The 576,716-nt window shown below is 43.7% G+C and overlaps 5 protein-coding genes across 10 annotated transcripts; 3 read left to right on the plus strand and 2 right to left on the minus strand.

Annotated features, from left to right (window-relative positions):
- Positions 1-97,017: 97,017 nt before the first annotated feature.
- On the plus strand, positions 97,018-326,326 carry srgap3 (SLIT-ROBO Rho GTPase activating protein 3). Of its 3 annotated transcripts, none has more exons than XM_080184210.1 (22): positions 97,018-97,724; positions 188,001-188,196; positions 203,063-203,225; positions 238,477-238,539; positions 243,105-243,290; positions 250,830-250,958; positions 257,393-257,614; positions 262,578-262,679; positions 266,191-266,388; positions 270,828-270,912; positions 274,411-274,438; positions 279,758-279,860; positions 285,498-285,558; positions 286,321-286,398; positions 290,266-290,400; positions 304,150-304,255; positions 304,951-305,178; positions 309,411-309,490; positions 314,643-314,823; positions 318,272-318,421; positions 322,103-322,430; positions 325,792-326,326. In XM_080184210.1, the coding sequence occupies exons 1-22, from the start codon at positions 97,658-97,660 to the stop codon at positions 326,209-326,211; spliced, it is 3,309 nt and encodes a 1,102-aa protein (XP_080040336.1). In that variant the 5' UTR covers positions 97,018-97,657; the 3' UTR covers positions 326,212-326,326. The 3 variants fall into 3 exon arrangements, with proteins under 3 accessions (XP_080040336.1, XP_080040345.1, XP_080040353.1); XM_080184219.1 differs by lacking the exon at positions 325,792-326,326 and adding an exon at positions 323,893-325,724; XM_080184227.1 differs by lacking the exon at positions 325,792-326,326 and adding an exon at positions 324,123-325,722.
- Positions 326,327-353,263: 26,937 nt separating this feature from the next.
- thumpd3 (THUMP domain containing 3) lies at positions 353,264-394,116 on the plus strand. Of its 3 annotated transcripts, none has more exons than XM_080184236.1 (10): positions 353,264-353,334; positions 353,955-354,224; positions 354,760-354,837; positions 357,000-357,566; positions 366,848-366,978; positions 372,684-372,753; positions 373,457-373,572; positions 384,565-384,672; positions 390,545-390,668; positions 392,349-394,116. In XM_080184236.1, the coding sequence occupies exons 2-10, from the start codon at positions 353,958-353,960 to the stop codon at positions 392,529-392,531; spliced, it is 1,644 nt and encodes a 547-aa protein (XP_080040362.1). In that variant the 5' UTR covers positions 353,264-353,334; positions 353,955-353,957; the 3' UTR covers positions 392,532-394,116. The 3 variants fall into 3 exon arrangements, with proteins under 3 accessions (XP_080040362.1, XP_080040370.1, XP_080040378.1); XM_080184244.1 differs by having other exon boundaries at positions 353,265-353,334; positions 353,958-354,224; XM_080184252.1 differs by having other exon boundaries at positions 353,277-353,334; positions 353,975-354,224.
- A 6,501-nt stretch (positions 394,117-400,617) lies between these two features.
- vhl (von Hippel-Lindau tumor suppressor) lies at positions 400,618-407,835 on the plus strand. The gene is made up of 3 exons (XM_080184264.1): positions 400,618-400,856; positions 403,487-403,624; positions 406,191-407,835. The coding sequence occupies exons 1-3, from the start codon at positions 400,652-400,654 to the stop codon at positions 406,373-406,375; spliced, it is 528 nt and encodes a 175-aa protein (XP_080040390.1). The 5' UTR covers positions 400,618-400,651; the 3' UTR covers positions 406,376-407,835.
- A 23,415-nt stretch (positions 407,836-431,250) lies between these two features.
- On the minus strand, positions 431,251-497,245 carry bap1 (BRCA1 associated deubiquitinase 1). The gene is made up of 17 exons (XM_080184273.1): positions 497,155-497,245; positions 474,545-474,574; positions 469,406-469,460; positions 464,037-464,169; positions 461,387-461,506; positions 458,863-458,924; positions 456,816-456,958; positions 452,977-453,055; positions 450,404-450,527; positions 449,224-449,371; positions 447,571-447,755; positions 443,569-443,702; positions 440,213-440,664; positions 436,409-436,575; positions 433,683-433,775; positions 433,117-433,189; positions 431,251-432,057 (listed from the first exon to the last, which is right to left on the minus strand). The coding sequence occupies exons 1-17, from the start codon at positions 497,189-497,191 to the stop codon at positions 431,924-431,926; spliced, it is 2,169 nt and encodes a 722-aa protein (XP_080040399.1). The 5' UTR covers positions 497,192-497,245; the 3' UTR covers positions 431,251-431,923.
- Positions 497,246-502,110: 4,865 nt separating this feature from the next.
- amt (aminomethyltransferase) lies at positions 502,111-538,300 on the minus strand. 2 transcript variants are annotated; one of them, XM_080184292.1, is made up of 9 exons: positions 538,173-538,300; positions 530,473-530,640; positions 520,919-520,999; positions 519,366-519,497; positions 518,718-518,796; positions 515,738-515,883; positions 508,861-509,041; positions 506,845-507,000; positions 502,111-503,678 (listed from the first exon to the last, which is right to left on the minus strand). In XM_080184292.1, the coding sequence occupies exons 1-9, from the start codon at positions 538,272-538,274 to the stop codon at positions 503,626-503,628; spliced, it is 1,098 nt and encodes a 365-aa protein (XP_080040418.1). In that variant the 5' UTR covers positions 538,275-538,300; the 3' UTR covers positions 502,111-503,625. The 2 variants fall into 2 exon arrangements, with proteins under 2 accessions (XP_080040418.1, XP_080040410.1); XM_080184284.1 differs by having other exon boundaries at positions 502,111-504,129.
- Between the last annotated feature and the right edge of the window lie 38,416 nt (positions 538,301-576,716).

Raw genomic sequence — 576,716 nt, forward strand, 5'->3', positions numbered from 1 at the left:
CTTTGTACTTTGGTGATGAAGTGTTCTGCCAAATGACAATGACAGTCCGCTGCAGGAACTACCCGGCTAGGATCCACCACCTTGGTTCCCAGCAGGGTTTCAGGGACAACACTTGTGGCCCCAATGGACATGCGGTTAAAAGTCATTTTCTGCACCAACCTTTTTCCAAGCAGCAGATGGTATGGCACAGTCCAATTGAATGGAATATTCTGCACCAGTGTGGCTAACACGGGGAACAGACAGAACCTCAGTACAGAGTAACACTTGGTGTTTGCATATCAAAAATCCACACACACAACTTGATGCACACAAAGGTAGCCATCGGAATAAAGGTGACATTGGGAATGATTTCTTTCCCTTTCACCTAGAGATCTGTACATTGTGGATACTGTCCAATTTTGTTCACCTAATGTGGAACACGGTTTGGGTGACCACTGCAGTGTACAAGTGGGGGATGGACCAAAACCTGCACCACATGAGGTTACACCCAGAGCATCTTGCACCTGATGGCCAGGCTCTAACCCCCAATGGAGAGGGACTGTATCTCCCACATGCCAAGTTTCTATTTACACCTTCCAGTTTGTTGAAACATATCCTGAACTATATCCCCAGCACCTTCAGGTTGTCTGACCTGACAGCGATGGTGATGAAGGATCAGTCAGCTCAGTTCCAAAAGAACATGGCCTCAATCTTGCTTTGGTTATTGAGGCCTTTGAAGCAGCATGTGTATGGAGAAAGCAGCTGTTACTGCTGGTATTGCTGCTCCTCTTGCTCCTGATCAGGGCTGGCAGGTTGAGCTGCATAAGCTGCCCCGTGTTACGGTGGAGGCTGGTAGCAGGGAAGTCTAAGTCAAGCTGAGTACATCAGGAAATGGGCAATTTTCTGACAAATTGTGAAGGCACATACCTGGGAAGTAATACTGTGAACCTTCCACCTGGCCATGACTGGAGCTCTTTGGTTTAAAGGCTTCCCAACTTGTCTGTTAAACTGTGCACTCACCTCTACAACACCAGTGAGTTGCTGTAAGTTTGGGAAATAGCCCACCAGCTGTTAAAGCCAAATCCCTTGTTTATGACAGAACGTAATGAGTTATTTGAATATTGATCTCACTGGCCTGACAGCTGCTCCCTGCTCGCCTTCAACCCCAACCAGATGAAACCTAGAAGTGGGCAGAATGATGTCAGGATCCCAACCTCATGTCACTCTTTTTACAACTCCAAAACCATCTCCCTTGCCTGTTAAAGCCTCATGGTTTCTGAAATTGGACTCCAGAAGTTATGTAATAAGAACATAAGAACATAAGAAATAGGAGCAGGAGTAGGCCATCTAGCCCTTCGAGCCTGCCCCGCCATTCAATAAGATCATGGCTGATCTGTCGTGGCTCAGTTCCACTTTCCCGCCCTCTCCCCATAACCCTTAATCCCCTCTCTTATCAAGAACCCATCAACCCGCTTCTTAAAAATATTTAGCGAGGCAGCCTCCACCACTTCAACGGGCAGAGAATTCCAGAGATTCACCACCCTTTGAGTGAAGAAGTTCCTCCTCAACTCCGTTCTAAACCGCCTCCCCTTTATCTTGAGGCTGTGCCCCCTAGTCCTACTGTCTTTTTTGAGCGGGAAGAGTCTCTCCACCTCTATCCTATCCATCCCATTCATCATCTTATACGTCTCAATGAGATCTCCCCTCATTCTTCTAAACTCTAACGAGTACAAGCCTAGTTTATTCAGCCTCTCCTCATAGCTCAATCCCCTCAACTCCGGTATCAGCCTAGTAAACCTCCTCTGCACTCCCTCCAGGGCCAAAATATCCTTGCGCAGGTGCGGCGCCCAAAACTGCACACAGTACTCCAGCTGCGGCCTCACCAATGCCCTATACAGCTGCAGCAAGACCTCCCTACTTTTATATTCAATCCCCCTCGCTATGAAGGCCAGCATCCCATTCGCCTTCCTGACCACCTGCTGCACCTGCAAGCTGGGTTTTTGCGACTCATGCACAAGGACCCCGATCCAAGGGACAGTGTGGCTAGGTGAACAACGAGTCCTTTGTTCTGATTATTGAGTTTATTATCTGCAATTTCTTACACTCTCCAGATCCCTTTGATGGATGAACTTATAATGTTGACAGGTTATATACCTCAGGTTACAAACTGTGGATCAGAAGCAAAAATTAGCCAAAGGAAAGAGCACATTTCATTGGATTACGGTAACCTATTGTCCTGTTCCCAAAACAATGAGAATAAAACAGCATCCTAGGGGTTCTCAGTAGCACCTGATTTGGATCTAAGTCCATAGTATTAACTGAGAAACAGGGTCCCAATAGAGTTCCAATTCATCTTGGATGTGATTACATATCAGATAGTAGCGAATATTTATCCTCTCCACATTTGTTTTGTCCTGCTCCCAAGTGGCTTACTGTTGATGATGATAAAGTAGGGGAAGGGACAGAATATCTTATCATTCATTTGGTGCTCCCACCCATGGCCGAGTTGATATCCTTTTGAAGTGTTTCTGCTCGCCCCAGTTTGCAACCAGGATGGGGGAATGGGAATGGGAATCCACAATCGGAATTTGTGAATGCCAGTATGTATTTTATTGATGCAAAGTCCAAACTGAGACAAAACGATATTTAAAAGGGAATTAAATTCATCAATCAAAGCATCTGCTCTAACATTCATACCTGTCAAACAATGTAAACCAATACACTAGGTGATCACCAAACTCCAAGCAGACTCCATTCTCTGGAGCTGCCTGTCTTACATGTCAGAAGTGAGTTATCCCCCTGTATGCAAGGTGACATCTGTACAGTAGATGGTGTGAAAAGTGCCCCCCTCTCCCCCAACCCCCCACAACCCACCACTGAGGCCCAGTTTGGCAACACTGTGAATGTGGAGTCAGAAAGTTGGGTTCAAGTCCTACCCTAGTGTTACCATGCAGAGGTTAATATCCTTTACCTCACTTTGTAATTTGTTAAATTTGTTTGGGAAGCTGTTAACTTTAGAGGCTCATTAATAGAAAGACCTGACACTCACTTTAAGTAAATAATTAACAAGTTATTTATTTAACCAACTGGGAATTTTAATTAAACAAGGAACATATCAATTAAAGTAAGGTTCAATTGGAACATTTTCAAATAAATACAAGGGCCATTCATTACCAAAAAATACAAACACTGACTTAGTCACTCTCAAAAAAACATATTAACAGGTTTTGTGGCTTTGGAAAAACCTTCGGAGGTCTTTTGTTGATGTTGGTGTCAGTAAACTCTTTCTGATTTGGTACCGTTCTGGTAGATTAATAGAGAGTTCTCTTGAAATATTTCTTTAGTTGGCAGGGAACCACTTTTGCCCTCTCCAAGTCTTGAGATGTGGCAGCTTTACAGTTCAAATTTACTGAACTGAACTGAACTCCTTGAACTCATTGAACTGAAGGCACTAACTGAACTGAAGGCACTAACTGAGCTGAAGGCACTAACTGAACTAAAGGCAGGCAGTTGAGTCCCTATTTTTAAATTTCTGATGACCTATGCATTTTCCTACAGTATGATTGGTCTGATGATATCAACAATATCAAATTCAAATTTGATAGGGTCCTGATCGCTAAGTATCTTCTTTAAACTAATAGGCTATCAAAATGCAACTGCCTGCAAAGCATGTTCCCAAGGCAACCCTGATGCTTGGTCCAAGTTACAAATGTTGCAATCTATGTGCCATGTATTTTTAATATTCAAGCCCCAAACACAAAACCAGCTTTTAAAGGGACAAAGCAATGTTATTTCCCTCTAGGAGTTTTTACAATTCTTTTATATCTTTATAAACTCAACTTCACAACATCAGGGACTTGAGCACAAAATCTAAGCTGATGCTCTTCTACAGTACCGTACAGTAGCTGCATTCTTAGATGAGCTGGCTTTTGCCTGAAATGTTAAATAGTTTGCCTGTTTGTCCTCTTCGGTGCAGATAAAAGAATCTTTTAAAGAAGTACAGAGTCTCTTGGGTCAATAATTATCCCGCATTCAACAGCACAGAAAAAAAATACCAGATTGACTGCTAATTAGCATGTTGTTTCATGTGGGATCTGTCTATGCACAAATTGGCTGCTGAGTTTTTTACAATACAACAGTGACCATGTTTCAGAAGTATTTCATTGGCTGTAAAGGATTTTGGGAGCTCAGACAGGCCCCAGTTCTCAAAACTCGGGTGGATCTTGAATCCACAACCTTGGGTTTTTTTTATTCATTGATGGCTAGCCAGCATTTATTGCCCATCCTTAATTGCTCTTGAAAGGTGGTGGTGAGTTGCCTTATTGAACCATTGCGGTACAAGTGGTGTAGATACACTTACAGTGTCATTAGGGAGGGAGTTCCATGATTTTGCTGAAGGAATGGCGATATAGTTACAAGTCAGGCTGGTAAGTGAAGGGAACCTCCAGACGGTCGTGTTCCCAGGTATGTGCTGTCCTCAGCCTTCTAGATGGTAGTGGTTGTGAGTTGGGAAGATGATGTTGAAGGAGCCTTGGTGAGTTCCTGCAGTGCAGTTCCTGCAGGGCGGCACAGTAGCACAATGGTTAGCACTGCTGCTTCACAGCTCCAGGCACCTGGATTTGATTCCCAGCTTGGGTCACTGTCTGTGTGGAGTTTGCACATTCTCCTCGTGTCTGCGTGGGTTTCCTCCAGGTGCTTCAGTTTCCTCCCAATGCCCAAAGATGTGCGGGTTAGGTTGATTGGCCATGCTAAAAATTGCCCCTTAGAGTCCTGAGATGCGTAGGTTAGAGGGATTAGTGGGTAAATATGTAAGGATATGGGGTTAGGGTCTGGGTGGGATTGTGGTTGGTGCAGACTTGATGGGCCAAATGGCCTCTTACTGCACTGTAGGGTTTCTATGATTCTAGGATCTTGTAGATGATACACACTGCTGCTACCGAGTGTCAGTGGTGGCGGGAGTGGATATTTGTGGGTGGGATGTTTTGTCCTGGATGGTGTTGAGCTTCCTGAGTGTTGTCGGAGCTGCACTCATCCATCACACTCCTGACTTATGCCTTATAAATAGTGGACAGGCTTTGGGAAGCTAGGAGATGAGTTACTCACGGCAGGATTCCCAGTCTCTGGCCATTGTTTAAGGAACGATGTTAAGGTGTGAGAAGCAATTCAGAGAAGGTTCACTCGATTGATACCTGGGATGGAGGTGGTAATTTTACAAGGAAAGATTGAACAGGCTGTGCCTGTATCCATTGGAGTTTAGCAGAATGAGAGGTGGTCTTATTGCAACATATAAGATTCTGAAATGATTTGACAGGGTGGATGCTGAAAGAGTGTTTAGGGAAAAAAACTGGAACAAGAGGATACCATTTAAAAATATGGGGTCTCCCATTTAAGATGGAGATTAGGAGAATTTTTATTCTCTCAGAGGATGGTGAATCTTTGGAACTCACTTCCCCAGGGAGTGATGGAGGCAGGGACACTGAATATTGTTAAGGCAGAGGTAGACAGATTCTTGACTAACAGGAGAGTCAAAAGATATCCGGGGTAGGCGAAATGTGGAGTTGAGGCCATAACCAGGTCACCTATGATCTTGTTCACTGGCAGACCAGGTTTGAGGGGCCGAATGGCCTACTCCTGCACTTGATTGGTATTCAACCTTCTGAGTCAGAGATGAGAGATCTACCCACTGAGCCACGGCTGGAGGCTTTGCAATAATTATCGAAAATAAGGAAGTAGAAAATGAAGAACAGTTCCAACAATAATAAATTCTGACATAGTGAAGCTTTGTTTCTCAATGTTCGTGGGAGCTGTCTGCTTTAACTGTCTAGCTCCAAAGGCTTCTGACAGCTTCTCCAATTTGAACCAGCCAAGCTTAAATAAACGTCCCCAAAAACAGCCGAGACTAATCACATTTAAATAAAAGTCTGTTTAATTCAAAGGAACCTGCCACTCAAACATAAAAGGGAGCATTTTAATTCACTTTGATTGGCAGTGGGAGCCGGCAGAGATGTTAAAACTAAAAGACTCCATTTCCCTCTCAGCTCCGGCTAATACCTGATTTTAACAACACCAGGATTGGAAGCAGATGTGTCTTGCATTGGACTCTGGGAGGAACCTCATTAATAAGGACAAATCCAGCTCCTGTTGACAGATTTATAACCTGCGCCTGTGCAGAGAGCCCATGGCGACCATCCTGTTAGGCAAAACTGCTAGAAGCAAGTTTTTAAAAAACCCTTTCCTTTATAGAGCTTTTGTTTTAAGACTATAAGACAGAGGAGCAGAAGTTTGGCCATTCAGCCCATTGAGTCTGCTCTGCCATTCAATGAGATCACAACTGATCTGATGATCCTTTAAGGTGTATTTATTAGTGTAACAAGTAGGCTTACATTAACACTGAAATGAAGTTAATGTGAAAATTCCCTACTCACCCCACTTCAGCACCTGTTCGGATACACTGAGGGGCAATTTAGCATGGCCAATGCACCTAACCAGCAAGTCTTTTGGATTGTGGAAGCACCCGGAGAAGACCCACAAAGACACGTGGAGAATGTACAAACTCCGTACAGACAGCGACCCGAGGCCGGAATTGAACTTGCGTCCCTGGCACTATGAGGCAGCAGTGCTAACCACTCTCCACTTTCCCATGTTCTCCACTTCCTACCCAGTTTGGGCATGAGACTGAGGAGGTCCTCAGCTGAGGCACAGGTAGGGTTGCCAACTGTGATTCAATGTATCCCAGGAGGTTTCCTCACATGACTTGCCCCCCAACCCCCCTCCCAACCCCCCGCTCCATCCATTAGTCAGCCAACACATCCATCCTCATGACTTATTGACTTCCTACACCAATTGGAAAGAAAAAATACTCATTACCCAACTGGATAATTCTTGACTGTCAGCCAAACAGCTTTTCTCTCCCATATTTTCAATATTTCTGTATCTATATGTTCAAAGAAAACAACAAAGAATATATTTGTTCCTGTCCTGATGACTGCTCTCCAGGGTTGCACACAGTATGTCCTGGAGATTAATCTTCAATTCCTGGAGATTCCCATCCAATCCCAGAGGACTGGCAACCCTCGGCACAGCATTCAATCCTACTGGACCTGTGACCCCAGCACTCAGGCAACATTGCTGGTTGCTCCCGTTGCTTTCACAAGTGAATTAAAATTGTTCCAGAAGCCAAAGAAATCCCATGGGGTGTTAGTACTTGAATTGAGTGGTTTGTCCCAATTCCCCACCTCTCGAGCTGAGAGAAAACAATGAAAATCTGGATTATTTGTATCACATTAAATTGGGATAAGGTCATCAGTGAGAGAAGCCATTTTTGTTAACTCCTTCCCTGCTTAAAGAAGTCGCTGGGTTTTAGATCCAAGACGTCAGCCAATGGTGAGCTGGAGGTTTAAAGAGCAGGCCACTCTATACCGCGGGCAGTATTGAGAGCGGGCAGCGGAGTGAGAGGGAGCAGAGTGAAGGCTGAAGGGCTTTGGCTCATAACGGGCTTCGGCGAGAACAGGCAGAGGCGAGTGTAGGGTTTTTTTCGGAAAGTTTATTCTTGTTTTTTCCCCAGAGTTAAAAAAACAAAAAATGCCAGGCAAGATGTTGGAGTGCTCCTCTTGCAGGATGTGGGAGATCAGGGAGACCTCCATTATCCCTGACAACAACACCTGCAAAAGATGCATCCAGCTGCAGCTGCTAGCAAAGCGTTTTAGGGAACTGGAGAAGGAGCTTGATGACCTCCATCTAATTGGGGAGAATGAGAAGTATATAGATAGTAGCTTTAGGGAGTTAGTTACACCTGAGCAGCAGAGCACAGGAAATTGGGTTACTATAAGGAGAGGAAATGGAAATGTGGAAGGACAGGCAGAGCTGGGTTCCCCTGTGACCATTCTCCTCCACAACATTTGGATACTGTTGTAGGGGATGCTTTACCTGGGACAAGCTGCAACAACTGGAACTCTGACACTGAGTCTGGTTCTGCAGCGCAAAAGGGTGGGAGAAAGAGGAGAGTGGTAGTGATAGGGAACTCAATGGTCAGAGGTACAGACAGGAGGTTCTGTGGTCGGGACAGAGACTCCCACATGGTTTGTTGCCTCCCGGGTGCCAAGGTCAGGGATGTCTCTGATCACATGCACAGCATTCTAAAGTGGGAAGGTAATCAGCCAGATGTTGTGGTGCACATTGGTAGCAATGACGAAGGTAGGAAGAGTGAGGAGGTCCTAAAGAAAGAGTATGGAGAGCTTGGACGGAAGTTAAAAAGCAGGACCCCGAGGGTAGTAATCTCAGAATTGCTACCTGTACTACATGCCAGTGAGGGTAAGAGTAGGATGCTTGGGCAGATGAACATGTGGCTGAGGAACTGGTGTAGGGGGCAGGGTTTCAGATTCTTGGATTATTGGGACCTCTTCTGGAGCAGATGGGACCTATACAAGAGAGACAGGTTACACCTAAACTACAAGAGGACCAATATATTTGCAGGGAGGTTTGCTAGTGTTATTGGGGAGATGGGGGGATGGGAACCAGAGTGCCAGAGCAGATAGTGGAGCGGGGGTAAAAAGACAGGTTAGTTCATCAACATCACAAATGGAAGGGTTGAGTGTGGTGAAAATAATCTTTTGAGGTGTGCCTACTTCAATGCCAGGAATATTGTGGGGAAGACAGATGAGTTGAAGGCATGGATTGACACGTGGAAATATGACATTATAGCTATTAGTGAAACTTGGCTACAGGAGGGGCAGGACTGACAACTCAATGTTCCAGGGTTCCAATGTTTCAGGCGTGATAGAGGCGGAGGGATAAAAGATGGGGGGTGGGGTTGGCATTGTTGGTCAGGGAAAATGTTACAGCAGTACTCAGGCAGGATAGATTAGGGAGCTTGTCTACAGAGGCCCTATGGGTGGAGCTGAGAAACAGGAAAGGTATGACCACATTAATGGGGTTGTATTATAGACCACCCAATAGTCAGCGAGAATTGGAGGAGCAAATCAGCAGAGAGATAGCTGACAACTGCAAGAAACACAAAGTTGTGATAGTAGGGGATTTTAATTTTCCACATATAGATTGGGACTCGCATACTGTTAAAAGTTTAGATGGGCTGGAGTTTGTTAAATGTGTTCAGGAGAATTTTCTACATCAGTATATAGAAGTGCCAACTAGAGAGGATGCGATACTGGATCCCCTGTTGGGAAATGAGTTAGGGCAGGTGGTGGATGTGAGTATGAGGGAACAGTTTCGATCCAGTGATCATAATGCCATTAGTTTCAACCTGATCATGGATAAGGATAGATCTGGTCCTCAGGTTGAAGTTCTGAACTGGAAAAAGGCCAAATTTGATGAAATGAGAAGGGATCTAGGAAGTGTGGATTGGCACAAGCTGTTCTCCAGTAAGGATGTAAATGGAAAGTGGAGGCCTTCAAAGGAGAAATTTTGAGAGTGCAGAATTTGTACGTTCCTGTCAGGATTAAAGGCAAAGTAAATAGGAATAAGGAATCTTGGTTCTCGAGGGAGATTGTAACACCGATTAAGAGAAAGAGAGAGTTGTATGAAATCTACAGGCAGCAAGGAACAGATCAGATGCTCGAGGAGTATAAAAAATGCAAGAAGCTAATTAACAGGGAAATCGAGGGCTAAAAGAAGACATGAGGTTGCTTTGGCAGACAGAGTGAAGGAAAATCCAAAGAGCTATAGGTATGTTAGGAGCAAAAGGATAGCGAGGGATAAAATTGGTCCTCTTGAGGACCAGAGTGGTAGACTGTGTATGGAACCAAAAGAGATGGGGGAGATACTAAATGGGATTTTTGCATCCGTATTTACGGAGGAAACGGGCATGGAGTCTACGGAAATAGGGCAAACAGGTAGGGAGGTCATGGAACCTTTACAGATCACAGGGGAGGAGGTGCTGGCTGTTTTGAGGTGGATAAATCCTCAGGACCAGACAGGGTATTCCCATGGACCTTGAGGGAGGCTAGTGCTGAACTTGCAGGAGCCCTGGCAGACATATTTAAAATGTCAGTATTCACGGGGGAAGTGCCGGATTATTGGAGAGTGGCTCATGTTGTTCCGTTGTTTAAAAAAGGCTCCAAAAGAAATCTGGGAAATTACAGGCCAGTAAGTTTGATGTCAGTGGTGGGCAAGTTATTGGAAGCTGTGATAAGGGATCGGATCTACAAATATTTGGATAGACAGGGACTTATTAGGGAGAGTCAACATGACTTTGTGTGTGGTAGGTCATGTTTGACCAATCTATTAGAGTTTTTCGAGGATGTTCCAGGAAAGTGGATGAAGGGAAGGTGGTGGATGTTGTCTACCTGGATTTCAACAAGGCCTTCGACAAGGTCCCTCATGGGAAGTTAGATAGGAAGGTTCAGTCGCTAGGTATACATGGGGAGGTAGTAAATTGGATTAGACACTGGCTGAATGGAAGAAGCCAGAGAGTGGATGTAGAGGATTGCTTTTCTGAGTGGAGGCCTGTGACTAGTGGTGTGCCACAGGAATCGGTGCTGGGTCCATTATTGTTTGTCATCTATATCAATGATCTGGATGATAATGTGGTAAATTGGATCAGCAAATTTGCTGATGATACAAAGATTGGAGGTGTAGTGGACAGTCAGGAAGGTTTTCAAAGCTTTCAGAGGGATTTGGACCAACTAGAAAAATGGGCTGAAAAATGGCAAATGGAATTTAACACAGACAAGTGCGAGGTATTGCACTTTGGAAGGACAAACCAAAGTAGAACGTACAGAGTAAATGGTAGGACTCTGAAGAGTGCAGTTGAACAGAGGGATCTGGGAATACAGGTACAGAATTCCCTAAAAGTGATGTCACAGGTGGATAGGGTCGTAAAGAGTGCTTTTGGTACATTGGCCTTTATAAATCGGAGTATCGAGTATAAAAGTTGGAGTGTTATGGTAAGGTTGTGTAAGGCATTGGTGAGGCTGATTTTAGAGTATTGTGTACAGTTTTGGTCACCTAGTTACAGGAAGGAAGTAAATAAGGTTAAAAGAGTGCAGAGAAGGTTCACAAGGATGTTGCCGGGACTTGAGAAGCTGAGTTACAGAGAGAAATTGAATAGGTTAAGACTTTATTCCCTGGAGCGTAGAAGAATGAGGGGAGATTTGATTAAGGTATATAAGATTTTGATGGGTATAGATAGAGTGAATGCAAGCAGGCTTTTTCCCCTGAGGCTAGGGGAGAAAAAAACCAGAGGGCATGGGTTAAGGGTAAAAGGAGAAAAGTTTAAAGGGAATATTGGGGGGGCTTCTTCACGCAGAGAGTGGTGGGAGTGTGGAATGAGCTGCCAGATAAAGTGGTAAATGCGGGGTCACTTTTAACATTTAAGAAAAACTTGGACAGATACATAGATGAGAGGGGTGTGGAGGGATATGGTCCAAGTGCAGGTCAGTGGGATTAGGCAAAAAATGGTCCAGCACAGACAAGAAGGGCCAAAAGGCCTGTTTCTGAGCTGTAATTTTCTATGGTTCTATGGTTCTTCATTTCATATGACTTCCCTCAGAGACTGACTGTCAGGTTGGGTCTCAGTTAGTATAAACAGCAGCCATGCAGTCATTGACAAATTGATGGAACACTGTAAGACTTAAGCAAGGGGAGTCTCTGCTCTCTCATGATGTTAGCTATGAGCTCTTGTTGAGACACATTTCTAACATTAATAACAAAGCATGTTAGATCTGAGCAAAATCCAAACACAACTTGATAACTAGAGTCAGCTAATAGCCGCAGTACATCAATCAGGCTGCCTGTCTTTTAAATGTACTTTTTTAAACAATGCAGATTTAGATTGCTGATTCCAAGGAGAAGCATTCCAGGAGATAGGGAAGGAATTCCCTCAGAACTGATGAGAGGTACAGGATAGTGGAGGTCTTATGGCATAGTAGCAGCACAGTGGCACAGTGGTTAGTCCTGCTGCCTTCCAGCGATGGGACCCGGATTCAACTCCAGCCTCAGGTCAATCTTTGTGTGGGTTTCCCTCAGGGTGCTCTGGTTTCCTCCCACAGTCCAAAGATGTGCGGGTTAGGCAGATTGGCCATGGTAAAATTGACCCTGGTATCAGGGGGATTAGCGGGGTAAATGTGTGGGGTTGCGCGAGTGGGGCCTGGGTGGGATTGTGCTTGGTGCAGACTCAATAGGCTAAATTTTCCGACAACAGAAAGTCTGGATTTGAAAGAAGGTGTATTCATAATGTAGCCAATAGGTTGAGTATCAAATTGCACAATCCTTCCAACACACACCAATGGCAGGCATAAGAGTGGGAGAGACTCCTGGTCAACCACATTTACTGTGGGGTAGTGTCCCTCGAGCTATAAGCCTCTGGTGGCAGACCAGTGACCTGTTCCAGGAAAATCCTCACTTTGGTGCTGGTGAGACCACACCTGGAATACTGTGTACAGATTTGGTCTCCTTACTTGAGAAAGGATGTACTGGCACTGGAAATAGCGCAGAGGAGATTCACTAGGTTGATTCTGGAGTTGAGAGGGCTGGCTTATGAGGAGAGACTGAGTAGACTGAGGCTATACTGATTGGAATTTAGAAGAATGAGGGAAGGTCTTACAGAAACATATAACATTATGAAGGGAAAAGATAAGATAGAAGCAGGGAAGTTGTTTCTGCTGGCTGGGAACTAGGGACAAAGCCTCAAAATTAGGGGAAGCAGATTTAGGACTGAGTTGAGGACGAACTTCTTCCCTGGAATTCCCTGCCCAGTGAAGCAGTTGAGGCTACCTCATAGAATGTTTTTAAGCAAAGATAAATAGATTTTTGAACAGTTAAGGTTATGGTGAGTGAATTAAGGGTAATGGTGATTGGCTGGATAAGTGAAGCTGAGTCCATGAAAAGATCAGCCATGATCTTATTGAATGGCAGAGCAGGCTCGAGGGGTCAGATGGCCTATTCCTGCTCCTAGTTCTTAAGGGTACAGATGAAAGTCTGCCTTATGCACCGCTAGGTGCAGGAAGAGAAACAAAAAGTAGAGTTATCCCAGCAAAACCTGTGGTTTAACAATCTAAGATCAAAGCACAGAGTGTTAAGGATTTAGATTTTCTGGTTTTGTCGCTCGTAATAATCCACATCTCCCTCCCCTGAAGATGTTCACTTTCTGGAGAATTCTATAAACCGCAATTGCCTCCAGCTCCACACCCACACATGTTCACATCTGGGACTGAATAGCTATTGCCACCTGGCTATTTGACCTTGACAGAAGACCAGTTGAGCCTGATCCTGCCTTCACCGACCCTTGCACATACATGCTTGTTCCAGCAGAAGTCACTGGACATCAGTCAGCAGCAGGAATGGCTGATGTTCTTTTGCAAACTGGGAAAAAGGAGGGGCGGGGGGCAGCACAGGTATATCAACATCCAGAGTTAACAATACAGCATGATACTGCTGAGAACACACAGAGTCAGGGCCATTCAGCACAGGTTTCTTAGAGATGGGAGATGTTTGCCAAACCTAATAGGATTCATCAAGAAACAGCAGAATGCACAGAGCGTTCTGACTTTACTTGTTTTAAACTCCCTCCTTTAATTCAAGGTAAAATAGAACAGTTTGGAGAGGGGAATGTGACCTCCTACTGAAGTTACCAGGGACAAGCCCATGTGAGCTGGTGGTCATGGGAACAGGAGCCCAGGTCGAAATTTATTGAAAGTAAGGCACACATTTTAACAGCTGGACAGAGAGGTGGAGGTAACTGGTCCTGCTGCACACAGACTCAGAGGGTCCAGCAGGCAGAGAGATTTGAGTAAGGAGACGCCAACCTTGTGTGGCTATACCGAGCAGAGGAAAGGAGCTGTTTCTGTGCTCAGCATCAAGCTGACTGATGGTGAAGGCGGATTCTCTCATTGATGAGATTAAGTTTGTGGAGATTTAAAGATGACGGTGTCGCCAGAGTTTGTCTTGCACCTTGTCTATTCCAGTTCTTTCCATGCTGCTCAAAAGCCTGAGTGAAAGAACTTAATGAGGAAAAAGATATTGGAAGATTCACCCTCGTGGAGCCAGAGATAAAAGGTATTGCTGGAGTTTTACCCCTGCCCCTATTGGCAGGGGAGGGGCGTGAAAGTGAAGGGATAGGTTTCCCTCCAGACTCTCGATTGTCCCAATCTATTAATTCTTTTAATTGGTGGGACATGTGTATCACTGGCTGGCCAGCATTTATTGCCCATCCCCAGTTGCTCTTGAGAAGGTGGTGGTGAGCTGTCTTCTTGAATCGCTGTAGTCCATATGCTGTGGGTTGACCCACAATATGTTAGGGAGGGAATTCCAGGATTTTGGCCCGTTGACTACAAAAGAACAGCAATATATTTCCAGGCCAGTACAGTGAGTGACTTGGAGGGGAACGTGTGTTGGTGATGTTCTCATTCATTTGTTGTCCTTGTCCTTCCAGATGGAAGTGGTCATGGGTTTGAAAGATGCTGTCTCAGGATCTCTGACAAATTACTGCAGTGCGATAGTACACACTGTTGCTACTGAGCATCTGTGGTAGAGGGAGTGGATGTTTGTGGATGTGGTACCAATCAATTGGACTGTTTTGTCCTGGATAATGTCAAGCTTCTTGAGCATCGTTGGAACTGCACCCATCCAAACAAGTGGGAAGTATTTCATCACACTCCTGACTTGTGCCTTGTAGATGGTGAATAGGCTTTGGGGAGTCAGGAGGTGAGTTACTCACCGCAGTATTCCTAGCCTCTGACCTGCTCTTGTAGCCACTGTGTTAATGTGGAGAGTCCAGTTGAGTTTCTGGTCAATGGTAACCCCAAGGATGTTGACCGGGTGGGGGGATTCAAAGATGTTAACACCATTGAATGTCAAGGCATGGTGGTTAGAGTGTCTCTTATTGGTGTTGGTCATTGCATGGCATTTGTGTGGTGTGAATGTTATTTGGCATTTGTCAGCCCAAGCCTGGATATTGTCCAGATCTTGCTGCATTTGTACATGGACTACTTCAGTATTTGCGACATCGCGAATGGTGCTAAACATTGTGCAATCATTGGCAAACATCCCATCTTCTGACCTTAAGGTGGAGGGAAGGTCATTAATGAAGCAGCTGAAGATTGTTGGGCCTAGGACACCATTTTGAGGGACTCCTGTAGAGATGTCCTGGAGCTGAGATGACTGACCCCCCACAACCACAACCATCTTCCCATGCACCAGGTATCACTCCAACCAGCAGAAAGTTTGCCCCCTGATACCCATTGATTCCAGTTTTGTTGGGACTCCTTGATGCCATATTCAGTCAAATGTGGCCTTGATGTCAAGGGTAGGCATTCTCACCTCACCCCGGAATTCAACTCTTTCATCTATGTTTGAACCAAGGCTGTAATGAGGCCAGGAGCTGAGTGACCCTGGCGAAACCCAAACTGGGTGTCACTGAGCAGGTTATTGCTGAGCAGATGCTGCTTGATAGCACTGTCGATGGTCCCTTCCACCACTTTACTGATGATCGGGAGTAGGCTGGATAGTAATTGGCTGGGTTGGATTTGTCCTGTTTTTTGTGTACGGGATATTTTCCTGGGCAATCTCACAGTAATTTTGTTCTGGGGTGGCAATCCTTTCCCCAAATACCAGATATTTAAGGGGTAATGTCCCACAATTCTGAGGTTGATGAGAGGTTTGGGCTGGAATTCTCCCAGCCTGCTGTGTTACACAAGCAGCATAGTGGGCTGAGAGACATCAGCAGCAGCCATTTCACAGGATTCATACTGTGCTCCTGGACCTCTGTGCATCTCCCAGGCTAAGTTTTTGAGTGTGATCAGCTCCGCGCTGGACCATTTCGATATGGTTAGCAGGCCTGGGGCAGTATTCTCCGGGCCCACTACAGTGTCTCCCCCTGCCAGGAGTGCTTCCCTCCTGTGGCATTTTTGACTGCTCCCCACTAATGGGGAACAGGCACGCGGCCTCCCTGGAGGGAACAGAGGCCATTGAGGCCCTCCAGGGAAGTCAGGGGTAAGGGGGTGCCCCTTGGGCAGTGCCAGCCTAGCAGTGCCAACCTGCACCCTGATACCGCCCAAGGGGCAAACTGGTATTGCCCACCTGGAACCTTGATACTGCCCATTGGGCACTGGGCAGTACCAAGGGGGCAGTTCCAGGGCAGCAGGGCCTATTGGGGGCAGAGCCTTTTGGGGCTGATTGGTGGGGGGGACCCATTGAAGAGCATCAGTGAGAGAGGGAAGGAATGAGAGCTATTGGGGCTGGCCATCGAGGTGGGGGGGATTGGGAATGTGGGGGTGGGCTGCCGGGTGGATCAGGGCCAATAATGGGGGGGGGGGGTCACATTAAGCATAAGTATGATAGGTAGAGATGCTTAACCTATGCTTACTGCTATCTCCACTCACATTGTCTGCACCTTTAAGACTTGATTATCTGTAAAGACTCACATTCTAATCAGTATTCTGTAAACTGAGTGTGGGCCTTTATATGCCCAGTTTGTGATCAGAGCTCCCCACTCACCTGACAAAGGGGCAAAGCCCCGAAAGCTAGTGGAGTTTGCTACCAAATAAACCTGTTGAGCTCAGAGTGTCAGAGATTTGCTCTGGTAAGTATGGTGGGAATTGTTCCTGTTTTCCCACACGTCGGGAACTTAGAATTTTTTTGGGAGAATCCCAGCCTTGAACTTTGTTGGGAAAGACTGAGAATCAACAGAGTAACCTCTCAGGTAGAAAGCTGGTGAGAGGGCAGGGTGGATAAAGAGGGTGGGTTTAAGGACAAGAACATGAAAGGAGTCTGCTCAGACTTTGTTGTCTGGGTGTTTTGGAATTCATTGCCTCTTCTTAATTACAACTGGAAGGTGGCAGGCCTTCTTAACGCCAACCTGATGTTAATAGAAATCAGATCAGGAGGTCAGATCAGGTAATGGGCGTGCGGGGGAAGATGGCAGGATCCTTTCCACGATGGACTGTTGGGTTTTTATGGCAATCTGCTTCACTTAATGCTTAACAGTGATGGGGAAATGAAGAACAAAGGGGTATAATCTTAAAATTAGGGTGATTTCTGAGGGCACAATTTGACACACACAGTGTGGCAGGAAACAGCCTCCCTCGCCCCCAGAAAGCTCTGAGTGCTGGGACAATAGGAGCTTTCAAGATTGGGGTGCATAGATTTACCATGAGGGGGAAATATCGAGGGAATTGAGCAAAGGTGGCTAAATGAGATCGAGTTATCAACCAGACAGGACCTAATTAAACGGTGCAAGAATTTTTAGGGGCTGAAAGACTAATCCTACTCCTGAGAGATGCATCTTAACGCCTGCCAGCACCGGTGGATTGTCCCCTCCACTAGATTAGGCTAGCAACAATCCATACCAAAGGGTGTTTTCATCCAGGATATTGAGCCAGCGGCAGTGAAGGAACAGTGATGCATTTCCAAGTCAAGGTGTGTGTGACTTGGACAGGAACTTGCAGATGGTGCTGTTCCCATGCATCCTAGGTGGTCGAGGTCAAGGGTTTGGCAGTGTTGTCAAAAGGAAATAATTATAACACTACAGAAACATAGTGCTGCCAAGCGTCCAATCAATCTCAGAAGTGTCTTTTCCTATGTGCCTAAGTTATTATCCAATGAGTGCCTCCCCCCCACTATTTGTAAACTCTTAACTCTAATTTAGACAATTAGCATGATCATCTGTTCTAGGGTCTGCTTCTTGAACACAGTAACAGGTTTTATTTGATGATGCACTTTGGGACATGTTACCAGGTTAAAAATGCTATATAACTGCAGATAGTTGTTGCTAATGAGAGAACTTCAGCTCCATGGTGGCATTCTCACTCTCAGTGGTAAATGGCGGTGGGCTCGAGTCTGACGCCAGACTGGCTGCCACCTTCTGCATGGTGGTCCAAGGAAATGTGAGGGAGTTGGGAGCAGAGCCTGCTGAAAATCAGGACTCCATCAGGAAAGGAAGTTGTGGATAGGGATCTGTGTGCCAGGGTAATATGTCATTAGGGAGTCATTCTGAATGCCAGAGGGGCATTCTCTCCCTCCATCCATTCCAATGCAGGAGTGCTGGTGGATTTTTGTCCTCCCCAGTAGTAAATTCTTCCAGTGTAAGTACGCTGCTGAGAATATCTTCAATGAAGTAGTTTTCATCAGTCTTCTCTCCCAGACCAAGCTTTATTTTGTTATTAAATGTGAAAAGTATTTCATTCTGACAAGCTGACATTTCACCTGCAAAGTGAGGAAGAACGGTGAGTCTTTATTACTTTCCATTCCCTAGGTTGTAGAATTTATGTTGTTTCCTGGCTGTGTGACACCTCAACACCTTTGCAGCTGTAACTTGTACTTCACCTTAATCTCTTCCATTTTAGCAGCATCACAACTCCAACTGGTTTCCTATGTTCCCTTGGAGAGCAGTAAGAAGCAGTGGCAGGATTTGCATGCTGATTATCATTCTGACAGGCGGAGGAGGCATAAATGCTCCTTCTATGGAATGATGGTCAGTCCAATGTTGGAGGGAGGGTGTAAAGGGCTCTCACGACCCCTATGATAAGGGGAGAGGAACAATACATACCCATCAGGTATGAGAGCCCCACTACATGTCAATGCAGAATTAATCGCTGCAGTTTCAGTCTCCACTTGCCAAGCCTGGCTGGATGGGGATTTGAACCTCGCACCCTCTGAATTCGAGCTAACCTTAGTTACTCCTTTTCATAGCAAATGCTTAGCGATGATATTGAAATGTCACTACAGGGACTCTGAGAACCGCCAACAGCTACAGCAGATTGCTGTCCCACTCTACATTTATAGATGTTAAAGGAAGCCTTTCTGAACAAATGTCACAATGAAGGTCCATCCAGCCAGCAGCTAGAGTGTAGCAATCACTGTGGGTCAGATCACTGTGTTAATGCTTCACATAGACATTTCAAAATCCACTCTCTACCATGACAACACATATGTCAACCCACTTAATACCACAGATTGAACATGAGGAAGAAGAATTAGATGGAAATGCAAGGTGCAAATATGATAATGTTACTTGTTTATTTTTTATTAGTGTCACAAGAAGGTTTACATTAACACTGCAATGAAAATCCACTAGTCACCACATTCCGGCGCCTGTTCAGGTACACTGAGGGAGAATTTTGCATGGCCAATGCATCTAAGCAGCAGGTCTTTCGGACTGTGGGAGGAAACCGGAGCACCCAGAAGAAATCCACGCAGACACGGGGAGACACGGGTGGTTGGTAGAGTGGCACGTGGCACAGTGTTTAGCACTACTGCCTCACAGGCATGCTGGTTAGGTGCATTGGCCATGCTAAATTCTCCCTCAGTGAACCCGAAGAGGCACCAGAATATGGCAACTTGGGGATTTTCATGGTAACTTCACTGCAGTGTTAATGTAAGCCTACTCGTGATACTAACAAATAAACTAAACAACCATGATTACCAATCGTATCTTGAATTAATTCCACCAAGACACGGATATAAAAGGAGAGGGTGTAGTATTATTGAAGGGCTGTGACTTCATTGTACTCGGTTAGTGTGAACTCAGACTGTACTGAGACACTCTGTATTGGTTAATGTGGATTCAGACTGTACCCAGGCATTGATGTACTGAAATGATGTGGATTCAGACTGTACTGAGAATTGCTGTGCTGATTAGTGTGGATTCAAACTACTGAGACATTACTGTACTGGGTTTAGTGTGGTTTCAGACTGTACTGAGATATTGCTGTACTGGTTTAACTTCCTTTAGCCCCAAGAACTATACGTAATTTCTTCATGGAATCACATTCTGTTTTGGCTTCAACTACTTTCCATGGTAGTGAATTCCACAGATTCACCACGAACTGAATGAAGAAATTTCTCCTCACTTCAGTCCTAAAAGGTTTACCCCTTATCCTCATACTGATGAAGGAATGTGACAGAAATCTATGTCAGTGAGGGATTGGCTTGGGAAGTGAATAGGTGAGCATAAAGCTAACTTTATTTGGTCAGACAATTGGTTCAGTAGGTGACACACTCATCTCTGAGTCAGAGACTTGAGGGTTTAAAACCTCACAACAGCAACATGAACATGTAATAAAGTATGCTGACACTGAGGGAGTGCCACACCATATGAGGTGCTAATTTTAAGCTGCAACATCAAACTGAGGTCCTGCCTGCATTCTTAGGTGTGTGCAAAACGTCCTGTCATGTCATTTTAACACAGAGGAGGTGAGTTCATCCCGCTATCCTGGACAAATATTTGTCAATAAACACATCTCAGTATAATTGGTTATTATCACACTATCTGTTTGTGCGGCTTTACTGTGTGTAAATTGGTTGCTGCATTTTCCACATTACTACAAAGAGACTGTGCGTCACCAGATAGCCCAAGATCATGAAAGGTGCCATGTAAATGCAATTTTATTTTTTCCTCAAATTCACTATGAAACTAACTACAGAAGTCGTGCTGCAAAGTTTGGAAATATCCTGATAATTGGTATTTTTCTGACAACCAGTCTTGTGGCAAATCATTCGTGCAATTATAGATCTGAGATCATCAGTTATGATAATTACAGACATTAACTGTCCTCCTTACATGATTTCTTGTCTGCGTAAGTTATCAAGGTGCAGTGTGCTATCAGAACACTGACTGCCTTCTGTGCTGACACCAGATCTTATAGATTACTGCTGGTACAATGAGCAACAAACAACTCCTGCATCTTGGAAGACGCCACAATGTCTCCACTCAAAAACAGAATTCAACCTTTAGCTTTGAAATGGTGCAGTCTCTCCGTTGAGGCAGCAGGCCAGGATATCACCCAAGTATGTCAGGTGTTCATGTGTCAGTTTGTCTTAGCTGGACCTAATACTCTCCAAGCCAGAATGCTGTCAAAGAATATGTAAACATTAGGCAGAATTTTCTGACCATTCATGCCAGTGGGATTCTCCAGTCCTGCTGCAGTGAACGGAGATTTGGCTAAGCACCAAATTCTCTGTCTGATCTGGCAGCGGCGGCAGGGTGTGAATGGTCAGTAACCACAGAATTGTGTTTTAATTCCCACTTTGGATCTTACTCTAGGATTTGTTTGTGGGGGCATCCCAGAGATTAGACTCAATCGCAGGAGTGTTCACAATCTGACCCACACAGCCCACTTGGTTTGTTAACAGAAAGAAAGGAGTTGCATTTCTGTAGCACCTATCAATACCTCAGGCCTGCCTGAAGTGGTTTATCGGCAATGATTTCTCTTGAAGTATCGTGACTGTCAGAATGGGGAACCTAAGGGATTCTAAGCCAAGCCAATATAAAGCATCTTCAGAATCTTTCACATTTGCGAATCCATCTTGGCTCCATTTCCAAGACACTCTGAGGACAAGTATCACAGCTCAACACAGCAGCTTTAAGTTTGGTGGTTTCAAAGAGCATTAACTTTGTGTGTGAGCAAACATTAGTTTGTACTGCTGCCTCACAGTGCCAGGGACTCAAGTTCGATTCCTGACTTGGCTCACTATCTGTGCAGAGTCTGCACGTTCTCCCCATATCTGCGTGGGTTTCCTCCTGGTGCTCCAGTTTTCTCTCACACTCCAAAAGCTGTGCTGGTTAGCTGAACTGGTCATGCTAAATTCTCCCTCAGTGTACCTGAACAGGTGCTGGAGTGTGGCGACTGAGGGGAGATTTTCACAATAACTTCATTGCAGTGTTAATGCAAGCCTACATGTGGCACTAATAAATAAACAAACTAAACTATACATTCTGCAACTGAAGTAGTTCTGGTGACAATCACCAGTTCCTGATTTCCTTGTGCTTCAATAAACTGAATTCCTATCCAGTCAAACACAGTGGCTGGAATCTCCCATCCCGCCCGCCACTGGAATTTTAGTGGGTGGGTTGCAGGCAATGTGAAATCCTATTGACAGTCAGGTGGGAATTTCTGGCTTTTAGACCAGCATGGCTGGAGAATTCCATCCAGTCACTCTCTGCCCACACTCCACTCAACTCCTGAAAACTGATGTTTCCTCAGAATGGCCCTCAATCTCCACCCACTCTTCTAGACTCCAGTAGTGAGGGAGAGTGCTCCACCAATTTGCACCATTATAACTGGTATCAATGCTTTATCACATCGTTCAATCCTTGGATATCTGTGAATCACAGAGGTGGTGACCTAGTGGTATTATCACTAGACTATTAATTCAGAAACTCAGCTAATGTTTTGGGGATCTGGATTCGAATCCCACCATGGTAGGTGGTGGAATTTGAATTCAATAAAAAATATCTGAAAAGAAGGATCTACTGATGACCATGAAACCATTGTTAATTGTCAGAAAAACCTATCTGGTTCACTAAGGCCCTTTAGGGAAGGAAATCTGCTGTCCTTACTTGGTCTGGCCTACATGTGACTCCAAAGCTACAGTAATGTGATTGACTGTCAACTGTCCTCAGGCAACTAGGGATGGGTAATAAATGCAGGCCAGCCAGTGACGCTCATGTCCCACAAATGAATAATAAAACACACTCAAGCACGCAATGATGTGACTACAAGGACCAAAAGGACGGGTAGTTGGGCAGCAGGAGCAAAGGAGCAAGAGTAGGCTGTTCAGTCCATCAAAGCTGCTCCACCATTGAATTTGATCACAGCTGATCATTCACCTCATTGCCAGTTTCTTGCACTAGCCTTGTATCCCACAATGTCATTCGTATCCGTAAATCTTTTGATTGCTTTCTTGAACATATTCAATGATGGAGCTTCCACAGCCCCCTGGGATAGAGAATCACAAAGATTCACTCACCCGCTGAATGAAAAAATTCCTCCTCATTTCAGTCTTAAATAGCCTGCCTCTCATTCTGAAATCTTGTCCCTTGGTTTTAGACTCACCAGCCAGGAGAAACACCCTATCTATATCTACCCTATTGCACACTAAGAACTTTGTAAGTTTCAAAGAGATAGCCTCTCATTCTTCTAAACTCTAAAGAATACAGACCCAGTTTGCTTAATCTCTTCTCATAGATCAACTCTGCCAGCCCTGGGATCAATCTGTTGAACCTCCACTGCACTTCCTCCATGTCAGGTATATTCTTCCTTAGGTAAGGAGACCAAAAATGTACACAATACTCCAGGTGCAGTCTCACCAAGGCTCCATAGAATTGCAGCAGGACATTTTTGCTGCTGTACTTGGAAGTCCTTGCAGTGAAGACCAACATACTGTTTTCTTTCCTAATTATTTGATGCACCTGAATACGATGTTTTAGTGACTCATGAACAAGGACACCCAAGTTCCTTTGGATACTCGCAAACCTCATTTAAGAAATACTCTGTCTTTCTGGTTTTTTTTAACCAAAGTGGATAACTTCACACATTCACATTATATTACATCTGTCATGTTCTTGCCTACTCATTTAGCCTGTCCAAGTCTGCCTGAAGCCTCCTTGCATCCTCCTCACAATTTACATTCCCATCTAGTTTTGTGTCAGCACAAATTTGAAAATGTTACATTTGGTTCCTACATCCAAATCATTGCTATAGATTGTGAATAGCTGGGGCCCCAGCACTGATCCTTGCAGTATCTCACTAGTTACAGCCTACCAACCTGAAAATGACCATTTTATTTCTACTCTCTGTTTTCTGTTGGTTAACCAATTCTCAATCCATACCAATATATTGCCCTCAATGCCATGACCGCTAATTTTATTCACTAACCTCCTACGTGGAATCTTATCAAAAACCTTCTGAAAATCCAAATCTGGAAATCCAAAAATCCACTTGTTTTCCTTTATCTATGCTATAAGTAACATCCTCAGAAACTCCAACAGCTTTGTCAACCGTGATTTCTCTTTCATAAGGACTCGGCCCAATTATATCATTATTTTATAAATGTTTAATTATAACATCCTTTGTAATAGGTATTAATAGTAAGTTAGACAACAAGTCTAACAGTAAGAGATAATAGAAGAAGATTTAAAGAGGAAGGATGAAAGGTTTCATTCCAGAAACATGGGCAAGATGAATAGTCTCTGACTGTAAAACAGGGGAATCGGCAATGTTAGAAACATGGAGACAGGATTCAGGGTGAGGAGGATCAGATCAACAAAATGGTTGCGACCCTGGAGGGATTTGAAAATGAGCACAGGTCTTCAAGTGGATTTTCAAACCACCAATAATCATGTGCATGATGTATGTTCACAAAGAATGGTATGTAGAGAGCTTTCCCAATAATGAATGCTAGACAGAGTGCTCTCTATTACACCAGGAAATCATAGGCTTATTCACATAGGTATGGAGGTAAAGCTGTGTATGGATAATCCCAGTAACTAGTTCTGACGCAGACATCCTGTATTGCTGACAAACCAGGCACTTGGATTACATTCGATCCCATGACAGGATTTCCCCACTGACTGTAATAACCTGGATTACAATCAGTCTCATTACAGAATTCCCTTCTGGCTGTAATAACCTGGATTACAATCAGTCCCATTGCAGTTTGACACTAACTGTAACAGGACTGATTATAATCCAGGTTATTAAAGTTTAATTCTCACTGTAATAACTGGGATTACAATCAGTCCCTTTACAGGATACCCCTCTGACTGTAATAACCTAGATTACAATCAGTCCCATTAAGAATTCCCCTCTGACTGCAATGGCATGAATTACAATCAGTCCCATTACAATATGACTCTTACTGTAAAAATTTAGATTACAATCAATTCCATTATTGTTTGACTTTAATTGTAATACCTGGATTACAATCAATACCATTACATATTTACTCTCACTGCAATAACCTATATTAGAATCAGTCTCATTACAGTCTCATTGTAATAACTGGGATTACAATCAGTCCTATTACAGATTGACTCTCACTGTAATAATTGGATTACAGTCAATCCCATTACACTTTGACTCACATTGTAATAACCTGGATTACAATCAATCCCATTACAGATTCACTGTCAGTGTAGTAACCTAGGTTACAATCAATCCCATTACAGTTTGAGTCTCACTGTAATAACCGGGATTACAATTAATGCCATTACAGATTGATTCTCATTGAAATAATCTGGATTACAATCAATGTTGTTTAACCAATGAATGTCACTGACTCCCAGGTAAGCAGGGCTTTGGTTTGGTTTATTATTGTCACATGTATTAACATACAGTGAAAAGTATTGTTTCTTGCACACTATACAGACAAAGCATACTGTTCATACAGAAGGAAAGGAGAGAGTGCAGAATGTAGTGTTAGAATCATAGCTAGGGTGTAGCGAAAGATCAACTTCGTGTGAGGTAAGTCCATTCAAAAGACTAATGACAGCGGGGAAGAAGCTGTTCTTGAGTCAGTTGATACATGTCCTCAGAATTTTGTGTCTTTTTCCCGACAGAAGAAAGTGGAAGAGAGAATGTCCGGGGTGCGTGAGGTCCTTATCGATGCCAGCTGCTTTTTGGAGGCAGCGGGAAGTGTAGACAGAGACAATGGATGGGAGGCTGGTTCGAGTGATGGATTGGGCTACATTTATGACATTTTATAATTTCTTGCTGTCTTAGACAGAACACAAACACTACAAAGCTGAGCTACAACCAGAAAGAATGCTTTCTATGGTGTCTCTGTAAAAGCTAGTGAGAGTTGTAGCTGACATGCCAAATTTCCTTGCTTTCTGAGAATGTAGAGGCATTGATGGGCTTTCTTAACTATAGTGTCGGCATGGGGGGACCAGGGCAGGTTGCTGGTGATTTGGACACCTAAAGACTTGAATTTCTCAACCATTTCTACTTCATCCCATTGATGTAGACAAGGGTATGTCCTCCACCATGTTTTCTGAAGTTGGTGACTATCTCCTTCATTTTGTTGACATTGAGGGAGAGATTATTGTCGTCGTACCAGCTCACCAGATTCTCTATCTCTTTCCTGTGCTCCATTTCATTATTGTTTGAGATCTGACCCACTATGGGGTGATGTCATCAGCAAACTTGAAAATCGAGTTGGAGGGGTATTTGGCCACACGGTCTAGGTGTATAAGGAGTATAAGGGGTTGAGAATGCAGCCTTGAGGGAAACCGGTGTTGGGGATGATCAAGGAGGAGGTGTTATTACCTATCCTTACTGATTACAGTCTGTGGGTGAGGAAGTTCAGGATCCAGTCACCGAGGGAGGAGCTGAGCCCCAGGCCACAGAGGCTGGAGATGAGTTTCATAGAAATAATGGTGTTGAAGGCTGAAGACTTGGTGTGATGAATGGTTTTCTCTCTGTGGGTGTTGGAACTGCACTCATTCAGGCAAGTAGAGAGTTTAGGAGAGATGGTGTTGTAATGATAATCTCTTTGGACTAATAATCCATAGATCCAAGCTCCTACACTGGGGACAGGAGTTGACAATCCTGAATTCAAATAAGAAATCCGGAATTGAAGCTAGTTTTGTTAATGTTGATCATGGAAGTATCAACAATTGTTGTAAAACCCATCTGGTTCACTAATATCCTTTAGGGAAGGAAATCTGCCACCCTTACTTGCTCTGGGCTACATGTAACTCCAGATCCACAGCAACGTGGTTGATTCTTAACAATCCTCTGAAATGATCCAGGAAGTTGCTCAGTTCAAGAGCAATTAGGGATGGGCAATAATGCTGGCCCAGCCAGGGCCATCCCATTGAATATATATTTTTTAAGTGTATTTTATCACATTCCAGCTTTGTAGATGGAGGACAGGCTTTGGGAAGTCAGGGATGAGTTACTCACTGCAGGATTCCTAGGCTCTGATCAGCTCTTGTAACCACAGTATATATATGGCTAATCCAGCTCAGTTTTGGTCAATGGTAACCCGGAGGATGTTGATAGTGGAGGATTCTGAGTGAGCCACTGAGTTTCAAAGGGTGTTGGTTAGATTTTCTCTTGTTGTAGATCGTCATTGCCTGGCACTTGAGTGGCACAAATGTCATTTGTCGCGTATCAGGACAAGCCTGGATATTATCCAGGTCTTGCTGCATTTAGACATGGACTGCTTCAGTATCTGAGTCGTGAATGATACTGAACATTGTCAAACTGGTTGGGCCTAGGACACTGAAGAACTCTCGCAGTGATGCCTTAGAGCTGAGATGACACACCTCCAATGGTATGGCTACAAATATAACTCCATATATGGTGGTGATGCCTCTGTGTGTGAATAGCCATCTTCCATCAGTTCTGACATCTTGTATGAGCTACATTCACAAAGTGTGTTTAGTTAACAAAACAGTCAAAATTATCTCACATTGCAGCCAATGCAAGAGTTCTGGTAGATTATCCTATCATTGATTGGAATGAGCACTATTATTAAAAGGAAAGGTGGTTTCTCTGATCTTTCCAGCTCCTCCTCTGTAACAGAGGAGAGAGTGTGGGAAGGAGGCAGGTTCCTATCTCTCAGTGGGTGGAGGGGTGACGCCACATGGTGGAATGAACAGAAATTGCAGTCTCCTGTCGAAGGGTTGGCAGCTGTTTCCACCTAGTGGATACATTGCAGAATGGCAGCTTTGTTTTCAACAAAATGTACTTGATTGAGAATAGTTCAGCCAGGTGGAGGAAGGTGCAGGTTTCATAATGAACTAAGTGAACAGAATGACTAAGTTCAGAGGGAGACAGGTTAGAGCAGGAGAGTCCATCGTTTTCACATGAGGGGCCACATTTCAATTCTTTTTCTCACTCACAGACAGAGGGACCAGTTCCAGGGGGAGAAGCAGGGGACGTTTCACCATAGTGTGGCAAGGGTACAGGGGCGAGTTACTCACTGTCAGGACAGCAGGACTGGAGGGGTGCTAACAGATCTGTACAAGACTGGGGATTAGCGGGGGCTGGCGACAACATGGTAGGAGGGAGGGTACTGCTGAAGAGATTGCGTAAGTGGCTGATGGAGGATGACTTACCCCCCTCTCCGTTTCCCTCTCTTATCTCTTTCTCTCACGCTCTCCCCATCCCTTTCCCCTTCTTTCAGCTCCCTCCACCTCGTTCCTTCTCTCTCTCCCACCTTCCCTCTCTCATCCCTGCCCTTCCTCCTCTCTTTTCCTCTTTTTGCCTCTCTCTGCACCTCCCTCTGCCCAATTCCCTCCTCGCTACCTCCCTTGATCTCTCTCCCTCCCCCCTCCCTCTCCTCCCTCAGTCTCTCTAACCTTCTTCGCTTTCATTCCTCTTCTCCTGTCACTCCCTCCCTCACTGCCTCTCTCTCTCTCTCTAACATCCTTCACTCTATTGCTCTCTCTCTTCCCCCTCCCTCTCACTCACCACTTTCTTCATGTCTAGGAGATTTCCGTCATCATTTGATAGATCAGAAACACTAAGGGTGGAATTTCAGTGGAATCCATGTGGAATGCAGTGGAGCCAGGGAGCCGCTAATATGGCTGCTTTTATTTGAATTAAAAGCCAACAAGTCCTCTGGACCCAATGGCCTGAGCTCTAGTATGTTAAAAGAAGTGGCTGCTGGTATAGTAGACGCATTGGTTGTAATTTTCCAAAATTCCCTAGATTCTGGAAAGATTCCATGAAATTTGAAAATAGCAAATGTGATTCCTCTATTCAAGGATGGAGTTAGACAGAAAGTAGGAATTACAGGCATGTTAACCTAGGTTGGGTTAACATCTGTCATAGGAAATTGTTGGTGTCTATTATTAAGGAGATTATAGAAGGGCATTTAGAAAATCGCAATGCAATCAGGCTTTGTGAAAGGGAATCACGATCAATTAATCTGTTTGACTTCTTTGAGGAAGGAAAAAGCAGCATTGATAGAGGGGAACCTGTGGATGTGCTGTATTTGGATTTCCAGAAAGCATTTGACTAAGTGCCACATCGAAGGTTACTATTAAAAAAAAATTCATGATGTAGGGGGCAATGTAATAGAATGGATAGTGGATTGCTTAACTGTCAGGAAGTAAAGAGTATGGATAAATAGGTATTTTTGGTTTGGCATGATGCGACGAGTGGAATGCCATGGGGATCAGTGCTGAGGTCTCAAATATCCAGTTACATCAATTACTTGGATGAGGGAACTGAATGTATGTTTGCTAAATTTGCTAATGACACATAATAAGTTGTGGAGAATACCTAAGGTGTCTGCAAGGGGATATTGATAGGTTAAGTGATGGGATAAAAATTTGGCAGATGGAGTATAATGTGGGAAAATGTGAACTTGTCCACTTTGGCAGGAAGGATAGAAAAGCAGAATATTGTTTAAATGAAGAGAGACTGCAAAACTCTGAGGTACAGTGGAATCTGGATGTCCTGGTACATGAATCAGGACAAGTTAGTATGCAGGTACAGCAAGTGGTTAGGAAGTGAAATGGAATGTTAGCATTTGTTGCATGGGAAATAGAGTATGAAAGTAGGGGAATTTTGTTACAGTCATATGCAGCATTGGTGAGACCACACCGACTAGTACTGTGCACAGCACTCTACATAAGGAAGGTTATAATTGCATTCAAAGCCAATAGAGAAGGTTCACTCAACTGATTCCTGGCATGAAGGGCTTATCTTACTGGGAAAGGTTGGATCGGTTGGGCCACTGGAGTTTTAGAAGAGTGAAAGGTGCTCTTATTGAAACATAAAAGTTCCTCAGGGTAGAATGTTTCACCTTCTGGAAGAGACCAGATCTAGGGGACACAATTTAAATTAAGGATTTTCCCATTTAAGATAGAGGTGAGAAGAAATTTTTTCTCCCAGAGAGTTGTTAGTCACAGCAGCGGAGATTGGGCCATAAATATATTTAAGGTAGAATTAGTTTGATTCTTGATAACAAGAGTGGGGGCGGGGGGAAGGTTATTGGAGTAAACAGGGAAGTGGGGATGAATCTACAATCAGCCATGATCTTGGGGAATGGTGTAACATACTCAAAAGGCCCAATCCTGCTCCGATTTGTGTTTGTATGTAATATCTGATCAGAGAGTAGAAGGAATAGAAATGAAGATAAAGAAGGTGGGAGAGACAAACAGAAATCCCATTAGAGAAAGAGCAGACCATCTTCAAGGTGGCCATTCCTGGAGGAGAAATTATTCTGAGACAAAAATACAATACTGCGGATGCTGGAAATCCGAAATATAAACAGAAAATGCCAGAAACACTCCGCAGCTCAAGCAGCACCTGTGTGCAAAGAGAAACAGAGTTAAAAGGCAAAGGTTTGGAGGGGTCCTCCTGCCCCAAATTAACCAACCTTTTTCTAGTTTGTCAGATTTTCCAGCACACCTAATGGTGGGACAGGAAAATTTGATATACAGACAAAGGGGAAGGTCAGTGATTGAGTGGGGAGCAGGACAGATTAAATGAGAAAAGGTTTTGTGATACCAGAGCCAAAGGAAGCAGTGATGGCTAAAGCAAGGAAACAAATGTGTGTCTTGATGAGGTGTGAATGGCAAGACACTGTCATCTGAATGTAAATAAAGGGGCACAGAAAGGAAGCTGAAGCAAATTGAACCAGCAAAAAAAAACCTTCTAAAATTATTAAACCCGGTGTTGAATCCAGAAGCCAGTTCAAAGGTGAATTGTGTTGATCTTCAACTCAAGACTGTTGCAGATCATGGACAGAAAGGTCAGCGTGAGAATGGGACAGAGAATTAAAAGGACAGGCAACAGGAAACTTAGGGTCATGGTCCCGGACTCAACAGAAGTGATCCGCACCCAGTTTGTTTGGTCTCCTTGGTGTAGGAGAAACCACATTGTGAGCAATAATTACATTAGACTGCAAAACTGACACGCAAATCACTGCTTCACTTTGGGCCTTGGATGGTGAGAAGTGAGGAGGCAGCCTGTTAAATCTCTCACACTGCGTGGAGAGGTGCCTTTGGAAAGGGAGGTGAGTATTGGTGGTAACTGAGAAGCCGGATAACCCGACAGTCCCTTATTTCTATGGGATTGTCTCATACTTAAATCCATAGTTCCCCAATTCCAGGATGCACTTACTTTGTTTTTCACCTTACACAGACCTTTCAATCTCGTGCATGCGCGGTATCAGCTCTGTCCCCGTTCGTGCTTCCCCTGCAGCACCCCTCCCTGCCCTAATGGACCCCCTTGCCAGAGTGCCCCTTCTCCACAAAGATTGGTCACTGGGCTGAGAAGAAGAGCAGAGGGTTTCGGAGGGAACACTGAAATATTGAAGGAGCGTAAGATTTGCAATATCTTTCAAAAATAGCTCACAAATCATAGAATCCCTACAGGAGGCTGTTCGGCCCATCAAGCCTGCACTGCCACCAATCCCATCCAGGCCCTATTCCCGTAACCCCACGTACTTACCCTGCCAATCCCCCTGATATTAAGGGGCAATTAGCATGGTCAATCCACCTAACCCGCTCACCTTTGGATTGTGGGAGGAAACTGGGAGTATCTGGAGGAAAGAACGGGGAGAAGGTGCAAATGCAACATGGTCACCCAAGGCTAGAATCAAACCCAGGTCCCTGGCGCTGTGAGGCAGCAGTCCTAACCACTGTGCCATCGTGCTGTGCTTCACCAATACTTCACAAATTGCCTGTTAATGTTCTGGAATTGTCAAAGACGGTGGCCATTTTACATAAGGTAAAGTCCGTGATGCAGGAAAGATATGAGAATGCTCAGGACGGGGAGAATGGAGCATTAACGGGCCCAATCAGAGGAGCCTTAGTGGAGTTGGAGGATGGGGCTGCAGAGTGGTTTCAGAGATAAAGCTCAGAGAATTTAGAACTCAAGTTGTTATACGTAAAGATTGAATTGTAAGAATCTGCATGATTCCAGAGGCCTGGGGCAGGATTTTAATCATTCCCAGAGACAGGATGGGAGGCCTGGCAGGGATAGTTGCCCCCACGCGGTACATGGCCCACACGGCTCATTAAGGGTGACCTGAGGCCAATTCATCAAGGCTAGTTGGGATTTTCCAAGTACCCACAGGTGGCAGTTTACCTGCAGGAGTCCTCTCAGTCACAGGATGTCCTGTAGAGGGGTTCCTGCCAGTGCGCACCCCCCCCCCCACCCCCCCACCATCACAGTGGGGGCTGGTTGCAAAAGCCATTTGAAAAATATTTGGGGGGGTGAGGGGGGTCCTCCATTCTGAAGTGGCCATAGTTTCACTTACCTCCCATTGCAGCCTGCGGGGGAAGGGTTCACAAGCCCAACACAAAAATCCTTACTTACCTTTCCAGAGAACTCAAGGTGACAAATCACTTTCTTCTCAGTTTGAAATCCCTAACAGCGTGTGATATATCTCCACCCACAACTAGCCAAACCTCAGGTCAAGCACTGCGATGAGGTTAACACAAAACTGTCAATGAAACCATGGTGCTATCAGTGAATACAAGAGAAAAACTCACAGAAAGCTCCCTCAAACACAGTGAAATAATGAGGAGGTTGTCATTTTTGGTGATGTGAATCGAGGTATAAATGTTGGTCAGGACATGAGGGAGAACTCCCCTGCTCTTCTTCACACCAATGGGCAGGCAATGCCTCGATTTAATGTTCAATATGAGAAATGGCATTTCGACAGTGCAGCACTTACTCCGAGGTGCACAGAACTGTCCGCTCCTGTGTTGGGTTGATCTTATTGAATGGCGGGGCAGGCTCGAAGGGCTAGATGGCCTACTCCTGCTCCTATTTCTTATGTTCTTATGAACTTCTTCATTCAAAGGGTGGTGACTCTCTGGAATTCTCTGCCCGTTGAAGTGGTGGAGGCTACCTCGCTAAATATATTTAAGTCACGGGTAGATAGGTTTTTGACAGATAAGGGAATTAAGGGTTATGGGGAGAAAGCGGGGAAGTGGAACTGATCCACTTCAGATCAGCCATGATCTTATTGAATGGTGGGGCAGGCTCGAAGGGCTAGATGGCCTACTCCTGCTCCTATTTCTTATGTTCTTATGTTCTTATATGTGGAATCGAACTTCAGGATTCAAGGTAGGAATACAGCCCACTGACCCATAGTTCACACCAAAAACAGGAGAGATCCCAGAGTGAACATGTGTATTTTTGTACAATCATATTAACATAATTCATTAGTGGCAGATTGCTGTATAAACTGGAGTTGGAAGCTGGCTATTGATCAGGCTGCCACTAGAGGGCAGTGATGAATGTCTTTGAGAGGAAGATTTAGTTTTTTTTATTTTTCTTCCAATTTTTCTGATCTTTTGTCCTCTCCTGTTCACCAAATGGTGTAGACTCAGGTTGCCAATCCTCCTGGAAAAGCCCAGGAGTCTCCCAGAATTAGATTGTTTTGCAATACAGTCTGATTCCCGGCAAACCTCACCACAGTTGTGCACAAAGTGGATAGAGAGCTTTCTGGGGTGCAGAGGGTTCTGGGTAATGCTACCACCATTATTCACAGTAGTACAAGAAGGAGGGAATAGTTGGAGGCAATATGAAACCTCCCAGAATAAAGTCCCAGGGTCCTTTTCAACCTCCAGTGATAGTTCTACCTGTTAATCAAGCCCTGCTCTTGCTCTGACCCTAACCTTCCCAGCATCTCCCTTTCAGAGGAAGGCCAGTTTTTGGACACCTTCCTGGGTGAGGCCCTGAGAATCGTACTGCCATAGGGCTCACTTATACCAATACCTGTCTGCTGTTTTCTCTGGGGGATTCCAGTCTCGTGGTACTAAGTAAAATGGCCTGAAGTGGCCCAGCAAAGATCAGCTGACCCTATTACAGATCAGAGATCATAACTGCATCCTTCTGGTCTGTACTGGACTTTGCCTGTGATCACCATTTCCCGCTACCTTTCGTCTCCCCCTCTCTATCTCCCCATCCCCGCATGGACATTCTTCAGCATCCTGTGACATCACCCTCTCCCTCCAAAGTCCCACCAAGATGAGGCAACCACAAAGACTCTAAGAGGAAAATGATGGAAAGGATGTCAGAATTTGCATTTACATTGCACAGTCACATCCTCCCAAAGCCAATTAATTATTTTCGAAGCTTAGTGACTGTTTAAATGGAGGCAAATATTCAGCATTGGTCCTCTCGAGGTCCTTTCACTCACTGGGGGAGCGGTCTCACCAGGAGTTGCTCATCATGGTTAAAAATGTCTTGGAAAATTGAAATGTTGTTTTGGTGACGTCAGAACAAGTGAAAGGAATTTTCAAAAGAGGTAGTGATCTTAAGACTTCCTCTTCCACATTCTCATCTTTGGATAGTTGTGAAAGGTCAACACTTCCTGTGTTGGGGTGGACAGCTGGAAGAGTGAAACCATTCTGAAATTTCAACAATCTGCATGGCTCAATGTCTCCTCTTCCCCAATCCCTCCATCCATTAACAGGTTTGTGTGTTTCAGAAAGAAAGGGAAATGAAAGCAGGGTCTCCACACTGCTTCCAGTTACAGCCTTGAACAATAGGCAGCAAGCAGGTGGTCCACACTCTGAATTGAAAATCCAATATACTTTCCACTTACAACTGATTATTTCTTCCAAAGGGTACATTGGTGACAAGGTGCTGGGAGGCTGTGGAAGGTAACTGTGGGAGGGGGGTGGGAGGGTGCTGGGGAAGGGTAGAGGTGAGAGGATATTGAGGGAAGGTGGGGTTAGAGGGTGCTGGGCAGGGCGCAGGTTGGAGGGTGTTGGGGAAGGTGGGGTGGTTGGAGGTTCGGGGGAGTTGGGGGTGAGAGGGTGTTGGGGAAAGGTGGAGTAGGAGGTTGCTGAGGGAGGATAGATGGGAGGATAGGTGGGAAGGGGCTGGGGGAGGACATGTGGGAGAGTGCTGGGGGAAGGTGTGGGGGGCGTATAAGGGTGAGAGAGTGCTGGGGGAAGATGGGGTGGGAGGGTGCTGCGGAGGGTGCTGAGCGAAGTTGCGGTTGGGAGGATGTTGAGAAGGATAAGGGTGAGAGGGTGTTGGGGAGAGTTTGGAGTTACTCAGCTCTCTGGTTTTGATAGAAGGTTGCGAGGACACTCCATAACTAAGTGAGGTTAGATTTCTCCATCATAGAAGGCAGAGTACCCAAAGAACAGGCAGGGCTCAGGAGCCATAGTTGCTTCAAATTTATAGTTTGGCACTTCCATAAAGAAAGACAAAGTTGCATAAATTATATCGCACCTTTAACCACCTCAGGAAAAACAAATATCGTCGTTAATGAGAGATTTCCAATATATTATGTACAGATAAGCTAATACAGCCAATGAAGTATTGCTGATGTGTTGTCACTGTGGTAATGTGGGAAACACCACAACCAATGTGGGCACAGCAATCTCCTATAAACAGCAATGTCATAAAGCCAAAACAATATGTGTTAACAAAGTTAGCAGAGGTATAAATATCGGCCAGTGCACCAGAATCGTAAAAATATAAGAAATAGGAGGCCATCTAGCCCTTCGAGCCTGCCCCGCCATTCAATAAGATCATGGCTGATCTGAAGTGGATCAGTTCCACTTTCCCGCTTTCTCCCCATAACCCTTAATTCCTTTATCAATCAGAAATCTATCTAACCGTGACTTAAACAGAATCACTCCCCTTTTCTTTGAAATAATGCCATACAGTGTTTGACACATTCGGGACCTTGATTTAATCCAAAGGTGATACCTCCAGCAGTGCAACATTCTTTCAGTGCAATACTGCTTTGGTAGTGGAGCTTGAACACTTAATCTTCAGATTGTGATTTGAAAATGTTACCAGTAAGCCACAGCTGTCATAAACACTATAAAGGAAGGAGCTTTCATTTATATAGCATTTTATCACTTCCTTGGACCATCCAATGTTCTCTAAGTTTACATGATACAGCACGTCCTAGAGAGAATTGATGAATTTCACAAGTTAAACACTGGGGACACACCAGTAAATAGGAAAGGTCAGGGAAGCTCACGGGATGAGCAGTGTCCTTACAGGTTGGGTATTGGAGGCCTAACCTCTGGAGTTTGTTAGGTTCCCAGAGGAAATGTCAAAACTACTGAGACAATGTGAAGCAAGATAACCAATTCTCAAACCTTCAGGATCCGCCCCCAACATGGATCTGAACTCCACAACCAAGTCCTGATGTTCAACCTGCTGAGTCAGCTAGGGGAGCACTTGGCTTCAGTCTTACCCTTCCAATCTACTCTCCTCAACCACCACACCCACCCATCCACCCCCCCCCCCCCACCCCCCAACCCCAACTAGAGACAGGAACATTGTCCAAAGTTCTCCGTCCTGTACACTGTTCAGTGACACCTGCTGGAAGTACTCCTTGGCCTTGGAGGGAGTGCAGAGGAGGTTTACTAGGTTGATACCGGAGTTGAGGGGGTTGAGCTATGAGGAGAGGCCGAATAAACTAGGCTTGTACTCGTTAGAGTTTAGAAGAATGAGGGGAGATCTCATTGAGATGTATAAGATGATGAATGGGATGGATAGGATAGAGGTGGAGAGACTCTTCCCGCTCAGAAAGGACAGTAGGACTAGGGGGCACAGCCTCAAGATAAAGGGGGGGCGGTTTAGAACAGAGTTGAGGAGGAACTTCTTCACTCAAAGGGTGGTGAATCTCTGGAATTCTCTGCCCATTGAAGTGGTGGAAGCTACCTCGCTAAATGTTTTTAAGACGCGGGTTGATGGGTTTTTGATAAGAGAGGGGATTAAGGGTTATGGGGAGAGGGTGAGAATGTGGAGCTGAGCCACAACAGATCAGCCATGATCTTATTGAATGGCAGGGCAGGCTTGAGGGGCCAGATGGCCTACTCCTGCTCCTATTTCTTATGTTCTTATGTTCTTATGTACTCGCTTGCAAATGTTGAGAAATCCAATACCTGTGATGGCCCTGTAGTCAAATGCTTGGCTGGGAAGACTTAATGGGCTGAGGTACCAGAGGACACGGCAGAAAGCTTTTCCCAGTGAGAGGCAACAACACCACAAGAGGAAGTGAGAAAATAAGACAAGGTGAGTTACCTAAATCAAAACTACAGATATGTGTGTATTTTTTTAACAAATGGTTCACTCAGTGAGAAACAGTGGGCTACATCCTGCCTGGGAGAGGACTTTGTTTCCCACACAACAGGGCCCTAATTCTCCAGGTTCAAAGCCATTTGCATCGCTGTAGTCATTAGCTCCTGGCTTGTGCTGAACTTTGACCTGTGGCTGAGCTGCTCCTGCCAGTCCACAGTCCACTAGAAAGTTCTGAGATACAAGCTGGGGATTTGTCTGACGATGCTCTGGCAAAACGTATTGGCTAGTTAATTTGGCAACACAAAAGCAGCAGTTGGTTTATTTATATTTTAAACACACCCCCTGCTAGCAGCTTTTGCGAGTTCTCCTTTTACTCTTACTAAAATATGAGGAGCCGGCAACCAGTGAGAACCACATTTCATTGGAACAACAGTATAGTGTGCATCACGGATAAATAGGACCAAGCGTAGCCCCAGTGTTAATCACTTCACCATTCAGCTTCCTCAGCTCTGGTATACCCTCCCTATACCTTCCCACCTCATTAGCCCACTCTCTCTCTTCAAGATCCTTCTTAAACTTACCTCACAACTTCACCTTATCAATGGCTCCTTGAGTGGCTTGTGCCAAATTTTATTTGATTACATTCCTGGAAAGAGCCTGTGGACATTATTACCACAGTATAAATGCAGATTGTTGTTACTCAGGAGTAGCTGCTAGGCAATGAAACAGTGTAGTTCAAGGTCACCAATTGTTCAATGTACCCTCAGTGTTTTGGTGCCATACAGACCCTGAAATGACCCAGGGTTGATCTCTGGCTGTAGGCACATGCTGCAGGAGTGGGAGAGGGGAATGTGGGCAGTATTGGTTTCCCTATGGAGAGTTTGGGAGGGAGTAGGGTAGGTGACAGACAATGTGGGCACTGTTGGTTTCCTATGGCGGCTGGAGGGGGCAGGGGGTGGCAGTTGGTTAGTGGAAGTTTCGGTGGTACAATGTGGGGTGGGGGCTGCAGGAGAGAGTTAGGAGCAGTGTCGGTGTTAAATGTTGGGAGGCATGGTGAGAGGGTTAGGGGCAGTGTCGGTATGTTGTTCTGGGGGAAGCTGGGGGTGGGAGTTAGGGACAGTGACGGTGTGTCACTGTTGGGAAGGAGGTGGTTAGGGGCAGTGTCAGTGTGTCAATGTGAGGGGGGTTAGGGGGAGGGAGTTAGGGGCAGTGTTGGTGTGTCAATGTGGGGAGGAGCTGGGAGAGGGACTTAGGGGCAGTGACGCTGTGTCAATGTGGGGAGGGCTGAGGGAGGGGTTGGGGTAGTGTCGGTGTGTCAATATGGGGAGGAGGGAGTTAGGGGCAGTATCAGTGTGCCAATATGGGAGGGGAGGAGGTTAAGGGCAGTATCAATATGTCAATGTAGGGGGGGCTGGGAGAGAGGGGTTAGAGGCAACGTCAGTGTGTCAATATTGGGGGGGGGGGCGGGGGGGCAGGAGTTGGGGGCAGGCAGTGTTGGCTTTTCAACGATTGGCCTCTATGATCTTTGGATTCTGAGAAAGGAAATCGACGAAGGTCCCGATCCTTGCATTAGCACTTGGAGGGGGTCTTTCTCTTCAGGCACAAGACTGTAAGAGAGAGCCAGTGGCCATGGAGCTCTGTTAATCTTGATCTGGTGATGTGGATCATCTTCATTGGTGGTACATTGTTTGCGAGGCTTTTCAAGAACAGCATTGTTTGTTTATTTTGACCTGTTTTACCATCAATCTTTCCCATCAGTCATTGCTAGAGGGATGGAGATTAAAAACAGTGAGGTTATGTTGCAGCTGTTTCAGGTGCTGATGAGGCCACACCTGGAGTACTGTTCACAGTTTTGGACTCCTTACTTGAAAGAGGATATACTGGCACTGGAGGTGGTGCAGAGGAGATTCACTAGTTTGATTCCAGAGTTGAGAGGGTTGGCTTTTGAGGGGAGACTGAGTAGACTGGGGCTATACTCATTGGAATTCAGAAGAATGAGGGGAGATCTTATAAGAACATAAGATTATGAAGGGAATAGATAAGATAGAAGCAGGGAAGTTGTTTTCACTGGCAGGTGAAACTAGAATTAAGGGACATGGCCTCAAAATAAAGAGAAGCAGATTTAACACTGAGTTGAGGAGGAACTTCTTCACCCAAAGGGTTGTGAATCTGTGGAATTCCCTGCCCAGTGAAGCAGTTGAGGCTACCTCATTGAATGTTTTTAGGTAAAGATAGATAAATTTTTGAACAGTAAAGGAATTAAGAGTTATGGTGAGCGGGCGGATAAGTGGAGCTGAGTCCATGTAAAGATTAGCCATGATCTTATTGAATGGCGGAGCAGGCTTGAGGGGCCAGATGGACACTCCTGCTCCTAGTTTGTATGTTCTTATGTTCTTATCAGCCTCTAATCTTCAAAATCACAATTTCTTATCATATGTCCAAGGAATCCCAACTATCTCTTCCAATCTTGATCAACAGAGATTGGAGAGGTGAAAGGGAGATTGATCAGAATGGTATCAATGATGAGCATCTTCAGCTATGTGGTGAGATTGGAGAGGCTGAGGTTGTCCTTCACTGAGCAGAGGAAGTTAAAAGGAGATTGAATACAGGTGTTCAAAAGCAGGAAGAGTTTTGGTCGAATAAGTAAGAAGTTGCCAGTATAGGTCAGTAACAGAGTTTGGCTGATCGGCAAAAGAGAGGGTGAAGATGAGTTGATTGTTTTTGCACTGCAAGTCGTTAAGATCCGGAATAGACTGACTGAAGACAAGCAGATTAACTGGTAACTGTTAAAGGAGAATTGGATATAGATTTGAAAGAGACATTTGTAAGTCTTTGTGAAAAGAGCAGCAGGGAGGCACAAATTGGAGAGTTATTTCAAAGGGCTAGTATAGGCTCACTGGCAGAATAGCCTCCAATACTGTGTCGTTTTATGATTCTATTAATTCCATTGGAAAGTGAGTGCCTGTGGATTTTGTGGGAACATGTGATGCCTCTGACAGATGAATAAATCTGATCTTGCCAGGACAAAAGCTGGACATTCCAGTTTTCCACTGGCTCTTATTCTGAAGTGGAGTGGGAGTCCTCCCCACTGTCCAGGCCAGTGTTTATAGCTCACCCAACAAATCAAAAATCTCACTGTTTGGTGGAAGCTTGTGTAAATCGGCTGTCACCTTTCCTACAATGATCACATTTACAAAGTACTTGATAGGATGCCAAAGAGATGCAAGTATTCCTTCCACTGCTCCCAGCTCGAGGAAAAAAATATATTTACAAAACTTAATGAGAAAAAAATGAGGGATTTGTTATGAAAGTTTAATAGATATATAAAAAAAAGTTATTACAAGAGTAAAGAATTGAAGGGAAGAGAGCAAGGAGGGAAGAGGATTTATTTTCTCTGGTCAGCAGCTGCCAGTCTAGTGCAGATCCCAATCTGCTAGCTGACTCCAAGCTTGCTCCGCACTGCCATGTGTCCCAAGAAAACGTCTCCTGGGAATGCTCATTGCCATTACCCCCTCCCCCCACAACTCCCTCCCAACCAACCAACCAACCCTCCGTTGTTTTATCATTTTTCACAGAGACACAGGCTGTTTAATCTAGTGTGAAGCTGATTCGCAAAGCAGAGAAGTCTGCTGGCACAGAATATCAGTCAGTCGTGCCCGGGGCAGGAGGAGACAGGGGTGAGGGTGGTCTTTGGCATGTGTTGTGATGAAGGGAAAATGAGTCGAGATGGTGAGGAGGGGCCTTCTCTACTGGATAGCCCTCATATGTAACTGAAACACATTGTGTAATTACAATATCCTTCGACAGGAAATGGTGGCTGAGTCAAGTTAAGAAGATTATGCTTCCTCAGCTTGCTTCCAGATAAGTTCCTAAACGCAGTTCTCATCATATCCTAGCTGCAGCATTGTTAGGACATACTGTCAGAGGATTGTGTTTGAACGGCAGGCCGCAGACTCCCATTGTGCCACATTTACATAAATATCCCGAGAGACCTGATTAATGGATCTGAAAGATGATTTCATGTCCTTGATGCAATTCCCTTTAAATTAACCCATGTACTCCTGATTGTTCTACCGTATGTTCCAGCTGTCTGTGTTTCACACTCACCATCCAGCTTGGGGTGAGGGGCATTTTCCGATTGGAAACAGTTTCTCCTCATTCACTCAGTCAAGTTTCAATCTTCATATGGGATTAGTGTGGATCAGATTAGGCTGTGCTCCCCACATGTAGCATCCCCCCATACCCTCACCTCCAACCCACGACCACCCCTCATACCCAAAATGCTCCTGCTGAAGGGGGAGATCTCCCAAGTGAAGAGGAATTTCCATTGACTATATGTTCACAGTTAGGTATGGCACTCTCATGGCAGAGGGTTGTTGGAGTTGGAATAGGACTGTAGGAACAGGACGATGCCATTCAGCCCCTCGAGCCTGTTTATCATTGTTAGGTCACAGCTTCCCAGCGCTGTAACCTCATCTACACATCTTAACCTAAAGAAAACCCATCGAGTCATTCAAACGTTTTCAATTGACACCCAGTCTTTTGGGGAGAGTTCCAAATATTTACTACCTTTTGTGTGAAGAAATTCTCTCTGAAAATCGCTTTTGAATGATTTTGTTTCAATTTTAAGGTCCTGTCTCTCTAATTTGGAATTCTCCAGCACTTCCCATCAATGGGAGCTTCCAATCCTGCCAAAGTCAGCTCCTGCCGCAGGTTCCCCGATGGCAGCACAAATGAGGAACGTAAATCACCACTGACTTCAGCAGGACTGGAAGACCCCACCAGCAGCCAATGGTGAGGCACCTTCACCCCAGGAAAACCAGCTGCAGGCTGCCTGGAAAACTCTGCCAACAGTTTCTCTCCATCTAGCCTATCAAATACTGTAATCACCTTAAACACTTCAATGAGATAGAACCATAGAAAACTGCTGCAGGACCAGGCCATTCGGCCCCTCAAGCCTGCTCCACCATACAATATGATCATGGCTAATCCTCTATCTCAACCCCATATTCCCACATTCTCCCCATATGCCTCAATGCCTTTAGAGGCTAGAAATCTATCTATTTCCCTTTCAAATATATTCAGTGATTTGGCTCCACAGCCTTCTGTGGTATAGAATTCTACAGATTCGTCATCTTCTGAATGAAGAAGTTTCCTCTTATTTCAATCCAAAATGACCTGCCCCATATCCTGAAATTTTGACCCCTTGTTCCAGACCCCCAAACCAGATGAGACAACATCCCTGCATCCAGTCTGTCCAGCCCTGACAGAATTTTATACGTTTCAATGAGATCCCCTCTCATTATTCTAAATTCCAGTGTATATAGGCTCAGTCAACCCAATCTCTCCTTATCCGTCAATGCTGCCATCTCAGGAATCATTCTGCTGAACCTTCATTGCATTCCCTCTATGGCAATATATTCTTTCGTAGGTAAGGAGACCAAAGCTGCACACAATGCACCAGGTGTGGTCTCACCAAGATTCTGTACAGCTGTAGTAAGTCATCCTCTTGCAATGAAGGCCAACATACCATTTGTCTTCCTAACTGCTTGCTTCACTTGCATGCTAGCTTTCAGTGACTGGTGTCCTGTTGCACATCGACATTTCCCAATCTATCACCATTTAAATCATACTCTGCTATTCTGTTTCTCATTCTGAAGTAGATAACTTCATATTTGTCCATGTCATATAATAACTGCCATGTATTTTCCCACTCACTCAACTTGTCTAAATCGCCTTGCAGCCTCTTGATATCCTCTTCAGCATTCACATTCTTAACAAGTTTCATGTCATCAGCAAACTTGGAAATGTTACATTTGTTTCCCTTATCCAATAACGGGCTCAAACACTGATCTCTGCCATAGCTCACTAGACATAGGCTGCCACTGAGAAAAAGACTCATTTATTCCTACTCTCTGTTTCTTGTTTGCTAACCAATTCTCAATCCATGCCAAAGTATTACCCCCAATCCCATGCATTTTAATTTTGCACACTAATCTCTTATGTGTGACTTTCTGAAAATTCAGATACACCATATCACTGGTTCTCCCTTATCTATTCTGCTAGTTACATCCTCAAAAAACACAAATCGGTTTGCCAGACGTGATTTCCCTGAATCTTTTATACTCAAAGCAATACATCTCCAGTCTATGTTACCTGCCCTCGTAATTTAACTTGTTCAACTCCAATTTCATTCTGATAAGTCTTTATTGCATTTCTTCAAAGTCTGAAGTGTGGTTTTCAGATACTCCGTGAGGTTTCTTGGTCAAGGTAACAAAACTTAAACCCCTTTGTATTCCAGTCCCCTTGATGTAAATGTTAATATTTTATTTGTCTTTTTTGTACCCGTCGGCTAGCTTTTATTGATTCCTGTACATGTGTTTAGAACAATCTAGTCTACCCTTCTTAGGATCAAATGGGTGACTCCACCTATCCGCCACAATGTGCTTCATCTATCACAGTGTTGTCCAGTCCACTTAGGCCCAGGGATGGGAGAATTTCCCCCAACTCTGCAAACCTGGCCTTTAGAAATGGTGGCCAGGAGGATGGCGGGAGGTGGTGTGGATTATTTATTTATCTTTATTGTCATACAGTGTGAAGGACATAGGCATGTATTAACAACAAGAACATCAACATTAGACAATACATGCATAGAAACTGCATTGTTTCTGATAAGTCTTAGACAATACATACATGGAAATCGCATTGTTTCTGATAAGTCTTTTAAAAGTCACTACATTTTCAGCATTCACAACAAAACCAGGCGATGCATTCCAAATATCAATGATTCAATGTGAAAAACAATTTGAATATCAAGATATGAACCACATTTCTGTAGTTTATACTGAAGACAATGCAAAATACTGTAACTGCGAGTAAAAAAGCTTTATAAACTGAGGTAGTAAGGCCATGTATCAATTTATAAACTTCAACAAAAGCAAAAATCAGTCTTCTCTAAAGATTATAACCCAAGAATTTTTAAATGGTCCTGATAAGGTATTCCCTTCATTCCCTTCCATTTTCCTGGTAACACGCCTTTACACTGTCTCTCAGTTGTACATCTCTCTGAAAGTGTGGACTCCAAACAGTAGATGCACACTCCAGATGTGGACGTACCAACTGCTTATAGAGTTTAAGATAAACATTGACATCCCTAGTCAAAGGAAGCACTCATTTCCTACCCTCTGTACTGCCTGAGCCACATGATTCGTAAACTTCAGAAGGGAGGGCACAGTGGCACAATGGTTAGCACTGCTGCCTCACAGCGCCAGGTACCCAGTTCGATTACTGTCTTGGGTCACTGTCTATGTGAAGTCTGCACATTCTCCCCGTGTCTGTGTGGGTTTCCTCCAGCTGCTCTGGTTTCCTCCTACAGCCTGAAAGACATGCTGGTTAGGTACATTGGCCATGCTAAATTCTCCCTCAGTGTACCTGAATAGGTGCCGGAGTGTGGTGACTAGGGGATTTTCACACTAACTACATTGCAGCATTAATGTAAGCCTGCTTGTGATTAATAAATAAACTTTAAAAATAAAAATAAAAAATCACACCAAAATCCTGTTCAATGGTTGAATGTACTGAAGTCTGGCCATCTATGGTAAGGTGGATTGGGATTATCATGGCCAAAATGAAGAACTGAACACTTTTCCGCATTAAAGACAAGTGGCCAATCCTTGAACCACAGTGCCATTAATTTTCTTAACTTCCAAATATATTTTAATGTCATCCATATATTTCAAAGCTGTACTATACTGAATCAGGCCGCCGATGTTATTAGTATAAGCCACAAATAAAAGGGGCCCTAAGATACTTCCTTGAGAGACTCCAGAAATCATATGTGTTGGATTGGATAATTGTCCATTAACGGTGACCACTTCCATCTGGTCCAACAAAAATGATTTTATCATCTGGTAAAGTTTGTCTTTAATCCCCAACAGAAATAACGTGTTCAATTGGAATATGGAAGCTTCTGTGTAAGAGAAGCCTGGGCAGAAGGGCTGTATCTGTGCTTGGGTAGTTTGTTGGGTTTAATTTTTAAAAATGCCCCGACATATGAACCTCATGCCTCCCACCCAACCCCATGACCCCTCAAACCCTCCAATGAGTTTTAATAGTTGCACTGAGTTTATGTATCTTTTACATGTGCAATCATGTTTACTTTTAACAGTCCGAAAGGGTGCCTTATGTCTCCAAAAGGGTGCCTTATCTATCCCAAAGGTGTCCCAGACCATATCAAAAGGGGTGCCTTATCTTTACAAAGAGGTACCCTGGCTATCTAAACAAATCCACCAAATGCACTCCAGCTCTTCCCTGGTCTAATCTCTACATGCTGGGTTTCACAGTCCGGAAAGCAGCAGCCATTGATCTAAATGAGCACGACCTCTGTGAACTCCAGTCTAACTCCAACCCTGACCCAGTGAAAATTGGAATTGCTGATTAGACCGAGGGGTTTTCAGTTTTGCTATTTTTGTCAACATGGAGAGCCACTTTATTGTGGCAAAAATTTGGCTTTAACTTTCTTCACACTAAAATTGTTCAGAATCTGGAGCTCTGCTTCCTTAAGGATGAAGGATGGAGGTAGGAATGGTGTTAACTGGAAATTTCAACCCTGAGTTGTATATATTTTTGTTAGGTTAAGTGGGTAGATTGCATTAAAATATAAGTCAGACATGATCTAACTGGATGGCAGAACAGGCCTGATGAGCTGAATGGTCCATCCACATTCCTATATTCCCATTCCAACCCACTAATCTCTAAACTATCCCATTCCTGAATATCACTCCTAATTAAGAGCACACATTTAATGGGAATTCCTGTTCACGTCACCTGGTGTTATTTTTCGGCCCTTGATCTATATTATTCCATGTTTCACCTAGCTTAATGCAGAGTTTCTCAAATTAGGAGCATGAGATGAGATTTTGGGGTCACAAATTCTGAAGCAGCGATGCAGGTTGTCAGATTTGTGACAGCCTTTGAATCCTTTTTTCCTATTGGGGGGCCTCACCCAGCAGACTGTTCTCTGAGACCCAATTGCTGCTGCAAAAATAGTCCCGTGAAAAGGTAGGTTTTCTGTGCTTTGTAGAAACCCTGCCTTTTCATTAGCTCCACCAATGTTCAACTCACGTTAAGCCTCCTAGCCCCACCAGTCAAGAACTAAACTGCCCCCCATCCTGCAAACCAATGTAACCTCTCCCCCAACTGCTTAACAACTGAAGCATCCAAGCTTTACCCCCAAATCAACAGTTCTTGTACTCCTTATATTTTCACTCTGGGTTCACGGAAAACCTGAGGCATTAAAATGGGGTCAACATTTATGGAAACATTTTCAATATCTTGGTGCCATCAGCAAATGTAGATATAAAGCTCTTTGATCTTCCTTCTAAATGATTAATAAATATAGTAAAAAGCTGAGGCCCTAGTACTAAGCTTTATGGGATACTACCAATATCTTGGGGGTTACCGTTGACCAGAAACTAAACTGGTCTAGCCATATAAATATTGTGGCAATGAGAACAGGTCAAAGGCTAGGAATTCTGAGGTGATTAACTCACCTCCTGACTCCCAAAATCCTGTCCACAAGTCAGGAGTGTGATGGAATACGCTCCACTTGCCTGGATGAATTCAGTTCCAACAACACTCAATTAGCTTAACACCATCTGGATAAGGTGGCCCACTTGATTGGCACTCCTTCCATAACTATTCATTCCCTCCACCACCGATGAACAGTAGCAGCGTGGGTATCATCTATAAGATGCACTGCAGGAACTCACCAAGGTTCCTTCAGCAGTAACTTCTGAACCCACAACTACAATCTAGAAGGACAAGGGCAGTAGACACCTGGGAACATCACCTCTCCAATTCACTCACAATCCTAACTTAGAAATATATCACCGTTCCTTCACTGTCGCTGGGTCAAAATCCTGGATTCCCTCCCTAACAGCATTGTAGGTGCACCTATGCCGCAGGACTACAGCGGTTCAAGAAGGCAGCTCACCACACCTTCTCAAGGGAATCTAGGGATGGGCAATAAAAATGTTAGTCTAGTCAGTGACACCCTTATCCTGTAAAGATGAGTAAAAAAAACACTTGTCACAATCTACCAATTGGGGCGGCACGGTAGCACAGTGGTTTAGCACCGCTGCTTCACAGCTCCTAGGACCTGGGTTCGATTCCCAGCTCGGGTCACTGTCTGTGTGGAGTTTGCACATTCTCCTCGTGTCTGCGTGGGTTTTCTCCAGGTGCTCCAGTTTTCTCCCACATGCTGGCAATGACGGGGCCGGTGATGTGGGGGGACGGTGGGGGCTATGACAGATCAGTGCATGTGCACTGGCCACCTCAGCTCATTGATTCTGGACTCCCGGGTGGATTTAGTCTCCGCCCCCTCCCACCCCCTACCAGAGTGGATGCACAGAATCCCAGAGGTTCATTAAACTAAGCTCGCCCAAAAAACAGGCAGAAAAAATTCCCAAATTCCTGCCCATTGATCACTTAGTTTTTTTGGGATTGAATCATCCCCATTATCATCTCCCAAAAAGAAGTATAGAAATACAATATACTAAATAGGAGCAGAAATAGGCCGTTCGGCCCTTCGAGCCTGCTCCACTATTCATTATGATCATGGCTGGTCTTCCAACTCAGTAACCTGTACCCGTCTTCTCCCATATCCTTTGATCCATTTTGCCCCAAGAGCTATATCTAACTCCTTCTTGAAAATAAACAATATTTTGGCCTCATCTGCTTTCTGTGGTAGTGAATTCCACAGGTTTACTACTCTCTGGATGAAGAAATTTCTCCTCACTTCATTCCTAAATGATTTACCTCATATCCTTAGACAACGGCTCTTGGTTTTGGATCCCTGCCATCAGCAAATTCTTCCTTGTCTAGTCCTGTTAGAATTTTATATGTTTCTATGAGAACTCCCCTCATTCTTCTGAACTCCAGCAACTATAATCCTAACTGACTCAACCTTTCCTCATACATTAGTCCTGCCATCCCAGGAATCAGGAGTACCTTCTCTGCACTCCCTTCATAGCAAGAACATCCTTCCTCAGATAAGGAAACCAAAACTGCACACAATATTCCAGATGTAATCTCACCAAAGCCCTGTTATAACAGCAGCAAGACATCCCTGCTCCTGTACTCGAATCCTCTCACTATGAAGGCCAACGCATCATTTGCCCTCTTCACCGCCTGCTACACTTGCATGCTTATCTGGGCTCATCTTTCCCAACACTCCCTGTTTGAATCTCACTGATCAGATTTCCACCTCTGTCCCAGCACTGAAATGTGCCTAACCAAAACAACAGCAAACCGTCTGTGTGAGTACACTGTCCCTCTTCAAAATTCTCCAATCCTTGACAGGGTCAACCATACCATCCTTTGGTGACTCTCCTCCACTGTATAACTCAGGAGAACGTGGTTCCAACCTATCCAACCACAACCAGAGCATCTCCAACAATAACTGACTTCTCTTGCAATCCCTGTATCAATACCTCCAGAGGTCCTCAAAGATGAATCCTTGGCCTCCTCCTTTTCCATCTCCACATGCATAGCTGTTGCTGACAATATCTCAGGCATTGTTTCAAGCAATACTTCATTCATGTCTTCTCAGTGAGAGGCTTTATTGAACTGCTCAGAAATGGCAGAGCCACATGACTATGACAAATCAGATGTGACACCAGGTAATTACATTTCAAACCCAAACAGACATGAAGTCAGCTCCACCCACACACTAATGGCTCTCCAGCACTTCACTTGGCTTCCTCCACTGCCTCCAAAATTATCAGGCTGCTTGTTTAACATCTGGGGGTGTGTAAATTATAACTTGCCTCCAGCTGAACACTGGGAAGACAGAAATCAAGGTCTTCAGCCCCTGCCACAAACTTTCTGCCCTAACCACTGATTCCACTAGCCATCAGTATGAAGCTGATAGAACAAAGAACAAAGAATAGTTCAGCATAGGAACAGGCCCTTCGGCCCTCCAAGTCTGCACCGCTCATGAGCCCAACTAGACCATTCGTTTTATCCCTCTATTCCCAGTCTGTTCATGTGGCTATCTAGATAAGTCTTAGACGATCCCAGTGTGTCCGCCTCAACCACTTTGCTTGGCATTGCATTCCAGGCCCCCACCACCCCCTGTGTAAAATACGTTCCCCTGACATCTGTGTTGAACCTTGCCCCCCTCACCTTGAACTTGTGACCCCTTGTGTTCGTCAGCTCCAACCTGGGAAAAAGCTTCCCACTGTTCACCCTATCTGTGCCCTTCATAATTTTGTACACTTCTATTAGGTCACCCCCTCATCTCCATCTTTCCTGGGGGAGAACAACCCCAGTTTGCCCAATCTCTCCTCATAGCTAATACCATCCATACCAGGCAACATCCTGGTAAACCTTTTCTGTACTCTCTCCAAAGCCTCCACGTCCTTCCGGTAGTGTGGTGACCAGAACTGGATGCAGTATTCCAAATGTGGCCTAACCAACGTTCTATATAGTTGCAACATCATACGCCAACTTTTATACTCTATGCCCCATCCAATAAAGGCAAGCATGTCATATGCCTTCTTCACCACCCTCTCCACCTGTGCTGCCGCCTTTAGGGATCTGTGGACTTGCACACCCAGGTCCCTCTGTGTGTCTATACTTCTAATGCTTCCACCATTTATTGTATAGCTCCCCCCTACATTAGATCTACCAAAATGCATCACTTCGCATTTATCTGGATTGAATTCCATCTGCCATTTCTCCCAATTTTCCAGCCTATCTATATCCTGCTGTATTCTCCGACAATGTTCATCACTATCTGCAACTCCAGCAATTTTTGTGTCATCCGCAAACTTACTAATCAGACCAGCTACATCTTCTTCCAAATCATTTATATATATCACAAACAGCAGAGGTCCCAGTACAGAGCCCTGAGGAACACCACTAGTCACAGACCTCCAATCAGAAAAACACCCCTCCACTGCTATCCTCTGTCTTCTATGGCCAAGCCAGTTCTGTACCCATCTAGCTAGCTCCCCTTTTATCTCATGAGATTTAACCTCTTGCACCAGCCTACCCTGTCCTCGTTTGACCTACAGTTCCCTGCAGTTACGTTTCCCTGCAAATCTCTAGTGGAGGCTGTAGCATTCTGTCCCCAAGTCTATTGCCTCCTTTAGAATCATAGAACCATAGAATCCCTACAGTGCAGAAGGAGGCCATTCGGCCCATTGACTATGTACCGACTCACCAATAGAGCATCCCACCAAGGCCCTTTCGCCGTAACCATGTCAAACGCTTTACTAAAATCCATATAGACGACATCCACAGCCCACCCGTCGTCAATCGTTTTTGTCACCTCCTCAAAAAACTCAACCAAGTTTGTGAGGCATGACATCCCTCATACAAAACCATACTGTCTATCGCTAATGAGATTATTCCGTTCTAAATGTGCATATATCCTATCTCTAACAATCTTCTCCAAATGATGATGATGGTAACATCATAGCTAATCCCTTATCCTCTCCACCACAATGACCACATACTTTCACCACGGTTACATCACTCATGTCTGTCTCTACTGCCTGAGTGCTTCTGAAACACTTCTCAGTACATTTGTCATTTCCATGCTTGCCTCCTCTCTGGGTAACTCCCATTGTTATACTTCAAATTTTCTGTCATCTAGAATTCTGTATCTCCTGTACCATAAATCTGGATTTGAAAGCTAGTCTCAGTAATACTGTTCATGAGACTATCACTGATTGTTGTAAAAACCTGTCCAATGACCTTTAGGGAAGGAAATCTGCCATCCTTACCTGGTCTGGCCTACATGTGACTCCAGACGCACAGCAATGTGGTTAACTCATGCTGCCTCCTGAAATGTTCAGTTCAAGGGCAACTAGGAATGGGCAATAAATGTTGGCTTTGCCAGTGACATCCACATCCCATGAGAAAATAAAGAAAAAAAAAGTCCCACATATTATTCACCCCTGTCTTCGTTTGACCTACAGTGACTTACATTTCCCTGCAAATCTCTAGTGGAGGCTGGAGCATTCTGTCCCCAAGTCTATTTCCTCCTTTAGAATCATAGAACCATAGAATCCCTACAGTGCAGAAGGAGGCCATTCAACCCATTGACTATGTACCAACTCACCAATAGAGCATCCCACCAAGGCCCTTTCCCCGTAACCACATGCATTTACCCCAATAATCCTCCTTACCTACACATCTTGGGACACTGAGAGGCAATTTAACATTACCAATCATTCTAACCTGCACATCTTTGGACTGTGGGAGGGAATCAGAGAACCTGGAAGTAACTCACACAGACACAGGGAGAATGCGCAAACTCTGCACAGACCAGCTAAAATTGAGCTCAGGACCCTACCACTGTGAGGTAGCAGTGCTAACCACTGTGCCACCGTGCCGCCCTTTAATGTCTTTTTTTGATAGCACTTTGGGATTGTACTTTGTTAAAGCTGCAGCATCAATGTAAAAGTGTTGTCATTACACAGCCAATCATGGTGTGCCATGGTGATACCAGATGTCCCTTTAAGTGCTTTTCACTGAATAATGGTAATTGGAGGTCACAGGGATTGTGAGATGTGTAGTAGGTTAGCCAATTATTTCAGACTCGCCTCCTGTCACTGGGATTAATGACCACAGTCAGAGCAAATATGTCCCAGGTGATGATACAATGAGTTTCCACATCCACAGGCCCAGTCTCAATGGTATTAGAATATTCATTGGCTTGTCCTTTTTAAAGAAAGTGACCTCTTGCCTCTTAAATCAGGGTTAAAAATGGCATTGGAGACTGATGAGGAATAAGCAGGGCTTCCCTGTGTCATCACTACTCTGTTACCAGATGACATGACTATAGAAGCAGCTCAGAAACTGATTCACACGCACACCCCCACTTCCCCTCAATCTGTTGCTCCGTATGGGTTGGTGTCTTAAGGAGGAGGTGGGGGCCTTTAATTTGAGGGATCATTTTAGCAAAGCTGGCAGGCAGTGGTGGTCAAATGGCAGGGTTTGTGGCAACAACCTGGCAACTGGCCGACTGCCAGGACTCAAGAGTAAACACAAAAGACTCTGGGCTGCCAAGAATCATCATTCTATTGAAACCGTCTGCTCAATGGGCCCCTCCAGCAGAGAGCAGTGCACATTCCCATCTGCTCTCCAGATTTTAGTCTTTTGTTTGTTTTACAATCTCACCACATCGACTTGATCCGGTAGGAGATTGGGAGCATTCGGTGTTAAGATAATTCTCCTCCCTAGCTAGAGAACAAGAGAGTAACAAGCCTTGAGTGACCATACTCATATATGAGCTGAGACAGTGAGTGTCACTAAGATATTCCACAGCGGGAGGCATCCCAATCTTCACCCAATGTTCATAATGGCGGCACAGTGATGGAACCGCTGGTCGGAGTCAATGGGTTCAAGCCTTGCTTCAGACCCTCAAACACATAATCCAGGCTGGCCTTTTTATTGCACTGCTGAGGGAATGCTGTGCAGTCAGAGATACTTTCTTTAGGATCAGGCATTAAACTGAGGTCTTGTTTGGCCCCCTGAGGCAAACATTAGGAATCCCGCCGCACTATTTGAAAAATGGTTCTCCCCGGTTAATATTTACCCCTCAGCTAACATTCCCTCAGTGTGCGTGCGCGATTTAAGTGTGCAACCTCCTTATATTTTCCTGAGAGGCCTCACACGCGTATTTACTTAAAGAGGCCGACTTGTGCTTGGTTCAAGTGGGAATATTCATGTTGCCATGGAGATGCGCAGCTTAGAGGGAATATTACCCTCAACATAATGTCTCTAAAAGTGATTATCTGGTCATACTGTTGTTGGGAGCTTGCTGTGTGCAAATTTCCTACTGTGTGTCTTGCATTGTAACAGTGGATTATGTTAAAAAGAACTTCATTAGCTCTGAAGCTCTTTGATGTGCTCTGCGTTTGTTCATTTTCCTGAGATCCTCCGGCATGAGTTAGTCAGTCAGGATCAGGAATGGGAACATGGCATGATTTTTGCCCCCTCACTCCTCCACCTGCCCCCACTTTGCCTTCTGTTTTAAGCTCTCTGTACTGACAAACACCCGCCCGGCAGAGAAAGGCAGTCAATATGACTCGGTGACACGCGCCTGCCCTTGGGAAGCTCTCAAAGCAAGTGGAACGTTGCTGACCACAACACTTTGTGGATGTTTCCATCCAGCAGAAAGGTTGTGAACTTCAGACTTAGCCTAAAGATTTTGAGGGAACAGCAGAGCCTCCCCCACAAAATCCAGGGTGGAAAACCAGACAGAAATCATCACTCCACCTTCTCACTATTAGGGTGGAATTTTCTAGTCACCTGCCAGGGGCTTTGAAGCCAGGAGGATCATAAAATGTCACATGCGGCCTGCCCACTGCCTACATTCCTGTCCCAACTTGTCTCTGACTTTGCTGTGGGTGGTGAAGGTGTTGGATGGCCTTCCCACCTTTGGACCTATTAAGACACTCAAGTGACCAATTAATGTCTCTGTTATATTACCCACAGTAGACTGGGGATAGTGAGGGAAAGGGGGAGGCTAACACACCCCAGCAGCTTCAACTGGCATTGGGCAAGGGTGAAGTCTCATGTGTCCATCGGAGACACACCTCCTCCTGGATCCTCAAGCCTGGCTCCTAATCACCTTCCCATCCCCCACCACCCTCAATCCCCTGGCCAGGCCCCACCAATACCCCAGACTTACCGACAGTCTGTGAGGCCTGCATCAGCTCCTGTTCTTTGAGGATCGGCTGCAGTCATAGCAGTGGTCACAGATCGAACCTGGCATTGCTGGGATGATAGAGCTGTCAGTCATCCCAGTGGCTGCAGCACTGTAATGCAGGAGCACCCCAGAGGTAGGGGCAATTAGCCAATTAACACCCCATCGAATATTGAGTGGCTCTGGGGCAGTGGTTATTGTTATAATGTAACCAATGATAACATATGTGAGGGCCAGCTGAACAGGAGACAATGTGACCAATGGCAAAATGATGTGGTGGTCAGCTGACTAGCTGACTGGATATAAATGAAAAATAGATGGGGACCGTGAGGAGCATTTGTGGCCTAGAGCATGTCCTAAGCGGTGGTGTAATGAAATTCCTTTATTAATTTTTTAAAATTTACTCGGTGAAGTTAGTTCTTTTATTGCTTGCTACTGGAATATCCTTACTGCTGGATGAACAATGGTATAGATGAGGTACATTCTCTACTGAGTGGCCAGGTAGCAGGGTGGGAGTCTCTGCCATGTAAAAACCCTGTCCCTTGTATCTGTTCTCTTACCTCCCCCCAACCTCTTTCTGCCTCTCCCCTCACCTTTCCCTGCTGGGTTTTGAACATCTTCCAGTCCTGAAGAAAAGTTATCAACCAGAATCATTAACAATGTTTCTCCCTCCAGGCTGCTGAACGTTTCCAGCATTTTCTTTTTTATTTCAGATTTCCAGCAAAGATCAGGTAAGGCTCTGGCTTCTGATTTCTATCCAATTTTTGATGGAAGGTCCACAGAGTTTAAACAAACAATGGGGACAGAATAAACACAGGAACACAAGAAATAGGAGTGAGAGTAGACTACACATCCCATCAAGCCGGCTCCACCATTCAACATGGCCACAGATGATCTTGGGTTTAAGTGCACTTTCCTGCCCACTCCCCATATCCTTTAGTTCCTTCAGACACCAGAATTCTGGTTACTCCAGCCTTTAAACATGGTCAACTATGGAACACGCACAATCCTGTGGGGTAGAGAATTCCAACATTCACAACCCATTTGAATGAAGAAATTTATTTTTTCAAATGATCAACCATTTATCCTGAAACTATACAACTGTGTTTTAGATTCCCTGACCAGCAGAAACAAACTCTCAGCATCCATTCTATCAAATCGCCTCAAAGGTTTGACTTTTAATGAGACCTTTCTCATTCTTCTAACATTCAAAGAACAGAAACCCACTTTACTCAGCTTCTCATCATAGGACAACCCCCTCACCCCAGAGACCAGCTAGTGAACCTTCGCTGTGTTGCCTTCCTTTTCAGGTAGCATGTCCTAAGAGAGTGTTGGCAGCCATGGACCCTCCATGTCAAATTTGCTCTGGAGGCATGGTAGTTTATCCTTTAAAGTATACATTTTCCTAAATGTGGAGACCAAAACTGTACACAGTACTCCAGATATGGGTCTAGCCAAAACTCTATATAATTTTAGCAATGAAATTAATCAAAGGGAAATTGGTCAGTTTCTACACTGAGCAGTGATTAACTCAACAAACCACTGTGAAAGCAGAAGGTAGCAATCAGGCTCAGTTATGATTTGCCCCATATCAAACAGCCCTTCAAGACTCACTAGGTGCTGAAGAGCTATCAGACCCATGTCAGCTAGTGTTACCTTTACTGGGGCAGGTTCAGGTTCAACATTAGATACCAGAGTGAAAAAAATCTGGGCTGATACTTCAACACAGTACTGAGGGAGCACCATCAGAGGCGCTGTCCCTATGCAAGTTCCTTCTAAGTCATTCACCACCCTGACTTGGAAATATATTGCCGTTCCTTCACTGTTGCTGGATCAAAATCCTGGAACTACCTCCCTAACAGCACTGTGGGTGCACCTACGTGACATGATCTGCAAAGATTTAAGAAGATAGCTCACTACAACCTTCTCAAGGGCAATTAGGGATAGACCATATAGCGATGCTCACATCCCAGAATTAATTTTTAAAAATGATGGGCAGGACTTTCCAGTCATTCCTGTCAGTGGGATCTTCTGGCCCCGTTTGCAGCAATCTCTGGTGGTGGAAGGTGTGAACAATAGGAAACCCTGTTAACAGTGGCCAGACTGGAAGGTCCACTGCCAGCCAATGGCAGGCCACCTCCGCTGCCACAAAAATGCTGCAGGTGAGGGTCATAAAATCTCACCCGATACCTTAAGCTGATACCAACCTGGCCTTCTCGGGTAGATGTTAATGTCCCCGTGGCACCATCAAGAGGTTATCACCGGTGTCCTAGTCAATCTTTATCCCCTCCCCAGCATTACAAAACCAAAACTGGTCACTACTGGATTGCTGTTTGTGTGGCTGATCTTACAGTCTGCAAATTGGCTGCTGTGGCTCGTACATTGTAACAGGCCACTTCAAAGATATTTCATTGACTGCAAAAGCACTTTGCTGTGGAGATACTGGCATTGGACTGGGATAAACACAGCATCCCACTCACCTGATGAAGGAGCAGCGCTCTGAAAGCTAGTGGCTTGTGCTATCAAATAAACCTGTCAGACTTTAACCGTGTTGTGGGACTTCTTACTGTAAAGCACTTTGCGACAGACACCCTGAGGACATGAAAGGAACCAAACAATGTAGGTCCTTTCTCTACGGAGCTGCATTGTGCTCAGAGTCAATGCCTTCAAAAGAGGGGGAAGAAAACGGAAACGATTTTGAAAGAAAATGCAAAATATTAACGTTCATCATCCGAATGGTATGGTTTGAGCTAATGGCCTCCAGTGATGGAGACCTGCTGATCTGCAGGGCCAAGGATGCTGTGAAACAGGAAGCCTATTAGTTCTGTTAATTGGTGAAGATGCAGGCCGGGTTTCACTGTGTTTTCAGATATAATTAGATCATTACAGTTGGATTCATGGGACTCAAATTCTTTTGAGGTGACGGCGAGAATTTCACAGGTTGTGTCCAGTTTCAGAGGATCAAAGGATCCTACGAAAGGTCAGAACATTGAAAGGCACAACCAGGGGAGCCGCACGAGCTGTTTCTATAGCAATGGTGTTTCAACGTCTTTCAGCAATTTCCTTTCTATTCTAGTTACCAATTTTTTCATCCCCTCTGTCCCTGCAAATGCTGTTGGTTCATTTTCAAGTTTAATTTCTTAAGACTATCTGTTCCCCATCGGAAACTTTATTCATCTGCAGGTTCAGCCCATCAGATCACATCAGGTAGTGTGAGATTGCCCAAGGACCTCATTACACACTAGGATATGATAATATATGAGCCAGTATATTGATTGTCCATTGAGTGAGCCCCCATACAAACATCTCTTACACACTTGTCATCAGAGCATTCAAAATCAAAGCAATTAAATCAACCAATTCTTCTCCCAATGTTGGGATTCCTCATATTGTGGGTGACTCTCTCTCTCTGGGTGTGGGTGACTCTCTCTCTCTCTCTCTCTGGGTGTGGGTGACTCTCTCTCTCTCTCTGGGTGTGGGTGACTCTCTCTCTCTCTGGGTGTGGGTGACTCTCTCTCTCTCTCTCTCTCTGGGTGTGGGTGACTCTCTCTCTCTCTGGGTGTGGGTGACTCTCTCTCTCTCTCTGGGTGTGGGTGACTCTGACTCTCTCTCTCTCTCTCTGGGTGTGGGTGACTCTCTCTCTCTCTCTGGGTGTGGGTGACTCTGACTCTCTCTCTCTCTCTCTGGGTGTGGGTGACTCTCTCTCTCTGGGTGTGGGTGACTCTCTCTCTCTCTCTCTCTGGGTGTGGGTGACTCTCTCTCTCTCTCTCTGGGTGTGGGTGACTCTCTCTCTCTCTCTCTCTGGGTGTGGGTGACTCTCTCTCTCTCTCTCTCTGGGTGTGGGTGACTCTCTCTCTCTCTGGGTGTGGGTGACTCTCTCTCTCTCTGGGTGTGGGTGACTCTCTCTCTCTCTCTCTGGGTGTGGGTGACTCTCTCTCTCTCTCTCTCTCTGGGTGTGGGTGACTCTCTCTCTCTCTCTCTCTCTGGGTGTGGGTGACTCTCTCTCTCTCTGGGTGTGGGTGACTCTCTCTCTCTCTGGGTGTGGGTGACTCTGACTCTCTCTCTCTCTCTCTGGGTGTGGGTGACTCTCTCTCTCTCTCTCTCTCTCTGGGTGTGGGTGACTCTCTCTCTCTCTCTCTGGGTGTGGGTGACTCTCTCTCTCTCTCTCTCTGGGTGTGGGTGACTCTCTCTCTCTCTCTCTCTGGGTGTGGGTGACTCTCTCTCTCTCTCTCTGGGTGTGGGTGAGACTCTCTCTCTCTCTCTGGGTATGGGTGACTCTCTCTCTCTCTCTGGGTGTGGGTGACTCTCTCTCTCTCTCTCTGGGTGTGGGTGACTCTCTCTCTCTCTCTCTCTGGGTGTGGGTGACTCTCTCTCTCTCTGGGTGTGGGTGACTCTGTCTCTCTCTCTCTCTCTCTGGGTGTGGGTGACTCTGTCTCTCTCTCTCTCTCTCTGGGTGTGGGTGACTCTGACTCTCTCTCTCTCTCTCTCTGGGTGTGGGTGACTCTCTCTCTCTCTCTCTCTGGGTGTGGGTGACTCTCTCTCTCTCTCTCTGGGTGTGGGTGACTCTCTCTCTCTCTCTCTGGGTGTGGGTGACTCTCTCTCTCTCTCTGGGTGTGGGTGACTCTCTCTCTCTCTGGGTGTGGTTGACTCTGTCTCTTTCTCTCTGGGTGTGGGTGACTCTCTCTCTCTCTCTTTCTCTCTGGGTGTGGGTGACTCTCTCTCTCTCTCTTTCTCTCTGGGTGTGGGTGACTCTCTCTCTCTCTCTGGGTGTGGGTGACTCTGACTCTCTCTCTCTGGGTGTGGGTGACTCTGTCTCTCCCTCTCTCTCTCTGGGTGTGGGTGACTCTCTCTCTCTCTCTCTGGGTGTGGGTGACTCTCTCTCTCTCTCTGGGTGTGGGTGACTCTGTCTCTCTCTCTCTGGGTGTGGGTGACTCTCTCTGGGTGTGGGTGGCTCTGTCTCTCTCTCTCTGGGTGTGGGTGACTCTCTCTCTCTCTCTCTCTCTGGGTGTGGGTGACTCTCTTTGGAGATACTGTGGGGGCTCCTATGGTCTGAGATTGGTCATCATCGTTGTCCAGTATGAAGCTGACCATTTTGTGTTCCTGCAGCAAGGAGGGCTGGAGCTGATCTCTGACAGACTTTGCTTACTGGCCTCAACAGAAATAAACTGGGGAGAGATATCAAAACATATGTCTATTGACTATCATCTGTCTTTCACAGGCACTTACTTCAAATCTACACCATTGGGTTTGAGCTTCTTAAATCTCCATCAGGAGATTCTGGTGCCAACATGAAGCATTTCAGGCCTTGCTCACAGCTATGGGTCAGGGAATTGGACTAACCTGTGGTCTATCACTGACATGTACCCCTATCTAATGTGGCTATCTTTAGCAGTTTTGTCACTCCTTGGCCAGCATTTTACATAGGAATGGTACACGTTACAAAGGGCAGGTTGAGTCAGCTGCTAGTTGTGCATACCTTGTTGATTTACCTTTCATTAATGTGTGTGGTACCTGCATACTCTCCAATTGCCACGTGTGAGTAATGCAGAAGCAATATAGGCAGAAAAGGACTGAAGTGTCAATGATGTTCCCAGGCCTGGCTGCAGCTTTGCCTCGGATGGGGCATTCTTTCCAATGGGTGGAAGAGAATTTGAACCTGTTCTGACACAATCTGGGGGGTGTGTCTGGCACCTTTCACAGCACTGACTCACTTCTTACGAATGTGTCAATCAAACTCCAAGAGAGATACCTCACAGACTACAAGAAATAAAAGCAGATTTTGTTTTACTATTCTTTCAATGCAGGTATCACTAACTGGGCCAGTATTTATTGTCCATCCCTAATTGCCCCTTGAACTGAGTGGTTTGCTAGGATATTCACAGGGCACTTAAGAGTCAGCAATATTGCTGTGGGTCTGGAGTCACATGTAGGCCGGACCAGGCAAGGACAGCAGATCTGCCCTAATGAGAGCAGCTCCATTAAAAACTAGAATGAACTGGCAACTAGTTCACTCCCCGCTTCCCCCCCCGATTTACTGAGGGCAACCTGGGGAGGCTACGAGATGCAGCAAAGATGAGGTGGGACACCCTCTTCCCCCCAGGAGGACACAGACCCAAGTGCTTGATGCAGTCTGGGAGGAAGTCGCTGCCTCGGTCAGTGCCAGGGCACTCGCCCCCCCCGAACTGAGAAGCAGTGTTGAGAAAAAGTCAATGACCTCATCCGTACAACAAGGGTGAGTGCTGAACCCCATCTTGCGTCTCCCTCCAATTCACCCCCAGATTCTCCCATCCGCAGCACCCTGCATGTTTCCAGTCCCTGACCCCCCCCCCAAGCACCTCCTTCCTAACCGCCCCTAAAAGCACCAATGTGCTTGCCCTCTAAGGGTCACCACCTGATACTCTGCAGGAGTCACGCCATTATTTCTTTCATGACTCTTTCTGTCTCCTCAGGTGAAGACTGACCATAACACCCATGAGAGGGTGAAGACAAGGTGTGGTGAGCCAGACCTTCAGGTCCTCACCCCCTTTAAGGAGCGGGCACTAGAGCTGCAAGGGAAGGGGAGATGTGGGCTGTCAGCGACAGTATGGTTGGGCTGCCATCAAGATGTGAGCACCTGTCGTGTCTCCACTCACTTTGAGGCAACTTCTCAGGGGCACGTGTTTCGAGTGCGAGGGGCAAGATGTAAAGGAGATGTACGAGGCATGTTCATTTGCACAGAGAAGGTAGTGGGTGCCTGGAACTTGCTGCCAGGGGATGCAGATATGATAATGATCTTTAAGAGGCGTCTTTACAGCTATGTGAATGGGATGGAAATAGATGCATATGATCGCCAGAAGGACAGGGGGTTACAAATCAGATGGGCATCCTGATTGCTGCAGGCTTGGAGGGCCGAAAGGCCTGTTCCTGTGATATAATTTTCTAGGTGCTTTTTCCAATGTTCAATGGAGAAATGTGAATCATGTGCTTAGCATCCCGGATTCCTCTCCCTCCCTTACACTCAACCTTGTGTCCTGTGTTGTAGGCACACATCCGGACGCCCTGGGGCCTTCTGGATTGCAGGCCTGTCCTGCAGCTCCCACCTATCCTGCTCCAGACAGCTCGAACGAGTCCACAGAGGATATGGGTGAAGGGACCTCCAAGGGTGGCACTGTTTTGGCAGCAGTTGCCACCTCACAACTCACCATCCCAGATACTGACACGTTGGTAGGTCCAGTTAGAGGTGAGGCTTCTGGGTCACTCTCTGGTGAGCATGACACATCTGCTGATGTACATCAGGTGGAAGAGGGAATGTCCAAGGCCTCTGGCATGGGGGGGGCCTGCCGGGGGCGAGGACTCAGCTGGCCCCAGGCTACATGCTGTGTCTCTGAGATCACTTCTCCCTCAGCTGCTGGAAATGCAGCAACAGATTCAGTGAATGCAAGAGGGGCTGACAGTCACACTGAACCAACAGTGAGGCTGCTGGGAGGATCCCAAAACTTTCAGGTGGATCAGCTATTAGCTGTCTTGCCTCTTTCCCAGGCCAACACTGCAAGGGGTGCGCCTGCAGTAGAAAGCCTGGGACAGGGGAACCTCACCATGGCTGGCAGGCTCCAAGCGATGGTCAAGCCACAGCTGAGGGACTAAACAGGCTTTTGAGATTCTGTGGTCCATGGCTGAAAGCTTCGAGAGCTTGCAGGAGACACAGTGGGTTATGCCAACAGCTCTTGAGAACATGGCTCAGTCACAAAGGGTCATGGCTGAGGGGTTGCAGAGTATGGGCCAGTCGCAGAGTCATTTGCTGTGGCCATTGAGAGGTGGCCCCCAACTCAAGTGGCCATCGCAGAGGGTTTGACCACCATGAGGAGGACGCAGGTGGCCTTCCAGGACTGGCAGTGCCAGGTGATGCCGGAGCTTCTGCAGCTCACTGCAGAAAGCACCACCGTTCCATGGAGTGACCCAGGGACCCACAAGAACCCCACGGGAGGAGGAAGGGCTTAGCTCATGCCAGGGCCTTCCAACCAGGACACTGGCTGTGGCTACACCTTCTGATTCCCCCCTTCCTGACACCAGGGCATCTCAGGGATAGCTGGATGAAGAGGGTGTCATGGAAATGTCCCAGACACCTGGAAGTTGGCCAGGGCCTTCAAGGTCCAGGGCCTCCAGAGGACGCCTGCCATGTGCATCACAGGCAACGAGGCGAGGTAGGCTGCTAGCCTCCTCCATTTCTGATGTAGATTCTGGGGAGTTACTGAGATTTAGGGTAGGCCACATAAGGTTAGGAAGTCATAGTTGCACTGAGGTGGCACTGGTGAAGGGCTGCACTAGTTAGAAAGATATTGAAGCACCTTAACGTTTTCTGTTCACAAGTTTTTATGTTAGAACTTAGTTAAGCATCTTTATTGCAATTAAATGTTTTTTCACCATCTAACTAAGACTAATTTGTCTCAAATAGGAATCCTCTTCCATTGGTGATCACTGGAATGATGCTTCGTGTTGTCAGTTGGGGAGGCCCCTCAATCCTATGTCACTGGTTCCCCGGACCTCATGAGCAATTCCCTCCCGTCCCCCACCCCACCCGCACTAGGGCCCTATATGGGGGTTTTTAGATCCCTTACCCACTACACAAACGTTCGCCCAGGTGCCAGCAAACATGTGGAGCTCAGGTAGGAGTCAGACTAGTTTGCACCAGGGCTTAGTGAGTTGTCATCCCCTCCTGCCTGCCCAAAAACTCACCAACATGGAGTACCCCGGCCCACCACTCTGGTGTGACAGTGTTGCAGGATATAGATGGAATTTTGAGGAAGGGGAGGATGGAATTCCCACAGGCACAAACTCCTAGCAACTGAGCTGCCTGGTGATCAAGGCGGTGAACTGTCTTGCTGCCGTCACATGTCTCATTTGGGCTGCCAGCCCTCCAGCACCTGGTTGGTTTCCCTCAGCATGCTCTTCCTCTTCTTCCTCCTCCCCCTGCTGGTCATCCTCCCTAGCGACGCCCGGCTGGTCAGCCTCTATGTTGTCCTCCTCCAACAATTTGTCACCTCCCTGTAGAGCCAGACTGTGCAAGGCACAGCTCACAACCACTATAGAGGAAGAGATCACAGGGCTGCATTGGACGGGCCTACCAGATTGGTCTAGGCACCAGAATTGCATCTTGAGGAGCCCAATGCACCTCTCCACTATTGTGCGGGTGGGCCTCATTATAGTGGGTTTCCGCTTCAGGTACAGGCCTCCACTCTGAGGTGGGTAACCCATATCACCCACAAGCCATCCCGACAGCCTGGGCTGCACCTCAAATGCTTCCAGGATGAAGTTGTCATGTACACTCCTTGGAAGTCTTGCTCAGACATGCATAAACATGTTATGGTCACACACAAGCTGAACATTCAGGGATGGAACCCCTTTCTGTTGGTGAATCTCTGCTGATTCTGTAGGGGGGGTCTTGAGGATGACATATGTACAGTCAATGGCCTCCTGTATGTTAGGCATCCCCACAATGGCTGTGAACCCTGCAGCCCAGGCTTCCTGAGAGGCCTGCTCCAGGTTAAATTTGATGTATTGCCCAGCCTGGGTATACAGGGCTTCTGTAACCTGCTTGACACAGGTTGCACAGCTAATTGAGAGATGCCACAGACATCTCCGCTAGGGGTCTGGAAGGAGCCAGTCGCATAAAAGTTCAGGGTGCCATCAATTTGACAGGCAGAGAGTGGGTGCCCCCTCTGCCTTTAGGTGCCAGATCCTGCAACATGTTACACAGATATTGCACTGTCTCCGTTTGGAATTGGAGACATTGGCGGCACACAGTGTCTGACATCTGTTCAAATGACATTCATGCATGGAACTGCCGGAGTCTCTGCTCCCTCCTTCTCCTGTCCATCCCCCCCCCACCCCGCCCTCGGTGAATGGTGGCCACCTCCTGCCTCTGGTGGTTGTCTCCCTCTGGCCCTGCAAGTGGTAAGGCCCGGGCCTCCTGTGCCCACAACTCTTCCCCCAGCTCCTCTTCCTCAGCTCCAGCAGCAACCAAAAGAGCAGCAAGATCAGTTGATTGAATCGCAAACGCTATCTTGTCACTCTGACTAGGGGAGGAGGATGGGGGGGGGGAATGGGGAGATGGAGAAGAACACCTGTAGATGTGCTCGTCCCTAGCACATCAACAGTCACTGTCCATACCCCCCAATTCCCCCAGCCATATGGTCCCACAATCACAGCCCCCCCCAATTCCCCAGCCACATGCTCCCCACAATCACAGTCCCTCCCCCAATTCCCCCAGCCACATGCTCCCCACAATCACAGCCCCCCCAATTCCCCCAGCCACATACTCCCCACAATCACAGCCCCCCCAATTCCCCCAGCCACATGCTCCCCACAATCACAGCCCCCCAATTCCCCCAGCCACATGCTCCCCACAATCACAGCCCCCCCCAATTCCCCCAGCCACACACTCCCCACAATCACAGCCCCCCCAATTCTCCCAGCCACATGCTCCCCACAATCACAGCCCCCCCCAATTCCCCAGCCACACGCTCCCCACAATCACAGCCCCCCCAATTCCCCCAGCCACATGCTCCCCACAATCACAGCCCCCCAATTCCCCCAGCCACATGCTCCCCACAATCACAGCCCCCCCCAATTCCCCCAGCCACATGTTCCCCACAATCACAGCCCCCCAATTCCCCCAGCCACATGCTCCCACAATCACAGCCCCCCCAATTCCCCCAGCCACATGCTCCCCACAATCACAGCCCCCCAATTCCCCCAGCCACACTCTCCCCACAATCACAGCCCCCCCAATTCCCCCAGCCACATCCTCCCCACAATCACAGCCCCCCCAATTCCCCCAGCCACATGTTCCCCACAATCACAGCCCCCCCAATTCCCCCAGCCACATGCTCCCCACAATCACAGCCCCCCCAATTCCCCCAGCCACATGTTCCCCACAATCACAGCCCCCCCAATTCCCCCAACCACATGCTCCCCACAATCACAGCCCCCCCAATTCCCCCAGCCACATGTTCCCCACAATCACAGCCCCCCAATTCCCCCAGTCACACTCTCCCCACAATCACAGCCCCCCCAATTCCCCCAGCCACATGCTCCCCACAATCACAGCCCCCCCAATTCCCCCAGCCACATGCTCCCCACAATCACAGCCCCCCCAATTCCCCCAGCCACACACTCCCCACAATCACAGCCCCCCAATTCCCCCAGCCACACACTCCCCACAATCACAGCCCCCCCAATTCCCCCAGCCACATGCTCCCCACAATCACAGCCCCCCCAATTCCCCCAGCCACACTCTCCCCACAATCACAGCTCCTTGCAAAGTGGAGAGGCTGCAGCAATGCTATTTGCAAGGGCTTCGTGCACATCCTTCAGCTGGAAGTGAGGTGAGTGCACTGGGATCCAGCAGCACCACAAGACCCAAGGTCAGTGCTGAGACCTGGGTCCATGCTGCAAGTTGGACATTGGAGACCCTGCAGAGCAACAGCCCCCCACCCCCCCACACACTCGCAGAGCAGCACAACCTGAGAAAGAAAATGGCTACAACAGAAGGACATCCGTGAGCAGCAGAGAGCTGTCAGACACTACACACTTACCTTCTCACTGATGGAGTGCCCTTTTATGGAGCATGTCTGTTCCACACAGATTCCGGATTGGTGAACGTGATGGTAAAGGGAGAAGTGTTGGTAAAGTTGGGCGTCCCACCCATTAATCCAATTTAAAGCATTCAAATGCATTTAAATTGCCGTCACGGCCGTTTCGGGAGCAGTCTGATTGCGTCCATTTTCAGGCCTTGGTAAGGCACGGATCGCACTACTTGCTTCACCCCCAACTTTATCAAGTTTTTGCGCTTGAAAATGGGCACAACGTGATGGTGAAATCAGACCCCCAGTCTTCAACTGCTTCTTGTTAAGGGCAGCATAGAGGCACAGTGGTTAGCATGGCTGCCTCACGGCACCAGAGATCCAGGTTCAATTCCTGACTTGGATCAGGACAATGTCTGTGTGGGTTTCCTCCGGGTGTCCTGGTTTCCTCCCACAGTCTGAAAGACGTGCTGGTTTAGGTGCATTGATGTGGGTATGCCAGCGTTGGACTGGCGTAAACACAGTAAAAAGTCTGACAACACCAGGTTTTAGTCCAACCTATTTATTTGATAATATACTCACAAGCTTTCGAGGGACACCCTCTTCGTCAGGTGAATGGAGAGTTCTGGCCTCAGACAGAGCATATAAAGCACAGACAGTTTAGAGATTACTGATTAGAATGCGAATCTTTACACCTAACCTGCTGTTCAAGACCTGAAGTGGCTGATAATGTGAGTGGAAGGAGCACTGATCACAGTTTAAAGAGATGTGTATTGTCTCCAGACAGTACAGTAAGTGAGGTTTTGCAAACCCAGGCAAGTCACGGGGGTTACAGATAGTGCGACATGAACCCAAGATCCCTGTTGAGACCGTCCTCATGTGTGCGTAACTTGGCTATCAGTCTCTGTTCAGCGACTCTGCGCTGTCGTGTGTCCTGAAGGCCGCCTTGGAGAATGCTTACCCGAAGGTCAGAGGCTGAATGCCCGTGACCACTGAAGTGTTCGCCAACAGGAAGGGAACAGTCTTGCCTGGTGACTGTCGAGCGATGTTCATTCATCCATTGTCGTAGCGTCTGCATGGTCTCCCCAATGTACCATGCTTCGGGACATCCTTTCTTGCAACGTATCAGGTAGACAATGTTGGCCGAGTTGCAAGAGTATTTCATGTCGCACTATCTGTAACCCCTGTGACTTGCCTGGGTTTGCAAAACCTCACTTACTGTACTGTCTGGAGACAATACACATCTCTTTAAACTGTGATCAGTGCTCCTTCCACTCACATTATCAGCCACTTCAGGTCTTGAACAGCAGGTTAGGTGTAAAGATTCGCATTCTAATCAGTAATCTCTAAACTGTCTGTGCTTTATATGCTCTGTCTGAGGCCAGAACTCTCCATTCACCTGACGAAGAGGGTGTCCCTCGAAAGCTTGTGAGTATATTATCAAATAAATAGGTTGGACTAAAACCTGGTGTTGTCAGACTTTTTACTTAGGTGCATTGGCCATGCTAAATTCTCCCTCGGTATATCTGAACAGGCACCGGAGTGTGATGATTCCAGGATTTTCACAGTAACTTCACTGCAGTGTTAATGTAAGCCTACTTGCGATAATAATAAAGAAACTTTAAACTCTACCTTGTGCATTTGGATTTTCTTCTTGGAAAGGGCTTATGTCAGGGATTTTGGGAAAACAAAGATTGCAAATGTTTCCAAGCCAATCAAACACCCCTGCACACAATTCAAAATGGCATTGATCAGGTCACTGGACATGATATCAGACTAACATGAAACAGCAATGCAAAACGACACACAACAGTGCAGAGAAGTGACGTGCACAATGCACAGAGCAATGTAAAATATAAGTTGGGAATTCCATCCATAAACACCAGTGAGGCAAATGAATACGGCAACAGGTTTTAGTTGTAATAGCTCATTGGGTTATTTAATGTAGTGAATGCTTGATGTTTAGTTTTCCAGTTGAACAACATCTCTCAATCTGAGACATAGGGGGCATAAGTTTAAGGTGTGAGAGGCAAAGTTTAAAGGAGAGTACGAGGCAAGTTTTTTATACAGAGTATGGTGGGTGCCTGGAACTCGCTGCCGGGAGAGGTGGTAGAAGCAGATATGATACTGACTTTTAAGGGGCGTCTGGACAAATACATGAATAGAATGGGAATATAGGGAGATGGTCCCTAGAAGGGTAAAGGTTTTAGTTCATTCAGGCAGCGTGGTCAGTGCAGACTTGGAGGGCCGAATGGCCTGTTCCTGTGCTGTAATTTTCTATGTTCTATGTTCTATCTAGGGGGTCCACACTAGGTGCCGCCATTATAAATTTGGAAGTAGTTGTCCAAATCAAAAGCACTTTCACTCTGGGTTGAATAGAAGTACTTGTCAATCTCTCAGCAGCCAATGCGCTGAAAAGCCAACCTCTGATTGGATGAACTGGAAATAGTGACAAAGTCAATATTCAAAGTCCCAGGCGAGGATGAAGGTGAGAGAGTGGTGGAGCAGGCAGCAGGGCAAGGTAGGCAGCAGCCATGGAGGGGCAGCAGCCAAGAAGGGTGGGAGAGGACACAGCCACAGGGGAGAGAGATGAGATTGTCTGATATGAGAATCCAGCTCTCCAGCAGCACTCTGAATATGAAATGAATTTGTGTGCAAAAGAAGCAGAATTACTCCTCCCAGTAAAAAAGACAGAAAGAAGGTAAGACTTATGTACTTTTGTAGAGTAAGAGAACTTATTAATTATATATATATGAAATAGAAAAGAAGTTTATAAATTTGCTTTTGTATCTTTGTACCTATTTTCTACAATCAATTTTTTTGTGGTTTAATTCTTCGCTCTAATAAGAATGTTTCTCAGGCGTTCCTTCAGTACTCTTGGGAGGTCAAAAGGGTTCCGCAGCTGGAAAAGCTTGGGAAACCCCGGTGTAGGTCAATGAGAAGTCAGTAAAGTGCTGATGTTAAGGTTCAGGATTAGGATTTGATGGAGAAGAAAGCATTTTACCCAATTAATTGTAAGGTTTGGTGAGAGGAGATGGATCTTTAGCAGAGCAAAATTTCCAAATGTTGTTGTATTTGTCAGTAAAAGTATGTCCCATTCTTTTCTTCATCAGCTAAGTCAACACAAACCTCTGGGAATAATCATCCTGACTGTAAAGTGCATGATACGCTTCACAAGACGGTGCTGGAGTTTCCTGCAAGGTACTCCATGGAGCTACCAGACACCCCGCTGAGCTGAACTGAACCCAGATTTTTCCAGACACCCATTGGTCCTGTGCAGACACCCCTCAGAAATAGCCAAACAACAGAATGTTCCTTTGATCATTGCAATGGCCTGTTCAGTCCTCGGCCTTGGGCATCACCCTGGCTTCATTGTGATGCTACTCTGCAGTGCAGTCTCACACAGAGACACATGACCCCAAGCAGGTATCGACTATTTATCACCCAACAGCTATTCTGACCCTTGAATCCTCTGTTGAAATGAAGCAGATGAGCCTGACCGAGTATGAAATCATTACAGATCATACTGTGATATGGATTCACATGTAAGACTCTGGGTCCATAAGTACTTGTCTTGTATAGTACTGGAATGGAAACATTTTTGCTCCACATAAATACAACTGCTCATAAGCAGCCACTCATTCTCCTGGATCTGATTATACAGTAACTTCTGACGTCCCTGCCTTGGGCTTCCCGCACTTTCAAATGAAGCTCACGTAAGCTGGAGGGACAATACCTCACCTTCCAAACTGAGCACTAAACAGCCTCTTGGACACAATGCTGATGTTCAACAATTTTAGATTCTTCCCTCTTTGCCTGCAGCAGGACAGCAGCTGCTCATGATCCTGCCATTCACACCTCCTCTGGTCTTTTGGTTTGACACTCCAGTGCAGTACTGAAGGAGCACTGCACCATCACAGGTGCCATCTTCCGGATGAAACACTAACCTCCCAGCTCCCTCTGCCTGCTCAGGTGGAAGTAACCAATTCCAAGGCAATACTTTGAAGTAGAGCAGGGGAGTTATCCTCAATGTTTTGGCTGATATTTATCTTACCTTGTCTTATTTTACAATATTTTGTAAATTGAGTTTGTGTCTTTATATGCCCTGTTTGTGAACAGAACTCCCACTCACTTGATGAAGGAGCAGCGCTCTGAAAGCTTGTGGCTTGTTTTATCAAATAAACCTGTTGGACTTCAACCTGGTGTTGTGAGACTTCCTACTGTGATTATCCCAATCCAACGCCGGCATCTCCTATCATGGTTACCATCGACACCGCAAACTACCAGATCCAAGTGGAAAGGATCTCCAAGAAGATCGCACATATCGACACAGACATCAAGTTTCTACAAAGATACAAGAAAGCAGACAAGATACCAAAAGGACCACAGATCACAAAACCACTCAGGTCAATCTATAACACAGACTACGCTGAGAGACTGCCATTGTACCTCTCTCACACTCCACAACCAGCTCATACACCAGCTCTACAGCAAACACCACATTCTGAAACCAAGATAGAATCCATAATCTCAATTTGCGCTCAGGACGCAAGCAAGCTGCGAAACTGTGCCAAGCAGACGAGACAAAGAAACTACACCATCTACAGGCACACCAAGAACAGGAAACCTGAGAAACTCGGCATCACCACCAGCAGCAACCAAGCCTCCCCCGGTACCGCAGTAGAAAACAGTATCACCACAGGGAAGTCTATTGTCAACTTGTCAGACTATGCACTTCAACCAGATGAAATCGAAGTTCTCAGCCAAGGGCTCAATTTCTGCTCCACCACCAAAATGGACCCCATCAGTCTCGCAGCGGACACAGAGGAATTCATCAGGTGAATGAGACTGCGGGAGTTCTTCCACAAACACCAAGAGGCCAACAGTGAACACAATGAGATAGCCAATAAACCAGAGCAGCCGACAGAGAGATCCCGCAGTGCAGCAACCGAAGAGGAAAGAGTCCAGTTGGACTCCTCCGGAAGGCCGCTGCCCTAGACTCAATATGTATGCTCAAGCCATCAGGAGGTGTATCAATGCCAGGTTCATCAGCTGTACTCACAAGACAACCCCAAACGTCACCCAAACACAACACAACGCCATCCATGCTCTCAAGACCAACTGCAACACTGTCATCAAACCAGCAAAGGAGAGGCCACGTCATATTGGACAGAACGGATTACTGCAAAGAAGTGTACTGACAACTGAACGAGGAACACTGCAGATGATTACCTGCAGATCCGACCAAAGAACACACCCATCAACTCAACAGACTGATCAAGACCTTTGATCCGGACCTTCAGAGCACCTTCCGTGCACTCATCCCACACACTCCCCATTTTGGAGATCTCTACTGCCTCCCAAAGATACACAAGGCCAATGCACCCAGCTGTCCCAACATATTAGGCAATGGGACACTGTGTGAGAACCTCTCGGGCTACATCAAGGGCATCCTGAAACCCATTGTACAAAGAACCCCCAGCTTTTGTCATGGCCCCATGGATTTCCTACAGAAACTCAGCACACATGGAGCAATTGAACCTGGGACACTCCTCGTCACAATGGATGTCTCGACACTCTACACCAGCATCCCCCATGACGATGGCATTACTGCAATTGCCTCAGTACCCAATGCTGACAACTGCCAATCTCCAGATGCAATTTTACAATTCATCTGCTTCATCCTGGACCACAATGTCTTCACTTCAACATCCAGTTCTTCATCCAGACACATGGAACAGACATGGGGACCAAATTCGCATTTCAATATGCCAACATCTTCATACACAGATTCGAACAAGACCTCTTCACTGCACAAGACCTTCAACCGATGCTATACACTAGATACATTGATGACATTTTCTTCCTTTGGACTCATGGTGAACAATCACTGAAACAACTATATGATGACATCAACAAGTTCCAATCCACCATCAGACTCACCATGGACCACACTCCGGAATCGGTTGCGTTCTTGGACACACGCATCTCCATCAAGGACGGTCACCTCAGCATCTCACTGTACCGCAAGCCCACAGATAACCTCACAATGCTCCACTTCTCCAGCTTCCGCCCTAAACACATTAAAGAAGCCATCCCCTACGGACAAGCCCTCCGCATACACAGGATCTGCTCAGATGAGGTGGATATGACAGACACCTCCAGATGCTGAACTCTGCCCTCATAAGAACAGGATATGGCACTCGACTCATCAATTGACAATTCCGACACGTCACAGTGAAAAACCATACCGACCTCCTCAGAAGACAAACACGGGACACGGCGGACAGAGACCCTTCATCATCCAGTATTTCCCTGGGAGCGGAGAAGCTACGACACCTTCTCTGGAGCCTCCAACATATCATCAATGAAGACGAACATCTCGCCAAGGCCATCCCCACACCCCCACTTCTTGCCTTCAAACAACTGCACAACCTCAAACAGACCATTGTCTGCAGCAAACTACCCAGCCTTCAGGAGAACGGTGACCATGACACCACACAGCCCCGCCACAGCAACCTCTGTAAGACATGCTGGATCATCGACATGGATGCCATCATCTCACATGAGAACACCATCCACCAGGTACACGGTACATACTCCTGCAACTCGGCCAATCTTGTCTACCTGATACGCTGCAGGAAAGGATGAACTGAGGCTTGGTACATTGGGGAGACCATGCAGACGCTACGACAATGGATGAATGAATACCGCTCGACAATCACCAGGCAAGACTGTTCTATTGGGAACACTTCAGCAGTCACAGGCGTTCGCCCTCTGATCTAAGTATTCTCCAAGGCGGCTCTCACAACAGCACAGAATCACTGAGCAGAGACTGATAGCCAAGTTCTGCACACATGAGGACGGTCTCAACCAGAATCTTGGGTTCATGTCATACTACCTATAACCCCCACAACTTGCCTGGGCTTGCAAAATCTCACTAACTATCCTGCCTGGAGACAATACACATCTCTCTAACCTGTGCTTAACCCTCTCTCCACTCACATTGTCTCTACCTTTTAGACTTGATTACCTGTAAAGACTCATATTCCACCATTATTTTATAAATTAAGTTTGTGTCTTTATATGCCTGTTTGTGAACAGAACTCCCACTCACCTGATGAAGGGGCAGTGTTCTGAAAAGTAGTGGCTTGTGCTACCAAATAAACCTGTTGGATTTAACCTGGTATTGTGAGACTTCTTACTACACTCCTTCAGAAGGACAGGAGTATCTGCATCTTGTTTGTGGTAATCCTGGGGAGTTGTGGGGGGATGAGGGGGAGGGGGCGCTCCAAACAAGAATCGAAACAAAGGATCTTTGTGCTTGGTAAAGACTCACTGGAGTCACAGTTTCCAAAGGCTGCACTGTCTCAGTCCCAGTCCCAGTGATTTTGTTTTATTTGGGTTGGAATGTATGAAGTGAAGTATGAGTTTTGTGTTGTTCGAGTCAACAAAATCTCAAATGTTTTGCAACCATCATTCCCAGTTTCTTAAAGTCAACGCTATTCCTTGGCCCCACCGCAGTGACAGAGAGGAGACAGAAGCACTGTAGATTTACCCAGTGAGGGGACAGCTCTAAATGGAAGATCAGACAGTGGGACATTGAGGGCTGAGTCCCTCATTTACTGCTTACGTCATTAATCATACAGCTGAATGAGAGAACAGCATCATTCAGCGTGTCGCTCAGCGCTGCTGCTGCTTAAACTGCATTGCACAAACAAGTATTGGCTTAGGAAATTACAGCACAGAAGGAGGCCATTTGGCCCATTCTGTCTGTGCTGACAGTCTGCAAAAATTACTTGTTGCCCCACAGCCTGCTTTTCTCAGTAGTGCTGAAAATCTTTACCCTTCAAATATTTATTGAATTCTCTTCTGAACATCCAATTTTCTGCTGTCACCACTCAGGTCATAACTCCCAAGCTCAATTCCTTCTGAGCACATGCTGACATTTATTTGAAAGGATTTGTTCCTGGTATGTGGATGATAACTTGTGTCTATCAGATCCCTTGTTCTTTAACAATCTGGAAGATGGCCAGTTTATTGCAGGGAGCATGGTGGGCCACGGGGGGGGGCGGGCAGATTTACCACAGGGACTCGCCAGACTGGCTGCTGTTAACATGGTTAAACAAGATTTATCCATATCTATCCGTAAGATTCATCCATCCAATGCACGTGTGATCCATCCTCAAACACCTTTACCTGCTTCACTACTGTGAAGTAAATGTTCATAGGACATGGCCGACTTTACAACTCAAATGTTTTTTCCATTCAGTTCCACTTCACACTGAAAATCAACCCAAGGTCTAGGGCCTAACCTATCGCCTGGGGACACAGTACCTTTGGGCCTGTCCCAGTGTCTGTGATCACAGGCCCCAGGGGCCTTTCCCATTGCCTGGGATCAAAGCCCCTTGGGGCCTGTCCCACTCCCATTAGCTGGGGCACAGTACCTGGGGTCACAGTGCCTTGGGGCCTATCTCACTGCCTGGGGTTACAGCGCCTTGGGGCCTGTCCCACTGCCACTGCCTAGGTTCACATTACTCCAGGGCCTGTCCCACTCCCACTCTATGGGGCACAGTGCCCTGAGGCCTATCCTGCTGCCTGAGGTCACAGTGCCCTGGGGCCTGTCCCACTATCTGGCATCTCAGCACCCTGAGGCCTGTCTCACTCCCACTGTCTGGGGGTCACAGCACCCTGGGACCTGTCCCACAGTCTGGGGACACAATGCCCTAAGGCCTGTCCCACTGCTTAGGGTCAAGGCACCCTGGGGCCTATCCCACTGCCACTGTCTAGGGTCACAGCACCCTGGGGCCTGTCCCACTGCCTGGGTTTACAGTGCCCAGAGGCTTGTCCCATTGCCTGTGCAACACAAGGCTCTGGGCCTGACCTGCTGACTGGGGACACAGCGCCTGGGGTGTGTCCCACTGCCTGTGCGACAAAGGGCTCTGGGGCCTGTCCCTCCATCTTGGGACACAGCGAACTGGGGTCTGTACCACTGTCTGTGCGACACAGGGCTCTAGGGCCTGTCCCATTGTCTGGGGACACTGTAACCTGGGGCCTGTCACATTGCCTGGGGGTCACAGAACCCTGGGGCCTCCCCCACCATCTGGTGGCACAGTGCCCTGGGGCCTGTCCCACTGACTGGGGTCACAGCACTCTGGGGCCTGTCCCACTGCCTGGGTCATAGTGCTTTGGCACCTGTACTATTCTGGCTGAAACTTCACAGGAGCTTTATTAAACAAAGCTGAGCTGGTGTATAAGGAGCTATTACAACAGGTAATATTTACGGAGACGCTAAAAGGAGAGTGGTAATGTGCTGAGGTGCTTTAGGGAGGAAATTCCAGAGCTTTGGATGAAGGCAGCGGAAGACGGCTGCAGCATTGCAAGTCTGGGATGTCTGAAAGACTTGAATTGGGGGAACAAATGTGATCTCACAGTTATGAGGATATAACAGAGATAGGGAGATGGTAAGACCATGGAATTTATTGAACACAAGAATGAGAATTTTTGGATCAATTAAATAATGAATTGGGAATCAATTTCAGTCAGAGTGATTCCCTTTGAATCCAGGACAATTCTAGTCTGAAACTTTATAACACAACACAGCCCAGCAGCTGGACGGTGTGTGAGGTTTGGTTTAGTTTTAGAATGGGGCAGTGTTGTTACTCAGGAGGCCTATGGGACACAGGCTGGGGTTTATTTTTTGGAAGAATTCAGAACAGGGAGCGAGGGTAGTTTTATCCTAGCTTATGACAGATTGTCTGTGGTTAATAACATCAGCTGGGTCAGGTCACAAAAACATAAATATTCCCGTTTGGAGCGTGAATCCTGTCACTCTGGCAGGAGAGTTAAGTGCCAATAAACACAGAGACGCATTGCCAAGTGTTATACTTGGATAGGAATTACCACAGGACCAGGATTCCTATAAACCGACAATTACAGATGATGCCAAACTGGTAAACCTCCTCACCGCAACTCATTCATCAACCCCTATACCAGTTCAGTGTAAATACCATAACAGGAAGTGCTCTGCAAAAGAAGTTTGGATAGCTGGAATATTTTCTCACACGGATTCAGATTGCAAGCTTTAAAGTTGATGTTAATTCCTCCAGCTGTGGCTGTTGAAAAACTAGGCCCAGGTAGGGGTGGTTCAAATAGAGTGAAAGAATTACCCACGGCTGTCCTAACTGACTGCAATCTTAATCACCAGTAGGCAGGCGGGGTCGCTGAACCCAAGCCAGTGGTGTCCCTTTAACCTTGTACATTGAGCTCCGAGGACATCACTGACCCTGACCTGCTACTTTAAGCTGAGGCGAGTTGTGGAGAATTTCCTCATCAGCTGTAACCCACTGGGGACAACAACCAGGTGAGGAAAGCCTAACCAAGATGCAAATTTCCTGCGAGTCAGTGGGATGCAGGGATGCCAATCTCACAGGCTTTTCAAGGAAACCTGAAGTCTTCCCTGCCCCAGGCTTTCTGTCGCAGCCTCCCTGTCCACACCCACCTCTTGCCTGACAGGCTCTCTCCTCCAGGGGCACCATGCACCAGAGAGGTTCCTCCAGGAGCCCATGCAGCTGCTCATCCCTGATGTCAGCTTACCCAGAAGGAAAAAAAACATGGTTCAGATCAGTATTCTTATTACCCCATTTTACTGTATTTCCCTTCTGGGTACTCCTGCTGCTGCCACACATCCTCACCCACTCTCTTTAAATCCTATCTACTTCAATTGGTTGAGGGAGAGATGTTGTTTGAAGGATCAGTGTTAGACTTCAGATCTTGAGGGAATCAGAGGTGTTTTCATTGAGGAAAGACCATGGATCCATCACTGGCTGTGCATCGGGCTGAAGAGTACACTTAGCTAACGTGGGCTTCCCAGCCAAGTACTTCGAAAGTACTCTGTCTATTTAGTCAATGTGTTTATTCATCTAAATCCCAGTTAAACTCAAACACTTATTTACAATAGGCTCCTGTCCAAGGATAAAACTAATGGTTTCATTTGCTGTGGTAGATTTTATAATAAATATTTATTTCTCATTGGGGAAAGCTTTGCAGGCGTTACAGAAGCAATAACATAACTCTTTGACTGTTCTGACCATAGTGCTATCTGTCAGGATCTATCATTAAAAAACATTTTCCTTCTCTCCTCCCCAGGTAACACTCCACTTCTTTTGTCTGTCCATTTTCCTTTTTGCAGAGTTGAAACTTATCTTTGAACAGTTCCACATGTGGACAGCTCTCTGCTCTTTCTCTCTCACTGTGCACCCAGCGATTCGACTGTGGAGATTCACTGTCTGCAGGTAAATTAAGCTCAGGCCTCGGACATGTAAGGTAATAGCTCAGCTTTGAACCATGTAGCATGTTCATCAATCAATAATAAATAGCGATTGTAACTTTATTGGCTAATTAGACAGCTTGACACAAACACAAGTAAAACTTAACAACACAAAATATTGAATATAGACAGGACTATATTTCCTCCAGTAGTGAAATATGGAGCAGTGTTGCTCCACATAACGTGGCCCTAGCAAAATGAAACACATAACGAGGAACCTAACCCTAATCCTTCCAAACTAAAACCAGTAACTTATGTGTTCCCTGATCCAATCTGGGCAGATATTAGTATGAAAGAATTTTCAAGATATCTCTTCTGAATTTTCACATGCATCTGAAGTAGTAGCATAGTAATATTGTCACTGGACTAGAGAGTCGGGGACCTGGGTTCGAATCCCACCATGGCAAATGACAGAATTTGAATTTAATAAAATAGCTGAAATTAAAAGTCAGAACATTATTGTAAAAAAAAACCCATTTGGGTCATTAATACCCCTTACTGAAAGGAATGCTGACTCCATTGGCTCTGAAATAGCCTACCAGTGCCTAGGAAGCCATTCAGTTGTATCATACTGTTCTGCACTGTGGGTATGCCTACGCCACAGGGAACTGCAGCAGCTCAAGAAGACAGCTCACCACTGCTTCGTCCAGGGCCATTAGGGATGGGAAATAAATGTTAGCCTGGCCATTCTGTGGATGAATGGAAAAAATAATGTTGCTATCCAAGCGTTTAATGGGAAATGGAACAAGGCGAGTGGCTGGTGCTAGGAAACAGGTCAGCAGTGTTCTTATTGAATGTCAGAACAGACTCAAGGGGCCGGATGGTCCACTTCCGATGCTGACGTCCTCTGTCTCTTTTGTATCTGGACCCAGGCAAGAGATGGTGCTTTTCCTTTTGGAACTACAGCATCCTGCAGTCATTCTCCATTTATCTGGTGGCATGGTGGCAGTGGTTGGCACTTCTGCCTCACAACACCAGGGACCCAGGTTCGATTCCCAACTTGGGTCACTGTTTGCGTGGGTTCCCTCTGAGTCCTTCGGTTTCCTCCGACAGTCTGAAAGACATGCTGGTTAGGTGCATTGGCCATGCCAAATTCTTCCTCAGTGTACCCGAACAGGCACCAGAGTGTGGCGACTAGGGGATTTTCACATTAACTTCATTGCAATGTTAATGTAGCCTTCTGTGAAAATTAAACATTGCATGAACTCCATCACTTCCCCTTCTACCATTGTGAAACCACAAGATACCAGAAGTCCTGGTCTCTGACAATGACACTGCCTTTACAGGCATCAAGTTTCAGACCTTCATGTTCCCAATGGAATTAAACACACTATCAGCACACTATCATCTGTAATCAAATGTGTTGGCTGAACAATCAATGTAGACTTCTAAGCTCAGCAAGAAGAAGCAACCTGCAGCGTCCACAGAGACCAAACTGACACAATTTTTAATCGCCTACAGGATTAACCCTCACACAACAACAGGAATGGCCCAGCAGAATTGTTAATAGGGCAGAGGCTTCGGACAAGATTAAGTTTGCCGTTCTCAAGACAGGGAGGATTGAGTCCAACAAGAGAACTAGAAGAAGAACCATGATTCTGGAAGGAGAGAAAGAACATTGAAAACTAGTGACCCAGAGCATATGAGGAACTTTGGGAATGGTCTCAGTTGGGTTCCCGGGATCATAATGGAAAAACAGGGCCCATGTCTTATAAGGTATAGGTACGGGACAAAATTGCCAGGAAGAACCTGGATCATCTCAGGAATAGGGAGCCCATGCCAGTACAGACCTCATTACCAGCCATGGGGATGTCCACTGTCAGTGTCAAGTCACGACTGGAAGTCAACCTCACACCAGCCCCTCTGGGAGATGAGGACACAGATTTTGAGATAGAAGTGGAAGAGACTGACATCCCCACTGAAGCGAGACCTCAGGAAGAACCAGCATCAGTAGCTTTATGGTCTCCTGTCCGTTTCACACCCCCTGATCCGGTTCTGCCTTCAATCGACCCCAGGCCGATCGCCAAGTGCCAAAAAAGGCCCTCCCACGATGCAGGTGCACGGGAAGAAATGGATTTGAGGAGGGAGGAATGTGATGATGGACACAAGGCATTGACAGTAGATCTTGCCTCATAGAGTGCAAGCTCACTTATTAAGCTCGTGAAGGCTCGCCCAATAGAGAAGGAGCAGCGAGGTGGGGGGACGGGGGGATTTAAAACAAGCTGGCTCCACTTCCGTGGCATTCAAAAGACTCTGGTGTTTGACCTGTACACCGTAGCTGCAGAAGTGGTACCCTATGCACATTGGAAATAAAGTTGGTAATGGAAGACTAGCCTCAGCGAGATTATTACATCACCCTAATAATTACATTCTCAAAAAACTCCAGCATATTTGTCAAACAGGATTTCCCTTCACTGAAACATGTTGACTTTGTCAGATCTTCCTATGATTTTCTGAATACATTGTTAAGAATTCCTTAGTAATAGATCCCAGCACTTTCCTGATAACTGCTGTCAAGCTACTTGGCTTCATAGCTAACTAACTGAATCCTCCCATATTACTCCACCACCATTGCAGTTCAAAGGTGAAAAACTATTAGGCCATCCTTGACTGTGCCACTCTGTTCACAATGCCCTTGAACCTTGAACCACAGAGGTTAGTTTGGCATTCTGCTGCAATCTTGCAAAATAAAATCCCCGTGAGACATTTTAATCTGTGTACTGGCTGCCCATGGTTTCACAAGGAGTTTACTGTGACAGGCAGGAGAATCTTGAAGAATGTCATGCATAATGGATGGCAAAAGCTTTCCTGAGAGAACAAAGTTCCAATTCAGCCATCAGACTGCCTCTCGAAGTTTTTATTGTCTGCAAGTAAGCACCCTTGAGCCCTGAATTCCAGCGTGCTGTAACACTCAGCATGTCCTCAGTGCACCTCATGTAGTCTACCCAGGCAACAATGTTGGCCATTAACTGATCCATCCCAAATCAGTGAAATGGAGAGTCTGGAAAAGCCAGAATTCAATTCCTTTAAAGATTGATACAGCACCTTTCACAATATCATGACGTACCAGAGTGCTTGACACCAAATTAAATACTTCTGGAAATGCAGTCACTGTTATGAGATAGGAAACACCGCAGCCAATTTGTGCACAGCAAGATTCCACAAACTGAACCTTAGTAATGTCCAGATGTCTTGGTGATGTGGGTTGAGTGAGACATGTTGGCAGGACAAAGGGGACAACTCCCCTAGTCTTCCTCAAAACAGTGCCCACGATCTTTTACACCTGCCTGTAGTGAGGGGTTAATAGAATCAATATGTTAATGGCTGATGTAGGCTGTAATGCAACTGTGACAGCAGCAGTCTGTACAGCAGGAGGAGATGTGCTGATTCAGCAACCCAGCTTGTATATATTTGACATAGTGTAAATAAATCAGTGTGGAGTAACTACTTGAGTCCAGCTATAGTCCCTCTTCATAAGGTACACAACCTAGCATGTCCATCAAACAGACCCGAGAAGGACCTTGGTTTGACGTATCACCTGAAAACTGGCATCTACAGTACTGTAGCAATCCCTCACTGAAATATTCACCAAAATTATATGTTCAAGAATGGCACGGTGGCACAGTGGTTAGTACTGCTGCCTCACAGTGCCTGGGACGCAGGTGCAGTTCCGGCCTTGGGTGACTTTCTGTGAAGCTTGCACGTTCTCCTCGTGTCTGTGTGGGTTTCTTCAGGGTGCTCCGGTTTCCTCTCAAAGTCCAAAATTGTGCAGATTAGGTGGACTGGCCGTGTTAAATTACCCCTTAGTATCCCAAGATTTGTGGGTTAGGGGATTAGCAGGGTAAATACTTGGTTACAGGAATCATTGCCTGGGTGGGATTGTTGTTAGAGAGTTGGTGCAGAGTTGATGGGCTGAACGGCCTCTTCAACTGGAACCTTTAGTTTCAGAAGATGTGAATGCCCTTCATTGAGCTGGGACGGTTAAGTGGAGATTTAGTAGAAGTGTTCACATTTTCGAGGGGTAGGGAACAGCAACTATGGGGAAACTTACCAGTGACAGGAGGGTGGGTAATCAAAGGGACCAGGTTTAAGATAGCTGATAAAAGGATCAATGGGGGATGCGAGAACCAATGATTTCACATCAGGAGTTGTTGTCGGGAACATGCTGCCTAAGAAAGTGGTGGAAACAAATTCAATGGTTATTTTTGAAAGGGAATTAAGTACATATTTAAAATGGAAATAATTTACAGGGTAAAAGGAGAAGGAAACTAATTGGATTGTGCTTTCAAAGAGGCAGCAGAGCCATAATACATAGAATGGCCTCTTGTTTTGTCTGATTCTCTAATGCAAAGTGACAACACCGCACACAAGAAAAAAAATTATCATTTAATGAGCGATGCCTTTCTCACCTTTAGAGTCCAACTTTCTCTCTACTATCCTCTTCCCCATCCCTCCCACCCCCCACAACTAGAATCCTTCCTCTCTATTTTATCAATATTTCTATTGTCCGAGCTTTCCCCACTAATTGCTCTCAACACCCTTAGGGCAGGATCTTGTGCCCTCCCCCAATGGTAAGATTGGTGGCAGAGGGGCATTTAGTCGAGCAGGTGTGTGTCAGGTGGGGGCCCCACCATCTTCCCACACCCACCCAGATTAAGCCCCTGGTGGGAAGGCATTTAAGCAGCTTTCCTATCCTGCCAATTGAAGCCCTTGTGGACAATTAACACACCATAGGAACAGAGGGTCAGCAGTAGGCCATTCAAACCTGTTCTGCTGTCGAAGGAAATAATGGCTGATCTGCACCCCAATACTCTTTTATTGCTAATGCTCCAAATCCCTTGGTACCAACATTGCCTCCACGTGGGACAGCAACTTGGAAATTCTTGCACAGACCAAGCACAAATCCACCCTTGAAGTTACTATGCATGCATAGCAGTGCAAAATAATTTAATAGAAATAGGCACTTAAACAAATTGGCCTCCCTGTACACAACAAAAAGCAGAGGCTGTGTGGCTTAATACTCTTACACAACAATGAAGTCAAACCCAAAGTTGAAAGCTCCAATTGTCCCAGCATCCACAGTCTTTGTGCAGAGAAAATTCCAGAATTCTACTATCCTTTGTTTGTAAACTGTTTTCTATTTTTACTTTGAGACAGTTTGGCTCTAACTTTAAGATTCCCTACACTGAAGGGATTGTAAATCTATCTAGTGTGACGGTGTTGCAAACTAAGTTTCTGCAACATGAAAACTCTAAAACATTTTTCTTTCCAATATTGGCCCACCTTGTTCGTCATCCTTCCACCTCCCCATTACTCCATTTCTCCCCCGCCACTCCTCTCCTCAACACTTGAGAGTCTGCAGGCAATCCGTATCTGTGACAACAGAGAGGACCCGATAAATAAAAGCTGGCTAACGAATGCCAGTCAGATGCAGGTATGGACTCCATGTTATACATTGACAGCCAATTTGCATATGCTAAGGTTGCCAACCCTGTCTGGATCTATTCTGGGGGAGGTTGGTGGAAGCGATGTCACAAAAAGTGTGGCCTGAGCAGATGAACTTCTTTACTTGCCCAATTTCTCATCCGCTGCACTTCCCAAGGCCACTTGCACAGACTCTTTTTTTTAAATATTTATTTCTCTTTTTGATTTCTCCTTTCTCTCCCCCAAAAGCAACCACTTTGTGGACTTCTAAATGTTTAAGTGTAGCTTTCAACAGGAGTTGTGTCCAATGCTCCAAGATTTGAAGAAAATAAATAAATCAACACTTACACTGTGCTGACTGAGTTCATAGTGCATCAAGTTTCACAACAAATGCAACTGATGTAATGTTAAACTTTATCAAAGTTTTTGGACTACCCTCCCAATTCAGTGATATGAATAATTAAACCAACGCCTTTAACTGGCAGACAGATCTTAGCATGGGTACAAAAAGCTCCATCTGTCTATCTCACCTTCAGCAGATCTACTCAAACTAAGATGTGTTCGGAATGTCAATATTTAACTATTCTAATCACCCACCCATACTTAAGGCACAAGGGAGATGATGGTTTCGTGGCATAATTGCTAGACTATTAATCCAGAAACTCAGCTAATGTCCTGGAACCCCGGCTTGAATCCTGGCATGGCAGATGGTGGAATCTGAATTGAATTTAAAAAAAAATCTGGAAGTAAAAATCTGCTGATGATCATGAAACCATTGTCAATTGTTGGAAAAACCCATCTGGTTCACTAATGTCCTTTAGGGAATGAAATCTGCCATCCTGACCTGCTGTGGCCTACATGTAACTCCAGAGCCACAGAAATGTGGTTCACTCGCAATCCTCAACCCTCTGAAATGGCCTAGCAAGCCATCAGCTGTATCAGCATTTCAAGAAGGCACCAGACCTTCTCAAGGGCACGTAGGGATAAACGCTGGCCAGCCAGCGAAGTCCGTGTCCCACAAATGAATGAAAAAAACAAATCACCAGAGCTACATGCTCCACGCCAACATCATTTGCAGAAGCTGGAACTCTTCAGCACACGAACCAAGTCTCCAGCACAACAACAGCTCAGAGCTGTGGTTCTGCCCTGTCAGCGAGCTCGTTCACTCACGTTTACTGATCTGAGAATTTCTGCCTTATATCATTATATCATTTCAGAAATGACTGTCCTTACCAAGATAATGTAGGGACACAATTCTTTCAAACCCCATTGACATCTCCAATTTGTTAGTTCCTTTCCCTGTGACAGGCATGAGGAGGGGTAAAAGTGAAACCCTTAGCATTTTAAAATCGCCCAGATTGCTTTTAAAAGCCAACAGAGATCGATGGCTGTTTCTGAAGATTCCCAACCATTCCAGATGGGTCGGCAACACTAACACATATATGCAATGGTCTGCAAATATCACTGAATAGTGACGGGGTGGCTAACCTGACTGAACTTCCCTTCTGAAGCCCAGGGTGCTAAGATTATTTCAAGACCTTTCCTGATCTGTATGTCCTAGTACCACAAGTAGTGGTGCATTAAGCAAGTTAGCCATAGCATAGCAGCAATTGTATAAAACAGAGCCAGAAGAGATTCTCATTTTATTCAGAAGTTACAGGAGGAATATCTGGATGCTATTATGTGTCGCACCTCAAGAGGGTATTGTAATTCCAGTAATAATGACTGAAACAATATTGTCCAGTCACATGATGTTGAATAATAGTCAGGTCTCACAATGCTCTTGTGTTTTCTACCCTGTCACACAGCCACTCAATCATGTTTAGCTCTATTCTACAGTGGGTTAGACGCAGACCTTAAGGTTCTGCGACCTGAGTTCAAATTCATCCCAGCTTGATTCACATGGAAGTTTCTCCTCTCTCTCGGGTACACATCTGGCACAGCTTCAATCCAGTCTCCCCCCCATTGCAAAGTCTGCCTCTGACTGCCACACGTACAGACTCCATTAAGTATCAAGAACAAATATTTTGGACATCACATTCATGAGACTATACACTGGGGCAATGAGTAAAAGAATCTGAAGTCAGTATCTGGCCTGTGATCCACACAATTTCAGACTGCAGAAAGGTGAGAAACATATCAAAGATTCAAATGGGAGTCAGCTGGTTCATCAAAAGACTAGATTAGGTAACACTATAAGCTGCGATATTTCTGTTCAGATGCTGCATATTGCATTAATATGTTGAACTTTAACATTCAGCATTTGTTATCAGTAGATCTTTCAGTCTTTAATTTCCCCGGTGAGTCTAAGGTAAATGTATCACCCTGTGTGGAGCAGTTGAATACACATTAGGAAAATGCTAGGCTTGCTAAAGAGTGAGTGCAGTGTTAGCAAATCTCTCTACAAGTGACAACTCTTGTCTTCGGTGCCTCTGATTTAGTTGCAGGGATAAAAATCTCAATCAAATTTCATGCATTATATTTTTATTCACTCATGGGGTGCACACTTGATTGGCACCCCATTCATCACCATTCAATCCCTCTGCCTCGGGCTCAGAGCGACCGCAGTGTGTGCCATCTACAGGATGTACTGCAAGAATTCATCAAGGCTGCTGTGACAACAGCTTCCAAACCCGTGACAACTACCATCTAGAAACACATGGCCAGCAGATACATGAGAACACAACCACCTGGATGTTCCCCTCCAAGGCATTCACAACCTGACTTGGAAAGTATATCTCCATTCCTTCACTGTCATTGGATCAAAATCCCGGAGCTCCTTCCCTAACAACATTTCCAAAGTTGGAATTCACTGCCTAGTGGTGACTGAGGCTGAATCACTCAACTCATTTAAAAGGCACCTGGTTCTGCATGTGAAATACTGTGACCTACAAGGCTACAGAGCAGGTGCTGAAAAATAGGTGCTGGTGCTGATGGGAGTATTCAGACACCTTCAACCTCTCTCTACAACAATCCGAGGTCCCTATCTGCTTCAAGAAGATGACCATCATCCCGATACCTAAGAAAAACCAAGCAACTTGCCTTAATGACTATCAGCTGGTGGCTCTGACATCCATCATTATGAAGTACTTCAAATGGTTAGTCATGGCACAAATCAATTACAGCCTCCTGGACTACCTGGATCCACTACAGTTTGCCTACTGCTGCAACAGGTCCACAGCAGATGTCATTTCCCTTGCCCTGCACTCGAGTCTGGAACATCTAGATAATAAGGGCACCAATATCAGATTCTATTGACTACAGCTCAGCCTTCAACATACTATTCCCATGAAACTCATCTCCAACCTCCATGTTCTGGGCCTCGGCACCTCCCTCTGTGACTGGATCCTGAACTTCCTAACTCACAGACCACAATCAGAAAGGATAGGCAACAACACCTTTTCCACGATTATCCGGTGCCCCACAGAGCTGTGTCCCCAGCCCCCTACTATACTCCTTATACATCTATGACTGTGCGGCCAAATTCCCCTCCAGTTCTATTTTCAAGTTTGCTGACGACACCACCCTAGTGAGTCAGATCTTAAACAATGACGAGACAGAGTACAGGAATGAAATAGAGAACCTGATGAGCTGGTACGGCAACAACAATCTCTCCTTCAATGTCAACAAAACGAAGGAGATTGTCATCGACTTCAGGAAGCGTAAAGGAGAACATGCCCCTACATCAATGGGGATGAAGTAGAAAGGGTCAAGAGCTTCAAGTTTTTAGGTGTCCAGATCACCAACAACCTGTCCTGGTCCCCCCATGCTGACATTATAGTTAAGAAAGCCCACCAACACCTCTATTTTCTCAGAAGACGAAGGAAATTTGGCATGTCAGCTACGACTCTCACCAACATTTACAGATGCACCATAAAAGGCATTCTTTCTGGTTGTATCACAGCTTGGTATGGCTCCTGCTCTGCCCAAGGACCGCAAGGAACTACAGAAGGTCGTGAATGTAGCCCAATCCATCACACAAACCAGCCTCCCATCCATTGACTCTATCTACATTTCCCGCTGCCTCGGCAAAGCAGCCAGCATAATTAAAAACCTTATGCACCCTGGACATTCTCTCTTCCACCTTCTTCCTTCGGGAAAAAGATACAAAAGTCTGAGGTCGCTTACCAACCTGCTCAAGAACAGTTCTTCCCTGCTACTGTCAGACTTTTGATTGGGCTTACTTTGCATTAAGTTAATCTTTCTCTACACCCTAGCTATGACTGTAACACTACATTCTACACTCTCTCATTTCCTTCTCTATGAATGGTTGTTAGTCTGTAGAGCGCACAAGAAACAATACTTTTCACTGGATGTTAATACATGTGACAATAATAAATCAAATCAAATCAAATCAGAATAGGATTGAAATAAGCGGCTAGTTTTTTTCTTTTTTTGGCTGACACAGACATGGTGGGCTGAATGGCCTCTTTCTTCACCATATCTTTTCTATGATTCTACATGGACTGCAGCAGTTCAAGTATGTGCACACTAACTCAAGCTGCATTGCCTGGGATCCTCCTAAATCTGCCACTACATGTACCCCCGCATCCAATTGGTGACAAATATACGTTTTCCATAGTTTTCTGATTTCCCTGGGATTTGTAGATACATGAGATGAATTCACAAGTCCCTTTGTGGCACTTCACCACTGTGCAGCACCCTTTAGTTCTTTCACTCAAGAGTTTAAAATGCCTGAGATACAATCCCTTATTATTTGGACCTGAATATTTCCAATGTTGCGCAGCCTGGGGAACTTTAAGGTTGTTGACTTTTTTCCTTCAGTAACTCACGTATCCCCCAGTACAACTGATTGTTGGGCACTGGTCAGGTCCCCTTAAGTCACCACCTCCTTGATTTTACATGGAAGGATTGTAGATAGCAGAAAGATGCCAGCCCATTGGTTTTGTGGCAGGCTTTCATGCTTTGTATACCTTTCAGCAGGTAAGCAGTATGCACATTAACCTCTGTAATCATTTACTGCAGCAAATGACAGGCTTGATTAAACCTGGGGAATTCCTGACTCTGTCACTCCCATCATTCTACAAGCTTGAGTTGATCTAGAGTAATCTGGTTCAATAGTAGGTCAAATGATCTACAGTTGGGCCTCAGGGATCTAAGTGGTGTTCTCTTGTACAGCCACAGGGCAGAACTCACATGCTCCCACCAGTTTTCTCAGTACTTCTTCCATTTGGTTGGTCTCTTTCATTCCCTATTAAAGACTTAATGTCAAATTGGTTACAATGTGTTTAAGGATCCTATCTTCTTTCCTTTACATAGAAGTCCTTGATCAGTATAAATCCCAAGCACCTTTTAGTAGACATGAAACAAAATAAGGTGACTCAAAACGTCATTGGACTCGTTTGTCTCTTACTGCCTTGATCCTCCCCTTTGATATCCATCTGACGTGGGTAAGTTTCCTCCCATTTCAAATACAATTATCTTTAAAGAAGAGATTCTTAAAGGGGTCATATCCTTACTCAGAGATCACCATCCTCATCTGCCTATAGCTGACAGTGACTCACCTACATAAAAGAATGTAAATGTATCAAGAGAACAAACATGAATGAAACAAGGGAATTAGATTAACAGTGACAAGTGTTATGGCTATGTGAAGAGAGGTAAAAATGACTCCCCTCTCTCTTCCAAGTCTGACCATAACAGGATTATTTTGTGAGTTTAGCAATAGTTGGTCAACATGCAATCCCAGTCTTCAGGTGTCTTCTGGTAGCCATCTGAAGCCATTAACTATGCTTGCTTTTTAAAATTCTCTTCTAAAGTAGTTCAATATCTATTTGATCAACGAATGGTATCGATCATACACAAGTCACATTATCATGACACAAGGAAATGAGTGCAAAATTATGAGTGGAAAACCAGCAAGGAAATTTGCATAAAGGTAAACAAATTTAACAATAAGATGGTGAATGAAAAGTTACAAATTTCTGAGTGGAAAAACAATAATTGATTTAAAGTAACAACAGTTTAAAAGTAAGAAGAGATTAAATACAAAGTATAACAAAGAAAGTGCAAAAACAACAGGATATAAATTTATGAAGTAACAATGAGAAACAATATGAAAGTAATAAGGGGTTAAAAAGGAAGAGAGTTCCAGACTCTCAACCCTCAGAGAAAAACATTTCTCATCTCTCTCTCAAATGACTAATCTTATTTGCAAACAGTGACCCCTAGTTCTAGATTCTCCGAAAAGAGGAAATATCCACCCTGTCAGCACCCCTCAGGATCTTAAAGGTTTTGATCAAATCATCTCTTACTCTTCTGGAGTGCTGTGTATAGTTTTGGTCTCCTTACTGAATGAAAGATATATTTGCATGGGAGGGGTGGGCAATAAAGATTCATTAATTGAATCATAAAATGTTTATGGCACAAAAAGAGGCCACTTGGCCCATCGTGTCTATGCTGACCAAAAAAAAGAGCCCCGCAGTCTAATCCCATTTCCAGCATTTAGTCGATAGTCCTGCAGGTGACAGTACTTGAAACACAAATCCAGACACCATTGAAATGAGTTGAGGGTTTCTGCCTCTACCATGCTTTCAGGCTGTGAGTTCCAGGCCCCACCACCCCCTGGGTGAAAAAATGTTTCCTCATCTCCCCTCTAATCTTTCTACCAATCATTTTAAGTCAATTCCCCCTAGTCAATGATCCCTCTGTTATGGTAAACAGAACCTTCCCATCCACTCTATCCAGGTCCCCCACAATTATGTACATCCCAATCAATTCTCCCCTCAGCCTCCTCTGTTCCAAGGAGAACAACCCCAGTCTATCCAATCTTTCCTCATAGCTGCAATTTCCCAGCCCTGTTTGACTTCCCTCCCACTTCTCTGGGTTGAATCCTATTCACCACTTTCTGTCCACCTGATCAGTCCATTAATATCATTTTGCAATCTACGGAAATCCTCCTCACTATCAACCCATGTCCAATTTTTACGTCCTCTGCAAACTTCCTGATTGTTCCTCATACATTAACCTCCAAATCATTAATACATACCACAAAAAGCGGGGGATCTAGTACAAAGCCCTGTGGAACCAGCCTTCCAGTCACAAAAACACCTGGCAACAACTCAACTTTGTTTCCTGTCATTGAACCAATTAGTTTGATCCCTGGATGAGAGGCTTATCCCCATGAGGAGAAATTGGGTGAAATGTGCTGGTACTCTCCACAGTTTAAAAGAATGATCTCATTGAGACTTAGAAAATTCTTGGAGATCTTGACAGGGTAAAATAGGGAGGATGTCCCCACCCCCACGGCTGAAGAGTTTAGAACCAGGGTTCTCAGGATAAAGGCTTGGCCATTTCACACTGAGCTGGTGGGTTGTGTCTCTTTGAAATTTTCTGTGCCTGGAGATATGGAACATGAAGACTGAGAACAATAGATTATTGAGCACTATTGGAATCAATAGATATAGGGAAAGAGTGAGAGAGTGGCAGTGACATAAAAGATCAACAATGAGCTTACTGAATAGTGAAAAAGGCTCAAGGGGAGATTGTACAGCTCCTATTTCTCACACTCTTATGAATGTCAAAGAAACAAGATCTTTAGCATAAATCAAACAAGGGAATTAAGGTGAAGTAACAAGAGAATCAGTGTAAAAATGACAGATGAATTAGCGTTTGATGTAATAAAGGAATGATTGCTGCCTGTTGGGGACATCATCTGAGAACACCGTTTGCACATAGACATTGATGACCTCACCCAGTTCTTTCTCATTACCGTCTCGCTCCAGCTCTTCACTGCCTCTAAATTGTCTGACTGTCTCATCCAGCCTCACAGACTTTCTTCTCACTGAGGTCAAGATCATCCTATTTGCTGCCTACCAGGCCTATCAGGCCCAATCTCCTCCAAAGTTTCCCTCTTTCTTTAGTTCCTCTTGCACTTTCCCTAATATTCTTCCAAGTTCATCTTGCCTGCGAGACCCCACCTGAAAACTATTCTTGCTGACCACCCAACTTCTCTTCCTGGTCCCTGTGTTGGCTGAGATTATTAATGGATCTCTTTCCTCAGGTGTTGTCCATCTAGATCTGCCATCATAAACTGTCTCCTCAAAAAAACCTTTCCTGGACCCCCACTGTCTTTGCAAACAAGCATAGAAAGAACAAGGCACGAACGTGAAAGCAAAAGACCTGCATTTATATAGTGCCTTCCGCAACCACCCCGGAAATCCTTCCAAGATCATAAGATGGAGGAATAGAAGTAGGTTAATTGGCCCCTCGAGTCAGCTCCACTATTCAATTAGATCATGAGTGATCTCAAAGCACAATACAGCCAATAAACTATTGTTGAAATGTTGTCATTGTTGTCCTATAGGAAACATGCACAGCAAGATCCCACAAACAGCAATGTGATGATGGGTGATAATCTGGTTTTTTAATATTGATTCATGGATAAGAACTGGACAGAAAACTGGGGGAATTCCCAACTCATCTTCAAATTAGTGCCATGGGATCCTTCACATCTACCTGGAAGATCAAATGGGGCCTTAGTTTAACAAAGGCCCCTTACAATGAAAAATGGGAGAATTTATAACGAGGAATAAAGAAATGGCTGTGGAATTAAATTCATACTTCTCTTCAGCCTTCACAAAGGAAGACATGAATAATGTACCAGAAGTGCTAACAGAAACATGTTTTAGTGAGGAGCTGAAAGAAATCAGCATTAGTAGAGAAATGGTTTTGGGGAAATTGATAGGATTGAGGTCGATATATTTCCAGGTCCTGATAATCCTCATCCCAGAGTATTTAAGAAGTAGCTTTGGAAATAGTAGATCCATTAGTGATCATTTTCCAAAATTCTTAGGACTCTAGACTAGTTCCTACAGATTGGAGGACAGCTAATGTAAACCCGCTATTCAAAAAGGGAGATAGAGAGAAAACAGGGAATGATAGACCAATAAGCCTAACATTGGTACTGGGAAAGTTGCTGGAGTCTATTATCAAGGATTTCATAACTCGGCATTTGGTAGGCAGTGGTATAATCAGACAAAGTCAGCATAGATTTACAAAAGGGAAATCATGCTCGACAAATCTATTGGCATTTTTTGAGGATGTAACTGGTACAGCTGACCAAGAAGAACCAGTGAACATGGTTTATTTAGACTTTCAGAAGGCTTTCGACAAGGTCTCACATAACAGACTACTATGTAAAGTTAAAGCACATGGGATTGCAGGTAATGAGTTGGATAGAAAGCTGGTTAGATAGGAAGCAAAGAGTTGGCATAAATGGGTCTTTTTCTAATTGGCAGTCAGTGACTAGTGGGATTCACAGGGATCTGTGCTCAGACCCCAACTGTTCACATTATGTATTAATGATTTGGAAGAGGAAACTGAATGTATTATCTCCAAATTTGCAGATGATACAAAGTTGGGTGGGAGGGTAAGCTGCAAGAAGGATTCAGAGATGCTGTAGCATGATTTGGACAGGTTGAGTGTGTGGGCGTAAGTATGGCAGATCTCATATAATGTGGATAAATGTGAGGTTATCCATTTTGGTAGCAATAATAGGAAGACAGATTATTACTTGAAGAGGTGTAAATTGAGAGAGGTAGATACTCAACGAGACTTTGGTGTTCTTGTGCATCAGTCACTGAAAGTAAGCATGCAGGTACAGCAGGAAGTAAAGAAGGCAAATGGTATGTTGGTCTTCATTTGCAAGAGGATTTGAGTATAGGGGTAAGGATGTTTTACTGTAATTATTAGGGTTGGTGAGGCCATACTTGGAGTATTGCGTGCAGTTTTAGTGTTCTTATCTGAGGAAGGATGTCTTTGCTATAGAGGGTATACAGCAAAGGTTTACTAGACTGATTCCTGGGTTGGCAGGTCTGTCGTATGAGGAGAGATTAAGTTGGTTTGCATCACATTCACTGGAGTTTAGAAGAGTGAGAGGAGAATCTCATAGAAAGTTATAAAATTCTAACAAGGTTAGACAAGGTAGATTCAGAAAGAATTTTTCCAATGGTGGGGGAATCCAGAACTAGGGATCATAGTTTGAGGGTAAGGGGAACAGTTTAGAACTGAGGTGAGGGGAAATTTCTTCACCCAGAGGGTGGTGAATGTGTGGAATTCACTACCATAGCATATAGTTAAAGCCAAAACGTCTGATTTCAAGAAGAAATTGGATATAGCTCTTGGGGCTAAAGGGGTCAAGGGATATACAGCCAATGAACTACTGGAGGAAGGGGGGCAATCAGGATATTGAATTCATTGATCAGGCTGGAGCAGGCTGGAAGGCCACATGGCCTACTCCTGCTTCTAGTTTTTATGCTTCTAACATCTCATCCAAACCATGGTTCCTCAGGCAGCCCAGCCCCTCAGGCAACTCAACACCTCCCTCACTACCATACTGGAATTGAATCCCCAACATTCTGACTCAGAAATCAAAACGTTACCAGCTAAGCCATAACTGATAAAAAGGATGTATTTAAGTTTAACAACAGAATGAATCTAAAAGCAAAAATGGAATTAGTATTAATTTAACAAGGGAATTCATGTAAAGGGAAAATGGAAATGCATCTAAATGATTGAATACAAAATAAGTAAGGGTATTAAAATAAGTCAACAAGTGAATGAACATGAAGGTAAAAAGGAAATGACCTTAAAAGTAACAAGGAAATAAATAGGCATGAAATGTACAAAAGAACCAATGAAGAGTAACAAAGGAATAATCAAACCACAAAACATTTTAAGTGATATGGGAGATTCAACAACTCATGGACACCAATGACATGCACAACTTTTTTAATGCTGTCAAGCATGGAGGGAGCTCACAATGAACAGGGCGGCAATCAGCACTCACTAGGAAGAACATTTTGAAGAACTCCCCAGCCTACACTCTGTCTCGACCTGAACATCCTCAACTCCATTCCTCAGTACCCCATCCAGCCCAGTCTCAATGCCAACTTGGTCTGGGGCAAAGTTAAAAATACAATTTGCGATTGAGATACAACAGGCCCCCAGAGCAGATGGAAATTTTGCTGAAATTCTGAAACACATGGAGATACATTCCTGGCACAGCTGCATAATCTTATCTCCCTTATCTGGGAGGAAGAACACATCATAGAGACCCTACAGTACAGAAAGAGGCCATTTGGCCCATTGAGGCTGCACTGACCACAATACCCCCCAGGCCCTACCCCCATATCCCCACATATTTTACCCACTAATCCCTCTAACCTACACATCTCAGGACACTAAGGGGCAATTTTAGCATGGCCAATCAACCTAACCGGCACATCTTTGGACTGAGAGGGGAAACCGGAGCACCCAGAGGAAACCCATGCAGACACAAGGAGAATGTACAAACTCCACACAGACAGTGACCCAAGCCAGGAATTGAACTCAGGTCCCTGGAGCTGTGAAGCAGCAGTGCTAACCACTGGGCTACCCATGTCGAGGCATTACAGGGACACTGCCATTCTGACAATATTCAAGGAGAGACACAAGTCTGATTGCAGTAACTACAGGGGAGTCTCACTGCTGTCTGTCACTGGCAAAATTATTGCAAGGATCCTCCCCAAAATGCTTCCTCCCAGTGCCCAAGAAATTCCTTCCAGTGTCATGATACAATTTTTACCCCTCGAGAGGCACCACAGACATAATTTTCACAGCATGACAAATTCAAGAAAGGTGCAAGGAACAGCATCAGTTGCTGTATGTGGTCTTTTTTGATTTCACAAAAGTCTTTGGGTGGGATTCTCCAGCCACGCTCGCCTGAAAACTAGAGATTCCCTCCTGACTTCAATGGTCTGCCCCCACCCACTAGAATTCCAGTGGTAGGCAGGATGGAAGAATTCTGGCATTTGACTCTGTTAACCGTGAAATCTTATGGAGTATCCTCAACAAATCTGGTTGCCCTCAAAAATTTGCCACCATCCTCTGCCTACTCCATAATGACATGCAAGCCCTGATCCTCACCAATGGCGACACCACAAACCTTATCTCAGTGCAAACTGGGGTCAAATAAGGCTGTGACATTGCACCAACTCTCTTCACCATTTTCTTTGCTGCAATACTGCACCTCAATGAGCCAATGGCGGTGCTCGAACTATTCAAAACCAGCTCTGCTCATGTGCCTGACACCAATGTCCCAAAGTAATTGCTCGACTTGGAACTTGCTTATGGCAGGAGATTCCCAGGAGGACTGCTGGAACACATTTGGGATGTCTTCAAAGCATTCCTGAAAAGATCAAACATCCCCACCAGCTCATGGGAGTCCTTGACTTGTGACCAACTAAAATGGAGAAGATCCATTCAGAAAGGCACCAATCACATTGAGAAACTTTGTCAGGAACATGCAAAGTTTTTTCAGATTAATTTTAAAGAGTATGGGCGTCGCTGGCTATGCCAGCATTTATTGCCCATCCCTAACTGCCCTTGAGAAGATGGTGGTGAGCTGTCTTCTTGAACCGTCTCAGTCCACGTGGTGTAGGTACATCCATAGTGCTGTTAAGGAGGGAGTTTCAGGAAGTCGAGGAGTTGGAGGTAGAGCACAAACGTCCAAACAACTCACCTACCCAATCCACCAGCTCCACATTAGGCTAATTAGCCAACTCAGAACCAGAGTGGAACAAGTCATCCTCGATCCCAATGGACTACCAATCTTTTTGACAAGTCAAATAAACTAAGGAACAAAGTAAAAGGGACAGCCCCTTAAAGGGGGGGGGGGGGGGGGGTCGGGGGGGGGTCGGGTGGTGGTGGTGGAACCACCCAAAACAAAAAACAAGCATAGAGGAAACTTAAAACATTGAACCAAAATGTGATTAAAGGGGTCAATCATATACTCCAGCCCCTGAAGAGCCCAGCAGGCACAGAAGGCCTCAATGGTGCCCATGGACACTGCATGCATCGTCTCCATGGACACTCTGCCGTGAATGTAGCTGCGGTAGAGGATAGACAGTCGGGTTGGATGACTCCTTCGAATGCCCACTGCGTGGACCTATTTATGGTGAGTTTTACCAGGCCCAGGTACAGAATTACGAGGCGGTCCTCCCACCCCACTCACCCTGCTTCCTCCGCACATCCTCTCACCCTCACATGGGTACCTATAGATCAGGAGTGTGGAACTAGAATGCAAAAAAAATTAATGAAAGATTTTTCAGAAAATGAAAAAGGGAGTGCAACCTAAGATAATTAACATAGACATGATCCACAGACTCCACAAGACCGCAAAAAGGGCAGGTTTCTTGGGAGCCATTGAACCAGTGCATCCAAGGGAATGCCTGAGGGGTAGATTGGAAATAAATAACTATTCAATCAACTACCTATTGATTGGAACATATGAAAATTTCATGATGGAGATTATAAGGTGGAACACTGCCCATCCCACAACAATTACACTCATGAATCACTTAATTGGTGATTTGAAGGAATGGAATTTGGGTATCTACTTAACTAAATTAGTCTGAGGCCAGTAACTAATCAAATTCTTACCACAAAAATTAGTAATTTTTCCTCAAGACTTCAGGAAGCATCGTGCAAGAGGCTTTTTGCCATAGTTTTGACCTTCAGAAGACAGGAAAAAACCTACACTTACGTATATTAAGTCTGCATAGAGAAAAGGCTGGCATGAGATACAGTATTTCTAAACAATGAGAACTGATGAGACAGAGGGAGGAAATTCGAAACTTGAAAAGAAATAACATCCATTACCTGGGATGTTATGAGGAAAGGTTGGACAGGCTGAGCTTTTACGCATTCCAGTTGAGATGATTGAGAGGTGATCTCATTAAAATACAGAAGATCCTGAGAGGGCTTACAATGGATGCTGAAAGGGACTTTCCCTACACTGGGAACTATAGGGAAAACAAGGAGTTTCCCATTTAAGACAGGAATGAGCAGATTCTTTTCCTCTCGGAGGATTGTGACTCTTTGGACTTCTCTTTCCTCAGAGAGCAGTGGAGGCAGGGTCATTGAATATGTTTAAGGTAGAGGTAGATTGATTCTTGACTGACAAGAGAATCAAACGTTAGCAGGGGTAGGCAGAATGTAGAATTGCATTAGGGTTAGGCCCCAACCAGATCAACCATAATCTGATTCAATGGCAGGGCAGGCTTGAGGGGCTGAATGGCCTACTCCTGTTCTTAATTGGTACGATTGATGTGAAGTACCTATCTGTGAGCCGTAGTAAGGAAGTACACCAATCAGGAGGGTGAAAGAGAGGTTACTCTGAGGAAAGGAAGGGCAGTAACGTTTAGTGGGTAGGGGGCAAGGAGGATATTGCAGGGGAAAGCAGGCGAGCCACTGCTCAGGGGCAAGGAATGTGGGTAGGTTGGGTTAGGGTGACCAATTGAGATTGGGTGGGAACACAGACCATTAGGAAAGGGAGGCAAGCAGACTGGGGAAAGGGGTGGGAGGGTAGGGGCGAGTAGGTATAGATGGGGGAAATGGACAAGCAAGTATAGTATGTGGATGGGATGATGACGTATAATAGCAGGTGGGTAAAGGAACAAGAAGATACGGCAGGAGGTTAAGCGATAAGGAAACTGACCATGGAGAAGCGAGGCATCTCAGGAAGGGGGGAATCTGAAGGATTACCACAGAGACATCATGAGGAGAAGCTATGGGTTTGTGGGAAGCTACATGGTGTTGGGAAGGGGAGGGGAGGGGAGGGGAGGGGCTACAGGATCTGAGGGCGCGATTGGGTTTGGGGCGGGATGGGGCTGGGGGTGGGGCTACGGCGTTTGGAGGGGGAAGGGGTTACAGAGTTTGAGGGAGGGGCTACAGGGTTTTGGGGACGGAGAGCGGTTAAGAAGCCATGTCAGGCCAGTGGGCCCTTTATCCTGTGGGTACAATGATATGGTTCATTATCACAGTCAATCTCAGTTCAGTCATTGGGTTTCTAATAAATTGGACTGTGGGCTGAGTTGCTCCACTGTAATCAGGGAGCGATAGTGTCCCTGCAGGGGTTAACAGCCTCACTGTAATCAGGTTCGGTGTCCCCCTTCCCCGAGGGGTTAACAGCCCACATGGAAAATCCCCTGACTCGGGGGGGCTAGGTTTTGATGTGGGTTGTCAGTCGCGCACTCCCGTGACCGAATAGCCTACCTACTCCACTGTGAGGGAAGAGTGAACAGGCTGAGAGTGTAGACTGCGGCCCAGCGAGAACCGGGAAGGGCGGGGGGTGGAGTATATGACTTGGTGCAATAAATAAATGAATGGATGTGGGTGCAGCCGCTGGAGTTCAGGTCACATTGTTATATAAAGGTACACTGGCCATGTAATTCACAGGGTGTCCTATAGGATATCAGATTCCAGCCCCCTTTTAACAGGGGTGGGAGGAGCGCCTGACGAGCTGCTTCTGCCTGCAGTAAAGAAACACACGGGATTCAGACATCTTTTTTTTTAACCAAACTCCCTCTCCCTCCAATGCAGCTCGGCTTCTCCCCGCAGATTGACTCGCTGTCTGAGGGCTCGGCCATCCAGGGGGGAGTGGAGCAGGATGTGGGCTCGCAGGGGAGTGGGACCGACAGTGAGACACTGAGGAGCTGCTCCTTCTCTCCACCACACTAGAAAAGCTGACTGCATTTCTGCCAAGGTTGGGCTCGAAGGCTGGATCTGCAAATACAAGACAAACCAGGCAGCGCTAAGCCTCCCCAGAAACTGAATGTGCATGAGATGGTGAAGTCAGGAAGGGAAGAACATTAAATTGTGTGTGTCTCTTGCGCTCTCTCTCTCCCCCACCCCCCCCCGGCGGGCTAGAGAGGGGGGGAAGGAGAAGTATTTTTTCCCCCCTTGATCAATTTCAAAGCGTTGAAACTGACACGGAGTGTGGCAGAGAGACAGCGCCCGGATCTCCCTCCCTCTCACACCCACACACAACACAAACCGCTCCAGCTAGAACCGAGCGAGCAGGGGCATCAACTCCGGGGAAGGACAGCAGAACCGGGACTTGTCTCTGCAACTGGAGCTAGCGGCCAGGATGTCATCACAAGGAAAATTCAAAAAAGACAAAGAGATAACCACAGAATACGAGACCCAAGTGAAAGGTCAGTTCCCGAGTGTATTCTCTCTCTCACATTAAACTGGACCCCGGGAATGGCTGTTTTTCCCTATCCCCCGGGTTATGGGGACAGTGAGGGTTGTTGAGATGTTGCTGAGGTTTGGGGGAATTAAGCTGAGGGGAGGGGAATTGGGCTTGTGGTGGTGGTGGTGGTGGGGGGAGTAGTGGGTTTCGGAGGCTGCATTGCAGTGTATAGGGAGAGCAGGGGATTGCTGAGAGAGATGGCGAGCCCACTTCAGCTCAGTGTGCTGACGACCGGACCAGCTCCCCTGCTCAGTCACAGCGTTTTAATGGTCGCTTCAGCCCCGATCCCCGTCCTCCCCGCAACCTCCCCCACCCACTAGCACCACCGCCTCCTACCTCACCCCCACGACCACCACCACCTTCCCTCCCTTCCCCCCCCCCACGACCACCACCACCTTCCCTCCCTTCCCCCCCCCCCCACGACCACCACCACCTTCCCTCCCTTCCCCCCCCCCCACGACCACCACCACCTTCCCTCCCTTCCCCCCCCCCACGACCACCACCACCTTCCCTCCCTTCCCCCCCCCCACGACCACCACCACCTTCCCTCCCTTCCCCCCCCCCCACGACCACCACCACCTTCCCTCCCTTCCCCCCCCCCCACGACCACCACCACCTTCCCTTCCTTCCCCCCCCACGACCACCACCACCTTCCCTTCCTTCTCCCCCCCCCCCCACGACCACCACCACCTTCCCTCCCTTCCCCCCCCCCCACGACCACCACCACCTTCCCTCCCTTCCCCCCCCCCCACGACCACCGCCACCTTCTCTCCCTCCCCCCCCCACGACCACCACCACCTTCCCTCCCTTCCACCCCCCCCACGACCACCACCACCACCTTCCCTCCCTCCCCCCCCCCCCACGACCACCGCCACCTTCCCTCCCCCCCACAACGACCACCACCACCTTCCCTTCTCCACGACCCCCCCCCCCCACCACCACGACCACCACCTTCCCTCCTCAACCCCCCCTCACCCACGACCACCACCACCACCTTCCCTTCACCCCCCCGCCATGACGACCACCACCACCTTCCCTCCCTGCCCCCCCCCACGACCACCACCACCCTTCCCTACCCCCCCCCCCCCCCCCCCCCCACGACGACCGACCATGACCAGCACCAGCTCCCTTCTCCCCTCCACTACCACCACCACGCCCCCTATTATATACAGATTTTCTCATTGATTTAAAATAATAAAAGCTTTCTTTACAGTTAAACCTCATGCTCTCGAAACATTGACAGCAAGAGATTGTCCCCACCCGGGACTTGGCTGGGAGAGGTTCCTGTTTCTGCAGTGATGCCCAACTCCAAACCTGAAATCAAGCCAATTCCTGGGTCAGTTTCACAGTTGGTTCTGCCTATGGATTACTACTGGTGGAGGTGTCACTCCAGCAGCTTTACTTGGTGAGGGTCTGATGTGTGTCTGCCCCTCCCTGGGTAAATAGTGTAGAATACTAACCTATCCCCAAGAGTGTCTCTGTTCTGATCAGTGCTGTCCTGTTGTGCTTGCCTTTACAATGGGAGACTGCTGCATTGGAAGAAGCCTATGGTGTCTTGTACAATACAGCTGCCTTCCCCTCCACAAGAGTGGTTTTGTAAGCTATACTTTAAAACCCATTAACTGGGTTTCAAACCACCACAGCCAGGTCACCACTCCATGAGCTGTGTGGTTTCGAAAGTAACTTAAATCGTTTCTGTCTCCCAGCCTTGTGGTTGGGTTTTAAAGCCCTGCCTCACTTAATCCAGCAGATTTGATGTGTGTGTTTTGGACTAACTTGCCTTGAGCTGCATGAGAGCTTTGTTTCTGCATGAAGCTGTGTTTACAATTGCAGCTGCTATCCAAGGGATCCTGTGAAGGAATTGCTATCATCTAACCCCTTCCGTCTCTCTCTCTTTCTGTCTCTTGCAAATAGATGAATTATTCTGAGGTTTAAAGCTGGGAGGTTGGGGGTGGGGGGAATTATCTTTACTCTTTCACTGGCAGCCCCTTCCCACAGCATCCAGAACTTGCAACTGCCAAGTCCCTGGGCATTGCAAGTGATGGATAACTGCAAGAGGAGAAGTGGTGGGCTGGTGTCAGACTGACCCAATAGAGTGCAGAGACACTGGGCTGAGAATGGGGGCAGTAGTTTTCATGCATTTTGAAGATTGCCTTGTTTTCTAATTCACATTGCACTTCTTGGCTTTTTGACTAAGATCTAGATGGAGTGCAATGCTTTATCTTGTCAGCAAGGATCTTGTTTATCTCTCTTGTGGAAACCATGAATTAGATTCAATTGGAATTTGAATTTGGTTTTTGGAGCAAGCAAGGTAATGAATTTGGTTTTGTCAAGTCCACTCTGAGCATTGGCTTTGTATCTTAAGGATGGAGTAAAACATTAAAAAAAACATAGTGCAATTGCAGTAGAAACTTGACAGGCTGGTTTGTAGTTGATGTATATTGAGTTATGAATGCCCACAGTTATTAGGATTAAAGGGAGATCAACATTTCACCTTGCATTTCATCTGCCCAGATACATTTTACACCTCATTGCTCCTCCCCTCCTGGAAGTGCTGAGCTTGATGGGTTTTCAGTTCTGCGAATGCCATCTGATCCATCTAAGTCATCTTTTTCTTCAGACGGGCCCCTCGATTGTAAATGTCAGTGCTGGAGGGCAGCACAGCTGCGCCCCACTCCTGCCCTTGTTCAGCATTCTCTCTCTCTCTCTCTCTCTCTCTCTCTCTCTCACACACACACACACACACACACACACACACACACACACACACACACACACTTTCAGTTGCAGTCTCTGCACATTGAACTGGATTTTCGAATTATTTTTTTCCCTCAGCCCTCTGCTCCCCCACCCCAAACCAAAGAAGCACTGAGGCCAGTTGTAACAACTTAATTCCTACCTCCAAGGTGAGATCAGCTAACACTGAGCAGAACAGAACTTTGGCCATCTAAGTTCATGTGGTTCAGTACAACAGCCTCATAGTATGGCTTCATTTAGCCCAAGTTAGTGTCAGACGCACTAGAAATGAAGCACTTGTTGCGTCTGTATAGGGCATTGGTGAGGCCGCAGCTGGAGTACTGTGTGCAGTTTTGGTCGCTGCACTTGCGCAAGGATATTTTGGCCTTGGAGGGAGTGCAGATGAGGTTTACTAGGTTGATACCGGAGTTGAGGGGGTTGAACTATGAGGAGAGGCTGAATAAACTAGGCTTGTACTCGTTAGAGTTTAGAAGAATGAGGGGAGATCTCATTGAGACATATAAGATGATGAATGGGATGGATAGGATAGAGGTGGAGAGACTCTTCCTGCTCAGAAAGGACAGTAGGACTAGGGGGCACAGCCTCAAGATAAAGGGGAGGCGGTTTAGAACGGAGTTGAGGAAGAACTTCATCACTCAAAGGGTGGTGAATCTCTGGAATTCTCTGCCCGTTGAAGTGGTGGAGGCTACCTCGCTAAATATTTTTAAGATGCGGGTTGATGGGTTTTTGATAAGAGAGGGGATTAAGGGTTATGGGGAGAGGGCGGGAATGTGGAACTGAGCCATGACAGATCAGCCATGATCTTATTGAATGGCAGGGCAGGCTCGAAGGGCTAGATGGCCTACTCCTGCTCCTATTTCTTATGTTCTTATGTTGCTTTATGTATTTAATAATTGGGATGTATTATTGGTGTCATAGCAGACTGCAAGCTGAGTTCCTCACAATATGAGCAGTAGCATTGAGATCTCCTCTGCAACATCACCTGACTCAGTTCATTTAACACTTCTGGTTGGTTTTCCACAACAAACCCTCCATCAACTTGTCAACTAAACCTCTGCTGCCCACATCTTAACTTGCACCAGAAATCCCTTTTGTCCATCACTCCCTACATTGTCACTTCCTAGTTTCGCAACATTTAGTAATAAAATTCTCTAGCCTTGTTCTCAAATTCCTGGGCCTTTCCTCCCTACCACTCTTCCAGCCTCTCCCAGATATCTGAACTCCTTTGACATCCCTGATTTTAGTTATTCTGCTATTGGTGGCTGAAGCTTTAGCTACCTGGGCCCTAAACTCTGGATTTCCCTCCCTACACCTCTCCACCCCTCTTCCCTCCTTTACATTACTCATTAAAACCTATCTCTTTTGGTTACCTTCTGTAATATTTCATTGTATTGCTCGGTCAGCTTTTTATATGGTACTCCTGTGAACTGCCTTGGGGAATTATTTATTGTTTTAGAAATTCTAAGTATTTTATTGGTTTGAAGAATAAGATAAAGGGAAGGGATCACAGAATCTTTAGTGCAGAAAGAGGCCATTCGGTCCATCGAGTCTGCATTGGCTCATTGAAGGAGCATTCTACCTAATTCCATTCCCCTGCATTATCTCCGTGCTTTTGCACGTTCATGCTTTTCAAATAGCAATCCAATTCTTTTCAATACCTTGATTGAACTTGCCTCCACCATCCTCTCAGGAAGTTTGTTCCTGACTGCAACTACTGTGTGAAAATATTTTTCCACATCAGTGCCACTTTTGCCAATATTTTAAATATGTGCCCTCTAGTGCTTGATGTACTATTGAGAGGAAACTGTTGCTTGCTATTTAATCTGTCCATATCCTTCAGGATCTCCAATGCCTCTATCAAGTCTCCTCTCAGCTTTCTTTTCTCCATGGAAAACCATCTCGACCTTTCCAATCTACTCTCATAGCTGCAGTTTATCATCCCTGGAATTATTCTTGTGATTTCCTCTGTACTCTCTCCAATGCCTTCACACCCTTCAAGTATGGTGTCCAGAACAAGTACAAGTTCAATATGACCTCCTACTCTTGTACTTGGTGTCCCTTGTAATAAAACCTAGGACACCATATGCTTGATTAACTGCTCTCTCAACATACCTTCCCATCTTTAATGACTAAGGTCCCTCTGTTCCTGCATCTGAGTTTTTCCCTTTATTTCATACTGTCTCTCCACATTCTTGCCAAAATACATCCCTTCGCCCTTCTCATAATTGAACTTCATCTGCCACTTGGTCTGTCCAATCCATCGATGTGTCTGTCCTTTAGAAGTTCAAGACTATCCTCATCACAATTGACCAATGTTTCCAGTCTTACCATCTGCAAACTTTGAAATTATACCCTGAACACCACAGACTTTTCATTAATATATATCTGGAAGAGCGACACTGGCTGTTGGGGAACTCCAGTACAAACCTCCTTCCAAACTGATCCTGTCTCTGCTTCCTGTCACTCAACCAATTTCTTATCCAAATGCCTACTTTCCCTTCTCTTCCATAAGCCAGAATTTTGCTCAAGTCTGTGTGGTACTACATCAAATGTCTTTTGAAAATCCATTTACACCACATCAACAGCATTACCCTTATCAACCTTCTCTGTTACCACCTCAAAAAAATTCCAAGTCAGTTAAATATGACTTTCCTTTAATGAATCCATGCTGGCTTTCCTTAATTATCCTGTATCTGCCTAAATGACAATTGATTTTTGTCCCAAACTATAGTTTCCAGAAGTTTCCCTACCACTGAAGTCAGACTGGTCTGTAGTTGCCAGTACTATCCTTGCACCCCTTTTTGAACAAGGATGTAACATTTCTAATTCTGCAGTCTTCTGGCGCCACCCCTGTGTCTAAGGAAGATGGGAAGGTGCCTCTGAAATTTCCACTATTCCCTCAGTATCCTCTTGTCTGGTCCTGGTGCCTTATCAATTTTAGATAAAGAAAGCCTTTCTAATATCTCCTTGTCGATTGTAAATTCCTCAAGTGTACCAGTTTCTTCTTCCTCCTCCTCGCCTCAGCCTGGATAGCATCCTCTTGTTTTGTAAAGACAAATGCAAAGTACTCATTTCATACCTCTGCCACTTCCCCTGCTCCATATGCAAGTCTCCTTTTTTTAATCCCTAATCATCCCCACTATTTCTTTACCACCCTTTATCATTACATGCTTAGAGACATGGGATTCCCTGTTTTATCAGCTGCTAGTCTCTTTTCATACTACTTCCTTGCTTTTCTGATTAGTTTTTCACCCTGCCCTAACCTGAATTTGGCCCGATTCTCCATTATATTTTCTACCTTTCTTAAATTCATTCGCCTCAATCTCTTTCTTCTTCTAGGCTGTTCTCGATTATTTGTCCCATCTTTCCCTTTAAAGGGAACATACATTGACATTGTCAATGCTATTTCTTTGAAGATAGTTCACTGTCTCTTCTACTAACATTTGATTCGAACTCACTTGATTCAGATGCATTCTCTGGTAGCAGGGAAAAAGCTGTTTTTGAGTTGGTTGGTCCATGATCTCAAACTTTTGTATCTTTATCCTGACGGAAGAAGGTGGAAGAGAGAATGTCCAGGTGTGTGGGGGCCTTGATTATGCTGGCTGCTTTTCCAAGGCAGCAGGAAGTGTAGGTGGAGTTAACGAGTGGGAGGCTGGTTTGAATGACAGACTGGGCTTCATTTATGACTCTTGCATTTCTATGTGCATCTGTAGAAGTTGGTGAGAGTCGTAGTGAACATGTCAAATTTCCTTAGTCTCCTGAGAAAGCAGAGGCTTTGGGCTTTCTTAACTATAGCGTCTGCATGAAGGGATCAGGACCAGATGGTGATCTGGACACCTAAAAACTTGAAGCTGTTGACAATTTCTACTTTGTTCCCATTGATGTAGACTGGGCATGGCCTCCATTATGCTTCTGAAGTTAATAACTATCTCTTTCATTTTGTTGAAACTGAGGGAGAGATTATTGTCGTTATACCAGTCCACCAGATTCTCTATCTCTTTCCTGTATTTGTTTCATTGTTTGAGATCTGACCCATTATGGTGGTGCCATCAGCAAATTTGAAAATCAAGCTGGAGGGGAATTTGGCCACATAGCCTTATAGGTGTATAAGGATGATTGTGGAGGAGGTGTGGTTGCCTATCCTTACTGATTGTGGTCTGTGGGTTAGGAAGTCTAGGATCCAGTTGCAGAGGGAGGAGCTGAGCCCTAGGCCACAAAGTTTGGAGATGAGTCTCATAAGAATAATGGTGTTAAAGGCTGAACTGTAGTCTATGAATCATTAATTATTTGTAGTTTACCGTGATGTCTACTGCAATTATCTTGAATATTGGTAGTGCAGCAGTACTAGTGGAAGCTAACTGTAGTGAGGGTTGCTAATAATCTGCAGATATAAACCTTGGGCTAGATTGTAAGGGTGAAGGAACAGATTTAGTAATGCCCTACCTCCAAGGCCATTAGTCAGCTGAATTCGCCAGGTCGTGTACTTGTTAGACAAACAGTCTCTCGTTAGGAGATAACAGCCAAACCTTTGGGTGAAAGGTTCAATACAAGATATGTTCTATGTACTGACTAACTGCATAAGCAAATGTATCTGTGACTTGGAGAGAGCTGTATTGCAATTGACAGCTGTATCAAAGAAGAGTGCTGCTTCAGAGTTTCTCTGGGGCAGTTCCTTCCATGAATCATGAATTAACTATTGTAACCTATTCCGGCGACTCCTGCAGTTTGTTGGAAAAGTCCACACAGTTTGATCATACTGATTTTAATTGCTCCATTATTGGCCATGCTTCAGTTGCCTAAGCTCTGGGATGTCTTTCCTACCCCTCTCTACCTTGCTTTCCTCCTTTTAAGATGCTCCTTTAAAACCTACCTTTTTCATAATCTGACCTGATATTTATGGTGTTTTGGTGGAACAGTTACAATTGGGGATGATCAAAAGATCAGAACTGGAGGGTTCTTCAGTTTGAGGGTAGAGTTGGGGAGGGGCAAATGGTGGGATTGGAAAACAAAGATGAGAATTTTAAACTTGACATTGTTTGACTGGAAGCCAATATAAGTCAGTTGATAGCAGATGTGATGGGGGAATGGGACTTGCTTTGATAATGTTTGGAACACTTCTCTCTGAGAGACACCACCTTAATGAAGGGTCCTATCCTGAAACATCAAATTATTTATTCATCTCTCCACAGTTGCTGAATTACATGTTGAGTCTTTCAAATGCGCCCTTATTTTTTTTCCCCAGGCTTGGCAGAATCTGTATGTTTTTCATTTTTGTCCATCCCCAAATGAAGTAATTATGGAAATATTGCTTCCTATTCAGAGAACCCAAGGCTGAACCATAGGACACTACAGCACAGAAACAGGCCCTTTGGTCCTTGTTTGTGCCAAACATTTTTCTGCCTAGTCCCACTGACCTGCACCTGGACCATATCCCTCCACACCCCTCTCACATGTACCTGTCCAAGATTTTCTTAAATGTTAAAAGTGAGCCTGCATTCACCACTTCATCTGGCAGTTCATTCCACACTCCCACCACTGTGTGAAGAAGCCCCCCCCGCCAATATTCCCTTTAAACGTTTCCTCCTTCACCCTTAACCCATGTTCTTTATTTCTCCCCTAGCCTCAGTGGAAAAAGCCTGCTTGCATTCACTCTATCTATATCCATCAAAATCTTATACACCTCTATCAAATCTCCCCTCATTCTTCTACGCTCCAGGGAATAAAGTCATAACCTATTCAATCTCTCTCTGTAACTCAGTTTCTCAAGTCCTGGCGACATGCTTATAATAATAATAATAAAGAACAACCCAGCACGGGAAACAGGCCCTTCGGCCCAACGAGCCCGCGCCGCCGCATCGCCCTACACCTATTCTACCCTGCATGTCTACGAATGGGACCCTACTCAGTCAGATTCAGGGAAGAAATAGTGTCAATTTGGTGGAAACCAATTAGCCTAAGAGCACATCTTTGGGGTGTGGGAGGAAACCGGAGCGCCCGGAGGAAACCCACGCAGCCACAGGGATAAACCTTCTCTGTACTCTTCAACCTTATTAATATCCTTCCTGTAATTAGATGCTCAAAACTGCACACAATACTCTAAATCCAGCCTCACCAATGTCTTATACAACCTCACCATAACATTCCAACTCTTATACTCGGTACTTTGATTTATAAAGACCAATGTTCCAAAAGCACTCTTTACGACCCTATCTGCTTGTGATGCCACTTTTAGGGAATTGTGTATCTGTATTTCCAGATCCCTCTGTTCTACTGCACGCTTCGGTGTCCTACCATCTATCTTGTATGTTCTACCCTGGTTTGTCCTTCCAAAGTGCAATACCTCACACTTGTCTGCATTAAACTCCATCTGCCATTTTTCAGCCCATTTTTCTAGCTGGTCCAAATCCCTCTGAAAGCTTTGAAAACCTTCCTCACTGTTCACTACACCTCCAATCTTTGTATCATCAGCAAATTTGCTGATTGATTTACCACATTATCATCCAGATCATTGATATCGATGACAAACAACAATGGTCTCAGCACGGATCCCTGTGGCACACCACTAGTCGCAGGCTTCCACTCAGAGAAGCAATCTTCCACAACTACTCTCTGGCTTCTTCCATTGAGCCAATGTCTAATCCATTTACTACCTCTCCATGTATACCTAGCGACTGAACCTTCCTAACTAACCTCCCATGAGGGACCTTGTCAAAGGTCTTACTGAAGTCCACGTAGACAACATCCACAACCTTACCTTCATCCACTTTCCTGGTAACCTCCTCGAAAAACTCTTAATTGGTTAAACATGACCTACCATGCAGAAAGCCATGTTGATTCTCCCTAATAAGTATCTATCTATCCAAGTATTTGTAAATACTATCTCTTAGTACTCCTTCCAATAATTTACCTCCTACTGACGTCAAATTTACCAGCCTATAATTTCCCGGATTACTTTTTGAGCCTTTTTAAAACAACGGAACAACATGAGCTATCCTCCAATTATCCGGCACCTCACTCATTGATACTGACATTTTAAATATATCTGCCAGGACCCCTGCAATTTCAACACTAGTCTCCTTCAAGGTCCAAGGGAATAGCCTGTTCGGTCCTGGGGATTTATCTACTCTGATTTGCCTCAAGCACCTCCTCCCCTTTAACCTGTATAGGTTCCATGACCTCCCTACCGGTTTGCCTTATTTCCATAGACTCCATGCCAGTTTCTTTAGTAAATGCGGATGCAAAAAACCCATTTAATATCACCCCCATTTCTTTTGGCTACATACATAGCCGACCATTCTGATCTTCAAGAGGACCAATTTTATCCCTTACTATCCTTTTGCTCTTAATGTACCTGTAGAAGCTCTGCGGATTATCCTTCAGCTTGACTGCCAAAGCAACCTCATGTCTTCTTTCAGCCCTCCTGATTTCTTTCTTAAATAGTTTCTTGTACTTTTTATACTCCTCAAGCATCTTATTTGTTCCCTGTTGCCTTACATGTCATATCTCTGTTCCTCTTTATTAGAGTTCCAAAGTTCCTTATTCTTATTCACTCTGCCTTTAATCCTGACAGGAACGTACAAACTCTGCACTCTCAAAATTTCCCCTTTTGAAGGCCTCCCACTTACCAATCACATCCTTGCCAGAGAACAGCCTGTCCCAATCTGTGCTTTTGAGATCCATTCTCATTTCTGCAAATTTGGCGTTTTTCCAGTTTAAACCTCAACCTGAGGACCAGATGTTTCTTTATAGATTGACAAAGGAAGAGTGGTAGATGTGGTTTATATGGACTTCAGCAAGGCGTTCGATAATGTCCCAAAAGTGTTACATCTAAGACCATCAAAGCCTGACTGGGCTACATCAACAATTTCACGCCGTTAAGCAGCATTCTGGATAATCTAATCAAAGTAAGAAATCTCACAACAACACGTTAAAGTCCAACAGGTTTATCTGATAACAAACGCCACTAGCGCTGCTGTTTGTTGCCAAATAAACCTGTTGGACTTTAACCTGGTGTTGTGAGGCTTCTTACTGTGTTTACTTGAGAAAGTGAGAGCGCATGGGATCCAAGAGGCTGTTGCCTTGTGGATCCAGAACTGGCTTGCCCGCAGAAAGCAGAGAGTGGTTGTAGACGAGTCTTTTTCTGCATGGAGGCTGGTCACCAGTGGAGTGCCCCAGGGATCTGTTCGGGACCCTTGCTGTTTGTAATTTTCATAAATGACCTGGATGAGGAAGTGGAGGCATGGGTTAGTAAGTTTGCCAACGACACGAAGGTTGGTGGTGTTGTGGGTAGTCTGGAGGGATGTCAGAAGTTGCAGCGTGACATAGATAGGATGCAAGGCTGGGCGGAGAAGTGGCAGATGGACTTCAAACCGGATAAATGTGTAGTGGTTCATTTTGGCAGGTCAAATGGGATGAAGGAGTATAATATCAAGGGTAAGACTCATAGCAGTGTAGAGGATTAGAAGGACCTTGGGGTCCGGGTCCATAGGACTCTTAAATCCTCCTCGCAGGTAGAGGATGTGAATGTGTACTGGCCTTCATCAATCAAGGGATTGAGTTTAGGAGTCAGGAGGTAATGCTGCAACTTTATAAGACCCTAGTCAGACCCCACTTGGAGTACCATGCTCAGTTCTGGTCGCCTCATTACAGGAAGGATGTGGAAGCCATAGAAAGGGTGCAGAGGAGATTTACAAGGATGTTGCCTGGATTGGGTGGCATGCCTTATGAGGATAGGTTGAGGGAGCTCGGTCTTTTCTCCTTAGAGAGATGAAGGATGAGACGTGACCTGATAAAGGTGTATAAGATGTTGAGAGATATTGATCGAGTGGATTCTCAGAGGCTTTTTCCCAGGGCTGAAACGGTTGCTACAAGAGGACACAGGTTTAAGATGCTGGGGAGTAGGTACAGAGGGGAGGTCGGGGGTAAGTTTTTCAGTCAGAGGATGATGGGTGAGTGGAATCGGCTGCCATCAGTGGTGGTGGAGGCAAATTTGATAACGTCTTTCAAGAGACTTCCGGATGAGTATATGGGACTTAATAGGATTGAGGATTATAGGTAAGCCTAGTATGTAGGGATATGATCAGTGCAACTTGTGGGCCAAAGGGCCTGTTTGTGCTGTGGTTTTTCTATATTTTATGTTCTATGTTTATCCATGATCAAGTTGAAACTAATAACGTTAAGATCATTGGAACCAAAAGTGTTCCCCTACACACACTTCCGTTATTTATCCTAACTCATTTCCTAATAGGAGATCTAATATTGCATCCTCTCTAGTTGGCACCTCTATATATTGATTTAGAAAATTTTCCTGAACGTATTTTACAAGCTCCAACCTGTCTAGACCTTTAACAGTATGGGAGTTCCAATCTATATGTGGAAAATTAAAATCCCCTACTATCACAACTTTTGTTTCCTGCAGTTGTCTGCTATCTCTCTGCAGATTTTGCTCCTTCAATTCTCGCTGACTATTGGGTGGTCTATAGTACAACCCCATTGATGTGGTCATACCTTTCCTGTTTCTCAGCTCCACCCATATGGCCTCGGTAGACAAGCCCTCTAATCTGTCCTGCCTGAGCACTGCTGTAACACTTTCCCTGACTAATGGCACCACCAATACCACCACCACCCCCACCCTCTGTCTCTCTCTCATGTCTGAAACATCAGAACCCTGGAACATTGAGCTGCCAGTCCTACCCCTCCTGTGACCCTATAGTCCATTAATGCAAATGGCTATAATGTCATAATTCCATGAGTCAATCCACGCCCAATTCAGCTCATCTGCCTTCCCCACAATACTCCTGGCATTGAAATAGACACACCTCAGAAGATTATTACTGCCACACAACCCTTCTGTTTGTGATTTTGCATGAACTATTAACATCACTTATTTTCACCCCCATTCCACTATCTGCTCTGGTTCCCATCCCCCTGTAAATCTAGTTTAAACCCTCCCCAATAACACTAGCAAACCTCCTTGCAAGTATATTGGTCCCCTTGTAGTTCAGGCGTAACCTGTCTCTCTTATACAGGCCCCACCTGCCCCACAAGAGATCCCAATGATCTAGAAATCTGAAACCCTGCCCCCTACGCCAGTTCCTCAGCCAAGTGTTCATCTGCCCAAGCATCCTATTCTTACCCTGCCAAGCATGTGGCACAGGTAGCAATGCTGAGATTACTACTCTCAGGGTCCTGCTTTTTAACTTCCTACCAAGCTCTCTATACTCCTCACTCTTCAGGACCTCCTCACTCATCCTTCCTACGTCATTGGTACCGATGTGTATCATGACATCTGGCTGATCACCCTCCCACTTCAGAATGCTGTGCGTGTGATCAGAGACATCCCTGACCCTGGCCCTGGGAGGCAACAAACCATCCGGGAGTCTCTGTCCCAACCACAGAACCTCCTGCCTGTACCTCCTGACTATCGAGTCCCCTATCACTCCCGCTCTCCTCCTCTTCCACACTCCCTTCTGCGCTGCAGAACCAGACTTAGTCCCAAGGTCCGGTTGCTGTAGCTTGTCCCAGGTAAGGCATACCCCACAACAGTATCCAAATCGGTATACCTGTTGTGGAGGGGAATGGTCACAGGGGAACCCTGCTCTGCCTGCCCTTTTCCTTCCCTCGCTTGACAGTAACCTAATTACCTGTGCTCTGTGCCTTTGGCGTAACTACCTCTCTGAAGCTACTATCTATAAACTCCTCATTCTCACGAATGTTCTGGAGATCATCCAGCTTCCGCTGCAGTTCCCTAATGTGGTTTGTTAGAAGCTGCGGCTGGACACACACACCTCTTGCAGGTATCATTGTCAGGGATACCAGAGGTCTCCCTGACTTCCCACACCCTGCAAGAGGAGCATTCCAACATCCTGCCTGGCATCCTTTCTGCTCTGAAGAAACAAAAAAACTTACTGGAACCTACCCTCGCCTCTGCCTGTTCACGCCAAATCCATGCCACTGTGCCCACTCTCAACGCTGCCCGCTGGATAGAGCGGCCTGCTTTTTTAAACCTTCCACGCATTACTGGCTGCCGTCAGGGACCTGCGCAGTCCCGCGTTCCACTCGCTACCTCCCTTGCTCCGGCTCCCAGCTTGGAGAAAAAAACTCTGAAAAAACTAAGGTAAAAATCCCTCTTACTGACGAGCTTTCTTCATTGAATCACCACTCCAACTCCTCCTCTAGAGGTCGAACCCTCTAACCTTTTAAAGGGAAAAAAATACCTTCCCAGGTCTCACTGAAAGACTAAATCCCAAAAGATTTATATTGTTGAAAAGAGGTAATAAAAAGGTGGGCTATTTCAGAGAAGGGTGATTTATGGATATAACCAAAATTAAGGTCAAACAATTGAGAAACGGGTCATGCAAAACATGGGTTTGTCTGAAGGAAAGAACTTTAATTAGCACATTTTACCATGTTGAAAGTGCTTTACAGCCAATGAAGTACTTTTGAAATGAAGTCACTGGTTTAATATTGGAAACAGAGCCGTCAATTTGCATGCCACAAGGCCCTAGAAACAGCAATGAGATATCGGGTACTTTAATTTAGGGTGGTTTGTTAGGGATAAATATTAGACGGGGTGCAGGAGAGAACTTTCCTGCTCTTCAAAAGAGTTTCCTTGGACATTTTGCATCCACTAGAAAGGACAGTCAAGGTCTTGATTGAATGCCCTGACAAAGACAACACCTCGGACAATGTTGCATTCTCTCAGCACTAAGTTGGGTGGAGCAGCATCCTAGATTTTGTATTGAAGTCTTTGGATTGGGATTTGGACGACAACCTTCTGATTCAGTTCAGAGTGTTACTTTATCCACCTTGATGTGCTTTAAGACTGCCAGCACTGCCACCTCTATAATAAGTATACTCATCAAGACATCACTATTTATTTCCCCAAGTTTTCTAACATCTATGCCTTTCTCAACAGTAAATACCAATGAGAAATATTCATTTAGGATCTCACCCATCTCTTCTGGATCTGCACATATAGATGATCTTGTTGATTCTTAAGAGGCCCTACTCTCCCTCGTTAGTCTTTTGTCTTTTATGTATTTATAGCTCTAGGAGAGGAATAGTGGTCTGGTGATATTAGGAGGTTGGGATTTGTACAGAACTGAGCAGGAGCAAAAGGAGTTAGTGGCAGTGCTGCAACGTAGGCTGACTTCAACAGCAGTAAGGAGACAGGGAGGAGGAGAGAGTCAAGTTACTGCCTAGGAGGAAGTAGGAGAGGACAGTGCAGAGTATCAATGAATGTTCTCATTTGGCTCAGATCTGACTGACAGGATCCCTGGGGTCTGAATCTCATGATGGCAATGCTGAGATTGCACATGGTCCAAGTGAGTTATCCAATTACTGAATTTCAATACAGATATTTAATGCTGTCTCCACTCTCCCGTGGCCTTTTACTGTTTTCAATTTCCTATGAAAGTGTGATGTTTTCAGCAGCTGCAGGTTCTATGGGTTGCTGTTGGGTCACGAGTTCCATGAGCAGGGAATGTACTTGGGGTGAATTCAGTTAAGAAAATTAAACTAGGGAATGGAATTCTTTCATGTTTTCTGCATCCAAAGAAAGTAAACTTCCATTGGCTGCATCAAATCTTCTGAGACCAGGGTACAGCACGGGATTGGATGCAGAGTAAAGCTCCCTCTACGCTGTCCTCATTAACCACACTTCGGACAGATACAGCACGAGGTTAGGTATAGAGTAAAGTTCCCTCAGTACAATCACCATTAAACATTCCCCTGACAAGTATAGCACAGGTTAGATACTCCCTCTATATTCCCAAAAATGTATTTAATTTCCCAATGCAGACATGGTGGGTTGAACAGTTTCCTTCTGCAGATTAACACCTCTGTGATCCAGTGAAATGACAACTAGAGGAAATTGCCTCTTACTGCACCAATATGACAGTTTGTTATTTCTGCACCAGCAGTCCTGGATACCCCAAGGGAGACTGCAAGTAAGTGCTGAATTAGGGTTTGAGTCTTGTACTGAGATTTATTGGGCACTAAGCTGAGATTGTACCAACCTCACATTGGGCTGGGTGGCATGTCGGCTGTAGTGTGACGGGTACCTCTAAAGAGGGCTGAAAACTAAGTTCAAGCAAACTAAAATTCTGGCAATGAATTTTTCGATTTCTTTGGATTATAGTTCACTAAGTTGACAGAGAATCTGGAAAAAGGATTTCCTGCTTTTTTTTTCTAAAAACTATGATAAAAGTTTGGACTTGGTAGAGGATTTCATAATGCTGCTTAAATAGCTGTCAACAGCCAGGTAATTCACTCTCCCTCTCTCTCTCTCTCTCTCTCTCTCTCTCTCTCTCTCTCTCCCCTAGACTTCCTGGAAATTTTTATCAAGATGCCCTTTACATCAGAATTGTGTAACATATTGTAGTTTATGTATCGAATTGCATTAATCTATAGAAATAAGCTGTTCAGTCTAGGTCCATCCATGTGAGTCTCCTCTCGCTATAGTTCTTCTAACTCAGCATTTTCCTCAACTCCCTTTTCTCTCCTGTATTTACCCAGGTTCTTCCTTAGCTGCACCTATGTGTGAGTTATCTTAGCTGCTCCACATGGCGTCATGTTCCACTCTTGGTGAAGGGATTTCTCTTGAATTCCTGATTTTGTTTATTGCTGACTCTCTGGGCTGGATTTTACTGAGGTGGGTAGCTCAGGTTGGGAAACCCACCTTGATAGAAAGTCCCCCAAACATATAAGTTTTCCTCTGGAGTTGGGGTAGGGAGGGTGGGTGAGGTGGTTGCATGGGTGGATAGATCTGGGGCGGAATTGGGCTTGCTGCACTTGAAAGCAGAGCTTGTAGGCAGGCAAGTGCCAAGACAGGCTGGTTAGAAGGCCCACCTCAGTTCTCATGGACTTCATCCCTGTTGTGATCGATTATTTTAAGTCCTCAACCCACCCACATGGCCCCTTAGCTTTCATGCCAACTCAATGTCAACTCATCCCAACATTGTACCTTTTATACACTTAATGTCAACTCGTGTAGCTCCAACTAATTCACATTGCCCCCCTGAATGCCCATTTGTGCAACATGTACACAACCAATCAGCCATATAATAATGGCAAGTGTGGAACTGCTCAGAAAAAGAACAACTGTTCCCAAATTTCACTTGTAACAAATTGCTATTCATGGCATATAAATGTTTCAATCGGTTAGACAATCAAAAAGAGCTTCAAACACTTCATGCCTCTTAATCTTGTCCAAATATCATAATTTCCTGTGTCAATTTTCCAGAGCAAGCAACTTATAACCACTTAAAGATATCAATCAAGCAAATTCAACAATTTACTTCAGTTGTCAAAACAGAACTAACTGCTGAGTGTTTTTTTTTGTTAATGCTTTTATTAGTCTGGACTCATGGAAAATAGGCTGAGTTGGCATGTACAATATGATGGACGATAAGGGAGCATGAGTTGGCATGGAGGGGGCATAAGTCACGGGGGATGAGGATAAGACCTTTTGAATTTACCTTTCAAAAGATTCTCAAATCCAGACTATGGCTCATGAGTCCTCTGGGAAGCCCTGAATCATAGGTCAGGGAGAAACTGGCCTGACTCCATGAAAATTGCAGAGGGCCTAGCCCCACAATGGATCCCACCAGTTTAGGCTTGCTACCCATCTTTACCATGTGCCAGTGAAAATTGGTGGCACTAGAAATGGGAGGGGTGAGAATCACTGAAACTTGGTCCTACCCACCGCTTTTAGATAGTTTCTGACTCGACGCAAATTTGGTTTTGTTTAGTATAGTTATGCACTCCCCAAAAGTTAAACCGTCTTCATCATATTTACCTTGATCCTTTTCTCATTTTCAAAGATTTTTATTAGGTCACCCTTAGCCTTCTCTTTTGTAGAGAAAGTAGCCCAAGTGTGTTCAGCTTTCCCTAATAGTTTATTCCTCCCTTACTCCCCAGTCATTTAAATAACTCTGGACCTTGAAGCACAAGTTCTCAATGTCCAAGACAATTGGTGCATTGGGATTCACCCCTCTGGAGGGGCTCCGTTTATCTGAAACTTATTGCATTTTCCCAGCATGAAAACCAACTGGGTACTTGCACGACAGTTGCTTATGAATAGGACATTGTTCTGTTTGGAGGGCAGTTGTTTTCAATAAACTATTCTGTTATGGGAAGCATCACAGCAAAAAGAGTGATTTACATGTGAGTAAAAGATTGACTGGATAAAGATAAAAGTTTAGTTGTCAGTGCTGAGAGTGAGTGAATGCAGGGGAAGTGTTGTCAATGAAGCACATGGAGGAGAATTAGTTTGAGTCATAATCAAAATCCAGGGCACGTGGACCAGTCTGTGGTGGACTTTGACCTCTATCTAACCCTCTATTGTACCTATCCTGGGAGTGTTTGATGGGGACAATGTAAGAGGGAGCTTTACTCTGTACGTCACCCCACATTGTACCTGTCTTGAGGTGTTTGCTGTTGACCTTAGGTATCTGAAATGTTAAGATTTCTCTCCTGAATGGGGAGTTGGCACTTGGCAAAGTGAGGTGTTCGGTGTTCCAATGATGTGACTGTCCCTCCAGCAGTGAGCCTGTCGGAGTTAAACCCTGCACTCTCTCCAAACTGGCAAAATCATCTTTTAAAGCAAACATTTAATCATACTAATTCTTTCCATATGGTAGGTATTATGATTTCTGTGAACAAACCCTGGAGTGTTTCTTTTATTAAAGATCAGAATGCTGCACTGTGATGGACATTTCTAATGAATAATTAAACTTCCCCTGACTGATTTTTAAAGATCTCCATTGTTGAACACTTTTATCATGAACTGTGCTGCCATTTTCCTTGTTTGACCAGATTTGTAGCCTGAAACTGAAGTTTATTTGCCCATTTTTTCCTCTTTGTGCAGAAGGAGGCCAGTTAGCCCATTAAGCCAACAACAGTCCCACCCAGGCCTTATCCTCGTAACTCCACCTATTCACCCTGCTAATCTCCCTGACACTAGGGCAATTCGGTACAGCCAATCCACTTAACCGGCCCATCTTTGGACTGTGGGAGGAAACCAGAGTTGTAGTCTAGATATCGCCCCACTCGTTGTCTGTAGACATGGGAAGAATTCAACAGTGACACATGGCCAAAATTGAATCCAGGTCCCTGGTGCTGTGGTGATCGAGGAGCTCCGCAGACCACCCCCTGGCATTCCTATTCTGGTTAAATGTATCCCTGGGAATTTAAGCAGTTGTTTGACTGTCGTGCCCTTAACATGCTCGTCACCCATTGCTCCACCTTCCCATGCCAATTGGAAAACAAGTAAACTCTTATCCCATGTCTGACATTTTTATAATAAAATTTCAATTCCTTTGAGATTTGGCTCCTACTGAAATGGAATAGTACATTGGTGCTGCTGACGTATACATCTGCAACAGTGAGTTGCACCCATTCTGCCACCAATATTTTTGTGTGCCTTTTGAATGCTTGCTACCCATTCACTTGCTGATCCATCCCCAACTTCTAGCCTCTTTGTCTACTGCCCCTGCTCGCTGCCCACAGACAGCAAGGGCTCAGGTTGAGAGGGAACTTGCTGCCTGCAAACAGCGAGGTTAGAGGGAAGCAGTGAGCAGGATAACGAGCAAATTACAATCGCAGGATTTTTAATTGGTATTTTGGCGTTCACTATTCTGTGAAAACTAATGGTGAAAAATTGCATTTGACCCTGTTCTTATTGAAATTGGATGGTCCTGTTCTTTGATGCAGGGACACGCATTGTGACTACATGTCTAGTGAATGCGCTCCTTACAGTTATGGTGGCTGCAAACTCAGCCTTATTTAAATACCCCAATGGCTTTATTCCCGGGTTTGCTCCAGCAACGATTTGGAGATTATTCTTCAATTTCTTGAACAAACCTGGCAAATCCTACCCTGTTTCCGAACCGTTTATTCTTACACACACTCATATGTTCTCTGTTGTATCTATAATCGGGCCAGGAGTACCCCATCATGCCAACTCCGCCAACACCCACAGAATTGGTCGGTTAATCCCTAACATCAAGTCTTAGCTCTCAAACTATTTCTATTGTCTGCCTTCCTGTTTTAACTCTTGCTCAACTGTGGTGATACATATAAATTCATAGAATCCCTGCAGTGCAGAAAGAGGCCATTTAGCTCACTGAGTCTGCATCTAGGCCTGTAATCCCACTATTTACTCTGGTCATACTAAATTAGCGTCAGGGAGAATGGCAATCAATCTAACCTGCACATCTTTGGGGTGTGGAAGAAAACCAGAGCACCCAGAGGAAACCCACATGCTGGCTGCACTCATCTCAATCAAGGAACCATGGCTGAGTTTGTTTTTTCCTCTTTCTCCCGTTGCCTTCATTTTCCCCTTTTCCAAAGTTTGAAACTTTTCAGTTTGACTTCAGCCCAAGCCCCAGCACCAGGATGTGTGTGGATGGAGCCACCAGTAATACCCTTTGTAATGTTTATGGCCCATTATCCCACTCCATTCTCATTGCGAGACCTCCCAAGTTGGTCAGAAGAAAATCCACTTCATCACTAATGCCATCACTGTCGGTGCACCATGTGGAGGCCAAACCCCCCCCCCCCCCCACAAGCAACTTGTGAACATTTCTTCTGAACATTGCTTGCTTTGATCCTTTCCTTCCTCCTACACCTAGAGGCACGGCTGACGTTTTGACCTAATGTTCTCCAAGCTCTCCACCGTTGTGTGTTCTTTCATGTCTTTCTAGATCTGTAATAGACTGATTCACGAGAAGTGATTGAAAAACTTAGTCTGTGCTTTCATTATCATTTTATCATGTTTTTGTGATGTTGGTTGAGGGATAAATATTGTCCAGGACACAAGATAGCTGATAAATTAATTCTTCTTACATTGAGTAAAGGACAAACCTGGAGGCAGTCCTCCTTTTAGAGGTTTATTCACAAAACTACTGAGTGCAGCTACAGATTTCCCTTTCTTACCCCCTTCCCAAGTGTAAACCAGTTCTTTTTATACTTGAGAATAATTCCCTAATCTTTCCCCAATTTATTAACAGCTGCTCTTGCTCACAAACTGAAGCATGCACTTCATTGAAATAAGATTCCAACATTGACAGAACTTCCTTTTGAAATGGTATTGTAGAATCTGAGGGGAGAAGGGAATCTGGCACCTCCGAGTGCAGCATTCCCTCAGTAGACTGCGGCAGTGTGTCTGGTCCTATCATTTCTGCTGGGATTCTCCCCAACCCCTTGTGTATTTTTAATATTTTGCACTATTGCTGCAGGGAAAAAGGGAATGTGGCATGGGGGAGATTTCCATTGCCTCTTCAGAAGCAAATGAGAACTTAATCATTTGGTTCCACCCAGAGCATGACCATAAGGATAAGAGATGGTTGATGCAAATAGTGAGCGTGCCATACCAGTACTTTCCCCTCCAATTATTTCAGTTGAGTCTAAAACTGTTGGCATAGCTCTCGTCTACTTACCCAAGTTTCAAACACATTATCCAACTGATATTCCTTTGTACTCCTTTGTATCCTTGCTGTGCTGAAACCAACACTCCTCATTGCCGTATCTAATTTGTTCATTCTGGTTACCACCCTGCTGGGTTTGGGTGCTTGCAGGGTGCAGATTAGTTACTACACTTAGTTGATTGGCTGTAAAGTACTTACTGATCGAAGGATTACAGCACGGAGGCCGTGCAACACCTCACATTAATGGCGGTTGCCTGCAATAGCAACTTAACTGGTCCCAATCATCCCTTCCCCTATACCCTTGTCAATCATCCAACTGTTCTTTGAAAGCTGTGATTGAATCAGCCTCCCTCACACTTTCAGGCAGCTCATTCCAGAACCTAACTGCAAGCTGCATTTTAAGATTTTTCTCCTACCATTGTCGCTTCTTTGGTCACTTGCTTTAATTCATCGACCTTTAGTTCTTGACCCATCTGCCATGCTCCTTCATAATTTTAATCAAATCTCATTGCAACCTGTTTCTCTGATCAATCCACTTAACTGAAATCCTTTAGTGTGAAACCATATTTGTGGATCTTTCCTGCACTTTCTCTGAAGCCTTTATAAAGTCTTAGGGGGTGAACTTACCGGCACCTGATTTCTCATCTCTTGCAATCTGACCAGCAGCAGATATTTGAGGTCAGCCTCACCCATTTCTGGTGCGGGGCTGAATAAATTATTTAAATATAATTTAAATGAAATTAGCGAGCCCGGCACTCAATCATCCGGGTTCATTTACTGCTTGTGGCCTCACCGGAAGAGGTTCTCTCCAAGGAGATCAGCTGATCCTCACTAACAGGGACCACTTGTGATGGCCTTGCTGGTTGAACATGAGGCCTTTGGTGGATGGGTGAGGAGGGGGGGTTGTCCCCTGGGCAATGCCACCCTGGCACTGCCTAGTGGGCACCTGGCAGTGTTGAGGGGGTGGGGCCTACTGGGGGGTTGAAGGGGCCACTGCGCACTCTCCATTTGCGATTGGTATGGGGAGGGAGGGGGCCCTGCTGCCACTCTGCCGGAAATCGGTCGGGGTGGGAGGCATCAGTCTGGGTGGTGGGAGCAATATTTTCAGGCAGTGTGGCGCTCGTGATTTGCTGGGGTGCACAGCCATAGCTGTGGGGGTGCTGGGTTGACCTGTCTGGACTCTGGCTGCACATGTACAATGGCAACTAGCAAAGGTCCATATGTGCACATAACACCTGCTACTATAGCAGGCTTGTTGGAAATTTAATTCCCACCCCTTCCCCTACAGGATAAGAATGGTTTGGCCATTTTTTTCTGCACTGAGTGCAAATTAATTCTGGATTTGAAACTGTCCCATTTTCCCATCCAACCTGGACTTAGAATTTATTTGGTAAGATTCCCCCCATGGTTTTAGAGCACAGCAAGAGGGCCTTCAGGTCTGTGCCAGCCATCAAACACTTGTCTATTCTAATCCCATTTTCCAGCACTTGGTCTGTCATTTCAAAAGCACATCTTTCCTAAAATGTTTTGCTCAGAATTGGACACACTATTCCAGTTGAGGCTGTGCCAATGATTTTCTCCACATGAACCATCTCAGCTAATCCCACTCCGCTGCTCGCTGCCAAGGCTTTTTTAATACGTTTTTCTTGAGCAGTGATTGAATCTCCTTTTTCATAGATTTTACAGACTTCTGCTTCTGTGTTTGTTTGTGGAGAAGTCGTCCACTTTCTAACCATCTGGTTAAGGAATTGCTTTACTAACCTCCTGTTTTAATTCTTTGCGTGATTTATATTGGATTTGTGCCCTCACATTACTGTCTCCCATTCACCCATTCCTGTGCTTGCTCACATGTTGGTTCTCATTCTGACAATACCTCGATTTTAGCATTCCTGTCCTTGGGCGGGACTTTCGGCTCCAGTTTGCTGTGAGGTTGCAAATTCCTGCCTTAAAGCCAATTGACCTTTTTGGTGCCCTCAGATTTTTTTGTCCTATTCGTGACAATTCCTGTTTTGGGTGGGATTGGAAAATCCTGATTTTTTTTTTCCCCAATTCTGGTATCCTGTGCATCTTGAATTTGTGTCAACTCTACACTGGCGGCTGTGCCTTCAGCTGCCAGCCCCTAAACTCCCTAACTCTTGAACCTCGCTAGCTCACCCTTCTCCACTTAAGGTGTTCCTAAAACCCTGCTGTTTGATCAAACATTTCCTTACCTGTCCTAATATTTCCTCAGGTGACTTGTTAAACTTTGGGAAGTAAAATCCCTATGAAGCTATATTTAACTATATTTAAAGGCACTCTACCAAGTTATTGCAGTTAACCCTTGCCCCTGGCAGCTGATGTTGTCTTACTGACCACAGCAAGTTTTGCTGTTTACTGCTTCATCACCTTCGAGCCCAAATAATCCTTGAACTTTGTAGCAAACAATTTGTGAATTCTCAATGTGGGCATTGTTGGCAAAGTTGGCTTTTTTTTGTTTGTCAGGAGTTGCCCTTGGAAGATGTTGGCTCTCCTTCAACTGCTGCTTTTGTAACACTTTAATGTAATTGAGTGACAGACCAGGCTACTTCAGAGGACACTTGCACAGAGTCAACTATGCGAGGGCCAATTAAATGCCAGTTTCAAGCATCAATGCTGTATGCTACTTGGGTACTAGATCCTGTACCCAGGAAGCCCAGGCCTGACATGTGCCTGATTTATTAATCCTGACATGAATAAGTAAAACTGGATACAGAGTGGGAGGGAATCAGTGCACCGTGACCCAAATGTAGCCCAGCAATGCCTGATGGGGAATATAATTTCCAGGTGGGTGGTCATTTAAAAATGTTGGAAAAGGGGCCCAGTACCTGAATAAAGCTGCATTAACCAAACTGAACATTGGTCTTCAGTACTTGGTAGTTTCTGGTCCAATTTCAAGACTGCAGCACAAGCTGGTATCAATGTTCAAAGCACCTGAGTGACTGTATTCCCAATCAAACTCTGAGGAGCCCTGATCACTTTCCAGCATAAAATTAAAAACCAAAATACTCCACAGTCCAGCAACATCTGTGGCAAGAGGCAGAGTTAAATGCTTCAGGTCAATGACTTTTTGTAAGAACGCTACCCATCACCCTTTGCTGGTGGTCAGGTGAGGATTGGGTAGGACTTAGTTGAGAGTCACCCTCCCCCTTAGTTGATTAGCTTGCTGCTTAGACTGTCCTGAAATGGTGCCCAGTGCCATTCAAGCTATAACCGAGAGGAGGCTCCTTTGTATTGAAATTTGGGGAGAAGATCTTCCAGCTACTCCTTGTTCTGCTAGGCTTTATATAAGATTCAAGACTTGTATCACTGCAGAAGATAGAAACAGTAATCTTGATATTTACATAAACAGATAACCATGATTAGAAGAGGAAATTCTGGGAAAAAACATAGTTCTGGCAGCATCTATGGAGAGAGAGAGAGTTAATATTTCAGGGCAATGATTTGTCACCTGATAAAGATCATTGACCTGAAACATTACTTACAAACATGTCAGCATGCCAATTCAGAGTAAGCCATTCAGCCCCTCAAACCTGTTCCTGCCATTCAATAACATCATGACTGATTAACTCCACATTCCCACTTATCCCTGATAACATCGACTCGCTTGTTAATCAAGAATCTATCTAGCCCTGCCTTAAACAGATTCAATGATTCTCCATCGCTCTCTGGCGAAGAGCATTCCAAAGACACTCAACCATTTTGATAGAATAAATTTCCCCTCCACTCTCCAACATGTTTTTAAACAGTGTTAGCTCAGTTTCTCTCTTTGCTTCTCTCCATAGATGCTGGCAGACCTGCTGAGTATTTCCAGCATCTACAGTATTTGGTTTTTCAACAGTTAACATCCATCTTTGTGCAAAGCTTGTTAAAATAAGTCATAAGTCCCATTGAGGAAAATATTGGAAGACTTCCATCAGGCAGAGGTTGTTCTTCCAAGGTAGGTAATTTGGTCTTCATAGCAAGAGGATTTGAGTGTAGGAATAGGAATATTTTGTAGCAATTGTATAGGGCATTGGTGAGGCCACACTTGGAGCATTATATGCAGTTTTAGTGTCCTTATGAGGGAGGATGTACTTGCCATAGAGGGAGTACAGCGAAGGTTTACCAGACTGATTCCTAGGATGGCAGGATTGTATTTGTTGAAATTTTGGAGTGAGAGGGGACCTCTTCCAAAAGGGTTGGGTAGGGTAGATTCAGAAAGAATGCTCCAAATGTTAGGAGTCCAGGATCAAGGATAAACCTTTTGGGACTGAGGCGAGGAGAAATTTCTTCACCCAGAGTGGTGAATCTGATTTGTGGAACTCACTACCACAATGTAATTGAGGTCAAAACATTGAGATTTCAAGAAAGAATTAGATATCGTTCTTAGGGTTAAAGGGATATGGTGGAAAGGAATTTGATGATCAGCCATGACAATGAATGGTGGAACGAAAGGCCTACTGCAATGTATGTCCTGGCATGTCCACTGATTTTTGAAGAAATGATATATTCTGCCCATGGTTCAATGGTTAACGTTTATGTCCCCACTGCATTGTGAGCCATGGACTACTGAATAGTGGATACCAACTGGGGCAATGGTGGGGTGCTATTATTGACTTAGGGTTGAGAAGGGAAATCCAGGCAATTTTTCCATTCCCTAGTTGCCATCCAGTGACTCCTACTGGATTTCCTTGGAGGTCAAAGGGCATTGACGCAGCGTGCATGTCTGAAGAACTTAACTTGCTGGGGTATATGGGATGGATTGTACAAGGTGGCATAAAATGGAATTCCCAACTATGCTGTGGAAGATTAGCTGGTTGTATTGTGTTGGCACGGAGCCAGAGCAGTATGTCTGAATACATTGAATTTCCTCTTGTCCGAACATCACCTGTCTACCTGAGAAGCCAGTGCTGAGAATGATGAGTGCTTCAACTGTCAGAACAGGCCACTGAACGTCAAAAGAAACCACTGGGTCTGGCCTGCTACAGAGACTGAATGATAACCATTTTGAAAATGGCTGTAGGACAGGAACACAATGCTCACCAGTAGAAGGAGGAGCTGAGACAGTAATTTCAATAGTTAGTAAATTCAACTGATACCACTTACTGGATCAGCCTGTTTAAGAATCTGGTATCTTGATTCAGATGAACGCTGTACACTTGAGCTCATTTTACAGATAGCCTGGCTCAATTTGATTTGTCTTGAAAAAAACCACTTAACATTTTGTCTGAGGGGAAGAGAAGCTTCTAATGGAAGCTCTACCATCCAGAGGCCTCAATTAGCCTGCTGGTGCAATAAGAACATGAAGCAGCAATTCTTCTACTGATATGTACACTCCAGCATTGAAGAGACTGTGTTCTTTGTTTCATTTGTTTTACATTGTCTTTGCTGGGTGTTGTCCTAAGAAGCTTCCATACTGACATGCCTATCACTGCACTGAACCACTATAGTAAAAATAAAGAGTTTCTACTTACATAGAACCTTCTACCACCACAGAATATTGCAAAGTGCCTTGTGGCTAATGAAGTATTGAAGTGTGCAGCAGTGACTCAGTGTAAGAAAGGGGTGGTCAATTTATGCATAGCAAAATCCCACAAGCAGCCAGAGTTAAATGACCAGACATTGGTGGAGGGCTAGGTAGTGACTTAAACATCAAGAACACCCCTTTGCTTCAAATTCATGCTCTGGGATCTTTTACATCCACCTGACATGTCAGGTGGGACTTTGGTTTAAAGAATAACATGCCTTGAATCACATGTGCTTAGCCAGTGTGAAAGTTTTTGGTAGAGGCCATTCTGATTGTGTTCCAATGTCCCATTAGCTTTTGATTAGAGTTATTTCTTCTTGTTGCTTTGACATAACATTGCATAGAAAATCTAAACCACTTCTTTTCATTTAAACATAGGAGCAGGTTATTATGACTGGGATGGGAAGAGTGCACTGTTGCTCTCGTCCCACTACTCCCCAGGTTGCACCATTAGTTTAAAAGTTTAAATCACACTCCCCAAAATGGCCAATTATTTACTTTTGTTGTTTTAAACCCAGAATAAAAGAGATTTTGATCAGGCTTCTTTCCATAAACTCAATGATTTATTTGAAACAAAACTTTTTAAAATGGGTTGCAAGAACTGATGAATGCACAATTGTACTGTGGAAGGATAACTATGCCTTTTTAAAAACAGCTGCATGCATGCACACACAATGAACATAAAGGGTTTTGGAGGCTAGGTTTTTTTAAATAAAGGATAAAGTTTGCAGGGTTTCAACACTGTCAATCGGGAGCTCCCTTGTATAAAGACAAGTTGCTTGTCCCAGTAGATGTCTGGAGGTCCTTATCAATGGAGTTTCAGTGAGGAGAAGAGTATAGAGCTGGAACCAAATGCAGGCATGTTATAACCTGATGACGATTCTTTGGCTGTACGTAAAATTTAGGGTAAGACCAGGAGACAGTGAGTTAGGGCAGCCTTCGTTCTCGGCTTTTCCCCCTGAAACATTGTTTTAAACCTATTGTTTTGAAATCAATGCTCATCAGTCAGGTGATTTCCATTACCCCTGCCTTTTAAACCAGTTTGTTTTGCCATCCATTAAAAATAATTGCTGTTCAAATATCTCTTCAAAAACTCTGCTAATCAGAGTTTTTTTTGTTCATTCATTTATGAAATGTGGATATTGCTGGCTGGGCCAGCATTTATTGCCCATCCCCAAAAACCCTTGAACTAAACTTGGCTTGCTACACCATTTCAGAGGGCATTTAAGAGTCAACTGCATTGCTTTAGGTCTGGAGTCAGACTGGGTAAGGGTGGCAAATTTTCTTCCTTAAAGGGCATTAGTGAACCAGATGGGATTTTACAATAATTGACAATGGTTTCATGGTATTCCAGATATTTATTGAATTAAAATTTCACCATCTGCCACAGTGGGATTCAAAGCCAGGTCCCTGGAACATTACCCGGAGTCTCTGAATTACTAGTTCAGCGACAATACAGCATTTATGCTGCTCATCATGAGTATCCCTTGCGGTAGCAAGTTCCATATTGTCCTCACCAAATTACTTCCTGATATATATAATGAATGTGGACAGGTATTGTGTGGTAAAGGGAGGGATTTAATTAGCAAAAATAACACCGCCGTTATTGGCTGTCAAGTGCTCAAGTCCTGAGATTCAGCAGTAATAAAAGGAGTTGATGTCATACACCTTCAGATCATAATTTTTACCTGCAAGTGAGACCTGGGGCTATAGCAGCTGGCAGTCAATGGAATACCTGTTTGTAATTTACTTAAACCCAAAATCTATTAGTTTGTTTTATTCGTTCTCAAGTTCATTTGGATTCTTCAACTACAATCTGAAGAGGCAAATTTTAATGACTTTCTGCTTGGTGATTTGTTTTTATTTGCATTTATAAATTTGGTGTTGGGAAGTAGAGCTCCTAATTACAGGTGCTCAGTAGGAACATCAAGCACTCCTAGGTCAGGTCACAGCATGTATTAGATGTAGGGCACTTAGAGTTAGTCAGCTTAGCTCAGGTTGGGGGGAATAAAAAATGGATCTACAGTTTAGCCAGGGGAATTGCAGAGTCTCATGCCACCAGTCTGTGGTACTAGAGTATCCTTTGCAAAATATGCCAGGATCGATAAGTGTCCTGTCCTTTCGGTTGTTCATGTGTTTAGACTTGGTGAGTAGTTTCAGCATAATGCCCTTGTCAGGGGATTGATAGCATTGGCTCAGCCACCAGCATGCTCTCCTCCAAGTCAGAAATTCATGTGTTTTGGAGTCCACTCCAAAGATTCCTGGTGTGGTATTGATGGACATTACATTAGGCCTCATCTGTCCTTGAAGCTATAAGATGATGAATGGGATGGATAGGATAGAGGTGGAGAGACTCTTCCCGCTCAGAAAGGATAGTAGGACTAGGGGGCACAGCCTCAAGATAAAGGGGGGGCAGTTTAGAACGGAGTTGAGGAGGAACTTCTTCACTCAAAGGGTGGTGAATCTCTGGAATTCTCTGCCCGTTGAAGTGGTGGAGGCTACCTCGCTAAATATTTTTAAGACGCGGGTTGATGGGTTTTTGATAAGAGAGGGGATTAAGGGTTATGGGGAGAGGGCGGGAATGTGGAACTGAGCCACGACAGATCAGCCATGATCTTATTGAATGGCGGGGCAGGCTCGAAGGGCTGGATGGCCTCCTCCTGCTCCTATTTCTTATGTTCTTATGCTCTATACTTGAGAGATACCATTGGCATTACTTTGATGATGAGCAGGGGCACTGTGGCCAGTGTCCTGACCAATAATTATCCTTCCACCAACATCATTAAACAGATGATCTGATAGTTGATTCCATTGCTGTTTGTGGGATCATTCTGTTTATAAATTGGCTGCCGCATTTCTCAACACTTCAAAAGTGACTACATTCAAAAGAGCCACAGAAAAGTGCCAAAAGAGTTATAAAGCTCTTTTGAGGTATTTCATGCTTATTCCCAAATACACACCAATTCCAAAACAATAGGTTTAAAAAGTAAAGCTCCTCGGACTGGTGATTTCCACTAACCTTTGACTTTATGACAATGGAATCAGCAATCTGACATCTGCTGGGATCATGAAATGTCATTCATTCTTTCATTGATGTCATAAGAAAGTCAGATCAGGTGGCTTTTAAAACACCCATTCAATTGGAACCCATCAGTTTTCAGCTGGGCAAGTGTGAAATTACCTCAATACAGGGTAAAAGGTTATTTAACCATGTGGTGCAGCAGCAGTAAGCCCAGTCCACTCTTCAACCAAAGTTCTCATGCACACATGCTGATGCATGCACACAAACAGAGATACCTGCACAAAAACACATGGGCACAGACGGACACGCGCATGCGGATACATACGCATACGTAGGCATATGCACTCAGACTTTTCTGGGTAGCAGAAACTCCAGGGATACTCTCTCTTCTTTTACTGAGGCCAATTGAAAATGCATGAAATGAGATGGTGAGCTGGGATCTTACCAACCAAACAACTTGGCACCTACAATGGTGCAGGGACCCACTGAGCCTCCTTTTTCCTCTGGGCCTTGCAATTCCTAGCCTGACCATGAAACTTGCCATCATTCCGGCACCAACAATATTGCCTTTCCACCATACTGTATCTCAGATCTTCAACCTGCAACTCCTGATCTAACCCTGGGAACGGCTGTGGGGGACAGGATAGGGGAAGAATTTCTGACCTGCTAAAGAACCAAGCACAGCATCAAATATTAATCTCTCTGCAGTCATGGGATTTCTTCCATTCCCAGCCCTTTCTAATGCTGCATTTTACCCAATCAATGCAATATGGCTGGCCTCGGCCTTCCCTCTGTGTAAATGTTAACAACAAATAAGAGCGATACTAACTATTCCCAAGATGCTTCATTCCCATTTCACCTTGCCAACTTTTTCACAGCATTGGAGTATCTGAAGTTAAAGCAGCTGCAGCAGCTTAAATAAATTATAAGTCCTTCCCTCATTTAGCTTCTTCAGCCCAACCAGTTTTTTTTGCTTTTGATGGGTTGGAGAATATGCCGTTCTGTCATTAGATTCATTGTTTGGCCGATCTCTTGTCTTCTATCCCAAACATCAGCTGTGCAGCCGCTATCCTAACTCACACCCATCTCCTCTCCTCTTTCCCCCCCCCCCCCCCACCCCCCAAACAAACAAACAACACACACACACACACACACACACACACACACACACACACACACACACACACACACACTCTCTCTGTCACTGACCTGCCTCAGCTGCCCATGTGGCCATTCTTGTGATCAAAGGCTTGGCCAGGTTTTAGGAGAAGCTGGAAGAAGGGTAAGAGAGGCAGTGGAGATAAGCGAATTCCAGAGCTGAGGATGTGGATAGCCGAAGGCACACCCACCAATTAGTGGGGTGAAGGTAGTCAAGGATGCACAGGAGGCCTGAATTGGCGCAGCATCGAGTCCTCACAGGATTATAGTGCTAGATTGTGTTGCAGAAATGGGGCATGATCGTGTTAGAATTGCAGATCCCTTTGTGAGTGAACCAGGACTAGCTTCAGAATGAGTCGAGAGTTGGCGATTGTTCACTGAGCTGTACTTAAGAGCTGGGTGTCTCCCTAGTAGGACAGGGAGGGGATGCAGAAGGGAAGCATGCAAACTGGTTTTTGTGCTGAACCACAGTGCAACAATAATGGTTGTGATTTTCAGAATGTCTTCTGTTGCCTGATAGGTCACTATCCATTTAATGATTTAAACAGGGCCGGCAAAGCTATGTAAGATACAGATACAAAAGGTGTTTCCTCATGTTGCCAGTTGTCCTTCTGCCTTTTAAATCTTGAGTCCCCTTGTTACTAACCTTTTTGCTGTTGGAAACTCTTTCTCCTTATTTGCTCTATCAGAACCATTTATGATTTTGAACACTTCTATCATTATCTCCTCTGAATCTTTGCTGCTATAAGGGACCAATCTCAGCTTCTTCAATTTCTCCATGTAACCAAAGTGCCTTATCCTTGGAACCATTCTGATAAGTCTCTTCTGCATCTTCCCCAACATCCAAATATCCTTCCCAAACTTTGATGGCCAGAATAAACACAATACTCCAGCTGAGGTTGAACAAACTTTCTTTAAAGCTTTGGCATAGATCCTTATTTTTTAAATTTCTGTCTCTATAAAGCCATGGATTCAATATGTTCTATAACAGCCATCTTGTTCTGCCTGCCACCTTCATAATCTAATTGCGTACATTCCCAGGTTTCTTGGTACCTGCACTCACTTTACAATTATATCACTGAGTCCATATTTAGTTCTCTCAAGTCAGAAGTTGGGAATTCTGCAGAGAGTAGCTCCATTCCTGATTTCCCAAACAAAGCTTGTCCATGATGTCAGGACGGATGTCAGGGGTAGGTTCTTTACCCAGAGGGTGGTGAGGGATTGGAATGCCCTGCCTGCTGCAGTTGTAAATGCGCCTAGTTTGGGGGCGTTTAAGAGATCCGTGGATAGGTTTATGGATGGAAAGGGTTTGGTTTAGGTTAGAGGGTCATTGCTTTTTAACTGGTCGGCGCAACATCGTGGGCCGAAGGGCCTGTTCTGCGCTGTAATGTTCTATGTTCTATGTTCTAATGGTCTGTGATCATTTGACCCTTACTGCCAATGTAATGAATAATCAGTTGCCAATCTGTATCTTCTGAGCTCCAGCATTGCCCCATTCTCTGTGAAAGGCCAGAGTTGAAAGGTTGAGGCACTGCCTTGCACCAAGTGAAATATTAAAGTGTAACAAAGTCCCAGTATGTGGCCATTTCACAAACCTTCTATTTCCAACCCTACTGGAACATCGATTAGATCTTGCCAACCAAAAATCAGTGTGATCTAAATTACCTGTGTCAGCTGGTGAAATAGTGTCACAGGATCTTTTAAATCCAGCTAAGGAGATGCACAGTGGCACCATGGTTAGCACTACTACCTCACAGCACTAGGGACCCAGGTTTGATTCCCAGCTTGGTCACTGTCTGTGCGGAGTCTGCACATTCTTCCCATGTTTGCGTGGGTTTCCTCCCACAGTCTGAAAAATGTGCATGTTAGGTGTTTTGGCCATCCTAAATTCTCTCTGTACCCAAACAGGTGCCAGAGTGTGGTAGGGGATTTCCACAGTCCCTTCGTTGCGGTGTTAATGTAAGCCTACGTGTGACACTAACAAAACAAACTTAAAACTTAAACTGTCTGTTTAATATCTAATTTAAGCAATGGCACTTCCAACAGTGTAGCACTCCCTCAGTACTGTCTCAAGAGTGTCAGCCTGGAATGTGGGATTAGAGGGGCAGGAGTCCACAACCTTTCTGATCGATTGGCTGGCATCATGGTCACTAGCTGACCACAGCAACTGTCAGTCAACAAATTCAACAACATTACGAGCAGACTTTGCAAACAGTTTATAGGGAGGTTAATTCCAAACCTTTCTGTCCTTTGTTCATCAAAGCAAAGGTATTCAGTCAATGTGATGAGCCTTGGCTAAGTCAGCAAGGGCAGGGGACATCGGGTGCTGCCTCTCCTGCCTATCAGCAGGTGATGAAGGGAGGTGAGACGCCACCGGCATCACAAGCAGTGTATCCTCTGCTTGTCAACACACTCATGTTCACTTCCTGGGCATCTATACCTCGACTCGCACTTCCACCCCATGTGTTGAGGTTCAGCTCGATGAGGAACCTGATTTTGCCGTCAGTAGAATTCCCAACATCGAGGGGCTGAACCTATTTGGGGATTTCAGCACAAGTGTTGGCACCAACTACACAGCTTGGCCAATGTGGGCAGGGCACTTCCGAATTGACGGGATGAATGGAGAAGAGCAGAAATGGACAGAGGTTGTTACCATACCATAATAGTAGGAGGGATTATTATTTAAAAAGTGAAAAGCTGCAGCATGCGACGGTGCAGAAGGACCTGGGGGTCCTTGTGCACGAATTGCAAAAACCCAGTCTGCAGGTGCAGCAGGTGATCAAGAAGGCAAATGGGATGCTGGCCTTCATAGCGAGGGGGATAGAATATAAAAGTAGGGAGGTCTTGCTGCAGCTGTACAGGGCACTGGTGAGGCTGCAGCTGCAGTACTGCGTGCAATTTTGGTCGCCGCACTTGCGCAAGGATATATTGGCCTTGGAGGGAGTGCAGAGGAGGTTCACTAGGCTGATACCGGAGATGAGGGGGTTGGACTATGAAGAGAGACTAAATAGTCTGGGTCTGTACTCATTGGAGTTTGGAAGGATGAGGGGGGATCTTTTAGAGACGTATAAGATAATGAAGGGGATGGATAGGATAGAGGTAGAGAGATTCTTCCCGCTTAGAAAGGATAGCAGGACTAGAGGACACAGCCTCAAGGTAAGCGAGGGGGGCACAGTTTAGATCAGAGTTGAGGAGGAACTTCATCACTCAAAGGGTGGTGAATCTCTGGAATTCTCTGCCCGTTGAAGTGGCGGAGGCTACCTCGCTAAATATATTTAAGTCACAGATAGGTTTTTGATAGACAGGGGAATTAAGGGTTATGGGGAGAGAGCGGGAAAGTGGAACTGATCCACGACAGATCAGCCATGATCTTATTGAATGGCAGGGCAGGCTCGAAGGGCTAGATGGCCTACTCCTGCTCCTATTTCTTATGTTCTTATGTTTTAACTGTGCATCAGACAACTGATTCCAAACCAAGCTATGCCACTAGGTGTTTTTGAGGCACCAGGGGCACATCACTGGCACTATCACCCTCATGACCCATAGGTATCACAGTGCTGACTATGACACTGATATATATACACACACACACCCGCCTGCTGTGTAGCAATGTCAGGCTTAAGGAAGCTCTACCACTCCCATGAAGAAAGGTGATCCCCTTGAATCCCTATCACTGACCCAGATAGGACCCAGCAGTTCATTAACATCCTCAATCCAGCTCGCTCAGACAGCAATGCCAAGGTGTCAAAGTGTGATCATCTGTGCAGCACCACCTACACCGCACCCATCTACAAAGAGGTCAGAAGAATGCTGACTAGTCTGAGGCTTATTTGATTGAAATGGAGCCAGTTACTGCAAGAGGACAGCCCTCAAGAACTACACGCAAGTCCTCAGCAAAAAAAAAATCAAGATGCTGTCAGAGCTGCCAGTATTAAGTCTCAACAGACAACTCGGCATTGTGTCAATCAATAATGGTTGAAACTCTACATCAATATACAATCATAAAATCTTGAGATTGCAGAAGGAGGCCATTCACCCAATTGAGTCTACAATCCCATCTAACCCCTATCCCTGTAGCCCCACGCATTTACCCTGCTAGTTCCCCCCATACTAAGGGGCAATTTAGCATAGCCAATCAACCTAGTCCACACATCTTTGGACTGTGGGAGGAAACTGGAGAACCCAGAGGAAACCCATGCAGACACAGACAGTGGTCCAAGCCAGGAATCAAACCCTGGTCCCTGGTGCTGTGAGGTAGCAGTGCTAACCACTCTGCCACCATGCTGCCCTAAATCTGCAGTTGAATGGTGCTAGAAGGATATATGAAGGAACCAGGAAAGCAAAAGTTCCAGCAGCAACTAAATCAACCCCATTGAAGACAAAGACAGGGATGATTATCACTGAGCTTAGCATGCAAATGGAAAGCGGGTAGAGCACAAGCTCAATCTCAACGTAGCAGCAAATGTTGTGACTGGAGAAGTTCTCAGCGCCATTCCAGACTTCCCTGTCATGGAGTAGCTGGAAAGGGAGCCATCAACGTTGATCTCAACAAGTAGTCATGATGTGGGTATGCCGGCGTTGGACTGGCGTAAAGCACAGACAGTTTAGAGATTACTGATTAGAATGCGAATCCTTACACCTAACCTGCTGTTCAAGACCAGAAGTGGCTGACAATGTGAGTGGAAGGAGCACTGATCACAGGTTACAGAGATGTGTATTGTCTCCAGACAGTACAGTAAGTGAGGTTTTGCAAACCCAGGCAAGTCACGGGGGTTACAGATAGTGCGACATGAACCCAAGATGTTGGCGAACACTTCAGTGGTCACGGGCATTCAGCCTCTGACCTTCGGGTAAGCATTCTGCAAGGTGGCCTTCATGACACACGACAGCGCAGAGTCGCTGAACAGAGACTGATAGCCAAGTTCCGCACACATGAGGACGGTCTCAACAGGGATCTTGGGTTCATGTTGCATTATCTGTAACCCCCGTGACTTGCCTAGGTTTGCAAAACCTCACTTACTGTACTGTCTGGAGACAATACACATCTCTGTAACCTGTGATCAGTGCTCCTTCCACTCACATTGTCAGCCACTTCTGGTCTTGAACAGCAGGTTAGGTGTAAGGATTCGCATTCTAATCAGTAATCTCTAAACTGTCTGTGCTTTATATGCTCTGTCTGAGGCCAGAACTCTCCATTCACCTGACGAAGAGGGAAACCTCGAAAGCTTGTGAGTATATTATCAAATAAATCGGTTGGACTAAAACCTGGTGTTGTCAGACTTTTTACTGTGTTCACAATCTCAACAAGGCCATTGGCCATCTTGCCAATGGGAAAGTCCCATGAAACAATGGCATTCCATCTGGAATCATCAGATGTGGAAATCCCACACTGCTGTAGTATCTACTTGAAGTTGTCTCTCTGCTGGGAGGAAAGATTAGTGCTTCAAGACGTGTGTAATGCAACAATAGTCACCATGTACAAAAACAAAGGAGATTGTAGTGACTGTAACAATTACTGAGGCAGCTCCTTGTTAAATATTGTGTGGATATGGTCTTTGCTGGTGTTGCTGTGACCAGATTGTAGACCCTAGCATCACAATTCCCTCCTGAATCTCAAGGCAGCTTCACGGAGCTGGCAGATCAACAGTTGACATGTTTTGCTCACTTCAGTTACAGGGGAAGTGCCGTAAACAGTGAAGACCCCTCCTATATTACCTTCAAAGACTTGACCAAGGCCTCCGGCCTTCTCAACAAAGACAGACTCTTTAAGCTGCTGTGAAAACTAGGCTGGATGCCTGGACACCATTTTTCTTTCCAAGAGACCATGTCCAGTCCTCTCAGTTACAGTAAGTATTGTCAGAGGTTTTGAAAAACAGCAGTGGGATAAATCAGGATTTTGTCCTGGTACTAACTCTCTTTGGCATATTTTTCTCCTTGCTGCTATTATACACTTTCAACCACTCATACCAGGGGGTATACTTGCATGAGAGCACTGACAACAAGCTGTTCAACTTGGCAAGACTGTATCCCAAGAGCGAAATAAGCAATATCCAATCTTGAGTTGCTGAGGATGCTGCACTGGCTGCCTGTACTGGAGTTCACTTATGACCAGTTGTTAATCAGTTTTCCCAAGACTACAAGGCAACTAGACTGACAATCCACATCAGGAAGATCAAAATTATGGGCCAGGATGTAAAGACTCCACCTCCATAAGAACATAAGAAATAGGAGCAGGAGTAGGCCATCTAGCCCTTCGAGCCTGCCCCGCCATTCAATAAGATCATGGCTGATCTGTCGTGGCTCAGTTCCACTTTCCCGCCCTCTCCCCATAACCCTTAATCCCCTCTCTTATCAAAAACCCATCAACCCACGTCTTAAAAATATTTAGCGAGGCAGCCTCCACCACTTCAACGGGCAGAGAATTCCAGAGATTCACCACCCTTTGAGTGAAGAAGTTCCTCCTCAACTCTGTTCTAAACCGCCCCCCCTTTATCTTGAGGCTGTGCCCCCTAGTCCTACTGTCTTTTTTGAGCGGGAAGAGTCTCTCCACCTCTATCCTATCCATCCCATTCATCATCTTATACGTCTCAATGAGATCTCCCCTCATTCTTCTAAACTCTAACGAGTACAAGCCTAGTTTATTCAGCCTCTCCTCATAGCTCAACCCCCTCAACTCCGGTATCAGCCTAGTAAACCTCCTCTGCACTCCCTCCAAGGCCAAAATATCTTTGCGCAGGTGCGGCGCCCAAAACTGCACACAGTACTCCAGCTGCGGCCTCACCAATGCCCTATACAGCTGCAGCAAGACCTCCCTACTTTTATATTCAATCCCCCTTGCTATGAAGGCCAGCATCCCATTTGCCTTCCTGACCACCTGCTGCACCTGCAAGCTGGGTTTTTGCGACTCATGCACAAGGACCCCGAGGTCCCTCTGCACCGTCGCCTGCTGCAGTTTTTCGCCACGTAAGTAATAGTCCTTCCTACCATTCTTCCTACCAAAGTGGACCACCTCACACTTGCCAACATTAAATTCCATTTGCCATTTCCTGGCCCATTCGCCCAGCCTATCTAGATCCTTCTGCAGACTCTTCACACCCTCCGCACAATTTGCCGTTCCCCCAATCTTGGTGTCATCAGCAAATTTCGACACCCTACACTCAGTTCCCTCCTCCAGATCATCTATATAAATGGTAAAAAGCTGAGGCCCCAGCACCGACCCCTGGGGCACTCCACTAGTCACCGTCCGCCAATCCGAATAGCACCCGTTGACCCCCACTCTCTGCCTCCTATTTGACAACCAATCCTCTATCCACGCTAACACCCTACCCCCAACTCCATGTCCCTCGACCTTCTGCAATAACCTCTTGTGAGGTACTTTGTCAAACGCCTTCTGAAAATCCAGAAAGACCACATCCACCAGCTCTCCTCTATCCACCGCCCTAGACACATCCTCATAGAACTCCAGTAAATTTGTCAGACACGACTTCCCTTTAATGAAACCGTGCTGCGTCTGCTCTATGAAGCAATTCCCTTCAAGATGCCTCGCAATTTCCTCCTTAATGACGGATTCTAACATTTTACCTACCACAGACGTTAAACTAACCGGCCTATAATTCCCCGCCTTTTTGCCTGGCACCCTTCTTAAACAACGGCGTAACATTAGCCGTTTTCCAATCTTCCGGCACTTCCCTGGAATCCAGCGACGTCTGGAAAATAACCACCCAGGCATCCACTATCACCTCCGCCATTTCTTTCAGAACCCTCGGATGCATTCCATCCGGTCCTGGGGACTTGTCCACAATCAGCCCCTCCAGTCTGTCGAACACCGCCTCTCTAGTAACAGTAATGTCATTAAGACCCTCCAGTCCTACCACCTTTCCATCGCTAACACCCGGCAAATTATTCACGTCCTCCTCCGTGAAGACAGAAACAAAAAAGTTATTCAATACCTTAGCCATATCCCCATCCCCTACCACTAGGTCCCCTTTCTCATCCTCTAAAGGACCAACGTTCACCCTAGCCAGCCTCTTCCTTTTTATATATTTATAAAAACTCTTGCTATCCTTTTTTATATTAAGCGCTAGCCCAGCTTCATAGTTTCTCCTACCCTTCTTTATCAACTTCTTTGTCAATCTTTGTTGACATTTAAACCTCTCCCAATCCTCTTCTCGCCCACTACTCTTAGCTACTCTAAATTCCTCCGCTTCTAATTTAACACTTTCCTTCACCTCCTTCGTTATCCACGGCTTATTACCTCTCCTCCTACGGTCCTTTTTGACCATCGGAATAAATTTCCGCTGAGCACCAAGAAAGATCTCCTTAAAGATCCTCCACTGCTCCTCAGCAGTCCCTCCCTCCAACGTGCTCCCCCAGTCAACATTCGCCAATTCTTCTCTCATCCTACCGTACTCCCCTCTATTCAAACAAAGGACGCGTGTCCGGGAACCCACTTTCTCCTCCTCCATCTGCACCAGAAACTCCACCATACAATGATCACTCTCTCCAAGAGGATCCTTCACCGCAAGGTCCCTAATTCTACCTGCCTCATTACATAGCACCAGATCCAAGATAGCTCGCTCCCTCGTCGGCTCCACACTGTTCCAGGGAACTATCCCGGCAGCATTCCAAGAACTCCTCCTCGAGCCCACCGCGTCCAATATGGGTCGACCAATCAATATGCAGATTGAAATCCCCCATAACTACGGCCGTCCCATTCCTGCACGCCGCACTTATTTGCACGTTAACAGCCCGCCCTACCTCCAGATCATTATTCGGGGGCCTATAGACGACACCCACCAGCGTCTTCCTCCCTTTGCTGTTCCTAATCTCCACCCACAACGATTCCACGTTCTTCTCCTTGGCTCCAGTATCCTCCCTTGCTACCACCTTGATGCTATCCTTAATCAGCAGAGCTACGCACCCCCCTTTTCCCTCCTGCCTATCCTTCCTAAACACTTAATAGCCCTGTACATTCAGCTCCCAGTCCCTGTCACCTTGCAGCCACGTCTCTGTAATGGCCACCAGATCGTATCCATTTGTGTTGATCTGCGCCACCAGCTCATCCACTTTATTCCGAATGCTTCGTGCATTCAGATAAAGCGCTTTCATCCCAGCCTTCACCTGGACCCTATTTGCCGTAACGCCACCAACCGTACTCACGCCCCCCACTCCCTCTATTATTGGGACATCCTCGGCCTCTTCCCTTACCTGTACCCTATCCTTAACTTTAGACCTCGTAACGTCACCTACCCTCGCACCCTCCCCCCCCCCCAATTAGTTTAAAGCCCTGTCTACAGTCCTCTTTACTCGATTCGCCAGGACTCTGGTCCCAGCACGGTTCAGACCAACCCCATCCTGCCCGAACAGGCCTCTACCCCAATACTACACTGACAACCTGACTCTGGAGGTGATTGGCATCAACAATCACCAGCAAACCCTCACTTGATACTGAAATCAGCATCAAGATTGCCAAGGCTGCCATGTCGTTGTGAAGTCAACTGTGGACTGCCCACAAATGAACTGAAAACACGAAGCTATGTGCTTCCCAGGCAGGTGTTCTCCACTTTCTCTTTTACAGTACTGAGGCATTGACAACTTATACAAGTGAAGGAAAAGGGCTGAACAACTTCCTGCACCACTGCTTCAGATGAATGTTGGGCATCTCCTGGCAAGACAGAGTGTCCAATATTGACTACACCAACCTGCAGGGTTCCCCAGTGTATCTGTCCTTGTGTTAACAGCATCACCATTGGCTGGATCATGTGAGCTGAGTGGATGATGGATGCATTCCTCAACCATCTCCTATGCCTAGCTTGCTATCAGTACAAGACCAACAGGTCACCTATGTCTCTGATATTGGGATGGCTGCAAACGAGACATTATGTTGACTGGGGTTGGAATTGATGCATGGGTAGTCTTCCCTACAAACCAGAGTGCCTGGAGACCAGTAGTCAGGAAGAGCAGGGTAAAAACAGAGAACAAAATAAGTGCCCATACGATGGAAGAGAGAGCCCAGCAGAAGGATAGAATATCAGTTGAGTTCATGCCAATTCTTTTCATCTGTGGAAGGAACTGATACTCAATTTCAGTCTCCACAACAGGCCATGTTCAATTCAGAAGTGACTTACACTCTGGGCACAGTCCATCATCTCTCCCAAGGATGCCTTCCTGATGTCTGGAGATTAATCTTCAATTCCTGGGCACTCTAGAATAATCATGGCGAATTGGTGATCTACTCCATAGAAAGATGCAGCATAGGTTACATTCAGGTTAATTCCTTGTCTCCTTCTCCCACCCCCCACCCCCCCCAATCCCTTGCTGAGATTGGAGGGCTTTTGCTATTTGGAGCTTTACTCCTTACTGGGTAAACTCCCTGGCCTGTGAGAGTGCCGCATCCAATGGGTTTTGATACTGCTACTGTGAATAGCAACACCTCCATGGCTGCAAGGGTATGGGCTCCAGATCCCCTAGCTGAATAAGCTGCAAAGAAAATAAGAGGACATTGTGTTGTTTGGAATGTCTCCTACAGTCCATGTGATGCTGAATTCAAAGTGTGTTTATAAGGACTGACTAGTTGTTGATGTAAAAGGTTTTATTTTATCTGACACGAGACTCATTTATCTGTTGCAGTGAATGGGCAATCTGCATTAGGTCTAGCTACCAGGCCGTGGTGGGAGATGTTCCAGTGTCTTTATCAACATCCACATGGTCACAGTAATAAATCAGTGTTGATCAATTTGAAGGACACTAAATCTGGAGTTACGAGCAGACAATGGCAGCAACGAACATGAGTTGCAGATGTCCCTGCTCCCGGCTTTTGTCTCTGTTGTCACTCCTCCTCCTCCATCTCCGCCTCATTCTTGATTTTTGTCCCTCCTCTTCTAAGGAAAACTCCCATGAGTCAGTATTTACAGAGGGTTTTGACAGCGTCACTGGGGAGCCCTAGCCATGTGTCAATATCTACAGGGACCTCCGGAGTTTGCCTGCATTTGTTATGACTCCCAATGAGCTTTACAACAGTATTTGGTGGCGTGGTGGGGTCATGGAGGTGGAATCAAAAATTAGCCAAGCAAGTGATGTGAGCGATTTTACTGCAAAGATTGCATATGATTGCCATTGTGACAATATTGAGGTAATGGTCACCAATTAGAAACAAAAAGCATGTCAAGCAGCCATTTTGTTTAGGGCATAGTCAGATTGGGTTCTTTTTGTATAAGCATCACCATCCTTGCATCACCTCCCCTCTCCCCAGCAATATTACTGAGCTCTCCTTTGTCCAACTCTACCTGAACTCTAGAAATCCTGCAAGGCCAGTGGGCCTTCTCTGCGCAAGAATTGGGAATTAATTTCTGCAGATTGCCAGTGTTGTACGTAGCTGGGCCCTATACCACCCTATATGGACCTGGGTTCCTGTTTGAGTGAGTGTGTTCAATAAATGGGTGGTTCAGACTGTGTACAAATGGTTGAAGGCAGTGGAAAACGACATGAGGGATGTTGCTTTTGAGTCTGCTTTGTAGGCTGGAGATGGAAAAAGAAAGACTCGCTTTTGTATAGCGTTTTTAAGGCCACCTGACGTCTCAAAGCAGCCAATGAGGTGGTACTTAAAGGAACCAGTATTGTAACGTGGTAAACACAGGAGCCCATATGTACGCAGCAGCTCCCACAACACCAATGTAACAATGACCTGTTTTTCAGTGATTTTAATTGAAGGATAAATACTGACCAGGAGAGTGGAGGTAACTCCCCTGCTCCTGTTCAAGATATACTGTGGGTCCTTCTACAGCACCACCACCTCCCCCCAACAGGAAGTAGATCAGAGTTTTGTGACTCACCTGAAAGGCAGCACTGCAGAATCAGCCTTGATCTGTGCAGTCAGGGCCTGCAGTGAGATTTGAACCCAGAATCTTAGGATTTGAAGGCTTGAGTGGAGTGCAACCAATTGAGCCTCAGCTAACACACCAAGAGAGGGCAGAGTTGCTGCTGAGGGTTAATTGGAAACTGTAAATATGTAGCCTCCAGGTCATAGGATCAGACAATCAGTGAAAAAGGAGGATTTTAAGGGGAAAAGGAAAGGAAGTACTTGCATTTGTATCGTACTTTTCACACGTCCCTAAATAGTTTACACCCAATGAAATACTTTTTGAGATAGGAAATGGAGCAACCTAAACTGTGCACAGCAAGATCCCACCAATACCAATGCGATAAATGCCCAGGTTATCTGTTCTAATATCAGTCACGGTACTGGTCAGACCCTCAATTGGGTCGAGGGGCCCCGCTGTGTCCAGAACCGAGTGCTAAGATGCTAACTTTCTGCTACAAAGAGGGGCGGTCAGTTCTGTACCAGCTCCCTGAGTGCTTATTTGTTGACACTGCATACAGGAATCACCTGCAGTAGATGGGAACTGTGATGGGTCAAAGGTACCTGCAAACAGGCCAGGACCGGTGGGGTATGGAACAATGAAAGTTGTCTGGGGATTTTGGTCAGTCATGGGTCAAGAGGCAATGAGTGTGACTGGAGGATGTTATTAATAACTTATTTATTATTCATTTATGGGATGTAGGTGTCACTGGCCAGGCCAGCATTTATTGCCCACCCCTAATTGCCCTTAAAGTTAGAGGCTTTTTAGGCCTAAGGCCACATTGGTGTGTGTCTGGAATCACATGTAGGCCAGACCGGGTAAAGATGGCAATTTAGTGAACCAGATGGATTTTTACAGTCATCATTAGTCTTTAAATTCCTATTGAATCTGAATTTCACCATCTGCCATGGTGGGATTCGAATACGTTTCCCCAGATCTTGCTCTGGGTCTCTGGTTCAGTGACAATACCATTACACTGCCTCCATCTCTCTGCAGGTGTGGCAGTGCCTGAGGGTGAACTGAGGAGACACTTGGTATTTCAGAGTTTGAGGAGTGGCTGTTTTGTTTTCAGCTTGTAGCCACAATGCCCAGCTAGCCTATATCCGGGCAAGTTGAGGATCGTTTTGAAGCTGAATTTTATTTTTACAGCATGACCAGAATGCTGTTTAAACCAGCAAGTTGTGTGTGGGTGTGTAACACTTAAACCACTGCTTGAACCACATCGAAACCGCTGGAGTTTGTCATCGGCTTGTTTGTTCCTTTTCCAGTCCCCCTTCCCCACTCTAAAGGCAACTAACTCTTGTTGCTTCCAATTGGAGCAAGAAATATTTATATTTCTGTAGCACATTTCAGTACCTCAGAATGTTTAAAAGCATTTTAGAATCAATGGATGTACTTTTGAAGAGTAGACACTGTTTTTAATGGAGAAATGCAACTATCAGTTTGGTATTCAGGTCCCATAAATAGCAACAAGGTAAAGACCAGATCTCTCCACCATTTACCAGCCCACCCCCACCCCCACCCCAGGGGATAGGGAGATGCTGGCTGTGCAGTGGTAATGTCACTAGACTAGTAATCTAGGGGCCCAAATAAATTCTCTGGGGATGAGTTGAAATCCCACCACAGCCGCTGATGGTGTTTAAATCCAATCATTAAATCTGGAATTGAAAGCTAATCTCGGTGATGGTGACCATGAACCATCGAGAAACAACTGCTACACTAATATCACTCAGGGAGGGACATCTGCCTTGCTCACCCAGTCTGGCCAACCTGTGAGTCCAGATCTACAGTGGTTGACTATTGATTGCACTCCTGAAGTGGCTGTGCAGAACACTGAGCTCAAGGGCAATTAGGGATGAGCAACAAATGCTGGCCCAGCCCGCAACAAAGAGTTAAATAAAAGTCTGTTTTGGTGATGTTGGTGAAATAAATGTTGGTCTATTTCACAGGCAGAGTGTATTGTTCAGCCTGCAAATATATCCCATATCTTGAAGCCCAGGGGGCTGTTTGGGTGGCAGATCAAATTTATAGATACTTCAGACGGATCTTTGAGACATATGGCAGTAACAATGAATCAGTGAGCCTGTAGAGATAGAAGCGACGATAGGAAATACCTTGAGCAGAAGCCTTCAAGGTGCATTGAGGTCCATTGGAAGACTCCAGAAATGGTGCAGGGGAGTCTGAGCTGTCAGTTAATCCAGTGGCAACATACACAGGGAAAGAGTGTGGACACAATTATCTTTGACGTTGTGAGACCAACCACGTTTGCTCTGTTAACTTATTGCTTGCAGGATTGCATGGAGTAAAAATTAAGTTTCCACGGCAACCTAACGTGGCTGGTCTTGCCAAGAAGCTTTATCACACCCTCAGCAACCAGTTCTTTGGTTATTTTGTATTGAAACAAGTGCATAGTTTGTGGACACATGAAAGGGTTGACATTGCTATGGCAACATTCCCTTTAAATCAGGCATGGCTCAATGCTCCCAAGTTATTTATTTATTTATTCCCGTCAGCGGTTGCAGGCCTCAGTGGAGGGAGCAGGCCTCATGCCTCAGCGAGGGGAAAATTGGAACTCTCCCCAGAGGCGTGTGATCCGTGTTGACTGGCTGCTGTGCTCTGCTCTCTGTCAGAAGCATGTCCAACGTCCACAGCTGTTAACAGCCACGGAGTGGATTTTTCCTGATGTTTTGTTGTGACAGTAGAAACAAACAGTGGGATGTTTCAGGGGACAGGGGACAGGGGGAAGAGAAACCAATCAGCACTGCAGGTGATGCCAGGATTTCCTTCTATCTCATCATGGACTGCTCCCCTTCGTTTAATATTTTCATTATTTACTGTTTGATGGAATCTTAGTGCACAGAAAGAAGCCATTCAGCCCATTGTGCCAGTTCTTTGAAAAGGCTGTCCAGCTAATCCCACTCCCTTGTTCTTTCCATGTGGTTCTGTAAATGTTATCCCTTCACGAGGGTCAAGTAGATGATAAGCAACAGCATGGACTGTCTGGGCTGAATGGCCTGCATATTTTGTATTTATTCTGTTTTGAAAGCTACTGCCAAATCTACTTTCAAACTGAGCATTCCAGATCATCGCAATTCGCTGTGTTAAGAACAATGCTTCCTATCTCTCTGATTCTCGAGCCAATCTCTTAACTCTGTATCTTCTGATTACCTCCACTCAATGAAGTTATTCCCAGGCAATTTTGACTAAGTTCTGAACTACAGTGTTTGGCCAATTGCATTGGTTTATGAGCATTATGGCCCTCCACGTATGCACTCAACTGTACACGTGCTCTCTGGGCAGTCAGACTGTTTGTTTGTGTTGGTACAGATACAGATGATTGGTAAATAGGCCATGTGACGTCAGACTGAGTAACTGGCTCAGCAGGATCCCAGGTTTTGAGGGGCAGCGAGTGAGTGTCTCTCCCCTCCCCTCCACCTTGGGAGGGATGGCGAGTGAGTGCCCCCTCCTTCAAGCTGCTACTCCTGATAACACAGCAAGTGCTAGTGCGTAGATACCCAGGGAGGGTTCTGTTGTCACATTCCCCCCAACCCACGCTAGCACAACCTGCTCACACTTGATGCGAAGAATGGTCACCTCAAGTGAGATGCCAGCATATCAGAAGAAGAGTTGACCTGTGCATCAGCAAGACTCGGGAGTTTATTTTCAACCACCTGCCAGTGCAGGTTACTGGTATGGGCTTTCCATATAGGTACACAAAACACCAACATTGGAGCTTGTATACCTTCATAGCAAGTTCAAAAATTCCTCCTCCGCATTCATCTTCATATTCCTTCAACATTGATCTAAAATGATCCAAGTTCTCTACTATAAATTATAGAAAATATATTCCATTTTGATATAACATTTTACTAACTTCAGTTCAAGATCTGGTATTAATTTTGCTTTATTTAATCTAAATAACCTTTAGGTACATAATAGAAAATGACATGAAGCAGGAAATTATAGTTGACAAAATCAGTGGATGAAGGCTTTATGCATTTGTGTGACATTCATTTGTTTATAACCCATTTATTTTAAATGAGTTAGCACCTCCAGCAGTCAGAGGAAGGTCATACAATCACAATTAATGTTCAGTTACAATATTGCCGATAGTATTTTCAAGCTTATAGGCTATACTACCTCAGTTGTAAAATGCTTAGAACCGTGCTGAGGTGGTGAAAGGCCCTGTCCTGATTAGGAAAGGACTGAGAGGCTGTCTCTTGAGGGGGGTAACCAAAGAAAGGTTTTCAAAATTATACAGGATTTTGATCGGGTGGATGCTGAGAGAATGCTCCCATTTGTGAAGGAGAGTATAACTCGAACCATGATCGACTATCCGACAGGGAATTCAAAATATACTTCTTTACCCAGAGCATGGTGAGAATGTGAAACTTGCTACCACATGGTTGAGCAAATTGTATAGATACATTTAAGAGGAGAGTAGATATGGAGGAGAAGGAAATAGAGGATTCCTCTTCTTTCACCATGGTGACCATAGATTGCCACTGGATTGATACATGATTATGCTTGGAAAAGCACTGTAGCAGTTTGCATTGCCTTCTGCAGTGTTGGCCCTCCCTGAGAGATCTTTCCTACAGGAAAGAGGTAGAGAATCTGGTGAAGTGGTGTGTTGACAATAATCTCTCCCTCAATATCAGTTACATGAAGGAGCTAGTCATCAACTTCAGGAAAATTAGTGGAGGACATGCCCTTGTCTACATCAACGGTGATGAAATGCAGATGGTCGAGCACTTCAAGTTTTTTGGTTTTCAGATCACTAACAATTTGTCCTGGATCCTCCATGCCAACGCTATAGTTAAGGAAGTTCCCCAATGCCTCTACTTTCTCAGAAGGCTAAGGAAATTTGACATGTCCATCATGATTCTTACCAATGTTTACAGATCTACCATAGAAGGCATTCTTTCTGGATGTATCACAGCTCCTGCTCTGATCAAGACTGCAAGGAATTACAGAGTTATGAACATAGCCCGGTTCATCACTCAAACCAACCTCCCATCCATTGACTCTGTCTACACTTCCTACTCCTCAGGAAAACAGCCAGCATAATCAAGGACCCCAACTCACCCCAAATATACTCTCTTCTACCTTCTTCCATCGGGGAAAAAGATACAAAAGTGAAAACGTGTACCAACTGGCTCGAGAACAGCTTCTTCCCTCCTGTCATCAGACTTTTGAAAGGTTCCATTGTTCATTAAGATGATCTTTCTCTTCACACTACCTGTAACTGCAGTAGTATATTCTGCACCCTCTCCTTTTCTTCTCCCCTACGTGTCCAATGAATGGTATGTTTTTGTTTGTATAGTTCATAAGAAACAATACTCTTCAATGTATCCCAATACATGTGTCATGTACGTCAAACCAATACAAGCCATGAGTCTCACCTCATCTGCACGTTGCCCTTGAGGTGACTGTGGTGAGAAAGAGACCATTTTCCACCTTCTTGGGGAATGTGCCTTTGTAAAGAAGGCCTGGAGAGAAGGTTTTAATCGAGGTTCGTTCCAAGCAGCTTCATCACGCAGATCTCGGTGCTCCACAGGCTGCGACCAGGGACACACACCAAGACAAACGTCAACCACTGCTGGATGGTGATCAGCTCGGTGAAAGATGCCCTCTGGTGTGCCTGAAACTTGTTGGTCTTCCAATACAAAGAACTGTCCTTGATTGAGCGTTGCAGACTGAAAGATTCCAAAGCCCAGGACCACGTGCTGAGAGATGCACTCTTGCATGGGGCAGCTGCCACCAAGACACAATGAGGGAGGTTGCTGTCTAAGACCTTTCAGCCATAGTGAACTGAAGGGAGGGGAATTGTATAAAATCACTCAGGCCGTAGACTCACATTGAATGTATACAGTGAATATTTTCCACCTCAATGCAAATTGATCTCTTTAGACAACATAAATACCTTTGCACCATTTGTGATGACCATTTTGAAATGTTTCCTTGACTGTATTGAAGAACACAGTAAGAAGTCTGACAACACCAGGTTTAAGTCCAACCGATTTATTTGATATTAAACTCACAAGCTTTCAGAGTTTGCCCCTTCGTCAGGTGAATGGAGTGTTCTGGCAATCTGTAAACTGTGCTGTTATATGCTCTGTCTGAGGCCAGAACTCTCCATTCGCCTGACAAAGGGGCAAACTCCGAAAGCTTGTGAGTTTAATATCAAATAAATCGGTTGGACTTAAACCTGGTGTTGTCAGACTTCTTACTGTGTTTACCCCAGTCCAACGCTGGCTTATCCACATCGTGTATTGAAGAACCTCAGAGTGCAACATAATGCATGTGAAGAACCTGAATATTGTTGCACTGTGACAGCCTCTTTGAAATGTTTGTAATGTTCTATCAGATACGTTACAAGAAAGTATATTTTTGCAAAAACAAAACATGACATCAAGTCCTGAAGTGGGATTTGAACTTGGAGCTTGTAGCGCAGAGGTAGGAATGTTACCACTGTGCTACAGGACCGCTAACAGGATTATGCAAATGAAAGTAGATGAGGGACGATGGAAAGAGGGTCAAGAGAAGCATAAACATTGACGTGGACTAGGTGGACCAATGACCTGTTTCTCAGTTGTATATCCTGTGTAATAAATGTCTCTCCTCTTGCCTCTCTTCTCTTGCCTCTCTTCTCTTGCCTCTCTTCTCTTGCCTCTCTTCTCTTTTCTCCCTCCCTCGCTCTACATAATTCATGGTGGAATCTTGGCTGTTAATAGCTGCATCAACATAAGTGATGCTGCATAGATGCTTCTTCATCATTATGCATAGATGCAGGATTTTGTTTTCATTTCATTGCATCTTTCCCTTGGAGTGAGGGGAGCAGTACTGGAGAGATTTGCAGGTTGACTGCCCATGACATCAGTGCCCTTTCCATGGCTGTGATCATCTGTATCCATTTTGATAGTTACTTCTACACAGCAGAAGGGTTTTATTGGCTCCCACAACCCACAAAATGTGGCATAATGGTTAGCACTGCTGCCTCACAGTGCCAGGGACCCAGATTCAATTCCCGGCTTGGGTCACTGTCTGTGTGGGGTTTGCACATTCTCTCTGTATCTGCATAGGTTTCCTCTGGGTGTTCCGGTTTCCTCCCACAGTCCAAAGATGAGCAAGTTAGGTGGATTGGCTATGCTAATTGCTCCTTAGTGTCAGGGGGACTAGCTAGGGCAAATGCATGTGGTTATGAGCACAGGGCCTGGGTAGGATTGTGCTCAGTGGCCTCCTTTTTCACTGTAGGATTCTATGATTTTATTCTATAACACTCATGCCCTCAGGATATGAGACCTCCACTCAATTGTCAATTCACAATCCCAGGCCGGAACTTCATTTTGGACAATGTGGAGTTTGGCTCAAACCCTTCACCCCTGACATGGACAGCAGTGTAACACAGCTTGAGGCTCACTGCCCCATCGGCCCTGCTGGTAGAACTGAAGGGCCCTGAGGTTGAGAGTGGTGAGGAGAGCACAGCCTTCCCCACATCTCCAACAATAATGATGAAAGGTTAGAAACAGGCTTATTCCGATTTTCTCTTAGCTGACATTCCAGTGCTGTGGAACAGCATTAAGGAATCTGTCGACACGGTCACATTGAGATGCCCTTGGTACCACCATAAATTAAACTAAATCTCCAATCCTAGAAATGTAAGAGTGACATTCAATGGGATCAAGCTGCTGAAGAGCTGAACAGCCTACTCCTAGTTTCTATTCTGTTCTCCCTGTCTAAATATGTACAGTGAGAAGTGGAACTATACAAAGCTGGATGACTCAAATCATTTTAACTCTCTCTTTACATATAGTGGAGTGTTTTGTGAGTGGGGTTTGTGGGGGGTGAGGGGAGTGCTCACTCCCAGTTGGGATCAGAATTGTGGTTCTGTGACCTTGATCCATTGATGTGCTGGAACCCCAATGGATGGAGCTATGACTCTCTGTCCCTAAGTGCTGGTATCCAGCAGGCCCTGGTGGAAACAGTGGGACAACCATCATCTCCCCCATCTTATTAGTCCTCTGGCTATGGAGGTGTAAGTCAAGTGCAGGGTGGACTTTGTACTGGCTGAGGTTTCTCTGTAGCTTCTGCTTTCACCAGTTTCTCAGCAATACAAATAAGCAGGCCTGGAAGCTGTTGCTGATGGCAAGAATTCTTTTTACTAAAAGAGGCAAATAGCTCTTATTTTGAGGAAATTCCAGGCCAGGGGGCTTTATTGTAGCTAAAAAAACTTGCTGCGACTTTAGAAAGTGTGTGTTGTTTAGAGAAATTTCTGTAAGGCTTAGAGCTTCAACCTAAGACAGATATGTGCTGATTAAGTCCATGTTGGGTGGCTGGATTTAAATCTGGTTTAAATTCAGATAAATAGTTTCCTCAGCTCTATAAAATAAATTAGTAATGTGTTTTTCTCTCTCCCTCTAAACGAGATTCTCTGTTAAGGAAGGGCCGAGGCCAAAGCCTGCCAGGCAGGTTGCAGAGTTTAGGAAAAACAGGTGAGGCAAGTTACAAAATAGTAATCCAAACTTCGGATTTAAAAGATTGGTGGGAGGAACGGAGGACTGAGAACTGTAAAAACAAAAAGGTCAGTGAAGACAAACAGTCTGAAATGACAGAATTTCTAATAGAGAACAAGGAAATGGCAGAGCAATTAAACAACTACTTTAGTTCTGTTTTTGCAGAGGAAGATGCAAATAACTTCCTAGAAATGCTGGGGCTCAAGGATCTAGTGAGAAGACGGAATTGAAGGAAATTAGTAATACTTAAAACAAAAAAAGTGCTGGAGAAACTAATGGGACTGAAAGCCGATAAATCCCCAGGGCCTGGTAATCTACATCCCCAAGGTATGAAAGGGGGTGGCCATGGAATTAGTGGATACATTGGTTATCATTTTCCTATATTCTGGAACAGCCCCGACAGATTGGAGAGTGGTAAATGTAACCCCACGACTTAAAAAACAGGGAACTACGGACCAGTTACCTAACATCAACACTTGGGAAATGCTGGTGTTTATTTTGAAGGATGGGATAACAGGAGACTTAGAAAATATCAACAGAATTAGACAAAGTCAACGTGGATTTATGAAAGGGAAATCATTTCTGACAAACTTATTAGAGTTTTTTTGAGGACATAACTAGTATAATAGATGTATTTGGATTTTCAGAGTACTTTTGATAGTTCCACAGAAGAGGTTAGAGTGCAAAATTAAAGTGCATATATTGGTATGGGTTAAGAATTGATTAGCAGAGATGAAATAGAGAGTAGAAGTAAATGGGTCTTTTTTGGAAATGGTAGGTAGCTTCACAATATATAGCGATGATTTGGGTGAAGGAACCAAATGTACACTTTCCAAATTTACTGACAACACAAAACACATGGGATTGTGAGTGGTGAGGATGATGTTAAGAGGCTTCAATGTGATTTAGACAAGTTGGCTGAGTGAACAAATGCATGGCAGATGCAGTATAATGTAGATAAATGTGAAGTTATTCACTTTATTAGGAAAAGCAGAATAGCAGAGGAATATTTAAATGGCGATAGGACTGGACAGACTGGGTGCAAGGACGATGTTCCCTCTCGCTGGGACAGGCTAGAACAAGGGGTCATAGCCTCAGGATACGGGGTAGGCCATTTGGAACTGGGATGAAGAGAAATTCTTCACTTGGAGGGTGATGAACCTGTGGAATTCTCTGCTGCGGAGGCCACAACACTGAATATATTTAAGAAGGAAATAGATTTCTCAACACCAAAGTGCTTCACAGCCAATGAAATCCTATTGGACTGTCAGCACCTGATGTAATGTAGGAAATGCAAAAGCCAATTTTCACACAGCAAGATCCCACAAACAGCAATGTGCTAATGCTCAGATCATCAGTTTCTGGTGGTGTTATTGATTGTGGGATAATTAATGGCCATAATACAAACTGAAATACCTGGCTGTTTCTCCAGTGGTGCCATGGGATCTTTAACATCTGCTTGAGAGAGAGCACACCTCCACTTAACATCTCATCTGAAAGTCAGCGCCTCCAACAGTGCAGCACTCTTTCAGTGCTACATAACTGCATACCGATAAACTGCAAACAACAGTTTGGTGCTGGACAGTAGCTAATGAATCTTGCAATGTCTCAGAGAGATGTTCAGTCAGTCAATCTCATTGAAACTCTGTTTCTCTCATGAAAGATTCCAGTCTCCACCGTTGAAGATCTAATCATGTAATTCTCTCCAAAAGTCACTCCAACTCCAACAGCATCAACAATGGCCCGCCCTTGCAGAGTTTCCCAGCCTGCCTTGCAGGATTTCAGTCATGGCTCTAGAGATAACATTTCCCTGGATTCCCAAGTAGACATCCAAACCCAACTCGCAGGACACTGTGCCTCATGCAAGCTGAATGTTGAAGTGTGTTATCATGCAGGTGATGGGGTCATGCACACTCCCTGCTCCTCCAGTCAAGACATCAGAAATGTGGTCCACCCAGCAAATGGGTGGCCTAATATCATCAATGTGATGTCTTCAAAACCCAAAGTGCCTTTTGATTTGAGTTTCACAAAGAAGGAAGCCCTCGCAGAAGGTGATCCCTCAAAACCCAGGTTGAAAAAGAAGTCAACATTTCATTGGATGGAAGGCTGAACCTGACACTCTCAGGTTGCCGGGTAAATTCAGTTTAACATAGGTGATGGGGAAGCTTCTAGGAGCAATAATCTATTAGAAAATGAACAGGCACTTGGACAATCGTGGACTACAGGGAGAGCCATGGTGAATCATTTTTGTCCAACTTGGTTGAGCTTTGGAGAAGGAAACCAGGAGAGTGCATGAGGGCTGAGCAGTTGACATGTATATGGACTTCCGGAAGGTTGTCGATGGAGCCTGTTAGCAAACCTGAAGCCTGTAGAATAATGGAGCTGCAGCAATGGCACATAAAATTAGATAGGAGATAGGAAGCAGAGAGTTGTGAATGATGGTTTGTCAGATTGGAGGGAGATATACAGTATTGCCTCCAATGTAGCCAGAACCAGGGCCACGTTCCTTCTGGTGTACACTTCTATTATGACTGTAGACCAGATCCCCAACTGAGTTGATCCAGTTAGGGCTCAGTAATGATTGGCTTAAAGCAGAGTCTGTGATTTGAACACTTGCTAAGGGAATAAAGCCACAAAATTCTACAGGTTTTAAATAAACAAAAATAAACTTTCCTATCTAAGGTCAGAAGTAGGCCAAAACAATGCATTCTTATCTTGATAATATGAGATAATGTGAATTAAAAGACAAACTGTGGTCAAACACACCACAATAGATGCAACCAGGACAGAGTCCATGGATTTTTAAACAACTCACCATAGAATTTGTACAGTGCAGAAGGTGGCCATTTGGCCAATTGAGACTGCCCTAACTCTTTGAAAGAATATCTTATCCAGGCCGTCGTGCCACCCAGATGTCAATAACACTGTTCAGTCAGTCAATCTCATTAAAAGTCTGCTTCTCTCATGAAAGATTCCAGTCTCCATCGTTGAAGATCTAATCATGTAATTCTCTCCAAAAGTCACTTCAACTTCAACAGCATCAACAGTGGCCCGCCCTTGCGGGGTTTCCCAGCCTGCCTTGCAGGATTTCAGTCATGGCTCTAGAGATAACATTTCCGTGGATTCCCAAGTAGACATCCAAACCCAACTCGCAAGCACAATTATGATTCCTCCACTACACTGAGCAGAATATTACTGCCCCAAAAGGGGTGCCTTGGCCCTAACAGCTGACAGCACAGAATCACCAACATTCAGCTGCCTTCTTGGATTCTCAGGCATTACCCAAGACCCCTCTGATCTCCAGTTCTTTCCCTGAGGCCTCTCTCTGATTGCTAGGCCTTCTCATGGGCTTCTCCTGAACCCTCTTCAATTAGAGCCTCTTTCTTCTGAACTTAACTGGGTTTCTGTCCTTTGCCTAGGGTACTGATTGCAGTGGGGATGTGTGTGTGAGAGAGTGTGCATGTTTCTGATTACACTCCGGAAAGATTTGTCTTCAATTTCTAGAGTCTACTTCCAATGCTGGACTCCCTAGTCAGCAGGAATAGCTTCTCTGGGCTGGGTTTTCATGGGGTTGGAGAGACTCTGTGGCGGGGTGTGAAAATGGCAGCTGGGATCTGATTCTGGGATGCCCGACTTCCTTCCCAGGGTTTCTGACTGTCAGGAGTGCCACTGCACTTCTAGACAGAGCAGGGGATTTATCTGGTTATTAGCACATTTGGTTTGTCAGAGTTTGCTCTGCACAAATTGGAAGCAGTCTCCCTGCATTACAATGGTGATATCACTTCATGGTTCCTCATTGGCTATAGCAAGCTTTGGCACATTCTAAAGTCATGACCTTCCCTTGGCAATCCCAGTGTGGGCCTGTGGGAAGCAGGAGTAGGCCACTGTCCACGGGGGTTATGGGGTGGATTCTTGCTTTGGCTCTATGGAGAATGGTATTTTCTTTTGATTGAAGTGCCCCTTGTGCATTTTCTTGTGGAGGAGCTAGATGGATCGAAGCATTAAAAACATCAATTTTAAGATACTCAGTCCTAGACCGGTTGTAGTTACACAAATGCTAAAGCTTGCAAAGTTAAATGCTGCACAGTTTTGGGAAGTGCGTACAAATAGATCCACAATGTTCCTGAACACGGTGGTTTCTGTATGCCTGGGTGGCAATCACACCCTCCTTTCGTCTCAGCATCCCGATCTCATGTCAGCCCCTTCCATTGAGCTGCAGTATTGGAGGGCTTTCACTCACTGTACATTTTGGGATAGCTTTCTCTGAGGCGAGAGTGCCGGTTGAACCTTGCTAATTTCCCAGCCAGATGAAGTGTGGCTAAGAAAGTAAATGGAAGCAAAGATGGAAGAAAGACAGAGAGGGTAGATGTAAATAGGGTGTTGGGGTGTGGTTTATATTCTGTGTGGGAAGTTAGGGGTGTGGTTTATGTTCTGTGTGGGGTGTTGGGGGTGTGGTTTATGTTCTGTGTGGGGTGTTGGGGGTGTGGTTTATGTTCTGCGTGGGGTGTGGGGGGTGTGGTTTATATTCTGTGTGGGGTGTCGGGGGTGTGGTTTATATTCTGTGTGGGGTGTTGGGGGTGTGGATTATATTCTGCGTGGGGTGTTAGGAGTGTGGTTTATATTCTGTGTGGGGTGTTGGGGGTGTGGTTTATATTCTGTGTGGGGTGTCGGGAGTGTGGTTTATATTCTGTGTGGGGTGTCGGGAGTGTGGTTTATATTCTGTGTGGGGTGTTGGGGGTGTGGTTTATATTCTGTGTGGGCTGTCGGGAGTGTGGTTTATATTCTGTGTGGGGTGTCGGGAGTGTGGTTTATATTCTGTGTGGGGTGTCGGGAGTGTGGTTTATATTCTGCGTGGGGTGTCGGGAGTGTGGTTTATATTCTGCGTGGGGTGTTGGGAGTGTGGTTTATATTCTGTGTGGGGTGTTGGGAGTGTGGTTTATATTCTGTGTGGGGTGTTGGGGGTGTGGTTTATATTCTGCGTGGGGTGTTGGGAGTGTGGTTTATATTCTGTGTGGGGTGTTGGGGGTGTGGTTTATATTCTGTGTGGGGTGTTGGGGGTGTGGTTTATATTCTGCGTGGGGTGTTGGGGGTGTGGTTTATATTCTGTGTGGGGTGTTGGGGGTGTGGTTTATATTCTGCGTGGGGTGTCGGGAGTGTGGTTTATATTCTGTGTGGGGTGTCGGGAGTGTGGTTTATATTCTGCGTGGGGTGTCGGGAGTGTGGTTTATATTCTGCATGGGGTGTCGGGGGTGTGGTTTATATTCTGTGTGGAGAGTTGGGGGTGCGGTTTATATTCTGCGTGGGGTGTTGGGAGTGTGGTTTATATTCTGTGTGGGGTGTTGGGGGTGAGGTCTATATTCTGTGTGTGGATTTGGGGTGCGGTTTGTATTCTGTGTGGAGAGTTGGGGGTGTGGTTTATATTCTGTGTGGGGTGTTGGGAGTGTGGTTTATATTGTGTGTGGGGTGTTGGGGGTGAGGTCTATATTCTGTGTGTGGATTTGGGGTGCGGTTTGTATTCTGTGTGGAGAGTTGGGGGTGTGGTTTATATTCTGTGCGTGGTGTCGGGAGTGTGGTTTATATCCTCCAGTTGTTATCCTTGACTATCCCTGTACGTATTGATAATGCAGTGGCTTACTGGTAATGGAGAGACAGCCAAGTGAAGACATTAGATCTCTGACTCTCGGTGAGGGAGCTGGTAATTAGTGCTGGCTGTTAAAGAATGGAGGGAGGGAGGGGAACAATGAGTTGGTGAGAATAACATCCTGAAATTTGGCCAGAAGGTAGTAAAGGTGTTTATTTAGATGGGTTTGTGGGGCGGTCAGGTGTTTGAGAGGGTCTGAAATGGGAAAACTGTGATTGGATCTGGCTGGATGGAGGCCTATTGGTATTATTGCTAGACAATTAATCCAACTAACGTTCTGGGAACGAGGGTTCAAATCCCGCCATTGCAGATGGTGGAATTTGAATTTGATTTTAAAAAAATATGGAATGAAGAATTTACTGACGACCACGACACCATTACCAATTGTCAGAAAAACCCATCTGGTTCTCTAACGTTATTTAGGGAAGGAAATCTATCGTTCTTACGTGGTCTGGCCTACACGTGACTCCAGAGCCACGACAAATGGTTGACTCTCAACTGCTCTCAGGCAACTAGGGGTGGGTAATAAATGCTGGCCAGCCAGCCGCACCCAGATCCACCCAGAGAATAAAAAACCCATACCCTGATCTGTAGTTGGGTAGATTAAGGCATCATTCTACTCCCATGCCATTGCTATCCTGTGTTTATATATAACAATTACAGATATATCAGAGAGCACCAAATAATGTCATAACAGTATTCAATATGGGGCTTCCCAATAATTCTGTTTTCATTTAGGTTCCTCTATAATTTTGTCTCTGTAATTGTGTATAATTGTAGGGCACTTTTTGAAGAAAATAAATAGTTTCTGAATTCCCACCACCATCAGTGGGATGATGGGTGCTGTTTTTTTAAGGCTAATTAAATGTATTTCTGTGTTTTTCCCGTCAGTTTGAACTGCTGGGCTCTTCAGCTCTCTGCTGTGATCGAGGCCTGAACTGGTGTTAACAAGGTGCAATTAGGCAGCTAATTATTGAGTGGAGGCTCCTGAAAGTTTTGGATTGTATGGGCTGGCTGTCAGTTCCATGTGGGTCCTCTCCACATGGGGTAACCAGTGCTCCTGTGCAGTCTGGCATCATCTACGGGAAAGTGCAAGTTGATTTGTGTCATCCAAAAGGATCACACCCTTTGAAAGGACAGCAGTGTCAGGAACATCCATCAAAAGAGGAATCTTAGCTGTATATCTAGATCCTCCCATGTGTTCCTGTGTGTAGGTGTGTACACTGGAGATGCTGAAAAATTATTCAAAAATAATTCAGTAATGGAGTGTGTGTATCATTGCAACAATGCAGAACTGCGTGGCGCTGCTGGCTTAGTGTGTGTGCATTGTTAGGAAGATGTGTGTGTGTGTGTTATTAGGAAGATGTATCCATTATATATGTGTGTGTGTGTGTGGGTGGATGGTGATTTGAACGAGGCTGCTGTGTGTATGGGGAGTGGTATGAAGGTGTGTGTGTTTGGGAGAGAGGGGGGTTGTGTTTGTGAGCTTTGGTGGAAAAGGATCTTGTGTGGGGTGGAGTTTCTGTGTGATTTAGCGGGGCCTGGATGTGTATGTTGGGGAGGTGGGGGGGAATCTAGGGGTGTGTCTGAGTGGAGTGGGAAGAGTTTGGGGGTGTGTGTGAATGGTGGGGGGGAAAGTCTGGGAGTATGAGTGAGTGGAGGGAGAGTCTGGGGGCATGAGTGAGTGGGGGAGGAGAGTCTGGAGATGTGTGTGAGTGGGGGTAGAGTTTGGTAGTGTGTCTGAGGGGGGCAGTCGTGGAGGGGGGAGGGTCTGGGGGTATGAGTGGGGGGGGGAAGAGTCTGGAGATGTGTGTGAGTGGGGGTAGAGTTTGGTAGTGTGTGTGAGGGGGGCAGTCGTGGAGGGGGGAGGGTCTGGGGGTATGAGTTGGGGGGGGGAAGAGTCTGGGGGCGTGTGTGAGTGGGAGGGAGAGTCTGGGAGTGTATGTGAGTAGTGGGGGGAAGAGTCTGGGGGGGTGTATGTGTATGGGGGGGGGGTGCAGAATCTGGGTTGTGGGGGTAGCAGAGTCTGGGGGGTGTGTGAGAGGAGTCAGAGTCTGGGGGGGCTGTGTGCGAGGGGCCAGAGCCTGGGGGGGGAGGGCGTTGTGTGTGTGAGGGGTCAGAGTCTGGAGGGGGTGTGTGTGAGGGGAGCAGAGTGTAGGGGGGCTGGGGGGGCGGTGGAGGGAGTTGTGTGTGAGGAGTCTGGGGGGTGCTGTGTGTGAGGGGGCCAGAGTGTGGAGGGGGCTGTGTGTGTGTGTGACGGGGGGGCAGAGTCTGCGTGCTCCTCGCCGTTCTCCCCGCACCTGCGTGCGCCTCGCCGTTCTCCCCGCGCCTGCGTGCTCCTCGCCGTTCTCCCCGCACCTGCGTGCTCCTCGCCGTTCTCCCCGCGCCTGCGTGCTCCTCGCCGTTCTCCCCGCACCTGCGTGCGCCTCGCCGTTCTCCCCGCGCCTGCGTGCGCCTCGCCGTTCTCCCCGCGCCTGCGTGCTCCTCGCCGTTCTCCCCGCGCCTGCGTGCGCCTCGCCGTTCTCCCCGCGCCTGCGTGCGCCTCGCCGTTCTCCCCGCGCCTGCGTGCGCCTCGCCGTTCTCCCCGCGCCTGCGTGCTCCTCGCCGTTCTCCCCGCTGTCCCCCTGTCCATGTGCGTTTCACCCCACGGTCCAGAGATGAGTGGGTTAGGTTGACCATGGTAAATTGTACTTCATGTCAGCGGGGATTTGCAGGGTAAATATGAGAGGTTGCAGGAATAGGGCTGGAATGGGATTGTGACCTATGATGACTCATTGGACCGAAAGGCCTCCTTCCACACTGTAGCGATTCTATGAAATCCCTAAAGTCCAACATAACCATTTGATACATAGTGCCCTTGGTAAATAAAGATTGTGGACCTAATCGCTGAAGTGGCTAGAGGAAACTGGTGTTGTGGATAACACTTGTACAGACTAGTTGGCCGAATGGTCTGTTTCTGTTGTATATGTTCCTTAAAACTTTATGCAATATGGTAAAAATATGAAGATGTGGTTCAGTCATGATGAAATTGGAGGATAGGGGATAAAGAAGCTGACTAAATGGGAAATATATCCACACACAAGAGTTAATCTATGATTTGATATAACTATCTACCTCCCTCTGTGTTTTATCTCTCCCTTTCCCTCTCCCAATTCTTGCTCGTTCACTTCCTCTTTTGCTGTCACTTTTTCTCTTGAGCACCATGCTATATGAATTTGCTGAGTGTCATTACTTTTGTCATGTTTTCCTTGCCAGTCGACAGGAATCTGCCATGTATGTCCTTGTCAGCCATGATTTAGTAGGTGCACTCTTGCTCTGATTCCTGTTCCATGAGAGTTGAACACAATATAACGTGAGAGTACCAGGTTCGATCCTGTCAGGGAGACCACCTTTCAGATGAGACGTTAAAACCAAGGCCTCATCTTGCCCCTCAGGAGGCTATAAAGTAGTCACCTGCGCCATTTTGAAGATTGGAGGAGTTCACCCCAGAGTTCAGGTCACCATTTATGCCTCAAACTAAAGGATTTTATCTGATTATTACCACATTGCCACTGTGGAATCTTTCTGTTTGCATATTGGTTGATGCATTTTCTACATTCTAATAGTGACTACATTTCAAAAAGTACTTAATTGGCTGTTAAGCACTTTGGGATATCCTGAAGTCATGAAAAGGGATTGTATATATTCACATTTGATTTTATTTGAATCTACAAAGTTCTCTGACAATGCAGCAATTGAAGACTGAATGACCTCAACCTATGTTTATTGCTTAAAATCTGCACATTTTGCCTTAATAGAGTGAGTCAGCTGAAGAAAATAGTTCCAATGATCCCGTTAAGAATTACTTAGACTCACCCAGAGATTGTGTCAATACAAGTACTTTATAATAATAAAAGAAGCAACCTGGCATCATTTAATTTACTCTTGAGCAATGCCATGGGTGATCTGCTAGGATATTAAAAGTTGTTTATAGACATAGAATTAATAAATGATAAAGATAAATGTACTATTGTGTTGTCAGAGATTTACTGATATGTAGACTTTAATTGTATAACGGCTTTATAAAATACAGGTGAATGTACTGTGCACCTAAATGTAATTAGTTCGAACACTTCAGTCACCATCTAAGTCACTCTTAATCTTCAGCAAATTCATTCCAGCTATTATTCCCAAGTGTATTCTTAATTTACCCAAACTCGTTTAATTTGGCCTTGAATTGGTTGAAGTGCTGTTGGAGAACAAGGAAAATATGTTAAAGCAAAGTTAGCTAGCTGTAATTGTAGGAAGACATTAACTTTCAATATTCAAAAGAGGATATTGGAATTAGGAGTAGGCCACGTGGCCCTTCAAGTCTGCTGTGCCATTCAATAAAATCATGATTGATCTGACTATAATCCCCTGCTGACCCCTGATCATCTTTCACCCCCTTGTCAATCAAGAATCTATCTAACTCTGCCTTAAAAAATCATCAAAGACTCTGCTTCCACTGCCGTTTGAGGAAAGACGTTCCAAAGACTAACGGCCCTCGGGACTGGGGAACTGTGGAGAATTCTCCTGTGTCTTAAATGGGAGACCTCTTATTTTTAAAGCTTTTTTAAAAACTTTTTTTTTAAACCTTTTTTTATTCTTACATGAGACATGGGCATTGCTGGCTGGGTCAGCGTTTATTGCCCATCCCTAATTGCTAGGCCAGTTAAAAGTCCACCACATTGCTATGGATCTGGGGTCACGTGGGACACATCAGGTAAGAGCAGAAGATTTCCTTCTCTGAAGGATATTAATGAACCAGATGGGTTTTTATGACAATCAACAATGCTTTCAACATTAGACTTTTCATTTCACATTTTTATTAATACAAATTTCATCATCTCCCATCGCAGGATTCAAACCCTGATCTTCAGTTCATTACTCTGGGTCTCTGGATTACTAGTCCAGTGACAATACCACAATGCTACCACTTAATTCTAGATTCTGTGACAAAGGGAAACACTGTCTCCACATCCACCCTATAAAGATACCTCAGGATCTTGTATGTTTCAATCAAGTCACCTCTTACTCCTCTAAACTCCAGTGAATACAAGCTTAGTCTATCCAATCTTTCCTCCATAAGACAAACAGGTATCAGTCTGGCAAACCTTCTCTGAACTGTTTCCAAATCTTTTTTTAAATAAGGAGACTAATACTGTACACAGTACTTCAGGTGTGTTTTCACCAATCCCCTGTGCAACTGAAGCATAACCTGTATACTTCTATATTCAATTCCTCTCACAGTAAGCAATAGTCTGTTAGCTTTCCTCATTATTTGCTGTACCTGGATACCAGCCTTTTGTGAATCATGCATTAGGACATCCAGATCTCTCTGCACCTCAGAGCTTTGCAATCTCTCACCATTTAGATAACTTGCTTCCTTTTTATTCTTCTATTATTAATCTATATTTTATGAAACAATTCTGTGTATATTCATAGTTTTATATATATAGAATGCTACAGCACATTAGGAGGACATTCAGACTATTGTATCTGTGCTACCCCTTTGAAAGAGTTGACCAGTTAGTGTCACTCCCCTGCTTGTTCCTCATAAATCTCTGTTTTCTTCATTTTCAGGTATTAATGCAATTCTTTTGTGAAGGTTACAATTAAATCTGCTTCCACCTCCATTTCAGGTGGTACATTCCAGATTATTGAAACCTACTGAATTTAAAACAAGACTTAGATCACCATTCACAAACTGCTGTGTCAGTTCCATCAGAGGTGGATGGACGGCTCTTAGAATCTTGGAACCCTACAGTGCAGAAACAGGCCCTTCGGCCCATCGAGTCTGCACCAACTACAATCCACCCAGGCCCCATCCCCACACATTTACCCGCTAATCCCTCTAACCTACACAGCCCAGGACACTAAGGGGCAACTTTAGCATGGCCAATCAACCTAACCCACACATCTTTAGACTGTGGGAGGAAACCGGAGGAAACCCACGCAGACATGAGGAGAATGTGCAAACTCCACGCAGACAGTGACCCGAGCCGGGAATCGAACCCAGGTTCCTGGAGCTGTGAAGCAGCAGTGCTAACCACTGTGCTACCGTGCTGCTCTTGCTCCAACATCATGCACTTGATTGTAGTGCGGAGGTGACTGCTTGGCCACTGGTGTCCTCTTTTTGTGTTGTTGGCTGCCTCTGCACTCAGCAAGGATGGACAGCCTTGTTCTCAGTCATTCTACTGTCCCTCTTGAAAGGAAGATGCATTGAACAACATGCTGGAATTTTAATAAGATAGAAGATCAAACAACAGGGTGGAGAGAGGATTAAGAGTTGTTGGATGTGGTGCTGGAGGCCGCAGTACTGCAGGTGGGCAAAAAGAGCCTTTGTTCCATTCCAACGGAGGGGATACCAGGAGGTCTTCAAGGGCCATCTTTGGAAAGGAGTGGGCGCAAATGGCCAGGCAGGTCAACTCCCAGAGACTAGACCTGAGGACCTGATCTCATGCAGGTGGTCAAGGTGTCTTTGCATGACATTTGCTCACCATCAGTCCACCAACCCCTCGCACTGCTTAATGCACCGCGAATACACTATTCACCTAGCAGCAGTCCCCTTTAAAATCTGTACCTCAACCTCACACTGTCTAATGCTGCTAGCTGTTCACTCAAGCTCCTGCCTATCTATGTATCTCTGACTATTCAGCTATGAAGGCACATCACCTGAACAGAATCACTGACCTCTGTTTTGTACATGATAGATGGAAGTCAGCAGAAGTGGTGGGAAACAAAACTACCTTCAGCTGGGCCCTATGGGGAGATGGTACCCTGCATCCTGGAGCATGGCTGTAAAGGGGTCTGAATCACCTGCTTCACTGAGAACATGGAGGATGCCATATGGTCTTTCCTAATAGTTCACTATTGTATAAACTGGCTGTGAGGTGGCATGATTATGGATCTCTTGCTTTCCTCCCCTGCGCCCCCTACTCAATCTTCCTCAGATTGCCCCCTGCTGGGCCACAGCAGCCCCAGGAAAAGGAGCGAGAGTAACAATACTGATGAAGATTGGACACCCAAAGCTCCCACTTCAGACACCAGGACTGCATGTGGCCTTGCATTTTGGTAGGGACTTGGGATCAGTGCATTATCTGGGCACGCGTGAGCAGCAGCCAGACCAGGGGTAAAGGAGATTTCCATTGGCAGCTCAATGGAGAGCAGGGTCACTGCAGCAGAGGTTTCAGATAACCTTGATGGGCTGGCATACAGGAGGTCACTGTTGGGCATGCACCCAGAGAAGTTGGGTGCTGCCCTCATACCTGTTGCAGCCTTTGAGTGGATGGGTCACCATAATCTCTGCCCTCCCTGCAAGCAGGCAGAAGCACTTGCTGACAAATCCAGGAACACCCCGCACCACCTCCACGAACAAACGCCCTGCACCCACCTCCACGAACAAACGCCCTGCACCCACCTCCACGAACAAACGCCCTGCACCCACCTCCACGAACAAACGCCCTGCACCCACCTCCACGAACAAACGCCCTGCACCCACCTCCACGAACAAACGCCCTGCACCCACCTCCACGAACAAACGCCCCGCACCCACCTCCATGAACAAACGCCCCGCACCCACCTCCACGAACAAACGCCCCGCACCCACCTCCACGAACAAACGCCCCGCACCCACCTCCACGAACAAACGCCTCGCACCCACCTCCACGAACAAACGCCCCGCACCCACCTCCACGAACAAACGCCCCGCACCCACCTCCACGAACAAACGCCCCGCACCCACCTCCACGAACAAACGCCCCGCACCCACCTCCACGAACAAACGCCCCGCACCCACCTCCACGAACAAACGCCCCGCACCCACCTCCACAAACAAAATTAAGGGGGGAGGTAATGACCTAGTGGGATGATCGCTGACAATTAATCGAGAAACTCAACTAATTTTCTGGGGATCTGGGTTTGAATCCCGTCATGGCAGGTGGTGGAATATGAATTCAATGAAAATATCTCTGCAGTGGCAGGGCCTGGAAAATCCTGGTCTGGAATTCCCTTGCCTGCAGTTTGGTCAGCTGAGTAAGATTAGTGTGGGAGGCCGTTTTTGTGTCTTTTTACTTCCTGCTTAAGGAGTAGTTAATAAATTTGTTGCTGGTCCTAATTTTGATGTTCTGGTGTTGAATCACCTGGTCACGCTGTCTGATGTCAAGGTTCAATCGGGCATACACTGAGCACCCCTCGCAAATCACTGCTAGATTTTGCACATTTAAATGGGCCTTTGTGTTCTTCATAGCATATTGTGATTGCACAGACTGACTGAAGGAATACACCCACACATCCCGGTCCTTGTCATGGCTGGCAGAACTTCAGGTAACAATATGTTTGAAGTTGATTTCTGGGCCTTTTACTTAGGCCTGGATCATAGAGCTGCAGAATGAGTCTGAGTGTGCAGGTGGAGGGTATTAGAAAATTTCTTTATTACAGAGAAGAAGTGACTCCTCTTTACAATATATAATATTACTCAATGATTCAGGGAATCGCAGCCACTGAAGATTTGTTATAAATTAAATTAAGTTGTGCACTATATCTGCTTTACCTATTAGCTCTATGATGGGCACTATCAAAGGTAGAAATGTCTCATAATTGGGAGCAGTAGTGATTATACTAATCTGTTTTCCCTCATTTAGGTAGTATTTAACATTGTTTTCCAATTGGCACGAGCTACCTCAGGGCAAGCCAAACCAAGGGGACCTGAAGCCAGCATTAAGCCCCTTATTTGTACGTGCAAATATTCCAACTCCTGCTTCAGACATGGATAAAGAGTGCCTGGCCTGTCCTTCACCAAGATATGCCCAGCACTATTGACTGCAGGAATATGGGGCACGTCAGACATCATTTTGGTGTCCAAACAACAGTTTGGTATCCAAATCCCCATTTCCTTTCTAAAGGATGGTTAAAATTAATTTAATACAATATTACAATAATCATGGGGGACTTCAATATCTCTGGGAAAATCAGGTAGGTAGTGGATCCCAAGAAAAGGAATTTGTGAAATGTCTGAGATGTCTTTCGGAACAGCTTGTGCTCGGGAACAGGCAATTCTGGACTTGGTGATGTGTAATGAGGCAGATTTGATTAGGGACCTTAAGATGAAGGAACCCTTAGGGAGCAGTGACCACAATAGAACTTACCCTGCAGTTTGAGAGGGAGAAGTTAGAATCAGATGCAATGGTATTACAATTAAATAAAGATAACTACAAAGGCATGAGAGAGGAGCTGCCAGAGTTGATTGGAAAGGAAGCCCAGCAGGGAAGACAGTGGAACAGCAGTTGGGGGTTATTTAGAAGGCACAATAGAAATTCATCCCAAGGAGAAGGAAACATGCTAATGAGAGGATGAGGCATCCATGGCTGACGAGGGAAGCATAAAAGCAAAAGAGAAAGCATATAAAGTGGGGAGGATTAGTGGGAAGCCAGAGGATTGGGACGCGTTTAAAAGTGAGCAGAGGACAACTAAAAAAAGCAGTAAGGGGGAGAAGATGAAATATGTGTAAGCTAGTTAGTAATAAAAAAGAAGATAGGAAGAGTTTTTTTTGAAATATATGAAAGGTAAGAGAGAGGCAAAAACAGACATTGGACCGCTAGAAAATGAGGCTGGAGAAGTAATAATAGGAAACAAAGAAATGACAGAGGAACTGAATAGTTACTTTGTATCAGGCTTCACGGTGGAAGACACCGTGAATATCAGAGCTCCAGGAAAATCAGAGGGCGTAGGTGAGTGTAGTCGCCATCACTAAGGAGGAAGGTTCTAGGGAAACTGAAAAGTCTGAAGGTGGATAAATCACCCTGGACCAGATGGACTACATGCCAGGGTTTTAAAAGAGATAGCTGAGGAAGTTGTTGAGGCATTGATGGTGATCTTTCAGGAATCACTGGAGGCAGGGAGGGTCCCAGAGGACTGGAAAGTAGCTAATGTAACAATGCTGTTTAAGAAGGGAAGGAGGTAGCAGGCGGGAAATTATTGGTTGGTTAGCCTGACTTCATCGCTGGCAAGGTTTTAGAAGCCATTATTAAAGATGAGATTGCACAGTACTTGGAAGTGCATGATAAAATATTACTGAACCAGCATGGCTTCGTCAAGGGGAGGTCATGTCTGACAAATCTATTCTTTAAGGAGGTAACAAGGAAGTTAGATAAAGGAGAACCAGTGGGCATGATTTATTTAGATTTCCAGAAGGCCTTTGACAAGGTACCACATAGGAGACTGTTAAATAAGTTAAGAACCCGTGGTGTTAAAGGTAAGATCCTGGCATGGATAGAGGATTGGCTGACTGCAGAAGGCAGAGAGTAGGGATAAGGGGGTCTTTTTCAGGACTGCAGCTGGTGATTAGTGGTGTACCCCAGGGGTCATTAAGATTTGGAGGAAGGAACTTAAGGCACTGTTGCTAAGTTTGCAGATGATACAAAGACATGTAGAGGGACAGGTATTACTGAAGAAGCAGGGGAGGGGGGCTGCAAAAGGACTTGGACAGGCTAGGATACGGCCAAGAAGTGGCAGGTGGAAAAATGTGAGATTATGCACTTTGGAAGGAGGAATGGAGGCATAGACCATTTTCTAAATGGGAAATGCTGAGGAAGTCGGAAACATAAAGAGACTTGGGAGTCATTGTTCAAGATTCTCTTAAGGTTAATGTATGGGTTCAGTTAGGAAGGCAAATGCAGTGTTAGCATTCGTGTTGAGAGGGCTAAAACACAAGAGCAGGGATGTTCTTCTGAGGCTGTGTGAAGCTCTGGTCAGACCCCATTTGGAGTATTGTGAGCCGTTTTGGGCCCCATATCTAAGGAAGGATGTGCTGGTCTTGGAAAGGTTCCAGAGGAGGTTCACAAGAATGATCACTGGAATGAAGAGCTCGTCGTATGAGGAACGGTTGAAGACTGGCTCTGTACTCGTTGAAGTTTAGAAGGATGAGGGGGGATCTTATTGAAACTTACAGGAGACTGCGGGGCCTGGATTGAGTGGACATGGAGAGGATGTTTCCACTAGCAGGAAAAACCAGAAACACGGGGCACAACCTCAGGCTAAAGGGGTGATCAGAGATGAGGAGGGAGTTCTTCAGCCAGAGTGGTGAATCTGTGGAACTCTTTGCCACAGAAGGCTGTGGAGGCCAGGTCATCGAGTGTCTTTAAGATGCAGATAGATAGGTTCTTGATTAAATAGGGGATCAGGATATGGGAAAAAGGCATGAGAACGGGGATGAGAAAAATATCAACCATGATTGAATAGCAGAGCAGACTTAATGAGCTGAGTGGCCTAATTCTGCTCCTATGTCTTATGGTCAGACTATTATGTAGAATTTAGTACATAGGCCACCATGATGCAGTTCATTCTGAACACGAGCCTTACTTCATTATCTCCTGTGGACATATCCTGCTGTTCCCTTCTCCTTCACAACAGAGATAACCAGGCCTCTCGTTGAAGGTTCAGCTCCTTCCTGGAGCTCCTACCGGAGAAGATAAATGTGTATTTCTTTGCTAGTCTTTACTTGGACCTGTCTCTTCCTGTTGATCTCCAAGATCATGATAGGAGTAACTTCCATCTATCCCAAATAGTTCCTCAAGTGATGATCAAGATGAGGAGTATCCATCAAGGAAAGGATGGGTGGTGGAGATGACCAACTCCCTCAAGTCGGGATTGAATAAAAATGTGATGGGGAACGAGATTGATGAGTTATAAGGACATGAGATAGTCCAATAGAACAAGACTGCTCCTGTGCTTATGGGGAGGGAAAATGGAGAGAGAGTTGGTTGTCTGGAAAACAATAGTTGGTCTGGATTGACTATGGAGATGTGGGTGGATTGGTATTTGAGAATGTTGTGAATACTGATTTAGATTTATTGTTCAACGGAGTCTGCAAGTCTTTGGAAGGAACTTGCTTGAAGGGGTGAATGGCCTCAATTTTTATCCAGCCTTTTGCTGCAGTTTTCTCTTTCTCTCTGATGAATCAGTGAGTCTCCACTAATTCCACCTCCAGCAGAGACATAAACTTGGATAAGTGTGGGATATTGGGAAATGTGGAAATACCAACTGGGCATCTGCACTGCATAGACCTTCAGCATCAATTCCAAAGAGAAATATTTACACTCCAAGGAATTGTGGCATAGAAACCATGGCTGAAAGAGTTGAATTATGAAGTTGTAGAGGCTAGGCCTTTATTCTTCCGTGTCTGGAAGATTAAAGAATGCTTTAATTGAGATCTTTAAGATGATTAAAGGAGTTGATGGGGTAAAATAGAGAGAAGCTTATTTCCTCCAGTATTGTAAATTAGCACTTGGTTGTTTGGAGAGTGTAACATAAATATGTAAAACTCTTCCATAACAAAGTATTAGGTAAAGTTGAAAATCTCAAATCTGAGCTCGCTGATAAAGGTATTAAGGGATACGGAACTGAGATGGGTAATTTAATAGTAAAACAATCTAAAGAGGCTAAATGGCCTACTCCAATTGAAACTGCCCACTCAGGCCAATCTGTACATGTGCATCCTAAAGAACCATAGAATCCCTACTGTGCAGAAGAGACTATTCAGTCCACTGAGGCTCCACTGACTGTCTGACAGAACATCTTACCCAGGCCCGATTTACCTCACTAATATTTCAAATAAGAAAATAGTTCTAATCACAATTAAGTACCCCATTGCCATGTCACTACAACCCTTTTTCTTTTACACATCTATCAAACCTGCCTGTACCATTGTTAACACTAATTCTGGAGGAGGATTCCACAACCTCTCAACTCTCTATAGAAAGCATTTTCTCTTGCTCTCTCACTAAATCTCTTGCATTTAATTTTGCATCCTAGGCCCTTCATTCGACACCCCTCAACTACTGGGAATGGACAGCTTCTGTCAACCCCGTGTCATCCTTCCATAATCACCCAGAAAAAAAAGCATCTTTTAAACCTCTTTTTGTATTTGTATTTCTTCAAACCAGCCAACATCTGAGTCAGTGTGTTTTGATCTCCTGTACTAGGTTGATCCTCATGAGGCAGCGGAGAAGAATTCCACAGATATTTTTCTCCCGTTTGAATTGCCTGGATTTTTATCTCATGATTCTCCTCCCTCAGGGGATCACATGGTTTTGGGTTGAGGTGTGTTGTGCTGCGTGTGAGATTTGAGAAGATAATGATGGATGAACTGGAGGCTTTTTTTGCTGTCCATCATTGTGATCAAGTTATAATGGGCTGAATGCTGGGGAAGGAGAAATCTTTTCCCTGCTTCCTCTGTTGCAAACTCCATGCAGCAAGATTTTCACAGCCGCTGAGATCTCCCTGGAGGCGGGAATTGATTCCCGACGTGTGTATGATGTGTGTCAGAGAGGCATCTGTTAGAAATTACAGCAGCAACTCGGAACTGAGCCACATTAGTCAATGGCAGAACATGCTTGATCAAGCCAACCAACACCATCATTAAGTCAATCAACTGGTTACCTCTTCCAAATAGCCAGTGGCCCAGCTTGAAGAACTGGCCACAGCTGAAGCGACCTGCTTAAAGCAAGGACTTGCATTCATATGGCTGCAGGATATCCCAAAGTGCTTTACAATCAATTAAGTTCTTAAAAATGTGGTCATTGTTGAACTGTAAGCAACATGGCAGCCAATTTGTGCACAGCAAGCTCCCACAAACAGCAGCATGAGCATGACCAGAGCATCTGTTTTTATGATGTTGTTGAAGCTTTGGCCATGGGATCAAAGTAGATTTTGCTCAACAACCAAAAGGTGGCATCTCTAACAGTGCAGCACTCTCTCAAATACTGCACTAGAGAGCCAGCTTAAATTAGATGCTACAATTTCTGAAGTAGGACCGGAACCTTCTGAATCAGAAGGGAGAGCACATGGTCATCGAGAGGTTGGAGATTAAGGAAAGCCAGGATGGATTTGTAAAAAACAGATCACATTTGACTAATTTAATATTTTGATGTGAAGGTTGATTAAGGAAATGTGGTGGTTGTCATTTATGTAGATTCTAAGAAGGCATTTAACAAAGTACCACATAAAAGGCTGGTTAACAAAATTAAGACTCGTTGAATAGGAGAGTCCCTGTCCAGTTGGATGAAAAAAACTGTCTTAAGAGCAGAAACAGTGAGTCTTGGTAAATGGTTATTTTCCAGACTGGAGGATGGGACACAAAGGTCCGTGCTGGGCCATAGCTTTTTTTGTTGCATATGTGAATGGACGTTAAAATGGAGCATAAAATTTCATAATAACAAACCCAAAGGTATGGCAAACAGCAAGGATGATATTAATCAACTGCAACAGGACAAAGACAGGCTAGCAGAGTGGGCAGACAAATGCAGATGGAATTTAATACTGAGAAGTCTGAGGTGATGCCTTTTGGCAGAAGGGTTAAGAGGAGGCAAAATAGATTTAATAGCACAATTCTAAAGATTATGCAGGGATAGATGGACCTGGGGTTTTAAGTGCATAGATGTTTGAAAGTGTCAGGACATATGCACAGAATAATCAACTAAGCATATAGAATCATAGAACCCTACAGTGCAGAAAGAGGCCCTTCGGCCCATCAAGTCTGCACCGAACACAATCCCACCCAGGCCCTACCCCCATATCCCTACATATTATACCCACTAATCCCTCTAATCTACGCATCCCAGGACACTAAGGGGCAATTTCTTAGCATGGCCAATCAACCTAACCCGCACATCTTTAGACTGTGGGAGGAAACCGGAGGAAACCCACACAGACACAAGGAGAATGTGCAAACTCCCCACAGACAGTGACCTGAGCCGGGAATCGAACCCAAGTCCCTGGAGCTGTGAAGCAGCAGTGCTAACCACTGTGCTACCAATATGGGATCTAGGGCTCATAAATGGACATGCTGAGTATAAAATCAGGACAATTATCCTGAAATTTTATAAATCACTGGTTAGGGCTCAGTTAGGGGATTATATCCAGTTCTCATTGCCACTCTTTAGGAAGGAAGTGAATCCTGGGAGAGTGCAGAGGAGATTTACCAGAAATGTTCCAGTTATAAGGACTGTTCGGAGAAGCTGGGGTTGTTCCCCTTGGATCCAAGGAGGAGATTTGATCGTAGTGTACAAGATTGTGACAAGTTTAGATCATGATGTGGGTATGCCGGCGTTGGACTGGCGTAAACACAGTAAAAAGTCTGACAACACCAGGTTTTAGTCCAACCCTCGAAAGCTTGTGAGTATATTATCAAATAAATAGGTTGGACTAAAAGTTTAGATCAGGCAGAGGAGGAAAAAAATCCATTAGCTGATAGTACAAGGGGGTTAGTGGGCACAGATTGAAGGTTTATGACAAGACAAGACAAGGCAGGGGAATGTGAGTAGGAACTTTTTAATGCAGTCGGTGGTAAGGAACTTGCTGTTGATGATGGCACAGTGGTTAGCACTAGGACCCAACTTCAATTCCAACCTTGGGTGACTGTGTGGAGTTTGCATGTTCTCCCCTTGTCTGCGTGGGTTTCCTCTGGCTGCTGTAGTTTCCTCTCACACTCCAAAGATGTAGAGGTTAGAGGGATTGGCCACGGTAAATGTGTGGAGTTATGGGATGGGGTGGAGGGGAGGGCCTGTTTGGGACACTCTTTCTGAGAGTTGGTGCAGACTCGATGGCTGGTTGACCTTCTGCAGTGTAGGGATTCCATGGAGGATGATGGAAGTGAAGACAAAAAATAATTTAAAGAGAAAATTCGATGGATACTTGAAGGAAATAAACCTATAAGAATACACAGATCTAGTAGGACTGACTGGATTGCTCTGCAGAGAACCAGCATGGATTCAATGGGCCAAATGGTCTGTTTTTACAAGCATGGAACCGTTTGTAGCACAGGTTTGTAATGTCAAATTTGTTTGGGCAGTCGCAGCACAATTCTTCAACTCCATGGAAAACTAACTCTCAATTCCAGACCACAGATACACAAGACAACTGACACAGCACAGTGACAGGCAGGAGTACAGTTAAGTAGAACAGGGTTGCATGCTTTTTAGCCATGTGGTTAGGCATCACATCCCATTCACCTGTCTCACAGTCGAAAGATAAGCCTTTGGTTCAGCTGAAATTTGGTGCCACCTTGTTAATCAAACTTTGCCTGACACTCTCATGTAAATGCCAGATGTGTGCAGCAGATTGCATGCCTGTTTAAACATATGGAAAAGGCTTTATTTTTAAGTGTGACATCTTATCTTATTGAAATAGATCACAATTAAAATCGCAGATGAATGTGCGTCTTTCCTGATGAGTAGGTGAGACTTGACAGGTCTGAAAATGGAGAAATAGTCAGCCTGTGACTGAGATTCTTTAAATTGTACTTTTTAAATGACATTTTGTGAATTCATTAGTTGACATTTCATGTTGGGAATGGAACAGTTTCTTGTTCAGGTATTCTGTATCCCAGGATAGGTACAGCACAGGTTAAAAACAGAGCAGAGCTCCTTCTACACCGCCCCCATTAGGCACTCCCAGAACAGGTACAGCATGGAGTTAGATATTGTGTAAAGCTCCCTCCACACTATCCCCATCAAACACATTCAGGATAAGTACGGCACAGCGTTTGATATAGAGTAAAACTCCCCATGTTACCCTTGAAGAGACAGTCACCACATTCCCTCCACATTGTCCCATCTAACACTCCCATGGCAGGTACAGCAGTCGGGATAGAGTAAATCTCTCTCTATGCTTGTCCCAAAGATGAGAGGAGCTTGTATTTTTTTATTAGCAATTCTCAATGAAGTTGTCAATTTGTAGGACACGCAGGATTGTGGTTTGCGCCATATGTCCATGTGTACAAGGAGTCATGTTGAGGATGCATTGATGGGAGGCCTTTCATCTTATATGGATTGGTTTTGAACTCAGTATCTATCCCTGAGCACCCACCCCTTCCTCAGCTGTAATGTACAGAAACATAATTGGCTTCAGTTGGGCTGATGAAATTGGTTTGGTATTGTGGAGCAGGATGGAGTGTTGAATTGATTATGAAGGGCAGCCAGCTGTTTTCTCTGCTGGGTGTTAATATGGCCATGCCTGTCTGCACCTGATGTACAGTTGGAAATGAAGCAAAGGGCTGTACCTTCCCCACATCGCCCCCCTCCCCACCTCCCCCGGGACACTTTAAATAACTGCAGCCTCAAAGAGTGCTGTTCCAGCAACATTAAATCAGAGTCACAAAAACAATCGAGGTTCCAGGTGAATGTTTTATTACAATGCTCGGATATGAATTACAGGAAACTACTTTTACACAAGTACGTGATAACAGAAATAGTTCAGAAAGGTTCAGTCTGTGGAACAAAGGGGGAAAAAAGCGTATGTTAGCTGTGGCTCAATTAGTTGGTCTCTCTCTCCTCTGAATGACACGGTTCTGGGTTCAAGTTCCACTCCAGAGCTTGAACAGAAATCTCGTCTGACATTCCAATACAGTACAGAGGGAATGCCGTGCTGTCAGAGGTCCTGTGTTTTGGATGAGATGCCAAACCAAGGTCCTAACTCCCTGCTTGGGTGAATATCCCATTGTCTTTGTTTTGGAGAGTAGGAGGGAGTTATTCCCGGTGTCCTGGCCAATATTTATCCTTCAGTAAACATCGCAGAATTCAGATGATCTCATCATTGCTGCTGGTGGGATCTTGCTATGTGCAAATTGGTTACATTACAACATTAAAAAGCACTTTGCTGTAAAATGCTTTGAGGTGTCCAGTTGTATGAAAATCACTATATAGATGCAAGCCTTTCTATATAGATGCAACCCCAACATTGACCCAATTTTTGCAGATAAAAGTTGGAACAAAATAGGTGACTTTCCCCTCACGTCTCATTCCTTCCTATAACCTGACAGCTGGGATCCAGACTAGGGTCCTCGTACATAATATATAAACGGTGCATGCTAAAAAATAAGGATAAATATGATAGAAATACTTGGCAAAACAGGCGGCAAGTGTGGAGAGAAAAATAGAGTTAACTCTTCAGGTCAACAGCCTTTCAGGTCCCTCTGATGTTTAGTAAGAAGTCTCACAACACCAGGTTAAAGTCCAACAGGTTTATTTGGCAGCACAAGCTTTCAGAGTCTCGCTCCTTCTTCAGGTGAGTGAGGAGTTGTGTTCACAAACAGGGCATATACAGACACAAACTCAATTTACAAGATAATGGTTGGAATTCAAGTCTTTACAGGTTATCAAGTCTTGAAGGTACAAACAATGTGAGTGGCAAGAGGGCTAAGCACAGGTTAAAGAGATGTGTAATGTCTCCAGCCAGGACAGTCAGTGAGATTTTGCAAGCCCAGGCAAGTCGTGGGGGTTACAGATAGGTAGTGTGACATGAACCCAAGAACTCAGTTGAGGCCGTCCTCATGTGTGCTATTAGTTTCTGCTCAGTGATTCTGCATTGTCGTGTGTTGTGAAGGCTGCCTTTGAGAACACTTACCCGAAGATGAGAGGCTGAATGTCCCTGACTGCTGAAGTGTTCCCTGACTGTTGAGCGGTGTTCATTCATTCGTTGTCATGACATCTGCATGGTCTCCCCAAAGCACCATGCGTCAGGACATCCTTTCCTGCAGCATTATCGGTTACGATGCGGAGATGCCAGTGTTGGACTGGGGTAAACATAGTAAGAAGTCTCTCAACACCAGGTTAAAGTCCAACAGGTTTATTTGATAGCACAAGCCACTAGCTTTCGGAGCACTGCCCCTTCATCAGGTGATCACTTGATGAAGCGGCAGTGTATCAGGTAGACAACATTGGCCAAGTCGCAAGCGTTTGTACTGTGTACCTGGTGGATGGTATTCTCACGTGAGATGATGGTATCCGTGTCAATGATCTGGCACATCTTGCAGAGGTTGCTGTGGCAGGGTTGTGTGGTGTCATGCTCACTGTTCTCCTGAAGGCTGGGTAGTTTGCTGCAGACAATGGTCTGTTTGAGATTGTGTGCTTATTTGAAGGCAAGATGTGGGGATGGCCTTGGCGAGATGTTTGTCTTCATTGACATGTTGAAGACTCGGGAGAAGATGTCGTAGCTTCGCCACTCCAGTGAAGTACTGGACGACGAGGGGTACTCTGTCCGCCATGAGCCGTGTTTGTCTTCTGAGGAGGTTGGTGTGGTTTTTCGCTGTGGTGCATTAGAGCTGTCAATCAACGATTTGAGCGCCATATCCTGTTCTTATGAGGGCATCTTTCAGTGTCTGGAAGTGTCTACTGCGATCCTCCTCAGCTGAGCAGATCCTGTGTAAATGGAGGGCTTGTCCATAGGGGATGGCTTCTTTAACATGTTTAGGCTGGAAGCTGGAGAAGTGGAGCATTGTGAGATTGTCTGTGGGCTTGCAGTACAGTGAGGTGCTGAGGTGACCGTCCTTGATGGAGATGCGCGTGTCCAAAATGTGTCCAAAATGATTTCGGAGAGTTGCCAATGGTGAGTCTGATGGTGGATTGGAACTTGTTGATATCATCATATAGTTGTTTCAGTGATTGCTCACCATGAGGCAAACGGAAGAAAATGTCATCAATGTATCTAGTGTATAGCATTGGTTAAAGATCCTGTGCGGTGAAGAGGTCTTGTTTGAACCTGTACATGAAGATGTTGGCATGTTGAGGTGTGAATTTGGTCCCCATGGTTGTTCCATGTGTCTGGATGAAGAACTGGTTGTTGAAGGTGAGGACGTTGTGGTCCAGGATAAAGCGGATGAGTTGTAAAATTGCACCTGGATGTTGGCAATTGTCGGCATTGAGTACTGAGGCAGTTGCAGCAATGCTATCATCATGGGGGATGCAGGTGTAGAGTGTTGAGACATCCATTGTGATGAGGAGTGTCCCTGGTTCAACTGCTCCATGTGTGCTGAGTTTCTGTAGCAAGTCTGTAGTGTCGCGGGGGGTTCAAGATGCCCTTGACATTGCCAGAGAGGTTCTCTCGCAGGGTCCCATTGCTTGATATGATGGGATGGCCAGGTGTGTTGGCCTTATGTATCTTCAGGAGGCTGTAGAGATCTTCAATACAGGGAGTATGTGGGATGAGAGCACAGAGGGTGCTCTGAAGATCTGAATCAAAGGTCTTGATCAGTCTGTTGAGTTGACGGGCGTTTTTTCTTTGGTCATTTTTGAGGGTAACTGTCTGTAGTGTTCCTCAATGTTCAGTTGTCAGTACACTTCTTTGCAGTAAGCTGTTCTGTTCAGTATGACAGTGGCCCCTCCTTTTGTCTGCTGGTTTGATGACATTGTTGCGGTTGGTCTTGAGAGCGCAGATGGCATTGCATTGTGCTTGGGTGACGTTTGGAACTGTCTTTCATGTTGATGAATGTGGGCATACATGTTGAGTCGAAGACCTTCTAGAGGAGTCCAATTCGACTCTTTCCTCTTCAGTTGCTGCACTGCGGATCTCTCTGTAGCCTGTTCCGGCTCCTTGGCTGTCTCCTTGTGTTCACTGTTGGCCTCTTGGGGTTTGTGGAAGAACTCCCGCAGCCTCATTCGCCTGATGAATTCCTCTGTGTCCGCTGCGAGACTGACGGGGTACATTTTGGTGGTGGAGCAGAAATTGAGCCCTCGGCTGAGAACTTCGATTTCATCTGGTTGAAGTGTGTAGTCTGACAAGTTGACAATAGACTTCCCTGTGGTGATACTGTTTTCTACTGTGGTACCGGGGGAGGCTTGGTTGCTGCTGGTGGTGATGCCGAGTTTCTCAGGTTTCCTGTTCTTGGTGTGCCTGTAGATGGTGTAGTTTCTTTGTCTCATCTGCTTGGCAGAGTTTCGCAGCTTGTTTGCGTCCTGAGCGCAAATTGAGATTATGGATTCTATCTTGGTTTCCAGGTTGTGGCATTTGCTGTAGAGCTAGTGTATGAGGTGGTTGAGGAGTGTGAGATTTTTGGAGGTTTTGCCTTTGAAGTTTGCCATTTGTTCTATTTTGTACAGGTCGTATCTCCTCATGTCTCACTCAAAAGATGGCAGTTCTGGTGATGCAATTTGTGTTTACATAGCACCTTGAAAGTAGTGAAAAGTTATTCACAGGGGCATTATCAGACACAGCATTAATACTGAACCACACAAAGAAATATTAGAGCAGGTAACCAAAAGCTTGGTCAAAGAGATGGATCTTCATGAGGCAGCTTAACCTGTGGAGGGGGAAGCAGAGAGGTTTAGGGAGAGAATTCCTGAGCTTAGGGGTTGAAGGCACAGCTGCCAGCCATGGGACAAACGCAACTTAACAGCTGTCTGGTTTCAACCTTCCAAGGAACGAGTGGTCCACCCTCAACAGGTTCAGGACTGGCTACATCCCCTGCTTGGCCAACCACCAGAGATGGGGCATTAGTGCCAGTCTCCTATGTGTCTGTGGGAGAGAGCACACTATGCACCACATCATAGAAGAGTGCCCAATCCACACGCTCAGTAGAGGCCCATCCCTACTCAACACAGCAGGACCAGAAGAAACTGCTTGGCTTATGGACTTTGCATTCAATAAATAAATCTGCCTCAACACTTATCTCCAAATCTTTGAGAGCAGATCCCTGCTGGGAGTGTGTGGGTGTGATAGTGGGGTTGGTGAATTGATCCTTTGAAGAAGGGATACCTGGGCAGAATTGCAGTGGGTGTCCGATATCTGTGCAACCAGAGGCAGAGAGGCTAGGTTGCAGGGGAAGAGTAGAGGGGCAGCAAGGGTAAATTATCAGCACACACCATCGATAGGTGAGCAGGTGCTGTCACTATGATTAAAATAATGCTTGGTCAATTGTGCCAATAATTTGCATCTGCAGACAATATTCCCAGAGGCCTTTCCCTTTCCCATCAATAAACTGATAGAGATAAAATCAGAAACAAAAACGCATGGCTTAAAATTGTGAAGGTGGCTGCCCCTTTTAATCAGCGACACTCCCTCCCCCCACACCACGCACCCCTAGATCCAACTTTTAACCAAATGTTTTTCTCTGGTTATTCCATTTGATTCTCTGGAATAAGTGAGCCAGCGGGAATGTTTGCTGAGGAGAGGGTCAGGTGTTCAGCTTCGATGAATGCCTCGGCTGATTTAACTGCGACAGTGCAGTGGATGTTGAGTTGGCTGCTCATGTGCAGTCAGTCAGATACAGGAGGCTGTTTGACAGCTGCTGCACGGCTCCCTGGGCTCAGAGGTCAAGATTTGTCACTTCTATTTCAGGCCTTGTGTTATTGTTCCAGTGTTTCCTGTGGCTGGCTGGAGGAAAGCTTTCACTGAGGCAGATCGTGACGGTTCTGTGCACTGAATGTGTTTGGGGGAGTATTAGTGGGGGTTGGACTGGTTTAACAAGCTTACCACCACAGTCTGCTTTTTGCACTGATTTGGCCATCTTGGCTACTGAAGGGTAGGTTGCCATCATGTCAACTTGCCAGATTTGTTAAGATCATCTGCAAAGGAGGAGCAACCGCAGTCAATCCTGCATGAGCGTTTAGCGGCAGTTGCTGTGTGTCAGGAGAAGACACCACCATCGCTGATCTGCATGTGTAGCATCCCTTTCCGCAATAATCACAGGTTCAGGCTGAACTCCAGAGAATTGGGCATAGTAATTCTGGCTGGTGCTCCAATTATCGTACTGAGGGAACGCCGCACTCGGGTGCGGCTCGGAGGGAATGCCGCACTCGGGTGCGGCTCGGAGGGAACGCCGCACTCGGGTGCGGCTCGGAGGGAACGCCGCACTCGGGTGCGGCTCGGAGGGAGTGCTGCAATCTCAGCAGCATTGCCCCCCTGGATGTGACATTAAAACCAAGGTTCGGCCTGCCCACTCGTGGATATTAAACTTGTGGATGCGGAATTCGGGCAACGCTCCTCGGTGTCCTGACCAACATTTACCTCAACCAAAAATAGATGATTTGGCTATTTACCTCATTGCTGTCTGTGGGAGCTTGCCATGTACAAATTGACTGTCACACTTCCGATGTTGCAACAGCAACAATATTTCATTGGCTGTGGGAGTGGTTTGTGATGTCCTGAAGTTGTGAAAGATGCAATAGGAACTCTTCCTTTAGTTGTTTTAATAAAAACAGAAGTAAAGGGTATGTTGTTCAATTAACCAGGCCTTTCCTCCCCTTCCCCTTGCCGCCTACTCCCACTAGTAACTTGCCCATTTCCACACAGGAATCTAGACTGTGGGTGTTGAAAACAATGAGGGGGGGGGATGATATTGATGAACAAGTCCCTTTCTGCTGCCCCACACCCTATGCAGGAGGTGGAGGAAGTGGTGCCTGGCACTGAGGTTAATGGCAAAGCACGGACCAATCCCAGGATTTGATCGGTTATTGACGTTTAGCACAGGCTGTGAAACTATGAACCTTATAGATCTGCTTCCTTTGAAAACTGAACCATCTGCGGGTGCTTGGTTGAGACAGGTTTGCAACCTTGTGCCAGCAAATAAGGTCAATCACTGAGAAGATCTGAGGTTGAGACACGTGATACTAACTCTAAAAGTTACCAAGAGTAATCAGGAATGACTTGTCTTTCGCCTACTGTCTGACATCAGGAGGTGATGGCCTAGTGGTATTATCACAAGACTATTATTCCAGATTCTCAGCTCAAATTCTGTGGGCCCGGGTTCAGATCACACCACAGCAGCTGGTGGAATTTAAATTCAATAAAAAATATCTGGAATTAGGAATCTACTGATGATTATGAAACGATTGTCGGAAAAACCCATCTGGTTCACCAATGTCCTCTAGGGAAGGAAATTTGCCATCCTTACCTGATCTGGTCTACATGTGACTCCAGAGCCACAGCAATGTGGTTGATTCTCAACTGCCCTCAGGAAACTAGGAATGGACAATAAACACTGGCCAGCCAACGATGACCATGCTCCACAAATGATTAAGAAAACAAAAATCCTGGCCTCTGAACCATTTTCCACTGAAGGTAGGTTTAGAAAGGGCATCTGGGTGTCCTTGAGCTGGTGTGGACAAGATGGGCTGAATGGCCTCCCCTATGCTGTAACTTTTCTGTGGTGCTGTAGTAGAATAGGAATGGACCAATCAACCCCTCTTCCACCATTCAACCAGAGAATGGCTGATCTATTTCTCCACCTATCTGCTTTTACTCCATATCCCAAAATACCCTGAAATGAAAGAAAAACTATCAGTCTTTATCATGATAATTCCAATTGTCCCAGCATCCACAGCTTTTTGGCAGAAAGATTTCCATTACTCATTGTATGAAAAATATGTCTCTTCAATTAACTCCTAAACTGCCTAGCTCCAATTTTAGGATTGTGTTCCTTTGTTCCACATTCCATATCAGAGGTAATGGTCTCACCCTAGAGGAACCCTGTCTGTCATGTTCATATGGTACCTTTTTTAAAGCCTTGCTAAAATCTGTAGGTATCCTCATCGACCCCCCTTGTTGGTTCCTCATAAATTCAGTCAGGTTAGTCAAACATAACCTTCCCTTAACAAATTCATACACACTGTCCCTGTTTTTCATCTGTACCCCTCATTTTTTTTTCTCAATTTGCCCACAATGAGATCAGGCTAGTTAATCTGTAATTACTGGGCTAACTCTCCCTTCCTTTTTCAACAACGCTACAATGTTAACATCTTCCGGACCTCCAGAATGATGCCTGTAGCCAGAAAGGATTGGAAAGTGAGGTTAGAACTTCCATTATTTCTCCCCTTTCAGTCTGGAATATGATTCATGCGAATCTGATGATTTATCCACTTTCAAGTATGCTTAAATACAATAATATTTCCTCCCTGAACTATTTATCCCATCCAATATTTCACACTCCTCATCCATAAGCACATCTACTTCGTCTCTGTCTTGTGAAAACGGATGCCAAGGGATGGCCATCTCTTCTGTCTCCACACACAGATCATCACTTTAGTCTCCCATTGGCCTTATGCTTTCTTTCCTCAGCTATCCCTTGCTCTTCATGTAATTCTAAAACATCTTTGGGTTTTCCTTGCTTATTTACCAAGTTTTTTTCCCTTTGCTGTCCTAATTTCCTTTGTAATTGTGCTGCTGTACTTTCTAAAGGTTCTGTGATGTGGGACCAAGGACTGGAAGCCCTAAGGTCATTGCGGTATGAATGTCTGTGGGGTTCAAACCTGGAATTGCAAAGCCTTTTATATTCTGAGTTGGAATCCTGGAATCGAAAGACTGGGCTCGAGTTGAACCAAATCGGTGTGTTATGAGGGAACTCTGACAGTTGACACAAGTGTTGTGGGTTAAATAGGTGGGGTTCCAGTTTCCAGACCATTTGGAGGCTACAGGAGCTGGCTCAGCACACTCTGGTTCAGTTCGCATTTCCTGTTATCCATCAGCTTTTTCAGACCAAAGAAAGGCTTGCATTTATACAGCACCTTTCACAACCTCAAGGTGTTCCAAAGCACTTTACAGCCATAAACTATGTTTGCAATGTCTTTACTGTGAGTAATGGACCAGGATTTAAGTTGATCCAAAATGACAGAAAAAAGGAACTGAGGCAGAACCTTATGCCATGAACTGACACTGCCCCCGCGGTAGTGAGATTTGGTGGCGAAAGGTGTTTAATAAGGCAAGAGGGTGGTGTGTGTGGACCCTACCAAAGTCCCACCTCCACCCAATTGTCCTTGGTGGGATGGGCCCCAGACAGCCTCTCTGCCCTGTCCTGCTCCCGATTGAGCCTTTAAATGGGCAATTATCGCACTGGGAAGGGACAACCACAGAGAGCCATCCCCAGGCTTTCCTGCCAAGAAGGCGAATGGGATGCTGGCGAATGGGATGTGATCAAGAAGGCAAATGGGATGCTGGCCTTCATAGCAAGGGGGATAGAATATAAAAGCAGGGAGGTCTTGCTGCAACTGTACAGGGCACTGGTGAGGCCGCAGCTGGAGTACTGTGTGCAGTTTTGGTCGCCGCACTTGCGCAAGGATATTTTGGCCTTGGAGGGAGTGCAGAGGAGGTTCACTAGGCTGATACCAGAGATGAGAGGGTTGGCCTATGAAGAGAGACTAAATAGCCTGGGTCTGTACTCGTTGGAGTTTAGAAGGATGAGGGGGGGATCTTATTGAGACATATAAGATAATGAAAGGGATGGATAGGGTAGAGGTAGAGAGATTCTTCCCGCTCAGAAAGGACAGCAGGACTAGAGGGCACAGCCTCAAGATAAGGGGGGGGTGGGCAGTTTAGAACGGAGTTGAGGAACTTCTTCACTCAAAGGGTGGTGAATCTCTGGAATTCTCTGCCCGTTGAAATGGTGGAGGCTATCTTGCTAAATATATTTAAGACACGGGTAGATAGGTTTTTGGCAGACAAGGGAATTAAGGGTTATGGGGAAAATGCAGGAAAGTGGAACTGAGCCACTTCAGATCAGCCACCATCTTATTGAATGGCGGGGCAGGCTCGAAGGGCTAGATGGCCTACTCCTGCTCCTACTTCTTATGTTCTTATGCCAACTCTCCCCCTGCTGTCTCTCCCCCTGCCGCCCTCTTTCCTGCATCAGTCACCTGTGCCTGGCTCCTCCCTTGATTTGGGGGTCTCGACAGTAGCCACTACTTCCTCAGTGGTGCTGCTGAGTACAGAGATACTGTGAGCCTCTGGCTGACAGCTCTCTGTGGTGGGACATAGCCCCCCTCTCCCTCTCCCCCACCGCCCACCCCAAACACTACCCCAGGTGTCCTTGGTCCTGAGGCAGACCTGTTCAGTGCCCGAGTGGCACCAGATGCTGTGAGCTTTCTTGAAAAGAGGGGATGTAGGGAGTTGCCGGATGTCCAGCCAGCAATTTAGACCACTACTGCTTCCAAAGCCCTAGGAGGCTCAAATTAGTGAACAGGAAGCAGGCAGAGAGAAATTGTTAATTAGTTTCATCTTTGGGATTAGGACAATGGAGGTATAAGTTTCAGATTTATTCAATGGGCAGTTTTGTAATGTGATGGAAAGGAGTAACTGCTGTTTAGATAGTACCTTTCACACTCTCCTAAAGCCAAGAGAATATTTTTTTCCCAGCTACTCACTGTTACAATGTAATGGAACATGGCAGCCAAGCTGTACACAGCGAGCTTCCACAAACAGCACAGTTGTAAAGACTGGGTGACCTGTTATTGTGTGGTTGATTGAGAGGGAAATCTTGACCAAGAAAAGCTCCTGTTTGAAATAGCACCACACCTCCACCTGAGACGGGGCACCAATGGAGTCTTAGCTGAAAGGTGGCATCGCACGTCCTGCAGCATTCCCTCAGTAACACAGTGCCAGCCAGGATTCTGTGCTCAAATCTCTGGAGTGGGACTTGAACCTCCAACCCTCTGAATCCTGAGCTGAAAGTGCTGACGCTAGAGGCTGGCACAAGATGGGGCTGCCTCCCCAGTACTTTGTTCTGGATGTTTCCCCTCCATTCTCCATCTCACCCCTGCTGCTCTGAGTGCTCAACATAGGCTGGGGTTGGCTGTCACTGGTGCCCATCAGTCAGCTTGGGACAATTCATATCAGCAGGATATCCGATCAGGAGGGAATCACAGCCTGAATCACTGTTTGGAGCAGAAGGATGAGAGAAAAAGATGTGAAAGTGAGTGTCAAAAATTGTCAAGTAGGTAGCTGTTGTAACTGCTCAGATGTAAACATGTGCGAGAGGGAAGCGGATAAACAGCCACCATTCGTTCACACATTGCGGTCCCTTCTCCACTCCTAATTGCTTACCTCGACAGGCAATACAAGGTAAATAAAGGCAGCTGACATCCTGAATGTGTATTTTCAGGAGGAACTGGTGTCTCTGACACAATTTGGGTGCATTTATCAGCTGGTAGAGTGGCTGCCTACACACTGCAACAATGAAGCTGACTTCTAGATATTGGCAGCATTTCCTGCTGCAGTCAGTGCTGGGGCTAACAATCTGCACAGCTAACTATTCCGCATTAAATTGTCGGACGCAGAGCCTTTCCCCTGCAGAGAGCTCTCTGCTCAGGTCTCCACGTCTGAGCCAGAATCTATATCCCTGCACAAGAACTTTGAGTGTCTGTTACCTGGCTCTGTAGCCAATGCTGTTAGTGGAACTAGGTATAAACATAGCCATTTAAGTGAGTTACTTGGTGTGTAGAGGATGAGACATCTGAGATTGAAAGTGGTCCTGGAAACAGCAACGGACCTCTTACTCGCAGCTGTGCAGGACGGGCTCCTCGCATGCAACAGTGCAGAGCAGGACCACACGTGCAACAATGCATGGTTCACTCTCACATGTATCATGGCAGGAAAGGCACTCCCCTCTTCCCACCACATGCAACAGAATCAGAGAATTGTTACATCTCAGAAGGAGACCGTTTGGTCCATAGTGTCTACACCCACTCTCTAAATGAGTATTATGACTTGGTTACAATTCCCCTGCCTTTTCCCTGTATTCTATTCAAATAATCAATGCCACCTTGAATGCCTCAATTAAATCTGCTTTCACTGCACTCTCAGGCAGTACATTCCAGACCCAAACCACTCATTGTGTGAAAATGTTTTTTCTCACATCACATTTGCTTATTTTGTAAATCAATTTAAATTTATGCCCTCTTGATTCTTTTATGAGCAAGAACAGTTTCTCCCTACCTACTCTGTCCAGCCCCCTCATAATTTTGAACATCTCTAGCAGATCTTTCCTCCATGGAGAACAACCTCTCCAATCTATCCTCATAACTGAAGTTTCTCAGTCTTGGACCATTCTTGAAAACCTCTTCTGGATTCTCTCCAGTGGGTTCACATCCTTCCTATAATGTGGCATCCAGAATTGTACACAACACTCTAGCTGAGGCCTAACCAATGTCTTGTATAAGTTCAGCATAATCTCTCTGCCCCTATTAATAAAGACCAGAATACTATTTGCTTTATAAACTGCTCTGTTCACCTGTTCTGCCACCTTCAATGATCTACGCACATATACACCGAGATCTCTGTACTCTTGCACCCCTTAAGAATTTTACCCCTTTTTTTAATATTGTCTATCTACATTCTTCCTAAAAAATTAATCACTTCACACATTGAACTTCATCTGCCACCTATCTGCCCACTCTGCCAACCTATGTCCTTTTGAAGTTCTACACTGTCCTCACAACTTATAATGCTTCCAAATTTTGTATTGTTCATACTGCTTTGAAACTATACCCTGCACAGCAAGATTTCAATCAATATATATCATGAAAAGCAAGGGTCCCAATACTGACTCCTGGGGAACACCACTACAAACCTTCCTCCAGCCTGGAAAATATCCATTAATCATTACTCTCTGTTTCCTATTCAGCTAATTTTGTATCCATGTTGCTACTGTCTCTTTTATTCCTGGAGCTGTAACTTTTCTCAGGTCTATTGTGTGGCACTGTATTGAATGTATTTTGAAAGTCTACATACACCACATCAATAGCATTACCCACATCAACCTTCTGTTACCTCTTCAAAAAAACTCCAAGTTAGTTGAACACAATTTCTTCTTTAGAAATCCATGCTGACTCTTCCTAATCACCCACAGTTTTTCATGTGACTACTAATTCTATCCTGAATAGTTGTTTCTAAAAGCTTCCCCACTACTGAAGTTAAACTTGACAAGTCTGTAATTGCTGGGTCTACCCTTACAATTTTTTTGAATGAGGGTATAATGTTTGCGATTCTCCAGTTCCCTGGCACCCCCTGAGTCCAGGGAAAACTGAAAAATTATGGACAGCAATTCCCAATTTCAGACACGACCAACTTTCCCCACCCCACCAGAATTTGCTGCTACTTATAAGGGACAAACAACAAACAAACTGCATTTATAGAGCACCTCTTCATGCAGTATAACATCCTAAGGTGGTTCACAGGATGTTGTCAAACAAAATATGAGTCATGGAGATACCGGGACTTCTAACCAAAAACTCGGTCAGAGTTGGTTTTAAGGAAAATTTTAAAATGAGGAAAGGAAGATAAAGAGGGATGAAATTCCAGAGCTTGGAGTCCAGGCAATCAAAAGCACGGCCACTGGTGAACATTTAAAACCTGCAGTGCTTGAGACCAGAATTAAAAGGGAACAAGTATCTCGGAGAGTCATGGAGCTGGAAGAAATGAGAGAGGTAGGGAGGGGCTGAGACCACAGAGGGATTTGAAATCAAGGGTGAAAATTTTAAAATCTTGTTTTGATTGACGGAGAGCTGCTGTAGGTCAGTGAGCTGATGGCAGTGAGTGAAGCGGGCTTGTTACGAGTTAGGATGTGGGCAGCAGAGCCCAAGGTAATGGAGGGGCAGATCCTTAGAGACCGGTCAGGAGTCAGAAGGAATAGTCAAGTGCAGAGCTAACAAAAGCTCAGATGTAGGTATCTGCTGCAAAGCAACTCAGACAGGGCAAAGTTGCTTGATTTTATAAAGGTCTTACTGATGGCACAAATATGTGGTCGGAAGGTGATTTTAGATTGTGCACAACATGTGCAAACTGTCCGCGATTTTCCAGCTGTGCCCGCCCCAATGCCAGAAAGTCCCTCCCAATGCCAACAGGCCTTTGCATGCTCTGTGTCCTGCCTGCTACAATTCCCGTGGCAGGGAGGACCAGAAAATTCTGCCCTCAGTTTCTGTTTCAGGAGACAGTAACCAGGAATCTGGTGACTGGGAATGGAGTTTGTGGTGGAAACTGAAAACAATGGCCGGAATTTTCTGGTCGTTCCAGTCCTGCCAACGGTAAACCCCAGCTTGGGTTCCCCAGCAACAGTGGGTGGATAAAAATGGGAGCTGGTCAATGGCGGGATCAGAAGATCATTACACACACACACACACACACACACACACACACACACACACACACACACACACACACACACACACACACACACACACCAGCCACCTTCCTCCACCACCACAAAACATGCAGTGGAAGGCATGGAAAATCCCACCCCATGGCTTCAGTCTTCCCAGTATTTGGCGGGAGAAAATCACTGCTGATCCAGTACTGTATTTTGTATAATTTCCAGACAGTGGGGGAGTCAATTAGGTGGTGATGGCTGTCTTGAGTATATGTGTGAGAATTAATACTGTTTTCATTTGATGTCACTGAGTGACTATGCAGACGAGAAATGGAATCCTTAGGCAACCGGCGGTAATGGATGAATGGGAGGCATAGGGAATCACATTGTAAGTGCTCACTGTCTCATTGTGACTGATTCATTACAAAACATCTCTTTTAATGTGTTTATGAGGTGGTGAGTGGCTACTGACCAGTATAAGCGTGGGTGGCACATGCTGTACCCATTGCGATGAAGAATGATCATTTGAACATTGGACCATCATAGCAGCTCATGTCCGTTAGGGATTCTGAGGATAGGTAACAGATTAAAAAGCTAGGATAGTTTGAGCAACAGTTAATTCATGATGGATATTGTTATTGCTGTCATTGTATTATAAAGGGTTAACATGGATGATGATGTACTGCTGTCGTCAGTATCATGTAGACTCGAGGGAGAGAAGTTGGAATCGTGCCTAAGAACTATATGCCTATTCTATTGCCTATTTAGATGTAATATTAATAAACAAATGTTCAGCTGATACAAGCATATGTCTACAAGAACCAAATCCCACGCCTAGAACCCAAGGTGGAAAGACCATCTCAGATCAGTCATCTCTCCCCAGCTCTCTCAATGCCTTGTGCTGAATGCACCATATATACAGAATCCAGATAACTACTCGGTTCTACTGGTCAACTGTGGAGTCTGTGTAGACAACTACAGCTGTTTCAGCCTAGCAATTCATCTTCTCAAAAGGCTTAATTACCCTCTAAATCCCTGTTTTTGGAAGGGGTTGGCCCAAAGTACACTCAATATTGGACTGCAGGCCTTACTGAGATGGGGCTGAGAGCCAAGCAGGAATGGTCAATGATGCTGACAGGAGAGCTCCTATTACCTGCAGTAAGGGCGAGCTGCACCTGGCTTGGAAACATAAGGCCCCTATGCCCTGGATGTCTGTCTCTCACTTTTCAGGTTATTTCCAGCATATTTCCAGTGTGGCATGTTACCACTCACCATATTATCCAATTTGGTGCCCATTTTAAACATGGTGACAACAAATTCTTGTGGGCCTTTGGTTCTGCAACGATCTACAGTGATTGCTAACTGACTCATGGCCATGTGTCCCTTTCAGAAGTAACCTTTTTTTTTTGAAGAATTTCACCCTTCCCTCACACACCAATTTTGAGTTTGGCGCAGGAGCTGCGGTGTGATCTTTGTCCTGAGACACATCACCTTCCCCTGGAGATTTCCAGTGTTACCTGACTCTGTGCCAAATGCAAGGAGGGAGCAGGAGTCAAACGTTTCCTGTTCTCACAGCATCAGTAAGGAATTCCAGTCAATGGTGACTTGCTCTCACCAGCTCTCAATGAATTCTAGTTTCTGTTTCCACCTCCAGAACACCGCCCACTAACGTGGCAAAGCAATGTGACAAGGAGGTGGCATTGGCATGACAACAGGCCTTGGATTGCATCATTCTCTGAGGGAGGACCATGATGCACCAGACTTGTCTGTTTTCCTACAAATTTATTCCTTCCCTTCGTATTTGTTTTGGTTTCACAAAGCCGACCCGATATTGCTCCTAGTTGTTCAGTTATACCCTGCCATACAGGACTGAGTTGATCCTTGATTTGTGTTCCTGTACAATGACAGTAGGGTTTCTACACTTGGCCTCAGCACCAAGGGAGGGAAAATCATCCAGGAATGGGATTCCTCGTGACTGTCCAGGAGCACTGCTGGCAAATGAACAGGACACCAAAGCATGATTGGGTTGGGCTGAGGTCAGGCCATGGTCAGATAGCACCCTGACCCTCACTCTTAAGGTCTATTAATTTGGCTGTTGTGCCAGTGGGATGCTGGCAGCTACGGAACCAAAATTTGGCGAAACTCACCCCCTTCAGGAGCAAAAAGGGAAAAAACAAGGAATAGTAGATGTTTTCACTGGTGGGGTTTAGTTGTGGTGAGGGTGGGAAATAGCAGCATGTTTTATGGTTTCGTTCCACCAAACAACTCTCTGACTCAGACATAAACTGTGGTTCGGCAGGAGCAATCTCACCTCTTGGGTCAGAAGATCCTGGATTGATGGTCCACCACACGAGACCTCAGCATGTAATCCAGGCTGGCATGTCCAGTGGAGGATCGAGTGAGCGCTGCACTGTTGGAGGTGGCATCTTTCAATAGGAACATTAAACCAGAGTCTCATCTGTAAAAATCCCATTAAACCATTTGGAAAAGGATCAGAAAAGTTGTGTCTTGAACAAAAAAAACTAATGATTTGGTCAGTGTACTTCATGGGATCTTTCTGTGCACAAATTGGCTGCTGTGTAATCTTTTTGACTATGAGGCATTTCAGAGCATCCAGAAGTTATGGATTAGGCTCTTGGAATGCAAGTCCTTGCATTTTTCTGTCTTAACAGGTCATTTTCTTTGTGACAGAAATCCGAGCACAGTTGGCAGAACAGCTGAAATGCCTAGAGCAACAGTCAGAATCCCGGCTCCAGCTCCTTCAGGATCTGCAGGAATTCTTCCGCAGGAAGGCAGAGATCGAGGTGGAGTACTCGCGAAGCCTGGACAAACTGGCAGAACGCTTTGCGGCGAAGATTCGCAGCTCCAAGGAGCACCAGCAGTTCAGGTAGGTCAGGTCTTCATATACACTCTCCTCCAACCAGTGTCACTTTTTACTTCCTCGGTGGATGCCTTAGAGAAGAACCTGAGGCTGAAACTCCTCAGGGTAGCATCAAGACTGGGGACACTGTGGGGTTAAAATGGGGAGGCAAAGCAATGACCTATGGCCACCAAACATGGGTTTTGAATGTAGTTCTAAGATAGAGCAATGGAGGTCCTCGAAAGAATAAGTGTCCATAGAGCATAGAGTCCACAGTGCAGAAGGAGGCCATTTGGCTCATCTAGCCTGCACTGACAACAATCCCACCCCAGGCCCTATCCCCATAACCCCACATCCACATATTTACTCTCCTAATTCTCCTAACACTAAGGGGCAATTTAGCATGGCCAATCAACCTAACCTGCACATCTTTAGACTGTGGGAGGAAACGGGGGTACCCAGAGGAAACCCATGTAGACATGGGGAGAATGTGTGAACTCCACACAAACAGTGACCTGAGGCCAGAATTGAACCTGGGTCCCTGGTGCTGTGAGGCAGCAGTGCTAACCACTGGGTCGCATGATGCAAAAGAGTTTTGCCTTCAACACAATGAGGTGCCAGAGTAGATGGATAAATCTGAGAAATGGATTTGAAGTCTGAGGAATCAAAAAAATACATCTGTAACTGATTCCCCAGATATCCATTATTCTTTATAAATAATTTGAACAGTGTCCTTTCGATTAAATTCCAGCATTTCACCAGTTTAAACACAAGACAAAATTGCTGAAACTGAAAATACTATGAAGAGGCCACACAGTGGTTGGTGTGAGAAACAGAACAGTCAAAAAAGAGTTGCTTTCTGAACTTGGTCTGCAATGGAGGCACCATTGCAGCGAATATGTGGATGTCCCTGAGCCTTGAGTGAGTGTTGTATGGCAGTTTTACCATTTAGCATGTCTGGTACCTGACCTAAGGCTATTATAAGAACTTAAGAAATAGGAGCAGGAGTAGGCCATCTAGCCCTTCGAGCCTGCCCCGCCATTCAATAAGATCATGGCTGATCTGGCGTGGCTCAGTTCCACTTTCCCACCCTCTCCCCATAACCCTTAATCCCCTCGCTTATCAAAAACCCATCAACCCGCGTCTTAAAAATATTTAGCGAGGCAGCCTCCGCCACTTCAACGGGCAGAGAATTCCAGAGATTCACCACCCTTTGAGTGAAGAAGTTCCTCCTCAACTCCGTTCTAAACTGCCCCCCCGTTATCTTGAGGCTATGCTCCCTAGTCCTACTGCCCTTTCTGAGCGGGAAGAGTCTCTCCACCTCTATCCTATCCAGCCCATTCATCATCTTATACGTCTCAATGAGATCTCCCCTCATTCTTCTAAACTCTAACGAGTACAAGCCTAGTTTATTCAGCCTCTCCTCGTGGCTCAACCCCCTCAACTCCGGCATCAGCCTAGTAAACCTCCTCTGCACTCCCTCCAAGGCCAAAATATCCTTGCGTAAGTGCAGCGACCAAAACTGCACACAGTACTCCAGCTGCGGCCTCACCAATGCCCTATACAGCTGCAGCAAGACCTCCCTACTTTTATATTCAATCCCCCTCGCTATGAAGGCCAGCATCCCATTTGCCTTCCTGACCACCTGCTGCACCTGCAGGCTGGGTTTTTGCGACTCATGCACAAGGACCCCAAGGTCCCTCTGCACCGTCGCCTGCTGCAGTTTTTCGCCACGTAAGTAATAGTCCTTCCTACCATTATTCCTACCAAAGTGGACCACCTCGCACTTGCCAACATTAAATTCCATTTGCCAGTTCCTGGCCCATTCGCCCAGCCTATCTAGATTATAGTGGTGGCAAGGGAAGGAAGTGGCTCTTTGCCAGCACTGACAAGCCTCGGGTCTTTAAGGAAACTGTATCCAAACCAAGGTCACTTAATAGCTGGGATACAGAGTGAAATAGATCATTCTCGGATATCGCCTCAGTGGAAATCCAAGTATGGGTCTTCCCTGAGCCCCTTGAGCTGGTGATTAATTTATGTTTGCCACAGAGAGCTCTGGGAACACTGCGGAGAGTTCTTATAGTTCTTATTGTTTAGCTTGGATTGCAGGAGAGAGTTGTTCACATTTCTCCATTACTAAATGCAAGTCGCTGTCCCAGCAGGAGAATTGTAGATCAGCCATTTCTGATAACTGGACCTCTAACCAGACAGTGAAGAACGAAACTAGATGCAAATCTTTTTCTTGATGGTTCCTTTATTTACAGAATGTTAGGAAATTTTTTTTCACCCAGAGAATGGTTGGAGTCTGGAACAAACTTCCTGAGAGGGTGGCAGAGGCAGGTTCAATTGAGGTATTAAAATGAGAATTGGATTGCTATCAAAAAAAGATAATGTGCAAGGGGATAAGGCAAGGCAGTGGGATTAGATAAAATCCTCTCTCGGGGTGCTGGTGTAGACTCAATGGGTTGAATGGCTTCCTCTGCACTGTAAAGATTCGATGATTCTGTTTGAATCAATCTGGATAATTAAGATGCTGTAGGCGTATTTATTCATGAAATGTGAGTACCCTGGCTCAGCCAATGCTTGTTGCCCATCCCTAATTGCCCCTGTGAAGGTGATAGTGAGCCAACTTCTTGTACCACTGCAGTCCAAGTGGTGCAGGTACACCCCATAGTGCTGTTAGGAAGAGTTCCAGGATTTTGACTCAGCAATGAAAGAATGACAAAATATTTCCAAGTCAGGATGGTGTGTGACTTGGAGGGGAGTTCCATGCGGTGGTGTCTCCATGCATCAGCTGCCCTTCTCCTTCCAGGTGGTAAGGCTTACAGGTTTGGAAATTGCTGTCAAAGGGAACTTGGTGAGTTGCTGCAGAGCATCTTATAAATGATACATGCTGCTGTCGCTGAAGCAGTGAATTTTAAAAGTAGTTCATGGGGTGCCTATCAAGTGGGGGTGCTTTGTCCTGGATGATGTCGAGCTTCCTGAGTGATGTTGGAGTCCCACTCATCCAGGCAAGTGGAGAATATTCCATCATTCTCCCGACTTGTGCCTTGTAGATGTGGGGCAGGATTTGGAGAGTCAGAAGGTGAGTTACTCACTGCAGGGTTCCCAGCCTCTGACCTGCTCTTATAGTAAAAAGTCTGACAACACCAGGTTTTAGTCCAACCTATTTATTTGATAATATTCTCACTAGCTTTCGAGGGGACAGCCTCTTCGTCAGGTGAGGCTGTCCCCTCGAAAGCTAGTGAGAATATTATCAAATAAATAGGTTGGACTAAAACCTGGTGTTGTCAGACTTTTTACTGTGTTTACGCCAGTCCAACGCCGGCATACCCACATCATGACTGCTCTTATAGCACAGTAAGAAGTCTCACAACACCAGGTTAAAGTCCAACCGGTTTATTTGGTAGCAAACACCACTAGCTTTTGGAGTACTGCTCCTTCGTCCAATGCTGACATCTCCACATCATGACTGCTCTTATAGCCCCACAGTGTTTATATGGTTGGTCTGCAGTACTTATATTGTTTCTGGTCAATGGTGCTCCCAGAATGTTGATAGTGGTGGGGTTCAGTTATGGTAATGTCACTGAATGTCAAGAGGAGTTCTCGTGTTTCCTCTCTGGAACTTCTTCAGAATCTCTATATGATCAGCCCTGTGAGGAAACCAAGACTGGATGCAGTCTTCTAACTGCGTTCTTCCAGATCTGGTCTCGTGCTCTTCCCGATTTTTGTCATCCGATCATTGGCAGAGTGCCTTCAGCTTGGCTAGTTCCTCAGTCCTTCACCACCCTCTCCTCTTTGAAGCAGTTCCTTAAAATCTGTCGCCAAGCATTTGGTCATGTAGAGGCTTGGATGGAGAGAAGTTTGTGAAGTGTATTCAAGAGGAATTTCTCATTCAGTATGCGGATGGCCCGGCTAGAGAAAGGGCAAAACTTGACCTCCTCTTTGGAAATAAGAAAGAGCAGATGACAGAAGTATTATTGAGGGATCACTTTGGGACCAGTAACCATAATTCCTTTAGTTTTAAGGTAGCTATAGGGAACGATAGGTCTGGTCCAAAAGTTAAAATTCTAAATTGGGCAAGGCCAATTTTGATGGTATTAGACAGGAACTTTCAAAAGTCGATCGGGGGAGTATGTTGACAGACAAAGGTAAGTGGAACACTTTCAAAGAGTGTTAACCAGAGTTCAGGGTAAGCACATTCCTTTCAGAGTGAAGGGCAAGGCTGGTAAATGTAAGGAGCCCTGGATGACTCGGGATATTGATACCCTTGTTAAGAAGAAGAAAGAGGCACATGACATGCATAGGCAGCTGGAATCAAGTGAATTCCTTGTAGGAGTAGAGTTAAGAGAGAAAGAGATTTCACCCACAAGAGATGGGTGAGATCCTAAATGGATATTTCTCATCAGTATTTGCTGTTGAGAGAGGCATGGATTTAGGGAACTTGGGGAAATAAATAGTGATGTCTTGAGGAATGTACCTATTACAGAGAAGGAGGTGCTGGAAGTCTTAAAGTGCATCAAGGTAGATTAAATCCCTGGGATCCGATGGAGTGTGTCTCAGGACATTGTGGGAGGCTAGGGAGGAAATTGCGAGACCCCCTAACAGAGATATTTAAATCATCGACAGCCACACTCTTCAGGTGAGGTGCCTGAAGATTGGAGGGTAGCAAATGTTGTGCCTTTATTTAAGAAGGCTGCAGGGAGAAGCCTAGGAACTACAGACCAGTGAGCCTAACATGTGGGTAAAATGTTAGAAGGTACTCTGAGGGACATGATTTACAGGCATTTAGAGAGACAAGGACTGATTAGGGACAGTCAGCATAGTTTTGTGAGTGGAAAATCATTTTCCACAAATTTGATTGAGTTTTTGAAAAGGTAACCAAGAAGGTAGATGCGGGCAGTGCAGTTGCTGTTATCTATGTGAACTTTAGTGAAGCCTTTGATAAGGTTCTGCATGGTAGGTTGTTGCATAAGGTTAAATCTCACAGGATCCAGGGTGAGGTAGCCAAATGGAATCAAAATTGGCTTGATGACAGAAGACAGAGCGTGGTTGTTGAGGATTGTTTTTCAAACTGGCGGCCTGTGACCAGCAGTGTGCCTCGGATCGGTGCTGGGTCCACTGCTATTTGTCATTTGTATTAATGATTTGGATGATAATTTCGGAGGCATGATTAGTAAGTTTGCAGATAACACCAAAATTGGTGACATAGTTGACAGTGAAGAAGATTATCTACGATTGCAATGGGATCTTAATAATTGGGCAAGTGCACTAATGAATGGCAGATGGAGTTTAAATGTAAGGTGATGCAATTTGGTAGATTGAACCAGGACAAGACTTACTCAGTTAATGATAGGATTCTAGGTGTACAGGTTCATAGCTCTTTGAAAGTGGAGTTACAGGTGGACAGAGTGGTGAAGAAGGCATTTGGCATGCTTGGTTTCATTGGTCAGAACATTAAATACAGGAGTTGGGATGTCTTGTTGAAGTTGTACAAGACATTGGTAAGGCCACACTTGGAATACTGTGTACAGTTCTGTCGCCCTTATAGAAAAGATATTATTAAACCAGAAAGAGTGCAGAAAAAGTTTACTAGGATGCTACTGGGACTTGATTATTTATAAGGAGAGGCTGAAAAGAATGAGACTTTTTTCCCTGGAGCATAGGAGACTTGGGGGTGATCTTACAGAGGTCTATAAAATAATGAGGGGTGAACAAAGAACAGTACAGCACAGGATATGGCACTTCGGCCCTCCAAGCCCACGCTGATCATGTTTACCTATCTAGACCAGCCACTTTTATCCTTCTATTCCCTGTTTGTTCATATATCCAGCAAGATAAGTCTTAAACGTGGTTAACACAACTGCCTCAACCACCTCACTTAGCAGTGCATTTCAGCATCCCACCATTCTCTGTGTAAAAAAAAACTTCTCTCACACATCTCCGCTGAACCTTTCTCCCTTATCTTGAAATTCTGCCCCCTTGTAATTGTCATTTCTGCCCTGAGGAAAAAGCTTCTAACTATTCACCCTATCTATACCTCTCATAATTTTATAAACTTCTATCGGGTCGCTCTTCAGCATCCGTCTTTCCAGGAAGAACAATCCCAGTTTATTCAATCTTGCCTCGTAGCTAATACCCTCCACACCAGGCAACATCCTGATAAACCTTTTCTGCACTCTCTCCGAAGCCTCCATGTTCTTCTGGTAGTGTGATGACCAGAATTGGACACAATGTTCAAAATGTGGCCTAACCAATATTTTATATAACTAACATAATTTGCCAACTTTTTATACTCAATGCCCCGTTCAATGAAGGCAAGCTTGCCATATGCTTTCTTCACCACTTTTTCACACGTGCTGCCACTTTCAAGGATCTGTGGACCTGTACACCCAGGTCTCTCTGCGTATCTATGCTCCTGATGGTTCTGCCATTTATTTTATAGCTCCCAGCTGAATTGGATCTGCCAATGCATCACCTTGCATTTGTCAGAATAAGTTCCGTCTGCCATTTCTGTGCCCAATTTTCCAGCCTATCGATATCCTGCTGTACTCTCTGGCAATCTTTGTCACTATCTGCAACACCGTCAATCTTAGTATCATCTGCAAACTTGCTAATCAGACCAGCTACATTTTCTTCCAAGTCATTTATATATATTTACAAACAGAGTTCCCAGCACATATTCCTGCAGAACATCACAAGCTACAGACTTCCATTCAACAAAACATCCTTCCACCGCTACCCTCTGTCTTCTATGACCAAGCCAAATCTGAATCCATCTAGCTAGTTCACCGCTGATCCTGTGTGATTTAACCTTTTGCACCAGCCTGCTGTGAGGGACCTTGTCAAATGCTTTACGGCAGTCCACGTAGACGATATCCACAGCCCTTCCCTGACACCACCTCAAAAAATTCAGTCAAATTAATGAGACATAACCTCCCTCATACAAAACCATGCTGTCTGTTGCTAACGATACCATTCAGTTCCAAATGTGTATAGATCCTATTTCTAAGAATCTTCTCCAACAATTTCACTATTGTCAAGCTCACTGGCCTATAATTACCTGGGTTATCCTTGCTACCGTTCTGAAATAATGGGACAACACTGGCTATCCACCAATCCTCTGTTACCTCACCAGTGGCTAACAAAGAATTAAAGATTTCTGTTAGAGGCCCAGCAATTTCATCTCTTGTCTCCCTCAGTAATCTGGGATAGATGACATCTGGCCCTGGGAATCTGTCTACCTTAATGCTTTTTAATTCACTTAACACTTCCTCCCTTGTAATGATTTGTTCTAAAGGGTTTACACATCCCTCTGAGACACCATCCCTCTCCTTTGTGAATACCAATGCAAAGTACTCATTAAGGATCTCACCCACTTCCTTTGGTTCTACACATAATTTCCCATCTTTGTCTTTTAGTGGACCAACTCTTTCTCTAGCTACCCTCTTGTTCCTAATATATATATATAAAATACCCTGGGATTCTCCTTAATCCTATTTTACAAGGACATTTCGTGACCCCTTTTTGCCCTCCTGACTCCTGTTTAAGCTGTTTTCTACTTTTCCTGTATTCTTCAAACGCTTCATCTGTTTTTAATTGCCTAGACCTCATGTCTAGATCATGGCATTGATCAGCTAGATAGTCAACATCTTTTCCCAAAAGTAGGGGAGTCTAAAACTAGAGGGCGTAGGTTTAAGGTGAGAGGGGAAAGATATAAAAGGGTCCAGAGGAGCAATTTTTTTCATACACATGGTGGTGAGTGTCTGGAGCAAGTTGCCAGAGGTAGTAGTATAGGTGGGTACTATCTTGTCTTTTAAAAAGCATTTAGACAGTTACATGGGTAAAATGGATATAAAGGGATATGGGCAAAAAGCAGGCAATTGGGACTAGCTTACTAGCTGAAAAAAAGGGTGGCATGGACAAGTTGGGCCGAAGAGTCTGTTTCCATGCTATAAACCTCTGTGACTCTATGTGACCTAATCACACCTTGTCTGGGAATGCTCTTATGAGATACCTTGCGTTTTAGTACATCAAAGATACAGTTGTTGTTGAAGCCTGACTAAGGCTGTGTTTGAAGATCATTGAAAGGAACACTCAAATGAGGCTGGTTTTGTGGCAGAGGTCGCAGGTCACTATACAAAATAGCAAACCTGTATGATTTTTCTCCTCCACGCCCACAGATCAAATTATATTGTTTCTATTACTGTTCTTGCCCGGGAGAAAAAGACCAGTAATTTCTTACTGGTCTCTCTGACCTTCAGGTAATTTTTTTTTAACCACAGCCTGCATGCTGCTGTCAATATAGAGAAACATCCAACAACAAAAACAATGAGTTGAGCTCTGGCATTGGTATGTGGGTGTTTAATGCTGCCTTTCCACAGAACTACCTGAACAATCATTTTACACTCCCGGGATACCCTGAATAACAGCACAGAGATCCACCATCCACATAGAACCCGATATCCAGATATTTCCCAAGTCCGCCTTAGAGAAGAGGAGCAAAACCGGCCCATTCCAAAGAATTGCACAGAATGTACAGCACAGAAACAAGACAGTCAGCCCAGCTGGTCCATGCTGGTTTGTAAGGTTCATCCACCCTTCTTCATCTAATCACCTAATGCTATCAGCATAACTTTCTATTCCTTTTTATTGTTTTACAACGTCAATTACTGTCCAATATTAATTTAGAATTGTAGAATCCCTACAGTGCAGAAGGAAGCCATTCAGCCCATCGGGCCTACACCGATCACAATCCCACCCAGACCCTATGCCCATAACCCCATGCATTTACCCTAGCTTGTCCCCCTGACATTTGGGGGCAATTTGACATGGCCTCCACCAAACCTGCATATCTTTGATTGTGGGAGGAAACCAGAGCACCCAGAGGAAACACACGCAGACACAGGGAGAATGTGCAAACTCTGCACAGTGACCCAAAACCGGAATTCGAACCCAGGTGCCTGGCACTGAGAGGGAGCAATGCTAACCATTGTGCTGCCCAGATTTATTTGGTGTTCAATTCTGTGTTGCTCAAGGTTATGTTGTTTGAGCCGATTTACTGATATTTAAGTAACGCTCACCCTGCCCCCTGGGCTGTGAAGGAAGTTCCACTCGGTATCCGGTGAAACCCCCATACACCCCTCCCCAACACCCCATTACTGGAAAGATAACACTCTGAAACATGGGATGAGTTTAGGGTTTAGCTCTCTTATGACATCTCTATGGTTGAATAGCCTTCTGAGCTAGGCTAGTAGTGTACACTAGGAGAGTAAACTCAGTGCCAAACCCTGGCAGCACAGAAGGAGGAAATACAGGATTGAGTCTCATTCCTGTAACACAATAGGAAAGTCTTGGCTTTCTACAGTGCCCTTTGTACTCCCAGACCATCCCAAAAACTATTTGAAATCTAGCCACTGTTTTAAGGTAGGAAACGTGACAGCTAATTTGTGCACAGCAAGGTCCCACTAATAGCAGTGTGAGAAATGAACAGATCATTTGTATTATGGATATTGAAGAATAAATATTGACCAGGAGAATTCCATTGAGCTTCAAAATAGTGCCATGGGATATGTTCCACCCTTAGCTGAAAGACATCATCTCCAGTAGGGCAGCACTCCCTCAGTCTCCACACTGGAGCATCAGACTCAGTGTATGTGCTCAAGTCTCGCAAGTTGGACTTCAACCTACAACCTCCTAGCCCTGAGACTCCCCACTCCCCAAATTTTTATCTAGAAGGTGATGATGGTCTGGAATGCGCTGCCTGGGAGGGTGGTCAAGGCAGGTTGCCTCACATTTTTTAAAAAATATCTGGATGAGCACTTGGCACACCATTACATTCACGGTTATGGGACAAGTGCTGGCAGATGGGATTATGTGGGAATTCAGGTGTTTCTAATGTGTCGGTGCAGACTCGATGGGCCAACTGGCCTCTTCTACGCTGTATGATTCTAATCACTGCTGATTAATTAGAGCAGTTAATAAAGCACACAGTATCCCGCGTTTGTTAACAGGGGCATAGAGTACAAAAGCAAGGAGGTTATGCTGAGCTTATACAAGACACTAATTATACTTCAACAGGAGTATTCTGTACATTTCTGGCTGCTACACTATAGGAAAAATGAGAAAGGAGAGAGTGGAAAAGAGGTTTACGGAATTGGTCCCGCTCATTAAGGGACCAAGAACAAAAGGACAAAAATTTAAAGTGATTTGTTAAAGAAGCAAATGTGATGTGAGAAAAAACATTAACACATAGTGAGAGGTTGGGGTCTGGAATGCGCTGCCCTGGAAGTGTGGTGGAGATAAGTTCAATCAAGGCATTTAAGAACATATTAGATGATTATTTGAACAGAAACAATGTGCAGGGGAATGGGGAAAAGGCTGGGGAATGGCACTAAAGCATAATGTTTATTTGGAGAGCAGTGTAGACAAGATGGGCCAAATGGCCTATTTCCATGCCATAACCATTCTATTATTCTGTGGTATGTTGTTATAGCTCAGAGAAACAGTTAATAAAATCAAAATAATGCAGATGCTGTAAATATGAAATAAAAAGATAAAATGCTGGATAAACTCAGCAAGTTTGGCAGCCACTATGGAGAGAAAAACCGAGTTACTGTTTCAAGTCCATATGACTTCTTCAGAGGTGAGGAGGCAGAAATGTGGTGGTATTAGGCTACTGAAAAGGGCAAGGATGAAGCAGGTGAATCAAAATGGAAGGTTAGGTATAGATTGGAGATCAGGAGAGATTAAACGACAAAGATGTCAGAGACACAAGATAAAGAGAGTGATAATGATAGTATTAAAGACTAAAGTAGGTTTAATGTTTATTTATTAGTATCACAAGTAGGTTTACATAAACACTGCAATAAAGTTACTGTGAGAGTAGGTGTTAATAGCAGCATGAAGGTTAGTACTATCTGAAACCAGATAGCAGAATGTGTTGATAAAAGAACAGAGTCAGCGTTTACTGAAAGCAAAACATGAGAATACAAAACAGTCTGGCATTTGGTAGGGGTTGGGGGGGGGGCAGAGTTAGTGGAAAATAAATTCAAAATGGCCTGAAGTTGGTGAACTCAATGTTGAGTCCTGAGGGTTGTAACATGCCCAATTGGAAAATGAGGTGCTGCTATTCCAGTTTGGCTTGGGTTTCACTGGAACATTGCAAAAGGCCAAGGATGGGCGTGAGAGCAAAACGGTGAATTGAAATGGCAAATGAACCAAAGATTGGGGTCATGTACGCGGACTGAGCGAAAGTGTTCTGAAAAATGATTACCCAGTTTGAGTGTAGTCTTCTCAGTGTAGAGAAGGCTACATTCTGAGAGCAAGTGATGAATATTAATTGCCTTTGAGCACATATAAATAGGCGATAGCTGGGACACTGCATTGAGTGGGGGGAGAGCTGTCAAGCTGAACAAATCAACAAACTTTCTCCAAAAAAAATCTCAGTGCCTTGATTTTGGCCTCACCAGTTAACATGGATCCTATTAACAAAACCAACATCCTAAACATTGCAGGAAAGCAACATTAATAAAAGAAGGAATGAAAATTGATATATGTACATTGCATGTAGAAGCAGAGATACATTTTGTCTTGTTTCTCATTTAAGTTTGTGCTGTACAATGTTCTCATACATCAGATAATCCCTACAGTACAGAAGCAGGCCATTCAGCCCATTGAGTCTGTACTGACCACAATTCCACTCAGGCCCTATTCAGTAACCCCAGACATTTACCCTGCTAATCCCCCGACACAAGGGGCAATTTAGCATGGCCAATCCACCTAACACGCATATCTTTGGTCTGTGGGAGGAAACCGCAGCGCCCAGAGGAAACCCACACAGATACCGAGGTCAAAATTGAACGTGGGTCCCTGACACTATGAGGCCATAGTGCTAACCACCGTGCCGCTCCTCTGATAGACATTCGCTTGGTTACACATTTCTCCTTGAGAAGGTCACTTCTCTGGAAATAAAAGCCTTCTGCTCGGAGGAAAGAGAAAGCAGGAAGAGGATAATGAATGGGAATGGCTTCTAATGATAGCTGCTTCTATGGCCCTCAGTAATTATGACCAGCAGTAATTTAGGCCAGTAACAGCTCGGCCAGCCTCTCCTCAATACATTTAGCCCCAGCATCTGGAACACATTAGCTCTCTGCAGCTTGCATCATCACGTGGCCTGTGGGTGATAGGGCAGCAAACCAAACTGCCACAGCCATTGGGAGACCAGGGAAAACCTAATTGGATGCAGCTGTGCAGGTCAGAGGTGGCCTCCAGAGCAACCATGCTGCATTACACACAGGAAATATATCTCTCTGGCACACGTGTGAGTGTGTGTGTGAGAGAGCCAGCATGTGTGTGTGCATGTGTGTGACAGCCAGCGTGTGTGTGTGCATGTGCGTGTGTGACAGCATGCGTGCATGTGTGAGAGAGAGTATGTGAGCGTGCGTGTTTGATAGAGTGTATGTGAGAGAGTGTGCATGCGTGAGAGAGCATGCGAGCGAGCACGAGCATGCGTGCATGTGAACACGAGAGCGTGGGCGTGTGTGAGAGAGTGCAAGAGGGCGTGCGAGCGGCGTGCGTGAGAGAGCGTGCGAGCGAGCGGCGTGCGTGAGAGAGCGTGCGAGCGAGCGGCGTGCGTGAGAGAGCGTGAGAGAGCGTGCAAGAGAGAGCGTGCGAGTGAGCGGCGTGCGAGAGAGAGCGTGCGAGCGAGCGGGGTGTGTGTGCATAAGAGTGTGTGTGCGCGGGCAAGAGAATGTGCACACGAGAGAGAGGGTGTTATTTGGATGTCTGTGTGTGAGGGGTTGGGTGGAGGGTTTGTGTGAGAAAATATTTCTGTCCACTGAATTTGGCAGTGTTCTTGACTGTGGTCATCTCCTTTCACGTACTTCTGCTTTCTCCACTTCCCTCCCTCCCAGAAGTACCATGGTGTTCTCCTTGACCCTATCTTCCACTCCACCTGCCGCCACATTCAAAATGGATCGTCCACTGCCATTTCTACCACCGTAAGAGCGATGTCACCGTCAAATATTCTCCCCTTTCAATATTCTGAAGGGATCATTCCTTCTCAACACCCAGGGCTACTCTTCCATTCCCTAAACCTCTTCCCCTTCCAATGGCATCCTAACACATATGTACAGGCAATGTAGAATCTGTTCTTTAACCTCCTCCCTTCACACAGTCCAAACTTTTCCAGGTGAAAGTGATTTACTTGTCCTTTCAGTTTTGTATTTGCTACCCACAGTTCTGTCTCCTCTACTAAGAGCAACAATACTTCATTCACACAAACATTATTAACATCAGAAAGACCTGCTGGTTAGATGCATTAGCCATGCTAAATTCTCCCTCAATGTACCCAAAAAGGCGCCGGAGTGTGGCGACTAGGGGATTTTCCCAGTAACTTCATTGCAGTGTTAATGTAAACCTACTTGTGACACAAATAAATAAACTTTAAACAATGGTTATGATCTGAAATTGTTGAATCTGTAAGGCTGTAAAGTTCTGAATTTAAAAATGCCACGTTGTTATCAAAATTCTATTGAGCTCCCCTAGAACGTTCCAGAAGGCTGAGGATGGGAAGATTGCAGTGGAAGGGTATAGACAAGGTGGATGTGGAAAGGCTGTTCTTTCTGTGGAACAATCTAGAACTAGGGGTCACTGTTTAAAAATAAGGGGTCACTCATTCAAGGCAGAGTTGAGCAGAATTTGAGTCTCTGGAACTCTCTCCCTCAAAAGGCAGTGGAAGCAGAGTTTTTGAATATATTTATGGCAGTGCTGTATAGATTCTTGATTAACAAGGGGGTTAAAAGGATATCGGGGTAGGTGGGAATGTGGAGGGAAGACTACCATCAGATCAGCCATAATATTGAATAGGGGAGCAGGCTAAAGGGGCTGAGTAGTCTACTCCTGCTTCTAATTCATATGTCCATATGCACTTCACCAGTAATGGGTAAATTAAATCAAAGATGCAATCTGTTTGGAAACTGTGATCAAATACACACTGCAGTCACCAAATCTTTATCAGGATAGTAAATGGATTGGGTTGACATCACTCTGCAAGCTGGAATGAATGATTGCAGATGAATGTTGACCGCATGGCCTGACACTGAGATGCTTGTATTCTAATTCATGTTGCATCAAATCAAGGGAAACATACCTCATTCTGCAAATACCCAAGACAATACCTGAGTGCTGAAAGGGAGTGCCCAGAGTTAAATTGTTGGCATTGTTCACAGTTTTATTTTTGCTATTTTTGGTGCTGTAGGCAGCAACATTTAACAGTGAGATAAAGAAACACTGAGTGAATCAGTAAATCATCAGGATTCTCTTACATTATGATCCCCTTGACTGTGCCTATATCTCAGCCAGTGTGTTCCTGTCTCACCGCTACAGCTGGTGAGTCTGAATGCTACTCTAATCAATTTTTACCAAAACCTATTTTGGTCAGGTCTGCTTGTCTTGGCCCTATCGTTATCTGTCTGTCAGAGCTGGGATTGATAATGAGGTGGAGAAGTAGATAGGCAAGTAGACAAAGGCCTAAACAGGACAACTACAAGCAAACTGAAGAAAGTAGATGAGAAGATAAATTATCAGAGCCGATCAGTGACACAATGTTTGGGTTTTTAGAAGCTAGTCAATTGGAAGAAGGGCGATTTTAATCTTTAGACAGTTCTGTAGAACATACTGCTCCCTATCTGTGTTGAGCATGAGGTTGATTAAGGTATTGGTTGGTACAGATTGCTATCCAGTCTCCTGAGGATGCCGTACTCAAATAGCTGCTTTGCATGGCATTGGCTTAAAGGGGGGAGGGAACATCGTGGGGTGCTGAGTGAAACTGTCATTGATAAAGATCCCACTTTAGGATTTGTCTCTTTACAAATATCCTCTTAACCCCTAGGAAAGACCAACATCTCCTCTCCCCCGTGAACTGTTGGTACCTGGTCCTCAACCAGACCCGTCGAGAGAGCAAGGACCACGCCACTCTCAATGACATCTACACAAACAATGTCATTGTCCGGCTGATGCAGATCAGTGAAGATGTGATACGGCTCTTCAAAAAGGTCAGCTTAAACCTTTGGTGATTAAAGTTAGCACTATTATTGTATTTAAAGTACCTTTGATCATGAGCATGTACAACAGTTTCTCGACAGAGTCCTAATCCACACCCTTCCCTCACCTCTGAATGTTACATATCGCCTGAACATTGCCTAGTCCATTGGTGGTTATCACAGTGACACTTAGTTAAAGAATATATATAACGTATGCTAGACATTGAGTAGAGGAACTGCACCCATGTCCCCGTTGGATGAGGTGCAAACTGACAGCTGCACTTCATTATGGAGGCTTCTCCCCAGCCCCAGTTTGGGCCCATTGATGTCCTTGGTGCTGGGTGTGGGTTGTGACAACTGTCCTGGTGCTGAGTACAAAAGAATGAAGAAATGTACATCTGCCACAATGAAACTAATCATGCCGAGTACAATGAGTACAAGAATGTGGGAACCTGTGTGGATACAGAATGGGAATATACAGTTTGCTTAAAAAATGGTCATTACTGGGAGGAAACTAAATTGCTGATGTTTGCAGGGGGTTGAAAGAATCACTTCTAATTTATATTTGTATATTTAGATTAAGAGAAGGCTGACACTACAGCACAATGGTCCTAGATTTCTAGCCTATATTGGGACATATCCCCACAGCCCTTGTCCCATTCCCCCCCATTACCAAAACCCAATCCTCATATCAGGGAAGTAAGTTGGGGAGATCTTCAGGGTCACCTCAGGTTCTCTGTCATTTCCTGCTGTATGTATTATGTCTGGCATTGGTTTCTATGTGCAACAGTTTTTTTTTCACAGTGCTTTACAATGTCTGTTCCACACTTCTACACTAGCTTCCAAATCTTGCCACATTTTTATTTGCTTTTCTTTAAATCTGCACCCAGGCTTAACTAATCAAGCATAGTGTTACAGCCAGGTGAGGAGAGGTAGGCTGGCTTCCAATTTTTCCACTCAGTATAAAGAAGGATGGGACATCAGTGAATGTTTAATTGTTACACACAGAGACAGGTTTCTTTGAGTTTTAAAAAGAAAAGAGAATGTTTATTGTACTTAGCCCGGCCGAATAAAAACACTCCAACCTCCTCCCTCTTGCTGTCTCTCCCACGTGCACCCGTGCACACTCACTAGAGGCAGCAGCTGCTGGGGCTGAGTTGTTTGATTCTTTACTCTGTCTACAACACATGGATAGTCAAAAAGTAAATAGGGGGTTATAACTCACAAGTTGGATGGAGAGAAAGATTCAGGGTTTTGCTTCTTCAGCATCTCATTTACTTGTCCTCTAATCTGAAGAGAAAACAGGTGATTATAGCTGGCTTGTCACATCACCCTCTCCCACCAACTACCCAATGACCCAATATGAACATGGCTAGTGGATTCCAGTTGCCTGGCTTAAATGATTAGTTAGAAGTCTGACAACACCAGGTTTAAGTCCAACCGATTTATTTGATAGTAAACTCACCAAGTGATTAGGTTATAGCTGGGCATGTTCTGTGCAAAGCCAGAGCCCCAGTGTTCAAGTGATTATATCTAATGATTTATTTCTGCCCAGTTGAATAGCCAGTTGATTCTCAGAGTGCTTTGCTGATGGATAGGGGGTGGCTCCCATTCATATTCCTTCAAAGCATTGTTCCTGGTGATGCCTTGCAGACTGGTTGTCTCTATTTCAATTGTCTTGGAATGTAGAAAGCTCAGACTGCAAATATTCAGCCATCTTTGACTGTGATTTCAAGTCACTGAAATGTGGCTTTTTAAAAATTTGATTTGTGGTTTCCAGCCAGTAAATTCATAAAGCATGGTTTCATAACAATAGTGAGCGTCAACTGTAAACACACTCACATAATCAAACACAGAACAATTGAACACTACATCTTTACCCCCTTCTACAACTGAAGTTCTTATTAGTACAGAAATAACCTTTGAGATATGAAAGTCTCCTTTGACTATGCTAAAACCTACAAATTTGAGCATGTGGTTCTGCGTGATCAACCCAGTGAGGCAGATGATTAACATCACAGTTGGTCAGCAGAAAAGGAGATGTGTCCTCACAATCACTACCAACTCGATCCTTTACAGCCTTTGATGGCTTGTGAACTGACATGGCTCCCTCTGAGGCCTTTTGATAGGCTCCAAATGTGACCTTGGTGCACCCAGCAACAGGGGTTTGTATCAGGAGTTGGGGACTCTTTACATTTTAAGTTGAAGATTAGTGGCTCAGGCAGCTCTGTTTTATGAAGCTGGATCGGTGGGAGGGCAGAAGGAGGGAAATGGAGCTGTTGCTGAGCTCCCAGTGGCCTGCAAGTGACATGTCCTTGGGATGTGAGACACAGTCTCCAGCCTGGCCGGGGTGAAGGCAGTGGGGGCAGCTGGAGGTTCTATCCTGCTGCAATTACGCCCGGCAGACAGGCCCTCCACTGGAATTCTGGGTTCCATTCTGGGTCCTGTGTCTGAATTTAAACAATTCAGTAGATTCCGGGGAACAATTTGTGGTTGCACCGTACTAACAGGCAGGGTAGGGACAGACAGCCCTCTGCCCATTTTATTTTTCAGATTTTGGTGGGGAACATGCTGCTTTCCTGCCTCTGTCTGGCGTTGTAAACCTGACACATTGTACTAATTCAATTGTATTCATGACCCAGAGAAACTGTTAAATAAGCCAAGTGTAACTCCAAACTACAGCTAATACACACACCAGCCCTCCCTTCCCCAACCAGTCCTGCCCTCCCCAACCACCAGTCCCCATGCAATAAGCCAAGTGGAGAGAAAAATGACATGTATATGAAAAAACAATTGGGGTAAAGAGGTGGAGAGATAGCTGAGTTATTGCTGGGAATTGCGGAGGGTGCAGACATAGGCAGGGTTAGTCACAGGGTAAAGCTCCCTCCACACTGTCCCAGGATAGGTACAGCCTGAGATTAGATACATAGAAAGCTCTCTCCACAATGTCTTATCAAACATTCCCAGGACAGGTACAGTACAGGGTTACATACAAAGTAAATCTCCCTCTATACTGTCCCCATCAAATGCTCCCAGGACAGGTACAGCATGAGGTTACGTACAGAGTAAATCTCTTTCTAGATTGTACCCATTGAGACGCTAGTGTACCTTTTAAGGAAAGTATTTTTTTTCTAAAATCATGTTCTCTGCAGTTTGTAAGCTGGCCTTTTGGTTTCATTTTGGCACTGGCAGCCTGTTTAATGTTTTTTTTATTGCTGTTTAAATGGAGTTTTGCTTATTGAAGTATTGTGGGAAAATTGATAAGTCAAAGGTGGTTCCTTCACAGAGAAATTCAAGGATTTATTTTCAGTTTTAGTTTAGAAGGTATTTGGACAACAGACTGAAAAGCAGTGTTTTTCTCTCTCCCTGGTATTGTAAATCTGCTGGCTAGCTGAAAGCAAATCTTGTTTTCCTGGAGTGAAAATTCTGCTATTGGTGGTTTGCTAGTTAGTTCCTAGAGCCTTTCTCTCACTCCCTGGTGTTTTGGGAAGCTGTTCTCACTTCAAGATTGTCTATATGTATATCACAAGAACTGCAGCATCCAATCAAAAGACTAAGTTCAAGCATCGTGTGAGCGTTCATATTCTCTTTGCTAAACTTATGGCATGAGTTTTGTCTGTGGGATTTGTTGGTTGGAACAGTATTTAGCTGTTAAGGTTTATATATCATGGTTACTTGTTTGTATTTGATAAGATTATCGCTATTTTTTTCTATACATTTTAACTGTATTTTTAAATAAATTTTTGTTTGATTAAAAACTCCCTGGTGGGTCATTTGAATCATACCTGAAGTGAAACATCTCGCTTAACCGAGACAAGTTCAAATTGTGAAACTTGTGATCCAGGCAGACTTCATAAAATACTTTGGAGTTTCTGAACTGAATTATAATACCGTCTAACACTCCTAAGGGGTTAGATACAAATTAAAACACCCGCTGCACTTTCTTAACAACATGTAAAATTTGTGAATCTGAACCTCAGAACATTTCTCCTAATATCAGACATTGACCATTTCTCATGCGTGTCATCTTATTTGCTTGAGATTAATAATTGGATGCCAATCATTGCAGAGTGTTTGATTTTCTCTTATGGGTTGGTGTCCAGTGGAAACTTAGCTGAGAGTCGTAAAATCTATTTCACATAGGAGCCTTACAGTCAGGAGTAGGAGCTCGAGGAAACTAAGGAGAGGCCTGTCATTACAACAGGATGAGCTGAATTTAAGCTCCTGCCAAATCTTGCATTAATATCCCTCAGCTTTAGGCTATCAGCAACCCCATCATCACAACACCTGTGGCACAGCAGCTGAGATACTGCATCCCCCTCCCCTTTATGGTTGATTTTCAGCTTTGCTTGTTTATTTTTAACAGACGACTAAACACCATCAGGGTCATCATTAAAGTGCTACTCTGCAAATAACAGACTATATCATGCACTTCAATCTAGTTCCTCACTTAAAGCTGTATCATTGCCTGAATTTCTTTGTTGGTGAACTTTAAGGCAGTGTTTCTCTGTGCAACTGACTCGAAGTGTCATTGTGTGAAATCTCTGTTGTAAAAAGAAGTCTCACAATCAATGGCGTGTTTACCCCAGTCCAACGCTGGCATCTCCACATCATAGTAAAAAGAACCCAGGGCTGTGTCCTTTCAAACACTGAAGAAAATGAGTGACACTGAGGCAAACAGGCCAGGAGGGGTCCATCCTCTGTCCCTACTCACGTGGCTGAGAAAATGATGCAGTGGGAATGGGATGTTGATTGACAGAGGGAAAGCTGAACTTTTTAGTCAATGGGTGTTGTTCAGAATGGGGAAGAGTTGGAGTTGATGCACCACAAGAGTCAACGTGGGGTTCACTTTTGTTCTCAGTGTTGACCATGAATTAAATCAGCACTCATTGGCCAGATAACTCACCAGAGGTGGCAACACGGTGCACAGTCGGGGCTGGGGTTGTGGAGGGAGTTGTCCCAGGAGTCTGCAACATAAGAAATAGGAGCAGGAGTAGGCCATCTGGCCCTTCGAGCCTGCCCCGCCATTCAATAAGATCATGGCTGATCTGTCGTGGCTCAGTTCCACTTTCCCGCCCTCTCCCCATAACCCTTAATCCCCTCTCTTATCAAAAACCCATCAACCCTTGACCCTGGAAAGCATGAAAACACAGACATGAGACAGAAAACCTCTTTCTGATTACCCCAATCATGATTCTGTCTCCCAACTACCTTCAAACTGTTTTAGCCGATGAATCAGTACTCCTTCACATTGAATACCATTTAGAAGAAGCACTGACAATGGCAAGGGAACTGAATGTACTTTGCGTTGGGATTAAAGTTTTCCTCACCAAATCACTCAGTGGCACCACTGTTGATTGAGTTGGCGAGTCCTAAAGGACATAGCTGCTAGTCTGGGCCTGAGGCAGATGGTGAGGGAACCAACAAAAGAGAAAAACCTGCAGTGTCTTGTCCTCACCAATCTACCTGTCACACCTGTCGGTAACATTATAGATAGGAATGATAGTGAGGGATCACTTTGGGATCAGTGACCATAATTCTATTAGTTTTAAGATAGTCATGGAGAATGAGAGGCCTGGCCTAAAACTTTAAAATTCTAAATTGGGGCAAGGCCAATTTTGATGGTTTCAGGCAGGAACTTTCAAAAGTTAATTGGGGGAGTCTGTTGGAAGGCAAAGAGATATCTGGTAAGTGGCAGACTTTCAAAAGTGTGTTAACCAGGATTCAGGATAAGCACATTCCTCTTAGATGAAGGGCAAGACGGGTAGGAGTAGGGAACCCTGGATAACTCGGGATATTGAGGCCCTGCTCAACAGGAAGAAGGAGGCACATGACATGCATAGGCAGCTGGGATCAAGTAAATCCCTTGAAGAGTATACGGGGTGTAGGAGTAGAGTTAAGAGAGAAATCAGGAGGGCAAAAAGGGGACACGAGATTGTTTTGGCACATAAGGCAAAGAGGAATCCGAAGAGCTTTTGTAAATACATAAAGGCCAAAAAAGTAACTAAAGAGAGAGTAGGCCTCATAAGGATCAACAAGGTCATCTATGTGCCGAACCACAAGAAATGGGTGAGTTCCTAAATGAATATTTCTTTTCATTATTTACTGTTGAGAAAAGCATGGATGTTAGGGACTTGGGGAAATAAATATTGATGTCTTGAGGAGTGTACATATTACTGAGAAGGAGGTGATGGAAGTCTTAGAGTGCATCAAGGTAGATAAATCCCTGGGACCTCATGAAGTGTATCCCAGGACACTGAGAGAGGCTAGGGAGCATATTGCGGGTCTCCTAGCAGAGCTATCTGAATCATTGATAATCACAGGTGAGGCACCTGAAGACTGGAGAGTGGCAAGTGTTGTGCCTTTGTTTAAAAAGGGCTTCAAGGAAAAACGTGGGAACTACAGGCCAGTGAGCCTCATATCTGTGGTGGGTACATTGTTGGAAGGTATTTTGAGAGACAGGATCTGCAGGCATTTAGAGATGCAAGGACTGATTAGAGACCGTCAGCATGGCTTTGTGAGTGGAAAATCATGTCTCACAAATTTCATTGAGTTTTTTGAAGGGGTAGTCAAGAAGGTAGATGAGGGGGGTGCAGTTGATGTTGTCTATATGGACTTTAGTAAGGCCTTTGACAAGTACTGCATGGTAGGTTGTTGCATAAGGTTAAATCTCATGGGATGCAGGATGAGGTATCTAAATGGATACAAAATTGGCTTGATGACAGAAGCCAGGAGGTGGTTGTAGAGGGATGTTTTTCAAACTGGAGGCTTGTGACCAGCAGTGTGCCTCAGGGATCAACGCTGAGTCCACTGTTAGTTGTCATTTATATTAATAATTTGAATGAAAATATAGGAGACTTGATTAGTAAGTTTGCAGATGATACCAAGATTGGTGTCTTAGTGGACAGTGAAGAAGGTTATCTTGGATTGCAACAGGATCTTGATCAATTGGGCCAGTGGGCTGATGTTTGGCAGACGGAGTTTAATTTAGATAAATGTAAGGTTATGCAGGTAAATTGAACCAGAGCAGGACTTACTCAGTAAATGGTAGGGCGTTGGGGTGAGTTACAGAACAAAGAGATCTAGGGGTACAGGTTCATAGCTCCTTAAAAGTGGAGTCACAGGTGGACAGATTGGTGAAGAAGGCATTCAGCATGCTTGGTTTTGTTGGTCAGAACATTGAATACAGGAGTTAGGATTTCTTGTTGAAGATATCATAGAACCATACAGTGCAGAAAGAGTCCCTTCGGCCCATCAAGTCTGCACCGACCACAATCCCACCCTGACCCTACCCCTATATCCCTACATATTTTACCTGCTAATCCCTATAACCTAAGCATCCTAGTACACTAATGGGCAATTTTAGCATGACCAATCAACCTAACCTGCACATTTTTGGACTGTGGGAGGAAACCAGAGCACCCTGAGGAAACCCACACAGACACGAGGAGAGTGTGCAAACTCCACACAGACAGTGACCCGAGCCGGGAATCGAACCCAGGTCCCTGGAGCTGTGAAGCAGCAGTGCTAACCACTGTGTTACCATGCCGCCCTAAGACATTCGTAAGGCCACACTTGAATAATGTGTATAGTTCTGGTCATCCTATTATATTATTAAACCAGAAAGCATGCAGAAAAGATTTATTAGGATGCTACTGGGATTTGATGGTTTCAGTTATAAGGAGAGGCTGGATAGACTGGGATTTTTTTCTCTGGAGCGTAGAAGACTGAGGGGTGATCTTTTAAAGGCCTATAAAATAATGAAGGGCATAGATCAGCTAGATAGTTAATATCTTTTCCCAAATGAAGGGCAGTCTAAAACTAGAGGGCATAGATTTAAGGTGATAGGGGAGAGATATAAAAGGGTCCAGAGGGGTAATGCTTTTCACACAGACAGTGGTGAGTGTCTGAAACAAGCTGCCGGTGGTAGTAGTAGAGGCAGGTACAATTTTGTCTTTTAGAAAGCATTTAGACAGTTACATGGGTAAGAATGGGTGTAGAGGGATAATGGCCAAATGTGGACAATTGAGCCTAGCTTAGGGGTTTAAAAAAAAGGATGGCATGGACAAGTAGGGCCAAAGGGCTTGTTTCCATGCTGTAAACCTTTATGACTCTGAGTGAGTTCAGTCTTCACACTGAGCATACCCTCCGTTGTGTTATGTGGTACCTTACCAAATAGGATTCATTGAGAACCGATCTAGCAACTTAAGATTGCCACTCCATGAGACACAGCAGAATTGTGCTCGACCACAATGTGTAACCTCATGGCCCAGTAAGTCTGGGTTATTATCACACCCAGAAATCAACCCTGGTTCAATGAAGAGTGCAGAAGCGCTTGAAGAGCAGCATTGGAGATTCACAAATATGAGGTGTCAACTTGGTGAAGCTACATTAACACAGGACTACTTGCGTGCCAGAGAGCATAAGCAGCAAGTGACAGACAAAGCTAAGCAATGCCACAACCAGTGGATCAACTGTAAGCTCTGCAGTCCTGCCACATCCAATTGTGAATGGTGATGGACAATTAAATAATTTATTGGAGGAGGAGGCTCCACAAATATTCCCATCCTCAATGATGAGAGAGCCCAGCACGTCAATGCAAAAGACAATGTTGAAGTATTTACAACAATCTTCAACCAGAAGTGCCAAGTGGATGATCCATCTCAGCTTCCTCCTGAGGTCTTCAGCATCACAAATGCCAATTCGATTCACTCCACATGGTATCAAGAAACGTCTGAAGGTACTAGATACTGTAAAGGCTATGGCCCCTGTCAACATTCTGGCTATAGTATTGAATGCTTGTGCTCCAGAATCTTTCGCACTCCAAGCCAAGCTGATCCAGTAAACCTACAACACTGGGATCTACCCAGCAATTGGAAAATTTTTCTGACGTTAAAAAAAAGGGCAAATCCAATTTAGTCAACTCTTGCTTATCAGCAAATGAGTCCTCATCAGTACTTCTAAATGACACTCAGCAATACCTGCTCACTGACACCCAGTTTAGATTCTGTCAGGATCACTCAACTCCTGACCTCATTACAGCCTTGGTTCAAATATGGACAAAAAGCTGAACTCCAGAGGTGAGGGGCGAATACCTGCTCTTGACATTAAGACAGCATTTGACTGAGTGTGGCATCGAGGAGCCCTAGCAAAACTGGAGTCAGGTCAATGATCTCCGCTCCAGGTCATCACTGCAGGAGTTCCTCACGATAGTGTCCTAGGCCCAAATATCTTCAGCTGTTTCATCAATGGCCTTACTTCCATCATAAGATCAGAAGTGGATATGTCCGCTGAAATTTACACAATATTCAATACCATTCATGACTCCTCAGATACTGAAGCAGTCCTTGTCCAAATGCAGCAAGACCTGGACAATATCCAGACTTGAGCTGACAAGTGACAAGTAACATTTGCACCATATAAGTGCCAGGAATGACCATCTCCAACAAGAGAGAATCTAACCATCTCACCTTGACATTTAATGCATTACCGTTGTTGAAACTCCCACTATCAACATCCTGGGGGTTACCATTTATCAGAAACTGAACTGGACTAGCTATATAAATACTGTGGCTATAAGAGTAGGTCAGAGGTTCAGAATCCTGCAGTGAATAACTCATTTCCTGACTCCACAAAGCCTGTCCACCATCTACAAGACACATGTCAGAGTATAACAGAAAGCTCTCTACTTGTCTGTATAAGTGCAGCTTCAACAACACTCAAGGAGCTCAACATCTTCCAGGAAAAATCAGCGAGCTTGATTGGCACACCACCCACAAACATTCATTCCTTCCAACACCAATGCACAGTGGCAGTAATGTGTACCATCTACAAGGTGCGCTGCAGGAATTCTCAAGGGCTCTTTAATGGGACATTCCAAACCTGTGACATGAACCATCTTGAAGGACAGCAGAGGCTTGCAAGTTCCTCTCCAAGCCACTCACCATTCTGACTAAAACTCATGTTTTTGGTCTCAACAACCAATTCTTCTGCCGAACTACTGCCTCCATTGGACTCGCTGGTCACTGTCTGAGATGAATCAGCCATTGATAACCTTAATGTCCTATTTGACACTGATTTTCCAACCCTATATCATGTGCATTATCAGCATCATCTTTGTCCAACCTGCTGTCCTGGCCACCCTCTGACCTCATCACCTTCATCAACCTGAGCTTATCTAAACCTCTGCCTGTATCCTAACCTATACCAAGGCCCATTCATTCTTCTCTCCTATATTCACTGGATCCTGGCCTGACGGCACCTCACTCTTAACATTTTTATCCTCGTTTTCAAACCCCTCCATCTTGCCCCTCTCTGTAACTTCCTCCAGACTTACAACCCTCTGGGCTCTCTACAATCCTCTGTCAGAGCAACTAGGGCCTTTAACACAATAAAAACATCTCTAAGCATTTCATAAGTTCAATCAAAATGTGATACTGTCTAGTTGGACTGATGGTGAAGAAATAGCTTTTATTGAAATGTCTTGCAGGAGGAGAGAGGTCACGAGGGACTCCTTCAATTCTGCCCTCTTTAACATCCCTAATTTTCACCCCTCCACCAAAAGTTGGCACTGCTTTAAGTGCCTCGTGACCTCTCTTCTGGAAGACATTTCTTAAAAGCTATTTTGTTGATTAGATTTGTCATCCGGCCTTATATTGTCTTACTGGGCTGTGTCAAATTTTGATTGATAATTGAACCTATGAAGCATTTGATGTGTTTTATTACACTAAAGGCACTATTTAAATGCAGGTTATTGTTACTGTTTGAATAAAAGAGGGATTGGTAGAATTGCAGTGCAGTGGTTCTGGCCCATCTCTCACTGACCATGGAGTATTATTTAGTGTCTCAGCTCCATCTGTATTCATTCCCCTGACCCTGTTGTGCAATGTATTTTTGGTTATCCTGCCTTGCTTCACATGGGCCTGGCTACTAAAGGAAGATGGAGTATGTTTGGGCCCACTCTTTCTCGATTTATCTTCAAGGAGGAAAGAGCAAAGACTGGCTATTGATCATGCTTTTTTTTTGAAGAATAAAACTCAACCCTGAGAGTTGATTCATACTGCAGACAGTAACAGTAACATCCCTTACACCTCCCTTGGGGTAACTTGACTATGAATCTCACTTGGAGCCTGAGGTGCTGCAAGCTTCACCTATTTTGTAAATTTATTTTTCAAATGATCTGTCTTTTAATGTCTTAGTTAGTGAAGATGGCGTATAAATGCTGAACTCTGATCCCAGCCACTTTGAGCGAGGGCCATGCACGAGGTCTCAGGTTCTATATGGGCTTAACTTTTCTCTTTAAAGAAACTAATGCTGTCCAATGTTGCGATTAATTCTAATTTGTGAAAAGCAACAACATAAATTGTTGTTTATAATTTTCAAATCCCACCATGGCAGCTAGTGAAATTTAATTCAGTTAATAAAATCAGCAATTTAAAAAAGCTAGTCTCCGTGATGACGACCATGAAGCCATTGTCAATTGTTAAAAGAACCCATTTGGTCTCTTCCTGTTCCTATTTCTTATGTTCAATACATTTCTAAGAGCTAGAATGTTGTTTAAAAAAAAACCCATCTGGTTCACTAATGTCCTTTAGGGGAGGAAATTTGCCAACGTTACCTGGTATGGCCTATATGTGACTCCAGTCCCACAGCATTGTGGTTGACTCTTATGTGCCCTTGAAATGCCTAAAAGCCACACAGTTGTATCAAACAATGAACCTATAGAAAATCAAAAACAAGTGAAACTGGATGGACCAACTATGCCACATAGACTGCAGCAGTTACTTGACAGCAATTGGGGAATGGCAAAATACACAGCTTCTGTATTTTAATTCCCTTCCAGTTGTCACTGCTTCTGGATCACATGGACTAGTGTTTTTTATTATTTAGTAACTGATCCCTTCACAAGTGATACAAACTCTGCACGTGCTTTTTTAAAAGCAATTATCTATTTGCTAGCACTTCCAAACAATAATAAATATTCCTTACCTGGGAGCCAAAGGCCATCACAGTGGCTTATACTGTTGTAGTGCAGTGTTATTATTTACCTAGGGAATTATGAACTGTAATGTGTAGTTCCACTCAGTGATGGTGTTATTATCTAAATAGGGGCCAAATACCCTGTCATATAGTGTTATCATTTAAACAGAGTAGTTATACCCTGCAATACAGTGTTATTATTTATTGGACTGTTGCAATGCAGTTATTATATAAGGCAGTTATACAACTAAGTAGTGGGGGCAAAGGTTCAAAGTTGGAAAGTTGTAATAAATTAAATAGAGAAGACAAGGTAGGGATAAGGGAAATGATGATCAGAGCATGGCAGAAAGGGACAGAGTGTACAAGCCTAAGATTGCAACAGCAGATAAAGCTAGATGTTACAACAAAAGTAGAAAGACAGAACTAAATCTGAATGTACGTTGCATTCGCAATGACAGATGAACACAGCACAAATCAAAACAAATATATATGTTCTGAAAGTTATTACAGAGACATGGCTGCAGAATGAAAACTATTTTGAACTTAACATTTACATGACATTTAGAAAGGACAGGAAGCTAGGAAAAGGTGGAGGGGTAGCTCTGTTAATAAAGATTATAAAGTCGTAGAATCCTACAATGCAGAAGAAGGCCATTCGGCCCATCAAGCACATCCCAACCAGGCCCTATCCCCATAACCGCATGCATTTATCCTAGCTAGTCCCCCTGACACTAAGTGGCAATTTAGCATAGCCAATCCACTTAACCCACACATCTTTGGAAGGAAACTAGAACACCCACAGGAAACCCATGCAGGCGTGGGCAGAATGTGCAAACTCCACATAGACAATGACCCAAGCTGGGAATCTAATCCAGGTCCCTGGCACTGTGAGGCCACAGTGCTCAGCATTGTGCCACCAGGGTTGACATAGATACAATAGAGGGAGATGTCATTAAGTTCTGGAGATCAAGATGTAGAATCTGTTTGGGTAGAGATGAGAAATAGTAACACTAAGAAATCACGTGGTTTATGGGCTCCCTAAAAATAACCACACTGTAGGATGGCATATACAAGAAGAAATAATGGGTGCTTGTGAGAAAGGTATGGCGATAATCATGTTAATTTTAACCTAGATGTAGACTGGACAAATCAGATTAGCAAAGATAGTCTGCATGATGAGTTCATAGTGGCTTTGGTACAGTTTCTTAGAGCAACGTTTTTTTTTAGCACCAACCAGAGTGCAGAATACACACTGGTATTGTGCAATAAGTGCAGTGATCATAATATGATTAAATTTTGCATTCAATTTGAGGGAGAGAGGAGCGAATCTAAGACTAGTGTTTTAAACTTAAATAAGGGTTATTATGGGGCATCAAGGTAAAATTGGCTGCAGTGCGAAATTAGGTTAAGGGAAAGATGCAGTAGTAGATATTCAAGGAGATATTTCAGTGGACTCCAAGGGAAGGAGATAACTAATTAAGTTTAAAGATAGTATAAAGTTGAAAGAAAAGTGTATAATTCCACAAAGAGGAGTGACAGGTCAGAAGATGGGACAGAATATAAAGAACAGCAAAGAACCACTATAAGATTAATAAGGAGTATGAGAGTATGATAGCTAGAAATAGAGAATCAGATAGAAGGAATTTCTACAGGTATGTAAAAAGGAAAAGAGCAATAAAGTGAGCGTTGGTCTTCTAGAGAAAGTATCTGGGAATTAATGATGGAAAATAAGGAAATGGCAGGTGAAGTGAACAGATATTTTGTATCCGTCTTCACTGGAGAGGGTACAAATTCCATCCCAGAAACAATTGTGAATCGGGAGGTAAAAGAGAGGGAGGAACAGCCCAAAGATGTGCAGGTAAGGTGGATTGACCATGTTAAATTGTCCCTTAGTGTCTCAAGATGTGTAGGTTGGGAGGCTTAGTGAGGTAAATGTGTGAGGTTACAGGGATAGGGCAGGGGTTAGGCCTAGAAAAGATGCTCTGCCAGAAAGTTGGTGTAGAATCAATGGATCAAATGATCTCCTAAACTTTAGGGATTCTGTGATTCTATGAAAACAATTACAGTCAGCAGGGAAAGGGTACTGAGAAAACTATTAGAACGAAAAGGTAACAAATTCCCAGGCCTTGATGGACTTCAGCCTTGGGTCTGGAAAGAATAGTAAATGTATTGATTTTAATTTTCCAAAACTCCCTATGTTCTGGCAAGATCCCATCAAATTGGAAAATAGCAAATTTAATTCTTCTATTCAAGAACAAAGGGAGACAAAAAACTGACTACAGACCAGTTAACCTAACATCTGCCATCTTGGAAGTAACAAGCAACATAAATAAAGGGAAACCTGTGGATATGCTGTCCAGAAGGCATTTGATAAGGTGTCACACCAAAGGTTACTACATAAAATAAGGGGGTAACATATTAGGGGACAGAGGATTGGTTAGCTAACAGGCAACAGAATAGGGATAAAAAGTACATGAATCAGGAAAACTTAATATGCAGGTACAGCAACTGACTAGAAAAGTAAATGGAATGTTGTTTATTGCAAGCAGAATGGAATATAAAAATAGGGATGTTTTGCTAAAGTTATACTGGGCATTGGTGAGACCATGTCTGCAGTAATTTGTGCAGTTTCAATGGTCTTATTTAAGAAAGGATATAAATGCATCAGAAGCAGTTCAGAGAAGGTTCACTTGAATGAAACTGGGATTGGGGGAGTTATCTTACAAGAAAAGGTTTGATAGGCTAAGCCAATATCCATTAGAATTTAGGAGAACGAGAAGTTATTGAAAATGTAAGATCCTCAGGAGACTTGACAGTGGATGCTGAAAGGATGTTTCCCCTTGTGGAACAGATTAGAACTAGGAAACACGGTTTAAAAATAAGGGATTTTCCATTTAAGATGGAGATGAGAAGAATGTTTTCTCAGAGGGTGGTGAATCTTTGGGACTCGCTTTCCCAGAAGCAGCGGACACTGGACCATTGAATATTTTTAAGGCAGAGGTAGATAGATTCTTGACTAACAAGTCGGTTGAAGACTGTCGGGGATAGATGAAATGCAGAGTTGAGGCCACAATCAGATCACCTATGACCTTATTGAATGGCAGAGCAATCTCAAGCGGCTGAATGGCCTATTCCTGCTATTAATTTGTACATTTTTATGTAACATTATTTAAATAGAGGAATTACACTCTATTTATTGTTGTTATGTAAATTGGACGCTTTACTATGTGATGTAGTGTTACTATTTAAATGCAAGGGTTATATTTTATGATGCTCTTTGTATTTAAATGGGGGAGTTACACAATGATATAATTTAATATTACATGCACAGAACTTATACTGAAGTGTTTGTATTTAAATAGGGGAATTATACTTTGTAATTCAGGGTTCTTATTTAAATAAGAGTGTTATTCTTGCAAACCATGATATTACACCTTGTAAACACAATGTTTTCATTTATTTAGGGAGTTAGCTCCTGTAACAATGTTATTATTTAAATAGGAGATTATACCCTGTGAAAAAGTGTAGGTGTCTAAAATGAAGCATTATACCCTGTAATATAAGGTTATTATATAATAGGTGAGTAATACCATGTACCCTAGTATTATTTAAATAGAGGAGTTATATTCTGCAATACAATGTTATTATTTAAATAGGGGGCTCTGGTCTCCCGCCCCTGTGTGTACCACCTATGTGTTTGGCTGATGTCAGTCAGCAATACTCAGTGTAATTGTTTACAAAGGACAGTTATATCTGTAATAGTGTCATCATTTAAATAGGGGTGTTTTATCCTGTGGTAGAGCTAAAATTGAAGAATGAATGTAATAAACTGGAATATTTAAAAATATCCTGTAATAGTGTTATATAGGAAAGTCTATTCTGCATGAGTATTATTATTTGAAACAGTGTTATTATTTTAGTGGGGATTTACGTCCTAAATTGCAGTTATTTTAATATAAAAGTTTTACTCTATAATACAGTAGCAACATTCAATAGACAGTGAAAATAGAGTTAATGTTTCAAGTCAGGGTCATATGGACTCGAAACATTAACTCTATTTTCTCTTTTCACACTTGTTGAATTTTTCCAGCATTTTCTGTTTTTGTTTCAGATTCCAGCACCCGCAGTAATTTGCTTTTATTGAAATAGCGATTATATCCTGTGATACATTGTTACTATTCAGATAATTACTATTTAAATAAGGGAACTATATATTGTAAAGCAGTGCTATTGTTTAAGTAGGAGAAATATATATCCTGTAATATAGTGTTATTATTTAAAGAGGGGATTTTGATACTCTAAGGCTGTATTCTTATTTGAATATGAGAACTATATCCTGTCATGCAATGTTATTATTTAAATTAGAGAGATGTACCCTGTCATACAGTGTATTAAGTGTGTGGGTAACAAGGCAGTAGATGGAGTCTTGTGTCGGAATTTGAGGTTATTCACTTTGGTCTGAAGAGTAGACAAGCTGGATTTTTTTCTGAAAGGTGTGAAACTTGCAAATGATGATCCTCAGAGGGAAGAGGATATACTCGTCCCAGCAACACAAAGTTAACATACAGGTACATCAAGACATTGGGAAGTATTACCATCCCCTTGGGGGATCTGTAAACCAAATTGACTGAGTGAACCTTCACATTATTATTTAAATAGGGAGTTAGACAATGTGACACAGTTATTATTTAAATAGGGAAGTTATACCATGTGATACAGTTATTATTTAAATAGGAGAGTTATACCCTGTGATACAGATATTATTTAAATAGGGAGTTAAACCCTGTGATAGTTATTATTTAAGTAGGAGAGTAAAACCCTGTGATAGTTATTATTTAAATACAGGAGTAATACCCTGTGATACAGTTACTATTTAAATAGAAGAGTAAAACCCGTGATACATTTATTATTTAAATAGTGGAGTTATACCCTGTGATAGTTATTATTTAAATAGGAGAGTTATACCCTGTGTTAGTTATTATTTAATTAGGGGAGTTATATCCTGTGATACAGTTATTATTTATATCTGAAAATTATACCCTGTGATAGTTATTATTTAAATAGGAGAGTTAAACCCTGTATTAGAGTTATTATTTAAATAGGAGAGTTATACCCTGTATTACAGTTATTATTTAAATAGGAGAGTTATAACCTATGTTACAGTTAGTATTTAAATAAGGGAGTTATATCCTGTGATAGAGATATTATTTAAATAGGGGAGTTATACCCCATGATACAGATATTATTTAAATCCGAGAGTTATATCCTGTGATAGTTACTATTTAAGTGGAAGAGTTATACCCTGTGAAACAGTCATTATTTAAATAGGAGAGTTATACCCTGTGTTATAGTTATTATTTAAATAGCAGAGTTATATCTTGTGATAAGGAAATTACTTAAATAGGGGAGTTATCTCCTGTGATACAGATAGTATTTAAATAGGAGAGTTGTACGCTGTGATACAGATATTATTTAAAGAGAGGAGTTATACCCTGTGATAGTTATTATTTAAATAGGAGAGCTATACCCTGTGATACAATTCTATTTAAATTGGGGAGTTATATCCTGTGGTACAAATATTATTTAAACAGAGGAGTTATACACTGTGATACAGATATTATTCAAATAGGGGTATTATACCTATAATAGTTATTATTTAAATAGAGGGGTTATACCCTGTGATTCAGGGATTATTTAAATAGGGGAGTTATACCCTGTGACACATGTATTTTTTAAATAGGAGAATTATACTCTCTCATACATTTATTATTTAAATAGGAGTTATACCCTGTGATTCAGATATTATTTAAATAGGAGAGTTATTCCCAAATGCTACAGATATTATTTAAATAGGAGAGTTATACCCTGTGACAGTTATTATTTAAATAAAGGAGTTATACCCTGTGACACAGTTATTATTTAAATAAGAGAGTTATACCATGTGATACAGATGTTATTTAAATAGGAGAGTTTTTCCTTGTGATACAGTTATTTAAATAGAGGGGTTATACCCTGTGATACAGTTATTATTCAAATAGGAGAGCTATTCCCTGTGTTACAGTTATTATTTAAGTAGATGAGTTATTCCCTGTGATACAGTTATTATTTAAATATGAGAGTTATACACTGTGATATGATATTATTTAAATGGGACAGTTAGATCCTGTAATACAGGTATCATTTAAAGAGGGGAGTTATAACCTGTGAGGCAGATATTATTTAAAAAGGAGAATTATACCCTGTCAAGCAGTTATTATTTAAATAAGGGAGTTTTACCCTGGGATACAATTATTATTTACGTAGGAGAATTACACTCTGTGATACAGATATTATTTAAATAGGAGACTTATACACTATGTTGCAGTTATTATTTAACTAGGAGAGTTATACCCTGTGATACAGATGTTATTTAAATAGGCGAGTTATACCCTGCAATACAGTTATTATTTAATAGGAGAGTTATACCCAGTGATACAGTTATTATTTAAATAGGTCTTATACCCTGTGATACAGATATTAATGAAATAGGAGAGTTATACTCTGTTATACAGTTATTATTTAAATAGGGGAGGTATACCCTGTGATATATTTATTATTTACATAGGGGAGTTATACCCCATGACACAGTTATTATTTAAATAGGAGAGCTGTACCCTGTGATACAGTTATGATTTAAATAGGGGTGTAATACTCTGTGATACAGATATCATTTAAATGGGAAAGTTATACCCTGTGATGCAGGTATTACTTAAATAGGAGAGTTATACCCTGTGACACAGATTATTCAAACTGAGAGTGATACTTTGTGATACAGTTATTATATAATTGGGAAAGTTATACGCTGTGATACAGTTATTATTTAAATAGGAGAGTTATACCCTGTGATACAGATATTATTTCAGTAGGAGACTTATACCCTGTGATACAGTTAGTATTTAAATAGAGAAATTGTACCCTGTGATACAGATATTATTTAAATTGAGGAGTTATACCCTGTCATATATTTATTTAAATAGGGGAGTTATACTCTGTGACACAGTTTTTCTTAAAATAGGAGAGTTATATCTGTGACACAGTTATTATTTAAATAGAGGAATTATATTGTGTCATATGGATATTATTTAAATAGGAGTGTTATATCCTGTGATATATTTATTATTTAATTAGAGTTATACCCTGTGATACAGTAATTATTTAAATAGGGCAGTTATATCCTGTGATATAGTTATTATCTAAATAGGAGACTTATACCTGTGACACAGTAATTATTTAAATAGGAGAGTTATATCCTGTGATACAGATATTATTAAAATAGGGAAGTTACATCCTGTGATACAGTTAATATTTAAATAGGAGAGTTATACACTGTGACACTGTTATTATTGAAATAGAGGAGTTGTACCCTCTGATACTGATATTATCTAAATAGGAGAGTTATACCCTGTGATACAGTTATTATTTAAGTAGGGGAGTTATAACCTGTGATACAGTTATCATTTAAATAGGGGAGTTTTACCCTGTGATACAGCTGTTATTTAGATAGGGGAATTACACTCTGCGACACAGTTATTATTTAAATAGAGGAGTTATACTGTGTCATATGGATATTATTTAAATAGGAGTGTTATACGTGTGATACAGATATTATTTTAATAGGAGAGTCATACCCTGTGATATATTTATTTAAATAGGAGAGCTATAACCTTGTGATACAGATAGTATTTAAATAGGAGACTTATGCCCTGTGATACAGATATTATTTAAATGGAGAATTATACCCTGTGATGCAGTTATTATTTAAATAGGGGAGTTATATCCAGTGATACAGTTATTATTTAAATAGAGGAATTATATCCTGTGATTCAGATATTATCTAAATAGGAGAGTTATACCTCATGATACAGTTATTACTTATGTAGGAGAGTTATACCCTGTGGTACAGATATTATTTAAATCGGCATATTTTACCCTGTGATACAGTTATTATTTAAATAGGGGAGTTATACCCTGTGACACAGATTATTTAAACAGAGAGTTATACTTTGTGATACAGGTATATAATTAGGAAAGTTATACCCCGTGATACAAATGTTATTTAAATGGAAGAGTTAAACCCCGTGATGCAGATATTATTTAAATCGGAGAAATATACACTGTGATACAGTTATTATTTAAATAGGAGAGTTATACCCTGTGATACAGGTATTATTTCAGTAGGAGACTTATACCCTGTGACAGCTAGTATTTAAATAGAGGAGTTGTATCTTGTGATACAGATATTATTTAAATTGGAGAGTTGTGCCCTGTGTTGCAGATTTATTTAAATAGAGTTATATCCCGAGTTACAGTTATTATTTAAATAGGGGAGTTATACCCTGTGATAGTTGTTATTGAAATAGAGGAGTTGTACCCTGTGTTACAGTTTTGCTTTAAATTGGGGAATTATACCCTGTGTTCAGTCATCATTTACATATGGGAGTTATACCCTGTGACACAGTTATTTTTTAAATAGGAGGGTTATACCCGTGACACAGTTATTATTTAAATAAAGAAATTATACTATATTATACAGATGTTATTTAAATAAGAGTGTTATACCCTGTCTTACAGTTATTATTTATATACAGGAGTTATACCCGGTGATATAGTTATTAAATAGGAGAGTTATACTGTGTGATACAGATATTATTTAAACAGCAGAGTTATACCATGAATGAGTCATTATTTAAATAGGAGAGCTATTGCCTGTGATACAGATATCCTCTCTCTCTTATTTTAAACCCCTTCTTAAAACTTTCACTTTTGACCAAGAATTTAGCTGGACCTCTGAAAATCACCTCTGTTCGCTCCGTTTAATCTCTTGATCTAATAATCCTTCTGTTATGGAGCCGTGTTTGTACGTTAAAGATGCTATAACAATGCATATTGTGGTTGTCTCTGGAGGGCAGTGACCCTGGTGGGTGAATGGAAATGTAGAGGTAGGTACGTGTTATCCTTGGCTGAGCAGGTATCATATTGGTGGGGTATATGTGTACATGATCTGTGAAAGTAGATGATCAATTGGGTCTATACTGAGCCTCTCCTTTCTTAGGTTCTTCTTCACGCACAATTTTCCAACAGGTAGACAACTGAAGCTTTTGGGACTAAAGTTAATAGGTTTTCTTGGATAGATGTGTGACGCATTGTGGAGCAAAGGAGAGTAAATGATGTTGAGTTATAATTTAGCCACGATGGAAGTGAATGGCAGTGCAGGTCTGAATGGTCCACTCCTTCACCTATTAGCTGAGAAGTTTTTCCAAATAGTCATCTTTTAAGGGATTTGAATAGCGCAAAGGTTGTGCTCTGGTTAAAGAATGCAAGAATGTTATGCAAATTTTAGAAATATATATTTTAGAAATCAACATATCATTGGTTGCTATGGACATTTTGAAGGTTGCTAGGCAACAGAGCTGCCAGCTGACTGCCTTCAGTTTAGTTGGTTAGGAATAAAGGAATATTCCATGAAGTTTTAAACTGTGGGGCACGTTCTGGATCACATTTAAGTGGAATACTGGATTTGTTGGTGGAAATCATTTTAATCAAATGTAGAATTAATCTAGCCCCCAGATATGCCCTGCATGGGTCGTTATTTGATTTGCGTTGCATATCAGTTTGCTTTTCTATCAATATCAGTTGTTTTTATGGTACAACACTAGAGTTACATCTGAATCCACAGTAGGATCTTTTTGTTTGCCCTCCTTACCTGATTGATTTCTATCAACACCCCACCCAACCCCAATTCTCCATTCCTCTGACCCTCTGGCCTCCTGTACATTCTCCGTATTCTTGCCCATCCTCCATTTGCATCACCATTGGTGGTAACGCTTTATACCGTTCCACTTATCCACTTTCTCTCTCGCTGTAAAGTCCTCCTTAAAACGCACCTCTTTGACCAAAGTTTTTTGTCACTATTCCAAAGATAACCTCCTTTGCCTTGTCATCCACCTTTTCTCACGTCTCCTGTTAAGCGTTTCAGTGCAACTTTCTACCTTCAACATGCTATGTAAGTTAGAGTTGTTGTTGAAGATGGTTAGGATGATGACGAGCTATAATAGATTGCCCGGATTTGAATGGTTACCTGCCATTGAATTCACTTGTCAACAGTTCAGCAGTGTCTGGTCTAAAATGGGAGGTGATGGCCTAGTGATATTATCACTCGACTAATATCACTAGTGTTCTGGGGGTCTGGGTTTGAATCCTGGCATGGCCCATGGTGGAATTTAAATTCAATTTTTTTAAAAATCTGGAATTAAGAATCTACTGATGACTATGAAACCATCATCAATTGTCAGAAAAATCCGTCTGGTTCACTGTGCTCTTGAGGGAAAGAAATCTGCCGTCCTTACCTGGTCTGGCCTACTTGTGACCCCAGAGCCACGGCAATGTGGTTGACCCTTAACTACCCTCTTGGCTGTATCAATCAAGGGCAACTAGGGAGAGAGAATAAATGCTGGCCAGCCAGTGACACCCTTGTCCCACAAATGAATTTAAAAAATGGAGTTAGTTGCCAGTTAGACACTCTGCATAATCCTCCTTTCCTTGGACTTTGTGTATAATGGACAGCAAAGTCAACATTAGCCACTATCTTCTATTAGCCAAAGTTAAGGTTATCATCAAGGTGTCCAAAGTCTTAAGTGATACAACTTGGGAGAAAAAACACTTACCTTATTCAGGAGCTCACGAACTACAGTTCCCATTGGGCCTAGGGACTTGTGCAGCTGGAAAATGTCACTCGTGCAGTTTGTGGGATGATTTTCTGCCACCCTCCCCTTTTCAGTGGGCAGGAATTGGGAAGGGGTGGAGATTTGAACCGGAATCTCAAAACAGCTTTTACGGCAGTGAGATTTCCCTGCTGAGTTCCCCTCCCGCCCCGCCAATGAGAAATGCCATTATAATATATCTTAACGTAATTAGTGGGCCACTCCACTGTAATATCGCCCTATGTAGAAATGTCCCACTCCTTAGGCATGACGTCCATCGGTGTCGTCGGGAGATCAGGGAAGGGGGAAGGTGCGAGGCTGGCCTGGACATGTCGGGCCAGGGATCGGGCCGTGGGGGGTCTGAAGGGCAACAGTGTTGGGGGGGAGGGGTCGCAGGGCTGGTCAGCAATCAGGAAGCCAGTAGTGTGCGCCACTGCGTGTGCGCCAATCTCAGCACTGACAGATCAGTGCATGCGCACTGGCTCGCTCAACGCTATGCTGCCAGCCTCGCTAGCCAGAATAGACCCACCTCTGAATTTTTCACGAGATTCAGGCTAGTGCCCTCTGCAGTGCAGAGTGTGGGAGGTTCATTTGAAAATCTCACTGAAAAAACCAGCAGGATTTACTCCAGGTTTTACATGAATCCGACACTTAGAATTTTTTTGGGAGGATCCCATCCTTGATTCTAGATTTTTATTGAATTTAAATTTTACCATTTGCCATGGTGGAATTTGAACCTGGGTCCCCAGAGCATTACCCTGGATCTTTGGATTACAAGTCCAGTGACAATACCATTATGCCACCACCTCCTCTTTGGTCCGGTGGTCTCCATGCAACATGCCATCTGCATGCAGCAGGGTCTGCCACCTATACCCATCCCAGCCCCACGCAACCTGCTTATGATCGGTTACGTGCTAGGGGTTTAAGCCAATATCATACTATCAGCGAGGAACGGCACCATGCCACTCTGGCTGTGTTCCAACTGGTGTGAAGAACCATCTTCACTTCCTCGCACATATTAATCAAAGAAAGAGTGGGCGCTGTCTCATACAAAGGAGGAACTTGACAGTGAATAAAGGTATTGCCTGAATGGCCAGGCCAAGTCATTAGAGTTCAAGTCAATCCCTGTTTTCTAAATAGTTCACTCATCTTGGCTGGGGTTACTGTTAACCCGTGGGTTGCAGGGTTTGCTATTAATCAGGGTTCCCACTGATTATTCTCCAGTCCCAATTTGATTATGAGGATCAGATACAGGCTCAATTGTGATGGTTCTTGTGAACCCTCAGTCAAATAGCTGCACTGTCTGAGATCACATATAAAAAAGCTGCCATGTATTGGGGGCTGGGTGGGTGAGGGAGGGATTTGGTGGGCAGCTGGTGCCCTTGGAAACCTTATCCTGGCATAAATCAAGAATCTTTCAAGAAAGAACATGCTGTTTCACCAACACTTTTGGCAGATTGCATTTTCAGTAAAATTCCAATTGCCAGTCATTTGCCCAAGATTGGTGTTGTTACAGAAACAGACTGAAATTCGCAGTCATAAATCTGTACCAGAGTAGACCAAGACACAAGTCTCTCTATCATAGCTCTTAGCCCCTCCATATTGTCCCTTCATTCCTCTTGTATGTCCTGTATTCTAGTGGGCTCTCAATTTCTGAGCGAGATGAATTCACCAGTCTGCCAGTGAAGAATTGCAATGAATATCCTCCAACAAACCCCCCCTCCATGACTGTCTAATGAACAAATTCAATCACATCTCTGACTGGTGACAAATGGTATCAGTTACCTAGATGTCAAGAATTGACTGACCTGTCTCGATGACCCAACAAATCACTTTGGATCCTCTAACCGAGAACTTTACAGCTGCTATTGTGCAATGGATTTTGTGTGCGAAAGATAATATGAGCTTTTAAAAAGGAAAAGTTGAATATGTTGAGGGCAAAGTTAAAGGGAAAAATTCACATTTTAGCATCATTTTTCATGACTTCTGGGCATTCTAAAGAGTTTACAGCTAATTGGTGACTTTTGCATTGTACTCATGGTTGTAATGTAGGAAACACAGTGTTGCGCACAGCAAGCCCTCATAAACAGTGATCAGATAAAAGGTTAGCTCATCTGTTCCAGTTAAATTGGGATAAATGTTGGCTAGGGCACCGGAAAGAATTCTACCCTTCTTCAAAATGAGATCTTTCATCTCTGTCAGAACGGGCCTCAGTTTAGCTTCTCATTCACCTAAGAGAATCACAGCTGCATGAGAGTGTCAGCCAAGATCATGTGCTTGGGTGTCTGGAGTAGGAATTGAACTGACAATCACCTGACTCTGAGGTAAGAATGTTATCCACTAAGCCATAGCTGACACCATGCCTGTATGTGAGTGGGATACTGTGGTAAAACATGGAGTTTGGGAGCAATTGTTAAATGAAGCTATTGAAGAATCACAAGATGGTTACACCATGTGCAGAGGCAGTTAGGCCCATCGCATCTGTGCTGCTTCTATATAAAAGCAATTCACCTTATCCTAATCCCTCACCTGCTCCTCAGATAATTATCAAAACTTCTTTTGAAAACCACAGTTGAGTCTGCCTCCACCAGTGGGATAAGTTTCCTTGATCAATATCTCCTCCCCCATTCCTTCATTTCTTATCTCTCATGAACACCTTGTATCCAGGAATCTTTAATACCCAGTTCTAATCTTCTTTAACCCAGCTCTGTTATCATCATGTCAACATATTTACATGTGACCATCTATGCCTGAAGCTCACCCAACCTTATTCAGCAAACTCCACCCATTCACATACATGAACAGCTAGACCTCACTTATAGGTTATTACATTTGCTTTTGCTACAAACTACCTAATGCCTTTTTTTTGTGATATCTGTCTCTCCCAACTCTCTGAGCGCCTTTCCATTCCTCTCTAATATGACCTCCAGGTTCCCACACACCCCGGTAAGAAATTAGTTCTAGCTCTGTTCTGGTGCAAACTGCCCAGCCTACAAAGATCCCATCTTCCACAGAACTGGTCCCAATGTCCCAGGAATCCAAAATCCTCCTTCCTGCGCCACCGCTCCAGACACACATTCATCTGTTTCACCCTCCTTTCTCCAAACTCACTTGTGTGTTGTGCCGGGGATGGAGCCAGAGGTGACTACATTTGAAGTTCTGCTTCCTATCTCCCTAAATTTTGACTGCAGAAGTACATCCCTGTTTCCACAATCCGCTTTCTACTCATGTCATTGGTACCGATGTGGACTTTGACCGCTGACTGTTTGCGCTTCCTGCTCAGGGTGCTCTGCAGCTGCTCAGTGGCATCCTTTACCCTGACACCAGAGAGACAATACACACAGTCCTGGATTCACATCCGTGATGGCTGAAATGGACATCTTCCCCCTACTGTCAAATCTCCTAACCCTATTGCATTTTCAATCTTCCTCTTGCCATCGGTACAGCTGAACCGACTATAGTGTCGTAGACTTGGAATCATAGAATCCGTAAAGTGAGAATTCCTACAGTGAAGAAGTAGACCATTCTGCTCCTCGAGTCTGCACCGACTCTTTGACAGGCTGTATTATCCAGGCCCTCTTCTGCATCATATCCTCATAACCCCGCACATTTATCATGGCTAATCCATCAAATCTACACATGTTGGGACACCTAGGGGCAATTTAGCATGGCCAATCCACCTAACCTGCACATCTTTGGATTTAGCTCTAATCGCTCACAGAACTGAATACAAGTTGGTCACCCATCCCTTCTCCTGAACCTGGAGCTCCAGCAACTGCAATTGACAATGCTGTGAAGTTGTGATGGAGTGCAGCCCATAGATTGGAGTTTGGAGTTTGACTGTTATTAGTGGAACCTGCTTGACAGAATGAGTGAGCAGACTGGTCACAATCTTGTCCTCACTTGGCCGCCAAGTGTACAAGCTTCCTGGCAGCATCTGGTAATGAGAAACGTTCAAAGAAAATGAAGAAAAAAACTCAATCTTCTTTCCTGTCCCAGTGATTTTGCTCCAGGGTTGGACACAACCATGTACTGGAGATTTATCTTCCATTCCTGGAGACTCCAGGCCAGTCCTGGAGGGTTGGCAACTCTGGGTGAGTATATTGGTTTCCAGGCAGCATTAATAGATCAGGAGTAATGTCAGATCACTCTCCTCTTTGCCCAGTGGTGGTTAAGCCAACCCCAGCATGCTGGCTACTACAGAGTACAGGGCAGAATTGAAACTTAGCTATTTCTGGTCTGTGTGTCTCACTATCACAACAGGACCACTTACCCATGAAGCTATTGGGGAGTACATCTACATTTGACTAATGGATCCAGTAATTAACTTCAGTAAATTGCTTCTGTGATTGCAGGAGGCTCTGCTCTAATTTCCATTAGACTCAATAAAAAGCAGTGTATGGTATTCAATAAATCAACAGCACCAAGTCCCAAAGTGGCTATTAATGATATCTTCAACTGCATCACAAATTTGTGTATGTGTGTGTCTGTGTCAGTGTGTGTGTCTCTACAGTACACAAGGTGGTCACTCAGTCAATCATACCACTGCTGGCCCATTGAAGTGACTATTCATCAGTCCCACACTGCTGCCTTTTCCCCATGGCCCTGTTCAGTTTTCCCTTCGATTACAGATTCAATTCCTTTTTGAAAGTTACCATTGAATCTTCTTGCATCACCCTTACAGGAGGTACATTCCAGATTAAAAGAGCTTGCTGTCTAAATTATCTTTCCTTTTCCATTGCCTCTAGTATTTTTTGCCAGTCACCTTAAATCTATCTCCTCTGGTTCTTGGCCCTTCTTCTATTGAAAACAGTTTCTCTTCATCTACTCTATTAAAGCCAAAATTGAATGCCATCCTCCAGCTGAGGCCAGCCTAGTGATTTGCAAAGGCTTAGCATAACTTAATTTATCTCTATGTGTGCATAGATGCGAGAATCCTGGGCAGCATCCACCCAATTCAGTGCTCTCGATGGTTAAATTAGCTGTGAACACACTGTACAAACTCACATGGGAAGATTGGTCACGTGGCTAAGGTCCTTCTGTTGGAGAGCTGGTGGGAATGTGCTTGCTAACTGTGATTAAATGTATTCCTGGAGGTTTCATCACATGACTTGTCCCCACACTCCAATCATTAGTCGGCCAACACATCGATTTTTGAGATGAACTGCCTTCCTACACCAATTAGAAAGCAAAATAAGATTCTTGACTCAATTGAATGATGCCTGGAAGCCAGTTAAGCAGTCTTTTATCCATCCTGCCCTGTTTTCAATATTTTAATATCTGGTGACGGAAAATATTCAAAGAAAATTAAGGGAAAAAAACCACCTTCTTTAATGTCCTGATGATTTTGCTCCAGGATTGCACACACCCAAGTACTGGAGATTTATCTTCAATTTCTGGAGACTCCAGGTCAGTCTGGAGAGTTGGCAACCCTGAGTGAGTATATTGGTTCGGAAGGTAGAGGGAAGCAACAGTATCAGGAAAAAAATGTAGAAGAGAAGGAAAGAGTCCAACCAATAGTAAGTTACACATGGATGAGTTACATCCCTGTCTGGGATGCTTCTGGGGGTGCTATTTGTTAATTCAATGTAACTCTCCTTCCTCCCCCAGCGAATCAAAGCTCTTTAAAATCAGTCAGAGAGCTGTATTTGAAAATGAATGCGTTTTGAGTTTTGCTTCATGAAGATCAGCCCACTGAGAACTTTAAAAGTACTCCGTAGAGAGGAGACATCATCAGACAGCTTGCTTAAAATCATTGCTGGAAGGCTGAAATGGTAATGAAGCTTATTCTATCAAAGTATGATAGTAATTTCTGGCCCTGCAGCATCTCATTACCACCCCTTGCTCTCCTTGGATTGGTAATAAGCACACCCGGAAGTTACTAATGACCCTGGTGTCTGCCCAGAAATAATATTACTCTTGTGATGCAGCCTTTGTTTCAACAGCAGCCTATCATTGAAAAGCTCTGACTCAAATAAGTTTTCACAATGGGAATAGTAGAGCAGGGCTTGGTTAGAGCAGTGAGGTGGGGAGTACTGTCGCCATCCTCTGAGATCTGCCTTCCAAAAACCTGCTAAAATAGTCACCCAGCCAGTGAGCCTTCTCTAGACCTCTGCTCCTAGTGAGCCTGGGACTCGAAGCATTGTTCCAAATTGGACACTATATGGGAATCTCTCCCAGAGAGGTCACAGGATGCTGTGGGAAGTGCGGAAAATGTCCTACTCACGCAACAACATTTATATAGCACCGTTAAAGATGGTGAAAACACCCAGAAGCTCGATATGGGAGTGTGATCACAAATAAAATGACACCGAAACTCCTAATGAGGTATTGAAGCAGTTAGAGGCAAGTTTAAAAGAGTTACTTAAAGGGGAAGAGAGAGGCAGAGAGGTAAGATAAGAAAATTCCTGAGCTCAGAGCACTGGCAGAAGAAAGCACCTTTTATGAATAGTAGAATGATGAAAATCGCGGCTTGGCAAGGGAGCAGAGTTGTTGCAGCACAGGTATCTCAGGGCATTGTAGGTCTGGAGGAGATTAGAGGGTAGTGAAGAACTTGACAACAAGAATGTGCAAGATTTATGGGATCATAGCACCCCTTCAGGGTAGAATCAGATTTGTCAGTAAAGCTTATCATAGAAACCCTACATTGCAGAAAGAGGCCATTCAGCCCATTGAGTCTGTACCGACAACAATCCCACCCAGGCCCCATCTCTATAAACCCACATATTTACCCCACTAATCTCTATAATCTACTCATTCCGGAACACTAAAGGGCAATTTAGCATAGCCAATCAACCTATAATGCACATCTTTGGACTGTAGGAGGAAACCAGAGCACCTGGAGGAAAACCACACAGACACAGGGAGAACATGCAAACTCCACACAGACAGTGCCCCAAGCCGGGAATCGAACCCAGGTCCCTGGAGCTGTGAGGTCACAGTACTAACCACTGTGCCACCCTTAGCTTAGTTGTGAATTGACTTTATGGAGAGAAAGTCAGGGCAAGTTTAAGTTCTCAGCTAAACTATGCCAAAGAACTTGGGTGGTGATTTATAGTTCAGTGCAGAATATAAGCCTGTGCGAAGAACTGGATAGAAGAGGGTGCTTTACTCTGTATCTAACCCCATGCTGTACCTGTCCTAGGCATGTTTGATGGGGACAGTATAGAGAGAACATTATTCTATCTCACCCCATGCTGTACCCTCATCCCCTGAGTAATGTAGGAAAAGTTTTTAACAACATAAGAAGTATGAGCAAGAGTGTGCTATCCTATGAGCCTGCTCTGCCATTCAATATGATCATCAACTCCACCTTCCTTCATCTCAATGAGTGCAGAATTCACATTAGAAAGAAAACAAAAGGTTTTGAAATCTTGCATTGCACTCCTCTGCATGGCTAATATTCCACATGACCATGAAGCTACTGGTTGTTGTCGAGCTGCTAATTACAGTTCTGACCTTCCGCCACAACTCAACTGTTTGTAATTGAGAGTTTGATTCAGCCCACGTCCTGGCAGTGGGTTTTGTGTAGTTATCAGTCTGAATTGGCACCTGCAAGATTCAATTTGCTTGCAAAATAATATACCAGAATTGAATTATCCCATGTTGAGCATGGCTGAGGGAAGGAATAATCTAATAGTTCCTGGGTAGGAATGAACCAACAACCCCCTCTCAAACTCACTAACCTCCCTGCTCCTCCCATCCCCATGTATCTGTTTAAAGATAGATTGAGAGGAGAATGAAGAATGAGTTGAATCAGGTACGAGTGATGTGTTGATAATCTTGTTGTTTTGCATTTGCTTAGTCTGTTAGTACTCACTGTCCAGGCTTGCGTGTGTGGAGTGGGCATTGTGTTGAGACGCCAGAGGAAACCAGAATGAGAAACCACTACATCTGTGGGTCAGAGCTGGTAAGCTGGAAGGGCTGGTCACAAACTGTGAACCCCATGTTCAAGATTCCTTTCAATCAAGGGGGCGGAAAATCTGGCTTCTATTTCTTTCAGTCTCCCTCTCCATATCCTTCGAGCTAATAATTGGAGACTGAGTCTGATCAGAAGTGAATTAAATTCCACTGAAGGGTTTTCCAGTTCTAATCTGAAACCGGGATTAGAACTCGGGGAGAGCTTCGGTTTTTTGTTTGCAACGGCACAGGTCTGAGTGTATATCTTTGAGTGTGTATGTGTGAGTCTATGTCTGTGTGCGGCAGTGTGCATACTTGCGTTTTTCTGTTGGTACTATGTACGTACATGAGGGGAGGTTGTGAGGGAATCGACAGAAGACTTGCATTTATAAAACACCTTCACAACCTCGGGACATCCCAAAATGTGCCCCGCCCCCCCCCAATCCCCCGAGTAATGTAGGCAAAGTTTTTAACAACATAAGAAATATGAGCAAGTGTGCTATCCTATGAGCCTGCTCTGCCATTCAATATGATCATGGCTTCCCATCAACTCCACTTTCTCCCGTCCAACAGAAACCTTGAATCCCCTTTAGCTCAACAACTTGTCATCTTGGTCTCAAACATCTTCAATATTGCAGCCTCCACAGCTGTCTGGGTTAGAGATTTCCAAGGGTTCCAAGAAATTCCTCACCCACGTCTTAAAAAGGGAAATCCCTTGGCTGGGATTTGGGAGCAAAATGCTGCCAAATTCAAGAAATGAGAATCTTGCTAGTTCTGCCCCCCGCACCTGCCCCTCCATTGATATAACAAGGTTCCTGCCCAGAAATGTCTGGAACCTCCTTTAAATAAATTATAATAACATTAAATGCTTCCATGGAGCTACAGAATTCCTACAGTGCCGAGGAGGCCAGTCAGCCCATCTAGTTTGCACCGATTCTCTGACAGAGCATCTTACCAGGCCCTATCCCCGTAACTCTGTGCATTTACCCTGCTAAACTCCTTACCCGACACATTTTGGGACACTAAAGGGCAATTTACCATCGCCAATCCATCTAATCTGCACATTTTTGGACTGTAAAAGGAAACCAGAGCTCCTGGAGGAAACCCATGCAGACGCGAGGAGAACAGACAAACTCCATACAGGCAGCAACCCAAGACCGGAATTGAAACTGCATCCTTGGCGCTGTAAGGCAGCAATGCTATCCGCTGTGCCATCATGCCACCCCTTTAACATAACAAAAAAAGTCCACCAGATCGACTCCCACATTGGGATCTCACGTTGGCAAGGTTTACAACAGATTTCTAGAAACTGGAACTAGGCAAAGGGAATCCGCCAGTGGGGCACAGATAAAAGATAAAGTCACCAAAATCCCAGAGGCTGCCCTCCCTTTTAAGGGGGAGAACTGACTGGTGGTGATTTAACCTGAGGATCATCACACCTCACACAAGCAGCAAGGTTCAAAAAGCGGAGCCAGCTGGTATGGGAATTGAACCCACGATGTTGGCCTCGCTCTGCATCACAAACCAGCTGTCCAGCCAACTAAGTTAAACTGACCTCTGCACAGTTAAGTACAGCATAAGGAAGAGAGAGTCATGCCAAGACAGAGTGCCAGATGCCCTCCCCCCTGTGGAGAACTCTGTGGGGCTGGCAGGGTCCCTAAGTCTGTGGTTGGGGGGAGGGGGTGGTGGGGCTGTGGATGTGGGTGTCTTGGCCGTGGGTGGAGAGGTCATCCATGTATTTGTGTGGGGGGGGTAGGGTGCGGGTGGGCGGGTTGTATGAACATCTGGGTAGAGGAGGAATTTTTTGTCTTCTTTGATTGGAGATTAGAGTGCAATTTAAAAAATGAGCTGTGCCCCAATTTTCTCGCCTAAGCCAGCACTTGGTACAAAAATGATAAAATTCTGCCCCTTATTTTCAAACTATGACCCCTTGTTCTAGGTTGCCCCATGAGGTGAAACTTCTTCTCAGCAGCTACCCTGTCAACCCTCTAAGAATCTTAAAGGTTGCAATAAAATCACCTTTCATTCTTTGAATCTCCAGTGAGTATCCAATCTGATCGTAAGACAAACCTCTCATCCCAAGAATCATCTCGTGAACCTTCTCTGAATTGCCTCCAGTTGAGTGTTCTGAGATGATATTTCACTCTGAGTTCTTGAAGAATGAGTCGGTTTGACACACTCATTTCTAACAAATGCAGGGAAGCACTAGTTTAATCTGGGCACCTCCTATATTCAGTTAAGTAATCCATAACTGAACAGTTGTTCAGTCAGACTGCACCTGCAGGAAAGCTGCAGAACCACTTGTTAAAGCTATTAACAGTGCACTTCCTGAACTCAAGCTTGTAAATGTTGGCTGATTTCTCCTTGCAGCCTGCATGCTGCTTTTAGTTCTTGTTGCCTCAGATGAAAATGTGAGATTCCCTCTTACCCCCATGTACCCAGAAGGCCCTGCTTTAGTTGGCCCCCTCACTTATAGCCATTTTCTTTTGCTTATTGAGATCCTGGATTGGAATAATTATTTGTGTAAATTCTCCTCACAGCCCCTTTTCTACAGCTTGTCACAACTGAAAATGCACCCAAATTTATGATCAGGAGATTTTCAGAAATCAAGTGGAGGTGTGTGTTAGATGGAAAATTTTGTATGCTATTACAAAGGAAACTCATCAATTAATATTTGTTATATTTAGAATGCTCTATAAACAAAATATTTTTAACCATGGCACCATGTTATAATAAACTTGGACCATAGGTTCTCTGCACCTTATTCTTGGCGCTTTGTGTTAGTTGAATGAACTCTTAACATTGAACAGCATTACTGTTGCCAAATCTTCAACCATCAACATTGTGAGGGTGACCATTGACCAAACTTCAACTAGGCCAGTCACACAGATGCTGTGGCTACCGGAGCAGGTCAACACCGAGTATTTTGCAGTGATTAGCTCATCTCCTTTATTCCCTAAAATATCTCTACCATCTACAACCACAGGTCAGGAGCGCGATGGAATATTCTTCAGTTGCCTGGATGAGTGTGTCTCCAATAACACTTGAACCCCAAAGTTGTCCAGGACAAAGAAGCCCATTTTGATTCACACCCTTTACATCACCATAAACATTCACTCTCTTGGTCACCAATGCACAGTAGCAATTGTGTACTGTACACAGGATACACTGAAGCAACTCACTGAGTCTCCTTCGATTGGACCTTCCAAACCCACAACATAGAAGGGAATGGGCAGCAGGTGAATGGAAATGCTGCTATCACTGTTCCCTCAAACAGCATCCTGACTTGGAAATCTATCACCCATTTCTTCAACATCAGTCAGTCAATATCCTGCACGGTGAGGGCAGTATGGACCATCTGCAAGATGCACTGCAGAAACTCATCAAGGCCCCTTAGACAGCACTTTCCACACCCAATATTTCCACCACCTTGAAGAACAAGGGCAGCAGACAGATGGGAACACCACAACCTGCAAGTTCCCCTCCAAGACAACCATCATCCTGACTTGGAAATATAATACTGTTCCTTCACTGTCACTGGGTCAAAATCCTGGAACTCTGTCCTTAACAGCATTGTAGGTGTACCTACACCACATAGGCAGCAGACCTTCAAGAAGTCCACTCACCACCACCTTTTCAAGGGCGATTAAGGATGGGTAATAAATGCTGCCCTAGCCAGTGATGCCCACATCCGATGAATGAATAACAAAAACATTCCGGAGTTTGTGTGCTCCTAATTTTTCTTCCCTCTTGTAGCAACTTGCATGGAATCTCTTCATCATCTCACCTTCTGCTGAGTTTACTAATCCCACGCTCCCCAAAAGAAGTAATGCTTAATGGTAGCACAGGTGGTAGTGCAGTGGCCTCATCTCCCACTCATGTAGCAGGAGTTGGAACTAGGGCCTCTGCTTGTCTTGATCCCTGTGAATGATCCAGAATTTAGGACACAATTTCAACATTTGCAGATGACATGAAGCTCGAAGATATTGTGAACTGCGGGGAGGATAGTGATAGACTTTAAGAGGATATAGGCTGGTCAACATGTGACAGCTGAAATTTAATGCAGAGATATGTGAAGTGATACATTTTAGTGGGAAGAACAAAGAAAGGCGATGTAAAGACAATTCTGGAGGAGGAAGACACAGGAGAATCCCGTTTACTATATTATCTGGAGGTATATGTGCATAAATCATTGTAGGTGACGAAACAGACTGGGAAAGCGATTAATGAAGCATATGGGAGTTGTTCTTGCAGCAAAACAGCAAAGGTGTGAATGTCCTCCTGTGTTATAACCATTTTGTAATTCATGTATAATTCATTTGGTGATATCTGAGCCAGCTCTTATTCCCTATGTCACTGAATGCTATGTTCCTGGGTTCCATCTGTTCCCAATACCGAGGACTTTGGGTTCCTCCATCCCAATTCTTCATTTTTCTGGTTCCCTGCTGTCCCATGTGTTATAGATTGCTGTTGCACACTACTGTTATGAGACTGACAGGCTGTTGTAACGTTCCTGTTTAGCTGCGGTATAACTGCCAATGGTTAGAGCTTTCTTTCTCAGAATTATGTGATATAGCATGTTCGAACAGCAGTGTTGCCTGGAGAACTGTGTAGCTCTAACATCTTAGTCTTTTTTGTGTTTACAGAGCAAGGAAATTGGCCAGCAGATGCACGAGGAGCTGCTAAAAGTCACCAATGAGCTGTACACCGTGAGTATCAATTATTAGTGTTGCAAGCACCAAGATCATCTATCGTGAACATGTGACTGAGTCACCATTCTGCAGCACTTACTTCCTTTGTTAGTTTCTGGTGAATGTTCCTCAAGGTGACAATCATTTCAGGCATTATCCATCTGAGCCAATCCCAGGACAGGTACAGCATAGGGTTAAATACAGAGTAAATCTCCCTCTACACTGCCCCAATCAAACATTCCCAGGACAGGTACAGGACGGGGTTACATACAGAGTAAAGTTCCCTTGACACTGTCCCCATTAAATATTCCCAGGACACGTACAGCATGAGGTTACATGAAGAGTAAAGTTCCGTCTAAATGCCCCCATCAAACATTCCCAGGACAGGTACAGCACAGGGTTAGATATAGAATGAAACTCTCTCTCCTCTGTCCCATCAGACATTCCCAGAGCAGGTACAGCATAGGGTTACATACAGAGTAAAGCTCCCTCTACACTGTCCATTCAAATACTCCTAGTGAAGGTACAGCACAGAGTTAGATACAGAGTAAATCTCCCTCCATACTGAGCCAAGCCCACCATCCTTCCCACATGTCCAACACCCCTCTCACATGCTTGCCAAACAAGCCCCCCTCTCCTTTACCCCCCACATGGAATGAAAACCATGCCCCTCCACCACAAGCATAACTAACATGAATAAAATGGAAGAGATCCAGGAGGCAAGGAGAGAGCAAGACAGCATAAAGAGCAGAAAGAAAAGTGGCATAGAAAGATGAAATAGGCACATGTCCCCTCTCTGTCCACCCCCAAATGTTCCAAAGACAGTTACAGCATGAGTTAGATGCAGAATAAAACTCTCTCAACATTGTTCCATTCGCCTTCTCTCTCCCCAGTGTGATCCAGTCACTTGTCCTGAGCAAATAAAAGTAAATTACTGTGAATGCTGGAATCTGAAACCAAAAGAGAAAATGCTGGAAAATCTCAGCAGGACTGGCAGCATCTGTAGGGAGGGGAACGAGCTGATGTTTTGAGTCCGGACGACCTTTGTCAAAGCTTTGACAAAGGGTCGTCTGGACTTGAAGCGTCAGCACTTGTCCTGACCACCTGTTCTCCCATTCTTCTGCCAAGATCTCCTGTCTGGGTCCCAGCCATCGGACTCACTAGCTGGCCTTCTGGCAGTGCCTGAATTAATATTTCAGTCTCCTTTAACAGCTTCTTAATAAAAAGGCCAAAGGCCCAATATCAGGGATTCTTCAAGCCTCATCGTTCAATCAGCGGGTCATAGAATCATAGAACACTACAGTGCAGAAAGAGGCCCTTCGGCCCATCGAGTCTGCACCAAACACAATCCCACCCAGGCCCAACCCCCATATCCCTACATATTATACCCACTAATCCCGCTAACCTACGCATCCCTGGACACTAAGGTGCAATTTCTTAGCATGGCCAATCAGCCTAACCCGCACATCTTTGGACTGTGGGAGGAAACCGGAGTACCTAGAGGAAACCCACGCCGACACGAGGAGAACGTGCAAACTCCACACAGACAGTGACCCGAGCCGGGAATCGAACCCAGAACCCTGGAGCTGTGAAGCAGCAGCGCTAACCACTGTGCTACCGAGCCACCCCAAAGTGGATCTGTTCCCTGATAGGCGAATCTGAATTTCTTGTCCATCGTCTCCATTCTTTAAATGGCTGACAGGCAGTAAAGCCTTTAACCCAGCTCAGAGTGAACATAAACACAAGAAAGAAGATTGTTTGAAAAATTTTATGATGTTCAGCATACAATAGCTCTTCAAGGTGACAGACAGCATGTTGAGCTGTGAAGAAGCAGCCTCCTTGATTGATTGAAGGTACACTATCAAGGTTGTTAGACTGTAATCTCAGTCCAGGGTCAATTGAAAGGAAACTCTTCAAACAGAAACCCATCCGGCCAACATATTAATAGCCAGCTTCTGTCATCTCACATAGAAATGATATCCTAGATTTTCAGATAGAATATTGATCTAACTGATTGGCCTAGTCTGTCCCTGCTCTGAATGACTATACTGAGGAAGGACAAACTGTGTGATCGTGGGGCATGCTGTGAAATCCTAACCGTGAGCTTGTAACCATTTCACACTGGAACTCTGGAGACTGTAATCTTATGGCTGGAAAATAGGCTCCGCAGCCTCTCCCAGAAGGGTCAGTGTGTTATGACCAGGGAACAAGGGGGGTGAACTGACTCCACTCTGTTCAACTTCCCCTCTGTGTGATTTGTTTGTTTCTCACCTCCACCTTGGAAAGTGGCCTTACATTTTTAAGCAGTTTGCTCTGCCTCAGTTCAAAACACAAAATTTCCAGTCAGTCGAAAGTTGTGGATTCAAATTTTGAAAAATAAAGTGGCAGAGCCTTGTGACAAGTGTTCCCCTGTACAATCAGCAGGATCAGAGCAGGAAAGAGGTAAAATTGAAGCTGCTCCATTTCTGCTCCAACTTCTCTCCAATTTTAACACTGCTGCTTTTGGCAGCAGTTAAGAGTCATGCTGGAATCTGCAGAGAATCTCATTAATGAATATGAATATAGATTCACTGGCGAATATGTAAATCAGGAAAAGGTGTCAGGAAGTCAGTGTCTCGACGAAGATAAGTGCATTTTTGAAAACAGGAATGCTCATCCAGGCCCAACGTGAAGGCTACAATTTTCCCATCCCATTGCACTAATTTTTTAGCACAGCAGGCCAAGAGTATCATCCTGCGCAGGTTTCACACGAGAGTTCGCATCCCCGCTTGCTTCTCCCAGCACTGGATTTCCAACGCGGTCTGCTCCACACCGGAAATCAGTGGGGAGGCGGGGCTATCATTTAAATGATATTTAAATGTCTTTTAAATCATTTAAATGCTTTTAGTGGGCTTGGTACTGAATTCTCTGGGACCTTCAGGGAGCTAGTTGCCTGACCCTGCTGGTGTGAAGTGGGGAGGGGGGATGGCAGGGTGATGGTGCCCTCTGAGCATGGGCACCTTAAGAAGTTTCACAACACCATGGGCACCTTGTCAGTGTCAACCTGTGCCTCTTGGCACTGCCCAAGGGGCAAAGTGCCAATGCACAGGGGGGCAACTTGGTACTGCCCATTGGGCAATGCCAAGAGGGTGGGGTCTGATGGGGGTAGGGTGGGCGGGTCTGCCTCCTGGGATGGGGTAACTGTTGGGGGGTGTCAGGGCTGACTCGGGAATGGTCAGGGGACCTGCGATCTAGCCATGAGGGAGGGGAGTGTCGAAGGGCAGTATTGTGGGGGTCGCGGGGCTAGCCAGCAATTGGGAGGCTGACAGTGCGTGGCCACTGCGCAAGCGCAGATTCCTGCTGCTTTCAGCCTCCCAGGTGGGAATAAGCCCCCCCCCGCACTGATTTATAACGATAATCATGCTGGTGGCCTCTGCAGTGCACAGAGTTTCTTCTTTGAACTCCCACTGAAAAAAAAATGGGTATTACTCCAATTTTTACATGACTTCAACACTTAGAATTTTTTGGGAGAATTCTGGCCAAAATAACTGGGCTTCTGCTGCTGTCCGCCCCATGCACTCATGCTCAGTTATAGCTCATGTTCCTCAATGTCACACAACGCCAGCCTTTTCCTGGTGACCTCCAGGTCACCCTTCACCCAACCCATCACCATCATCACCCTTCCCCCTCTGTCATCACCCCGCCCTTCCCCCTCTGTCATCATCCTCCCTGCCCCCCCCGTCATCACCCTCCCCCTCCTCCGTCATCACCCTCCCCCTCCTCCGTCATCACCCTCCCCCTCCTCCGTCATCACCCTCCCCCTCCTCCGTCATCACCCTCCCCCCACCCTTTGCCCTTGTCATCTTTGCTCTTACCTCCTCCCTACTCCACTTTATTCACCATTCCTCCACCATCGTTATCAACCTCCACACCACCACCACCACCACCACCACCACCACCACCACCACCACACCCCCCCCCCCCCCCCCCCCCCCCCCCCCACACACACGGCAAAAGATTTGGAGGCTGTTCTCTGGAAGTAATCCAGCAACTGATCTGGAATATTCCAATGTCTTCATTGGGGTTCTGGTGAGTGATGCCTGTGTGAGGTGCACAGCTTTCATCAGGCAGCAAGGTGGCAAGGTCTCCTTCAGTTTAAAATTACACACACACTCTGCCACAGAGATATGGAGGTTCTGACTGGACAAGAAAAATATCATCTCTTCTCACCCTTGTTTTCAAATCCTTCACCTCCACAGCCTCGCTCCTCCCTTTCTGTACAATTTCCTCCAGCCTCTCAGATCTCTGGGCTCCTACAAGCCTGGCCTCTTGCACATCCCCAAATTCATTTCCCCCCACCACTGGAGCATGAGCCTTCAGCTGCCTTGGCTCTTAGTTCTGGAATTCCTTTTGTAAATCTCTACACCTCTCTCATAAATCAACCTTGTGATCAAAAGTCACCCAATATCTCTTGATGTGGACTTGGTGTCAGACTCTGTTGGTTAATGCTGCTGAATATTTTACTATGCTCATGGGGCTGTCAATCTGGATTTGTTGTGGATTGTAAAAGTCATTAAACTGTTTGTCATCTCTGTCTCTGCTAGGTAATGAAAACATACCACATGTACCACGCGGAGAGCATCAGCGCAGAGAGCAAGCTGAAGGAGGCTGAGAAGCAAGAGGAAAAGCAGTTCAGCAAATCAGGAGACATCAGTGTGAACCTGCTCCGACACGAGGACAGGCCGCAGCGCCGGAGTTCTGTCAGGAAGATTGAGAAGATGAAGGAGAAGGTATGATCGAAGCAGTGGGCATTGCCCATATTTGAAAGATTTGCGTGGCATGGACTGTGAAAGTAAAGGGAGCCAATCCCTCTCTGCAAAAGTGGTGTGTATATTGAAACACAAGGGCTTCAAAGCAAGTTTTTTTTTTATTCACTTATGGGATGTGGGCACCAACATGCCGACATTTGGTGTCTTTGAACTTACTTGGCCACTTCAGCAATTGGTTACCGACCAACTGATCTGGAGTCACGTGTAGGGCAGACCAGATAAGGATGACAGATTTCCTTTCCTAAAGGGCATTAGTGAACCAGATGGGATTTTAACAACAATTAACAATGCTTTCACGGTCATGGGCCGACAGGGGCAGGGGCGGAGGCAACTTCGGAAATGTATCTACCTGAGGTCCAGGATCAGTGAATGACCCAGGCTAAAGCGGGAGTGGGGGGTGGAAACGTGATGGGAACAGGGTCAGCAGCATGCACAGAGATTTCCCCACACAAAGTCCTTCGGTGGATATTAGCTTCCCACTTAAGGATCTTCACAGGCAGTGGGTCAGGAAAGCCAAACACGATCGGGGCAAAGGCTAGAAATCAGTGTGCTGCCCACTATCCACCCTCCCACCCAAATAAATGCCCCAGTTCCAAACTCATGTCAGGAGCGGAAGTTAAATTCCAACCATTGACACCCACCCCTGTAAATTTATAAAGAAACCTGGAACCTATTGACCCCACTGCACAGCTTCATGTTGATTTGTGCCAATTGATTAAAAGAAATATGTCCACATATTTTAATTATCTTCCTTAGACAAGTTGAAGATAACCCACTCCTCTGTGAAATGATATTAAAACATTCCGCAAGTCACTCCCCCCTCCCTGCCATCCCCCGCACCCCCCGCAACTGTTCAGAGTTATTATCCAACAAACTCCCCGCACCCCTCCCACCTAATGTCCTCATATTGCACCAAGCATCTCATCCAAAAGATGGATCCTCGGATGATGCAGCACACCCTCAGTACTGTGCTGGGTGTGTCAACCTGGATCATGTGCACAACTCTGCAGGGTGGGCATTGAATCCAGGATCTTACTGATTCAAGCAATTGAGCCACAGCTGAGATGGCAAAAAAACTACTTCAAATTACAAATCTCCTCGAATTTTATTAGGCCTTGTATTTACAAAACAAAATTTCCTTTGCATCAGTTATGAAATGTGGCAGCTATTGTGTAACATTGACAACCCGTCAACTGCCTTGTGATAGATGACCAATTAGCTGTGTTTTGGTTATGTCGGTGAAATGGGGAATATTGCTTCTGGATATGAGAAGTCCTCCCCTGTCCTTTCAATCGTGCCACTGTTCGGTTCACGTTTACTGAGCAGGCTGGCCCTCTCCTGAACAATGCAGCAATGTCTCAGTTTGAGGATTGGAATATCAGTTTGTATTGTGTCAAGTCCTAATTGACCTTTGAACCCATTGCTCTCTGGCCCCCTGACTTCTGCTTGAAGAGGGGAAAAGAATTGAAGGCAAGGCTTGTGTGAGAAGAGGGTAGGATGCAGATTGTTTTTGAAAGGTTTTTGTAATGTTTTGGGTTCTACTCCTGGATATATTGCAGTTCAAGTGCGTGAGTTTCCATGGAAACGGGCATGCTCTGTCTGTGACTGTGTGCCAGTTGAGAGTGTTAGATGATGGAGCACAACTGTGTCCCTGACTCGTGGCAAATGCTGATTTACAGTCACAGTGATGAATGAAGCCTGGGAGGGTTGTGCAGTCAATTAGTGTGCTGCCTTTTCAGTGAGGGACCTGGCTTCAGAATGAGCTGAGATTGATACAACAAAATAGCTCCTATCCTGGCATAACCACAACCCAATTTTTGGTTCATCTAAAGCACAAAGCATCCCCAAACGTTTGACCTGGACAGTTAATAATTTGCCAGACTTCTCTCATTGTAGGAACTGGCACAGTGATAGGGATGCAATTTTGAGATTACATTTAAAGTACATTTGCTCTCCTCACAAGTGCTGATAAAACACAAAATGTTTGTTTAACAGTGTCATTCAATGTATTAGCTGCTAGCTACACATGGCTAATTGGGAATCCAGCTAACTGAGATTCTGATTCTTAAATTTAAATAATACACACTCCTGTTGGTCACATGATCCCAATACTTGATCCTTGCATGTGAACTTTAACCTTTTGGACAAGGTTGTTGGTAGGATGAAAGTAGAGTGTACAAATTGTATTTTGATCATTGTGTGTGCTTTACTTCCTTGGTCATTTGAGTATTGGCAGATGTTTGTAAAGTAAATATACAGATGTGAAATATGTTGATAATATCTCATACTTGTGCAATCACAAAAACTGCTTATTTCTATCTCCATAGCATCATCCGACTTCACCCCTGTCTCTGCTGTTGAAACTTTCATCACCTCTAGGTTCAACTTTGCCATCGCACTCCTGACTCGTCTCCCTAGTTAGAATTGGGATCATCCAAAACTCTGCAAGTCCTATTCCTCTTATCATCCCTGTACTGTGATCACTGTCCAAGATTGGGACCTGGACAAAGCAACATCTTGTCTTAAAATTCTCATCCTTGTTTTCAAATCCCTCCATGGCTTCACCCCTCCCTAATCTTTGTAATCTCTTCCAGCCCCACAAACATCCACAATACCAGCAGTTCCCCAATCCTGAGCATCTCCAATTTTAATCACTGTACCATGAGGTGCTGCTTTCAGTTATCCAGGACCCTAAGCTCTGGAATTCCCTCCCCAAGCCTTGCCATCAGTCTACCTCCATTTTGCTCCTTTAACGCACACCTTAAAGCTGACTGCAAATTTTGATCATTTGACTTACTATCTCCAGATGTGGCTTAACATCATGTTTTGTTTTATAATGCACCCGTGAATTGACTTAAGGCATTACAATCTGTAAAAGATATGACAGGGGTGATCTTACCAAAAAAGTCCAAGTGCTGAATGAGCGTGAAAACAGGAGAAATTTGCTTCATTTTTGAAGAACTTAAAAATTGAATCATACCTGACTTGTCAAAAAATTCAAGCCAAACTTGGTTTCTACCAGCAGGGGGAATGGGTGGAGCCTAGCTTGCCTGAAAACAGGTTAATAGCAGCAGAAAGAGCCATTGCACATATGTAGATCTCTGTGACCAAAGATCAGACACTGCCTCCCCCAGCTATAGCTGGCCTTCTGGCTGATAACCACCTCCCCCCTCCCCACTACTGTGAGGCTCCATGACTGACACCCCTCCGCACCATCATCACTGATTGCCGTTGTAGAGCAGCAGTGTCTCCCACCACCGATTGCTGTTGCAGAGTGGCAGTGGGGTCCTGCCTCTTTGGCACTGCTCAGTGCCCAGTGAACACTGCCAAGATGCCAGGCTGGCACTGCCCAAGAGGCACCCCAAACTCCCAGACTGGCTTCAATGGCCTCCGTTTCCACTGGTGAGGCCATTGTGTCTGGTCCCTGCCAATGAGAACCTTCACTGGTGAGACCATGGAGGCACAAATTCCATCCCGTGCTCACTTGTAATATTTAAATGCTATTTACTATTGCATTTAAATATTGAGGTTAGTCTCACATCATCACTGGACATCCTGTGTTAGTAACAAGAGATGAGAAATCGAATGCAAGCCGATGTGTTGTTTACTGAAATTGTGACTTGGGGTTGTTTGAGTTTGTTGAACTCAATGGAAATCAAACCAGGTAGCTGACCCAGTATCACTCCAAAGTCAGAATGACAAGGTGCAATTACATATTGGGAAGACTGAAATCATTGCCTTTGGTCCCTGTCACAAATCTTTAAGATTTGATTATCTATAAAGACTCGCATTCCAATCATTATCTTGTAAATTGAGTTTGTGTCTTTATATGCCCTGTTTGTGAACACAACTCCCTCTCACCTGATGAAGGAGCAGTGCTCCGAAAGCTTGTGACTTGTGCTACCAAATAAAGTTGTTGGACTTTAACCTGGTGTTGTGAAACTTCTTACTGTACAAACTGCACTCCCAGCCATCAATTCCTTCCCTCTACCTGGTGGCTCTCTGAGGCTGAACTTGATTGTTCATTCAGACTGCTCATTTCCACCTCTGTAGCGTGGCCCAGCTGCACTAGTGCCTCCATTCAACTGCTGCTGAGACCCTCATCCATGCCTTGATGAGCTCCAGATTTGACTATTTTAAAGTGCATCCAGCTGGCCTCCCGCACTCTGCCCTTCATGTACTCAAAATCAGCTAAAGCTCTGATGCCCATGTCCTAACAAGCACCAGATCCTGATCACCCATCAGCCCTGTACTCACTGACCTACACTGTCTCCTGGTTAAGTGCTGTCTTGATTGAATTCTAGCTTTGTAATCCCTCCATGGTTTTGCCCCTCTTTGTAAACTCTTCCAGTCTCCCAATCCTTGGAGATACTGTGCTCCTCTAATTCCGCCTCTATATCATTCCTCATTTTAGTACTCCACCACTGGAAGCTCTGCCTACAGCTGTCCAGACCCTAAGCTCTGCAATTCCTGCCCTAAACCTCTCTACCTTGCTTTCTGTTATTTCGACACTCTTTAAAACCTAACTCTTACGAGGCACAGTGTCAGACTTTGTTTTATAATCTCCCTGTAAATCACCTTGGGACGTTCTAGGAAATAAAAGGCACTATATAAATATAACTTGTTGTTTTCCACTAAGACTGGTATGTGTGATTAAAATTGTGTCACCTGTCCGCAGTTTCCCTTGGACAATGTGGCTTAGAAACATTCATAGTTGGACAGAGAACTTTTTTGATTGTTTTTTGGTGAAATAAGACTCGAAGCAAAGTATGTTTTGGTCACTGTGAGTGCATAAGGGGCTAAGTTTGACCCAACTGAGAGACTGAGGAGAGTTGAAGAACGACTATTTTACTGTGGGTCTGGAGTTACACAAGGCCAAGGCCAGATCAGGAAAGAACATGAATAGCAAGTTGGGTTCTCATGTCAGTCCAATGCCTTTTACTGTTATGAACATATGAAATAGGAGCAAAAGTAGGCCATTCTGCCCCTTGAGCCGGATCTTATTTCCAGGCTTTGAAAATGGAATTACATTCTCAGAATGCCGTGGTGGGGTTTGAACTTGTGTGTGTTCAAACTCAGTCCTCGGTAATACTGATCAACTAAAATAACCACTGCATCATTGTACCCTCAGGACTGGTATGCAGGATAATTTGTGCAAGGTGCCAGTTGCTGAAGGGCAACTTCAGGCCCTAACAGCAAGAAGGACAGCTTCCCATGAAAAGTAATTGATTGCCAGAGTGGTCACCATGGGTTATCTGAATTATATCCTTTATATACAGACAACATGCAAAAATATTAATGTCTAATGTATTCGTGTAGGACCAAAGAAGCACTCTTACTCTTTCTGGCTGTGCTGTGCACAGATCCTGATTCCCATTAGTTTCACAGGAGACTGTGCAGGCTTCAGTCAGGCTTGTGCTTAAAATGGCAACAGATGAAATTTGGCCCCTGCTTCACTGGGGCTGGCGGCCTTCCCATGCCTGAATTTAGCCAGTTTAATTGACGGGTGTGGGAATGAGGGAACCCTTCTTCCACTCCCGCCTTAGCCCTCTCCCTGGTTAGTTGTTCCACACAGCATTCAAGTCAAATTTTCTGTGTATTTCCTGTAACACCTATCCTTATGGACATAAGAATAAGAATAATTAGTTCTTAACTCTGCATCGAATGAACCAGAGAATTTCATGTCTGTTGTATTGGGCTTGGAGCTCGCTGGTCAGCTGACATTGTTGTTATGGATGGAGTGTTACATTGTTGGAGGTCTAATAAATGAGGTGTTTAACTGAGATCTCTGTCGCCTGTTGTAGTTATTCAGGTGGAATGTTAAAGACCAGTTTGAATGTGAGTGAGGGGTCTTTCGCAAACAGTACCATCAACAACAGAAAAGATACCTGTTTTTGAGACCTTGTTGAGCCTCAGAAAATATCTGCTGCACTTGCTAACATTACAATGGTCCTCTCATTTCTTTTTATGTGAAGGCGTTTCGAGACTACATGCTGTATAAGTGCAAATTGTTCATTTCATATCAGTCCAGTGACAAATCCCAGATGCAGATTTCCCCCCCAGGCTACAGTCAAGTCACATCCTTGCTGTACTGTGAGGAAGATGCAGGTCCAATCCAATCATGATAAGCGCAGTGTTCCTGCGCTCTGCCTGAATTGGGTAGAAACTGTAGCTGGAGTTATCCAGTTTGGTAATCTACCACAGTCCATTGGTTCCACCAATCAGCCTCCAGCAGTCTCACACAGGGAGCTTGCACAAAGCTGAATATGCTCATCAACTCCTGCTGTTGCAGGATAACATTTGGCCATTGCTTGATTATGTTTCATCTGGTTGGTATGCCCATTATTTTATTGAACAGAATATGAAGTGGAGCAGTGGGTGACTCAGCTTTACAGTTTTAGGGTCTGCGTTTTGGGAAAGATCTTACTTCGAATATGTGTGAGCAAAGCTTCCAGAAGGAATATAGTTCAAGATTCAAAAGAAGATTGTCAGGACATTTGCAGGGCATGGCACGATATCAAGAAGGATTTTGTTTCAAGGCTCTGAGTAAGCCAGCACAGCACTGGCAGTAAAAAAGGTTGTTTAGTTAAAATGAGGAAACTCCATTCACTTCAACTTCACATTAAAACTAAGTGAAATAATGGAATCTGTAAACGAGAAGACTGTGTGTACAATAATGATTTAGTAAGCAATGAACTGTAGGGATGTAGGAAACCATCTTGCCTATTGTCTTTCAGCACACAACAAATAAAGATAAAATAATAAGCACGGGTTAGATATAGAGTAAAAGTCCTTTTACACCATCCCATCTAACACTCCCGGGACAGGTATAACACGGGTTTTGATACAGAGTAAATCCCCCTTTACACTGTTCCCATCTAATACATGATGTGGGTATGCCGGCGTTGGACTGGCGTAAATACAGTAAAAAGTCTGACAACACCAGGTTTTAGTCCAACCTATCTATTTATACCCCATCTAATACTCCCAGAGCAGTTACAGCACGGGTTTAGATACAGAGTCAAGCTCCCTCTGTACTGTACCCATCAAATATTCCCAACACAGGTACAGCACAGGGTTAGATACAGAATAAAGCTCTCTATTCTGCTGCATTAATGTGGCTTAACCACACCCCAAGACTTATTAATCTGCACTCAGCATGATCATATTTCCATTTCCCATGCCAGCTATCCTTCTCAACTTGTTCCTCTGATTTCCTGTTCACAACTGGATCAGAGTCACCCTGGGTGAGATTGAAATCCACAGCATTGACCTGAAAGACCGTTATCGCACCCCATGCACCATGAGAACACCTCATCAGTAATCAAACTAACAGCAAGGTATATGGTCCATTGGAATACTATCTAATAGGAGTGATTGGAAAGAGGATTGAAATTTGTCTGTTTCTGAATTGGAACTGTGTCTGTCTGGCAATTTTGTGCATGTAGAATTTTGTAAATATTCTTACAGTGGGTTTCCCTTTTCCGTTTTTCTCCTTAGCGTCAAGCCAAGTATTCTGAAAACAAGCTGAAGTGCACCAAAGCAAGAAACGACTACCTGCTTAACCTGGCAGCAACCAATGCTGCGGTGGCCAAATACTACATCCACGATGTCTCTGACCTGATTGACGTCAGTATTCTTTACTTTGCTGGTGAATTATGTGCTTGGATAAGGCAAGATGCCCAGTGACAGAATGCAATCCTGCTAGGTCAGGGATAGCTTGAGCACAATGCTCCAAGGATGTGTAGGTGTAGTAAGGGGTGCAGAATAAAAAGGGATAAAGAATAGTGACTGAGCTAAGGTAGGAGAGCCGGCAGAGGTGATGGGAAACTTAGCTGTGAGGACCTTTTTTGAGTAGATATTTTTCTGTCTGCTGGGTCTTAGTGGAAACACTGTCACCTTTTGTGCTATTGTCTAAAGTTAAAATGGTTCATTGAGTCAAAAAAGCACAGGAGGAGGCCATTCATTCTATCACATCCATGCTGACGCTCCGTAGAGCAATTAAATCAGTCCCACTCCTCCATCCAATTTCTCTTTGAAATCATTCATTATCTCCATTTCCATCATTCTCATAGGCAGAGAGTTCCAGGTCTTTACTAGTCACTCTGTTTAAAAACTAAAGACTTTCACATACCCTCTGCATTTCTTTCTCTCCATCTTAGTTCAAAGATTTGGGGAACATAGAGTTATCAGCCAATGGGAACAGCTTTCCTTTGTCTACCTTAGCTAAACCTGTCATCAGCTTGTACACCTTTATCAAATCTCCTCTTCAATCTCCAAGAGGAACAATCTCAGCTTCTCCAACCTGACCCTGCAGCTTAAACCTCCTCATCGCTGGAACCAATCTGGTAAATCCCCTTCTGCACCTTCTCAAGGACCCTCACATTCTTCCTAAAGTATGGTGCCCAGGACAGAGTCTGCTTGTGGTCTAACCAGTGCTTTATAAAGGTTTAGCATAATGTCCCTTCTTTTGTGCTCAATGTCTCTATTTATAAAGACAAAGATGACTTGCCACCTTCATCAATCCATTCACACAAAACCCCAGATCCCACTATCCCCGCACACCCTTTAGAAATGTGCCATTAAGTCTGTATGCTTCTCCTTATTCCCTTCTGCCAAAATGCACAATCTCACACATCTCTGTATTAAGTTTCACTTGCCATTCATCTGCCCATTTTGCTACCCAATGAATGTCTTGCTTCCATTAATCCTCACTGTTTGCCACATCTCCAAGGTTATTAGCATTGGCAAATTTTGAAATTTTACTCTTAGCTCTGATATCCAAATAATTTATTTGTACCAAAACAATAATGATCCTAACTGACCACCGTCTGCCATCTTTCAGTCTGTAAAATAGCTATTCACAGGACTCGTTGTATTCTGTTTTTAAGACAATATTTAATCCAAACTGAACCCCCTAGTCCATAAGCCTCAAGTTTATTAACTGGCCTTTTATGTGGGAATATTTCAAATGTTTTCTCAAACACCATATAGGCAACATACATTGCATTCCCTTCACAATCCCCTTTAAGTTTAGTTACTTAACATAGTGAGGCTGCAATCACAATCTCATTGCTGGCTTAATATTGTAACACTACATCCATAATCACTATACCCGTATGTTACAGAATCAACAGATTCTGAATTAAACACCAGGAAATAGAAGCTTGGCTCTCTGACAAGCAGCAGGAAACAGGGAGAAGCCAACTGATTGTCATTGGTAAATCTGAAAATATCCCCAATCCTCTGAGGATCTATGCAAGACAAGGAAGGCAAGAAAATAGCTTTCAAGGGAAGCCATGCCCTTTGTGACAATGCATGAGGACAGACGGATGAGCTGCAGCAAAATTGCTGCTTTTCTGGCTTTGGATTTGCAAATCTTTGAAGAGAAAATTGTCAACTGATTATTAAAGATTCTTTTCAATCAATGTCCATTTATGTGTCTGTCTTCGGAGGACATTCATTAGTTATTAAGGTTGTCAATTATTTTTGATCATCAACAAAAATAAACATCAGGCCTTGAACCGTGAGTTTCAACTTCCAGCCTGTTGCTGTTGTACCCCTACTGGAAGTGAGGAAAGCCCTGTGAAGTGGCACATCCTGCAGCTCCAACTCAGAGCTGCTGCAGGCTCTGAAACCCAATGGCCCATAAAACCACCAGAGCATACTTGAGTGCAGATAGGGCCAGCTAATGAGATCAAATTCATACTCATTCTTGTTTAACAGTTGAATTGATTACACAGAGGTGGGGGAGGGGGAATGTGGGGGGGGCGGGTGGGTGGGGGGGAGAGGTTGTAAAGCAATAGACGGTGCAAAGGGACTATTGTATTCTTCATAGCCGGATCAAAGAATTACTGCTTGAGAAAGAGTCGGTGGGGCTGAAAGTTGGCCTGGTTACTGGGCCCAGTCATCACATCTAGTTGAATGAGCTTCACTCAGCTGAACCTTGAGGCTTTGTCCTTTCCAGATCCACACTGGCAGTTTGCCCAAGGATTGCCTGCTCTCCTGGCCTCTCTATGTTCTCCTTACAATAGCCTGCACAAGTTCATTTCCTTGACCATTTGCTGTGACTGAAAGCCCCAGATGGTTTTCTGCTTTGTTTTTCACTCAATGAATTGTAGAACTCATCACCACCGCACACACACCCCACCACCCCCACCCCCCGCCTCAACCCACATCCCAAAGTTTTCAGATGCACAAACCCAGCATTGTGCAAACCATTCCACACTGGCTGCAGGGCCACTGCTGTTTAATAGAGAAGAATATATGTGCTGAAAAGGAATATACAAACCAATGTTAGCAGCAGTTACTATGGTAACTTGTATTTATATATAAAACATTACATGGTGCATGACTGTGTGCTCAAGGGTTACCTGGATTTAAACTGCATTGACTTAGTGTGTGGTTGTTGAGTGAAGTTCAAATATAATGGTTGTTTTCCAAGGGGTCATCTTGCCCATCACTTCATGCCTCCATCAAAAATGAGCACTTATTCAATACAGGAATTTTACTAAGGAAGGAGCTTTTCTCTTTGTGATTCCTCTTCCCTGCAGTCATCTATTATTCACAATCTCTACCTCAATTGTGTCAAGCAGAATTTGTTTTCACCTCACTGATTTTAACTGTACAGATGGGCTGCAAATGTAAAGATAATCCTTGTGAGGAGACTCTGCAACTTAAAAAAAAATGTTGTTTAAACAATTGGGACAATGATTCCCGAATCCAGTTCCTTTTTCTGTGGCCCATTTGCCTACCTACTGTCCCCCAACCAATGAGATCCACTTCCTAGACTCTTGAAAAAGAGTATCTGTTGGCAGAGACCCAAAAAAACAAAATTTGAAGTGACTCATTCATTGGTTTGGAAAAGCCGGATGGAATTTGCTGGGAATGAAATGAATGAGTCAGACTGACCACAAGAGTTTTCCACATACCTGAGCAGACTTGTCATCTGGAATCACTTGCACATGCACCAGGTTAGTCAGGTTGCTCTCCAAAAACTATTTAAATACACCAGGGAGACTGGGGAGCAGATCACTGCCCAAGAGAAAAGGCTTTGTGTCTTTTATAGAAGGAAGGTAACGGAAGCTTTTGGGCAGGTGAGGAGGTTACTACCTTTACATCCATGGAGGTACAGCAGCAATACAGGCGTATATCACAATGGCGTTATGGGCAAGCAACGCATTTTGATGTGGGTTTCGCTCTGGTCTTCACTGCATGTTTCATTATCATTGAATCCCTACAGTGCAGGAAGAGGCCATCTGGCCCATCGAGTCTGCTCTAACCCTCTGAAAGGGCATCCTACTTGGGCCCTCGCGTCCCCCCTATTCTTGTATACCCACATATTTACCATGGCTAATCTACCTAACCTACACATCATTGGATACTAAGGGGCAATTTACTGTAGCTAATCCAGTTAACATACACATCTTTGGACACCAAAGGGCAATTTTAGCATGGCCAATCCATCTAACCTGCACTTCTTTGGACTGTGGAAGGAAACCGGAGCACCCCGGGGGAAACCCACACAGACATGAGGAAAACGTCAAATTCCACACAAGACAGTCATCCAAGGCTAGGATTGAGCACAGGTCCCTGGCGCTGTGAAACAGCAATGCTAACCCCTGTACCACCGTGCCACCCAAAGCAGGAAGGTTTACCCAAAGTCTTTTTGATATAGGGGCCAAGTCCCGCTCGATACTAACACAGAGCATCACCAACGACTTTAGAAAGAATTGGGGCCGATGAATGACAGTGGGTCAACGTTCTGTTACAAAACACTACTCTTCAAATTCTACATTATCAACAAAATCAAAATAACCCGCAATTAGTGTAGTTGTAGGTTAATGGATGGTCAGATTGGCAGCCACTTTTTGCACACCTATCCCTTCTCCCACACTGCTTGATGTCTTCAAGGCAGGTTTTGACTCTGTGAGATGGTGTAGAACAGGTGTTAGTGAATCAACAGCCCATTTTCAGGCCATTTTCATTTCCACTGAAGTCGATGGAAGAAAAATTAGGAGAAGGGAGGACAATGCACACAGAGGACTGAAGGAACTGCTCCTCTCACCACCCAGCACTTATAATTAACCCCCTCAGGAGTATATTTATATATCTAGAGACCTGACTTTGGTGCAGTATGGCTTCAGATAGTCATAGAGTCATAGAGGTTTACAGCATGGAAATAGGCCCTTCAGCCCTACTTGTCCATGCTGCCCTGTTTTTAACCCCTAAGCTAGTCTTATCCCTCTATACCCACTTTACCCATGTAACTGTCTAAATGCTTTTTAAAAGACAGAATTGTACCTGTCTCTACTACTACCTCTGGCAGCTTGTTCCAGAAACTCACCACTGTCTGTGAAAAAAATGCCCTTTTGGACCTTTTTGTATCTCTCCCCTCTCACCTTAAACCTATGCCCTTTAGTTTTAGACTCCCTTACATTTGGGAAAAGATATTGACTATCTAGCAAATCTATGCCCCTCATTATTTTATAGATCTCTATAAGATCACCCCTTAGCCACCTACGCTTCAGTGAAAAAAGTCCCAGTCTATCCAGCCTCTCCTTATAACTCAAACCATCAAGTACCGGTAGCATCCTAGTAAATTGTTTCCACATTCTTTCTAGTTTAGTAATAACCTTTCTATAATAGGGTGACCAGAACTGTACACGGTATTCCAAGATGTAAGGGCAGAAGGATGGCAAAGGATGGGGGGAGGGGGGAGTTCAGTAAGGCGCAGAGGAGATCACAGACCATCCCAGAAAGGCACAGCATATCGAGCAGGGAAAGGTAGAAAATAGGAGCAGGGTAGGCCATTTGACCCTTTGAGCCTGCTCTGATATTCACAATGACCATGGCTGATCCTCAGTTTCAATACAATATTCCTGCTTTCTCCCATTACCCTTTGATCCTATTAAATTCTTTAAAAATAATCTTTTTCTTGAATGCATTCAGTGACTTGGCCTCCACAGCCTTCTGTGGTTGACAGTTCCACAGATTCACTACCCTTTGAACAAAGAAATCTTTCCTTTTCTCAGTCCTAAATGGTCTATCCCATATGCTGAGATTGTGTTCCCTGGTTCTAGTTTCCCCAACCAGGGAAAACATCCTGTCTTCTTCTAGTCTGTCCAGCTATGTTAAAAATTAATATGTTTCAAGCAGATCTCCTCTCATCCTTTTAAACTCGACTGAATACAGGCCCAACCAAACCAAGATCTCTTCATAGGACAGTCCTGCCAATCCTGATATTCTGCACTCCCTCTATGGAAAATATATCCTTTCTTAGGTAAGAAAACTGCAGTAACCCAAATGTGGTCTCACCAAGGCATTGTTTAACTGCAGTAAGACATCTCTACTTCTGAACTCAAATCCTCTTGCAATGAAGGTCAGTATATAATTTGCCTTCCTAATTATTGCTGCATCTACTTCTCCACTTCCATTGACTGGTGTACCCAGATCCCTTTGTACATCCATAGTTCCCAATACATCACCGTTTAAATAATACTTTTCTGTTTTTCACACTGAAGTGTACAACTTCACATTTAGCCACATTGAACTGCCTCTGCCATGTGTTTATCCACTCACTCAACTTGTCTAAATCACCTTGAAGCCTCCTTGCATCCTCCTCACAATAAAGACATTTACTCCTTGACTGGCTGTCACTATCATTTTCCAAAGCTGAGGAAACCTGGCCATTAATAGATAAATTTGAAAAGTTGAACAGCAATGCAGTTTATAACTTTGTCAGAATATTTAAAGTGCCATTTCCCTTATTGGAGCTTTGCTCATCCTCCTGTCTTCATTTGAGTCAGAAATGGGCATTGGTGATTTTTTAACACTTTAAATTCCCCACTTGACTCAAACACTCCTGTCTTTGTGCTTAGAATTCCTCCCTTTGAGTCTGTTCAAATGTAATTGTACACCTGCTGCCAGACGTGGTCATTCAGTTGAGTGAAGTCTTTCACTCTCACTTCTATTCTGACACTCAGAGAATTGAATCCTCCCTCACACTCACCGCTATACTCTGTGTCCTCCTCTGCTCATTCATTCCTGTGTTTTTCCCATAGTGTTCTGATTTGGGATTCCATGCCAGTCTGGCTCGCACCTTCAGGACATTCCTCTCGGCAGAGTATAATCTTGAAACATCTCGACACGAGGGCTTGGATATCATTGAAAATGCCGTGGACAACCTGGATGCACGGAGTGACAAGCACAAAGTCATGGACATGTACAACCAAATCTTCTGCCCACCCACCAAGTTTGAATTCCAGCCACACATGGGAGATGAGGTATGTTGCTGTTGGTCAGATTCAATGATGAGGCATATAGATCTTCAGTTTGTAGGTCTCCCACCTAGCGCAGTGGTAATGTCAATTGATTAGTGACCCAGAGGCCCAGTCTAATGCTCTGAGGACATGGGTTAAATCCTTTTGCCTGTGGCAGTCATTGAAAGGGTTGGGGAACATTGCCAACTTCTGGAGGATAGTACCGAGTGTGTGCCTGACAATGATGCACTTGGAGCACCTTCTGTATTTTTTTCACTTCTCCCTCCTCACTCTTGAGAAGGTGCCCCTCTCTGATATCCCTTATGAGGACTATAAGCCCCTTCCTTTAATCTGGTGTCAGTTACTTCCTTTATGATACCTCTAGATAGGACTGTCAACCATTTGACATGGCAGCTATTTTATATCTGTGTTAATAGGGTTGCCACCTCTCCAGAATTCCCCTGGAGACTGCAAGAACTAAAAATTAATCTATGAATCTCAGGAGGAAAAATCATGAGTCAATCAAAAAAAACTAAACAAAAAACATTTTATTTTAAAACCCTTTGGTTATAAAGATGTTATAAAATGTTATAAAGTTTATTTATTAATCACAAGTAGGCTTACATTAATACTCCAATGAAGTTATTGTGAAAATCCCCTAGTCACGACACTCCAGCACCTGTTCGGTTACGCTGAGGGAGAATTTTGCAAGCCCAACTTACCTAACCAGTGGAGATGGAGGAGAGAAGGCCGTTTGCCTGGTTAGGGTGGTTAGAGGCAGCAAATCAGTAATGGAACCCCCAGGAATATGTTCATCCAGAGTTGGCAATCCCAATACCTCAGGCCCTTTCCCTTCTGCTGAGAATCAAATGGATAGGTTGCAATCATTTTCATATCTACAATAACCCCGTCCAATCAACTGTAACATGATATCATCGCTGCTTCAAGACTGAGATTAATGGATTCTTGTTGGGTAAGGTTCTCACAAGGTTTGAAACAAAACAAATAGAGGTTGTAGAGGTACAGATAGCAAAGATCTAATGAAGTCATAGAGCAAGTGTGAGAGGTTGAGTGCCTTCCTGCTGTCCCAATGTTCTGTTCCACTGAGAAATTAGTTCCAGTCTGGGTGACATTTCCCTTGGCAAAGAATCTTTATTCTGCCACAGAGCTCCCCCCATCACTGCAGGGACAGGTCAACTCATACCTAACTCTTGCAGTTCCACAGCAGAGTTTGTTCACCAGGGAGGGAGGGAGGGGGTGGTTCTGGAAGGCGTCGGTGAGTTAAAGCAAATCTGTGGAGTTGAGACATAAACACACTCCTTGGCCCCCAAGCAGTGTCTTCTTTCCAATACCAATTTTGTGTCAGAGATTTAGTATTGCATATATCACTGAGCTAGTGTGCCATTCTTGGGCTTCTCATTGAACGTAGAATTTGCCTGTGAAGCCCAATTTTTTTATAGCCATTTTCACATGCAAATTAGAGGAGATGTGAAGGACAGGAATGATTTTCAATGTCAGCAAATAGGCTTGGAGTAATGTAAAATGGGTTCAAATAAAAGTTTTTTTTAAAACAGGTACTGAATTGTATTAAAGACGTTTATGACTAACTTGTCATTATTCACTATTCCTGAGAATGTTGCTGTTTGCAAATATGACTGCTGTACTTGCTGACATTGCAGCACGTAGGTAATTCACTGTATACTGGGGTGTTTCAGAGGTGTGAGTAGGTGCTATATAAATGTAAGTCTTTGTTTCTCTTCCCAATGAGAAACAGCCAAACCATGAAAAGGATCCATTCTAGAATTTGCCATTTCCTGTAATTGAGTCAGATTAAGTCCAACAGCTGCAAGTGTATTTTTTAAACATAAGTCAGAGTAATTATCATTCAGTTTGACCCTCACTGCAATAAATTCTTATTTGCAGCTTTCTATATTAGGCGCCATAATTTGATATTTTCAAACCGGTGAGATTAGCCAACCCAATGGTGCTCAATTTTTGAAATAAAGTTGAAAAACTCTCTTCTTCCCCTCCTTCAGCACATCCCTCCCATCCCCTCCTTTACCTCATGACCCTCTGCTCCTCACACTACAACTCTTCAACATCCCCATGTACTCCGTAATGTGATTCCTGACTGCAAACTGGTGAATCAGGGAGCAACACAGGGCAACAACAGCTGGGCAGAGCTGAAGGAGAGGATCCCAGGGGCTGGAATCAATGAGCAGCCTCCGTGATACAGGGGCTATGTTTGGATGCCCACTAAGTTCCATCCACAAACAGGAGGCGAGTGGATCTTGTGGTATACAATTCCATCGTTTTGCAGCATGGAATCATGGCAGGGCAGTCCATTGCAATGTCAGCGACCAGCTCAATGTGTCCTGACCACACAAACGCACGTGCACACACACACACAAAGCAGAAGTTTCCTAAAAAATGGCAAAGTGTCAGGGTCGGACTGAAAATCAGCAAGCTTCTCTCTAGAAACACAGCCACATTTTCTCTCCAGATCTTATGATACTTTGTCAAAAAAAGCAGGGGGGCTTGTTTCATTAAATGTTTTGTGCCTTCATTCTTGAGGGTGAGGCCTAAAGTTGCCGTCAAGCCCGGCTCCACAGAGATGGGTCTTACGTTGACGTTAAAAGACGTCCCTCCCCCAACATGGTTGGCAGTGGGGCATCAGAGCACTCCCCCCATACAAATTCCTTCAAACCCCCACCATCATCCCAACGGCTGGAAAATCACCCCAACGCAGCGTCCAGAGGAAATCACTGGAAAATCAAGAACCTTTCCCACTCCATGATAGCCCCAGCTTCTTCCCAAGAATAAGACATGGTAACACCCACTGTCGCCACACCGACTTAGCACAGACTAGACACAGGACTTGGGATGACTCTGTGCCGCTGATAAAAGTGCAGCGTTTTGTCACTGAAACTTCATCAAACTCACTTTTCAACCCTCATATCTCCTCAAGTGGCCCAGTGTCAAATTGTATTTTGTTCACAGCTCCTGTGAATCATCTCAAGTGTTTAACTGTGTTAAAAGGCACTTCACAAAGGCAAATAGTCGCCTTTCTTGCAGAGTTTCAAATTGCAATATAAAATCCGAAACATTGCCAATTTTTCTGATGTCTGCTATCGTAACTCTCCAATGTCAACTCTGTAATTAGGACTATTACAGATTGTTAAAAATATTCTCAGCTGGATGTGTTGTGAAGACAGGAAGTATAAGCACAGATGCTGGTTGGGTTTATGTGTGTAATTTACTTTGATTATTAATGTTAAATATTTATTGACGGATTGTCTCACACTTGTATCAGAGAGAGTATGTGTAGAGCTAGCTGTGCACGGACCTTAGCTATATCTCTCCTCACCCTTATAAATTCTTCTTGGCCCAAGCTAATTCTCCTGTCAGAACTTTATAACTTTAAACCCCAACTTCATGGAGGAAAGAGTTGCATTTCTACAGCATCTTTCACAAAGCACTTTACAGTGAATGCAGTACTTTTGAAGTGTCCGCATTACTGTAAATTAGGAAACACAGCAGCCAGTATATTATAGAAGCATAGAATCCCTACAGTACAGAAGGAGACCATGTGGCCCACCGTGCCTGCACTGACAGAAATTCCACCCAGGTGCTATCCCAGCAACCCACATATTTATCCTGCTAATCCCCCTGACACTAAGGGCAACTTAACATGGCTAATCCACACATCTTTGGACTGTGGGAGCAAACCGGAGCACCCAGAGGAAACCCATGCTGTCACGGGGAAAATATGCAAACTCCACACAGTCACGCAAGGCCAGAATTGAACCCAGGACCTGGCGCTGTGAGGCAGCAGTGCTAATTACTGTGTCACTGTGCTGCTCCCAAAGGAATCCCACACAGACAGGAGGAGAATATGCAAACTCCACACAGTTGCCTAAGGCCAGAGTCAAACCCAGGTCCCTGGCACTGTGAAGCAGCAGTGCTAACCACTGTGCCATTGTGCTGCCTGGATGGGGGTGGGGGTGGGTAGTGTGTCAGTATGGACTGGGGGCGGTGGGGAGGTGTTAGCATAGACTTTAGGAGGGCAGGTATGTGAGCAGTAAATCTATGCTGATGCTACTTTGTCATATTGAGGGAGTGCTGTGTTGTTGATTCTACTGTTTTTTGATCAGACTTCATTCAGAGAGTACAACAGCTCTTGCTAGATTTCTCCCCAATACTTATCCCTCCTACAACACTGAGATCAGTTTATCCAGGCTTCATTTCATTGCTGTGGAGTCATGCCATGTGTCATTTTGTTATCGCTGCTCCAACCCTAAGAACTTGTCTTAGGACTCCATAAGGCCATGCAAAGCGCTATATAAATACAATAACTTTCTTTTCTTTAATGAGGCACAAGAGATAAAGAATTATCTTTGGGAATGTTACTGCCCTCAACCTTTCCTGAAATATTTATCCCTTGATGACACTTTGCAATAGTGCCTCATCAGTTTTGATTAAATTGCTTGCCCAGGCACCCATTGGCTTCCACACACTCTTAAACATGATTGTCACTTCGAAGAACTGTTTACAGCTGTCTCTTCTGATTACATCTCAGGATCGTTTGATGTTGTAATTGACCACTGCTAACTGCTGGCATTATGTTACAGTGAGAATACAAGTTCTCCCGGTAACGCTGAAGTATGGGCAGTTTACTGCACCAGTTGAGGAACATTGCATAGTCAACCATGTCATTGAGGGAAAGCAGTGTCTGCTTTAGTATTCTTTGTGTTCTTTCTCTCTCTTTGAAACATATATATTGTGACATTCTGATCCCAATGCCCTAGCTGGCAACCTCTATACCACCCCCCCCTCCACCCCACCCCCCAGGCAACCACACACACCCCCACCAGAATTGGCAATATGTAACAAGATTAAATCTGGGTGGCTTGGGATAGGGTGGGGCAATGGAAGGTGGCAAGAACCAGTGTACTAAATGAATCTGTTTCTTGTCTTCTCATCTCAGGTTTGTCAAGTGAGTGCTCAGCAGCCAGTGCAAACGGAACTTCTCATGAGGTATCACCAGCTGCAGTCCCGTCTGGCCACCCTGAAGATTGAAAATGAAGAGGTGAGCCAAGATAAGAGGAATTAACCCTGCTGATTTCAGTACCTGGGACGGAATTTTGAGACACTATTATGGACAGGAGAGGAAGTCATTTAAATAGCCCTGATTTCTCCTCTCACTGCCCACCCGTAAACAGAAAGGTGTTTTGATTTTGATTTCCCCCTTTATAAACTTTTAGTGAAGCCCCACAGCAAGGTCAAGATGAGTTAACCACGAAGTGGTATTTTATTCACACACACTTGAGTACAGGAGGAGGGATCCAATGTAGCCTCCTTTTTCACCCATACAATAAAAGAGAGAGCAGGGAAATAAAGATTTGTAGGGCAAATCAAGAAATATTCTTTCATGTGCGTCCAGAGTCCAGAATCAAAAGTCCAATGGTGTATTGAGGTTGGTAAGCTAAAGACTGATACTGGACAATTCACTTTTCCAGCAAAGTTGACTGCCATGATGGGATAAGCATGTAACGAGGAATTTGTCTTGTAGGTGATGATATATTTAAACTTAAAAGAAGTTTGGGGATTCTAGTAGAAACAGTATAAAAGGGAAGGGTGGGGTAGGGTAGGGTTTGGCATTCACTTGAACAGAGAAAACCCTTGATATGAGATGCTGATTTCTAGATGGAAGATGGTATGCTGCTTGGCAGTACAGAAAGACAACTGGAGGGTGAGGTGGGATGGACAGTCATGTGGCCGCCCCCCCCCAACCCCAATCTCTCCACTTTGCCTTTGACAAAGGCGTAAGTGTTGGATTCACAGGAAAACTGAAGTAATTTGGGTAAGCTTCTTCAGTGAGAGTTCACACCAGAATCTCCCACACTCTATGCAATGCAGAGGCCACCAGCGTGAATATCATTATAAATCAGTGGGCTACAGAGACTGAAACCAGTGAGCCTCTTCACAAGCGCAGCGGCCTCACACTGTCAGCCATCCTGTTTGCTGGCCAGCTCATCACTGGTCTGCCCAGGATCCCCACAGTGCTGCCCCGTCCCCAATTCCCCCACGGCCAGATGGTGTTCCCCCCAGCCATTCCTGGACCCAATTCTGACTCACCCCATTCTGTCCTGGACCACTCCGATCTCCAGCACCCACCCACAGCGCCAAACCTCACTCATCACCCTGCCCCTCGATCACTGGCCTCCTCCCTGTCCCCATCTGTCCCAATGGCAAACTGGCAGTTGGACCCCTCATCCCTACCATTCGCACACTAGTCCCTGCCACCAGCAGGCCCTGCGCCCAATAGGCCCTTTCTTCTTGGCACTGCCCCATGTCCGATGGGCAGTGTCAAGATGCCCCTTGGGCAGTGCCAGGAGGAACAGGCTGGCACTGTCAGGGTGTCCATGATGAGGGAGCACTAGTCTCCCACCGCCCAACCCCAACCCCATGGGAGACCCCAATTGTCTCCCCCTTCACTACAGCAGTGTCAGGCCGCTAACTCCCCACAAGTGTACTACTATAAGCTATAGTGGTTGGGAGAGGCTAGCGGGCCCAGTGAATTCCGCCTTGGGCCTGCTAATAGCATTTGAATAGTATTTAAAATGCTATTTAAATGTTGACCCTGCTGATTTCCGGCGCTGTGCAGTGGCCACCTAAAATCCGGGCCTGGGAGATGCAAGCACGGTGCAATCACTTATGGGAGTTCCATGAATTGACCGATGCGCGATTCTCCTAGCCCGCTGCACTAATTTTTTAGCTCAGTAGGATGGAGAATCATGGCCTTAATGTTCCAACCATTAAGAATTTGAAAGCAGCTTTCAGTGCCCTTTGTCATAGCAAACTAGTAGTTTCTATTGGCCAGGCCTGGCTTAGGAAATGTTGATGGTCTTTGTATAATTTCCTTTGAATTTGGTTTCTAAAGTCACAGGGTTGCTAGCATGTCTTCAGAGATAACAAGATGTCAGCTTCTCTGATATTTCCAGAAAGTTCCTTTTGTTTCAAGGTCACAGCCAGACATGGCTTCAGTTGTTTTAAAGTCTTTGCCCAATTTTTCAAATTTTAGGAAATTTTAGCCATGATGATTTATACTTTCTATAAAAATAAAAGTGTGTGATCTTAGTCCCATTAAAGATAGACTTGCTAAGTGAATAAATTAGTTTGGGCATGAACCGTGTGGTTGGCATGCACCAGAAGATACCAACTCGAAAGTATTTGTTATTGGTCATCATGTTAATAATTCAGGTGAGCTTTTAACATTTGCCAGTTCTCCAGATGCAGTTCCCCTATTTTGGCTAACTAACAAATTTGGATTGGCTGCTTTGTTGAGGGTCAGGCTTTTAACTAGGGTGCACACAAACACTAAGAGGGTGGGGGGAGAAGCCTTATCCTTGAGCCTCTACATTAAGTTAAATGTTATTTTAAAAAGATCTCTTTTTGGTGTCAGCTTCCATGGCCCCTTTTGAAGTTTAAGGCGCAGGTTAAAACCTGCCAAATTCAAAATAGGGGGACGTCTGCCAGTATTTGGGACATAGGACTTAATCCTGCAAATTCTGTCTAGTATGTCCCCATCAGCCACTCTGTAAATGAACGCAACGCAAACCAATTTCTCCTCCCACCACCTCAATTTTTTATTCTCAGGATCCAAAGTGAGGGTAATCTCACTGTTAAACTGTAGGGCAGTCAGGAGGCAGTTGAGACAACGTCCAGCAATACTGGAAGGCTGGAAATCCATTGCCAAGTGAAATACGTGAGACAGGTTATGGTAAAATTCTGCAGTTGTCACTGGGATTAAATGAGGTTTGACAAGCTCTGATTATCCTGGCAGCGTGTAGTGTTTTCTCTCAAACCCATTTCTCACTTCCTGTCCCTCTCAGTCGGAGGGTTTGTGTTAGAATGACTGGAGTAGAAAGGTTGCTGATTTGTTGCCAGTGGATTGATGTTGAGATCTATTGTTCAGGGTTTCTCTGATCAAACATGAAAGTGGCTTTGATGGTTCAGCCTAGCAAAGCATCTCAGATATTTTGTGAGGATCAGGCTTAAGAGTCAACCACATTGGTGTGGGGCCAAAGTAATTTCTGCTACAATTTATTTTTCAAATGTGTGGGACAGCATGCCCCTTTAATTTTTTATTTGCATAGCAAGGGACACACAACAATTCAAAGGGATTGACTTGACCACGGCCTGTGCTGTGGGTTTGGGTCTCAACGGTAACCCAACTTAGATAGAATAAAAGTCACATATAGGCCAGACTGAATAAGGTTGACTTATCCCTGAAGGATATTTGTGAACCAATTCAGTTTTTACAGCCTCATGGTTTCTTCACAAAGAATCTGAATAAATAGATCTGGGGAATTGAATTGAAGGTTAAAACTAACAGGTAATCATTAAGGACAAAGATAACCATGAATATTGAAGATAGTGATAAATGAACATTTGAGCTTCTCCTTGGTTACCTCTGGAGAATCAAGACATATTAATCACAGATGTTCCTGAAGATATTAAATGGGATTGTGTGGAATCTGAAATAGTGTGAAGGTGAAAGCTTTTTCTAGATCTTATGTTCATGTGCTCAACTGCAGGTCAGGAAAACATTGGACGCCACCATGCAAACACTGCAAGACATGCTAACCGTGGAGGACTTTGATGTGTCTGATGCATTCCACCACAGTCGATCTACCGAGTCAGTCAAATCAGTTGCTTCTGAGACCTACATGAGCAAACTTAACATTGCAAAGAGGAGAGCCAATCAACAGGAAACTGAGATTTTCTACTTCACAGTAAGACCTCTTCTTGAAGTTAAAGAAAATGAATTAACTCTGGGAGTTAAGGATAGACTGGTTGTGCTGTATAAGCCATCAGGTGACAGCCGTCTGTGGGGAGAATCTCTTGTCTTTGAGTCAAGAGATGGTGGATTCCTTCCACACCAGAGACTTGATTACAAAATCTAGTTGGACACTTCCGTGCTGTATTGAGGGAGTGCTGGACTGTTGGAGGTGCTACCTTTTGGATGAGAAGTTTTTCAGACATCCTATGGCCTATTTAGAATTAAAGGAAGAGTGGGGAGTTCTCCTCTTGTCCTGACCAACATTTATCCTCAAAACAATATCACAGAAATGGTCATTGGGGTTGTTTATGGGACCTTGCTGTGCCCACATTAAGGGCCATTTCTACATGACAGCAAAGTTGGAGGGCATGGTATCAGATGGGGGATAGGCTCAGTTCTAGTCACCTTCAAATGGGCAAACATTGTTGGCTAAAGAACTGGAGGAGTTATTGTACACCAACACAAATCCACACATATGGGAAGAAAAAGTACTGCCAGCAAAGTGACAACCACCAAACTGTACGTGACTGATGGTTGTTACAATTGTGAGGTTTATAAGTTGTTATGATTTGGATCTAGTCTTTTTAAAAAAATGTATTTATTAGTGTCACAAATAGGCTGACACTGCAATGAAGTTACGGTGAAAATTAACACTGCAATGAAGTTGCTGTGAAAATCCCCTAGTTGCCTTACTCGGTGCCTGTTCGGGTACACTGATGGAAAGTTTAGCATGACCAATGCACCTAATCTGCAAGTCTTTCAGACTGTGGGAGGAAACCAGAGCACACGGAGGAAGACCATGCAGACATGGGGAGAACATGCAGACTTCACAGAGACAGTGACTCAAGCCAGGAATCGAACCCTGGTTCCTAGCACTGTGAGGCAGCAGTGCTAACCACTGTGCCACCAACATGCCGCCCCCAATTTATGGTAAAACAGAGAGAGGGCCATGTGACTCTTTCCAAAATCTGCTTGATAAAGGCCTGGGGGGTTAAAGGGAAACCCAGGTTGTGTTACTGGAGCAATGGCATAAGGTGTTCACCATTGGAGCAACTGAGGACTGTCTGTTATGAGGAATGTAATTCTGTGACAAGTGCAATGCATGATGAGAGTATAAAATGAGAACTTCCTGTTCTATGGTTTAAAGTCCAAGTCACCTACAAAAAGAAAGCTGTGTTTAGTCAATCTGAGTTATTTTTGGTCATTTGTTACAGTAAGTTTTAGCCTTGACATGTCATTCTTTCAGCTATTAACTGGACGTTTGAATTTAATTTTAAGAGCTAACAGTCTCCTGTGTGGCTCATGACATAGTGAAATTATTTGTTAGAACCACAGAACACTACAGCACAGAAACAAACCCTTTAGCCCTTCTTGTCTGTGCCGAACCATTTTTCTGCCTAGTCTCACTGACCTGCACCTGGACATATCCCTCCACACCCCTCTCATCCATGTACCTGTCCAAGTTTTTCTTAAATGTTAAAAGTGAGCCCGCATTCACCACTTCATCTGGCAGCTCATTCCACACTCCCACCACTCTCTGTGTGAAGAACCACCCCCCCACCCCCCTGCTAATATTCCTTTTAAACTTTTCCCCCTTCACCCTTAACTCATGTCCTCTAGTTTTTTTCTCCCCTAGCCTCAGTGGAAAAAGCCTGCTTGTATTCACTCTATCTATACCCATCATAATTTTATACACCTCTATCAAATCTCCCCTCATTCTTCTACACTCCAGGGAATAAAGTCCTAACCTATTCAACCTTTCTCTGTAACTCAGTTTCTCAAGTCCCGACAACATCCTTGTAAACCTACTCTGCACTCTTTCAACCTTATTAATATCCTTCCTCTAATTAGGTGACCAAAACTGCACACAATACTTTAAATTTGGCCTCACCAATGTCTTATACAACCTCACCATAACACTCCAACTCTTATACTCGGTACGTTGATTTATAAAGGCCAGTGTTCCAAAAGCACTCTTCACGACCCTGTTTACCTGTGACACCACTTTTAAGGAATTATGTATCTATATTCCCAAATCCCTCTGTTCTACTACACTCTTCAGTGTCCTACCATCTATCTTGTATGTTCTACCCTGGTTTGTCCTTCCAAAGTGCAATACCTCACACTTGTCTGCATTAAACTCCATCTGCCATTTTTCAGCCCATTTTTCTAGCTGGTCCAAATCCCTCTGCAAGCTTTGAAAACCTTCCTCACTGTTCACTATACCTCCAATCTTTGTATCATCAGCAGATTTGCTAATCCAATTTACCACATCATTCAGATCATTGATATCAATGACAAACAATAATGGACCCAGCACGATCCCTGCGGCACACCACTAGTTACAGGCCTCCACTCAGAGAAACAATCCTCCACTAACACTGGCTGGCTTCTTCCATTGAGCCAATGTCCAATCCAATTTACTACCTCCCCATGTATACCTAGCGTCTGAACCCTCCTAACTAACCTCCCATGCGGGACCTGGTCAGAGGCCTTGCTGAAGTCTATGTAGACAACATCCACTGTCTTCCCTTCATCTACTTCCCTGGTAACCTCCTCGAAAAACTCTAATAGATTGATCAAACATGATCTACCACGCACAAAGCCATGTTGACTCTCCCTAATAAGTCCCTGCCCATCCAAGTATTTGTAGATCCTATCTCCTATCTCTTAGTACTCCTTCCAATAATTTCCTACTACTGACATCAAGCTTACCAGCCTATAATTTCCTGGATTACTTTTTGAGCCTTTTTTAAATAGCGGAACAACATGAGCTATCCTCCAATCATCCGGCACCTCACCGTGGATACCGACGTTTTAAATATATCTGCCAGGGCTCCTGCAATTTCAACACTAGTCTTCTTCAAGGTCCAAGGGAATAGCCTGTTCAGTCCTGGGGATTTAACTACTCTGATTTGCCTCAAGACAGCAAGCACCTCCTCCCCTTTAATCTGTAGAGGTTCCATGACCTTCCTACTTGTTTGCCTTATTTCCATAGACTCCATACACTGGAGTCGGACACTTTAGGAACTTTCAAGCGGTTATTGAATAGGAACATGGAGCACTCCAGAATTATAGGGAGGGGATAGCTTGATCTTGGGATGGACATAGCTCGACACAACATTGAGGGCACCAGTGTTGAGGATGATCACGGAGGAGGTGTTGTTACCTACCCTTACTGATTGTGGTCTGTGGGTTAGGAAGTTCAGGATCCAGTCGCAGAGGGAGGAGCCAAGGCCTAGGCCACGGAGTTTGGAGATGAGTTTTGTGGAAAAATGGTGTTGAAGGCTGAGCTGTAGTCAGTAAATAGGAGTCTGACATAGATGTCCTAGTTATCTAAGTGTTCCAGGGTTGAGTGCAGGGCCAGGTGAATGGTGTCTGCTGTGGGCCTGTGGCGGCAGTAGGCAAACAGTAGTGGATCCAGACAGTCCGGGAGGCTGGAACTGTTTCATGCCATGACCAGCCTTTTGAAGCACTTCATAGTGATGCATGTCAGAGCCACCAGACGATAGTTGTTAAGGCACACTGCTTGGCATTTCTTAGATACTGGGATGATGATCGCCTTCTTGAAGCAGATAGGGACCTCAGATTGTTGTAAAGAGAGATTGAACATGTCTGCGAGTACCCCTGCCAGCAGATCCTTGCGGGATCTGAGTGCTCATCCAGGTACCCCATCTGGGCCAGACGCTTTCCATGGGTTGACCTTCAAGAAAGCTACTCTGACATCCGCAATGCTGACCTCAGATACAGGTTCATCCAGGGCTTCCAGGGTAGAGGGCATGGTCTCACTGACCTCTTGCTCAAAACGGGTGTAGAATGCATCAGGGAGGGGCCAGCAATTTTACATGCCTTCGTCTTGTAGCCTGTTATGTCTTGCCGACCTTGCCATAGTCGGCGACGATCTGTGTAACTAGACTGGGACTCTAGCTTGGTCCGGTACTGTCTTTTGGCATCTTTGATGGATCTCCTTAGATCATATCTGGCTTTCTTGTATATGTGTCATTTTCTGACCAATTGTTGGCTCTATCCATTCACAGAAGACTGAACTCAATTTGTTCCAGATTGTGCAATGTTAAGCCATACAACATTAAATATCCTACAATGTGTTGAGGGCTGTGATTAGAAAGCGACCTGCCCTCACAAACATCAGATCCAATAGGATGGAGTAAGGGATGCCATTTAGGATGGAGAAAGACCAATGAAATAAAGCGCAGGGCTCTGGAAGAAAGAGCAAGGGGGAGTGTGACGAATTGGATAGGCCTTTATGATGGGCAGAGTGGTCTCCTGTGCTGCACATGGGGCAAAATTGCTGTTCCTTGCCCATCAGTTTAGCATGATTGAACCTTGTGGAAGTCTGATAAATGTTTAATGCACTTCTTGTTTCTCTTTCAGAAATTTAAGGAATACTTGAATGGAAGTAATTTGATCACCAAGCTTCAGGCCAAGCATGACCTACTAAAACAAACGCTGGGGGAAGGTGAGTCGAGTTTGAAAATACTCCATTTTCTGTGAGCACTATTGGGGTGTTAAGAGTTGGGTCTCCAAATCTGCTGAAATTGGGGGACATCAAGTAGCAAACAAAATTCAACCCCCCCCCGTATGATGGTGAGCTAGGGGAGAACTCTTGCTGTAAAACTACTCCTTTTTCTAGTTTCAATAGCAAGCAAGAAAGGAAGTGAGAAAAGCTCAGGATAATGAGGATTTCTAAAATCCGCCACCAGCTGTAAACACTTCTGAGCTCAGGAAGCTTCTGGAATAGAGCATCAGCAAAGATTAAGCATAGAACCCCTACAGTACAGAAAGAGGCCCACTGAGCCTACACTGACTCTCTGAAAGAGCATCCCATCCCTGGCCCTATCCCTGTAACCTCGCATATTTACCATGGCTAATCCACCTAATTTACATTTTTTTTGATCATAAAGGGGCAATTTAGCATGGCCGGTCCAACTAACCTACACATCTTTGATTGTGGGAGGAAACTCACACAGACCTGGAGAGAACATGCAAACTCCACACAGTCACCCAAGGCTGAAATTGAACCTGGGTCCCTGAGGCTGAGAGACAGCAATGTTTACCACTGTGATGCCATGCCATCAGGTGAAGGGTTAGTGCACTGCACATGATCAACAAATGATCTAACACATACTACTGCTATGGAGTTTGGTGATCAGTGCACACTGCTTCTCTTCTGTCACCATTCTTAGTTAAGGTATCCTCACCTCTGAATTGGAAGTTTATAGATTGAAGGCCCCCCCGCCGGCTCCAGAGACATCAGTGCAGTCTCAAGTATATATAAAATATCTCATGGTACTATTGGAAGAATGTCCCTTGAACTGAAACCTCAGACTATGGCAATCTGTTCCAGGAAAAGCAAGCAGCAAAAATCATCCATAAACATGTGCTTTGTCTGTCTCGTGCATCTTTTGACCTGGGAAGTTGTCTAAGGGGAGTTCTCCTGGTATAAAAATAGAAAATGTTGGAAATATCCAGCAGGTTGGACAGCATCTGTGGAGAGAGAAACAGAGTTAACATTTCAGGATGCTGACATTTCATCAGAACTGGGAAAGGTTAGAAATGTAATAGAACAAAAGCAAAATACTGCAGATGCTGAAATCTGAAACAAAAACAGAAAATGCTGGAAAATTTCACCAGATCTGACAGCATCTGCAGAGAGAAAATAGAGCCAAAATTTTGAGTCTAGATGACTCAAGTCTAGAGATCTGACGAAGTGTCACCTAGAGTTGAAACGTTGGCTCTATTCTGTCCCCACAGATGCTGTCAACCTGCTGAGATGTTTCAGCATTTTCTGTTTGTGTTAGAAATGTAATAGGTTTTGAGTAGGTGAGATGGACTGTGTGGGAAAAGAGAACAAAACAGAAGGTGTGTGTTAGGATAGAACAAGAAGAGATGAAATAAGGAGGGTTGGTGCTGCTGGACGAGAAGGAAAACGTGATTGGAGGGGGGTATGAATGGCAAGAACGTGACGAACTACCTTTTGACAACAGGAACAGGAAGGAGAGAGTGAAAAAAAACAGAACCAGCAGAGAAAAAGGAAACAATATTACATTTTATAAAATTATTTATTCATGTGGTGTGGGTGTCACTGGCTAGGCCATCATTCATTGCCCATCCCTAATTGCTCGAGAAGATAATGGTGAGCTCCCTTCTTGAACCGCTGCAGTCTATGTGATGTAGGTACACCCGCAGTGCTATTAGGGAAGGAATTCCAAGACACAACAACAGTGATATCTTTCCAAGTCAGGGTAGTATATGACTTGGAGGGGAACTTCCAGGTGGTAGTGTTCCTGTGTCTGCTGTCCTTGGCCTTCAAAATGGTAGAGGTTGTGGATTTGGAAGATGCTGTCAATGAAGATTGCTGAGGGCATGTTGTATATAATACACACTGCTGCCACTATGCATCGATGGTGGAAGAAATGAATGTTGAAGATGATGAGTGGGATGTCAATCAAGCAGACTCCTTTATCCTGGATGGTGTAAGCTTGGTGTGTGTTGTCAGAGCTGCACTCATCCAGGCAAGTGGACACTATTCCATTACACACCTGACTTGTGCCTTGTAGATGTTGAACAGTCTTTGGGATTGGTCAGAAGACAAGTTATTTGATGCAGGATTCCTAGCCTCTAACACAAATACTGTAGTCACAGTATTTATACGGCTGGTCCAATTCAGTTTCAGGTCAGCTGTAACCTCCAGGTAGTAGGGATTCAGTGATGGTAATGCCATTGAGTGTCAAGAGGAAATGATTAGATTCTCTCTTGTTGGAGAAGATCATTACTTGTGTAGCGCAAATGTTACTTGCCACTTCTCAGTCAAGCCTGAATGTTGTCCAGGTCTTGCTGCATGTGGACATGAACCATCTGAGTATCTGTGGTGCTGAACATTGTGCAATCATCAACAAACATTCCTATTTCTAACCTTATGATGAGATGGTCTTTGATGAGCAACTGAAGATGGTTGGGCCTAGGGCATCACCCTGAGGAATTCCTTGAGTACAAACAATAGTAAGGAAGGCTGGATTGTCAGAATAGATGAAACTGAGAATAAGGAACTGGGAGAATGAAACCAAGTCTTTACAGGAAGTGGGATGTGAGGAAATTAGTCCAGGTAGTTGAGGGCATTAATGGGGTTATAGGGACTATTGATTTACAAAAATCCCCAGAAATGGGCTCGGTGAAGTCTAGGATGGGAAGAGAAGAGTCAGAGATGCAGTGTGAAGGCGAGAGAAGAGTGGAAATTGGAAGTCAATGAAAGTGTCAAGTTCTGGATGAGAACATGAGATGTCACCAGTACAGCCACAGTGTACTAAAGAAGGAAGTGAAAGAGGATGTCCATGTAGGACGCAAACAAGTAATGTGCCCCATACCCTGCAAAAAGGCAGCATAGTTAGCACCCACGCAGATACCCATAGCATCACTTTTTGTTTGGAGGAAATAGTGGATTTAGAGCAGAAGTTGTTCAATGTGAGAATAAGTTCAGCCAGGGAGAGGACGGAGACCATCTTGGTGGAAGTGTAGAGGGAATGATCATCCATCGCAAAAAGGAGGCACATAGGCCAAGAAACTGATGGAGGACACTGAACAAGTCACAGATGTAGGTGGGAAGAGATTGGACAGGAATAAAACATGAGGTGGAGACACTGGTGTTGGACTGGGTTGGGCAGAGTAAGAAGTATTGTGAGACTTCTCACAATACCAGTCCAACAGGTTTATTTGGAATCACGAGCTTTTGGAGTGGTGCTCCTTCATCACTCTTACCTGATGAAGGAGCAATGCTCCAAAACCTTGTGCTTCTCAATAAACCTGTTGGACTTTAACCTGGTGTTGTGAGATTTCTTACTAGGAATAAAACAAACACTTAAAATAGGAAGAACTATTAACTCTGTGGCAGGTTTATTGTTGAAGTGTTGAGGATGCAAACTTTTTTTTAATGAAGCTGTGATGTTCTTTTCCTTTACAGGTGAGAAGGCAGAGTGTGGGACTTCAAGGTAGGAGCCCAGCTTTCTCTCTCCTCAATCAGTATTGTTCCAGGCAGTATCTGCCCAGTTTCTCACACATTCTCACAGTAAAAACTCAAACAGTTGACTGAAGTTTTAACCATCCCACCCTGGCTGTGCAGCTTGCTCCACTCAATGGACCTGGCTGAATACCAACAGTGTTAGTGGAGATCAGGTTTGAAACTTTGGATTGCAGTAGAAAACACTGCACTCAGGTACCATACCAACCTAATATACTGGCAGCAGCTAGATATTGCAGCAGGCTCCTTCTCCCTCTTGAGCCGTTAGTCAGTTTTATATTGTCCATGAATGAAATAAATCCATTTCTAGCTGAGTGAGAAAGGTGTTTCAGGCACTAACTGTTGCCACTCCCAACTGCTTCTGATGTGAAAAGCAGTTTGATTCACCTCATTGCTATGTTCTGAATTCAGCAGCACGTTATCTAACCTCCCCATCGTCACCTCCCAAACTCCCAGTCAATATAATGTTCAGCCTACTGGGGTTAAGAGAATGTAAAACAATTACATCTGTCTAACATGGTGAAACCTTCCTCATGATCAACTGGTCCTTTTTAAAGAAATTTACAGGAGCTTATATTCCTGTACTTTATTACATTATCAATAAAAGCGCCAGTAAAAGTCGTCTCCCATTTCCCCCCCCCCCCCGCCGACTTTCCCTTAACTCCATAAACCACAGCTGCCCCTACATCTATGCTCCCTATTTCTAACAGCCTAGTTCAATAACCACAGGAGCCCACCCCCACCCACAGCAGAACCATAGAAAATTACAGCTCAGAAACAGTCCTTTTGGCCCTTCTTGTCTGTGCAAACCATTTTTTGCCTAATCCCACTGACCTGCATTTGGACCATATCCCTCCACACCCCTCTCACCCATGAACCCGTCCAAGCTTTTCTTAAATGTTAAAAGTGACCCCGCATTTACCACTTTATCTGGCAGCTCATTTCACACTCCCACCACTCTCTGTGTGAAGAAGCCCCCCCAATATTCCCTTTAAACTTTTCTCCTTTTACCCTTAACCCATGCCCTCTGTTATTTTTCTCCCCTAGCCTCAGTGGAAAAAGCCTTCTTGCATTCACTCTATCTATACCCATCAAAATCTTATATACCTCAATCAAATCTCCCCTCATTCTTCTACGCTCCAGGGAATAAAGTCCTAATCTATTCAATCTCTCTCTGTAACTCAGTTTCTCAAGTCCTGGCAACATCCTTGTGAACCTTCTCAATATACCATAGATACTTTCTATTGCTTTATCTTAAGGTTAAATATCTGATTGTCTAGCCTAGGGCACAGAGCATTAAGACCCTCCCCCAGTCCCACCATATCTGCTTTCACTTTGATGAGGTGATGCCTGGTTCCCAGCTGGAGAGATTCTGTCCCTTATCAAAGAAGTTCCTCTTCTTTGTTCATTCCCCATGTGCTTAAAATCCAATCTCATAGTAATGTTTAAACAATAACATAAATCTTAGTTATTAAACTATATTGCTGTTTCTGGAACTCAGTGATGGGTTGTGCCATGCACACGGGAGCTGTTCTGATTGTGTGACATCGTGTGTGTGGTGAGGGTAAGGATTTCGGCCTGAACTCTGGCTTGGCTTTGGCATCACACATCAATGACTTGCTGTTTGAACCCACCAGCCTAAGGGACTGTTCCAACTCTAGAAATGCAATAGTCCTTTCCCTGCACAATTCTAATTCCCACTGGAACTTCTTCCCCACTCCCGTCCCTGTCCATTACTCCCTGGTAACTTTGTGAACATAAGTCACTAGAGAGAGAGAGAGAGTGCGGTGAGTTAGCATGTATGAAAGAGAGAGAGAGAGTGCAGTCTGTGTGTGAGAGAGAGTGCGGTGTGTGTGTATGTGAGAGAGAGTGCAGTGAGTGTGTGTGAGAGAGAGAGTGCGGTGAGTTTGTGTGTGTGTGAGAGAGAGAGAGTGTGGTGAGTGTGTGTGTTTGAGAGAAAGAATGTGGTGATTTACTGTGTGTGAGAGAGAGAGTGGTGAGTTCATGTGTGTGTGGGAGAGAGAGTGTGGTGAGTGTGTGTGTGTGTGAGAGAGTGCAATGAGTCTGTGTGTGAGGGAGTGTGGTGAGTCTGTGTATGAGAGAGAGAGAATGTGATGTGTGTGTGTGTGCGTGAGAACAAGAATGCGGCAAGTGTGTGAGAGAGAACGCGATGAGTGTGTGTGTGAAAGCGAGAGTGCGGTGAGTTAGTGTGTGTATGTATGAGAGAGTGCAGTGAGAGTGTGTGTGTATGTGTGAGAGAGAGAGCGAGTGCGGTTAGTGTGTGAGAGAGAGAGAGTGCAGTGAGTCTGTGTGTGAGGGAGTGTGGTGAGTCTGTGTATGAGAGAGAGAGAATGTGATGTGTGTGTGTGTGCGTGAGAACGAGAATGCGGTAAGTGTGTGTGAGAGAGAGAACGCGATGAGTGTGTGTGAAAGCGAGAGTGCGGTGAGTTAGTGTGTGTATGTATGAGAGAGAGAGTGCAGTGAGAGTGTGTATGTGTGTGAGAGAGAGCGAGTGTGGTGAGTTAGTGTGTGTGTGAGAGAAAGAGTGCAATGAGTCTATGTGTGAGGGAGTGTGGTGAGTCTGTGTAAGAGAGAGAGAATGTGATGTGTGTGTGTGAAAGCGAGAGTGCGGTGAGTTAGTGTGTGTATGTATGAGAGAGAGAGTGCAGTGAGAGTGTGTGTATGTGAGAGAGAGCGAGTGTGGTGAGTTAGTGTGTGTATGTATGAGAGAGAGAGTGCAGTGAGAGTGTGTGTATGTGAGAGAGAGCGAGTGTGGTGAGTTAGTGTGTGTATGTATGAGAGAGAGAGTGCAGTGAGAGTGTGTGTATGTGAGAGAGAGCGAGTGTGGTGAGTTAGTGTGTGTATGTATGAGAGAGAGAGTGCAGTGAGAGTGTGTGTATGTGAGAGAGAGCGAGTGTGGTGAGTTAGTGTGTGTATGTATGAGAGAGAGAGTGCAGTGAGAGTGTGTGTATGTGAGAGAGAGCGAGTGTGGTGAGTTAGTGTGTGTATGTATGAGAGAGAGAGTGCAGTGAGAGTGTGTGTATGTGAGAGAGAGAGTGTGGTGAGTGTATGTGTGTGAGAGAGAGAGAATGCGATAGAATCTTAGAAATAGAAACCCTACAGTGCAGAAAGAGGCCATTTGGCCCATTGAGTCTGCACCAACCACAATCCCACCCAGGCCCTACCACTATATCCGTACATATTTACCCGTTAATCCCTCTAAAATACGCATCTGAGGACACTAAGGGGCAATTTTAGCATGGCCAATCAACTTAACCCGCATATCTTTGGATTGTGGGAGAAAACGGAGCACCCGGAGGAAACCCGCGCAGACACAAGGAGAATGCGCAAACTCCACACAGACAGTGACCCAAGGTGGGAATTGAACCTAGGTCCCTGGAGCTGTGAAGCAGCAGTGCTAACCATTGTGCTATCCTGCCACCTGTGAGGTGGGGGGGGGGGGGGGGGGGGGTGTGTGTGTGTGTGAGTGAGAGAGAGAGAGAGAGAGGTGTGAGTGAGGGAGGGGTAAGTGTGCGTGAGGAGGGAGGGGTGTGTGTTTGTGAGGGGGGAAGAGTGTGTGTATGTGTGAATGGAGATATGGTGCGTGTGTGTGTGTGTGTGTAGGGGGGAGTGTGTGGGACGGTACGTACGTGTGTGTGGGGGGGTGGGGGGGGGAGTGGTGGGCAGTGTGTGTGGGGGCTGGGGAGTGTGTATGTTTGTGTGTGGGTGGGTGTGTATGTGTGGGAGGGAGAGTGTGTGTGAGAGGGGAGGGAACGGCCTGAGAGAGGGGGGAGCATTGCACGAGAGATGGAGAAGCAGCGATGGAGAGTGGGGTGGGTGCATGTGCGAGTGTGTGTGGGGGGTGTTGGGAGAGTGTGTGTGTTTGTTGGGGGGGAGAGTGTGTATGTATATGGAGGGGAGTGTATGTGTGTGTATGGAGGAAACGTGTGTTTGTGTGTGTAGGGGGGAGTGTGTGTGTTTGTGGGATGGGACATGCGTGTATTTATGTGTGGGGTGTGTGTGTGTGGGAGGGGGAGAGTGCGCGAGGGGGAGCGCGTGCAGGAGAGGGAGAGCATCTGCCGGGGAGGGGGTGCACAAGAGGAGGGGAGAGGGTGTGCATGAAATGGAGGGCATGCGAGGGGAGGGGGGAGTGTGAATGTGTAAGAAAGAGAGAGATGAGTGTGCATGCATGTGTATCAAATCTCTTGACAGGTCCCCGGCTGACGTTTCTCACACTGGAATGCTGGGCTGCTACTATTGCTTATTGCACAGGGTTGAGTAATAGTCAAACTTACTGAAGTGACAGCTGTCCAGGATTCCAAAATGAACCATCCCTCCTTTACATTTGGCCTCTCCATTGAGAATATCACAACTCACTATCCTCAGAGGCCAAGAGCAGAATGACAGCTCAACAAAATGACACTGCCTGCCTGAATCAGTGTGCAGGGTATCATGTTGGATGCCATCCCTGCAATTTGTCCACTGAATGCTGAGTTAGAGACCAGCTTGAAGGTTGAGCATGTTGACTCTGTATCTCAATGCTGCCAGCCTTGCCAATGCCTGCCCAGCTCTGCACTGTTCTGTATTAAATGTCTTCCACTCACTTGTCCGGATATTTTGTTCAGCAGGGTTGAGCTGGTCAGTGTTGTGGTGTCTGTCAGAACACCACAAAGCACACTGGAACTGACAGACTCTTCTCTTGGGCTGTAATACCGAATGGCCCAATCACTAACAGCAGCCTAGGTGGCTGTACATAACACAAAGGCACTTTGCCTCCAAATCCCAATCTCCACTGAATCAGCTGAATTCATCCAGAGCATTAGCAAGGTGCTACAACTAGCCACATAGCATTTGGGCAATAGTGAGGAAAATCCAGCCAGACTCAATGCCCCTGCTGCTTCCCAGTGCCCCTGCTGTGACATTGGGAATGGACAGGAGTTGGCTCAACTGTGATGCCGACAACAGCAAAATAGCTGCTGCTATGAATTGTTGTTGAAGCTCCCAGATGGAGAATGGTCATGTGGGTGATGTTCCAGAAGCTGCCAAATACCTCTGAGATCGAGAGGGAGGGAGGGGGATAGAAATATAAATGGTTTATGGGCCTTTCATTATTCTTATATCACATTATATTTAGAATGGGCCTGAAACTAAATGCTATTTTATGGTGTGCTATTATAGCTGCTGCTGAACATTGTTTCTGTACTTGGATGATTAACTTGTGTTTCTTAGATCCAAGTTCTTTGAAGTATATTGTTTGCTCTTTGTGTTGATTTTGTTCCATTTCTCTCAGGCCCCCATCGCTTCCCCCTAAGCCACAGAAAATGAGGAAGCCTAGGCCTCGCTCACAATATAATCATAAATTGTTTAATGGCGATATGGAGACCTTCATACAGGTACTTGGTGGCAGGTGCCAACAGACTGCAAATGCTGAATGGAATGGTGGCATTCTGTATCTTTCCAAATCCTTGCTAGTTCTCTCTCGTCTGGGGCTGTGCTGCATCTCTCTTGCTCTTAGTTGGCTGCCGGTCTAGTCAGGCTTTTATTCAGGTAACCACTGGATATCAGTTACAAATATTTACCTAACTACTGTACCTGTGACCTAATCGGATCCTAGGTAAAAACTGTCCAAAGGGAAGGGTAGTGCAATGTCATGGTGACAGAACAAAGACAGGTTTAAGTCTTGCCCCATTAGTTCCGGACCTGATTGAATAGGGAGACACCAGGGAAGGTATAATCAGTACTGGCCAGTCCTACTCAAATGGTCAGTAGGGGCCATTGTGGTCAGACTGGGATCAGGTTATAGGTCCAAGGCCTTGCCCGCTCATCTACCTGGACTGTTGAAGAAAAGTCCATTCTCCTCTTCCCTCCCCTTAATAAATTACTACAAAGTTCTTTCAAAGATCATTTTAATATTATTCAGTAATTTTTCTTCCACCCACCCAAAATTTGCACTGCCTGATTTTCAGTGTGTCCTGGGATACTGATGAAATCAGTCAGGTGGTGGCCTGTATAAGTATTGCACCTATTGAGTCACACTGTGAGTGGCATTTTAGGTCCCTCCTGCTGATGGAATTTTCCAGTCCTGTCAAAGTCCATGGACCTTTGAGCAACTTGTCACATTTTCCACCATGATGGGGCTATAAGATTCCACCCAGAGTTTCTGCTTGGATCCACTCATGCCTGGTAGGCTCAAACTATTTGGATAAGATCCAAACAGCTTTTGAACCATGTGATTGGATCCCAGTAAACTTCGTCAAAAAGGGAAGGGGGAAAATAGGATGTGTTTTGTAAGCTCAGGTGAGGTAAAAATATCATGACGGGCCTGAGGTGACAATGAGAATGCGCTGAAACATCCACTTCCTCACTGACTATTCTTCAATTTTGCCCTCATCACTCTGGAAGGCATTGAACTCTGGAGTTTGTTTCTTTGCTCCTGGTCTCTGGTCTAAATACTGCAACTGGACCTCCTTACTGGTGTTTAGCAATCTTTATTTGAAATTCCCAACATAAAGGGTAGTTCACTTGCAATGCCAAACTTTCTTCCTTGTTCCCATTCCTGGAATGTGGGTAGTGCTGGTCAGGCTGGCATTTGCGGGCCACCTCCTCATTACCCTAACAACCAAATGGCAAGTGAGGACACCAAGTTGCCCTAATTGGAACTGACCATCATAGGCGCTGAGCCCTCCCATAACTCACCAATGACCACTACTCATGGCAGTGAATGGTGGGAAGCTATTTGATTCTGTGAGGCTTTGCATTTGACTGTGATCCTCTCCTCATCCAATCCCGACTTTCCTGCCAAAGTGTCAGAAGTAAGAATCCTCACTGCACATCCCTAATTGCCCTTGAACTGAGTAGTTTGTTGGCCATTTCAAACAGCAGTTAAGAGTCAACCACATTATTGTATATCTGGATCACATGTCAGTCAGGTAAGGATGCCAGAAATCCTTCCCTAAACGACATTAGTGAACCAGATGGGTTTTTACAACAATCAATGATAATTGTCATGGTCATCATTATTGACAATAGCTTTTTACTCCAGATTTATTAATTGAATTTAAATTTCACCAACTGACATGGTGGGATTTGAACCACATCCCCAGTGCATTGTCACTAGGCCACTTCTCCTGAGAGACACATTCCTTACGTGTCCCTGGTTGTGCTGACAACTGAATGAATTCGCAAGGCCTTTTTAGTTGATATTTAAGAGTTGATCACATTGGTGTGGGAATGGAGTCACCTATAAATCAGGCCCTCCCTTCCCTAAAGGACAAATAACAAATTGGTTGGGCTTTTAAACAACAATCTGGTCGCTTTGCGATGACTTCCAGTACCACATAAGAAGCACTTCAGGTGCAGGCAGCCCCAGACTCAATCAGCTGCCACTGCATTCGAGCCTCTCCAACCTGTCCTGAGGCCTCTGTGGGATCGTGCGGGGCCTGACTTACTTTTATTCTTTGCTTCATCTGTGTTTTTTTCTTGCTTCGCTGCTGACAGAGGAAGAAGGAATGCCCGCACAAGGACTCAGGTATACACTGTAAAGCTAGCATCTGAAGCAGGGCGGGTGGGAGAGGGGTGGGGGAGATGGGTGTCCCAGAGGATTGCCTCCACTGGTGGGCGCAGGACACTATTCTCATGGGACTGTTTTAGTCCTCAGAGGAATTGGAAGGTTTGAAAAGTAATGGCTCTCCACTTGAGCAGTTTTAATCGTGATACGTTAGAAAAAAATATAACATGACTTCAGAGTGGAGGTCGGAGCACTCTCATCAGGAGATGAGTTCTCTGGAATCACCAGGAATTGAGCACCTGCTGCAGGCGACCTGAGTGGGAAATCCTGGGAAAATGGTTAATTGGAACACCTTTATTTATTGGTTATAACAATATTGAAGATGGGGGTGTCGGAGAGGCTGTTTGACAAGGGACAGAAGGGTTGCATTTCCTTCTAAGGGTTAATGGATCATTTGGTCACTCTTTTTAATGTCATCTGGGGCCTATGACAGTGAAGACACACCCCCAATCTGGAATCAATCAGGAGTGAGACCCCCATCCTAGCCGAATGCCCCCTCCCTCTTGTAGTTGCCAACGGCACTGATGCCACTTGGAAATCCCTAACCCCAGATGACCTCGTGCAGACCAGGAATCAAGCTTTTTCCCTGGGACCATCTGATCATTTTAAGCGTGGCAGTAGGGGCAGAGACCAGTGCAAAGAAAAGCAATGAACACAGCTGCCTCCTAGTCTTTCAATTGGACTGATTCAGCATGATTTAAATGTAAATAAAACTGGCACTCACAACAAAGGATTGGTGCGGTATTGCTACAAAGGGAGCTAAGGCGCGGCAGATAAAGAGGAAGAGCTACACACAATATACCCAAGCGATGAATAGACACGGGGAAGCCTGAGATGATTTGCCAGTGGCAAAGCACCCTTCAGTGGTCCGAGCTGTTCTGAACTGCAGACAATAATGCCGTTACCCATGGCAACCAAGGGGAACAGTTTGAATCAAGATGACATCCAGTAGAATTTGAGCGTCTGGGAACAGCAGAGGACTGATAGGAGACGGGGAAGTGAGCTGACATTCCCGGCAGCATTCATTGGATGAGTTATACAGAACCCACCCAAGTATCTAAGGGAATCCTGTAACTCTCTCTTGTCTTCAGCTGCTCCCTACTCCCACATGACATAGGAGCAAAATTCTTGTCAGCTTCTTGCGGCAGCACAGATACATGAAAGGTTTAAATGGATATAATTAAACTGATTCATTATCTGTCTTTTTTTTTTGCTGCGCTATCTCCCCTGCTCAAACGTCCGGGGGCTAATTAACATTCATTTGAACTTGTGCTTTTTTGCATATTTTCCTAATTAGCATGCAAAGTATGACAGATTCAAAGTCTTTTTGTTGATCGATGTCAACATAACTTGCTCCAAACAAAAAGAAGTTTTCCGTGATTTTCTCTCAAATATTTGAGCTGATTTCCATGTGGGTGGAGATACCATAGCACAAGTTCTGACAGACCTTCCTGGGCCTCTGGCAAATATACGTCATTGTGATAAACCATGTTTTACATTCATGCACATAATATACTTGTTTGTGACACGAGTCACCAGTCATCTGAAGCAAGAGCAGGTTAAGAAGAGATTTAATAGGGCCATCCAAAATTATGAGGTGTTCTCAGAGAATGAGTAAAGATTTTCTGTAGCAGGAGGGTTAGTAATCAAAGGACACAAATTTAAGAGCCTTGGCAAAAGAACCAGAAGCAAGTTGAAATCTTTTATTTTGTGCACGGTGTGCCAAGGGTGGTGGAAGCAGATTCAAAAGTAACTTTCAAAAAGGGAAGTTGATAAGTATTTGAAGTGGAAACATTTGCCAGCTTAAGAGCAAGATCAGTGTAATGGGACTAACTGGATTGCTGTTTCAAAGAGTTGGTACAGGCACAATGGGCTGGAAGGCCTTCTCTGCTGCAACATTCTCTAAGAGCTCTTGTCACCGGTATTACCCTTGCTACACTCCCGTCAGCATCATCATCCCCACCTCATATTGTGATTAGCTAATTATGAACAGTCCACCCTTTGACAGGGAATATGAACAGTCTCCTAATAATGATGCCTTATTGTTGTGTGAAATGTGCAATATAAATGCATCTTTCTGTTCTTCCTTTGTGAATAAATTCAAAATCCCGAGAAGCAACAGTTGCATGAAACTTACAAAGCAGGAATAGGCCATTCAGCCTGACCAAGCTATTCCAGTATTTATACTCTACACAAACCTCTTCCCACTTAATTCATCTCATCCTATCACAATATTCTGCCAATCCACTCTCCCTCATGTAGCTACACCTAGCTACTCCTGTGTCTTACCTAGCTTCAATGTAACTATGGTACTTGCACAATATGAAGGGGGCACAATTCTAATGGGGGTGAAGGAGCAGAGGGACCTGAGTACATACATGCATGATCCATTGAAGGTTACTGGACAGGTGGAGAGCAGTTAATGAAGCATATAATACCCTGGGCTTTATTAATAAGGGCATTGAGTACAAGAGTAAGGGTGTTATGATTAACTTGTCTGAGACACTAGTGAAACCTCAGCTGAAGTATTGCGTACAGTTCTGGGTGCCACATTATAGAAACAATGTGAATGCACTGGAGAGAGTCCAGAAGAGGTTTATAAGAATAGTACCAGGCATGTGAAACTTCAGTTATGAGGATAGAGTGGAGGTTGGGACTGGTCTGCTTGGAGAGAAGAAAACTAACAGGTGATTTAATAGGAATGCTCAAAATCATGAGAGGGCTGGACAGAGTAGGTAGGGAGAAATTGTTCCTGCTTGTAAAGGGATCAAGAACGAAACGGCACAGATTTGAAGCGATTTGCAAAAGAAGCAAATACGATGTGAGATAAAATGTTTCCACACAGCAAGTGGTTCAGGTGTGGAATGCACTGCCTGCAAGTGTGTTATAATTTGAATAGAAATGGCAGGGGAATGCACAGTCATATTGATAATTTGGAGAGCCAGTGCAGAAATGATGGGTTGAATGGTTTCCTGCACTGCAATGATTCTGTATCGAACCATGTGCTAGGAATGTTTGATGGGATCATTGTAAAGGGAGCTTTATTCTGTATCTAATTCCATGTTGCACCTGTTCTGGGGATGTTTGTTGGGGACAGTGTAGAGGGAGTTTTACTCTATATCTAACTTCATGCTCCACCTGTCGTGGGAGTGTTTGATGGGGACAGTGTAGAGGGAACTTTGGAAGAAGTTGGTGCAGTAGCTGTTGATAAGACCATATCTTGAGTGATATCTGTACTGCTAATGATTGGTTTTTGGATTATTCTCCTCAGATGCATTTTTATGGTGATGATTTGCCCGAGAGCTGAGCTCAGATTTCTTCTCATTATGTGAACCTTTGACTGTTAAGGACCAAATGCATCTCTGATCTGTACCCTGAATAACCTGTCAGTTCTGTATGTGGCTGTCGGGGTTCTAGCTGTGCACTCCCTCATTTCCTGACAACTTCTCTCTTCTTTTGTAAGGATTCTGGACAACCTATCCCACTAGTGGTGGAGAGCTGCATTCGATTCATCAATCTCTATGGTAATTCATACCCATCATGTTTTTCTCCTCCGCTGTTCTGAGTGTGCTGGTCCCTGTTCCCATTCCTCAGATCCCCTTCAATACCTTGTCCATTCACAAATGCAAAACCAGCAAGTAAGGTTTGGAAACCATGGGGATATAGAAACATCACTGCAGCCTAGTTACTCAGGCTGAACAGCACCCCTCAGAGCTGGGAGTTACCTGGTGTTGACCAATAACTTACCAATGGATCAGGGTCACCTGGACCTCAACAATGTCTGTGGCTGTTGTGGACAGTGAAGCAAATTGGAGCATCCCAAATGCATTCCCAATTGAGACTAACACCAGAATTTTAATGCTTCACCCACCATGAGAATCAGAGCAGGCAAGGGGTGGACAGTGGAAAACTCCATTGACCTCAGGCGGGATTTTACAGTTTCTGGACAAGCGAGGCTATAAAATCCTGCCCTAAGCATCCACGGAAAAGGGTTGGAGTCTGCTTTTCAGGAACATGTCATACCAATTAACTTGGCCAAATTATGTTCTAAAAGTATGAACATCATCTTTGATCAAAATGATAATGCTATCTCACCTGTTAATAGTAGCACAAAGGAATTGTTGAAAGAACATCCAGTGTCATTGCTGTGAATCTTCTGTTTTGCATTGTGGATGAGGTTAATTTAGTACAAAGTCCGATGGATACTCTGGGCCTGGCAGTTGTTGGTGACATTTCTTTTGGATTTCGTACACTATAATTTTCTACATGTCTGTTTTCATTTTTAGGTTTACAACAGCAGGGAATTTTCCGTGTTCCAGGCTCTCAAAGTGAAGTCAATGATATCAAGAATGCCTTTGAGAGAGGTGAGTTTGAAGAAGCTTTTCAGTGTTGTTACCATTCAAACTCCTAAAGCTTTGCTGCAACTGATAGTTTATTTTGTTCCTCCTCAGCTCCCTCCCTCTCCCTCTCTTCCTCCTCAGCTCCCTCCCTCTCCCTCTCTTCCTCCTCAACTCCCTCCCTCTCCCTCTCTTCCTCCTCAGCTCCCTCCCTCTCCCTCTCTTCCTCCTCAGCTCCCTCCCTCTCCCTCTCTTCCTCCTCAGCTCCCTCCCTCTCCCTCTCTTCCTCCTCAGCTCCCTCCCTCTCCCTCTCTTCCTCCTCAGCTCCCTCCCTCTCCCTCTCTTCCTCCTCAACTCCCTCCCTCTCCCTGTCTTCCTCCTCAGCTCCCTCCCTCTCCCTCTCTTCCTCCTCAGCTCCTTCCCTCTCCCTCTCTTCCTCCTCAGCTCCCTCTCCCTCTCTTCCTCCTCAGCTCCCTTCCTCTCCATCTCTTCCTCCTCAGCTCCCTCCCTCTCCCTCTCTTCCTCCTCAGCTCCCTCCCTCTCCTCCTCCTCAGCTCCCTCCCTCTCCCTCTCTTCCTCCTCAGCTCCCTCCCTCTCCCTCCTCAGCTCCCTCCCTCTCCCTCTCCCTCCTCTCATACGAACATAAGAAATAGGAGGAGTAGGCCATCTAGCCTGCCCTGCCATTCAATAAGATCATGGCTGATCTGAAGTGGATCAGTTCCACTTTCCCGCTTTCTCCCCATAACCCTTAATCCCCTTGTCTGTCAAAAACTGGTCTACCCGTGACTTAAATATATTGAACGAGGTAACCTCCACCACTTCAACGGGCAGAGAATTCCAGAGATTCACCACCCTTTGAGTGAGGAAGTTCCTCCTCAACTCCAATCTAAACTGCCCCCCCCCCCCTCATCTTGAGGCTGTGCCCTTTAGTCCTGCTATCCTTTCTAAGCAGGAAGAATCTCTCTACCTCTACCCTATCCATCCCTTTCATTCCATTTCATCCCTCTCCCGTCCCTTGTCCCTTCTTCGCCCTTCCCCCTCCCCGTTTTCTCTCTTTCTTGCTAACCCTGAGCTACGTGCCAAATTGTAATTAAGACACAGACTAGGTACAGCAGCCGAATCCTGGTGGTTTACTAAGGCACCAAAATGAATGCAAACACAGCGTGTGTTGATGGAATTTTGAGAACTTCACTTTCATTAACACTGCAACAGTTTTGCAAGCAAAGATTCACATACGGTACATTAACTGACATCGAGGGAGATTGCACATCTTAATAGAGTTTTAATGAGTGTTTGATTTTGTTAGTAAATTAGTTTTAGACAAATTGTACAATTACCTACTCACCTGGAATCAAGCCCTTGGGCACTTGAGTGAGAAGAATTGTGAAATAAGAATTTGCCCTGTTGTGATCTCCAGCATTAACCCATAGATTGCCATTCTGTTTAGGCCTTAGCAGATTGTTTCTTCTTAGCTCACACACTAAGGTATTAAAACACTCAACTACTCAAACATCAAATGATCTCCTTCTGCACTCTCAGGATACTATGGTACTGTCAACATTTCCTGACTTATCTGGTCTATGTTTACTTTTAATCCTTGCTGTTGCCCTATGCTATGGGACTTGGCCTCAGTGTACTGTTCCATTGTTCAATTCAGAGAATCCACAGAATTCCTACAGTGCAGGAGGAGGCCATTTAGCCCATTGAGTCTGTACGGACTCTACAAAAGAGCAACTTCACTCAAGCCCACCTCCCCACCCTATTCCCATAACTGCATACATTTTCCATGGCTAATTCCCCTAACCTACATATCTTTGGACACTAAGGGGCATTTACCATGGCCAATCCACCTAACCTCCACACCTTTGGCCTGTGGGAGGAAACCAGAGGACACAGAGGAACTCCAAGCAGACACGGGAAGAACATGCAAACTCCACACAGTCACCCAAGGACGGAATTGAACCCGGGTCCCTGGCGCTGTAAGACAGTAGTGCTAACCACTGTGCTGTCAGTGATCTATATTTGATAGTGAGTCTGTTGACAATTGATGCTCACTGTGCCTGATTGGCTCAGCCTGGGTGTGGATACAGGTAAAAGTAAACAAATTGTCAGAAGAGCTGGAAGTTAGAGTTAAAGCATAGGGCAGACACTTTAAGGCACTGTGAGTGCTTAAACCTTGAAAAAAAAACTCCTGCTACATTCATAAAATGGCATCTCCGCATTACTCTGTATAGCACCTAGATTGGCAGAAGGAGGCAGATTTTGACTGAGAATTGATTTCAGGAGGTTTGGTGAAAGTAAAATTCTTTTGATGCCATCACTTGGGACTGTTTTAACTCCAAGGCCTCGCTTATCTCTTGCCCATCGGCTCCCTTCCTGAAATGCACAGTGAGTAGAGGTGGCTGACCCCAGCTGGTCAGAAGGCTGCCCACAGACCCCATGGTAAGTTGTGGGAGAGAAGGGGAGTTCAAGTCCTACTCCAGGGTTTAGGCACAAAAATTGAGATTGCTGTACATTCCAAAGTGTCACTGAGGGAGGGCTGCACTGCCAGTGATGCTGGCTTTCAGATCAGACATTAAACTGAGGCCCCCATCTGCCTGCTTGGGTGAGTGGTAAGGGTCCAATAGACTATTTTGAAGAACAGCAGAGGAAGTTAACTCTGGTATCCCAGCTAATGTTTATCTCTCAATCAACATCACAAGAAGCAGGATCTGGTCATTTGTGCGGAGGGTGTGGAGAGTCTACAGAAGGATCTAGATAGGCTGGGCGAATGGGCCAGGAAATGGCAAATGGAATTTAATGTTGGCAAGTGTGAGGTGGTCCACTTTGGTAGGAAGAATGGTAGGAAGGACTATTACTTACGGGGCGAAAAACTGCAGCAGGCGACGGTGCAGAGGGACCTCGGGGTCCTTGTGCATGAGTCGCAAAAGCCCAGCTTGCAGGTGCAGCAGGTGGTCAGGAAGGCGAATGGGATGCTGGCCTTCATAGCGAGGGGGATTGAATATAAAAGTAGGGAGGTCTTGCTGCAGCTGTATAGGGCATTGGTGAGGCCGCAGCTGGAGTACTGTGTGCAGTTTTGGGCGCCGCACCTGCGCAAAGATATTTTGGCCTTGGAGGGAGTGCAGAGGAGGTTTACTAGGCTGATACCGGAGTTGAGGGGGTTGAGCTATGAGGAGAGGCTGAATAAACTGGGCTTGTACTCGTTAGAGTTTAGAAGAATGAGGGGAGATCTCATTGAGACGTATAAGATGATGAATGGGATGGATAGGATAGAGGTGGAAAGACTCTTCCCGCTCAAAAAAGACAGTAGGACTAGGGGGCACAGCCTCAAGATAAAAGGGGGGCGGTTTAGAACAGAGTTGAGGAGGAACTTCTTCACTCAAAGGGTGGTGAATCTCTGGAATTCTCTGCCCGTTGAAGTGGTGGAGGCTGCCTCGCTAAATATTTTTAAGACGCGGGTTGATGGGTTTTTGATAGGAGAGGGGATTAAGGGTTATGGGGAGAAAGCGGGAAAGTGGAACTGAGCAGCGACAGATCAGTCATGATCTTATTGAATGGCGGGGCAGGCTCGAAGGGCTGGATGGCCTACTCCTGCTCCTATTTCTTATGTTCTTATGTCACATTGCTGTTTGTGGGAGCTTGCTGTGCATAAGTTAACTGCCATGTTTCCTACATTACCCAAGTGACTACAGTTGCAAAAAGTATTTCATTTGTTATGAAGTGTTTGGAGAAGTCTGGGTAAACAATGCTATATAAATGCAAGTCTTTTCTTTCTTTTGAAGGTGGGTATATGCCCAGAATTTCCTTCTGGGGTCCTGGAGGTCTAATTTTTTTCCTCATGAGCATGATGCTTAAGGTCCTGTGCTAATATAAATTATTTCCTTTACAAACTAGGTGAGGACCCCCTGGTGGACGACCACAATGAGCACGATATCAACTCAGTAGCAGGCGTCCTGAAGCTGTACTTCCGAGGCCTGGAAAATCCACTCTTTCCCAAAGAGAGGTTCCTGGATTTAATCTGTTCCATTAGTGAGTATGGGCCATCTAGCCTCTTCCTTTTCACCTTTCCTATGTAACTTCATAACACATGGCAATGGTGGTGTTGCAATGTATAGAAAGGTGGCTTGGACACTAGCCAGCACCAGTGAACATCACACAGACCTGGGTGTGGCATAATGATGCACTTTGAGTCTTCATTACTGAATAACAAGGGATTTATTTACAAGGATCAGCAAGACCAACAGCATGTCTGCAGTTAGTTGTCGCTGCCAAAGAGAACTACTCCCCCTGGTGTGGTTCACCAATCTTGAGTTCCATTTGGTTGCAGATGCCAGGTGACGCTTACTCTGCTGTATTCCCCTTAAAGGGCAAATCGCCACATGGAAGGTTTACTATCATTAACAAGTTCAGTATTATTTACCTTGATGAACCCTGGAACTGGTAACAAATCATTGTGTCTCTGAAGAGAGAGAGAAAGTGTGCTGGTTTAAAGCAATAGGCAAAAAACCAGGAGGTGGGGGGGAATGAAAATGTTTATTTTTACGGAATGAGTTGTTATGATCTGGAAGGCATTGCCTGAAAGGGTGGTGGAAGTAGATTTAATAGCAACTTTCAAAAGGGAATTGGATAAATTCCTGAACAGGACTAGGATAAAAAGAGGGTGGATTGGGACTAATTGGATAGCTCTATTGATGAGTCAGTAAAGGTATGATGGGCCGAGTGGCCTCCTGCTATGCTGTAAAGTTCTGTGGGGCTGATCAGCATCTGGGAGGGAAAGAGTGGAGAATGTTTGGGCAAAGTTTCCTCATCAGATCAAGCTGAAAAGTTTCTTTATCACTTGGACAATATTTAATGTGAAAGTCGCTACCACAGGTTGAAGTGAACGGTCTCAGTTATTTAAGGGAAGCTAAAGGAGAGAGAAAGAAATATAGGTTTATGATGGTAGATTTAGAAGAGGATGGGAGGACACTCAAGTAGAGCATAAACAACAGCATAGATTGGTTGGGCTAAATGGCCTGTTGATACTTCCAATGCAGCTCTGTGTAACCACTCAATATTTTCTAGTCTTTATCGTATTGTTACTTATGGGAATTTGCTGTGTGCAAATTGGCTGCCACCACATTTCCTACGTTACAGCAGTGACTACACTTCAAAGAGTCTGCATTGGCTATGAAGCAATTTGGGACAATCGGTGGTCAGTATATAAATGCAAGTCCACACGCACGCACGCACACACACACATGCACACACAGACACTCCAAAATCCCCAATCTCATTGGGTTTTCCCTCATTAACAATATGTACTGGAAAACCTTTAGTAATCCAAACAAACCTCCAAAGCTGCTCAATTTTCACCTTTCCACAGTGTCACATGGATCTCCATAATGCTCCAGCCCTTGCTGCACTGCTCCTCACCTGCCCCACATGACCAGACAGTTCTCTTCCCTAATCCTGTCTCCTCCAGGGGGCAGAGAGGGCAGCTGGAGCCTAAGGAATTGTACCACAGCAAGAGAGCAGGTGGTGACATACTGGCAATAGGACTACATTAGTAGAAGCTTAGGCTACTGCTTTGGGGGTCAAGGATTCAATTCCTGCCATGGGAGCTGACAGAATTTAAATTCAATTAATAAATCTTGAATTGAAAGCTGGTTTATGACAATGATCATTGATTGTCATAAAAACCAATCTGCTTTACGAATGTCCTTCAAGGAGGAAATCTGCCATCCTTACCTGATCTGGCGTACATATGACTACAGACCCACACCAATGTAGTTGACTCTTGCATGCCCTCTGAAATAGCTGAGCAAGACACTACATTGTACCAAAACACTACAGAAAAGTCAAAAATTGATTTAGGCACTGGAAATGACAATGGCACACCCTGCCTTGTCAACCCTGCAAAGCCTCCTTATCAACATCTGGGGTCTTGTGCCAAAATTGGGAGAACCATTCCCACAGACTAGTAACAGAATAATTCCAGGCTCTGCCATCGCTATTCTGGCTATGTCCCGACCCATCAGAGATGGCTGCACAGTGACATACAGTTGGGAGGAAGTCCTCAACATTGACTCTAGACCCCATGAAGCCTCATGGCATCAGATCAAACATAGGCAAGGAAACCTCCTGCGAATTAACATGTGTCGTTCCTCCCCTCCACCCCATCAGCTGGTGGATCAGTACTTCTGCAGTACTTATGTACTTCTGGGGAACTGTGGAGGAGACCAAGATGGAACAACCATTCAGCATTTCTGGCTGAAGATGGTTGCAAATGCTTCAGCTTTGTCTTTTTCACTGATGTGCTGATCTCCCCCAGCATTGAAGATGAGAACATTCGTGGAGCCTCTTCCTCCAGTGAGTTGTTTAATTGTCCATCACCATTCATGGCTGGATGAGGATCAATACTTCTGGGTGGCACGGTGGCGCAGTGTTAGCACTGCTGCCCTCACAGTGCCAGAGACCCAGGTTCAATTCCAGCCTCGGCTCACTGTTTGTGTGGAGTTTGCACATTCTCCCCGTATTTGCAAGGATTTCCTCTGGGTGCTCCAGTTTCCTCCCACAGTCCAAAGATGTGTGGGTTAGATTGATTGGCTGTGCTAAATTGATCCTAGTGTCAAGAGCATTGGCAGGGTAAATGAGTGGGGTTAAGTAAATAGAGCCTGAGTGGGATTGTGGTAGTGCCGACTCAATGGGCCGAATGGCCTCTTCTACACAGTAGGCATTCTACAAGTGTCCATGTTGAAAACCATGAGGAAGCATTGAAGCTGTCAAGGGCACACAGTGTACTCTAGATGGGGAACTTCAATGCCCATCACCAAGAGTGACTCGGTAATATTACTACTGACTGAGCTGGCGAGATCCTGATTGAAATAGCTACGAGCATTGGCCTGCAGCAGATGATGACGGAACTAACAAGAAGGAAAACCCTACCTGACCTCGTCCTCACCAATCTACCTTTCGCAGATATATCTGTCCATGACAGTTTTGATAGGAGTGTCAATTACATAGTCCTTGTAAAGGCAAAGTTCCATCTTCACATTGAGGATACTGTCCATTGTGTTGTGTGGCACCACCACCTTGCTAAGTGGGATAGATTCCGAACAGATCTAGGAACTCAAGACTAGGCAGCCATGAAGTACTGTGGAACATCAGCAGCAGCAGAATTGTACTCAACCACAATCTGTAACCTCATGGTTTGGCATTCTTCCACTCTACCATTACCACCAAGCCAGGGGATCAACCCTGGCTCAATGAAGAGTGCAGGAGGGCATGCCAGGAGCAACACCAGGCATACCTAAAAATGAGGTTCAATCTGGTGAAGTTACAACACAAAAAAAACAAGACAAATCCAACTCATGGCAATGCACAACATTTTGGCAATAGTAGTACGTCCTTGCCACAAAAATCAGGACAAATCCAATCTGGCCAATTAACAACCCATTCGTCTCCTCTCAACCATCAGTAGCATGATGGAAGGGGTCAGCAACAGTTGTTTCAAGCAGCACTAACTGAGCAATAACCTACTCCCGAATGCTCAATTTGGGTTCTGCCAGGGTCAGTCCACTCCTGACTTCATTACAGTCTTGGTCCAAACATGGACAAAAAAAGCTGGACTCGGGAGATGAGGTGAGTTGACATCAGGCAGCATTTGATGGAGTGTGGCATCAAGAGCCCTAGCAAAACTGAAATAAATGGGAATCAGGGGAAACTGTCCATGATTGGGATCATACCTGGCACAAAAGAAGATGGTTATGGTGATTGGAGTTCAATAATCATTTCAGTTCCAGGACGTTGTTGCAGGAGTTCCTCGGGGTAGTATTCTAGGCCCAACTATTTTCAGCTGCTTCATTAATGACCTTTCTTCCATCATAAGATCAGAAGTGGGGATGTGCGCTGATGATTACAGAATGCTGAGTACCATTCACATCACCTCAGATACTGAACCAGTCCATGTCCAAATGCAGCAAGACCTGGACAATATCCAGACTTGGGCTGATAAGTAGCAAGTAACATTTGTTCCACACAAATGCCAGGCAATGATCATCTCCAACAAGAAAGAATCCAACAATTGCCTCTTGACATTCATTGGCATTATCGTAGCTGAATCTCCCACTATCAACATCTTGGGTGTTACCAATGACCAGAAACTGAATTAGACTAGCCATATAAATACTTCCTATCAGAGCAAGTCGAACGTTAAGAATCCTCCAGCAAAGTAACTCACCTCCCGACTCCCCAAAGCCTGTCTGCTATCTACAAGACACAAGCCAGAAGTGTGATGGAATACTCTCCACTTGCCTGGAGAGTTCAGCTTCAACAACACCCAAAAGGCACTATCCAGGACAAAGCAGCCCACTTGATTGACATACCATTCATACTAAATTCTCCCTCAGTACCCGAAAGGTGCCGGAGTGTGGCGACTAGGGTCACAGTAACTTCACTGCAGTATTAATGTAAGCCTACTTGTGACTAATAAACAAAAAAATGTTTTCACTCCCTCCACCACCAAGCACATTAGCAGCAGTGTGTACCATATACAAGATACACGACAGCAACTTCCAAACCCACGACCTCTACCATCTAGGACAAGGTCAGCAAATGGAAATACCACCACCTGGAAGTTTCCCTCCAAGCCATTCACCATCCTGATTTAGAAATATATCGGCATTCCTTCACTGTCACTGGGTCAAAATCTTGGAACTCCCTAACAGCACTGTGTATGTACCTACATCCTAGGTATTGCAATGATTCAAGTTAGCTTGCCATCACTTTCCTCAGGGTTTATGGATGGGCAATAAATGCTGTCCTAGCCAACAATGCCCACATCCCATGAAAAAGTAAAAAAGAGCCAGAGAGAGAACTAGAACTGCCTGAATAAATTAAGACATCACTCATTTCATTAACAGTTAACAGCAAGGGGTGTAATTCACAGACTATTATTGGACAGCCAAGGGGGAGGGTCTTGAAAGAGTGAGATAGAGTATTAAGCAGAAATTGTAAAGTTGAGCAATCAGTATGCAGAAAGTGTGCATGTGTCCTCGAGGTTTAAGCTCTGTGAGCTTCAGTCTGATTGTGTTAGAGTTGTGCTCAGACAATGATGCTATTATATGCTTTGAGTAACTGGTTTTGAACAGACTGCACTCGTGAGGCACTGCTTGACTACACACAAGGCACAGATTTCAGATTCAAAGACATAGAATTTTACAGACCAGCTCATCCATACTGGTGTTAATGTTCCACACAAGCTTCCTCCCATCCCTGCTTCATCTCATCATATCGGCATATCTCTCTTTTCCTTCTTCCTTCATCTTACCTGGCTTTCTTATAAATGTATCTATGCTATTCGCCACAACCTCTCACTGTGATTCGGGGAACTAGAATGCCCTCACTGAGCCAAAGCTTTACCCTAATGGTTCACTTCTTAAACATCAAGGCCTTCACAGTCACCACCTCCAGATAGTCAGCCAATATATACTGCTTTGACAAAGGGTCAAAAATGTTTTGTTTCCTGGCGACTTTAAAACATGCAAGATCCTGAGAGGATGTGGAAAAGATGTTTCCTTTCACCAGAGAAGCTAGAACTAAGAGTCACTGTTTAAAAATAAGGAGTCACTCATTTAAAATAAAAGTGGAGAATTTTTTTCTTTCAGCGGGTCATGATTTTCTGGAACTCTCTCAAAAAAAGCAGAGTCTTTGAATATTTTTCAGAAAGAGCTAGATGAGTTCTTAAGAAGCAAGGGGGTTGGGAAGTTATTGGGGCTAAGTGGGAATGTGTGATTGTGGTTGTAATCAGATCAGTCACGATCTTATTGAATGGTAGAGCTGGCTCGAGGGGCCGAGTGGCCTACTCCTGCTACTAATTCGTATTTTGTGTGCGTACCTGACAATTCAATTCTCTGTCTGAGCAGTGAGACTATCTGCAGCCTCCAAAATCAGGACAGGATTGATTTTGAAAATATTTTGAAGGAAGGACAGAAGTTGTATTTATTTCATAGGCCAGTTAGTTTAAACTTGGTGATGGGAAAGCTTTTAGAAATGATAATCTAGCACAAAATTTACAATCACTTGGGCACGTGGATGAATTAAGAAAACACAGCTCAGATTTTTACCTTTGTCAAATTATGTTTAATGAATTTGGTCAAGCTCTTTTTGACAAAATAATCTTGATGAGGATAATGTGGTTGATGATATCAATTTAATTAAGGGCTAAATAATAGGTTGTGAGCAACATTAGAGCCTATGGAATAAAAGGGACAAAGTTGGCTGATTGAAAGTGAGCTTGTGGTGAGCGGTTGTTTTTTGGATTGGAGGAAAGTTTGCAGCACGGTTCTTGAGGGGTCAGTACTGGATCACTTCCCTTTGTGATATATATTGATGACATGTACCTTGGTGTGCTGGACAGTTTCAAAATTTGAATACACAAAACCTGGATATATTGTGAACAGAGATGGACTTCAAAAGGACAAACAGGCTGGTGAATGCACAGTCACATGTCAGATTAAACTTGATGCAGACAAGTGTGAAGTGATATGTTTTGGTGAGAGGGAGCACAGAATAATTACAGAATAGGAGGAAATCTGTCACGTCGGTGCTGGCTGTTCAAGGCAGTAATTCACCCAGTGTCTTGCCCCCAAGTTCTCCCTTTACAGATAATAATCCAATTCCCTCTTGAATGTCTCGCTTGAACCTGCCTCCCTCACACTTTCAGGCAGTGCATTCCAGATCCTAACCATTTGCCCTTTTTCAAGAAGTTTTCCTCATGTTGCCATTGCTTCTTTTACCAATTACCTTCAATCTGTGCCCTATTGTTTGAGAGGAAATAGGATACAAAATAAAGTGTAAAATTCTAAGTGGGGGTTCAGGAGCAGTAAGTACATGTGTACGTATTCTTGAAGGTAGCAGGGCAGGCTGAGAGGTCAATTAATATAGCATACAGGAACCCTGGACTTGATAAATAAGAGACATGGAGTGCCAAAGCAAGAAAATTATGGTAAACCATTACAAAGGTATTGAGGTTCACTGGAATATTGGGAGGAATTTTACAACATCATCACCCCCGTTTTGCAGCAGAAAAATGCCATAAAATCGGGCATGATGTGACTAGCGGGAATGGCGCCCGTTTTCACACCCATTCCCATTTTACCAAGAGAACATCAGCATGATCAGGACCGTGCCCAAATGGACAAAACGTCAATTTGCATTTTTTTACATTCATTACAATGTCATTAGCAAGCTTCACTCCCAATTGTTCCAGCTTACCTACCTTAACCACCTCATTCGCTGCAGCCAGATCGGTCAGGAAAACACCGAGTATAAAAGTCGCATTCAGGTGCTTGATCAGTGAACGTGAGTGAGGAAGTAAGTCTCTGCGTTCAAACTGCTCCATGCTGATCAAAGGGGGATTGTTTTGAGGCTGCCATGTTGCATTTTGGATTTGTGTGTTGGGGGGGGGAGCGTGGGGTGATGGGACTGTTATTGCTCAAACTTTGGACTCTCAGCACGGGCCCGGGTCTTAGTGCTGACTCTGGGCCCTGGTGCTGGCAGCAGTAAGCACTGTTGCTGGTGAGGTATGGGCTGGAAACTCTCTGAAGTGGCAATGCTGCAACCTCAGGAGTTATCAAGCAACACTGTCTGGGATCACTACTGCATGGGTTCTGGGTGTGTGTTTGTGGGGGTAGGGGTGAGCTATGGGGGGCTGTGTTGCCATTTTGGTGGGCTGAGGGGGGGAATGTGTAGTGCTGGTGTCTGTGGAGGGGTATGGGTAGTGTGTGTTCCTGGGGTCTGCGGGGGGGGGGGGGCGGTGTATGGGGTGTGTATGTTGTTGAGAGTCTGTGGGGGGCATGAGGTGTGTTGCTGGGCTGGGGGCGAGTAGAGTTCTTCAACCTCTCCACCTATCTCTCCCCTCCCCCAAATCCACTACCCCCTTCAGTTTGACCATATGGATTTTGCAATGCAACCCATTGATCTTGCTATTCTTTCAGTTGCTACTGGAGCTGAGGTGGAGGAATGGGAAGATGAATTGTAGGCAGAGGAGGCCCAGGCCATACCACTCACAGGAATAGAGGGAAATGGCTGCCATTCACCCTGGGAGGTGGGGGAGGGGGGAGAGAGAGCAGGCAGGAAAAGGAGGGAGCGGAGATTCCGGCAGTTCCGCACATGAATGTCCTTTGAGCAATTGTCGGACATTGCGTGCTGTCGACAGCTCTGAAAGGCGACAGTGTGACACTTGTGCCATTTATTATAAGACCTGGCACCTTGAAACATGGCAGGGGCCCCCACTCCCGGTGACTGTGAAGGTGACGGCTGCCTTAAACTTTTACATCACCGAGTCCTTCCAGTGAAGACCTTTGTGGCATTTTCCAACCATCTGTCCACACCTGTGTCAAGAAGGTCACAGATACCCTGTGTGCCCAGGTTGGCCAGTACATTAAATTTGACTTAGACAAGGCCCAGCAGGAAGCCTGGGCTGCAGGATTCGCAGGGATGTCAAATGTGCAGGGGGCTTTAGACTGCACCCACATCACTCTCAATGCTCCAGTGAAGAATCCAGGAAGGGCTTCAATTCAATAAACATGCAGTTGGTGTGTGACCATCAGCTGCACATCATGCATGTCTGTGCCAGGCACCCCGCAGTGTGCATGACAGCTTCAAATTGAGGAGCTCTGATGTCCCAGAGGCCTTTGAGGAGGAGCACTGGGTGCAGGGATGGCTCATAGGGGACATGCGGTACCTGCTTCGGACTGGCTAATGATGCCCGTGCGGAGGCCTGAGACTGAGACCCGATATAATGAGACACACATTGCCACCCATTCAATAGTGGAGCAGTGCATTGAGCTCCTCAAAATGCAATTCAGGTGCCTAGACCAATCTGGCAGGGCCCTGCAGTATAGCTCATTGTGGAGATGTGCTGTGCCTTAACACAACCTGGCACAGCAGTGAAGAGATATTTATGAGAAGGAGGATGTGGAGGCCAACCAGCCAGGCATCGCTGGGGAGGCAACCGCCGAGGAGGACCACAACGATGAGCAACACCACCCAGGTGTTGGGGAGCGGGCAGCAGCAAGGATCAGGCATGCGAGGGTGGTGGTTCCATTCCCACTCCTGTTGCTGCATGTGTGTTCCATTCCCACCCTCCCCCCGCCCCTGCCTCCCCTCCCCACCCTGTTGCCCCTTGGAATTCTACAGTCGCCAGCAACATTGTAACACTAGAGTGGTGGATCTGGGTAGTGAGTTTCCTTGGCAAGCAGGAGGGTGATGACAACTCACTGTACACCATTGTGGTAATGCCCTGGTGCAAACTAGTCTGACTCTTACCTGAGCTCTGCATGCACACTCCCACCTGGGTCCATGTCTGGGTGATGGGTAAGGGAGCACTAAACCCCAATTCAGAGCCCTGGCGAGGGGGAATCTCTCATGGATTCTGAGAATGCCATGGCAGATGCTGTAAGTTGATGCCAATGCATGCCACCTGCTGTAGTCAGTGAATTATTTGTAGCAGTACGCTGAGAGTCCTCCCCTACTGACATCAATGTGCAGGGTTCCTCCGGTGACCACTGGGGTAAGTACATTCCTGTTAGAGGCTATTCAGAGATAAATTAGTCACAGGAGAAGGGTGAAATAATATTTTTTGGTGCTAATAAAGGTGCTTCCGAAATATGTGATAATATAAAAACTAACATAAGACTTTAAAGTGCCTAAATATTCTGTCTACTGAGTGTTGACCTTCACCCGTAGCATCTTAGTGCTGCTATAACTTCTTAACTTTGCATGGCTGACCATTATGTCTTGTTGTCTCCCCAAGATATGCATCAGAGTTGGAGGTGGCCAGCTGCCAACCGCACCCTTTAGCCTATGATGTCTTTGACGATTGTCCTCTGGACATTAAGGGCCCTGGCCAGATTCCAGGTGTCTGGGATGTTTCCATGACACCCACTGCCCTATTGTCAGGAAGAGGTGGGGTAAGTCAGAAGGTGTAGCCACAGCTGCAATCTCCTGGGTGGAAGGCCCCAGCACGGGCTCGAGCCCTTCCTCCTCCCTCAGGGTTCCTATGGGCCTCAGGATCAGTCCATGGGATGGAGATGCTTCTGCAGTGAGCTCCAGAAGCTCCCATGTCACCTGGCCCTGCCAGTCCTGAAGGACCACGTGAGTTCTTGCCATGGTGGTTGAGCCCTCTGTGATGGTGCTCTGAATCAGGGCCACCTGTCGATGGCAGCAGCAGGTGTCCTCTGAGACTAGGCCAGCTCTGCAGTCCCACAGCCATAACGCTCTGTGACCAGGCCACGATCTCAAAGGCTGCTGCTATAGGAAGTTGGCCTGCTGGGTCTCCTACAAGCTCTCAGGCATGACACTCTGTCAGTGGGCTACCTTTCTAAGGGCTGCAACTATAGCCCACTGTATTTCTCAACACTGTCCTGCTGGGTCTCCTGCAAGCTCGCGAGTCTCTCAGCCACGGGCCACAGAATCTCGAGAAGCCTGTTGGGGCCCTCAGCTGTGGCCTACTGTGACTCGGCTATGGCCTGCCTGCTGTGACTCAGCCATCGCTTGGAACCTGCCACTCATAGAACAGATTTCCTGCTGCAGGCTTTCCATCATGGACTCTACTTTTGCAGTGTTGGCCTGTGAACCACACAAAACTGGCAATAGCTGGTCCACCTGAAAGCTTTGGGACTCCTCCCATCAGCCTCGCAGTTGGTCCAGTGTGGCTGTCAGCCCCTCCTGCATTCCCTGACTCTGTTGCTGCAGTTCCAGCAGCTGAGGGAGAAGTGATTGCAGAGGCCCAGTATGTAGCCTGGAGCTGGCTGAATCCTTGCCTCCGGCAGGACTCCCTGCATGCCAGAGATCTTGGACATTCCCTCCTCCACTATACATATGCAGATATGTCGTGCACATCAGAGAGTGATTTAGATACCTTGCCACTACTTTGACCCACCGATGTGCAAGTCTCTGGGATGGTAAGTTGCAAGGTGGAAGCTGACGCAAAACTGGCGCCAGCCTCAGAGGTCCCTTCATCTGCTTCCTGCAATGAGTCTTCTGAGCTGTCAGAGGCAGCGTGGGTGGGAACAGCAGTAGGGGCTGCAATGCCAGATGGCCCAGCAGCATCGGGGCCTCTGCATCACAGGACACAAGGTTAACTGCTTGAGAGAACAAAGAACAAAACAGCCCGGGAAACAGGCCCTTCGGCCCAACAAGCCCGCGCCACCATTTTAACATTACCAGACCTCCCTACACCCATGACCCTTATCTATGCTTATGGCATTCCACATTGAGGGAAACTAATTTAGGGACAATTTATTACACCAATCAGCCTAATAGCACTTAAAACCTGTGAATTAAAAGAGAAAAACATTAGTATCATTCCTCATCCTTATACATTACCAGGGACGTCCCAATGCTAATGAACCTTATTTAAAACAATCTCCTATATCCTCCCATCTCCAACCCGCTCATGTGCCTGTCTGAGTTACTCTTAAACAACTCCAGCGTGCCTGCCTCCACCACCTTGCTTGGCAGAGCATTCCATACCCCCACTACCCTCTGTGTGAAAAACCTCCCTCTAATATCCGTGTTATACCTCTTTCCGCTCACCCTAAGCCCATGGCCCCTCGTACTGTGTGTCCCTAACATAGGAAATAGCTTACCACTGTTTATCTATACCCTTCATAATCTTATATACCTCTATTAGATCCCCCCTCAGTCACTGTCTTTCAAGGGAAAACAGCCCCAATTTGCTCAATCTTTCCTCATAACCCAGTCCTTCCATACGAGGCAACATCCTGGTAAACCTCCTCTGCACTCCCTCCAGAATCTCCACGTCCTTCTGGTAGTAAGGTGACCAGAACTGGACGCAGTACTCCAAATGCGGCCTAACCAGCGTTCTATACAACTGCAACATTAGACTCCAGCTCTTATACTCTATACCTCTTCCTATAAAGGCTAACATACCATAAGCTTTCTTCATAACCTTCTCCACTTGAACTGCCACCTTCAAAGACTTGTGCACTTGCACCCCCAGGTCCCGCTGCATTTCTATACTCTTTATGGGCTTACCCTTTATCATATAACTCCCCCCTACATTATTCCTGCCAAAATGCATCACCTCACATTTATCCGGATTAAACTCCATTTGCCATATGTCTGCCCAATATACCAGCCTATCTATATCCCGTTGTGTTGCCAGATACTGCTCCTCACTGCCCGCCAATCCAGCCATCTTGGTGTCATCAGCAAATTTGCTGATCACACCACTTACTCCCTCTTCCAAGTCATGTATATATACTACAAAAAGAAGAGGTCCCAGTACTGAGCCCTGCGGCACACCACTAGTGACAGACCTCCAACTAGAAAAGGACCCTTCCACTACTACTCGCTGTCTCCACTTAGCAAGCCAGTTCTCCACCCATCTAGATACCTGGCCTCGTATCCCATGAGCCTTAATCTTTTCAACCAACCTACCATGAGGGACTTTGTCAAACGCCTTACTGAAATCCATATAGACAACATCAACGGCTCGTCCTTCATCAACCGTTTTTGTGACCTCGTCAAAAAATTCTACCAGATTCGTAAGGCAAGACTTCCTCTTAACAAAGCCATGCTGCGTATCCTTAATCAGATCACAACGCTCTAAGTGCTCATACATCCTATTCCTAAGAATCCTCTCCATCAACTTGCCTACCATTGACGTCAAACTCACCGGCCTATAGTTACCCGGGCTATCCCTCCTACCCTTTTTAAACAACGGTACCACGTTCGCTATTCTCCAGTCCTCTGGGACCTCACCTGTGTCCAAAGAAGAGACATGCTGCCACTGTCTCCCAGGTTGCATTTCCATCCCTTCCTCTGGGACGGCATTCTGCTGGGGGGAAGAGGCTGTCCCACCTTGCCTCCATCAACTCCAGCAATCTGGCCAAATCAGCATCGGAAAATCAGGAGGCTGTCTTCCTGGAGATCATTTCTTCCTGCACTGCCTGCCTTTCTGTCCATCCTTGGGGTTCTTATGGACTCCCCTTTCTAGGGCAGATCAGCCCTAATTAACATTAAAATTTATATCTTGTAAAATTACACTTAGCACATCAGATGTACAAGTTTCAAGTATCATTTCAAACATTATACTGGTTTGGGAGAGTCACATGCCCGTTAAACTCAGCCAGTTTAATGCCGTTTGCCTTGTTACCATTGGAGGGGAAGCCAAGTCAGCATTTGCAGGTGGACTGATGGAGGAAGGGGGCATGGGATTTGTGCCTCTCTGATGATTGAGGGCAGGAGAGAGGGTCATGTCAGGCAGCCATCGGGGTCAGGGCAGGTGATGAGAAGACCATGGGCAAGGAGAGGGGGGGGTGGGATGTAAGTAGATCAGTAAGGATGGGGTAGGTTTCTGATGTCTGTAGGAAGGGAAGGAGAGGCTGTATTAGGCCTGGGAAGTCGGTGGGAGTGGGGGTTGTGGTTCTGTCAGCAAAGCTGCTTTTTCTTGCATATGATCTGAGCTGCTGACTATCTGGTGAACTAAGCCCCACCCAATGCCTCTAATGGCCAGAAACAGTCTCGCCCAATTTTTCAAAGACTTAGCACATTATATTGGGCATGAAAACTTGCCCGAAAAACAGATCAGGAACTCCCCCGTTTTCACGCCAGCTGGACACACACAAAAAATTTCTTAAAATTCTGCCCATTGTGTGCAAAGTCAATGAGCACACCCCCCCCCCCCCACCCCCCCCCCACCCCCACCCTTTTGGGGAAACGGAGACATGATGTATCTAAACCTCTCTTCTCTTGTCCTGCCCGCAGAGATCGAGAGTGCCATCGAGCGGACTCACCACCTTCAACAGATCATCGTGACCCTCTCACGGACAGTCATCATCGTGATGAGATATCTCTTTGCCTTCCTCAACCAGTAAGTACAATCTCATCACCCCCCAACTTTTCCATCTGTCTCTTGCACTTTCACTCGAGTGCACAAAACTCCAACAAAGATACTGGATATGACATGCTATTTGTTATCTTTTCTCCTTTCTACCCACCTATCAAATACACAGATTTCACCCAGGGCTACAAGCTTCATAGTCACCAGCTGCTCTCCAGTACCCATTACTCACCAGGCTGGCCTAAGCTGAGAAAGAGAAAGAATGTCTGCTCAATACTGGGAAACTTCACTGCCTAGCCTGATCCTGTGACCTGGCTGGGTGTCCACCCATTCACACTCTGAAACAGGAGGTCACTGAATAGTGATTTGAAGCAGCAACCACGGCTGATTCTTTATTCACCCCTTAGCCAGGTTCCTGATACCCATAGTAAGACCCTGCTTGGCAATGGATATGACGACAGTAAGACATTAATGGACAGTGAGTGCAGGGGTAATGGGACAGTGTAAGAGCAAGCAGGCCACTGGCCTGAGGGTGCAAGTCTCTGCGTGGGAAGGGATAGTAAGGGCAGTGAAGATGTAGTTTGAGCGCAGGGTTTCTTCAAGAATAAGGGGAGGGAAGGGTGCACCTGCGGGCGGAGAGTTCTTGCTGCAGTCAGCAGGCAGTGATGAATGTGGTTCGGTATCAGGGATAATGGTGATGACTTGGCCTTATCTGTGTCTTTTAGCCTATCCCAGTACAGTGATGAAAACATGATGGACCCTTATAACCTGGCAATCTGCTTCGGGCCCACCTTGATGCCGATCCCTGATGGCCAAGACCCTGTTTCCTGTCAGGCACATGTCAACGAGGTCATCAAGAGCATCATTGTGAACCATGAGGGTATCTTCCCGAGCCACAAGGAGCTGGAAGGGCCGGTGTATGAGAAGTGCATGACGGGAGGCGAGGAATACTGGTAGGGAATGATTGTAAACAGCAGCACTTTTGAATATGTTATAATGCTGCCCTTCGCTGCACTGCCATTGCTGCGCTGCCCCTGCCCCTTGCTGTGTGACCCAGGACCCTTGCCGTGCTGCTCCTGCCCTCACTACACTACCCTCACTGCCCTCCCCGACCCTCTCTGCTCCCCTTCGACCTTCACTCTGCAGCCATGAGGGCAATGCAACAGATCCCAACTTGGTGTTCACTTTCCAGTCTGAAACACTTGTTAAGTGTATGGAGCTGGTTTGCCAGTCCCTAACCCAGGGAGGGCATTTACTCCCATCATAGGATCCACTGATAAGAAGCAATAAGAGACAATTCAACCTCTTGAGCCTGCTCCGCCATTCAATATGATCCTGGCTAGAAACCTTTCAATCCATTACTAATTCAAATCTAACTCCTCAATGTCTCAGCCCCCACTGCACTCTGTGGTAGTGCATTCCACAGATGCACGACCCTTTGAGAAGTAATTTCTCCTCATCTGTTTTATATTTGCTACTCCTTATCCTAAAATTACGACTTTTTGATCTAGATTGCCCCACGAGAGGAAACATCCTCTCTATGTCTACTTTGTCAATCCCATTTATCATCTTATGTGCCTCAATTAGATCTCCTCTCATTCTTCTAAATGCCAGAGAGTATAGGCCTAAGTTGCCAGTGGATAGGCATATGGATAACATTGGAATAGTTTAGGTTAAAGGGTCATTAGATTGGTTCCACTGGTCAGCGCAACATCGAGGGCCGAAGGGCCTGTACTGCACTGTAGTGTTCTATGTTCTCTTGATAAGACAAATCCCACATCTCTGGAATTGACCTAGTAAACCTCCTTTAAACTGCCTCTAGTGCAACTACATCCTTCAAGTAAAGGGATCAAAACTGTACAAATACTCCAGGTACAGGCCCACTAATGGAATCAACTAAGTCAAAACTGAGTATAGGAATTTTGGAATTAAACCTGAGATACCCTGTGCTGTGTTACACTGATGTAGCAACTAGTATAGGTGCTCTACTTTGTGTAGCACTTTTAAATATGTTATAATGCTGTGTGGAGTTTGCACATTCTCCTCATGTCTGTGTGGGTTTCTTCCGGGTACTCCAGTTGCCTCCCACAGTCCAAAGATGTGCGGGTTAGGTTGATTGGCCATGTTAAGAAATTGCCCCTTAGTGTCCAGAGATGCGTAGGTTAGAGGGATTAGTGTGACCTGCCTGGGTGTCCACCCATTCACACTCTGAAACAGGAGGTCACTGAATAGTGGTCTGAAGCAGCATTCCATGATACTGACTCATGGAATGGGAGAGTCAGTATTTAATTGGATTAAAAAGTTGGTTTAAGAGCAAAAAGGAATGAGTTTTGATAAATAGTTGTTTTTTTGCATTGGAGGATGGTACAGTTGGGGGATGTGAGGAGGATTCTTTTTACAGAGATAATATGTAGGGATATGGGGTAGGGCTTGGGTGGGATTGTGTTCGGTGCAGACTCAATGGGCCGAGGGGCTTCTTTCTGCACTGTAGGGTTCTATGATTTTCTATGATAGTAGACTTGATATCCCAGCCACAAGGCGAGGCTCTACAGAGGCAAAACTAAATATAATAATGTCCTGTCATTTTTGAGTCCTCACTCTTCCTAAATGAACAGTGCCTTTTCTAGATTGGGAAATTCAATAGTTTGATGGGAAATAAAGAGACAAAGAGAAAACATGAAAATTGAATTGCAGTTCACACAAAAGGGAATCAAAAATCATCTACCAGGAAGTAAATAGCAAGTAAAAGTAACAAGAGGGAGGTTATTGGGGATAAGGAGAATGATACAGAGGCACAGGACAAAGTTCTTTGTATCAGTGTTCACTAAGGAAGGGGATGCTGGCAATATATTGATAGAAGTGGAAATGGTAAGAGATAATGAATAGGGTGAAAATTGATAGGCAGGATGAAGTGAAAAGGCTGCCTATGCTTATAAGGGGATAAATGACCTGGTCTGGGTTACAAAAAGGAATGAGACTGGAGAGACCACAAGGGTTATCCATAATTTTTCAATCATCTCTAAATACAGGGGAAGTGCCAGAGTATTGGAAAATGGCAAATGTGACACCCTTTTTCAAGAAGGGGTATAAAGGGCAGCCCTAGTAACTACAGGCCAGTCAGTGTAACATCAGCAGACACTTGGAGGGGTTTGAGTTGGTTAACGAGAGCCAGCACAAATTTGTAAAAGGCAGATCTTGCTTGGAAATTAATTGAATTTTTCAATGAAGTTAACAGAGAAGGTTGATAAGGAGAATGCAGTGCAGATCTATGTGGATTTTAAGCAGGCCTTTGAAAAAGTACCACATAAAAGGCTGCTTAACAAAATCATGACTCATGGAATAGGAGAGTCAGTATCTAATTGGATTAAAAGTTGGTTTAAGAGCAAAAAGGCATGAGTTTTGGTAAATAGTTTTTCAGATTGGAGGATGGTACTGTTGGGGGATGTGAGGAGGATCCTTTTTACACAGTGAGTTCGGTGTTCATCGAGTTTAAAAATTGGCAAATCATGTTGCAGCTTTATAGAACCTTAGTTAAGCTGCACTTGGAATATAGTGTTCAGTTCTGGTCGCCACACCACCAGAAGGATGTGGAGGCTTTGGAGAGGGTATGAAAAAGATTTACCAGGATGTGAGGAGAATCCTTTTTACACAGTGAGTCGTAATGACCTAGAACCCTGTGCTTTCAAGGCTACTGAAAGGAGGGACAATCAAATGGAAATTGGATGGGCCCTTGAAGGGAATACATTTTCAGGATACAATGGGAGAATGGAACTGACTGGATTTCTCCACACAGAGCTAGCATTGAACTGATGGGTTGAACGGCCTACATCTGTGCTGTAAATGATCTATGACAAGCACACTAGGCCCATATCACAGTGACTGAAATCAGGAGTTCAGTGTAAGGAATCACAGGCACAGGCCCACATCCTGTCACACAACAGACAAATGCGAGGTAATGCATTCTGAAAGGTTTAATAAAGATAGGAAATATCCAGTAAATGGCAGAACCCTTAAGAGTATTGATAGGCAGAGGGATCTGAGTGTACAGGTACACAGGTCACTGAAAGTGGCAATACAGGTGGAGAAGGTAGTCAAGAAGGCATACGGCATGCTTGTCTTCATCGGCCGGTGCACTGACTATAAAAATTTAAAAAGTCACATTACAGCTTTCTAGAACCTTAGTTAGGCTGTACTTGGAATATAGTGTTCAGTTTTGGTCACCACACTACTAGAAAGATGTGGAGGCTTTGGAGAGGATATGAAAAAGATTTACCAGGGTGTTGCCTGGCATGAAGGGCGTTAGCTATGAGGAGAGGTTGGAGAAACTTGGTTTGTTCTCACTGGAACGATGGAGGTTGAGGGGCGACCTGATAGAAGTCTACAAGATTAAGATTATGCATGGACGGAGTGGATAGTCAGAAGCTTTTTCCCAGGGTGGAAGAGTCAATTACTAGGGGGCATAGATTTAAGGTGCGAGGGGCAAGGTTAAAAGGAGATGTATGAGGCAATTTTTTTTTTACACAGAGGGTGGTGGGTGCTTGGAACTCGCTGCCAGGGGAGGTGGTGGAAGCAGATACAATCGTGAGTTTTAAGGGGTATCTGGACAAATACATGAATAAGCTGGGAACAGAGGGGTATGGTCCCTGCGTATGGGGTTTTAGTTCAGTTGTACAGCATGGTTGGTGCAGGCTTGGAAGGCTGAAGGGCCTGTTACTCTGCTGTAATTTTCTTTGTTCTTAGTACAGTGCTAAGGTTGGATGTATTGCAGAAAATTTCCACATTAGCACCCAGCTCCGCCCCCACACCCACGCTACTGATCATGTGCCCTGTCCTTCCTGGCAGCATCCCAATGCCTCGCTCTGATTGGAAAGTAAGCAGACACTTCACAACCTGTTTAGTTGATTCTTGACTGTCCATCGAACTGTCCTAATCCTCCATCTCTGTTTTGTAAAGCTCCTGTGATGTGTCTCCTCCTTGTTGCTAACTGCAATGTCAGGGAAGATTAATCTTTAATTCCCAGATACTCCAGGACGTTCTGGGAGGATTGGAAACCAGAAGCTATGTTCGCAAGCGTGGGCCTGAAATACAACACTTGTTGTGCCACAGGCCCTCAGTCAGACGGTAGTCAGTAACCTTGAATTTGTGCAGTGAGGGCTCAGTTAATGGCTTTATTGCTTTGTTGCAGTGACAGCCCTCACAGCGAGCCTGGTGCCATTGATGAAGTGGACCATGACAATGGTACTGAACCACACACCAGTGATGATGGTAAGTAGCACAATGGCAGTCTGTTTGCATTAGTGAATGCAATCCATGTCTGAGGCTAAAGTAGCCTCCAATTCCTTCTCTCTCAATGCTGCCAGGTTACATAACTGAGCGAATACAGGTGAAATTCATCTTGGGAATATAGCAGTCCCTGTTCAGGTTAAACTTCCACCTCAAAAACTCTTAACAGTTGACTGTTCTTTTGCGGTTGAGTCACCAAGAGAGAGTAAAACATCATTAAACTCTGTCCTCCTTTGATACACTTCCGTCTTTCCATTTAATTGATCTTGGGTTGTGGATAATACTAATCGTTAGGGTTAGGGTTATCGTGTCTTAATTATGTTCATCTCAATTCCTTGAGGGCATTGAGAGCCTGGCACAATGGATTGGGGATCTGAAGTAGGCCAGACCGGGTAGATGTGGCAGATTTCTTTCTCAAACAGTGTTTGAAACACAGGGGCATCGGTAACCTATTCAGCCCCTTGAACCTGTTCCACCACCAAAATGTTCACAGAAGATCCACACTTCAAACTTCAAATCCCTTTACTCTCGCCCCATCTTATATATACACATATATAAAACACAAGGTTCTCCTTTCCTTATAAGAACATAGGAAATAGGAGCAGGAGTAGGCCATCTAGCCCTTCGAGCCTGCCCCGCCATTCAATAAGATCAAGGCTGATCTGAAGTGAATCAGTTCCACCTTTCCGCTTTCTCCCCATAACCCTTAATTCCCTTGTCTATCAGAAAATCTACCCATGACTTAAATATATTCAATGAGGTAGCCTCCACCACTTCAATGGGCAGAGAATTCCAGAGATTCACCACCCTTTGAGTGAAGAAGTTCCTCCTCAACTCCATTCTAAACGGCACGCCCCGCCCCTTATCTTGAGGCTGTGCCCTCTAGTTCTGCTATCCTTTCCAAGCAGGAAGAATCTCTCTACCTGTACCCTATCTAGCCCCTTCATTGTCTTGTAAGTCTCGGTAAGATCCCCCCCAGTCTTCTAAACTCTAACGAGTACAGACCCTGTATCTAACCAATCTATGGATCCCAGTCTTGAGCCCCCAATTTCAAGTCTCAGAGGAGAAAGTTCCAGATTTTCATGAGCCTTTGAGTGAAAAATTACTTCCTGATTTCATTCCTAAATGTCTTGACTCCGATTTTATGATGTCCCTTCATTATGTTCTAGATTCCTCATCGGAGGTAGTGGTTTGCCTTTATCTACTATATCAAACCCCTCTGTCGTACTGATCTTCTTGATTAGATCAACGCTCTAAACTCAAGCAATGCAAGCTACATTTACGCAACCTGGTAGTTTAGCCTTTTAAGACCTGGTATAATGTGATGAATTTGCACTGCACTCCATCAAAAGACAAGTATATCCTTTCTGAAGTATGGTGCCAAAAGCTGAACTCCAAATGGATTCAGATCAAAGCTCTACAACTGAATTATCATTCCTTCTCTTCTATATTTCAATCCCCTGGAGATAAAGGAGCCAACATTTTGTTAGCCTTTCTGGTTACTTGTGATAGCTACAGCATTTAGTGATTTGTGTACACGGATTTCTAAATCTCTGCACTACTCCATGCCTGGTCCATCACTGAAGAGAATATGCCCAATTGTCCTTCTTTGAACCAAAAGGGATGATCACAGACTTCCCTGTATTTTTAAATTAGTTGAATACCGGCAGATTTCACATTTGTTTTCTGCTCATTCCTGTGTCAGATTTATAGAATACACTTTCACAAAGTGCCCTTGAGGAACTTCAGCACTTAACCTGTGGATTGTCAAGAACACCACGCTCCAGCCAGAGTCACACTCCCTCCGATACACTCAGATGAAGTGTTAAACAGTGACCCTGATTTCCCCTTTGGGTGAATGTTGGAAATCCCATGGCTTTATTATGAAGAGAGGGTTTCTCCCTGATGTCCTTGCCAATGTTAATCTCTCTACCAAACAGATTACCTGGTCATTGTTATGTTGCTGTTTGTGGGATCTTGTTGAGCACAAATTGGCCACTGCTTATTATTTTATTCACACATGGGATAGAGAAGTTGCTGGCTGAGCCAGCATTTATTCCCCGTCCCTAATAGCTCTTGAGATGGTGGTGGTAAGCTACTTCTTGAACTGATGCAGTGCCTTTGGTGTAGGTACTCCCACAGTGCTGTTAGAGAGGGAGTTCCAGGAGTTTGACCCAGCCACAGTGAAGGAACGGTGATATATTTCCAAGTCAAGATGGTGAATGACTTAGAGAGAACCTGCGGGTGATGATATTCCCACGTATCCTCTGCCCTTGTTCTTGAAATAGTAGATTTGAGCGGTGGGTTTGAGCGGTGCTGCCTAAGGAACTTTGGTGTGCCCTGAAGTGCATCTTGTAAATGGTACATACAGCTGCCACTGTGCATCAGTGATATACAGAGTGAAGGTGGTGGGTGTGGTGCCAATCAAGCAGCTGCTTTGTCCTGAATGCTGCTGAGTTTATTGATTGTTGTTGGAGCTGCACACTCCAGGCAAGTGGAGAGTATTCTATCACATTCCTGATTTGTGCCTTGTAGATGGTGGACAGGAATCAGAACATTCTCGCTGCACAATTTCCAGCCTCTTTTATTTCTTATACTACAACAATGACTACACTTCAAAATATTTCTTTGGATATAAAGCATTATGGGATGTCCTGAGATCGTGAAAAACATGATCAAAATAAGTCTGTTTTGGCATGGCTGGTGTGTGTCTCCCTCTAGTGAGGGTTCTCCCTCAGTACACCCTTCATTCTGAGTTCTTAGCTGCGTGTGATTTTGGAGCCTATACAATAACCTTTGTTCATTATAATAAATGTATACTTTAGAATATTTTTAAGGATGTTAACACACCATGGAATAGCATGATTGTGTTGAATTTTAACCAATGGCATTTGTTGTATCCTATAAATCTACAAGGCCATTCAGCCCTTCCAACATATTCCACAATCAAATAAGATCATAGCTGACATTTTCCTCAACTCCATTCATCCACATTAATTCCATTGTTACCCTGTACTAAAAATCTATCGATTTCTTTCTTGACCATTTCAATTGCTCCCAGTATCCACAACCATTCAGGAGATACATTTTCCCATTTTCACCTCTGTGAGGATTGGTCATTTTAAACTGTCCCTTTGTGTCCAAAGATGTGCATTTTACGTTAGGTGGATTGGCCATGGTAAATGCATGGAGTTACAAGGGTGGGCTGGGGGGTGGGGTGCTCAGTAACATGCTCTTTTGGAGGGTTGGAACAGACTGAATGGTCCGAATGGCCTCCTTCTTCACTGTAGGGATGCTATGAACTACAACTGATTTCACTCCTGGTTGGTGTTGCTCTAACACTTTGGCCTAGCAGGAATAATCAGTTCCCTCTGTTTAGATTTCTGAATCTTCTCCATCATTTTAAGCACCTCAGTCAGACCTCCTCTCACTTCCCTAAACTCAAGGGAACACAAGTCAAGTTTTGCAACCTGTTTTCATAATTTAACCCTTTAAGCCCTGGTGTCATTCCAGTGCTCCTCTGATCCTGGTTTGTTGCACATTCCTGAATTTCATCAGTCTATCATTGGTATCTGTGGGCAGAATTTTCCCAAATATTGGCCAAGGCAGGTAAGAAAAGTGCCATTGAAGCCACTGGTTCCAATGGCAACTTTCTCCATTGCATGGTCCTAGAATTAGTTAAGAGAAAGTCAAGGGATAGATCCCAAAGTCACACTTGCGGTGCAGACTCTGATCCCACCCCGCCAGGAACTTAGTTTTTTGAAGGCTGTCCAGTGCACAAAGGTCAACCAAGAACACACTCACCCTGACAGGGCTAGGAATGGAAAATCCCAACCTATGTTTTCAAGCGACAAGCCTTAAGCTCTGGACTTCCCTCCCTAAATCTCTGTGCCTGTCTTCCTCGCCCAATTTCATAGTGTCACTCCCTGAAAACCACCACTTTGACCAAACTTTCTATCACCTGTTGTAACATGGTTGTGTCTAATAGTTGCTCCCGTGAGGTGCTTTGGGATGTTTTGCTGTGTTAGGTGCTGCATCAATGCAAGATGTTTATTGTAAATCTCCCACCCTTTGGGGAGTTAGGCCAATGACAGTGACTCGACCCTGGCAGCAGCTAATGCCAACAAATTCAACTCAGATCAGGTCAGGGCAGTAGTTCAAAAAGAAACTGAAAACTTTATGTAGCAATAGTAATGACCATGAGATATCCCAAAACACTTTACAACCAATTAAATGTGTTTTTTTAAAGTATTGTCACAGTTGCAATGTAGCAGCCAACAACATGATTTTTCAAACAGCAGTGTGATAATGATCAGTGATAATCTGTTTCTTTGCTGTTGATTGAAGGATAAATATTGGCCAGAACACCAGAGATAACTCCTCTATTCTTCTTCAAAATAGTGACCATGGGGTCTTTCCCATCCATTTCGGCAAAGTTTCAGTTTAACATTTCATCTGGCCTAACCAGCGATGCCCACATCTTGTGAATGAATAATTTTCTTTTAAAGTGGCACCATCAACAGTGCAGCACTCACTCAGTACTGTGCTGGAGTGTCAGCTTTGATTTTTATGCTCAACTCCTAAAACCCATGACCTTCAGACTCTGGGCAAAGAATGCTACCAACTGAGCCTTGGTTGGCACTTCAGTGCCATTCAGAGCGGTGAATTTGCTTCTTGAGCCCTGGGGCATTTAGAATCTAGTTATCTTTGTGAGTGCAGAGCCGCCTGAAACTGGCAAGGGCATTGCCTGAGAAAGAACACAAATTTATAATAATTGACAAAGAAAGATGAGACTTTTTTACACCATGAGTTGTTGTGATTTGGAATGTGCTGCCCGAGAGGGTGCTGGAAACAGGAACTGTCAAAAGGGAATTGGATAAATATTTTTAAAGAAAAAATGTACAACTTTGAGGTAAGAGCAGGGTACAAGTTGGATTGAATTTTTCTCCCAGATTGTATGTTCTGTGCTCTGGAGTCTGTGAAGAATGGACAATAAACTCCTCTTCAGTTCCCCCTCCCTCATTCCTTGATTTCAAGGAGCACTAACTCCAATCCCCTCCCTGAGTAACAAGGATGTGTGACCAGTTTCTTGCTGCACAACTTATTGCGCTGCAACTCTGTTAACCCTTTGCAGAGATGGAGCAGATTGAAGCCATTGCCAAGTTTGACTACGTTGGTCGATCACCCCGGGAGCTGTCATTTAAAAAAGGAGCTTCTCTGCTGCTGTACCACCGGGCATCTGAGGATTGGTGGGAGGGACGGCACAATGGATTGGACGGTCTGATACCCCATCAGTACATCGTGGTACAAGACATGTAAGTGTGTGTGTGTGCATGTGTGTGGATCTTAATCTTACCTCTAAATGGGCATCACCAGGAAGGGCCTGGCTCCTCAAATTAAAAGGGACAGTTTATCTTGCTTTGTCATACATTTACCATTCTTCACCTTTAATTAGTATGTTTTTTTTAAACTGCACTAAGTACTGGCTTGTTCATAGGGGGTGGGATTTGCATGGAGGGATTCCTCCCAAATGCCTGCCGTAATTTAAGTGGAGGGACCAGTCGAGATCGCACAGTCATTGCCGAATGAATTGAAAGTTGGAGTGAGAGGCTGGCTGAAACTCTGGGTTAATCAGTAAAGAAATCAGGGGTTACGGGGATAGGGCAGGAGTGGAGTTGAACATTATCAAATGAGATCAATCATGATCACATTGAATGGCCAAATGGCCTACTTCCTCTCCTTTGCCTTATGGAAGTTCCATCCCAAACCTTCTGCCTCTGAGACCTGGCCTGAATACACCCCAGATAGCTGGTTTGATAGCTATCAGTGTACTTGGTGAGATGGGCTTGACTGGTCTTAATCCAGTCTTGGCTGGGCATAGCTTTGAAGCACACATTGCTAATATTTTCATGCTGATTTTATCAACTGGCAAACTTGCTCAGGGAAGCTTCAGGCTAGTTTATGTAGGAGTAGGAAACTGTTACAATGGAACAGTAGATAGGCAATCACCTTCAATTAGGGCTGAGATACACTGTTGAGGTAGAATAGATGGCGCTTTATCTGTAAGTAATCTATAATTTGCACAAAATATATTAGCCTTGAGGCTAATTTATTATGTGCAAAATTCTACATAGTCCAAAGCAACAAAACAGACCTTTGATTCAATTAGTCAATGGTGGCCTTTATACTCCACAAAAGCCTCCACTTCACTCTTCATTTAATCTTATCAGTATATCCTTTCATTCTCTCACATGTTTATCTGACTTCTACTTAAAATCATCGATGCTATTTTCTGCAGTTACCACCTTGATGGCACGGTGGCACAGTGATTAGCACTGCTGCCTCACAGCTCCAGGAACCAGGTTCGATTCCCAGCTTGGGTCACTGTCTGTATGTTCTCTGCACGGATTTCCTCCGGGTACTCCGGTTTCTCCCACAGTCCAAAAGGCGTGAAGGTTAGATGCATTGACCATGCTAAATTCTCCCTCAGTGTACCTGAACAGGTCAGGTACCGAGTGTGGCGACTAGGGGATTTTCATAGTAAATTCATGTTAATGCAAATGTATTTGTGATACTAATAAATTTTAAACTTTGTGGTAACTTCCACATTTGTACCCATCTCTGGCTTAAAAAAAACAGTTCTCCTGAATAGCCATTGGATTTATTACTGGCTTCCTTGTATCTATAATCTTTATTTCTGGGCACACTTTCAGGTAAAAACATTTACTCTATGCCTTCCCCATCAAACTCTTTTGAAATCTTCAAGCCCCCTATCAGATCACCCCCACCTTCTCTATTCTGGAGAAAAGAGCGTTGGCCTGTTCAGCCTTTCCTTTTAAGTACATCCTTTCAATTATCATATCATCCTCATGAATCTATTTTGCACTTTCCTTTACATCCCTTTATAACAAAAATATTGTCCTGGGAGCGTTTGATGGGGACTGTGCAGAGAGAACTTTTTTCTGTATCTAACCCTGTCTTGATCCTGTCCTGGGAGACAGTGTAAAGGGAGTTTTACTCTATAACTAACCCTGTTCTGGAAGTATTTGATGGGCACAGGGTTGAGGGAGTTTTTTTCCCCCTGTATTTAACCATGTCCTGTTCCTATCCTTGGAGTGTTTGATAGGAACAGTGCAGAGTGAACTTTACTCTATATCTATTGAGCTACTGAGACAGTTGGTAGAGCATATAATCAAGTATGTTTTTAAAGAAAATATTTTGTGGGACTGATGTAACTGTTATCTGGTTTCTGCTATTGATTTACCTTGAAGGAATCTGACTTCTATGGATGGGATGGGGATTAAAATTAACCAGTATAATCTGGCTATTATGTGATGGTGTGGAATGGTGTAGTGGTATTGACCCCGAACTAGTAATCCAAAGGGTTAGGCAACATCCTAAGGATTCAAGTCAAATCCCACCAAGGAAATGCTTGAATTCAATTTGAATTCGATAAAAATCTGGAATTAAAAGTCTAATGATGACCATGAAACCATTGTCGACTGTTTAAAAACCCATCTGGTCACTAACGTCTTGCGGGATTGGCCAGGAGAAGGGGAGCATTCATCCTTCCATTTCTTGTTGCCACCCTTTTTTTATATTAAAGGCCATTGCAAAATTGTAAGGATGAAAAAACACAAATGGGAAATGCAAACAGAAAATGTTGGAATTGCAATGAAACAGTATGCTGGAAAATTTCGGGTCTGACAGCATCTGCTTTTATCTTGGAATTGCACGGGGCAGGTTAATTAGAAACTATGAGGCGCAGTGCCTGGGTTCAAACAGGAATCATGCCACATATTCACCATTATCTCACCTTAAAGCGGCACAAGGCATTGGGAGCTTCTCATTTGAGTTAATAGTTAGTGTTCATCTCTGAGAATTATTGAGCTCGGATTTCAACTTCTGAAAGGCTGTGTTCACAAATTCAGAGAAAACAATTTGTTTTTATGAAACATGCAGAAGCAGGAGGTAGAGATGCCTCTCACTTTTAAACTTACTTCCCCAGAGGGGTTAGAAAAAACAAGGCGCAGAGCTTTAACCTCTAAGTCTTGGTGGTTACCCAACTGAACCTCTATAACACAATTAGATTGTCTCTTGTCCAGCCAGTCCCACAGGATGTCTGAGGCTGGACACCTAGGCCAGACAACAGTCCTCCTTCCTCCCAGTCAGTCCCACAGGGTGTCCCAGGTCAGGACCCTAGGCCAAGCGAATGCTCTCCCTCCTCCCAGATGTCAGTCCAGGATCCACTTTCAAATAGATATGTGGCTGCTCAGGCCTTCAAATCAGTCAGTAAGTGTGTGGTATAAAACTTGAGCACTGGGGATATGGTTTTGCGGGTAGCATTCTCACCATGCAGTCGGAAGGATGTGGGTTTGACGACCACTCCAGGGACCTGGTCACAACATCTAAGTGAAACATTGAGGGAGTGCTGCATAGTTGGATGTGTTGTCTTTTAGATAAAACATTAAGATGAGTCCTGTTTGTCTTCTCAAAGATCCTTCAGTACTATATCAAAGTGCAGGAGAGCTCTCTCTGGTAACTTGAACCATATTTGAACGTCAATCAACACTAGTAAAACAGATAATTTGATCATTATTAAATTGTTGGGAGCATGTTCTGCGTAAATTAGTTGCTGTGTTCCTGATATTAGAACAGTGTTCAAACATCAAGGGCTTTGAGACATTGTGAAAGGCACCATATAAATGCAACTTTTTTTTGTTTCAAGTTGAGCATTAAGTGATCTTTGACTTCTGTCCTCAGGGATGATGCCTTCTCAGACAGCTTGAGCCAGAAAGCAGACAGCGAGGCCAGTAGTGGCCCTCTATTGGATGATAAGGCATCGTCGAAGAATGATCTCCAATCGCCGTCTGACCACTTGCCAGAGTTTTCCTTTGGAGGGATCCTGGGCAGGTACAGGTTTCTTTTCCCAGGCTACAGTGCATGAAGGCACTGTATCTGTTCGGTGATATGGAGACTCGGTGGTCTGTCTGATAGGAAGAGAGAATAATTGAGAAGGCGGTGTTGGGGAGGGAAATTCAGCATTCTAGACCTTGACCTCTGTGGCTGAAAGTGTTACAAACTGTAAGCACACTGTGTGATCTTTAAGGCCACTTGGATCCTTGATACAGCCATGGGGCACCAAAATTAGCCTCAGTGCCACTGAACTAAAAACAATTTCCAGCATTTCCTTTTGTTACTTTAGCCTCAGCACCCCCTGCTAGGGGAGCAAGAATCATCCATATGTCATGAGCACCATTCAGCAATGTTGCTTACTGATTGGATTGAACCAATCCTTCGACTGAAATGAGATAAGGAACAGATGGTGAGATAAGTAAAGTGAGATAAGGAACAGCAAGGGGAGGAAGATGCTGGTGGGTGTCGTCTATAGGCCCCCAAATAATGACCTGGAGGTGGGGGGCGCTGTAAATACACAAATAAATGCTACGTGCAAGAACAGAACGGCGATAATTTTGGGGGATTTCAATCTGCATATTGATTGGTTGACCCATGTTGGACGCGGCGGGCTTGAGGAAGAGTTCTTGAAATGCTGCCGGGATAGTTTCCTTGAACAGTGTGTGCTGGAGCCGACGAGGGAGCGAGCTATCTTAGATCTGGTGTTATGTAATGAGGCAGGTAGAATTAGGGAGCTTGTTGTGAGGGATCCACTTGGGAAGAGCGATCATTGTATGGTGGAGTTTTTGATGCAGATGGAGGAGGAGAAAGTAGGATCCCGGAACTGTGTCCTTTGTTTGAACAGAGGGGAGTACGATTGGATGAGAGAGGAATTGGCGAATGTAGACTGGGGGCACAGATTGGGCGGTAGGACTGCTGAGGAACAGTGGAGGATCTTTAAGGAGATCTTTCTTGGTGCTCAGCAGAAATTTATTCCGATGGTAAAGAAGGATCGTAGGAGAAGAGATAATCAGCTGTGGATAACGAAGGAGATAAAGGAGAGTATTAAATTAAAAGCTGATGCGTTTAGAGTGGCTAAAAGTAGTGGGCAAGTAGAGGATTGGGAGAAGTTTAAAAATCAACAAAGAATGACGAAGAAGTTGATAAAGAATGGAAGGATAGATTATGAATCTAAGCTAGCGCTAAAGATAAAAAAGGATAGAGTTTTTATAAATATATAAAGAGGAGGAGGCTGGCTAGGGTGAATGTTGGACCCTTAGAGGATGAGAGGGGGGATTTAGTGGTGGGGGATGAGGAAATGGCTGAGGCCTTGAATAACTTTTTTGCTTCAGTCTTCACGGAGGAGGATGCGAATAGTTTGCCAGGTCTTAACGATGGAAAGATGGTAGGAGTTGAGGGCCTGAATGAGATCATTGTCACTAGAGAGGTAATGCTTGACAGACTAGTGGGACTGATGGTGGACAAGTCCCCAGGACTGGATGGAATGCATCTCAGGGTTCTGAAGGAAATGGCGGAGGTGATAGTGGATGCCTTAGTCATTATTTTCCAAACCTCGCTGGATTCTGGGGAAGTGCCGGAAGATTGGAGAACGGCTAATGTTACGCTCCTGTTTAAAAAGGGTAGCAGGCAAAAGGCAGGGAATTATAGGCCGGTTAGTTTAGCGTCTGTTGTAGGAAAAATGCTTGAATCCGTAATCAAAGAGGAAATAGCGAGGCATCTTGAGAAGAATTGTTTGATAGAGCAGACGCAGCACGGATTCGTTAAGGGGAAGTTGTGTCTGACGAATTTATTGGAATTCTATGAGGATGTGTCTAGTGCGGTGGACGGAGGGGAACCGGTGGATGTGGTGTTTCTCGATTTTCAGAAGGTGTTTGATAAGGTGCCGCACAAAAGTTTGTTACAGAAGGTTAGGGGGCATGGAGTTGGGGGTAAGGTGTTAGCGTGGATAGAGGATTGGCTGTCAAATAGGAGGCAGAGAGTAGGTGTCAGTGGGTGCTATTCAGATTGGCGGTTGGTGACTAGTGGAGTGCCCCAGGGATCGGAGCTGGGGCCTCAGCTATTTACCATTTATATAGATGATCTGGAGGAGGGGGCTGAGTGTAGGGTGTCGAAATTTGCTGACGACACAAAGATAAGTGGAAAAGCAAATTGTGCGGAGAGTGTAGGAAGTCTGCAGAGGGAGCTAGATAGGCTGAGCGAGTGGGCGAGGACCTGGCAGATGGAATACAATGTTGGCAAGTGTGAGGTTATCCACTTTGGCAGGAATAATAGTAGGAAGGACTACTACTTAAAGGGCGAAAAGCTGCAGCATGCTACGGTGCAGAGGGACCTGGGGGTCCTTGTGCATGAGTCGCAAAAACCCAGCCTACAGGTGCAGCAGGTGGTCAGGAAGGCAAATGGGATGCTGGCCTTCATAGCGAGGGGGATTGAATATAAAAGTAGGGAGGTCTTGCTGCAACTGTACAGGGCACTGGTGAGGCTGCAGCTGGAGTACTGTGTGCAGTTTTGGTCGCTGCACTTGTGCAAGGGTATTTTGGCCTTGGAGGGAGTGCAGAGGAGGTTCACTAGGCTGATACCGGAGTTGAGGGGTTGAGCTATGAAGAGAGGCTGAATAGACTGGGCTTGTACTCGTTGGAGTTTAGAAGGATGAGGGGGGATCTTATTGAGACATATAAGATGATGAAGGGGATGGATAGGGTAGAGGTGGAGAGGTTCTTCCTGCTTAGAAGGGACAGCAGGACTAGAGGGCACAGCCTCAAGATAAGGGGGGGGGGCGGGCAGATTAGAACAGAGTTGAGGAGGAACTTCTTCACTCAAAGGGTGGTGAATCTCTGGAATTCTCTGCCTGTTGAAGTGGTGGAGGCTACCTCACTAAATATATTTAAGTCACGGGTTGATCGGTTTTTGGTAGGCAAGGGGATTAAGGGTTATGGGGAGAAAGCTGGAAAGTGGAACTGGGCCACTTCAGATCAGCCATGATCTTATTGAATGGCGGGGCAGGCTCGAGGGGCTAGATGGCCTACTCCTGCTCCTATTTCTTATGTTCTTAAATACCTGGCCAACACTCAGTGCCGGGATTGGGGCATGAGGAATAACCATTTGGGGGACTGGAGAAGGAATAGATTGTTTTTGAAAGTAAATCGTACTCAGATATCTGGATTTTTGACTGTCTAAGACTGTTGGTGGATTAAGTATATGAATGATCGACCTTCCTCTTCATCCTAGGAACCTGAGGAAATGTAATAGCTGAGAAGGTAACAATCTTGTCCCAGAGTCAGAAAATCAGTAATTTGTACCCACCCCAGAGACCTGAGCACAGAATCTGGGCTGACTCCTTGTGCAGTACTGAGGGAGTGCTGCACTGTCAGAGGTGCCAACTTTCTGATGAGATGTTAAATTTTGTTGCTCCCTCTCAGGAGTATGTGAAAGATCCTGGGTTGTTTATTTCAAAGAAAAGTCAAGGTCTCCTGGAGTCCCAGAAAATATTTATCCCTTAGTGAACGTCATTGCTTTATTGTGATCGAATTGTGGGAGCTTGCTGTACACAAATTGACTGTTGTATTTCCCAAATTACAATAATGAGTGCACTTCACAGTACCTAATTTTCTGCAAAAAACTTTGGGATGTGCTGAGGTTGTGGAAGGTGGTAAATAAATGCAATTTTAAAATTTCTTTTAGGGTGCGGTTGAGGTCCGATGGTGCTGCAATTCAGCGACGTCGCAGTGGTGGCGACGCACACAGCCCAGTCCGAGGGTCAGGTCCAGGCATTGACACCCCCCCACGGGCTGCAGCATGTCCCAGCAGTCCCCATAAAATCAGCGTCAGCCGGGGCCGGATGGAAAGTCCAGAGAAAAGACGGCTGGCCACATTCGGGAGTGCCGGCAGCATCAATTACCCGGATCGGAAGAACCTAGGGGATGGCCATCCCATGAGGCAAACATCTCTGTCCACTCGCCACAGCAGTCTCGGAGATCACAAGGCTCTGGAGACGGAAGCGCTGGCTGAGGTAATGAGCTCTCACAGCTGAGAGACTGCAATGAGAGGCAGATGAACACATCATCATAGAGATATCACAGGGCACTCTTCGGGTCATGGGGGTCCTTAGTGAAATGAGTTGGGTCAATGGGATGGCCTCAAGATACAAATAGCCATAATGTAGCATGAGGTAGGGATCTCACACAGAGTCCAGAAATAGAGGGTGGAACTCTACCACCTCACCCATCATGGAATCGGCACAAGTGAGGGTCTGACAATGTAAACCTCTTAACCTCCGGCAGGAATTTCCAGTCTTGCCTGAGCCAGGCAGTAAAATCCCACCCAGAGTGTGGGAAATGACATTGTCATAGTAGATGCTGTTCTGAGATTAGGGCCGGATACACAGCCGGATCTGTACAGAGGCAACTCTCCTCTGTATTTTACTTTTTCTCACTTGACTTGAGACTTTTTGATGTGACAATGTAGGGGGAGCTTTACTCTGTATCTAATCCTGTGCTGTACCTGTCCTGAGAATGTTTGATGAGACAGTGTAGAGGGAGCTTTACTCTGTGTCTAACCCCATGAAGTACCAGCCCTGGAAATATTTGAAGGGCAGTGTAGAGGTAGCATTACTCCGTATCTAACCCCATGCTGTATCTATTGTGGGAGTGTTTGATGGGGGCAGTATAGAGGGAGATTTACTCTGTATGTAGCCCATGTTGTACCTTTCTTGGGGATGTTTGATGGGTACTGCGTAGAAGAGGCTTTCTTCTGTATTGAACCCTGTGCTATGACTGTGCTGGGAGTGTTTGATGGGGACAGTCTAGGGGGAGCTTCACTCTGCATCTAACCTCATATTTTAATTGTGCTGGAAGTGCTTGATGGGGCAGTATAGAGGGAGTTTTACTCTGCATCTAACCCCATTCTGTACCTGCTTTGGGTGAGTTTGATGGGGACAGCATAGGGGCAGCTTTACTCTATATCTAACCCTGTGCTGGGAGTGCTTGACATTGATCCAGGTTACTAAAGTGATGAAGAATATAACATTTGCCAAAGGATTGTCCTGAGGATTGTGCTGGGCTGTGTGCTGAGGTGAACTGCTCCACTGCCCAAATCTGAAGCTTCATGACCCTCGACAGCATTTTGCTTCCAACATCCTTGTTCGGGAATGCCAAGATTCATTCTGATAGCACCTTGACTGGCTTCAGCTCACTCCACAATGTGTTTCTTCATTTACAGACTGTAGGCTTCGCTGACTAGACTTATATTTATTACCCATCCCAAATTGTCCTTAACTGAGTGACTACCTGAGGCATTTAAGATTCAAGCACATTGCTGTGGGTCTGGAGTCACATAGAGATTAGACTGGACAGAAGTGGCAGATTACCTTGCTTAAAGGACATTAGTAAACCAGATATTTTATCTTTAACATTTTTTTATAACAAAACTGATGGTTTCAAGGCCACTATAATGATACGAGCTTTTTATTCCAGATTTCTATATGCACTGAATTGCCTCGTTGCCATGGTGGGCTTTGAAGTCATATGCCTGGGTTATTAGTCTGATAAAATAACCAGCATGCTCCCCGCATGTGAAGCAAACTGGACTTTCCTGATGAATTGGACTTAGTGGTACATTACATGGTGCAGTTAGCCATGACTCATTAGGTACATTGCATCAGTGCCTTCGGCCATGCCTTAAATTCTCAATATTACTATTACAGGCTCTCCTGAATGAAAAGGGATCAGAATCAACCATCACATGAATGGAATGCGATGATTAGGGGAACAGTGAGCAGTTTTGAGAAGCAGCTTGATGACATTAGAGATGGGTTTGATAGAAAAATGTAATGCACTTTTGCTCAGTAAAGGCTGTAGGCAAAGAGGGACAGTCCATCACATCTTTCAGAGTTGTCCAACATTCCCATCCTATTGAGAAAGTGTGCTGCAAAGCCAGGCTCAGTATAGCAGACACTGACCCAAACAGGGTACATAATGCATGCCAAGTTGGCATCCTTGGAATGAGACCTGTCACAAACAATTGAAGCAGACCCAGCATCAATCAGACCCAGCCACATTGAAACTAGGCCTTGCACACATGAAAACATCCTGGTACATGCTGTAAGCAGACCTAGCACATGCCGGAACAAAGCCCATCATGCACATGCATGAGCACAGACACAGATTCTGATACAAAATTCAACCCAACCCAATGCACACTGAACCAGATCTGGATTCTAACAGCATCAACATCCAGTTGAAGCAGGGATAGCTAGTATTGAACAAGATTCAGCATCTGACAGAATCAGAAACTGCACACAGTCAACACGCATGGAGCCAGAACCCAGCATACAACTAAAGCTGCACATGTTAAAAACACATGCATCATGCTAAAGAACCAAACCTTGTACATGTTTTCCTAAGCTTTCTTACAGTGTTCTTCCAGACCCAAATATGATTAGGCCGCTGTTCTTTGTTATAACCTCACCTAACAAGATATTGGCAGAAGCTCTACCCAGTGGTGGGTATGGCCAAGGCACTATTTCAAAGATTTGACAAGAACACACAGACCGAGGCCAAGAGAAAATATGAAGTTTGGTCCCTGTCCCTGTACTGGCCAGTCAGCTGCAAATGTTTCTGACATAGGCTTACCTCCATTGGAAAGGGGTCTCCATAATCCTACTCAAGTCAGACCAATTGTTTTGCTTCAGTACAAAGCCACCAGACATCGAGTCTGTGGATAAAATGCCACTGTAAGCCCAGGAATGGCAACTCTGGTTTGTTATGCTGCAGACGTTTGCATCAAATGACATTACGCCTCCAACTACCTCACCCCACGGGGTGCTCGACACATTAAACCTCCCAGTGCCCAACCTACCTTCACCACCTGCACCATGAACAGATGTCCAATTGGATACAGACTCTTGGACACCCAAATGAATGATGCTATTGGCCAAACAGCCTTTTCTTGTAATCTCCAATGTTTTTATAATACTCTATTAGATGATTTTCCGCTCCTGGGTTTACTCTTAGCAGTGTCCAGGAGGTTAATCTTTAATTTCTCGACATTTCAAAAAAATCTTGGAGGGTTGGCAGCCCTCAGAAAATCCCAACATTGCTACCACTCTCTAGAATCAGCCTCACAGGGACGATGTTGATGGAGGCCACTGTCCAAAGTTCACTGGCTATCGCGTGTTATCATGTACCTTGGACTTTATATACTGTATTTGACAAATGTAATGCTTGAGAAACTTCTGTAACCAAAAGACTTGCAATAAAATTTGTTTTGGGAAAAAGAAGCCATTTTTTTTAAACTAATGGTTCTCTCCTGTACTCGAGTGTTTTTTTTATTGGTGCTGCTACTGAATAATTTTCAGTTTTGTTTCCGGCCAGGATATTGAGAAGACCATGAGCACAGCCCTCAACGAGCTACGTGAACTGGAGAGGCAGAATACCGCAAAGCAGGCGCCTGACGTGGTGCTCGACACCCTTGAACAGATGAAGAACCCACCGACAGGGGCCGTGAACTCTGAACCTGCCAGCCCACTCCACACCATTATGATCCGTGACCCCGATGCGGCCATGAGGCGCAGCTCCAGCTCATCCAGCGAGATGATGACCACTTTCAAGCCAGCTCTATCAGCCAGGCTGGCAGGCTCTCAGCTCCGGCCTCCACCAATGAGGCCTGTCAGGCCTGTGATCCAACATCGCTCCAGCAGCAGTGGTAGCAGCTCCGGTATGGGGAGCCCAGCGGTCACCCCCACTGAGAAGATATTTCCCAACAGCACATCAGACAAGTCAGGCACCATGTAACATAACCTGCCTGGGATCACCACACCCGTGACAGAGGAGGCCATTTGGGCCTACTTTGCTGGGAAGATCTCAGGCCTCGGGCCTGGTTTCCAGTCTGGAGCACTACCCGAATGCAGGAAGATTAGAACTGCTTTATTCCCTTCCTTTTTATTATTACAATGAAGTAAACATGCAGCAGTTATTTCTCCCAGTGAAATGGGGTTGCCTGTAGCAACAAATCAGCACTGGAAAATATATCCCTATATCTAGAAATATATAATATTAAAAAAAGGACTCAATTTCAGGGTTACTCAGATAATGACCCTTCTTTACTTCTGGGGTCCTCAGCAGGCTCGGGTGAGCTGCCAACTAAGCAATACAAGGAAACGCCAAGATTGCGTTCATGTGAGTGAAGGAAAGAAACAAAGCAAAATAAAAGAGAAAAGGGGAGTGCAGACAAGAAGATAAAAAGGAGTCTGTGTTGTCTCGGCCAACTGTTAAGCTCTGACTGATCAAGGCTGGCCACATCTGCCAGGGGTTTGGCTTTTAACACTGAAGGGAGCCACCCATCGGGTGGTTGAGGTTTCAGGCTGCAGGTTGACTCCTCCTGCACCTGAGATCGACACTGTATATACAGGAGGACAAAAACCTCGATCCCCCTGCTTGTAGTGAGCAGAGGAGAAATATAAATATTGTAGCACAGTATTACCGGTTTAATAATGAATAAATAATGCAGTTGTACTTAATGCAGCATAACGTAACAATATGGAAATTAGACAAAGAGTCTGTGGTTAAAATATGTAGTTTAACTTATCCTACTTCTTTTTGTGAAGCAATTAATCAATGTAGTATTCCTTTTGTAAGAAAATGTTTTCAACGTACGAAGTGTCACTAAAACAGGCAGAGGGACTACATGACAATGTGACATTTCTTCATCTCTCCTGACATACGCACATTTTCATTAAGGTTCTTGTTTCTGTTGCTCGAGTTGCGGGTGGGGGGGGGCGGGGGGGTGGTTATGGATTGATAGCTCTGCATGGCTAACGTGAAATGTTGTGCATATCCAATGTGGAAAAGTACCCTCAATGGTGAAAGATAACAGAGCATCTACACAGCTGTTCTGTCATTCAGACAACCTATATTGCCGTTGCAAACTTGAGATGTCTGACTGATTAAGGCTACAGGCTGGCAAACTTTGATATGGATGGGTGGGGTTGTGATCTTTAGCTGGGGACTGACTCCATATTATATGTATGTAACAATGGAGACCCCTCAGGTCTGTGTTTTCATTCAGGGTGAGATAGATCAATGTCCATGTCCTTCATTCTCCAGCTAGTTTGGGTTTGCTTAATTCTGTAATCAAGAAACACTTCTTCACACAAAGGCTCATGGAAATCTGGAACTCAATCCCTGCAAAAAGCTGTGGATGCTGGGAGAATTGAACATTCCAAAATTGAGACTGAGATTTTTGTCAGCCTAAATTATGAAACCCAAGCAAGGTAGAGAGAGTTAAAACACAAATCCGTAATGATCTAATTGAATACTGGAATAACTTGAATGGAACTCTGGTGACCTCCCTTGTTCTTATCTTAGTTGCTACCAGATGAAGCAGTGAGAGCATTTACAGGAAGAGTTTTGGCGAGGCTGTGATTTTATAAAAAATGGTCCCACGCTGCTGGAGACTGTTGGTTTGTCTGAGCTTTTTTCCCTATTTGTGAGCTGAGTGATGAGAATTTCCCCCTCACCCACTGCTCACGTTAGCTTGGGTTGAAACCTCCATCCATCGGAATATGCGGGACTTTCTCCAAGGTTGTTGTGAAGTGGGAGAAAACTGAGGTAATTCATGTTGATATCGCCTCTGCTGCGACATGGTAACATCAGCACATGAGATTGAGGCACAAGCACTAACATAACACTTCACTCATGGCCCCAAAATTCCATGAACAGAAACAGAGCAGTCTTTCTCTTCCACAAGATCTCCTTTCTCTCTGGAAGCTGTAAGAGAGATTTAACAAGTCTGTTGCATGTAGTCTGGAAATCTGATCAGATTTACTCCCCCGTCCTTACAACACACCATCTTCCCACCTCGACTGAAAATGAACACGCAGTTTTGATAAGAAATTCTAGCCTAAATTTTTCCTCCCCATCGTCCTTAACATTGAAGTCCTGGGAGATGCCATGATAACCCCGATGGATTAGCAATCCATGCTACACGCTGGTGTTTATATAGCCTGTCTCCCATTCTCGTGTGACATACTTGTGTAGATGCTCACGTGTGTAGGAATGTACCTACACTATTATTTTTCCTGGTAATAGAGGTCTCACTCAGTATGTGACAAGGAACAAGCCTGAAAATGTACTGGTCAGAGTTCTATGCACTATTGCTACATGTCATATTTGTCTCCACGCTCACATCACATACTTTTGTCTGTCAGATGACAGGTTGATGATCTAGACCACTGCCACTCTTATCTGAAGATGTATCTCCCTGTTTGATCCCTTCAGTAATCAGGCAGGAACACTAAAGGCCCCAACTTCTCAAAGCAGAGCCCCAGCCTCAACCAGGAGGCCAGATCCACAGTGGCTCAATAACTGATGCCTATCCTCACTTTGGGCAGTTGAGATAGTATTTTCTTTAATTGCTCACTCACCAACACAATTAGCCAACCATTGATGTGATGATCTAGGGTGAAACTCTCAAATAAGATGTACCAAACCTTAAACTCTTGAATAAAATTGTTTCAAATGCAGTGACAACTACCATCGACAGCTCTGCCTTAAGCTGTCTGGGCCCTAAACTCAGGAAATCTCTGTTTATGCACTGAGTCACTGACTGAATTAAACAGAGTAGAAAGTGCTCTGTCTGCCATACTGGTGTAGGTTAAAGAAAAATGGATTTGTGTGGCCTGTAGCTGAAATAAACAATGAGAAATTCCATATGCCAATGCAGAGAATGCGCCTGGTTATAGCCAAGTGGTGCAAAAATTGAGTTGCTGTCAGGGTCACTGAGGCCCTTAACCAGCTAAGTAGAGACAGGCATCAGCAGAAGAATCGGCCTTCTCTGTATGGCTCTGTTTCACACTGGATAGTGCATTCAGCTATTAAGCCACTTTTTTTGCGTGGGGTGGGCTGCTCCCATTGTTTAAGGACAGGTTGGTGTACTTTTCTGGACTGTGAGGATCCTTAGGTGAATTTCTGATGTGACTCCAGGACTTCAGTGCACTGAACTTTGGCAACAGGAAGGATTATAACAATACAATTCTGCCTCTATAATTCAGTGCTTAATTGACAAATACATTCCTTTGGAGCATGTGTGTGTTTGGAGTATATATGTTTGTAATGTGTGTGTGTGAGACACACACTACTGTCACATACGATGCTTTTCTAAGGGTGCAATACATAGCCCAGAGTGAGCAGTGTATTCGCAACTGACCCTCCAATTGACTATTAGTGGGTTATAAAAGAGGAAACATTTTCAATTCTCAATCAAATCAATCAATCTCCCTTTGACACTGATAAGCACAAGATTGAGCTTTAAGCATCAATTATTACAGTTAGGGATCAATCATAAAAGCAAAATATCATGGACACTCAACAGCTAAAATAGAAACAGAATGCTTTGAAAGTTTAGCAAGTCAGGCAACATGTAGAGAAAGAAATAGAGAGTTAATCTTTCAGGTCAATGTTCTTTGATCTAAAACGAAAGCAGTTAGAGATGTAACAGTTTTAGACAAATATAGAATCATGGAAAGGGCAGGAATAAGGAAAAAAGGTAGATCATTGGCAGCCTATTGCAGGAGAGGATAGACATATTAAAATAAAAGGGCCTTCAAGAAAATCATTCCTGTCAGTAACACTCAGGGTTCCTGCAATTTGTGGAAATTTCCATAATGCTCACAATTCATATAAGAAATTGAAATGTAAAAATCTACATTACTGCTGTTTGATGTAGGAGGCTTTATTTTAAGATTCATTTTTAACGAGGTGGGTGTCACTGGCTAGGCCAGCATTTATTGCCCATCCCTGGTTGCCTTTAGAAGGTCGTGGTGAGCTACCTTCTTGAACCAATGCAGTCCATGTAGTGTAGGTATACCCACAGTGCTCTTAGAGAGTTCCAGGATTTTGACACAGCCACAGTGGAGAAATGCCAATATACATCCAAGTCAAGATGTTGAGTGACTTGGAAGGGAAACCTCCAGGTGGTAGTGTTCCCCAGTATCTGCTGATCTAGTCCTTCCAAATGGTAGGGACTTGGATTTGGAAGGTGAGACAAGTCTGCACAAATCATCAGGCCTACTCAGGTCTGTGCCTTAGGCTTGCATACAATGTGCACCTATAACATAAAAGAGAACCTCAGGAAAGGGCTAGGTTATTTTTTTCCACTCTGCTTCTTCTTCCCTTTCCCACAGATGCTGATTCTGTGGGATATGGTCCAAATGGAACTGATGTTTTTTTCCTGGCATGGGATCCCATTGGTGCTGATTCCCTACTTGGATACAGTTCCATGGGTGCTGACTCTACTGGGGCATGGTCTCAGGGGCATCAGTTAACCCTTCAGATTCTGACCCAATTGGCCAGTGAATCTAGCCACTGAGGATGACTGGTCCCAGTATGATCCCACCCAATTTTGGGTTGGTGGGGCAATGTGGGCAGCTTCTCATCAAACTCTAGAACTGGGACTGCCATTTAAAAGGTGCTGAATTTGATTCTTTATAAGGCACTTCTCTCCATATAATATTCTGGAGTCCGCTGGGGATGCTAAGTATTGAGATTGTTTGGACAAATGGACAACAGATGTACAGTATTGCAAATGGGTCAACAATTCAGGCTATAAATACATAATTACTTGGAATTTAATTGATTAAAAAAAAGGAGGCAACTTGCTAGTTGGGGACTCATCTGTCAAGCCAGTGTGAAACTGACACCTTTCAACTGCCCATTGTAAAAACCAACCAAGCTTTATTTCCGCTCATTTTTTCAAAATCAACCCTTTTCACAATGGTGAAAAAGTTAGAGATTAATGGGATGGGATGAAGAGAAGCTGGCATTATTCTCCTTCAAGCAGAGAGAACTTTAAAAGAGGTGTTCAAAATTCTGAGCCCCTTTGAGAGCTGATGTACATGTAAGCAGAGCCTCAAATTTAAGGCAATTGGTAAATGTACCTTGAGGGGAGAGGAGAAAATAGTTTTTTTTTAAATGCAGCAGGGTGTCATGACCTGGAATACACCACCTAAAAGGGTGTCAGGCGGGGGGAAGCAGATTAAATCATTTACGAAATTGGACACATACTTGAAAGGAAAATATTTTCAGGGCGAGGAGGCAGGAGCAATGGACTAGGATGAAGGCAATGGTTCTTTCAATAGCTGGCACAGGCACGACAGGCTGAATGATCATCTGTGCTGTAAAACTGCATGAAAATACTGGCATATGTACAGAGCCAATCTCTGGGAATTATGCTGGGTTTTCATCAAGCCAGTTGATCAAATCTAGTCACCACATCATTGAAAGACTGATGCGCATTACAGCAGTGAGGATTCTAATCGCCCAGGTGAAGAAATGAGTTTTGAGAAATGTACAAACACTGCGGTCCAGAGAGATAGACGATAAGAGGGACCTCCCCGCGGTTGTTACAAAATTAAACCGCTTTGATAAACAAAAGGCAGCACTAAATTTAAGATTAGATGGGATAAACTTAAATTAGCAGAAAATAAGCTTCTCAGATAGATTGGAAGTAGTTTTCATTCTGAGTTAATAAATTTTTGTAAAAGTCTTTCTCTTAGTGTTCATTTAGGAGAGAAAATTGTTTGGGTTTCAAATGTAACCTCCATGAGGGAACAGGAGAGATAGACTTTCAATGAGCAAGAGAGCTGGAGGGAGGGACTGAATGGGAGAGTGAGGTCACTGGAGATACAAGTCCTAATGAGCTGAATGACCTTCTCTTAACCTTGACTTTTGTTATGTTTAAATAGGAAGTTATAGCCACTCTAGCATCCCAATTGCTGTCCCAAATGAACCACAGTGACTTGAGTCAGTATCTGGGCAAACTTGATGGGTATAATGGGATATGGGCCAAATTCAGGCAACTGGGATTAGCTTAGGGGTTTTAAAAGGGCAACATGATCAAGTTGGGCCGAAGGACCTGTTTCCATGCTGTAAACCTCTATGACTAACTTTCTGACCAGAAAGGCTCAGGGTATTTGCTTTTTAATCAACTGAGAGATGCCTGCCCATCTAATGAAGCAATTACAAAATATTCTATGCCTCAATGGGAAGAAAGTGGTTTACGTGTGTATTTATTTTGATACACTGAGGATGCAGGAATTGCTGGCAAGACCAGTGTTTATTACCCAACTTGAGCTGCCCTGTTAACAAGGTAGTGGGAAGACAACTTCTTGAAAAGCAGTTTGATACAGCTGAGTGGCTAGTTACACCACTTCAAGTGGTTAATAGTCAACCAGACTGGTGTGAGGCAGGAGTTACATATCAGCCAAACTGGGTGAGAACAGCAGGCTCCCTTCTCAAAAGTCAGTCAGTGAACCAGTTGGGTTTGTACAAATAATTCATGGTCAATTCTATGGAAACCAGCCTTTTTATTTAAAAATTAGTTCAAGTTTTCACAACTGCTATGATGGGTTTTGAACTCACATTCAACTGGACTACTAATCCAGGCTGTTTGATAAATCATCTTGTGATATAACAATACTACAATATCATAACACTTCCAAACCCATACGTATGTGAGCTAGGCAGTGACGGGAGGAGGGGTCGGGGGGAAGCTACCAAAGGATGATAATTCACAAAGCAAGCATTCTTTCTCACAGGCAAGCTGCCTTGGAGTGTCTCTTGCCTGTTATAGTCTTTTACATAGTGCTCATAGCGGTCAAAAATATGCTGGAAATTATGTCAAACATACAGCTGACTGTTTTCAAACCGAAATGAGATAGAATTAGTCAATTCCACTCAAGATTTTGCACTTAGTAGCTAAATAGCTTGATGTTTAATCACAATGCAAATGTCTAACTTGTAACCAGTAAATGATGTAGTGACTGTATGGAGTGATGTCCCTCCACATAAATGGAGGTTAACAGTAATCTCACTTCTGTGTTTAATTAAACTCCTTTGGTTTCTAATTTATTTTTTTAAGTATTCTTTGGACACAAGGACATTTTATTCTTTTGGTAATGTAAATGGATAATCTTTTTTTCTAAGAAGTTTGTTCATATTATGTGCTATATAAAAAAGAAGTCTTGTTGTTAGCCTTGTTTTGTATTAAGTGTGAAACAGACTTGCTCTTTAATTGCCTCTCCTTGATCCCACCTCCTCCAACGTACACAGCGTTCATCAACTTTCTTTTAGCGTCTTAACTGTCTTCAATTTCTGCTAAGACCGAGGTCAAAGTCTGCAGGAGAAATCTGGGAATTTTTTGTGATAGGAATTTTGTTTTTGTTTAAACCAATCCCAGAACTGGCACACAAGGAGAGAGCAGGTTGCTTTGTCAGTTTGCAAGGCAACTCATCCTCAGATATTCTGTGCTTTCTCACCATTAAAATGTAAGACTTCAGAATAATAGGAATGGTTTATCCCTGGGAAGGGATGCTGACGGACATGATTCTAAATATCTTAAAGTTGAAAATCTCATTCTTGTGTTTAATTCCCCCTCCCTATCTCTGTTACTGCCTCCCACCCTACAAAGCCTCTTTCCTGACTCACTCTCCATTTCTAAATGGCCAAATGACCTTTTCCTGGTCATTAAGGTTCTGTTCTATCAATGGAGTGAACTGCCCATCCCCCTCACTTCCACCAAAACTTGCTTTCTACTGTCTGTAGGCAACAGTTTACAGGACATCTGCAGCAACTTTTTAGACATAAGCCATTTCTACTCCGGACTGTTGCTTAACTTTTTGCCACTTCAACCTGCGTACCAAAGGAGCTGCTGACATGGGTGAATGATGAATTGGCCCTCCCAAGATGCATATCTCAATCCAACATGCATCTCATTGGTGCAACTGTTTCCCTGCTTTCACACAGTGGGCGGACTCTTCCATTCTTGAAACCATGGGTGGAATTTCCCTGTCCCACCTACCACTGGAATTGTAGTGGGCGGGACACGGACCATGCAAAGGCCTGCTGACCTCGGACAGGATTTTCTGACTTTGGGCCAAATGCGGCTGGAAAATCCTGCCCTATGAGTCCAATAGTGGGAGTGAAATTTGGACTGGCTTCCGCTGAAGGGCAGGGTGGCTGAATATGCAAGATCTTGCATGCTCAACTCCTAAATGATGCATCTGCAAGGGGCACGCTGAAGCTCATGGCTGGACTGGCAGGGAGTTGCCTACCTCAGTGTCACCTCAGGTGCCATATTTAATTGACACTCAGCCATTCACTCTTCCACTCTGCTCCTTGATTCCTGCCCCTCCCCTGCTGAAGTCTTGCTTTGGTCTCACCCCTCCCATGTCCAGTCTTGGCACAGCTTGTGCTTCAGGCAGTCAATTTCTCTCAGTGAGTGTGAAAGGAAGGTGAAAGCATTGTCTACTGACCTCAAAGTCCAGAAAGTTATCAACTTCACCAGGTACACACACTTATGTACAATTGTGAAAGTGATGGCTGTAAATTCTTGCTGCTGACAGCATAATCTGGAGGGAAACAAGATTCCAATGCGTTGGCTTTGAAATGAAGTGCACACAGGATTCCCCACATAGCTCAGAGAGACACTAGACTTGTCTTGAACCCATGATTATTGTCTGGCAAACGAGGGTCCAAACTTATGTCCCAATGTTGGGGAATTGAGTTTTAGCCTCTTGCCAAATCCTGCCCACCACCCCCACTCCCAGTTCTGACGAGAGCAAAAGGTTGCACCCAGGGTAAAGAGATGTCAAAGAGGTTCTGCTGACCAGTGTTAATATTTCTGAAAGGAATGATTGTTCAAAACCCTTCACCACAAAAGATTATCAGTCTTGTTCTTGTTTTAATTCATCAAGGCAAATGGACAAAGCATCTCTGTGTCATTCGGGAGTTTCAGTGGAGCATAGTCAGCTCAGACAAATCATGTAGATAGTCTCCAGGCTATTGTGTGAGATCACAGGACAGTGAGAGGATTTACCATGCACAACTACCCTTCCACACAGTGACTTTTTAAGAAAAATGTCTCCTGGCTCCACTTTATACTTTATCCTCCTAATAATACTGCTCTCCCTTTAAGTGAGAGGTACCTGGGTTGCTTCACTTCATCCACAAGTGAGCTGAAAGTATATACCTACTTGAACACATCAGCTATTCTGTAGTAGAGGCAGCTATAGCAAGTTTCTATTTGGCATATGCTGTTGCAAATGTTTCCATTATCCAATCTGGGAATACTTGATGCTGCCATCACAGAGAAAAAAATGCTCCATCCAGGCACCTCTTGTGGAATGTATATCTTGGGCTGAAAGTCATTTTGCTGCTTGTGTTTACATCTCCTGCCCCCTCATTTCCTGTTTTGCACATTCATAGTTGAACAGGGCAAACAAAGAGTGGGGTCTTATTTTTGAGTGGGTGTCAATGCATGCAGCAGTGAGCAGATAGACCACCATGGGCAGCAGATGGAGTGTCCCAGTGGGAGCCTGCCTGGAGAATGGATTAATTTATTGGCACATATTTGTTGAGTGTTCTGCCCAACTGCCAAGCTTCAATCTCCTGAGTGTTGAGATAATTGACAAACAGGAGGGAGGGGAGAGGTTTTTTTTTAAATATACAGCTGCCTGAAAAGGGGGATAGAAAAAGATCCAGTAGTAACCTTCAGAAGAGAATTGGCCACACATGTGGAAAAGAGAAACTGACAGCACTCTGGAGGAGTGATAATAATTGGTGTCGCTGTTTCAAAGAAGTGGCCTAGGCATGATGGACCAGAGGGACTCTTTCCGCTGTGTCAGTCAGGGCATTACTGTGTTGTCCATGTCCCAGACAGCTATGATTGTAACTACGATTACAGTACAGACATGGTTGTTGAATCAATGTGTTCATCAAAAATCAAACCTACAACAGCTGTTCTGATTGGGATAAGACTCGGTGCCTCCTCTGTTTAGTTCTGTAGCTTCCCTTCACATTTGCTGAACACGTTGAAACAAGACCCAAGCACAATGCCCTGTGTGTTTCCAAGCTGGATACAGAAGAGAAATGGATAGGAAACTGTTTTATGATCTAACAAAAACAAAATGCCCAAAAGCACTCTCATTGTTCAATCTCAAGTTTGACCTCCAACAAGACCTTGGCTAGAAGCAGTGAGTTACATTCAAATGAAACTGGATTGAAAGAACAATACTTAACGAATTTACACCCAAAGTGCAGCACCAGTACTGAGATACCAAAAACACCATATTTCTCACACAGCTTTCAACCCTACTGGACCACAAGAGAATTCCAGTTCTCTTACAGATCCACAGGAGGAGTGGGTGAAACATCATGGATTCACATCCCCAACTAAAGAGGGAAAGCAGTGCTGGTCCCACAGAACTGGTATTCCTCTTCATTATATCATCTGAAGAACTGAAGATATTGTACATTGATGAATAACTTCTTGAAAAATTCCCATCTGTTTTGTGTAACAACCTTGAGCCCTTGCTTGGGCACTGAGCTTTATGGAATGATAACCTAAAGTGGAATAAATTCCAATTATTTCTATTTTCCCTTTTTAAAGGGAGATCCAGAGTTTTAACTTGGATGTTGGTTTGAAATGTCTTGGATCTGATTTTATACTTTTATTCAGCCCTGTTGGCATCTTCCTAAGACATCCAGCATTAACATGAATATTATAGTCAGGTACTTCTTAAGAACGTGCCTTCTCCAGCTCTCACAGGAATAACAATTTGGGATTTAGATGAATTAGAAAATCTAGTATCGTTTATGGGGTTATTTCTGTACAAGCCCTTATATAGAAGGTGCTTAGGTCAGGTGCCTCTTTACCCCCTTTACACTCTCTCTGGTGAGATTGAAGGTTAGTTAATGTAGTTTATTAGAGGCAGACTGGTGTGCGTTTGAGTGGTGGCCCAGGACTTCAGCATGTAATCCAGGTTAATGTTCTGTGCAGTACTGAGGGACTGCTGCATTGTCAGACATACCACCTTTGAGATGAAGCATTAAATGTTAGTCTTAATGTATCTTACATAAGAAAGTAAAACAGCCCTAAGCACAAACTGAAGCAGCCCAGGTTGTCCTGAAGACCATGGCAATAGCTGTCCCTCAATCAGCTGCACTAAATTCACCAACACATGCTCTTTGCTTCATAGCTTCTCTCACCAGACTAACTTCCATTTTAGCACAACTTCTGGGGAAAGCAGGCTGGTGAATTGATCATATTATGGTCAAGTCATTGTGTCATTTCTTGTCAATTTTCTGATGTTCAAAACTCCCCAACCACCTATAAATTAACAGGCCCACTCAACTCCCAAAATAAACATGCTACTATTTATGTGGCACCTTCATCATACCTTGTCAGAGAACTTGGTATTAATTCCTTTTTGAAATGCCATGATGCTTGCACTGGAAAGAAGAGGAGACAACTGTTCTGCTTCTGCTGTACCCCACTGATGGTCAGTAGATAACCTTTAAGAAATATCAAACCTTTATCACAACAACAACAACAACAACAACAACATCATTCAGGCAGAGAATGTTGCTCGCCATTTCTCATATTCTCTCCACTTATATTGCAATGACGACTAAAGAAAGATCTTGCATTTAAACACCAGCTCACGTGACTTCAGGAGGTTGCAAAGCACTTTACACTCAATTAAGTACTTTTGAAGTGTAGTCACTGTTGGGAGATAAATTAATGCCACAGTCAATTTGCACATAGCAAGGTCCCTTAAAGCTGCAATGGAATAAATGAGCAGGTAAATCTGTGTCAGTGATGTTGGCTGAAGGATACATATTGGCTAAGGTGCTAGAAGAACAACCCAGCTCTCCCCAAAATGCTGCTGTTCAATCTTTCGTGTCTAGCGGGTTTTTGGTTTAATATTTTCTCTTAAAGACACCATCGCACTCCCACAGTACTGCACTGAAGTACCAGCCTACATTATGGGCTGACTCAGAGGCATGTGCTACCACTTAACAACACAGCAATATTTGTAATCATCCGTCTGTGATGTCAGAGCAGGTGGATCCCACTATTTCAAAACTTGAGAGAACCCTAAAACCAAAGTATTGCAACCTCTAAAAGGTAATGTAAACTTTTGCCAGACTGGGAAGACTTTGAATACCCACTATCATCTGCAGCAAGTCTGTCTCACAGCAGTTTATTGAGTATATGAATTATTTCCACAGCCATCTGTATGGTTGGGATTGAAGGTCCCCTCTTATGTAATGGCACTGCACTTTCCTTTGCAATCTGAAGTGTATATTTTGTACGATAAGACATGTATAGATCAACAAGAGAATTACAGCACACCACGGTGGTATGTGGCATTATCCTTCCTGATTGGATAGTCTAGTAGCACTGAGCTCTAAAATTGGATGGTTCTAACTGTACCAGGAGGTTGCGGCCTTGTAATAGCTGCCCTTTAGTGATGGTGGATATTATTCTTGCAGATCTTCTGATTAGATTATTCTCTGTACTGTCAAATGATGTCATTGATAATAGAGCATCCGATTGGATCTTCCGTGATGTAATCTTGATGTCATCTGCACCAATCTGTTGATCAGAGGGGAAATTAATTCTCACAAATCAAATAAAATGGCTTCCTTTTCCTCTGGGTGTGGTGTTTGGGATGATTTATTTTCTCTTCAATTTGAGAATTCTTTTGATGTTGTTCTTGATCCCTGGTTAAGCAGTTACTCATAGCTGAGGTACAAGTAGCCACAGTTCTCAGGGTCAGGGAAAGAAAGCTCAATCAGAGTTTCAGCACCTGAACACATCCAAGGAGGAGGGTTGACACATGAGGACTGCAATAAGCCCATCTTAATCATAGTTGTGGGAATTTGGCATGTTCACTGCCAGAGTATACATATCAAGCAGGGGTGAGGCTGGAGAAGACAGTCTGTGCTGTTGAAATTGAAATCCTGCTGACATCAAGATTAATACGCACGGGGCACCGGCCCAGGCTGAGGTACTTGGATGATTGTTCCCTGAACACCTACACAGCAGAGTAATGGTCACATCGCCAGCAAGACCCCATGCTGAGAGAGGCTCTGAGGCAGAGATATTTTGAGAGTTAGGCACAGCCATGCAGCTGTTTTACAATTCTTACTAATAAATATCTTTTGTGTTCACTAAGGAAACCTATAAAAAGTAATTTTTACCTCTGACAGTGAGGATGGGATGGGTATATAAGCCAGTTTTTGAGGAAATAAAACCATTCTTTACCCACAACAATTAATTGAGTTGTCAAGATAGCATCATACTCTGGTGAGCAAGAGTACCCATTCCTATATTAGGCAGAGAGCTGCTCCTAACTGAATTACACAATTCTCTCCTGGCATCTCTAAGATGAAGATACTTGGGGTGGCCTAGTATTGATACTGATACCAATAAGCTAGTTAAACATTGTCAACAGTACCAACTGCAATAAAGGTTTCCTGCTACAGTCCCACTGCACCCTTCGGAATGGCCTGGCCAGCCATAGGTACAAATCCATATCAATTACGCTGGTCCATTCCTGGGCACAATGATTTTGCTTGTCAATGATGCACACAATGAATGGACGGTGTGGTGAAGTCACCTACATTGCATGCTACCATTGAAAGTTTATACCAATGCTTTTCAACACAAAGTTACCTAAAGTCACGGTATCAGATAATGTACCACATTCACAAGTGCTGATTTCCAAAACTTCACCACTGTCAACAGCATTAAACACATTAGAACTGCACCTTATCACCCAAACAGACAGAGAGCCAGCCAGGCTTTCAAATTTGGACTAAAGAAAATGTCAGGAGGAACCTTGGAAACCAGAGTTTCATGATTCCTCCTTAGCTATTGTACCACTCCACATGCAACAACAGCAGTTCCACCAACAGAACTGCTAATGAAATACCATCTCAGAATGAGACTGAGCCTCACATTTCCAAATTTTTCAGGGAGGGTGGAAGCCAGCCAAAGTAATCAGAAAGCATGCCATGATTCACATGGTACAGCATGATCATTGATGATAAATAAAACCATATATATGTGAGAAACTTCAGTATTGCAACAATTTGGATCTCCAGGATTAATGTCTCTGAAACCGGACCTCTGTTATACCAATAGACATCAAGGAATGGATCTTTCGCAAACACATCGGCCACTTGAAAAGTAGAGAGTTGCCCAGTCATCAGCGTTGCCATCAAAAACTTTTTGACATGGAAGGGCTGAAGTATCTAATCGACTTGTTACTGACATAACGGATACCTCTGTGAAAGCAAGTGGTGATGAACTGCCAGAAGAGGTACCTGTTAACATCAATCCCCAATTATTTCTCAACCCACATGCAAACTGACATTAGTATAAGCAGTTTAGGGAGGCTAAGGGAATGGTGTGAGAAAGAGTATTTCCATTTCATGACGACTCTGGTACCAATACTGGGAAAGGAAAAAACTGCATCTGGCTCCATTTGAATGGGGAATGTCAGTCATGATGTGGGTATGCCGGCGTTGGACTGGCGTAAACACAGTAAAAAGTCTGACAACACCAGGTTTTAGTCCAACCTATTTATTTGATAATATTCTCACAAGCTTTCGAGGGGTTACCCTGACGAAGAGGGTAACCCCTCGAAAGCTTGTGAGAATATTATCAAATAAATAGGTTGGACTAAAACCTGGTGTTGTCAGACTTTTTAGAATGTCAGTCACTCATTGGGTTTTTTTTGTTTATTCTTTCATGGGATGTGCATGTCACTAGCAAGGACAACATTTGCTCACCCCTAATTGTCCTTGAACTGAGTAGTTTGAATGTCTTGCTCAGCCATGTCAGAGGGTCATTTAAGAATAAACCACATTGCTGTTGGTTTGGAGTCACATATAGGTCACACCACATAAGGACTGCATATTTCCTTCCCTAGAGGACATTGGTGATGCCATGGTGGGATTTGAACCTGGATCCCCAGAGCATTACTGGATTACTCGTCCAGCAACAATACCACTACACCACCAACTCCCTACAAGAGAGAGTCGAGACAGGCATCTATTGCAGATGCATTCGCTCAAGACAGTCTCACTGTCCACCAACTCCCACACACTGCAGTCCGGAAACAACCTGGCAGTCAGGACACCCTCTACACTTTGCAGGATTTGAGATTCCATGGAAAACTTGGGCCGGAAATACAGGAATTGTGGAAATGCTGCTGTGATCCACTGCACAATTGTGACCTGACAGAGCAGCAAATACATTCAAAAGAACTTCTGCTCAGTTGAAGAGTGGCAGAGTTTTGTTGGAGGTTGGGAGATGGCAGGAGAAGGCACAAAATAAACTGCTCATTCAGAGAACAGGTGCAGATGGGCCAAATGGCCAACCTTGTGTGCTTCAACAATTATGTGAAATTATGAGAAACCTGCTCTGCAGCATCTTAGTCCCGATTATTTATATTTGTTTCTTTTTTAAGTTTGTTGTAACCTTTTTTTCTACACAGCAACTTGTACTAAACACTGAGCAAAGTGTTTAAATACTTACCTGACTCAATCTTACACACACCAATACTGATATTGTAGGAAACAAAAATATTGAAGGGATAGCAGATGCTATCCCTTCAGCACCAAAATCCCACTCAACAAATTCCTAACATTTGCATTCTAGTTACTCTGCACTCTTCACAACCGCATTCTTTCTCTATTTAAATAATAATTAGATCCTTTATTCATCCTATCAAAGTGCATAGCTTTGCCTTTTTCTACATTATACTCCAACTGCCAGATTGGAGTATAATCTGTCTATATCCCTCTGTACACTCTGTGGCTGAAATTCTCTGGCCACTCACTCCGTCACCATTGCCAGCAAGAATAGAGAACTTGGCACTCAACAAAACCTCTGTTCATTGCAGTAGATTTAATTTCAGCTGTGGACGAGGTTGGAAAAAAAATCAGGCCCTTACTCACCAGTTGCTTTCCCACCTAGTTTTATTGTCATCCGTAAACTTGGCAACAGCGTATTCACTTCCCTTGTCCAAGTCAATGTAAATTGTAAATAATTGTGGCCCCTGCACTGATCCCTGTGGTACTCAAAGAACAAAAACAGCCCGGGAAACAGGCCCTTCGGCCCAACGAGCCCACGCCGTCATTTTAATATTACCAGTCCCCCCCCTCCACCCATGACCCTTATCTATTGTTCTAATGGCAATCCACATTGAGGGAAACTAATTTAGGGACAATTTATTACTTCCAATCAGCCTAATAGCGCATCTTTGGGGTGTGGGAGGAAACCGGAGCACCCGGAGAAAACCCACGCAAGCACAGGGAGAATGCGCAAACTCCCACAGACACTGGCCCAAATCCATGTGTCTGCACAGCAAACAGTGATAGTCACTGCGCTGTCGTGTTGCCCAGCATCTGGTCCAGTTTAAGCACACACTAACGACATGAAGCACTAGGCCAATCTCGAACATTCAAGAGCAGCCCAAGTACGACCCATCACGTGTATGCCCCTTGTTGGTCAACAAGATGGACCAACTTAAAACCTGTGAATTAAAAGAGAAAAAACATTATTATCATACCATATCCTTTTACATTACCAGGGATGTCCCACTGCTAATGAACTTTATTTAAAACTATCTCCTGTATCCTCCCATCTCCAACCCACTCACGTGCCTGTCTAAGTTACTCTTAAACAACTCCAGCGTGCCTGCCTCCACCACCTTACTTGGCAGAGCATTCCATACCCCCACTACCCTCTGTGTGAAAAACCTCCCTCTAATATCTGTGTTATACCTCTCCCCCCTCACCTTAAGCCCGTGGCCCCTCGTACTATGTGTCTCTAACATAGGAAATAGCTTACCTCTGTTTACTCTATCTATACCCTTCATAATCTTATATACCTCTATTAGATCCCCCCCTCAGTCACCATCTTTCAAGGGAAAACAGCCCCAATTTGCTCAATCTTTCCTCATAACCCAGTCCTTCCATACCAGGCAACATCCTGGTAAACCTCCTCTGCACTCTCTCCAGAGTCTCCACATCCTTCCGGTAGTAAGGCGACCAGAACTGGATGCAGTACTCTAAATGCAGCCTAACCAACTCCATCAGGTACAGGTCGCCATTCTGAAAATGCACAACTTATCCCAACCCTCTGTCTTCTATTGGTAAGCAAATCTTCTATCCATGCTATTCTATTGCCACTGAACCATATAATCCCTACAAAGCAGGAGGTTATTTAGCCCACCGAGTCTGCTTTCTGAAAGAGCATCTTACCCAGGCCCACACTCCTGCCCTATCCCTGTAACCCCCACACATTTACCACAGGTAATCCACCTGATCTACACATCCTTGTACATTTAAGGGCAATTTAGCATGGTCAATCCACCTAACCTGCACATCTTTGGACTGTGGGAGGAAACTGGAGAACTAGGAGGAAATGCAGATATGGGGAGAACGTGCAAACTCCACACAGACAGTCACCCAAGGCCAGAATTGAACCTGATATTTCATCATTAGTATTAAAATTATGGGCGAGACCAGAAACTCCTGAAGTCAATGCAGATTTCCCCATTGTCAGACCCTCGCCCACGCTGATTCCTTGGCAGGTGAGGTGGTAGAGTTCCAGCCTATATCTGTAGTATCACTCTTTACATTTTCAGTTTCACGGTCTGCATTCTCAGTGTTTATAGAAGCAGGAGTAAGCCTTCCATCCCTTCGAGCCTGTTCTGCTATTCATTATGATCAGGGCTGATCATCAAATTCAATACTATGATCCCTCCTTCCCCCATATCCCTTGATCTTTTAGTCCTAAGAACCATACCTAATTCCATCTTGAAATCACTGGCCTCAACTATTTTCTGTGGTACTGAATTCCACAGATCTACCATTCTCTGGATGAAGAAATTTCTCCTCACCTCAGTCCTGGAAGGTTTAATCCTTATCCTCAAGCTACGACCTAGTCTGGATTCCCACATAGTCAGAACATTCTTTCTGAATCTACCCTGTCTAATCCTGTTAGAATTTTATAAGTTTCTATGAGATCCCCTCTCTCTTCTGAATTCCAATTAATAAAACCCTAACCAATTTAATCTCTTCTCACATGACAGTCCTGCCATTCCAGGAATCAGCCTGATAAACCTTTGCTGCACTCCCTCTAATAGCACAGAATAATAGAGGTTTATAGCACGGATACAGGCTCTTTGGCCCAACTTGTCCATGCCACCTTTTTTTTTTTAAAAACCCTTAAACTAATCCCAATTGCCTGCATTTGGCCCTAATCCCTCTATACTCATTGTACCCAAGTTAACTATCTAAATCGTTTTAAAAGACAAAATCATACCTGCCTCTGGCAGCTTGTTCCAGACACTCACCACCCTTTGTGTGAAAAAAATTGCCCCTCTGGACACTTTTGTATCTCTCCCCTCTCACCTTAAACCTATGCCCTCTAGTTTTAGACTCCCCTACCTTTGGGGAAAGATATTAACATTCAGCCAATCCGTGCCCCTCGTTATTTTATAGACTTCTATAAGATCACCCCTCAGCCTCCTACGCTCCAGAGAAAAAAGGCTCAGTCTATCCAGCCTCTCCTTATAACTCAATCCATCAAGTCCCGGTAGTATCTTAGTGAATCTTTTCTGCACTCTTTCTAGTTTAATAATATCTAGAATAGGGTGACTAGAATTGCACACAGTATTCCAAGTGCGGCCTTACCAATGTCTTATACAACTTCAGCAAGACATTCCAATTCCTGTATTCAATGTTCTGACCGATGAAACCAAGCATGTCGAATGCCTTCTTCACCATTCTGTCCACTGTGACTCCACTTTCAAGGAGCTATGAACATGTACCCCTAGATCTCTGTTTTGTAACTCTCCCCAATGCCCATTAACTGAGTAAGTCCTGCCCTGGTTCAATCTACCAAAATGCATCATCTTGCATTTGTCTAAATTAAACTCCATCTGCCATTCATCAACCCTCTGGCCCAATTGATCAAGATCCCATTGCAGTTGAAGATAACTTTCTTCACTGTCCACTATGCCACCAATCTTAGTGTCATCTGCAAACTTACTAACCATGCCCCCTATATTCTTATCCAAATCATTAATATAAATGACAAATAACAGTGGGCCAGCACTGTTCTCTGAGGCACGCTGCTGGTCACAGCCAGTTTGAAAAATAATTCTCTATAACCACCCTCTGGCTTTTGTCAAGAAGGCAATTTTGTATCCATTTAGATACCTCACCCTGAATCCTGTGAGATTTAACCTTATGCAACAACCTACCATGTGGTACCTTGTCAAAGGCCTTGCTAAAATCCATGTAGACAACATCAACTGTGCTGCCCTCATCTACCTTCTTGGTTACCCCCTTCAAAAAACTCAAATTTATGAGACATGATTTTCCACTCAAAGCCATGCTGACTGTCTCTAATCAGTCCTTGCGTTTCTAAATGTTTCTACATCCTGTCTCTCAAAATACCATCCAACAATTTACCCACTACAAATGTGAGGCTCACTGGCCTTTAGTTCCCAGGCTTTTCCCTGCAGCCCTTTTTAAACAAAGACACAACATTTGCTACTCTCCAATCTTCAGGCACCTCACCCATGACTATTGATGATTCAAAATATCTTGGCTAGGGGACCTGCCATTTCCTCCCTAGCCTCCCACAATGTCCTGGGATACACTTCATCAGAATCTGCCATGCATATGCCCTCACACTCAGCCTGCCCAAAATCATACTGGAGGATTTCTGCATCTTTCTTGTAGCTCATCCTCCCACACAACTTTGTATAGTTTGAGTGCCCCCCAGTAAGATACAAACTTTGTATAGTTTGAGTGCCCCCCAGTAAGGGACAAACCACAGCATTTTGTAAATATCTTTTGCAGCACTTTCTCTTGAGCTGTTAGTAAGGGCAGGAATTCATGTCTCTCAGACCTCCTGAGCATCAACAAATAAGCTGCATTTATATAACATCTTCAATGAAGCAAAATATTCCAAGTGACTCAGGGTAGTATAATCTGACAAAACTAACGGAGTCAAACAATGCAACATCAGGAGTGATGGCCAAATGCTTGGTTAAAGAGGAGTGTGACATTGGGGCTTTCCCAACTGGATCTTGTGCACAAGTGAAGCATTTTTTTCAATTTCTATCTCCCAGTTTCTGCATCACACACTGAAAAAAAAAGACTGGCATCTATATGGTGCCTCTCCTAACCATCAGCTGTCTTGAACTGCTTTACAGTCAATGTATTACTTTTGAAGTGTAATCACTATTGAAATGTAGGAAATGTGACAGCCCATTTGTGCACAGCAAGCTCTCAATAACAGCAATATGATCATCAGATAACCTGCTTTTAATAAAGAGGATTGAGGGCTAAATATTGGCCAGGACACCAGGAATAACTCTCCTATTCTACTTCAAATATTGCCACGTGATCTTTCACATCCACCCAAGCAGACAGATGGTACTCCGGTAACTGCCTCTTGTAAAATAAAGCTGCCTCTATGCACACTTAAATCCAAAGCCAACCTCAGGACAGCTTGAGAGCACAAGTTTGACATTCCCTTTCTTCACACTGTTTGCCTCATGATCTCTGAATGTGGCTCACAATGAGTTTGCGAACTGAATTGAAAATGACTCAAACTCATTCCATTTTGGATCCTGACAAGCTGACGGGAAAAGGATTAGTCTGAGCTGAAATCGAAAGAGCCAATCTAGGTTACTGTGCCAAAGCTATACAAGTGAGGTCTGCCCTGACATTGCATTCCTCTTGTAGAGATTTGACATCTTAGAAGTTAAGTGATTGAGACCACAAGCCCTCCAATAGGAACTGAGAACACACAACTATCAGCAAAGACTTAACAGGCTGCAAGTACTTTTATTGGAAAAGTGAAAACTGAGTGTTAGTCTAATAAAGGCCTTTAATTTATGAAGAGTTTTGATGTAGACATAGAGGCGTTTCCAAAACTAGGGGCATAAACGTGATAGTCACAAATAAATCCAATAAGGAATTCAGGAGTAATGCCTTTACTCAGAGTTATGGGATTAATTCATTAGCGTATGAAATAGTTATCATTTGGGCGGCATGCTAGCACAGTGGTTAGCACTGCAGCCTTACAGCACCAGGGACCCAGGTTCAATTCCAGCCCCGGGTCACTGTCTGGGTGGAATTTGCACGTTCTTCCTGTGTCTGCGTGAGCTTCCTCCAGGCGCTCTGGTTTCCTCCCACAGTTCAAAGATGTGCGGGTTAGCTTGATTGGTCATGCTGAAATTGACCATAGCGTGAGGGTTAGCAGGTTAAATGTGTGGGTTACAGGAATAGGGCCTGGTGGGATTGTGGTCGATGCAAACTCAATGGGCCAAATGGCCTCTTTCTGTACTGTAGGGATTAGAACATAGAACCCTACAGTGCAGAAAGAGGCCCTTCGGCCCATCAAGTCTGCACTGAACACAATCCCACCCAGGCCCTACCCCCATATCCCTACATATTACAACCACTAATCCCTCTAATCTACACATCCCTAGGTACTAAGGGGCAATTTCTTAGCATGGCCAACCAACCTAACCCACACATCTTTGGACTGAGAGGGGAAACCGGAGTAGCCGGAGGAAACCCATGCAGACATGAGGAGAATGTGCAAACTCCACACAGACAGTGACCCAAGGCAGGAATCGAACCCAGGACCCTGGAGCTGTGAAGCAGCAGTGCTAACCACTGTGCTACAGTACCATGCCTACGAATAGGATTTAAGCAGAAGTTAGAATGTGGAGGTGATGGGGAGAGGTGGAGTTTAAACGCTAGCATTGTTCTGTTGTTTTGAGTAGCGTGTTTCAGTGCTGTGAATGTTGTGTAATTGTCTGCAATCACTGCTTTCCTCTCTAAGCCATTGGGAATGAGCACTGAGCAATCACTCAGAATGCTGTTTGTTCAGAAATCTATGAAAAAGACACAGCAGCAGGCTTTGGATAACAAGCACCTAGGGGAGAATATAAATGGGACCTTTACAGACAGCCAGGCTCTGACTGCTGGTTCAGTATTGATCATGATAATGTGGTATTCTCTGGAGCAGCCCTCCAGGTCGATCTTAAAACAGATTCTGTCACTTTTTTTCCCCACTCTCACTGACCCAAATTGACATTATTGACCTCTTTATGCAGTCTTGCACCATTAAAGACTTCACTGTAGTCTTTCAGGAATGACTCTATAGTGCTTACAGGGCCATTAATCTTACTTAAAAGGAAACTGAAACTAAAGACATCTCCCAGCCAAATTTCTGTTTCTCAATTTTTTTAACGTACAAGACAGTGAAAGCTGGAGGCTACTAAAAGAAAATTCAAGATGGCGCCAGAGTGAAGTGACGTCTTGCAAGCTGTACCCAGCATACCTTCAAATTCTATCTTTTACTCTCATTCTATGTTTCTTAAACTTCATTCTAACACTTTTAAAATCTCTAACGACAAAGCTGCTCTTTCTCAACACCCTAGCTATGACTGTAACACTACCTTTTGCACACTCTCTCGTTTCCTTCTCTATAAACAGTATGCTTTGTCTGTATAGCGCACAAGAAATAATACTTTTCACTATGCTAACACATGTGACAATAATAAATCAAATCAAACTATCATGTTCAAACTATCACTGTAACATGACACCTCCATCACACCAACGCCCTCCCACACCATTGTTGTTTCAGTCCTGAGGGATTCTTATTTTTTTTCAATACTGAGCACTGTTAGTAGAATCTCAGTCAACGGGACAGCATGGCGGCATAGTGGTTAGCACTGTTGCCTCACAACACCAAGGACCCAAGTTTGATTCCTGGCTTGGGTCACTGTGCAGAGTCTGCACGTTCTCCCCATGTCTGTGGGGGTTTCCTCCGGGTGCTCCAGTTTTCTCCCAGTCTGAAAGGCATGCTGGTTAGGTGCATTGAAGGAGAATTTAGTATGGCCAATGCACCCAAACAGGTGCCGAGTGTGGTGACTAGGGGATTTTCACAGTAACTTCATTACAGTGTGAATGCAAGTCTACTTATGACACTAATAAATAAACTTTAAAATCTTTATCTACCTACCTTTTCTATGTAAAGCAAGACTGAGTGTTGGTCAACTACACAGGCATCACAGCAGGTCCTATCCTGACCCTTATAAACACACACCTATTGTCCAAACAGCAAAGAGGGATGTTGATCATTTTCCTCATCCTTTGACATTCCTCATCTATATTTTGTGACATGCATACCATGTCATCTTGTTCTGAAAGGTCCCAATGGGCTCTTCAAAGAGCAAGGGAAGCCTCCCACTGTCCTCACAGATACTAACCCCACAACCAACAAGAATAGGCACAGATTGACTAATCAATTCTGAGGAATATCATCAGAACAGGAGTAGGCCATTAGGCTCATCAAACCTGCTCTGCCATTCACTATGATCATGGCTGATTGGATACCCACTGGCCCCATAACCCTTATGCTGTTGTGGAGGAGTTGGTTAGCTCACTTAGCTAGACAGCTGGTTCACGATGCAAAGTGACACCAACAGCATTGGTTCAATTCATGTGCTGGCTGAAATTATTCACAAAGGCTCAACCTTGCTCCTCACCTGAGGTAGTGATCCTCAGGTTAAATAACCATTGGAAAAAAAAATTGGAGACTATATTATGGTCATCTGGAACCATATGTTTATAGTTAATCAGAAGTCTATCAATCTCTGCTTTAAACATACACAGTGACTGAACTTCCATAGCCCTTTGGATAGAGAATTCCAAAGATACACAACCCTCTGGGTAAAGAAATTTCTCCTCATCTCAGTCTTAAGTGGCTTATCCCTTATTTTAAAATTGTGTCCCCTGATTCTAGACTCCCCACCAATGGAAGCATCCTACCTAGAATTATAGAGGTTTACAGCATGGAAACAGGCCCTTCAGTCCAATTTGTCCATGCCGCCTTTTTTTTTTAAACGCCCCAAGCTAATTCCAATTGCCCACATTTGGCCATTATCCCTCTATACCCATCTTATCCATGTAACTGTCTAAATGCTTTTTAAAAGACAAAAAAATTGTATCTGCCTCTACTACTACCTCTGGCAGCTTGTTACAGACAATCACCACCCTTTGTGTGAAAAAATTGCCCCTCTGGACACTTTTCTATCTCTCGCCTCTCATCTTAAAACTATGCCCTCTAGTTTTAGACTCTATCTTTGAGAAAAGATAGATTATCTAACTGATCTGTGCTTCTCATTATTTTATAGACCTCTATCAGTTCACCACTCAGCCTTCTACACCCCAGAGAAAAAAGTCCCAGTCTTTCCAGCTGTTCCTTATAACTCAAACCATTAAGTCCTGGTAGCATCCTAGTGAATTTTTTCTGCACTCTTTCTAGTTTAATAATATCCTCTGATAGGGTGACCAGAACTGGTCCAAGTGTGGCCTTACCAATGTCTTGTACAACTTCAACAAGACGTCCCAACTCCTATATTCAATGCTCTGACCGATGAAACCAAGTATGCTGAATGTCTTTTTCACCACTCCGTCACCTACGATTCCACTTTCAAGGAGCTATGAACATGTACTCCTTGATCTCTTTGTTCTGCAACTCTCCCCAGAGCCCTATTATTAACTGAGTAAGTCCTGCCCTGGTTCAATCTACCAAATGCATCATCTCGCATTTATCTAAATTAAACTCCATCTGCCATTCATCAGCTCACTGGCCCACCTGATCAAGATCCCGTTGCAATCTGAGATAACTTTCTTCACTGTCCATTATGCCATTAATCTTGGTGTCATCTGCAAACTTACTAACCATGCCTCCTATATTCTCATGCAAATCATTAACATAAATGACAAATAACATTGGACCCAGCACTGATCTCTGAGGCACACTGCTGGTCACAGGCTTCCAGTTTGAAAAACAACTCTCTACAATCACCGTCTGGCTTCTGTCAAGGACAGCAAGAAGTCTCCCAATACCAGGTTAAAGTCCAACACTTGGTGTCACAAGCTTTCGGAGCGCTGCTCCTTCATCAGGTGAGTGGAAGTCCTGTTCACAAACAGGGCATGAGGACACAAACTCAATTTACAAAATAATGATTGGAAAGTGAGTCTTTACAGGTAATCAAGTCTTAAAAAGGTATAAACAATGTGAGTGGAGAGAGGGTTAAGCACAGGTTAGAGAGATGTGTAGTGTCTCCAGCCAGGACAGTTAGTGAGATTTTGCAAGCCCAGGCAAGTCGTGGGGGTTACAGATAGTGTGACATGAACCCAAGATCCTGGGTGAGACCATCTTCATGTGTGCAGAACTTGGCTATCAGTTTCTGCTCAGTGATTTGACAATACACATCTTTTTAACTTGTGCTTAACCCTGTCTCCACTCAAGTTGTCTGTACCATTAAGATGTGATTACCTGTAAACACTCGCATTCCAACCACTATTTTGTAAAGAGAGTTTGTGTCTTTATATGCTCTGTTTGTGATCAGAATTCCCACTCAACTGACAAAGGAGCAGTGCTCCAAAAGCTTGTGGCTAGTGCTACCTAAAAAAGCCTGTTGGACTTTAACCTGGTGTTGAGAGATTTCTTACTGTGCTTACCCCAGTCCAACATTGGCATCTCCACATCACGTTCTATCACCTTGATCCCATGAGATTTAAACTTATGCATCAAGCTACCATGCGGTACCTTGTCAAAAGCCTTGCTAGAGTCCATGTAGTCAACATCAACTGCACTGCCCTCATCTACTTTCTTGGTTAGCCCTTCAAAAAAACTCAAATTTCAGAGACATGATTTTCCATTCACAAAGCCATGCTGACTGTCCCTAATCAGTCCTTGCATCTCTAAATGCCTGTAGATCCTCTCTCTCGAAATACCTCCCAATGACTTCGTCACCACAGATGAGAGGTTCACTGGCTTGTAGTTGCCAGTCTTTTCCATGCAGCCCTTTTTAAACAAAGGCACAACATCAGACATCCTCCAATCTTCAGACTATCGATGATAATAAATATCTCGGCTAGGGGACCCGCAATTTCCTCCCTAGCCTCCCACAACGTCCTGGGATACACTTCATCAGGCCTGGGGGTTTATCTACCTTGTTGCACCAAGACTTCAGGCACCTCTTTCTCTGTGATTTGTACACTCCTCAAGCCATTCCTATTTATTTCCCCAAATTCCCTAACATCAATGCTTTTCTCAACAGTAAGTACTGATGAGAAATATTCATTTAGGATCTCACCCATCTCATGGATCTGCATATAGATGACCTAGTTGATTCTTAAGAGGCCCTCCTCTCTCCCTTGTTATTCTTTTGTCCTTTATGTATTTATAGAAGCTCTTTGGATTCTCTTTTGCCTTATCTGCGAAAACAATCATATGTCCCCTTTTTGCCCTCCCGATTTCTTTCTTAGCTCTACTCCTACACCCCCAGTACTCAAGGGATTCACTTGATCCTAGCTGCCTATGCATGTCATATGTCTCTTCCTTCTTCTTGATCAGGGCTTCAATACCTAAATATCTATCTATATCTACCCTGCCTATAAGTATTTTGTAAGTTTCAATTAGATCATCTCTACGGCAATAATATCCTTTCTGAGATAAGGAAACTAAAACTGCACCCAGTATTCCAAGCGCAGTCTAACCAAGCTTCCCATGGTTTGTACATTATGCTGTGCACAGGCTGGCTACTCTTTTTCCTACCTAACAATAATTACACTTGACCAATACTGCACTGTCTTTGAGGTACCTTGAAACACCTTGAGGATCTGAATGTACAAGATGCAATGAAAGTCCAGGTACTTTCGCTGTCTATGGGGCAGTGCGACTCCAAGTAACACTTTTTACCAAGCAGTAGAGTGTCTACCATTGAAGGTAAAATGTACCAATTTATGCAATGTGATAATAAGAGTAATTCCACCCCCGCAGCTCTGACTTTAAGCCTCACCCCCCACGCGCGCGCGCGCACACCTGAAAGGACCACTCACTGCGCACGCGCAGTCAGCCACTCTGTGCGCATGTGCTGATTTTGGCCCTGGGTTTCCGGCTGAAGCGAGCGGCGGCCCTGGCAACAGAGAGAGCCTGGCGTGAGGGTGAGGACGGCGATCTGATTTATCCCTTATCGCTCTATGTAATCTTTCCATTGCTCCCTGATTTGGGTCAGTGTGTGAACAGACGGAGGAAGCAGAGCCCGGACTGGGAGTGCACGGAGTCAGTCTGACACCATTCTGTCCTTCCCTGCACACAGATCCTGGTGGCTCAGCCTCATTCTGTCTCTCCACAGCCCAGGTATTATCTGTGGCTTGTGTAGGAGGAGGGGGGGAAAATCACATCCACTCTGTCAGAAGGTTGCCAATTTGAGCACCACTCCAGAGACTGCAGCACCTAATCTCAGACAGATATTCTGGTGCAGTACTGAACGAGGGCCGCAGATTAGACATTAAACTGTCTGATGTCTCAGGAGGATGTGAAAGAGACTGTGCCACTATTTTGAAAAAGAGCTACGCTGTCCTCTCTCAACCACAGTACGGCAGATTGTCTGGGCATTATGATTGGTGGGATCTTTGTATGCAAAATGGCTGCCGTGTTTTCCATATTACAACAGCACACTACATGACCAAAAGTTAATCAACTGGCTGTAGGGTACTTAGGAATGACTTGAGATTGTGAAAACTGCTGAATAAATGAAAGTCCTTGTCTTTTACTTCTTGAGGAGATGTCTGTGCTTAACAGAGATGCAGATGGACCAACGGCAACATCAATGATCCCTGAACTAGAAAATAATCCTCTCGAAAATAGGGATGTAGAAACAAAGCAGCCTAATTGCTCACAGGAAGGTTGGGTCACCATCGGAGCAACAGTTCCTACTGGCTTTGAGAGCACCGCTGCTGGCGAAGTCCTGGAAAAAATTGGATCCGAGTCTAGGATCAGCAAGAATCGAGGAAAGATCTATTTTGCCATTTCAATCAATAATCTTTTACAGGTTGGTTTATATTGTTCTTTGTGCATTACTTTCTCTTTCCAAATGGGAAAGAAATCATGAGCCTTTGTGGCCTAGTCAATTGGGCATACTTTGCCTCCGAGTCCTTGTGGATTGCTCTCAAAAACTTGAATATTTAATTTAGGCTGCCCCTTCAGTGCAATACTGATAGAATGCTGCACTGTTGAAGTTGCCATCTTTTGGATGAGATATTAAACTGACATGGAGTGAATGCCACTATTTGAGTAGGGGAAGATGGTGAGATGTCTGATTATAAAGCAATATTTATTCCTTCATCAACATCTCATTTTTTCCTATTGTTGTTTGTGGGACCTTGCTGTGCACACATTACAACAGTGATTGCACGTCAAAAAGTGCTTTATTCTTCACAACCAGAGTGGAATCACATCAGGATGTGAAAAGTACTTATAAATGCACATCTGTTTGTGAATAAGCCACCAAGGAGGCCCCTAAAATTATATTCACAACTGATAACTGCTCCTTCAATTGCTAATTCATGGGAATTTTTTTGTTTCAGATTCATCTTTTGCGATCTGTTGATAATTTATTTGTTGTTGTCCAGGAGATTCCTCATTACCAGTTTGGTGAATCCAAGGTAAGTGTGTTACTAAAAGAATAAAGTAATTCAATGTTAACATGGATAAAATACTTTATAAATAAAAATAAAGCAAAATCAAATATCACTGAATGAACCTGACACTTCATGTGACTTTTCTGACTAAATTTGTGATGAACCTGGCAGTGTTGTAGCTTTCCTGTCCTGTCTTCACTTCTATGTAAAACATCTTGGAGATCCTTTCTACTGAGCACTGTTAATGGCAGTGATCTAGGCTAGACTAGATCAGCAGGTCCACAAGAACAAGCCTGCCTTGCACAGTGGCTGGGATCCCTGCCTCTAGGTGAAGATTTCAATTTGCCCCATTAGCAGCTAATGAATTTCCTGCTTTGCCCCATTAGTAACTGGTGAATCCTCTGCTTTGAAGGAAATGAAAGGGAGGGGAGAAATAAAAAAAGGTTAGAAGATAGGAATGATACTTTGAGACTGTGAAGAAGATTGTTAGTATTAAGTGAAAGGACAGAGGAAAGAATACTGGTGTGTGTATATAGTGTGAGCTGTGGAGATTTGACTGAAGAGAAAGCCAGCACCAACTAGCATGAATAGCAGCAACTTAAACAGAGATTGGTTTTAGTGGCTAGTGAGAGCTTGAATGAAACAATGCAGATTTATTTTGATCTAAACTGGAGGAGGTGGTGATGAGTGCAGGATGAGTGGAGAGGGAAGGGGAAAAGGCAGAAGAGTGCCAGAATCAACTAAGAAAACTTAAAAAAAAGATAGAGTTGGATGAAAATCAGAGGCAGGAACTGATTGGAGGGGAGAGATTTACTGTATGCTTTGGGAAAATGACAGTCTACTAACTGACAAATAAAGATGTTAAATTTAATCAGGATTAAAAATGTCAAAATTTAAACTTGCAAGTATCGCTTTGAGGGATGCACCACCAAATTGAGGAATTTGTGCCTTCAGCATTTGTTTCCTTCTTCCAGCTTTCATCTACTTCTGTTCTTTCCTTCAGTACGAGTGCTAGTATTTCCAGTGTTCTAAATCTTAAGGTACAAAGCTCTTGCAATTGTTTTTATCATTATATTTAGGATCCAGGCCTTTCATAAACTGTCAGATTTTTGGGACTGTCACCTTTTTCAAGAGATTGGTCTACTCTGGCTGTGTCTTCTTTCCTTCCCCATTGCAACTCCTCTCCCGTAGGCCCTGGCTTTTTTTTGGGCACACTGTTTGCCCATAGTACCTCGTCCAAGTTACCATTCTTTGTGCGTACTTAGGGAAGGCATCATGTTGAGTCCCACCCTGTTCTCTAGAGTCCATCTGTAGTGATCAGTGTTAGGAGCTCCACTTCATGTTTAACCTATAGGAGCGACAAAAACCTAACTGCTATCATGGCTGAGATCAGCTAGCTCAACTCAGATTAATGAAAAATGTAGGAGTAGAAGTATATTATTCAGCTCCTTGAGCCTGTCCCATATTCATTTAGATGATAGTTGATCTATACCATAAAAGCAATAATTCTTAATAGCCACTGTCCATAAAAAGCTTTGTTGAAGAGTTCAAATGACATTCAGATTGGCTTTTTGGTAGTGGTTGCATGGGCAGTGTTTCCCAGATTTCAACTGCCCTTTCTTTGTTTGATGAAATCCTTTCTGGCATCATTTCTGAAGTATTTGGATCTAATTTTATCGTTATGTCTCCTTAGTCAGGACTTTCCCCACTTCATCTGCTCTATCAAAGCCTTTCATCGTCTTGAGCACATCAATGAATCACCTTATGGCCTTGGATTCAAGCAATACAAATCTAGTCTGTGAGCTTTCTTCATTACTTAACACTCCCATCCTGTAACATTCTGATGAATCTGTGCTGCATCCACTCCAAGACCAGTTTACCCTTTGAGGTGTGATGCCTAGAACAAGCTCTATACCCTCTGTCCTTACTCTTCTACCCCTTTGTATTCTAGCCCTCTTGTGATAAAGGGTAACTGCCCATTAGTTTACCTTTACCTTGAAAATCCCTGCTCTTCTACTAATTAGTGCCTTGAGATCTTTGCCCAACTGAGAGGATAGAAAGAGCCATAATTTAAACGCATCATCTGAAAGATGGCACCTCTAACATACAGCACTCTCTCAGTACTGTATGAGTGTCATCCTAGATTTTATTTTCTTTGCTTTTAAATATATCATTTTCTTCAACAGGAAAATGTATTAGAGGACCTCAGACAGTTGGCTGGCCAGCTTCTTTGGACTTGTCCTCTTACAGTATGGGAATTGAACAACAGTCTGAAGAAGAGAAAAGGCCAGCGCAGGAAAAGCAGCCGAACAGGGAACCCAGGTCTAGAAGTAACACAAGAGACTGACAAAAATAAAAATGGCCAGTTGGAGTCTGCTCCCTCTGACCAAACGGCTACCGGAAATCAGCCAATTGCCAGGACAAGGTTGCCTCCCTCCAATTCTGAGGCAAGTGGTGATCAGCCCCCTGAAATCAAAGAGCTCACCTCACTAACCAGCGTTGCAGTCACCAATCTGATGAAAGTAAATGATCTTGCAGAGATTTCAACTGAGGAGTTTCCATCTGACAAAGACAAAATTGCAACTGTAGATGAGGATGGAGGGAAATCCCATGGACTTATTCGGTTTCGGGTCACCTGCAACAGAAGTGGGGAAAAGCACAGCTTCACCTCAATGGAGGCAGCCAGAGAATTTGGTGGAGCGGTGCAGGATCTATTCAAGTGGAAGGCTGATATGACCAAATTCGATGTGGAGGTAAGCAATTTATTCAATTCCACCCACATTTCCTTCCCCCTTTCCTGAAGCTGCCAGCTGTTGCGGATTGCCCTCATCATGCTGAAGGCAACTGTTTTTCATGTGCAGGACTAAGCCATCAGGATCAGAAAGCTAAAAGCAAGTTAGTGCAGATGCTGGAATCTGTTCCCAAGAGAGAAAATGCTGGAAAACCTCAGCAGGTCTGGCAGCATCTGGAAGGAGAGAAAAGAGCTGACATTTTGAGTCCAGATGACCCTTTGTCAAAGCTGAAAGGCATAGAAAGTGGGAGATATACTGTGGGTGAGGGAATAAAAGATGAGTCATAGCCACAGAAACCAGGGAAAAAGACCGCTCACGACTGTCCACAGAGAGAATAAAGGTTGCGAGTGTCCAAACGGCAGAAAAGCTAAAATGAAGATGTTGGTGGGAGAAATGGATGGGACAGAGGTAAGATTTAGAAAAGGAGAAGCAAAGGGGGAGAAAAGGTAGTGAACGGGGATGGAATGGGGGGGAAGACAAAAGAAATAAAAAAGGTAGAGAACAGTAAAAAATTAAATAAAAGAATGAAAACAAAGGGGTTGAGATAGGGAAGAGCAAATCATCCGAAAAAGTGTTGAATTCGATGTTGAGACCACAATGTCCAGCCAGAAGATGAGATGCTGTTCCTCCAGTTAACTTCGAGCTTCACTGGAACATTGCAGCAGGCCAAGGACAGACATGTGGACATGGGAGCAGCATCATATGTTAAAATGGCAAGCAACCAGAAGGTCAGGGTCCTGATTGCGTACAGACGAAAGGTGCTCAGCAAGTGTACGCTTGGTCTCTCCAATGTAGAGGAGACCACATTGGGAGTAGTGAATGCAATACACTAAATTGAAAGAGATGCAAGTGAAACACTGCTTAATGTGGAATGAATGTTTTGGATCTTGGATGGTAAGCATAGGAGAGTAAAGGGACAGGTGTTACACCTTCTGCGATTGCGTGGGAAGGTGGCCCGAGCGAGGGGTATAGTGGACTAGGTTATCCCAAAGGGAACGGTCTCTATGGAATGCTGACAGAGTGGAGGGAAGATGACAAATGTCTGCATCTGAATTCTGTGCTTCTGTGTATAATTTAGCAATTTCAGCTTGTTTAGTTCAGTCACGAGTGTCATGCTTGCATATTTTAACTGATGGGTGACTTAGTTGGATTCCAATATACATTGGACCAAGGTCCCACGCCACGACCCTCATTCTCTCCGCTCCCTCCCAGAACAAGGATACAGCCTCCTTGTTCTCACATTTCACCCCACCAGCCTCCACATACAAAGCATAATCCTCTGCTAACTCTGGCATGATGCCACCACCAAACACATCTTCCCTTCACTCCCTGTCAGCATTCCACTGAGACTGTTACCTCTGGGATAACCTAGTCTACTCCTCCACTATACCCAACACCTCTCCTGTCACTCATGGCACCTTCCCATGCAATCGGAGAAGATGTAACACCTGTCCCTTTACCTTTTCTATGCTTACCATCCAAGGTCCAAAACACTCATTCCAGGTTAAGCAGCGTTTCACTAGCACCTCTTTCAATTTGGTATATTGCATTCGCTGCTTCCAATGTGGTCTACTCTATAAATCGGAAAAACCAAGTGTAGATTAGATGATTGCTTTGCTGAGCACCTTTGGTCTGTGCGCAATCAGGACTCTGATCTTCCGGTTGCTTACCATTTTAATACACGACGCTGCTCCCACGTCCACACGTCTGTCCTTGGCTTGCTACAATGTTCCAGTGAAGCTCACGCAAACTGACATCTCACCTTCCGGCTGGACTCTTTACAGCCTTCCAGTCTCATCATCAAATTCAATAACTTATGATTTACTCGACCCCACCTTGACCTCTTTGTTTTCATTCTGTTTTATTTAATTTTTAACTGTTCTTTACCTTGTACTTCTTTGTCTTTCTTCATTTTTTCCCCCCGTCCACTCTATCCCCCTCCCTTACCTTTTCTAAATCTTAACTCTGTCCCATCCATTTTCCTCCCCCACCATCTTCATTCTAACTTCTCTGCCATTTGACTATTCACACCCTTTATGCTCTCTGGACAGCCAATAGCAGTCTTTTCCCCTAGTTCTGTGGCTATGACTCATCTTTCATTCCCTCACCCTGCAGTATAAATATCTCCCACTTTCTATGCCTTTTAGCTTTGACAAAGGGGCACCTGGATTCGAAACATCAACTCTTTTTTGTGCTTACAGATGCTGCCAGACCTACTGAGATTTTCCAGCATTTTCTCTTTGGGATCAGATAGCTGCTTGACCACAGGCAGCCTTAAAGCCAGCTTACTTCCACACAAGCACACAGAGCCCCCAATCGTCATGTTATATTGACCCTCTTTCATGCTTTCACTGCTTTTAGTGAGGTAGGTCACAAAACAAAATGCAAGCAGCAAGCAGATGTCTCAAAAATCCAGATGATTGATTTCAAATCACCAATTAACTGGGTGCTGAGAAATCACCAATAGACGGTCCTGTCTAGACTATGGCTGATGAACTAGTGAATTAATTTCCATTGCTTTCGATACATCTTCACTTGTAGTATAAAGTGTATTGGAACCCAACTAAGTCTATTATCAGTTAAAATATGAAAGTATGACAATCAGGACAACTATACAAACTGAAATTGTATACAGAAGCACAGAACTTAAATGTATACAAAGCAGGTAGTTATCATACAGCTATGTTATAGCTGTAACTGAAAGTTTACTTTTGCATACTCTTGAGTTTGGCAAAGATTTTTTGAAAAATTACCTTCAAAGACATGAAGTCATAGTATGATTTAAACTTTAGTCTCTTGAGCAGAATTTTGATAATTATCTGTCATCACCCTTCCTGGCTGCAATCCTAGTTGAGATTGTAAACTATTGCCCACCTCAGGTACTGTGTCCCATCCTTCAAATCTGTCATCATCACCTGTCCTTCCAAATTATCCACCTGGTTACCATCCTGCCTTTCCACTCCAAAGTGCTTGAATGTACTTTTATTTTGTTTCCAGTATCTGCATCCATCATTTTTGCAACTTCGTCTCTGAATCTCTCCAATCAACTTCCACAATATTAAAATGTCCCTAAATCTAAAATCACAAATAGCATCTTCCATTACCATGGTGCACTATCCACTCAAACTTCCCAATCTCTCTAATCAATTGACACAGCTAATTACAACATTGTCCTCCAGAAAAAGGACAATCCTAGCACTCTCCAGCTCCATGCAAATGTTCCCATCTGCTTCCAACCTAGTCACAGATGAGGAAGCTCCCAAACTGTCTTCAGATCTTGCCCCCAATAACTTCTGGAGTCCCCAAGCATCTGCCCTTCACTCCTTTCTATTTTTTAAACATGCTATTTCTCAGTGATATCTTCCGACGACATGATATCGGTTTCCACACTTACACAGACATTGACAAACTCTACCTCACTGCCAAATCCTCTTATCCCTCGACTGCCTGTTGTCAGGCAGGACTAAAATCTCATGGGCACATTACATTGCCATGTGGACTTAGGGAGACTTGAAACAAACTAGAGAAGAAGCAAGATGATGCCTACGGCTCTACTAATGATACAGAGAGAACAAATGAATGAGTTAAAGGGATAATGGATGCAATGGCATTAATCTTCCAGAGTTCCTGAGATTACAGAACAGTCCCAAGGTTTGAAAGGTAGTTAATGTAATGCCATTATTCAAGAAAGAGGGTAATTCTGCTATTCAAGAAAGGGGGAAGTGAGAAAATGGAAAGCTATAGGTCAAGTTATATATGAATTAGGAGCAGGGGCGGCACAGTAGCAAGCACTGCTGCTTCACAGCTCCAGGGACCTGGGTTAGATTCCCAGCTTGGGTCACTGTGTGGAGTTTGCATGTTCTTCCTGTGTCTGCATGGGTTTTCTCCAGGTGCTTCAGTTCCCTCCCACAATCCAAAAATCTGCACTTTAGGTTAATTGGCTATGCTAAATTGCCCCTTAGTGTCCTGGGATGCAGAGGTTAGAGGGTTATTATGTAGTGATATGGGGATAGGGCCTGGGTGGGATTGTGGTCAGTGCAGACTCAATGGGCTGAATGGCCTCTTTTTGCATTGTAGGGTTTCTAGGATTCAGACATGAGCCACTTGGCCCCTCAAGCCAGCTCATGCTGATTTGATTGTAACCACAACTCTACATTCCTGCCTACCCCAAAAACCTTTCATGCCCTTGTTAATCATGAATATATCTAGCTCTGCTTTAAAAAAAAAATCTTGTTTCCACTGCCTTTTGAGGAAGAGAGTTCTAGGGACTCAGGACCCTCAGAGGAAAAGAAATCCTCATCTCCGTCTTATGATCCAGGTTAGAAACTCCAAAAGTACTTTGAGACCATCAAACTATAAGTTTTGCATCTTGAATTTGGCTAGGATGAGCATGAGATGCTTCACTTCAGGTACGATTCAATAACTCACTAGGGAAATTTTATCAAAGTTTGTTTAAGAATAGTTAATATGTATAGAAAGAAATTAGCAATACTTTTTAATCAATTACAAACAAAAAACAAAGAACTCAACTAATGTATTAACCCTGAATTGAATATTACAGCTACTCCAATAAACCAAAACCATTCATAGACAAAACTCTTTTCACAGGCTTAAAATAGCATAAATTAAAATCTTACTTGACTTGGAATTGAGTCTTTTTGAAGCCTGTACTTTCCTTCTAGAAGGCAAAACATTGCCCTGAGTTAATCAGCAGAATTTTCAAATAGGACACAGAGAGACACTTCAGCTTCTTGCTTGATGCCCCTGCTAAAACTTAAAAACTAAACTGCAGCCTCAGAACTCTCCAAACTGAAACCTTAAACTCACTGGGGGGAAAAAATTGTCCAAAAACACATGACCTTTTCTCCTAACAATGTAGGATCCTAAAACTAATCCCAGAGTCAATACAAACAACCCCATTTAAGTCAATTAAGAAGTAATAAAAGGACAATTCCAATTAAGTCAGCAACAATTACATCACTGAAGCTGTGAGCTAAGAAACCTTTGAAGCTGCAGGAATCATGTTTTTCAAAAAATCCTTTCTTAAAGAGGCACTAACATCACAGTCTTAAATAAGTGATCCTTTATTTTTAAACAGCGACCTGTTGTTCTAGATTCCCTGACAAGAGGACACATCCCCTCCAAGTCCACCCTGTCAATACCCCTCAATGTCTTAAAAGTTTTGATCAGGTCATCTCTTTCTCTTCTAAACTCCAGTGGATACAAACTTAACTTCTCCAACCCTTCCTTATCAGACAACCTGTCCATTTCTGGAATTAGTCTCATAAACCTTCTCTAAGCTGTTTCTAACACATTTATATCTTTCCTTAGATAGGAGACCAATACTGTACACGGTACTCCAGATGTGATCTCACCAATCCCCTGTACAACTGAAGTATAACTTCCCTAGTTTTGTAATCAATTTACCTCACAAAAAATGATAACATTATATTAGCTTTCCTAATTACTTGTACCTAGGTTGGTCCCACTAATGATGGGGTGACATCAAATAAACAAGCTAAAGGTTGTCCTGCATCAGTAGAAGGGAAAATGCTGGAACCAATTATTTAGGAATATGGTAACAGAGCACTTTGAAAATCATAACATGATTAGACAAAGTCAAATTTGATTTATCAAAGGGAAATCATGCTGCATTAGTCTGTGAGATTGTAACTAACAAGGTAGACAAGGGGAAACCAATGGATTTACAAAAATCTTCGATAAGGTGCCTTTAATGAAGTGTCACACAAGAGATTATTACACAAAATTAAGGCTCATGGGATTGGAGGAAATATATTAACATGGATTAATGAGGATCAGTTAATGGATAGAAAACAAAGTAAGAATAAATGGGATATTTTCAGGTTGGCAAGAAGTAACTAGCTGAATACACAAGGATCAGTGCCTTGGTAACCACTTTGGTAGGGAAGTGAGCAGTGTGGTGGTACAGTGGTTAGCACTGCTGCCTCACAGCACCAGGGACCCGGATTCAATTCCCAGCTTGGGTCACTGTGTGGAGTTTGCACGTTCTCCCATGTCTGAATGGGTTTCCTCCTGGTGCTCCGGTTCCTCCCACAATCCGAAAAATGTGCTGTTTAGGTGGATTGGCCATGCTAAATTTTCTCCCTCAGTTCACCCGAGCAGGTACAGGAGTGTGGTGACTAGGGGATTTTCACAGTAACTTTCATTGTAGTATTAATGTAAGCCTATTTGTGTCAAATAAAACTTTAACTTTAAATTAGAAAAGTGGAATACCTTTTAAATGGTGTGACATATTGGTATTCAGATGAACTTGGATGCCTTTGTTCACAGACCAGAGAAAGTTAACATGCAGGCACAACAAACTATTAGGAAAGCAAATGGTAGGTTAGATTTTATTGCATTATGAAGAGATCAAAGTCTTACTAAAATTGCATAGGCCCATGGTGAAACCACACTTGGAGCATTGTATATAGTTTTGGTCTTACCTCAGGAAGGATATGCTCGACTTAAGGGTGCAAATCTTCACTAGGCTGATTCTGGGATGAGAGGTTTGTCTTATGTAAATTTATTGAATTGAAACATAAAATTATTAAGGGCTTGACAAGGCAGATACTGGGAGGATGTTTCCTCTGGCTAGGGAGTCTAGAATTTTGGACCATAGTCTCAAGATAATGGTTGGGCTTTTAGGAAAGATTTTGTCACTCAAAGTATTGTGAATTTTTGGAATTTTATACCCAAGAGAGTGGTAGATGCTTAATCATTGAATATATTCAAGATTGAGATTGATAAGAGTTTTGGTTACTAAGTCAACTGAATAATAAAGAATAATACAAGTAGATGATGCTGAGGTAGAAGATCAGCCCTGATCGGACTGAATGGCGAATTATTTTTGAAGGGACAAATGGTTTGCTCCTCCTATTTCTTATCTTCACATAAGCAGCAATTTCCTTCTGTTTAAAAATAAACAAAAACCAAGGCTGTTGTCTAGATCCTCAACCCAAACTTAGTCACCAAATCCATTGCCCTTCCTGGCCACTATCATGGTCTGAACCAAATTATTTGTATCCTGGACATTCCATCTGATGCAGCTGAGCTTCCATCTGCATAACTTCTCCTATCGTACAGAACACCAATGTCCACCTCTGGAATATCATTCATCTCTGACCTAAGCTCAGCTCAATACTGCTGAAATTCTCATCATGCCTTTCTTACACTTAGACTAGACTGTTCCAATGCGTTCCCATCTTGTGCCCTGTCAAAATGTGAACTCATCCAAAACTCTGTTGCCTGCAGTCAATCTCACTCAAATCCCATTTATCCATCATCCCTGTGCCTGCTCATCTACACCAGCCACCAATATCACCATTTTCAGATTCTTATCCGCATCTTCAAAGCCCTCCATGGCCTCTATAACATTTTTCAGCTTTACTCTAGTCTAAGATCTGTGCATTCCCACTCTGCCTCATTATTGATATCTTCAGCTGCCAAAGTCCAGTGGTTTGGAATTGTCTCCCTAATCCTCTCCACATCTTTCTCCCATTAAGACACATTTTAAAACCCACCAATTTGATCAAGCTTTTAGTCATCCCTCCTAATACCCCCTCCTTAACAGTTTGCACTCTTGGTAATGTGCCTTGGGCTGTGTTAGAGATGTTGTACAAATGTAAGTTATTGTTGAAGAATTGTCAACTGAGGTTCTGGTAATTGCACTCTGGTTTCCAATCTTATACTTTAAATGAAGTATTTTCCCTTGATAGTCTTTGAAGTATTATTTTTGCAGCTAACCTTGATGAGAATACACAGTTGATCAGGTCAATGGGTTTTGAGTTGACAGGAGAACACAGTAATCTCAGTGAATTATAAACAATGGTTTAGGTTCTGAGAAACCAGATTTGAATGTCACCAAAGGTCACAAACCCAAAAGGGGCACCGAGGTCACAATGTACATAAACAGCATTTGAAACTCCTTTGGTGAAGAGTCTGTAGTACAGGATCTGACACCCTGCCACATTTAGAGGCAGTGCTATGATTAGGAAGCCCAATATGGCATCTGTATTGACCAATTTTGTAAAAAGACCAGGACCATAATGGGGTTACATTTCTGTTGTGACAATGTACTGATCTACAGGCTGATTGGATTTGCATAAAGATACTGATTTCTCCTTTTTTTCACACCACCTCTCATCCCAACATGCTAGTGTTGTGATGGACAAACAAAAATGATAACTCCTCATAGTCAAACCATTAAAACTTATCTAATGATTAGATTGGTTAAAGAAGGCAATTAACCCTCTTGGGAAAAGAATTATTTATTAGAGGGTTGTAGCTTGTGTGGGTAGGTGCAGATCAAGATGGTCGTACTTGATGGGGAACAGTGATTCCTGTAAAGTTTATTTATTAGTCACAAGTAAGGCTTACATTAACGCTGCAATGAAGTTATTGTGAAATTCCCCTAGTTGCCACACTCACCTGTTTGGATCAATGCACCTAACCAGCACATCTCTCAGACTGTGAGAGGAAACCAAAGCACCAAGAGGAAACCCACGCAGAGACAGGAAGAACATGCATACTCCACACAGACAGTGACCTAAGCTGGAAATCGAACCTGGGTCCCTGGCGCTGTGGGGCAGTAGTGCTAACCATTGTGCCACCATGCTGCCCTGGGCATGGTAGCACAGCGATTCCTGGGCTTGGTGGAAGAGGATGGATGTTATCTGAGGGCCAGATGAATCGTGAAAATGGGAATGATGAATATTGTGGAGTCTGCCTTATTACCTTTGGAATTTAGGAGCATTTCCCAATAAGCAATAGAAATCATGAGAGGATGAATTGGGGATTTGAGGAAAAATGAACTTAATCGATTAATTGCATTTTTAATTCATTTTTTAAGGTTCTAACATAAGTGTATACCATAATTGAATACTAAATATTAATATCATTGTACAAATGCAACATTTGATAAATACAAAAGAACCTGCTCTCAATGTTGAACTGTATTTGTCTACAGCTGACGGATTAAATCTAGGCTTGCACGTGATATAGTGAAATATTGTGGGCAGAAGGAATGTTAACAGAGTATTTATTCGGGTACAGCAGGTGACTGGCTGTTGGTTTTGTTGGTTTATTTCATTTAAAGTCATCATTGTAAAGGTGAACAGTGTTTTACAATCTGTAGGAGGTAAATGATTATTGTTTGCTCCCATCATTAACTATCGTGTTTCTGTCTTGCACAGTCCATTCAAGCATCATTTATTTTACAGATCCTCCTCAACATTCATGAGAATGAAGTAGTAGTTGGCATAGCGCTTACAGAGGAAAGTCTCCACAAGCGCAACATAACACACTTTGGCCCCACAACTCTTCGATCTACTCTAGCCTATGGGATGTTAAGGTATGTCGCACGCTAGCTATACAGTTCATCAGAGCATCAGATAACTTGAACCATCCTACTGGATGGTGAATTCTTTCTATTACCCATCAAAGGTCCAAAGTGACAGCTTCTGCTGATGGCTTATGTTATGGTACTGAACAAAGAGTCTCAGGATTGATCCCTGGCCTGTGTTCAGGCTGCTGGTTTCAGCTAGGGTATTCAGTTGGACTCAGAAAAGGGAAGGCAGTTAGCGTGGGTCACTGCTATTATCTCTAACCAGTAAATCATAGTTTCCTTCCCACCTCCTTGCTGCCAGCTGTGGCTGAGGGGTTTGATTATAATGCTTCCAATGACTAAGTCCACGTGAGGAATATCTGCATCAGTGAAGAATCAATGGTTGCCCATTTTCTTTGGAATTGTATGTCAATGCAAGTTGGTGCTTAAGGTAGAAGAGGGGGGAAATTAGGGTGGGACAACACTAAATTAATTTCAGCTGACAGCCTGTTGTGCTGTGCCATCTCTTTGAAAGAGTTATCTAATTAGACTTAATCTCTTGCATCAAAAACAAAGCAGCCTGTTTGATTGGCACCTCATCGACCAGCTTAAACATTTACTCTCTCCATGGCACACTGTGGCTGCAGTGTACCATCTATAAGATGCATTGCAGCAAATCACCAAGACTCCTTTGACGGCACCTTCCAAACTCACAACCTCCATCACCTCAAAGGACAAGGGCAACAGGTGCAGGGAAACACCACCATCTGCAAGTTTCCCTCCAACTCATACACCATCCTGACTCAGAAATATGTTACCGTTCATCCACTGTCATGGGTTGATATCATGGAACTCTCCTTACCAGCACTGTGGGGGTATCTACACCACATGGACTGCAGTCATTCATGAAGACCTTCTCCAGGATAATTACCAATTGGCAATAAATGCTGACCTAGCTAGCAACAGCCACATCTCATGAAATAATATAGTGAAACTGTGCTTAATTTTGACTCACTTAACGTTGTTTTACCTTAGTGTTGTTAATTAAGTCTTCATAGCCCAGCAAATTTATTCTTTGTAAAATGCGGTTTCACTATTATTTCCTACCTGTTTAGCAATCAGTATTTGAGGCCAATTTAATCTGTACTTTGATTTCCTCAACATGTAATATTTCTGTACTTTTTATCAAATGTGCTCCTGATCTGACTGTTGAATTTAAATAACTTATTGACTGCTTACTTAAACCCCTCTCCTCTATCACTCCACCCTCATCTCCAACAATAGATGTGAAGAGCTCATGGATTTCTTTGTCACTAAGTTCAAAACTATCCAATTAGCTGCCTTTGCTGCTTTCTTTGATGAAAGGACCGAGAGGACACTGATTTATGGAGAAGTAATGGCAATATGAGGAAAGACATTTTTACCCAGCTAGTTGTGACATTGGTGTACCTTTTAAGAAAGATTTTTTGAAAAAGATCATGATCTTTGGAGCTCTCACAGCTTCAGTGTTCCTCATTGCTGCTGAGCTGTCTACCAGATGTCCTTTTATTGTTCCTTAACCTGCTTAAATGCGGGTTTGTTTATTTTTACTATGGGATCTTTTATGGCTCTGCATTGTTAGGAGAAAAACTGGTTCGCAGGTCAGATGACAGGAGCTCTTTTGATTTCAGTTCTGAGCTGGAGAGTTGAGTTTTAGAAGGGACAACAAGCTGAAAAGAACTCTTTTCCCTCCCTGTTTTTGGAAATTCGGCTGATTAGCTGAAATCAAGGTCTTGCCTTTCTGAAGGGGAGAATCTGCTGTTGGTTGCTTGATCAGAGTCTACCTGGGGTTTTGGGAAGCTGTTCTGACTTCAAACTGTTCTGGGCGTATCAAGAGGACTACTAGAACTTACAAGACTGAGAAATTTCAATTCTCCAACCAAAGGACTCAATTCTAGTGTCACGTGAGCATTAGACTTTGCTGTGTTGAACTTGTTTAAAGGGTTTTGTTTATGGGATTGGTTTGATTGGAACATCTTAGATATATTTGTTACAGGTTATATACTATTGGGGTTGTTTTCTTTTTGTTTAATAAAAGTTATTGCTAATTTTCTTTACATACTTTTTTTAATTCTTTATTCCAATCAAATCCAATTCAGAGTCCCAACAAGTTGAGACATTCCCGATCCAAGCTGACAAGACAGGGCTGTCACCTCCTGTATTGGGCTTGATCTACATGATCCAAGCTGATTGGAGTAGGCATAGCTCCTCCTCCAAGGCTTGATCTCATTTGCATCTTAGCAAAAAGGCCGAGATGCTGCTTTAAAAAATTGCTTCAAATGAAGCTAAAATGTAACCTAATGACTTCAACCAAGTACAGCACGTCAATACTACACTTGATCTTAGCTAAAAGGCCATGTTACCTATATTCTCAAATAAACATAGTTTAGTAAAAGCTCCTTAGTGGGTCTTCTGGATCATAGGTGAAGTGAAACATATTATGCTTATCCTAGCCAAATTCAAAACGAAAAACTTATGATCTAGGCAGGCTCCATAAAACACTTTGGAGTTTCTGACCATAACATAGTGGTTAGGTTCTGGAATGAACTGCATGATGGAGGCAGATTCAATCATGGATTTCAAAAGGGAATTGGATATGCATTGGAAAAACAAATTACTGGCCTATGGGGAAATTGAATTGAATTGATTTATTATGGTCACTATTGGGATATAGTGAAAAGTATTGTTTCTTGTGCACTATACAGACAAAACATACTGTTCATAGACTACATAGAGAAGAACCTGTTCTTGAGTCAGTTGGTCCGTATTTTCAAACTTTTGTATCTTTTTCCCGATGGAAGAAGGTGGAAGAGAGTATGTTTGGGGTATGTGGGATCCTTGATTAAGCTGGCTGTTTTCCTGGGAAGCAGGAAGTATAGGTGGAGTCAATGGATGGGAGGCTGGTTTGCGTGATGGACTGAACTACATTCATGATCCTTTGAAGATTCTTGTGGTCTTGGTCAGAACAGAAGCCATACCAAGTTGTGATGCTTCCAGAAAGGATGCTTTCTATATTGCATCTGTAAAAATTGGTGACAGTTGTAGCAGACATACTGAATTTCGTTCGCCTTCTGAAAAAGGTTGGTGGGCTTTCTTAACTATAGCGTTAGCATGAAGGGACCAGAACAGATTCTAGGAGTTCAGATCACCAACAAACTTGAAGCTCTCATCCATCATAGGAGAGGGACTGTAGCAAAGAGCCAGCACTGACATAACAAACTGGATATCCTCCTTCAGTACTGTAATCATTTTGTGATTTAAAGACTCCATTCTTTTCTCAGGCAACTGTCTGAGACTAAACTAGGCTGTTCAAGAACCTTGGTGTCATAATTGATTATGAAATGGGCTTCCAATGTCATATTTGCACCTATTTCCACCTCCATAACATCCCTGACTTAGCCCTTGTAGCAGTACATCTGCTGCTGAAACCCGCATTCATTGCCTCTAGACGACAGTTGTAACACATATCTGGCTGGTCTCCTTCAATCTGCCATCTTAAACTTGAAGTTGTCCTAACTCTACTGTCTGTATTAAGTTACACTAAGTACCTTTCACCTGTCACCCTTGGACACTCTGCCAATGGATCAGCTTAATTTTAAAATTCTTGTCTTTATTTTCAAATTTTTCCATGGCCTTATCCCTCCCTGTCTCTAATCTCCTCCAGTCCCACAACCCTCTGAGATATCTGCACTCATCTAATTCTAATCTCTTTGAGTTTCCCCTGTTTTAGTTGTTCCGTCATAGGTGGCTGTGTCCACAGTTGCTGTGCCCCAATTTCTCAAATATCCTCCCTACATATTTCCTAGCTACTTCATTTCATCCTTCAAGGAGCCCTTAAAACCTACCTGTTTGACCAAGCTTTTGGTCATTTGATCACGAAACTCAGTGTAATTTTTCTTTTATAATGCTCCTGTGAAGTATCTTGAGAATTTTTATTATGTTAAAGATGTTGGGATATAAATAGTCGTTGTGGTGATTTGAATCATTTGTCTTATCTACTGAGGCCAACATCTCTCATATATTATCAATGACTTGTTCATATGCACTGATCTCCTGGCGTATAATTTTATTGTCTAACATCATTATTGATTCCTTCAAAATTTTAATTTACCAGAATATTATAATCCCTGTAGAGACCAATAGCTTTAAAAAAGATATTTGAATTCCTAATGGCTGACTGAAAGGATCACACAATAAGACTTCAAGTTTTAAGACTTCTAGTGTAGCAAGGGAATAAAGGCAAAATTGACTAAGTACTATTTAGTCAGCAACTAATACACTAAACTACTGAAAAGTTATCTGTCTTTAATTTTTAAAACACCAAAAATCCCTCACCTGTTGTACTTTGTATCCAGTTATCATCCAAAGAATAGTTTTCACAAGAACTAATCCAAATCACTCCCAGCTTCCCGTGGATTTGCTTCTCCCCATTTCACCAAGGCGTAACGTCAAGTGACTATCAAAAGCTGCTTCTCTCAGTTTTTGGAGATGTCTGAAACCAGACACCATCAGTAAGGCCGATACCTGCAATTCCTTATCCCTGGCCATGTTAAGGAAAATCTTCTGGATTCCTTAGAAACGCCTGGGCATCTATCTCTTTAACCAGAGACTGTTTTCCCTCTCGCATTCTGCTCGTTGTCCACAGAAAGCATACATCCTCCTGTCTGCTGACCACACTAACTACAGTCATTCACTTCTTTCTATGCAACCTCTCTCTCAATTTCAGCCCAACACTTGAAGACTGAAAGTCTATCCACAGTTAGCAGAGCTCTCTGGGCATCATTTATGGGTGCAAACATCTTGGACCTTCTTCCCAGTAAGTCAGCGTGAGCCCCCTGTTCCTATAGCAACCAAGCCACCAAGGCTTCTTATTGGGCAGAATTCAGAGCAGGTCACATGACCCCCTTTATTCTACAATTCTACTTGGAGTTAAAGAGACACGGTTCCAAAACATAAAAATCTTACACATTTTGTATTCATAACAAGACAGTGTTTGTTTAATTTAATGGCAGTTTTACTTGTGTGGATTAGAAGTGATATTTGCTTTATTTTGTGCAATGGATGATTGGTTAACTTCAAATTAATTTCCAGAATACAAGTAAAAAGATTATAGACAGTAGCCAGCAGATGGTTCAAAATATTAGTATGCTACCCTGGGGGAAACATAGGAGCTAATTTGCACATAGCTAGCTCCCATAATGAGATAAATGAGCAGATGATCTGTTTTGGTGAGGTTGATGGAGGAATATTCTCTAGGATACCAGGGACAGTACCCTGACTTCTCTTTGAGGTGCTATGGAACCTTGATTCCTCCAGAGGGCAGTTATCTCATCTGAAGGACAGGCACCTCTGACAATGCAGCAAGGTGCACCGACCTATCGCACCTAGCGCTGACATTCTACCATCTTACTGACCCCCATTGATCCTCTCACACCCCATTTACAACTCAAATTGATTTCTAAGAGGCATTGTACATTATCATGGATTTAAATATGAACTCATGGATCTAATCCAAAGATGCAGGTAAATGCAGGAGTGTGTAGAAACTTAGAAAATAGGACCACTAGCCTTTGAGCCTGCTCCACCATTCAACATGATCATGGCTAATCAACGCCATACCCCTTGGTACCTTTAGAATCTAGAGTAATCTTATCTTCATGATTCTTAATTGTTTTTAAAATTTTGCATCACAGGCTTTGTAATCCTCAGTCAACTGACATCATTATTGACCCAATGTGTGGAACTGCAGCCATACCGATTGAGGTAAGGTGTTAAGGAGAGAAGTTAAGTACATAGCAGTGTGGCTTTAGCAATCCACGCATTATTTTATCTCCTGCATTAAATTTCAAGTCTGCTAATAGACACTTTCTTTGGTTCAGTGGCATCATTAAAGGTGAAGGAATAAATAATGTTTAAAATTGGTAACTTGAAGTAAGGTAGATTCTCAACCCCATGATGTCCATGTTAAGTCTCCTTTTTATTAGTTTTTTGAGTCATAAACAGAGTAAAACTTATTTCAAGATTACTTGGCGTAGCTTGGGTAGGGACTGTTGTATTGTGATACATAAGGCAACACAACTACACAAGATATGCTGGATGGAACATTTGGTCTTGTCTGTCATTTTTCACAGTTTATATGTACAATGTGTACAGTGTAGGCAATATTGAAAATTAGTCAAAGGTTGAAAGCAGTGGGTTTATAGTGGTCCCAGATTTGTAGTGGTTTTGAAAATGCTGACAGCGTGACTTGCCTGGGGTCCAGAAGGAGACTGGATCAAGTCTGTATCGCTCTGTACTTTCATTGCATGCTATACTGAACACCTTTACTGGTGCTGCCTAGAAGAGAGGGAGTCTGGCTACATTGTAGTCCAGAAAGTTGTCCCGAGGGCCGACGGTTTATATCATTATTTTTGTGCGCTATATCTTATGTTGTGGACCTCAGTATCTGATTTAATTATTCCTCTAGGGTGCTTTAGAATTCTCACAGTGTTACTTCCTTGGTGGAGACAACAATGTACTTGCTGTGAACAGATCCGTAAATAACATCAACTCTCTGCAGAAGAAGAGACTGGAGAAGGGAAGGTAAGGATTCATCCAGCTGTGTGCACTGACAACTGAGTTCTACCTTTCTCTGAGCGAATGAGGTGATAGTTATAATTGTACAATTCGCAAAAATTGTAACTGTGGTCCGTGGTCAATGCTCAGAAATTATAATCCTTGGCAAAGAGAGGTTTGTGCTCAGTTGGAATGTCACCTGCTTTGTGGTGAAATAACCTGCTGACTTTCTATTCTTGCATATGGAGGTTGTTGCTTTGGATGAAGAGTGTCTGGGTGCAGGCCTCTCGGCGGCAAAGAGTGCATTCGACAGGAAACCCCATTAACAACAGTGGAACCAGAAGATCCTGTCACAACTACACATGCCACATGTCAGGGTCTTCAGGAGAATTAAGTGTTCAGGTCAATTTTTTGCCTGTTTGCAAATTGTTTTTTGTATCAGAAGACAAGAAAAGGTTCTTGAAGAATTGACAACAATTGGACATCAAAAGTCAGGAACTGAAAATATTTTTCATTAAGAAAATGAAAAATGTCTGCATAAAAACCACACCACACAACATTGTGAAGATGAAAAATATTAGAAAGAAAATGAGGGTAGGATTTAGCACACAACCTGCCACATGTTTCATGGCAGCAGGAGGCAGCCCGCCATTGGCTGGTGATGGGATCTTCTGGTTCCACTGTTGTCAATGGGGTTTCCTTGTTGAATGCACTCTGCCGCCGAGAGGCCTGCGGCGGGTTTGCATCTTCAACGGGACTGGAAGATCCTGCTGTCGTGAACAGTTACAATCTTGATAAATTGTAGAAGAATTAGATGGGGATCAGGCTTCATTGATAAGTGCTTGTTGCACTGTAGTACTTTGGCATCTGAGTGTTTTAACATTGTTCAGTTAAAATAATTACTTCATCCAATGCCTCACCCTCATGATTGTTAACTTGGTAAAGCGATTAGTAACATAAGAACACAAGAACTAGGAGCAGGAGTAGGCCATCTGGCCCCTCGAGTCTGATCTGCCGCCATTCAATAAGATGATGGCTGATCTTTTCATGGACTCAGCTCCACTTACCCTTAATTCCTTTCCTTTCAAAAATTTATCTATCCTTGACTTAAAAACGTTCAATGAGGTAGCCTCAACTGCTTCACTGGGCAGGGAATTCCACAGATTCACAACCCTTTGTCTGAAGAAGTTCCTCCTCAACTCAATCCTAAACCTGCTTCCCCTTCTTTTGAGGCTATGCTCCCTAATTCTAGTTTCACCCGCCACTGGAAACAACTTCCCTGCTTTTATTTTATCTATTTCCTTCATAATCTTATATGTTTCTACAAGATCTCCCTTCATTCTTCTGAATTCCAGTGAGTATAGCCCCAGTCTACTTAGTCCCCCCTCATAAGCCAACCCTCTCAACTCCGGAATTAACCTTGTGGATCTCCTCTGCAACCCCTCCAGTGCCATTATATCCTTTCTTAAGTAAGGAGACCAAAACTACACAGTACTCCAGGTGTGGCCTCACCAGCACCTTGTTTTGCTGCAACATAATCTTGCTGTTTTTAAACTCCATCCCTCTAGCAATGAAGGACAAAATTCCATTTGCCTTCTTAATTACCTGCTGCACCTGCAAACCAACTCCTCGAGACTCTTGCATGAGGACACCCAGGTCCCTCTGCACAGCAGCATGCTGCAATTTTTTACCATTTAAATAATGGTCCATTTTGCTGTTGACCTCACATTTACTAACATTGTAATACGTTATTCCCACCATTCCCACCAATATCCTGGAAAGGAAATTTTCTACGGCTCTTCGGGGGGGTAAACTAATTTGTCAGGGGGATGAGAAAATGAGCTGTAGTCCAAAAGCCAGTGTTGAGAGTCGTGAGATACTGAGGAAGGTATCAACGTCGCAGGAGTGTATAGGCAGACAAGATGGTGGTTTGAACTGTATCTACTTCAATGCAAGGAGCATCAGGAATAAGATAGGTGAACTTAGAGCGTGCATTGGTACTTGGGACTATAAGTGTGAGGTGATTCATTTTGATAGGACAAACTTGAATGTGAATTACAGGGTCAACGTGGCCATTACGGAGATAGGGTTAGAACAGGGACAGGAATGATTGTTGGCAGTTCCGGGGTATAGATGTTTCAGTAAGAGAAGGGAAGATGGTAAAAGAGGTGGAGGAGTAGCATTGTTAATCAAGGATAGTTTTAACGGCTGCTGAAAGGCATTTCAAGGGGGATCTGTCTAATGGGGTAATATGGGCTAAGTTAGAAATAGGCAAGGATCGGTCATGTTGTTAGGAGTTTTCTATAAGCTCCCAAATAGTTATAGAGATGTGGAAGAGGAAATGGCAAAGCAGATTATGGGTAGGTGTGGAGGTCACAGGATAATTATCATGGGTGACTTTAACTTTCCAAATATTGATTGGAACCTTTATAGGTCAAATAGTTCGGATGGGACATTTTTTGTACAGTGTGTGCAGGAGGGTTTCCTGACGCAATATGTGGATAAGCCGACAAGAGGTGGGGCCACATTGGACTTGGTACTGGGTAATGAACCAGGCCAAGTGTTAGGTTTGTTTGTGCGAGAGCACTTTGGAGATAGTGACCACAATTCAGTGTCCTTCATCATTGTAACGGAAAGGGATAGGGTCACACAGCAGGACAAGGTTTATAATTGGGGCAGGGATAATTATGATGCGATGAGGCAAGAATGAGGGAGCATGAGATGCAAACAGAAACTGTCAGGTATGGGCACTAATGAAAAGTGGAGCTTGTTCAAAGAACAAATACTGCGTGTCCTTGATAGGTATGTCCCTGTCAGGCAGGGAGGAACTGGCCGAGTGAGGGAACCATGGTACACCAAAGAGATTGAATGTCTTGTCAAGAGGAAAAAGAAAGCGTATGTAAGGATGAAAAAACAAGGTTCAATTGGGTCGCTTGAGGGTTACAAGGTAGCTAGGAATGAGTTTTAAAAAAGGGCTTAGAAGAGGGGCATGAGAAGTCCTTGGCGGGTTAGTTAAAGAAAAACTCTTACGTGAGAAATAAAAGAATGACCAGGGTGAGGTTAGGGCCAGTCAAGGATAGTTGTGGGAACTTGTACATGGAGTCAGAAGAGATAGGAGAGGCGTTGAATGAATACTTCTCTTCAGTGTTCATTAAGGAGAGGGGCCATGTTTTTGAGGATGAGAGTGTGATACAGGCTGATAGGATGGAGGAGGTAGATGTTCTGAGGGAAGATGTATTAGCAATTTTGAAAAACCTGAGGGTCGATAAGTCCCCTGGGCCAGATGGGATACATCCTAGGATACTTGGGGAGGCAAGGGATGAGATTGCGGAGCCTTTAGCTTTGATCTTTGGGTCCTCACTGGCCACGGGAATTGTGCCAGAGGACTGGAGACTGGCGAATGTTGTTCCTCTCTTCAAGAAAGGAAATAGGAATGACCCTGGTAATTATAGGCCAGTTAGTCTTACTTCAGTGGTCGGTAAGTTAATGGAAAGGGTCCTGAGAGGTAGGATTTATGACCATTTGGAAAGATGCAGCTTAATCCGAGATCGTCAGCACAGTTTCATGAGGGGTAAGTCCTGCCTCTCAAATTTGATTGAATTCTTTGAGGAGGTAACTAAGTGTGTAGACAAAGGTAGAGCAGTTGATGTCATGTACATGGATCTTAGTAAGGCATTTGATAAGCTTCTCCATGGTAGGCTCATAAAGAAAGCAAGGAGGTGTAGGATAGAATGAAATTTGGCTGATTGGGTAAGTAACTGGCTGTCTCAGAGAAGACAGAGGGTGGTGGTGGAGGGAAAATGTTCAGACTGGAGGTCAGTTACCAGCAGTGTACCACAGGCGTCAGTGTTGGGTCCTCTGCTATTTATGATTTATATCAATGACTTGGAAGAGGGGGCTGAAGGGTGGGTTAGTAAATTTGCTGATGACACCAAGATTGGTGAGCAATGGATGAAGTGGAGGGCTCTTGTAGGCTGCAAAGAGACATTGATAGGATGCAGAGCTGGGCAGAAAAGTGGCAGATGGAGTTGAACCCTGATAAGTGCAAGGTGATTCATTTTGATAGGACAAATTTGAATGCGGATTACAGGGTCAATGGCAGGGTTCTGAGGAATGTGAGGAACAGAGAGATCTTGGGGTTCATATCCACAGATCTCTGAAGGTTGCTACTCAAGTGGATAGAGCCATGAAAAAGGCTTATAGTGTGTTAGCATTTATTAACAGGGGGTTTGAGTTTAAGAGCCGTGGGTTATGCTGCAACAACACAGGACCTTGGTGAGACCACATTTGGAATACTATGTACAGTTCTGGTCACCTCACTATAAGAAGGATGTGGAAGCATTGGAGAGAGTGCAGAGGAGATTTACCAGGATGCTGCTTGGTTTGGAGGGTAGGTCTTATGAGGAAAGGTTGAGAGAGCAGGGGCTTTTCTCTTTAGAGCGGAGGAGGATCAGAGGCAACTTAATAGAAGTTTATAAGATGATGAGGGGGATAAATAGAGAGGACGTTCAGAGACTATTTCCATGGGTGGATGTAACTGTTACTAGGGGGCATAACTATAAGGTTCAAGGTGGGAGATATAGGAGGGATGTCTGAGATAGATTCTTTACTCAGAGTGGTTGCGGTATGGAATGCACTGCCTGCTGTGATAGTGGAGTTGCACACTTTAGGAACTTTCAAGCAGTTACAGGATAGGTATATGGAGCATACCAGAATGATAGGGAGTGGGATAGCTTGATCTTGGGTTCGGACATAGCTCAGCACAACATTGAGGGCTGAAGGGCTTGTACTGTGCTGTACTGTACTATGTTGTACTGTACTATGTTTTATGTACTCCAGACCCTTGCCCACTCACTTAGAGTCCCTTTGCAGACTTTCAGCATCCTCTACACATTTTGCTCTGCCGCTCATCTTAGTGCCATCTGCAAATTTTGACACGCTACACTTGGTCCCCAACTCCAAATCATCTATGTAAATCGTAAACAGTTATGGTCTCAACACTGATTCCTGAGGCATACCACTAGTCACTGATCACCAACCAGAAAAACACCCATTTATCTACACTCTTTGCTTTGTTAGTTAACCAATCCTGTATTCATGCTAATACATTACCCATCACACCATGCACATTTGTCTTATGTAGCAGTCTTTGGTGCGGCATCTTGTCAAATGCCTTCTGGCAATCCAGATACATCATATCCACAGGTTCCCCACTGTCCACTGCACAGGTAATAAGAACATAAGTAGGAGCAGGAGTAGGCCATCTAGCCCTTCAAGCCTGCCCCGCCATTCAGTAAGATCATGGCTGATCTGAAGTGGCTCAGTTCCACTTTCCCGCTTTCTCCCCATAACCCTTAATTCCCTTGCCTACCAAAAACCTATCTAACCGTGTCTTAAATATATTTAGCAAGGTAGCCTCCACCACTTCAATGGGCAGAGAATTCCAGAGATTCACCACCCTTTGAGTGAAGAAGTTCTTCCTCAACTCCGTTCTAAACTGTCCCCCACTTATCTTGAGGCTGTGCCCTCGAGTCCTGTTGTCCTTTCTGAGTGGGAAGAATCTCTCTACCTCTACCCAATCCATCCCTTCCATTATCTTATACGTCTCTATAAGATCCCCCCTCATCCTTCTAAACTCCAACGAGTACAGACCCAGTCTATTTACTCTCTCCTCATAGTCCAACCCCCTCATCTCCGGTATCAGCCTAGTGAACCTCCTCTGCACTCCCTCCAAGGCCAAAATATCCTTGCGCAAGTGCGGCGACCAAAACTGCACACAGTACTGCAGCTGCGGCCTCACCAATGCCCTGTACAGTTGCAGCAAGACCTCCCTGCTTTTATATTCTATCCCCCTCACGATAAAGGCCAGCATCTCATTCGCCTTCTTGATCATCTGCTGCACCTGCAGACTGGGTTTTTGCGACTCATGCACAAGGACCCCCAGGTCCCTTTGCACCGTAGCATGCTGCAGCTTTTCGCCCTTTAAATAGTAATCCCTCCTACTATTATTCCTGCCAAAGTGGATAACCTCACACTTGCTAACATTGTACTCCATCTGCCAGGTCTTCGCCCACTCGCTCAGCCTATCCAGATCCCCCTGCATACTCCACACCCTCTGCACAATTTGCTTTCCCACTCATCTTCATGTCATCAGCAAATTTCGTCACCCTACACTCAGCCCCCTCCTCCAGATCATCTATATAAATGGTAAATAGCTGAGGCCCCAGCACTGATCCCTGGGGCACTCCACTAGTTACCAACCGCCAATCAGAATAGCACCCATTGATACCAACTCTCTGCCTCCTATTAGACAGCCAATCCTCTATCCACGCTAACACCTTACCCCCAACTCCATGCCCCCTAACCTTCTGAAGCAACCTTTTGTGCAGGACCTTATCAAACGCCTTTTGAAAATCGAGAAACACCACATCCACCGGTTCCCCTCTGTCTACTGCACTCATCACGTCCTCATGGAATTCCAATAAATTCGTCAAACACGACTTCCCCTGAACGAATCCGTGCTGCATCTGCTCTATCAAACAATTCTCCTCTAGGTGCCTCGCTATTTCTTCTTTGATGATGGATTCAAGCATTTTTCCAACAACAGACGTTAAACTAACCGGCCTATAATTCCCTGCCTTTTGCCTGCTACCTTTTTTAAACAGCGGCGTAACATTAGCCGTTTTCCAATCTTCCGGCATTTCCCCGGAATCCAGCGAAGTTTAGTAAATAATCACTAAGGCATCTACTATCACCTCTGCCATTTCCTTCAGATGTGGATGTGCCGGCGTTGGACTGGGGTAAACGCAGTAAAAAGTCTGACAACACCAGGTTTTAGTCCAACCGATTTATTTGATAGTAAACTCACTATCAAATAAATCGGTTGGACTAAAACCTGGTGTTGTCAGACTTTTTACTGTGTTTACCCCAGTCCAACGCCGGCACATCCACGACATTTCCTTCAGAACCCTGGGACGCATTCCATCCGGTCCTGGGGACTTGTCCACCATCAGTCCCGCTAGTCGATCAAGCAGTACCTCTCTAGTGACAGTAATTGCATTCAGGCCCTCAACTCCTACCATCCTTCTATCTTTAATATCCGGCAAACTACTCGCGTCCTCCCCCGTGAAGACCGAGGCAAAAAACTTATTTAAGGCCTCAGCCATTTCCTCCTCTCCCACCACTAAATCCCCCCTCTCATCCTCTAAGGGTCCAACATTCAATCTAGCCAGCCTCCTCCTCTTTATATATTTGTAAAAACTCTTACTGTCCTTTTTTATATTTAGTGCTAGTTTAGCTTCATAGACTATCCTTCCTTTCTTTATCAACTTCTTAGTCAATCTTTGTTGATTTTTAAACCTCTCCCAATCTTCTACTCGCCCACTACTTTTAGCCACTCTAAAAGTATCAGCTTTTAATTTAATACTCTCCTTTATTTCCTTCGTTAACCACGGCTGATTATCCCTTCTCCTACATTCCTTCTTTACCATTGGAATGTATTTCTGCTGAGCACCGAAAAAGATCTCCTTAAAGATCCTCCACTGTCCCTCAGCAGTCCTACCGACCAATCTGCGCCCCCAATCTACATTTGCCAATTCCTCTCTCATCCTATCGTACTCCCCTCTGTTCAAACAGAGGGCACGGGTTCGGGACCCTACTTTCTCATCCTCCATCTGCATCAAAAACTCAACCATACAATGATCGCTCATCCCAAGAGGATCTCTCACAACAAGATCCCTAATTCTTCCTGCCTCGTTACATAACACCAGATCTAAGATAGCTCGCTCCCTCGTTGGTTCCGTCACACACTGTTCAAGGAAACTATCCCGGCAGCATTCCAAGAACTCTTCCTCAAGCCCACCGCGTCCGACATGGGTCAACCAATCAATATGTAGATTGAAATCCCCCATAATTATCGCTGTTCCATTTCTGCACGCATCATTTATTTGCTTGTTTATAGCCCGCCCTACCTCCAAGTTATTATTTGGGGGCCTATAGACCACACCCACCAGCGTCTTCCTCCCCTTACTGTTCCTTATCTCCACCCACAACGATTCCACATTCTGCTCTTTGGAGCCTATATCTTCCCTTACTACCGCCCTGATAGTATCCTTAATCAGCAGGGCTACCCCTCCCCCTTTTTCCTCCCGTCTATCCTTCCTAAACACTTGATACCCCTGGACATTCAGCTCCCAGTCCCTGTCTCCCTGCAACCACGTTTCCGTAATGGCCACCAGATCATGTCCATTTGTGCTGATTTGCGCCACCAGCTCATTCACTTTGTTCCGAATGCTTCGTGCATTCAGGTAAAGTGTCATTATCCCAGCTTTTATCTGGACCCTATTTGAAGGAACGCTACCAACCTTTCTCATGCCCCCTACTCCCTTTATTATTGGGACATCCTCAACATTTTCCCGTGCCTGTACCCTCTCTTTTACTTTAGACATTGTAATTTCTCGTACCCCTGCACCCTCCCCCCCCCAGTGTTGTTGAAGAATTCCACCAAATTATTCAAACGTGACCTTCCCTTCATGAACCCATGGTGCATCTTACCAATAGGATAACTTACATCCAGATGTCTCGTTATTTCTTCTTTCATGATAGATTCAAGCATTTTCCCTAATACAGAATTTAAGCTAACCAGCCTATAGTTACTCGCCTTTCATCTACCTCCTATTTTAAACAGTGGCATATCATTTGCTGTTTTCCAATCTGCGGGAACCACTCCAGAGTCCAGCGAATTTTGGTAAATTACCACTAGTGCATTTGCTATTTCTCCCGCCATCTCTTTTAGTACCCTGGGATGCATTACATCAGGACCAGGAGACTTATTTACCTTTAGCCCCATTAACTTGCCCAACACTACCTCTTTTGCAATAATAGTTTCCATGTCTTCACCTGCCATAGCCTTCCTGTCATCAATTTTTGGCATGTTATTTGTATCTTCCACTGTGAAAACCGACACAAAATACCTGTTCAATGCCTCAGCCATTTTCTCAGTTTCAGTTATTACATCCCCCTTCTCATCCTCTAAAGGACCAATGTTTACCTTTTAGTTTTATATATTTGTAGAAACTTTTGCTATTTGTTTTTATACTCTGAGCTAGTTTACTCTCATAATCCATCTTACTTTTCTTTATAGTATTTCTCATAACTTTCTGTTGACCTTTAAAGATTTCCCAATTCTCTTGGTTCCCAACCAATCTGTGCAAACTAACAAATTCCCAGGTTTATTCCCAGATCTCTGCTGATTTGGTCAACCTCAGCTGGGATAATGGTTCAGGCAGTGCTCCAGGCCTAAGCACCCTGGGGTCAAGCGGGGATAATAGATCAGAGTTCCCACTCCTGATGCCTGTCGAATAACTTCCAAAACTGGGTATCATGGTATTACATGCTGTCTGGACTCGCACTTGAATGATGCACTCTTGGTGAGGGACTCTGTCACCTGGCAACTGTGGAAATATGGGCAGCATTTTAAGATTTGGACTCAATATCAAACCCAGAATTGAGGAATAACCTTCTTGGCAAAAAGGACAATCTTTGATTTAGAAAGCTAACAAAATTTAATGGACAACAACAATTAATACTTAACATTCCATTAGCCAGGGCATGGTATGAAATTCAATGCATATCAGACTTGTCTTTCCATCGAGCTGGGTCTTCTGGGGTCCTCTTCTTCTTCTTGGTTCCTTGAACTTAGTCTTTTGATTCATGATTTTAACTTAGTCAACTTAAGTTCAACAGATGTAGAAATTCCTTTGCACTGTAAGACTCCAACTCTTAATTTCCCAATGCCTTAACTGCTAAATCTTCTAATCCACGTAAACTGCTGGAACTGCACGATATACATTTGCTTGCTGCAGAGTCTCTGTTTCTCTCTGTCTCTCTCTCTCTTTCTCTCTCAAGCTGAAAGCAGCTTCCTAACAAAGACTATTCACTTTTTCTTAAGGCAATTATCTTTAGTCCAAATGTGTGTATTCTTACAGCAGTTGACAATTAACATGTGACAATCATTTTAATCACTTCTGGATTTTTATGGTGATCCCTCAACCTATAACAATTGGCCAAGAACTGGCAATGTCCTCTGCAGATGTTAATTCCACGACAAATGCCTTATTCCAAATTTTGACTCCTGGAAAATATCCCTGGGAAGTGCCTTCTGAAAAATACTATCCCCTGACAAGTGCAAAGTCCTCTGTGATGCACCCCTATTTTTATACCCATTTTGAAAATATCTTTGCAACAATAATACAAGTTTGGGTACCTGTGTCGACAAAACTGACAACTCCTGATTCAAATGAGGACCAATGTCAAAAGTCATAGAATCCCTACAGTGCAGGAGGCAATTCAACCCATGGAGTCTGTACCGACCGTCTGACAGAGCATCTTAACCAGGCCCACCCTATCCCCATACCCATGTATTTACTCCGCAAATCCCCCTAACCTACACATCTTAGGACACTAAGGGGCAATTTAGCATAGCCAAGCCACCTAACTTGCACATCTTTGGACTGTGGGAGGAAACCGGAACACCTAGAGGAAACCCTGCAGACACAAGGGAATGTGCAAGCTCCACACAGCCAGTCACCCAAGGCTGGAATTGAACCTAGGTCCCTGGTACTGTGAGGCAGCAGTGCTAACTACTGTGCTACCCAAAAGTGTTCCTAGCTTCCCACCAATAATCTGGTGCTGAGTCCGCTCTCCTTGAGCCAATCAGCTTGACATCCTTTCTAATTGCTAACTATGACTTGTATCGTAACAGAGCCCCTGGAACATCTAATGCGCAGACCCCTCCCTGTCTATCCAGGTTTTGCTTAAAGTACCATTACAGTATTAAGCTCATAAACAATTTGATAATGTAAATCTTTTTAATAATGTATCAAAGAGGTGAAATCTAACAATATTCAAGGTGGAAGTGGGGGCAGGTGTAAGAAAAGCATCTTGTTGTACTGGAGACCAAGTTGTGACCTCAGTTAACATCCATTCCTGTATTGAACTGTGCTTCATTGTACACTGCAGGATTACCTGGGGCTTGCCATTGGATGTTGTCCAGTGGGACATCTGTAACCTACCTCTGAAGACCAGTTCTGTAGATGTGGTTATATCAGATATGCCTTTTGGAAGGAGGTAAGACACCAACTGTGAAATAATTTATTAATCACCAAAAACAAAACAACTGGTCATTTGCCAGTTTATGGGATATCCTGGCATGCAAAAATGATCACCACATCTACTTGAGTAACAACAGTCATTCATTCCAATTCAAAGCAATTCACAATGTGATAAGATACTATACTGTGTGGTTGTATGACTCTCATCGTCTTTATTCCTCTTGTCATTGATGACAGAGCATTCATCTGCTCCCTCTCCAAAGCCCTCCTTCTGTCCACCTTTAAGAACTACTCAAAACTCTTTACCTTAAAGTCATCACCCACAAATTTCTAAATTCCTCGATTCTTAATAAATTGAGAAGCATCCTGCAATCATCATTGTCCAAATAAATGCTATGTACAGTTCATACGAAGAGAAAGATAGAATTTCCATTTATATAGCAGCTATGATTCTCCCATCCTGCTACACCAATTTTTTAGTGCAGAGGCCAGGAGGTTCTCGCGTCGGCCAATTCACAGTATTTGTGCATGCATTCCCATCACGATAGCGTCTCCCAGTGCTAGATTTCCAGTGGTGTCAGCTCGGCGCCAGAAAGCAGCGAGGAGGCACCAAGGCCATTTAAATATATTTTGAATTCCAGGCCCACTAGCACCCCAGCCCTCCGCCCGCCAGAGTGGTTCACTCCAGCGGGGATTACATTAAATATCAGGGGAGAGGATATCAGCATAGTGCTGGGTGGGCCATTGCACATGGGCTGATCTGTCAGTGGCAAGATCGGTGCACGTGCAGTGGCCCCGCAATGCCAGCCTCCTGATTGTGGCCCTCCTGGCCACCCTGATCCCCAGTGTCCCCCCACCCAGCAATGAGGGGTGGGGGGACACTGGAGATCAGGGTGGCCAGGAGGGCGAGGGTCTGGGATTGACCCAGGAATAGTCGGGGGCCATTAACACTAACAGGGAGCTAAAGGCACAACCCTGCTGGAGTGAAGGAGGGATGATCAGGGTTCCCAAGAGGGTTAGGTGGCTGACACCCTTGCTGTGCCAAGGGGCAAAGTGCCAATCCCCAGAGGACACCTTGGCACTGTCCATCAGACATGAGACAATGCCACGGGGACAGGTCGGGTGGGTCGAGGGGACAGGGCCTGGTGGGTCAATCGTGGGAATGGGGTGATGGTCCCACTGCCACTCTGCATACAGGATCTGTAGGGAAAGGAGTAAGGCTAGCAGTCGGAGTGGGGGAAGGGGGTCAGGACTGCAGGGTTGGGGGAATCATGGAGACTGGAGATCAGGGTGGGGTTCAGAGCTGGCTTGGGAATGGTCAGGAGGGCCAGCAATCAGGCCATGAGGGGGTTTGGACTGCCAGCAATGTGGAGGTCATGGGGCTGGCCAGCAATCGGGAGGCCGGCAGTATGGGGTCACTGCACAAACGCCGATCTCGGTGCATGCTATATTGCCGACCTCTCCAGTGGGAATAGGCCCCACCCCCTGATTTTTAATGATACACGGTAGAATTGCAGTACATAGAGTGTGGGAGATTCTCCTGAACTCCCACTGAAAAAGCAGCATAAATTACTCGTCTTCACATGAATTCAACACTTTGAATTTTTTTGGGAGAATTCTGACCAGCATCTTTCATGATCTCAAGATGTCCTAAAGCACTTTAAAATCAATTAAGTACTTTAGAAATGTGGTCATTATTATAATGCAAGAACTGTAGTAGCCTACTTTTTCATGAATCAAAGAACCATGAATCACAGAACCCTACCATGCAGAAAGAGGCCCTTTGGCCCATCAAGTCTGCACTGACCACAATCCCACCCAGGCCCTACCCCCATATCCCTACATATTTTACGCGCTAATCTCTCTAATCTATACATCTCAAGACACTAAGGGGCAATTTTAGCATGGCAAATCAATCTAACCCGCACATCTTTGGACTGTGGGAGGAAACTGGAGCACCCAGAGGAAACCCATGCAGACACGAGGAGAATTTGCAAACTCCACATGGACAGTGACCTGAGCCAGGAATTGAACCCAGGTCCCTGGAGCTGTGAAGCAGCAGTGCTAACCACAGTGCTACCATGTCGCCCCATGCTACTGTGCATATTTGTGATAATGACCAGTTTTTGTGATGTTAATTGAGGGGTAAATATTGACCAGTACACCAGGGAGAATACTTTTTTTTGAAACCATGCCATGGAGTCTCATGTCCCCCCCTCGGGGGCTGACTGGCTTTGGTTTCACTTCTCACCCAAAGGAAGTCATCTCAAACAATGCTGTGCTCTGTCAGTGCTGCACAGTAATGTCAGCTTGAAGTTCTGAAGTGGGACATGACCCCATAAATCCTCTGACACATTGACAGTCCATTTTGATTGCTAACATTAGCAGTCAAAAATAAATATTGGATTTGTTAAGCTTATTTTTCATTGACATTTAAGCCTCAATCTCATTTTCTTAATGTACTTATAGTGACTTTCTGGATTTATACACCGAATACTATTTAATATTCTTTGTATGTCAACAGATTCCCTCCCTTTTAAATTACTTGGGCATAAACTCTAAATATTAACCATCCAGAATCTTAGTCACAGGGATCATTCTTCATCCTGTATTTCTAATGCAGTTACATCCACCAAATCTGAGTGCTGTGGCCTGTAGACTTATCAGTGACTGCTGAGCCTTAGTACACCTCTGTGGGCTTGCACTCCCTCCAGTTGCTTGGCTGTTAATTCACCTGCCACTTATCTAGGTGCTGAACAGAGTATTGTCAGTTCTGAAATGAATGTGGATTCAGATATGGAAGCTGATTTCAATTAATTTTGGAGTCCATTGGTGAATATGCCACCCCATGGGTACACTGGACAGCCAGCAAGTTCAGGAAACCTCAGTTTTCCAGGGCCCACTAGTATTAGTTCCCCCACAACCTCACTTTTGTACTATAACACTGAAACATGTACTTATACTACAGTATATTAAATATTAACAGTACACTATACAGTGAAAACCTGGATTTGAAAGATTCCATGCTGTGAGAATATCATCCAGATTCGGTGTTGTTTCTCAGTACTCTAGCCACAGATCCAGTAGACCCTGAGGCAGATGTTTAAAACCTAAGATCATTCCTGAGTGGGGCTGTTTTATTTCTATAATTTTGAGAAGCACCCACACTGATAAGAAGTCTTCAGTGAGGCTAGTATTCTCCTGAAAAGTCCCAAGATTTTGGAAGTGGCGTTGAACATTAAGATGTCTTTAGAAATAAAGAACATGCTTTAAACTGGCAACTTGATGCTTTATTTTTATTTGTGGGCATTACAGGCAAGGCCAGCATCATTGTCATCTCTAGTTGTCAAGAGACAGTGATGGTGGGTTGCGTTCTTGAGTAGCTGCAGTCCATGCACTGAAGATAATTGCAGCAACATGAGAGACCATGTGGTGCAGTGGTAGTATCCCTACTGCTGGACCAGAAGCTCCACTTCTGAATCAAAATCCAGGACTTGGCCTCAGAAGGAGATTTCAACGGGCTGATAATCAGCTCAGAAATCCTTCCACCACTTCTCCCACTATTCTCTAAATGGTGAAAAACTGTATGGGTATGAAGATACGTTAAACTAACAAATAGCTACAACCTTCCGATTCTTACTCGTGTGTCCTCTAACCTCTACTGGTTCTCCAATAGAAGCGGCTTGTACCTTACACTGTGTGCAATAGAAACTCTCAGTAGTCATAGAAAGCTGAGTTCTGGTTGCTGAGGCATAGGGAGAAAAGCAAACTAAAAGACTTGTGTTTATATAGCTCCTTCCACAACCTATGCACAACTCAAAGCACTTTACAGCCAATGAAGTACTTCTGAAATATGATCACTGTTGCAGTTTAAGAAATGTGGCAGCAATTTACACAGCAAGATCCCAAAAACAGAGCTATGATAACAGCCAAATAATCTGTTTGTGATGCTGATCGAGGGACAAATATTGGCCAGGATACCAGGGAAAATGTCCCTGCTATTCTTGGAAATAGAACCTTAGAATCTTTCACATCCAACTCGGGGGCAGAAGGGACATCGGTTTAACATTTCACGAGAAAGAGGGCATCTCTGACAGTGCAGCACTCTCCCAGTATTGTACTGGAATGTCTACCTTGATTTTGTGCTCCCCTGGAACGGGACTTGGACACAGAACCTTCTGACTCAGAGACGAGAGTGGTACCAACTCTGCCATGGCTGACGCACAGAAATATACTCACTGGTGTCGAGTCCTTACGCTGCAGAAGGAGGCCATTCAGCCTGCACCGCCACAATCCCATCCAGACTCTATCCCCATAAACCCTCGCATTTACCCTGCTAATCCCCCTGACACTAAGGGTCAATTTAGCATGGCCAATCCACCTAACCTACACATCTTTGGACTGGGAGAAAAGCAGAGCACCCAGAGGAACCCCACATAGACATGGAGAGAACATGCAGACTCCACACAGACAACGGCAGACTGGATTTGAACCCAGGTCCCAGGTGCTGTGAGGCAGCAGTGCTAACCACTGTGTCACTGTGCCGCACTGACTTCAGTGAATACCCTGGCAAAGCTTTCCAAGATGTGGAGATGCCGGCGTTGGACTGGGGTAAACACAGTAAGAAGTCTGACAACACCAGGTTTAAGTCCAACCGATTTATTTGATAATAAACTCACAAGCTTTCGAGGTTTACCTCTTTGTTAGATGAATGAAGAGTTCTGGCCTCAGACAGAGCATATAAAGCACAGACAGTTTACAGATTAGAATGCAAATCTTTACACCTAATCTGCTATTCAAGTCTTAAAGTGGCCGACAATGTTAGTGGAAGGAGCACTGATCACAGGTTAAAGAGATGTGTATTGTCTCCAGACAGTGCAGTAAGTGAGGTTTTCAAAATTCAAAACCTTACTCACTGTACTGTCTGGAGACAATACACATCTCTTTAACCTGTGATCAGTGCTCCTTCCACACACATTGTTGGCCACTTTAAGACTTGAATAGCAGGTTAGGTGCAAAGATTCGCATTCTAATCAGTAAACTGTCTGTGCTTTATATGCTCTGTCTGAGGCCAGAACTCTTCATTCACCTGACGAAGAAGTAAACCTCGAAAGCTTGTGGGTTTACTATCAAATAAATCGGTTGGACTTAAACCTGGTGTTGTCAGACTTCTTAAAGCTTTCCAATCCAGAGTGCTGATCCATAGTTGGACTCTGAACTCTGTGCTGTGCTCAGAAAGGTTACTAGTCTAGTTTCAGTTAACCATGTTTATTCATGACTGATATCATTTAATTATAGCCACTGGCCTCTGTATAACCTGTTGAGTTGGAGGTGGAACTGGTTACAGCCTTTGAAGATCTCAGATTTGGCTCTGTTGCATGTTGAATAGTTGGTCATAGATTGTGCAGTGGGGGCAGGTGATTGCCTAGTAGTACTATTGCTAGAATATTAATCCAGAAGCTCAGCTAATGTTCTGGGGACTCGGGTTTGAATCCCACAGCAAAATTTGAATTCAATAAAAAAAATCTGGAATTAAGATTTTACTGCTGACCACGAAACCATTGTCAATTGACGGAAAAACTCATCTGGTTCACTAATGTCCTTTAGGAAAGCCTGCCATCTTTAACTGTCTCGTCTACAAATGACTCCAGAGCCGCAGCAAAGTTGTTGACTCTCAACCTCCCTTGGGCAACTAGAGATGGGCAATAAATACTGGCCAGCCAGTGACACCATTGTCCCATGAATGAATAAAAAAAACCTGTGATTTAGGTAGAGGAACAATAGCCAATGTATCTACTTCTGATTCCTGTTAACTTCCGGGATTGGTTAAAAGACAGCCCTAATGTTCAAAAAATGTTGAATGGTTTCTATATGTTGATTAAAATTAGGATGGGCTCAAGGAGACAAAACTGGGACCTGTATCCAGCCTGTCTGAAGGAAATGGGGCGCATTTGCAGACCAGACACAGGCAGAGCAGCCCTCTTAACACAGGACAAGAAATGCTTTGTAAAGGTAAGAAAGTATTATAGAATCAGTCTGTGTTCCTGGAATTATCCTGTCAAACTAGGACGTGGAGCTCCGGATGAAGTTGTGTGAGACGCTCCTGTATCAAGTTTCACAAGGACGTTCAGTTGCAACCTGCAAGTTAGACCTTTTATCAATCAATGACTGCCCATTATAGTGATGTCCTGGCATTGGTTTGAAAATTCAGTGGTATATTTGAGGCAGTTTTGCTCTGTAACGCTGGCACATTAGAAACCTGATCGAGCTGAGGCCTTACCTAATTCATGTTGGGCCTTTGTAGTCAGCAGTTAAGGAGTTTTCATTACATCAGTGTGAGCTAGGTTTGGTCCTGTAAGTGGGCAGCACAGTGGTTAGCACTGCTGCCTCACAGTACCATGAACTAGGGTTCAATCCTGGCTTCAGGTGACTGTGTGGAGTTTACACATTCTCCCTGTGTCTTTGTGAGTTTCCTCCAGGTGCTCCAGTTTCCTCCCACATTGTTGGGTTAGGTTGACTGGCCATGCTAAATTGCCCCTTAATGTCAGGGGGATTAGCAGGTTAATATGTGGGATTATGTGGAAAAGGTCTGGGTGGGATTGTTGTCAGTGCAGGCTCGATGGGACAAATTGCCGCCATGTTGTCAGTGCAGGCTCGATGAGACAAATTGCCACCTTTTATAATTCTAAGTGAAAGGATAGTATGAGTGGAAGGTTGCTAACTCCATGAGCTATGCGGAGAGTCAAGTACTGAAATCTGTTTCTGTTAATCATTTATCTTTGTGTTTGGTGATTCGGGTATCTCATAATTTTACGGAGCAATTTGCCCCTCGCCACCTCCCCATTTCACAACCCATCATTTGCCTGGACATTTCCAGGCTGATGATACTAAGAGCAGGTCTAAGCAAATGCATCTCATGATGCTGCGCTAACCATGATAGATTTTCTAAACAAGTGGTCCTTTATCCCCTGAACAGTGCCTATGTTATAGAGCAGCTGTGAGAAGGTGACATCTCTGTTGTTCAGATTGTGTAGACAGTAGCTTGATGGTAAACCTGCTACCAATTTTTGCCGCCCTTCCCACCATCATGTGGGTGTAGGATCTGGATCAGTAGGCAAAAGATAGGAAGCACGAATCCATTGTTCTGCCCTTGTCTATCAATGCTGCAGCACTGAAGCAGCATTCTGCCTCTATATACCAATGTTAACTATAACCTTGGTGACGTTTTAATATAATCCATTAGATGGATTGAATAATAAATAACTCCTCCAGAGACTGCTAAATACACCACCTATTAAGTAGCTGATGCTTACAGAGCACACATTCCCAATCTCAGCATACGTAGCAATATGAGCACAGCTATGGCATTAGTGCTTCCTGTTTCAGCTTTTGAGCACTATAAAAGTGCCTTTTTTTTGTGTGCGTCTGCATGCATCTGTGTATTTGCATGCACGTGCCTGCGCATATGTGTGTGCTCATTCATCAGCGTCGGCGTATGCGTGTATCTGTCATCTGTGCATTTGTCTGTGTGTGGCCAGTAACTGGAGTTAATACTACTTCACGCTGAGCCAGGGTTATAAGTTCTTCTGATCCTAACCAACTTTTCTGTGGACACACAAGCCTGAACATTCAGGGTCTGAAATCTTCCTGAAGCCCCAGAACTTGAAACTTGTGTTCATTTTCTTACTGTAGGCCATATCCAGAATGGGCCACCTCTGGAGGAAGTCTCACACTGTCTGGGTGAATGTCGGTGGGCTCCATGCTGCTGTATACCTGCTGAAACGCACTGGTCTTTCCTTTGACAAGTTACTTAAGACACCCCAAGAATCTGTTCATAGTCATGAGATATCTTGTGAAACAGGGGATGAAGAGTAGGAGGAGCTGGGAATGTACACTTGGAAAATATTCTGTTTGGGATAAATATGAGCCATTTTGGAAACGAGGGTAAGGAACATGCTGTTGCTGTTATAATGGGGAGAAAATTTGTGTTCTCTCTTGCTAGTTGATATTGGGTGCTATTTCACCCTTTTTGAGTCCCACCTTCTAGGCTGAATGATTAAAGTGATGGTGCACAACATTACAAGGACAAACACTTGTGATAATTCACAGGAGAATGAGAGAATACTGTTTAAAGAAATTTGCAAGCTCAGTGACACTGGATATGACCATTTACCGCTCAGAAACAGGTGAGAATGTCCCATCATCAGTCACTGAAGGGCCTGTTTCCCGGGCTGATTTTTTTGTTCTTTGATAGAGTGTTGGACTTTGATCATCATTTCCCAGTTGGTTGTTAATTTTGGTAAGATGTACAAAACCAAGGGAAAAAAATGGGATACAAACAATGGGCAAAATCTTTCCTTCAATTGAGTCACAGCCAACAGACTAAAAATATTTTTGCGCTTCACAATTCCCGGTTCTGTTATTGTTTAAAAGTACATTGAAATTTTGTTAAAAGTTAACAGCCAGTGGCAAACAGTTTTTTGGGGATTGTCATATTATAACAAAGGGTAGAAGATAAATGTTTAATTTCCTCCTTTTCGAAATGTTCAATCTGCCCCTTTAACATGGTTGAATTTTTCACCAAGATTTATTTACTCCCATCTCACCACTGGCACTTTGAAGTCTTAGGCTCGATGCCTCAGTTTCTGAATGCTTTACCCTGTACGGTGATGGCACTTATGAACTAGAAATGTTCCCAGTTTAGTCCCTTGGTGGTGTTCTGACATTTCCCCTCATTGCCTTTGAATTAAGTAGTGGAAGAAGAAATAAATTGGGATTTCCACTCTACCAAGCAAATTGGGAATTTTGGATGATATTTCCTCATGATTGAATATTCACTGCTTAAGTTCATGGGGGAAGAATCATCCATGAAGCTGACTGTCTGAGCTACATTTGAATCCTGCTGCATTATAGAGTTTCTAGTATTGTGAGAAACTCTCACAACAGCCCTTCGTGTTGTATTCATATTCATGCTTTTATATGATGTCTTAATCACATCAAACTGAAAGGAGAATTTTGAGTGCTTCACACAGTGAATGCCTGCAGGAACTGCTGACACAGCCTTGTCTTCAATTTGAGACACTTCCTGCTATGTAATGTGAAGCAGTTTGTGCCTTGTCTTCAACTTGCAAATTGAAGACCTGCAAGCTGACCTAATTGTCCTTCTCACACCTGCAATAGGCCTGGCAGCATCTGTGGAGAGAAGAACAGCTAACATTTCAGTTCCAAACTACTTATATTTCTCTCTGCAGGTGCTGCATGACCTGAGAATTTGCAGCATTTGCTGTTTCTATTTTGGGTTCTGCAGTATTTTAGAATCTGCAGTATTTTGCTTTTCTAAACTGGTTACATTAAAGTAAGAATTTGCCCACTGCTTTGAGAGGCATTGATGAGAGTACATCTGAACTCAAATATATGAGTACTTTTTGTCTTATTTGAAAATTATTATTTAAATTTTGCAATAACCAATAAAGGTTCAGATCTGACGTCATGGTGTTTGACTAGTTTATTCAGAGGAACTGTCCCTAACAACAGACAGTTAGAATTTATTAAACTTGGGAAAATATGGCAAATTAAAGAGGGAGGTGAATGTCTTGACTGGGTTGTTGATTGGAAAGGGAGTTGGATAAGTACCTGCAGCCAAATGTAAAAGAAGGAGAAAGTGGTACAATAAGTCCTCATTTGATGTTGCCCCATTTAAGATTTTGTGTTAATGTTGGTAAGTTCACGGGGTTTGTGATCTCACTTAGTGTTATGAGATTCCTTTTAAAGCTGTTTCTGGCTGGTCTGACTTATTGTAGACCAGCAATAATACCCATAATACCCGATTAACTGCTTCCATTCCCTGATCTGTTCTCCTGCTGCCAGCCCTTTGACTTGCAGTACCTCCTGTTCTCTGGCTGACTCTATTGTTGATCCTTCCACTGGCCAGATCTCCAGCTCTCTGCTCGCTGCTTTCCTCTCCTCAACCTCTGTTCCCATTGAAAGAAGATCCCAATCCAGATTTGATCTGAAGCTGAAACTCTGGAATTGTGAGATTGTGGGTTGTGATAGTGAAGGAGTGCTAAGCTGGGATTTTTTTTTTAATAATTGATTTTTTTTAAATGCATAAACTAGTGTATGAAACCAGGAATAAGTTTATTTTGGCTCCATATCGACTCCTGCACAGATTTCCACCACTCCTCACTGCACTTGTCTCTCCAGGGTCCTAGTGCTGCTGCAACTATTTGTTTCTGGGGTCACATCTCGAAAATTTGTTAGTCCAATGGTAAACGTCTTCCTCCTTTCACTATCTAAGGACAAATACTCCTCAAAGTTCTTATAAGTGATTTGAGTCAAAGACGTTAGTTGAAACGTCTCTTCCTGTCTCTCACCACTCATCTCCAGAGGCCTCATTCACAGCCAGGGTGCAGGAGAGGGATGTGGCAAGCCGGTGCATTAAAACAAGCTGCCCCAGCTTAGCACTTCTGCACCATTGAGACCCACACACTCACGACCCCAGACCATTTTTAGATGGTGCATTATGAGACATATTTGTAGATTGATGGACTAAAGAATCCAATTGAAGTTACTGAACAAACAACACCTTGCATTTGAAAAAGATGTAAGATTTCCCTTTCTGTTGAGATGCCATCAAAGAATGTTTGATGTTTTCATCCTGTAGAAGTAACCTGTTACAGCTCTATCCACAGAAGGTTTCCACCATGTCGAGAGAGATCTTGTCAGAAGAATGGTAATATACTGAAAGAGCTGAGTGCATTTGTCACACCTTCCCCACACTTCACATAAACTGTCCAACTTTCTCGCCGCCATTGTAGCTTTGTAGTAATTTCCTCAAATGACACAAAATATATTTCAATTCCTTCCTCCCTGAATTTAAGGCACTAAGTGAGTTTTCCTTGTTAGATCAAAACCAGGAGATAAGTCTGTGTCATCATCAGGTTTCCTTGCCACCCTTCTTTATAAATTCGAAGGTTTTCTCTGTCTGGTTCAAACTTCCTTTCAAAGTTGTCTCATTCTAGTTACTCTTTTTCTGTCTTTCAAACTCAGGCCTTTTTTCACTTTTTTCCCTTTCTCAAATTCAAATGTTTGCCATTCTTTATCTCTTTCTCACTCAGGTTGCTTCATTTGTAATTGAAAACTAACTAACTCAACCTGAGTGCTATCAGGATCACCTTCTTTCTTTCCAAGGTTCATACAACAATCTATGTGTTTTTAACCCTGACTTTCAAATATATTTCTAATTCTCTGCCAGCGCCTTCAAATCAACTTTTCTCAATTGTTTCAAGGCATTCACAGATAGCTGGGCCCTTGCAGAAATCAATCGTAGCCATGTTATCTTTTCACTGAATATAGCAATTGTAACCGTGAAATCTTGTTTGCTTGATAGAGCAGACGCAGCACGGTTTCATTAAAAGGAAGTCGTGTCTGACAAATTTACTGGAGTTCTATGAGGATGTGTCTAGGGCGGTGGATAGAGGAGAGCCGGTGGATGTGGTCTTTCTGGATTTTCAGAAGGCGTTTGACAAAGTACCTCACAAGAGGTTATTGCAGAAGGTCGAGGGACATGGAGTTGGGGGTAGGGCGTTAGCGTGGATAGAGGATTGGTTGTCAAATAGGAGGCAGAGAGTGGGGGTCAATGGGTGCTATTCGGATTGGCGGATGGTGACTAGTGGAGTGCCCCAGGGGTCGGTGCTGGGGCCTCAGCTTTTTACCATTTATATAGATGATCTGGAGGAGGGCACCGAGTGTAGGGTGTCGAAATTTGCTGATGACACCAAGATTGGGGGAACGGCAAATTGTGCGGAGGGTGTGGAGAGTCTGCAGAAGGATCTAGATAGGCTGGGTGAATGGGCCAGGAAATGGCAAATGGAATTTAATGTTGGCAAGTGTGAGGTGGTCCACTTTGGTAGGAAGAATGGTAGGAAGGACTATTACTTACGGGGCGAAAAACTGCACCAGGCGACGGTGCAGAGGGACCTCGGGGTCCTTGTGCATGAGTCGCAAAAACCCAGCTTGCAGGTGCAGCATGTGGTCAGGAAGGCGAATGGGATGCTGGCCTTCATAGCGAGGGGGATTGAATATAAAAGTAGGGAGGTCTTGCTGCAGCTGTATAGGGCATTGGTGAGGCCGCAGCTGGAGTACTGTGTGCAGTTTTGGGCGCCACACCTGTGCAAAGATATTTTGGCCTTGGAGGGAGTGCAGAGGAGGTTTACTAGGCTGATACTGGAGTTGAGGGGGTTGAGCTATGAGGAGAGGCTGAATAAACTAGGCTTGTACTCGTTAGAGTTTAGAAGAATGAGGGGAGATCTCATTGAGACGTATAAGATGATGAATGGGATGGATAGGATAGAGGTGGAGAGACTCTTCCCGCTCAAAAAAGACAGTAGGACTAGGGGGCACAGCCTCAGGATAAAGGGGGGGCGGTTTAGAACGGAGTTGAGGAGGAACTTCTTCACTCAAAGGGTGGTGAATCTCTGGAATTCTCTGCCCGTTGAAGTGGTGGAGGCTACCTCGCTAAATATTTTTAAGACGCGGGTTGATGGGTTTTTGATAAGAGAGGGGATTAAGGGTTATGGGGAGAGGGCGGGAAAGTGGAACTGAGCCACGACAGATCAGCCATGATCTTATTGAATGGCGGGGCAGGCTCGAAGGGCTAGATGGCCTACTCCTGCTCCTATTTCTTATGTTCTTATGTTATGTTCTTATGTTCGATTCTGGGAAATTCTACTGTTCCTATTTCCATACTCTGGATATGTGTACTGCAAGAAACCTCAGTTTGTTATGATCCCTGTAGAAACCAATAACTTTAAAAATAAAATTAATTTCCCAGTGGATCACACAAGATTTCAGGGTTTTATGATTTTTATCATAACAAACTAAAATCAACACTGAATAAATATTTAGTAGGCAACTAATATGCTAATCTACAGAAAGGATACCTCTTCTCAACAAATTTGAAAATCCCATACTATATTTATTCATAGTAAGAAGTCTCACACAAGGTTAAAATCCAACAGGTTTATTTGGAATCACAAGCTTTCGGAGCGCTGCTCCTTCATCAGTTGTTTCATGGGCCCATGCCTTCATCAGGTCACTCACCTGATGGAGCAGCGCTCCAAAAGCTCGTGATTCCAAATAAACTTGTTGGACTTTAACCTGGTGTTGTGAGGCTTTTTACTGTGCCCACCCCAGTCCAATGCCAGCATCTCCACCTCATTTTTATTCATTAACTAAACAAACATAGTCTTGTTAAAACCCTGAATTCTTTCCAGCTGCTAAACAGGCTGTCTTCTCTCTGTTGCTCTGGGGCAAGTTTTCCAGGGTTTTTATTAAAGTCTTTTCACTCAATCCTCCTGGGTATAATCAAATTGACTTCCAGCAACATGGCACCCTCTGGCAACTTCTTAGTCTTTAAATCTCCATGAAGTCCCTCTCTTCAAACAGGAAATCTGTTCGCACCAGCATTCTGCTATCACAACAATCGCTTCCCTGCTTCTAACCCAGTGTATCTCTCCTTAGGCTTTCTGAGTCTATAAGTCTGTACATTGCAAGGTCAGCTGCTCTTTACTTTGTGTTCAGGTGCTAAACATGGCACCTGACTTTCAATAAGGTTTGTCCAGGGCCCGTGCCAACCAGATCGCATGGGTTTGTCTTCAGTCAGATTTAGTAGGCATAACGTGCTCACCATTACTCCATTTTACTTCAAATTAAAGCCGGTGGTTTAAACATAACTGTCTTATAAAATCTTGTATTTGTAACAGGGGTCACATGCCTCTTTACATTCATCATGAACTTCTTGATATGCTTCAGACAATTCCTGTTTTTCAGCAACTTATGCAGTTGAGCTAACATCGTTTTAAGTTCAGTTAGAAATTGTAAGTAGTATTGCACTACGATTGGAAAACATCTCAGCTCAGACACACCAATGAAAGAGAAGTTTGGAGCAATAGTTAGTGCCCATTGTGGAGTCAGTCATCATCATTTGTGCATCTCAATAGCTAACAGATAACCGTTTTAGCACTTGGAAGGGAAGAAACTTCAACGGATGAGTTTATAGATGGAATTCTGCAAGGAACAGATTTGGCTGTTGATAACACATTCAAGGACATCAGAGGAAGAGGAGGTTGTAGATAGGGTGAGAGTTTGATGGAGGTCAATGGTGATGCGGGTCAAAGGTACTTTTTTGAAGGGATGAGTGAGGATGGCAAAGGTAGGAAGGATAACACCTGGAGTGAAGCATCAAAAAAGCAAGTAACCTTGGATACCACTGTACCTCCTAAAAAAATGTGAGGTTATCCACTTTGGCAGGAATAATAGTAGGAGGGACTGCTATTTAAAGGGCGAAAAGCTGCAGCATGCTACGGTGCAGAGGGACCTGGGGGTCCTTGTGCATGAGTCGCAAAAACTCAGCCTGCAGGTACAGCAGGTGATCAGGAAGGCAAATGGGATGCTGGCCTTTATAGCGAGGGGGATTGAATATAAAAGCAGCGAGGTCTTGCTGCAACTGTACAGAGCACTGGTGAGGCCGCAGCTGGAGTACTGTGTGCAGTTTTGGTTGCTGCACTTGCACAAGGATATTTTGGCCTTGGAGGGAGTGCAGAGGAGGTTCACTAGGCTGATACCGGAGATGAGGGGGTTGAACTATGAAGAGAGGCTGAATAATCTGGGTTTGTACTCGTTGGAATTTAGAAGGATGAGGGGGGATCTTATAGTGACGTATAAGATAATGAAGGGGATGGATAGGGTAGAGGTAGAGAGATTCTTCCCGCTCAGAAAGGACAGCAGGACTAGAGGGCACAGCCTCAAGGGGGGCGCAGTTTAGAACGGAGTTGAGGAGGAACTTCTTCACTCAAAGGGTGGAATTTCACTCAAATCTCTGGAATTCTCTGGCCGTTGAAGTAGTAGAGGCTGCCTCACTAAATATATTTAAGACGCGGGTAGATAGGTTTTTGGTAGGAAAGGGGATTAAGGGTTATGTGGAGAAAGCGGGAAAGTGGAACTGATTCACTTCAGATCAGCCATGATCTTATTGAACGGCGGGGCAGGCTCGAAGGGCTAGATGGCCTACTCCTGCTCCTATTTCTTACGTTCTTAAAATTAAACTGGGTTAGTGAGTCACAACTCGACACTGATAGGGGGAATGAGGAACTCTTGGGGGAGAAAGCGGTGGGTAGTGTGGACAGAAAGTGCACTTGACGCCACAGCCAGATTGGCCATGATTTTACTAAATAGCAGAGGTTTATGGACTGAATGAGCGCCGCTAAGTCCGATGTTCCTGTTGACAAATCCATGCTGACTCTGGTCACCTCCTATTTATCTAAATGCTCTGTCATTCGGCGTCAATATAAATTTTAGCAGTTTACCCACAGCAGACGACAGGACTGAATGAAGAGTTTGTGCCTTCAGTTTGTTGCCGGACCGTGGTTATCAATAGGGAAGTGGGGCGACCTGAGCGCCGTCCAATTAAGTAGGATTGACATAAATGTTGACCAATCAGCATTTAGAGCCGCTACAGTCACAATGGTAACTGTCAATCATTGACAGCCACCCTGACCAATCAGTAAATCCAATTCCATTAATGGGCGGATACCACAAATCCAGCCAATCAGGGCAATCGCATCCGCCCGGCGTAGCGAAACCCATTGGTATCGCCAATCAGGATGGCATCAGTCGTCCAGGCCCAGCCAATCAGTGCGGACAGCCCGGCGCAGCCAATCGGGGCGGCCACACCCGTCCCAGGGTCGACCAATCAGAGCATGGATAGTTCAGCAGCCAATTCGGGCGGCTTCAGGCATCCCAGGCTCGACCAATGAGCGCGTGGACAATCCAGAGTAGCCAATCGGAGCAGTTCAACCATCCCAGGTTCAACCAATCAGAGCATGGACAGCCCAGAACAGCCAATCCAGGCGGGTCCAGCCACCGCGGCAAAGCCAATCAGGACGGTTGAAGCCGCTGCTCAGCCAATCCGGTTTGAGTGGCGCAGAACTGCAGAGATGCCGGAGAATGTGAATGCGGAGCCCGAAGCGGCTGAGGTCCTGGGCCGGCTTCGCTCTTACCACAGCCAGGAGCTCTCGTTTGTTATCTTCTGTAATCGTACAAGTCGCAGTGTGCGGCCCGTCTGGATTAACTACCGCGGGGAACCCGTCCCGTACGACAAGATGGCGGCAAACAGCGGCCGCAAGATGAACACATTCCTGGGTAAGGGCGGGCGGGTATTGGGGTGGATGTATTTCAGGGTTGGAGTATTAAGGATATCAGGGTGGGTGTATTGGGGACGTTGGGTGGGCGATGGGGCTGTTGTGGCAGGTGATGCGGGTGTTGGGTATAAGTGCTCATGTTTACTGTAAGGGATGACGGTGGATAGGCAATAGCAAATAATCAAAGAGCGCATTGGTGAATTGCCACAGTTGTTTATTCGTGTCTGGCGCAGAAATAAAAAAGGAAAGGTGGCCAAACCATGGCTTACAAGGGGAATTAGAGATAGTATTATATCCAAGAAAGAGGAATACAAGTTGGCCAGAAAAGAAATCCAAGGATTGGGAACAGTTTAAAATCAACAAAGGAAGACCAAGGGATTAATTAAGAAGGGGAAAATAGAGTATGTGAGTAAGCTTGCAGGCAACATTAAAACTGACTGTAAATGTTGCCATGGGTATGTGAAGAAAAAATTATTAGTGAAGAATGTCTAATAGTCAGAAACCGTGGAATTTATAATGGGAACAAAGAAATAGCTAACCAACTGAAAACATACTTTGGTTCTGTCTTCACAAAGGAGGAAACAAATGACATACTAAAAATTTTGGGGCAGGCAGGGTTTAGTGGGAGGGAGGAACTGAAGGAAATTAGTATTAGTAGAGAAATGGTGCTGAGAAAACTGATGGGATTAAAGGCCAATAAATCTACAACCCTGAGTACTTAGGGAAGTGGCCCTATTGATGGTCAACTTCCAAGATTCTATAAACTCTGGAACAGTTGCTATGATTAGCTATTCTCTAATGTAGCTGTACAGTGGAGTTACTATGCACTATGAAAACATGAAGTTATAAACCGCAATGTCAGTAGTGGAGAAAATTAGATATAGTGTCCATTATCAAAGATTTAATAGCAGAGCAGTTGGAAAATAGTGGCAGAATTGGACATAGTCAACATGGATTTACGGGAGGGAATCATGCTTGACAAATTTACTGGAATTCTTTGAGGTTGAATCTAGTAGAGATGATGAGGGGGTGTCAGTGGATATTTTTTTTTGGACTTTCAGAAGGCTTTCAACATTGACTCTGGTGTAAAATTAGTGCACATGGGATTGAAGGAAGCGTATTGAAAAGGATAGAAGATTGGTTGACAGACAGGAATAGGAATAGGAATAAGCCAGTCTTTTTCCAAATGGCAGAAAGTGGTTACTGGGGTACTGTAGGGATTGGTGAGAGGACCCCAGCTATTCACAATATGTATTAATATTTAGATGAGGGAATTAAATGTAACATCTCCAAATCTGAAGATGACACAAAGCTGGGTGTGAGAGTGAGCTGTGAGGAGCAATGCAGAGATGCTTCAGTATGAATTGAACAAGCTGAGTGAGTGAGCGAGCAAATGAATGGCAGATGCAATATCATAGAATCCCTACAGTACAGAAGGTTATTTGATCCATTGAGTCAGTGCCAACAACAATCCTACTCAGGCCCTATCCCCGTAACCCCATGTGTTTACTTTGCTAATCCTGCTAACACTAAGGGACAATTCAACATGGCTAGTCAAGCTAACCTGCACATCTTTGGACTTTGGGAGGAAAGCAGAGCACCCAGAGGAAACCCATGCAGACACAGAGAGAACATGTGAACTCCACATACAAAGTTGGAATTGAACCAGGGTCTCTGGCACTGTGAGATGACAGTGTTAACCATCGTGCAGCTCCCATCATATAATGTGGATAAATGAGGCTGTCCATTCCTGTAGCAAAAAACAGGAAGGTAGATTATTATCTGGCTATAAATTGAGAGAGGGGAATGTGTAACGAGACCTGGGTGTCCTCGTACACCTGTCGCTGAAGATAAGCATGTAGATGCAGCAGGCAGTAAAGAAGGCAAGCAGTATGTTAGTCTTCATGGCAAGAGAATTTGATACATGAGCAGGATTATTGCTGCAATTATGCAGGGCTTTGGTTAGACCACACCTGGAATATTGTGTGCAGGTTTGTTCTTTTTATCTGAGGAAGGATGTTCTTGTGGAGTATAGAGAAGATTTACCAACTGATTCCTGAGATGGTAGGACTGATGTATGAAGAGAGATTGAATCGATTAGGAATATATTCACTGGAATTCAGAAGAATGAGGAGACATCTAATAGAAACCTATAAAATTGTAACAGGACTAGACGAAGTAGATTTAAGAAGGATGTTTCTAAAGGTTTCTGAAGTCCAGAAGCAAGAGTCATAGTCTAAGGATTATAGAGTAAGCTTTTTAGGCTTGAGATAAGGAGAAATTTCTTCACCCAGAGAATGGTAAGCCTGATGAATTTGTTACCACAGAAAGCAGTTGAGGCTAAAACATTGTATGTTTTCAAAAAGGAACTAGGTATAACTCTTGAGCTAAAGGATATGGGGGGGGAAAGGCAGGATCAGGGTGTTGAATTGGATGGTCAACCATGAGCATAATGAATGACAGAGCAGGCTCCAAAGGCTGAATGGCTTCCTTCCATTTTCTATGTTTCTATGTATTCAGAATGATGAGCTATTCATGTTGGTGTCAGGTGAAGTTGTCTAATGCCTGCCCTTGTGGGTTTGTGTTCTGAGGTATTGCTTTGCTTAACCTGCCTTATTTGGTATTTCTCAGGTCACCCATGGATGTTCCGTGATGCGATTTCTGATGACCGACTTCTTGTCAATGGACACGAAGTATTTGTACCACCCCCTGGGCAGGTTAATGAAGTTGGCGAACCTCGATATATCATGGTTAACATCACCATACCAGGTAACCTGTGCTCCCCTGATTGGCGTGAAAGCTCATAATAGACTACTTCCACTATATGTCTATGCCTCAGTCATGCCTGCTTTGGCATGGTCATAAAGAGTACTTTCCATTTTTAGTTTGTGGCTAACTTTGCCAGTGTCGCTTTGCATGCTGCACTTGCCTTCAATGCAAGGAGGGATTTGAAGCTGGTGTTCCCTTCCAGGTGAGGGCAGTATCGTTCATATTCCTCAGATGGCAGCTCCCCTTTTCTCTTTATGAGACCACCTCCATAGGTTTGTAAAATGAGAATGATCACTTTCCCCAATGCTTGACAAAAAAACTGCCACAGTGATTGGAAGGGAGAGAAAATCCATAAGATGGAGGAACAGAAATAGGCCCTTCAGCCCATCAAGTCTGTTTTGCTATTTGATGAGATCATAACTGATCTGATGTGATAATCCTGAACTCTACTTTCCCGTCCTATCTAAACCTTTGATTCTCCTACTGATTAAAAACATACCTATCTCAGTCTTGAACATACTTAACAACCTCTGTGGTAAAGAATTCCACAAACTACCCTCTGAGAGAAGAAATTCCTCCTCATTTCTGTCTCAAATGGGTGACCCCTTACTCTGAGATTGTACCTTCTGGTCCTAGACTTTCCCACAAGGGGAAAGAGCCTCTCAGCGTCTACACTGTCAAGCCCCCGAGAATCCTATACGTCTCAATAAGATCGCCTCTCATTCTTCTCATCTCCATCCTGCTCAATCTCTCCTCATGAGAAAATCCCTCCATACCCAGGATCACCCTAGTGAACCATCTCTGGACTGCCTCCAGTGCTAGTTTCATTAGATAAGAGAATCAAAACTGTTCACAGTATTCCAAAAATATAGAAGTGCTGCCTTCCTGGCACTTTTGGATCTCAGTGGACATCCATTTAGTTAGACAAGGTGTTATGGTTCAGGTCAGAAACTCCAAAGTTTATATGGAGTCTGCCTGGATCATAAATTTTGCATCCTGAATTTGGCTTGGATAAACACCAGATGTTTCACTTCAGGTATGATTCATGTGACCCATGAAAAATGTGAGACGTGATTTTCCACTCACGAAGCTATGCTGACTTTCCCTAATCAGTTCCTGCTTCTCTAAAGGCCTGTAGATCTGTCTCAGAATAGCTTCTAACAACTTACCCACTACAGACATTAGGCTCACCGGTCTGTAGTTCCCACGCTTTTCCATGCAGCCCTTCTTAAACAAAGGACTACTTTTGCCACCTCCAATCTTCAGGCTGGGAGCTTTTGTCAAACAAAGTTTTTATTTAAAAATAGTTAACATGTATAGTAAGAAAATTAGCAAGAACTTTTATCAATTACAAACAATCATGATAATGTATAACTCTTAACAAGGATATCTACAATGTTTCAGTCAAACCAGACCCATAGACAAAAGACTGTTTTCACAGGTTCAGCAGAGCACAGACTAATGTCGACGTGATACTGGAAATCCTTTGGTTGCAGTTCTCTGGATTCACTCTGAACAGTTTGAAGACCTTTCCAAAACACCAGAGAGCCTGTAGTCCAGCCCCAACCAACAGCAGATTTTCACCCTTTAGGAAAACAAGAGAATTTCTAAAAAAAAAAGCAGGGAGAGAAAAAAAACATGTTTTAACTTGCTGTGCCTTCTAAAACTCAAACCTGTAGCTCCAGACTGAAAGTAAAAAACAAACTGTCCAAAATCACATGACTATCCTCCTAACAATACAGATCGTAAAACTAATCCCAAAGTAAATACAAACAACCCCATTTAAACCACTTAAGTAGCAATAAAAGGACTTATTGTAGTCAACCTGGCAACATGACATTGGTTAAAGCTGAGAGCTGTAGAGATCATGATTTTTTAAAAATCTCTTAAAGGTACACAAGGTCACAGAGAAGCTACTTTATCATCCAAGGATTTGAGTTGAGCTGCATTTTTTTTGGAGAATGTTTTCTACTGGCAGGGCAGTTGTACAGTTATAAAGAAAACTGAACCAGTTGGTTCAATTGTTGGCATCCTTGCCTCTGCATCATAAGGTAATGGGCATAAGCACCATTCTTATAGGTTTGATACTTGTACAGTGTTGAGAGCCTTCTGCACTGTCAGAGGCGCTGTGTTTAAGATGAGATGTTAAACTGAGGCCCGATCTACTCAAGTGGATGTAAAAGATCACATGACTCTGCTATAAAAAGAGGGTTTTGTCTTGGTGCCCTAGGCAATATTGACCACTGAACCAATATTTAAACATGATCTGGGCACTTTTTTTCCCTGTTTGTGGGAGCTTGCTGCTCATATTTGTCTTCAGCATTTCCTGTATTTCAGCAACATTTACATTTCAACAGTACTTGGTGCTACATAATCTCCTGAGATCATGAAAGGCATGGTAGTAATGAACATTTTCTCATTTCTGCTATTATGATGTATTGGAAAGATCTATCGTATAATGATCTGTTTGAGGAGAATTTAAACTACAACTTCTCCAATTTTTGTCAAGTACAAATTTGGATACTGCTTTACATTAAAACTCAGATGGTGTGTTTTCTTTGTTCAGTTTACACACTGAAGGAGAGGTGTCTGCAAGTGGTCCGGAGCTTTGTGAAGCGAGAGGATTACAGAAACCTGGAGATTGTTGGATCACTTTACGATGACCTGGAGGATCAGCCACAGATCCTGAAAGATCTTCAGCGACTTCAGAAGCAGCTGGCTGAAACGGAGGAGACCTTAGAAGCTGATTAACTTGGGGTTTTCTCGAGCTTCCTCCATTTTCCCCCTCCTATCTCTCCCAAATCGAGACTTATGTTATATAAAGCCAAGCTGAAAGTGCCCCATCTATATACAGGATCAGAATGGACCAATTCAGTTATTTCAAATGTGTGAATGAATGGTAACTGCACAATGTGATTGTGGTGTAAAGCTGTGATCAAAACTCCGTTCTGATCATCTAAAGGCTTTGACATATATTGCGCTGTAAATTTTTCATTTTTCTTCATCTTTCTCTTTCTTGGATCAAACAGTTGCTTTTGCAAATAGCCGAAGTATTGTAATGATCACCTCCTTGTTTCCCTTCAAACTTCCACAGGTGAATACAGTACTTGATGTGTTACTGGGCAGCAAGGTCCCAGATCTTGTGTGGTTAGTTGGCTAACCTCAACATTAGGTAACAGTAGGGATGTCACATTTGACCCTGGTTACCAGTGAGCCAGAGAGAGAGGGAAGGCAGAGTCTGCTGTGGATCCAGGGATGACAGTTGGGGGGCAGCATGTGTATGACTCATTCTGCACAAAGGAGATTGTTTTAGGTGAGATGTCTGGTAAATTCTCTATTGGATTTATGGGTGACAATCTTATGTTCACAACTCTAGTTCTGCTTTCCCTCAGTTTTGTCCCCAGATATAGTCTGACCAGGTTCTATGCAGGATTGATATAATTTCCGTACTTTTAAATTCTATCCATCTAAAAGCGAGCACCAGTGTTATTTTTGTAATTGCTGTTAATCTGCATCAGTATTTTTAGTGATCTGTGTAAAAATTGCTCTGTTCCTCTACTCCATTTAAGCACTTATTTTCCAAGGAACATGAGGCCTCTGTTTTTTCTCACACAATTATGTATAGACTTCATTTCCAATTCAAATCTCAGTCTGTTTATTAATGTCTCCCTGTATTTTGTTAGTCTTTTTCTGTTCAGCTCCACCCCACTCCATTCCTCCAACTTATGCACACATTGCTGTCCTCTGCCAATTTTGAAATAGTATTTCTTATTCGAGCTCAAGTCATTTCTGTAGATTGAAAACAAATGTGGTCCCAGCACTGATTCCTGTGCTGTGCCACTTGCTACCTTATGTCTTGTGTAGCTTTGTGAGGTTTATTTTCCATCCTATGACACACCTTATCTCACCCCTACTTCGGCAACAAGTGGCTACTCTTCAAGTACGAGGCCAGATAGTGCTTTAGCAAATTATTAAACAATAGATTCCTGATCTGTGGCACTGTGGTCACTACTAATACCCTGGCTATAATGATCTCTTACTGAGGCTAACTAAAGTAGAACCACCATTTTCATAACACCTTGCCATGAATTTCTGATGGAATGATTAGCACCATCTCATTATATCTATTTTAGATAGCTGTACCTGTGATATCTGTACAGTGAACCCTTGTATATATTTTGTATGTTATTAAATGTATGTTATAATATGTATATTGTGTACATTATGGCAATGGTTCTAAAATGACATATTCTGTCTGACACTTGCTGATCCTGAGCTAGATCAAAATAAAACTAATCAGCAGGATCTGGCAATGATGTTAACACTGACCCTATCTCGCTGTATGAGGAAATCCAATGATATATGTAGGTTAGGTGGATTAGCTGTGGTAAATGCATTGATTGGGGTTACAGGAAAAGGCTAAGGAGATGGGCCTGCATGAGATGCTCTGAGGGTGGAGACTTGATGGGCTGTATGGCCGCCTTCTGCACTGGAGGGATTCTATGGACCGGGTACCACACTTTGGGATGGGGATCTGACATTGACCAGTCTCTGGGGAGAGGTCTGAAATTGACCAATCTGGGGGTCTGACCAGTGTCTGAGTTGGGCTGGGGGCTCTGAGATTGACCAGTCTCTGGATTGGAGGTCTGACACTGACCAGTTTCTGGGTTGGGCTGGGAATCTGACACGGACCTGTCTCTGGATTGGTCTGGAGTTTTTACATTGATCGGTTGATGGGCTGGGGGTCTCACACTGACCAGTCTTTGGATTGGGGATTTGACACCAGTTTCTGGGTTGGGCTTTTACACTGACCAGTCTTTACACTGACTAGTCTCTGAGCTGGGGGTCTGATACAGACCAACCAGTCTCTGGATGGGGCTGGGGGGTTTACACTGACTAGTCTCTGGGTTGGGGTTTTGTACTGACCAGTCTCTGGGCAGGGGTCTGATACTGACGAGTCTGGGTTGGGGTTTTATACTGACTGGTCTCTAGGCTAGGAGTCTCACACTGACCAGTCTGAGCTGGGTTGGGGGGTCTGACACTGACCAGTTACTGGCTTGGGGCTTTTACACTGCGCAGTCTCTGGGCTAGGCTGGGGGTCTCACACTGACCCAATCTCTGGATTCGGTTGGGGGTTTTACCCTGACCAGTCTCGCTGGGCTGAGAGTCTCATACTGACCAGTATGGGTTGGCGGTCTCTAACACAACCGGATACTGAGTGAAACGTTGTCCATTGTCACTCCCGCGTCACTATGGCTTTGGCTCCCCGTTAGTGAAATGTATCAAAACTGACCCGGTCCTGAGGAACTGACCCGCGTTGTTCCTAGTCCTGTTGAACTGAACTGCGTGTACCCGGTCCCGAGGAACTGACCCGCGTGTACCTGGTCCTGAGCTGTAGCTGGAATTGATCATGCAGAAAAGGAGGAACCGCCCTCCGCGCAAATGGTAAGCCTTGAACATCCTTTTCATGGCCATGATCACCCAAGCTGCTTCATTGCTAATTCCGTGTCCTCTTCATTTTCACCCAGCATGTCCGTCTGGGATAAAAACGATCCTGCTATTTATCCTCATCCCATCACCAATCACTGGACTATGCTGAAATACCAGGTATGGCACACTACAGAGGAGCTGGGGCAATAATTGTAAGAATCACATTGCGTGGCTGGATCAGGAAGGAGAGTGGGCTGGATCGGGAAGGGGAGTGGGCTGGATCGGGAAGGGAGACTGGAACCAAAAGAAAATGCGGGAAAATCTCAGCTGCTTTGGTAGCATCTCTAAAGAGAGAAAAGAGCTAACGTTTAAAGTCCAAATGACGCTTTGTTAAAGCGAAGAGGCATAGAAAGTGGAAGATACTTCTCCTGCAGGGGTCCCTTTCATAGAAATCATAGAAACCGTACAGTGCAGAAAATTGCGCACAGTACTGAGTACTATGTGCCGTTTTGGTCCCCTTATTTGCGAAAGGATATGTTGGCCTTGGAGGGAATGCAGAGAAGGTTCACCAGGTTGATACTGGAGATGAGGGGGTTAGCTTATGAGGAGAGATTGAGTAGATTGGACCTGTACTGGTTGGAGTTTAGAAGGCTGAGGGGAGATCTTATAGAGACCTATAAGATAATGAAGGGGCTAGACAGGGTAGAGGTAGAGAGATTGTTTCTGCTTAGAAAGGAAACAAGAACTAGAGGGCACAGCCTCAAAATAAGGAGGAGTCAATTTAGAACAGAGTTGAGGAGGAACTTCTTCTCTCTGAGGGTAGTGAATCTTTGGAATTCTCTGCCCATTGAAGTGGTGGAGGCTACCTCGTTAAATGTGTTTAAGTCACAGGTAGATGGATTTCTGATCAATAAGGGAATTAAGGGTTATGGGGAACAGGCGGGTAAGTGGAACTAAACCACAATCAGATCAGCTATGATCTTATTAAGTGGCGGGGCAGGCTAGAGGGGCTAGATGGCCTACTCCTGCTCCTATTTCTTATGGTCTTAGAAGCCATTCGGCCCATTGAGTCTGCCCCACCACAATCCCACCCAAGCCCTACCCCCCTATCCCTACATATTTTACCCACTAATCCCTCTAACCTACACATCTCAGGACACTAAGGGGCAATTTTAGCATGGCCAATCAACCTAACCTGCACATCTTTGGACTGTGGGAGGAAATCAGAGCACCTGGAGGAAACCCATACAGACACGAAGAGGATGTGTAAACTCCACACAGCCATGTCCATTTTTTACCTTTTCTCCCCTTTTCTAAATTTTACCTCTGTCCCATCCATTCCCCCCCACCCCTCCACCCCTCCAATATCTTCATAGTTTACCCTTTCATTTTAGCTTCTCTGCTGTTTGGCCATTCACACCCTTTATTCTCTCTGGACAGCCAATAGCACTCTTTTCCCCTGATTTCTGTGGCTATGACTCATCTTTCATCCCCTCAATAAAGTTGGGGGAAAGAGTTGGGGCGGAAGGGGAGAAGAAAAGTGAAGAAAGACAATAAAGAAATAAAAGATAGAGAACAGTAAAAACTTAAATAAAATAAAATGAAAACAAAGGGGTCAAGGTGGGGTAGAGCAAATCATCTGAAGGTGTTGAATTTGATGTTGAGACTGGAATGCTGTAAAGTGTCCAGCTGGAAGATGAGATGCTGTTCCTCCAGTTTGCGTTGAGCTTCACTGGAACATTGCAGCAGGCCAAGGACAGACATGTGGACATGGGAGCAGGATCGTGTGTTAAAATGGCAAGCAACCAAAAGGTCAGGGTTCTGACTGCATACAGATGGAAGGTGCTCAGCAAAGCGATCACCCAGTGTACGCTTGGTCTCTCCAATATAGAGACCACATTAGGAGCAGCAAATGCAGTACACCAAATTGAAAGAGGTGCAAGTGAAACGCTGCTGCAATGTTCCAGTGAAGCTCAACGCAAACTGGAGGAACAACATCTCATCTTCCGGCTGGACACTTTACAGCATTCCAGTCTCAACATCAAATTCAACACCTTCAGATGATTTGTTCTACCTCACCTTGAACCCTTTGTTTTCTTTATATTTTAATTAATTTTCACTGTCCTCTATCCTTCATTTCTTCATTGTCTTTCTTCATTGTTCTTCCCCCAATCTTTCCCCCTACTTTATCCCCCTTCCCTTACCTTTTCTCCCCCTTTGCTTCCCCCTTTCTAAATTTTACCTCTGTCCCATCCATTTCCCTCCTCCCCTCCCCCAACATCTTCATCTGTCGCACTTTCATTTTAGCTTCTCTGCTGTTTGGCCATTTATATCCTTTATTCTCACTGTGGACAGCTACTAGTAATCTATTCCCCTGGTTTCTAGGGCTATGACTCATCTTTCATTCCCTCCCCCTGCAGTATAAATATCTCCCACTATCTATGCCTTTTAGCTTTGACAAAGAGTCATCTGGACTCTCAGTGTCAGCACTTTTCTCTCCTTACAGATGCTGCCAGACCTGCTGAGATTTTCCAGCATTTTCTCTTTTGGTTTCAGGCTCCAGCATCCACAGTAATTTGCTTTTATTTAGGAAAGAGACTGGGCTGGATCAGGAAGGGAGACTGGGCTGGATCAGGAAGGGAGACTGGGCTGGAGCAGGAAGGGAGACTGGGCTGGATCAGGAAGGGAGACTGGGCTGGATCAGGAAGGAGACTGGGCTGGATCAGGAAGGAGACTGGGCTGGAGTAGGAAGGGAGACTGGGCTGGAGCAGGAAGGGAGACTGGGCTGGATCAGGAAGGAGACTGGGCTGGATCAGGAAGGAGACTGGGCTGGAGCAGGAAGGGAGACTGGGCTGGATCAGGAAGGGAGACTGGGCTGGATCAGGAAGGGAGACTGGGCTGGAGCAGGAAGGAGACTGGGCTGGATCAGGAAGGAGACTGGGCTGGATCAGGAAGGGAGACTGGGCTGGATCAGGAAGGGAGACTGGGCTGGAGCAGGAAGGAGACTGGGCTGGAGCAGGAAGGGAGACTGGGCTGGATCAGGAAGGGAGACTGGGCTGGAGCAGGAAGGGACACTGGGCTGGAGCAGGAAGGGAGACTGGGCTGGATCAGGAAGGAGACTGGGCTGGATCAGGAAGGAGACTGGGCTGGATCAGGAAGGAGACTGGGCTGGAGTAGGAAGGGAGACTGGGCTGGAGCAGGAAGGGAGACTGGGCTGGATCAGGAAGGAGACTGGGCTGGATCAGGAAGGAGACTGGGCTGGAGCAGGAAGGGAGACTGGGCTGGAGCAGGAAGGAGACTGGGCTGGATCAGGAAGGGAGACTGGGCTGGATCAGGAAGGGTGACATTGTGCTTACCCTTTGGTTGCCGCAGGGTCACTAATTAAACATCTGAAATATCTATTTTTGGCACTAATATTTTGGGATGATCCATTCAAACTAAACAAATGCCAAAAGAAGTGTCATGTGTCCTTCACCAAACAAAAAACAAAAATACCTTTCCAACTAAATCTATTCAACTATTATTGACATGGTTGTCTTCTAGCACAAAGGCTAGTATCCCTGCTTGTGAACTGGAAGCTGCAGGTTCAAGTCCCACTTCAGGACTTGATGGCCACTGAAGGAAAGTTTTGTTTATTATTCCTTTCTCAGAGTTACTAAGCCAACAGACAGGTGGAAGGAGCTAGCCCCTAATCATTTTCTTGCTTTCTCTAAAAAACAATTTAATTTTTGGTCTCCAGACAAGGGACATACCAGATCCAAGTTGAAGAAACTGATATTACACCTGATCTCACACTTGATTGTTGTCAAAAGGCCAGAAGGTGCAATCATGATGTGGCCAAACAAGTTGACTATCAGCCTGTAATTCCTTTCAGTAGGCCTGATGGCAGGAAATAAGAACGGGAGAATTTGCTGATTAGCCAACTGCAGAAGGCAATGGTGATCCATTGCAGTTCTTTGCCATGCATAATCATGGAGCAATCCAGTGGAAGTCCAAGGTTGCCAATGTCCATGGTACTGAAGGAAGAGAATTTGCCTTCATCAATCGAGGAATTGAGTTTAGGAGTTGGGAGATACTGCTGCAGCTGTATAAGACCCTGGTCAGACCCCACTTGGAGTACTGTGCTCAGTTCTGGTTGCCTCCTTATAGGAAGGATGTGGAAGCCATAGAAAGGGTGCAGAGGAGACTTACAAGGATGTTGCCTGGATTAGGTGGCATGCCTTATGAGGATAGGTTGAGAGAGTTCGGTTTCTCCTTAGAGAGATGAAGGATGAGAGTGACCTGATAAAGGTGTACAAGATGTTGAGAGGTATTGATCGGATGGATTCTCAAGCTTTTTCCAGGACTGAAGTGGCTGCCACAAGAGGACACAGGTTGAGGGTGCTGGGGAGTAGGTACAGAGGAGATGTCAGGAGTAAGTTTTTCACTCAGAGGGTGGGGGTGCGTGGAATCGGCTGCTGGCTGTGGTGGTGGAGGCGGATTCAATAGGGTCTTTTGAGAGACTTTTGGAGAAGTACATGGGACTTAGTAAGATAAGGGTTATAGGTAAGCCTAGTAGGTGGGGACATGTTTGGTGCAATTTGTGGGCCGAAGAGCCTGTTTGTAGTTTTTCTGTGTTCTATGATGTATACAAGGTACATTCTTTCTACTTGGTACTTGGTGTCCCCTGTTTGTAATCCTTCCTCTTCAGGGTCATCAAGATACCTCTGTGTAGTCGGAATCGGAAATCATTTACAGCCTTTAATTGAACCTTTGAGACAGGGTGAATTATTCTATGCCTCTTGTGAGAGGGAGTTGCTTACACAGCAGAGTAGCAGCCTGCAAAACTTGGCAAGGCTTTCAATTGCAGGTTGCAAAATGAATCCCATGAACAAGGTCATTTGACCTCGTGAAATTTACCAATTCCTAATGACCCGAAAAACTCTCATTTCAGCATCTAGTCATTGTTTAATTAATTCCAGGGCTGTTCCTCACCATTCTATCTGGTGTCCAATCTATGAATTGATTGCTGTTTGTGTGAAGCATTTTCTAATGTCAATCTTAAAGTTAAACTTTATTAATCGTTAACCTTTGTCCCCTTGTTCTACTTTTATTCTTTCATTTAAAGCAATATTTGAGATTTCATTTTTTCACCTTGCCAATTTGTCTGACTTGCTGAAATTATCCAGTAGATGCTTTGGAATGAAGCTTCCAAACTGTGTTGATATTCTGAAATTTTTCCTTTCACTCTTTTGTCCTTCTCTCTAGTCGTTAGGGTAGCACATCTGCTTCTGAATCAAAATGTTGAGTGTTACAAGGTAGCTAGGAATGAGTTAAAGGGCTTAGGAGAGCTAGGAAGGGGCATGAGAAGTCCTTGATGGGTCGGATAAAAGAAAACCCCAAGGCTTTTTACTCATATGAAAGAAATAAAAGAATGACTAGGGTGAGGTTAGGGCCAGTCAAGGATAGCGGTGGGAACTTGTGCATAGAGTCAGAAGAGATAGGTGAGGCATTGAATGAATACTTTTCTTCAGTGTTCGCTAAGGAGAGGGGTCATGTTTTTGAGGAACAGTGCGTGATACAGGCTGAAAAGATGGAGGAGGTAGATGTTCTGAGGGAAAATGTTTTGAATTTGAAAAACCTGAGGGTAGATAAGTCCCCTGGGCCAGATGGGATATATCCTGGGATACTTTGGGAGGCAAGGGATGAGATTGCGGAGCCTTTAACTTTGATCTTTGGGTTCTCAGTGTCCACAGGGATTGTGCCAGAGGACTGGAGAGTGACAAATGTTATTCTTCTTTTCAAGAAGGGAAATAGGAATGACTCTAGTTATTATAGGCCAGTTAGTCTTACTTCAGTGGTCCGTAAGCTAATGGAAAGGGTCCTGAGAGATGGGATTCATGACCATTTGGAAAGATTCAGTTTAATCTGGGATAGTCAGCACGGTTATGTAAGGGGTAACTCCTGCCTCACAAATTTGACTGAATTCTTTGAGGAAGTAACTAAGTGTGTAGATGAAGGTAGAGCAGTTGATGTCATATACATGGATTTGAGTAAGGCGTTTGATAAGGTTTCCCATGGTAGGCTCATGAAGAAGATAAGGAGGTGTGGGATAGAAAGAAATTTGGCCAATTAGATAAGTAACTGGCTGTGTCTTAGAAGACAGAGGGTGGTGGTAGAGGGAAAATTTTCAGACTGGAGGCCAGTTACCAGTGGTGTACCACAGGGGTCAGTGCTGGGTTCTCTGCTTCTTGTGATTTATATCAATGACTTGGAAGAGGGGGCTGAAGGGTGGGTTAGTAAATTTGCTGATGACACCAAGATTGGTGGAGTAGTGGATGAGGTGGAGGTTCTTGCAGGCTGCAGAGAGACATTGATAGGGTGCAAAGCTGGACTGAAAAGTGGCAGATGGAGTTGAACCCTGATAAGTGTGGGGTGATTCATTTTGATAGGACAAACTTGAATGCAGATTACAGGGTCAACGGCAGGGTTCTGAGGAATGTGGAGGAACAGAGAGATCTTGGGGTCCATATCCACAGATCTCTGTAGGTTGCCACTTAAATGGATAGAGCCGTGAAGAAGGCTTATAGTGTGTTAGGGTTTATTAACAGGGGGTTTGAGTTTAAGAGCCGTGGGGTTATGCTGCAACTATACCAGACATTGGTGAGACCACATTTGGAATATTGTGTTCAGTTCTGGTCACCTCATTATAAGGAGGATGTGGAAGCATTGGAGAGAGTGCAGAGGAGATTTACCAGGATGCTGCCTGGTTTGTAGGGTAGGTCTTATGAGGAAAGGTTGAGGGAGCTGGGGCTTTTCTCTTTAGAGCGGAGGAGGATGAGAGGTGACTTAATAGAAGTTTATAAGATGATGAAAGTGATGGATAGAGTGACATGCAGAGACTATTTCCTTGGGTGAATGTAACTGTTACTAGGGGGCATAACTATAAGGTTCATGGTGGGAGATATAGGAGGGATGTCTGAGGTAGATTCTTTACTCAGAGAGTGGTTGGGGTGTAGAATGGACTGCCTGCTGTGATAGTGGAGTCGGACACTTTAGGAACTTTCACGCGGTTATTGGATAGGCACATGGAGCACTCCAGAATTATAGGGAGGGGATAGCTTGATCTTGGGATTGGACATAGCTCAGCACAACATTGAGGGCCGAAGGGCCTGTACTGTGTTGTAACGTTCTATGTTCTATGTTATGGGTTCAAGTCCCACTCTAGAGACTGAGCACAAAGTCCAGGTAAATTCTCCCAGTGCCTGTACTGCAGGCGCTGTGCACTGTTAGATAAAATGTTAAATACTGTCTGCTCGCTCAAGGTCTACATGATCCCACAGGACTCAAAGAAGAGTAGGAGAGCTTTCTCTGGGGTCCTGGCCAATACTAATCCCTCAATCACTAAGGTCTTGTCACTATTGAATTGCTGTTTGTGGGAGATCACTGTACATACATTGGCTGCCAGATTTCCTCTATAACCATGTATCGGAAGGGTGCTGCAAGTGTGTAATGTTTCTCATCTTTCGATTTCCCGTGACCTGCAGATGTCTTGTAAAATAAACAAATAACCACCATTCTCCCTGTCATTTTTGGATTCAAGAAGACTTTATATAAGATCATATCTAAAAAACGTACTGACAGTGAGACTTCAAAAGGAAATCGGATGTGGCATATGTGGCCAAAGGTAATATGGGAATTTCACAGTAACTTCATTGCAGTGTCAATGTAAGCCCTTTTTTGTGAATAATAAATAAACTTTAAAAACTTTTTTGCTTTAAGGTACAACAGAAGGACAATAAGTTAAGACAGTGGGAATGAATTCAGTGGAAGACTGTGTCTATGGTACAAGAAACTAGGGACATGATGAGAGGGTGGGTGGTTGGGGTAGACCAAGTCAATAGTGATCAGTATGTTGGGCATAATGCTTTGCTCTATAATCTATAATTGTTCTGAAAAATTATTAAATGTTTCTATTTTTACAGTCACCTGGATTAAGCCTCAGTGTGCCTGATGGTAAGTAGATGGAATCTATGTATAATTGACAGACATGGGTTAACATTAGGAACATATATATTTACAGAACATAGTGACTGGCGCTGAGATCCTGGTTAATTAAGTTCAGGTATTAGTGCAAATTCATAGAATCCCTATAAGAAGCGGGCTGCAAACTTAATCCTATTTGACCCATCAAGTCTGTACTGACTGTCTGGTGCAGCATCTCACAAAACTGCCCCCCTACCCCCTCCCAGACCCGTGCTCGAACACCGTAACCCCACGCGTTTACCATCACTAATCTATCCCTGGACTCTAAGGGACAATAAAGGGGAAATAGTACACCTAACATGCACATTTCTGGACAGTGGGAGGAAACTGGAGCACCAGGAGGAAACCCATGCAGACACGATGAAAATGTACAGACTCTACACTGACAGTGACTGAAGGGAGGAATTCCCTGTTGCCGTGAGGCAGCTGTGCTAACCATTGTGCCACAGTGTGCCCTGGTACGGAGTCAGTGATTATAGTCGGTGGGATTGGAGTCAGAGATTATAGTTGGTGGGATTGGAGTCAGAGATTACAGTCGGTAGGATTGGAGTCAGTGATTACATTCGGTGGGATTGGAGTCAGTGATTACAGTCGGTGGGATTGGTGTCAGAGATTACAGTCGGTGGGATTGGAGTCAGAGATTACAGTCGGTGGGATTGGAGTCAGCGATTACAGTCGTTGGGATTGGAGTCAGTGATCACAGTCGGTGGGATTGGAGTCAGCGATCACAGTCGGTGGGATTGGAGTCAGCGATTACAGTCGGTGGGATTGGAATCGGTGGGATTGGAGTCACTGATTACAACTGGTGGTAAGGGCTTGGTGCCTTAGGTAAGTGAAGTTACTTATTATAAATAAAATGTGCTCAGTGCTGTAATATTTGCAATATAATGCAGACTCATTAGCATTGATTTGAAATGGAATCTAGGTTAATTGAGTGATAGGTTGATTTTTCACTAACTGTTGGTTCTTAATAACCCAGTTTTTTTTATCTCTAATGTTTAGAGTCTCCACCCTATTATAAAGAGTCAATGTCCCGTTTTCGCTGTAACGGCTGTTTGAGTAGTGTCGCAATGTCAAGGATTAATGACTACCTGGTGGATGAGTTTAGTGAGATGAAGCCAGGTCTGCCTCAGATGCAATTCTTTTTCATCATTTCACTGTGATGAAGACTTGTACATAGAAAATAATGAGCCATATTTTGTTTTTTTTCCCAAATGGGTAGGTGCCTATCCAGCCACTAAACCTAGGGTTCCTGCTGAGTTTGCAAATCCTTATGAAGAGATGAACCTGAGCAGCTTTAGGTATTGGATTGAAGGAGATGTCTGTGGCAACCTTTGTAAGTATAGTGTATTCTTAACAATGGGAATTGTACAAATGGCAATCTAATATACCCCATCTTGGGATTAACAAAGTATCAGGCTATATAAATGAGGGAAGTCCCATGCTTAATTCCGGTATTTTAACCTAGTTCCTAAACGGATTTGAGCTCCTGTCCATTGGATGGACTGGAAACACAATCAGAGTTCCCAATCATGAAGAATTTGAAGCCACTGAGGTGAGAAGTCACATTCTGTGGTTTTTATTTGATTGCAGATAGAATTGAAATGAGAGATTGGGCTGCTGCATTTTAACTGTAACTAAAAATAACCTGATTTATGATGGAGAGGAATTTTTCTTGGCTGCAAAATGCCAATAGTCTGAATAAGTCTGTGTCCTTCATTAATCCTCATATAACTGTTCACCAAATTTCATCCTTTCAGGTCCAATGGTGCGAAATAAAGTACCGGCATGGTAACTGCAGCAATCTATGACCTGAGACTTCGTGAGCTCCTCTCTGTGTATTTATTTCTGACAGGTTTTGACACTTTGCTCAATTTTTGAGCAACTTTTCTATCAAGTCTTAGGCATTTTAAATAAACCATGTAACTAGTAAGAATTTGAACTTGCCACTTGATAACAGTTACAGGCTAGGCTTGTATTTACTGAGCTGCTCTCTCTCTGATGCTACTGTTTAAATATATCTTCTAACCGCCAATGTTCCCTGCTAGATCAGCAGAACCCTGAGAAAAACAAGAGTTTATGACCAACCCCATAGAATCCCTAACATGCAGAAAGAGGCCATTCAACCCAATAAGTCTCCAACAGAAAAATCTTAGGCCCATTTCCCACCCCCCAACTCCACCCTAACCCTGTAATCCCACACATTTACCATGGCCAATCCGCCTAACCTCCACGTTTGGTTTATATATGTATAAAACAAGTCATTTCAGCCTCATGACGTGCCAATGGTTTAGTTTTGCAGCCTCTGTTGCTGTGTAGTCAAATCTAGCAGACATCTGCATACAGCTTCACTCACAGGTGGTAAGGGAGCTAAATGCCCAGTTATTGTCTTTTAATTTCATTGGCAGGCAGGGCCTTGGTTTAATTATTCATTTGAAAGTCAGCACGTTCAACAATTGTAGCAACTCCCCACCTTACCCAGCCCTGCTGAAAATTACATTAAAAACTAGAGCTTGAATTTACAATCCTCTGGAAAGAGTTGGACCAAATAAGCCAGGTTATCACCCAGTGAAACATTAATTCACGAACCAACAGGCGCCTGCAATTAAGGAGAATGTAAATTCAACATCAGAGTATCCTGGGATTAGAGTGTGGGAATTCCCAATGTATCCTGGGATTAGAGTGTGGGAATTCCCAGCGTATCCTGGGATCAGAGTGTGGGAATTCGGACATTGGGCTGCATTAGAAGTGATGCAATAAACAATTGGAGAGGGTACTTTTTTCACTGTAATGTTGGGGTGGTGGCAATGAAAATGTTTTCAGAATGTGGGAATTTTAGAAATGTGAAAGTTTTGGGAATATCGGGGGAGTAGGAATGTGAATGTGGTGGGAGTGTGAAGGTGGCGGCAATGTGAAGGTGGCAAGAATATGGGGGTTTGGGTATGTGGAGAAAGTGCAAATGTGGAGGTGTGGACTGCAGAAGAACAAAATTGAAAGGATGGGAAAGAATAGCCACAACATAGGTTTAGATGGAGATCGATCAGTTACTGATTTCAACAGGTTAAGTCCTGTGGGTGTTGCGTTTGACAGACATGTTGGTAAGAGAAGTGGGGAATGAAGGCTGCAGAAATATTGGGAAGGCTCAAGTTCAGCCCTGGAGACCACCAGCACATTTCTTTTAGGTATTTGATAGATTGATGGATGCCGTAAAATACCCGGGTTGATACAATGGCCTTGATGTGGGGAGCACTTACCAGCATAGAGGCTGAATTCAATCAATCCAGGCAATGAGAGAAGGGGGAGCTCTGATGAAAGGTCATCCTGACTCGAAACGTTGGTTCTATTCTCTCCACAGATGCAGTCAGACCTGCTGAGATTTTCTAGTGTTTTCTGTTTTTGTTTCAACTCTTTGAGCTTGTCCTACTAATCAGTATTATAGCGAATCTATGAGCTTTCTTTGCAAAGACATCTTTTACCCATTCTCCCTAATGCTTTGTGCTAAATCTGTCATTCATATTTAAAATTATTAATTGAGTTAGCATTTGCTATTTGCAGAGAGGGGGGGTTCCAAACTTCCACCATCCTTTGTGTCAAGAAATATTTCCTAATTTCACTGCTGAGAAATCTGTCTCTAAAACTTTGCCCCCCAGTTATGGATTCCCCAGCTAGCAGAACTCCTATCTACTCTATTGTTGTCTTTAATATCCTGAAAACGTCAGTCACGTTATAATTTCCCAGAGAAATACCCTAGTTTACATGATCCCTCTTGTTGAACCCTTGCAGTCCAGTCCTGCTAAATTATACTTCACCCTCCAAGACCATCATATCCTTCCTAAGGTGTGGTACTCCGAACTGTTTGCATTTCCTGTTGTGGTCTAACTAAAGCTTTATTTCATTGGAATATGAATTCTACTTGCACCCCAAATCTTTCTGGAGCACCACTATTTCTAATTTTTCACCATTTTTTTAAACTTTGGCTCCAAAGTGGATGACCTCTAATTTATTTACTTTGAAATCCATTTGTCACCATTTTAGCTTTCATTTAATCTATCAATAACTCTTTGCATTATGTTGCCATTTATCCTATCCCATAATGCTACCTATTTTTGCATCATCAGTAAACTTTGATATGCGACTTTCTAACACATCAAAGTTGTTAACAAATATGGTGACTAGTCACATCCCCAACACAGATAGTGGCATCGCAGTAACAACACTGGACTAGTAATCAAGAAACCTAAACTGAGTTAATTTGCATCCCACCACAGAAGCTGGTGAAATTTAAATTCAATTAATAAAGTTAGTCTCAGTAACAGTGATCATGGCAACTATCACCAATTGTTGTTAAAAACCCATCTGGTTCATGAATGCCCTATAGGGAAGAAACACTTCTGTCCTTACCTGGTCTGGCCTACATATGATTCCAAGCCAATGGCAATGTGGTGGTCTCTTAACTACTCTCTAAAATAGCCCATCAAGGCACTCACTTTTTGGGTAATTGAGGATGGGCAACAAATGCTGACCTTGCTAGCGATGGCCACATCTGAAAACATATAAAGATCCTGTGGGAGGCCATGTTTTGCCAATAAGAGAACCTGCCTTATTCTCTGTCCTGCAATTCAGCTAATTTTAATAGTTCAATCATGTTAGCTTCAACTTTAACTGATGAGGATCTTTATCAAATGTTTTCTGGAAGCTAATACTACAACATAAGAACATAAGAAATAGGAGCAGGAGTAGGCCATCTAGCCCTTCGAGCCTGCCCCGTCATTCAATAAGATCATGGCTGATCTGTCGTGGCTCAGTTCCACTTTCCCGCCCTCTCCCCATAACCCTTAATCCCCTCTCTTATCAAGAACCCATCAACCCGCTTCTTAAAAATATTTAGCGAGGCAGCCTCCACCATTTCAACGGGCAGAGAATTCCAGAGATTCACCACCCTTTGAGTGAAGAAGTTCCTCCTCAACTCCGTTCTAAACCGCCTCCCCTTTATCTTGAGGCTGTGCCCCCTAGTCCTACTGTCTTTTTTGAGCGGGAAGAGTCTCTCCACCTCTATCCTATCCATCCCATTCATCATCTTATACGTCTCAATGAGATCTCCCCTCATTCTTCTAAACTCTAACGAGTACAAGCCTAGTTTATTCAGCCTCTCCTCATAGCTCAACCCCCTCAACTCCGGTATCAGCCTAGTAAACCTCCTCTGCACTCCCTCCAAGGCCAAAATATCCTTGCGCAGGTGCGGCGCCCAAAACTGCACACAGTACTCCAGCTGCGGCCTCACCAATACCCTATACAGCTGCAGCAAGACCTCCCTACTTTTATATTCAATCCCCCTCGCTATGAAGGCCAGCATCCCATTTGCCTTCCTGACCACCTGCTGCACCTGCAAGCTGGGTTTTTGCGACTCATGCACAAGGACCCCGAGGTCCCTCTGCACTGTCGCCTGCTGCAGTTTTTCGCCACGTAAGTAATAGTCCTTCCTACCATTCTTCCTACCAAAGTGGACCACCTCACACTTGCCAACATTAAATTCCATTTGCCATTTCCTGGCCCATTCGCCCAGCCTATCTAGATCCTTCTGCAGACTCTCCACACCCTCCGCACAATTTGCCTTTCCCCCAATCTTGGTGTCATCAGCAAATTTCGACACCCTGCACTCGGTTCCCTCCTCCAGATCATCTATATAAATGGTAAATAGCTGAGGCCCCAGCACCGACCCCTGGGGCACCCCACTAGTCACCAACCGCCAATCCGAATAGCACCCATTGACCCCCACTCTCTGCCTCCTATTTGACAACCAATCCTCTATCACACTAACACCCTACCCCCAACTCCATGTCCCCTGACCTTCTGCAATAACCTCTTGTGAGGTACCTTGTCAAACGCCTTCTGAAAATCCAGAAAGACCACATCCACCGGCTCTCCTCTATCCACTGCCCTAGACACATCCTCATAGAACTCCAGTAAATTTGTCAGACACAACTTCCCTTTAACGAAACCGTGTTGCGTCTGCCCTATCAAGCAATTCCCTTCAAGATGCCTCGCAATTTCCTCCTTAATGACGGATTCTAACATTTTACCTACCACAGACGTTAAACTAACCGGCCTATAATTCCCTGCCTTTTGCCTGGCACCCTTCTTAAACAACGGCGTAACATTAGCCGTTTTCCAATCTTCCGGCACTTCCCCGGAATCCAGCGACGTCTGGAAAATAACCACCAAGGCATCCACTATAACCTCCGCCATTTCTTTCAGAACCCTCGGATGCATTCCATCCGGTCCTGGGGACTCGTCCACAATCAGCACCCCCCCCCCCCCACCCCCCCTCCAGTCTGTCGAGCACCACCTCTCTAGTAACAGTAATGTCATTAAGACCCTCCAGTCCTACCACCTTTCCATCGCTAACACCCGGCAAATTATTCACGTCCTCCTCCGTGAAGACAGAAACAAAAAAGTTATTCAAGACCTTAGCTATATCCCCATCCCCTACCACTAGGTCCCCTTTCTCATCCTCTAAAGGACCAACGTTCACCCTAGCCAGCCTCTTCCTTTTTATATATTTATAAAAACTCTTGCTATCCTTTTTTATATTAAGTGCTAGCCCAGCTTCATAGCTTCTCCTACCCTCCTTTATCAACTTCTTTGTCAATCTTTGTTGACATTTAAACCTTTCCCAATCCTCTTCTCGCCCACTGCTCTTAGCTACTCTAAATTCCTCCACTTTTAATTTAACACTTTCCTTCACCTCCTTCGTTATCCACGGCTTATTACCTCACCCTGATATAGATATTCCCCTGCCCACTGCTTTAGCCATGTCTTCAGAATCAGATTCATCAATATGACCTACCCTGTACAAATCCACGCTGGGTCTCTGAATAGGTGAAAATTTTAATAGCTGTTTCATATTTCTTCCTTTCAAACAGTATATTGAACATAATCAGATAACGATCGCTATTAAATAAATGTTCACATTCTGTTAGCTAAATATGGTTCATTGTTAAATCTAATCTGGCATGCCCCTTTTTGGGTATAGGACATATTTTTGCAGAATACTACTGTCAACATACAAAACATTCAAAGTTTTGACATCCCAAATTATATGAACTTTTAAATCTTCAATTAAAACATTCTGCTTTTGCTTTTTGTCTGTCTAATCTCTGAATTAATAAGACCATAAGACGTAGAAGCAGAATTAGGTTACTCGGCCACAGAGTCTGCTCTGCCATTCAATGATGGCTGATATTTTTCTCATCCCCATTCTTCTGCCTTTTCCCCATAACCCCTGATCGCCTTATGCATCAAGAACTTATCTATCTCTGTTTTAAAGGCGCTCAATGACCTGGCCTCCACAGCCTTTGGCAAAGAGTTCCACAAATTCACTACTCTCTAGCTGAAAAAATTCCTCCTCATCCCTGTTTTAAAGGAACTTCCCTTTAGTCTGAGGTTGTGCCCTAGTTCTAGTTTTTCCCACTAGAGGAAACATCCGCTCCATATCCACTCTATCCAGACCTTGCAGCATCTTGTAAGTTTCAATAAGATTCCGCCTCATCCTTCCAAACTCCAATGAGTACAGACCCAGAGTCCTCAACCGTTGCTCATATGACAAAGCTCTTTATCCCAGGGATTCCTGTGGACCCTTTCCAAGATGTGGATGTGCCGGTGTTGGACTGGGGTAAACACAGTAAAAAGTCTGACAACACCAGGTTTTAGTCCAACCGATTTATTTGATAGTAAACTCACAAGCTTTCGAGGGGACTCCATCTTCGTCAGGTGGATGGAGAGTTCTGGCCTCGGACAGAGCTATAAAGCACAGACAGTTTAGAGATTATTAATTAGAATGCAAATCTTTACACCTAACCTGCTGTTTAATTCCTAAAGTGGCTGACAATGTGTGTGGAAGGAGCACTGATCACAGGTTAAAGAGATGTGTATTGTCTCCAGACAGCACAGTGAGTGAGGTTTTGCAAACCCAGGCAACTCACGGGGGTTACAGATAGTGCGACATTAACCCAAGATCCCTGTTGAGACCGTCCTCATGTGTGCGGAACTTGGCTATCAGTCTCTGCTTAGCGACTCTGCGCTGTCGTGTGTCGTGAAGGCCGCCTTGGAGAATGCTTACCCGAAGGTCAGAGGCTGAATGCCCGTGACCACTGAAGTGTTCGCCAACAGGAAGGGAACAGTCTTGCCTGGTGATTGTCGAGCGATGTTCATTCATCCGTTATCATAGGGTCTGCATGGTCTCCCCAATGTACCATGCTTCGGGACATCCTTTCTTGCAACGTATCAGGTAAACAATGTTGGCCGAGTTGCAAGAGTATTTACCGTGTACTTGGTGGATGGTATTCTCACGTGTAATGATGGTATCCGTGTTGATGATCCGGCATATCTTGTAGAGGTTGCTGTGGCAAGGTTGTGTGGTCACTGTTCTCCTGAAGACTGGGTAGTTTGCTGCGAACAGTGGTCTGTTTGAGGTTGTGTGGTTGTCTGAAGGCAAGAAGTGGGGGTGTGGGGATGGCCCTGGCGAGATGTTCATCTTCATCAATGATATGTTGGAGACTCTGGAGAAGATGTCGTAGCTTCTCCACTCCGGGGAAGTACTGGACGACGAAGGGTACTCTGGCCACTGTGTCCCATGTTTGTCTTCTGAGGAGGTCGGTGCGGTTTTTCGCTGTGGCGCATCGGAACTGTCGATCTATGAGTCGAGCGCCATATCCTGTTCTTATGAGGGCATCTTTCAGGGTCTGGAGGTGTCTGTCACGATCCTCCTCATCTGAGCAAATCCTGTGCATACGGAGGGCTTGTCCATAGGGAATGGCTTCTTTAACATGTTTAGGGTGGAAGCTGGAGAAGTGGAGCATTGTGAGCTTGTCTGTGGGCTTGCGGTACAGTGAGGTGCTGAGGTGACCATCCTTGATGGAGATGCGTGTGTCCAAGAATGCAACTGATTCTGGGGAATAGTCCATGGTGAGTCTGATGGTGGGGTGGAATTTGTTGATAGCATCATATAGTTGTTTCAGTGATTGTTCACCATGAGATCAAAAGAAGAAAATGTCATCGATGTATCTAGTGTATAGCATCGGTTGAAGATTCTGTGCAGTGAAGAAGTCTTGTTCGAACCTGTGCATGAAGATGTTGGCATATTGAGGTGCAAATTTGGTCCCCATGGCTGTTCCGTGTGTCTGGATGAAAAACTGGTTGTTGAAGGTGAAGACATTGTGGTCCAGGATAAAGCGGATGAGTTGTAAAATTGCATCTGGAAACTGGCATCTTGCAACTCGGCCAACATTGTCTACCTGATACGTTGCAAGAAAGGATGTCCCGAAGCATGGTACAATGGGGAGACCAGGCAGACGCTACGACAACGGATGAATGAACATCGCTCAACAATCACCAGGCAAGACTGTTCCCTTCCTGTTGGCGAACACTTCAGTGGTCACGGGCATTCAGCCTCTGACCTTCGGGTAAGCGTTCTCCAAGGCAGCCTTCACGACACACGACAGCGCAGAGTCGCTAAGCAGAGACTGATAGCCAAGTTCCACACACGAGGACGGTCTCAACAGGGATCTTGGGTTCATGTCGCATTATCTGTAACCCCCGTGAGTTGCCTGGGTTTGCAAAACCTCACTCACTGTGCTGTCTGGAGACAATACACATCTCTTTAACCTGTGATCAGTGCTCCTTCCACTCACATTGTCGGCTACTTTAGGACTTGAACAGCAGGTTAGGTGTAAAGATTCGCATTCTAATCAGTAATCTCTAAACTGTCTGTGCTTTATATGCTCTGTCCGAGGCCAAAAGTCTCCATCCACCTGACGAAGAGGGAGTCCCCTCAAAAGCTTGTGAGTTTACTATCAAATAAGTTGGTTGGACTAAAACCTGGTGTTGTCAGACCCTTTCCAAGGCCAGCATATCTTTCCTTAGGTACAGAGCCCAAAATTGCTCAATACCCCAAATGGGGTCTGACTGGAGCCTTACACAGCTTCAGAATTACATCCCTACTCTTGTGATCTAGCCCTTTCAACTTGAATGCTAACACTGCATTTACCTTCCTAACCGCCGACTGAACCTGCACAATTCCTATTAGTCCTCAATAATTTCATAGAATCATGCAATCTACAGGGCAGAAGGTGGTTATTTGGCCCAATGAGCCTGCACTGACAACAATCCCACCCTGGTCCTATCCCCTGACACAAAGGGGCAATTTATCATGGCCGATCAACCTAACCCATGCATCTTTGGAGTGTCGGAGGAAACCAGAGCACCCAGAGAAGCCCATGCAGTCATGGGAAGAACATGCAAACTCTAAAATGATAGTGACCCGAGGCTGAAATCGAACATAGGCCCCTGGCGCTGTCAGATAGCATTGTGACAAGAAAATTTATTTCTGCTTTCATTATATCCTCTCTTACCATTGAAATAACTCCTTCCTTAATCAATAAGGTTACTTGTCCTGCTCTACCATTTTCCTAATCTTTCTGATAAATCTTACAGGCTGGTAAATTTAGTTCCCCATTCTGTCTTACTATCATGTCTCAGAAATGGCTAGTATGTTATATCCTTCAAATTAAATTTGGCATGAAATTCAATTTGTTTCTCATGCCCTGCGTACTTGTACAAGGAATGCTTATTTAAGACACACTCATTTACTAGGCCTCAGCTCAGTTTTACTCCTTCATTTATAATTTTTCTCCAGGTTTAATTATTTTACCTCTACGTTTTCTCTTTACCACAAGTCCCAAATGCACAATTTTTGACCTACTCTCACCCCTTTCATAGAAATCAGAAGCATGATTAGGCCGTTCGGCCCCTTGAGTCTCCTTTACCACCACTTAATTGGATCACAGCTGATCATCTACCATGTTCCTGTATTATTCCTTGGTATCTTCAATATCCATAAAAGTCACCAATTTCTATGTTGAACACACAACGACTGAGCCTCCACAGCCCTCTGGGTAGAGAATTCCAAAGATTCATCACTGTGTTTTTGAACTATTATTTATACTGTCTTTTCTACACAAGCCCACCACATCTCACTTTAAAGTCTCTATTTCTGCTAAGCCCCTGGTCCCAGCCTAGTTCAGGTGGAGCCAATCCTAATGGTAATTTTTTCTTGTCCCAGTATACCATAAAACTATTTTTTCCCATTCCAATCCTTCAGCCATTGTGTTCATCTCCCTAATCTCCATATCCCTATACCAATCTAGTTTCTGGTACTTTCCAAACAGGACCACTTGCCTAATCTATATTGTTAGCCGCAATATGGATCACACTAAGTGGATCCTCCCACTCCAATATTTTTCAAGCCAGTTTGAGATGTCATTCGCTCTGGCACCATGTAGGTACCGTCACACATAGGGCTCAATCCAGTTTACAAAAGGAAGCAATCTGTCCGCCTCATTATTGATTCCTCTCCTCCTGAAAGCTTCTCCTCCAGTGTGATGGTTCATTTTATGGCTGTCCTTGAATAGTCCGTATCCTCATCCACACAGGACAGGTTGAAAGTACATCATACCTGTTTAATGAGATATTCCTGGGGATCTTTTTCTATCTCATTTGGTTCTCCTTATAATACCAACCTTACCAACTCCATTTTGAACCTGCCCCCGTAGTCCTGGAGCAAACTGTCCAAATCTTTCCCTGTCTCTCGGGTCTCAGATTAACTCCGAATTCAGCTCAATAACTCTTTATCAGAGAAATTTAAGATAGAAACATCCAGTTTGTCTATCCACAAACCCCCAAATCCTACAGCGCAGAGACACAGCCTACTTTGCCATATATTTTATCTAGATTATTTATATTATTTTCACTACTTTTTAGTTTATTACAAGTTTTTCTTTTTCTATACATTAACCTGCCACAAACATTAAAACATTGGACCAAATTTTAAATACTTATTGTTTCAAGTTTACACAAACCACGTCAAATATTGGGGGAATAAAAGCAGGATCTGTTTCCCTCTCTGCATCCAATTCCCATTCTCACCAAATTCCTAACTGTTACACACAGTTTACGACCACTCTGTTCATCAGATGATCGAGCCACACCTTTAACAAATACTGACCCAGCTTCCTGCTCAGTAATTAAATCTTATTCAGCCAATTGCGTAATGATTGACTGACAGTTCACTCCCATTTACAGTTTCTGGTATAGTTGTTAAAATTCCAAGTTAAATTCAAATTTCAGTTTGGGAGATCTACTCACACAAGAACTCAACAAATTCCCGAAAGTCTTTATGATGTTAATATAGGAGCAGGAGTATTTGGCCCTTCGAGCCTGTTCCGCCATTCAATAAGATCATGACTGATCTGGCTGTGGTATCAGCTCCACTTTCCCGTCTGCCCTTCATTATCCTCAACTCCTTTGTCAAAAATCCATCAAACTCTGCCTTGAATAAATTTAAACACCCAGTCTTCGGTACTTTCTGGGGAAGAGAATTCCACACACCACTGACCCTTTGAAAGAAAATATTTCTCCTCATCTCTGTCCCAAAAGGGAACCTCTTATTTTTAAACTATATCCCCTAGTTTTAGCCTCCCCATATAAAGGAAACATCCTCTGGGTATTTGTCCTGTCAAAACCCCTCAGGATCTTATATATTTTTCAATAACATCACCTCTCATTCTTTTAATCTCTATTGGATACATGCTTAACCAGTTCAGCGTTTCTTTGTAAGACAATCCCTTCATCTTAGGAATGAATCCAGAGAACCTTCTTTGAACTGCTTCCGAAGTAACTATATATTTTCTTTAAATAAGGAGACCAAAATAGCACAGAGTATTCCCGATGTGGTTTCACAAAGACCCTGTAACAGCTGTATTAAAACCTCCCTACTTTTATATTCCATTCTTTTTGCAATAAACACAAATATTCCATTTGCTTTCCTAATCACTTGCTGTACCTGCACACTAACTTTGTGATGCATGTACCAGGACACCCAGATCCTTCTGTACCACTGAGCTCTGCAAACTTGTTTCCTTTAAATACTGTACTACTTTTCGATTCTTTCTGCCAAAATGAACAAATCCACATTTACCCACATTATACCCCATCTGCCCATGTCGATGTAAAGTGGTCAAACTTGTGCACAGTAGCCTAACTGTGGCCCAATCAATGTTCTGTAAAATTAATCAGCACTTTGTATTCTTGTACTGTAAGTCCCTCCTCGTAAAACCCAAAGTGCTATTGGCCTTTTCTCTGGTTTTATCTACAGACACTCACACCTCCAGGAAATTACACACTTTCATCCTTAGCTATCTCTGTTATCCATGTTAGTCACGATCTCTCCATTGAATCCATATTACCATTCCATGGATTTTCTCCCAAAATGCTTCTTCACATTAAATTGCACCTGTCTGTTTATTCTGCCTAGGACCTTTGCCAATTCTCCTTACTGTGCGCCAACCTCCCTGCTTCCATTGTAAGCAGATTTTTGCCACTGTGCTTCCAATGCCCAAGTATAAGTCATCAATACATACATCAAAAGCTAAAGTGAACCCAGTTCTGACTTGTAAGTTCTAACTCATTCACAACGATTCTCCAGGAACTCTCTCTCCACATCGCTCCAACTGAGATTTACAATAAGCTTCTGAGCTGACTGAATTCTTTAGCCTGAATGTTAGTATTGTTGAGGGGACTTGATATTTGTGTCAGACTCTGAAGGCACCGTGTAAATTACACTGACCTTAGATATTGCGTCTGGAGTTAGTCCGTTGTCACACCAGGAACATGGTGAATGATTGTTCAAAATAAAGTACACACATCCTAACGAGACAATTCAAATCCATTGTGGGAACTAGAGTAACGAGGAAGAACAGGTTTTGGGGAGGGAATGAGGTTATTTGCATCTTACGTGCTAGTGACTAGTATTACAGCTATCAAACCTGTGATGCCCAGATTTTCAGTGTCATAAGAAGGGTAATAGTTTTGTCATGTCAGTCATATGATATATTGCTGGGTAATTTTGCTGTATTACAGCCAGAGAGAGACTGCAGTCAGGTTTGTATTACAACAGAACCAGTGCAAACACTGCGTAATGCCACATGTAATCTAGTTTCCACTTAACGGTAATAACTGTGCCATTGAATCCGGGCTGAGCCACACATCAAAGCAACACCAAATTACCTTTTTATTCCAATCACGATCTATTTCAATTGACCACTGACTACACCCAATTTTTTAAAAAGTGCTCTTTAATTTGAACCAGCATTTTATTCAAAATTGGAACTAATACCCTCTGAATAAATAGGGCTTGATTCCACAGTCTGTTTATTCTCACATTTGTTTAGCACAAGTCAAGCACCCTAGTTCTTTCAGGTACTCAGTCAGTTAGTGGACTGTTGTCCTTTTAATCAATCCCCAATATAAATGCACTTCCAAAGACGACAGGGAATAGAAGAAAGCTTGAATTTGGACGGTGCAGGGCGGAGAAAAGAATATAATGGAGCAAATTCAGAGAGTGTATACACAGTGGAGGACCAGAACAAGGTTGTAATTCCCACGTAATTGGTACTGTCCTGCTTGCAAGCATTGAACGGTGCTGTGAAGAGCAATTGGATTCTGTCTATGATTGGTCCATTATTAGAAGACAGTTGCTTCATTTCACTGGCTCCATTATTGACTGATCCCTTGCTAAGTTTCGCTGGACTGTTGACGGTTTAATTTTTCAAACCAGATCCAAAGTTAGTGTAATTGTCTTGCATTCCAGTCAAATATCGACTGTAATGGGAACGCACAGCTCTACCAGCTGAATCCACACGCCTCAGTAACAAGAGCTGCTCGTCAGTCTTGCAGGGATGGATCCGATGTTGAAGACGAGATGCCTGGGCATTCATGGCGTCACGAGCGTCACTGTCGCTTAGCTTTGTATGGCCGGGAACGTTTCCGCCGGTCTGGTTTGCGCTGTTTGTGCAGGCGCCCAATGCTTACGCCCTGTCTCCTCCGCACAGAGATGTTCTGCTCCACAAGGCTGGCCAGCATTCCTAAAGGGAGAATTAGAGAGCAGCGATCAATAACTCAGCGATCTGTTAGTTAGTTAGATTGGAATTCACCTTCAGCAACAGTGATTTTGGCTAAGTAACCTTTCCATTTCACATTCAGAAGTATGTTTCTGTGGGCTAGCAGCATGGCTTTCCCCACATTAAGTGTCACTCAGTTATGCAAAGCACAATCCACATCAAACTACATGCAAAACGTTCAGTCTGGAAGGGATGAGGAGCATGAGAAGGATTCCATTCCAAGAATTAGCTCTCATTTTTATTTACATATCGATATAAGCTTGGCTGCTAACACAGCATTACCTACAGACTTTCAGAGTGACTTTCACTGACTTTATGGACTTGTCTACAGGTTTCCTAATTCCAATAGCTTATTTCCAACAATATTCATGGCTGGGATTGTCAAAATTAAGACTGCTTCTAGGGTTTCCTCTAAATTCAGTGCTCATTAAGGCAGGGAGTGTTAGTACTGGAGGACTGAAACACATACTGATTTCTAGAATCAATATTCTCGGGTTGCATGTAAAGTTTTACTTAGCATCAGCTGGCCAAACAACACTCTCTAAATCATTTTTCAAGCTCCCAAACAAGTCCGATTGTTCCAAAATAAGGGCCCAAGCCCAATTCCATGGCAGCTAGCAAAGGGCAGCTGTGAAAAGGAATTTTCATGGTATCTGTACTGGTCTTGAGTCCATGGTGGAAGGCTATACTACCATATTCCTTGTTACCATAATGCAATTAAACATGACAGTCAATGCTGCTATTGCTGATATTCCTACTGAGTATGGGGTTGGGTCGAGAAAGGGAGCAAGTAACAGTTGCACAATGTGGTCTCTATCAAAAGCAGAAAGATGACTCAATGCATTGGTGAACTTCAAAAGAAAAACAACCCCATGAAGTGCTATCTTCAAGGATGCAAAGATGTCAAGACTGCAACATTACCACATGCTTCTATACAAAAACAGGCAGTTGGCTAGAACCTGTAGTAATGTTCTCCCCAATTGAAAAGAAACTCAAATGGCCTCAGAGGCAACTGTCCCTTACCTTCTTGAGACAGCATAGAGATGAATGTACAAATAAACTCATCGTAATTGTGGGTTCTTCGCTGATCATCAATCTGCTCAAAAGTAATGCAAAAATGTCACTGAGAAAAGGTTTGTAGAACAGATAAATGAATGACAGTTTAGCACATAGATGTCCTACTAATGGCTGGCAGTTACAGCTTAGGGCAGCTTCAATTGCAGACTCAACACTTCAAAGATCATCCAGCTTCCCATTCTTTCTTCAGTTTTTATCCTCACATGAAGTCAAGGATGATAAAACTGGCCACCCCTATTTTCTTTCCAACAGACTAACTGTAAACAATTTTGGGCAGGGTCCAAAATGGGCGAACTATTTGCTATCAGCCATTTTACGTTACTGTCAAAATCAAATGACCTCCCCAGTGACTCGAGCTATATCAGAGACACCTTTCTCATTGGTCATTGAAGAACGTGCGAGTTTGACATTAAATGACTGATGGGTTAAATTGGTTGGTTTGAAGCAGTGTATTCACTCAATGGGACTGAGGGGAGAGCAGGAGACAGAGATCAGATATAATTTCTATTTACCTTGTATTTTTTGCGTTTTTCCACCTCCTCTTTGAGGCATACCTCACAGTTAGAGATCTCGGCCTCCACACACTTCAATAAGGCCAGCAGCTCCTGAAAATACACAAACTTATAAACAGGAAGGGGACTATTTTTCTAGAAAGAACAGAGTTATCTAATAATAACCACGACACCATCCTGATCTCTCAACTGCAGGTGCTAAGAAGAAAAGGGTAAAAATTAGAAATAAAATTGCTGAAACTTTTGTTTTTCATTAAATGGGAGCTTTTCTCAGCTCCCAAGAGTAATTGTGATCCTGTTTACTCATTCATTGTCTCCCTCACTCTCTATGTACAAATATGAAACACCATTAGTGCTCACTGCAAATTAATTTGGATTCATATAATATAAGCAAAATACTACAGATGCTGGAAATCTAAAATAAAAAACAAAAATTTTGGAAAATCTCAGCAGGTCTGGCAGCGTCTGTGTAGAGAGCTGAAGAAGAGTCATATGGGCTTAAAACGTGGACAAGTCCCCAGGACCGGATGGAATGCATCCGAGGGTTCTGAAAGAAATGGCGGAGGTGATAGTGGATGCCTTGGTGGTTATTTTCCAGACGTTGCTGGATTCCGGGGAAGTGCCGGAAGATTGGAAAACAGCTAATGTTACGCCGTTGTTTAAGAAGGGTGCCAGGCAAAAGGCAGGGAAGTATAGGCCGGTTAGTTTAACGTCTGTGGTAGGTAAAATGTTAGAATCCGTCATTACGGAGGAAATTGCGAGGCATCTTGAAGGGAATTGCTTGATAGGGCAGACGCAACACGGTTTCATTAAAGGGAAGTCGTGTCTGACAAATTTACTGGAGTTCTATGAGGATGTGTCTAGGGCAGTGGATAGAGGAGAGCCGGTGGATGTGGTCTTTCTGGATTTTCAGAAGGCGTTTGACAAGGTACCTCACAAGAGGTTATTGCAGAAGGTCAGGGGACATGGAGTTGGGGGTAGGGTGATAGCGTGGATAGAGGATTGGTTGTCAAATAGGAGACAGAGAGTGGGGGTCAATGGGTGCTATTCGGATTGGCGGTTGGTGATTAGTGGGGTGCCCCAGGGGTCGGTGCTGGGGCCTCAGCTATTTACCATTTATATAGATGATCTGGAGGAGGGAGCCGAGTGTAGGGTGTCGAAATTTGCTGATGACACCAAGACTGGGGGAAAGGCAAATTGTGCGGAGGGTGTGGAGAGTCTGCAGAAGGATCTAGATAGGCTGGGCGAATGGGCCAGGAAATGGCAAATGGAATTTAATGTTGGCAAGTGTGAGGTGGTCCACTTTGGTAGGAAGAATGGTAGGAAGGACTATTACTTACGGGGCGAAAAACTGCAGCAGGCGACGGTGCAGAGGGACCTCGGGGTCCTTGTGCATGAGTCGCAAAAACCCAGCTTGCAGGTGCAGCAGGTGGTCAGGAAGGCGAATGGGATGCTGGACTTCATAGCGTGGGGGATTGAATATAAAAGTAGGGAGGTCTTGCTGCAGCTGTATAGGGCATTGGTGAGGCCGCAGCTGGAGTACTGTGTGCAGTTTTGGGCGCCGCACCTGCGCAAGGATATTTTGGCCTTGGAGGGAGTGCAGAGGAGGTTTACTAGGCTGATACCGGAGTTGAGGGGGTTGAGCTATGAGGAGAGGCTGAATAAACTAGGCTTGTACTCGTTAGAGTTTAGAAGAATGAGGGGAGATCTCATTGAGACGTATAAGATGATGAATGGGATGGATAGGATAGAGGTGGAGAGACTCTTCCCGCTCAAAAAAGACAGTAGGACTAGGGGGCACAGCCTCAAGATAAAGGGGAGGCGGTTTAGAACGGAGTTGAGGAGGAACTTCTTCACTCAAAGGGTGGTGAATCTCTGGAATTCTCTGCCCGTTGAAGTGGTGGAGGCTGCCTCGCTAAATATTTTTAAGAAGCTGGTTGATGGGTTCTTGATAAGAGAGGGGATTAAGGGTTATGGGGAGAGGGCGGGAAAGTGGAACTGAGCCACGACAGATCAGCCATGATCGTATTGAATCGGGGCAGGCTCGAAGGGCTAGATGGCCTACTCCTGCTCCTATTTCTTATGTTCTTATGTTCTCTCTCCATAAATGCTGCCAGACCTGCTGAGTTTTTCCCAGCATTTTCTGTTTTGGATTATTGTCCCTTTAAGCAAGTCACATCTGGCTAATTAGGTGAGCTCTCATTTCCTGTTTTTCTAGCTATTTAGAACTGTGCCTGCAGGAAACAACAGCAATGAGATCAATAAAATTATTGTAATAACTAAAAAAATTAATACAACAACATGGGGCTCTTGCCATCCCAAATTAAAAAAAAGAATGACAGGGAACCATCTGCACCAGCACTATCTACGGCATTTGACTAGGTTTTTTTCCCTGCTTTCTTCCCTTTTGAAGTTGATGGGATATAGTTCATAGTTGCCAGCAATCTTCTGTTACCTAGGCCTGTTGCTCTTAACCAATATCCACTGTTTGGCAAGAAATACAGATAACATCAGGTGTAGGAATCCTGGTTAAATTTATTTAACCTGGACAGTGAGATTAACTGTAGAGTCTCTGTAGTGCATTGCCTCTGCACCTAATTCTATATAGACTGATGATGAAATCTGGGACATTCTTTGTCATGTGCCTCAGAACCTCACTGGACAGTGCAATCACTTTCCTATCCATCTGAACCCTTCCATTTATTGCAATGATCATCAGTCCTTACCTTGGGGGAATACTTTTCTGCAATATTTTGCTCATTGCTTCCTAGAAATTTCTCCTTCCTGTCACAGGAGCCCGGGGAGTCTTTTCCATCCTCTATTTTGACTTCTGTAGGCTTGTCTGCACTGTGAGGCAATGGTGAGCTTTTAATGGAGTCTGTTTTCTGCTGGTCTACAATCAAAGAGGTTAAAAAAAATTATGTTCGAGTAGCAGTTAACGAACCTTTTCCTAAACATTTTATATTGAACATCAAGGAAGGTCAACCACAAATTATGGGGTGACCTGATTGAAGTGTACAAGATCGAGAGAGACACGGACAGAGTGGATAAGGAGAAGCCATTCCCCTTAGCTGAAGAGTCAGTCATGAGGGGATATAGGTTCAAGGTGAGAGGCAGGGGGTTTAGGGGGATATGAGGAAGAACTTTTTTACTTAGAGGGTGGTAATGGTCTGGAATGCGCTGCCTGGGAGGGTGGTCGAAGCAGGTTGCCTCACATCTTTTAAAATATATCTGGATGAGCACTTGGCACATAACATTCACAGCTATGGCCAAATGCTGGCAGATGGGATTAGATAGGAGTTCAAGTGTTTCTAAAGTGTCGGTATGGACATGATGGGCCGTAGAGCCTCTTCTGCTCTGTATGGTTCTGTTAGAAATTTGGTTTCAGATATTCTAATGGGTTCAGCGATGCTGGTCACTCCGACCAGTTGTCTCTGGATCTTAAGTTCAAAAGTGTGCTGACACTGTACAGTATGTAATCATACAACAGCACAATCCAGAAGTCAAAAAAGAAAACCTCCTGGGACAGGAACTGGATACTTGTGCCTTTCATAGCTTACCCATTTTCATTTGGCAGTCTACCAGTAAGCTGTTTATATTTTGCTACCTGTTGTGGTACAATGATCATCTTGGAAGATTTGAGATCAGTGTGGAGGAGGGACTTAAAAAAGTGACTGAAGACTAACAAATTCCTTAGTCAGTTAGCATCCATCTGCTTCTGCTTTGGTTATGTATTTCGCCAACATTTATGTGGTTCGTGCCAGCTGAACAAGACATGACTTTCTGATATGGTAGTCATCACGAAAAATTATAAATGGAAAAAAATATAGAGATGAGCATTGGAAGATTTTGAGTGTTGTGGCTGTGACTATTTCCTTTGTCAGCTTGTTCCATTGTGGGATTGTCCCTGGGAAGAAAGATTGTTAATGCACTGCCTTGGAAACAAATGGTTTTTATGGTTTATGTGGCTGGAGGGCATCAGGCACTTGTTACTGTGAATACGCACCAAACCATTCCATATTTTATAGTGCAAGGTCAGTCTATTTTCCTCCCTTTGCTGAAGTGATTCCCTTTCCAAATCTTTGATCAAGCTTGTGACTCTGGTGTATTTCCCATACTGATTCATGCAGAAACATGCTTCAGTCTTTGGGTCACTTCAGCAAGAAACATTGGCACTGTGTTAGCACTGCTGCTTCATAGCGCCAGCAACCTGGTTTTGATTCCTGGCTTGGGTCACTGTCTGTGCGGAATCTGCATGTTCTTCCCATGTCTGCATGGGTTTCTTCTGGGTGCTCTGATTTCCTCCCACAGTCTGAAAGGCGAGCTGGCCCAGCTAAATTCTCCTTTAGTGCATCAGAATTGGCAACTAAGGGATTTTCACAGTAATGTCTTTGCAGTTTTAACATAAGCTTATTTGTGACATTAACAAATAAACTTGCACATTCCAGGATTGGGCGAACAAATACTTAGTAAGCTGTAACTCCAAAACTTTTGTTGCAATACCAAAGATTTCTCTTCAGAAATCCAAGAAGCTTGTTTGCTTTAGATGCTATCTACTGAATGTGGAATTACGATTGAAGATTGATTTTAAGGTGAAGTTCCAGGTATGACTGTATATCTACCTGTTGCAGAATTTTTGCTGGTGGTGTACATGATATAGCATTTTTGGCATTGAATGCCATCCTCCCACTGATCCTGTAATGAACTGATATGATCTTCAGTTTTCCCTGATATGTAAACCATGCAATCATCTGCAAATAGTCACACCCTGTTTTTTTCACGTTGGGAAGGTCATGTATGTATGTCAAGCAGAGGTCCCAACACAGTTCCTTGTGGAAATCTGGAGAAAACATCTCTAGCAGAAATGATTCTCCATCACACTCTTTGTCTTCCTTAGCTAAGGAGATACTGGATCTACTTTATTATTGCTCCCCTGATTCCACAATAATGAAGTTTTAACAAGAACGTTTCACAAGGAACTTGGTCAAAGGCGTTTGCGAAATCCAATATTGCCATGTCAATAGTTTCATCTCACTCCAAATGTTAAGCTATGTCATCAACAGTCTGTAATAGCTGTGTTTCAGTAGATCTTTTAACCTATCTTAGGGAAACCAGGGAGTCTTGGCTTCAGTGAAAATGGGTATAAAACAATTAAAAATACAGTGTTGTTGGGCTACAAACATGTCACTCTCTAATTGGATGTACATAAATATGATTATTTACAGTTCTCTCCCAACTTCTTTCTCTTCACTTCTCCTGGGTTCAGACTCCAGTTTGTTTTTCCAACATCTCCTGAAGATGTTAATCCCATTTATTTCCCTAATCTCTCTTGAAGGCACTGACTCTTGCTGGGATTCATGGCTCCAGTCCTGGCACCAGTCATCTAGTACCTCAATACAGTGGCCATTTTTCCAAATATCACCATATCCCCATGCTTGGCTCAAGGCTCAGTTGATAGCATGTTTGCCTCTTAGTTTGAGGTTGTGGGTTCAAGCCTCACTCCAGGATTGGAGCAAACACTCAGGCTGGAACTTCACTATGGAAGTTTCAATTTTTATAAGCCATTGATCTCAAGATGTAAAGAATTAGGAAACGCTTCAAGGGAAAGCAAGGAATTTTCTTGCTTTAAAACAGCTAAAAATTGGTCATTTGACATATTTGCTACTTCTGGGATCATGGCTGCCATTTTGTTTACATAACAATAGTGAGTACACTTTTAAAAGCAACTTATTGAATGCAAAGCATTTTCAGACACCCGCTGGAATTCTACCACCTCACCCACCACAGATCGGAGCAGACAAGGAACAAAGGAAAGGTCCGTTGACCTTGAGCGGGATTTTCTGGTGTCACTCGAGCAACGCCATAAAATCCTACCCACCATGAGAATGTAACAGGGTGCTATACAAGTACAAACTTCTTTATTCTTATACTTAGAATAGAATCTGTCCTTACACACGTGTGCAAAATGACAATGACATATGAAACCAAAGAAGTGCTTTGTAAAATGAGTGGAATCATTGCTTTATTTCTTCAGGACCGGGGGGGCACTGAGGGGAATTATACTGACTCAATTATTGTCCTTCTGTGCTCAGCTAATTTGGTAGAAACCAGAGGCTGGGAGTTCCTTGGTCTATGTGGGATAGCTAATCACTGCACCAAGATAGATAGACACTACGACCAGTGGAAATAGTTTCTAGGACTAGGGGGGCATTGTCTAAATATCTGAACCAGTCCTGCAGGAGTGAAATTCGGAAACACTTCTAGATACAAAGGGCAGGAGAAGTATGAACTCTCTTCTACCACTGGCAATTGATGCTAGATCAATTGTTAATTTTAAAACTAAAATTGACTTTTTTTTTGTTAACCAAAGATATTAAGGGATATGGGAAAAGTTGAGCTTATGGAGTCATGTCACAGATCAGCCACGATCGCACTTATTATTGGAACGGGTTTAAGGGATTAATGGCCTACCCCTGTTCTTATCTTTCTCATTGCAAGACTTCACAAAGTCCCCTCAACCTAGTTCCTACCTGTGATTCCGAGGGTCTGCAGCATTCCTTCATCTCCCAGGTGCAACAGGTTTGTGCTAACAACTGGCCCAAGATCACGTACAGCTCGGTTGTAACGCATACATTCCACTCGGGACAGACTTTCTTCATCCCCAAACAGCACTTTGGAGATTTGGGAAGTGACTGGGCTTGAAGGACGGGTGGGGTTGGCTGAACGGATGGGAGAACGGAGTGGAGAGTTGAAAGCGCTTCCGATCTCTGAGGCGGTGTCTGTACTCTCGTTGCTGGGGGTTGGGGAAGGCTGGGGATGGGCAGGAATGCCACTGCCAATGGTTTTTATGGAAAGAGGAATCGACAAGTCCTTCTGGGATTCCTTTAACTTCTCAGTCAGCACATTGATAGTGTTGGGCTGCAGAAGGGAGAGCTGCTCGCTGCACCGTTGCTCCTGTAACAGATGGCTCTTCTTTTTATACCTGCAAAAAAAAATGAAAAGGAAATACATTTTGTATGACATTGAGGCAATGCAGCAAATAACATGTCATATTACACTTGCATACAACATGTACAATAACTTGGTTAGATTGTAGCTACACCAACAAGGAACCAAGGGCTGTATGAGTATATGGCCATGTAGGTATTAAGCCAAAGCTGTGTCAAAGGATCTCTGAAAGTTCAGTAGATACACTATTGACTAGTGTGGGTCTGGCACCTTAACGTTTGCAAGTTGCATCCCTAATCTGCACAGAGATGCAGCTGTCTTCGGTGCCTAAAGGTCAGGACTGCAGTCAGGATTCTCACTCCAACTGACTACCCTGTAACATTCTGCCATGTTGGCTGTGAACGGTTTGGGGCGTTGCATTGATGTCCATTGAGTTAAACAGCCAACCAACACTCATTATCCAGCCAACTACACAGTAAGAATGAATGTGGCATTCCTGGGTGGAAGACATCCTGTGCTATTCAACCCTGGCACAAGAGGGTGAAGGAAAGGAAGCAGATGTTGCTAAATGAACTTACTAAATAATAGTCACTATATGTCCATGTCTGAACATAGAGTCATAGAGGTTTACAGCATGGAAACAGGCCCTTCAGTCCAACTTGTCCATGCCATCCTTTTTCTTTAAACCCCTAAACTAGTCCTAATTGCTCGCATTTGGCCCATATCCCTCTATACCCATCTTACTCATGTAACTGTCTCAATGCTTTTCAAAAGACAAAATTGTACCTGCCTCTACTACTACCTCTGGCAGCTTGTTCCAGACACTCACCACCCTGTATGAAAACAACTGCGCCTCTGGACACTTTCGTATCTCTCTCCTCTCATCTTAAACCCATGCCTTCTGGTTTTAGACTCCCCAATATCTTTGGGAAAAGATATTGACTATCTAGCTGATCTATGCCCCTCATTATCTTACAGACCTCGATAAGATCAACCCTTAGCCTTGCACGCTCCAAAGAAAAATGTCCCAGTCTATTCAGCCTCTCCTTATAACACAAACCGTCAAATCCCTGTAGCATTCTAGTAAATTTTTTATGCACTCTTTCTAGTTTAATAATATCCTTTCTATAATAGGATGACCAGAACTGTACACAGCATTCCAAGTGCGGCCATACTAATGTCTTGTACAACTTCAACAAGATGTCCCAACTCCTGTATTCAATGTTCTGACCGATGAAACCAAGCATGCTGAATGCCTTCTTCACCACTCTGTTCATCAGTGATTCCACTTTCAAGGAGTTATGAACATGTACCCCTAGATCTCTTTGTTCTGTAACTCTCCCCAACGCCTTCCCATTAACTGAGTAAGTCCTGTCCTGTTTCAACCTACCCAAAATGCATCACCTCGCATTTATCTAAATTAAACTCCATCTGCCATTCATCAGCCCACTGGCCAATTAATCAAAATCCCATTGCAATTGGAAATAACTTTCTTCACTGTCCACTATACCACCAATCTTGGTGTCATCTGCAAACTTACTAACCATGCCTCCTATATTCTCATCCAAATAAGTAATATAAATGACAATAACAGTGGACCCAGCACTGATCCCTGAGGCACACCGCTGATCATAGGCCTCCAGTTTGAAAAACAACCCTCTATAATCACCCTCTGGCTTGTGTCAAGGAGCCAATTTTGTATCTAATTTGCTACCTAACCCTGGATCCCTTCTGCAACAACCTACCATGCGGTATCTTGTTAAAGGCCTTGCTAAAGTCCATTTAAACAACAGCAACTGCACTGCCCTCATCTACCTTCTTGATTACGCTTTCAAAAAACATAATCAAATTTGTGAGACATGATTTTCCGCTCACAAAACCATGCTGACTTGCATCTCTAAATGCCTGTAGATCCTATCTCTCAAAATACCTTCCAACAACTTCCCACCACATGTGAGGCTCACTGGCCTGTAGTTCCCAGGCTTTTCCTTGCAGCCCTTTTTAAACAAAGGTACAACATTTGACATTCTTCAATTTTCAAGCACCTCACCTGAGACTATTGATGATTCAAATATCTCTGCTACGGGACCCACAATTTCCTGCCTAGCCTCCCGCAATGTCCTGGGATACACTTCATCAGATCCTGGGGATTTATCTATCTTGGTGTGCTTTAAGACTTCCAGCACCTCCTTCTCTGTAATATGTACACTGCTCAAGACATCACTATTATTTCCCTAACATCCATGCTTTTCTCAACAGTAAATACTGATGAGAACTATTCATTTAGGATCTCACCCACCTCTTGTGACCTTGTTGATCCTAAGAGGCCCTACTGTTTCCTTGTTATTCTTTTGCCCTTTATTTATTTGTAGAAGCTCTCTGGAATCTCCTTTGCCTTATCTGCCAAAACAATCTCGTGTCCCCTTTCTGCCCTCCTGATTTCTCTCTTAACTCTACTCCTACAATCCCTATACTCTTAGTTAGTAAGGAAGGGTCAGTAGGCAATTTGACTATGAGAGACCTGATAGCCAAGTCCACCCTTTTGCTATTCATGTGTGGGTTTTTCAGCAGGGGTCACTGAATGGCAACTAAGAGTGAGAAATCTGTCTGAATTTTCTGATCCTTTGCCAACTACAGCACCCATTTCCCCAGCTAACTGCACACATAGCTAGAATTAAACCTGAGATCTCCTTGCTCTATACAGTTCAATTCAATCCCTTAGCTGGTTCATTTACCAATCCAAGGGGGGGAAGTTTGGGGTTATTTTAGATAATGACTATATGATTGTCCTGATGATCATGAATTGACAGCAGAGCCATTGACTTGTCGTCCTGCTTTCTGCCTGGCTTCTCTTTTCTGAAGGTGATGACTCCTTGTGGAGTATGCTACCAACAATTCATGAATACTTTCAGAAACTGAATCCCTGAGCTGGACTGACCTGATTGCTGTGTTGGTGTTTTGACAATCTTCCTCCTCTTCTTCATCGTACTCATCATCATTGTCCGAGTAACGGTGGTGCTGCGGGTTGGGCAGTCGACTACGACCAACACCAGACGCAAGGTCTTCCTCTTCCTGTGGGAAGTGACAACAAGTAGTAAAAACCGATCTGCATATTAAGCTGAAACTCCTCTGTTTGCTCATGTTGGATTTAAGAAAGACTTGTATTTCTATCGTGCCTTTTCACAACCTCACAGCCAATGAACACTTGTGACGTGTAGTCAGTTATAACGTTGGAAACATGACAGCCAATTTCCACACATCAAGCTCCCACAAACAGCAACGTGATAACAATCAGTTAATCTACCTTAATGCTGATTGAAGGATGAATATTGTAAGGTCAGAAGTGGTGATGTTGGCTGATGATTGCACAATATTTAGAACCATTTGCAACTGTTCAGGTACTAAAGCATCTGGTCTCCTTTGCAGCAAGACCTGGACAACATTACAGCTTGGACCGTTAAGTGCCAAGTAACATTCACTGCCACAAACACCAGGCAATGACCATACCCAACAAGAGAGAATCCATTTACTCCCCATGACATTCACTGGCATTACCATCATTGAATCCTCTACGATCAACATCTTGGGGGTTACCACTGACCAGAAATTGAACTGGGCTAACCATATAAATACTGTGGCTACAAGAGCAGATCAGAGGTTGGGAATCCTGCAGCAGGTAACTCACCTCCTGACTCCCCAAAGCCTGTCCACCATCTATAAAAGTACAAGTCAGGAGTGTGATGAAATACTTTCCGCTTAGTTGGACGAGTGCAGCTCCAACAACATTCAAGAAGCTCAACACCAAGATAAAGCAACCCACTTGAGTGGCACCCCATCTTCAACTTCACCAGCAACATCCACATCCCGTGAAAGAATAAATTAAACAAAAAAGTTACTTAAAAGAAGAATGAAGAGAGTCTATTTTATAAATATTCTTTCAAGGGGTGCAGTTGTCATTGGCTGTGCCAGCATTTATTGTTCATCTGTAATTGTCCTTAAGAAGGTGGTGGTGAGCTGCCTTCTTGAACTGCTTCAGTCCATGGTGTAGATACACCCACAGTGGGGAGGGAGTTCCAGGGCTTTGACCCAGTGAAGGAATAGTGAGTGGTTTGGAGGGAAACTTACAGGTGGTGGTGTTCCCAGGTGATCGTGCATTTTGACATTGTTGTCAAAGTCTTTGTGAGTTGTGGTAAATGTTGTAGATGGTACACACTGTTACCACTGTGCATCTGTAGTAGATACAGGGAATGTTGAAAGTGTTGGATAGGGTGCCAATCAAGCAGGCTACTTTGTTCTGGATGGTGTTGAACTTATTGAGTGTTGCCCATGCAGGTGGAGGAGTATTCTATCAGACTCCTGACTTGTGCCTTGTAAATCATAGAACATAGAACATTACAGCGCAGAACAGGCCCTTCGGCCCACGATGTTGCGCCGACCAGTTAAAAAGCAATGACCCTCTAACCTAAACCAAACCCTTTCCATCCATAAACCTATCCACGGATCTCTTAAACGCCCCCAAACTAGGTGCATTTACAACTGCAGCAGGCAGGGCATTCCAATCCCTCACCACCCTCTGGGTAAAGAACCTACCCCTGACATCCGTCCTGACATCATGGACAAGCTTTGTTTGGGAAATCAGGAATGAAGCTACTCTCTGCAGAATTCCCAACTTCTGACTTGAGAGAACTAAATATGGACTCAGTGATATAATTGTAAAGTGAGTGCAGGTACCAAGAAACCTGGGAATGTACGCAATTAGATTATGAAGGTGGCAGGCAGAACAAGATGGCTGTTATAGAACATATTGAATCCATGGCTTTATAGAGACAGAAATTTAAAAAATAAGGATCTATGCCAAAGCTTTAAAGAAAGTTTGTTCAACCTCAGCTGGAGTATTGTGTTTATTCTGGCCATCAAAGTTTGGGAAGGATATTTGGATGTTGGGGAAGATGCAGAAGAGACTTATCAGAATGGTTCCAAGGATAAGGCACTTTGGTTACATGGAGAAATTGAAGAAGCTGAGATTGGTCCCTTATAGCAGCAAAGATTAAGAGATATGATAGAAGTGTTCAAAATCATAAATGGTTCTGATAGAGCAAATAAGGAGAAAGGGTTTCCAACAGCAAAAAGGTTAGTAACAAGGGGACTCAAGATTTAAAAGGCAGAAGGACAACTGGCAACATGAGGAAACACCTTTTGTACAATGAGTTGAGGTGATCTGGAATAAGTGTGATAGGAACAGATTTGATACAAACTTTCAAAAGGAAATTGGGTAAATACTTGAAAGGAAAAACATTGCCAAGGGTGCTGGGAGATGAGGATGCATAGCAGGGAAGGAGGACTCATTAGGTAGCTCTTTGAAATAGCGAGCACAAGCATCATGGGCCAAATGGCCTCCCACTGAGTTGTACCATTCTCTGATTCAATGAAAGAGAGGTTCAAAATGAAAAAGGAACAGAGAAAATGTGAATTTATTTAGCATCTTTCACAATCTCTTTCAGACCTGCTTTGTAGCTAACGAATTACTTCTCAAGCATTGTCGCTATTTTGTACTGCAAGAAAGGTGACAACCTAGTTAGACATAACAAAGTCCCACAAACAGCAAAGAAATAAATAAGGAGATCATCTGTTTTAAGAGTTGTTGTTTGAGGAATATCAGCCAGGACACCAGAATCTCCCCTACTCTTCTTCTAAATAGTGCCATGGGATTTTTATATCCATCCAAGAGGACTGCAGGGATCTTGGACATCTCAGCTGGAAGTTATTTTGCTTGACAATGCAGCATTCCCTATGCACTGCACTATAGTGCGACCCTAGATTATATACTCATGTCTGTGGAGTGGGTTTTGAACCTGTGATCGTAAGAATGCAACACACTGAGGCACAGTTTGAATCGTAAGAGCTGTGTCAGAATTGCTGGGTCATTCTACATCCAGAGTACACTCTAGAAACACAAATACCTTGGGGAAATAAACCATTTACTTCAACCAGTATAAACTTGCAGAAATAAGGTGGAATTTGCATTTGGTTTTAGCAAGCAACTTGGCCAAAGAGAGCTAAACCTCAACCCAGTCTCAATAAGTGGTCTGTAATATCCAACTATCATGCCATCCATCAAAGGGACTACATTGGATTTGGTCTGGTAACCAGTGAAGAAGTTGTTCTTTCAGGATCTGACTTGGCCTGAGTCTAGAACTTACTGGTGACATAACAGTGACACATGTTTGTACTGTATCAACCTACATTTGACTGAGCATTAAGCCCATAGTTTCAGTCATAAAAAAAAAGGTGCACAGTGTTTAAATATTGCAGTAATGGGGTCATTCCCTGCTTAGTTTGGTGTTATGGCACAGTCAGCATTGCAGAAGCCATTGCTCTTCAACTCATGCCACAACACTCCTCAGAGAACTCAATTCAGACACTGGATGAAACATAGAATCATAGAACCCTACAGTGCAGAAAGAGTCCCTTCGGCCCATCGAGTCTGCACTGAACACAATCCCACCCAGGCCCTACCCCCATATCCCTACATATTATACCTACTAGTCCCTCTAACCTATGCATCCCTGGACATTAGGGGGCAATTTCTTAGCATGGCCAATCAACGTGACCCGCACATCTTTGGACTGTGGGAGGAAACCGGAGTACCCAGAAGAAACCCACGCAGACACGAGGAGAATGTGCAAACACCACAAAGACACTGCCCGAGCCAGGAATCGAACCCAGGACCCTGGAGCTGTGAAGCAGCAGTTCTAACCACTGTGCTACCGCGCCGCCCCATGTTCCATCCCTATGCACACACATCTCTCAGGTTAACACGACAAAACTGACTTTGTAAAACATTTCTGCAAATGGAATAATCCAATTATAAACTCTGGAGTTTGCTCAAATAACATTCGTTCAATCTGCTTAGTGCCAGGAGAGGAAGGGAAGTGACTACCTGCATTGGCGACTTGGCATAGTTATGGTTATCAAGGAAAGCTGGAAGGCGTTGGATGACAGGACTGGGAGTAGATGTGGGTCCATTTGTACTGGATACTACAGCTTTGATTGAAGGTTTTGGTTTGCTTGATGGGCTGGACGTACAAACTGGTTGAGTTTGAGGCATGGAGGCTTCAATGGATCCTGGAACAAAGAAATATATTCAAGTTAAGCAACTGTGCCAAAATGGGAAAATTTTCAGGGCATCCATTACTTCAATAATTATAGTACATGAGACAGACCATGAAAGCCTGGCTCCCTACGAATGTACGGTAGATATTGCCCTGGGGAAGCCTGTTACAAGGACCACGGGCTCTAGCTCAATGTAAAAGGACTATGAATAAAGGAGTCCAATGACTAACTGTGGAACAGAAGACATTCTATATTTTTCATAGAGAACTGTTGGCTTCAGAGCTGTTTGAAACTGCTTAGCTGTCCCAAAAAAATGTGAATTTCTGCAAAACTCAAAGGAATGAAACTTGGGAGATTCTTAAAAGGAGGGATTCAATGCTTGGATCCAGGCCTTTCAAGGAAAATAAAGGTGTCAAGTAGCTGAATGGTGAACGTTAAGTCTAAGATTAGAGATGGTAAATGGGGCAAATAAAATGAATGGCCAGTTAAATTGATTTTGGTGATACTGGTCGTGGGAGGATTGTTGGCCCGGAGCTCATTGCTGTTCTTTCAATTGCGGTAAGAAGCCTGACAACACCAGGTTTAAGTCCAACCGATTTATTTGATAGTAAACTCATAAGCTTTCGGGGTTTGCTCCTTCTTCGGGTGAATGGAGAGTTCTGGCCTCAGACAGAACATACAACAGGACAGACAGTTTACAGATTACTGATTAGCATGTGAGTCTTTACACCTAAGCTGCTATTCAAGTCTTAAAGTGGCCAACATGAGTGGAAGGAGCATTAAAGGCTTAATGAGTGCAAGGAGTGTGAAGGGCTAAATACTCCTTCCACTCACATTGTCGGCCACTTTAAGACTTGAATAGCAGGCTAGGTGTAAAGATTCACATTCTAATCAGTAATCTGTAAACTGTCTGTGCTGTCATATGTTCTGTCTGAGGCCAGAACTCTCCATTTGCCTGACGAAGGGAAGCTTGCAAGTTTACTATCAAATAAATCCGTTGGACTTAAACCTGATGTTGTCAGACTTCTTACTGTGTTTACCCCAGTCCAACGCCGGCAGCTCCACATCATGACTTTTAATTGCGTCCAGAACAATGGGGTATGCAGTTTAGCATTCTCAGTCAAAAGACAGGAACTCCATGATAGTCAGATTCCCTCAGCACTGTATTAGAGTGTCAAATCAGATTCTGTGTTCGAGTCCTTGAGCCTTTGGCTCAGAGGTGATAGTGATATGAGTCAGGACAAGATGCAAATATTTTGGATCAGAACAGAACAAGCAGCAAGATCAGGAGAAAATGGCAGTAACACCCATATACACAAGTGCAAACAGCACCATCTGTATTACATGTGTCATGATGCAAATATTACAACTAATAACAACCCAAAAATTCTGAAATGTTCCTAAAGATATGTATAGGGAAGAGTTGGTGACTAAATGATTGTTCCATTCAGTGGTGTATCTTGCAGTGATTTAAACTTACCACTCTGCAGATTATCCTGTACAGGATACGTCTTGTTGCTCTCTGGTTCTGGTGCAGGTTTGTTCAGAGCTTGCTTTGCCACCTCCATGGCTTGAGCTTCCTGGGGCTTCTGTGTCTGGATCAACTCTGGCTGAGTTACACGGATCAGCTAAAAGAAAGAAGTAGAAGGTCTGGTTCAAAGATTTAGTGATGGAATACATCCTTTAGTGTTCAAAAAGAAATACAGGAGACAGAAAATCAACCCAGGCAGAAGCACAACTTATGGACTGAAATGAAAATAAATCTGGGATACATGACGAAATAAATGATCGTACAGAGGTCTCCTTCAAAGGAGGATAGGCTACTCATTACACCAACTCATGCTAACTGTGGCACATGCAAGCTTCTTCTGCAGTACTCAGTGTAGTTTAGGGCTAGTGATCAAGTACAGTTGGGAGCCCTATGACTTGGACGAGGAAATAAAATTGCCCATGGATTTAGGAAGTTTAAAGCAGCAAGGACTTACAAAAATAGAATCCATTAAATCTATTACTGGGTGAGGCTCTAATCTACCTGGTACAAAGCTGTGTAAAACAGTCCGAATCAAAAAGACAGATGTAAATTTCTCAATTCTCCATGAAAGCATACCCACCGTGTTTCTAAGGAAGCAATAATTTAGTAACAATAAACTTGCATTTACACAGTGCCTCATCATCTCTTAACTGGATATCCCAAAGGCCTTTGTAATCAAGTAGTTTTGAAGTACAGTCAATATATATAAACAGTAAAAGCCCAATTGTGTACAGCAAGATCCCACAAACTGATACTGAATAAATGTTATAGCTTGAAGGGCTTTGTCAGTTAGTCAGAACACTGGAAGAAGCCTGTGTTCTTTTTTGAAAAATGAAACTTGCTTTTTCACATCTATCCGAGCAGACATTATCGTTCCCCAGTTTAATGCCTGAGCTGAAATGCAGCAGTCCTTCCATCGGGGGCCCAAGTGGCAGTGTGAACAATGTGCCTCCAATCATAGTACAGCTTGAATGGTCCCACCACAAGAAAGCGGCACAGGAATTTCCCAAACATGTCTATACTTGTTATAGGGCCTAGCATCTGAAGAAGGCACAAAGTGGACAATGAAAAACTGAAATTTCTGATTTATAGACCTGTGTGTTCATGAACCAATTCTCTCAGACAATACCTGTTGTAGGGCTTCCAGCACCGTCTGCCTGTTCATTTTCAGAAGGCTCAATTTCGACTCGTACTTCATCCTCCGATCTGGCACCACTGCCATCAAGTTGAAACGAATGTCGTGGTAAGGTTCTCTGGGACAAAAGAAGTAGTACATTGGCAACAATAAATAATGAAGCAATGCACTCCAGTTAAGGTTTGAACTCAAAGTCTTAGCTGATACAGAGCTGTGATTACTGCCCATCAAACATTAGCGAAGAGCAACAGTACCATAGATCATAGATACCCTACAGTGCAGAAAGAGGCGATTTGGCCCAATGAATCTGCACTGACCACAATCCCACCCAGGCCCTATCCCCATTTCTCTACATATTCACCCAGTAATCCTTCTATCCTACAGATTTCAGAACATTAAGGGGCAATTTTAGCATGGCCAATCAATCTACCATCTTTGGACTGTGGGAGGAAACCAGAGCACCTGGAGGAAACCTACACAGACACGAGGAGCATGTGCAAACTCCACACAGACAGTGAACCAAGTTGGGAATCGAACCCAGGTTCCTGGAGCTGTGGAATAGCAGTGCTAACCACTGTGCTGCCTGCACCGTGCTACTGTGCCATCCGCCAATAAATTGTAAAAAAAAATCCAAGGCTCTGAAGATTGTTGTCTTACTGAGACAGTCAAAACCAGGAAGGTTAGAGGTTGCATCCCTGGTCTGTGTTGAGTTAGTTGATCCCCGAAGGAATAGTGATAAGGGCACCATAATTAGTTTCATCACATTGAGCTAGGAAAGGGGAAGGTGGCATAAAAAAAGCTGGAATTTGGTCTTTTGCATTTAACCATACGAACATAGAAACTAAAAACAGTAGGCCATTCAGCCCTTCAAGCCTGCTCCACCATTCATTTTTATCATGGCCGATCATCGAATTCCATATCCTGATTCCCCCTTCCCCTCATATTCCTTGATCCTTTTAGCCCTTAGAACTATATCTAATTTCTTCTTGAATCAGACGTTTTGGCCTCAACTACATTCTGTGGCAGTGAATTCCGCACATTCACCATCCTCTGGGCGAAGAAATTTCTCCTCACCTCAATTCGAAAAGGTTTACCCCTCATCCTCAAATGATGACCTCTAGGTCTGGACTCCCCCATGATTAGGGGCATTCTTTCTGAATTTAGCCTGTCTAACCCTGTTGGAATTTTATAACTTTCTATGAGATCCCCTCTCACTCTTTTAAACTCCAGTGAACATAATGCTAACCAACTTAGTCCCTCCGATATGACAGACCTGCCATCCCAGGAATCAGCCTGCGAAACCTTCACTGTACTCCCTCTATAGCAAGGACATCCTCCCTCAGATAAGGACAACAAAACTGCACACAATACTCCAGGTGTGGCCTCAGCAGAGTCCTATATAATTGCAGCAAAATATCCCTATCCCTATACTCAAATCCTCTTGCTACGAAGGCCAACATACCACTTATCTTCTTTACTACCTGATGTTCCTGCGTGTTTACTTTCAGCGACTGATGCATAAGGACACTAAGGTCTCACTGACTATCCACCTCTCTCAATTTACATCCATTCAAGTAATAATCTGTCTTCCTATTATTGCTACCAAAGTGGATAATCTCACATTTATCCACATTGTACTGCATCTGCCATGCATATGCCCACACACTCAGCCTGTCCAAATCATGCTGAAGCACCTCTGCATCCTCCTCACAGCTCCCACCCAACTTTGTATCATCTGCAAATTTGGAGATAATACATTTAGTTCATTCTTCCAAATCATTAATATGTAATGTGAACACTTGGGGTCCTAGCATAGATCCCTGTGGAATCTCATCAGTCATTGACATCCAATCAGAAAAAGACCCATTTATGCCAACTCTTTGCTTCCTACCTGCTAAACAGCTTTCTATCCATCTCAAGATATTACCTACAATCCCATGTGCTTTAAGTTTACAAAGTAGTCTGTAATGTGAGACCTTGTCAGAAGTCTTCTGAAAGTCTAAATAAACCACATTCATTGGTTTTCCTCAGTGAACTCTAGTTACATCCTCAAAGCATTCCAATAGATTCATCAAGCATGATTTCCCTTTTGTAAATCCATGCTAACTTTGTCTGATAATACCACTACCTTTCAAATGCTGAGTTATGAAATCCTTGATAATGGGCTCTAGCAACTTCTCCAGTGCTCACTGGTTTATAGTTCTCTGCATTCTCTCTAAATCCTGTTTTTTTGAAGTGAAGTGAAAAAAAGTACAGTAGTTTATTGCTACTGGACTTGTAACCCAGAGACTAGAATCGACAATCATGAGTTCAAATCCAGAATTTTAAATCTGTTTAAAAAAAATTGCTATCAGTAAAAGTCACCATGAAGATGTCTATTTTCACAACCAGTGCATCAGTGTCCTTTGGGGAGGTAACTGCTGTATAAATATTGCTGTAATACACTCAGCTAGCCAGCTGCAATGTATTTATGAATAAAGTAACCCATCTCAGGAACAAGGCATCAACATTAAAAAAGATAAATGAGACAGGGATATTTATATCTTCTCAATAATGTGTATTATTACCCAGCTGTAGCCAGTCCTATTCGCTCCATTATAACTCTTCGTGCTTTGTCTGTCCACTCTTCATCCTCACCCCAAGGCCCTGGAAATAGAAAATAGCTTCATCCTTCAGCACAACATCAGCAGGCTAGCAGAACATCTACATCACAGGAAACTGAACCTCTACAAGATCAAATAGTGTTTTGATAAAAGACCTTGTTCATAGTACAGGGTGGGATAACTCTCGAGATGTAATGATTAGATAATGCTAACACTTGCAGATTGTCGGAGAAGAGGTGACTGCAGGAGCTAAAGAGTTCCAGAGTTTTGAGATCATGGGAAAGAATGAGTTGAAGTAGATGTTGCTGCAATGAATCTTGTTATCAACACAGTAAGGCTGAAAGAAGTGGCACAACAGTTTAAGAAAGTGTACTCAAGAGTTTAGCAAGAACAAGAGCTGCACAGTGGCTCACAGCGCTAGGGACCAGGTTCGATTCCTGGCTTGGGTGACTGTGTGGAGTTTGCATATTTTCCCTGTGTTTCCATGGGTTTGCTCTGGGTGCTCCTTAGTGTCAGGGGGACTAGCTAGGGTAAATGCATGGGGTTATGGGGCTACAGCTTAGGCAGGTTTGTGGTCGGTACGGACTCAATGGGCCAAATGGCTGCCTTCTGCATTGTATAATTCTATGATTCTAAGAGGTATGCAGAAAGTCTTGATGAAATAAAGCAAAAAGATACACTTGAACAAAATTATTTGCGAAATAAGCATTAAAACTAGTGCAATGGAGAGGTAGTTAGCAGAATTCCTGTCACCAACTTTTACAGGATATTTGCTAAAAACTAGAGGGATTCAAACACTGCTAAAAATTCATGACAACCTGGAGGTGACAGACTGAATATCTGGATCTCAGATACTGGTTATCTAATGCACTAATTAAGCTTTATAGACTGATGCAGGTTTTGTGACAGTCCGACCCAATGTACGCGAAAAATGTAATTATCTATGTTACCCTGCGCTATCCTACCTAAAATATCCACAGTACATTATTAAACAAATGGGTCACATTAGAATTAAATTACAAACTTACTATATTAAAATTTGTATGAATATTGTGCATGCTCAACTTTCAGTTCCATCTAGCCCCCACTTTTAAAGACAGGCCTGAAAATGGGTTTAGCGATGTTGAAAGAGGTACATCCTCCCTTCCAATTGTCTTTCAACAAGAGTTTACACATTTCCAGGGCTCTGTGCATTTGCTTAAGAGTACTAAGAAAACTGGGGCCTTTTGATGTAGTGGGGTACTTCTGGTTTCAAGTCCCACTTCAGGACTTGACGGCAGTGGGAGTAGCAGTATTTGTAGCATGGCTGAACACATTGATTATCACCTTGTAAATCCTTCCAGTACAGAACAGCAGAGTTTCCTGGTCAGCCTCACTACAGAAGGCAATGCCAAGCATAATCATGGACCAATTCAATGGAAATCTAAGGTTGCCAGCATCCTCTTAGGGTATGGCACCTGAAGGAGGAGGAAGATGTACAAGTATCATCTAGATTAAGGATATTCCTTGGAAGCGTGTGTTCTCATTGACTGGCGTGCTCTCCATGGCACTGAAAGTAAGCAGATTGCACCAAGTTCTGTAGTATAGTTAGTTGTGTAGCTGTGAACAGGAAATTACAAAGGAATAGTGATAAATTGAGTGATCGAGGGAGTTTAATGTAGGGAAGTGTGAGGTAATCCATGTTAAATTCTAGAGTTCCGAAGAGAAGTCCAATTGGACTTGAAATGTTAGCTCTGGTTTTCGCGCCACAGAAGTTGCCAGACCTGCAAAGTTTTTGAAACTTTTTCTGTTTATATTTCAGAATTCCAGCATCTAAAGTATTTTTCTATCATTAAAGAATATTTCTAAATGGTGGGAGACCAGAACCTAGCCAGGAACACACTTTACTAAGCAGGGTCAAGGCTAATGGAACTCTAGCTTTTATTTCAAGATTGGAATATAAAGTACAGAAAGTTGACCAAAGCCTTGATCAGATCCTATCTGCAGTACAATGTCAGTTCAGGATGCCATATCTTAGCAATATACTGGACTTCAAAGTGTATCGTGCAAATTCATCAGAATGCCATCAAAATTTAAGATGTTTAAATTATGAGGACAGTTCACATGAACTTATTAAAATTCCCTTGGATTTAGAACGTTGAGGGATGATCTAATTGAAATGTTTAAAATGATAAAGGAATTTGATTGTTCATTGCAGGAAAGCTATTTCCTCTGGTGGGAGAATTCAGGACTAAAGGGTTGACTGTTAAAACAGAGCTAGCCAATGAGGAGTGAATCCACAGAAAGCTAGTGGAGATCTGGAACTCTCTGCCGAAAAGCTGAGAATGCTGGGAGAATTGAAATTTTCAAGGTTACCAGTGAGGTTAGCAAAAGATGTGCAGATCCATAGATTCCTGAAAGGTGAGAAGTGGGCTTGAGGTACAGATGAGCAATGATCTAACATAAAGGAACCAACTAGAGGGTTTTGTTTTCTTGTTGGGATGTGAGCATTATTGGCAAGACCAGTATTTGTTGCTCATCCCTGATTGCTATTGACAAGGGAGCTGAATGGACTGTTCCTGTTCCTATGCTGTTGGTCTGTGTATAGACTCCTCTCAGGAGGTTTCCATGGTCATCACTCTCACCAACTGCATGTCAGATTTGTTCCTCAATGTTTTCATTTCCTTTCCTCTTGTTGGACTATCAGCCCATCAGCACTGGCTGCTTTGCTGTCCCTCATCCGTGTACTGTCCCTCCTGGAGTCTAAAAGGAGAGTAATGATGGACTATTCAACTAGAGGATTGGGAAAATCAGAGCCAAGCCCTATTGTACCCTCTGACATCAACCTTTGTACTTCCAGCAGGGATCATGGATAGCTATTGGGAGTGGGAATTTTGGCTAATTATCATTTCATTAACAAAAGAGCACCAAAGGCAACGAAAGTATCCTCGCCAACCCTTTGGCAAAAATCCAATCACTATCAGAGTTACACTCAGGAACTACCTAATAGTCAGTTCTATAAGAGTGCCACTTCCCAATTGATGCACTGTGGGGAAATAACGTAGCAAATACTCAGTTGGGATGGCATGAGATGTTAAATATAGACCATACCTATTTTTAATGTGGACTGGAATTTCAAGATGCATTTATGATAAATATTCTGTATTCATATGCAACAGCACCAGTGTTAAAGCAGAAAGACATCTACAATTCATTCAGAGGACATGAAGGACAAAAGATCTGGGACAAGGTTGTGAAAGATGAAAATGGATAAACGAAACTAAATTGAAATGCAAGCTTTCTAAAATATTTCTTTCATTGAATGTCAGCATCGTTGGCTAGGCCAGCATTTGTTGCCCATCCCCAATTGCACTTCAGAAGATGGTGTGGAGCTGCCTTCTTGAACCGCTGGAGTCCATGTGACATAGATGCACCCAAAATGCTGTTAGGAAGGGAGTTACTGGTTTCTGACTCAGCGAGAGTGAAGGAATAGCAATTAATGCTCCAAATTAGGTTGGCATATGACTTGGAGGTATCATGCCCATATGTCTGATGTCCTGTCCTTCTAGATGGTAGATGTCTCATGGATTTGAAAGGTGAAAGATCATAGTTTTCAAAGGTGAAGGGTCAAAAGTTTGGAAGATGAAAGAGAGAATGTGGCCTGCTGCAGTTAAACTTTCAGGGCCAAAAATCAAATCATTAATTGGACACTGAATATAAAAGGGAGATCTGCCACCAATTAAAGATGCTGCAGGTTTTGTGACTGAACATGCAATGAAAAGTAAAATGCCTGTCTTATGTTGATGTTGTAGTGTGGTTCGTACCATGATCAATGGGATAGGCTTTCAAACCATCCAGTTCAAACAGGCGACCTTTAATGGGAACGTAACTGACAAAATGAAAGGCCTCCATGGTCCGCACAGCGCTGATTCCATTCTGTTTCTCTGGAAGATGCCGTGGCTCTGGCCTAGAGGGGGTAAAAAAGAGACAGTGAGACTCAGTTTCATGGAATAGCTGGGACTTGGCCAGGATTCCAGCTTCTCTCTGTACAGTTCACAATGACAAGCTGGATTTACACTCGGAAACATTATGCTAAGGTCCAGATTTATCTTACATTTGGGAGGCCAAAATGGAAGGAGAATAACCAGGGAATCAAGGGGAGAAGCATTTTTTATTCTATGTAAGCATTTCAGAGATAGACTATTAGAAATGGAATATGCACTTCAAAACCTCTACACACAAACATAATCACTTGGAAACACATTCCTCTTAATTCAAAAGCACTTAATTCAGACTATATAATTTCAACTTTTTCAAAGCCATACAAAACTGCATCAATTCTATCACCTAATTTAAGTAATTGGATAATTCAATTTCTTTATGCATGAAAAAAGCAAATTTGAATTACGAGCATGACACCAAGTCTAAATGAAAGATTTCCATAAGGAAGTCGCCACTTATGGGGTGGTAGGCATTGACTGAGTCTGAAGGACAGATTATGGGTAGTGGTAAAGGTCCAGCCAACTTCACTAGGTATGCTCAAACATCTACCTAATCATCTCTCTCTCTTTACACTAGTCAGTCCTATGCCACTGTGCTAGTTCCAGCACAGTGTCCATGTGACAATATTATTTTTATGATTTTGAGACCACATTCATCAGCAATAAATGACTTGGAAAGGGTAAAGAAATTACTTTTAAGATGTATGCTTGAATATATTACTAAAAGGCAGGAAGGCAAGATGCAAATATGCCAAGCTTTGAAGTATATCAAAGATTGTAAATAGTAAGCAACTTCTTTGGCACGTCTCAGTAACTGATGAATATGTCAGACCTATTTAATTAGGAGGCCCCTGGTTCAGGTATAAAGTAAAGCTTTGTCTAGTATACGTCCTCCCCTCTGGTTTAGGCCATAGGCAGATAAAAAGCAGAGGGATAGCCAGATTTTGAACAGGAAGCTGCACTGGTAAGCTTTCCCCAGGCTCTGAAGTGAAGGATGGTGGAAATTATTTAAAACTGCTCAAGACAATTCAGTATTGAGTGGAAACGTAGCATGTTTATTATTCTGCATCATTACACAAATGCAGGTTGTTCTGATTGAATTAATTACAGAGGATAACTGCTGCTCTGTACGTAAATTTGTTGTTTTATTAAATAAGCCAATTCAAAAGCTTTTTTCCATCCGGTCTTCGGTTTACAAATTTCTCTCTGAAGACTATGTTCAAATTGAAGAGACATATTCATGGGGCATGTGAAAGATATATTTTTTTCATATGTCAAGATGCGCACATTGCTCCATCCTTTGGTTATGTCATCTTATAAGGTAAGCAAGAGACATGGGAATCTGCTTATGTGAGCAACTGACGTAACTGGACCCATGAAGGACTTGCAGATGTTGGCCAACCTGCTGTTTTTCCAGCAGAGGTGCTGGTTTTAGTTAAACTGAACATTCACAATGCTATCCACCATAACATCACTAGACTACTTGACATAGTGTTTAAAAGGCACAAGATTTGCTGCTTGAACATATACAATGCATCAGGAACTTTTTATAGCTTTCACCCCTGCTGAAGGTACTGACTTTAGCTGAGTTCAACTGTCATTCAGTCACACAGCATCCACCCTGCCCGCTAAGTAACCATTCTCATGTAAATGAAGATAGCAGGCATTTCCACCATGGAGGGCATCACAGTAACAAACCTGATGCTGTCCTCAAACCTTCCCTTTTCATGGTCATCGAGGCCACTTGCAGCACCACTGGCTTACTCCAGTTAAGACCAGATACTTCAGTGCACAATTAGCATGAACAGGAATCCCCTGCTTTTGGTGAGGCTGAATGGTACATTTACACAAAATCAAATTGCATTCTTACCTGGCATGGCTGTTGTGTGCCTTCGCGAGCTCTGGAGCATTACCAATTGCATAGCCTTTACTCTGTGGAGTCAAAATGAATAGCCCTGGTCACTTGAGAATTAATAATGCAAAAGTAATAGTAGCTTCCAGCCCAATGATGCTTGATCCTGCTTCATTCACATGGCCAGGTTACGCAAGCACCATGTTGATTATGTGATCGTTCGGTCCCTCCTCTGGTTTTAGCTTTCTTGTCAAAGTCCTGACGTACTAATATATGTAAGCATTCTGAATGTTAAACCTAGAGAGGGATGTCAGCAAGCATTTTGACAATAGAGCTCAGCACAGGTGTACTTGATCCTATCCCCCAGTTGACATGTGCATTTTCTAGCACATTGCACTGGATAGCCATCAGGAACAACAGGATTCCTTGCTGAATTTCCCATTCCCTGATCCATGGTGTCTGCCTCTAGCACCATCTTAGCTAATCTAGGCAGACTAACTCAGTACTGTGGCACAAGAAGCAGACAATCCACCTCTGAGGTTTGAGGTAGAGTTCAAGTCCCACACCATGGTAGAAGCACTCATGACATTGTTCAACAGAATCTTTCCAACACAGAAAATAACCGAGGGCTGGGATTGAGTCCGCCTACTCTCTGCAACCTGACGGGAGCTGGCCAATTAATAGGCTGCCTCTGTCTTCAGCAATCAATTAGAGACTGCGGCTGGAACTGGGACATGGGCGGTTCAATGAAGACCCCACACCACTAGAAAATGGGCAGCCCCTGCTGCTGAAGGACATAAGTGCATATGATGGAAGCACTCTCGGCTGGCTGTTAAACATGTTTTAAAAATAAAGGTCCAGAGATGTCAAGGCCATCAATGTGGAGGAGAAAACCCTTGACAGGAATGAATACAGCTGTGCTATTTCAGCCTTGCAGCTCCATCATTGCGGGGTGAGAGAGGAAAATTAGATGGCCCTCCAAGGAGTTGTCTCCAGGTAGTCGCTGAGCTTCAGACTCATTAGGCAACGCATCAGATGTTAGGAAAGTTGCCTTGGCATGGAATAATGTTCCTTTGATTGGGGCCTTAAATGGAGCAGTTGACTGCCCGCCTCCATAGAACGGGCTATAGAATTTCCAAGGCAGCTCACATATCCAGAAGTGGGACAGCATCAGGGATCTGCGTTGACAGAGATTTGTGATACTTTTCTGGCCCCGCTTCAAAGATCTGGAAAGCTTCCCCTCCACCCCACCCACCACATTGTGTGCAGTGCAACGACTCAGGTAAAACTGCTGGAGAGTGTCTCACGAGCATCTGCACTGGGAACCAGCATTTTTTTCACAAATCAATTAGAAACCAACCTCTCCCTTCCCCCACCTCTGCCAAATGAAGTGAAAAGTCCTAAATCTGCAAACAATTACAGCAGTATTCAGTGAGTGTAACAAAACATATTTGCTGAGGACTGCACAATATTCAGCACCTTTCATGACTCCTCAGATACTGAAGCAGTCCACATCCAAATGCAGCAAGGCCTGGACAATATTCAAGTTTGGGCTGACAAGTAATATTCAAACCACACATGTGCCAAGCAATGATCATCTCCAAAAAGAGAGAGTTTAACCATCACCCCTTGACATTCAATGGCATTACCATCAGTGAATCCCCACTATCAACATTCTTGGGGTTACCCTTGACCAGAAACTAAACTGGACTAGCTGTATACATACTGTGGCTACAAGAGCACAGTCAGAGCACGTCAGAAGCTGGGAATTCAGTGGGGAGTAGCTCACCTTCTGGCTCTCCCAAGCTTGTCCACAATCGACAAGGCACAGGTCAGTAATATGATGGAATACTCCCTACTTGCCTGGATGAGTGCAACTCCAACAAAACTCATGAAGCTTGACACCGTCCAGGACAAAACAGCCCGCTTGACTGGTAACCAATCCACAAGCATCTCCTCCCTCTACCACTGATGCACAGTGGCAGCAGAGTGCACCATCCACAAGGTCCACTGCAGAAACTCACTGAGGCTCCTTAAAGGACACTTTCCAAACCCATGAGCACTACCACCTAGAAGGACAATGGTGGCAGACACATGGGAACACCATCACCTGGACATTCCCCTCCAAGACGCATACCATCCTGACTTGGATATATATATATATATATATATCATTCCTTCACTGTTGCTAGGTCAAAATCCTGAAATTTCCTCCCTATCAGCACTGTGGGTGTACCTGCACCACATGGACAGCAGCAGGTCAAGAAGGCAGCTCACCACTATCTTCTCATGGGCAATCAGGGTTGTGCAATAAATGCTGGTGTGGTCAGCGATGCACACATCTCATGAACGAATAAAAAAAGTTATCCACAAGCCAGTCTTTTATATGGTTTGGAACAGCTGAGGCAAATGTGGCAGCCGGTGCAGGCAACAAAATAAATACTCTGATTCATATTTTGACTGACTCCCAAAATCATCACCAACTGCTTAAGAAATCAAACAACTTTTAGCCAGAGTGGATATTCTCATAGTGAACCCATACCTCAGGGCTGAATCCTTTGGTAAAGTCCTTCATTCGGCTGAGAGTGGGACCCAACTCCACATTGTCGCAGTTCAAAAGGACGCTAAGCAAAGCGTGCGTCGCACACGAGTTTGGTATCAGCTTTGAGACAAGATCGGAAAAATGTAATTAGATTACTGCACACTTGAAGAAACTTGAGTTAATCCAGGTCAGTAAGCATGGATTGATAAAATATGTGGTCATGTTTGGCAAATCTTATAGAATTCTTCAAGGCAATTGAAGATAGATAAACAAAATGCAGTGGATGTGGATTTGCAAAAGGTTTTGGATAAGGTACATTCTCTGAAAATTATGGCACATGGAAATATGGGGAAAATGGATAGCAAGATGACTGAAAGACAAAAAGCAAAGTTGGGGTGAAGGAAGGTACCTAGGACTGGATTAACATCGTGATTGGGCTTCTATTGAGGCTATTTTATAGCAGACACATAAATGGACTGCACTTGGAAATTAGTCAAACAATACCAAGATTTGTTAGTGACGTAAAAAGCTGATAAAGACAATTGAAGGAATCATGGCAAATTAAGACAAGGATTGTGGAAAAACTGCAGAGGGAAAGAAATAGGCAGTTAGGTGACAGGAATAATTTGGACATAAAAACTTAGAGGTAATATGTTTTGAAAGCATAAGGAGGAGAAGTAAAATTTAACAGCAAGAGTCAAAGTGGAGTGGAGGAACAGAGGGTTCTTGGTGTGAAGATACACAAATCATTAACAGACAGTGGCAGCATAAGTAGTTCTGGCCACCAAAGACAAATACATTTGATATTCTAGCTAAATACATAGAACATAAAAGCAAGCAAATAATAATGTCCTTGCACAAGATGGTCATATGCTGCAACTGGAGTAGACTGGACAGTTTGGTGCATTGTAGGAAGGGCATAAAATTACGTGAAAAGGTGCAAAATAGATTCACACCAATGAGACAGGGATTGAAACAATTATGAGGAGAGACTTGAGAAGTCAGGGCCATTTTCTCAGATTCTAAGGAAGATGAGGTTATTACGTAGAAAATACAACAGGAAACTAGCCATCTGTATATTCCCTTCATCTTGGCATCTATCCTTCATGTGAGCACTCTGTGCCCGCCCTTTTTGTCTTATCCCTTTATTTCCTTGTCCTTCAACCACACATCTATTCCATTTTAAATGCTGGCAGGGTCAATGATTCAATCACTAATTCTGCTAGTGCGTCCTACAGCAGTATTATATATATTTTAAATTCATTCTTTTCATCTGATGTGGGTCTGGCTAGGACAGCATTTGCCGAACATGTCTGTTTCGTGCCCAATCTGGACAGGCGAACACGATAGTAAAGGGGGAACACGATGGTAAAGTTGGGCGGGCAGCCCATTAATTCAATTTAAATGCATGCAACTACATTTAAATCACCTTTACGCAATGGTAAAATCAGGCCCATTGAGTGATTTTATAATTGCCAATATCATGGAAATAAATTATAACAATTTGTACTAGCTGTTCAACTTTGTCAATCTCTAGTTATAAACCTCCGTTAAATCTTCTGTAAAGTGGATTTAGAAATTAATCATAGACAGGTTTAAAACTTACACTTCCTCCCTCTGAATTTAACCCCTCTTCTTTAAAGGCCCTGACTGTTGCTTGAATACGGTTCAACAAAGGTCAGGCATCGTTACATTAGATACCTCACCTAGTTGATCATTCTTCAATGAGTTTCATCAGGTATTATGACCACAAAAGACATCAAAGCAGTGACTGACAATAAAATCTATGCATGTACAATTAGCAGCAGGAACATTACCATGTAGCAATCAAAAGCAAGGAAAGGGCTGATTTTTCTCTTTCCAATCTGCAAACAATGATTCAGTTGCACTGACTGAATACTCTCATTTTATTTTTTTGAGGTGATTGCTCAAATATCCCAAAATTAACATGGTTCTTCACTTCAGCCGGAATGTTGCCAACATTGTAAAGCAGTACGGCAAAAACCTACAACTGCTTTACATTGGCTTTTTCCATTGTGGAACTGACTCATACAGAGCAGGAAAGAACCCAGTTCAATCCTTGGCCTGTGCTGACTCAGATAGGCTGAGAATAGGGTGTGACTACTAGCTTCCCTATTACTGGAGTTTGGAAGAGAAAACAGTTGGGATTCCTACTGAATTTTGACATTCCGATGATCCCTGCTGGGAAGTGTGTACATTAAGTAATGACAAGATTGAGTCTGGCCTGCCCTCTGTGCTCACATAGGCTGCTGAGCCTCATGTATACTTGTACATGCAAGATTTGAAGCTTCTAAAGGGATGGGATGGAGAGAAGGGGGAAGTGGAGAAGGCACAAGCTACTTTTTAATCTCTTTCCTTGGCAAATGCACAAAATCTACTTTGATAATATTTAAGAAACCACAGAAATATGGTGGAAGGATTTTCAACAAGTGCCTTCAAAAGGGAAATGCATAAATTCCTGAAAAGGAGAAATAAGCAGGACTTCTGAGAAAGGCAAGTGGGAATGGGACTAATTAGATCATTCTTTCAGTGAGACATGATATGCTGAATCCCGAGTCCATAATTCCAACTGTCCTACAATCCTAGTGTGGACAGAATGAGACACAACACTGGAAATGTCAAAGCTTACCTGGTGAGCAAAGAACATGTCATTAACAATTTCCTCATCGATCACTGATGTCTCATCTACCAGGGGTGTAACCTTGCGCCGTGATCTACGCTCTTCAATCCATTTGAACAGGAAGATAAATCCGTACACTGGACTGGGCATAAGAGGATAGGAATGGCACATTCAATATTATATCAACAATTTATATTGATGCTGTGCCTCTATGTAGAAAAATATTTTGGCATGTAATACAGTGATGCAATCAGACAAAAGTGGCTATCTAGTCACAGAAGGAAAAGTTGGAAAAAGCAAATAAAAACTTGATCAATAAGAGATGGGTATTAAGGATAGACTAAGAAGGAGACAGAGAGAGATGGAGCGGTAAGGAACTAAGAAAGTTAGACAGCAAATTAGAGAGTTAGGGCCTAGGTGATTGAAGTTATGGCTGCCAATTTAGAACAAACTTGAATGGAGATGTCCAGGGTGGGGTTTGTAATGTTGGAAGTTACAGATAGAAAGAGGCACATCTGTGAGGGATTATAATTATAAAGACAAGAATTCTAAATTTCAGTCATTGGGAGCTTGCATGCAAGGTAAGGTCTTGGGAAGCCTGAATGTGCTGTGAGTAATGCCACAGGCAACAGTTTTTGGAAATTTACTGACTGTGGAGAGTGATCAGCTACCATACAAGCATTGGAATAGTTGTGTCTGAAATAATAATTAAGTATCACAGGAGCACGTTTTGTTACAAAGTCACCTGTTTGGAAACTCCTCATAAACACTATGCAACAATGATTGAAGCCATCACACGTATTGATACTTACCATGTAAATTGAGTTGACAGAGGATGCTCTGTAATACAGTGTAAATGGGCTTCGCCACTGTTCAATCTACTGTTTATGGTAGAACAGTATGCCCGAGTACGTAGTTGCTTCAAAAGTTGTGTATGCAACTTCAAAGTAATTCTTCCCAGACCAAAAATGAGGACAGCACCAGGGAGATTGAGGCATCCATATGACTAGGATTAAGTAGGATAGCAGAGTACCTCTGACGCACCTTCAGCCCAGCAGTTGGAAGCAACTCAAGGAAAGCTCAACAATGGGAATGTTGATTACCTGACAGATTTATGCCCAGTTGCACTCTCACTATTCTAGGCAACTACTGAAGCAGATGTCAAGCTCATCTATGATCTGTGTGAAACAAACACAGAATCTGAAGCTCTCTACACCTCGATTTTAAAATTGTCATTTGCTTTAATTAAGTATATTGGTACTAATATGCCATAGGAGGAAATAATTCACACACATACCAATACAGTTTCATATGTGGACACAATAGATAGTGGTTTTGCTACTGGACTAGCAATCCAGAGAATGTGATCATTTGTTACAAATTTGATCATGGCAGCTTGAAAATGTGAAATCAGGTAAAACTGAAATAAATAAACAAAAACTGAAGCCATCAGATTCTTGTGAAAACCTAAATGGCTCATTAGTATCCTTCAGGGAAGGAGGTCTGTTGCCTAAGTTTGATAGCAGAGTACAACAAACAAGAACAGCAATTTATCATCACCAGCTGCCCTCTGAAACAGCTCAATATGTATCCAACCACGACAATGAAAATACAGGTCTTTAAGGAGAAGGTCCCCCATAGCCCTCTCAGGACAACAATGGATCCAGAGTGATGCAGCACATGGACAGCTTTTTGGAAGAGCTACACAATTTAGTCCCATTCCCCTACTTTCTTCTTGTGGCCATGTATAATTTTTCTACGAAGGATTTGTCCAATTATCTTTGAAGACAGTGCATTTCAGATTGCAATAATTCAGCGTATAAAAAAAAAGTTTCTTCACATCATCTCTGGTTCTTTTGCCAGTAACCCCTATGGATACTGACCCTTCTGCCACTGGAAACTATTTCTCCTTATATTCTCACGATTTTGAACACCTCCAACAAATTTAGTCCTTGCTTTCTCAAAGACAACAGCTCCAAGTTTCTCCACATATCCAAGTCCCACATCCTGATTTTTCTACAGCATCTATTTTACACCCCTACCTAGGCCTTGACATCCTTGCAAAACTGTGGTGGTTAGAATTGAACATTATATCCAATTAAGTTCTATCTAAGGATTTGTATACAATGGTTCAGCATAGCTTCTTTGATTTTGTACTTTGACTTCTTTAAAAACAAAGATTCCACATACCTTTTTAACAGCCTTCTCAACTTGTTCTAACACCTACAAATATTTTGTGCATGGACTACCTGTACTCTCTGTTCCTGCACTCCTTTTAAAATTTTGCCAATGATCGCAGCGGGTAATAAATTCTATGCCCACATCAATGTTTTTTTTTTAATCACAGTTGTTGTATTTGTAACTAGAATTACACATTTGGGGCAGCACGGTGGCACAGTGATTAGCATTGCTGCCTCACAGCACCAGGGTCCCAGGTTCAATTTTGGTCTCAGGTTACTGTCTGTGTGGAGTTTGCACATTCTCCCTGTGTCTACATGGGTTTGCTCTCGGTGCTCCGGTTTCTTCCCACAGTCCAAAGATTTACGGGTTAGGTTGATTGGCCTTGCTAAGTTGTCTGTTAGCATCAGGGGGATTAGCAGGGTAAAATGCATGGGTTGCGGGAATAGGACCTGGATGGGATTGTGGTCGGTGCAGACTCAGAGAACCAAATGGTCTCCTTCTGTACTGTAGGGATTCTATGATGATTTCAAAATGCCACGTCTGGATGACAGAATTGTAACTGCATATCAGTATGCCTGGCACACCATTATCCAAATTCTTCGTGAGAACACTATAATCCACTTTACAGGAAATACAATACCCATTAAAGCACGCCTTTTTCATCCTCTCATAGATCAATGCACATAGTGGTACACCCTTTAAAGCATACATCTCACTCACTCTCACAGGAGATTACACAGGTAACCAAAACTATTATCCAATCCAGTGCAAGTCTGTTTAAAACCTACAGTCTGGAAAAGCTCAAGCTCTACTTCTTAAATTCCACTGGTCCTCATCTCTCAATTATTACAGATAATTGCTATCTTAGATATTGCCAAAACAGTTGTGGTCAGGATAATACACCATAAAAAGGTGAAAGGTACAATGACTATAAAACACGAGAAAATGTTAACAGTCACACACAGGTCCCAGGTCAAAAAGGCTTCACAGAGGGAGAATCCATCCATTGTGTTCTGCCCCTTTAGACAGGTCCTAATTCAAGTCTCACATCTGAGATTCTTCAGCCACTTACTTGGGAAGAGTAGATATGGTTTCCCATTGCCTTCCTCCTAGTTTTTTAAAAATCTATCTTTGGAGGTACCTTCAACCAAGACCAAAGAGCTCCTTAATGACAAGTACTCAGTAGAGTGCCAACCCAGTTTTCAGAGACAGGGTAACCTGGCTTGAGGCATAATCCTAACCCTTCTGACTCAAAAGTGGGAATACAACCCAAGTCAGTGATCATTTTGCCCAGACACAAGCTCTTGCTGGGTATCATCACCAGGGCTGCCTGAGCAAGACTCAAATTTTTTGCTTTTTCACCTCATTGCCAAAAACTCAGCAGTTATTTAATAAGGCACATCATTAGACTATAAGACATAGGAGCAGAATTAGGCCACCTGGCCCAGAGTCTGCTCCGCCATTCAACCATGGCTGATTTTTTTTATTCACCCCTATTCTCCCGCCTTATCCCCATAACCTCTTATCCTCTTATTAATCAAGAGCCTATCTATCTTTGTCCTAAAGACACTCAATGACCTGGCCTCCACAGCCTTCTGCGGCAATGAGTTCCACAGATTCACCACTCTCTGGCTGAAGAAATTCCTCCTCATCTCTATTTTAAAGGATCATCCCTTCAGCCTGAGGTTGTACCCTCTGGTTCTAGTTTTTCCTACTAGTGGAAACATCCTCCCTCCATCCACTCAATCCAGGCATCGCAGTATCATGCAAGTTTCAATAAGATCCCCTCCTTACCCTTCTAAACTCCAAAGAATACAGACCCAAAGTCTTCAACTGTTCCTCATATGACAAGCTCTTCAATCCAGGGATCAGTTTTGCGAACCTCCTCTGGACCCTTTCCAAGGCCAGCACATCTTTCCTTAGATATGGGGCCCAAAACTGCTCATCACTGGAATAGCACCAACACGTGAGTTCTGATAATCTATCTAGATGTGGATTAGGAATTTGGGATTACAGTTCTGTAATGTCCTATGTTGGGGTTGTGAGTTTTAACATAAAGAAAGATGTGGCTTGCACATGTAGATTCAAACTAACGACAGATATCTTTTAGAAGCTCTTGCCTGTACAGAGAACAAACTGAAACTAAAACAGCAGCCTGAGCAACACCCTAAATGACATCACCATCAAGTCATGTGACTAGCTCTAAAAGCAATCATGCACTACTTAAATACATAACAAGTTCAGACAGCTGTTGAACACCATAGACAATTTCTATAAGTTGGCCTACTCTCTACTGACCTGAACTACTGTTTATAAACTTTGCTGTCCATGGGTTAATGTAGCCAAGTCCTAATCACTTGCTGGAGAACATGTGAGCTGTATTTTCCAAACACAGAAAATACCACCCTGCAAGGCCAATGCATTGGAGCTATAGTTCACTAGGATTGTGACTCATCTATAATATTCTGTTACTGAGTTATAGAGATCAGAAGAAACCATAGAAATCCTGCAGTGCAGAAAGAGGCCATTTGGCCCATCGAGTCTGCACCAACCACAATTCCACCTAGGCCCTACCCCCACATATTTACCCACTAATCCCTCTAACCTTCGCATCTCGGGACACGAAGGGGCAATTTTAGCATGGCCAATCAACCTAACCCATACATCTTTGGACTGTGGGAGGAAACCAGAGCACCTGGAGGAAACCCATGCAGACATGAGGAGAATGTGCAAACTCCACAGACAGTGACCCAAGCCAGGAATTGAACCCAGGTTCCTGGAGCTGTAAAGCAGCAGTGGTAACCACTGTGCCGCCCAGAAGCTGCCAGGTTTGATTCCCAAGACTATGCTAATTTATCTAGTGTGGTGAAATAGATGCTAAATTGGTTTCAGTTAGAAAGGATAAAAAAAATCTCAGCCAGTAGTCCCTGTTCCTCTCCATCATCCACTAATTCCTGTTGAGCAATTTGTATATTTGGATGCAGGAACAAAGAGCACCAGTTTGATTACGGCACTCTACCCTAATATTGGGACAGTCCAACATCCGAGTGCATGCAAAAGGAATGGCCACTTGCACAACCAGCAAACGGCATCTTTGGAATTGTACTGCAATAAGTGCCATTAACTTGAAGGTAAGAAAAAGGAGAAAGCAGAAAGCGAAGGGAAATAAATAGCAAAAACAAATCAAAATAACTTACCCTTGAACTTTACAATGTAGGTCATAGATCTCCTCCACTTGAACACCTTTAACACCTGGAGTGAGAATAGAGATGCTAACTCCAATTAATTTGAATTAAAAAAACACAATGAATGACACAGTCCAGCAAAGTAATTTTAATATAGATTTTGAGAATTCTCCAATTGGTCAAGTTCCTGTATTTTATTGGAACACGTTGCAATGTGTACAGAGAAGGGAAGAGTAAAACTATGGGCAGTGTAATATTTAATGGGAAGCAAAGCAGCAGGGTGGCATATGAGGAGGTTTCAACTACATGTAAAATTATGAAAAAAAGTTAAAAGGAAGGTGAACTCAAGAGATGTTAGGATTCAAAAAGGTATAAAAACTAGCAGGACAGCACTTTACCTAAGTGCTCATAGCATGCAAAACAAGGTAAACGAGTTGACAGCACAAATCATTACAAATGATTTAGTGGCCAAAGACATGGTTGCAGGGTGATCATGTCCGGGAGTTAAATATCCAGGAGTATCAGACTATTTGGAAGGACAGACAGAAAAGTAAGGGAAGTGGTGTAGCTCTGATATTTAAGTATGACATCAGGGCCGTTTTGAGAGACGATACAGGTTCATTGGTAAAAACGGTTGAATCCATTTGGATGGAAATTAGAAATAGTAAGAAGAAAAAGTCGCTGATAGGCGTAATCTATAGCTGCCAAATAATATCATGGTGGGACGAGCAATAACATAAGAACGTAAGAAATAGGAGCAGGAGTAGGCCATCTAGCCCTTCGAGCCTGCCCCGCCATTCAATAAGATCATGGCTGATCTGTCGCTGCTCAGTTCCACTTTCCCGCTTTCTCCCCATAACCCTTAATCCCCTCTCTTATCAAAAACCCATCAACCTGCGTCTTAAAAATATTTAGCGAGGCAGCCTCCACCACTTCAACGGGCAGAGAATTCCAGAGATTCACCACCCTTTGAGTGAAGAAGTTCCTCCTCAACTCCGTTCTAAACCGCCCCCCTTTTATCTTGAGGCTGTGCCCCCTAGTCCTACTGTCTTTTTTGAGCGGGAAGAGTCTCTCCACCTCTATCCTATCCATCCCATTCATCATCTTATACGTCTCAATGAGATCTCCCCTCATTCTTCTAAACTCTAACGAGTACAAGCCCAGTTTATTCAGCCTCTCCTCATAGCTCAACCCCCTCAACTCCGGTATCAGCCTAGTAAACCGCCTCTGCACTCCCTCCAAAGCCAAAATATCTTTGCGCAGGTGCGGCGCCCAAAACTGCACACAGTCCTCCAGCTGCGGCCTCACCAATGCCCTATACAGCTGCAGCAAGACCTCCCTACTTTTATATTCAATCCCCCTTGCTATGAAGGCCAGCATCCCATTCGCCTTCCTGACCACCTGCTGCACCTGCAAGCTGGGTTTTTGCGACTCATGCACAAGGACCCCGAGGTCCCTCTGCACCGTCGCCTGCTGCAGTTTTTCGCCCCGTAAGTAATAGTCCTTCCTACCATTCTTCCTACCAAAGTGGACCACCTCACACTTGCCAACATTAAATTCCATTTGCCATTTCCTGGCCCATTCGCCCAGCCTATCTAGATTCTTCTGCAGACTCTCCACACCCTCCGCACAATTTGCCGTTCCCCCAATCTTGGTGTCATCAGCAAATTTCGTCACCCTACACTCGGTTCCCTCCTCCAGATCATCTATATAAATGGTAAAAAGCTGAGGCCCCAGCACAGACCCCTGGGGCACTCCACTAGTCACCATCCGCCAATCCGAATAGCACCCGTTGACCCCCATTCTCTGCCTCCTATTTGACAACCAATCCTCTATCCACGCTAACACCCTACCCCCAACTCCATGTCCCTCGACCTTCTGCAATAACCTCTTGTGAGGTACTTTGTCAAACGCCTTCTGAAAATCTAGAAAGACCACATCCACCGGCTCTCCTCTATCCACCGCCCTAGACACATCCTCATAGAACTCCAGTAAATTTGTCAGACACGACTTCCCTTTAATGAAACCGTGCTGCGTCTGCCCTATCAAGCAATTTCCTCCTTAATGACAGATTCTAACATTTTACCTACCACAGACGTTAAACTAACCGGCCTATAATTCCCCGCCTTTTGCCTGGCACCCTTCTTAAACAACGGCGTAACATTAGCCGTTTTCCAATCATCCGGCACTTCCCCGGAATCCAGCGATGTCTGGAAAATAACCACCAAGGCATCCACTATCACTTCCACCATTTCTTTCAGAACCCTCGGATGCATTCCATCCGGTCCTGGGGACTTGTCCACAATCAGCCCCTCCAGCCTGTCGAGCACCGCCTCTCTAGTAACAGTAATGTCATTAAGACCCTCCAGTCCTACCACCTTTCCATCGCTAACACCCGGCAAATTATTCACATCCTCCTCTGTGAAGACAGAAACAAAAAAGTTATTCAATACCTTAGCCATATCCTCATCCCCTACCACTAGGTCCCCTTTCTCATTCTCTAAAGGACCAACATTCACCCTAGCCAGCCTCTTCCTTTTTATATATTTATAAAAACTCTTGCTATCCTTTTTTATATTAAGCGCTAGCCCAGCTTCATAGTTTCTCCTACCCTTCTTTATCAACTTCTTTGTACCCAAAGAAATATGCATGTAAAGATGGTATGGCAATTATCATGGGGATTTTAATCTACAGGTCGATTGGCCAAACCAGGTCGGTCAGCCTTAAGGAGTTCATAGAATGTATCCACAATAGTTTCCTCATAAGTATGTATGGAACCTATGAGGGAACAAACTATTCTAGATCTGATCCTGTGTAATGAGACAGGAATAATTAATGATCTCACAGTTAGGGATCCTCTCAGAAAGAGTGATCACAGTGTGGTTGAATTTAAAATACAGATGGAACATGAGAAGGTGAAATCCAATACCAGTGTCTTATGCTTAAAGAAAGAAGACTACAATGGACTGAGGGAGGAGTTAGTTAAGGTAGGCTGGGAGCAAAAACTTTATGGCGGGACAACTGAAGAAAAATGGAGCAATTTCAGAGCAATTTTTCACAATGCTCAGCAAAAGTATGTAGCAGTGATAAGGAAGACTGTAGGGAAAGGGATAATCAGCCATGGATATCTAAGGAAATAAAGGAGGGTATCAAATTGAAACAAAATGCATACAAAGTGGCAAAGGTTAATGGGAAACTAAGGAATTGGCAAATTTTTAAAGGTCAACAGAAAGCCACAAATATGTTATAAAGAAACGTAAGATAGATTATGAGAGTAAACTAGCTCAGAATATAAAAATAGATAGCAAAGGTTTCTGCAAATATATAAAATGGTAAAGATTGGCTAAGGTAAACATTGGTCCTTTAAAGGATGAGAAAGGGGATTTAATAACTGGGAATGAGGAAATGGCCAAAGCATTGAACAGATATTTTGTGTTGTCTTCACAGTGGGGGGCACAAATAACATGCCAGAAATTGATGACAAGAGAGCTATGGTAGCTGAGGATCTAGAAACAATCATTATCACGAAAGCAGTAGTGTTGGGCAAGCTAACTGGGCTAAAGTAGACAAGTCTCCTGGCCCTGATGGAATGCATCCTAGGAGACTAAAAGAGATGGCGGGGAAAATAGCAAATGCACTCATGGTAATTTATCAAAATTTGCTGGACTCTGGGAAGGTTCTGGCAGAATGGAAAACAGCAAATGTGATGTCTCTGTTTAAAAAAGGTAGTAGACAAAACGCGGGTAACTAAAGGCCACTTAGCTTAACTTCTGCAGTTGGGAAAATGTTTGAATCTATCAAGAAGGAAGAAATAGCCAGACATCTGGGTAGAAAATGTCCCATTCAAAGACGCAGCATGGGTTCATGAAAGGCAGGTCATGTTTAACTAATTTATTGGAATTCCTTGAGGATATTATGAGCGCGGTGGACAATGGGGAACTGGTGGATGTGGTGTATTTGGATTTCCAGAAGGCATTTGACAAGGTGCTGCACCAAAGGTGCTGCATAAGATAAAGGTGCATGGTGTTATGGATAATGTATTAGCATGGATAGAGGGTTGGTTAACTAACAGAAAGCAAAGAGTGGAGGTAAGTGGGTGTTTTTCTGGTTGGTGATCAGTGACTAGTGGTGTGCCTCAGGGATCAGTGTTGGGACCACAATTGTTTGCAATTTACATGGATGACTTGGAGTTGGGGATCAAGTGTAGTGTGTCAAAGTTTGCAGATGACACTAAGATCAGTGGTTGAGCAAAGTGTGCAGAGGATAATGATAAGTCTGTAAAGGGATATAGATAGTTTAAGGGAATGGGCAAGGATTTGACAGATGGAGTACAACAATGGTGAATGTAAGATCATCCTTTATGGTAGAAATAACAGCAAAATGGACAATTTAAATGCTTAAAAGTTGCAGCATACTGCTATGCAGAGAGACCTGGGTGTCCTTGTGCATGAATCACAAAAAATTGGTTTGCAGGTGCAGCAAGGAATTAAGAAGGCAAATGGAATTTTGTCCTTCGTTGCTGGAGGGATGGAGTTTAAAAACTGGGGAGTTTTGTTTTGTATAAGCTGCTGCTGAGTCCACACTCTGAGAACTATGTAGATTTTTGGTCTCCTTACTTGAGAAAGAATATACTGGCACTGGAAGGGGTGCAGAGGAGATTCACTAAATTGATTCTGGAGTTGAGAGGGTTGGCTTATGAGGAGAGACTGAGTAGACTGGGGCTATACTCATTGGAATTTAGAAGAATGAGGGTGGATCTTACAGAAACAAATAAAATTATGAAAGGAATAGATAAAATAGAAGCAGGGAGGTTGTTTCCGCTGGTTGGTGAAACTAGAACTAGAGGGCATAGCCTCAAAATAAAGGGAAACAGATTTAGGACTGAGTTGAGGAGGAACTTCCATCACCCAAAGGATTGTGAATCTGTGGAATTCTCTATGCAGTGAAGCATTTGAGGCTACCTCATTGAATGTTTCAAGGCAAAAACAGATAGATTTTGAACAGTAAAGGAATTAAGGATTATGGTGAGGAGGCGGGTAAGTGGAGCTGAGTCCATGAAAAGATCAGCCAAAATTTATTGAATGGTGGAGCAGGCTCGAGGGGCCAGATGGCCTCCTCCTGCTCCAAGTTCTTATGTTCTTAGGTACTTACCAAAATCCTCTACCAGCAGGGTGAAGAGCCCTGAAACAGAAAAAAGAAATAAACCATGAATGCAAATATCTCAGGCATCCAGCACTAAGGATGTTAGGAATCAAGGTTTGACAACTGGTTATTGAATGCATCTGTTCAGCAAATTTTTACTAAATTGCAGGCAGCATTAATCTATTGAGTCCACTCGAACTGTGAAAAATATCTAGCACTATAACTCCAGATTCAATAAAGGAAAATACTGCAGATGCTGGAAATCTGAAATAAAAACAGAAATGCTAGATAAATTGATCTGGCAGCGTCTGTGTAGAGAGAGAAACAGAATTAATGCTTCAAGTTTGTATGGCTCTCCTTCAGAGCTGAAGAGAGGTAGAAATGTGATGAATTATATTATTGGAGAAAGCGGAGCAGAATAGATGGGCAGGGATAGGTGAAAGCTAAGGACAGATTGACAAAGATGCCATGGACACGCAACAAAAAAAAGAGTTAATGATAGCATTAAAGACTAAAGAATGTGCTAATAATAGCAGAAAGATAAGATAGCAGAATGTGTTAATAGAAGAATAAAGGTCAGTGCTCAAAGCAAAACTAATGAATAAGTGACAGATAGCCATGTGTGGGATTTGGAGTGAGGGGGAGGTTTGCACTGAGATGAACAAAAGTAAAGGGTCAAGATGGAGGAGAAAGTTCACAGTCGAAAGTTGAACTCAACGTTGAGTCCAGAAGGCTAATGTGCCTAGTCAGAAGATGAAGTATTGTTCTTCTAGTTTTTGTTGGGCCCAATTCTACCCTTCTTCAGCTCTAAAGAGGAGTCATGCCGACTCATCAAAACATTAATTCTGTTTCTCCCTCTCCACTGCCAGACCTGCTGAGTTTATTTAGCATTTTCTATTTGAATTCCAGATTCGTTCCTTTCAAAGTTAGTTCAAGTCTGGAGTACATTTTGCATCTAATGGCACTAGGGTAAAACATTAGCGATTACAGATTTATCACTAGCACTGCGATTGGTAGGAGCAACATGAGCAGATCAATTGAAAATTCTAGATGTTAAACCACGTTGTTGTCTGGTTCATTTACCAATAAAAGATCACAAAATCTTATATCACAGGAGGACATTTAACCTATCATGTGTTGGTCCTTTGAAATCATTTTGCCTCGCTTTCTATTCTGGAAAGTCAGTTGGTGAAGGATAGAACTGGAGCCAATATTTAAACACATCTTTTTTTTACAGAGTCACACATAACAAGTATGTACCTCCTTTAATCTGTTTATTTATCAGGGGCTCAAGTGAAGCCCTGGTGCACACAACCTGCATAGAATTGAACACAATTAATATAAAAATGAATAGTTTGCCTTCTCTGTTTTTAAATGCAAATTAGGTTAATGTGCACAAAATGTCAAAACCTTCCATATTCTGTTATAAACTACACTTTGACATGTCCCTTCTCAAGGATCCTAATAATTTATTTATACATGCATTTCTTTTTGTAGAATTTGGTGGTTGAAATCTTGAATCCCATCCATTTCATCTTAAGAGATTTCCTTTGTCTCAAGCCATCATGGTCAATCCATAATCCTTTCACATTGCCTAAAGTGGACACTGTCCCATGACTGACAATCACCTGCATGGTGTTCAACGGGTATACTACCGACGGCATATCCCTTCCACTGAATCCCACTTAAAATATTTGACAAATAGAATCCCATAAGCATTGCCTCTACATGAGTTAATGGTTCTGCATTTAAAGTAGTTTTAACAACCTCTTATTTTCTTAGCTTGCCAACCAGAAGGGCATTTCCCATTTTTATTGATCAAAAATGTTTTGAAATTCGCTGCACTTGAATACCCACCCATTAGGGGGATTAGTATAGGAAGCATAGCTAAAAATGTTTTTTTGGGTTACCCAAGGATGGGAAACTTAAGTATACATTTCTCCAGATTTATTTTTAAGTGCTTTTTACACATAAAACATTCACAACACTAGGGTATTTCATCAAGTACTTATCTTGACTAACACACTAAAGTCTGATCTTGTCCAAGCGCTCAACCACTTCAACTGAGTAATCAAACTTCACAATTGCAGTCTCCTCCTATCCTTCTATGATGATCTAGTGTAATTAGAATGTGTTACCTGCGGCCCAGTTAAATAGGATTATTGACTTAAAATCATCCCAGAACTCTTAAATTTCTAAACCAGTACATTTAAAAGCCCCACAATCTTGACTCCCAATTTTAAATTCTAATCTTACTGAGAACACATCTCAAATTCTGCACTGTCACTTCATAAGATATCAATACAGGCGTCATGAAAATGCTTGGAAGTTTTTCCTTACGATACCAATAAAGCATTGTGGGATTTGCTTTTAGTTGAATACTAAGTATTTTCAGGAAAGCAGATCTCATTGATAAACACCACACCCTGGATGCAGCAATCTGGTCACAGACACAAGTTTCCGGTTTTTCTTTCTCTGCTAATTCTCTTGATGATTTCAGAAGCAGTTCTTTCTGAAAAGTATGTGGCTTACATGTCGATTTACAGTACTGTGAAAACATGGCAAAAAGCTTAAGGGATTTTTAGGATTACTTTTCCTGCATTAAGAATTCCTTCCAAAATCTATATCACCCAGTCACTCTTCAAAATTCCTTAGTCTTATAAGTCCCACCTGCATATATTTTTCAATACAATTCCATCTCTGTGACAAGGCTGCTTGTGTCGTATCTGATACTTCAGGATAAACTTCAAATTCTCTCCAACTATCCAATTCTCCTTGTTTTGCCTCCCTTATTCATTTATCCTCAAACTTGTTGACAGCCGCTTAAACTTCAGTTATGAGGACGTCTATTCCTAGACTATCCTGTGCCCTTCTTTTCATTGTGTAATCTATTCAAGCCATGAGCCCGCACTTGCATTTTTATATCTGTAGGAACTATCAAAGGGACTTTCTCTGCTATGTGACTGTTTTCTGACACACCAGTCACTTTCGGACTCATTATCAGTATTTGCACTGTGCTTTATAACTCTCCACTCTTCTTCCCCCGTTCTGTCACTCCATGGACCTCACTCCTTGGCCATCATCCTGAGCATTCACCAATGTTTAAAACTGCCAGTAGTTTCCCTGCCAGTTACATCTCTCCATTTATTCGACTCCGCTGGGTATGTTACCCACATATCGACTCTGCGTAATTGACTTTTGGTTGCAATAGCTCTGTCCTATGTAAAACAATCATGTATATTGCCATCATCCAGGCCTTCTGTAGTTCATTACAAAACACAAGGACCTAAGGTCCAAAACATCTCATTTATGTCAATCACCTGTTCAAAGCATGACACTTTGCATCTAATTCTGATTAATTATGAGAAAGAAATCTTAAAAGTTTGATGACTACTGTCTTATCATCAAAACTGATAACCTTATCAGGGCCTTTCTATTACCTATAACAGCTCAAATCTGCTAAATTAAATCCTATTTCAGATGATCTATTATGACGCTTAAAAGCTCTCCGAATTTGCTCTGTAACTTCATCTTGATGACAGCCTCTCTACCTGCATATAAAACATTCAAATGTGCAGTATAAAATAAAACAGATTGTAGAACCTTCTCGATCAAGAGGACTATCGCACAGCAGAGGAGATAATTTAGGCTTTTGCCCAATGAATAACTGATATGGACTAGACTCTGCAACAATCCAGAATGAATTCTTTGCACAAACTGCCAAGACGCTTGTCAATTCACAGCCTGACGGATCAGTTAAAATGCAGCATTTCATAGGTCACAGCACAATGCTTTTACAGAGTTCACTGATAAAAGGAGTTCATTTGCTGCATTCATGACCATGATGGCCATGTTTTCACATGTCTCTGAATCAGTCACTGACAAATTCCCATTCCCCTCCATTACCAGTCATCCCAACTCTGGTCACTATTCATTTCTCCATGAACTTGTCCATAATAACCCCTTATGTCCAGGCTAGATATTATTGTAGAAAGACTAAATTTAGTCACCAGATTTATAAAGAGTAGAATGAAAATACTTCTGTCCTTGCCACATGTCTTTAGACCCATTGCAACTAATTCATAAAAGTTATTTATTAATGGAAGGCTTACAACAGGATCTGCTGGCAACTTCTGATACTTTTTATAAATGTCGCACTTCTCATTAATCTCTTCGAGTAGCCATACATGTTATTTTAACCACACTTGCATCTTTTTAACAGGATTCTTTCCCTTTGACAATTCTTCTTACCCTATGTGTCAAATGGAAGACAATTAGCTTTTTTCTCCTCTTCTTGAAATCTGATGTCATTAATTAATGCATTAATTAACTGGCTAACATTCTGAAGATAAAAATAATCTTTTGTTCTGAGGATACAATAATGCCTGGATAAACTACAGATTTACTGATTTTTAATAATTGCCTCATCATGCACCATATCACATTCAGTTTCTACCATTTTCATAAAAGCTTATTCAACACCTCAGATGTCTTACTAGAGACTATGTGAGCATGGGAAGAGCACAGATATTGTACACAGCTGTTGAGTTTAGGAATAAATTATTTTTATTGGAGGCCTTAATGACATCCAGCTGGTGCGAGAAAAGACAATGTTAGAAGCAGCCATCAATATCTGTATGTTAAATGAACAGAGAAACAAAGCAGAAATTTTAGGCAGGAAACAGGTATTCACAGTACAGGGGTGACCTGTTCCAACAGCATTGGCCAGCAACTACCGAACAGTACAGCTTGTCTTACAGATGGTAGAAGTTGCAACAATTGCGGGAAATGGAACCACTTTGCTAAATGTTGCAAATTCAAACAACCCTCCTCGCTATCAGCAACATGGCAGCTATTTGATTCTCCTGGGTAGGAGCATTAGCAAGGTGAATGAATTAGAGTTCAGCCAGAAAAGTGAAGGTACAGAACCTCTGACAACACTATTGCTATTGCGACTCTGTTGACATCAAAAAAGACAGAATGAAATCTTCATTACTCTCAACATAATTAAAAGTAATGCCAGATTTAAGAATCAAGACTGACACCAGAGTGAAGGCTAATGTGTGATCCAACCAAAGGTTCTAGGAAGTAGACTTAGAAGCAGCACCAGATCCCAGCATCCAGACTCACCTTGTGTTTTTGGTGGAAATATAATCTGCACTGAAGGTGTAGCAACCCTCTACTGCATACAGCGAAATTTCAAGTCACGTGTGATTGACTTGAACATAAAGCCATTATTCGGGTCTTGGAACAGCAATGCATTGGGGCTCATTCAACTTGGTCCAGAAATGAATGTTGCCCAACTCTGAGCCCCAGAGTTGACAGCACAAAGGGACCTATTCAACTCTGATGGCATTGGTAAGCTACCAGTTGTACACTACGAGATTAGATGATTCAGTATCACCAAAAGTCTGTGCTCCGAGAAGAGTACCGGTAGTCATGAAGCAGAAAGTTCTGAATGAGCTGCAACGGATGATGGCACTACATGTCATAACTCCTATAGGTGAGGCTACAGAATGGATTTAAGCAATGGTGACTTCAGTAAAACAAAACATATGGTCAGGATGTGTATTGACCAAGTGCACTTGAACAAAACACTGCTCTAACCAATCACCCTATGAAGATAGTTTACAGAACATAGAACAATACAGTACAGGCCCTTCGGCCCTCAACGTTGTGCTGAGCTTTGTCTGAAACCAAGACAGTGGAACAGGTGATTGCAGATATGCCAAATGCCAAGATGTTCAGCATTCTCAATGCGAAATATAGGTTATGGCAGATCCTTTAGATGAGGAGTCCTCAAAATTAACAACATTCATGTCCCGGGTAGGCAGATATAAATTTCTTTGCATGCCGGGTCAGGTGGTTGAGGTTGCAGTAGGTGAACATGTGGCTAATAGTGACCACAACTCTGTCTACTTTAGGATACAAATGGAAAAAGATGAGCGCTGTCCTAAGGGGAGGGCGCTAAATTGGGGGAGGGCTAGATACAGTCAGATTAGGCAGGAGCTTAGGGATACAGACTGGGATAGGCTGTTGGAGGGCAAGTCCACGTTAGGCATGTGGGAGTCTTTCAAGGGAAAACTGAAATGGGTGCAGGAAAGGCATCTGCCGGTTAGGAGGAAGGATGGGAAAGGTAGGATTAGAGAGCCATGGATTACTAGAGATATTGAGGACCTGGTCAGGAAGAAACGAGAGGCATATGTCAGGTCTAAGCAACAGGGAACAGCGAGAGCGTTGGAGTACAGAGAGAGTAGGAGGGATCTCAAAAGAGGAGTTAGGAGAGCAAAAAGGGGGCATGAAATGGCTTTGGCAGGTAGGATTAAGGAAAATCCAAAGGTGTTTTACTCCTATGTTAGGAGCAAAAGCGTGGCTAGGGGAAAAATCGGTCCCCTCAGGGACAGAGGAGGGGAACTGTGCTTGGAGTCTGAGGGAATGGGGGAGATCCTGAATGAATACTTTGCCTCAGTATTCACAAAGGAGAGGGGCGTGATGTCCGGTACAGTCATCGAGGGAGCTGTAGACCAATTGAAGGAACTATCCATTACGAGGGAAGAAGTGTTAGGGCTTTTAGGTAGCATTAAAACTGATAAATCTCTAGGGTCCGATGGCATTTATCCTAGGCTGCTTAGGGAGGCGAGAGATGAAATTGCTGGGCCTCTGACGCAAATCTTTGTCTCTTCTTTGGACACAGGTGAGGTCCCAGAGGACTGGAGGATAGTGAACGTGGTACCGTTGTTTAAAAAGGGTAGGAGGGATAACCCGGGTAACTGTAGGCCGGTGAGTTTGACTTCAGTGGTAGGCAAGTTGATGGAGAGGATTCTTAGGGATAGGATGTACGAGCACTTAGAGCGTTGCGATCTGATTAAGGATACGCAGCATGGCTTTGTAAAGGGGGAGTCTTGCCTTACGAATCTGGTAGAATTTTTTGAGGAGGTGACAAAAACGTTCAACGAAGGACAAGCCATTGATGTCGTCTATATGGATTTCAGTAAGGCGTTTGACAAAGTCCCTCATGGTAGGTTGGTAGAAAAGATTAAGGCACATGGGATACGAGGCCAAGTATCTAGATGGGTGGAGAACTGGCTTGCTAAGAGGAGACAGAGAGTAGTAGTGGAAGGGTCCTTTTCTAGCTGGAGGTCTGTCACTAGTGGTGTGCCGCAGGGCTCAGTACTGGGACCTCTTCTCTTTGTAGTGTATATAAATGACTTGGAAGAGGGAATAAGTGGTGTGATCAGCAAATTTGCTGATGACACCAAGATGGCTGGACTGGCGGGCAGTGAGGAGCAGTGTCTGGCAACACAACGGGATATAGATAGGCTGGTATACTGGGCAAATATATGGCAAATGGAGTTTAATCCGGATAAATGTGAGGTGATGCATTTTGGCCGGAATAATGTAGGGGGGAGTTATATGATAAAGGGAAAGCCCATAAGGAGTATAGAAATGCAGCGAGACCTGGGGGTGCAAGTGCACAAGTCTTTGAAGGTGGCAGTACAAGTGGAGAAGGTTGTGAAGGAAGCCTATGGTATGTTAGCCTTTATAGGAAGGGGTATAGAATATAAGAGCTGGAGTCTAATGTTGCAGTTGTATAGAACGTTGGTTAGGCTGCATTTGGAGTACTGCGTCCAGTTCTGGTCGCCTTACTACTGGAAGGACATGGAGACTCTGGAGAGAGTGCAGAGGAGGTTTACCAGGATGTTGCCTGGTATGGAAGGACTGGGTTATGAGGAAAGATTGAGCAAATTGGGGCTGTTTTCCCTTGAAAGACGGCGACTGAGGGGGGTTCTAATAGAAGTATATAAGATTATGAAGGGTATAGATAGAGCAAACAGAGGTAAGCTATTTCCTATGTTAGAGACACACAATACGAGGGGCCACGGGCTTAAGGTGAGGGGGGAGAGGTATAACACAGATATTAGAGGAAGGTTTTTCACACAGATGGTAGTGGGGGTATGAAATGCTCTGCCAAGTAAGGTGGTGGAGGCAGGCACGCTAAATTTTTTTAAGAGTAACTTAGACAGGCACATGAGCGGGTTGGAGATGGGAGGATATAGGAGATTGTTTTAAATAAAGTTCATAAATAGTGGGACGACCCTGGTAATGGAAAAGGATATGGGATGATAATACTGTTTTTTCTCTTTTAATTCACAGGTTTTAAGTCGGTCTGCCTTGTTGTCCAACGAGGGGCAGACACGCAATGGGTCGTACTTGGGGCTGCTCTTGAATGTTCGAGATTGGCCTAGTGCTTCATGTCGTTAGTGTGTGCCTAAACTGGACCAGATGCTGGGCAACACGACAGCTCAGTGACTATCACTGTTTGCTGTGCAGACACATGGATTTGGGCCAGTGTCTGTGGGAGTTTGCGCATTCTCCCCGTGCTTGCGTGGGTTTTCTCCGGGTGCTCCGGTTTCCTCCCACACCCCAAAGATGTGCTATTAGGCTGATTGGAAGTAATAAATTGTCCCTAAATTAGTTTCCCTCAATGTGGATGGCCATAAATCAGGATCATCCACTTAAAGCTTAACCCTATGAAATTCAGATTCAGGGTCAACCAGGTCCTTTACATGGGCCATTTACTCACAGATGATGGTGCAGAGCCCACCCCAGACAAGACTAACAAGGATTACAGAAGGATTGCTATTCCTGTGGACAAGCATGTGGACTGGCAGATTATCTTTCTAAGTTCATCACACGTTGTAGTGAGGTCACTGGACCTTTCTCAGCTCCTCCATCAGAACTTCGAATAGTGTTGACAAGAGCACCACACAGCTGTCTTCAACAGACTCTAAACAAGCGCTCGCTGCTCCACCGATGCAACAATACTTTGACATTGAGGCCCCCACACTCATATCAACAGATTCGGCCCTCTAACACCTAGTCAGGACTCAGACTGCATGTGGCCACGATCAGTTGGCGGTGGTATATAGTTGTGCCTTGCAACAGAACACTTACATGATAGCCTCAGACACTGCCCACTATGCCAGCACCATCTACAGGTATCAGAACCAACATCAACGGGGGACATAGCACTTCAGTCACTGCAGCATGCTAGCACAGTGGTTAGCACTGCTGCCTCAAAGCGCCAAGGCCCAGGTTCAATTACAGCTTTGGGTGACTGTTTGTGTAGAGTTTGAACATTCTTCCCAAATCTGTGCAGGTTTTCTCCAGGTACTCTGGCTTTCTTCTACAGTCCGAAGATGTGCCAGTTAGGTGGATTGGTCATACTAAGTTGCCCCTTAGTAGCCAAAAGTGTGTAGATTAGGTGGATTAGCCATGGTAAAGCGCAGGGTTATGGGATAGGGCAAAGGAGTGGGCCTGGGTAAAATGCTCTTTTGGAGAATTGGTGCAGATTCAATGGGCCAAATGGCCTTCTCCTGCACTGTAGGGATTCTTTTGTTCTGTCTTATGGATCGAGCTATCTGCACCAGTGGATATGCAGACTCCTACAGAGGCCAATGCCATCAATCCTACACACAGATGAAATATGCCATGTTGATAACATGAGGACACTGGCCACAGAGTGACTAGTTGCACCGATCATATCTCTACCTACTAGGCTTACCTTTAACCCTCAATCCTATTAAGTCCCATGTACTCATCCAGAAGTCTCTTAAAAGGCCCTATCGAATTTGCCTCCACCACCACCAATTCCACTCACCCACCACCCTCTGAGTTGGCCTGTTTGTGCTGTAGTTTTTCTACGATTCTATATCATCAACCAGTGTAAACACAGTCCTGAGCAGGCTCAGCACAAAATTCCAGAAAACCACAGCATCCTACACTCAGGAAATTTTTCAAGGCAGCAGATGTCTGAACAAACACAAATCTCCCTCTCTGAAAAACGTTCACTAGTTAGAACCAGAAGCCTATCCATGAGACACTGTTGCAAACTCAGTAATTTAAATGCTACTACTGATTCAGGGATTGCTAAATTGAATTCTACCAATCTTGTATACAATTTTCTAACCTATATGATACACTCCTCCATGGAATTGCCAGATCAACAGATCTGAAAATAGTTTTCTTTGATTCCAAATCTCACCATTAGATAACATCCTCTGCAACCATATATAAGCCCAGAAAGCCAGTTGGTGAAGGATTGGATTGAATCACTCTTATACACTTTGACAGTTATTTACTAAGTTACATACAGATACTATAAGCAGATGGGACTTCAGCCTAATTTTTAGAGGTTTGGACGAATCAAAAGGTATCTAATTTAAATATATTAAATTCTTAATTGACTTGATGAAAACATTGCCAATATTCAAGTTGAGAAGATGTGTAATTTTGTCAGATCCAGAAGAAAAATGTCTGATTGAAAGTTCTCCAATTTGCTACATGGTGGTCAGAAACTGGAAAGGAGCTCAAATGTAAATCAAGCCTATCTTATGGTTAAGAAAAAGTGATGTTGGGTCACATGATGCAAGCACAGGAATCGTTTCCATAAGCTTTGGCATTACTTCGCCTGTAATCCTTTCATTTATCACATTTACACAGCTGTTACTTACCTAATCCAGGAACAAGAACTCCATATCATGTCCCTGGAAAATTTCTGAAATATCCTGAAAGGGCATTCTGTACCTCCCTTTACATGGCATATCTTGACCCTTGTTTGATGAGAAAGACTCCTTGGTAAGGTTTGTTGGTATAGCTCCACAGGGCCTCACATTTGGCGAGGTAAACCACCTTAAAACTATTGGTTTTGCTTTTTTCTATGCTGGGGTTGAAACATTGTTAATTAGTTCCTGAAAGGACACAGAGAAGTCTCAGATTCTAGAAAAATAGTTTATAATGTGTCACTGGTGTTTCTGGTATAGCTGCAGATGACAGAAGCATGCTTTGGTTCATGCCCAAGTGGGCAGGTAGATCTTTGGCTGGGAAGCCATTTTCTTTGTGTCAATATCCTATGCTCTCACAATGGCAGCAGCTACTTTGAAACTTTGCTCCTCGAATGTACAGGAGAGACATCATGCTATTAAAAGAAATAAGATTTTGTCTTTCCTTGCAAAGGAGAAAGTTGATGTAGCTTTGTTGCAGGAAACAGGTGACAAGGAGTACCTGAAATTGAAGCAGGACTGGGGGGGGTCAGGTGATTTTTGCAAAATTTTCAACTAATAGCTAAGAGGTTGTGGTGTAGTTAATAAGAATGTGCTTTTTAGATTGAAAAACTGTGTGAAGGACAAGGGGAGAAGGCATGTGATTGTTAAGGACCTGATACACGGTGAAAGCATTCTGATAATGAATGTCTATGGCTCCCCAAGTTATTTTCCTGATTTTGTTACTGAAGTCTTGAGAATTTTGCTGAATTAGCATCAGAAAATTCCTTCATAGGTAAGGACTTAACTGTCATCTTTGATGTATGAACATCCCATAACTAGGAATCCTCACTCAACAGGCAAAGGCATTAGCCTTGGTAAGCAAGGAAGTAGGGTACTTGGATGTTAAAGCTAAAGAGTTCACCTTCTCCACTCTCTACCAATGTAATGCTACAATTAATTTTTTTTTCACACCATAAACAATATTACACTTGGTGGTCTCGGGCTCCATAGGTATGTTGTGATCTCTATCTTCCTGGAATTTTTATTCAAGGGGATACATCCTCAATCTAGATCTTGAAGAGCGAATGCATCTCTGCTTGAGGATCGTAACTTTATCTTGTAATTTAAGGCCAAATTTGATCTCTTCTACTCAGCCAATTCTCTCTTAAGTAAGTCTCTCAAAGCTGTGGGAAACCTGCAAGGGGTTTGGTCATTTTATATATACCAAACTAAAAGTGTAAATGTTGAAACAACAGTGCTACCTTGAAGCAAAATTAGCTGAAATAAAGAGGGAGTGTAAGAATCCTAACCACTTAATGCTGAAAGAAATTAATTCAATTCTAACAGCACTGGATTCCTTGCTGAATGTGCTGAGAGGAGTACAAAATAAACAAAGTAGATATTTGGCTCTCCTCATTGAGGAAAGGGTAGACTCTAGGATTATTTCCTCTGTGCTAGATTCCTAGGGTAATAGGATGATTAAAACATAGGATACTATTATGGCATTTAATAGCTTCTGTGCTGATTTATATGAAGCAGATCAGTCTGGAGATGCAGTGGTATGTATGGACTGTTTTTCCCCTTTAATTTCTGAAGATCAAAGATCAACCCTAAATGCCCTCATTTCTAAGAAAGAATTGATTTTTGCCTCGAGAGACTTTCAGTTGGTAAGGCTTCGGGGTCTGATGGTTTTGGAAGTGAATTTTATAAGAAATTTAAAGACTTGCTAATAGATTCTCTGATCAGTATGTATAACAATTCATTTAAAGTAGGTCTGCGGCCTCAGTTATATCTCCTTAATTTTGAAGGAATCCTGAGGAATGTGCATCCAATAGGAAAATTTCAATCTTGAACATAGATTTGAAATTGTCTAAAATATTGGTGTCGCATCTAGAAAAAAATCTTCCCCTTGATTATCCCGGGATATCAGACTGGGTTCATAAAGGGCTGGAATTTATGCAACAATGTTCAGAGGTTATTAAGTGTTTTTAAGGTCTTCCAAAAACAGACGAACAGAAAGCTTGGTGATTGCATTAGATGCAGAGAAAGTTTTTGAGCAGGTGGAGTGGTATCATTTATTCTACTCGCTGCAGAAGTTTGGGCAGGGTGGGGGTCGTTAAGTCGATACAGATACTTTATAAAATTCACTGCCAGCAGTTCTTCCTAATGGTTATAGATCTGATAACCTTAGACTTCAGTGAGGGACTAAGCAGTGTTGCCTGTTATTGTTTGCAACAGCTGAGCCCCCAATTGCAGAGGCAATTAGACATAATCTTTCAGTATTTGGATTGTCATTGATGGAAAGCAACATAAAATCACATTATATGTGGATGATGTGTTGCTATTCGTGTCTAAGCCAGATGTCTCTGTTTCTGCTATTATTGACATCGTGGACTGGCTCTTTCTTGGGCGATAGATTAGCTTTGCAAAATCCGAGGCTATGCCTCTAGGAAGGGTCCCCCTCAAGGTTCAATTATTTGGGTATTTCCATTATTTCTACATCCCGGCAGTTGTACAAGGCAATACTTTTGTCTATTAAAGGGGAACCTACATCATTGGTCCTCCTTCCCGATATCGTGCTGGGCAGGATAACACTGATATGCTGCCTAAGTTGTTGTATCCTTTACAGATGCTACCAATTTTGATTTCTGCTAAGGTACTAAAGGAAATTAACAGATGTTTAACTCCTTTATACAGAACAAAAGGAGACCTTGCTTAAAATTAGCCAAATTGCAGCTTTCTAATTTAAAGGAGGGGAGGAATCTCGGGGTGCAGAATATTAACATGTGTTGTGATGATAGGATGCTATTGCTAGATCTTTTTGACCATCAAGAAAGACATTGAATTTGAAATTGCAACATTTTAATATTTATGTTGCCAGCAGGTCATCAGACACCATTTTTACATTGACCATAATCCACTGCAATTTTTGGAAAAGACTAAAGATAAAAACACAAGATTGTTTAGATGGAGCTTATTACACCAGTCATTTAATTTGAAGATAATACATGTGGCAGGAAGACAGAATGTGATAGCAGATACTTTATCACAACTTTGATGTGAAAGGAAGAGGAAACATTTAATGCTGAAAAAAGAAAATTGAATTGGAATACACAGTTGTTAAATTCGCATGCGTAGATGTAATAAGATACCTTATTGGGTACTAATAGTATTAGGAAAAACTAGAGGCTTTAGAAAAATGAAGAATTCTTTTCATATTGTTGGTTCATTTTTTAAGGGGAGAGGTGTGACGATAGTGTGCTGTTGCTGTAGATATATATAGATATATATTTTGTGTTTGAGGGGATTGTTTAAAGATTCAGTTGTATTCTGCAAGCAGATGCTAGGAGAGCTGAATAATTATTCATTTTAGTCAGGACAGAGCTAATGGACTTTTGTTTATAGATGGGGTTTTGATTAAAGAAATGGAACATGGGTTTAGGTATGCAGGGTTATGTGGTGATGTGGCTAATGGGAGGACCTAGCTCCCCAGCAGAAAAACAGCTTTTCAGTTCTGGCTGGGAACTGCTTGAAGACAGAGGTTTTCTGCAAGTCACTGAAACTCATTCTCTCTCTCTCTGAAAGCTTTAAGGCTGACTACACTCATTATAGCAAGTATATTTACGGGTGCTAAATGTGTTTAAAATGGCATTGTAAGTCTGTAACAGGAATGTTGCTTATTTGGAACTGAAAGTGATAAATTAGAAATTAAAGTTGTTTCCTTTTATTTTTAAACATTATTCAACTATTAATAGTTAAACTGCTTAATGCATTAAAGTTATATTTAATAACACAGTTTAACTAAAGTTTCTTTTACTATAATTTGTCAGTGGAATTACTCCTGGAACACCCTATACTCACACTTACGCCAAAATAGAAAAAATGTTAAGGTCTAGTCTGGCATCCTAATGTAACATAGGGTTCTGGTCCAGAACCCTAACAGTGACAACTAGTCTGTAAATTTATATGAGAATGGGTAAGAGAGGCCTCACCTTCATTTGGCTTGATATTGAAATCGGCCAGTCTGAGTTTTACGAGCTCTGCTATTTCTTAAGAATTTCAAGACTGTGCCTGACAATTGTGGTATTGTGACAATTGTGGTATTATTGCTAGACTATTAATCCAGAAACTCAGCTAATATTTTGGGGATCTGGGTTCGAATCCTGCCACAGAAGTTAGTGGAATTTGAATTCAATAAAAGAAGTCTGGAATTAAGTATCTACTGATGACCATGAAACCATTGTTGATTGTTGGAAAAACCTATCTGGTTCACTAATGTCCTTTAGGGATGGAAATCTGCTGTCTGGCCTACATGTGACTCCAGAGCCACAGCAACGTGGTTGACTCTCAACTGCCCTAAGAAATAAGAACATAAGATATAGGAGCAGGAGTAGGCCATCTAGCCCTTCGAGCCTGCCCCGCCATTCAATAAGTTCATGGCTGATCTGAAGTGGATCAGTTCTACTTTCCTGTTTTCTCCCCGTAACCCTTAATTCCCTTGTCTTTCAGAAATCTATCTACCCGTGACTTAAATATATTCAATGAGGTAGCCTCCACCACTTCAATGGGCAGAGAATTCCAGAGATTCACCACTCTTTGAGTGAAGAAGTTACTCCTCAACTCCATTCTAAACTGCGCCCCCCGCCCCTTATTTTGAGGCTATGTCCTCTAGTTCTGTTTTCCTTCCTAAACAGGAAGAATCTCTCTGCCTCTACCCTATCTAGCCCCTTTATTATCTTGTAAGTCATTATAAGATCCCCCCTCAGCCTTCTAAACTCTAACGAGTACAGGCCCAGTCTATTCAATCTCTCTTCATAAGCTAATCCCCTCATCTCCGGTATCAGCCTGGTGACCATTCTGTGCACTCCCTCCAAGGCCAATATATCCTTTCGCAAATAAGGGGACCAAAACTGCACACACTACTCCAGTTGCGGCCTCACCAGTGCCCTGTACAGTTGCAGCAAGACCTCCCGGCTTTTATACACTATCCCCCTTGCTATAAAGGCCAACATTCCATTCACCTTCTTGATCACCTGCTGCACTTGCAGACTGAGTTTTTGCGATTTGTGCACAAGGACCCCAGGTCCCTCTGCACTGTAGCATGCTGCAGCTTTTCACCCTTTAAATAATAATCCCTCCTACTATTATTTCTACCAAAGTGGATAACCTCACATTTGCTAACGTTATACTCCATCTGCCAGGTCCTCGCCCACTCAGCCTATCCAGATCTCTCTGCAGACTTTCTGCGCCCTCCACACAATTCGCTTTTCCAGTCATCTTCGTATCATCAGCAAATTTTGTTACCCTACACTCAGCCCCCTCCTCCAGATCGTCTATGTAAATGGTAAACAGTTGAGGCCCCAGCACCGATCCCTGCGGCACTCCACTAGTCACCAACTGCCAACCAGAAAAGCACCCATTGATTCCAACTCTCTGCTTCCTGTTCGATAACCAATCCTCAATCCACGCTAACACTTTACCCCCAACTCTGGGTATCCTAACCTTCTGCAGCAACCTTTTGTGAGGCACCTTATCGAACGCCTTCTGGAAATCTAAAAACACCACATCCACCAGTTCCCCTCTGTCTACCGCACTAGTCACATCTTCAAGGCAACTAGCAATGGGCAATAAATGCTGGCCCTGCCAGTGACATCCAAGTTCCACAAATGATCTTGCACTGAATATTGATGAGGGGACCTGTGCAGTATCTAGAAAAATTGCAATAGAATCTCCGTCTGTAATTGAATGAAGGAGATTTAACATAAAATATTTTACTGTCAGCGTATTATACCAAACTTAAGACACAGGACAGATCCCATTACGTCCTCACTGTGCCAAGAATGCAAATTGGTGAGAGGTGACTACTATACATATTGTGTCTGGTCCTATGAAAAAATTCCTACTCACTGGGCATACTTAAAAAGCTTGAGAAGACATTTGTTACAGCCTTAAGAGTTTGATTCTTTTTATTTGATTCTGGGGCTCCCAAACAAAATGATAATTGATGCCAATGAGAAAAGGTTTGACAACTTCATAACATTTGCAATGCAGAAGAATATCCTTTGCTTCTGATTAGTGATAAGTCTACTCCTGTTCAGAATTGTTACAAAATTATTATGGAATCTATCCTAATGGAATTCCTAAACCGTATACTCCGATCCAAATCGGATGCATTCTGCAAAGTATGGGGCATCTATCTCAAATACACAGATTTTGTAATGTCTGATTTACTCTTACAAGACTTTCCATAGGCTATGCAGCACTGCCTCCAATATATTAAAAGTAAGGGTGTGCATCATCCTCTTTTCCCCCATCCTGTTACTTATCCTCCCTATTTCTTCTATATGTGAAAGGGCTGGGTTTACCGAACATACTGAACAACTGCACTGGTTTCCTCCTGTCTTCTATATTTATATATGGAGAAACAATCAAGCTGTACTGTACCTGTTTTGAAGGTGTTTGCATTATTGGTAAAAATGGAGAAATTCTTAATGAAAATATATTTTAAAAAAATGCAACTTACTTCCGCTCTCATGACAAATGGTTACATGCACCTAGTATCATATTGAGTCCTCTAACTTTAATCTGAATTCAACATCATGTTGTGTCAGGGAGGTTTGCACCATGCATACAACTGGCCTGGAATCCAATAAAGAACGAACTTAAACAAGGCTGCAACTACTAATATAAGTACAAACTATCAACACTGCAGGACAAAAGAAGCCACCCAGAATGGGGTTGTGACCATGGTTTCTGAGATAGCTGGTGGTAACGATATGGGAAATGAGATGAAATGAAATGGAAAAGGAAAGGTCCGAAAGGAGGCTGTGAGAGACAGAGAGAGAAAGACAATGGAAGTAAGTGAAGAAAAGGCTGAAGGAGAAATAGGCTGGGCCTTACCAAAAGATACAAACAGATTGGAAAGGATAAGCTGGGATATTTATCATGGACACTGCCATAAAGCAGCTCACTGTCACGATCCCCGAAGGTAATTTAGGTTTAAATGCTGGAACAGATATCTGACCGTGGAATCAAACATGCAGTTTTGGTAGCGGAGAGCAAGATTTTATGTTGTTTGATGATCAGACCTGATATTGAGCTGTTTAGCACATAGACTTAAGGAAATGATGACACAGGCTATAGTTGGGAGGGAGCAAGCAAGGATTTCACTTCTAAAGCAGTTACTGGGCCAGCTGGTTACCAGCAACTGGGACGGTGAGTGACATTTTTCAAAACAGTAACTGGGATAGAGAGTGACAATTGCCAAACCAGCAACCAGGACAGTGAGTGACACTTTCCAAACCAGTATCCAGGACAGCGACTGACAATTTCCAAACCAGTAACCAGGTAGGTAAGTGACACATTCCACACCAGTAAGCAGGATAGTGAGTGACACTTTTCAAACCAATAACTGGGACAGAAGGGGACACTTTCCAAACCAGTAACCGGGACAGTGAGTGACAATTTCCAAGCCAGTAACCAGGGCGGTGAGTGACAATTTCCAAGTGAATAACCGGGGCGGCGAGTGACAATTTGCAAACCAGTAACCAGGACAGCGAGTGACAATTTGCAAACCAGTAACCAGGACAGCGAGTGACAATTTGCAAACCAGTAACCAGGACAGCGAGTGACAATTTGCAAACCAGTAACCAGGACAGCGAGTGACAATTTGCAAACCAGTAACCCGGACAGCGAGTGACAATTTGCAAACCAGTAACCCGGACAGCGAGTGACAATTTGCAAACCAGTAACCCGGACAGCGAGTGACAATTTGCAAACCAGTAACCCGGACAGCGAGTGACAATTTGCAAACCAGTAACCCGGACAGCGAGTGACAATTTGCAAACCAGTAACCCGGGCAGCGAGTGACAATTTCCAAACCAGTAACCGGGACAGTGAGCGACACTTTCCAAACTAATAACCAGTACAGTGAGTGACACTTTCCAAACTAGCAATCTGATGGTGAGTAACACTTTGCAAACCAGTAACCAGAACGGTGAGTGACACTTTCCAAAACCAGTAACCAGGACACAGGGGGACACTTTTCAAACCAGTAACCGGGGCAATGAGTGACATTTTCCAAACCAATAACTGGGACAGAGGGGGACAGTTTCCAAACCAATAACCAGAACGGTGACTGACACTTTCCAATCCAGTAACCGGGACAGTGAGCAACACTTTCCAATCCAGTAACCAGGACAATGAGTGACACTTTCCAAACTAGTATTCGGACAGTGAGTAACACTTTCCAAACCAGTAACCGGGACAGTGAGTGACACTTTCCAATCCAGTAAACGGGATAGAGAGTGACAATTTCCAAACAGTAACCAGGACAGTGAGTGACACTTTCCAAACTAGTAACCGAGACAGCAAGTGATACTTTCCAATTCAGTAACCAGAACGGTGAGCGGCACTTTCCAATCCAGTAACCGGAATGGTGAATGAAACTTTCCAAACCAGTAACAGAAACAGTGAGTGACATCTTCAAGTGGTCAGTGTTATGATTCCTTCTCTTGTTGATGATGTCCTGGATCCTTGATGTACAGGGGACAGGTTCAAAATTTATGAATGCAAAATTTGGAAGCATTGTGTTCAATGAAGGAATTAGTGTTAAATTTCAAAAGCACATCGACAGCTTGTACAAAGTGTGGTTCATTGTTAGATGATACGTAATGCACAAAAGCCTGAAATTATTTATCTTTGTGGAAAAAACACAGAAACATATTAAAACAAAGGGTAAAATATCAAAGGGACCTAGGTCTATATGAGCGTAAATCGTTAATGGTGGCAAGGTAGGTTGAGAGCAGTTAAAAAGCATAAGGCATTCTAAGCTTTATTAATTGGGAATGGAGAACAAAAGCAAGTAATGTTAAACTTGTATGCAACATTGGTTTGCCTCAGCTGGAAGATTCATAAGAACATAAGAACACAAGAACATAAGAAATAGGAGCAGGAGTAGGCCATCTAGCCCTTCGAGCCTGCCCCGCCATTCAATAAGATCATGGCTGATCTGAAGTGGATCAGTCCCACTTTCCCGCTCTCTCCCCATAACCCTTAATTCCCTTGTCTATCAAAAACCTATTTACTTGTGACTTAAATATATTTAGCAAGGTAGCCTCCACCTCTTCAACGGGCAGAGAATTCCAGAGATTCACCACCCTTTGAGTAAAGAAGTTCCTCCTCAACTACGATCTAAACTGCCCCCACCCCCCCTTATCTTGAGGCTGTGCCCTTGAGTCCTGCTATCCTTTCTAAGTGGGAAGAATCTCTCTATCTCTACCCTATCCATCCCCTTCATTATCTTATACGTCTCTATAAGATCCCCCCTCATCCTTCTAAACTCCAACAAGTACAGACCCAGTCTATTTAGTCTCTCTTCATAGTCCAACCCCCTCATTTCTGGTATCAGCCTAGTGGATCTCCTCTGCACTCCCTCCAAGGCCAATATATCCTTCCGCAAGTGCGGCGACCAAAACTGCACACAGTACTCCAGCTGTAGCCTCACCAATACCCTGTACAGTTGCAGCAAGACTTCCTTACTTTTATATTCCAACCCCCCTCGCTATAAAGACCAACATTCCATTCGCCTTCTTGATGTCCTGCTGCACCTGCAGACTGGGTTTTTGCGACTCATGCACAAGGACCCCCAGGTCCCTCTGCACCATGGCATGCTGCAGCTTTTCGCCTTATAAATAATAATCCTTCTTACTATTATTTCTGCCAAAGTGGATAACCTCACACTTGCTAACATTATACTCCATCTGCCAGGTCCTCGCCCAGTCGCTTAGCCTATCCAGATCCCTCTGCAGACTTTCCACACCCTCCACGCAACCTATTCTGAGAACCATACTTCAGGAATGATGTTAAGGCATTTGAGCGAGTCCAGAAAAGATCAATGAGAATGGTTCCACGATTGAGAAATGACTGTTACATAAACAGATTGGAGAAATTGGGACTGTTTTCCCTGGACAAGAGAAGGTTGGGATGAGATATGATAGATGTGTTCAAAATCATGTGGGGTCTGGACAAAATACATAGGGAAAAACTGCTTTCATTGGTGGAAGGCTATAGAATGGGAGGACATGGACTTGAGGTAATTGGCAAAAGTAGTAATGGTGACTTGAGGAGAAACTTCTTCATACAGTGACTGGTTTGGATCAGGAATGCACTGCCTGGGAGCATAGACAAGACTGATTCAATTGAGGCATAGGGAATTGTGTTATATCTGAAAAGGAAAAATATTAACGGTCATAGGACAAAGGCAGGGGAGTGGCACTAAGTGAATTTTTCCTGCAGGGAATCAGCATAAACATGATGGGCCATATGGCCTCCTTCTGTGCTGTAACTTTTGAGATTTTGTGATTATGGTCCACTGTAATCACCCCAACACATCATTCTCTTCTTATGGCACCTTTCTATGGAAGGATAACATCTGTCCTGTTACCCACTGTCTCCTCACTATCCCTGGCCCCAAACACTCCTCCCAGGTGAAACGGTGATTTACTTGTACATTTCTCAATTTGGTCTACCATAATCACTGATGCAGGGTTCCAGTAAAGCTCAATACAAGTTTGACAAACAGCATATCATCCAGCTAGGCAATTTGCAGTCTTCTGGACTCAATCATTTCAGATCATGAACTCTGTGCCCCTTTTTGATTCCGTTTTTCATTTTGCAATGTACCAGTCTAAACCTTATTCTTCTTTGTCCATATAGCACGCAAGAGACAATACACTTCACAATACACGTGACAACAATAAATCAAATCAAAATGTTTTAGCTTCACGACAGAACAGTTCATTATTTTGCCACTTTTAAACTCTGGACAAATGCTTTGATTCTTTACTACAACCATTACCACTCCCTTTGCCTTTTGTTCCCTGACATCTGCGGCATTTAATCTTTCCCACCCTCTTACCTAAACCTGACTTTCTCCTTTTGTTCTTAACCCTCATCCTTTCAATGTCACAAAAACCCATATACTTTCTGACCCAACTTGAAATGTTAGCTCTCTCTCTCCACAGATGCTGCTACATCTGGTGAGTATTTCCAGCAATCTGCTTTTATTTTAGATTTCCAGCATCTGTAGTATATTTTGTTTCTGGCACCTGATTCCCTTTTTCTTTTATCTCTGGAAGCACTCCTTTAAATATTCATCAACTTTTCCTTAATGGAAGCAGAAGTCTGTGCTTCAGTTGCATGCTAGAGACAATGTCACCTCCAAAAGTTCATTTCAAAACATTTCAAATTGGACATTATAAAAAGTGCAATAATATTTAACTTTTTTCCATTGAGCACATTGCACTTTGAGGTGCTTCAGTGCAATTGCATTTACTATATACATTCAACGACAAGCAAACATTGGAGTTCTAGAATATTACCAAACTCTCACTGCAGTATGGCTGAAAGGCCTGCTTAGACGATGGCCTTTCCCATTGCCCTTTTGCAATAACTGCCCTGAGCCCCTGGCTCTTGTAATATTCAGACTGCAATACTCGGCCATGGACAATTCTTTCCACTGGAAGATCAATAAGTTTCGGGCAGACAAAAAAAGTGTCTTTCACCAAGTTGATGATCTTCAGGCAGCAGCTGTTGTTTGGCTTGGTGTGCGTCCCTGGAAACAGCCTGCATTGCACAGGAAATAGTCTATTTTCTGCATGTTAAAGTTAGGCAATGAGTGCACATAGGCTGCTAGATGCCACCGCCAAATCCAATGCACAAACACAGTTCAGTGACAGTCACCGAACAGGAATACGAAGCCCAGCTCTGGGTACTAAAGTCAATGATAGAGTTCTGGTACAGAGCAGCACTAAACATGGGGCTTTCCTGGTCTGCAGCCTGGGTTGATACAAACATTCCCTCATACTCCTGGTCAGGTGGCAGTCTTTACTAATGGCTCAGTCACCAAGGCAACCCCAGCGCCAGAGACGGGCTGCTCCATTGACTAAAACAGCACATTAAGTTACAAGGCTCCAGCTCCAACAGCCTGAGGCACTATGTGGATATATCACGGCCCAAAGAACCTCAGCCTACAGCTTCTAGCATCACCCTCCGCCTCACACTACAATCACTCACCCGGGTCGCTCTCCAGCTCCAGCCAGCCTTTATTCATGTTCTCACCCGGCTCTCCATCACTCCCACAGCCCAGGCCCCACAGCACAGTCGAAGCAGGCCGCAGTACGTCATCATGTCGCGCCCGCACCTGCGCACTAGCCGAGCTTCTGCCCCTCTTGCCGCCAAGTTTGTGCGGGGCAATCCTATTACAATAGTTTCTCCTTAGGCTCTGTTGCCAAGTTCCCATCAATCTGGAGGGGCAACCTGTTTCATTCTGGTTTAAAATTACCGAACAACTAGATGGGTGTCGCGTTTAGTAATAAAAATTGATATGCAAGCTCAGTACTTTAGTGATAACATCTCTGTTACAAAGAGAAAAAACTACTCTGGAAATCTGCATTAAAACAGAAAATGAGAAAAGTTTTCCGTCATATAAAAATAAATTTTGAGCTCCTTTCTGCAAACTTCCCATTCTACTTTTCCTCAATCCAATAGTTAATACACCAGACAAGTTCATATACTCTGCCAAATAGTTGCATTGTTACCTGGCAGGTTGCCAACCCTTCAAGATTGTCCTGGAGCCTCCAAGAATTGAAGATCAATCTCCAGGCCACTGCTGTGTGCGATCCCAGAGAAAAGTCATTGGGACATTTAAAAAGATTGGATTTTGTTTGTAATTTTCTTGGAACATTTCCCTTTACCTGATATAAAAATGTTGAATCGTGCCGTCCAATTGGGTAATGAGACTTTTGCTTTCTAGTTGTTATGGTTCAGGTCAGAAACTTCAAAGTGTTGAATGGAGCCTGCCTGAATTGTAAGTTTTGCACCTTGAATTTGGCTAGGAAAAACATGATAGGTTTCACTTCAAGTATGACTCAAATGACCCACTAGGGAGTCTTTGTCAAACAAAAAATGTAACGAACATTAAATGATTTTTAAAATTTGATTTGATTGTCACATGTATTAGCATACAGTGAAAAGTATTGTTTCTTGCATGCTATACAGACAAAACATACGTTCATAGAGAAGGAAACAGAGTGCAAAATGTCATGTTACAGTCATAGCTAAGTTGTAGAGAAGGCTCAACTTAGTGTGAGGTAGGTCCATTCAAAACTCTGATGGTAGCAGGGAAGAAGATGTTCTTGAGTTGGTTGGTACATGACCTCAGACCTTTGCATCTTTTTTTGACGGAACAAGGTGGAAGGAAGTCCGGAGTGCGTGGGGTCCTTAATTACGCTGGCTACTTTGCCGAGGCAGCAGAAAGTGTAGACTGAATCAATGGATGGGAGGCTGGTTTGCATGATGGATTGGGCTACATTCATGATCTTTTGTCGGTCCTTGCAATCTTGGGCAGCCATACCAAGCTGTGATACAACCAGAAAGAATGCTTCCTGTGGTGCATCCATAAAAGTTGAGTTGTAGCTGACATACCAAACTTCCTTAGTCTTCTGGGAAAGTAGAGGTATTGGTGGGCTTTCTTAACTATTGTGTTAGCATGGGGGACCAGGACAGATTGTTGGTAATCTGGACACCTAAAAACTTGAAGCTCTCGACCCTTTCTACTTTATTCCTATTGATATAGACAGGGGCATGTTCTCTTTCGCGCTTCCTAAAGTCGATGACAATCTCCTTCATTTTGTTGACAATTAGCAAAAACTTTTATCAATTACAAACAAGAAACCAAAATGACCACTATGTATAATCCTTAATGTGTTCCAATCATAATTAAAACCTTCCATTGACAAAACCCTTTAAACAAGTTCAATACAGCAAAGACTAATGCTCACAAGATAGTGGAAACTGAGTCCTTTGGTTGAAGTCTGCAGTTCTCTGGATCTTCACTCAGAGCAGTCTGAAGTCAAAGCAGCTTCTCAGAACACCAGTGAGGGACTCTCTGGTCGAGCCACTAACCGCAGAATCTTTACTGAAGGAAGGCCAGACCTTGCTTTCAGATAACTGACAGAATTTCCAAAATGAACAGGGAGAAGAAAGCACTTATCATCAGCTGGCTGTTCCTTCTAAAAACTAAACTGCAGCTCAGAACTGAAAATGAAGGAATTTCTGTCACCTGACCTGCCAACCAGTCTTTTTTCCTCCTAACAATGTAGTTATAAAAAATCCCAAAGTAAAAACAAACTACTCCTATCCAAACCACTTGAACAATAAAGAGACATCTGGAACAAAACCTAGCAGCACTGAGATCAGCTTGGCTGTGAGCTAAGAAAACACTGAAGCTGCAGAAATCATGATGAAAAAAAAATTCCTTAAAGGTACATTAACGTCACACAATCGGCATAGGAAGGCAGTGTGTCATAAAGATAGGTGTGTTGAACAACTAGCGGATAGAACATGGGGCAAGTCATGTGGAGAAATCTTCCGAAGTACATTAAATCTATTTCATAGCTGGCAAAACCAAGTTACCACTGCTGTTTACAGTAAATCTAGTGGCCATTAGCATTGCAAGAGAGTGGGATCTGTTCAGTTTTAACAACCACATTTGGGAAGTAATAGGTAGGAAGGAGAGAAATTAAGGACAAAGTTACGCACAAAGATGGTAGCTACATAAGTTGGTAATGTAGTGCAGTTTGGGGAAGAGTGCCAACATGATCTCTGTGGAATGGAAGGAATCTGATGGGAACGGTGGGAGTGCTAGAAGTGTTCTAGACATGAGTTAGAGGAGGAGAATGGCAAGTTAAATTGAATAAAGAGTAAGGGACCCAAATTTGAACAGGGATGTTTGAGAAAAAGTTTCCTTGGAAGCATGGGAGGTTTGAGTACAATGATTTATGAATTGGATTTGGAGGAGATTGAATAACCATTGGGAAACTTCTGAGTAAATTATGATCTGTTAAACATTGTCACTTTGTTTTATCTATTTTCTGAGTTAAGTATATAAAAACATAAAACTTAAAAATATGCATCACACTTAACATCAAACTTCAACCAACTTCCAGGAGCATGATCTCAGACCTGCTTAAAAATTGATTTTCTTCAACTTCCATGTATGTATCATTCTTCCTCCAACTTCCCAATACTACTACAAAATGTCACTTTATTAAGTCTTTATCCAATTCCCTTTTGAAGGGTACCATTGAGCCTACTTTCACCATTCCCTTCAGGCCATGCATTCCAGATCGTAACCCACCTTTGAGTTTAATAATTGTTGTATATAAATCACAAAAGGCTAGTGTGCAGGTACAGCAAGTAATTAGCAAAACTAACAGAATACTATTTATTGCAAAGGATATTGAATTCAAAAGTAGTGAGGCTCTTCGTAGATGGCATTGGTGGGACCACATCTAGTGTACTGTGTACAATATTGGTCTCCTTATTTAAGGCAGTATGTAAATGTGTTGGAAGCAGTTTAGGGGTTTATTAGATTAATATTAGCACTGGTATGGTTGCCTTATGAGGAAAGGTTGGTCAGGTTGGGCTGCAATAGAAGAGCAAGAGACAACTTAATTGAAATATATAAGACAGTGAGGGGTATTGACAGGGTGGATATGGAGAGGATGTTTCCTCTTGTGGGGAAATCTAGAACTAGGGGGTCATTGTTTAAGAATAAGGGGTCGCCCATTTATGGCAGAATTGAGGAGAAATTTTTCTCTTAAGTGCCAGGTCTCGAACTCTTTTCTTCAAAAGTGGTGGAAGCAGAATCTTGGAGTATTTTTAAAGCAGAGCTATAGCTACTCGATAAGCAAGAAGATAAAAGGTTATCGAAGGTAAGTGGGATTGTGCAGTTGAGATTACAATCAGATCAAAGATCTGGCAGGCTCTCAAGTGGCCTACCCCCCATTTGTATGTTCATATTTGTTTTTGCAATTAATATGTATATAGACAATTCCAACATCCCATTCAGCCTGTCCAGGCTATCCCTCCCATCCTACCTGATACCAGCACGTTCCTCCCAGATATCCCCATCCCATTCCTTTTATCCCCTATTCCACTGCTTCATCCAATGCCATACCTCCTATGCATTCCTAACACCATCACCTCAAATCACCATTTCCAATCAGTCCAGCTTGGGTAATTTAGTTTTCAGGCCCCTTTCTGCTGTTTTCTCAGCCACATGCTTCACCCCCCCCATCTACTAACCATTGGCTGCTGCGTGTGTGAGATGCACTCCAGTTGTTCATGTTCCCCATGTGCACCAGGCTCTGCCCACAAAATCAAGCTAATAAATCAAAACAATCTACATACAGCAATATTATAAATTAATATTTTATTAAAACATATCAGATGCCTGACTCCATTCCAATAAGATGGTTATCAAAAATCACCCAGTATTATACAGTACTTTTATTTTGAAAAGGAGGAAAACATGAGCCCAAAAAACAGGATATAATCTTGACTGGAAGGTGCAGGAAGAGGAGACCAAACAATTCAGGAGCGTGTGCCCAAGGGATGAACATAAGAACATAAGAAATAGGAGCAGGAGTAGGCCATCTGGCCCTTCGAGCCTGCCCCGCCATTCAATAAGATCATGGCTGATCTGTCGTGGCTCAGTTCCACTTTCCCGCCCTCTCCCCATAACCCTTAAACCCCTCTCTTATCAAAAACCCATCAACCCGCTTCTTAAAAATATTTAGCGAGGCAGCCTCCACCACTTCAACGGGCAGAGAATTCCAGAGATTCACCACCCTTTGAGTGAAGAAGTTCCTCCTCAACTCCGTTCTGAACTGCCCCCCCTTTATCTTGAGGCTGTGCCCCCTAGTCCTACTGTCTTTTTTGAGCGGGAAGAGTCTTTCCACCTCTATCCTATCCATCCCATTCATCATCTTATACGTCTCAATGAGATCTCCCCTCATTCTTCTAAACTCTAACGAGTACAAGCCTAGTTTATTCAGCCTCTCCTCATAGCTCAACCCCCTCAACTCCGGTATCAGCCTAGTAAACCTCCTCTGCACTCCCTCCAAGGCCAAAATATCCTTGCGCAGGTGCGGCGCCCAAAACTGCACACAGTACTCCAGCTGGGGATGGGGTTTTTAAAAGCCTCCGGAGGAACAAGGCCACGGGGACCAAGGAGTCTGGAGGGAAGGAAACTGAGGGCAGCGAGAAGTCTGGAGAGAAGAGGGAACAAGGAGACTGGAGGGAAGGAGGCCAAGGGGAGTGAGGAGACTGGAGAGAAGGGAGTTTAGGGGAGCAAATAGTCTCAGCGGGAAGGAGACTGAGGGGAGCGAAGAGTCTAAGAGGGAAGGAAACTGAGGGGAGTGGGAAGTCTGGAGAGAAGGAACTCAGAGGGTCGAGAGGGAAGAAGGTCGAGTGGTGCAGGGAGTCTGGAGGTTCTGCACGTACCGGGAGTCTGCAGATTCTGGGAAGATTTGGACAGTGTTGGAGGTGAGGTTGGTTTCCAGCAATAATGCAGAATTGACCAGGTCAGGGTAACCACACACAAATCCAACTCAATCCTTCTTCTTTCAATGCTGTTTGCTGTTTTTGTTATTCCACAGATATATTTAATAAAGATATACAAAAAATAATCAACATTTACTCAAAAAGGCATTGATTCTTCTTAAGAGATCAAGTAAACCCCATTTATTGTTTGTAAACATAAGGCACTATTCATTACACTGGTTGCAGGTACCAAAGTGACTATCACCATCACATATCAATAGTCACACCAATTCATATTTGGCTCATCATTCAGTTACTGCAGATTCATTCAGTAGTATTGTCAGCTCTATATTGGTATTGGCTTAGTGTCTAATCCACATCCTCATTAATAATACAATTATAATTAGTTACATTCGTAAACACTCCATATGCATTTACAGCTGCAGTATCTAAGGTTAATCCACAAAGATTAGTCTTCAGAAGCTTGACTGAAGCGAGGCAATTGTCTGTCTCCAATAAACAGAGCTGGTGACAGTGACTTCTCATTGTGATGAGACTGCCGTTTATTACATCCTGACTAAAAATCATCTCACATTCACAGTCAAACTCTATTGTAAAAGCACCGCGACCCCACTGAGCCTCATGAGACTCCTGGTTTGTGCTGAGTCAGTTGTTTACAGCAGAGCCCTATGCACCCTGAGCTGGGATATAGCAGAGAGGGGTTGGGGGGGCAGGGGGGTGGTTAAAGGGAGATAACAACTGACAAAGGGCTGTACTGCTGCCAGCTTTCTGCCATTCCCCACTGCAAAGAACTTGATGGCACTGCAATGCTGCCTCCCACTGAACACCCTTTGAATTTTCATTGTCACGGCAAGGTGCAGCATGGCAGCAAGAGGTCAGAGCCAGCAAGCGAGCTGGGCAAGAAAGTTGGTGCAATAACAAAAACAAAAACTATTTCCTAAAAGTAAAAGTCCGAACAAAGAATCCCAGTCAAGACATGATCCGTTCAGACCGGATCTGCCTTTATCTTGGAAACTAAAATCTAATCTGCAGTCAGAAACATGGGATTTTGCAGCTGAGGTGCTCAACAGAACTTTGGTTGGTTTCTTTTTCACCTGGCACATCTCCGCCATCACAGCTGGGAAGAACGTTGATGCGCTAGTTAATAACAGTGCAGTTATTAGTCTTGTTCTCAGGATCAGTTGTGAATTCTGCAGGGGAAAGCAGTTCTGATCAGATGGACAAAGTGAGGACCAAATAAAAACAATGATCTCACTGTGTTCTTTATCAAATGGGATTTCTAACATCCCTCTGAAAATACTCACTATACCTTCACACAACACTGTAGATTAGAACAAAGCAACAACTAACCTTTGTAAACAAAACACAGATACAAAAAAATCATTAAAAATATAAAAATATGTAATTAACTCGGGTCATCTTCTGCAAAGCATGAATTTCTCTAAATCAGAAAAGGAGACAGTCACTTCACAATATAGTATTTAGATGGTACAAAAGGCATCTTGGAGACGATGGCATCCACAATCTTCTTGCGAACCTCCACCTTTATTGGTGTGCCTGGCTTGCTATACTCCGTTTCCACATATCCCATGGCAATATTCTGTTTCAGACAGGGGGAGGGACAACCACTCGTCACCTCCCCTGAGAGTCAATGAAAAACAAGGTTAAGACGTTAATACAAATGCCAGTCTTCCTTATTGATTAATTATGTTAAAAATAATCTTCATTTCCATTGAGAATTATTCTGAAATTCAGCAGGCATTTTATGCACAAAGAATTATAGAATCTTACAATGCTGAAAGAGGCCATGTGGCCTATCAAGTCAGCACTGACCATAATCCCACCCAGGCCCTATTCCCACAACCCTGTGCAATTACCCTACCTGACACAATGGGGCAATTTAGCATGCCTAACCCGCATATCTTTGGAGTGAGAGGGGAAACCAGAGCACCTGGAGAAAACTCACGCAGACATGGGGAGAATGTGCAAATTCCACACAGTCAGTAACCCAAACCGGAAATTGAACCTGGGTCCCTAGTGCTGTGAGGCAGCAATGCTAGCCACTTTCCCATTCCGCTGTGCCACAATGCACAAGAAATATATCTGTCTGTACCTCCGCCAACTCAAAAACTCCTGACTGTAGAGGAACCAGTTTCAATGGATCACAAGATCCCCATCATGTGCCACAGGGGAAAAGGGTTTACCTTTGCCAGCAGCCTGAACCTTCCCCTTTGGTGTAATATCCAACCTAGGAAAAGGCACATGACTGCACATTGTCTGATATTGCTTTATAGCCAATGAAGTATACTGAAGTGTTGCCACTGTTGTAAAGTGGTAAAACTGGCTGTCAGTGTACAGCAAGATCCCACAAACAGAAATATGCTTTTACTGATGCAGTCCATGCCAATATGCAGCATGATCTGGACAATATCCAGGCTTGGGCTGATAAGTGGCAAGTAACATTTGTGGCACACTAGTGCCAGGCGATGGTCAACTCCAGTAAGAGAGCATCTAACTATCTCCCCTTCGCATTTAATTGCGTTAACAAAAAAGAATCTTCAGCACTGTGGTTGTACCTACACCACAAGGACTGCAGTGGTTCAAAAAGATGCTCACCACCAGCGTCTCAAGGACAATTAAGGGTTGACAACAAATGCTGGTCCAGCCAGCAAAGTCCACATCACAAGAAAGAATTAAAAAAAGTCATGATTTTGATTGAGGAATAATTATTAACCAGGTCACTGCTCTTCATTGAATCATGTCTTGCTGATGAGACGAAGATGAGTGGAAAAGTGAATTGCATGGAGAACGCAGAAAGTCTGCAGAGAGATTTGGATAGGCTGAGTGAGTGGGCGAGGTCCTGGCAGATGGAGTATAACGTTAGCAAATGTGAGGTTATCCACTTTGGAAGAAATAATAGTAGGATGGAATATTATTTAAATGGTGAAAAGTTGCAGCATGCTACTGTGCAGAGGGACCTGGGAGTCCCTGTGCACAAATAGCAAAAACTCAGTCTGCAAATGATCAAGAAGGTGAATGGAATGTTGGCCTTTATCGCGAGGGGGGTACAATATAAAGCAGGGAGGTCTTGCTGCAACTATATAAGGCACTGGTGAGGCCGCAACTGGAGTACTGTGTGCAGTTTTGGTCCCCTTATTTGCGAAAGGATATATTTGCCTTGGAAAGAGTACAGAGAAGGTTCACCAGGCTGATACCGGAGATGAGGGGGTGAGCTTATGAGCAGAGATTGAGTAGATTGGGCCTGTACTCGTTGGAGTTTAGAAGGCTGAGGGGGGATCTTATAGAGACTAACAAGATAATGAAGGGGCTAGACAGGGTAGAGGTAGAGAGATTCTTTCCACTTAGAAAGGAAACCAGAACTAGAGGGCACAGCCTCAAAGTAAGGCAGGGGAGCGGTTTAGAACAGAGTTGAAGAGGAACTTCTTCTCTCAGAGGGTGGTGAATCTCTGGAATTCTCTGCCCATTGAAGGGGTGGAGGCTACCTCATTGAATATGTTTAAGTCACAGGTAGGTAGATTTCTGATCGATAAGGGAATTAAGCGTTATGGGGAGAAAGCGGGAAAGTGGAACTGATCCACTTCAGATCAGCCATGATCTTATTGAATGGCGGGGCAGGCGCGAAGGGCTAGATAGCCTACTCCTGCTCCTATTTCTTATGTTCTTATGTCATGAGATCTTGTACAACCACCTGTGCAGGTAGACAAGGCCTAGCTCTGACATCTCATCCATAATATAATGGAAATTGGATGGAAGTTTGATGGAAATAGAATTGCAGGGCAATGGGGCGCAAACGGTAGAATGGAACTTACTGGATTGCTCTACAGACAGCCCACATGAACACGATGGACTGAATGGCCTGCTTCTGTGCCATGGTTATTCTATGACCTCTGAAAGTACAGTGCTTCTTCAGTCCTGTGCTCGAGTGTTAGCTTAGATCATGTGCCCAAGATGCTGGAGTGGGACTGAAACTCACAGCCTTCTGACCCAACAGCAAGAGTGCTACTCAGGGTTGGCTAACCAGGGCTGACAGATTACAACACTACCAAGCAACAACCTTCTGTCCCCATGAGGACATTGCAGGTTGCTTCTTACTACAGTACAATATGAAGGTTAAATCACATGGCGCAGCAGAAGGCCATCTGGCCCATTGTACCTGTGCCAACTCTTTGAAAAAACGATCCAGTTAGCACCACTTCCTACTCTTTTCCCTTAGTCCTGCATTGTTTTCCCTTTCAAGTATTTGTCCAATTATTTTTCAAACAGTTAATGTTGCAGGGTATTTCCAGATTCTCTCAGTGACCCACACATCTCTTGGGTTGCCACTCTGGAACTTACCGATGACTTTTCCGTTGGGGTTTAAAATGGGTGTGTGCTGCCTGATAGGGGGGCCGGTCGACATCAGGCCCACTCGTTTCCGTTTTACTTTCTCTTTGATCTGCCTCAGGATAATTGATGCTCCGGGGAAGTCTGCAGCAGCTCTCCGTCGCTTTCCTAAGCAGAGAGAGGGAGCGAAGGGAGTAAAGATTCTCAGATTAGAAATGGTTCAGGCAGAGGGATCGGAAAAATCATTTCACTCGTTAATGGATTAAACTGGACCAATAGCACATCCCTTCATGGTCAATTGTTGGAAGGGTAAAATACATACACCAGCCACTGTGGGACTAAGCTGAGGAAACCAAGGTTGTGGAAAATCACCCAATGAAGAGAGTGTTTAGTTACAGCACGGGGTGCTTAAAGTGATTTCTTGGTTACATCACTGACCAGGGAACATAAATTCAAATACCAGGTTTGAGAACCCGAATTCTGTTTAAAAATCTGGAAAATAAATTCTGCTTTCAGTAAAGGACACCATAAAACTGTGGGATTGTCATCAAAATTCAACGGTTTAGTTTTTATTAGTTCATGAGACATGAACTTGTGCATGAGTCGCAAAAACCCAGCTTGCAGGTGCAGCAGGTGGTCAGGAAGGCAAATGGGATGCCGGCCTTCATAGCGAGGGGGATTGAATATAAAAGTAGGGAGGTCTTGCTGCAGCTGTGTAGGGAATTGGTGAGGCTGCAGCTGGAGTACTGTGTGCAGTTTTGGGCGCCGTACTTACGCAAGGATATTTTGGCCTTGGAGGGAGTGCAGAGGAGGTTTACTAGGCTGATGTCGGAGTTGAGGGGGTTGAGCTATGAGGAGAGGCTGAATAAACTAGGCTTGTACTCGTTAGAGTTTAGAAGAATGAGGGGAGATCTCATTGAAACGTATAAGATGATGAATGGGATGGATAGGATAGAGGTGGAGAGACTCTTCCCGCTCAGAAAGGACAGTAGGACTAGGGGGCACAGCCTCAAGATAAAGGGGGGGCGGTTTAGAACGGAGTTGAGGAAGAACTTCTTCACTCAAAGGGTGGTGAATCTCTGGAATTCTCTGCCCGTTGAAGTGGTGGAGGCTACCTCGCTAAATATTTTTAAGACGCGGGTTGATGGGTTTTTGATAAGAGAGGGGATTAAGGGTTATGGGGAGAGGGCGGGAATGTGGAACTGAGCCACGACAGATCAGCCACGATCTTATTGAATGGCGGGGCAGGCTCGAAGGGCCAGATGGCCTACTCCTGCTCCTATTTCTTATGTTCTTATGAACTGAGTGACTTGTTTGGTCACTTCAGAGGACATCTTGCTGTGGACAGAGTCATATGTAGGCCACACCAGGTAAACACACTAGGTTTCCTTCCCTAAAGGACATCTGTGAACCAGATGGGTTTTTATGACAATTGACAATGGTTTTATGGTCATCATTAGGCTTTTAATTCCAGATTTTCTTGAACTGAAATTTTACCATCTGCCGTGAAGGTGTGGTTTTAAGTGGAGGGTTTTTACATCGTGTGTGGCTATCTGTTTTGGAGCAAGGCAAAACTGTACAGATTAAATGGGCTTTATCCAAACTGAAATAACATCAAAAACCTCAGGGAGAAGATATTAAATATCAAAACAGACAAAGAACCAAATTGAAGAGGAAGTCAAAACAGCAGAGGAGGGAGAAACAGTTGAAAAACAAGAGTGAAAAGCTCTACAGAAGTTCGACAAGTAGTCAAAAGTTGGAAAAGTTGGTCAAATGGTGTCCTTATAACCAAGTTGGGTGACATGACACATGCGGATTCAGGTGAAGATTCAGTAACAATTAAAGACAGAACTAACTGAAGTCTGAGTCAGAATGTGAGCTAAATATATTGAATAAAAACATCAAGTAGTCAGGCTGGATTCTGACCCTCTGGTTATGAAACTAGGCCATTCTATCCGTTATGGATCTGGTTATAAAGTTAGGCTATTCTATCCGATAGAAATAAACGAAGAGAGATAGATGGAATACCTATGGTCCATAATAAGGTTGCTTCAACTGGAGTGGTGGTCTCGTCAATGTCATTTCCATAAAGACAAAGCCCAGCCTCCAGACGTAAGCTGTCCCTCGACCCAAGACCAGCGAGTTTCACCTCACTGTTCCTCAACAGCAGTTCTGCCAACTCAACCGTGCGCTGAATAGGGACCGAGATCTAAAATTTAGAAGTGAAAACATTAGAAAGTTTCCTAGGACAGGAGGAAACTCTCCTCTCATCAAATCTTCACTACCCATAGATAGAACAATCCAAACCAAACCCCACTCGCCTCCAAATTCCCTATAATCACTAATCTAAACCCCACTGCCCTGCCTTTTCCCTGCATATATAACCATACATGAAATCTCAAAATAATCACCACTGACCACAATCCAATCCCCAAAGCCCCATATCAATCCCTAAAGTAATTCCCACTAACACAATTTCATGCCATGACCTTGTATCAATCCTAACCTAAATCCATTGCCCTACTCTCTCCCAATAACCCTAAATTAATCCTGAATTAATTCCACTGCTCCTTCCTCTCAATAGCCCTTTTCCAATCCTAAACTAATCCAACTGCCCCACGCTCTCCCAATAGCCCTGCACCAACCCCACTGCCTCACTCTCTCCCAATAGCCCTGTATCAATCCTACTGCCCCACACTCCCCTCCCACCTCACTTCCCCCCATGTTCCTGTATCATTTCCACTACCCTGTACTCCCCCACGGCCCTGTATCAATCCCACTTCTCTGAACTCTCTCAATAGCTCTGTATTAATCCCACTGCCCCATACTCCCTGCACCCCCTCATTTTCCTATATCAATCCCCCTGCCCTCCACTCCCCCCATGTCCTGTATCATTTCCACTGCCCTGCACTCCCCCCGCGGCTCAGCATCAATCCCAGCACCCTGTATTCCCCCATGGCCCTGAATCAACCCCACTACCCTGCATTCCCCCATGGGCCTGTATCAGTTCCAATGCCTCACTCTCTCCCAATCCCACTGATTTGATTTATTATTGTCACATGTATTAACATACAGTGAAAAGTATTGTTTCTTGCGTGCTATACAGACAAAACATACCATTCATACAGAAGGAAATGAGAGTGTGCAGAATGTAGTGTTACAGTCATAGCTAGGGTGTAGAGAAAGATCAACTTAATGCAAGGTAAGTCCATTCAAAAATTTGACAGCAGCAGGGAAGAAGCTATTCTTGAGTCAGTTGGTATGTGACCTCAGACTTTTGTATCTTTTTCCCCCGACAGAAAAAGGTGGAACAGAGTTTGTCCGGTGTGCGTGGAGTCCTTAATTATGCTGGATGCTTTGCCAAGGGAGTGGGAAAGAGTCAATGGATGGAAGGCTGGTTTGTGTGATGGATTGGGCTACATTCACGACCTTTAGTAGTTCCTTGCAGTCTTGGGCAGAGCAGGAGCCATACCAAGCTGTGATACAACCAGAAAGAATGCTTTCTATGGTGCATCTGTAAAAGTTGGTGAGAGTTGTAGCTGACATGCCGAATTTTCTTAGTCTTCTGAGAAAGTAGGGGCGTTGATGGGCTTTCTTAATTACAGTGTCGGCATAGGGGGACCAGGACAGGTTGTTGGTGATCTGAACACCTAAAAACTTGAAGTTCTTGACCCTTCCTACTTTGTCCCCGTTGGGGCATGTTCTCCTTTATGCTTCCCGAAGTCAATGACAATCTCCTTTGTTTTGCTGACATTAAGGGAGAGAATATTGTTGCCACACCAGTTCACCAGATTCTCTATCTCATTCCTGTACTCTACCTTGTCATTGTTTGAGATCTGACATACTACGGTGGTGTCGTCAGCAAATTTGAAAATCAAATTGGAAAGGAATTTGGCCCCACTTTTGGCCACAGTGCACCGATCTCTCCCAATGGCCATGCATCAATCCTACTGCCCCAAGTCTTCTAATAGCCCTGTTTCAATCCCACTGCCCCAACCTCTCTTAATAGCTCTGTAACGATTCCACAGCTCCGCACTTTCCCAATAGCCCTGTATCAATTCCACTGTCCCGTGCTTTCCCAATAGTCTTGTATCAATTACACAGTCCCACACTCCCCCACGTTCCTGTATTATTTCCACTGCCCTGCACTCTGCCTCTGACCCTATATAAATCTCACTGCCCCACTCTCTTCAACAGCCCTGTTTTCTCCCCGCTTCAAAATTAAAAGTCGCAGTGGTTTTTTGAAAATGTATCCACTGTGGGAAAGCATCCCATGTTCCTTGTGAAAATAAATTTCTTCTAACCTCTCCTCATTCTATGTGCTAATCTTAATATTGCTGATTCCCAAATCACTGACTTCCCAGAATAAGCTATTCCTGTTCCACATTCATATTATCAGAAGAGTTTAAAATTGCAAAACTCCAATTAAATTACTCCTATCAGCCTTGATGTCCCAGTGGAATCAGCATCCCAAGTCTGCTTTTAACCCTTGTCTCACCACCCTGGTCATTCAATGCTCTCAATGGCTTTAAATTAATTTAACAGGGTGTCCAAAAACTGCACAAAGTACTCTAACAACGGCTTATCCGCTGGCCTGCACAAACTTATCACTACTTCTTTGCTTTTGAATTCTCTGCCCCATCTAAAATCCAAAGATGCTGTTGATTTATATGGCTTCATCTACCGTCACTCAATCTCATCCACACCTTTCAGCATTTTCTCTATTTGCTCGCTTTTACCCCCAAAATATGTTACTTTCACACTCCACAGCATGGTTCTGCAGCACAGAAAGCTGTCATGGCCCATGGCAGTTGGTCGACATTCCACTTTTTCATCTTTTGTCAGCCTGTGTGTTGCTTCAGGCAACTGATATCCACTTTGCTGACCTGGAAAATCCTCCAACGTCCACTTTGGTGTTTACCAAAAAGCTTCACTCACGTCCTCAGAAACGTACTCATCATGCTCTCTATATACACTCCACAAAGATTATGTGTAACAAATGAAAGTGGACACAGCACTAATCCTGGAGGTACACAACTTCTAACCCTTCTCCAATCTGAGCAAAATCTTTCTCTTTGCTTCATGTCTGGTCATTCAATGCCCTAACCATGCATTTCCTCATGACTGGATTCTTTTTAAACAACCTCATGAGAAAGATATTTCATTAATTTGCATATATTACAACTACGGCATTTCTTCATTTAATCACTTCTTCATAAGAAAACTATTCAATTTGTCAAATATAACTTCTCTTTAACAAGTTATTCACACTATCTAAGTGCACATAAATTAGATCTAAATTATAGATTTAGGAGTTCCTCCACAACCGTTGTTGTGTAGTTAACTGGATTATCCTGCTTGAACAAATGTGTTATATCATTTATCCTCTGGTCCCACGACAGAATTTTGACATTTACGGAAGGATGAACAGCTGTGAGTGGACCACTGCTATCTCCTCTCTTCAACCCTCATGGGTTTTTAGTCATGACTCAGAGATATCTACCATGACTCTTTAAATCCAAACCAATGTCTTTCCCAGTTATCATTAATTTGTTACACATTGCCCTCCTATATGTCTACATTACCACTTCCACCATCATTTTACAGAGAAATGCAAGCTATCTATTTCATTTGGCCATCATTTGCCTGCCATTGCAAGTGATCTGACCCTTGTGAATGACTCACTTTCTACTCACTTATAAAATGTAACAGTAAAGATTTCAAATTAGCCATAACCTTTCTTTAAATATTCCCCACTGAACTTCCTTTTCATATCCTGACTACAATTTTTGTATTTTTCTCAATTCTTTGTATTTAGTTTTAATCACATTTCTCTTCAAAGTTAGTTTTGTTTCAGTCTCTCCCTTTACATATTCTATGCTTTGCTGCACCCACTATCTGCCTTTGTATTACACTTACTTTGTATGTTCTCCATCTCACACTTAAAACGTTTACAAGTGCTAGCAATCTGTTTGAATATCATCCCTCCTTGTCTCCTCTTCTGAAGGTGTTGTTTCTTGCTGTGGCACAATTCCATTTCTCTCAACAAAAAGATATCCATTTGGCCATTCTCTGTGCAAGAATCTAGATAGCAGTACATGCAAGCCCAATCTTACCGTTGTCCACACTGGCACTTGGCAGCAGATGGCATGGACTGGCATTCAGTAGCAGTAAAACTCAGGTCACTCCGCCCCAATGGGCAAATACATCCTTCTGGTAAAATTAGCACACACTGGTGATCCTCAGGTCTACACAACCAAGTATGATAGGTATTGTTCACTGAGGTGGATATATGACAGTGATTCTGGCTGATGTAGGGAGTGGAATAGACAATGTAATGGAAGGTGTGGAATTAAGGTCGGAATAACATAGATGGAAATTGAGGATAAAATTTCTCTGTGAAGCAGCATTTGTGCCAGTCAATGAGAGACAGGTTGATAATAGCAAACAAGGGAATCAGGAAAGTTAGATGGCCCAGGTACTGGAACAGGATTGGATCATGGGCATAGACTTTATAGATGAAAGGAATTGAACCAAAACTGGAGTGAAGAGAGAACTGAAGGTAAAGCCAGGAATATGAGGGAGGGGTGCTGACATGATGAGGAGGAGACAGAAATTAGGGGAAACAAAAGTAGCTGAGTGCATTGCCTCAATCCTGAGTAAAAAGAAAAGCATGATATTTTTGTTAATCCCGTCTGAGGGAGAGGAGATGTATAGGAAGAGAATGAGAAGCGATCTTATTGAAACATATAAAATTCTTATGGGGTTTGACAGGATTTCCCCTGGCTGGGAAGTTTAGAACCAGGGGTCACAGTCTCAGAATAAAATATTGGCCATTTAGGACTCAGATGAAGAGAAATGTCTCCTCAAAAAAGTTGTGAATTTTTGGAATTTTCTAAGTCAAGAGTTGTGTATTCAAATCAGAGGGCGACAGAATTCTGGAAACTACTGGAAACAAGGGACAGGGTTGGAAAATGAAGCACTGGTAGAGATTAGCTGTGATCTTACTGAAAGGCTGAAGAGTGTACTCCTGCTCCTATTTCTTATACAAGGAGACAGAGTTTCCAGAAGACACAGATTTAAGGTAATTGGCAGAAGAATCAGACACAATATGAAGAAAAAGAAATGTTAAGCAGTGAGTTATCAAGATCTGGAATGCACTGCCTGAAAGGATGGTGTTGGCAGATTCAATACTAATTGGAAATTGGATGAATGGTTGAGGGAGCAGTGTTTACAGGGGCTGTATCATTTTATGATTCACTTAAAAGAGGTGCTTTACTACCATCTAGTGGAACTGGTCAATCAGTGCCACTTTTGCATGTGTATGGAACTAAAATCTATTGAACATGAAAGATGAAACACGCATCTATCCTGTGGTAAAAATGATTTGGGAATGCTGGTATACAACCGTCTAGAATCTTGGTGTTTTAAAACAATTTGTATTTACATCGTGCCGTCAATGGCATAAAATATCCCAAGGTGCTTCACAACAGCATTAAAGAACAAAATATAACTGAGCCACATACGGAGATATTAGGTCAGATGACTAAAAGCTTAGTCAAAGAGGTAGGTTTTAAGAAGTGTTAAAGGAGAAAAATAAGGTAAAGGGGCAGACTTTTAGGAAGGGATTTTCAGATCTGAGAAATAGGAATCTGAAGGCACACTCATCAACGGGCAATTAAAATCTGGAATGCGTGAGAGGCCAGATATAGAGGAGTACATATCTCTGAAGGGTGTGGGACTTAGGGGATTGCAGGAATACAGAGGGGCGAGGTCATGGAGGGACTTCACAACAAGGATGAGAAATTTTAGACATGAGGCATCGCTTTACAGGGAGCCAGTGTCGATCAATCAGCGAACACAGAAGTAATAAAGTGAATGGGATTTGGCAAGAGGTAGAATATGGGTAGCAGAATTTTGGACGACTTCAAGTTTATAGAGGATAGAATGAAAGAGGCCAACCAGGAATGTGTTAGAATGGTCAAGCTTAAGAGTAAAAAAACATAGGATGTGGTTTCCAAAAGAGTTGAGGCAGGGTGGAATTGGACAATGTTATGGAGGAGACAATGCAGATATGTGACTGAAAATTCATTTTGGGGTCAGATATGATGCAGAGGTTGTGAACAGTCTGGTTCAGCCTCACATGCTTGCCAGGAAGAGTCAAAAGTGGAGTGGCTCCACTATTTAATTGGAGAAAATTTTTGCTCATATAGCACCGCTAGGGTGACCAACTGTCTGGCATTTTCTGAGACTTTCCCTAATTTGGTCTTTGTCCTTTCGGCCCAAGTTAGACCTTCCTGGAACACACTTTGTCCCCAATTTCTTCTTTCACATGTGTCTGGTCCAGCACATGCATAATTTTGAGCTCTTGTAGCTTCTATGACAAAATGTATGGGCTGGAAGAGTGTAACTCATCACCACCACCATCCTGTTCTTAGATATTCGCCCCCAAGTCAAAATGTCCCTTCGTTTTCTTGCTGTTTTGGGCATCCTTTGAATGCGAGTTGAGCAGCCTGATAATTGAAGAGACAGTGGAACGGTTGAGAGATGTTAAGTTAGTACTGAAGATTGTCAGTGTACCTCTGAAAATGAATGATGTGCTTTCAGACGATGTTGCGGAGGAATAGCATGTAGATGAGGAACAGGAGAGAGCATGGATAGATCCTCATGAGGCAGCAGAGGTAACAATGTGGGAGTGGGATGAGAAGACCTTGCAAGTGATACTCTGGCTATGATTAGATAGGTAAGAATGGAAAAAAACTATTTGCCAACATTTCTGTGAAGTACCTTAGGGTATTTTGCCATGTTAAAGGTGCTATATAATTGTTTTATTGATGCAGGGAGGTACAAATATAAAAAAGGAAATAATTTTAGCTGCGAGTCTCTGTGTCTGTTGGGAGCTTACCTCCACCCCATCCTCTCCGGTGTAGCCACAACGAGTCACTCTGCAGCCTGGCACCCCAAACACAGTCATCATGGCACTCCACATGAAGGGCAGCTTACAAAGATCATCAGAAACACCCTCCTGCAGCACCCTCGCTGCAGATGGACCTGAGCAAAATAAGGAACAACTCCACATTATCCGGAAGGTTCCTGCACTTCCTGGCAGGGAAGAAAAATGACTGTTGCTTTGTTGCACCAAGCAAGATTCCCCAATGACAGAACAGAACACAGTGGATGCTGGGGTTCTTGAGACACCAGTACACTTTAATGCATTTATTGCTGGCTGTGGGGACCTCAAATTAAAGAGGGCAAGTTGATGATTGGTTGGGATTAGAAAAAGAATTAGCTTAGCTGGGGCTCAGTGGGTAACACGCTTGCCTCTGACTCAAAAGATTGCAAGTACTCCAGATTGAAACACGAGTCAGGCCGATACTAATACTGAGAGAATGCTACACTCTGAAAGGTTGTTGTCTTTCCTACAAGACCTTTAGCTTCTGCGGTGTAAAAGATCTCATGGCACTACTTCATAGTGTGGAGATGCCGGCGTTGGACTGGGGTAAACACAGTAAGAAGTCTGACAACACGAGGTTTAAGTCCAACCGATTTATTTGATAGTAAACTCACAAGCTTGTGAGTTTACTATCAAATAAATTGGTTGGACTTAATCCTGGTGTTGTCAGACTTCTTACTACTTCATAGAACAGCAAATATCCCCCTGTTGTTTCTTAATACATGAGAGAAAGGAAGAATTAGTTAACATGTTCAAGATTGACCAGTTAATTGAGGGATACCTTGGAGTTGAACTTGGAAATCCTGCCAGTAATGTTCTAGGTTGTATCTGTTAAAACCAGAGATACTGTAGCTGTGACCACATGACGGCTGAAGGTTTCTAATGCTGAATGGAAAAAATGCTAAGAAATAGGATGCAGTAAAAGAGACAAATCGAAGAAAGGAAAAATTCTAGCAAAAAAGAAACGTATAAGGAGCAATTTCTTTTGTTTACTACAATGATAAGGCATGTCTGCATTTATTGTACTCTGTCTACTGATAATGCTGCACTTGTAAACTGCTTCATAAGAAATAAAAATGAACCTGAACTATCAACTGACATTGTCACTGCTCAACTGAACAATAAGTTTTGTTTTAGGAACAGTGTCCTCACCAATATTTATCCTGCAACCACCATTATTACACCAGATTACTTGGTCATTATCACAATGCTCTGTGGGAGCTTGCTGAATGCAAACTAGCTGCCACCTTTTCCCATTAGACTTTTAATAAGTATAAATTTCACCATTTACCATGGTAGGATTTGAACTTGGATCGCCAGAGCATTAACATGGTTCTCTGGATTACTAGTCCAGCGACAATACCACTACATCACTGCTCCCCTTGCTATCCACAGTAATTCATTGATTGTAAAGCACCGTGGGATGTTTTGAGGTGGTGAAAAGCACTATGGAAAGATGAGTTCTTTCTCTTGATTTACAGTGAACTCCCAGAAGCTGGGTCACTCACCTTAGGAAATCCAAATGGCACTTCTCCAGGGTTTACACTGGACTGCTTGACAGGAGGGTGTGTCAATAGTGTAACTGATTTTTCTGTAACTGGATAGGGTGGACAGGCTGGTTGATTATGGGCACTATTTTCCACAAACCCCCGCAGCATTTTTGCAGCAGCAAAGGTGGCCTGCCATTGGACAATGGTAGGATCTTTTGGTCCCACTGCTGTCAACAGGGCTCCCTCTGTTCCAAGAAACCCATGGCAGGGGTGTTTGCTACCAGCAAGATTAGCCAGAAAAATTTTGCCCACGTGTTTTAGAGTGTGCCCTCTGGAAAAGCAAAGCATTTCACCAGGTGCCTGTGAATTCCTCGCTCTGGAAGATTTTGGTGAAGAGAGTGAGTCAGTTGCTGGGCCTGTGATTTATGTAGTCATAGGGTGATAGGTGATTCAGGGGCACTTTCACTCCATCAGTGTGCACTTCTGCCTTCTAGAAGTTAGAAGCTTAAACATGTAGGGAATGCAGATTGGAAATCTCTGACTTCTAAACATTTGAAGCACAGTCAGTCAACTATCCTTCCTCCACTTTACAAACCAGATTTAACATTGAATGCAATGACACTCTGCATGAAGTCAAAGAGGTGAGAAGATACCTCTCCAGAGGGGTATTTTCTGCAAGTATTGGTCCTTTCATACTTCCAGTTTCAGCATCAACAATAAAAGTGAAAATGCAAGAAACAGAATCACATGACAGGGCAACTGACTGATTTTTTGTTTCTCATGAATGCTTCTGGATAAGATTTTAAAGCCAGATCCTGTTTGCCCTCTTGAATGGTGGTCAGAGGCTCTCCAGCCACCTTTTTGAAAAAAAATACACACCAGTTCTCACCAGTATTCTGGTGAATATTTATCTTTCAATTAGCAACACCAGAACAGATTCAGACAAAGGGTCAGTGACCTGAAAATCCATTCATATTTTCTCTTCATAGAAGCTGGCTCACTTCATGTTTTCAACATTTTATACTTTAATTTCAGATTTTCTGCATCCACAGTATTGTGCTGTTGACCAATCACAGATCTGATCATTTAGCTCATGGTTGCTTCTGGGAGTTTGCTGTGTCGTTTCGTACATTACAACACTTCAGTTGTATTTAAGTGGCTGGAAAGTACATTAGGACATCCTGAGGTGGCCAAAGGCGTGATAATAAATGCAAGTTCTTTAGGAAAAAAATGGTTCATGTGTAATTCTGTGACTTTCCTGTGGTTGCCCTCTGTGGGTTGGTTAGGCCAGTAGCTGTAACGGGGGAGGAATCTGAGTGTGCAAGCAAGCACAGATATCAAATAACAAAAACTAAATGTGTGGATCAGTCAGCACCAAAAAGAAAGACACAACAACTTTAACTGTTCTAGATTGATCCGCGGTGGCATAGAGAAGGAGTCACCTTGCAGCGCAATCAGTCCTGCCTCCAAAAACTCCAGGTCAACGTCATTCCCAGCAGCTTTGAACTCAGCCAATTTCTCCTAGGGAGAGAAGGAAGGCAATAAGCACAGGTCCACACCTCAAAGGATGAAGGCTCCTCACTAACATTCTCAGCATTGACCTGGCTAATCCACACCAGCCTGCTCCCAAGAATATGAATGTGCCTCAGGTTGGCATCCGGTCAGGGCAAGATTCAGGAGCATTAATCTGCAGACTGTGTGAAAGCCCCAAACTCTGTTATCAATCCAACAACTTTCTTTAATATATTGTTGAATAGACAATGCAGCAATTTGCAAAATATCCACACATTTTCAGTTTGCAAAAAAGTTCTATTTTGCTTCATTTTCATACAGTTCTGCAGCGTAATTCAATGGTTTTATTTAAAATGTAACACCCTATCAAGAAGAGCAACCCAATTCAAAACAATAAAATTATCCTGCTTTCTACAGGCAGGGACAATTCAGGAGTTTTCAAATTTATGATTCAATCTGGAACCTTCTGGATGTTTGCAACCTAGCACCAAACTCAGCAGCAAGTTCACCCACCTAGGCATCAGCCACTGTGTTTCTATTCTTCTGCATTCATGATGTCTACAGCAAAGACAACTTACTTTCATGTGAGCAGAGTCCTTGTCAGCACAGCCAGCATTCGACACGATGTATAGGTATCCGTCAGATGTCCGAGTCACAATCAGATCATCCTTTATTCCTCCGTTCTCATTGGTGAAGAGTGACAGCATACCCTGAACAAAGAGAAGTGAAGGATTTTCGTTGAAGGACTCATTGACACCTAGGAGAAACACTCCACATAGATAGAGGCATTAGTAAATATGAGTGTGATCACCAGTCTGAAACCAGTTCCTGACTCTTTGATTCTCGGGTTCCAAAAGTTTTTTTTCTTCTAAATAAACCCAATGTTTTTTCTTCTCAGGAGAACCGAATAGATTGATGAATGGAATGGGGGTTTAGGCAAACTGACGAGTACACTTTGACTAAGAAAAACCAATCTTGCAAGAAAGATTTTAAATTTTCTACAAATTCCTTCTGGTGGCATGCAATTCATGTGTAGACATCAGCAGCACAAAGCCAGAGAATGATGTTTCCCCTCCCTAACTCATAAGGCTGAGCATAATGACAGAATCTGACTGCAAACAGCACACATTAGGAGACAAACATGGTCCTGTGGTCTATGCAGCTTTAGGCAGTTCAGATGCTTTACTACAGGTATCAGCCACGACTTTAGATGGTAGCACTCTTGTTTCAGAAGGTTGGAAGTTCAAGGCTTACGTCAAGGGCAGAGCACAAAATCTGGACCAACGTTCCAGTGCAGTATCGAGGGCCTGCTGAAAGGTTGGAGGTGTTGCCTTTCAAATGAGACTTTAACCAATGACCCTATCTGTGCAAGTGCAAGTTCTTCCTTTCACTATCGTGGCCTGAAACACAGCAGCAGACCACAAAATGCAGGAAAAACAGGCCATTCAATCCATCAGGTCTACTCCATCATTCAATGAGATTTTGACTGATCCGATATGATAATTCTTAATTCCACTTTCCCACCTATCTCCATAACCTTTGATTTCCTTACATTAAATATCTGTTGATTTCAGCCTTGAACATTCCCAATAATCCAGCCTTCACAGCCCTCCATGACAAAGAATTGCACAGATTCACTACCCTCAGAGAAGAAATTCCTCCTCATTTCTGTCTCAAATAGGTGACCCCATACTCTCTCCCATAGGCTCTCCCACAAGGAGAAACAACCTGTCAGCATCAGATGATCCTACATGTCTCAATAAAGTCACCTCTCAAAGAGCACAGGCCTAATCTACTCAACCTCTTCACATAAGAAAATCCCTCCATACCTGGGATCTCCTAGTGAACCTTCTTTGAGCTGCTTCCAATGTCAGCATATTTTTCCTAAAATAAGGGAATCAAAACTCTTCACAGTATTCCATGTGTAGTCTAAATAGTGCTTTGGATAGTTTTAGCACAACTTTTCTATTTCTATACTACATTATTTTTGGAATAAAGGGCAACATCCCATTTGCTTTCTCTGTTCTCTGCTGAACTTGCATGCTAGCTTTTTGTGATTTATGCATGAGCACCCCAAAACCTGTGCGCCTGAATGTGCGAGTTTTTTCGATGAGAGAAATTCAATCTGCACCTGGTTCTCCTGGAGCTCAGTGATGTCCCCCACGATCAAACTCTCCATGAACTTCACTCGATCCTTCCCTGTCACCTTGCTCTGAAACAAAAGACACACACGACGTAAACGCTATTGGTTGAACAGCAGATAAAAGAATTTCAACTATGTCAGAGATTAAATAAAATACCATGTTCTCAAAGCTAGAAGTGGATTGCAGAGAATATGGAAAAGCATAGAAAATGCATGCAGGAATAGGCCACAGCCCTCTTGAGCTTGCACCACCATCCAATATGTTCATGGTTGATCATGCACTTTCAGTATCCAACTCCCACTTTCTCTTCATACCCCTTTTTAGCCACAAGGGCCACGTCCAGCACCCTCTTGAAAGTATCTAGGGTAGAGAATTCCACATGTTCACAATTCTGAGTGAAAAAGTTCTTCCTCCTCTCAGTCCGGAATGATTTACCCCTTATTCTTAGATTGTGACCCCTAGTTCTGCACTTCCCCAACATCAGGAACATTCTTCCCGCATCTAGCCTGTCTGTTCCCATCAAGATTTTATATGTTTCTATAAGATTCTCTCTCGTTCTTCTGAATTCCAGTGAGTACAAGCCCAGTCGATCCAGTCTCTCTTCAAATGTCAGTCCCGTCAGTTTCAGGAATTAGTCTGGTGAACTCTTTGGTGAACTCCCTCACTAACAGGAATGTCCTTCTTTAGACTATAAGTCCAAAACTACACACAATACTCAAGGTGTGGCCTCACCAAGGTCCTGTATAACTGCAGCAAGACATCCTTACTCCTAAACTCAAATTCTCTTGCTATGAAGGGCAGCAAGCCATTGGCTTTCCTCACTGCCTCCTGTACCTGCAAGCCAACCATTAGCAACTATTCCACCATAACACCCAGGTCAAAGAATCAGACAGTGCAGAAGAGGCCCTTTAGCCACTGAGTCCACAATGACACATTAGAATCACCTGAACTACCACCTAATCCCATCTGTCAGCAATTGGCCCATAGCCCTGAATGTTATGATATACCAAGTGCTCATCCAGATATTTTTTTAAAGGATGTGAGGCAACCTGCCTTCACCATCCTCCCAGGCAGCGCATTCCAGACTATCAACATCATCTGGGTAGAAAAGTTTTTCCTCATATCCTCCCTAAGATTCCTGGCCCTCATCTTGAACCTATGTCTCCTCGCGAATGATCCTTCAACTAAGGAAAAATAGCTTTTGCTTAGCCACTCTGTCCATGTCTCCCAATAATTTTGTACATCTCGATCAGGTCCTCCCTCAGTTTTCTCTGCTCCAACGAAAACAATCCAAGACTATCCAACCTCTCTTCATAACTTAAATGTTCCATCCCAAGCAGCATTCTGATAAATCTCCTCTGCACCCCCTCCAGTGCAATTACATCCTTCCGATAACGTGGTGACCAGAACTGCACACAGTACTCTAGCTGTGGCCTCACCAAAGTTCGGTACACCTCTGACATGATTTCCCTGCTTTTGTAACCTATGCCTTGATTGATAAAGGCAAGTGTCCCATGTGCCCTTCTGCTTTCAGAGATCTGCGGACAAACATGCCAAGGTCCCTTTGTTCCATAGAACTTCCGAGTGTCCTACCATTCATTGAATACTTTCTCATCAAATTAATCCTTCCAAAGTGTATCACCTCACACTTTTCAGGGTTAAATTCCATCTGCCACTTATCTGACCATTCCGTTTATATCTTCTTGTAGCCAAGACACTCCGCCTCACTGCTAACCACCCGTCCAATCTTTGTGCCATCCACAAACTTGCTAATCTATGCCCCAAATAGTCATCACTGTCATTTATATAATTTATACAGGGGACCCAACACAGATCCCTGTGTTATGCCACTGAACAGTGGCTTCCAGTCACTAAAGCAGCCTTCTGTCATCACCTTATGTCTCCTACAACTGAGCCAATTTTGAACTCACATAATCAAATTACTCTAAATCCCATGTCTCTTCTTTACAAGTCTCCCATGTGGAACCATGCTGAAATCCATATAAACTGCATCGACTGCACTATCCTTGTCTACACACTGGTCACCTCCTCAAAAAATTCAATCAAATTTGTAGAAATGACCTCTGTCTGACGAAGCCATGCTGACTAAGCTTTGCCTCTTCAGGTGAAGATAGAATCCACAGAATCTCTACAGTACAGAAGGAAGCCATTCAGTCCGTTGAATTTGTACCGACCACAATCCTATCCCAGACCCCATTCGTTCCCATAACCCTCATTTACCGTGCTAATCCCCCTGACACTAGGGTCAATTTAGCATGGCCAATCAACCTAACGCGCACATCTCTGGACTGTGGGAGGAAATCCACACAGATACGGGGAGAAAGTACAAACTCTACACAGACAGTGACCCGAAGCCAGAATTGAACCTGGGTCCCTGGCACTGTGAGGTAGCAGTACTAACCACTGTGCCACCCATAGATAGATGCTCTCCTTTAGAAGGTTCTCTAATAGCTTCCCTGCCACTGATGTGAGACTCACTGGTCTGTAGTTCTCTGGTTTATCTCTTCAGGTCACGTTGCACTTCCACTTTTCCTAAACTGCCACCATTCAGATAGTAATCTTCTTTCCTGTTTTTGTCACCAAAATAAATAATCTCATGTTTATCCACGTATGTTACATTTGCCAAGTATTTGCCCACTCAGCCAGCCTTTCCAAGTCACTCTGTAGCCTCTTAGCATCCTCTTCACAGCACACACTGCCACCCGGTTTAGTGTTATCTGCAAATTTGGAGATATTGCATTCCATTTCTCCATCCAAATCATTAATAGATACTGTGAATAGCTGGGGTCCCAGCACTGAACCCTGCAGTATCCCACTAGTCACTGCCTGCTACTCTGTAGAGGATCCGTTTATTCTCACTCTCTGCTAACCAATTCTCTATCCATGTCAATACATTACCCCCAATACCATAAGCTTTAATGTTGCTCACTAATCTTGTATGGGACCTTGTCAAAAGCCTTTTGGAAGTCCAGATATAGAAATGGTCACATCCTCAAAAAATTCCAGAACATTTGTCAAGCATGATTTCCCTTTAGTGAATCCACGCTGACTTGGACTGATCCTGTCACTGCTTTCCAAATGCTCAGTTATTACATCTTTAATAATTGACTCCAGCATTCTCCCCACCATCAATGTCAGGCTAATTGGTCTATAATTACCCGTTCTCTCTCTTCCTCCCTTTTTAAAAAGTGGGTTACATTAGCTATTCTCAATTCATCCAGAGTCTATAGAACGCTGGAAAATGGTCATCAATGCATCCACCATTCCTTGGATCACTTTCTTAAGTATTCTGGGATGCAGAACATCGGGCCCAGGGGACTTTATTGGGTTTATATCCCAGCAATTTCTTCAATACAATTTCTTGACGACTAAAGATTTCCTTCAGTTCCTCCTTCATGCCTCTGTCCACCTGTATCTCCTGCTCCTTCCTGAGGAACAAACTGAGATTTTCAAGACCACTACATGAAACATACTTTGGACTGAACTTCATTTTAAATACATATATGAGGATCCTGGTTTGACCTCATACAAAACTCCAGACCAATCTCAAATCTCCACTGTTTGACCCTGGTCTGCAACCCTCTAGATAAGTATTCTATCCAAGTGTCACACATTTTGGTTCGATGGAGTACTTTGTCATTTCAATATAAATCTACCCCTGTAAATTGGAATTGTATAAAGGCAAGTTTGAACTAACTAATCTTAGTACTTGGTCCCTATCTCTACAAATTTCGCCAGCTCTCGACCCTCCAAGATATCGATAGTCAGACTACTGTGGCTTCCTGACCATTTCTGATTTAAATTGTCCAACAACTGGTAGCCATGTCTTTGGCTGGCTAAGTCCTAGTTCTGGGATTCGCTTCCTGGACACTCTGCTTCACCACCACCCCTTTCAGATGCTCCCTTTTGTCCAGGTTTTTGGCTGTCTGCCCCAATAGCTCTTTTTATGATTCACTGCCAAATTTTACTTTATAATGCTCTTGTGAAGCATCTGGGAATATTTTATTAAAGGTGACATTTAAATAAAAGTAAATGTTACTGAGTTATCTTAGTCTGACCCTATTTCCTTAAACTCTTATTCAAAGTTTTGCTACCTCAGTCCAAACTTGCCTCTATAACCCTAATTCATGTACTTAATCAACAAAGCCGCAAATGCTTCAGTCGAATTTTGTTTGATAATGCTCTTCTGAAGCTCCTTGGAACACCTTAGCACATTAAAAGGTGCTGCGTGAATGCAAGTTGTTGAATGTTCGTTTCATAATTATTACTCCAGAGGAAAATATGTTTAATTCCCAAGTCTCACTTAAGTTTATTTCACATTCGATTTGATTTATTATTGTCACATGTATTAGCATACAATGAAAAGTATTGTTTCTTGCGTACCATATAGACAAACATACTGTACACAGGGAAGGAAAGGACAGAATGCAGAATGTAGTGTTAACAGTCATAGCTAGGATTTAAGAGAAAGATCAATGTGAAGTAGGCTCATTCAAAAGTCTGATGGCATCAGGGGAGAAGCTGTTTTGAGTTGCTTGCTATGCGATCTCAGACTCTTGTATCCTTTTCCCGACAGAAGAAGGTGGAAGAGAGTATGTCCAGGGTGATTAAACTGGCTTCTTTTCTGAGGCAGTAGGAAGTGTAGACAGTGTCAATGGATAGGAATTAGTTTGAGTGGTGGACTGGGCTTTGTTCACAACCCTTCGTAGTTTCTTGCAGTATTGGACAGAGCAGAAGCCGTACCAAGCTGTGATGCAACCAGAAAGAATGCTTTCTATGGTGTATCTGTAGAAATTGGTGACAGCTGTAGTGGACGCGCCAAATTGTTTTAGTCTCCTGAGAAGGTAGAGGCGTTGGTGGCTTTCTTAACTACAGAGTTGTCATGGGGGAACCAGGATAAGTTGTTGGTGATCTGGACACCTAAGAACATGAAGCTCTCGACCATTTCTACTTTGTCCCCATTGATGTAGATGGGGCATGCCCTCCACTACGCTTCCTGAAGTCGATGACTATCTCCTTCGTTTTGTTGACATTGAAGGAGAGATTATTGCTGTCACACCAGTTCATCAGATTCTCTATCTCTTTCCTGTACTTTGTCTCGTTATTGTTTGAGATCTAACCCACAACTGTGGTGTCACCAACAAGCTTGAAAATCACAATCATACGTCACAGCACACGAGGCCTTTTTGTTAGTTACAAATGTGTGGCTGTCCAAATGAGTGATTCACCCAGTGCCAGTCTCCCACCTTCTCCCTGAGGCCCTGCGCATTCTTCCATTTTAGATGATAATCCAATTGCTTCCACAGAACCATAGAAAATTACAGCTCAGAAACAGGCCTTTTGGCCCTTCTTGTCTGTGCCGAACCATTTTTTGCCTAGTCCCATTGACCTGCACTTAGACGATATCCCTCCACACCCCTCTCATCCATGAACCCGTCCAAGTTTTTCTTAAATGTTAAAAGTGACCCCGCATTTACTACTTTATCCGGCAGCTCATTTCACACTCCCACCACTCTCTGCGTGAAGAAGCCCCCCCCCCAACATTCCCTTTAAACTTTTCTCCTTTCACCCTTAACTCACGCACTCTGTTATTTTTCTCCCCTAGCCTCAGTGGAAAAAGCCTGCTTGCATTCACTCTATCTATACCCATCAAAATCTTATACACCTCAATCAAATCTCCCCTCATTCTTCTATGCTCCAGGGAATAAAGTCCTAACCTATTCAATCTCTCTCTGTAACTCAGCTTCTCAAGTCCTGGCAACATCCTTGTGAACCTTCTCTGCACTCTTTCAACCTTATTTACATCCTTTCTGTAACTAGGTGACCAAAACTGTACACAATACTCTAAATTTGGCCTCACCAACACCTTATATAACCTTACCGTAACACTCCAACTTTTATACTCGATACTCCGATTTATAAAGGCCAATGTACCAAAAGCACTCTTTAAGACCTATCCACCTGTGACGTCACTTTTAGGGAATTCTGTACCTGTATTCCCAGATCCCTCTGTTCAACTGCACTCTTCAGAGTCCTACCATTTACCCTGTACGTTCTACTTTGGTTTGTCCTTCCAATGTGCAATACCTCACACTTGTCTGCGTTAAATTCCATTTGCCATTTTTCAGCCCATTTTTCTAGTTAGTCCAAGTCCCTCTACAAGCTTTGAAAGCCTCCCTCACTGTCCACTACACCTCCAATCTTTGTATCATCAGCAAATTTGCTGATCCAATTTACCACATTATCATCCAGATCATTGATATAGATGACAAACAACAATGGACCCAACACCGATCCCTGCGGCACTCCACTAGTCACAGGCCTCCACTCAGAGAAGCATTCCTCCACAACCACTCTCTGGCTTCTCCCATTGAGCCAGTGTCTAATCCAATTTACAACCTCCCCATGCAGACCTAGCGACCTTGTCAAAGGCCTTGCTGAAATCCTGGTAGACAACATCCACCACCTTCCCTTCATCCACTTTCCTGGTAATCTCCTTGAAAAACTCTAATAGATTGGTCAAACATGACCTACCACGCACAAAGCCATGTTGACTCTCCCTAATAAGTCCCTGTCTATCCAAATATTTGTAGATCCTATCCCTTATCACACCTTCCAATAACTTGCCAACCACAACGTCAAACTTACTGGCCTGTAATTTCCCGGATTTCTTTTGGAGCCTTTTTTAAACAACGGAACAACATGAGCCACCCTCCAATCATCCGGCACCTCCCCCGTGAACAGTGACATTTTAAATATGTCTGCCAGGGCTCCTGCAAGTTCAACACTAGCCTCCCTCAAGGTCCATGGGAATACCCTGTCTGGTCCTGGGGACTTATCCACTCTTATTTGCCTCAACACAGCCAGCATCTCCTCCTCTTTAATCTGTAAAGGTTCCATGACCTCCCTACCTGTTTGCCCTATTTCCGTAGACTCCATGCCCATTTCCTCCGTAAATACAGATGCAAAAATCCCATTTAGTATCTCCCCCATCTCTTTTGGATCCATACACAGTCTACCACTCTGGTCTTCAAGAGGACCAATTTTATCCCTCACTATCCTTTTGCTCCTAACATACCTATAGCTCTTTGGATTTTCCTTCACTCTGTCTGCCAAAGCAACCTCATGTCTTCTTTTAGCCCTCCTGATTTCCCTCTTAATTAGCTTCTTGCATTTTTTATACTCCTCGAGTATCTGATCTGTTCCTTGCTGTCTGTACATTTCATACAACTCTTGCTTTCTCTTAATCGGTGTTACAATCTCCCTCGAGAACCAAGATTCCTTATTCCTATTTACTTTGCCTTTAATCCTGACAGGAACATGCAAATTCTGCACTCTCAAAATTTCTCCTTTGAAGGCCTCCACTTTCCATTTACATTCTTACTGGAGAACAGCTTGTGCCAATCCACACTTCCTAGATCCCTTCTCATTTCATCAAATTTGGCCTTTTTCCTGTTCAGAACTTCAACCTGAGGACCAGATCTATCCTTATCCATGATCAGGTTGAAACTAATGGCATTATGATCACTGGATCGAAAGTGTTCCCTCATACTCACATCCACCACCTGCCCTAACTCATTTCCCAACAGGGGATCCAGTATCGCATCCTCTCTAGTTGGCACTTCTACATACTGATGTAGAAAATTCTCCTGAACACATTTAATAAACTCCAGCCCATCTAAACTTTTAACAGCATGCGAGTCCCAATCTATATGTGGAAAATTAAAATCCCCTACTATCACAACTTTGTGTTTCTTGCAGTTGTCAGCTATCTCTCTGCTGATTTGCTCCTCCAATTCTCGCTGATTATTGGGTGGTCTATAATACAACCCCATTAATGTGGTCATACCTTTCCTGTTTCTCAGCTCCACCCATAGGGCCTCTGTAGACAAGCTCCCTAATCTATCCTGCCTGAGTACTGCTGTAACATTTTCCCTGACCAACAATGCCAACACCACCACCCCCCCCCCATCTTTTATCCCTCCGCCTCTATCAAGCCTGAAACATTGGAACCCTGGAACACTGAGCTGCCAGTCCTGCCCCTCCTGCAGCCAAGTTTCACTAATGGCTATAATGTCATTAGCCTGTTAGCTTCTTGAAAGCCTCAACTGAATCTGCCTCCACCACACTATCAGGTAACACATCCAGACCCTAACCATTTGCTGTGTGAAAATGTTTTTCCTGCCATTGTTACTTCTTTTACCAACTACTGTAAATCTGTGCCCTCTTGTTCTTGAGCCTTCCAACAACGGCAACAGTTTCAGACTCCTGATGAACTCCTAACTTAACTACAACCCAGTTTTAGTGAGTGTCTTTATATATGCACAAATGGGAGCCCAATTTAATGGCCCCCGCCAGCATACAATAAAAGTAATTACAGTGAAACCCTGATTTTACACGCCTCGATTTAGCGCGCATTTGGATATAACGTGATGAATCATTGGATCCTTTTTTTTGCTCTTTCCGGGGAACTGAAAAGTTTTTGGTGAGTTAATTTTGTGTTTTCTTAGATCAAACTGGAACAAACTGTTAGAAAAATAAAATCCTTTTCTGTGAAAGATAAGCTTCATGCACTTGACATGATCAAGACTAAAAGTCACGAAACACCCGATCACTTCTTAAAGAAATAAACTGTTGTCATTTTGTTTATTAAAGCGCTTTACTAAAAATTAATTTGTGTTTTAATTTCTACCATAACATAGCTTTATTCACGGAACTCTTTAATTAAAAGGTAATTTACTTGCCAGATGGTAAACATGCAAAAAATGGGTCAAATAGGGCAATAATAGGATTGTTTTAGGATGGTAGGTCAACACTGGGTCAGTTTGAATGCTGATTTTCTTGAACCCCGATTTAGCGTGACCCCGCTTTTGTCGTGATAACGTTTTATGGACCCAACCATCGCACTATAACGGGGCCGCACTTGTATACAATTAACATTCTACCCCCTCCACTGTGTTCCCACTGAGCTGCTGAATACCTAACTATTTTGCTTGGTACCTATGTTAACCAATATTGAAATGGTTCTCTCTTCTGGTATTTGACCATCTCCTTTAATTCTGCAATCATCATCCCTCTCATCCTAAAAAAATCTTGACCTATTACCCTTGCAAACGGCCAACCTGTTTCCAATTCTCTTTCCTCTCCAAATTCTTTGAATGTGTTGTTCATCAAATATCCATTCTGATCTTTCCCCCAATTCCATGGTTGAATCCCTTCAATCAGATTTGTGTTTTGTCACAATATAGAAATGGTTATTTCTGAAGTCACACATTTTATGTGATTGTATCAAAAGTGAAGCTGTAGACTGGCCACCTTCTATCTGCCCATGCTAAAACTAATCTGCTATTCTGTAGCTCATTCCTCAGTGGATCCACAACATTTTGCTGCCTCATATTTGTCATGTATCATGTAGCTTGGTATTATTGGTAAAACTCACATCACAACAAATCTTCCTTGTTAGTGCTACAATGAAATGGGGGCTGCTCCTTGAAGTGCAATGTCCAGATTCTGGTCTTACCTGTAGCATATGGGAGACATCAAATAATGAGCAGTGCTGGCGAGTGTGCAGGTGTGAGGTGATGTGACTGTCCTTGTACTGAACAGGCATACTCCATCCTGCAAATTCCACCATCCGTGCTCCTTTACTCTGATGGAATTCATGTAGTACTGTCTTCTTGAGAGATTCCTGAACAAAAGAACAAATGTAGGTTCACACGTGGACACTCAGAATCCATACAACGCAGAAGGAGGCCTTTCAGCCCATCAAATCTGCACTGACTTGCTAAAAGAGCAGCTTGCCCAGGTCCATCTTGCACCCCACCCTGTGACCTCCCCAAGCACTTATCACTCTAAATCCCCTAACCTACACATCTTGGGACACTTACAGGCAATTTAGCATGGCCAAACCACTCAAGGATATCTTGTCATTGTTAGGGTCGAATACAAGGATGCACTTATTTCAAAAATTGACTCCAAATACATGGCAAAGCCCTTCTAACACGAAACAGCTGGATGGCTTTTCCTCTCTCCTCCTTACCTACCACACAAGAGGAATGCATCAGTCTCTTTTATATAACTGGGAGATAAGGAAAGGAAAATAAGATAAAAATAGATAATAATCTTGTCCCTACTCACTTAATATCCTCTTTAACCCAGATCATGAAGCCAGCCCCTCTCTCCTCAACTAACTTCCCCAAAGTGTAAGCATTGGATGAATGCATAACACTTGTCAAAGGTCACTGACCTGAAACGTTAACTTTATTTTGCTCTCCACACATGGTGCCTGACCTGCTGAGTATTTCCAACATTTTGTTTTTATGCCTAGTGGGCCAGTTATTGGAAACCATTCGCAGAAGATTAAACTTTCATTGCAAAGATATGGGTTAATTGAAGCATGCCAACAGGATATGTTAAGGACCGACTTGATTGAATTCTTTGATGAGAAATTTGATTACGGTAGTGCAGTAGATATTGAATTTATGAAGGCATTTGACAAAATGGAAGCCCATGGGGGATGCGGAAAAGAGAGAGCAGTCAGAAGCGAAGTCATGACCCCATGACTTTAATTTATGCGCGTGTACGTGAATACAATGTTTCCTGTTTCTCTGTTAACTACAATAGAAGGTGCAGTGACCAAGATCTTTTTGCAGTATTTAAATACCAGCAGTCAGGTATTTAGCTACCAACTTCACTTTTGCTTCAACACCATAATGAACTGCAAGCAAAACAACCCAGAAAACAGCACTTTCCAAGTGTAATTGTGAGGTCTGTCTCTTTAAGGTGGTCAGAAGTCTGACAACACCAGGTTTAAGTCCAACCAACGCATTTCACAAGCTTTCGGGGTTTGTCCCTTCGTCAGGTGAATGGAGTGTTCTGGCCTCAGACAGTACATATAACAGCACAGACAGTTTACAGATTACTGATTAGAATGCGAGTCTTTACAACTAACCTGCTATTCAAGTCTTAAAGATGCTGACAATGTGAGTGGAAAGAGCATTATGCATAGGTTAGAGATGTGTATTGTCTCCAGACAGTACAGTGAGTGAGGTTGTGCATACCCAGGCAAGCCATGGGAGTTACAGATGGGTTCATGTTGCACTATCTGTAACCCCCTATGCCTTGCCTGGGTTTGCAAAACCTCACTCACTGTAGTGTCTGGAGACAATACACATCTCTAACCTATGCATAATGCTCTTTCCACTCACATTGTCAGCATCTTTAAGACTTGAATAGCAGGTTGGTTGTAAAGACTCGCATTCCAATCAGTAATCTGTAAACTGCCTGTGCTGTTATATGCTCTGTCTGAGGCCAGAACACACTATTCACCTGACGAAGGGGTACACCCTGAAAGCTTGTGAATTTACTATCAAATACATTGGTTGGACTTAAACCTGGTGTTGTCAGACTTCTGACTGTGTTTATCCCAATCCAACACCGGCATCTCCACATCATGACTACAGTCTTTAAGATGGCACAGCAGAAGAGGGTCACCTGGCTTAAGGGACCAATGGGAACTGAGAGTGAGTGATCACCCCAGAAGATAAGAGTCCTCTCTTGTAATCAAAATGTGTATGTTGGAGTTCTGCTCCATGCAGCCAAAGGCTGCAATCTCCTGTACCTGATTTCTCTTTATCAATACATACCTTTTTGTTCTCCACGAAGCCTGAAGTGTCTTGACGTTGCCCGAGGGGTGCCACGCTATTACACCAAGAATAAACCCAAACAAGATTTGTCCCTGTTTGGATTGCTGTGATTACAGCCAAGACCCAGGTTTGATCTCTGACTTATACTGTTAGTTGATTGCAGGTGAGTGTAAGGTTAGTGGTGGTGGAAGGCAGAAGGAAGAAAAGGTGGTGTAATTTTGCAGGGACCTCACCCAAGTGTCCTGCTTCGATAAGCATAGAGGATAACTGGGACTATCATGTATATATCCAATCAGGTCACCAACACCACTCATATTTATGCAACATCTTTAATGTAGAAAAACATCCAAAGTGCTTGACAGAGACATCATTAAAAGAAAATACTTTGTGCAACCAACTTCCATTTGATTCAAGCTTCATAAGTAGATGCCCTCGATGAAATAGAATTTACAGGGAGACCATGTGTAATTATCTGCATAGCCAGAAACAGAGGTGTCAACTTTCAGCTGAGATGTTTAACCAAGGCCTGATTTTCCCTCTCAAGTGAATGTAAAAGATCAGAGAAAATTCCAAAACTGATATAGGTAAGGTTTTGTGGAAAATTACTCTTTGGCCTCCAGAGGTGATCAAATCAATCAACAGATATTATTTATCAATAATGGCGGGCAAGCCTGGAGTGCAATGTACTGAGTCTCACAGGTCTTCTTGCTTGATTTCTACTCAGTGACTGACAAGAAACAATTTTTTCTCGAGCAAATACGCAGAAACAGTTTTCAGTAGCAGAATTGAGTAATGGGGATCAGGAATTCACTGCCTGAAAAATCGCTGGAAACAAATTCAATACAAACTTTCCAAATGATACTGCTAATACACAAAGAGAATAATTTGTAGGACTAAGAACAACAGAATGGGACTGATTTGATAGTTATTTCTAAGAGCCAAAATAGCAGCAAAGCAGTATAGTGGCTAGCATTGCTGTCTCACAGTGCCAGGAATGCTGGTTTGATTCCGGCCTTGGGTGACTGTTTGTGTGGAGTTTGCATGTTCTCCCCGTGTCTGCGTGGGTTTTCTCCAGGGGTTCCAATTTCCTCCCACGGTTCACAAATGTGCAGGTTAAGTTGATTGGCTATGCTATGTTGTCTCTTAATGTCCCAAGATGTGTAGGTTATGTGAATTAGCCATGATAAATGTGCGGGGATAGAAGGATAGGGTGGAAGGGGGGGCTTGGGTGGGATGTTCTTTTGCAGGGTTGGTGCAGACTCAATGGCTGGATGGTCTCTTTCTGTACTGTGGGGATTTTTGGAAAAATAGTCTCAAAAGCCCAAGTTCCTTGTTCTATGGTGTACGATTCTATGATTAAGAACATTTTAAAATTTGATGGGCTGTGAGTGTCATTGGCAAGGCCAGCAAATTTTGCCAATCCTTAAATACCCTTGAATGGAATGGATTGCTAGACCATTTCAGAGGGATAAGTCAATCACATTACTGTGGGCCTTGAGACACAGGCCAGACCAGTTAAGGATGGCCAATTTCCTTCCCTCAAAGAACATTAGTGAATCAATGATAGTTTCATGGTGACCATTATTGAGATGAGCTTTCAATTCCAGATTTTATTAAATTTAAATTCCACCATCTGCCATGGTTGCTTTTTGACCCTAAGTCCCCAGAGCATTAATCTGTCTCTTTGAATTAGCAGTCCAGTAGCATTACAACTATGCTACCAACTCTTTTCAACATGAGGCTGGATTAAGCTACTTGTCCCTTCTAGCTGGCTCCAGCATTCAATAGGGTCATGTCTAATCTGACGGTAGCCTCAACTCCATTTTCCCACCTGCTTCCCAGAAACCTTGACTTCCTTGTAGATCAAAAATCTAATTCAGCCTTGAATATACTCTATTTGAACATATAACCTTCACTGCTCGATCGGGAAGAGAATTCCAAACACACACAACTTTGACAGAAGTTCTCCCTCATCCCCATCTTAAATGGGGGAGTCCTTATTTGGAAACTGTGTTCCCTAATTCTAGATTCTGCAGCAAGAGGAAACATCCTTTTAGCATCTATCCTGTCAAGCTTCTTCAGAGACTTGTATGTTTCAATAAGACCAATTCTCGTTTTTCTGTACACCAAAGAGGCCTAAGCTTTCCTCATATAATAAGCCCTTCAGCCATGGAAGCAATCTACTGAACCTTCTCGGAACTGCCTCCAATGCAAGTGTATCTTTCCTAAAATGGTGACCCAAAGCTGGATGCAGTACTCCAGGTGTGGTCTGTCCAATGTCCTATGCAGTTGTAACAAAACTTTCCTACTTTATACAGTAACACTGCATGGCTCAGCATTTTCCGTAGCAATCAGATTGGACTAGAATTACTAACAAATCTCCCTCGTAGTTAGTTAGATGATATCTTGTTTTAGAATGGTTATTACAACATATAATGAACATGCTCTAAAGTGTAGGTGGATTTAAGCTAGCCGGTCGTTTTATGACCCAAGTATAACCATGCAAGAACTTGCATTTTTTAAATCAGATTTAACTTGTAAAATCCCTCAACCAGCTTTAAGAACAATAAGACAAATAAAGACATATAAAGAGGTATTAGGACATAGTGAATAAAAACTTGGGAAAGTAGGTGTTATAAAATGTCTTCAAAGCTGACCCAAGTCACCAGCAACAATGGCTGTAGGAATTTTACACACCCAGTGTTATATTTTGCTGAGAGTTAACAATAGATATGAAACCACCCTGGACTGGAAGATTTGAGCTCAACTATTTTATAACATGAGGAATGCAAACCCAGCATTTTACAATGCTTGGCAATAATGAATCAATTTAGAAGTCATAAATTAGAAGAGCAAAGTTCAATTGATTAGCATTTATCTTGGAATACTGCTGTCATTCAGTATTGTTAGAAGAGATATACTGAGGGTATATTTTCCCTCCTCCTATGCCAGAGTACAGATCCATATGGGCAATTAGCCTTTCATCACATGCCTAATAACTATTCTTCATCGGGAAGGGAATATCAGAGTAAAAAATCTGTTTTCACACAATACAAAAAACATCTTTTCCAGCATAAATGACTAGGCAGCTAAAAACACTAAAGAAATTGTTATTGTTCCTATCAGCAGCCTTGTCTACAATCAGGAACCTTCATAAGGGATTGAAGTTGGGATTAGCGATTACATACAGCTCAGCAAATCACCACCTTAACCAAATTACTAGAAAAAGTTGACGGAGTGATTTCAGTGATTAGTTCAAAGTCCAGAATATCTCAGCAAACCAACCTGATAAGTCTGTGGTCAACATTTCCATGTCTGTAAATATTCAGGACAAAGCAATATGCTATCCCTAAACAGGTAACAAAATACGACTCCATTAGGTTTGGAATACAGCTAACACAATACCCTCTCCATAATCCGAATGTCCATCACCAAATACAGTAATAGCCTACCCCCAGTCTGAATACCAGGTACTGTAACACCCTGCCCCCAATCTGAATATCATGTATGCAACACCCAATCTGAATACCAGGTATTATAATACCTAGTCCACAATCTGAATACCAGCTTCTGTAACACCCAATCAATACCCATGTCACCAATCTGAAAACCAGCTATTGTAATGACCAGTCCTCAGTCTGAATACCAGGTACTGTAATACCCAGTCCCCAGTCTGAATATCAGCTGCTGTAATACTCAGTCCCCAATCTGAATATCAGCTACTGAAATACCTAGTACCTAGTTTGAATACTAGGTATTGCAATGGTATTGCACAATGTTCAGCACCATCCAGCAGTCCACGTTCAAATGCAACAAGATCTGGACAATATCCAGGCTTGGGCTGACAAGTGGCAAATAACATTCGCACCACATAAATGCCAGGCAATGACCATCATCAATAAGAGACATACTAACCACTGTCCCTTAACATTCAAAGGTGTAACCATCACCGAATCCCCCACTGTCAACATCCTTGGGTTAACATTGACCAGAAATTCAATTGGACTCATCACATAAAACACAGTGGCAACAAGAGCAGGTCAAAAGCTCAGAATACTGCATTGAGTAACTCACCTCCTGACTCCCCAGAACCTATTCACCATCTACAAGGCAACAATCAGGAGTGTGATGGAATACTTCCCACTTGCCTGGATGGGTGCAGCTCCAACAACACAAGAAGCTTGCCACCATCAAGAACAAAACAGCCCACTTGATTGGCACCACATCTACAAACATTCAATCTCTCCACCACCAATGCTCAGTAGCAGCAGTGTGTATTATCTACAAGATGCACTGCAGCAACTCACCAAAGATCCTTAGACAGCACCTTCCAAACCCATGACCACTTCCATCCAGAAGGACAAGGGCAGCATATAAATGGCAACACCACCACCTGCAAGTTCCCCTCCAAGCACTCACCATCCTGACTTGGAAATAAATTCCTGTTCCTTTGCAGTCACTGGGTCAAAATGCTGGAATTCCCTCTCTAATGGCAATGTGACTCAAACCACAGAACATGGACTGCAGTGATTCAAGAAGGCAGCTCACCACCACCTTATCAAGCACAACTAGGGATGAGCAATAAATGCAGGCCAGCCAGTGATGTCCATGAACCACAAATGAACCAAAAAAAAAATTCAGTCTGAATACTAGGTACGGTAATACCTTATCCGCAGTCTGACTACCAGGTACAGTAATACCTAGTACCAATCTAAATAGCAGACACTCTAATATTCAATCTCCAGTCTGAATACCAGCTATTGTAATACCCAGTTCCCATTTGGAATACCAGTTACCGTAGTACTGTCCGTAGTCTGACTACCAGGTACTATAATAGTCAATCCCCAACCTGAGTACCAGGTACTGTAATACTCTATCTCCAGTCAGACTACTGTAATGCCAGGTAATGCAATATCCTGTCTGAATACCAACTACTGTAAAATTCAATCCCTAGTATCAGCTACTGTAATAGCCCCCATTTGGAATACCAGGAATTGTAATTCCCAGTCCCTAGTCTGAACTTAAGGTACTGTAATATCCAATCTAAATACCCAGGTACTGTAATAGCTAGTCTCCAATCTGAATGGAATCCCGACAATGCAGAAGTCCGTGGAGCCTGCACCAATAATAATCCCATCCAGGCCCTATCCCCATAACCACACATTTACCTTACTAATCCCCCAACACTAACAGTCAATTTAGCATGGCCAATCAACCTAACTGGCACACCTTTAGACTGGAGGAAACCCATGCAGACACGGGGAGAATGTGCAAACTCCACACAGATAGTGACAGGAGCCAGAATTGAACCCAGCTTCCTGGCACTGTGGGGCAGCAGTGCTAACCACCCTGCCACCATCCTGCCCTGAATACCAGCTGCTGTCATACCCAGTCCCCCAACTGAATGCCAGATATTGTAATGGCCAGTCTCCAATCGAATGCTGTAATACCACGTCCCCGAGTCTGAATAATAGGTATTGTAAAGCCGATCGCCTCTCAATCTGCGAATACACGATGCCTTCGCTATTCTCCCCGCCATGGGTGTACTGTTTGTTGCCCGGTGCCCAGTAATTACCGTGCCGCTGTGACTGTAGTTGTGCCGGGGATGGTGCAGCCAGCTGCCGGCCTCCAACTGCAGTCGGAGTCGGGCTCCCAGTCGCGACCTAAACGCCAACATCTCCGAATGCCAGTCCACTCCGGCCGCCGCCTGCACAGTACGCATGCGCTCATCCTGCCACACAGCATCACCAGAATTGTAGTCCACACAGATCCTCGGAACTCATCGGCACCCTGGCACTACAACTCCCATGATGTATCATGACTAATATTAGACTCAGTATGGGCTAACTGGAATGTTCATCTGTTTAAATATTTCTGCTTGTTTTTTGCGGGTATTAATAATCCATCTTCCAGGATTTGCTCAATGTGAGTTTAAGTATACAGGAGTAACACACTTTACTGTGACTTAGAAGGTTGAGGGTTCAAGACCCACTCCAAACAAGTTAATCCCTGGCTGACACTCCTGAGGATGTGCTGCATTGTTAGTGGTGCTATCTGACAGTGTTGGGAATTTTAGGAATTCACTACCTCAGAGACCTGAGGATGGCCAGGTAATGGTATTTGAACTTGGTAATTGTTTTGTTTGTGGAATAGGATGAGAAATTGGAGATGCTATAGAAGTTTAGCCATGATCTTATTGGATGGTGGAGCAGGCTGATGGGCATTATGGCCTTTTCTCTCTCCTATTTCTTTTATCCTTAAATCATGTTACTGAAAATTGGTTTATTACACAACATAAGCTTTTTTAATCAGTGTGTATCTGCAGTATCTGTAAGTAATGTTTCTAAATAATGGAAAAAATATAAAAACACACAGAACCTACAAACTTGTATGGTACACTGTGGTTGGTTTACACAAAATGTACCATACAAGTTTGTTTCCTTGTCAATTAAGAAAAGCTTTTAAAAAGGCTTGTGCCCAAAGATGAGTAATTTTATGTGTTTCTTCAATAATTAGCAGAAATTTGGCATACTGATTAACTTTCTTGAGGGACATGACTATTCTGGTAGGTAGGGCTGGCTTTCATCACAATGTTTTTCAAATGAGCATGCATGATCAAAGAAGCTACATTTACACTAATTTACATTTACAATTTGCACCTGAAATTCTTGATCTTTTGCACTAGTTTGGCTGATTTGAACTGATGGAAATTCAAGATTTACAGCACAGAAACAGGCCATTCTTCCAAAATGCACTACATGAACCTCCTCCCACCCTTCTTCATGCAGTCCCATTAACATGTAATTCTACTCATTTCTCCCTCATGTTCTCAAAATGATCACATTGTGCTGGAAGCTGGCACTGGGGTGGAACATTCCAGCCATAAAGTCACCTCTCAAGCAATTTTCTAGAGAAAAGAGATCTACCTTGTTCCAGTAGGTAGTTATGATGTACCATTTTGGTACTATTGTAGTAAACCATTTTTGTAATACTAGAATGTGCACAGTACTCCAAATCTGGTGAAACCAAGGTTTTATACTATCTCCAAAAATGTGTGGGTTAGGTTGATTGGCCATGTTGTTACCCCTAGTGTCAGGGGATTAGGAGGGTAAATATATGGGGTTAAGCGGGTAGGACCTAGGTGGGATTGTTGTTGGTGCAGGTACATTGGGCTGAATGGCCTCCTTCTGCATTGTAGAGATTCCATAATTCAACACAAATTTAACAAGTCTCTACTCCTTTTCGTTTCTCTCTCTCTCTAGCAATGGACGAAATGTTTTGTCTGTTTCTAATGGCCTGATTAACCTGCATCATTACGTTTAGTAATTTGTGTACCTGCAAATCACTCTTTGTTTACTGCATTTATACACTTGTGTTCCAAAAAATGCATGGTCTCCTCTATTCTTCCTAACAAAACGTACCACCTCACACTTATCTATATTGAAGTTAATTTACCAATGAAATATATATTTTTATGCGTTTATTAATGTTTTCCTGTATTTTGTTGGCCCTTCCCTATATTTTGGGTGGCATAGTGATTACTACTGCTGCCTCCTGATTCCAGGGACCCGAGTTCAATTCCGGCCTTGGATGACCATCTGTATGAAGTTTGCAAGTTCTCCCTGCATCTGCGTGAGTTTTCTCTGAGTGCTTTGACTTCCTCCCACAATCCAAAGACTTTCGGGTTCAGTGAAAATTGGTCATCTAAATTGTCCCTTAGTGTCCCAAGATGTGTAGGGTTAGGTGAATTAGCCATGGTAAATGTGTGGGCTTACAGAAATAGGGTGAAAGAGAGGGCCCAAGTAAGATACTCTGTCAGAGTCAGTTCGAATGGCTTTTTCTGCTCCTAAAGATCCTATGGTTATTTACATCCACAATTTGGAATAATTTGCAACTTTGTAAATGTCTTTCTGATTCCTGAACTGATTTATTTACATAGTGAACTACAACTTACATGAAGCAATCCTTGCTGGCAGTCTGAACTTTCCTAATCTATTTCCCTAATTCATTGCCACCCCCCACTCCAAAAAGGTCTCCAATTCTGTGTTAAGAGTCAGAGACTTTGGACATTTGCATATTATTTACCTGAACAATTACTCAGGAAATGTTTGCTAGAAAAATCCTAGTCTAACTCCTCCCTAACCATACAACTGATTTCCCAATCACCCCAGCCTCCCCATTCAATTACCCTACCTGATCCAACTTGACTAGTCTCCCAAACCAAACCTAACTAACCCCACTACCTGACACACCTCTCCTCACCACCAGATTACTTCTCACCTCAATCAGGCCAGCTCCCTACCTGACAACACCTCCTGGCCTGACTACCCTGCCTGACTCATCCACATGCCATGCTACCCACCTATCACCTATTCACTTATCTCACCCACCTCACTTACCCTAACCACTTAGCTCTTCTTTCCACCTACAATTCAGACATCACCCATTCACTAGCTAACATTCACAATGACATTTAAACGTACATATTGGCAGCTAGTACTATAAAAAGGTGACTTGGCATCTGTGCTGATTCTTGTAACTGATCTCTGCAAGCATACACCTGTCTCATACCAAAAGCAACCTTCCCAGACATGTTTTGCTAGCGTGATCCGCTTCCTCCAAAAAGGGTCAGAGGAGGGACTCTGAAGAAAGGGTGGATGATTGGCACTGAAAGGGGTATCTGGGGAGGAGGTCTTTGTAATGGCACTCCAGGCAGCTCACCCTCCCTCTCCCCTCAACCCCAATGCATTCAACGTCTTTTTTTGCATTAAGTGCCGTAAAATCGCAAATCATACCTTGCCATAAAAACTGGTGCCATTCTCTCTCTTGCTTGTTCAGCACTTAGAATTTTTCTCATAAGATTGTGCCCAATGTGGGGGATTGTATTTCTTTTTAGTTCCAATTTGACCGTATTTCTTTGTTCAGTAAGGCCGCATAATTATGGCCGGCTTGTGCTTTTTAGTGCAGTATCGTTCTCCTAGATATTCTTAATCACTACTTTAAAGTTTTCCTATGCTACTCTATTTCATTGTCAGTAAATTATTTGTTTATTTTTCCTTGTTACACTCTCAACTCTTTAAATCAGCGTTTTTACAATTTATTAATTTGGTCCAAAAATAAAGTACTCCACATGCTGGAAATCCAAGGTAAAAATAGAAAATGCTGGAAGTGTTCAACAGGCCAGGCAGTATCTGTGGAGAGAGAAATAGAGTTGAAGTTTCATATCGTGATCAGGACTTGAAATGTTAAACTCTGCAGAAAGAATGACAAAGCAGATATCATTTAAATGGAGAGTAATTGCTGAACTCTTAAGGTTCAGAGGAATCTGGGTATGCAGATACATGAGTCAGGAAAAGTTAGTATCACAGCAAGTGATTAGGAAAGCAAATGGAATGTTGTTTATTACAAGGGGGGTGAACATAATAAGAAATAAGAACATAAGAAATAGGAGCAGGAGTAGGCCATCCAGCCCTTCGAGCCTGCCCCGCCATTCAATAAGATCATGGCTGATCTGTCGCTGCTCAGTTCCACTTTCCCGCCCTCTCCCCATAACCCTTAATCCCCTCTCCTATCAAAAACCCATCAACCCACGTCTTAAAAATATTTAGCGAGGCAGCCTCCACCACTTCAACGGGCAGAGAATTCCAGAGATTCACCACCCTTTGAGTGAAGAAGTTCCTCCTCAACTCTGTTCTAAACCGCCCCCCTTTTATCTTGAGGCTGTGCCCCTTAGGGTGGTAATATGAAAGCAAGGATGTTTTACTATAATTGTACAGTAAGGATATCAATATGTTATAATCAGAGAAGGTTCACTTGACTCCTTGGGGGGGGGGGATGGGGTTGGGTTTCTTCTAAGGAAAAACTCGATAGGCTGGGTCTGTATCCACTGGCGTTTAGAAGAATGAGAGAATTTTATTGAAGCATAAGAGCTCCCAAAGGGATTTGACAGGCTGGACCCTTGTGGGAATTATCTCCCATTTAAGAAGCAGATAAGAAGAATTTATTTGTCTCTGAGGGTGGTAAATCTTCAGAACTTTTTTCCCAGTGTGGGATAGAGGCGGGGTCAATGAATATTTTTAAGGCAGAGATTTGTAGATTCTTGACTGACAAAGGACTCAAAAGTTATTGGGAGTAGGTGGAATATAGAGTTAAGCCCACAACCAGGTGTGCCATGATCTTACTGAATAGCGGGGCAAACTTGAGCAGGCAAATGGCCTACTCCTGCACCAGTCCTGCTGAGTATTTACAGCATTTTCTGTCCTTACTACTTTGCTCGTTGTCTTATCTATATACTTCTCAATCTTATTTTGGAGATTATTAACATAAACATGTTCCCCTTTGCTTAGTTATATACTTGTTCAGTTTAATTTCTCATTATTAGCTCCAGTTGTGCCCACTTTCCTGTTTAACTTTTTACATAGGCTACTTAAAATTAAAACCGGTCCATCACCTCCGTCACAGGAAAAACTGGTCCATCACCTCCATCACATAAAAGCTGGTCCATCACAGTAAAAGCCATTCTATTGCCTCCATCACAGTAAACATCAAATATAAAGAATCAGGGGAAATATGCAAGGGAGCTCCTAGACATTACAAACACACTGAAAACAAATTTTGCCTTAGTACGAAGCATGTAACCCTGTGGCCTAAAATATGTTTTTACATTTTGTAATCAAAGCATGAGACATGGCAGCATTATGCATCCCTCCAGTCACCTACAGATGTTCTAATAGTGTGTGGTTTTCTTTCATTTCACTCCATTGGTCAATTTCTTCAGCTTTTCCGATTAATTGTTTTGTCTTACATTTTCTTAAGTCAATTCTATAGCAGATATAAAGCAATGTCCATTTCTCACACCATCAACAATGCAGCCGGTCAGTGCTATAGCACTCATTGTAAAGTGACTCTTCACTTTAAGTTCCTGATGTAAAATTGTTTCATTTTAACATTGCAAATAAAAAAAGGCCATCAAGAATAAACATCACAATATTTGGTTTTATGTTATCTTCATTCTGGCTCTCCGGGACACCACACTATGTTCTGATGATGGAGCTGCTGCCACAGTTAGCAGAGGCTCAGGCACTGGGAAAAGATAGTGAGGCCCGAGATCCAAGAGCAGGAGGGCAGGGCAGGGATAGACTCCATCAGCAGCTCCTTTGCAGCTCCTCCCTGCGACAAGGCTTCGGTCCCTGCAGAATCTCAGAAAGGGGTCCAGGCTCTGGAGAGAAGAGAAAGACAGAGTGTGAAATGTGAGAGAGAGAGGAAAAGAGGGAGAGCGAAACAGAGCAGAGTGAAAAATAAGAAAGAGAGAGAGAAAGTGTGGGAAAGTGGAGAACCGAGTTTCAGAAGTGATGTGGATGAGGCAAAGAAGCTGGACTACTTAAGGTTTGTTTGTATAAGTTACTGTTATCTAATTTTAATTGATGTGTATTTCTGTTATATTCAGTGATTTATTTGATTTTGCAAGATATTCCAGCTAAGTTCTGCATGAGTTGTATAGTATTGTTATTTATACATTAAGTTCCTTTAGACATTTATGCCTGGGAATACCAATGTCGACTTTAATATTGATTTGTACGGGAACTCAAGAATCATTTAAAGTTGGTTCACTTAAAGTCACTATTATAAGGAACAGAATGAATACTTTAAGCGAGGACATACTGACCAGCAATATCAAAGAGGCACATTTGTAATTATACAAAAAAGAAACTTGAATACTAGCTGTGGAGTCCAACAATCTGAAAAAAAAACTTGTCAAGCTTAATAATAGCTCTTTTTACTACAATTAGGGGAGATAGTGGCAATAGTGATAATATCATTAGACCAGTAATCCACAGGCCAAGGCTCTGGGGACATGGGTTCAACTGGGTACCATCACGGCAGCTGGCAGAATTTAAATTCAGTTAATATCGAGCTAGTTTCAACAATGGAAATCAAGGCAGCTATCACTGATTATTGTTAATCCACCCGGTTCACTTATGTCCTTTACAGAAGGAAATCTGCCATCCTTATTTGGTCTGGCCTACACGTGACTCTAGACCCACAGCAATGTGATTGACTCTTAACCACCTTATGAAATGAATGAGCAATCAAACTGCTCAGCTCAAGGCCAAATGCTGGCCTAGCCAGCGACACCCACATCCAATGAAAGAATACAAAAAATTTAGAATAAGAATATATTACATTTATTAATTCTGTACATATAAAACATGTGGAGTTGACACAGAACAGTTCCCACTCAAGCAAATAGACAAGAACTAGCTTGTGTTTCAGTCCTATTTTCCGTTGGTGCAACAAGTACTTTTCATTTGAGCCTGTACGTATTCACAAACTGGGAGTTCTGAATCCTCTGATCCTCCAGGCAGTAACAGTACTGTAAGATGATTCAGTCAGGTATAAGATAGCAAGTTGACATCATAGGAACCATTCATCTGTGTACAGGATAAAGTATAGTAAAGCTGATTCCTTCATATTCTGTCTGCATCTCAATTCCTTCTCTTTTTAAAAAATCTTTTAATAATCTCTTTCCTTCCTGAATGACAAATTTTACAGACATTAATCTGCTGTCAGTTCTTTTCTGTGGCCTTACTTAAGGATTCAGAGTAGGATCATTGACAAGTTGGCAAATTGCTGAAGTCATTGAAACATATCCCCAATCAGGTCTTCATCCGACATCTCTACACAAAAGGACTTCCAGTAGAGATCATTGGATAATGATTGGGAACACAGCTTTCTTGAAGATGTTCAACTGTTTAAAATAAATTCAGGACCTAAGCATTTAAACAATTCAATCACATATTGCAAAAAAAATGAGAAGCATGTTTATCAGGAGTGGGATATCTGGCTGATTTTCTTAATAGCCCAGGAATGTGAAGATTAATTGTAGCTTCCCTAAACTGACACGCTAGTTGAAATCAGCTAGCTGAGCACAGACTGTGGTTCGGACCTGTAACCTTTTGCTCTGGAGAGATTAGTGCTACATCAGGTAATCACTTAACCCTCTAAGCAACGTTTTTACTTTAAAACAACATCCTAATGTTGAGGCTGCTTTTTAGACTGAATAAACATAACATTTATCTGGAGTGGTAACATTCCCTTCTGCCTGTTTATAAACATACTTTGAGAGAATGATAAAAAATACTTACATCAAATCGTCAACTTGGTTGGTTGTTGGGATTATTTCGGACCATTTCAGTTAACACCCACATCTGTTAACACTGGAAGCTAAAACCTCTGGATCTGGTAGTCCCTGTGAGAGGATGTCTATAGTTGAAAAAATGACCAAAGTACAGTGACTGCATCTTATCCTCCATATCCATGTTTGTAATCTAGCAACCTTTCACACACAATTTCATGCTGCTATAGAATCCCTGCAGTTCAGGAGACTATTTGGCCCATCAAGTCTGCACTGACTCTCCAAGAGTAAGTTACTTGGCCCACCACCAGCCCTATCTTCCTAACACTTTGCATTTACCTCATTAATCCCCCTAACCTACACATATTTGGACACTAATTTAGCATGGCCAATCCATTTAATCTGCACATGTTTGGACTGTGGGAGGAAACTGAAGCACCGGAGGAAACGCACACAGACATGGGAAGAATATGCAAACTCCACACAAACAATGACCCAAGATTGGAATTGAACCCAGGTCCCTGGTGCTGTGAGGCTGCAGGACTAACCACTATGCTATCCATAGTCCTTCAATTCATAGAATCCCCACCGTGCAGAAGGAAGTCATTTGGCCCAACAAGTCTGCACAGACCACAATCTCACCCAGGCCCTATTCACGTAATCCCACATATTTACCCTGCTAGTCACCTGACACTGAGGTCAATTTAGCATTGCCAACCAACCTAACACGCAGATCTTTGGACTGTGGGAGGAAACTGGAGTATCTGCAGGAAACTCAACAGATACAGGGAGAATGTGCAAACTCCACAGTGACCCAAGACTGAAATTGAACCAGGGTCCCTGGTGTTGTGAGGCAGCAATGCTAACCACTGTGCCATCATGCATGGCTCTCTCTTCTCATTTTTTTCAGTGTTGCCATTAACTCTTTTTCTCCTCCATACTTTTCTCCTATTATGTCTTCCTTCCTACAACTCCTTCTGTCATCACATCAGTGACTTTCTGTTTGTATTGCCCGCTTCCTCACACTCACTTTCTCTGAGTCCATTTAGCTTTTTCATGATTCTTGCTCATCGTGCATTTTCTTTTTCCAGATCAGCTATGACATCGTGGAACGGCGAAAGAAGCTTGAAGAGCTGAATGGTCCACATCTTTTCCCATATCTCCTACTATAGCATGATAAAATAGAGCAATAAGCTTTCTCTCAATAAAACTGACCATTTCCAGCTCAGTGCTGAGCAAGTGGTGAAGAGCAGGAAGCAGGAGCAGGGATGTGGGAAAGGTGGGTGATACAATCCATGGAGAATAGTACATGGAGCAGGTGGATTATATGCTTAATTTCTTAAAGCATTAACATAAAACGATGAAGCTGCATTTCTTCATAGTTACATTCTCTAGGAAGTAAAAATTTAAGATGATTGACAAAGAAACAACCTGCAGTATCCCTCACGAACACTGAGCTGGGTGACAGAGGCTGCTGGAGCCTATGTTGTTAGGAAGTTTAAAGGTAAGGATAAGAGGAATCGCAAAATATCCAATTGTTAAACACAGTATGTTGTCTGGCCTTGGAGGGGAGCATGCATAATAAAGCTGAGAGCAGCAGATAGCAGGGCTGGTGGTGGTCATGAGGTGAGTTTAGCCTTGTTCAAATAAGGGCACTGCTTTAAATATTAGAGTACTATTTAAACTCAAAGGATATCAAAGCACAAGTTCGTCAGGACACCATTTTCCCTGACGCTGGCACTGTTAGCAAGTATAATGGCAACACCTTCTTGTTTAGTGCCTGAAAAACTGCATGCTGGTGCACTGTGAAAACTCATATCTGAAAACAGCACAAATGAAAACAAACAAATCCATATATTTAAAACACATTTTGTACTTTTGTTATTTTAACAACAATGTGTGTCTGCATAACACAGATACTCTTCAAAGGATTGATCAAAGTAATGTGAGTAAGTTACTTTAAAATGGAAAAGTTTATAAATTAAATTTTTTCCACAAGTACAATAGAGTCCAGTAGTAAGAAACAAGTCAGAAACAGACAATGAACAGGTTTATATAGAATTTGGATTGATGGAGTTCAATGATAGACAGCTGCAATGTGTTGTAACAAATTTTAATCCAGTGAAGCAATGAAACCTGCAAAAATAAAACATCACCACACAAAACATCCAGAATACAGAAATAAATGAAATACTTATTTGATCCACATGAAAGAATAGTTGTCAGAAATCTCAAATGACAAATATAACATTGTTGTCAGAGCCTCTTCTAGAACCATTCTTCTTAAGTGTTTTGGATTGCTGGAAGCAAGAAAGCCCAAAGAGAGGAGACTATTCTTCCAGCAACTTCCAACTTCCTAACAAATCTGCAAATGATGGTGAATAAAGATGTTGCACAGAAGTTGAAGACCTCCCTACTTTCTAATCACTCAATTAGTAGAAGAATCAAGCAATGCTCAAGAGTGGCACAGCAGTTAGCACTGCTACAGTGCCAGGGATCCAGGTTTGATTCTGGCTTCGGGTGAGTGTGTGGAGTTTGCACATTCTCCCTGTGTCTGCATGGGTTTCCTCCCACAGTCCAAAGATGTACAGGTTAAGCGGATTGGCCATACTAAGTTGCGCCTTAGTGTCTCAAGATGTGTAGGTTAGATGGATTAGCCGTGGAGAATGTGTTGAGTTGCAAGAATGAGGTAGGGGAGAGGGCCTGGGTAAGACCCTCTGTAAGAGAATCAGTAGACTTGATGGGCCTCATGGCCTCATTCTGTACAGCAGCGATTCTATGATTCTAAGAGATATTGGTAAATTGGCTTGATGAGACAACTGAAGTTGATAATGCAGTACACTATGTGTGCTTTTCGGGTGAGGGAGGTTTGAGAGGGTGAACAATGGATGCTGAACTATTCAGATTATGATAAATTACTGGATCAATAATTGCAGTGGGAGATCTGCATTCGTGTTTGCACATGTTATGCTGTCACAATAACAGTCAATATGAAATCATGTCGTTGTAAGAATAAGAGCTATAAATCCACACTGCATTGCCATGTTCTTGCTTGAAAAAGAATGAAATCCAAATTATATGCTGTGTTAAAATGTAACTGTGACATCTGTCAATTTTGTGAAGTCCTGACCTGTGAATTCACATTTGCTTGCAAAGCTGTGTTCTGAAATGGTGTAGGACATGAAAAAATTATTGTTTTATACCCAAGTACGTTTGTCACCTTGCAGCAGAGTTTTAGAACGAGTTTTCAAGCGAAGAGAGCTACTGGCTTTTCTTTCTACGCACAATCCTGCAAAAGCTGAATACATCTCTAACCAACTATGGATAACAAAACTTGTACATCTTGTTGACATTTTTAAACCTGCAAAAATACACTGAATCTGTCATTACAAGGGAGCAATGTAACCATAGTTGAAGTAAATGACTAGATTGCACCATTTGGGAAATTATTTGGAAAACCAGACTGAGCAACGGAGTTTCAGAAATGTTCCCGCTGTTGATAAGTTCTGGATGTAAACACATTGAGACTTGTTTGTGAAAGAATCATTGCTCCTCTTACAATATTGGCAGAATACTTCAATGCCTATTTTTAAAATTGAAAATTTAAACACAGCCAAGTACGATTGAAAGAAAACCACAAAATTCTGGAAAATCTCAACAGGTCTGACAGCATCTGTGGAGAGAGAACAATGCTGACGTTTCAAGTCTGAATGATTCTTTTTCATGCCAAGTGCGATGAGGTATTTTCAATGTGCATAACAGAAGCAGGGTTAGTGAAACTATGCTGTCAATGCTCATTGAAAATTATGTTTTGGGTGATTTGTTGCTGCAGTGTGTCCAGAGTTAATAAAATAAGTGAAGAAAAATTGTTGCAATCTTTCTGAAATATTACTTCCTGCTAATGTCAGCAATGAAGATGAAGACCAGATTCCACCTGGCAGTGCAGGATGATTTACAAATATCACTGTCATGCATCACTGAAGGATTTGAGAAGTAGGCACTCAAATCCTACTTTTCTGACATTTTTAACTAAATAGCATTTTCTTAAAATCATTACTAAAAGATTAATCAGAAGTTAATTATTCTTTTTTGTTGAAACTTTCTCTAGATTGACAACTCTTACTTCCTATTCTTGTCTCAAGATTAAACATAACATGCAAAATAACCAGCCTGTTTTCTATTTTTTTCTTGTGACAATTCATTCAGGATATTGGGGCATTCCTCTCACATACATTCTCATTAATACATAATTAAATTTGTATATTCAAGGTCCAGTGATTTCAATTGAACTATTTAAGAACATGAGTTCAATTCAAATGAATAGATAATTTGAACTAAGCAGCAAATTTAAAGGAATAAGTTGTAGATAGACAATAATAGATACAGCGACTCAAATAGAAGCGATCTCTCCCGATAGGAATTATCCCTCTCACAAACTCTTCCAAAGCTATTACCACTTTGATGTTTTATGGTTCCAGGGTCATCAATTTTCAGGGTGTCCAGGATTCATGTGTGAGCCTTCATACCGAACGCTACCGACCTAAATGACCACGTGCAGCATCAGAGCAGAGCTCAACTTCTGGTAGCCTATTTTCAATTGGACAGCTTCTAGTTCAGAAGGGGCTGCAGATACCAGTTATAGTGCCAATGGCTGAACCAGGTTGAGATCAATTAATTCAACACAGAGCTGAAATCAAATCTGGGATCTTCTAGTCTGTATGTTCACAAGTTGAAGCAGCAGAACCACTGCCGCCTCCCTGGCCAGTTTCACCATTTAGTAGAAATTGCTGATTTACTGGCACAACATGACTTTCTTGCCTGGTAACCATATCCTGAATTCCTTTAGTATTCAAGAGTTATCAATTTCCATTTGAATATGGAGCATTTCAGAGACTCAAATCATTTTGGGTAAAGTAATTTCTAATCTCAATCCAAAATGGCCAACTACTTATCCTGAGACTATGCCCCCTAGTTCTAGATTTGCCAGCCAGATGAAACAGCCTCTCAAAAAGCAACTTGTCAAGCCCTCTCAGAACCTTTCAAGTTTTAATGAAATTCCCTCTCAATATTCCAAACATCAGAGATTATAGGCTCACTCTTGTCAATTTCATAACAACATAAGAACTAAAAGTAGGCCATCTGGCCCCTCCATTCAGTAAGATCATGGCTGATCTTTTCATGGATGCCTGCTCACCATAACCCTTAATTCCCTTACTGTTCAAAAATCTATCTTTGCCTTAAAAACATTCAACAAGGTAGCCTCAACTGCTTCACTGGGCAAGGAATTCCACAGATTCACAACCTTTTGAGTGAAGAAGTTCCTCCTCAACTGAATCCTAACGCTGCTTCCCCTTATTTTGAGGCTATAGTTTCACCCACCAGGTGAGAACAACTTCCCTGCTTCTATCTTATCCATTCCCTTCATAATGTTATATGTTTCTATAAGGTCCCCCCTCATTCTTCTAAATTCCAAAGAGTATAGTCCCAGTCTACTCAGTCTCTGCTGACAAGCCAACCCTCTCAACTCTGAAATCAACCTAGGGAATCTCCTCTGTACCCTCCTCCAAGTGCCAGTATATCCTTTCTCAAGCAAGGAGACCGAAACTGTACAGTACTCCAGGTGTGGCCTGACCAGCACCTTATATAGCTGCAACATTATCCCTGTAAACTCCATCTCTCTATCAATGAAGGACAAAATTCCATTTGCCTTCTTAATTATCTGCTGCACCTGCAAATCAATTTTTTGAGATTCATGCACAAGGACACCCAGGTCCCTCATCACAGCAGCATGCTGCAATTTCTTCTCATCGGACAGCCCTCTTATCCTAATGAACCTTTGCTGAACCAGCTCTAAGGCTAGTATATCACTTCTTAGATACGGAAGCCAAAACTGTACTTAGAACTCCAAGTATGGTTTCACCAAAGCCTTGCACAATTTCAACAAGGCTTCTGTACCCCAACTCCATTGCAACAAAGGCCAACATATCACTAACCTTCCCAACTGTTTGCTTTACCTGCATGTTAACTTTGTGTTTCATATACAAGGGCAGCCAAATCCTTCTGAGTACCAACATTTAATAGTTCTCACCATTTAAAAAAATGTTTTTCTTCCTCCTACCAAAGTGAAAAATCTTATATTTCCCTACATAATGAGGCCAATTTTGAGCCTACACTCTCGGTCTGAGAGAGGTGTAGGGGGAATTTCAGAGTTTATTACCAAGACAACTATAGGTATAGCAAGCAAAGTTGGAGTAATTGATCAAGAGGCCAGATTTAGAAGAGCAGATATCTTGTAGGGTTCTGGGGCTGGAGGATGTTATGGAAGGTAGGGGACATTAAGGTAGTTGAAAACATGGATGCGAATTTTAAAATTAAGGCTGGGAGTCTATATAATTCAATTAGCACAGGGGTGATAGATGAACAGGACTTGATGTTGATTCACAGGCAGCAGAATTTTGCAGGATCTCAAAGTTCATAGTAAGTAGAATGTGGGAGACCAGCTAGGAGGCTGTTGGAACAATCAAGCTAAAAGATAACAAAAGCATGAATGAAGATTTCAGCAGCAAATGAGCTGAGAAAGGGGTGACATAAGACTCACCTGATGAAGAAGCAGTACCATGAAAGCTCACCGTTCCCAAAAAACCTGTTGGACTTTAACCTGGTGTTGTGAGACTTCTCGTTATAAGAGTATAAGAAACAGGGTATACCCAAACAGGTGTCAGAGTGTGGCGACTAGAGGATTTTCATAGTGACTTCATTGTAGTGTAAGCCTACTTATGACATTAAATAAACTTAAAGGAGCAGAAGACCAGATGACGTGTCAAGCCTGCACTACCATTCATCATGGTTGATCTTGTGTTTCAAGTTCATGTTCCCACCTATTCCCCATATCACTTGATTCCAAGACCAAAAATCTGTCATCTCAGCTCAGTTCAGTGACAGCAAATCCACAAGCCTCTGGCGTAGGAACTCTGAAGATTCACAATCCTTTGAATGAAGAGATTCCTCTTCATCTGATCCCTAAACAAGCACCTCCTTATTCTGAATTTGTGCCCTCTTGTTCTAGATTTCTTACCCAGAGGAAGCAAAGTTCCAAGCTACAGAAAATACAGGCCTATTTACTCAGCCTCTCATCAGAGGACATGCTCCTATCCCAGAGACCAATCTAGTAAGTCTTTGCAGTATTGTCTCCAATGATGCTGAGGGATTGATACGAAGGTGGAAAGAGGCAGTCCATGTAGTAGTGTGAAAACGATGCTGGAAGCTCATATTGAGTCAAATGGCTGAGAATAGATTGCTTCATCTGAGACTGTTGCCATAATGAAGGGAGGATTTAGTAGCCAGTGGACAGAGTTTGGAGTGGGGACCGCAAATAATAGCTTCAGTCTTCCCAATATTTCTGTTTATCCAACGCTAAATGTAGAGAGGTAATGTTGAGGAAAGATGGAAAAACTATCGGAGAGAATTAAGCTCCAATTGGAGAGGCAAGGTTTGATCAGGGATGGTCAGCTTGGCTTTGTCAGGAGGAGGTCCTGCCTAACAAATTTGAATTTTTCAAGTAAGTGATTGGGTGTGTAGATAAGGGTAGTTTATATGGACTTCAACAAAGCCTTTGACAAAGTCCCACATAGGTGACTGATAAAGGTAAAAGCAAATGAGATCCAAGACAACTTGGCAAGTTGGATCCAAAAGTGGCTTAGCGGCAGGAGACAGTGGGTAGTAGTAGAAAGCTGCTTGTGACTGGAGGCCAGCGAGCAGTGGCATCAGTGTTAGGTCCCTTGTTGTTCATGATATATATAAACAACATAGATGAGAATGTTGTGGGAGGAAGGAGGGAACGATGATAAGTAAGAAGTAAATTTGTGGATGAGAAGAATATTGGCAGGGCAGTTAAGTGTGAGGCAAAAGGTCTCAGGTTGCAGAAAGATACAGACAGGCAGATCAGTGACAGATGGAATTTAATCCTGAAAAGTGTGAAATGATGCACTTTGGAGGGAGTAACATGACAGGGAACTAGAAAGCTCAGAAGAACAGAAGAATCTTTGGATCCCTGAAAGTGGCTGGACAGGCTAATAAGGTAGTTAAGAAGACATATGAGAAACTTGCCTTCATCAGTCATGATGTAGATCGTAAGAGCAGGGAAGTTATGTTGGAGCTGTACAAAACTTTGGTTAGGCCACAGCTGGAGTATTGTGTGCAGTTCCGGTTGCCTCATTTTAGGAAGGATGTGCTTGCATTGGAGAAGGTGCAGAGGAATCGTAGAATCCCTACGGTGCAGGAGGAGGCCAATCAACCCATCAAACCTGCACTAAAACAATCCCACCCTCTCCCTGTAACCCCATATAGTTATCCTACTAAACCCCCTGACACTAAAGAGCAATTTAGCATGGCCAATCCACCTAACCTGCACATTTCTGGACATTTTTGGAGATTCACCAGAATGTTGTCTAGGATGAAGCATTCGCGCTATGAAGACAGGCTTGGGTTTTCATTAGAGCAAAGACTTAGTGGGGGACAAGATGAGGCGTATAAGATTACGAGGGATATGGACAGGGTTATTAGAAAGAAGCTGTTCCCCTTAGATGAAGGGTCAATAACTAGGGGCATAGTTTTAAGGTAAGGGACAGGAGATTTAGGGAGAATTTGAGGAAAGATTTTTGCACTCAGAGGATGGTGCGAGTCTGGAGTGCACTGCCAGAGAGGGTAGAGACAAGAAACATCATGAACTTTAAAAAGTATGTAGATGAGCATTTGAAACATCATAATATCCAAGGCTAGGGCCAAGTGCTGGAAAGTGGGGTTAGTGTAGTTTTGTTGGTGTAAACTCAATGGGCCAAAAGGCCTAATCTGTACTGTAAGAGATGGGTGTCATTAGCAAACACTTAAAAACAAATATGGTGCTTTTGGATGATGGCACCGAGGGGCAGTGTGTAGATGAGAACTAAATTAGAAATGAGGAGATAGACAGTGTTGGAAATATGCAACATACCTGGCAACACTAGTGGAGAAAGAAAGAGTTAAGGGCCGGAATTCTCCGGCCATTCACACCAGTGGGATTCTCCAGTCCCGACAGTAGTTCACCCCTGCCAGCAGGTCTCCTGCTGCCATGAGGCAACATCAATGGGAATTCCCATTGTCAGTGGCAGGACCAGAGAACCCTGTCACTAGCAAACAACATGCCACCTCCCGCTGGGACGAAACTCGCAGCTAGGAGGCCGGAGAATCTCACCCAATATTTCAGATGGATTCCCTTTCAACAGAACTGGAAGATGATGTGATTTGATTTATTACTCTTTCATGTATTGGTATACAGTGAAAAGTATTTTGTTTCATGCACACTATACAAATCGTACCATGCGTAGAGTACAGAGGGGAGAAAGAAAGGGCGCAGAATATAGTGTTACAGTCAAGACTAGGTGTAGAGAAAGATCAACTTAATATGATGCAGGTTCATTTACAAGTCTAATGGCAGCAAGGAAGAAACTATTCTTGAGTTGGTTGGTACATTATCTTTGACTTCTGTATCTTTTTCCCAACGTTAGATGTTAGAAATGTAATAGCTTTTAAGTACAGGAAAGTTAGGAAATATCTGTGATATTCCTTACATGCTATCACAAAGCTTCCCTTTTGTTCTAGCTCAGGGAATTGGTGGCATACAGGTAATGACACTGGACTTCAAAGCCACAGCAATGTGCTTGACTCTTAACTGCTCTCTGAAATGGTTAGGAAGCAATGCATCTCAAGGGCTATAGGGATGTGCAACAAATGCTGGCTTTGCCAGTGATATCTACATTCCATTAAAGAATAATTTAAAAAAATCTTAAAACCTACATTTCCAACTTGCCCACTTATGACAAAAGGTCATCAACCTGAGAGATTAACTCTGTTTCTCTTTCCACAGAAGTTACAGGCCTGCTAAGTATTTCCAACATTTGCTATCTATTTCTGATTTCCAGCAGATGAAGTATTTTGCTCTTATACAAATAAATACAAAACAAATTAGTCAAGAGATGAAAATAATAACATTGGGAGAAAGTTCCATTATTTGGCTCATGTTTTAAAAGAGTTTTTTTTCTGTTTTATTAGATCAGTACACAGTCATTTTCAATTTACCAGACGCTCATGCATTTTGACAGATTTTAGGGCAGCATTGTGTGGCTTTATATAATTGGTTTCAATGTAACAGAGTAAAATGGAAAGGGGTAATCGCGGGAATTGGAGGGATTGCAGGAATCATCTTGTGCATGGACACTAATGTAGAAATTATCATGCTGAGTTATGATGCCTCATATTTAAAGTATGGCTGCATCTCAGTATTAAACTAGATTATGAACTGTTTCATAAAGTTGGGCTTGAACCCCAAACGTTCTCCAATGAGCCAAACAGATAACTGCACACTGAACATTTAAATGTGTCAATACATATGGAGAGAGGGAAATGAGACAGGGAAAAGAGGGATTTATTTTACTAGAAAGTGGAATTACTTGTGAACTTTAAGCTTTATTACCCCATGTAATAAAACTTCTTGATATAATAAATGAGGGAGAATGTTATAAACATTTAATATCTCGGGTATTATCAGAATGTATCCAGGATGATGAAACCTTTGGATGATAAACAATCCAATGGTCTGAGAATCCCCATTGGTATCAGAGAAGATTGGGTTTAAAACTCACAAAATTCCACCAGTGTTGACATAATTAGAAAATTGCAAAGCATCATAAAAATATACCTTACCGTCAGTTTACTAATTTTGGAATAAATGATGCTGACTATTTCCCGATTTTAACCCAAACAAATGGGATTCATTGATTAAAGTAATCGGCAGGTTAAAAGTTTTAATCAACGTCGCGACCATGGCGAAAGACCATGTGACCCCAAAAAGAGGCGGGGCCTGATGCAGTGTTGTTGTAGGTTGAGGTCACGCGGACTGAACGCTGACGGAGACGTTGTAGCACGAGCCGTCGATCACGTGGTAGCTAACTATAAATATGACTAATAGGCGGCGCGTTTTCAGAAGTGAAAGTGGTTTTGGGGAGTTGTGTGTGTGGGGTGGGGGAAAAAATGGGGAGGGAAGTTGGTGGGAAGAATTTTTCTTTTCTTGCCTATTTTCAACTCCAGTGTTCAACGAAAATTGAAAGTAAAATGTCAATGTGTGAAAGCATAGTTTTTGTACCAAAATTTCCGTTAGACAAACGGAGAGATTAGTGTAGTGAGGTCTTCGAGACCAGGTGAAAATGAGGCTTCAACCGTTTTTTTAGGCGGGAAATCCGTACTTAATGGAAAATCGGCCAGAAATTCCCTTAGTAATAAGATATCAAATACTAGGGAAAACCTGACTCATTTTTACACTTTTTTATTCCAGAAGACGCAAAGGACTTCGAAATCAAAACTGCACCTTTTTAAGTTTTGATTGAGTAAATGCCATTTATTTAGATTTTCCATTTCATTAGACATATTCAGATTCACATATTTTAAAGATAAAATGAAATAAAAGTTCGTGTGAAATGAGAAATCAGCTATCAAACACAATGTGCTTCAGAGCCTTCCTAATAAAATCTAAGGAAGGGGTGAAGCACTGGAGAATTACTAGATGGCTAATTGTGTTGAAACATAAGCTTTTCTTGGGCTATAGTTTAATTGTCAGTTCCTGCTGTCTTGATATTTTCACTGGGACTGCCTTCGGTTTCTTCAAGTGAAAGTTGAAAGTGCTTTGAGGTTTTCCTCACCCAGTCACTTCTGGATAAATAGTGGGCCCTGATAATCATCCTGTTAAACCAAGTTTTTGTATGAATGCTATCAACCAGTTCTGGTCTCTTTCAGTGTTAAAACATACTTGTCAGGAAAATGGTTAATTATAGTGGCTAAATATGCTTTCATGGATATTGGATAATGCATTGTTAAGCTCAGCAAATGCAGTGGAGCACATTTTTTTGAAGTCAAAAAGTGTGTCCCCAGTGTTGAGAAACATGCGTTTAGTAGTGTTCTGTGAGGGCAGGTTGTCTGCTCATACCTGCAGTCTTTTGGTCCTGAAACCGCTTGTAGGAGTCTCTCAATTTTTACTTCATGTTTGATTGATAAATTTGTACCTCTTGGTCTATATCCCTCAGCTTTTCATTTGCCTCCAAATTCAAATGCTTTGGAATCTGGTCAGTCCAGTCCCCCCCCGACCCCAACACAGCTTCATTGTTTTTGCTTGAACCATATTTTGCAATTTTCTACATGTAGACATTGGATCTGGATTTCTCACAATTACATTTTTTAGCTTATGCTCCAGTAATTCAACGTAGAAGAACACAGTTTCTAGTAGAGGCCGGAGATTTGGGCTTGCTGCCTTCCAAATGTACTCAATAAATTGAGTGGTTTTGTCCTGAAGCAAAAATATCTCCCAAATGCAAAAAGCTGATACTTGTGAAATCTAATGGATTGACAATTAACAAGTGGCATATGAAAACTAAGAAATTGATTTATGTATTGGCTAAATCATTGAATTTGCTAGTTTTGCAGAGGGTGCTTATGATGGACACAAATGTGCCTTTTAAATTTATCCAGTTTGATATGGACTTGAGATTCATTTGTACTGTAGTTGTATCAGTGAATGGTAGCTATGATAAGGATGTGAAAAGCATACTTTACACTCATGTCAATGAAAATATAAAACTGGAGTGTCTGGGCAAATCTATCCTAACAATCAAAGAGCAAAGTAAACATTTCATTTGTTTTGGGCTAACTGTATACGTTTTGTGAGTGAGTCCAACACAAGATTTATCTGAATTCAGCATTGAGTTCAGATTGTTGGAATACATGGATTCAGGTTTAATGTGTCAAGTAGTCTTTGTAGTTTTTAAATGTCTGTTAGCTACACAAATATCTTGCATACTGTGGGACTGCACGCTTCTGAAATATGGACTCATCTGACAGAGTGGAAAATACAGTTTTGAGGGAATTGTTGCAGATTTGGATTTAGTTTGTGTTATTTGACCATTTGAGTTAAAGAAAACAAATTGAGCAAATTGGTAGTTATACATCCTTCACTGAAGTAAAATTTTAATTTTTAAAAAGCAACAGATATTTTAATACATCGCAGACACTGGAGTAGAAGTTCAGGGGGTTGCTCTTGCCGTTACAAAGGCCAAACCTGAAGAGTTTTATGCATTTATTTTTGCAAAACTTAAAAAACGTGTATTTTGGGTTACAGAGAAAACCTACACCCAAGATTGACAAAGTGAATCTCAATCCAGAGTATGCTTTGAAACTATACAAAACAAATGGTTTTGAAACAAACCTTTTATGAAATCAGTAAGGACATGAGGCAGAGGTGTCCAAGGTTTGCTAAGGGCTACAATGAGAAAAATGGAAGGCTAAAATTTGAGCATGTTGTGAGGTGCTTTTGTTCTTAAACACCAATTAGAACGTGTGAAAAAAATAGTTGAATTTGCAAATATGAGCCTTTTGCTGAATATCAAAATACTCCAATTTCATAAAGCAGCTAAGAAGAACTTCATCTAAGACATCAGCTGTTTGCACAACAGAGCAGAATTAAACATTCATTTTTTAAGAAAAAAATGGACAATCGTTATATCTCAAAGAACTTAGCTTGTTTAGATTCAGAAGCATTTATAACAACTACGTCAGTTGCAGATTCAAATCTGAATATTGAAAAGCAGACAGATGTGGAAGGAAATGTGAAACAAACTGCAACTAAAACTTGACCAGAATAATTAACCTGCTTCAGCTTAGCATCAAAGCCCAGAAAACAAATCAGTGTCTGGCAAACAGAAGACTGAACAGGTATACCCATTTGAATTCAGAGCAAGAGGTAAACCAACAGATTCTGAGATGTGACAAGAGTGGATACAGGAAGAGTATTTCACTTGGGAGAGTAGATTGAGAGGAAACAATTTTTAAAGTAAGCTGTTTTGTTTTAAGACTGAGCTGAGAGGATTTTGTTTGCTCAAGTGCAATCATTCATGTAATTTTCCCCAAAGAGCAGTGCAGGCTGACAATGAATATATTCAAAGCTGAGATTGGATAATGTTTTGATAGACAAGGGTGTCAGAAGAGGACAGACAAGAAACTGGAGCTGTGAACAAAGCCAGATCAGTTGTGATACTGAATGGGGAGGCATATATTGAAAAGGTCTTCTCGTAAGTCTTATGTTTCCTACTAAGTAGTTGAGATTGCTTCTTGCCCAGAGTTTAGCAGTCTAACTGGGAATTTCTCATTGACTTCCGATTCCTAGCAGCAAATTGATAGAAGCCAGGTGGTTATAGCAAGATTAATCAGACTAAATTGCATAACTTTTTGAACCCCTTTAAATGCTGATCCCAATGTCCAGATATCGCTCCATACTATATATGTTTTGAAGGCTGCTGCAAAGTAAGTGGCAGGAACAGTGTTTCATATTGAAACCCTGAGAAAATCACAGCACGGAGAAAGGAGAGAACAAAAGGAGATTTTTTTAAATTCCAAATGATGTGCGTTAAAGAATCTCCAAAGGCAACATGAGTGTAGAAACTTGAATTGTCTGAATACCAGCTCAAACAAGAACTGGAACATGGACAGCATGATACGTGTGGTACAGAAGAAGCCCTTTGACCCATTTATTTACGTCGCAGGTTCTCCATGCTGATCTTTGATAGAAACGGTAATGTGTGGGGCAGCTGAATTCCACCTCCCATTAGGTGTCCAGTAAAGCCAACTTGTTTTCCTTTTGTTCCAATAAATCAGTATCAGCATGAGAAATGTCAGTTCTTTTGCGTGTTATGCAGAGACAAATATGAGTGATTAAAAGTTCAGTTTGATCAGTGTGCTTGTTCATTTTTCACAAAGGAAAGCAACATTACTTAGCAATAATCTAGCTTTGCAGACAGTGACTAACTTGCACCTTTTTGGGACCCTGTGCACACCTACATTTCTGAACTCCCCCTTCCTCCTCCTTCAATGACCAGCACACAAACCTTGGACTCTGTTCAATCTTAGACTGGCAACGCTGCTGCAACAATGACAATTCTATACATTTTGGACTTAATAATTATGCAGATTACCTGTATCACAACTGAGAAACTCAAAGTGAATGAGCTGGAGATCATTTGGGCTGAAAGCACCACATTGAACTGGATGGGCATTGGCTAACTGTCAAGGTATGTTTTAGTTTTTCTAGCAGGAGTTATTTTCCTAGGGTCTGCCAGAATCATCCCTTGCATTAACAAGGGTCTTGTCCCTTTCTATGTATATCAATCAATCTGGTTAGGGTTTATGAGGCCAAATGACAGAATGTCATGTTAATGTTGCATGTTAATGCTTCATGTTGAGTGAGGTTGTAATGCAATCTATATACTCACCATCTCTAAGTTTTTTTGGTATCTTTGATTTAATTTCAGCCCTTTCCAGTGACCAAATGCCCTAATTCGGTGCACCTGTTAACAGAAAATACCAACCAATCAGCTGTGGGTTCCACATTCATTAAGCAATATTTGGGTACATATTTACTTTTTGTCTCTGAAATGTGGACAACCACTTCAAATCAGTTTGTATATCTCAAAACACTAAATGTAAGGACGCAACTTGTTTCACGTTCAACCCAATTTTATTAACAAGTTTAAATTAACGTACAGTTAGAATTTCCAAATTATCTTAACCTTATTTGCCCAAGATTCTAATACTACTTGTTCTAATGAACTTGACGAAGTCCAGGGTCCAATTTTCTGAGCCTGCTAGTGCCCTCCCGGTGTCTCTGCTTACCTCTTTGTGTGCTTCTGGAAGCAATGGGGTCATGGAGTTGATATCATAGCACCCAATGAGGTTGCAAATCCCTTATTTGGAGGACACTAGTCCTGTGCGTAGTCTGGTCCTTTGGTCTGATCTTCCTTCTCGGGTGTCGTGGCCCTCCTTGTGCTGATCGTTGCTGGCGATGGTCACTGTTGTAGCTCGTTTGTGGGTTCTCCTGTTGTGTAGCACTTTTTATGCTCTGTTGGATTTTGCACCCCTTTTGGCTATTGCCAATCAATTGATCAGGACTTGATCATCCAGGTAAAGTCTAATCAGGTGCTGCCACACCAATCTCTGGGTGTGACCCCCAACGGCCATGTCTGCAAATATTGGGGCAAGTAGGGGACACGGTTCCTTCCCGAAAAACAAGGTTATGGCGTCCCCAGTTTGATCAGACAGTCCCTATTTGTCCTGGAAATGGCCCATATCCTGTGTATTCAGTCGTCTGACTTCATTAGGTGGCAGCCTGCTGGTTTAGTTGCCCAATTGTCCCAGAGTGCTTTCCAAATTGCCATTTTACATGGCCTGTTTGGCCACCGTTCCTTTCAACCACCCCTATGCAACTGTCTCCCAAACGTTAATGCTGCTGGGGAGCATTTAGTTGTTGCATGGGGAGTGTTTCTGTACACAATTTAAGAACTTGCTTAATTAGTGACACCTCCCCTTGTGACAGCTCTGGAAAGTGTTTAACGTTATACAAAAGGCGTTGCTAAGCCATTCCTCCCTGGATGGTAGGAACCGTGGTCTGCTATTGCTCACAACCTGGCCTGGATATCCAAATCTAACAATTATGACGTTGATCTTGTTGGGGGTTATTTCTGTGGTTGTTGACTTCATACATATCATTTCCAACCACTTTGGATATGTGTCAACAGCCATCAGTAGTATATGGTCTTCCACCAGGCCCAGAAAATATAGTGGATCTGTTCCGTAGATGCAGTGGTGATATGGCATTGCGCGTGGTGCCTTATGAATTTTTAAACATGCAATGTGCAAGAGCTTGCATTCTTCTATGCTAACATCCATTTTTGGCCACTGTATGTGTAACTGCCGGCCACCTCTTTCATTTGAATCACTCCTGGGTGTCATTGGTGTAGTTGCATCAGTAGTTTTCTCCTCAAGCAAGGGGAAATGACAACCCGCATGCCCACAGCAAACAAGTATCCTGCGCTGACAATTCCCATTGACTGCTTAGATATGGCTTCAGTTCTTCCCTTGTGGACGGTCTACCACCCGACTGAAGAATGAGATTTGCGGTGTTTGTCACCTGAGCAGCTATAATTGATTGGTCCCTTGTGAAAAGTATATGATTTGGATAGTCTGTTTTAGGGGTATTTATTACAAAGCAACTACAGTCTTGATAAAGCATCAATGAGACAAACTAACTGCCATAATAGGGGTGAAATTTGATAATACTAAGAATTACATCTAGTGCTGCCTTCTCTAATTGCACATACCTTTTTTGTGCTTTAGAAACTGACCTAAATGTGAATGCAATGGGCCTGTCATCACATGGGATGGCTCTGCTCCCATACCATAAACTGAGGTGTCATAGACCAGTTGAAGTGGTTGTCTGGTATTAAAATGAACTAAGACTCTTGAGTTCTTCAATACCATCATCCCTACTTGGTAAGCTGTCTCTCACACTTGGTGCTGCTTCCATGCTTGTCCTTTCATTAGTAACTTGCAGTGGTTTCAGCATTGTCACTAAGTCAATCACACATTTGCAAAATGAGCCCCAGGAAGGATCTCAACTGGGTCATGTTTTCTGGTCTTGGCGCCTTCACTGTGGCCCCCAGCTGATTCAGCACTTTATGTAATCCTGTTCTATTGATAACATGTCTTATTCAACTGAGTCCCTGAAAAATGCAACACCTTTTAATCTGCAGCCCATGTTCCTGTTGACTCTTCAACGGCTATTCTAAGTTTTGCAAGTGTTACTCATCTGTGGAACCTGTTTACCAGGGTGTTATCCAGGTTACTTTAAACCCCTTTCTGATCCATGGCTCTTTGAAGTAAGGCTACAGCTGACATCCCAAAAGGCAGCCCTTTACAATAGAAAGACCCTTTTGGGGTAATAACTTAAAGGCAGGAGCAATTCTTTGGCTGCACCCTCCTGTAGTAAGTCTGCAAAAGATCCATTTTGGTAAACTTCTGACCTCCAACAGCAAGGCTACTAAACGCTAAGGGGCAAGGGACTTTAAAATCCATGACTTTAAAATCCATGCATAGTCTCAGCCAAGGTCTTCATGATGGCAACAATGAGCTTGTCCAGGTCCGTGGCTGCTGGTTCCAATACTCCCAAACCTACTAATCTCTTTAGTTCAGCCTCCACTTTGGGTCTGAGCACAGGGCATCGGAAGTGCCTTTGTACACTTTGACCATGCATCTAGCTTCAGCTGTGAGAAACGGTTTATCATTTTGCTTAAAATTTTTGCAAAGGTGAATTGACACATTTGGCTTCAAAATAAGTCTGAGCAGTGTAGCCCATTCTGCAAATTGGACTGGTTTGATAATCCTTTCCATGTTCTTTGGATTTCTGTTTCAACGTTACAGGATGGGCTTTACAGAATTGTTTCCTGGTTAACATGCAAGTTAGCCATGGCTCCTTTGACAGCCCCTGTACCTTCCTGGAAAACTTGAGGGCTTAACAAGGACTTCACTAAGGCACGGCCGTTCTCTAGCTGAAAGATGTTGAGTTAATCTAGGTCAAAGTCTTGTAACTAATTTCATCCCCTTATGCTTGGACCCAAGCCTAACTGAACCAGCTACTTTTCATGGGGATAGGGATAGAGTTGGATGCCCAATTCATAGAGCTTCTCAGCCTTGCTGAAGTCTTGGGTAATGTTAAGAGCTGGAGTCCAGGGCAAATTTTATAGGACATTGATTTTCTAACCACCTAATATGGCTGCATTAGTACTGGATGCCCATTTAACCATGTGTTTATCTTGATTGGCTCCAATTTGGACATCAAAAGCTAATTGTTCTAAGCCAGATGTAGGTGGACCTACGAGGGTGTGAACTCTTTTGGATACCAGCCTATGAGATGCTTTTCTAAATGTTTTGTAGATCTTCTTTGCTGTTTCTTAACTCGACATACCAGCAACAATTACAGTGCTCTAACGGGCAGGATTCTGATGAGACTTGTAATTGGTCGAAGTTTGGCTTCGCGTTAGGGCTGCGTTGTGGGCAGACCTGGAGTTGTGTATCTGGACACTTCCTGAATGAGGATATGTAATCGCCTGTGCTCAAGTGGTCCCCAAACTCAAGTCAAACTCCCGTCCATTTTCATTGGTATACCTTGCAGCTCATGCTCCACTTGCAGTGTTTTCCAATGATAGCTCTGGCACCTGTTGTTTGAAGTCCAGCTGAGCTTTGGCTAATAAGCATTCTTAAATAGTTAACGTTATTGATCCCAAAGGGTCGAGCGAGTCTAGTTTTCCAAACAAAGGCATGCATGATGCATAAAGAATGGCTTAGGCCAACTGTTGCAACCAAGTTCCTTCATCTTAACCTGAGCGATTATGCTAATACAAAGTTGAATTAATTTTTCATAGTAATTTAGACATTTGCATATATTTTGAAATTGACTGACTGAGTCATTGTTTGCTGACCCCTGTTCTAAAATAACTGAAGAACTAGTAGGCAGAGAAGAGAAAAATACTAGGCATACCCAACTGAAAGTTGAAGTTTGCAGAAAAGGGCATGAAGAATATCAAGCAGCTGAAGCACGATTTGAAGGATAATACCGAGAAATTAGGCTCTATTGATCAGTGCAGAAAAATGTGGAAGATATGAAACATAAGTTTGCTGATGCGAAAGATGAGAACCACTGAGAAGGCTTGGCATTTTGCTTACAGGAAGTAGAACACTTGTAAGAGGAATTCAAAACGTTAATTGATACCTCAAAAGCAATTTAAAGAAAAATGGATCTTCATTTAGAACTTGTTCAAGTATCAAGTCACTATATGCTATTGTAACTCCTATCTGTAACAAAAAGCATCAGAATAGTTGGTAGAATGCAGAATTAATGACCAAAAGTGATCAAATTCTTGAACTTGGATCTAAACTGAAGAATATGAATGTGCGATATGGAAGAGCAAGTCTAGGCTTCGAAAGCAGATGAGGAAAATTCGAAGAAACATTGAAGATCTAAGGAGTGAATTGACAGAAGTTGGTGATATGATTGTGGCTTATGAGAACTGTTAAGTGCAATGGTGTTAAGTTCATGTTCTGCAGTGTTGCTTGTGTGCAGTAATGGTTGCAAATTCCAGGCAATGCTTGCCTGGCTTCCTCCGAAATATCTGAATATATTGATTACAGAAATAGATTATAATTTAAACTTAGAGAGAAGCTTTTGTGGATTCAGTTGGCTGGTAGGTTTCATCAATGTACAATCAGTTGGTCAGATGCATAACTGGATTAGGCTGCAGAATTGAACGAGAGTCTTATTGATGTCATGTTACTGAATATTTGATTTTCTAAATTATTGAAAATGCTAAGTGTAATGTTGCTGCCTATCAAGACTGTTCCAAAATTTCCCTGAGAAACTGCAACTTTGATCTTGCATTTTTTTTTGTTCTCGGTCCCGTTCTTTGAGGCTGTGAAGTGTATAAGAATCAGCTTTGTGTGCATAAACAATTACTGTGTTTTTGCAAACACATGCTGAGTACACAATGTGTCACAAATTCAGAGCTAATCTTTAACAGACCCTTCAGTTTTCCTGAAACGCAGACCTTGTTTCATCTTTCTAGCTCAAAATGGAAGAGGTCATTTCACAAAGTTGCTAAGCAACAAAGACCTTAAACAAGAGGCAATAAAAGACTCTCAGAATTGCAAGATACAGCTGACTGTTCCCACAACCAAAAGAGGGAAAAATTGCATAGATTGCGTGAGAGAGGGGGACTTTGTCAGTAAAAATGAAGTTTTAAAAATTTAAAAAAAGCACCCAGACTTGTGTCAAATCTACAAAAACATGTTAGCAAGCATTTAAAGTGGCAATGCGCTCAAAGCAACCACAAGAAGAAAGAAATGGCTATGGACAGCAAAATCGGAGAATATCCAGAGAAGAGGTCAACACAAAAAAATTTGCTAAGCAACAAAGACCTTAAGGAAGAGGCAATGAAGGACCCCAGAAGGAGTGCAAGGGGAGAATTGCAGAATGGAAATAACGTCTACATCGGAGACAAACCTGAACAACGTTGACACCAGAAGATTTGGTTGAAGTTAAGACAAGTAGAATAAAGATTACATCTGTGAAATATGTCCAGTAAGAACTGATGGGTTCCCCTCAGAAGAAATGTAGAAATTAAAGAACTCAAAAACAGGAGTCCTTGAAAACAAAAGGATCAGCAAAACTAAAGTTCTACAGAAGACATTAAAACAAGGTGAAATGACTGACAGCAAATTTGTCAAAGTTGTAAAAAATTACTACATGAAATTGAGAACTTGAGATAATGGAGAATAAGCTGAATCCACGCAAAAGCAACTATAAAATAAATCTGAAGAATTGAACCAGGAGAATTAAGAGCTTGAAGGGAAGCTTGGCGATGAAAAATTAGCTGAAGAGCTAAAAACACTGAAATCGACAGCGGAATCAGCAGTTCAGACAGAAGGATTGCGTGCTAGCCAGAACAAGATTGCTGAAATGGTTGCACAGAACCAATAAGATCGAATGGTTGATAAGAACGATGTTGGAAAGAGAAATTTTATCACGTAACCTAAGTACCAGAAAGAGGTACAACGATCATTCCTTCACACATGATGGGCCAAGATTATCAAAAAATTGTTAAAGACTCTATTTGGAACTGTAAATAGTTCAAGCCTACCAATAAAAGTTTTTATATTTAAACATACAAGCCTGAAGAACTTGGCAGTCATCACTGATAAGCAAATAGCTGTGCATGAACAAATAGGAACTCTGGGGATCAGGAGTTAAAACCTAATCAGAATGATTATGTTTCTGAAACTGAAAGTATTGAGACCTATAGTGGCTAAGTAAAGACCTAAGAGTTTGGAGGGCTTCCCTTCAGATCATCTGATTTGGATTGACAGGAAAAATGGAGTATGGTTAGCATAAATGATAGCGAACCACCGAAGATAACAAACTAAAGACTAAAATTGCCCCAATTCTTATGCAGCATTCTGCCCTGCCTAGCTACTGGGGTTGAGGCATTAGTTGCATCACCCATTCGTCATGCAGACTTCCTCTCCATTTGGGTAGATGTCTGCATTCATCACAGGGCTTTTGTGAACAATTGTAAGATCACTTGCCCCTAAAAACAAGTTGCAAAGCAATTCTAAGTCTCAAGATAAGCTAGGTGATATTTCTGGATCTACAGAGAATGCCATTATATTTTGGGTAATTGACGCCAGGAAGCATGGAGGTTCAACAGTGACAGCTTTATTTTCAAGTGTGGTATTCATGCTGCACTAGTGACTTGTGACATCATTTCCAGTGAAAACATGAATACACTAATACACGGTGATGAGTATAGCTATCAAGAATCAATATTAATAACCATAAGCCCACTATTCTCCAATCACCTCACTCTGGCACTCGTGTTACAGCTGAAGTTATTGGACGAATTACCAATCTCAGAATTTTTAACCTCAGGTGTTAATACTTATGGGCACATTACAGAGGTGTGCGCAAGCGATTCACTGGTGCTTTGGACTGCTTGCGGAATTTGATAGTTTGGTCATTCCAAGCTGGGTCTTGCTAAAGAGTAACTCTTGTATGATTTTGAGACAGGCATTGCATTATTTAGTTTTGACTCGTTGGCTTTGGAGTTGGGCCTACTTTTAAATATTGATCTCTCTTTATGTCATGTAATAGATTTACGTCATTGCTTAACAAGTGTGAGTTGAAAGTCACTGGATCGTCCCCCTGAAATTGGCCTGGTGCTAATGAAGGTTGGTGGAAATTATTTCCAAAAGGGCAAGAGGTGATCTGACTGGGAATTAATCCTTGGGTTTCGGCTAATAGCAATGAATATCCCGAAGTCAGATGGATTGACAACCAAGGGTTGAAATTCACTGACATGGTGGGTAAATCTACCCTTAAAGTCCAGGAAAATACAGCAAGGCAACAATGTCCATGCATGTCTTTGTATGCTGGAGATTGAATTGTGAGAGTCAGGCCACTTGTTCATTCAAGGGACGTGGGTTTTCTCTGACTAGGCCGTCATTTACTCACCTCTAGTTGTCTTTGAACTCAGGCAGACCATGTGGTGTAGATATAGTGCACTTAAGGAGGAAGTTGCAAGATTTTGACCCAGCGACAGTGAAGGAAAGACCTATTTCCAAGTTGGTGGTATGCCTGGGATGCTTTTGTAGGAGTTGATGTTTATTAGTCTCCAGTGTTTTGGTGAACACGTGAAAAGCTGCTTTTAAATTGTGTTTTGAAGGCAGCCAATGGTTGAAGGATGTGAGAGGAGTTGTTAACCATGTGATCTGGGGAGGCATGAAAGAACTTGTGACAGTGAAAGGGAGCAGTGATGGAAGAGGTTTGGCATCATGCAGCCCAAGTGTTGCCACTGCAGAGCCCGGTGCAGCTGTGTACTCCTGTGAAACTGGCAAGGAGGGGAGAGAAAAGCTCAAACAGGTTGTCTACAGTACAAGTTCCTGGTCCCTAACTTCAGTGGGAAGAGCCTTAAGAAATACATATATTCCATGTGATTTTTTTTAAGCATTCCACCATTGGTAAGTACTTTAAGTACTTTAAACTTGAGTGCAGATCTTAATAGTCGGGAGACTCCAGAGGACCCTGAGTAAAATGGTCATATTATGTCAGTGCATTGAAGTGCACCAGCTAAAAGGTTTCATGTAGAAGGAAGAACGCTGAGAAACCAGAGCTAGTTGGATGAAACCAAAATGATGAACCAGAAAAGGTTCTGCTGCAGGTGAACCCAAGTAAGATGGAAAAATGTTTTAATCAAAGATGAATTGGAAGACCTGAAAGACATGAACCGATATGAACAAATTTCAGATACCACGAAGTATAAGTATGCTTTGAAAGGAACAGCTTAAGGAGAATCTCCAAAAAGCACAAGGAGAAAATAACTTGGAAATGTTGGTAAATGGAAGAGGGAGTTTGAAAATCCAACTATAAACGCAGCTAGAAAATGTACTTAAGTTGATGCTTTGAAAGACTCTAAATGATTCAGTATTTAATCCTGCAAAGCATGAGGTTTAAAAAAATGTTGAATATTGGGGGTGAGTGAGGGAGGAAAAAGCTGCATTGTAACTATCAGTAGGGACAAAGCAGTAGACTGGTGGTGAGAGCTGAACAAAAACAGTTGGAAGACCAGCTAATTGTCATTGGTAAAGTGCAAAATGAGGACATAACCCAGCCGCGTGAAGAAATGGACTTGAAAATGAAAGCGAAGGAATACAAGACAACATCAAGGAGAAGTGAACTACCAGATAACTTCACAGACAAACCGCTGCTATTTCTAATTCAAAGAAGCTAAACTGTCACTGAAGAAACTGAAGAATTGGTAGAGAACTCAGCAGCTGCAGTAATGTTTAATATTACAAGAGGTACAAAGACTGCAGAACTGAAGAAAATAGGTGGACACTTGCAGGAAAACTTAATCTACGTTTTGGAAGATATAAAGAAATAACTTTTTGGAGAAGAGGTGGTTGGCAGGACAAGAGGCAAACATGGATCTCAGGGGTTAGGGGGACTATGGGGAGGTCAGTGTGGCTGGGGTGAGAATTTCAGGAAGGCTGGAATGTACATTGACCTGAAAACGTGAGGTGAAGATTTTGGACAGTAGGGTGACACTGAAGAAGTTGAAAATAGACACTTTGACTTTTTTTTATCAAGATGCTCTTAAGTGGATAGTTGACTTGTATTTATGTTTAAACTTCATTTTTATTAAAATACTTTTCGTTCCAAAACATCTTCATTCAATTAAACTGATAAATTACTAAAGAACCAAATACTACCTAATGACGTTGAAGTTGCCAGGCTTATTCCACTGGGTATGAATCTTGGTCTTTCGGTTCCGAACTCTGGATCTTCCACGTTGATGAAAGTTGATCTCTGGCCTTTGCCGGATCCTTGCTGCCTTCTGATGCCAAGAGTCCTTGCTATTGCAGTTTCTACGATTTCCCTCATACTCCTTTCTGCCTCTTATCAGAAAGGGCTCTGGTAGCCATCCAATGTAATTGGAATCTAAAGAAGACACCTAGAGTACCTGTGAACGTGCATGCAGTTCTTCCATACATGGAAATGTGGAGCTATTGTCTGATCATCATTAACAACAATGTCGTTATTTAGTCAGGAGTGTGGATCCTCAGGCCATAACACTCAGGGCTTGTCCTAATTCTCATCAGGTCTAGCCTTCTGGCCACAAAAGTAATACTATGTGGCAGCAGTAATGGGAGAAAGGACATGAGTGCCGGGGGGCACAATAAGATGATCGCAAACATTTTCTGAAATCAAGGAGTTGCAATGGGAGTTCAGTCAGTGGGTGAGCTGAGATGCAGGACAGCTCAGCTGGACAACTAAGAGCCTAGCAGGCCGCATTAAAATGGTTGAGACCATGAGATTGTTGTGCCTGCTGTATAGTCTGTTTTAGTTCTTATGTGGACAAATCACTGCGAGTAGACGTTTTGTTACTACAACAAATATTTAAGACACACAAATCAATAAAGTTATCTTTACAGAAAATACGAGAGTTCAAGTTCAATACAAGACCGTGACTTAACTTTGCCAGTATCCAAGCAGATATTGGCCTTTATCTGTGTGGTGGTCTCAGTCGTCCTCTGCGTAATCTGGTCTGGCAGTCTAGCTCTGGTCTTCCTTCTTGAGTATGGTAGTTCTCCTTGTGCTGGTCGTTGCTGGCGATGGTGTTAGTTTTGTAACCGGCCGTATCCGCCAGATACCCGCTAGCGTGGCAGCCACCAGACAACTCCCGGTTTTGTTGACACCGTTAGGTCTCCACCGGTCGAGTTCGGAGCGCCAGGGGCAAATTCCCCAGCCGGTAGCCCTGCCGATATATTCCCCTTTTTTCCCGATTATAGACTTAGACGACCACGGGCTGTCTCGTTCGATCACAGTTTATTATACAATCTTGCAAGATCGGGTGAGCTGGTGCGCACACCTTACACGCGTGGACAACACATTTTATACTGTTTTTCAAACATTGTGATGGCTTGTATTGTGTTATTCCCCCTTATTTGGCTGTTAACCTTGTTAACTTTAAACACTGTAATGGCTTGTATTGTGTCATTCCCCCTTATTTGGCTGTTAACCTTGTTAACTTTAAACACTAAATGGCTTGTATTGTGTCATTCCTTCAATTAACACTCTCTCAACTCCCATTTTGCGCTTAATCTCATCACTGCGGTTATCTGTTTCGTGTAACCTAGTTAACTGTCTGTCATGTGCCTCCCCCTTTCTGTATGCTGCTGAACTCGTCCATCACTGTTGATTGTACTGTCAGCTCTTGCAGCCTTAAAAATTACACTACTTCTCACAATGGTCACCGGTGTTGTAGTTTGTCTGTGGGGTCAGAGAGATTCTTGGTTGTGCAGCACCTTTTATATCTTGTTGGGTTTCACGCTCCTTTTGGCCATTGCCAATCAATTGATCACGGCTTGATAACCCTGATCGATTACAGTCCAATTGAGTGCTGCCACACCAATCTCTGGGTGTGTTCCCAAAAGCCATATCAGCAGGTGCTGGGGGCACATAGACTTCACACCTCCCTCCCAAATAAGGGACTACAGCACCATTATGTCCGGTAAACAACCCAGTTTGACCAGAAAGTCTCTTTTGTCCTGGAGATGACCCATATTCACTTGTCTGGGTTGCAGCCTGTTTACCTCTTGTCTGTTAGGCTACAGCCAGTCATTTTAGTTCTTGCCCAATTGTCTCAGAGTACTTTATAAATCACCATTTTAGATGGCCCATTTGTACAAAGTTCCTTTGAGATTTCTGGTTAAAGTTAATTGACAGTCGTGATAAACTGGATCTGTAGCAGAGAGAAAGGAGCTTTTGTAATTTTACAATTACAGTTGTAGATGGGAGTCTACTGCAGACACATCTGCAACCTGCTCTAACTGTGTTATGACTGGGTGGGTTGAGTGCATAGTTGGTGGGTGACCAAGTTGAATCTCCCCATGCTGCCAGTTGACAGGTGTGGTTAACTCCTGGTCTTCTCCAGTTTGTTCAATTGTGGCAGAGTCTATTCTGCTCAAGGAAGACTTGAGAGGAGTTGCATGTTTGTTGGAGCATTGGATTTCAGATTCATCCCACTTGTAAGATAGACCACTTCTGTGTGGCAGCTCGTCATTGGTGTGAATTGGTAAGAGGATGTGGATCAACTCCTTCCAGGGCACGTCTACGTGCAAGAGGAAGGTTTGCATGTAATGTGGGATGTTGTCAGTTCCCTCTACATCTGTCTGCTTTCCCATTCTTCCATCCACTGCTGCATGCAGTGTCTCATGTCTGCTAAAGTGTTGGGGTGCTAGACCAGAATTCCAACCTATATTAGGAAGCCAAACTAGACCCCAACAATTTTTCTGTTTTGGCATAAAAGAGGAAAGAATACTTCCAGGAATGATTCAATTGACAAAGTGAGGATCATTTATAGTAAAACAAACTATTCAATAAGTTTTTATTTAAACTCGCAAGCAGCTTAACTATTAGCAATTAACCAAATAATGCAAAAATGAAAGGAAGCAACATTAATTATGGCTGTTTCAGTTCCAAATAAGCACCATTCCTTTTTAAATGTCATTTTAACTACAGTTAGTAATCATAAATATACTTGCTATAAATTGTTAAGCCTTGAAGCTTTTAGAAACTTAAAGCAGCTGTCTTAAGCAGACCCCCAGCTAGAACTTTAAAAGAGCAAAATCTCCTCTCTGCTACAGACCCAGTTTATCACATGATCCTGTCAATCAATTTTAATCAACAAACACACAAATCCATTAGCTCTATCTTAATAATAAATTCCTGCCTAAAAATGAGTTAAGAGCTTGCTTTCACCCCCTTGAGCTAAATGTTTACCAGACATACTGGCTGTTGGCAGAATAAATCTGAAATTTTAAACATTCTCCTTAAAACAAAATGAAACAATACATACGTTTTTAGAATAATTGCATATGTATCAAAAAGACAAAAGTGGGTTTTCAACTGGAGTGTGGATGCTCTGAACTGGGGCTATGAAGCATGACATGCCATTACCACTGGTCCTTGGAACCCCTCAATTTGGGGTCTTTGTGCAGTGTGACCATGAGATTTGCAGAATGAATAAGGTCATTCATGGCATGTGATACTGGGTTGCTAAACTCACATATGCTACTAACATTGGCAGTAATGGTATCAGACATTTGTGCCCATCCAGGCTTGATTTCATCAGCAAGAACTAGAATATGCCTCCTGACCTTGTGCATGCCTTGTCAATGTCGTGGTGATGAACCCTTGCCTCCTTTTGTGACATCTCAATAGTTAGTGCTTGACAGCAAGGATTCAAATGCCTTTTTTAATATGGTACCCTGATACTGCTAGATTTGTGCCACTGAACCTAGCTTGGCAGAAATATGGAACAAAATTAATGACGTCAGGGCCAGAAAATGTGTGGGGTGTGGGTTTTCATTTGCCTCCATGGCACACACCCTATCCTCACCACAGAGTCGGATGGGAGAATTCTGCCCTATATGACTGGGTGGGTTAATCTAGTCCCACTATTCAGGTTTCAGTATGTTTTTATTCACTCAATGGTTTCCCTTGGCTACTGCTAGATTCAGAATAAAAAAGATTCCCACCAGGACTCATAAACTTGTAGTATAATTGATATGTAACAAAACTGGGTATGTACAATTTATAATTGAAGTGTAACAATTCATCTCCAATTTAAAAACTCCCAAAAGTGTTCAATTGGTGGAAAACTGGGCTGGATCAAGACTTTTTCAGTGCAGTCTCAGGCTTGAAGTGCCAGGTGTATAAGTATCTCAAAGGTGTCGCATTGTGGTCTTGGAGAGCAGCAGCTGGCAATGGCACACCCCCAAGAGAGGGCTTCAGTGAATTGCGGGGCCTGTACCTCCTTGGCCTCAGTGGCAGCCCCCTGCTGCCCTTCCTCAGGGACTGATACTGGCTGCTCCTGTGGTGGTCTCTCCACCTCCTGAGCCACCCCTGCCTCCTGCTGCTGCCCCAAGATGGCCAGCTGCAAATCAAACATCCATCTGCACAGTAGGGATTTGGAAAGAGCATAGAATGATGGATTATTATAGGCTGCATAGACCCAGCACCATCCCAATCCTACATTTGGGCTAGCATCCCCACTTGTGGGTGCTGGCAACACTACACAACCTATGGTGTCATGTGTGACCTGATTTAGTTGTATGAGATTCCCATGACAAACAAATGCTGGCACAGATTATGCAGGTTTGTGTATAGCCATGGGCAATGCGCACCCTTGACCCATAGCTATGTATGCAACTGTAACATCTGTTACAGGCTTGTGCTGGTCCATGTCACAGGGCAGGGATAGACTGCAAATCAGCAGTGTGCCCTGTGACACACCTCTGCAACCTGGTGTGGAGTAGCGGCTGCTTCATCTAGTTATACTGGCGTTGCCAGGTTTGAAGGTTACGGGGAGTGAGCACTTTTTTAAAAAGGCTCCAGGATATAAAAAAGGACTGCCCCCAATTATTTTGCCAATCCCTGCCCACCCTATCCAGACCTTGCTCTGCACTGACATCGCAGTCTGGTGTCATCACATCACGCAAACGAACCAACTGTTCTTTTGTCAGTAATTCATTTCCTTTAACCTTGACCAAAAAATCTCAACAAAAATAAACACCAAAAAATTTAAGTATGTTTATAATTTATATGGTGCCCCTAAAAACCTACCCTGTTAAATCAACGTTTTGGTCACCTGTCTTTTGTTTCTTTTTGACTTGGTGTCAAATTTTAGTCGAAATATATAAAATGCAAATTCTTGGCATTGATTCATCCTCTTCCTATTCAAAAACATTGAAACTCTAAGTGAAATTAGGTGATGTGTCACATGGACTGATCGCAGATGATCAGCTGTTGTGTTATGTGACAGTTAAGCAGTCAAGTTACACAAACAAGAGAACGGGCAGACGGAATATATCTGCCAACTTTATCCAGAATAATGTCCACTGGTACATCAGGTGGACCTACAAACTTTAACAGCATTTCAATATATTTTTGCTCACGGTTGCTGACAGTTAACACCTTACCCTGACCTGCATAATGCTTGCTGTGAGTGTTAAAACATCATTTCTGAAAAATGACTACTGCTGAATAAGAACATAAGAAATAGGAGCAGGAGTAGGTCATCTAGCCCTTCGAGCCTGCCCCGCCATTCAATAAGATCATGGCTGATCTGTCGTGGCTCAGTTCCACATTCCCGCTCTCTCCCCATAACCCTTAATCCCCTCTCTTATCAAAAACCCATCAACCCGCGTCTTAAAAATATTTAGCGAGGCAGCCTCCACCACTTCAACGGGCAGAGAATTCCAGAGATTCACCACCCTTTGAGTGAAGAAGTTCCTCCTCAACTCCGTTCTAAACCACCCCCCCCCTTTATCTTGAGGCTGTGCCCCCTAGTCCTATTATCCTTTCTGAGCGGGAAGAGTCTCTCCACCTCTGTCCTATCCATCCCATTCATCGTCTTATACGTCTCAATGAGATCTCCCCTCATTCTTCTAAAATCCTGATGTTCGTGCGTAAACCGGGCCGTCCCACTGACGGAGCTGGGCTGAGAAGCCGTGTCTGTATTTGCGGAGCTTGTGGACATGCCATGCTGTGATTGGTGAACTCAGCTATTAGTCAGCACTACTTGAGGCCCCATGTACTAGATTGGCAGAGTGGGGGATAACATATCGTACTAGGATTGGCTCATCAAACTGTCAATCTGGAGGTTGTGTGTGGGCAGGAGTTAAGAGTATATTTATCTCCTTCACGGCTCCACAGCAGCCCATGAAGAACGCCTTGTTGAAAAGGTGCCATTTTCGAAAAATGTGCTCGGGGGAGCAGTCGCTCCTCTGCACCTCCCAAGCTATGCCATTGTCTAGTTAGGCCTCAGTCAGCACACGATGTGCTCCTGCACCACCTTGGGACACCAGCACTCAGTCCAGTCCCTGACCACACCCTGTGGCAAGACAGTGCCACTGCAGAGTGCCCTGAAGGGGAAGGCTGAACCTTGCCCTCAACCAGGGAGC

This window comes from Carcharhinus amblyrhynchos, chromosome 3 (assembly GCF_965287045.1).
Source record: "Carcharhinus amblyrhynchos chromosome 3, sCarAmb.v2.hapA, whole genome shotgun sequence".
Classification (NCBI taxonomy): domain Eukaryota; kingdom Metazoa; phylum Chordata; class Chondrichthyes; order Carcharhiniformes; family Carcharhinidae; genus Carcharhinus; species Carcharhinus amblyrhynchos.

Bases quoted from the DNA above. Each gene is read 5' to 3' on its own strand.
- thumpd3 (XM_080184236.1), top strand. From the start codon at position 353,958: ATGTCTGTGCTTAACAGAGATGCAGATGGACCAACGGCAACATCAATG. The intron at 384,673-390,544 runs GTAAGACACCAA...GATTAAAATTAG, and splicing joins GATATGCCTTTTGGAAGGAG to GATGGGCTCAAGGAGACAAA. The intron at 390,669-392,348 runs GTAAGAAAGTAT...TTCTTACTGTAG, and splicing joins ACAAGAAATGCTTTGTAAAG to GCCATATCCAGAATGGGCCA.
- srgap3 (XM_080184210.1), top strand. From the start codon at position 97,658: ATGTCATCACAAGGAAAATTCAAAAAAGACAAAGAGATAACCACAGAA. The intron at 250,959-257,392 runs GTCAGTATTCTT...TTTTTCCCATAG, and splicing joins ATGTCTCTGACCTGATTGAC to TGTTCTGATTTGGGATTCCA. The intron at 257,615-262,577 runs GTATGTTGCTGT...TTCTCATCTCAG, and splicing joins AGCCACACATGGGAGATGAG to GTTTGTCAAGTGAGTGCTCA.
- bap1 (XM_080184273.1), bottom strand. From the start codon at position 497,191: ATGAATAAAGGCTGGCTGGAGCTGGAGAGCGACCCGG. The intron at 450,528-452,976 runs GTAATAATACAC...CTTTTGTCCCAG, and splicing joins ATAGGACTGGCTACAGCTGG to AGAACCTTACCACGACATTC. The intron at 433,190-433,682 runs GTAAATAGAAAT...ACTTTTGAGCAG, and splicing joins AAAAACGCAAAAAATACAAG to ATTGATGATCAGCGAAGAAC.
- amt (XM_080184284.1), bottom strand. From the start codon at position 538,274: ATGTTGGCGTTTAGGTCGCGACTGGGAGCCCGACTCCGACTGCAGTTG. The intron at 518,797-519,365 runs GTAAGTTGTCTT...TTCTCTCCCTAG, and splicing joins AGGACTCTGCTCACATGAAA to GAGAAATTGGCTGAGTTCAA. The intron at 504,130-506,844 runs GTAAGTTCCAGA...ATTGACTCTCAG, and splicing joins CCCCAACGGAAAAGTCATCG to GGGAGGTGACGAGTGGTTGT.
- vhl (XM_080184264.1), top strand. From the start codon at position 400,652: ATGCCGGAGAATGTGAATGCGGAGCCCGAAGCGGCTGAGGTCCTGGGC. The intron at 400,857-403,486 runs GTAAGGGCGGGC...GGTATTTCTCAG, and splicing joins CAAGATGAACACATTCCTGG to GTCACCCATGGATGTTCCGT. The intron at 403,625-406,190 runs GTAACCTGTGCT...TTCTTTGTTCAG, and splicing joins GGTTAACATCACCATACCAG to TTTACACACTGAAGGAGAGG.